The sequence below is a fragment of the Muntiacus reevesi genome, chromosome 16 (assembly GCF_963930625.1).
Source record: "Muntiacus reevesi chromosome 16, mMunRee1.1, whole genome shotgun sequence".
Lineage (NCBI taxonomy): Eukaryota > Metazoa > Chordata > Mammalia > Artiodactyla > Cervidae > Muntiacus > Muntiacus reevesi.
The window spans coordinates 11,621,822-12,198,537 of NC_089264.1; the positions used below are offsets into that span (position 1 = coordinate 11,621,822).

Genomic DNA, 576,716 nt, shown 5'->3' on the forward strand with positions numbered 1-576,716 from the left:
GTGGTGATTTTCTTATTTATATATTTTTGTTTTATCCAGATACACTCTATGCATCGTGATACTCCCCTATAAAAAATTTGGAAAACAGTATACTCTGAAAAAGAGAAATACAAAGAAAAGGTCAACATTATAACCCAATTTTGCACATTAAAAAACCAGGACAAAGTGATAATTATAGGTACCCAGTTATTAGCAGAACAGAAACTGAAACATTCACCTTTAAGTTATAAAATAACTTAAAATTCAAAGCCATCAGATCCTGTTGCTATGTTACAATTGCCAGATTTCCATCAACAGTGGGGATTGAGCACCAGTCAGAAATAATCAAATTCCTTGTGCTGTTTTCTCTACTTTATTTTGAGTAATATTAAAGTTCCAGAAATATATCAACCCAGAAAAATCCAGTGAGTATAAGTAACAGAAACTGCTAGCTCCCTGCTCTTTGCCATATGCTCAGAAAAATCTTAGGCAAGTTCAAATAGATGTTTTCTGAATAACCATCTAGAAACACTGCAGTTTTACTGGGTGGGGTATTGTGATAATTTTAAACTACACACATTTAGTCGACAATATATAAAAGAGCATAATGTAAAGATTCATTTTGCAATTTAATATTAAACAAAATATTTAAATAATACCAATGAATATTTCAGGTAGTGAATAAATATTTCCAAGCTGCAAAACTTTGAAACTCAACCACTTTTCAATGGAATTTTATATTTGCTTTGGAGTTCAATACTGTGTTCAGTTCAGTTCAATTCAGTTCTCTCTCTCAATCATGTCAGACTATTTGTGACCCCATGAACTGCAGTACACCAGGCTTCCCTATCCATTACGAACTCCTGGAGACTGCTCAAACTCATGTCCATCAAGTCGGTGATGACATCCAAACATCTCATCCTCTGTTGTCCCCTTCTTCTGCCTTCAATCTTTCCCAGCATCAGGGTCTTTCCCAAGGAGTCAGTTCTTCACATCAGGTGGCCAAAGTACTGGGTTTCAGCTTCAGCATCAAGCCTTCCAATAAATATTGAGGACTGATTTCCTTTAGGATGGACTGGTTGGATCTCCTTGCAGTCCAAGGGACTCTGAAGAATCTTCTCCAACACCACAGATCAAAAGCACCAATTCTTCGATGATCAGCTTTCTTTATAGTCCAACTCTAACATCCATACATGACTACTGGAAAAACCATAGCCTTGAATAGACAGACCTTTGTCCTCAAAGTAGTATCTCTACGTTTTTTTTATTGAAGGATAATTGCTTTACAGAATTTTGCTGTTTTCTGTCAAACCTCAACATGAATCAGCCATATGTATGTATATAGCCCCTCACTTTTGAAACTTCCTCCCATCTGCCTCCCTATCCCACCCCTCTAGGTTGATACAGAGCCTGTGTTTGAGTTCCCTGAACCACACAGCAAATTCCCATTGGCCATCTAGTTTACATATGGTAATGGACGTTTCCATGTTACTCTCTCCATACAGCTCACCCTCTCCTCCCCTCTCCCCATGTCCATAAGTCTATTCTCTGTGTCCATTTCTCCACTGCTGCCCTGTAAATAAATTCTTCATTCAGTACCATTGTTCTAGATTCCTTATATACATATTAGAATATGATATTTATCTTTCTCTTCCTGACTTCACTCTGTATATGAGGTTCTAGGTTCATCCACCTCAGTGGAACAGACTAGAATGCGTTCCTTTTTATGGCTGAATAATATTCCATTGTGTATATGTACCACTACCTCTCTATCCATTCATCTGTCGATGGACATCTAGGTTGCTTCCGTGTTCTAGCTATTGTAAATAGTGCTGCAGTGAACATGGGATACATGTGACGTTTTCAATTTTGGTTTCCTTAGGTATATTCCTAGGAGTGGGATTCCTGGGTCATGTGATGCTTTTATTCCTAGTTTTTTAAGGAATCTCCATGCCATCTTCCATAGTGACTGTATCAATTTGCATTCCCACCAACAGTGCAAGAGTGTTCCCTTTTCTCAACACCCTCTCCAGCATTTATTGTTTGTAGACTTTTTGATGAAGGCCACTGTGACTGGTGTGAAGTGATATCTCATTGCACCTTTGATTTCCATTTCTCTAATGAAGAGCATCTTTTCATGTGTTTGTTAGCCATATGTATGTCTTCTTTGGATAAATGTCTGTTTAGGTCTTTTCCCCACTTTTTGATTGGGTTGTTTGTTTTCCTGGCATTGAGTTTTATGAGCTGCTTGTATATTTTAGAAATTAATCCTTTGTCAGTTGTTTCATTTGCTATTACTTTCTCCCACTCTGAGGGTTGTCTTTTCACCTTGCTTATAGTTTCCTTTGCTGTGCAAAAGCTTTTAAGTTTAATCAGGTCCCACTAGTTTACTTTTGCTTTTGTTTCCATTACTCTAGGAGGTTGGTCATAGAGGATCTTGCTTTGTTTGCCTCATCGAGTGTTCTGCCTATGTTTTCCTCTAAGAGTTTTATAGTTTCTGGGCTTACAATTAGGTCTTTAATCCATTTTGAGTTTATCTTTGTGTATGGTGTTAGGAAGTGTCCTAATTTCATTCTTTTACATGGAGCTGTCCAGTTTTCACAGCACCATTTATTGAAGAGCCTGTTTTTGCCCCATTGTATATTCTTGCCTCCTTTGTCAAAAATGATGTGCATGGGTGCATATTATAGGTGCATGGGTTTATTTCTGGGCTTTTTATCTTGTTCCATTGGTCTGTATTTCTGTTTTTATGCCAGTACCATACTGTCTTGAAGGATGTAGCTTTACAGTGTAATCTGAAATCAGGAAGGTTGATTCCTCCAGCTGCATTCTTCTTTCTCAGGATTGTTTTGGCTATTTGGGTCTTTTGTGTATCCATACAAATTGTAATTTTTTTTTTCTCCTAGTTCTATGAAAAATGCCACTGGTTATTTGATAGGGATCACATTGAACCTGTATATTGCATTTGGTAGTATAGTCATTTTCACAATATTGATTCTTCCTACCCAGGAACATGGAATATCTCTCAATCTGTTTGTGTCATCTTTGATTTCTTTCATTAATGTCTGGTAATTTTCTGTGTACAGTTCTTTTGTCTCCTTAGGTAAGTTTATTCCTAGACATTTAATTTTTTTTTTTTTTTTTTTGCAATGGTGAATGGGATTGATTCCTTAATTTCTCTTTCTGATTTTTCGTTGTTAGTATATAGAAATGCAAGTGATTTCTGTGTACTGATTTTGTACCCTGCAACTTTGCTAAATTCACTAATTAGCTCTAGTAATTTTCTGATTCTATCTGTAGGGTTTTCTATGTACAGTAGCATGTCATCTGCAAACAGAGCTTTACTTCTTCTTTTCCAATCTGGATTCCTTTTATTTCTTTTTCTTCTCTGACTGCTGTAGCTAGGACTCCCAGAACTATGTTTAATAATAGTGGTGAAAGTGGACACCCTTGTCTTGTTCCTGATCTTAGGGGGAATGCTTTCAGGTTTTCTACACTGAAAATAATGTTTGCTGTAGGCTTATATATGGCCTTTACTATGTTGAGGTAGGTTCTTTCTATGCCCATTTTTTTGAAGAGTTTTAATGATAAATGGGTGCTGAATTATGTCATAGGCTTTTTCTGCATCTATTGAGATGACCATAAGGTTTGTATCTTTCAATTTGTTAATATGGTATATCACATTGACTGATTTGCATATATTGAAGAATCCTTGCATCCCTGTAATCAACCCAACATGATCATGGGGTATGAGCTTTTTGATGTGTTTCTGAACTCTGTTTGCTAAAATTTTGTTGAGGCTTTTTGCATCTATGCTTATCAGTGATATTGACCCATAATTTTCTTTCTTTGTGTGTTGTCTTTGTCTGGTTTTGGTATCGGGCCCATAGAATGAATTTGAAAGTGTTCCTTCATCTGCAATCTTTTGAAAGAGTTTTAGAAGGATAGGCATTAGCTCGTTTCCAAATGTTTGATGGAATTCTCCTATGAAGCCATCTGGTCCTGGGCTTTTGTTTTTTGGGAGATTTTTGATCAGAGCTTCAATTTCAGTCCCTGTAATTGGGTTCCTCATAATTTCTATTTCTTCCTTGTTCAGTCTTGGAAGAGTGAACTTTTCTAAGAATCTGCTATTTCTTCCAGGCTATCCATTTCATTGCCATGTTCAGTTCAGTTCAGTTCAGTCGCTCAGTCATGTCCGACTCTTCGCGACCCCATGAATCGCAGCACACCCGGCCTCCCTGTTCATCACCAACTCCCAGAGTTCACCCAAACCCATGTCCATCGAGTCGGTGATGCCATCCACCCATCTCATCCTCTGTCATCCCCTTCTCCTCCTGCCCTCAATCCTTCCCAGCATCAGGGTCTTTTCAAATGAGTCAGCTCTTCGCATGAGGTGGTCAAAGTATTGGAGTTTCAGCTTCAGCATCAGTCCTTTCAATGAACACCCAGGACTGATCTCCTTTAGGATGGACTGGTTGGATCTCCTTGCAGTCCAAGGGGCTCTCAAGAGTCTTCTCCAACACCACAGTTCAAAAGCATCAATTTTTTGGCACTCAGCTTTCTTCACAGTCCAACTCTCACATCCATACATGACCACTGGAAAAAACATAGCCTTGACTAAACGGACCTTTGTTGGGAAAGTAATGTCTCTGCTTTTTAATATGCTATCTAGGTTTTTCATAACTTTCCTTCCAAGGAGTAAGCGTCTTTTAATTTCATGGCTGCAATCACCATCTGCAGTGATTTCAGAGCCCCCCAAAATAAAGTCTGACACTGTTTCCAATGTTTCCCCATCTATTTCCCATGAAGTGATGCGACCAGTTGCCATGATCTTAGTTTTCTGAATGTTGAGCTTTAAGCCAACTTTTTCACTCTCCTCTTTCACTTTCATCAAGAGGCTTTTTAGTTCCTCTTCACTTTCTGCCATAGGTGTGGTGTCATCTGCATATCTGAGGTTATTGTTGTTCATAAAAGTACCTTATATTCCTTTGTATTTCTGCATTGTCTGCTGTAACCTCTCCTTTTTCATTTCTAATTTTGTTGATTTGAATCTTCTCTTTTTCTTGATGAGTCTGGCTAAAGGTTGGTCAATTTTGTTTATCTTCTCAGAGAATCAGCTTTTAGTTTTATTAATCTTTACTATTGTTTCTTTCATTTGTTTTTCATTTATTTATTCTCAGATCTTTATCATTTCTTTCCTTCTACTAATTTTGGGTCTTTTTTGTTCTTCTTTTACCAGTTGTTTTAGGTGTAAAGTTAGGTTGTCTATTTGATTTTTTTTTTTTTTCTTGAGGTAGGATTGTATTACTATAAACTTTCCTCTTAGAACTGCTTTTGCTGCATCCCATAGGTTTTGAGTTGTTTTGTTTTCATTGTCATTTGTTTCTAGAAAATTTTTGATTTCCCTTTTGATTTCTTCAGTAACCTGTTGGTTATTTAGAAATGTATTGTTTAATCTCCATGTGTTTGTGTTTCTTATTTTTTTTTTTCTTCTAGTTGATGTCAGTCTCATAGCATTGTGCTTGGAGAAGATGTTTGATATGATTTGAATTTTCTTAAATTTACTGAAGTTTGATTTGTGACCCAAGATGTGGTCTATCCTGGAGAATGCTCCATGTGCACTTGAGAAAAAGGTGTATTCTTCTGCATTTGGATGGAAAGTCTGGAAGATATCAATGAGATCCATCTCATCTAATGTATCATTTAAGATTTGTGTTTCCTTATTAAATTTTTGTTTTGATTATCAGTCCATTGGTTTGAGTGGGGTATTAAAGTCCCCTACTATTATTGTGCTACTGTCAATTTCTCCTTTTGTGTCTGCTAGTGTTTGTCTTATGTATTGAGGTGCTCCTATGTTGGGTGCATAAATATTTACAATTGTTATGTCTTCCTTCTGGATTGATCACTTGATTATTATGTAGTGTCCTTCCTTACCATTTGTAATCTTCTTTATTTTAAGGTCTATTTTGCCTGGTATGAGGATTGCTACTCCAGTTTTCTTTTGCTTCCCATTTGCACGTAATATATTTTTCCATCCTCTCACTTTCATTCTATATGTGTCTTGAGGTCTAAAGTGGATTTCATGTAGACAGCATATATATGGGTCTTTTTTTTTGGGGGGGGGTCTTGTTTTTTTTATCCATTCACTGCATCTGTGCCTTTTGGTTGGAGCATTTAATCCATTTACATTTAATGTAATTATTGATATATATGTTCCTACTGCCATTTTCTTAATTGTTTGAGGTTGATTTTGAGATCTTTTTTCTTCTTTTGTATTTCTTGACTATATAAGTCCCTTTAACATTTGTTGTAAAGATGATTTGCTGGTACTGAATTATCTTAACTTTTGCTTCTCAGAAAAGCTTTTTATTTCTGCATTAATTTTGAATGAGATCCTTGCTGGGTACAATAATCTTGATTGCAGATTTTTCCCTTTCAGTACTTTAAATATATCCTGTCATTCACTTCTGGCCTGCAGAGTTTCTGCTGAAAGATCAGCTGTTGAGCTAATGGGGTTTCGCTTGTATGTTACTTGTTGCTTCTCCCTTGCTGCTTTTAATATTCTTTCTTTGTGTTTAGTCTTTTTTAGTTTGATTAGTATGTGTCTTGGCTTGTTTCTCCTTGGGTTTATCCTGTATGGGACTCTGTGCCTCTTGGACTTGATTGACTATTTCCTTTTCCATGTTGCAGAAATTTTCAACTATAATCTCTTCAAAAAATTTCTCATAACCTTTCTTGTTCTTTTCTTATTCTGGGACCCCCATAATTCAAATGTTGGTGTGTTTGATATTGTCCCAGTGGTTTCTGAGACTATCCTCAGTTCTTTTCATTCTTTTTACTTTATTCTGCTCATCAGAAGTTATTTCTACCATTTTATCTTCCAGCTTACTGATTCATTCTTCTGCTTCAGATATTCTGCTATTGATTCCTTCTAGAGTATTTTTAACTTTAGTAATTGTGTTGTTTGTCTATGTATGTTTATTCTTTAATTCTTCTCGGTCTTTGTTAATTGATTCTTAAATTTTCTTCATTTTGGTTTCAAGGTTTTTTATCATCTTTACTATCATTATTCTGAATTCTTTTTCAGGTAGTTTGCCTATTTCCTCTTCATTTATTTGGACTTCTGTATTTCTAGTTTGTTCCTTCATTTGTGTAGTATTTCTTTGCCTTTTCATTTTTTTTTTAACTTACTCTGTTTGAAGTCTCCTTTTCCCAGGCTTCAAGGTTGAAATATTTCTCCCTTTTGGTTTCTGCCCTCCCAAGGTTGGTCCAGTGGTCTGTGTAAGCTTCATATAGGGTGGGATTTGTGCTGAGCTTTTGTTTGTTTGTTTGATTTTCCTTTGATGGGCAAGGCTGAGTGAGGTGGTACTCCTGTGTGCTGAAGATTGGGTTTGTATTTTTGTTTTGTTTGTTGTTTAGATGAGGCATCCTGCACAGGGTGCTACTGGTGTTTGGGTGACGCCGGGTCTTGTATTCAAGTGGTTTCCTTTGTGTGAGTTCTCACTATTTGATACTCTCTAGGGTTAGCTCTCTGGTACTTTAGGGCCTTGGAGTCAGTACTCACACTCCAAAGGCTCAGAACTTGATTTCTGGTCAGGAACGAACATTCCACAAGTGGCTTGTTATGGCATTAAGTGAGATTAAAATGAATATCCAAAAATGAGAAACCAAAGATGAACCCCACAAAATGGCAACTACAAAATCAGGCAAATAATAACTAAAATAATGGAATATACACATATACTTATACACCCATGAGCAAAGTCAAAACAGTCCAACAAAAATAAACTGCAGTAGATTGACCCAGTGAACAAAGGAAATCAAAAATTATATTTACCAGTTAAGGACAAAACTGACTAAAGCACAAACTGGAAAGCTAAACTAAACCTAGGTGCCAAGTGGGGAATAAGGCAATGAAAACAAAACTAAAAATATGTTGAGAGGAAAGGAAAGAAAGAAAAGAAAGAATAGATATGCAAAGTTAAATAAAGATAGATGAAGAAGATTTATATGCATTAGAGATTAACTGTAAGGGGAAATGAACAGTAGGAGGAGTAAACAAAAGAATAAATGTAGAAAAAATATAATAGGTTTTAAAAAATTAAACATTAAATTTATAAAAAATGGAAAAAGAAAGAAAAAAGGAAAACTCCACAGAACTACAAGAGCCCAACGTAGAGACAGAGGTTTATAACAATAAAAAGTGTCACTGACTATACACATACCAGGCTCCTCCATCCATGGGATTCTCCAGGCAAGAATACTGGAGTGGGTTGCCATTTCCTTCTCTAGGGGATCTTCCCAACCCAGGGATCGAACCCAGGTCTCCCACATTATAGGCAGACGCTTTAATCTCTGAGCCACCAGGGAAACCCATATACATATACACCCAAAATCAAAGCAATCCAACAAAAATAAAGTATAATAGATTGATCTGGTGAATGAATGAAACCAAAAATTATATCTACCACAACAAAACTAGCTAAAGCACAAACTGGAAAACAAAGCTAAAGCAAAGTGCCAATCAGGGAATAAAACAATGAAAATAAAACTAACAAATATGTTGAGAGGAAAGAAAGAAAGAATAGGTATACAAAGTTAAATTGAGGTAAATGAAGAAGATTTATATATGCATTATAGATTAACTGCAAAGGGAAAAGAATAGTAAGAAAGGTAGACAAAGGAATGAATGTAGAAAAACAATAATAGGTTTTAAAAAAATTTTTTAAGGGAAAAGAAAAAAAAAAAAGGAAAACCCTGTAGAGCTGCAAAAGCCCAACATAGAGATAGAGGTTTACAACAACAATAAAAAAAAGTGACTGAGATTTTTAAAAAAGCTCAAAAGCTTAATTAGATTTCATAGTGGGCCTTAGGAAGAATCACTGCAAGCAAAGCTAGTGGAGGTGATGGAATTCCAGTTGAGCTATCTCAAATCCTGGAAGATGATGCTGTGAAAGAGCTGCACTCAATATGCCAGCAAATTTGGAAAACTCAGCAGTGGCCACAGGACTGGAAAACATCAGTTTTCATTCCAATCCTAAAGAAAGGCAATGCCAAAGAATGCTCAAACAACCGCACAATTGCACTAGCAAATCTCACACACTAGCAAAGTAATGCTCAAAATTCTCCAAGCCAGGCTTCAACAGTATGTGAACTGTGAACTTCCAGATGTTCAAACTAGTTTTAGAAAACGCAGATGAACCAAAAATCAAATTACCACCACCCACTGGATCATCAAAAAAGCAAGAGTGTATCAGAAAAACACCTACTTCTGCTTTATTGACTATGTCAAAGTCTTTAACTGTGTGAATTACAACAAACTGTGGAAAATTCTTCAAGAGATGGGCATACTAGACCACCTTACCTGCCTCCAGTGAAATCTATATGCAGGTCAGGAAGCAACAATTAGAACTGGACATGGAACAACAGACTGGTTCCAAATAGGAAAAGGAGTACGTCAAGGCTGTATATTGTCACCCTGCTTATTTAATTTATATGCAGAGAACATCATGTGAAATGCCGGGCTGAATGAAGAACAAACTGGAATCAAGATTGCCAGGAGAAATATCAATAACCTATGCAGATGACACCACCCTTATGGCAGAAAGCAAAGAAGAACTAAAGAACCTCTTGATGAAAGTGAAAGAGGAGAGTGAAAAAGTTGGCTTAAAACTCAACATTCAGAAAACTAAGATCACGGTATTGGGTCCCACCCCTTCATGGCAAATAGATGGGAAAACAGTGGAAACAGTGACAGACTATTTCTGGGGGGCTCCAAAATCACTGCAGATGGTGACTGCAGCCATGAAATTAAAAGACACTTGCTCCTTGGAAGAAAAGTTATGACCAACCTAGACAGCATATTAAAAAGCAGAGACATAACTTTTCCAACAAAGGTCCATCTAATCAAAGCCATGGTTTTTCCAGTAGTCATGTATGGATGTGAGAGTTGCACTATAAAGAGAGCTGAGTGCTGAAGAACTGATGCTTTTGAACTGTGGTGTTAGAGCAGACTCTTGAGCATCCCCTGGACTGCCAGAAGATCCAACCAGTGCATCCTAAAGGAAATCAGTCCTGAATATTCATTGGAAGGCCTGATGCTGAAAGCTGAAACTCTAGTACTTTGGCCACCTGATGTGAAGAACTGACTCATTTGAAAAGACCCTGATGCTGGGAAAGATTGAGGGCAGGAGGAGAAGGGGATGACAAGGGTGAGATGGTTGGATGACATCACCGACTTGATGGACATGAGTTTGAGTAAACTCTGGGAGTTGGTGATGGACAGGGAGGCCTGGTGTGCTGTAGTCCATGGGGTCACAAAGAGTGGAACATGACTAAGCAACTGAACTGAGTGCCAATAAAATCAACAACTACAATGGGGGGTTGCGGGGGAAGAGGAGAAAAAAATGCAAAAGAATCTACGGAAGAAGTCAAAACGTAAGAATAATAAATGTTTATCTTGAGTCACTGCTGTCAGAGTCCTTTCCCTCGCTGGGAGTCACAGTCCATCTCGCCTCCCTAGGATGCCCTCCAACACCATGCTGATCTCTGGACCTGCTGTGGGGGCAGCTCAGAGTCTAACCTGGTCCTACTCCTGTGTGTTCTTGCCGCCAATGTCCACAGCTATCAGAACTACTGCATTTTCTTTTGTGGACGCTCTCAATGACTTTTTATATATTCCACAGACACAGAGTCTGCCCAGTTGGTCATATGGATTTAATCTGCAGCTTGTACAGCTGGTGGGAAGGTTTGGGGTCTTCTTCCTTAGCCACACTGCTCCTGGGTTTCAATTGTGGTTTTATTTCCACCTCCGCATGTGGGTCGTTCACTGGGGTTTACTCCTGAGGCTGCCCCTGTGAGGGCCAGGTGTGGAGGTGGTACAACTGCTTGGGTCGCAGGGGTTCTGGCAGCACCAGGTACTCAAGGGAGTGGGCAGCTAGGGCAGCAGGAAATATAGTCTCTAGAAGGGTATGGCAGCCAGTATTGGCCAATATGCTCCAGTGTTCTTGCCTGGGGAACCGCCCTCCCTGACAGAGAAGCCTGGCAGACCAGTCTACAAGGTCGCCAAGAGTCAGACTCTTCCAAAGCGATCCTGCGTGCATAGGCGCAGAGTTTTTTTCCTGTGGCAGCTCTGCCCCAGTGAGAGTTGAGCGTGAAGGCGGCATAGCTGCTTGGCTTGCAGGGACCCTGGCAGCACCAAGTTTGCAGCAACACGGACTGCCTCCGCCGTAGGAGTTCTGGCCCTAGCAGAAGTTTTTTTGTTTGTTTTTGGTTTGTTTTTTTTTTTTTTTTTTTTTTTTTTAGCTTCTTGTAGCTGGCTATCAGAAGGCCTCTTTGGCCAATCTTTCTCTGTAGCTCCACCCATTCAGGCACTTAGAGGGCTCCCTTGTCTGGGGTCCTTCTCTGTTGTTTGGTGCATCAGGCATATAGAGGGGCCCCCCTTGGCTGGGGTCGCACTCTGTAGGTCTGCACATCAAGCACTTAAAGGGGCACCCTGGGTGGGAGTCCTATTCTGTAGATCAGGGCATCAGGCATTTGATGAGCTGATCTCTCTTTTGTTCAGCTGCGGATGCTGGCTTGTGGGGATAGAAAGGCTATGGTGATGGCTCCACCCCTTTCGCATGACTCAGCAGCATTGCCTTGCTTCCATGGCTGCCTGGCTTTCCTCCACAGGCTTTTCCCACCACAATCTCCCTCTCATCGCCTGCATCCTTTTCTCCACAGGCAACAGCAGCCCTTGCCCTGGGATTGCTCCAGCTCCCAGCCGCTGTGCCTTCCAGGGGACCTGCATCCCTGTCCTGGGTATGTATGGCTGCGGTAAGGACAATCTGATTCTCATTCCATTCAGGCTGCCACAGATCAGCTATCTCACTCTCAACCTTAAATGCTTCCCCTCTGACTCAGACAATTGTCCCGATGTGGGGATCGGACCCCTGTTTCACTTCCCCCACCTGCTGAGGGCAGGGCCAGTCCTACTAACACTCCTCCTTTTCCCCCTAGTGCCTTCATCCTACCGAGTTTTGCATAGTTCTATGGTTTTTCCAGTGGCCATGTATGGATGTGAGAGTTGGACTGTGAGGAAAGCTAAGCGCTGAAAAATTGATGCTTTTGAATTATGGTGTTGGAGAAGACTCTTGAGAGTCCCTTGGACTGCAAGGAGATCCAACCAGCCCATCCTAAAGGAGATCAGTCCTGGGTGTTCATCGGAAGGACTGATGCTGAAGCTGAAACTCCAGTACTTTGGCCACCTCATGCAAAGAGCTGACTCATTGGAAAAGACCCTGATGCTGGGAGGGATTGGGGGCAGGAGGAGAAGGGGACGACAGAGAATGAGATGGCTGGATGGCATCACTGACTCGATGGGCATGAGTTTGAGTAAACTCCAGAAGTTGGTGATGGACAGGGAGGCCTGGCGTGCTGCGATTCATGGGGTCGCAAAGAGTTGGACACGACTGAGCGACTGAACTGAACTGAACTGATATATTCTTTTCCACTGGTCAGGTACTCCTGTCTGCTTTCAGCTGGTGTTCTGCATGCACTTCTGTGTCTGAAGGTGTGTTCCTGATGTGTCTGTGGAGAGAGATGTACTCCACATCCACCTATTCCTCCATCATCTTGTTTTCTTATGTCTCTGCTTTTTAATATGCTGTCTAGGTTGGTCATAGCTTTTCTTTCAAGGAGCAAGAGTCTTTTAATGTTATGGCTGCAGTCGGCATCTGCAGTGATTTTGAAACCCAAAAAATAAAGTCTCTCCCTGTTTCCATTGTTTTCCCATCTATTTGCCATGAAATGATGGGATCAGATGCCATGATCTTAGTTTTCTGAAAGTTGAGTTTTTAGCCAACTTTTTCACTCTCCTCTTTCACTTTCATCACTAGGCTCTTTAGCTCTTTGCTTTCTTCCATAAGGGTGGTGTCATCTACATATCTGAGGTTATTAATGTTTCTCTCGACAACCTTGATTCCAGCTTGTGCTTCATCTACCCTGGCATTTCGCATGATATTCTCTGCATATAAGTTAAGTAAGCAGGGTGACAGTATACAGCCTTGACATATTCCTTTCCCAATTTGGAACCAGTCTGTTGTTCCATGTCTGGTTCTGGTTCTAACTGTTGCTTCTTGACCTGCATACAGATTTCCCAGGAGGCAGGTAAGGTAGTATTACCTTATACAGTATACAATATTGTATTGGGTTGGCCAAAAAGTTTATTCTGGTTTTTCCATAACATGTAACAATATAAGTACCACCTAGAGATTTTTCTACAAAATTCTTTGCTCTTCTCTGTTTTCTGATTGTAAGATTAATTATTGTAGAAAACAGAAGAAGCAAAGAAGTAGACAAATGAAAATGAAAACTTTATAAAACAATTATAAGCTAGCATTTATTCAGTGCTTACAAGTATGAACACAAATCTAAGAACTGACATACATTTTCTCTCCCTCCCAACAACACTGCATAGTAACTACACTGCTTACCCTTATTTATAACTGAAGAAAGCAAAATTCAGTGAAGTTATTTGTGATTAAGGTAATGAACCACTAATCATAAAAGGTGAAAGTGGATTTTGATGTATTACATCCCATTTTTGTTCACTGATTCATTTTGATAGATGATAGATGGCTAGATAAAGAGATAGATGACAGATACATAGAGAGATAATAGATAAATAGACTTCTCTTGATTTCTAAGTTGGTTTAAATTACATTCAACTGGAAGCGACAGCAAACCTAACAGATATCTTTAATATTTAAACACAAAAGTGCTTATTCCTCTACAAGAATTTTAGAGATAGGCAGATGTAAGGCAGTTATAGTCATTCAAAAACGCCATTAGCAAGCTTTCCATCTTCCTTCTTGCTATACTTAGCATAAAAGGCTTCATCCTGACTCCCATCACCTTGTTGTCATATGGTAGCTCCTGCATCTGTAACTGTCATATTTCAGGAAGAAAAAAAAAACAAAAAAACAAGGGGAGGAAGGAAGGATCATACCCCTGGCCCTGTGCCTTAGATGCCGCTCTTATCATTAGCCAAATCTAGTGCATATAGTATTTGTTAATTCAGTAGTGCATAACAAGTTTCCCCAATACTTTATGGTTTAGAACAACAATGAAACGGCTGACAACTCTGCCTTTCTATAGGTTTGGATCGGTTGCACAAGGGGTAGCTAGTGTCCGCTCCAGGTGATGTTAGCAGGATCAGCTCACTTGCGGTTGGAGGATCCAAAATGCTTCACGCACAAAGCTGGTGCTCAAGTGGGCACTGAGAATGACTGGGAATTAACTAGGTCTCTCTCCTTTCTTTTATGATTTCTCATCCTCCAAGGCCATTCCCTATCTCCCCATGAACTTCTCCTAGCCAGATAGTTAAAACTCTTTACATAATGCCTGGCTTCTAAGACAGTGAAAAAAACAGAAGCTGCAAAGTATCTTCAGATATACGCCCAGAAGTCAACCAACACCACTGTCACAGTTTACTGGTCAAAGCCAGTGGTGGGGCCAGCTCAGATTCAAGGGCAGCAGAAAACAAATTCGACCTCTCATTGGAAGGAGAGGTACCTGTACGTGTAGAGGGATGGAAGGAATTTGGGGTAGCCATCTTTACAAGTAATCCAATGCACATGTATGCTCTTATTCCGATCACTGTCTACAAAAAGCTGTAGTAGATCAGAAAACAGCCAGGCAACAATAGGGTCTGCCTTAATTCAAGTCTTTTTTTTAACCAAGGAATTCCTATTCCCTCTTTCTCTCTCACCTTTTAGATCTCTCATTCCCTCTCGCTCTTATTCTTTCTCTCCCTCTCTTTACCACACATAACACTCATATATAATCTCCAGGATAAATTTATACAAAGTGATAGGTTAAGCATTAAATACACAGTTAATCCTAACTTTAAAGATGGGAAAAAATTACACCTGAAAAAGTCTTCTTGGGGCAGGAAGCAGTACGTAGGGATAGTTGAAGGAAATAGATGATGGGATCAAGAGGTACAAACTTCCAGTTATAAAATAAATAAGTCATGGGGATATAATGCACAGCACTGGAAATATAGTCAATAATATTTTAATAACTTCTTATGGTGACAGACTAGATTTACCATGCTGATCAATTCTTAATAGATATAAACATCAAATCACTGTATTGTATACCTGAAGTTGATACAATATTGTATGTCAACTATACTTCAATTTAAAACAGAAAAAAAAAAATTTCTCTGTGTGGTTAGAGTATCATTAAACTCCGGGAGTTGGTGATGGACAGGGAGGCCTTGTGTGCTGCGGTTCATGGGGTCACAAAGAGTCAGACACAACTGAGCAACTGAACTGCACTGAATCTTTTTGTTTGCTTATTAGGTTTTTGGTTTTTTTAAACTATTTTCTGATTTTCCTCAAAGTGGTGTTACTTCTGTATTAAAAAATAATAACAAATATTTTTTTAAAAGCTGAATTTTCACCAGTGATATAATATTCCATTATATAGACACAACAAATGGGATACACCATTCCCTTATAATTGAATATTTAGGTTGTTTATAATTTTTCTCTTTAAATTATGCAAAGATAAATGTATATAAATAAAGGCAAATGTGTTTCCTTAAAAATTGCTTTCCAAGAGAGGTAATTTCCATTTAGACTTTGACTAGCAATTTATGTAACAGCCTTTCTAATCATATTCAGCACTACTGGGTATTTCAACAGTTTTTTAAATTTATAAGAGCTTATTTTTTATTACATTCCTTTTATTAATATTGAGTTTGACATTTTAAAATTACATTTATTGGCAGTTTGTATACTTTATTTTAATTGGAGAAAACATGAAGTAGCTATACATACATACATACAGCTATACATATATCCCCTCTCTCTTGAGTCCTTCCCACACCTCCCCCACATTCCACCTCTCTGGGTCATCACAGAGCACTGGGTTGCTCAGCCTGTGTTACACAGCAGATTCCTGCTAGGTATTGATTTTACACATGGTAGTATGTATCTGTCAGTGCTACACTGTCTATTCATCCCACCCTTTCCTTCCCCTCCTGCCTTTGTATATTTTCATGTATGAATTGTCTGCATCATTTCCAGTTTTTCTGTTAGAACTAAATTTGTGTTTCATTTATCTTTAGAAATCTCTCTATAAAAAGCATATTAACTTCTTGTTTAGTTTATTGTGTTTTCCTTTTTCATCTGCTGTTCTGATTTTTTTCTCAGAAAAAAACTTTAAAAAGTTTTACTTTTGAAATCTATCAATCTTTTCATTTATATTTTCTCCCACAGCATATATATCCTCAGATATTCTACCCTCATCCTGAGATATTAAGTTTTCAGTTAAATTTTCTTCTGGTATAATTCAGAATTTTCTTTACTTAACTTTTTGATTCACTTGGGTTTTATTTTGTTATATGATGAAATGAGAAGGTTTAAACTAGCACATCCTCTCATAGTAAAGGCTGTTTCTCAACACCATTTATTGAAGAATTCATTGATCCACAACTACATATATATATATGTGTGTGTAAATTGTAATATATAATATTTTGTATATTTATAGCTGGATTCCTTGATGGCTCAGATGGTAAAGAATCTGCCTGCAGTGTGGGAGACCTGGGTTTGATCCCTGGGTTGGGAAGATTCCCTGGAGGAGGGCCTGGCAACCACTCCAGTATTCTTGCTTGGAGAATCCCATGGATGGAGGAGCCTGGCGGGCTGCAGTCCATGGACATGACTGGGCATAACAACAACAGAATACATATATGTGGGGCTTCCCTGGTGCTCAGATGGTAGAGTCCGCCTGCAGTGCAGGAGACCCGGGTTTGATCCCCAGGTCAGGAAGATCCCCTGGAGAGGGGAATGGCTACCCACTCTAGTATTCTTACCTGGAAAATTCCATGAACAGAAGAGCCTGGAAGGCTACACTCCATGGGGTCACAAAGAGTCTGACACAAGTGAATGACGAACACACACACACACACACACACACACACACACACACACATACTATGGTCTAATTAGTTATCTACCAGTTCCTATGGTAATGAATAGCACTATTTCTAGTTTTATAATATATTTTTAAAATCTATTCATTATTAGGGCAAGATCCCAGTCCAACTTTTCTACGCTTAAAGTAAAAAAGGAAGAAATAAAAACAGTTTATTTTCTCTTAGTTTTCTCTTTTTAACCATTCCAAATAAATATTCAAATATTTATTTTAAAGTTTTTAAATGATCTTACAATTATTTTCACTTAGAGTTATAAGAAGTATATGAATTAATTTGGAAAGAACTGACATGATTAAACTATTCTCACAAAAAGTTTTATGCCTGTACCCAAGAGAATTTTTCTTGTTTTCTAGTAAATTTTTTCAATTTTCTTAATGTGGATCATGATATTTCTTCTCAGAATATATCTCATGATAGTATTTTGTTGCTATTTGGAATGAAATACTTTTCTTTCATTATATCTGTTAAGTGATAATTATTTAATGAAAAGCTATTTTTTCATTTTTTTTTCATGTTTTTCACACACCTGATCCTTTTATTGAGTTATTTTCTGCTTTCTAATTGGTTTCTAATATTTCTAATGGTTTTCAAATCATTTTCTTCAGTATTCTTGGTATATACTGTATCACCTGAAAATAAATATTTTCTGTCTCATTCACTGCAAAGTAAAAATGTTATTTTGTTTTTCCTGTTTAATGTCTTATACATTGGCTTGCATCCCAGAACACTGTCATGATATGTTTGTTCATTTGACTGATATTTAGTGAGTGATCAGTCTTTCTCTGGGTCCTAATTTGTGCTACAGTTAGGTCATTTTGTAATTTCAGAACCACATACTTGTTCAAAGTTCTCATTCCATTTTTGTAATTATATTTCCTATACTGGTATTCAGACTTTTCATGGGGAAAATTCCTCACACCACATTTTTTTTTTTTTTTTTTTGGTCTTTGCAATCCCAGCACAGAAATTCAAGTATTATATAGTCACTGGATGTTTGATGAATGGAGAGATGAATGATGCAGTGTGTTGTTGGAGCCTTGTCTATGGAGAATGAGCTGAACAGGATGTGTTCACTTACATACACAACATTTCCACCCACCAACTTTCTCAACCTCCAACCAAAGAGCTGTGATTTTGGAGAACAAAAATATAATGAGAAGTACAGCTGAACTGAAGGACTTATTCTAGAGAATGATCTGGTGGTGAAAAGCAGCAGGAAGCACAGAGGCTTTATCAAGAAATCTTATTTTTAGTCTGCTTATATGCAGGATGTTCACGCTTGTCATCACTCAGGAGTTTCTAAGTAATAAACTCAGAACAACCTCTCTTCAATTTTTGGTAATGGGTTAATTATGGGAATGTAAAGTCATTATAGCTACACAAATGAAACTAAGGATTTCAGTATTAATGTGCATGTAAAGTTTAACTCAGACAATGGTTGGGTTAATCAATAGGGAGACTAGTGGGCAGAAGGTATCACTTTTTTGCTTTTATTGTCAAAGTAACAGCTAAAATTGTATACGTGAATGTTGCACTCACCATTTAAAATTTTAATCCCAAAGTGTAGTTAGCAGATTTAAGATCACAGACTTTTAAAAACAGGTGTAGTTTTCAATATGTATACAAAATTCTTTAACAATTCTAGTTGTCAGTTTGTGTAAAAAGTGATTTAGGAACAGAAAAAAAATTGAATTCTCTAGTCTAGACCACTGGTTTTGACATCAGCAGTTTGTGTGTTTGGTCTGCAAGGAAACATGTTTAAAGAAACGGGTTCTAAAAATTCCACTATTGCTCTAATTTTATAGCTAAAGAATTTTATTCTGAGTATTAATTCTTGGATTTGTGCATGTTACTATCCCTTATTCTAATGAGTAGACCAGGAAGAAAGCATTATTTTCTAAAAATAGGGATGTTCACTCATGAAATTGTGAAATTCTGTATAAATATATTCTGAGTAACTTTAGAGCTCAGATCCAATAGTTTTTTAATCTGTTTTATTTAAAATTAAGAAATGTGTCAAACAGAAAAGCTAAGGCATTCCTTTTGGCTCGTTCTAGTGGACAAATGGGCTACCCATGTGACAGAAAGCCTGGCACGCGATAGTCCATTGAGTTGCAAAGAGTCAGACATGGCTGAAGCAACTTAGCATGCATGCAGTGGACAAGTGTTGTATAAAAGTACTCACTGCATACTCAAAAATAATAAGATGATAATTAATAGAACAAATATATTCTAAGCATTTTGTGAAGAAAGAATCTGGCATATTCATGACATGTCAATTGTCTCATGAGCATGAAATAGTTTTTTTTATTGCATGAACATGGATATGGATATTTAACACATAGTTAATTGTGTTGTCATTCATTTAGCTTTCAACAATTATGATGGGGGTAATTCTACACTGATACAGTACTGTATAATAAAAGGAACATGACAAAATGTATCATCAGGAGAAGAGTTTTATGTTTGTCAAGCTTGGTATTATTGTGTTCCCTATAAAGGGCCTGGGGAGATAAAAGGAGAAATAAATGAGAATTTTCTAATGAAATATTATCCACCCGAGGGAGCATAAATGACCAGAAAAAGATATAAAAAGTTACTAAGATTGACCAATAAACTAAATAGCTTTTTCCCTAGCTTCACTATATATTTTTAAATTAATTTTAAGAATGAACATTTCCCAAATAATACCAGCTATCTTTCATAGAAACAAAATGTCATAAAAAATCAGGTATTTTTTGAACAGTGGTTCTGTGGTTATATTTGTATTTTGAATCAGGCCTTTCACCACAACAAATTATAAATAAAATATGAAACTTTGCTTCACTCATTAGTGGCCAAATGCATGTAAAATACAAGCTTGACTTCTTGCTCACTTTACATAGTGAACCCAAAGCTACTAAGGAAAACACTTACTTTTCTAAAGTCTAGAGTCTCACTTAATCTAGGCAAATGTGAATAAGAGAGAAGGACCTGCTAAAGATGGCAAAGTGCACCTAAACCAATGAAATTTTAAAACATTTCTAAGTGAACAAAGCCAGACATTCCATCAGCTTATGCTGCCGCCTGAGGTTATATGCATCTTAAGTGATTCAGACAGATCTAGAGCTGACTCAGAAACACTATGATTTTGATAAGAAATATAAACCATGTTGTGGTTTACAAGGCCAATGCTGGAAGTATTTCTGAACATATTTCAGTTTATCTTTTTTCTAATGCATTATTGCAAAGTTTCTAATTTCCATCTTTGTCTTTCTTACTAAGTGTTGATATTATTTTCAATAGTGATCATTTTATTATTAAGCATAACAATTAAACAGTGTTATAATTTAACATTTGCTCACATTCTTCATATGTATAAACAAATATATACATATATATATTTATGGGCCTAGCAATGATCATATATGCTTATATTTTATACATTTAAATATAGAAATGCTTATATGTTTCCTAATTGAAATATAGTTGATTTATAATATTGTGTTAGTTTCAGGCATACAGAAAAGTGATTCAGTCACATATATCTTTTACTCCTTTCAGATTGTTTTTCATTATAGGTTACTACACGGTATTGAAAACAGTTCCCTGAGCTGGACAGTGAATTCTTGTTGTTTGTGTGTTTTACGTATAGTAGTTTGTGTCTGTTAATCCCATACTCCAAATTTATCCCTGTCTCTTCCCTTTCCTCTTTGATGACCATAAGCTTATTTTCTATGTCTGTGAGTCTATTTCTATTTTGCATATTGTTTCCTTTGTATTATTTCTTAGATTTGACATAGAAGTGACTGCTGTTATTCTTCAGTCCAACTCTTCGTGACCCCAGTGATGGCAGCATGCCAGGTCTCCCTGACACTCAACATCTCCTGGAGTTTGCCTAAGTTCATGTCCATTGAATCAGTGATACCACCCAGCCATCATATTCTCTGTTGCCTTCTCCTCCTGCCTTCAATCTTTCCCAGCATCAGGATCTTTTCCAATGAGTTGTCTCTTCTCATTGGTGGCCAAAATATTGGAGCTTCAGCTTCAGCATCAGTCCTTCCAATGAATATTCAGGGTTGATTTCCTTTAGTATTGACTGGTTTGATCTCCTTGCTGTCCAAGGGACTATTAGGGTCTTCTCTAGAACCATACTTCAAAAGCATCAATTCTTCAACACTCAGCCTTCTTTATGGTCCAACTCTTATATCTGTACATGACTGCTGGAAAAACCATAGCTTTGACTATATGTACCTTTGTTGGCAAAGTGATGTCTTGGCTTTTTAATACACTGTCCAGGTTTTCATAGTTTTCCTTCCAAGGATATAAGGATACAAGTGATATCATATATTTTTCTTTCTCTCTCTGACTTCCTTCACTTACTGTGATATTCTCTAGGTTCATCTATATGCTGGCCATCTCAAGAAGGTGAAGTAGAAGGATGTAGTACCTGAAGAACTATGGACAGAGTTTCATAACTTTGTATAGGAAACAGTGGTCAAAACCATCCCCAAGAAAAAGAAATGCAAAAAGACAAAATGGTTGTCTGAGGAGGCCTTACAAAGCTGAGAAGAGAAGCAAAAAGCAAAGGAGAAAAGGGAAGATAGGTCCATCTGAATGCAGAGTTCTAAAAAACAACAAAGAGAGATAAGAAAGTCTTCCTAAGTGATCAATGCAAAGAAATAGAGGAAAACACTAGAATGGGAGATACCAAGTGAACATTTCATGCAAAGACAGGCACAATAAACAGTATGGACTTAACAGAAGCAGAAGATATTAAGAAGAGGCGACAAGAATACACAGAAGAACTGTACAAAAAAGACCTTAGTGTCCCAGATAACCACGATGGTGTGATTGCTCACCTAGAGCCAGACAGTCTGGAATGTGAAGTCAAGTGGGCATCACCACAAACAAAGCTAGTGGAGGTGGTGGAATTCGAGTTGAGCTATTTCCAATCCAAAAGATGATGCTGTGAAAGTGCTGCATTCAATATGGCATCAAATTTGGAAAACTCAACAGCAGCCACAGGACTGGAAAACGTCAGTTTTCCTTCCAATCCCAGAGAAAGGCAATGCCAAAGAATGCTCAAACTACCGCACAATTGCATTCATTTCATTTAAAGTAATGCTCAAAATCCTTCAAGCTAGGCTTCATCAGTACATGAACTGAGAACTTGCAGATGTTCAAGCTGGATTTAGAAAAGGCAGAGGAACTAGAGATCAAATTCCCAACATCTGTTGGATCATAGAAATAGCAAGAGAATTCCAGAAAAACATCTACTTCTTAATTGACTACACTAAATCCTTTGACTGTGTGGATCACAACAAACTGTGGAAAATTCTTAAACAGATAGGAATACCAGACCTCCTTACCTGCCTCCTGAGAAATCTGTATGCAGGTCAAGAAGCAATAGTGAGAACCGGACATGGAACAACGGATTGGTTCCAAATTGGGAAAGGAGTACATCAAGTCTGTGACTGTCACCCTGCTTATTTAACTTAATTACAGAGTACATCATGCAAAATGCTGGGCTGGATGAAGTACAAGCTGGAATCATGATTGCCAGGAGAAATATCGATAACATCATCTTTTTAAGCCAATTGTATGTTGATGGACACTTGGGTTGTTTCCACATCTTGGCTATTATAAATAGTGATGCAATCAACATTGGAATGCATGCATCTTTTCAAATTAGAATTTTTGTCTTTTCCACATATATGCTCTGGATTGTATGCTCCGGAGTGTATGTTTCCACATGTATGCTCTGTAATTGTTAGACCCTATGATAGCTTTATTTTTCTTTTTCTGAAAAACCTCATACTGTTTTACATAGTAGCTACAACAATTTACGTTCCTACCAACAGTATAGGAGGGTTCCCTTTCCTCCATACCCTCTCTAGCATTTATTATTTTTTGCCTTTTTGATGATAGCCATTCTGACTGATGTGAGGTGATACTTCGATGAGGTTTTGATTTGTACATGCTTATATATTTATAAATGTATGTATATAAGTAGCTCACATGCATGTAAGGCTTACTGCACACCAGACTCCCTTTTAGGCACTTTATATATGTTAACTAACTTTTCCAACAACCCTAAGTAATACATATATTATTATCCCCATTTTATTAAAGTAAAAACTAAGGAGCAGAGAGGTAAGTAACTTGTCCAAAGTCACATATATTGTAGGTGGTGAGGGGAGAATTTAAACATTGGCAGTCCAGTTTCAACATTCATACTCTGAACTATTGATAGAGAACATTTGAGGAGATCATAATTTCATTTATAAATAAGGAGTGGACTTTAGTAAGTCAGCAGTAACCAGCCAACAAATAAAAAATGCTAAGCTAAGGCATAATCCACTACTAAATATTTGACTAGGGAATGATGTGGCATGTGTGTGTGTTTTTGTACATTTGGGTCCTTTTGTTAGCAGCATGTGAGAAATTCCAAAGGCATATTAAAAAGAACTTGTTAGAGATTAGTTGTTGTTTGAGAAAACATGCCCTGTCTACCCATTTAGTCTAGAAACTGGAATTTTTTTTTCTATTTCCTGAAGGGAATTATGCTTCCCAGGTGGTTCAGTGGTAATGAATCTGCCTGCCAATACAGGAGGTACAAAAGACACAGATTCGATCACTGAGTCAGGAAGATACCCTGGAGGAGGAAATGGCAACCCACTCTAGTATGCTTGCCTGGAGAATTCCATGGACAGAGGAGCCTGGCGGGCTGCAGTCCATGGGGTCACAAAGAGTCAAATACGACTGAGTAACTTCACTTTCTTTCTTCCTTGTATCTTTAGAAATTCTCGCCACTTGGATGTTCTTCATCTATTCAAAGGCCTAATTTTCAAGAATCAGTGCCCGCCCCAATTTTATTACAAATCTTCCTTTGCTCTTTATGGTCTAATATTTTTCGTATCTTAGCTCCTATGGAACATATTATATGTACCATTAATTTAGCAATTAAACATTTCCTGTCATATCTTCTACTTCTGCCTCATTTCCAGTTTCATCATCCTTTGAATACCTACCTCTAGCTGAATTGAAAACTCTCTTGCTTTTTCCTTCTTTCTATAACCTGCAGAATATGGTGAAATACCTTGCACACAGAATAAATACTTGTTGATATGAGTTTCTTTAAATCAGCTTGGTCAAGCCATTCATTTAATAACAGCCTAATCCAAGTCACAAGGAGATTAAGTAAATTGTGTATGATTCCAATAGTCTTATAAAAGTTGATCAAAATTTGTATTTCCTAAATCTTGATCTGGTATCTGCTGGTGTGTCATGCTGTTTCTATATTTGGAAAATAATTATCAATAACCCAGAGCTTTATCTTCCCTTCATATTTCCAAAGAATAAGAACATAATAATATAAATTCAGTTAATAAACCTTACATGAAAACAGTAATGTTTGAACTTAGCACAGAAATCTGCTGAAATCTTGGAATGCATTTGTCTCATGAGACTACCCTAAACGTTTTGCTTATTATTTTTCCAGGAATATTTTAATAACCATTCATAATGCTGAGCAACTACTGGTCACACAGCCTTCTCCTCCATTATGGTAAAATTCCTAAAAGAAGAGGCCCCATCTGCTTTATCCATGAGCTTATGGGAGTCTCATGCCTAATGTAAAGGTATGCAATAAATATTTACTGAGTAAAAAATGAAGAAAGAAGCAAAGACAATTTTTTATTGAGACTGCCTCCATATATTACACTGCTTAGTCCCTGAAACAGTGCTCTAGGATGGTTTGAATTCCCTGATCTGCCCACTGTTACCCTGAAGGTAGAGTCAGAGTCTGCGCTTGCATTCTGAAGGCTCGCCGTCTACCTGATAATAACGTGTCACTGCTCTGAGCAGCCCTCCGTCCTGGCTTTTCCAGTTTAGATCTGAGTCTCTCTGCAACCAGTGACTGTTTTCCCTTTGTACTTTACAGGAGTCAAAAGCTCACATTCTTCATTATTATAGGTAGCTATGAAGGGATATGTTTTGTTGACAAAAGTTGAATTTGATAACATTCAGGAGGAAATTCTTGCAATACAAAAGTACTAACAGTCTTATCTGCTAATAGTTACTTTAGTTATTAGTAGAGCTTTACACGGACAAGCAGTATAAAATTGATTGTGTACTTTTGTAAAGAACAAAAAGATTTGATGAGTATTTGACAGGTGAATGAATTAATAAGTGATATTAAAGTTATGTACTTGATATTTTTAATTATGAAATGACATTACTGGGTCAATAAATAGTGAAATGTTTGACATGAAAATAGTTATTCTATTTTATTTTATTGAAACACTACTACAACAAATTTAAATTCTGACCAGGAGTGTTAAACATTTCTGTTTCAGCTCCAAAACATACAGGTAAATGTACTGAAGGAAATATTTCAAAACCACAGTAAGAAATAATTCAAAAAGCTAAATCAAAACAGAATTCAGTATAATGAAAAAAGCAAATGAAAATTGTTCTTAGTATGTTAAGTCTAAGTCGCCTTTCTTTTATCAGATTACTAACTGAACTATGTAAATTTCTGGTAACTTAATTTTAAATATGCTCTGAAACTTAGGGAAAACAGGAGGTAATGGAAAAATATGTTAAATGGTGACTTAATTTATAACAGGCACTTGAATGTGAAATTTTGTCTTTTTTTGTGATATTATTTCTTCTAATTATTTTATAACTACTAGCTTGGGCTTCAGTACCAAATAACCCTCGGGCAAGAAAGGCAGTACAGCAAAATAATTTGTAAAGTGAAGCTAATTTTTAGTGGATTTTCAAGCAACTCACTGCTTCTTAACATTTCAAATTAACCTTCTCATGTCACACATTATTAAAAATAAATCCAATTAAGTTACATAGCTTCTGTGAAGTAACTTCCACTTGGACCTCAAGATACCATTTCTACCTCTCCAGGGAAAATAACATTAAAAAAAAAAAATCTTAAACTGAACTAGAGATACTGGATTTTTAAATTTTATGTAATACAAATATATATGTTGTATTTAACACTATTACTTTCTTACATGTGCATTATATGAATGGCTCATTTAATCAAAACTACTTAAGAATATGTTTTCCTGCATACCTATACTCTCACATAAATAAAACATGGATAGCCACCAGGTGTTAAAAAGAGAAATTCAACTGAGTAAACTTAAAGATCTAATTGATTTTATTCAAGGATTCATGAGTCAGACAGCATCCCATATAGCAAATATTAATGGAAAGGATCTCTGAGGATCTGTACAAAATAGAAGGATTTATAGGCAGAAGGGAGTGGAAAAAGGAAGCCTCTTGCAAAGAGTGGGTTGTCTCAGGGGAGGCTGCCCTCCATTGCGGGAAGGCTGAGGCCTATCAGGTAAATTACTTCATTAGTGCTGATCAAGTAAATCCAAATTGACTGGTTAAAGATCACATTTCTGGGAGAGGCTGGAATTAGGTTAGATATTTAATCTTGGTTTGCTGACGTGAGGCTTAGCACAAGTGACTCCATTTTGGGTCTGTTATTTCTTTTTCACAAACGGTAAGATGCATCTGAGGAAATTTTCCATTTTATACTCTCTAATTTTCTTTTTTTGTTGTTGTTTGTTTTTAAATTATGAAAGTATGATAACACATTTATAGGTGACTTGGAAAATACAGAACAAAGTTACAGATATTTCCACTATATATTATAATTATTTTTAAGTAGATAAATTAAGATTTTTTTAGTTGGAGTTTCAATATCAGACTCGCAACAATTAATAGAATAAATAGACAGAAAAGTTGAAGGCTATAGTAGACCTGAAAAGCATTATGAACCAATTCAACATAATTAAGATTTACACATTTTTCACACAACAGTAGGATACAAATTCTATTCACGTTCCCATAGATTATAAACCAGGAGACCCTGGAAAATATCCAGGGACATGAAACAAGGTGCAAAAATTTCATGGTCTTTAGGTGTTGAAATCATACAGTCTGTTCTCCTATCATTGTGGAATTATGTTAGAAATCAATATCAAGAGATATTTGGGAATAATCCATGTGTTTTCAAGGGCAATGTGACATTAACCAAGAAAGATCTTTGACATAGACACTAGAAGCTTCAATAAAGTTAAAAGACTGAAAAAACACAGAGGATGATTGCAGAGAAGAAAGCTTTTAAATGAGAAATTAATGTTAAAGATATTTTCAAAACCCCACATATTTGGGAAAATGTCCACTTTTAAGTGATGTTACACCCTTTTTTATATGTTAATTTTCTCTTCCCTTTTGGAACTAAGACAAAAAAATAAAGGAAAGTAGGCAAAACAATGAATAAAAGGGAAAGAAAATAACAATAAAGGATGAGTGATAAAGGGACTAAATACATTTTTAATGATACCAAATGCATAGTCTTTAAGCATTTCAGACATCAACAACAAAAAAGATTCTTAAGGGTCACTGTTGGTCCGCAGAAACTTTTCCCCCACATTTCTCTGCTGAGGCCTGAATAGATTATCCTGATACGTAACTGATCTCATGGTCCATACTTGGGATCCAGAAAAACATTTGTTTGCAACATCTATCTTGCACTAAACATCCTTAAATTTTCATAATCATATTCTTGTTTTCAAACCAATGGGCGTTTTCAAGGACAGCTATATGCTAGGTGCTGTGCCTTATGTACCAAAAACATGTTCTATGAAAAGTTAGACTGCCTAAGTTTGAGCTCAAATATCATACTTCCCTGCTTGAAATCCTTTAAGGCAAATCCTTTAGAAGCTCTAAGTCTTGCTTTCCTCCTCTGTAAAGCGGGGATCATATCTATGATGCTGATGTCAATGAATGTAAGTCAGATGCATAAATTATCTTGGCTTTTGGAAAACACTACGCAAGCAGATAGCATGTCTCTCGTACCATAGGATGTGTCTTATTTATAGTTTTTATGTTTTAAGGTCCTTCATACAATGTCTATCATGTTTACAGTGCTTAACAAATAATGACTAAATGAACACATTAGTGATAGCTCACAGCAATTAGAAGCTCTCACTAGAGAGAACAAAGCGAGAGAGCTACAGAGGGAGTCCAGTCCCAGCTGCTTCTAATCCCCAGGCTCCCTCTGGAGATTACTTTCCCTAATAGTCTCAGAGACCTGGTTTGGAGTTGGACTGGGCTCTCTGAAAGCAATAAGATGGATAGAACCAGCTAGCAGCAGATAAGATTTAGCTCTTCCATGTAGACTTATTTCAACACTGTTATCATGTTTCTGTGAGTTTGCTCCACTCCGGTAGAGGGAATAGGAAATAGGAAATAAAACACAGTGTCTTCCCTTCACACAATTGTCTTCATTCACATTCATTTGTTGAATAAAATTTATACTGTTACCAAGTTACTGTTATGGTGGTGTTTACAGTAGCTGCTAGCAAACCCTCTGAGAAGTGGCTGATCTCATCTTTTAGATAATCAGATTCTATTTAATGTTACCAATTTAAATTCTATAGCCATTAATGGGCCCATTAAATATTTTCATTCACTTTCACAAGTCTCCCCTTTCATCTCCTACCACATAACTCCTTTGGCAGAATAATAGCAGACAAAGAACAATTTTTGTCAACTATTGCTGATATCTGCCTCAACATCTTCATAATCAAATGTACACATCCTTAAGGACTGTAAAATGGAATTAAGAGATATCCTTTAGCTAGTTTTAATCTAAGACCTCAAATAATAGCACATCAACCTAAAAAACATGCCATTTGGGAGGTGAGCAACTATTTACAAGCTTAGTACAAATTTTGAGTTACTACTATGTGTCAGGCTTTCTGCTAGGAATTAGCACATTACTCATATAAAATATGATTAATACATGTTCTTTGCTTATGAATAACATATTTTAGATAAATATGTATTATTATTTAGTTAACTATATATAAGCTGGAAAGCAGTGAAATGGACAGAAGGAACAGTAGAAGCCAGAAAGTTCAATGACCTTGAGTGGAAAAGAAAAGAGTTCAATTCTATATAGGGCAGAAGTATGGGCTTCCCAGGTGCTGCTAGTGATAAAGAACCTACCAATGGAGGAGGCATGAGAGAGTCGGACTGGATCCCTGGTTGGGAAGGTTCCCTGGAGGAGGACATGGCAACCCATTCCAGTATTCTTGCCTGGAGAATGCCATGGGAAAATGAGCCTGGCACACTACATCCATAGGGTCACAAGGAGTCAGACACCACTGAAGTGACTTAGCATGCATGCATGCAGAGCAGAAGTATGAGGGTAACAGATTTTGTACATCATCACATCTCTGGGACTCAGTTTCCTCATTTATAAAGGTAGGAGAATGACTCAGATAGCTTTGAAGAGTCTATGATGTGTGATAGTTTTAAAATATGTTCACAAATTCTTAGACAACACTCCTCCTTTCAGAGTGCAGACTAATGATCTGGACTTAATGAGTCACTCAGAATAGAATAGGGTGGAAGTGACTAAGTCATGAAAACATTGCTGCTTGTCCCTTGTTCCCAAGTTCTTGGATTGCTAATTCTGGGAGAAGACAGATGCTCTGTCAAGCAGCCCTTTGGAGAGGTTTTCTGCCAAAGGAATTGAGACCTCCTGCCAAAATTCATGAGACAGCACCATCTTAGAAGCAGATCCTCCAGCCTAATCAAACCTTCAGATGAATGCAGTCTGGTTGACATTTTGTCTGTAACTTCTTGGGAAAGCCAGAGCCAAAATCACCTAGCTAAGTTACTTCAGTGACAGTAGTCATGAAGTTAAAAGAAACTTGCTCCTTGGAAGACCCGCTATGACAAACCTAGACAGCATATTCAGAAGCAGAGACATTACTTTGCCAACAAAGATCTGTACAGTAAAAGCTATAGTTTTTCCAGTAGTCATGTATGGGTGTGACAGTTGGACCTTAAAGAAGGCTGAGAGCGGAAGAATTGATGCTTTCGAACTGTGGTGTTGGAGAAGACTCTTGAGAGTCCCTTGGACTGCAAGGAGATCAAACCAGTAAATCCTAAAGGAAATCAATCCTGAATATTCATTGGAAGGACTGATGCTGAAACTGAAGCTCCAATACTTTGGCCATTTAATGCAAAGAGCTGACTCATTGGAAAAGTCCCGGATGCTGGAAAAGATTGAAGGCAGGAAGAGAAGGAGATGACAGAGGATGAGATGGTTTAATGGCATCACCGACTTGATGGATGTGAGTTTGAGCAAGCTCCAGAAGATGGTGAAGGACAGGGAAGCCTGGAATGCTGCAGTCCATGAGGTCAAAAAATTCAGACACAACTGAATGACTGAACTGAACTAAACTGAACTGAAGTTGCTTCTGGATTCCTAACTATCAGAAACTTGGCCAGATAATAAATATTTGTTTTAAGCTGCTAGATGTTGGGGATAATGTGTTACACAGCAATAGATAACTAATAAAATGACACTGAAATAATTGAATGTTATATAATGAAAAATTCATATAAATGCATATTAATGATAATGAATCATAACTCTTTATTTTGGGGAGATCAGTAGCAGGAATACGGAAATTAGTAGAGCTTTTCTTACAGAACCATTGAAGACTAAAACTGAAAACATACAACTCTGATAGAAATACTGGGAGATATAAATGGACCATATAACTAGATCATAATCTTGACTTTGACTCTGAAATAATACAACCCTCTGGGGAAGTTCATTATCAAGCAATTTGTAATGAGCCTGTCTCACACTCAATTGATATTTATTGAATGAACATGGAAAAATGACAGGGAAATGTGTAAGTCTGGAAATAGTATGACCGTTAATGTTAGAGAATACTTATTGTGTACCAGACACCATGATAAAGATTTAACATGAATAAACAAGGAAGTACTTATGTTATTCAAAACAATTGATATGAAAGCATTCACTGCCTAAAACTAATTTAGAAAGGGAGAAAATATAGGAAAAGAACTGAATGGAAATAGAGAATAGAATAGAAGGTAGAATAAAACAGTAGCTCTATGAACCCAAGACAATTCTAGAAGATGTACCTTATCAGTGTCTCAGAAGATATTTCCCCTGGACTACATGATTTCCACTAAGAGAAAAAAAAAAAATGGATTACCTGGTCTGAATTAGTGAAATACAACTTTAAACCATGTTTATTTAAAACTACCTGATGACCAAAACAATTATACAAATAGACCTACTTGCTTACCATTATCTTTAATGTTGTGAATATAATTATATATTACTTTTTCAAAATTTTGTCCTTTATCTCAGCATACTAAGCTAGAACTACCAATAAAGACACAATAATGGTGATGATAAATTAAAATTTAAAGATGCTGAAATATTTATTGGTTACATACAAAAATGTTTTACTTAAACCATGTATGTACTTTAATACTTTATAAATGTGTATTCCATTAAATGTCACTTCAATTAGGATCTAAATATATTGGTAGAGTTCTGAAAGAAGAAATTTGGGCTTAGAAACAGTCCCAATTATCTATTTTCACATCCTTTCTCTTTCACCTTTAATTGGGATAATGAGCATCAATCCTGCTTTTTATTAGGATAAAGTGTTCTTGGACCACATGACTTGAGGTAGAACTTTTAAATACACTGTTGAATTTTGTTTTTGCAACTCAAACTCCTTCAAATACCAAAAACTATTAATACTCATCTTATCTGACTCATGAAGTACCCTGAAGTGAACTTTCTACCTAAATAATAATGGTGACTACAAAAACACCAAAACAACAAACTGAACCATAACCCCCATAAAAATGCAGAACAACATACCTGACATCCCCAGGCCAGCTCAGTTACAAGCTGTGCCTAAAAGGAATGCCATGGCCTGCAGCCTGCATTCCTTCCCGAACTGCCCGCCATCCCTTGCTCTTTCTCTTGTCATCCTACGGTTAACCTTCACTTGTTCCCTGGTTCCCTTGCTGTTACTCTTGACACAGTGATTGGCTGCCATCCCAGTTCCAGACTTCTGGCTTCATTCCCTGCACTCCGAATCACAGTTCTTCCTAACTTCATCTCAAATTATACCCTGATAAGGAGCTCTTTTTTTAGAAATGACTCCAATGCTTCTCCCACACATACCATTTCCTTGCAGCTGATATTTCGGTAGGGCTGGCCCACAGAATAGGTACAAGATACTGTAGGCTTGGCTTACATTTGGGAAATATCACCTGCCTATGGTGTGCATGCCTTTATTGGACATCCCTAGTGGAAATGGAACTCTGGGCCATCAGCAGTCCTCCCTATGTACCTCTTTTTTTAAAAATTGAAGTATAGTTAATTTACAATGTGTGTTAGTGTTTGATGTACAGCAAGTTGATTCATATTATGCATATTTGTATGCATACGACTTAGTGACTAAACAACAGCAAACACATTTTCTTTACTCGTCAATCTGTCGATGGACATTTAGGTTGCTTCCATGTTCTGGCTATTGTAAACAGTGCTGCTACCAACATTGGGGTGCATGTATATTTTCGAATTAGAGCTTTCTCTGGATATACTCCCAGGAGTGGGATTGCTGGGTCATCTGGTAGTTCTAGTTTTAGTTTTTTTAAGGAACCCCTCTCCTGTTCTCCATAGTGACTACACCAATTCCCACCAGCAGTGTAGATTTCCCTTTCTTCCACACCCTCTCCAGCATTTGTTATTTTTGACTTTTTGATCATGGCCACTCTGACTGGTATACAGTGATACCTCATTGTAGTTTTGATTTGGAGTTCTCTAATAATTAGTGATTTTGAGTATCTGCTCATGTGCTTATTGGTCATTTGCATGTCTTCTTTGGAGAAATGTCTATTAAGATCTTCTGCCCATTTTTTTGGATTGGGTTGTTTTCGTTGTTGTCATTGAGTTGTATGAGTTGTTTGTATGTTTTAGAAATTAAGCCCTTGTCGGTCACATGCAGATGTCGTCCTGCTACTCTGTAGGTTGCTTTTTCATTTTTTTGATGATTTCCTTTGTTGTGCAAAAGCTTTTAAGTTGTGTCTGACTCTTTTGCAACCCCGTGGACTGTTGCCTGCCAAGCTCCTCTGCCCATGCAAAATTCCCAGGCAAGAATACTGGAGTGGATTGTCATTTCCTTATCCAGGGGATCTTCCCAAACCAGGGGTGAAACCCACATCTCCTGCATTGGCAAGTGGATTCTTCACCAGTTGAGCTACCATTCTGTAGGTTGCTTTTTCATTTTGTTGGTAATTTCCTTTGCTGTGCAAAAACTTATGTTTGATTACCTATGTACCTCTTTTTTAAGAGATTCTGTTTCTGAAAGAGACCACTTTAATATTCTCTCAAGAACTAGATTACTTACTCCCAGTCAAACCCCTAGATTCATAGAATAATATCAATAATATCAATAATATCAAATATCTCACATATTTGTGTGTGTGTGTGTTGACATGTCTGACTCTTCGCAACCACAGGGACTGTAACCCACCAGGCTCCTCTGTCCATGGAATTTTCTTGGCAAGAATACTGGAGTGGGTTGCCATTTCCTACTCCAGGGCATCTTCCCAACACAGGGATTAAACATGTGTCTGCTGTGTCTCCTACATTGGGAGGTGGATTCTTTACCACTTCGCCACCTCGAAAGACCACACTCAAATATACACATATTGTATTCATGACAAGGAACTTCCACACCTAAAAAAAAAAAAAAAAAGTAAAACTAAACAAAGAAAAAGCAGGCATTGGAAACTTGGCACCCAATATTAAAAGTTGGCCAATCCCTGACAGAAACACAGAAACAATCCAGGGTGCCTTGACTCAAGCAACAATTGGTAGAAGCTCATACAAAACCCTTAGGCTTTCTTTAATTTCAAAAACCTGACAAAAACTTCTTGGAAGAGAAAAATATAAGGAAAAAAATGACTCAGATCAGTATTTTCCATTTGTGCAGAAATTATATATAAAAATCTATAGAGAGGAAAAAAGTTTTCCCTTTGCCTATGAGTACTTTATGTCCTTCTGCATGGCCAGATACTGCTATATTCCCAAGACTTCAAAGGTTGTGTGCTGCAACAGAAAATGAATGTAACATGGAAGATCCTGCAATTCATTTTATTCATGTATTCACAGTTACATTCTGAATTTTTCCCATTGTCCACTGTGTGCTGGGAATATTGACATCCTTGTCTTCACAGAGCTTATGGAAAAAATAGAGGAAAATCCAGTAAATAATTTAGAATGTATGACAGGTTGTGCTAAGTACTGTGGAAAAAAAAAAAAAAACAAAAAACAACGAAGCACCTAAGAACAAAAAGAGTTTGGCAAGTGCTACTATGTTAAACAGTGTGGCCAGGGAAGGCTTTTCTTAGGAAAAGACATTTGACCAGAGGCCAGAATGAGGGGAAGCTGTGCAGGGGTGTGGAGAATTTCAGGCAGAAGGAATAATAAATGCTAAATTTCAGGACAAAAATATGCTCTAAGGGTTCAAAGAATGTTTTGAAAAGGACCAAAGCACTTGCAACAGAAAGAAAGGAGATAAGTGGTAGGAAATTATTTCAGAAAAGTAGCCAAAGGCCAGATAGTATAGGTCCTTATAAACTGTGGTAAGGGCTGTAGTTTGGGGATTTTTCTGAATGCCATACAAAGCCCTCCTGGAGAGATTTGATTACTGGTCCCAATTTTTCACCTGTGGGTAATAGGATTATACATTCATGCCCTTGGCAACATTTTTTTGTGGCATCCTTCCCCACATGTAGAAGATATTTCTTCACACAGGCGGTCAATGGAATGTTAGCGAATGTGGCAAACGGTGGCCTTAAATATTTTCAAGTGCAGTATCTTGGTTTCTGGGACCCCCTCAGATTACTATTGGAAGAGTAGGCTCCAGAAAGTCAATGTGCCTTCAGCCAAGGCCCAGAATGATGTTCACAGAGCAACCAGAACCCATCCTGGAGCCTAAAGCAGAGCCGCCCCAGCTGACCTGAAAACAGGAAAAACAAATGGTTACTATTGTAAACTTCTGGGAGTCAGGGTGGTTTAAGGGTCCTTACTGAAGCGAGAGCTGACTAACGTCCCCTTAGAGAATTTGAATCGAAGGAATAGTGATCTGAATTATATTTTTAAAACATCACTGTTACAGTTGTTTAGAGAGTAGAAGGAAGAAAGACAAGAGAGGAAATAGAACAGTTCAGAAACCACTGCAAAATCCCAGTGAGAAATGGTGGCTGCTCAGACCAGGGTAGGAGTGATGGAGTTGAAAGGATTTGCTGATGGCTGGGGTGTGAGGCATGAGACAGAGAAAGTAGTGCTATAACATTGCCTTACAGCAGTTTCAACATCCAGCTTGTAATTTTACCTATCCACCAGCCCAGCCTACGATTCTGAGCATAAAAATCAGCATATAAAGAGTGTTTTTGTCAACCGCCATATATCCAGGGACACAGTTACTATAGCAGCTGAGCAATTCTCCTTGGGTAGCCAGGTGGAAACCAAATTGTCTTGAAGAATACTAGAGCTGAACAGGGAAATTTTTCTTTAATACCACATGACAAACTTGATAATTGCCTTTGTTTTTAACAAGAATATCTAAATCAGGTACATAATCATCTTTTTCTGAAATAAGCTCTGTTTCCAACTTGCAGTATGTAGTGAGGGTTTTTACAGAGGTTGCTGTTCCTGGTAGCTTACTCTGTCACACATGAGGACATCTCCCTCCTCAACTGAATGGGTGCTGGCCTTTAGAGTCCAGTGATGGCTCAGGCCAAGGTATACTTCTCATTTTGAACCCTGGATTTTGTTTCAAATCTCTAGATTCTCTCATAACCTATGAAGCCATCAGACAATCCTCGAGCCTCAAGGACTACCTGGTCTCCCTCTTGCTATTCTTTCTTCAAGCTTAGAGCCAAACTAAGCCTGGGAGTCTGATCTTCACTCTCTTTCATATATGGTTAACTCACTAAAGCCAAGATGTCCTACTGAAACAAAGTGTATCCTGCTCAGAACTCTTGTGAAGTGTTCTGGGCATGTAAATTGATACAACCATTGTGGAAAACAGTACGGACGTTCCACAAAAAGTTAAAAATAGAGCTACTCAGCAGTCACACTTCTGAATATATATCCAAAAGAAATGAAATCAGTATCTCAAAGAAATACCTGCACTCCCGTGTTTTTGGAAGCAGTATTCACAACAGCCAAGATACAGAATCACCCTAAGTGTCTACAAATGGTGAATGGATAAAGAAAGTGTGTATATGGAATATTATTCAGCCTTTAAATGGAAAGAAATCTTACCATTTGGGATGACATGGATGAACTTGGAGGACATCTTGCTAAATGATACCAGTCAGGTACAGAAAGACAGATACCGCCTGACCTCAGTTATATGTGGAGACTAAAAGAGCCAAATTCATAGAAGCAGCGAGTAGAATGCTGGGTGCCAGAGGTTGGGGAATAGGGGAAATGGAGAGATATTGGTCAAAAGGGTTTCAGTTATGCAGGATGGAAAAGTTTTGGAGCTCTAATATATGGCATAGTGATTATAGTTAACACTGTATTATATACTGAAACTTGCAAAGAAGGTAGACCTTAAATGTTTTTACCACAAAACAAACAAACAAACAAAATGATAACTATGTAAGGTGATGGATATATAGCTTCATTGTGGTAATCTTTTAAAAATGTGCATGCATGCTAAGTCACTTCAGTTGTGTCTGACTCTTTGCGACCTCATGGACTATAGACCTCAAGGCTCCTCTGTCTGTGGGGTTTTCTCAGCAAGAATACTGAAGGGAGTTGCCGTTTCCTGCTCCAGGGGATCTGCCTGACCGAAGGATTAAACCTACGTCCCCTGTATCTCCTGAACTGACAGGCCGATTCTTTACCGCTGAGCCACCTGGGAAACCACGAAGCCATTAGTCGGATAACAGATGAAGAAAATCAACCTCCAGGATTCTTACATTAATAATCTCCTCACTGCTCCCATAAAAGCCTTAGTCTGCAACTGCCATGATCTAGGCGACACATTTCCTTACACTGCACCCCACCCATCAGCTGCACACATACAGAACCATCTTTGTGCCTTTACCTTACTGCGTCCACGATGATCCTTGATAGGTATTTGTTTTCCTCTTCTCTGGGAGATACAAATGAGAAGGGACAAGCAAGCGCCTACACTTTGATGAACTCATTATTACTATTTTTTATATTCACCATATAGCATAGTAAATTAGGTTCTTTTACTATCATCAAGACTGTATTTTGTTCCCCTGCTTATTTAACCTATATGCAGAGTGCATCATGCAAAATGCCAGGCTGGATGAAGCACAAGCTGGAATCAAGATTGCTGGGAAAAATATCAATAACCTCAGGTATGTAGATGACACCACCCTTATGGCAGAAAGTGAAGAACACCTAAAGAACCTCTTGATGAAAGTGAAAAAGGAGAGTGGAAAAGTTGGCTTAAAACTCAACATTGAGAAAACTAAGATCATGGCATCTAGTCCCATCACTTCATGGCAAATAGATGGAGAAATAACAGAAACAGTGGCAGACTTTATTTTGGGGGGCTCCAAAATCACTGCAGATGGTGACTACAGCCATGAAATTAAAAGACGCTTGCTCCTTGAAAGAAAAACTATGACTGACCTAGACAGCATATTAAAAGCAGAGACATTACTTTGCCAACAGAATTCCATCTAATCAAAACTATGGTTTTTCCAGTAGTCATGTATGGATGTGACAGTTGGACTATAAATAAAGCTGAGTGCCAAAGAATTGATGCTTTTGAACTGTGGTGTTGGAGGAGACTCTTGAGAGTCTCTTGGACTTCATGGAAATCCAACCAGTCCATCCTAAAGGAAATCAGTACTGAATATTCATTGGAAGGACTGATGCTGAAGCTGAAACTCCAATACTTTGGCCACCTGATGCGAAGAATTGACTAATTTGAAAAGACCCTGATGCTGGGAAAAATTGAAGGTGGGAGGAGAAGGGGACGACAGAGGATGAGGTGGTTGGATGGCGTCACCATCTCAATAGACATGAGTTTGAGCAAGCTCTGGGAGTTGGTGATGGACAGGGAAGCCTGGCGTGCTGCAATCCATGGGGCTGCAAAGAGTTGGACATGACTGAATGACTGAACTGAACTGAAGTATTGTACCTATGACATTCAGGGTCAAATTTTTAAAATGCCTAATGTCAACCTGCCAGCCACAGAGGGAGCTGATCTGGTAGGTCATAGTAAAAAACTAGCCTGTAAAGCTCATGGCATTGACGTGAAAAATCATTGCAAACATTCATTAAACTCATTAAAGTCCTAAGAAACTCAAGAGTACTCAAAATAAATTGCATTTTGGCACAAAGAGTTTAAGTAGAAATCTCACAGGAAAAGAGTTTAGAATTGCTTGCTGTCTGTAGGAGGGTTACATTTCCTGCATTTTAAGACGAAATCTCGCAAATGTTCAAGAGAGATTTATTGTCTGTGGTTTCCATGCAGCCAGGAAGCGATAGGTAAATAAGATGCCTTACTGCTGAGAAAGCTGTTACTTGTTTTTCTCTCCTTGCTCAGTATGAACATGCTATCACAGTACAATTAAATCCACATTTGGAGATATTAAGCAGACACAAAAGCTGCATGATGCAATCACACTCCGCAGGGAGACGATTCTGCTTCTTGCTGTATCCCTCATGACTCTTTTCCTTCCTGTTCAGGGAAACATGTACCACTTAGCCTCTTCCATTGACTAAAGGTCATAGAGGACAGGTGGCCCTAAACGAATCCAGATAAAATAAAAGACTAATGTCATAGGTTTTCAAAACAGCATCATACTCTTTAGAAACAATATCATTAAGACAGCCTTTCAAAAACCCATTATTGCTGGATCTTAGATGGGAGAGAAGGGGGAAATTCTTCAACATCTTCTGAGAAATTCAAACTACATTTCTCTAATGCTCTCTTGAGATAAATATTTGAGGAGTCAGGAAATGTTGTTAAGTTCCACTGTTATTTCCCACAAGACCTTGAGCAAGTCCCGTTCTTGACCTGTGTGTATCCATTGCTTCCATGGTGATCAGTGGTGTTTCTGTTCCTGCTCACTGAGAGGGTGAGTGAAGGAGAGGCAAAGAGGTGCCAATACCTGTTACCTTAATTCTCCTACTGATTCACCATGTGGAATTGGGTACACTATGGCTAGACAGCATAGAAGCAGATAAAGGCTTCTATTTTAGAAAATAAGAGATAAATGCTTAGTAAATTTGTTTATTTTTTTTAATTATTTATTTATTTATTTACTTTTTATTTTTCAGTGGGTTTTGTCATACATTGATATGAATCAGCCATAGAGTTACACGTATTCCCCATCCCGATCCCCCCTCCCACCTCCCTCTCCACCCGACTCCTCTGGGTCTTCCCAGCCCACCAGGCCCGAGCACTTGACTCATGCATCCCACCTGGGCTGGTGATCTGTTTCACCATAGATAATATACATGCTGTTCTTTTGAAACATCCCACCCTCACCTTCTTCCACAGAGTTCAAAAGTCTGTTCTGTACTTCTGTGTCTCTTTTTCTGTTTTGCATATAGGGTTATCGTTACCATCTTTCTAAATTCCATATATATGTGTTAGTATGCTGTAATGTTCTTTATCTAGTAAATTTGTTTAAACACTTAAAATCAATATGGATTTTTGGAAAAATGTTTTTAAAACATACAAAATATGTACTTGATCTCTATCTCTAACTACCTATTAGACATTTCTTCCAGTGGGCCCCTCAGAATCTCTGTCTTGACATGTTCAAAACCAAACCTTGTATTTTTTCTCCATGAACAAAGTCTTCCTTCTAAATTCCCTAACCCAACATTTGTTTCCCTTGGCCATTCCCAAACTCCAACATCGTCCTGTACCCATGTCTCCCCTGTCTATATTATCTAATCAGTCAATAAGTCATAGAAATCTTGCTTATAATAGTCTCTCAAATCTGTTCATTTTTTTCTCATTTCACCATCACTGCTATACCTTTATAATCTCTCATGTGGGCTATAAAGAAACCTCCTGAATAAATTTGTGGCTGCTGGTCTCTCATTCCCCACCAATCCATCTAGTACACCTTGCTGAAACCCTTACCTGATAATGTCATTCAACTTAAAAACTGACTTGTTGCCTATAAGATAAGCTCAAAGTCAATTCAACATCTTTTCTTAAATTTTAGTCTCTACTATTACAAGCCTTGCGGTCTACTAAATATGATGAATGCAAAGAAGAAAAGGCATGGACTCTTAAGGTACCCACAGTGAACTTCCAGGAGAGTCAGACATACTGATAGCTATTCACAATGCAATGCGATATGTGCCACCACAGAATCACATGTAAGGGATGGAAATATCACAGAGAGGCTTCAGCGTGGAAGATATCTGAGCTTGGGATGGGTGTGCCAAGTAAGTGAAATGGAATAGAGAGAGCCCATAAGAATGAAACTGCACTCCAGAACTTGTTGCAATTATTTTTATTGGTGGGAATACTGATATCAAGAACTAAGACAGAGAACAGTGTAATATGAATAGTTCTTGGTGGAATACGAAAAGCATATGGTAGGGAGATGGTGGTAATGGTGTGGCAAGAAGACAGAATGTGATCAAGACACCAGAACAGTGAATGAGGGGAAGGTGTTTAGGTTGAAACATCCAAGTGCAGGTTTCAGTTCAGGGGAGAAGCTGGGGCCAGAAACAGAGTTGCTAAAACCACAGAAAATAGGGTAAGTCTTCTAGAGAAAGGACATAATGTCCTAAGAGATTTGGGGGACTTGGAGTATAACCTACTCAAAAAAATTATGATGAAGCCTTTGAAAGTAAGATAAAACTCACAGAAGAGTGATGTCAGAATATCTGGAAGAAAATAATGACTCAAAAATAACACTGATTAATACAGTTCCATTCTGACTGCACACTCCAACCACAGCCTACACTCAGCCTCACTCACTCCTGCCACTTCACTTTTTACCAATCTGCTCTGGCTCTAGGAATAACAGGAATGTAAACACTAGTAGCTGTCTCTGGTGTGCATGTATAATGTGGAAGACACGACTTTATATGCCTCGGTATTTTAGCATACTTAATCCTCACGTTCTGTGAAATAAGTACTATCACGAACTACCCCCGTTTCCAAGAAGAAATGAGGACTAAGTGGGATTTCTCTGAGACTACACAGATGGTCATACAGCATAGCTAGGACTTAAACTCAGACATACTTTAGCTATACTCGATTATTTGCCAATCCCAAACATAACTAAATATCTTTATGTCTTCCTCATTTTATATTTGCCCGAAATAAACTTTATGTACCCATTCTTTCTGGTGAAATCACATTCCCCCTTAGAAATACAATTCAAATGCTACCCCTGCAATGAAGCCTTTCTCTCTACCACCTTTTTTCCAGACAGAATTGCCATTTCCTCGCTCTGCCTTCCCATTAATATTTTGTTCACACTTTTATTACAATATACAGAGTACGCAGAATGAACCTCCAAGGATGCTCATGCTTTAATCGCTGAGACCCGTGAATATCTTACACTATATGGCAAAAGAGACTGCAGATAAACTTACAGACCTTAAAGAGGTTATCTTGGATTATGCATATGGGCACACTCTAATCATAGGAGGCCTTAAAGCAAAGCTCTTTCTCTAGCTAGAGTTCAGAGATGTGTGAGAAAGAGGAAATCAGAGATTGAAACCTTGAGAAGGACTTGGTCCATCATTGCTGAAAGGAGCTACATGGGAAAGAATTGTAGGCAACTCAAGGAGCAAAGAGTGGCCCTTGAATTACAGCCAGCAAAATAACAACACAACAACAACAAGCAGAGACAGTCCTACAAACACAGGGAGTATATTCAGCCAACAATCTGAATAAGCTTGGAAGCAGATTTTCCCCTAGAGCTGCTAGTAAGGAATGCAGCTGAGCTGAAATCTTCATTTTAGCCTTGTGAAATCTTGAACAAAGAACTCAGCTGAGCTCACCTGGACTTCTGACCTAAAAAAACTGTGAGAAAACAAATTGTGTTGCTATAAAATTTGTGGTAATTTATTTGGGCAGCAATAAAAAATGAATGCAACATACTAGATAAGGTTCCAGTTAGTTTTTTATGCATTGACTGTAATTATTAGTTCAGCTCATTGAGTCAAGGAGTCTTGTGTGTCATCTATCTGTGAGACTTAGGATTATGACTGACTCAAGAATCCATGCAGTCAAGTGGAATGTGTTGACTGGAAGATCTTTAGATTCACCATCTCTGCTTCATAAGGGACCTTCACATTGTGGCTTATGTGTTCTTAGTTCCGCCTGAACATAAGCGCTTCGTCCTCTGTGCTTAGAAGAGCATCTCCTTAGCACTAGGGTCACAGAATGAACATACTGAGCTTCCAAGAACCACAGATATTTTGCCCAAGGGCTACTTCAACAAACTGAAATACTTTGTTGTAAAAAGATTTCTGTAATCTAGGCCCAATTACATGCCCCATAACTTGCCCATTCCTGAGTCTGCCTTATCGCTGGTTCCCATGCTGTCTTTTAGTATAGGAGTTGGGTTCATAAACATGGATTCTCTTATCCAGGTGGGCCTGCCAAAAGCTACAGCCCAAGCAGTTGACCTTGCAGCCCTCAGCTCAAGGTCATTCCCTGACCCCACCTCAGTGGTGACCTTACAGGGAAGACTGGCTCTAAGGTTTCTGCTTAAAGAGTTCTTCTAGGTCAGAAACTGCTCTTTTGGGGAGTAACATGCACCTTCCTCCCTTCTCTGGAAATATGATGCTTAAATGGCTGCGAAAAAGCATGATTTGCAGGTTAAAGAAATAAACCACATTGACTTAATAATATTAATTTTTTTTCTTTTATATGGTCTAAGAATTCTTTGGAATTTAAATCTTTCAGTACCAAATAAAAATTCTAACTGCTTTCATTTACTAGACTTCTACGAGTGCCTGATTCCTCATGTGAGAAAGGAAGACAATAACTATGCTATGGAAGGAAGGAATCAGTTAACAGATTAAAAGTGCTTGGAACCAGCAATTCCACTTTGGGGAATTATATCAACCTCAAAGCACCAGCTAATAAAAATATATGAATAAGGATGTTTAGTGCCACATTGTGGAGGCAAAAATAAAACTGGAAACAACACAAATACCTATCCACTGTGTGTTGTTACATAAATATGGCACATACGCATTATGGAACATTATGCATTTGTTTTAGATATCTCTTGGGTATCATCTCACATCCTCTCAGTTCACATTTTACTCTAGCTGTTGCTGTAGTAACCAGCTGCTCAGAGGTATAATTGACAGCACTTTCAGCTGCATCACATATTTCTTGCTTTGTGTCCAGACTCCTTATCATCAACACTTGAGACATTTGTAGGAATGCAGCCACTCCAATACAGGTGAAAACTTGAAGTCAAAAAGGGCACGGGGCATATCCTGACCACTAGGGAGCAGGAACCAGTCTCCACGTGGTTTCTCCTTTGACCCTTCAGCAAACAACTATGAGATGTGTTCTACACTGCTCCTTAGAAATCTCACTTTCCCACAGTTCTGGTCAGGTTGAAAACAAACCACTGGCTGACTTGTCCTCCTTCCCTGTTTCGTTCTTTCCAGTCCTCCACTCCTGATCCTTGGGATTACTTTCCAGAATAAACTGCCTGCAGGCAAGCTCTTGTTCCAGACTTTTGGGAGGTAACCCAGTTTAAAACAGTTAGCTATGTTAAAAAGGAGAAATATATTTGTTGACCTGGAAGGCTGTCGATAGCACATTGTTAAACAAAGAAAAACAAATTGCAGCTTAATGTCCATAATGTCTTTTATAAAAACAATCAATACTAAAGTGTGTGTGTTTCCATAACCTTAGAAAAAGGTTAAAAAATGCATATAAACTTATTTGCCCTGGTCTCCTCAGGGAAGTGGAAGGAAATTGTTAGCTTGTCCTTATTAATTTTTTTTATCGTTTCACTAGTTACAAAGAACAGATATTAATTTTATAATTTAAAACACTTATAAAAGAAAAATATGTTAAAAATTAGCATCAAGTCAACATCCCAGGAAAAAGCACTGCAAACCAGGTGATAAGAAAGAAAAATAACTGTACTATCAGACTTCAGCTGAACTACAAACTCTATCATAAGCCCTTAAACAAAAAAAAAATAATAATTTCTTACTTGAGACTGTCATTGTAAAACACATACCTGAAAGTATACTCACAGAGCCAGCATACTGGCTGTGACAGAGACACTCCAGAGACTCCTGAGTGAAGGATGAGTCACTCAATAAGGACTCAGGATGATTAATAGATAAACAGATTCATGTCCATTCCTGTAGCATTTCCAACGGTGTATGTAATAGGGACTCTGTTGAAGAATGAGAACAGCTATTCTCAAGAAAAAAACCTGGTCGGGGAAAAAAAAGATTTTGCAAAAGAAATTTTAAAATGACGGCAATGCTTACATCACATGTGATATAAACCTCTTGTCTTGGAGGTCTTTGAACTTTCCGTATAGAAGTAAACAGTCAGATTTCACACAAGATAATACAGAAAGTTAAAATCTAATCTTAACAAATTTCTGTTACCTCCATTTGCTTGTATTCCTTCGTGGATTCATTATGAATTACTTTAAAGGAACAAACATTAAGTGTATGTATGCATGCGTTTTAAGGAAGATGCTTTTGAATTCCTGCCCAGAAAGCTAGACCTCAGATTCAATATCTGGTCCCACTAGTTAAATATACTAGAAGTGAGGAAAAAATCTTTTAAAATCATATGAGACAAAAGAATGAAAAAAGTGTACCCTGAAAGACATACTCTGTCAATAAATAGTTGACTTCCAGTGTACAATTATAGATACATTTTTCTATGCTACTAAATAAGTGGATCAAGTAGGCAAACCCTGCATACAAAGGTTAAGGTGATTTACTACTGTGATGAATAATTTAATGTGTCAACTTAGCTGGGCCACAGTGTACAGATAATTGGTTGTTGTAGAATAAATGTTCATGCCCCACCCCACCCAAAATCCGTATGCTAAGTCCTGCCCCTGACATGATGGTATTAAGAGGTAGGACCCTTGAGAGGTAATTTGGTTCATTGAGGTTATGGGAATGGAGCTTCTACGTTGGGGTTAGTGCCCTAATAAGAGGAAGAAGGGGCTTCCCAGGTGATTCACTGATAAAGAATCCACCTGCCAATGCAGCAGATGCAAGATACATGGGTTCAATCCCTGGGTTGGGAAGACCTCTTGGAGGAGGGCATGGCAACCCACTCCAGTATTCTTGCCTGGGAAATTCCATGGGCAGAGGAGCCTGGTGGGCTACGGCCCATGGGGTCTCAGCTCACACACACATACAAGAGGAGGAAGAGATTCATCACTGTCTCTGGCTCCCTCTCCCAAAAAGGTCAAAATAAGCAAGAAAACAGCTAACTGCAAACCTAAAAGAGGGCCTTTACCAGACACTGACTTTGGACTTTCCAGCCTCCAAAACTATGAGAAAGAAATTTCTGTTATTTAAGCCACCAGTCTATGGTGTTTTGTTATAACAACATGAATGAACTGAGATATCAGTCAAACATCGTTCTAGATGTTTCTGTGAGGCCGTTATTAGATAAAATTAGCATTTAAATTGGTGGACTTTGAGTAAAGCAGATTGCCTTCCATAATGTGGGTGGGTTGCATCCCATCACTTGATGTCCTGAAAGGAACTGAAGTCTGACCTCTCCAACAAGAAACAATTGGACTTCAACTGCTTTATTTCCTCTTCCTGGATCTCCAGCATGACTGCCTGAACATGATCTGCAACTCTTTGCTGAGTCTCCAGCCTGCCAAGCCTCCCCCACTGAATTTTGGACTAACTAAAGCTTCATAGTTGTGTGAGTCAAATCCTTAAGATAAATATCTTTACATATATATGTCCTATTGGTTCTGTTTCTCTGGAGAACCCTGACTAAGACAACCCCAAAGTGTTCAAATACTCTGGAAAGTACATTGTCTTATTACTATAATTAATGATGGGTATAATAGTAAATATTCATTGAATGCTTACTAAGTTCTAGGAATCATTCTAAGTATTACTTTACAATTGAACTCATTGATTCCTCACAGATACACTGTGAAACTCTCATTCCTATTTTACAGTTGAGCGCAGAGCGAGCACCACACTCAGGGTTAAACAACTTAGTAAGTGGCAAAGACATTCGTGAGGTCATGTATTGTATTTCATAGACCACTCTCCTAACTATTAGAATTATGATTTTCAACAAAAGAACAACTCTCAGCAAAGATATGATACTAAAATTAAGTATCATATCCATTTTTTTTCTGGAGTTCAAATCTCCCTGATCCTCTGCTTGGAATGATCTTTCTTTCATTGTGCACCTTGATTTCTGCATCCCCAAATACTCAATGTCCTCAAACTTCTGAGCAATATCTGTCACTGTGACCCTCATCCTATGTCTGCCTTCCTTTGAAAAAGACATGATTGAGAATCTTCCACTCTTTGTAAGTTGCAGTAGAATCTGGTGGAATCCATGTTGTATCTAGAGTCACAAGTCTGAGCTCGGTCTTGGTTCTGATCTTACCAGGTTCATGAGTCCTGACAAGTAACACACTCTCTGAGTTTCCTCACTGGTGAATGGGGAATGCAATATCACCCACCGAAAATGAATCCTATGAGGATAATAGGAACTTATGCCTGGAAGGAAAGTGCCTAGCACCAGTATCCTGATATTCATAACAAACCCCTTTCGATCACATCAGAGTTTATGTTAATGAAGTAACTTGTGAAAAGAACCTAGGATTGGGAGCTGGTTGCCAGAGGAACCAATTATAAATAGAGGATGGAATTTTCAGTCCTACCCCCTGATTTCCTAGGAAGGGAGAGGGTCTAATGGTCAAATTAATCACCAATGGCCAATGATTTAATCAACCATGCTGATGTAATGAAGCTTTCACATCATCTCAAATGGAGGGGTTCAGAAAGCTTCTAGGTTGGTGAACACGTGGAGGCGTGGCATGAGCAGAGCACTTGGAGGCGGCATGGGAGGGAGGTGCCCTTTTCCCCATGCCTTGCCCTGTGCCTCTCTCCATCTGGCTGTTCCTGAGTCATATATCCTTTTATAGTAATTACTGGCAATGTAGGAAGTAAAAGGTTTCAGAGTTTTGTAAGCCACTCTAGCAAATTAATAAAACCCAGGGAGGAGTAATTGGAACATTCAATCTGTAACTGATTCATCAGAAGCAAAGGTGTCAGCTTGGATTTGCGTTTGACATCTAAAGTAGGAGGAAGAGGGCAGTCTTATAGGACTGAGCCCTCATCCTGTGAGATCTGACTCTACCTTTGGGTAAACAGTGTCAGAGTGAAGTTGAATTGTAAACACCCAGCTGCTGTTGGAACATTACTTGATGTGGGAAACCCCCACCTATGTTAGAACTGAATGAGAATTATTGACTAGGATCCAGTTTTATCACTAATCATTCAAACTTCTTTACTATCTGAATGCAAGCTACACTTCTCATTTTTTCTCTAACTTAGCCTTTACATATACTTTCCCTGTAAGCCAAGAGGACTTGCTGTCCTGAACATGTCTTTATGTCATGGTCCTGCCTGTGGTTTTAGTTCATTGTATCCCTCCTTGCATCAAATTCATGTTCACCCTTTATGGACAAGATGAATTCTTACCTTTTCTGTTTCATCTGCCATAACAACCCTATACAAATTCCCCTCTTTTTAAAGCATCTAGTATTGTCAGTATTCTTTTGCCACATTGCAAGTTGCACTTTATTCCTTTAAATATATGTCCTGTTGCCCTAGAGACCAAATATTCTTTTATTCCCATGTATCTACCACTATACCTAACCCAATGCCTCAATTTATTGCTTAAATAGTTAATTGACAGGCATCTCAGAGGAAAAGAAATCTTATATCACCTGCCCTCTTCCCATCACCTATCCTATATCAAAACAAAAATGCACAGATAAAGTCTAATACTTTTTATACTTTAGAAAATTACTTTTAAGAAAAATAAGTAGGTAAAAGACACACAAATGCAACAGTAGCTTGATTACACTCAACAGGGAATGCATCTAAAATTCCTAGTTATGAATATTTTAATGAACAGTATCAATAAAAGCCTCTTACCCTTTGGCCTATTTGTGATGATAAAGATTCAGTTAGTAATAATAGCTCTTTGAGGACAGAGGGAACTCAAAATAATTTATTTTTCAAGAGTATAAAAGGCAACAATCCTCCAGGGAAGTTGTATAAGCCATTTCCAAACAGAAAGTTGTATAAGCCAAACTTTCTGAAAGCATGGATGAATTATAGTTTTGTAAAAATAAATTTAAGCTCTATCTGAGAAAAAATATACTGAACAGACCTAAAGAAAGCAAAATACTTGCCATAAGAAAGAAGCCACAATTTCTATAAAATAGCTACAATGTTCAAATAAAGTACACTTGCGTATCTTGAGATTTTTCCCGTAGTGAAGATCAGATATCTAAATTCCAAAGCTTTTGACATCCTCATTGTCAGCCTCTCCCTCATGCTCATCAAGAAAGCTGCATGATGCAAAGCATAAACTTGGTAACTGAGGTATTGACTTAACCACTTACGTGACCTGGAGCAAGACCCTCAGCCTTTCAAAGGCTTAAATGGGAGTAATGATGCTGCCTCGAAAGGTTCTCCTGAGGACCGGATGAGCAGATGCAATGCATTACACCGAACACTGAGCCTGGCACATACCACATACCCAGGAGATCTCAGCTACTGTTACCACAACTTAATGCATTATAGGAGAAAGAAGTAAAATGTTTTTGAAAAAGTAATGAGAATTATTGAGACATGTGATATCTACAAATCCAAGAGTACTTCAGAGTTTGCCTGACACAGAATTCAGAACAACTAAAGACTTAAAGAATGAGGTGCAGTAAGAATCATTGATGTAAGCATCAAGGTGACTTGCTTTGTAGGCATTTCCACCATCTAATAGAACATGGGAAGACAGAACATATTGAAAAAGTCAGATCTCCCTCAGGCTTTAATTCATTATAAATGACTTTATTTAAAGCATACGTTATAACCTAAAATCTCTATAGAATAGAGCCCACTGGATCACAGAATTTATTTTAATGACCCTGGACCTAATCCAAAGGTTTTTCGTTACATGGAGTTCCATAAGGACTTTATTAAAAGGTGGTTACAACAATCATATGTCCTAGTCTCTGAAGGTGGCCTAAGGAATGCCAAATATGGTATATGACCATAGAATCAAATAATTTATGAATTGAAAGGTTATTACAGAATTTCTCATTCAACCGCTCCATTTTAGAGCTAAGGAAACAAGGACATTGAGAAACTGAGTGTATAGCCATGTTCTTTAGTACACACTTTTTAAAAATGCAATTAAAGTGATGGTCCCAGTGAGGAACAACTTATTTTGACACATCTTTAGGAGGCTCTTAGCAGAACAGAACAAGCCAGGAATGAAGCAGTAATTCTGAGAAAGATATAACAAAATTTTAAGCAGACCCATGTGGTTTTCTTCTTAAAACTATAATACTGATCAATCACATGGTCTTAATTTCCTCACTTCCCGTGCCCTGCTGAGTCTTAGTTTATGGACATTTCATTTAGCAGGGTGTCTTACTACTCAGATGCTGAGTCTTTCTTGGTGATGGCAAATAGCACATGAAGAGCACAGATTCCTCATCCATCTAGGATGAGGCTTCTGTGTTTTTCAATCTAGACAGAGCCCTGGTTTCACAGATACTTGCTAGTCAGCTTCCTCCTCATCACCACCATGTTTAACTCTCTATATGACTGGCCCTATTAACCGAAATAATAGCAACAACAAAAAATATTTTGTATGTTGATTTAACATTACAAATAATTAACCTTACTAATTACTTCTATATACCAGGCACTGTTCTAACAACAAACCCTAAAGGATAGGTTTACTTAGCATTCTTTACATAGAGATGAGAAAATTGAAGCCAAAGAGGGTAAACTGCCCCCAAACACAAACTAGCATCCAAACTCAAGGATTTCAGCTTCAAACCTACACTTTTTATCTTTACAGTCTTAATTCCTGCTGTCTTAGTCATTAGATTCTATACATCATTTAGTCACTAGACTCTGTACATCATTTGATCTTCAAAAAAATCTTTTGGAATAAATATTATTAGCTCTACTTTACCAGTGGTAAACCTGGGATTTCGAGAGGTTAAATTTAAAGAGGTTACAAAACACAATGAGTAGCTGGGAAAGCCAGGATTATAATCCAGGTCTGACTGACTCCAAAGCCCACAACCCCGGTAACAACTGTGATTTTCTGGCCTTTAACAGCACTGTCTCCCACCGAGACTAGAGCGTGGGGTCCTGGCTGCGTCTTGCTCTCTGTAATCCTGGCTTAGGGAGAGGCCATCTGGAAGCATGGCGTGGCCATCTACGCTGTGCTGACCACAGGTCTTCTTATAAACCCTTCCTGCCTTACTCTGTCAAGCCGGGATCTCAGGCTGCCTTCATCACCCTCTGAACAGCAGATACTGGATGCTGGCCATCCCTCTGCCGGGAACCCAGCAACAAAACTGCGTTAATTTCCTCAGCCCTGGCCCCAGCGTCTTCTCTTTTCCCATTATTCTATAGCACTGAAGACCAAATGATCCAAGTTTCTGCAACCATACACAGTATATTCTTAATTTAAAATAATTCAATGTGGTACTATTTATCAACACATTTAATTTAGGTTACATATAGGCATATGAATTATTTTTTTATTATACGTGTGCTTAGTCGCTCAGTTGTGTCTGACTCTTTGTAACCCCATGGACTATAGCCAGCCAGACTCCTCAGTCCATGGGATTTTCCAGGCAAGAATACTGGAGTGGTTGCCATTTCCTTCTCCAATATTATTATGCTAATAGCAGTATTAACATGCTTCCATAAACCAAGAAATATAAAAAAACTTTCACCAAAATATATTTACTGATACAAACACACATCTGCAACATAGTCTTAAGGACTACTTGTTAATCTTGACTACAGTGTCCTAATGCCTTCCTTCGATGTATACATACACATTTGGCTGCTCTTGAATAACATGACTCCTAAGTCAGTGGATATCCACCTGCACCGCTTAACAAGATGGGATGCTTTGTCTGTAAATCATTAAACTGCATTTTGAATTAGCTATATGAAATTCAGCAAGATAATCCAGTTGTGTCCATTTCAGTCGGGGTTGACTTAAAAATGCCTGAAATTGATCATGGCAGGTCCACTGCTAATAAGCTGATTGTCCTTGAAAACAACAGACACCTCTTTAGTGCTCTTGGGACTATTATAGGAGTAGTTTGTCAAGAATTTGGTCCAAGAGATCAAACATGTCCTAAAAAATATTTACCATATGACTTTTGTGTATATTTGTGAAAAAGAATGAGTGTTTGACTTAACATTGAAGATAACTACATAAAATTAGATGCTGCCAAAAGTGGAAGAGAGAGGCTAGAGACCCTAAAGCAATTTGCTTATTTTTCTGTACTTAATTTTGGTCTGTATCATTTCCCTAATGTGAGACTTTAAGAAAAATCATTGCTTTGAGCATTTGACATCTATTTTCTTTTATGTGAATAGCTTAAAAACATTTAAGCTAATGCCTATTCTAAAAGTGCTAACTGTTGAAAATATCTTTCCAACTAGATATTATTAATGTCTACAGTTCTAAAGAATAATTTTCCCTTAGATCCTAAGAGTCCCTGAAAGTTATGCATTTTGCCAAAGTCATAACTCTTAAGATGGAGACATAGTTGCCTATTCATTCTTGCAAAAACATTTTGGCATAATTATGTAATCATAAGCGAAGATGCTCTCCTCTGAACCAAAATGACTTTCAAGGGTAGAATTTATTATATTCATCACCATCTTTAATACTTTTGCTGAATGTCATTTTCAGTCAGACATTCAACAAAAGACTTTACACGTAGCCAGACAGTAAAGTTCTAAGCATGCTGATAGATATGCAATTGCACTGTTTTCCTTAGATTTTAAAGTGAAGAATTGCTATTTTCAGCAACATCCTTTGTAAACTCCTGTCATCACAAGTGGATAATTCTTTTAAAAAAATAGTGTGATATTACAATTAACGATCAAGAGGGGCCAATATCTAGACAAAAACACTTAGTGTGTAAATACAGAAATTTTGCTTCTATCCACTAGGAAAATTATTGTGAGTAATGCCTTACACACAGAACAGGCTCAAAGACTTGAAGCAGCAGTCTTATTCTCCATTATTCAGCAAATTGTTTGAGCATTAGAACCAGACAGTTCTGTTCCTGGAGGCTAGTTCTTCCTCTGCAAGTGTGGGTAACGCTGGACAAGCTACCTGTGCTCTCCAAACCTCGAGTTATTCTCTAATTTAACAGAATTACATGTAGCATAAAGACCTAATTCTATTACTTTCTTCCTCCTGGTTTTGCCAATCAAAGCACCAGAATCTTAAATCTAATGGCAGATATGATCACTGAGTAAGCTCCAGGATTTGAGTAAGCTCCGGGAGTTGATGATAGACAGGGAAGCCTGGCGTGCTGCAGTCCATGGGGTCGCAAAGTCGGACATGACTGAGCAACTGAACTGAACTGATGATCATTGCATTTAGGTATCCATGTTAACAATGAGTTGTTTCATTATGAGCTTAATGAAAATGACCAGAATGTTTATTTAAATTAACTGAACCCGTGTTCTATTGGATCCCTGGGTTGAGAAGATCCCTGGAGAAGGAAATGGCAACCCACTCCGATATGCTTGCCTTTGAAATCCCATGGACAGAGGAGCCTGGTGGGCTACAGTTCATGGAGTCAAAAGAGTCAGACACAGCTGAACACACACGCTCCTCCATACTCTGTTATGAGAAATACACCAAGTTTAACATGCAGCCTTATATATACATTCAGCATATATGGTATATTAACACATTCTCATTAAGGATTTGATACTTCTTAAACTCTTGTTGCTAGACTGGATTCTATTTCTTTCTTTTTTTATTTTTATTTAAATATAGTTGATTTACAATGGTGTGTAGGGTTTGAATGTATTTCTATGTCACCTGTGGTTCACTGTCCTACTAAGCTGGGGCTAGGGTATCTGTTTTTATCTTTCAATCTCTTATTAGCAGGTTTTAATTATGTTTATGTACTTGCCCAAAATATAGCCTTCCAGTTTTGGTTTTTCTCTTAATAGATAATCATTTGGTTGCTATTGTGTGTAAGATACTGTAGTTTTGTTGATTTTCTCAGAATCAGTTGATTTCTACAGAAAGGTCTGCCCTTGTCATATCTGCTCTAACACACTGGCCATGTGAATGATGCTTTGTTCTTAGGGCCAAGATCAGTGTCTTCTGCTTTAATTGTTTCATTGTCTCTGCAGGACCCAATATTCTTTTCCATGCTGTGAGAACCTCACAAGGGTTTAAATGCCTGTAGATGAGGAAGTAATTTCCTGTTGGAGCATAAAATGAAATCAGATCCATGTGCTCAGTGCCATTATATTTTCAATATAATACATTAAATTTTCCTAACAACAGTAGTTCAAAGTCATTTCTGTTTAATCATTTCATGCTCACTCTCTCCTAGTGGTCATGAAAAGTTACAAAGCAAAATCCTGGTGAGATAATATTTTTCTGTAAGTGCGAAGCTTTTAATCCCTGTTGTAATCAGAAGAGCATTTACTGGTGGGTGACAGGAAATAGACAAGCAGGTAATGGATTTTGAGTAATTGAGAGAGGAGAGGAGAGGAGAGGAGGAGCTAAGGGTAGGGCAAGAGGGTGCAGCCTAGAGAAGGGTGTTAAGGGCTGAACAGAGAAAAGATCCTTTTGGAAACTGGCCTAGAAGGAATATGCTTTATTTTTTTCAATGTTACTTTAGAGTTAGATCATAGTAGGAGTGATTCTATAAAATTAGCTAATAATTCCCTATCTGTTCCTATAAGAATACCTTCTATTCCTTCAGTAAGTTTTCCTGGAAAATTCTAAGACCACCTAAATTGTTATTAATTCATGCTCTAGTCTATATAAGGAGGTAAATGACTAACAAAGACTCTGTCGGAAGGAAAAGCAGTCTGTAACCAAAAAGAGTAGCATTCAATTAGAGTGACGCCATCAATGGAAAGATGGCTTTGAAGAAATTTATGAGGCCATTAAGAGGTTAGTGATGATGAGTTAAGCTCCAGAGATGGAAATGATGTATACATGAGAAACATTTAATATTTCCTGTTGCATGGCTCTCAAAATAAAGACATCATAGGTTAGCCTTGAGACAATTTAAGGTGAATTGACTAAAGTGCAGCGTGAGATTTCCTCTCTTCTTTCTTTGCTTTATACTCCAGCCACTGTTTATTCTTCTGGAACTCCGAATGTTTAAGTTCATATTTTGTTCACACTGGAGCAATTAGGCCACCCTTTTCCCACCGATCTAAATAGTTCTCATTTTTTAAAACTCAGCTTAAAATACTTACAGAGTCCCAACTAAATGCCCCTCTGTATGTCCTTGTCACTGGGCAATTATTAGTCACCTCTTTTGTTTTATTTTCTGTGTTTAAGTTTGTCCTCTCCACTAGCTTACAAAGATAGTTTGCCTGTCTACTCATGTTCACAGTACCTAAGAGAGTACTTCATATCTAGTAAGTATTCAGTATTATTTGCTTAATTCAGAATAAGTTGTCGGGTATAGTTTGAAATATTAGAAGACAGACATAAACAGCTATTCATTAAGTGGTATGGTATTTATTTAGCTCTGGTTCCTCTCAGAATTTATCTTACCCTTTTATCAGTCAGTCAGTTCAGGCACTCAGTCGTGTCCGACTCTGCGACCCCATGGACTGCAGCACACCAGGCTTCCCTGTCCATCACCAAGCTCCCATGAGCTCACTCAAACTCATGTCCATTGAGTTGGTGATGCCATCCGACCATCTCATCCTCTGTCATCCCCTTCTCCTCATGCCTTCAATCTTTCCCAGCATCAGGGTCTTCTCCAATGAGTCCGTTCTTTGCATCGGATGGCCAAATTATTGGAGTTTCAGCATCAGTCCTTCCAATGAATATTCAGGACTGATTTCCTTTAGGAAGGACTGGTTGGATCTTCTTGCTCTCCGAGGGACTTTTAAGAGTCTTCTCCAACACCACAATTCAAAAGCATCAATTCTTTGGCACTCAGCTTTCTTTATAGTCCAACTCTCACATCCATACATGACTATTGGAAAAACCATAGCTTTGACTAGATGGACCTTAGTTGGCAAAGTAATGTCTGTGCTTTTTAATATGTTGTCTAAGTTGGTCATAACTTTTCTTCCAAGGAGTAAGCCTCTTTTAATTTCATGACTGCAATCACCATCTGCAGTGATTTTGGAGCCTTCAAAAATAAAGTCTGTCACTGTTTCCCCATCTATATGCCATGAAGTCATGGGACCAGATGCCATGATCTTAGTATTCTGAATGTTAAGCTTTAAGCCAACATTTTCACTCTCCTCTTCCACTTTCATCAAGAGGCTCTTGAGTTCTTCGCTTTCTGCCATAAGGGTGGTGTCATCTGCATATCTGAGATTATTGATATTTCTCCCAGCAATCTTGATTCCAGCTTGTGCTTCATCCAGCCTAGTGTTTCTCATGATGTATTCTGCATATAAGTTAAATAAGCAGGGTGACAATATGCAGCCTTGATGAGCTCCTTTTCCTATTTGGAACCAGTCTGTTGTTCCATGTCCAGTTCTAAGTGTTGTCTTCCTGACCTGCATACAGATTTCTCAAGAGGCAGGTCAGGTGGTCTGGTATTCCCATCTCTTTAAGAATTTTCCACAGTTATTAAAAAGCATCAGTTTTGCTCTTTTATATTCTAGAGATAAAAGTCCTACATTACAGCATGGGATTGTTGGAAAGATTACACGAGGCAAAGCAAATGAAAATGTGCTATAAGCTGAAGAACACTGTACAGAGATGGGATCTTGTTTTTATGAACTGAACTGTAATTTGACCACATGGCACATCAGTTTGCTTCCATAATTGTGCAAGATTTTCTTTACCCTTCCACAATGACTTTGCAAATGACCACAGATTCTTAGCTACTCCTCTCATGGAAAAGTGAAGTCTGATTTACACGTCCTGCCACTGGATTCTTGGTTGCTCTTACGAGTGTCTTAACTAATAGAATGCACAGATCTGACACTGTGTTTAATAAGAGGCCATGGAGCTTCCACACAGGTCTTCTGGAATGCTCCTTCTCAGGATGCTTCCTCTCAAATTCTGGCTCCCATACGGTGAAAATCCCAAGCCACATGGAGCAGTCACACATGGGTAGGTACTCTGTGAACAGGCCCAGCCTCACCTGTCCTTCAGTCATCCTGCCCAAGTGCCAGGTTTGTGCGTGAAGAAATCCCTAGGGGATTCTGACCCCCAGCCATCCTTCTCATCCTGGCCACTATGTGGCAGAGAAAAGCTAGCCCTACTTTGCCTTTTGGAATTCCTACCTCATGGAATCCATGAATGTAATACAACACTTATTATTTTATGCCACTAAGTTTGGGGGTGGTTTATTACACAGAAACAAATAACTAGAAAACCTTCTCACATACAGCCTGCCAATATTTCCCTTACCATTCAGTAGCTATTTTAGCCAGGATGGCTAGGTAACACTAGTAGTAGTCGTGTTAGTCGCTCAGATGTGTCTGACTCTTTGCAACCTCATAGACTGTACCCTACCAGGCCCCTCTGTTCTTGGGATTCTCCAGGCAAGAATACTGGAGTGGATTGCCATTCCCTTCTCCAGGGGATCTTCCTAACCCAGCGATCAAACCAGTTTCTCCTGCATGGCAGGAAGATTCTTTACCATCTGAGCTATAGGGATTCCAATAGGTAACACAGGGGTTAAATAAAGAAAGAGACCTAATTTAAAAAATTAATTACAGTGGTTTTAAATAACAAAGGCTCATTCCTTATTCACACTGTGCACCCATTGTGGGTCAGCTGTGAAGCTCACTCATCACAGTTACTCAGGGATTCAGGCTAATAGATGAATGCCAGTCACTGGGCTATAAGGCAGAGTTCTAGGGGGTCTTGTTGTTTTTCTTCAGTTGCTCAGTTGTCTTTGACTCTTTGCAACCCCATGCAGCACCCCAGACTTCCCTGTCCTTCACTATCTGCCTAAGTTTGCTCAAACTCATGTCCATTGAGTCAGTGATGCTATCCAACCATCTCATCCTCTGTCACCCCCTTCTTCTCTTGCCTTCAATCTTAACCAGCGTCAAGGTCTTTTCCAATGAGTTGGCACTTCACATCAGGTGGCCAAAGTATTGGAGTTCCAGCTTGTACCAGCAGTTAAATGTTAAGACTGAAAATGGCATGTGCCACTTCTTATAACTTATTGACCAGAACTAGTCATGTGGCTTCTCCCCCACACAAAGCTGCCAGAAGTATTAGTCCTATCATGCATTTTACAGAAAGAGCCAGAAATACCTGGGAATTAGCACTAATGACTTATACATCGGCTTTTTCAAGGGCATTGCGCCTCTGGGCATCCCAGCTAAACCCTTTACTTCAACCATTGGTTCTGACTCTTCTCCTGCTGTGACCTGTGTTAGTTCTTCCTACTTCCTGAGGCCAGAAGCTTTTTTATTGCTCCCATTTCAGTATTCAAGAACTGTATCGATAGCTAATCTTCCTGTCTACCCTTCCTGCACATTATCTGCATACAAAGTAGTGGCTGTGGTGGTCTCCATGACAACCAAGACTATCTAGTGCTTTTGCTAAACCTCTAATCATGAGGTTGTTTTTTTCTCCCCCACCTTTCTCTTTCTGTCTTTTCTTTATCAAAGCCAAAATCAGGTTTGTATAGAGAGCACATCATTTCTTCTTCACATCAAATAAAACATAAACACTGGGCTCACATCTCTGGCCTGAAATGATTACCCACAAGAGGTTATCACTGGGAGATATTTATTTTAAAAAAATCAATAAGAGAATAAGAATTAAAAGAATGATGTTAGAAGGAAGAGAGGATCTTGTTAAATGAGAGCACAGGGAAGGATTTCAAAGAAGGAAAGAGAAGGCTAATAAAGAAGGAAATGGATCAGGGTATGTTTTGGTGCAAATCCTTGACTATGTATTACATTCAGTCCCCAGATGTTTTTATGTATTTGTTTTCTTTCATTTTGAAAGTTCAGATTCCTTGCATACAAGTAATGGGGAAATATAATACTTTCCCTACCTTACTAATAAGTAGTTGTAAGGATAAAATTGACTAGTCTAAGTAAAAATGCATTAAATGTAGAAAGTGCCAATCAGCTACAAAGTATGAGCATTACATTTATTTTAACCAAACTTAAGAATGATGGTTACAGTTAAAGAGTTTCCGATGCCCGTTGAAAGGTTTGTAGAAGGCTTTAGAAATTTTCAGCCTAGAATATGGCTTACCTCAGATGATTAAGACTTTCAGGTACAAGGTGGTGAATGACAGGCATAATCAAAGCTACTGAATGTGAGGCCACCAATTAAATACAGTTTGCAGGAAGTCTTGCCAAGGACCAAAATCCAGAGACATACTCCTCTAATAAGTGCCTTTGAATGATACTGATGAACTAAATAACTTAATAGCCTCCTATCCACCCACATCCTTCTCAAGATTTTAGCAAAATCAGATGCTGTTTACTAGTTCTTTTTAAAACACATCTATTTTGGTTTCCATGACTTTAAGAATTTTCCCTCTGGTATCTCCTGTTACTCTTTCTCTGATACTTTTTTATGAATCCTCTTCTTTCCCGTCTCCTAACTGTGGCTACTTTCCCAAAGTTTGATAATCTGTTGTCATCCATTAAAATGGCATCAACCAGTCATGTTTCAAAGACGATATAAAGCTACACTTTTTGTGCTGGATTCTAGACCCACATTTCCTCTTTCCTCTTAACAACAAGGTTATGTTGCAAAAACATCTGGCTGCTATTGAGAGACCTTATACCAAGCCCCAGAAGAATTTTACATGAATTATTTTATCTACATACAAACCTATGACTAGGTGAAAATCTATCCTCATTTTACAGAAGAGGTAAAACAATTTATCTATTTTATGGTAGATAGAGGAAGCATTCAAGCCCTAGTATGCCCTATTTCAGGGCCTGATTACCTTATTTTTATGCTTCAAAATTTTTCTTATGGACATCTTATAGCATGGAGATCTTATCAGCATCTCAAAATCATGATATCTAAATTCAGAAACCCAAGTCAACATTTTATCCTCTCTTCACTAATTCTATTAATATATTAATGTTTGGTTAATAGTTCAGTCTTAAAACCTCAGAATCATTATAAACTTCTCCAACTTCCTTCCACTGCCTCCAACCCCAGACACTAAATTCTATAGATTCATTCTTCCCAATATATTTCCCACCCAGAGCTTCCATTCCATTTCTTCTACCGTTTTCCTCATGCTTGTACTCCCATAGTAGCCTCCCCAAATGTCACTCTTATCTCACATCTCTCTCCCTGAACATTGTTCCCAGACTGAGCCTCCTAAAGCACTATTTCAGTCATCCCATTCTTCTAAATTCAAATCCAAAGCCCTTAACCCGATGCTGCAAGCAAATGCTAGATCTACCCCCAAGACATATTTTATATTACTCCCTTGTAAAAAAAAAAAAAAATCCAACTAAGCTGAACTAATTGCTACTTCTTACATTTCTCTCCTCTGCCTTTTTTCATGTCATTGCATAAAAATCTAACACCCATCTTTACTTACGAAATCCTACTCATCATTGAGAGCTCCAATCAAATGCTCTTTCCTCCATGAAACCCAGCTGAGTTTTCTCTTTAAGAAGAGGTCTTATCCTCTTCTAATTTCCAGAATATTTGGTTCACACTACTATTAATGTGCTTATCTGATACTCCCTTAAGTTCCAGTTCTGCATGTTTGTCTTATTTTCTACTGTAACACTAAACCACAAGGAAGGAAAATACCTTTATACATCTTTTATACATCTTCATATTTTTTAGAGTATCTAAAATAATGCTTTGCACATAGTAGGAAATCAAACCCTGCTTGAATGAGCATGAAAGAGAAATTCAGGCATTGAGCATACCTTCAGAAAGATATATAAATTATAGAAATGAACAGTTTGTAAAGTTTGAATTGACATTTTATAATATGCCTCATATATATAGTGTTATATATTAGTCATCAGTGACTGTGTTCAATTATTTTTCTTCCAGAAGCTACAACTCAGGCAGAAAGGGATTTATTTTGAAGAGTCTATCTTAATTAAAGAGTATTTGCTGGATCTTCAACAGTCAACATTGGAGAGAAAGAGAGGCAGTCATTTCCAAATTTTTCTACATTACCTACTATAATCATGCTTCATGCCAAAAAACATGATGTCTGTGTTGTGTGAAATGGTAAATTGAATTTATGGCTTACAACAGAGTTGAGAACTAAATTTCTGCAATTTCAGCAAAACAAAACATCATTTAGAACATTATATGTTAAAAATATATAGTTCCCTACTTTGTATTCAACCCCCAACTCCTTTCCTAAGGCATACCAGCCTCATATGTACAATATAAAGTCAGAAAAATTCACTATAAAAACTTAAAATTCAAAATGAGTCATTTTTAGCTGTGTTACTTCTTAAATGGTTTAAAGTTGTGCCTTAAAAAATATTTTAAAACCATTGTCCTCTTAAGATTTTTTTGGTTGGGAATGTCCACACTAGAAGTTGTGGAGTGGGATGAAAGCTGAAAGTTCATGTCAAACCTCTGGCTGCTGCGTGAATTTCTGTTCATCACTGATAAGGCCAGGAAGCTCTGAACCTGGCCATGAGGTGCCTAACATGGTAATCATTTCTACTTTCAAACAGCTTCCACTGGTAGAAAATTCTCTGTTGAACAAAATTCTACCTTTGTCCTCTAGAGTCTTGAACAATCGCCCTGATATTCCTGAATACTACTACAATCTTTCAATTATTTGAATACAATTATCATGCCTTCTCTTTCCCAAAGTGTTCTGAGAAAGGGGTTTACTTTTAATCGAGTATTAAAGGATATAATTATTTCAAGAGCCTTAGATACTATCAGAACCAAATAATCTTTAAAAGTCTTCATTAGGAGTTTAGGCTGATCCTCATTCTCCCTCATCTCCTAAGCACCCTCAGTCACCTGCTCTGCCTGCTTTATCAAAGGGAGTCTAATAGTCCTGACACAGGAAGCCATTAGAATATTTAGAAGGCATGAATATTAGAACTTCATATATTCATGTAGTTATGGAACTAAGGATCCATCTTGTTACCACCCTGACATTGCATTCCCATGAACTGGCTCATCTCTGATTGCTTTGAACTTCATCTTTGAACCTAAGCTTCACTCACTTTCCCTCTTTCTGCACCAGACGTCTACCTATTCGCTTTACTAACGTGGCTGGAGTGTCCTTTAAGGTATTTGCGTGTGTATATTTTGAATATTTTTTTCTTCCTCTCTTTCTAAATAGTATCCTGAGGGTATTTTCCCTAACCCACAGGCCCCATGAGCCAAGACGCAAAGAAAAAGGCCAGTGTACACTGTTCGAGACAGAAATATTTGAAAACCAACTTGAAGGCTGAATTTTTCTGCTCCTAGCAACAAGGTAATTCAGAGGCCATGAGGGGAGGAATTCTGACTGAGAAAGCTGAGAGGCACCTCAGGCTAGAGAGGAAGGCGTGGAGAAGCCAGAGTCTTCAAAGTGTGGGCGGAGTCTGGGGAAAATAGTGGGGGATGAAATAGGTCAGGAACTGGCGCAAGAAGAATCAAGATGATGAAAACTTACTGCTCGGCTGTAGTCATAAGACACAATCACAGCAATCATTTTTCAGTGCCCTGAAAAGTCGACCTCTGGACCTTTACTTTGTAATATTTGTGGAAATTGTGATTTTTACATTTGTGTCTAACCGTTGGATTCCTGTATGCCTCTCTCCAACTCAGGCTATGTTTCCTGAGGAACAGACCGGACTGGGTCCAGCTCACTTATCACTGTGTCTTAGGCACCTAGAACGGTATCTGACACATAGCAGGCATTCAACAAATATTGGCTGAATGTATGTAGTATGAAAAATAAATGATATTAATGTGAAGAGATTACAAGTTAGTCAAGAAGAGGTAATTAGCTATCCATGTATGCTTAAGTTAACTAATAGGACCACCAGTATATACTTTCAAATAGTGTTTTTTTCCTCAACTACAGCTTTGTTGTAGTCATAATACTTCATTAAATAGCCTACTTAGTTAGGCACTGTAAAACAGACACACTTGAACTAAATAGAAGAATTCAGTCACCTGGAGGCCAGCAGCATAGAGCCCAATGAGGGACAGCAACACCAGTGGTATCCTAGCAGAAAGAACTGCACACGGTGCCTGAAGACAGACTATTCCAAGTTTGGATAAGCCGAGTGTTACATAAGAAGCTAGGGTCAGCCAACACAGGTTGTTTCCAACCATCACACCCAGGTTCTGTTCCAAAACTCATTTTTAGACTATCCCAAGAGGTTCTTTTTAAAAATTATTTATTAATTTATCTAAGTATTTTTTGCAGCCAGTTTGAATATTTGAAGTCATAGAACATTAATAAGATCAAAGAAGTTGACTCCGTTCCATTTTTTGTTATTTGAAGCACTTAATCAAATGATGTGTGAATTGTTTATTTGAATAGGAGTAATTTTTAAAGGAGTTGTTTCGTATATGAACTCTTATTTGGAAGCCAGGCATACCTTCTTTGACCTTGAAACCCAGCTAACCAGACTGTTCTTTTTTTTTCTTTCCTTGACAAAGGGCTTAAAGCTAGGCTAGATCTTTTAGAATCTCAAAACAAGTATTTATACTTGTTAAGGAGAGAAAGAGACTCAAAAGCAATTATTCTGCTCTTATAAAGTAGCTGTCAGTCACGTCATTCACATTAGCCATGCAGTACAGGCATCTTTCCATAAGCTCTTCTTAATGAAATGTTTGGTTTTGGCTGTTTTGTCTTTGTGATTGTTTTTTTCTGCTTAAGTTGAGATGGAGAAAGAAATAAAGTAGAATGTTGCACTTTCCCTCCTTCTCCACAATCCTCTTTATCATTTTTAACTCAAACTTCTATATTCAATCTACTTAAAACAACTTTGCAATTTGGGAAGGACAGAAGGAGAATAAGGAAGGGAAAACAGGAATCCTCATTGAGACTGGTATAACAATTGCCAGAAAATTTGCACAGGCTTAGCACGGGAGAGGACAGAAAGCATGCTACCAGGACTCTTCCTGCTCACCTCTCCACACTAATGACACTGCTCTTTGAGAATGGTTGTTCTTCAAAATGCAGTCAATGCTTCTCTGACCATCTCAGAAGTTTATTTCCGTGCTATGATTTGAAACCATGGGTTTAATTTTCATTTGTTTCTTTTTTTATTTCTATCTTTATTTTTTATTTGTGGCTGAGCTGGGTCTTCATTGCTGTGTGGACTTTTCTCTAGTTGTGGAGAGCAGGGGCTACTCTCTTACTGTTGAGCTCAGGCTCTAGGGCACAAGGGATTCAGGAGTTGTAGGTCCTGGACTCTAGAGGACAGCCTCAACGATGTGGTGCACGGACTTAGTTGCTCTACCACATATGGGATTTCCCCAGATCAGGAATCAGACCCACGTCTCCTGAACTGGCAGACAGATTCTTTACCACTGAGCCACAGGGAGCTCCTCCGTTTGTTTCTTTTTAAATGACCTGATTTTAAAAGTGATGAATAAAAACATTTTTCTCTCAGATTCATATTATAAAATATAACTGACATTTACAGTTTGTTATTTTCCATTCTTAAAAGCATGCAAAAAATTAAGATAAGAAAATACCTCCAAAGAACCACTAAATTATGCTCAGTGTGCTTACACGAAGCATCATTACACCAGTATTACATTTAGGTGTTTCGATTCATATATCATTTACTTAGGTACATAAAGGATAATTGATCTAATTTTGGAAACTCAAGCTGTCTTAGTATTTGTCAAGGCCTGAAAACATAAAGTTTTCATCAAAATGCATGTTTATCCCTACTCTTTTAAAATTTATAAATCCTTAGCTAAGATTAAAAATACTGATTGATGTCACAACAATTTTTTAAAGTTTACTTTTTCTTATTTAAAATTGATATAGGTCAATTATGTCAAATATTGGGTGTGTGTGTGTGTGTGTGTGTGTGTGTGTGTAATTGTATATAATGTAGAGAGTTTATGATGCATATCACATGCTATATATTTGTATATGTAATATAGTATACATACTATATTCTATATGTAATATAATATTAAAAACAGTTCAGTTCAGTGGCTCAGTCGTATCCAACTCTTTGCAGCCCCATGGACTGCAGCATGCCAAGCTTCCCTGTATGTCACCAACTCCCAGAGCTTACTCAAACTCATATCCATCTAGTCAGCGATCCCATCCAACCATCTCATCCTCTGTCATCCCCTTCTCCTCCTGCCTTCAATCTTTCCCAGCATCAGTCTTTTCAAATGAGTCAGTTCATCATATCAGGTGGCCAAAGCATTGGAGTTTCAGCTTCAGCATCAGTCCTTCCAATGAATATTCAGTACTGATTTCCTTTAGGATGGACTGGTTGGATCTCCTTGCTGTTCAAGGGACTCTTAAGAGTCTTCTCCAGCACCACAGTTCACAAATATCAATTCTTCAATGCTCAGATTCCTTTATAGTCCAACTCTCACATCCATACATGACTACTAGAAAAACCATAGCTTTGACTAGACAGATCTTTGTTGGCAAAGTAATTTCTCTGGTTTTTAATATGCTCTCTAGGTTGGTCAAAGCTTTTCTTCCAAGGAGCAAGCATCTTTTAATTGCATGGCTGCAAGAAACCATCTGCAGTGATTTTGGAGCCCCCCAAAATAAGGTCTCTCACTGTTTCCATTGTTTCCCCATCTATTTGCCATGAAGTAATGGGATTGGATGCCATGATCTTAGTTTTTTGAATGCTGAGCTTTAAGCCAACTTTTAAAATCTCCTCTTTCACTTTCATCAAAAGGCTCTTTAGCTCCTTTTTGCTTTCTGCCATAAGGATGGTGTTATCTGCATATCTGAGGTTATTGATATTTCTCCCAGCAATCTTGATACCAGCTTGTGTTTCATCCAGCCTGGTATTTCACATGATGTGCTCTGCCTATAAGTTAAATAAGCAGGGTGACAGTGTACAGCCTTGACATACTCCTTTTCCTATTTGGAACCGGTCTGTTGTTTCATGTCTGGTTCTAACTATTGTTTCTTGACTCACATACAAATTTCTCAGGAGGCAGGTCAGGTGGTCTGGTATGCCCATCTCTTGAAGAATTTTCAGTTTGTTGAGATCTACACAGTCAAAAGCTTTGGCATAATCAATAAAGCAGAAGTAAATGTCTTTCTGGTACTCTCTTGCTTTTTCGATGATCCAACAGATGTTGGCAATTTGTTCTCTGGTTCTTCTGCCCTTTCTAAATCCAGTTTGAACATTTGGAAGTTCATGGTTCATGTACTGATAAAGCCTGGCTTGGAGAATTTTGAGCATCACTTTGCTAGCATGTGGGGTGAGTGCAATTGATAAATACAGATGTATCATAAGTGTGGACTTTACTTCATATATGATAATGCAATTATTGCACATAAATTAATATATATATACATAAATACATTATGCAGTGTGTATATGGGCTGCCCTGGTAGCTCGGCTGGTAAAGAATCTTCCTGCAATGCAGGAGACCCTGGTTTGATTCCTGAGTTGGGAAGATCCCCTGGTGAAGGGAAAGGCTACCTACTCCAGTATTCTTGGGTTTCCCTGGTGGCTCAGATGGTAAAGAATCCATCTGCAATTCAGGGAACCTGGATTCAATCCCTGGGTTGGGAAGATCCCTGGAGGAGGGCATAGCAACCCACTCCAGTATTCTTGCCTGGAGAATCCCCACGGACAGAGGTGCTGGTGGGCTACAGTCCACGGGGTCGCAAAGAGTTGGACATGACTAAGCACAGCACAGGACAGTGTGTATACACACACACACACACACACACACACACACACATGTCCTATAAACAACATAATATGAACATTGGTTTCCTGCATAGTATCAACAACACAAATTTTCCTTGGGACACATCCTCAGTTCCCACCTAACCCTATCCTATCCCTCTTTACTTTCTATCCATATAGTATGTGTAGGTTCCCTTCCCGATTCAACCCATGAGTGAAGAAATTACTCAAATATAATCCAATCAAAACAACATAGTCTGCAGGGATTAAATCAGATTCATTCTATCAGACTGGAAATTTTCAAAGTCATAACAGCCTCAGAGTGGTTTTTCTTTACCAACTGAGACTTAAAATCAGACTGATTTTAAGATGGCTCCTGATGTTCACATCTTTGTATAAATTTCTCTTTTATGTGACTTACTTTCAACCAACCGAGTGTAGCAAAGGTGATGCAATATCACTCTTGTCATTGCTGGTTTAATAAAGTCAGGCTAGAAAAGCTCAAATGGCTTTTGAGGCTGCAGGCAGCCTCTAGGAGATGACAGTTACCTCTAGGAATTAGGGAAGTCTCTAGCCCACAGTCAGAAAGTCTCTGACCCTCAACCCTACAACCACAAAGAAATTTGGCCAACATTCTGAGTAACCTGGGAAGTAGATTCTTCAGCACTCAGACCTCCAGATAAGAATGCATCCCAGCCAACACCTTGATTGCAGTACTCTAAAACACTAGGCAGAGGACCCAGCTAAGTTGTGACCACTCTTGACCTACAAGAGAAGTGAACTATTTTCTATCCCTGAGAATGGCTTTATTTAGAAATCCATCACCTACAGATGGGAAAGAATAAATCTTTTTAGATGTGGATTTCTGACATCCTTAAATCAATCAAAACCAGAGAATTGCATTCCATGAAAGTGACAGAATTGATATAGTATGTGTTGCCTGTGTTAACAAACAATTCATGGCTAATTAATCAAAGACACTGCTGAGAACATCTTTATCTCATCAAAGTTTAACTCTTAGCTGGATATATTGAGCAGTGAGGCTCTTCTGGTTGCTTTGACTGGTTCAACCATAATCCACAAACATTTTTGCCTCCAACTCTCATCTTCTCGCTCCAGCACAACTAAGAACATCTCAGCAACATGTCAGCATCAGCATCTCTTTTCTCTTGTCACTTTTAGGACGGCAACTTCAATTAGTGGCTTGTCCTCCTACTTTCATATGCTCTCTGTACAGCAATATTTTACTTGCGATTATCCCAGCCCTCCTACTGATTCCATTAAAGAGTAAGCCAGGAGCAGATTTTTCTGACTCAAGCTTTTGGTTCCTCCTTTGTTTTTCCTGGCAGATACAGTTCCTTTATTATATGTAACACCTACGGTAATTGCTGCTACTTCAAAAAATCTTTTTTGAATGTTATTAAGACGTGCAGAAGGGGAAAAAGTGTTCACAAAATAGAGATATTACTTTTATTTACATTTCTGCATTCTCTAAGGGAAAAAAGTAAGTGGAAAGCTTTCACCCTGGTGTCTCATTAATTCTGACAACACCCCTAGAGGCAGGGAAGTGACGAGAACCATTATTCTTGTTATAGTGGAAAAAACACTGAAAAACCCAGAGAGGTTAGATATCTTGTTGTAGGAGACACACAGTTATTGGGAGCCTCGAGGGAAAAAACATACACACAAAATTCGAGTTTCTGACTCTGAGGTACTTCAGTAATTTCTCCACTCTGCTTAGAGGTATCTGTTTGTGAAGTCCACCTTACTTTTAAATGTTGCAGGCAATTAATTACGTGAAGAAAATGCCGGTAACTCAAACCCCAAAAGACCTCAGACAAACCTTCTACTTGTCCAGACTTACCAATATGAAGTATCACATTTCCAAGTGAACATTCAAGCATGAAGTACAAAAGGTACCGTGAAGTAATGCAATGGTAAACACGAAGGGCTGGCCTGCTCAGAATGTATCCCCTCCTCCTGGGATGGCATCATGTATAAGCTAGAAACCAGAAAGGTATCAATACATTTACTCAGAGTCTTTTGCAGTTAGGACTCTGAGTATAATTAGGCGCTAACAATAAGTTCTACTTATCAAAATGGCGGAAGGCAGAAGTGAGGAGGAAGCCATTTTTAGGCTGGCTAGTTTGCTATTGCTGACAGGCATAGTCATGGAGATGTTTAGGCTTTTGCCTCTCCCACACATGGAGAGGTCAGTTGAGCTGACTTTGGCAAGCCAGTGCTTCATGGAGGAATCCAGTGCAAAGCTTCCTCTCCTCCCAGCAGCAGCAGTAGATGTGTCTTTCTGTCCCGCAGACCACAGCTATGTGCTTCTGTTTCCTGGTTATGAAGCTTGAATGATGTAAATGGGAAGGGTTTAGAATAGACCTGAATTCTGCATTCTGCCATGGTTTCTTATTCACTTTGTAGTCATTAGCAACTTAACTCCCTTGGATCTTAAGGCGAAGAAACTGGACTCAGTTCCCTTTTCTGTAAAATAAATATAATAACAATACTTCTAAGGATTATAAGGAAGATTAGAGTGAATCTACACTGAAACATCAAGCATATGATCTTGGATCAGATGCCCACTCCATGAGAACAAAAACAGTGTTCTGTTTGACTCACCACTCTATTATGGTAAGTGTTCAATAAGTATCTGTTTAATGAGTGTAAAATCCTATCAAGTATGAATGTAGGAGTTCAAATATTTCTCTGTAGAATCTCCCCACCTTGTGAAGAGTTGGGTTTTTTTTTTTTTTTTCGTTTATTTTTATTAGTTGGAGGCTAATTACTTTACAATATTGTAGTGGTTTTTGTCATACATTGACATGAATCAGCCATGGATTTACATGTATTCCCCATCCCCATCCCCCCTCCCACCTCCCTCTCCACCCGATCCCTCTGGGTCTTCCCAGTGCACCAGGCCTGAGCACTTGTCTCATGCATCCAACCCGTGAAGGGTTTTTGAGTACAAATAGGGAAGTAATTTGGAGCCTGGCAGATGTTTCAAAAGGGTTCACTACATTTAGTCCCAATGTAGCAGATGTAAGCCACCCTCTCACTATCTTCAGTATCATTAATATAATCATCATCAGTGGAGTACTTCATTTCTCGAAATATTGTCTCCCTCCGCTTGAGGTTCTGAGTTTGTATGAACCATATGAAGAGATTTCTTTCACTCTCTAACATTATAAACTTCACCCAACTCTCAACCCCAAACCTAGAGGCTATCTCTTCCCCTGAGTCTGTGCTACCTTAGTTATCCAGTCTAGAATATTAATAAACTTATATTATTGCAAGCAGCATCGACAACAAAATAGCTCAGAACATATTAGGAAGATGAGGAATATTATTTTAGTTTTGTAGGACTTCTCAAAGAACAAGTGGGTGTACGCAGCCCAGCTTCTAGAAGGACTAAAATCCATAAATGTAAACCTATTAATAATCATGAGAATATTTTTCTTTTTGTGTGCTTCATTCTTCTCTTTGGACTCCCTAGTTAATGTGGCAAAATTTGATTTTCAGCAGTTCCTAGTTTGCATGTTATAGCTCCAGTCACACAGAAACTGAATCCCTTGCTAGTTCCAGTTCCAAACTCCTGGGTAAGAAACTCTAATTGACCCTGCTTGGGTCTTGACACACTCACTTTGAACTATAAAACTCCACAAGGGCAGTAACTGAGTGTGTTTTGATTACCTATAACACAGTGCACATAACCAATGTTCAATAAATGCTTATTGCATTCACTGCTTTCATTCACTGCATGAATGAAAGGTCTGATCAATTGTGGCCACACAAGTAGACTCATGCACAAATGTTGCGGCCAGGAGTGTGTCCTTGTGCACTGAATCTGGGATGCAGTTAAGAAAGCATTCATCAATTAGACTGACCCTCCAAAATGTACTAGCTATAGTTATTCTTTAATGAGACTACTGTTTCCTTCCAGCTTCCAACCACTCTCTTCCCTCTCTGCCCACAGATCCATCCAGAGTAGCTTACTATCTGTTCTCTGATAACAAGTCTTTTCTTATATTCAAGTCTTTCTAGTTTCAGTTTGGCCTAGAATCTGTGTGCACTTGTCTTTTAAATGCCAACCTTTTTTAAAGTCTCATCTTTTAACTGAAGGTCAATGTCAGCAGATCACCTAATCATCCTACCATAAAAGGCCTCCTCTAGTTCCTTAATATCTTACCATGTTGTTTATTTCCTTCATAGATAGCATTTACCACAATCTATAAAAACCCTATGTATTAATTTGCTTTTTATTTATTTTCTCTTCCAAGTAGTTCACAAGCTTAAGTACCATAGAAACATCTGTTTTGGTCACTGCTTTAGCTCCAGTGTCTAGCACAGTGCCTGAATTACTACGGGGCTCCACGTGTTTGCCGAATCAATCTGGTAAGACTCCAGACTCTTCTCATGAATGTTCACATTTTTCACAGAAAGGATGGTAATAAAACACAAGGATAAAATCAGAATACCTGAATTTATGCCCTAGATCTGCCATTCCGTAGCCAAATGGTTTTTTTTTTTAATCAGTAGCCTTCTGTTTCCTCATTATAAAATGGCAAAATGATGCTTAGCTGCCTAAATTTTCCATGGAATTATTTAAAGATCAAACAAGTTGTTACATAAGATCATTTTGTGATTGGAAAGTAGAATAACAATATTATTTATAGTATAGGTATTAACTGTATAGAAACATTAATAATCAATTAAATTTAACAGTAACAGCTATTAACATTAAACAGTTTGCCAAGAGTCAACTGGCAAGGACTTAACTTATTCCAAGTTGATAGGACTATAAGTTGTACAGTTTCTGTATGGAGTAACACTTGATCATTTTTCCAAACTTTTTAGGAGACTCGTAGCACAATCAATGAGACTGTCTGTCCGCTTTCCACAATGCTCTTTCAGTTTTGCTCAGATCTATCTCCCCATGAAGGCTTTCTTAAAATTCCCAGCTGGAAGTAACTTCTCCCTTTTCTAACTTATTCTGCACTTTATGTGCTTTCCCATGGGCACTTCTCTTATCACTGTGTGAAATACAGGGAATCCGAGGAGACAAGACAGGGAGAATTCAAAAGCTACCAATAGGAGAGTCTGGTGCTGCCAGACTCTGGGCAACAAGATGCAGCAGAGAGAAGTTGTTGTCATTATTCTTGCTATTCCCCCAGAAAGAGGGAGAGGATAGGTCAGTGGCAAAGAGGAAGAAAAGTGATATTAAACAAGAAAGGAAATGAGCCACAGGAAAGCAAAAGAATGTCACTAGGATGCTCATGCCCCAAATACTGACGAGAACATCCACTATGGTTTCTGAAAACTTGGAAAGAAACTCTAAGCAAAGCAAGACCCTATGTGTCCTATAAATTACTTAGATATAATGATGATAATACAATAACAACAACTAATTTTTAAGTATCTATTATGTGCCAGCCATTGTGCTATTTTCTAGGTATTACCACCTCATTCATGTATAACAGTTCTGTGAGTAGGTACTATTATTGTATCCATTTTTCAGATTGAAAACTGATACCTATAAAGGTTAAGTAACTTACTCAAGCTAATAGGTGACTGACTGACTGACTTAAGATCCTGCTCTGAACCACTAGGCCATGATGCCTCTCCACAATGAGATTTGAGTAGAAGCCATCCTCAATTTCCAAATAGAATTCACAGATATTTGCTAAATATATTGATTATTTTCTATAGCCTTATTTTATGCATATTTGCATTGAGGAAAGAAAAGAATTGTTCAATATAGTTATTGTTCAGTCACTGAGTCACGTCTGACTCTTTGTGACCCCGTGGACTGCAGCACTCCAGGCTACCCTGTCCTTCACTGTCTCCAGGAATTTGTTCAAACTCATGTCCATTGAGTTTGCTATGCTATTTAACCATCTCATCCTTTGCTTCCCCCTTCTCCTTTTGCCTTTAATCTTTCCCAGCACCACGGTCTTTTCCAATGAATTGGCTCTTCTCATCAGGTGGCCAAAGTATTGGAGCTTCAGCTTCAGCATCAGTCCTTCCAATGAATATTCAGGACTGATTTCCTTTAGGATTGACTAGTTTCAGCTTCTTGCTGTCCAAGGGACTCTCAAGAGTCTTCTCCAGAACCAGAGTTAGAAAGTATCAATTCGTTGACCCTCAGCCTTCTTTATGGTCCGACTCTCACATCCATACATGACTACTGGAAAAACCATAGCTTTGACTAGATGGATCTTTGTCAACAAAGTGATGTCTCTGCTTTTTAATATGCTGTCTAGGTTTGTCACAGCTTTTCTTCCAAGGAGCAAGCGTCTTTTCATTACTTGGCTGCAGTCACCGACTGCAGTGATTTGGGAACCCAAGAAAATAAAATATGTCAAAACTTCTACTTTTTCCCCTTCTATTTGCCATGAAGTGATGGAACCAGATGCTATGATCTTAGTTTCTTGAATGTTGAGTTTTAAGCCAGCCTTTTCACTCACCTCTTTTACCTTCATCAAGAGGCTCTTTAGTTCTTCTTCACTTTCTGCTATTTGAGTGATATCATCTGCATATCTGTGGTTGTTGATATTTCTCCTGGAAATCTTGTTCCAGCTTGTGATTCATCCAGCCTGGCATTTCACATAATGTATTCTGCATATACACGGGTTCCATCCCTGGGTTAGGAAGGTCCCCGGAGGAGGGCAGGGGAAATCCCATGGACAGAGCCTGGTGGGCTACGGTCCATGGGGCTGGAAAGAGTAGGAGAGTAATGAAGCAACTCAGCACTTGCACATGCACTCTGCATAGAAGTTAAATAAACAAAGTAACAATACACAGCCTTGTCTACTCCTTTCCCAATTCTGAACCAGTCAGCTGTTCCTTGTCAGGTTCTAACCGGTGCTTCTTGACCTGCATGCAGGTTTCTCAGGAGACAAGTGAGGTGGTCTGGTATTCCCATCTCTTTAACAATTTTCCAGTTTTTTGTGATCCACACAGTCAAAGGCTTTAGCATAATCAATGAAGCAGAAGTAGATGTTTTTCTGGAACTCCTTGCTTTCTTTATGATCCAATGAATGAATGTTGGCAATTTGATCTCTGGTTCCTCTGCCTTTTCCAAACCCAACTTGTACATCTGGAAGTTCTCAGTTCACGTACTCCTGAAGCCTAGCTTGAAAGATTTTCAGCATAACCTTACTAGCATGCAAAATGAGTGTAACTGTCTGATAGCTTGAACTTTCTTTGGCACTGCCCTTCTTTAGGATTGGAATAAAAACTAATTTTTCCCGTCATGTGGCTACTGCCTTGTTTGACAACTTTGCTGATATATTGAGTGCAGCATTTAACAGCATCATCTTTTAGAATTTTAAATAGCTCAGCTGGCATTTCATCACCTCCACTAGCTTTGTTAGTAATTAGTACTTCTTAAGTGACCCAGATAGAGGTATTTAAGACAATAGGGACACTACTAAGCAAAATCCCACTGGGCCATTTGTGGTGTCTTTTTATGTTCATATTAATCTCAATTACTAGACAGGCTGCTTCTTGTGGGCTGGATTTGAGCCCAGGTTCAAATCAATTTACAGTTTGTGTGAACTTGGACAAATTATTTAATCTCTCTATGCCTTAGTTGGGCTTCCCAGGTGGCTCTGTGGTAAAGAATCTGCCTGCTGACACAGGAAACATGGGTTTGATCCCTGGGTTGGAAAGATCCCCTGGGGAAGGAAATGGCAACCCACTCCAGTATTCTTCCCTGAAGGATCCCAGGGACAGAGGCACCTGATGGGCTGCAGTCCCGGGGGTCGCAAAGAGTCAGACACAACTGAGGATGCACTCTTTAGTAACCTAATATATAAATGGAGATGATATCAATGAACTATTGTAAAAAGTAAATTTCTGTTTCCTTAACCCTTCACAGGTTTTGCTCACAGAAAACTTCCAGGAAATATTATCCTGCAGTTGTTGTTGCTATTAGTAAACCGCTGATGCTTGGTTGAACAACCTTTGGCGAGCACACAGGCTAGTTTCTCCCTGATGTTCTCGCTTAGTCCTCAGCACTGCTGCACATGCCAAGTGTTAGAGAACGGGAAAGAGCAAGAGAGATTGGGCATTTGATTTTAACCACATATTGGGATTTAGAATTTTAAAAAGTTTTTATAATCTATTGTGATATTGTACAATACACACAGTACAGTGCATCATTCAGTTTTAAAAAGTAATTTTTCTAATTTTTAAAAATGTTTACTTGTTTACTTGGCTGCACCAGGACTTCGTTTTAACATGCGGGATCTTCAGTCTTCATTGTAGCAGGTGAACTCTTAGTTGCGGCATGTGGGATCTAGTCTCCTGATCAGAGATCAAACCTAGGTTCCCTGCATAAAGAGTGTGAAGTCTTAGTCACTAGACCAGCAGGGAAGTGCCCCAACATACATTTTCATTGAATTATTTTTCTTAATTACCACTGCCCTACCTATACTCTAGGTAGGATATAGCTTTTTCATTTCTATCATTTACACAGTGAGAGGCTAATGAAATATTTAGACTATTTATTCTTTCCATATTTAAATTTAATCAGCTTTGAGAATAGACAAAATAATCTGAAGAATCAACATTTAATAAGCCAAGACCTGTGTGTGCCATGCATTCTCATCTGGAAAACTGCAAGTCCTTTCATGGCTCTGATCAAAGAGCACACGTGTTCTTGCAGCCAAGTGGGTTAAAGCACAACCAGTGCACATACTCACATTTAGAAAATGTAATGAACAAACCTTTTCCTTTAAGCTTTGACATAGAATTAACTTTCAAAATAGGTACGAAAAATGGCTAAGATAATAAAGTAGAAATAGAGAGAGGCTGTGGCGTAGATGGATGAAGAAGCCAACCCAAGGAAAGGCAAGCACAAAGTTGCATTTTTATTTATAATTTGAGCATCGATCGTAGATAGAACTAGGACTACTCATTGTGGAAGATAAGAGAGTAAATTAAATAAGTACATCTCAGAGAACCTTAAGTTGTATCATTAATTAGCTTTAAAAAATAATGAATCAAGGGAAGTGGAGACTGGGGCCTTATATAGAGTCCAGATAAACTTTTTTCCCCATGATCACCATCATCATCATGACACATAACACACTTACCATATATATAACTTACTTTACATGCTTTATCTCATTTAATCCTCACAATGATCCAATGAACTAGATTCCACTATTATTTTTTCTTTTATACAGAAGTTAGTTTTGAGAATTGAAGTTATTTGAATAATGTTCTCACAGCAGTAAATAATCATAATTCTTCACAAAGTATCTTTGACTGGTTGGTTCAATGACTGTTTTTCCTCACCAACTGCTTAAAATATAGGCCTTGTGCATTTTGAATGAGATCTCAACTTTCCTTTCCTTGACAAGAACAAACATCTGGAGAGGTCTCATTTATCTTTACATATATAATGAAAGTAAAGGAAGGTCATATCAAAGTTTCATTTCTCTTTCCAAATGCTTAAATTTTTAAACAAATTTTTAAAGGCTCCTCTGTCAATGGAACTTTCCAGGCAAGAATCCTGGAGTGGGTAGTATTCCCTTCTCCAGGGGATCTTCCCCTCCCAGGGATCAAATCTGGATCTCCTGTATTGAAGCCTGATTCTTTACCATCTGAGCCACCAGGGAAGACCATACAATGAAAGAAAAGGAAGGTCTTTTCAAAGTTTCATTTCTCTTTTCAAATGCTTCAATTTTTAAAATAATTTAAGGGTATTAAATTGCAGAAACATAGGAAACATCATGAAAGGCTACATGCAGATTACCATGGATCAAAAGCACTAATTTCTCCTGAAATGATCCCTATACTTATCCAATGAATATGAGAGTCTTCCAAAACATCCCAGGAATCAAAATAAAGATAATATTGCTGCCCATGAATCCCAATCCCTAATTGAAGTTTGCTGTACAAAGGAAAATTATTTAATATTGCATTCATTAGGGGGTCAAAATACTAAGTTAAGGAACTAACTAATCAGACTAACTAGAGTTTGGGGTTGGATAGCTTTTCCATTGTGGTTGTTTATGTTTGTTGGTTTGTCTCTAGGAAAAAAATTTTAAATAATACAGGACTAGAAAATGTTCAGGAAAACCAATAATTCAAAGCACATCTTGACACAACTCTTGTGTCCAATCAATTCTTGAGGACAGCCCTTGGTTCTTTGCAAGAATATTAATTTTCTATCTGGTTTCCTCTCAATTTTTCCACACAACTTTCATACTTGAGTACATATTTGTTAATTTAAAAACATTTAAACATTAAAAAGAAATAAGAAAACCCAGACCTGGAGGCAAATGTGCTCATCCCTTGGAGAAACTAAATTTATTTCCTGATAACTGATGTTTCAACTCCTGCTTTCCTCAGACCTCTGTCTCTCTTCAACAAGAGGCAGAAAATCAATGATCAGATGTAACTTTCCACTTCAGAGAGTGCAACCTGTGTTTTCATTACAAGCCTGCCAAGTCTTAATTCTTAAATGCTGACAAACTGTCTGTGTCAATAGAACTATAATTCAACTTAATTTATATCTGTATGTAACAGTTCCTAAAGTTCTAAAACTATTTCCAAGCGTTTTGTTAAATATCTAGCATATACAAAGGTTTAGCCTGTGGACTCTCTTCTGGCATTGCAATCTCTTCCTTTCATTGTAATCTCTTCCTTGTTTAAATAGAATACTTAAGCAGTTTCATGTTTTGATCATTGTTCCTGAATTGGCTCAAGATTGCTTCATATTTCTTGCATCATTGGGACAAAAGAAAACAAATAGCCTATGACACTCTGACTGCATTTGCAAATTGCCTAGACAAAGTCTTCTTTCAGAAGTGAATTAATTCTTTTCTAAAAGGTACTCAGAATCCACATTTAGATTTCCAGTGTTGAACTTTACTCTTGATAGGTTTTCTCCAAAAATGTCACAAGAAACTGGAAACCTGAAGGTGTGAAAGGGGAGCTCAGAGAATTCTGTCTTCCTAAATAAAGACTACTCTGCCATGGAAAGATTTCCTAAATCAGATTGATTTCTAAGGTTGGCAGAACATTATCTAATTTTCAGTAAAACCACATAAAGGACCGTTGGAGATGGTCCCTAACAGGCATTTGGGAGACTTGATATTCTTGTCAGCTTATTTTTTTAAAAAAATTATAAGGGGAGATATAATAAATTGGTTCTGTAAAGAGACATTTAAAATTTTATGTGATAGAATTGGCAGAATAAAGATGCATTTAAGGAGAAGCCTTGGTTATATAACACTAAGTGCTTTGCCAGCTATCTCCCTGAAATGCATCTTTCTAACACATTTGTTCCAAAACACTTTCCACACAATAAGTATTCATTTCAACCAATGTGGGGATGACTCCAAGATTCATGCATGATGTAATTATTCCAGGGTCTTTTTCGAAGTACTAAATTTGATTCATATAAACATTTTAAAGAAACTTTTAAAGAAGAAAGATTTAATTCTTGGCTTTTGCTTCTAGCAAATAAAATGTTTAAAATGTGTTAGAAATGAGACAACTAGATATTTTCATTTTTTAGTTGTTTTCTTCTTGTGAATTTCTTATTTAATTCAGGCAATGAGTAATAACATCATAAAGAAGTGTGCTAAAATATTAATCAAGGCAAAAGAACAAGCAGAGGATAGACAATTAAACAGTATATTTTGTTTTAATTTTTATCTCTCAACACAAAATAGTATCTTTGAATGGTTTAGTTACTGAAAATGATTACCTGTAAAAAGGGGAAAATATGTTTGTAGACAATATGTTGGCTCACATTCCTTACCAAATTATTTCTACCAAGGCAATTAGCAAAAGACATTTGTGTTTAGTAACACAAACTTTTTTTTTTAACAAAACAAGCAATAAAATAGATGGAAAAGAAATTCTACCTTTCAGTATTTGAAAAATTAAAATTTCAGATACAGGAAAACCCTTCAATAACAACAACAGAGTTACCACTAACCATTTATAACGTACAAAATCACTCTCCACCAAAATGCAGTACTTCTCCTAAGGGTAGTATCCATTTCAGTATGTAATTTGATTCAGGATGTAATAATACAAGGAAGAAAACAAATGATGAAGAAAGACACAGCTCACACACACACACACACACACACACACACACACACATACACACAAACTCTCTTATTTCCAACGCATCAGAATGGGTCCAGAAGGAAAAAGAGTAGTGCAATTCCTTAAGACAAGATTCTTGACAGTCAATAAATTTTACATCATTCAGTATCTCATAGATCTTTGTGTGACTCACCCCTTTCAATACTAAAGCAAAGTAAAAAATATATAGCTGCATTTTTGATACACATTGTTGCAAATCATATTAAACGTTTGCAAAAAGAATCTGTGGGTCAGGAACTTCTATTAATATCCAGATAATCACTACTAATGAGGTGATTCTTCAGTGCTATTACATTGAAAACTGCTGTAATTTGAATTTTATGTTTACCATTTCTCAAGATCATGAAAAGGTTTTTGTTATATATTACTCTCAAGGCAGAAAAGGGTTTTTTCTCCCTTGAAAAGTCAAGCATAAAGAATTTGTCAAAATTCCACAAGGAACCCAAAGTCGGTGCTTTGTGACAACCCAGAAGAGTGGGATGGGGAGGGAGGTGGGAGTGGGGGTCAAGAGGGAGGGAACATATGTATAACTATGGCCATTCATGTTGATGTATAGCAGAAACCATCCCAATATTGTAAAGTACTTATCCTCTAATTAAAAATTTTAAAAAAAGAGTTCTGTCAAAATTTAACAACCAAAAAGGAATGAATGTATTAGGATTTATTTTAAAGCTTGGTATCTATAAAATAATAACTAATAGTGGGAATTCAGACACTATGAGTTCTGGTTCATAAAATAATGTATTCTAATAAACATAACTTTTCCCCTAGATTTATATACCTTTAGATTTTTTAAAAAAAGAATCTGAGTGAAAAAATATCTTCCCTGTAACATCATACTGGGTAACTTTCAGAGCTACTCTTCTCTTTTAAAGGGCAACATTGAAGGGCCAATGAGATTGCAGCTGCAAATCTGATTTGGCAGATAAAACATTTCCATGCCTAGGAAATATCTCACTGAGAGCATGCCAACTTTGGGGCTGGTCAGAGCTTTAAAGTGGTGACAGGCACAGTCCACTTACCTGATGAGAGGACACGACCACAGACCCTGCGTGACCAGGTGGGGAAGAGAGGGGCTGCCCCATCTGAGGACAGCAGTAGCCTCCTTGACCTTCAGCAACCTTTCCTTCTTCACTCTAAGAGTTTTTTTTCCTACTTCCCTTTTAAAAGGTAACCCTAGGGGAAGACTGGGCTTCCTTTGTGGCTCAGCTGGTAAAGAATTTGCCTGCAATGCAAGAAACCTGGGTTTGATCCCTGGGTTGGGGAGATCCCCTGGAGAAGGGAAAGGCTACCCACTCCAGTATTCTGCCTGGAGAATTCCATGGACTGTATAAGCCATGGGGTCTCAAAGAATAGGACACGACTGAGCAACCTTCACTATTCACTAATAGGGGAAGACTGGTAGCTCTGAGAACTTTTCAGGCTTTCTGAGTTATTTAGGTCAGCTCTAAATTCATATAAAGGAAGCCAACATTTTGGTGCTACCATGCATAATTTATTGTTCTGCAGCCATCCTAGGAAAAACAGTCTCCTTCATTTTCTTTTCCTGGGTTTCAAAATCAAATAAATGCCAGAAGAGCATATCTAGAAAGTCAGTGAGGTTATGAAAGTAAGTAATATATTCCACTTAGAACATAAGCGTCACTTGGACTTTAAAAAATAATTAAAACATATTTAATTCACTTGAGTTTTAGTTGTGCCTTTCTATATTCTAAGTATATTATACGTTTCCAAAATTTTAACTCCAGTGGAAAAAAACAGATTTTTTTTAACACTTGGGTAAATTTTAACTTAGAAATGCATTCATGTATGTTCAATTTTTAACATGATAAATGGAACTAAATGAGGAAAATATTATCAGTGCTGGCACATCACTGGCATAGCATAGAATGATTACAGTGTTTATAATTTGCACTCCAAAAACATATGCCGTCTTTGAGTTGAAACTTGGAATTGGGAGTAACAGATCCTGTACAGTTACTAATTTTTAGCATTCTTATTTTTTCAGCTTTGGGCAAATCATAAACATCTTTTGTCTTCAGACTCCACTGCATGATACTGGGCACATTAAACCATGCTAAAAAATTTCCTCAGAGAGTATGCTCCCATTCATGGCCCCTCTCACTGGACACTATCCCATTCACTGTCCGTGGGCATTTCAGGTGGTCACACTTCTGTAATTTAACTCCACCACCCCAACCACAACTGCTTTCCCAGCGCTGGCCTCTGGCTCAAGGACAGGCAGGCTGTGGGTGGAGCAACATCTCACCCAAATTTAGATAAGAGAAAAAGACTAGTTGTCCACAGGCCAGGCAACCAATACCCTAAGCTAGCAATTCCAACACTTCCCCTTGCTGCAACCCTGGGCTCCAGCACAGTTGCTGTGTGAAAGTGTTGAGTCGCTTCAGCCGTTTCCAACTCTTTGCAACCCCATGAACTATAGCCCACAAGATTCCTTTTTATCTCTGGGTTTCCCAGGCAAGAATACTGGAGTGGGTTGCCATTTCCTCCTCCAGGGGATCTTCCCAACAGAAGGATAGAACCTGGGTCTCCTTCATTGCAGGCAGACTCTTTACCATCTGAGCCTAAGTTTAATTTATTTATCTAATATGCTTTCAGTTTGAGGGTTTTAAAAAAATTTTTTAGATGTGCACTGAATATGTCACAAGTTATACACAAGTAACATGAAATAGCACTTGTGAGCTGATATGGGAAAAAAATAGATAACCTAAAATGCTGCATATCACTGAATATGTTATTACATGAGGACAGTAAGGTACCAGAAATATTCACCAAGTATAGAAATGTAGAGATTTAGCAATTCACATCAAAAAAAAGCAGATTCTGATTCTTATACCTGAAGTTAAATAAAATTAAGACAGAGGAAAAAAGCCGGAAAAGATAACACAAATTATCTTAAACACCCTTTGGGGAAAAAGTAGAAAAAGAATAAGTAAGTTTTCTCCCTTATAAGTATGTTGTACTGAGATTCAGCTAACACTTTGAGGGAGACTACTTGCTCCGAGAGGTGGGAAGTTTTAAAGAAAACAAAATTAAAAATTTTATAGGGTAGTGACTTTAGGATAATGAGAAGTATGAAAAGGCAAAAGATATGACAATGAAAGATGAATTCCCCAGGTTGATAGGTGCCCAATATCCTACTGGAGAAGACAGGAGAAATAACACCAGAAATAATGAAGAGACAGAGCAAGAGCAAAAACAATGCCCAGTTGTGGATGTGACTGAGATGGAAGTAAAGTCCAATGCTGTAAAGAGCAATATTGCACAGGAACCTGAAACGTTAGGTCCACGAATCAAGGTAAACTGGAAGTGCTCAAACAAGAGATGGCAAGAGTGAACATCGACATTTTAGGAATCAGTGAGCTAAAATGGACTGGAATGGGGGAATGGAACTCACATGACCACTGTATCTACTGCTGTGAGCAAGAATCCCTTAGAAGAAATGCAGTAGCCCTCATAGTCGACAAGAGACTCTGAAATGCAGTTCTTGGGTGCAATCTCAAAAATGACAGAATGATCTTTCTTCATTTCCAAGGCAAACCATTCAATATCACAGTGATCCAAGTCTATGCTCCAGCCAGTAATGCTGAAGAAGCTGAGGTTGAATGGTTCTGTGAAGATCTACAAGACCTTCTAGAACTAAACCCAAAGAAAGACATCCCTTTCATTATAGGAGACTGGAATCCAAAAGTAGGAAGTCAAGAAATACCAGGAGTAACAGGCAAATTTAGCCTTGGAGTACAGAATGAAGCAGGGCAATGACTAACAGAGCTTTGCCAAGAGAACGCACTGGTCATGGCAAACGCCCTCTTCCAACAACACAAGAGAAGACTCTACACATGGACATCACCAGATAGACAATACCAAAATCAAATTATTTCTATTCTTTGCAGCCAAAGATGGAAAAGCTCTCTACAGTCAGCAAAAACAAGAATGGGAGCTGACTGTGGCTCAGATCATGAACTCTTTAATGCCAGATTCAGACTTAAATGAAGAAAGTAAGGAAAACCACTATAACATTCAGGTATGACCTAAATCAAATCCCTTATGATTACAGTGGAAGTGACAAATAGATTCAAGGGATTAAATCTGATAGACAGAGTACCTGAAGAACTATGGGTGGAGGTTCGTGACCTTGTATAGGACACAGGGATCAAGACCAACAAGAAATGCAAAAAAGAAAAATGGCTGTCTGAGGAGGCATTACAAATAACTGGGGAAAAAAGAAACAAAAAGCAAAGGAGAAAAGGAAAGATGTACCCATTTGAATGCAGAATTCCAAAGAATAGCAAGGAGTGATAAGAAAGCCTTCCTCAGTGATCAGTGCAAAGAAATAGAGGGAAATAATGGAATGGGACAGACTAGAGATCTCGTCAAGAAAATTAGAGATACCAAGGGAACATTTCATGCAAAGATGGGCACAATAAAGGACAGAAATGGTATGGACCTAACAGAAGCAGAAGATATTAAGAAGAGGTGGCAAGAATACACAGAAGAACTGTACAAAAAAGATCTTCATGACCCAGATAATCACCATGGTATGATCATTCACCTAGAGCCAGACATCCTGGAATGTGAAGTGAAGTGGGTCTTTGGAAGCATCACTATGAACAAAGCTAGTGGAGGTGACGGAATTCCAGTTGAACTATTTCAAATCCTAAAAGATGATGCTGTGAAGTGCTGCACTCAATATGCCAGCAAATTTGGAAAACTCAGCAGTGGCCACAGGACTGGAAAAGGTCCTTTTTCATTCCAATCCCAAAAAAAGGCAACACCAAAAAATGTTCAAACTACTGCACAATTGTACTCATCTCACACACTAGTAAAGTAATTCTCCAAAGCCAGAGACTGGCTTCAGCAATACGTGAACCATGAACTTTCAGATGTTCAACTTGGTTTTAGAAAAGGCAGAGGAACCAGAGATCAAATTGCCAACATCTGCTGGATCATCGAAAAAGCAAGACAATTCCAGAAAAACATCTATTTCTGCTTTATTGACTATGCCAAAGCCTTTGACTGTATGGATCACAATAAACTGTGGAAAATTCTGAAAGAAATGGGAATACCAGACCACCTGACTTGCCTCTTTAGAAATCTGTATGCAGGTCAGGAAGCAACGGTTAAACTGGACATGGAACAAAAGACTGGTTCCAAATAGGGAAAGGAGTACGTCAAGGCTGTATATTGTCACCCTGCGTATTTAATTTATATTCAGAGTACATCATGAGAAACTCTGGGCTGGAAGAAGCACAAGCTGGAATCAAGATTGCCAGGAGAAATATCAATAACCTCAGATATGCAGATGACACCACGCTTAATGGCAGAAAGTGAAGAAGAACTAAAGAGCCTCTTGATGAAAGTGAAAAAGGAGACTGAAAAAGTTGGCTTAAAGCTCAACATTCAGAAAACTAAGATCATGGCAACTGGTCCCATCACTTCAAGCAAATAGATGGGGAAACAGTGGAAACAGTGGCTGACTTTATTTTGGGGGGGCTCCAAAATCACTGCAGATGGTGATTGCAGCCATGAAATTAAAAGACGTTTACTCCTTGGAAGGAAAGTTATGACCAACCTAGACAGCATATTAAAAAGCAGAGACATTACTTTGTCAACAAAGGTCCATCTAGCCAAGGCTATGGTTTTTCCAGTGGTCATGTATGGATGTGAGAGTTGGACTGTAAAGAAAGCTGAGAGCTGAAAAATTGATGCTTTTGAACTGTGGTATTGCAGAAGACTCTTGAGAGTCCCTTGGACAGCAAGGAGGTCAAACCAGTCCATCCTAAAGGAGATTAGTCCTGAATATTCATTGGAAGGACTGATGTTGAAACTGAAACTCCAGTACTTTGGCTACCTGATGCAAAGAGCTGACTCATTTGAAAAGACCCTGATGCTGGGAAAGATTGAGGCCAGAAGGAGAAGGGGACAACAGAGGATTAGATGGTCAGATGGCATCACCGACTCAATGGACATGAGTTTGAGTCAACTCCGGGAGTTGGTGATGGACAGGGAGGCCTGGCATGCTGCGGTCCATGGCATTGCAAAGACTCAGACCTGACTGAGTGACTGAACTGAGCTGAACTGAACATGCACTGGCAAAGTAATTCTCAAAATTCTCCAAGTCAGGTTCCAACAGTCCTTTAACTATGAATTTCCAGATGTTCAAGCTGGATTTAGAAAAAAACACAGGATATATTAATAAGTACTTTAAATGTAAACTGATTAAATGCTCCAACCAAAATGCACAGATGGGCTAAATGGATTAAAAAACAAGACCCATATATATTCTGTCTAAAAGAAACCCACTTCAGACCTAAAGACATTTAGAGACTGAAAGTGAGAAGATGGAAAAATATATTCCATGCATATAGAAAGTAAAAGGAAGCTAGAATGGCAGTCATCATATCAGACAAAATAAACCTTAAAATAAAGAATACTACAGGAGATAAGGAAAGACACTACATAATGATTGAGGGATCAATCTAAGAGGAAGACACTGCAATTGTAAACATCTATGCACCCATCATAGGAGCACCTCAATACATAAGACAAACACTAACAGATATAAAAGCAGATATTAACAGTAACACAATAAAAGCAGGAGATTTTAACACCCCATTACACTAATGGATAGATCATCAAAAGGAAAATTAATAAGGAAACACAAGTTTTAAATGATACATTTGATGAGATGGATCTCACAGATATCTTCAGGACATTCCATCCAAATGCAGAAGAATACACCTTCTTCAAAGTGGACATGGAACATTCTCCTGGATAGAACACATCTTGGGTCACAAATCAAACCTCAGTAAATTTAAGAAAATCAATCGTACAAGCATCTTCTCCAACCACAGCGCTATGAGACTGGATATCAATTATAAGAAAAAAAAATTATAAAAAGCACAAACACATGGAAATTAAACAATACATTTCTAAATAACCAACAGGTTACTGAAGAAATCAAAAGGGAAATAAAAAATTTTCTAGAAACATGACAATGAAAACATGACAACTCAAAACCTATGACAGGCAGCAAAAGAAGTTTTAAGAGGGAAGTTTATAGCAATACAATCCTCCTCAAGAAACAAGAAAAACATTGAATAGACAACCTAACTTAATACCTAAGGCAACTGGAAAAAAAAAGAACAACAACAAAAAAATTAGTGGAAGGAAAGAAATCATAAAGTACAAGCAGAAATAAATTAAAAAGAAATGAAATAAACAATAGTAAAGATTAATAAAACTAAAACCTGGTTCTTTGAGAAGATAAATAAATTGGCAAACCTTTAGCCAGACTCATCAAGAAAAAACAAGAGAAGAATCAAATCAACAAAAATAGAAATAAAAAGGGAGAGGCTACAACAGAAAATGCAGAAATACAGAGTATTACAGGAGACTATTATGAACAACCGTATGGCAATAAAATGGATAATCTGGAAGAAATGGACAGATTCTTAGAAAATTTCAATCTTCCAAGACTGAACCAGGAAGAAATAGAAATTACAAACAACGCAATTACAGGGACTGAAATTGAAGATGTGCTCAAAAATCTCCCAGAAAACAAAAGTCCAGGACCAGATGACTTCACAGGAGAATTCTATCAAACATTTAGAGAAGAGCTAATGCCTGTCGTTTTAAAACTATTTCAAAAAATTGCAGTGGAAAGAACACTTCCAAATTCATTCTATGAGGCCACCGTCACCCTGATACCAAAACCAGACAAAGACAACACAAAAAAAGAAAACTACAGGCCAATATCACTGATGAACATAGTTGCAAAATCCTCAACAAAATTTTAGCAAACAGAATTCAGCAATACATCAAAAACTCATACACCATGATCAAGTTGGGTTTATTCCAGGGATGCAAGGATTCTTCAATATATAGAAATCAATCAGTTTGATAAACCATATTAACAAATTGAAGGATAAAAACCATATGGTCATCTCAACAGATGCAGGAAAAGACTTTGACAAAATTCAGCATCCATTTATGATCAAAACTCTTCCCAAAAAATGGGCATAGAAGGAACCTACCTCAACATAATAAAGGTCATATATGATAAGCCTACAGCGAACATTATGCTCAATGGTGAAAAACTGAAAGCATCACTCCTAGGATCAGGAAGAAGAAAAAGGTGTCTCCTTTCACCACTATTATTCACATAGTTCCAGAAGTCCTAACTACAGCAATCAGAGAAGAAAAAGAAATAAAAGTAATCCAGATCAGAAAAGAAGAAGTAAAGCTCTCGCCATTTGCAGATGACATGATACTGTACATAGAAAACCCTAAAGATAGTATCAGAAAATTACTAGAGATAATCAGTGAATTTAGCAAAGTTGCAGGATGCAAAATCAATATACAGAAATCACTTGCATTTCTATAGACTAACAGTGAAAAATCAGAAAGAGAAATTAAGGAATCAATCCCATTCACCATTGCAGCAAAAAGAATTAGATATCTAGGAATAAACTTACCTAAGGAGACAAAGGAACTGTACACAGAAAATTATAAGACACCAATGAAAGAAATCAAAGACAACATAAACAGATGGAGAGATATTCCATGTTCCTGGGTAGGAAGAATCAATATTGTGAAAATGACTATACTACCAAATACAATCTACAGGTTCAATGCTATCCTTATCAAATTACCAATGACATTTTTCATAGAACTAGAACAAACAAATTCACAAGTCATATGAAACACAAAAGACCCCAAATACCCAAAGCAGTCTTGAGAAAGAAGAATGGAACTGGAGGAATCAACTTTCCTGACTTCACGTTATACTACAAAGCTACAGTCATCAAGACAGTATGGTACTGGCACAAAAACAGAAATATAGACCAGTGGAACAAATTAGAAAACCCAGAAATAAACCCATGCACCTATGGGTACCTTATCTTTCACAAAGGAGGAAAGAATATACAATGGGGCAAAGGCAGCCTCTTCAATAAATGGTGCTGGGAGAACTGGACAGCTAGATGTAAAAGAATGAAATTAGGACACTTGTTAATACCATACAAAAAGGTAAACTCAAAATGGATTAAAGACCTAAATGTAAGATCAGAAACTATAAAACTCTTAGAGGAAAACATAGGCAGAACACTTGATGATATAAATCAAAACAAGATCCTCTATGACCTACCTGCTAGAGTAACACAAATAAAAACAAAAGTAAACAAATGGGACCTGATTAAACTTAAAATCTTTTGCACAGCAAAGGAAACTATAAGCAACATGAAAAGACAACCCTCAGAATGGCAGAAAATAATAGCAAATGAAACAACTGACAAAGGATTAATTTCCAAAATATACAAGAAGCTCATATAACTCAGTACCAGAAGAACAAAAAACCCAATCAAAAAGTGAGAAAAAGACCTAAATAGACATTTCTCCAAAGAAAACATACAGATGGCTAACAAACACATGAGAAGATGCTCAATATTCCTCGTTATTAGAGAAATGCAAATCAAAACTACAGTGAGCTCACACCACTCCAAATGGCCATCAAAAAAAGTCTACAAACAATAAATGTTGGAGACGGCATGGAGAAAAGGGAACCCTCTTACACTGTTGGTGGGAATGTAAACTGATACAGCCACTATGGAAGGTGGTATGGAGAGTCCTTAAAAAACTAGGAATAAAAGCACCATTTGACCCAGCAATCACACTCCTAGGAATATACCTGAGGAAACCAAAATTGAAAAATACATGTGTATCCCATACTCATTGCAGCACTATTTACAATAGCTAGAACATGGAAGCAACCTAGATGTCCATCGACAGATGAATGGATAAAGCGGTCGTGGTACATATACACAATGGAATATTACTTAGTCATAAAAAGGAACACATTTGAGTCATTTCTACGGAGGTGGACGAACCTGGAATCTATTATACAGACTGAAGTAAGTCAGAAAGAGAAAGATATATATATATATATATTCTAACACATATATACAGAATCTAGAAAAATGGTACTGAAGAATTTATTTACAGGGCAGCAATGGAGAAATGGACACAGAGAATAGACTTATGGATGTGGGGAGACAGGAGGAGAGGGTGAGCTGTATGGAAAGAGTAACATGGAAACTTACATTACCAGATGTAAAATAGATAGCCATCAGGAATTTGCTGTATATCTCAGGAAACTCAAACGGGGGCTCTGTATCAATCTAGAGGGATGGGGATGGGAGGGAGGTTCAAAAGGGAAGGGATATATGTATAGATATGGTTGATTTATGTTGAGATTTGACAGAAAACAACAAAATTCTGTAAAGCAATCATCCTTCATAAAAAAAGTACATACATTTTTAAAAAAGAAAGGGGGGGGGGTGGAAAGGCAGCAGAACCAGAGATCAAATTCCCAATATTTGTTGGTTCATTGAAAAAGCAAAAGAATTTCAGAAAAAAATATCTACTTCTGCCTTATTAACTATGCAAAAGCCTTTGACTGTGTGGATCACAAAAAACTGCAGAAAATTCTTTAAGAGATGGGCATACCAGACCACCTTACCTGTCTCCTGAGAAATCTGTATGCAAGTCAAGAAGCAACAGTTAGAACTGGACATGGAACTACAGACTGGTTCTAAATAGGGAAAGGAGTACGTCAAGGCTGCATATTGTCACCCTGCTTATTTAACTTATATGCAGAGAACATCATATGAAATGTCAGGCTGGATGAAACACAAGCTGGAATCAAGATTTCTGGGAGAAATATCAATTACCTCGGCTATGCATATTATACCACCCCTTAATGACAGAAATCAAAGAAGAATTAAAGAGTCTCTTGATGAAAGTGAAAGAGGAGAGTGAAAAAGTTGGCTTAAAACTCAACATTCAGACAACTAAGATCATGGCATCTGGTCCCATCACTTCATGCTGAATAGATGGGGTAACAATGGAAACAGTGAGAGATTTATTTTCTTGGGTTCCAAAATCACTGCAGATGGTGACTGCAACCATGAAATTAAAAGATGCTTGCTCCTTGGAAGAAAATCTATGACAAACCTAGACAGCATAGTAAAAAGTAGAGACACTACTTTGGCCAACAAAGGTCCATCTAGTCAAAACTATGGTTTTTCCAGTAGTCATGTATGTATGTGAGAGTTGGACTATAAAGAAAGCTGAGTGCTGAAGAATTGATGTCTTTGAACTGTGGTGTTGGAGAAGAATCTTGAGAATCCCTTGGACTGCAAGGAGATCAAACCAGTCTATCCCAAAGGAAATCAGTCCTGAATATTCATCGGAAGGACTGATACTGAAACTGAAACTCCAATACTTTGGCCACCTGATGCAAAGAACTGACTCATTGGAAAAGATTCTGATTCTGGGAAAGATTGAAGGTTGGAGGAGCACGGGATGACAGAGGATGAGATGGTTGGATGGCATCATTGTCTCAATGGGCATGAGTTTGAGTGAAGTCCGGGAGTTGGTGATCAACAGGGAAGCCTGGGTGCTGTAGTCCATGCAGCTGCAAAGGGTCTGACATGACTGAGTAACTGAACTGAACTGACTGAGTAACTTTCTGGTCTCTTCAAAGCTAATAACAACAGAAGTGGTATTCACTCTCTGTTTCTTAAATCTGGATCCAATATTTGACAGTTCTCTCCTTTTTCTTACAGTGGTCTAGCAAGCCCGGAACCTCGATATAAATTTTGGCCTTTGGGTCATAAAGACTGTTTATCACATGGCTATAACCTAATTTTATAAAGCAAGATGAAATTTTTAAATTGTTTAAATGAGCCAACACCTTCATTTTATGTCTTAGAAAAATAAGATCTAGGGATGAGAACTGCTTAGCCCATGTGGACATAGCTAGAAGTCAATGGTCAAGATCCAAGAGCAGGTGTTAGCCTGCTCTTATGTCCCTGGGTATGTTCCAGTGTCTCCTAGTTTATAGTCTGTGGAAACGTGAATAGAATTTGTATCCTGCTATGGTGTGAAAATTGTACAAACCTTAGTTATTTGGGATTGGTTCATAGTGCTTTTCAGGTCTACTATATCCTTCTACTTTTCCATCTATTCATTCTATTAATTTTTGAGAGTTTGATATTGAAATTCCAACTAAAATATTAATTTATCTACTTAAAATAATTATAATATGTAGTCAAACTATATGTAACCTTGTCCTGTATTTTCCAAGTCTCCTATTAATGTATTATCATAATTTCATATTTTAAAAAATAAAAAAGAAAGAGAAAAAAAACACCAGGTGTCAGACTCTCAGCACCCTCCTCACATGCACCTAGTAAACAATGCTAACCACTTCTGTTGACTTGGTCTTTAAAGACAACGTGGACCTAGATGTCATACATCTGACAGACAGCTTATTTTGATGCATAATAAATCCCTAAGTAAGACACATTAAAGTTATACACTACTGCCTTAATAATGTCAATGTTTCCATGAAAGGGAAATAAATGGGAAATAAGATGCAGAAAAGCTGAGAGGCTTCCTTATTTTGTGTTTATCCAGACATAAGATTACCAAGGTAGAGAATGTTTTCCCTGCTGCCATCTCTGACACTACATCAGGAGTAGACATATATATGCTGTGTAAACAGCAGTGACCACAGACTAGAAAAAGATCAGTTTTCTTTTTTTTTTTTAGTTCCACCACTTTACTGCTATTAACCCATCTCCCTCCACCCTCATGCACACATGCTCAGTCATGCAACCCCATGGACTACAGCCCGCCAGGCTCCTCTGTCCATGGACTTTTCCAGGCAAGAATACTGGGGTGGGTTACCATTTCCTTCTCCAAAAGGTCAGTTTTCATTCCAACCCCAAAGAATGTTCAAACTACTGTACAGTTGCATTCATATCACATGCTAGCAAGCTAATGCTCAAAATCCTTCAAGCTAGGCTTCAACGGAAAGTGAATTGAGATCTTCCAGATATACAAGCTGGATTTAGAAAAAGCAAAGGAACCAGAGATCAAATTGCCAACATCTGTTGAGTCATAGAAAATGCAAGGGAATTCCAGAAAAATATCAACTTCTACTTCATTGATTATGCTAAAGCCTTTGACTGTGTGGATCATAGCAAATTGTGGAAAATTCTTAAAGAGATGGGAAAATCAAACCATTTTACCGGTCTCCTAAGAAACCTGTATGCAGGTCAGGAAGTAACAGTTAAAACCAAACATGGAACAAAGGACTGGTTCAAAATTGGGAACAGAGTACCTCAGGACTAAATATTATCACCCTGCTTATTTAACATCAGTGCAGAGTACATCATGCAAAATGTTGGGCTTGATGAATAACAAGCTGGAATAAAAATAGCTGGAAGAAATATCAACCTGAGATAAGCAGATTATGCTACCCTTATGGCAGAAACTGAAGAGGAACTAAAGAACCTCTTGACGAAGGTGAAAGAGGTGAGTGAAAAAGCTGGCTTAAAACTCATCATTCAGAAACGAAGATCATGGCATCTGGTCCCATCACTTCATGGCAACCAGATGAGGGAAAGGTGGAAACAATGGCAGATTTTATTTTCCTGGGCTCCAAAATCACTGTGAATGGTGACTGCAGCCAAGGAATGAAAAGTCACTTGTTCCTTGGAAGAAAAGCTAAACCTAGACAATATATTAAAAAGCAGAGATATCATTTTGCTGACAAAGGTCCATCTAATCGAAGCTATGGTTTTTCCAGTAGACACGTATGGATGTGAGAGTTGGACCATAAAGAAGGTTGAGCATCAAAAAAACTGATGTTTTCAAATTGTGGTGCTGGAGAAGACCCTTAAGAGTCCTTTGGACAGCAAAGATGAAATCAGTCAATCCTAAAAGAAATCAACCCTGAATATTCGTTGGAAGGACTGATGCTCAAGCTGAAATTCCTATACTGTGGCCACCTGATTTGAAGAGCTAACTCACTGGAAAAGACCTGATGCTGGGAAAGATTGAGGGCAGGAGGAGAAGGGGATGACAGAGGATGAGATGGTTGAATGGCATCATTGACTCAATGAACATGAGTTTGTGCAAACTCTGGAAGACAGTGAAGGACAGGGATACCCAGCATGCTGCAGTTCATGGGGTCGCAAAGTTGGACCCGACTTAGCGATTGAACAGTGACAACTTTTAGGATGTTCTGCAGGATTCTAGGTAATAATTATGTGCACAATTCTGTCATACTTGTTCAGATAAAATGCCACTTGTAAAGAGGATCTTTAAATTGCCAGCTATTGAATACTTGTTTCTTTTGTTAAGACAATATATAAGTTTTCATACAAGAAGAGAGAGTTATAGAGACATTATAAAATTGGGTTGCATGCTCAGTCACTTCAATTGTGTCCTACTCTACAATCCTATGGACTGTATCACGCCAGGCTCCTCAGTCCATGGGATTCTTCAGGCAAGAATACTGGAGTGGGTTTCCTGGATCTTCCTGACCCAGGGATCGAACCCACATCTCCTGGGTCTCCTGTACTGCAAGCAGATTCTTTACTCATGGAACCACCTGGAAGCCCCCAGAATGTGAGAGTGTTAGTGACTCAGTCGTGTCTGACTCTGTGGTCCCATGGACTGTAGCCCGCCAGGATCCTCTATCCATGGAATTCTCTAGATAAGAACAATGGGGTGAGTAGCCATTCCTTCCCTTCTCCAGGGGATGTTCCAAACCCAGGGCTCGAACCCAGGTCTCCTACATTGCAGGCAGATTCTTTACTGGCTGAACCATCAGGGAAGCCCAGGCAACTGAGATCTGACCAGGGATTGTATTGGCATCCTCTGCACCGGAAGAATGGAGTCCTAACCACTGGACCACCAAGTCCCAAAGTTGCGTTACTGAACTGCAATTATCTAATATCATAATTAAAGATGTTTATTTTCAGAAATATTTAAAATATGATAGAACATTGTCAGGAGAAGGAAATGGCAACCCACTCCAGTATTCTTGCCTGGAGAATCCCAGGGACAGAGGAGCCTGGTGGGCTGCCGTCTAGGGGGTCGCACAGAGTCAGACATGACTGAAGCAACTTAGCAGCAGCAGCAGCAGAACATTATCAGGACCTAGTGGTCTGTTTATAAATTCATTAAATCTTTCATAATGAATAGCCACTCACTCCTTAATCACCCATCACATATACACAAAAGACAACATTATGTACTAATCTTTGTAACCATTTTTATGCTTTGTCCATGAACTTGCATTGGTGACATGTATTAAAAAGTTTGCTATCAAATCTTAGGACCATATAATTGTCATTAAAATTAGTGTAATTTAACTTTAATTTTAGAATATTCACTTCATTTAATTTGTGACTCTTTAACATTTTATATACTTTTAAAAAATCTTCAAATGTATTCATCAGACTTGTCCACATAGATAAAAAATTTACCACTAAAAATGAAAGAGGTCAAGACAGTTTAAAATACTACTGTATAGAAATGAAAAAAATCTGAATATATTTATGCAATAGTAGGAAAAATTTTAATATTCATTTTTTCATTAACTTAATTTTATTTAATTCATTAATTTGGTTTGTCATTTTCATAACAGCATTTCTTTAGTGGAACTAATTTTTCTTTTACTGCTTAGAAACCTGACCTTTCAATTATCTTACTAGATATCCATTGACTACATTTTTTCCTCAATGCCAGCATCTCTTATTGAACTTTATATAGATGAGATCACATAGAACATATTGCTTTCTATCTCATTTCATTAAAATGTTTGTAGAATCATCCATTATGGCCCAATTCAACAATGTATCCTTCATGAGCTTTGCCTATTCCAAATTTGTGATGAAATGTTCCAATGATTTCCTCTAAAACACTAGTGTTTTACCCTCTAAATTTATATTTGTGTGCCTGTATGCTCAGAAGCTTCAGTCGTGTCCAACTCTTTGAGACCCTAAAGACTGTAGCCCACCAGGCTCCTCTGTCCATGGGATTTTTCAGGCAAGATCACTGGAATGAGTTGCCATGCCCTTCTCCAGGGGATCTTCCCTACCCAGGGATCAAAGCCCCATCTCCTGCATTGTAGGCAGATTCTTTACCCACTGAGTCACCTGGGAAGCCCAAGTTTATATTTACAGATTGATAACTGTGTATGAGGCGATTCACTTTGTTTCATATGGTAATTCAAGTACCATTTGCCAGGAAAGACACTCCTTTATCCATTGCTCTGAAGTGCCAAAATTTTTAAAAACCAAGTGACTCTATATGTGTGGGTCTCTTTGGGGGCTTGTATCTTTGATTTAATTGTGTAACTAACCTTGGACCAATGCCACATATCAATGCTTTATATCAAGGGCAAATCCTCCACTTTATTCTCCTTCCTCCAAATTATTGTGGTCATTCTTGACCCTGTGTATTTCCACATACATTTTACAATAGTTTTACAATAGTTGATTAGTTTGCACAAATGTACACATGCTCACAAAGCATTGGCATTTAGATGTGGAATGCATTTACTCTATGAAGCAATTTGGGGAGAATTTTAATAGCTTCTTTACATTGTGGAGCCTTCCAAACCATGAGCATGGTATATCACTCCATTTAGTTTGGTCCTCTTGAATTTCTCCTGGTAATGGTTTGGTAGTTTCCTAAATGTAGGTATTGCATGTTTAATTATATTTACTACTAGATATTTAATTTCTATGCTTCTTTAAACAGTATTCCACTTTTATTTTATTTTATTAATATAATTTTGCTGGAAATTATAGCTCAACTAATTTATATCCAACCATGATACATTTGGTTTCTTTATCTTCTATAAGCAAAAATAATACATTTTTCCTGGGCTTAACTCTTTGCTACAGTGTAGCTCATTTTAAAAAATTCTTATTAATATTGATGCTTTGATTGCCCAATGCTTTCCCAGGTCACTTGAAATTGTATCACAAGGGTACAATGTATTGCAATGGAAACACTCTGGGAAATCAATCAGACCTCAATTTTAATTCTGGCTTCTACATTCACTGTTTTGCTTGAAAATGTTACTAAAGTTCTGTGTTCTCATTGATAAATGGGCGTATGGCAAGTGACATCTAAGATGGCCCCCAGTGATCCCACCTCCTCACATTCATGCCTTTATGTAACATTTCTCCTCTTGAGTGTGGGCTGGACCTGCTCACTTGCTTCTAGTTAAATGGATATTGCGAAAATAATGGTATGATGCTTTCAAGATTAGATTACAAAGAGACTGTGGTTTCTGCCTTGATGCCTTCTCTTACTTGCCTGTTCACTCTCTCTGATGGAAGCTGCTGGTAGGTTGTGAGGTACTCTTTAGAGGAACTCACATGGCTATGAACTAAAGGAGGTCACCAGCCAAAAGCCAGTAAGATGATACCTCAGTCCAAAAGTCAACAAAGGACTGAATCTTGCCAACAACCACAGAAGTGAACTTGAAATTACATCCTCCACAAGTCAACACTTTGAAGAAATCATACCCAAGACTTCCATTTTGCATACAGTGTTTGTGGCAAAAACACACAGCTAAGCCATGAATAGATGCCTTACCCACAAAGATAATAAAAATTTGTTATTTTAATGCACAATTTGGGGGGATTGTTTGTTATTCAGCAATAGATAACTAATGCAGAGTATAATCCAATACAGAGCATGTGACCCTTAAAAGATGTTTAATGTTGCTAGTTAGTGAAAAGTTTTCTTGATTTTGTATAGAATTTAGAATTTAATTTAAAAAATTATTCAGGTAATTGAGTAAGAAATATAATCTCTGATCCACAGAAGTGTTGAAGTGGCCCTCCTAACATCCGGGCTTTTAAATACAAGAGGAACTAGAAATACCAAGGACAGAAGAAAGCTTGTTAATTTTAACGGAATGAACAGATACATAATTTCTAGGTGACCTCCCCAGTTTCCCCACTAGACCCCCTGGTAGTGGTATTTAACCCAAGAAATTTTTCCTCAGGATTAAGCTGTAAATGGATTGTTCTTTGACTCTCATTCCAAAATTTCCATATTACAGAGCAATTGCAGAACCCAAATTTATCATGACTTTGGTATAAAACCAGAGTAATTATCACTATAAAAATAGAAACTCAGTTCCTACATGCTATCTCTTTATGTATCCAAATGTCACATTGTTTTTTCTATCAAACCTTGACCACTAGAGTTAAATTTAACTTCATCTATTTATGTTATACTGATTTGAGTTCCTTTCTGTCATGTCTTCCCAAAAGCAGTTTGGTCCCATCACAACCTTATTTATTTAGTTTTTTTCTTCCCTAGGCAATATATGTATTTTTTAAGATTTATAAATACCCACTTTTCTGGACTGTTTTAAGATATTTTACATTTTTAATTAAATTCCTAGAATAACATTGATAAATAATAGTATTTGAAATATGTAATGCATATAAGATTTTTCTGGATATTAATAGACATAAGTTCCCTAAGAATTTAATATGAGGGTGATAAATGAAACTGGGAAAGGAAATTAGTTAAACTGTATTTTATTACAAATATTTATTGCAATGATTAAGATGCTTATATCCTGAGCTGTAAAACATAACCATTAAATTTAATGGAAATAATTCTACCTAGACCCCTGTGTATCTTCTGACATTTTCATAACTCTGTTGAAAAACATGTCATCTATAATGAAAGCTACCAATAAGCTCATTAAATCACATCATGATTTTTTTTTTCCTGTGTCATGGTTTTGTCTAATGGGCTTTTCCTTTTAACAAGGAAAACAACAGATAGGCACTGTCTCGTGTGTCCAATGTAGCAGATGTCATTAAAGCTGCTTTTTTACTTTTGTGCCCTCTCTCTCTCTCTCTTTTTTTTTAACAGTTTTGAAATAGATAGCTCCAATGCTGGCATAAATTTTTAAAAAATACATCCATCATGACTCAGACTATTTCTGAATCAGGGCCTATGGGTCAGCCATAAAAAACATTTTTCTTTCCTAGAACATGAGAGGTCTGAATTTTGCCAGAGACCTGTCTGCCAGCTAAACAGAACCGGCCAGTCCGCAGGAAGCCGGGCTCTTATTTGAAGGTTTGGCTTTTTGTAACTCTGGCTATAACATAAGAATCATCAAGACAAAGATGAACTCGGGTTGGTGACTGGATTTTCTACCTGGCCACTCAAGAAATTCTCAGGATTCTTCGTCTTTGACCATGCTAGCAAGCAATACCAGGTCACATGAACAGCCAATTTTAAAAGCAGAGTGTAGCATGGTGACTGTCGTATTCTATCAGCATGTCTTTTTGTTTTTAGCTGTGTCTGAGATCCTTTAAACACACAAGAAACAAAACTGTTAATTAAATTAATCTTGCAGATATTTTTGAACATTTCCAAAAATAAGGAATTGCTTCAGTGATCATAATTTGTTTCAGACTCTTGGAAACATTTGGATGAGTATAATGTATTTCTAGGGGTTATTGGTGTGTTAAACATCCAGTGGAATTTAAATGGGTATTTTCTTTATCAACATCACATTTAACTCCATTTTATTTTCCTACTCTGGAGGTAAAAAGAATTCATTCTTTATAAAATAATTTAAGCTTGTGAACCTAGAAATTTATGTAAGCATGCCATGTGTTCTTTATGTTGCAAATACTAGACTTACATATGTTTTAACATCTAAACTATCATTTCACCTTGGTCAATGAGAAAAACTTAAAAAAAATCCTGCTTGAGGAGAATAACTACCTTCCTTAGGGAGTGAGTTTTTACCTGGACTTAAAAAATATGCAGGACTCTCCCAGCTGGGAAAGAAAGATACAGGAATTGCTGGATGGAAAATAACCCTAGTAAAGGCCTGAAAGAACAAAATTTCCTGAACAGTTAGGAGACTCCTATTTTACAACTAGAAATATGGAAGTAGACAACTAGAGATACTTCTAAAGAAGTAAGAGTGTGAATGCGGTGAAACGGATTGTGGCATTGATTCTTTGGGAGTTGAAGGACAGCAGATATCAATACTTTTAAGAATGGCAATGACACATTACAGACAAATCATGGTTTGCTAACAGAGAGGGAGAAAAGAGGAAAAATAATGGCAACAGAAAAGCCCATTTAAAGCACTATTGAAACAACAGTGGTAAAAGTATTTGGGCCATAACAAAAATCAGACTTTATTTCCTCTAATTTTCTTGAAACCTCTCTTTCTGACCAGCATTTTAAAAAAAATCTTTATCATTCCGACTCTCCCTTTGGCTCATTATCTTTGAACTTAAAGTCACCATGAACACCAATAGACTTTTCATTTTAATATACCTGCCCATGCTATTTCTAATTTTATATAAGCTGGGAATGTTAATATGAATCATCATGCTTTAATTAACACTGATTAAGCTCTTCTCTTCTTGGATAATAAAGTAATTTCCTACTTTGTTCAATTCCCGATGCTATAAACTCCCATTCCCATTTATGAGAAATATATTATTTGAATTATCTCAAAGGAGAGCATTTATTTCTTGGGCAAGTATAATTCACTTGATTTACAAAAGAAATTCTAAGAAAAGACTAGTCAATCCAAGGCCTATTTTGAAGCCAAGCCTAGTCAACTGGGCCATCTAATTCTGTTTATCCTCTTACTCACCGCTGTCTTTCCTGCCACCCAGGCAGGTGCCTTCTTTCGTCATCAGAGTTCAGAGGCGCAGCAACCATCCTAGCACTGTGATAGAAGAGGCCAGAGAGTTGAGCTGCAAATTGGAGGAACGGCCCCAGTGGACAGCTGGTTTCAATTCGGGTCAAAGTTAGGCAGGACCAAAGGTAGGGTGGCAGCCAGCTGTAGGCTAACTGGAGTCAGGAAAGATAAATTGCAAGACAGGTACTCAATGAACTTCTGAGGCCTAGGCTCTAAGCCAATCAGCCAGGGAGGACTACAGTCCAGTACCCTAAGAGCTCTCCATGGACAGGTAGGGTCTGGGGAGAATGTTCATGCCTCACGATAAGTGCACATTTAAACAGAGGCCAGAAGGAACTAGGGGGAGAAAATCATGCTTTGGCTACCTTCTGTTTCAGGCAAAGTAACGAAATAGCAAGGAGGCCAGTATGTTTGGAGCACAGTTAACAAAGCAGAGAGTGGGAGCAGCTGGACTCAAGGAGAGATCAGGAAGCAAATTATGTAGGGCTTTGAGGGTCAGATAACAGGCTTTGAGTTTCATCCAGTACAGAAACAGATGGCATAATTTGACGTGTGTTTAAAATTCACACCAAATACTGCTGGAAAATGGATTCTATGTATCTAGAACAGAAATAAGGAGATTGGTTAGAGACTCTGGCAGTAACTCAGGTGAGAGTTTGTGATGTCTTAAACCAGAGTGGTAGCAATGGAGATGCTGAGAAATGAACAGATTCAGGATATATTTTGGAATATAACCTGCAAAATTTGCTGGTGGATGGGATGTGAGATACAGTCAAGAAGCAGGGAAGATTTAGAGTTTTGCCATGAGCAACTGCAAAGATGGAATTTTCATTAACTGTGTAATGACTTATGGAAGAGACCACTGGTTTGAATGTTTGATGGGAGAATCAGGAGTCAATATGAGACAAGTACAGTGTGAGACATCCTAATCCAAGTGGAGGTTAAAATGGAGTCAAGCAAATAACTGGATATATAAAAGTAAATTTCAGGGAAAAAGGTCTAGGCTAGAGTTATGAAATTTGGAATCTATCCCATATAAATATCATTTGAAGTCATAAAATTGGATTGAGATCACTAAAGGACTAAGTATAATTAAAGAACAGTGGTGTTCCAGGGACTGAGTGTTGGGAAATTCCAAAATTTAGAGACTAAGAAAGTGAAGAGGGACCCTCAGGAGTTAGGGGAAAAAATGATGAGTGAGATAGGAGAGGGTATGTTGTCCAAAAGTCCAAGCGAAGAAAGTGCTTTAAAAAAAGAATAAATAATTAACTGTGCCAAACTCTGAAGAGAGGTTAAGTAATTTGATGATTAAAATTTGTTAGATTGAGCAACAAAAGGTTCCAAGTGGCCTTAACAAGAGTAATTTTAGTTGAATTGGGAAGAAAGACTTGTGAGTGGGTTAAAAAAAAAAAATGAAGATAGCAAATAGAGATACTAGGCAATTCTTCCTTGAATTTTGCTATAAATGGGGTATAATATGGACTGAAGATGTAAAAACAGTCAGGATTTTTGTTGTTGTTGTTTTGTTAGGTAAGAGATATTATAATATTGTGTATGCTCATTTGGATGATCCAGTAGCCAGTGAAAATGTGATGACATGGAAGACCAACCATGTTGGAATACGTGGATGTGGGGTCTGTTCTGGGAGCAACCAGGAAATGTATTGAGGTATGGAGTGATGTGTGCATAATCGGTTATATTTGACTCTTCTCTCTCTGAATTCACCCTCATCCAAACCAGCGGTACTTTATTGCTAGAGTACCAAGCTCAAACTTTCTGACTCATATTAATATTACATCTTCAATTTTGTATCTATTATACACACTTTCTCTTCTTGACATAGCTTTTTGTTGTCCCTGTTAATATTGTTAGAAATAATTTTTCATCCAAGTAACAGCTTATTTGGGGATGTTTCAACTTTCTTCCTCCCACAAGATGTTTCTCACCCCAGCATCTTTTAAGTGAATTCTACATCAGCAGCAAAGGATGCTGAGAAAGCAAATGTCTCATATTTTTAATTAATATAATTGGGAGCAAGCCCATCTCAGGGTGTTTTAATTGACTTTATTTCCAATTCCTACCACAAGAGAATTCCATCGGTACTCTAAAATAAATCTCATTGATATCTATCATAGGAAATGTAAATAATGCTTATATGGGTTTTTTAAAACCCCTTCACAAATTTTGAATGCCTTAAATTTTAGATATTGTCCATTTTATCAACCTGGTGTCTTTCAAGAGGAGAGTACTTTCCAAACTTGCCAAGTTTGTGGACTACAGTTTTGATCATCTGGACATCAAGGCAGATACTGGGGATACAAAGACAACACAGGAAATTCCCCGCCAGTCAAGCTGTTAAGACTCCTGCGCTGTCACTGCCAAGGTTCCATCCCTGATCGGGGGACTATGATCCCACAAGCTGCACGGCCAAGAAGCCCCCAAGCAAACAAAAACCCAGAGACCGTACGTATTTCCTATCATCAAATAGTAAAGAGTCTAGTGAGATGTACAAGGCTATACTTAGTTCTATAAGGGATGCTTAAGTGGTAGATGAGGAAGAAAGAAAGTTAACATTTACCAGATGACTATTCTAAATCAGATATGGTGCATATAGTATTTCATTTATTATCACAGCAACCCAACATATTAAATATAGAGATATTTAAATAGTTTTAATTCAAAAATGGCAATCCACTCCAGTATTCTTGCCTGGAAAATCCCATGAACAGAGAAGCCCAGCGGGCTACAGGTGATGGTGTCACAAACAGTTGGACCTGACTGAGCGACTAAACAACAATGTGATGAGCTGGAATGCAAACTGAAGTCTGCTTTCTCCTGGAGTCCTGTAGATAGGAAAACTGGCTGGCTCCCCACCCCTCATTCTCCTGCTTCATCAAGGTCCCACTGGCCTCTAATGGTTATTCACTCAAGTCCAATATTTTCATAATATGAGGCCTTACCTGAAAGCTCTGTAAAAATCTCTGCTAGAGTTGTTTTAGTATAAAGCTAATAAAAATAGCTAAGAATAGCTATTACTTATGATAATGAGCTACAACTATTTTTACTCTGTGATTTACAGTCTAGCCAACTGCTCTACATACTCATAAGTACCAGACCCATCTTTATTTTCCATCCCTTCGAGGTCTCTGATCTCCTTCCCGATTTCTCTGCCTGCCTGGTATTCTGCTCCCTACCGCCTGACAGTTCTAAACTCTGAATTTTTCATATTCGCTTTCTGTTTTTTAGTTGACCCCTCCAAACACAAGCGCTCACCTTTGTTATTTAATACCAGCCAGTATCATTCCAATCTGTACTAAGTCACTTCAGTTGTGTCTGATTTTTTGTGATCTCATGAATTGTAGCCCGCCAGGCTCCTCTGTCCATGGGACTCTCCAGGCAAGAATACTGGAGTGGGTTGCCATGCCCTCCTCATCACTCTCACAGGGTCAGCCCCAAATCCTGACTTCTCCTAATTTACCCTACTCCCTCAGCACTCAAGCCTTAGCAGGATCGTTGGTTCTAGGAAAAGACTTAAAGCTATAGTTAACAGAATCATCAAGTAAAGGTTAAAGGTAAAGATAGGAATCTGAGATCATAGTTGATAAATTTAGTAATATCTAATAATACCTAGTCTGGTGGCTGGTGGCTCAGATGGTAAAGCGTCTGCCTGCAATGTGGGAGACCCGGACTCGATCCCTGGATTGGGAAGATCCCCTGGAGGAGGAAATGGCACCCCACTCCAGTACTCTTGCCTGGAAAATTCCATGGACGGAGGAGCCTGGTAGGCTATAGTCCATGGGGTTGCAAAGAGTCGGACACGACTGAGTGACTTCACTAAGTCACTTCACTAATAATACCTAGTAACTATTGTTCCTATTTTCTACCCAAATTTGTAAAAAACTCCATGCAATAAATTCTATTGAGATGTGTCTGGCAGTTATGTGAAAGAATCTACCTGATCTTACTATGTCTAGACAGAAATTGTTGAATGTTAAAAGAGTCAAACCTGGGTAACCTCCTGGAGGTTCTTTCAGAGTCCTGTAGTTTTGGCAGCTTAGCCAATGAAACAAGTGATATTCTTTCAGAGGTTGTGACCCACAGAGTTAAATTCCAATTTTGATAGTCTGGCTGGCCTCTTCAAAAGGCTATTGATTATCTAATGAACCAACTACGGCTCCTTGTGTCCTTAAATCTCAAGATATGCCCATGGAACATCAAATGAAGTGAATATTTGCAAATTATCTGCATACCTGGATGTGAACCCCTAATTGTACATTACTAATTCAAGACCTAGGGTTTTACTGGCTTTAGTTATTTTATGGAATTATCTGATTTAGTTGGCCACTTAGATCAAGGTAATTAAGTAAATGTTTCACCTATTAAGGACCTATTCATGGACACCAGTCCTTACAAACATCCTTTGTTCCAAAAAAGACCTGCTGCTGCTGTACCTTCTCTTATCTCTCAGGTGCAGTGAAATTACTGTTACATATACAGTACCAGCAATGGAATGTTTTGATTACTGAGTACGTAATTAGAATTCTTTTATTTGTCCAGTTGAACCTGATGTTCCTATAAATGCCCCAGAAGATAAGAATAAAGAAATGGGATGCTTTGCTGCTTCTGAAGTCTGAAGATGTGCTCAAATCTTTACCTCTCCGAAATGACAGACAGCATTTACTCTAGCCTTGCACACCTAAGCTATGACAAATGAAGGAAGTTTCTATGATTTTGTTGTGTCACTTTAAAGGCAAAATTCACTTCAGAGATCCTCTGTGATTCTGATTTGGGCAAACTCAACTTGGGTTCAGGATATTCACCAGCTTTCAACTTAGAGAGGCAGAGTGTTACAAAGTTAAAAGTGCATGAGGCTACTTGGTCTCTCACATTCTAAAAGAAATAAAGTACTATAATTTAAATAATTTAAATGCAAAATAGAGTTTCATATTTTACTGCTGATGTCAGAACTTCTGTGAAACTTCATGACACTCTGGGACATTTCCATCTTTCTTTTTGTCTGAGTGAAATTAGTGTTTGAGAGTTCTTTGCATATTCCTAGCTCAAAGTATGATTTGCATATTTTGGCTTTTAAACCAAGGTAAGTTTTTATCAAATTTGAATTATATCAGCCATTTTTTCCTTTTGTATTATTTTATTCTTCAGACAGTCTATTTTTTTAAAAGAAGAACCACATTATTAATGTGATTATCTAATACCACATTATTAAATTAAACAATTAAAAATTGTTATTATTTACAACAATAAAATTAACAATCTTCATTTTCTCTGTGTTTGTCACTGCAGTATTATATCTGCACTGGCAATAATTAAACTCCTATATCTTAGGAGTTTAGGATGAGAACATAAATGGAATCAAGAGAGCAATTTGGTAGAACTCAATAGACTTTAGTATTAGATAAACTAGGATTGAGGGCCTCCCCTGGTAGCTCAGCTGTTAAAGAATCCACCTGCAATGCAGGAGACCCTGGTTCAATTCCTGGGTCAGGATGATCCCCCGAAAAAGGGATAGGCTACCCACTCCAATATTCCTGGGCTTCCCCGGTGGCTCAGATGGAAAAGAATCCAACCGCAATGCAGGAGACCTAGGTTTGATCCCCGGGTTGGGAAGAGCCCCTGGAGGAGGGCATGGCAACCCAGTCCAGTAATCTTGCCTGGAGAATCCCCATGGACATGGAGCCTGGCAGGCCACAGTCCAAGGGGTCGCAAAGAGTGGACACGAAAGAGTGACTAAGCACAGCACAGCAACTAGGACTGAGTCCTGGTTTTACATCCTACTGACTGTATAATCTTTGAGACTGAGTCCCAGCTTTTTTGTCTGTAAAATGACAGTAATATCATCTACTGTGGTGAACTGAATGTTTGTGGCTCTCCAAAATTTATGCATTAAAATCCTAATTCTCAATGTGATAATTTTAGGAGGCAGAGCATGTGGGAGGTAATGAGACCATGAGCCTGGAGGCTTCATGAAGAGTATTAATGGTCTTATAAGAAGAGGCACACATGAAACAACTTGCTTCTTTACTTTCTCTGCTCTTCACCTTGTGAGGATACAGAGAAGAGAGCCATCTGTAAACCAGCAAGAGGGCCTTCACCAAGAACCCAACCATGCTGGTACTCTGATCTCAGACTCCCAACCTCCAGAAAGATGAGTAGCAATTGTTTGTTATTTAAGCTACCTAATCTGTACTTTACTTATTATGGCAGCCTCTGTTGACTCAGACACCACCTACCGAATAAGGATTGGGTATATATTACATCTAGCATAGTACTCGCCCATAGGAAACTCTCAGCAGTTAATCATAATACTAATACTGCTGAACTGAAGGGAAAGTCAATCAGTTGTGTCTAACTCTTTGCAACGTCATGAACTATACAGTCCATGGAATTCTCCAGGCCAGGATACTAGAGTGGGTAGCCTTTCCCTTCTCCAGGGGATCTTCCCAACCCAGGGATAGAACCCAGGTCTCCTGCATTGGAGGCAGATTCTTTACCAGCTGAGCCCCAGTACTGCTGAAGTGGTGTTCTAATTTACTTTTGTTGTTGTTCAGTTGCTAAGTCATGTCCAACTCTTTCGCAACTCCGTGGACTGGAGCTCGCCAGGCTCCTCTGTCCATGGGATTTTCCAGGTAAGAATACTGGAGTGGGCTGCCATTTCCTACTCCAGTTGACTTTCCCGACCCAGGAATTGAACCTACCTGTATTGGCAGGTGAATTCTTTACCACTGAGCCACCAGGGAAGCCCTTAATTCACCATAAGTCACTTCTAAAAAGCTATTAAAGCACTTAATAGTTGCTAAACTTGTTCCTGAGATACAAATAAAAAAGATAAAAAATTACTATAACTTATCTTTGAAGAATACTGTCAATCTTAAACATTGATCAACTGGGTGTTGACCACTAGAGGGCTTAAAATTTGCAATCCTTGTTAGTAATCTATTAGCACTGATTGACATTTTATGAAAGGCTTCTGGTAAATTTTGAAAAGTGAAATTGACTGAAACGGAAATAAACTGAAAATAAACTGACTCGATGGAGCTCATGTGACAAATAAATGTTATAATTAAATCTAACTTCAATATTTGTTAGCATCTTTACTTCTAAACAATTATCCTATTAGAGCATTTTCCAATTACAATTATTGTAAAATTGCACAAGTATTTTACAATGGATACTTAGAAAGCATCACTACAAACTAAGCTAGTGGAGATGATGGAATTCCAGTTGAGTTATTTCAAATCCTGAAAGATAATCCTGTGAAAATGCTGCACTCAATAGGCCAGAAAATTTGGAAAACTCAACAGTGGCCACAGGACTGGAAAAGGTCAGTTTTCATTCCAATCCCAAAGAAAGGCAATCCCAAAGAATGCTCAAACTATTGCACAATTGCACTCATCTCACACGCTAGTAAAGTAATGCTCAAAATTCTCCAAGCCAGGCTTCAGCAATATGTGAACCGTGAACTTCCAGATGTTCAAGCTGGTTTTAGAATAGGCAGAGGAACCAGAGATCAAATTGTTAACATCCGCTGGATCATCGAAAAAGTAAGAGCGTTCCAGAAAACCATCTATTTCTGCTTTATTGACTATGCCAAAGCCTTTGACTGTGTGGATCACAATAAACTATGGAAAATTCTGAAAGAGGTGGGCATACCAGACCACCTGACCTGTCTCTTAAGTAACCTATATGCAGGTCAAGAAGCAACAGTTAGAACTGGACATGGAACAACAGACAGGTTTCTAATAGGAAAAGGAGCACATCAAGGCTGTATACTGTCACCCTGCTTATTTAACTTATATGCAGAGTACATCATGAGAAATGCTGGACTGGAAGAAGCACAAGCTGGAATCAAGATTGAAGGAAGAAATATCAATAACCTCAGATATGCAGATGACACCACCATTATGGCAGAAAGTGAAGAGGAACTAAAAAGCCTCTTGATGAAAGTGAAAGAGGAAAGTGAAAAAGTTGGCTTAAAACTCAACATTCAGAAAACTAAGATCATGGCATCTGGTCCTATCTCTTTACGGCACATAGATGGGGAAACAGTGGCTGACTTTATTTTGGAGGGCTCCAGAATCACTGCAGATGGTGATTGCAGCCATGAAATTAAAAGATGTTTACTTCTTGGAAGGAAAGTTATGATCAACCTAGATAGTATATTAGAAAGCAGAGACATTACTTTGCCAACAAAGGTCTATCTAGTCAAAGCTATGGTTTTTCCAGTGGTCATGTATGGATGTAAGAATTGGACTGTGAAGAAAACTGAGCACAGAAGAATTCATGCTTTTGAACTGTGGTGTTGGAGAAGACTCTTGAGAGTCCCTTGGACTGTGAGGAGATCCAACCAGTCCATCCTAAAGGAGATCAGTCTTGGGTGTTCACTGGAAGGACTGATGCTGAAACTGAAACTCCAGTACTTTGGCCATCTCATGTGAAGAGTTGACTCATTGGAAAAGACCCTGATGCTGGGAGGGATTGGGGGCAGGAGGAGAAGGGGACAACAGAGGATGAGATGGCTGGATGGCATCACTGACTCGATGGACATGGGTTTGAGTAAACTCAGGGAGTTGGTGATGGACAGGGAGGCCTGGTGTGCTGCTGTTCATGGGGTCACAAAGAGTCAGACATGACTGAGTGACTGAGCTGAACTGATAACTTATAAAAATATTTCTACCAAAAGATGACAGGTCATTATTTATGTCCCCTAAACAATTTACTATGTTTGAAGGTATGTAATTCACTCTATTAAAAAAGTTGTTGAATACTTATGTTAATTAGTTCCTAAAATCATATGTTTATCTCTATTATAGTAAAAAAGAATTGAGAAGCCAAGATAAGTTACTGATACCTCCTGCCTTGAGTGTGGGTCAAATATTTTAGTAGCACAATAAGTTCAATTTTTTATCATGGTATATCATTTAGGTTTTAGGACCAGATATGACCACTTATTATTTATATGTGTGACTTAGAGGAGCTAATAAATATTTCTAAGTTTCAGTTTCTAATAGCTTTTTAAAAAATATTGATAATAATATCTACTTAATAAAAATTATGAAAAAGAAACAAGATTAAAATGTATATTTTGACTGGTGTACTGTATGGAACAGAACATTTGCTCTTCAGATCTCTAAAATAATCATGGTAGTGTTACCTTTGAGTAATAAAGGAAAATTAAGACATTTCTCTAATTTCTTCAAAAATCCTACTCTTACTGTAATTACTTGATTAAGTCTAAACTCAAGTACATATTATGTGTACTTAAATAATAATTATTCCAACTTTTAAGTTGTAAATGACTTAATAAGATAGTTACCTTCTTTCAGAATTCTATGATTTAAGTTTTTAAGTTTAACACACCTACTAGTGTGCCATTGGGGGTTGCGGGGTGGGGGGGGGGGCGTGCTGGGTCTGTGTGCTGTTCGTGGGCTTTCTCTAGTTGCAGCCAGCAGGGGCGATGATCTAGCTGCGGTGCTCAGGCCTCTCATTGCAGTGGCTTCTCTTGTGAAGCAGGGGCTCCGGTAGGTGCAGCACATGGGCTCAGTCGTTGCTCTGTGGCATGTGGACTCTTCCCCCACCGGGGATCCAACCTGTGTCCCCTGCATTTGCAGGGGACTCCTAACCACTAGACCACCAAGGACACCAACCAATGTGCCATTTTTTAAAAGCAGGACTAAGTCTCGAGGACTAAAGCCAACATTAGGTGATTTTTTTAAATTACTAACTATAAGTAATTCTATATAATTAATTTAAATGAAAATGAGAAGTAAAAAGGGATGTGGCAGTATTAATATATGGAAAATCATCTGATTTCTCTTAGTTCTAGAAATGTAAATTGGCTTTCTGATGAAATTATGTACTATTTTGTTAGTTATATTTTACTTATAAAATATCCTTGCTTCATTATGTGACTGAGTATATGTAAATACTATAAAAATAATGCAACATAGCCTTCATTCATTTTCTTCCCCCCAAAGAGAACACAGACCTCAGGTGGGTCAGGTGACCATTTATCATACTTCACTGTAAAGCCACCAGGTCAAGCTTTAATATCCTTCATGTGTATAGCTAAATATCTGTTTCTATTTTCTAACTCCATCCCTCTGCCAAAATTAGATCTTAAAAATGACTAAAAGTAATTCTCTAGGGTTCTACTTATTAAAAAACAAGGAAATAAGATTGCAAGATTGTCATTGCCAGATAAAATGAAAGATCAGTTCAGTTCAGTTGCTCAGTCATGTCTGAATCTTTTTAATTCCATGAACTGCAGGTTGCCAGGCTTCCCTGCCCTTCACCAACTCCTGGAGCTTACTCAAAGTCATGTCCATTACGTCAGTGATGCAATCACAGGTCAATTTGTTTCAGATTATCAACGAATGATTATTTAGTGTATATTTTATGCAATAATTTTTAGTACATTTATGTCCCAAATGTTACACAGGGTATGCTTATTATTTATTATTCATTATTTATCTGACATTCATACATTGTTGTTCAGTCACTAAGATGTGTCTGACTCTTTGTGAGCCCATGGACAGCAACACGCCAGGCTCCCCTGTCCTTCACTATCTCTCAGAGTTTGCTCATATACATTGCTCATGTCCATTGAGTTGGTGAGGAAATCCAATCATCTCATCCTCTGTCACCCCTTCTCATCCTGCCCTCTCTCTTTCCCAGCATCAGGGTTTTTTCCAATGAATCTGTTCTTTGAATCAGATGGCCAAAATATTGGAGCTTCATTTATCTGAAATTCATACACGGGGCATACTTATTCATTACCTGATATTTAGTAAAATTAAAATTTAACCAGTGGGCTATATTTTTATTTGCTGAATCTGGTAACCATTAGAGGAAGAGAAAAATTATTTTGGAGGAAACATACAAAACAAATATTTCAAAACCCACATCTTGTATTTTAATTGAAGAATCAATGGATCTCCAGTCTCCTAGAAACGCAAAGCCAAAACATAAAGAATTTTACATATGTGGAGAGAAGAAAAGGACTAGTTTTGCTCCAAATCTAGATTGTTTCTATTGCTCCTGGCATACTTTCAATTCTGATATAAATCTCATAAATAATTGACTCAGGAAATCTCTGAGAGTTAGAGGGTGATGGGCAGTCTGAAATGTAAATATTTAGAGGTATTGTGGATAACTGCCCTACCCACCAAAGACTAACTCGCAATTTTAAAATATACATCCTTACCTTCTAAATCATAGTTAATTGAACCAGAAGTAGATAACACATTCAACTGAAATCTCTTTACTAGAGATTTGTAGTTCGAATTATATTTTCTTTGTGTGACTGGACCTGAAATATGCAAAGCCGCAGCATTTGATGGGGTCTCCACTTACCATATGCTGCCTTTTAGAAACTAGAAAAAGTCACCCTTTCTAGGACAACTCAACCCTGAGGGTTCACAGCTTGGCCAGCAGAACTAGATTGTGCTTTAGACTGTATCCAACACTGGACACCTTTGTGTTATCAGCAACCTATACAATTTTATGTGATTGCCTTGCCATTTTATGCCATGTGGAATAGAATATATAGCACAGCTGCTGCTGCTGCTAAGTCGCTTCAGTCATGTCCAACTCTCTGCTACCCCATAGACGGCAGCCCACCAGGCTCCCCCGTCCCTGGGATTCTCCAGGCAAGAACCCTGGGGTGGGTTGCCATTGCCTTCTCCATATATAGCACAGAAAGATGTATAACTGAGAGATGAAGTATGAATACTACTAACTCTTTGATGGTTTTTTCATTTCTAAATTCCAAACCTCCCTGAGACAAAAGTTTATTCCTATTGTGTTTTGTAAAATGTCCCTGAATTTGTGTAATAAATTCTTCCATTTTGCTTAAGATAGTTCAAGCTCACTCTTGACACTTGAAAAGAGAAAATAGTAATTAGTTACATACATAATGGCTTTAAAATAATATCTTAGGAATCACTGATGCAGTCTGGTAAAATTCTGGCAATAATCTGTATTCAGCTGACATTTGAATACACCAATGTGCCTTCTTTTTACTTCTGGATTGATCTTAGCTTCAGAGGCTGACAAATTCTTCAGTGAACAAAAAGGATTGCCTTCAACTGCATCCACAGTGAATTTAATTTTCATTCTCTTCCTATGCATAATGAGTTCCTCAGAGTGGACTATAAACTGTACTGTTTGGTATAAAATACCTTTTCTTTCATTAGAACAATTTATAAATATAGAATTGAAAGGTGGTAAAGAAGGAATCTGAAGTTTTATATAAAAACAGTGTGATGACATGGAGGCAAAAAGGATAGAAACAAAGGAATAAATAAGAGCAAGAATGGAGCCACTTGACTTATTAATAAGACCTCTCTGGGAAGTAGCTTATACCTCACTAGCTTTATGTTTTGTTCTGTTTTGTTTCATTTTTATAGGGTGGAGAAAACCTCTGCTTTTTCATAAACTATAGCATCTTGAGTCTTCACAGAACCATGTTCATAGACATATTTACATCCCTCCCAGGTGGCCAAATAGGGAGCTATTTATTTATTTATTTTGTGCTGTCTTTCTGTCATTTTACATGAGAGGCAAACTCACTCTAGCGCATGGGTCATTACAGATATCTTTCATATAATCATGTGTTGACAAGCATCCATTTCGCACATTATCCAGAGGATGTCCCAGCCCTTGTAAGTTGTAAGGTAGACAGTTTTCCTTCTTACAGTGACAATCATGGTTTGAGTATAAATAAACACATGGTCATTAAAGAAATTCAGTTCAGTTCAGGTCAGTGGTTCAGTCGTGTCTGACTCTTTGCGACCCCATGGACTTCGGCACGCCAGGCCCCCCTGTCCATCACCAACTCCTGGAGTTTATCCAAACTCATGTCCATTGAGTAGGTGATGCCATCCAACCATCTCATCCTCTATCGCCCCCTTTTCCTCCTGCCCTCAATTTTTACCAGCATCAGGGTCTTTTCAGACGAGTCAGCTCTTCGCATCAGGTGGCCAAAGTATTGGAGTTTCAGCTTCAGCATCAGTCCTTCCAAAGAACACCCAGGACTGATCTCCTTTAGGATGGACTGGTTGGATCTCCTTGCAGTCCAAGGGACTCTCAAGAGTCTTCTCCAACACCACAGTTCAAAAGCATCAATTCTTTTGTGCTCAGTTTACTTTACAGTCCAACTCTCATATCCATACATGACCACTATAAAAACCATAGCCTTGACTAGACAGATTTTGTTGTCAAAGTAATGTCTCTGCTTTTTAATATTTTATCTAGGTTGGTCATAACTTTCCTTCCAAGGAGTAAGTGTCTTTTAATTTCAAGGCTACAATCACCATCTGCAGTGATTCTGGAGCCCCAAAAAATAGTCAGCCACTGTTTCCACTGTTTCCCCATCTATGTGCCATGAAGAGATGGGACCAGATGCCATGATCTTAGTTTTCTGAATGTTGAGCTTTAAGCCAACGTTTTCCACTCTCCTCTTTCACTTTCATCAAGAGGCTTTTTAGTTCCTCTTCACTTTCTGCCATAAGGGTGGTGTCATTTGCATATCTGAGGTTATTGATATTTCTCCTGGCAATCTTGATTCCAGCTTGTGCTTCTTCCAGCCCAGCATTTCTCATGATGTACTCTGCTATAAGTTAAATAAGCAGGGTGACAATATATAGCCTTGACGTACTCCTTTTCCTATTTGGAACCAGTCTGTTGGTCCATGTCCAGTTCTAACTGTTGCTTACTGACCTGCATACAGGTTTCTCAAGACGCAGGTCAGGTGGTCTGGTAGTCCCATCTCTTTCAGAATTTTCCACAGTTTATTGTGATCCACACAGTCAAAGGCTTTGGCATAGTCAATAAAGCAGAAATAGATGTTTTTCTGGAATTCTCTTGCTTTTTTGATGATCCAGCGGATGTTAGCAATTTGATCTCTGGTTCCTCTGCCTTTTCTAAAAGCAGCTTGAACATCTGGAATTTCACAGTTCACATATTACTGAAGCCTGGTTTGAAGAATTTTGAGCATGACTTTACTAGCATGTGAGATGAGTGCAATTGTGCAGTAGTTTGAGCATTCTTTGGGATTGCCTTTCTTTGGGATTGGAAAGAAAACTGGCCTTTTCCAGTCTTGTGGCCACTGCTGAGTTTTCCAAATTTGCTGCCATATTAAGTGCAGCACTTTCACCATTGGGGAGAGATTAAAGAAATTACCACATCTTGAATCTGAGCTAAGAAATTTAGAGTAGGTTACAGTGATATCTATTTTCTTGTATTTTCACTTAACCTCCTTCTGTATCAATAAGAATTCCGGGAGCGAGTTTCTTAACTTCATGGGATTGACCTTTAAATTCTTCCTGATATACAGTAACATATAAAACAAAAATTTAATTTTTATCCAGTTATTATCTGGTTTATACATGTTTGTAGTGTCATGTATTAAATTCTCAGAACAGGCTTTAGAATTCAAGAGACCTGGATCAAATGACAGCTTTATTTGCTCCTAAGGTGTGACTTAATGAAAGCAAACATCCTGTTAATTGAATTGTTTACCCAAACGTATACTAGGTATTATATAATAAACGTTACTTTTCATGATATTGAAAGTATTAAAAACAATATATATAAACTGGTTAGCAAAGTGTTTGGCACATTGTAGACCCTAAATAAACAATAGTTATTATGGCACAAATGCAGATGAGCCTGAACATTTATTTTAAGGTCTCATTTTTTAGCATGGCCTCATTTTTAAGGGCTTCCCTGATGGTTCAGTTGGTAAAGTGTCTGCCTGCAATACGGGAGACCTGGGTTAAATCCCTGGGTTGGGAAGATCCCTGGGAGAAGGAAACGGCAGCCCACTCCAGTATTCTTGCCTGGAAAATCCCATGAATGGAGGAGCCTGGCAGGTTACAGTCCACGGGATCACAAGTAGTCAGATATGGCTGAGCGACTAACACAAACACACACATTTTTAATATAGATGATGACTAATGGAAATCATCGAAGACTGGGGAAAATGGGCTGATGCTTAGAGGAGAAGACTCAGTGGGTAAAACAGTCCTATGATGATGGCTTGTAAATAGGAAGAAATAAATCCCAACAGGTATTTTTAATACAGATATTCCTAATATGAAATCTACAGGATGTGATAATGTTGGAAGTGGGAACTATAAGGAAGAAATCAAATGATACTCCAAGGATTGATTTTGAATAGTAGGGAAATTGTACCATTAACATAAATTGAAGCTTTGGGAAGGATATATTTTGGCATCAAAGCATGAAGTGAGATATAAGGATGAGCATTTCTGGAGAGCTATGGGGCTAGGGACCATGATGTGGGAGTTATCTACATGGAGGCAAGAGTCAAGGGCTTTAGCAGTGTTATCCACTCCAAAGTAGTGGGAAAGGCCTACATTTAAGGGAAAAGAAAACAAGAAAAGAACAGGCAGAAAAGTGAACGATGAGTAGCAGTGAGAAAACCAGAACTAGAATTGAAGAAGTCAAAGAAAGGCAGTTTTAAGAAAATCTACGAATAGAAATGATGCAATTTCAACAAAAGAGAGAAAAAGGATTTTATTTATTTATTTTGAGAAAAGAGATTTTAAAACAACCATTCTTTTCTTTCAGCACTTTATAAATGTATTCTACTCCCTTGGGACCCATGTGATGAAAGCAACGGCCAACCCAGAATTCTGCCTCAGAAATGAAGTATAGTAAAAGTATTGAGACCTAGGGTTTCAAAGTTAGATCTGTGTTTGAGTTCTTGGCTCTGCTATTTAATAGCCAAGTGATACTGGGCAAGTCATTTAAACTCTCTAAACTTTGGTTACTTCATTTTTAAGATGCAAATAAAACTTGTAGTTGTACACAATGGAAAAAAAAAAAGAAAATCTACATAATTGGTTATGTAGATTCCTATGAAGATGATGCTTGGGTCAAGTTGCCTGGATTTAGTCACTGGGAGGGGGTTAGTTGCTCAGGTGTGTCCAACTCTCTGCGACTCCACAGACTGTAGTCAGTCAGGCTCCTCTGTCCATGGGATTCTCCAGGCAAGAATACTGGAGAGGGTTGCCATTTCTTCCTCCGGGGGATCTTCCCAACCCAGGCATCACACCTGGGTCTCCCACATTGCAGGCAGATTCCCTACAAGCTGAGGCACCAGGGAAGGTCCAGTCATTGGGAGTCCTTGGTTATTAGCAGGACCCTCAGAGTGGTAGAGACACCACAGGATCACATAGACTTTAGCAGGTGGCAGCGGTCACTGTTGATGAAAGCCACATAGCTGTGAACCCTTCCTTATGTGACTGAGTACCACCTTTAATATGGCTTTACCAGCCTGTTGGAAGAGCCTGGATTGAAGTTCAGGAAGAAGACCTTGGAAATGTGCTAAGGAAATGAGATGGCCTCCAAGGACTCTTCTCTCCAACATTTCCTTAGGAAAGGGGTTTCCCTCTAGTCACTGTAATATCTAGTTACGATTTAGGATTTTTTTTAAACATTTAATTTTATATTGGAGTATAGCTGATTAACAATGTTGTTGTTTCGAGTGGACAGCAAAGTAACACAGCTATATACATAAACCCATTCTCCTCCAAACTCCCCTCCCATCCAGGTTGCCACATGACAAATACTTAGGGTATTATCACTAAATTCCCCATCTTAACATTTAGTCACATTTGCAGATATATCTAACCTGGATTAGCCCTGAGGTTAAATAAGAAACTAGGTTGAGGAATGAGGGTACCAGAGCCAGGAAGAAGCAAAAACTGGAGATGAGACCTCTGAGAGAGAGAGGAAGGTTGGGCTCAGCCAAAATTCTGCAGCAGGAGGTGATAGCTACATACACAGTATGTTTAGAAAATGAGTCACCACCTCTCTGGAAAAGCAACTGTTGACTGGTTAATATTATTTGACACTTGGGAATTGGTGTAGTTAATTAATGAAGCAGAAAATTCAGCTGCTTTTCCCCTGAAGCCAAGTGGCTTCTGTAGTCCATTTGTTCTTTTCACACTGTCCCTCCCCTTAAAGAGCAGCCAGTCCTAAGTAGCTAAATATTTTCAGAGTTAGCCATTTGAAAAATATAAAATATATGTATGAGTGTTTAGCTGTGGCATGTAAAGTAAAAATAAATAAAAAATATGGAAGATAACATATAATGATTAAAAATACAGGCTCTGTGGCTCAGCTTACCTGGGTTTGATTCCTTATCTTGCTTGTCACTTCCTTGAGATAAACAGATCTGTTCCTGTTGACTCATTTGTAAAATTAATGCAATAGAAAACTATCTCAGAGAGTCATGAGTCATGGTAAATACTTAACAGATGCTACCAGTTAGTATTTTAGATACTCTTGAGAGTAAAACTTGAACTGTCCCTTGTTTCTAGTAAGAAGTAATGTTATTTAAATTCTTAGTCCCATTTTTTTACTCATAAGATGAAAAGTATCATGTGTCTTACATGATTACTGTGAAATTGTACCATGGAAGGAGTAGTTATTACTATTCTTTCTCACCATTTTCCCTCTCACCAAAACAAGAAAACTTTAAGGAAGAAATCACAGAGTTAATTTTTTTGAATTTGGAATACATATTTCAATTCCCAAATATATGCAAATTCAAAAGTTTTATCTCTTTATAGCATTCATTAGTTTTATTACACAAATGTATTCAGTGAAGAAAAATTCCAAAATACTGGAAAAAATTCATTCATATTCTTATCCCAAAAGATAAGCACAGTTAAAATTTAGAAGGCTGTCCTTTGAGAATTTTCTCTCTCTCTCTCTCTCTCTCTCTCTCTATCCATCCAAACAACCAAGCATATCACACTGGGGTTAAAGTAAGCTCTTTAGTAACTTGAATTTTTAGTTAATATGTTGTGATATTGTTCAATGCCAGTACTTTGCTGCAACATAATTTAATACTTCATATGTTTCATTGTATGACTAGGCCAATGTTTGTGAAACTACTTCCTATAGTTTGTTGCTGAGTTCCTCAAAATATCTTCAGACAATCTGTTAATAAAGTACTCCCAACTCATTAAAATAGGTAGAACACCATCTTGACAGGATCTTAGCAGTGTTTCAGAAAGAGGTACCTAGAGGTGAGATATTTATAGGATTTGAGGTCTGGCCTGAAGAGGTGTAAGCAATCTTTCAAGAAGGGAAATGGAGAATTGGGCAAAGTTTAAAACTGGTGTATACTGTGAAATTAGTCTGGACAACTAACCTGATGATCAAGCTATTTGACTAGAGCAAATTAATGTTTCTAAAAACTTGATCTGAAGAGAGTTCCCAAAGCAGTCTGTATTTACTGATTTATAGTACTATATTACCTAGGCAGAGTTTTCCTAAAACAAAAAATAAAATCTAAGTCACATCAGTATGTTTACATATTATTGACATCAATAGCCTGCAGTTTTGTCTAATTCATATTAACATAGTTGATTTCAATTATCAATGTTTTTGTTTTTTAATTAGTTTTCCCTATACTCTGGTTTCTCTTCAGATCACATAAATCTTTCACGTTTTAATGTTACTTTTCCCAAGTATGTTTTATATATCCATTTATTTCTATTTTCACCAGTGCCACCACCTAAATCCAAGCCTCTGCGTTCCTTTACCTTGCCTTTTAAGCTGATCTCTTTCAACTGCTAACACTCATCCTCTACAAGGCAGCCAGGATGAATTTATGATGCAGAATGTCACTTCTATTCTTAAAACCTTTTCAGTATTTCCATATTGTTCTTCATGTGGTTTTAAGTTCCCCATGAGAGCCTCTCTGATCCACTCCTATGGCCTTCTTCTGTTTCCTGCACCCTAATCCAATGGACCTCTTTTGGTTCCTTGAATTTGTGGTGTTCCATCTCTTAGAATGCTTTTTTCCAGTACTTTCTTTTATATAGTTAATTCCTACTTATCCTTCAAATTTCATTTTGCTCATCCTTCTCCTACCCACCAAGACAAATATTATACATTTTCATAGCTCCCTATATTCTTCCTTTATATTATTTAATTTTTTTTTTTACAAATAATTAATACCTATTTGTGATTTAATGCCTATCTCCCCCACTCAAAAGCAAGCCCTACTCAAAAGTAGGGACGCTATTTACTTTGCTCTCCATTACATCCTCAGAATCTCTGGCCCACTACACAAACACACAATTTATAGGATAAATGCTTCACAATCAGTGGCACAAGCCTTCACATTTATGCTGCAGGAGTTCTTTGTTTTGTTTCCTATGTACTTTGATAACTCACCCAGCTTAATTGCCTTCACCTTCAAAAACACCTTTCACTCTTAATTTGAGGGCATGTCTTCTTTGTTAAATGAGCCAAATAATTGTGAAAAGAAGTGTTGCTCACAAATAAGCTACTAATTGAAGCTTTTTTTTTTCCCCCCACAGATATAATAAAGCATTGAAAACAGGAGGTTTTAAAGAGAAATGTGCCTGTCTCTTTGCAGGGTATTGCTATAGCTTCCAGAAATTCTAAAAATATGTCCTTTTGAATGAAAATAGGACTGTATGTGTGTGTAGTAGGAAGTGAGAAGGGTAAACTGGTTCTTTCATTAATATTTATTTTTTTAACTTGAACCATATAGATATGTGTTCTGACTGGAGTTGGGCCATTTTGTAACAAAGCTAACTCTCAGTTATCACACTAGTGGAAACTAGTATGATGTAGAAAAAACAAAATATGGTCATAACCCAAATCACTGATATCCATTCATTCATTCATTTGTAATTTTACTCATAATCTTTGAATTATAGTGATACTTTCTATCTGTCCAGGACTTTTGATTTTAAGAGTTTTATTTATATATTTTGTTTTTGATAGGGTAGACCAACCTAGAAAAAAAAGATAGGATCCTCAAAACTCAGCTCCCTTAAAAACAGGAAGTTTATTTCTTTGATCTAGAGCAGAGTTCTGGGTTAGCAGCAGTTCAGCCCTTATGCTCAGGGACCCAGGCTGACAGTGGCCCTGCTGTCTTCAACCTGATGATTATAAACTGCTATCAGAATTAGTTTCAGTCATTTAGGAAATGTGAAGAACATTAAAGAACATGCAGAGGGGGCAAAACCTGGAGTGACACACATCACTTCTGCTCACATATCTTTGCCAAGAACATCATCTGGAGGCGAGGAACTCTGGAAGATATTTTCTGCCTATGTGTTCAAATCCACCCCTGTTTCTGTAGAAGGAGAATAGTACAGATTTTGGTGGGTAGGTTTGGTCACATGCATTATCTCATTGAGCAAATAGATTTTTAAAGCCCCTTCTCTTTCTGCCTTTTGAAGGTATAAATGAGCATGTCAATCTAGCTCTTGAGAGAGTCAATTTCTAGGCAGGTTGATAGGAAGTCCAGGGTCCCCGAGAAAGAGAGGGGGGTCTGAAATTCTCAAGGAGGAGAAAAGAACAAATGCCTTTTTTCCCTCTATATTCCTTAGTCTTAGACATTTTTTAGACACCTAAAACATTTTTTTCCTTTAAGCCAGGAACTGATGATTAAACCACAAACAACTCAGTTTAAATTCTGTATTAAGAATTATATAACAAGAATGTATCCTGCTTGACGACAGTTTCTCCTTCCTAAAATCCTTCTGGCTAATCCTGTTATCTTAAAATGTAAATTGTGGGAGTGGGTCTAGTAAGATCTTTACAACCTTGAAACATTCTTTTGATTTATTATAATAACCAATTATAAAGTATATAATTCCCTTGCTTAGACTAGCGAGGGGGACACTCTCCATCCCCCCTCTGATGTCTATGTCAGAAGCATTCTCTGTCCCTTTTTACACTTTAATAAAACTCTGATACACAAAAACTCTTGAGTGATCAAGCCTGGTCCCTGGTCCCAAAGCTACGTCTTGTTCTTTGGAGATCACAAATCTGATATCGTTCACTGTAAGCTATCACTCCGTGAAGCAAATAACCAGAGAGATAAGAAATATCAGATGCCCAGGTGATCTAAGAAATGAATAAATAGTATCTGAATAATAAATTATAATAAATAGTAATAAATTAGCAGGACCTATCATGCAAATAGGAAAGAAGTTATTGTAATTATACAGGGTTGATGGTAGTAAATTGAATATATTTTATCATCTATTCTGAGTCCAGTTGGTGTTGTCTATCTGATATCATGCAGCAAATCCTTGGTGTTGGCTCCTACATTATGAAAAAAGAAATTTCAAATTTTGGCAAAGGTAACATCAGGTTTAAACCATTGATTATTTGAAAAAGTAAAGTTTTGAAAATGAAGAATGTTGGAGGAGATGCTACCTTCCTCTGAAGATATTTAAATTAAAAAGTGTCACAAAATCACACTACATGAGCTGTGAGTTTAAGTTTTATTCAGGGTCTTATGGCAGACTATAGCCCACCAGGCTCCTCTGTCCATGGGATTCTCCAGGCAAGAGTACTGGAGTGGGTTGCGATGCCCTCCTCCAGGGGATCTTCATGATCCAGGGATGGAACCTCTTATGTCTCCTGCATTGGCAGGCGTGTTCTTTACCACTAGTGCCACTGGGAAGCCCATAGTTAAGCAAACATCTTGGCAAAAGATTACTGCTAATTACAGAACAGACATCTTGGTGATTTTAGTGCTTTTCTATGTATGGGAAGATTCAACAAGGGAGAACATTTTCTGGATCATAATAGACTAGTAGGACAGACAATTTAGAGGATTTTTAGGTTTTTTAACAGGGCCTAATCTAGACATAGCACATGAATGGCCTACCAACAAAATCCTTGGCTGACCTAAGAATGAGCCTTCCTAGCACCATCAGACAAATCAGTTACTAAATGCCTCCCAAACCTTGGTTGAATTCATGACCTAAAGGAGGAGGGTGGAGAATGTGAAGGGAAAAAGAATAAAGGGCCTTGCTTATCATCCAGTTATATAAGGGTTAAATCACAGCCCACCGTAGTGGCCTGCAGACAATGCACCATGAAAGGAATTCAGAATGAAAAACAGGATGAAGCTCTGTGTACCTTAGATAAATGGGCCACTGGATAGTTAGATGCTTATCAAGAAGAATTTCAATGAGCACAAATTAAAGCAGTTAGGAGATTGCTTTGGCAAACTGGTTAAGAGATAATGATGGTTTGGTCTAGAATGCCAGCGATAAGAAATGAAGTGCAGTGGATAGATAATTCTAGGAATGTTTAGGAAACAAGGTATGGAACAGCGACAAGAGAGATGAATCTATGAAACTACCCAGGTCCCAACCAGAAAATGCATGATGGAGTGTTCTGAAGATTTGGGCCTTTTTTTAAAAGAAGGATATATGTTGAGTTAATAATGGTATCCACACTGAGGAGAGCTACATTAGATTTCTTTAGTGTGAATTCACTAAAGGGTGACCTAATGCCTTAATATGAGTGAGAAAAATTGTTGGCCTAAAAGAAGGCATTTACCGTGGGAATGACATGAGGTGTGTGGACTCATGATTGGCTGTGGGAGGAAGGGAGAGGAACCGTTACAGTTGACCCTCAAGTTTTGCTGAGATATGGAGGAGGTGCAGGTAGAGAGTGAGTCTGGGAGATTAATCAGAAATAGAGGCAGATTCTCTGGAAGGAATTTTCTAATGGGGACTGGCAACACAAATCTGAAGCTCTCAGAGAAGTGGGAGTTGGAGATAAAGATTTCAGTCTTTAGCATTTTGATATCTAGCAGACTTGGTTTTTCCCTTTTTCATTTTCCATGTGCTTGAAAGCGAGGAGGGCCCTGCTTGACCCCTTGGGAGTGTACATCCCTTCTTTCTCCCTTCCCCCCCAGCCAGTGGTCAATGACTGCCTGGTGAAGGATCATGAGCGTCCTCGCCTGAAACACTCCAAGCTGCTGGTAGATCAGGTTGAGCCTCACACTTTGCCTGAAGGCACATGCTGGGTTTTTTCTTTATGTTTTTATCCTGCTTCTCCACTTCCTTATCCTTCTCTCTGAGACAATAACTTTGCCACAATAACTTCCTCCCCTTGTGTAAGAACCTACACCTGGAGAAGCAAATTTAAGCCAGACAATAATCAGGAGAATAAGAGTCATTAAGGAGGCCTGGGAAGGCTGTGTAAAATAAGAAAAAGAGCTGCCCAAGATGGTGGACTGTGAAGAAAGCTGAGCGCCAAAGAATTGATGCTTTTGAACTGTGGTGTTGGAGGAGACTCTCAAGAGTCCCTTGGACTGCAAGGAGATCCAACCAGTCCATCCTAAGGGAGATCAGTCCTAGGTGTTCATTGGAGGGACTGGTGTTGGAGCTGAAACTCCAATACTTTGGCCACCTCATGTGAAGAGTTGACTCATTGGAAAATACCCTGATGCTGGGAGGGATTGGGGGCAGGAGGAGAAGGGGACAACAGAGGATGAGATGGTTGGATGGCATCACCGACTTGATGGACATGGGTTTGGGTGGACTCCAGGAGCTGGTGATGGACAGGGAGGCCTGGCGTGCTGCGATTCATGGGATAGCAAAGAGTTGGACACAACTGAGCAACTGAACTGAAGATGGTGGAAACCAAAGAGCAACCAGTTACCATATAGGCGGAGAAAAGCAGGCAGGAATGAGCCTGAGGAAAAGAGCAGATAGAAGTGCGGTGGGGCAGGGAGTTGCTGTGGGTGGAGAATGTGGTTATCAGACATAGAAACCAACAGAGAATTCAGGTCAAGAGTATGAAATGATACAGAGAGGTCAAGTTATGTACAGAGTGAAAAGCATCCATTAAATACAGCAACAAAGAGGACTCATGATACCATACTAAAGATTGAGGATTTTTAATAATTTGGAAGACAAAGACTAATGATAACATATACTCATTTTTAAAAAGAAAAGGTATTTTTGAGCATCCTTTAAGGTACAAGTCCTGTGCTAGTGCCGTGGTGAGGAACTGAATAGCTGTTCCTTACCATGAAGGGACCAATACTGTAATTGAAGGAGTGGTAAGTGTTGCAAAAGTAGTGAGTGAGTCATTACCAGTGCAGACTGATGCGGAAAACTTGGCCTCTGAGCACCAGTGCTGAATTAAATCTTGGAGACAGTTTCGGGTGAAGAAGAAAAGAATAGCTTTATTGTTTTTCCAGAGAAAGGGGGACACAGTGGCTCCTGCCCTGAAAAATTATGTGTCCCAACCCCAGGAGGATTTGATGAGGCAATGATTCAGGGTGGGGATGCTGATATGATGAGGGTGTGTGCAGGGCCTTGCACTCCTCTAATCTATTCTCAAGAAATCTTCTTGATTGGGCTTCCCTATTGGCTCAACAATAAAGAATCCGCCTGCAAGGCAGGAGAATGGGGTTTGATCCCTGGGTCAGGAAGATCTCCTGCAGAAGGAAATGGCAACTTGCTCCCGTATTCTTACCTGGCAAATCCCAGGGACATAGGAGCCTGAGCAACTAAATAACAACAAATCTTGATGAGCTTCTCTGGTTCCTTTAAAGTAGCCTCAGGTGGCTTCTTGGCAGCTTCTTCCTTGATTAGCAGTTGTTCGAATCTGCTCTTTGAAACTCAGGGAAAGTCATGGAAGCTGGAGTCCATTCTCTACAAACAAGAAAATGGGGGACAGAAAGGCTTCCGAGTTTAGGACTCACAGGGTCCTGCTCTGTTTCAAGAGGAAGACAGCATCTGCTAATTTGTTTTGTTTGTTAATGACTCCAGTTATTTCAATTTACACATCGTATTTAATACAATTGCTTACTACAATTCTTTTAACGATGGTAGGTATGCATATATGTTCATGAAGCATCAAGTATACTAACCAGTATACTTGAAAGTGATGGGAAAGAGCTACTTTTTGGATATTGCTTATTTTCTTGTTTAGTTGCATGTTTATTTTTATTTTTAGTTAAAAAAAAAAATTAGTACCTGATGAAACAAAGCAAATATTTCTGTTACTATCTTTTGTTTTATGAAAAGCTAGTTTCATCTGCAGATTTATCTTGCATAAATGGATGCTGTGGTGAACAGGTAATCCACTCGCTTGTAGACTATATTTGTGTCTGACTCTATGTGGTTACTGTACCTTAGGAAGACTAACTGAAAAAGCAACAGCCGATTGCTTTAACAGAAAAAGAGCAATTAGCAAGTTGCTTTTCCCCCCTTGACTCTAAATCTACTGAGTGGCTTACAATACAGAGCCTGCTAAAATTCTCACAGAAATCTACCTATTACAGATGGATTCTGCTTTTGAGGGAGCTATGGAAATAGTCATCATTTCATTGTTTCCTGTATGCCACTTTGTAGCAAGGGGAAATCAATACCTGTGAATATCCACTTTACTCATTTAAGTATTAGAAACTTATCCCTTCCTAGTAGGGCTACTGAAGTCTTGCAATTTTTAATTACAAGATTTCTATCCTTTATTCTCATTTTGTTTTTGTATGTGGTGATCATTTTCAGGTCTTCTATCTCTTTGCTACTGTTTGTCAGCTGATGTTATCACATAAAAGGGATGGGATACATTTACAGCAAGATTTCCTTTTCCTCTTGGCATTGATGTGATTTTATGTGATTGAAGTCTAGCAATCCAGGTAGTGACAGGGCTCTGCTTACTATTACTTTTCAAACCAACAGTTGTTCAACCATCCACCACCCCATACTCCTTCTCCTTTATTTGCTGTTATTGCCATTCCAGTATTAATGGGTGAATTTTAAAAGATGATAAAATTATGAATACTTTGCTTCCACCTTGAACAAAGTAGAAATCTAGAAACTGGAAGCAATACACCAAGTGATCTCAATTTTTGTGTGATTAAACCAATTGAGAAACCAAATAGGCTACTATTTAGAAATTTTTTGTCCATTTTGCACATGAAAAATTCATTTCAAGCCACATTTTTCATTTCCTTACATTGACTTTTGTCTTCACAATGAGATCTAGTTATTTAAAACCTTTGGCAATGCCTTTTATTACAATGTAAAATTTAGTAAGGCCAATATATCTAAGGAAACACATTCCATCTTCCTTGACAAGTAAATTAGTACTAGATTCTTTCCCCTTGCTGTCAATTATTATTGTGTTTTAAAAATCCATTTCTGTGCATAAACACTTTTAATGATGGGATACTATGACCACTTTGAAAATGATCACCCTCATAGTAAAAAGTCTTATGGTATGTTAATTATCAACTTCTGAAGACTCTTGAGAGTCCCTTGGACTGCAAGGAGAGCCAACCAGTCCATCCTGAAGGAGATAAGTCCTGGGTGTTCATTGGAAGGACTAATGCTGAAGCTGAAACTCCAATACTTTGGCCACCTCACGTGAAGAGTTGACTCATTGGAAAAGACCCTGATGCTGGGAGGGATTGGGGGCAGGAGGAGAAGGGGATGACAGAGGATGAGATGGCTGGATGGCATCACTGACTCGATGGGCATGAGTTTGAGTAATTTCCGGGAGTTTGTGATGGACAGGGAGGACTGGCATGCTGGGATTCATGGGGTCGCAAAGAGTCAGACACGACTGAGCAACTGAACTGAACTGAACTGACCTTAATATAAAACCTGTGATTAATCTAAACCCCCAAATAATTAATTTATCCATTCAACAAAGTTCATCAAGCAGCTATTATGTGCCAGAAACTGTTCTAGTTGCTAGAAATAATGTGGTGAACAAAGCAGTAATTCATGCCCCTGGGGAGTTTAAATTCTAGTTAGGAAGTATAAACAACAAGAAAAAACGTGTAGTACTGTAGGTGGTAATAAGTATTGAAGGGAAAAATAAAGCAGGGAATGGGACTGGAAATCATGTCTGAAAGAGCTGCAGTCATTGATAGAACAGCCAGGGAAGGCCACCCCATAAGACAATATTTGAGAAAATATTGGAAGGTGATGAAGAAATGAGGTAGGACAACTAAGAGATGAACATTCTGGGATGCAGAGAACAGCAAATGCCAAATCCCTACTCCAGGAACAGTAGTAGCCAGTGTGGCCAGAGGAGAGTGAGCCAGGACACCAACTGAGGTGAGGAGGCCAGTGGAGTGGAGTGGAGGACAGATCCTCTAAGGCCTTATAAGTCAGTTTGAGAATTTTGTTTTTCATCCAACTGAGATGGTGCAAAGCCTTCAGCAGGTTTTGAGCATAAGCACGGTTTGTTCTGACTGAGGTTTCAAGAGGATCATTCTGGCTCTTGAATGAGAGTAGACGAGGGCAGAAGCCTGAGACCAGGAAGGAGGCAAGAGAAGATAATCAATGTGGCCTTCAAGTGTAAGTAAGCTCAGAAGGATTATTCTTGTAGGTGGTCCAAGCACTAGGCATATCTTTAGTTTTTGATTATTCTTGCCTAGAGAATCCCGTGGACAGAGGAGCCTGGTGGGCTGCTGTCCATAGGGTTGCACGAAGTCGGACACAACTGAAGCGACTTAGCATGCATGCACTGGAGAAGGAAATGGCAACCCACTCCAGCGTTCTTGCCTGGAGAATCCCAAGGACGGCGGGGTCTGGTGGGCTGCCGTCTATGGGGTTGCACAGAGTCAGACACAACTGAAGCGACTTAGCAGCAGCAGCAGTTTTTGATAAATAAGACATACACTTTAAGTAGTACAAAATATAGATCAGGGAACAGTGAAAATATATATTAAGCAGTGTTTGCTTAAAAAGCACACTTTTATTGTCTAGTAATGTATCAATATTAAAACTAGGTTATGTTTGCTTTATTGTATCACACAATTATTGTAACCATTTACAATTGTGGGTAGTTTAAATAACTGAGATAAATATAGTAATTATGTAGGCCTCATTACTGCAATATTTAAAAAACAATTTTCTTCCCAAGTTGTAAAATTCTATCTTTATTTATTGTTTTAATTTTACTTCTGTTTAATTTTTAGATTCAGAGAAGAACATTAAATTATTACAGTATAACTTTTGGAACCATGTTGACAAATATTTAAGGTATATATTAAAAATCTTTAGCCTAGACCACATTGATTTTTTTATCTTTCTGGCCAATTACCAGACACCCTGTTTCTTTTCTTCATATAGTTTTTGGTATCATCTTGTGTTCCCCATTTTACACAACATTTGCTTTTTATGATTAGGAAATCAAAATATGTACAAAGTTCAATTTTGTTATAAGCATTAAAAACTGTATAAACATTTTGAGAACTCTAGTAAAAGCTTTTATTGGCAGAATAGCGTTCCTCAGACCAGGAAATGTATTTAAGTTATGTGTGACCGTGGACTAATTCAGTAGTTAAAAGCAACCATTGGGAGCAAGCAGTAAGTAACTCCTTTCAATCTTAGACTCTCTGTACCTCCTAGTTATGGTTCACCTTCCAGCTGTGAAATTTTGAGTTCCTGACATAATGCTGAGGATGAACAAACAGCAATAGAGCTGCAAGGTTTTTAGCTTCCCCATGCTATAAAACAAAAAGCAGTAATTTGGAGAAGCCTTCTTGTTTTGGTCTGCTTTTATTAAAGACACAGGGCTGGAAGGAAGGCTATCAGCAATTCACCTATTTTAAATGTAATGGATAATATTTTTCTCGTGTTTACTGTAAACAGTGACAGATATGCTGATGAATAAGACGTGTTCCTGAACCGCGACGTGCTTTTTCAAACAGCCATGTACAGAGTACAGTCAGATGTCACTATCCGATCAGATCTTTGACCACACAAGCAAGAGCACATGCAACCTCTCCTTTTCCTTTTTCCTTTTGCAAAGCGAGACACTAGACTTGGTCACATGATGCGAGTGACGTCAGCCCCTACTAGGTCGCGTGACCGACACCTAACCTTCCCACTACCCCGCCCCCGCCGCCGGAGGAGGAAATCTCGCGAGAAATCGCCTTACTATCAGAACTTCGTGAGGTTACCGGGGAGTTACTCTGGAGGGAAGGTGTGGCTCGGCGGTGGTGTTCTCGCTTCCCTTCTGTTCACATTCATGGCCCAAGCAGAGGCTTTTGGGGATTGCCAGAGTCTGAGCAACCCAGTCTCGAAAACGGCGGCAGAGGTGGAGAGTGAGGCGGCCGTCATATCAGAAGTGAAACGTGGCGCGGCGGGCGTCGCCCCTCGCTGAAGAGGCCGCGGGGGAGGGAGGAACCCCGCGCAGAGCGCCCGGGAGCGGGCGCAGTGGCTTCTGCCGGGGCGGGCGCACCGTCACCGGGGCTTGGGGGGAGGCCGGGACCCTTCTTTGGAAGCAGCCAGTTGCCCACATCCGGCCCCCACTGTGTCAACACCGACTCGAGCCTAGACGAAGCGTCTGCACCTCTGGCCCTACCCGGGCACCGCGGCTCGGGCGCCGGCTGGGGGTCGGTCCCTGGTGCCCGGCGCCCACACCCAGGCTGGGGGCCCCCGCGACCCCCAGCCGCAGTTTCCGCAGTCCGTGAATTGCCCCGCTTCTTCCCGCTAAATCGGCCGCAGGTTCCGGCAGAAGCCTAATTGCGGGTTTAACTGTAATTTTCCCGTCTCGCCTCCTTCACCTACACTCTCTCCAGGCGTCTCCCCCGCACATCCTCCTCCACCCACCTGGTCTCTCCCTAGACGGGCGTGCGCTCGTGAGAGACCCGGGGAGGGCGGGAAGGAGGAATCCGCGGGGGGACAGGGTGAGAGCCGCTAGCAGGAGGGATAGGACCGGCACGAGGGGGCTGCGGGGGGGAGGGGGTGCGGGCAGGCGGAGGGAGCGGCGGGAGGAGGCGCTGGGGAGGAGCCGGAGGCCCGGGGACGGCGGACGAGGCTTCGCCCGAGCGGAGCGCTCTTCGTCTCGCCGCGCAGTCTCGGAGCCGCCGCGGGCTCGTGGGGGCGCGAGGCTGCCGAGGTGCGGGCGGGAGGGAGGCCGGCTCCGGCGCGCCCCGCGCCCGCGCCTGCTGACAGCTGCAGCTGGGCTCGCGCTGTCCGCTCCCGGCTCCGCGGCCTCCGCCCCCTCGGGCTCCCTCCCCTCCGCCTCTACCCCTCCTGCCCCGGTGCGGATCGTTTCGCAACTGCTCGCCTCTCGCCCCGTGCCCGGCTGTTTTCCATTTCCCGGCCCCTCTTCTTGAGTACTTTGCGCCTGCATCTGGGGAGAGGGGATAGAAAGGGGTGGGGGGAGCGTCGGGAGGAGAAGAAGGAAGCGAGGCCCGGAGGAGGAGGAGGATCGGCGGACAGCAGGGAGGAGACCCCACGCCACCCTCTCTGGTCATCTCCCCTCCCGCCCCGCCCCTGCGCACACTCTCTCGCCGGCGAGCTACTTTCGGACGAGGAAAGTGAGGGCGGCCCTGGGTGACAGCGCCGCGGGGCGAGTCCCGGGGAAGCCGCGCGTCTGCTCTCGTCTGGTCCGCCGCGCTCGCAGCCAGGGGGACAGCCCGGACCGAGGATGGCTTCGACTACCACCTGCACCAGGTTCACGGACGAGTATCAGCTTTTCGAGGAGCTCGGAAAGTAAGCGCCTTTGCCGGGCACTCGCACGTCCCCTTTCCAGCAGAGGGCGGGTCGCGTTACCCCCGACCCACGGGCCTCCCGCGTGGGGCGAGGGAGTTAGGGAGACGGGAGGAGAGGGAGGAGGGCCCCGGTGTGTCGGCTCGGAGGAAGGTGTTGTCTTTAGTAAGAGGAGGGGACGACGAAGGGGAAAGACCTTCCACCCCGGCGGTGGCCCTTTCTGATAATCCTTAGCCCACCTTCTCCCGCTCCCCCACCCTCCTGCATTAGAGACTTAGTGGATTTACGATCCCTGCAGTTGTAGCTGTCATCCTGAGAAGTGTGCGCGCGCGTGCGCGTGTGTGTATGGAGAGGAAACAAGAACCCATGTAAAATGCAACATAGATCACGTTTTCTGTAAATAGAGATGCCGCCGGGTTCGCCGGCGAGTCAGCCCTACGACCCACGTTCAGATGAGAACTCAGTGCCCCAGACGGTGCCATATTTATTGATGCCGAAAGTTCAACTTGGCGTAGAGTCTGTTTCGCATCCAGTAGTTGTTCTGTCCAGGAAAAGAACCTCCCAAAGGAGCTCGACCCCCTGTCCCATATCCACTATTATTCCTTGCACTAGATGACCCGCTTATCATCACCCTTCCTAGGATTTGCGTGAACATCTTCGAGTTCTCTGGGAGGATTTATTTACACCGGCAGTGGGAAAGCCCTCTGGAGACCGGGAGAGTGCTTCCCAGGGGTAACCTAACGTTGTATGTTGTTTAAACGACCTTCTACACCTGACCGACAGAACTACTTGGCGATGTTAAGGAAGGGACAGGAGACCTAGTGAGAACCTGTGCAAAGGGACCTAGGGGCCGAGCCGTGAACGTTAATTTATGTAGCATCAAACCCAGCCCCAGTTCCTCTATCGCTAATGTCGAACATTACTTAAGAGGTGCATTTATGTGTGTGTTGTTGTTTTCTACAGTTGAATTAAAGGACTTGTAAATATCTTTTAAATGTAATGAAGATCATATCCCTATATATTTATGTTGTCTGCTGTTAAAACATGGAGAATATGTCGGAAGAGCAGCTTAATTCAAATCTCTCCCCTCCCCCAGCCCAAAACAGGGCAGAGAGAAATCACCACAGCAGGATTTGTTAAACCACACACAAATGTTCCTAAGATTTATTTTAATGAAAACAATCGCCATATTTACCTACTTGGAGCCACATTAATTTTTTTTTCCTACCAAAATAAATAGGCAGCAGATTTTTGCTGCTCCTCTTCAGTTCTTTGCAGGATTTTTTCTCAGAGCATTTGGTACTGTGTGAGTGTGAATTGTAAAATGTTTTCAAATTTCATATGCAAACAAGAGTCGTCATAATTGGCAGTTCCTTTCATTTTGTTGATTAATACTGTGTGCTCCCGGTTAAGTAAAATTTATTTTTGTTTTTCAACGTTAAAGAAGGTCTGAGTTTCCAGGAAGAATTGTTCGTTTTCTAGATATTACTATACGGTGCACTGATACTTGACAATTCACTAAATTCAATAAAAATACTCAGATGTTAGTTTTTAATAGAATTTCAAGCTGATTATATTGATGACCTGCTAATTATTGGTTTTCAGGGGGGCATTCTCAGTGGTGAGAAGATGTATGAAAATCCCTACTGGACAAGAATATGCTGCCAAAATTATCAACACCAAAAAGCTTTCTGCTAGGGGTGGGTATTCTCAACCACATATATGTTAATTGTGCATTTGTCATGTTGATTGTTGGTTCTGTTGTATGCTGGTTGTGTTCTGTGTAAATAAGTTAGTTATAATTGTAGCTGTAGGTATCATATTACGTTTTGAGATTGTTTCCTTTCTGAATGTTTCTTGGTTTGTGCAGTTTAAAAATGTGATCAAATACATTGTTACTTGATAAATTGTTATTAAAATCTTATCTTTTCTGTGGGTGATAGCATAACTAACTATATTTTAAAGCAAATAAATGTCACTAAGTGCATTTTGCCTTTAGCTCCACTGTGAAATAACTTTCAGAAAAACCCTGGAATGGAAAAATGTAAGTCTCACAACTGTCATTATTCCCTTTAGCTTTTGAGAGAAAAAAATAGGTCATAACTCAGTTAAATCATGTATTTCAATTGTAGTTACACTTGAACTTAATTCATTAAGGTATATTTAACAGTAATGGCTTTGGGAGGAACATTTTATGGTTGCTATATTCCAGGAAATTTAGCTTGATTTTGATGTTTCTGTGTGCAGTTTAGATCTTTACTTGATCATCTGCAGTAAGACTTCTCACTCATGTAATGTATTTTACACATGCTTTATAACTGCAAAGATAATTCATACTCATAAAATAGCTGTTGACATAAGCAAAAAACTTGGAGGGGTCTCACTGCATTCTTTTTATTTTGTTGAACTCATGCAAAAGTACTTATACTGAAAGGTTAGGCATTCCAATTATTGTGAGCACGTGTCTAAGGTATTAATATTTTCATGGGAATTTATGGTTTGATGAAATTAAAATGAAGAAAATGCCATAGTGTAAGCCCATTTCAGTGACCTAATTTAAGTAATGAGAAAAGAAATTCCATCAGGACTGCTTTCCTTCTTTAATTTGTCTTCTAAAAAGTGTTGCTTCCTGGTATCTGGTATCATTGTGTCTGGTCTCTGCCATGATTTTTTTGTTGTAGATTCTGCTTTTAGTGTGTACTTTAGGTTGACATTTCAGTTTACTCATTTAAGTGAAAGTTTATATTTCTTTTACCTGATTTTAATGAGTCTGAGGACCATCTTATGTGTAAAAGTAAGCAGCACTGTAGATTCCGGACAGGAGAACTAATGGCATACACGTTATGCTCAATTATGTTCTCTTTTTCCACTTCTCTCTACTCCACAGGAGGATTTTTAATGGTGAAAACGAGTTGCTATTGTACATGACACTTCAGTGTAGAAAAGAAAAATGCAAAAATGTAGTCAGATTCTTTCAGTGCGTATATAATTCCTTCCTGTATGCTTGGTACTTTTGGCAAGAGTGGGAGTATCAGTTCTTTTAGAGGTGTTAGAACACCTATCCCCTATCTTTCTGTGGCTTTAAAATTGTCTCTTAAAGTAAATGTCTTGTGTTTCATTTTTACTAATTTCTTAATTAGAATCATCCTTTTCATCCACCACCTTTCATACCGGCTCCACCAGGACGGTAAACACCCCTGTCTCTGCTCACATACGTTTCCCTTTACTTTTGCTTCAAACGTGTGAAGATAAGTCTTCTCTAGGCTGCTGAAACCCTTGCTGCTTTTCTGCTGATGTTCCTCACTTGTTCAAACTCTGCTTTCAAGAACAATGTACCCCGAAGCTACCTTGCCCCTTCTGGATTTAATGATCTTAATTGTTCCAGTTACATTTAGGAAAGTAGTCAGGGCTAAAATGCTTGCTTCATGTTCTCCCTTTGCAATTTTCTTGTTACTTTGAACAAGTTTCTTAACCTGCTGAAGAATGAGGTGAAGAAGGTGACTCTGGAACTAGATGCCCTGGATTTAAGTTATGATTCCTCTACTTGTGATTTGAGTGATCTTGTGCAGTTTACATACTTTACATGAGCCTTACTTTTCTCATCTGTAAAATTGAGTAATAACTCTTTTATAGGATTTTTGTGACAAGTGACTTAACATGCATTCCATGAATATTAGCTGCTATTATCTCATTGGGTTGTTGTAAAGATTAAATTAAATTGTGACAATTTAAATTATAAATCTAGTTGTCAGGCTTGATTTACTTCTGAGAACCCAATTTGAATCTTGACTTTATTACTAGTGTACTCAGTATGTAAATTTGTTCTGTCACGTAACTTTTTTGACCTCAGGTTGTTCTTCAGGAAAGTGTGGGAAAAAAATCCGAGTATGGTGTCATGGGTTGTTTTGAGGATTCAGTGAATTTTATGAGAATCACTTCTAAAATGCAAAATGCTGTGTCAATTTTACCTGTTACTACACACCTATAAGATATTGTTGTACTTTTCCTTCAAAATGTTCAGTTTATTTTGTATTGTCATGCTGATTAGAGTAGTTTATAGAATATTTGTACCTATGCATGTATACATTTGTTAAACCTCTACTCAAGCTATAAAGTCTTAAGAAAAACACTATGCTTTCATTTTTTTTTTTTTACTATAACATTCTACGCCATCAAGGATTTAAGGGGGGCCCAGTACAGAGTGACTAGAATCACATGTGGCTGTTGAGTGTTTTGTAAGGAAGTTAGATACCTAGTTCATTCCTAAGAATAAGCAAATACAGGATGTAAAGAAGTCCATAAGGTTGTATACTAAGAGCTCATGGTTAAAAATATAAATTCTCCTTTCAGAGCACTCCCTTCCCAGATTATGATTTTAGAAAATTTCTTTTGCAGAAAAAAAATTTAAATAATTAAGGGGAAATGTAGAATGAAATGCAAAATAGCATTTACACCCCAAGGTAATGACAGTTTTGGTTTTTTTTGGTTGCACATGGCAGATTTTGTGAAACATGTAAATTTTTTGTACAAATTTTTGTTTGTATTTGAAATGCCTTTTATAAATCCCAGTTTTATGCCTATTTGTTTCAGTTCTTTAAGTGTAACATTACAGCTGAAAAAGAAAGGCCATTGTCTGTACATCTAAGACCATTAGAGAATTGCCAAAAATTTGGCTACATTACTGGACAAATTTGCACCTCCAAACATACTGTCACCTGCATTGTTCTGTGCCTCTATCTTGGTGGATTTCAGGCAAACAGTTTCAGTCACATCACCTCTCAGCTGTTAGTCACATACATCATGTTTGGGAGACTCAGTGTTGAAGAATTTTTCCTTTTGCAGTAACACATTCAAGGAGCATTTATTGTATGATTGGATCAGATAGAGAGGTACATTCCAATATAATTGACTTGTTTTTAAAAGAAAAATAGTGTAGATATGTTTCAAGCATCTGATATTTTATATGTAACTTCTGACCTCTAAATTTTTTTTTTGTCAGCTTGCTAACATTTACTAAGAAGACGTGCTTACTAAATAGTGGATAGTGATAATAGAATTTTCTCATATTATTAGGATGAGAATGAGAAATTATCATTTTGATCAATTAGGTTAGTAGTTAACAAATGCTAGTTTGCCTTGCTGTTTTGATTTTTTTGTCTATGTTGATGTTCTTATAACTGTAAGTTATTGTCAGATTATGAAAAGTCCATGAAGGATTGTGATTGCAGTTCAGAATCCAATGGATTGAAGCTTCTGATGGTTAGATGTCTTTAGAAATAGTACATGTGATTTTCTCATTTTAAAACTTGTGGTAAACGATTTTTTATGGCACTACTGATTTCTTGACGTTCATCTCATGATGAATTTTTTGATCTTTAGAAACCATTTTTTATGATATAGTCTGTGATACACCATGTTGTTATTTTGTAAAATATTAAAAAGTACAGTGGAAGCTAGAAATAATGTTATTACAAGTATATTTTACCTCTATTGCTGAAGTTAAAAAGGGGTTTCATTTTATAGTTCTGTAAAATTTCAGATACAATGCAAGTGGATAATTTTGATCTTTGACTTTGCTGGCTTTGGTAAGTCCTAGATTGATATTACTAGAACATGAATCAGGATTTTATGAACTGTTTGACCATGTACACAAAATTAGGTCTCAGCTATGAAATCTTAATACTGCATATATGTTCCGAAGTAAGGATATCAACTCAATGTAAAAATTAAAATATAGTAATTACTTTGAGTTTTTTCCATCATAAATTATGATAAAGCACATAAGAGGATTTTTTTGGACATTTAACTCCTTTTGTTAATTAGAATCTTAATCTGTAAGTCTTTTTCTTAGGTTGATACAGACGCAGGCCGACTCCTAGTGTCTCTAGGGCTGGGTTGGTATTTCTTTTTTTTTTTTTTTTAAGATATCTGACCCTTCTCATTTATTGGAGTATGGTGTGTATAGTGTTCTTTTTTCGTAAATTATTGACAGTTAATTGATGGTTTACATGGAAGGCTGTGTTAAAGCTTTTAAGTTATAATAGTATCATTGAGTGAACTGTACTGTGATACAGTAAATGGAGTCTTAGCAAAATGTTTTTACTCTGAAATATACCTTTATATTTTACATTACTTTATAGATTACTAGGCACCTTCACAAAGGTGACCTCATTTTATGTTTTTATTTGATAAATATTTAATGATAAAAGTGGGCAGAATGTTAGGAATAATAAGGCCATCTACACAAATAGACATCATAGAAGATATAAGTGGTGTTTTAAGTCTAGCATGAATAAAGTGCTGTGGAATTTCCAAGGAGGAAAAGATTGTTTCTGCCAAAGGAGATGAAGGAAAGCTTTTATATAATATAAATTTAAATATTTAAAACCATAATGCAGATGGGTTCAAGTACCAAAGTCTAAATAAACAATTTGGAGAGTGTTCAAAATGGTTTAGATATCTGATTATAATGAAAGTTAGTTTATTCTTTTGGTACTTTTGTTAAAACTATCAGTAAAAAGTTGTTTTTGTTGTAGGAAATTTTTTAGGTTATGATTTTTAGATTATAACATTATGATTCCAGTTAAAGTAGGTATCTCAATACTTCTTAAGGTGAACTCATAGACCTTGCATCTGCTATAACCTTTTTCTTTAGGATAGGGAAACGGATAGGTTTGGAGGAGGGAAAGCACAACTCTTTTGTTTGGTTTTGATTTTGAAATCAACTATTGTTGTTTGGGGCTTCCCAGGTGGCCCTAATGGTACCTGCCAATGCGGGAAACATAAGAGAAGTAGGTTTGACCCCTGGGTCCTGGAAGATCCCATCCAATATATTGCATGGAAACCCACTCCAGTATTCTTGCCTGGAGAATCCCATGGACAGAGGAGCCTGGTGGGCTACATTCCATAGGGTTGCAAAGAGTCAGACAAGACTGAAGTGACTTAGCACGCATTGTTGTTTATACACAATCACGGAACATTATAATTGATTTTTTTTTTTTTAGTTAGGTGAACCCTTTTTCTAATACTGTCTCATGTTAACAACATATGAGATTGCTTATTACTACCAAAATCAATAACAATAATAATAAACGAATAGAAATGTTATAGCCATTATTTAAAGAATACCTTCTAAGTGACATGTATATATTTACAAGACATTTTATTTAATCCACATTGCAGCCTTTAGAGTGGCAATATTATCTCCATTTATAAATAGTTACTCAGAGTTACTCTTACTAAATGGCAGAGTCAAGAATTTCAGCCCAGTTTTCTGTCTCTCTAAAGCCTGAATCTTGGCCATCACACATCCTGCTTATTGCTGTTATAGAGAACTTAACCTTTCTGTATTGATCTGTATGTGCTTGACTCATCTTCCCACTAAACTTTGAGTTCCTTTATAAAAAGCACTATGTCTTATACATTATTTATTTCCAACACAATGTATGGAATTGACTGTTTGGGTTTCCAGCTTGTGAGAGAAGATAGTGTTTTAATTGCTGCACTAACATAAGATCAAATTGAAGTTTCAAAAGGCATCCCCATGCCAATTTGTGAAAGGAAAACAATGTAGTAAAAAATCTTATTAAAATGGTAGAAAGTAATTACAGAAGAATGAGATACTTTGGTGAACTTAATATATTAACTGATTAAAAATATCTTAATATACAATGAGTTCCTGGGATTACTTCTTCTAAATGATTTACTTGTTGGTCAAAAAAAGCACTCAGCCCTTAACCAAAGCCCAGGGAAACCTGCTCACAGAGGCATTCTCCTTCTCTGGCTCATTTTGTTTGGTCAGTGAAGAACGGAAGACAGATGTTTCTTGCGCTGTTTCTTCTTGGACAGCACCATTATGTGTGTCAATTCGCACGGAAGTGTAGCAAATGAAAGAAAAATTAAAAACTGTTAAACTTTTTATTGTTGGAAAAACAACTCTTAGGTATAGCAAGTAGTGTGTGCTAACTTGCTTTAGTCGTGTTCAACTCTTTGCGACCCCATGGATTGTAGCCTGCTAGGCAAGATGCGTACAATAAAGGACAAAAATGGTATGGACCTAACAGAGAGAGAAGATATTAAAAAGAGGTGGCAAGAATACACAGAAGAACTATACAAAAAAGATCATCATGACCCAGATGCCACGATGGTGTGATCACCCATCTAGAGCCAGACATCGTGGAATGCAAAGTCAAGTGGGCCTTACTTAAGAAGCATCACTACAGAGCTAGTGGAGGTGATGGAATTCCAGTTGAGCTATTTCAAATCCTGAAAGATGATGCTGTGAAAGTGCTACACTCGATATGCCAGCAAATATGGAAAATTCAACAGTGGCCACAGGATTGGAAAAGATCAGTTTTCATTCCAATCCCAAAGAAGGGCAATGCCAAAGAATGTTCAAACTACCACACAATTGCACTCATCTCACACACTAGCAAAGTAATACTCAAAATTCTCCAAGCCAGGCTTCAACAGTATGTGAACCGTGAGCTTCCAGATGTTCACGCTGGATTTAGAAAAGGTAGAGGAACCAGAGATCAAATTGCCAACATCTGTTGGATCATCAAAAAAGCAAGAGAGTTCCAGAAAAACATCTACTTCTGCTTTATTGACTATGCCAAAGCCTTTGACTGTGTGGATCACAACAAACTGGACAATTCTTAAAGAGATGGAAATACCAGACTCTGTTTCCTGCCTCCTGAGAAATCTGTATGCAGGTCAAGAAGCAGCAGTTAGAACTGGACATGGAACAACAGACTTGTTCCAGATCCGGAAAGGAGTACGTCAAGACTGTATGTTGTCACCCTGCTTATTTAACTTACATGCAGAGTACATCTTGCGAAATGCTGGGCTGGATGAAACACAAGCTGGAATCAAGATTGCCAGGAGAAATATCAATAACCTCAGATATGCAGATGACACCACCCTTATGGCAGAAAGTGAAGAAGAACTAAAGAGCCTCTTGATGAAAGTGAAAGAGGAGAGTGAAAAAGTTGGCTTAAAGCTCAACATTCAGAAAACTAAGATCATGGCATCCGGTCCCATCACTTCATGGCAGATAGATGGGGAAACAGTGGAAACAGTGGCTGACTTTATTTTTCTGGGCTCCAAAATCACTGCAGATGGTGATTGCAGCAATGAAATTAAAAGACTTACTCCTTGGAAGGAAAGTTATCACTAACCTAGATAGCATATTAAAAAGCAGAGACATTACTTTGCCAACAAAGTTTCATCTGGTCAAAGCTTTGTTTATTCCCGTAGTCATGTATGGATGTGAGTGTGAGTTGGACTATAAAGAAAACTGAGAACTGAAGAATTGATGCTTTTGAATTGTGGTGTTAGAGAAGACTCTTGAGAGTCCCTTGGACTGCAAGGAGGTCCAAACAGTCCATCCTAAAGGAACTCAGTCCTGAATATTCATTGGAAGGGCTGATGCTGAAACTGAAACTCCAATACTTGGGCTACCTATTGTGAAGAACTGACTCAATGGAAAGACCCTGATGCTGGGAAAGATTGAAGGCAGGAGAAGGGAATGACAGAGGATGAGATGGCTGGATGGTATCACCGACTGGATGGACATGAGTTTAAGCAAGCTCTGGGATTTGGTGATAGACAGGGAAGCCTGGCGTGCTGCAGTCCATGGGGTCACAAAGAGTCAGACACGACTGAGCGACTGAACTGAACTGAGGCTCCTCTGTCTATGGGATTCTCCAGGCAGGAATACTCAGTGGGTTGCCATTCCCTTCTCCAGAGGATCTTTCCCACCCAGGGATCAAACCCACAAATAGTATAAAGGTATGAAGGGAATGGAACCCACTCCAGTATTCTTCCCTGAGAAATCCCATGGACAGAGGAGCCTGAAGCTGATATGACTGATAAATATAGTGTCCATAGCTTTTAAGGGCTGTACTAGAGGTATTCACAGGGCCCTCCGTGTATAGTAGATACGGGTTGGAGGTGATTGGTATCGTAGATTTCCTGAAGAGATTTATGGGTGAGATTGTGTTTGGAATGATAAGTGAACCTGACAGAAAAGGGAGAAATGGTTGGCCAGGCAGAGGGAAACAGCCTGTTCAAAGGAAGAAACTCCTGATCTACCCTGCAGATGCAGCGAGGACACCTATACTGTTGAAATCCTCTCTCCTTTAAGACCCAATTCAGGCATTGCCTCCTCTGTGAAGCCGTCTCTGACTTTTCCACTCCTCCTTTGCTTCAGATATGATTATTTTTCTTATCCTCTGAATAGCTTTTTCATGTTTCTTTAGGAGCTTGTCACACTTCTCCTCTTATATTGTGGTTATTTCTGTTGTAACTTTCAAGCATTTTGTGGACATTTTAAAACTTATCTTTGGATCTGTGCCTGGCACAGTAATTACAGTATTGAATATACTTGTAAATGTTTGTTGAATAAATGGACAACTGAATGGGTAAAAAAAAAGATTGTGTCTCTTGAAATAGACTTATGATTAACAAAAGACTGCGACATATGAAATAAATGAAAATTGACCTGAGGCTTTCGTGTCAGGTGGTATTCATTAACTGAATGAATTAATTCCCAGTTATTCACAATTTTCTAATTATTCCGTTAGTTTTCAGATGACAGATTATCCTTCGTTGGAGTTGGACATTCTGTAAATTCTGTAAATTTTGGGGCAACTGTATATAAATTCTTACTGCATTTTCTTTTTTATTAACCATGTGAAGTGATTCAATAATATGGGGTAGCATTTTTATTGTGTGTCCATCAGTACCTCTTCAGTAATGCCAGATTCATGTCATTATTAAATTTTAAAAAATGGGTTTTAAAATTTTTGGTTCGTTCTTGGCTCAGACGGTAAAGCATCTGCCCGCAATATGGGAGACCCAGGTTCGATCCCCGGGTTGGGAAGATCCCCTGGAGAAGGAAATGGCAACCCACTCCAGTACTCTTGCCTAGAAAATTCCATGGATGGAGGAGTGTAGTGGGCTACAGTCCATGGGGTCACAAAGAGACACGACTGAGCGACTTTTCACTTTCACTTCTCCAAAGGTAGTTACTTTTTCACTTATCTTTTAACAGAGCTCACTTCGAAAAGCATTTTTGTAATGTTTTATAGAGTTTTGGATATGTGAATCATGGATATTATTTGCTTAGAGTGATTATTGGATATTTTAATAAAGGTAGTTAGAGGCTGCAGTGTCTATCAGTTCTGAAACTTGGTAAAAGGACTGCAAAGTGTACTTATTTCAATATTAGAAAAGGGAACACATCTTAAAGCGTTTGTGTTTCCTCTTCAGGGAACTTTTTTTTGTATGATATGTAATAGGAAATGGGGAATTTCACAATGCTATAACTTTATAGTTTTGTTATATATTTTAGAAAATATGTTCTTTTCATGAAAGAATTTTGATCATATTTTTAAATGGCAGCTTAAAGGTCAGGTGTGGCAGAAGTGATTTGTGAAATTCAGCTGAACATTCTGGCCATTTTGTAGAAACTATGATGAATTTTTTATTTTAGTAAAACAAATTATATATGCTTTTATATCAAAGGTTTATATATATAAAGATTATAAAGATCATATTTGTTGCAGAGAGACTTGTACACTTTGGATAAACCTCTAAAATCCATTTTTTATTATTTGTTACCAATTTAGATTAGAGATATTTTAAAATATTATAAAAATGTTACCGAATTGGGGAAAAACAGAAAGAAAACACATTCAAAGTTAAGTCACCCCAAACATTATTGTAAAGATTTTGTTTTCTTTCTTTCTAATTTTTCAGAATACTGGACTTAAATACACAATTTTTTGTCCTGTCTTTTGACTTAATTTTATAAAGTTTCCCTATGTGACTACAAATCCTTTGAATTACACTTCACTAAGTAAAACATCAGTTTATTATTGCTGTTTATTATTATTATTCTTTGCTATGATAAATGACAATAGTAAATGTTGTTTTGTAAAACTTTTTCATATTTCTAATTCTTTTCTTTGGGAGTATCCATAAAGGAGAACTAATGAGTTAGAGGATTGAATTATTAAAATTCTTGATAAATGTTGCCAGATTGCATTCTCCAGGCTTTGTACGTTTCTGCCAGTAATACTTAAGTTTGCTAGTAAAACTGAATTTTGGGGAACATGATTCTTAATTTCAGTGTAGCAAAAGAACAGTTACCTTGTTCCACACCCCCTGCTAGATAGACAAAGATACAAAGATAAAGGTCCTTCATTTCAAGGCAAAGTAGATGTGGAGTCAAATAAGTTATCAAAGCATGTTGATAAGTGAGACAATGCAAATGTTTACTCATTCTGGGGTGTAAGGAGGTAACTGTTGTTTGAAAGGAAAGGGAGAACTTCAGAGGAGGTGATCTTGGAACTGGATTTTGAAAATGACAGTTTTGAATTTAAAGAGGGATAGAAAAATTACAATACTGAGACACAAGGAAATCAGTAAGTGCTAATAAAGAGAGAACTGGAAAGTAGATAACTATTTTGTAACCCTGAGTGATCAGCTTACACGGTTTATAAAGTTTTGTGAAAGTATGCAGACACTGATGAGAAGAGGTGCAGTTTCTTCTTTCAGTGACTCATTTAAATGTGACAGAATCTGTGGGAAGGTATTAAATAAGGTGGGCTTCTGGGGTTTTACAGCCCTGAGTCATTAGGTATAAACAGCTGATAAGAGGAATAACAACGTCTTATCTACCTTACGTTTTGTTTTATGTAGCTTTGGGGCAAATACAAAAAAAAAAAAAAGAGTAACTGGAAGAAAAAGGACAGGAGGATAATTACAGTGGATTTTTTAAAAAGTGAACCAGTATTAAACGTGGCCTAGGTAATCCCATTTGTGTTTATGAACAAGAAAAGCTAGATGATTTCTGCAGTTGTGATACTGGATTGATAATTGTTTAAAAAATGTAGATTTTGGTTTAAAACCAAAAGTAAGTATGGTGTCTAAAAGTGGTATTGACATTCACTGCCTGAATTTCCAGTGTCTAGAATAGTGCCTGGCACCCTTCACACATATTTATTGAATAAATGAATGAATAAATAACTTCTAAAACTATATCATATCATGGTAAATGAATACATATTTAGAGACCCAGAATTTTTAACTGTTAGATTTGTGTACATTATATTGTTTCAAAAGCTCAAAATTAGCAGATTAATTCTGATATGATATATAGTTCAGCACAAGCTGATGGCTGGAAAATAGTCATTTATTCCTTTCATTTACATAATGGGGAAAAACTCACATTTATTAAGAAGATAACTTGAAGTGCTGATTAACCTCCCTAGCTATGCTTAACTGTGCAATATTTTCCTTTTATTATTACAGGGAACCTAGCATCTATAAAATATTTTAATTTGTAAGATCTCTCCAGTTTTGTTTTAAGTACTATATTACTTGTTTAAAGGGAATAATATTGTTTTACTCAATGTGTGTCTCTGTGTGCATATATATAAAAATATATACATATATATAATTTAGAGTAGAATTTTTTTGTATTGACATAGGAGCTTTGTTGAGGAGGAAGCCTTCTTTGACTTCAAAAGCAGTGACTCAAGGTTGTTATAGTCGTTAGAAGGTAGGGTGGGAAAAATCCTAATTCCAGATTGTCAGCAGGATTTCAAGGTCAAAGTCTACTTCTGTTATCTGAGCATAGAGCGCCTGATTTCTGGCCAGTTTTCATTCTAGTAGAATTAGAGAGGGAAAAAACTGTCAGAGTGTTACTTGACTCCTGTATAAATAGGACTAAGACCTACTTTCACTAATATTTATATGCTTTGCACATAATTATCTTTAGGAAAAAATATTCTTTGGATTGACTTTGCCCCTTGCTTCTTATGTGTTTATGATCAGGAACAGGGGAAATAAAAATTGTTAACCTTAAGTCTATTTGAAAGAAAATATATGTCTCATCTTGACAGAGAACCAATTATTGGATTAGTTATAGCGCTGTGTGTTCTATTTAGCGCTCATAGTCACTAATCTGCCAGTGACATTGTAAAGAGAAAGCGCTTCAGGCATGGACAGGAGTGGCTAAAGTATCACTGAGATACTTGATCTTTTAAAGTAATAATGATTTTATAAGATGAAGTAAGTATGTGTTGACCTTTTACAAACTCTGAGAAACTATTTTAGGTAGGAGACTATTTTAGGTAGAGACTTTATGTTTAATCTAAACCAACTAAATCCAGATTTAGAGATACCAGGGTTAGAAATATACAGTGAACACACAAAGGGTGAGTTTTAAAAATAGCACTGAGCTTTGAGAGGATAATTTCTCCTCCATCCCGGATGCAAGTGTTTCATTCATACTGTCTGTAGCAGGCTTTGGGGGAGGAAGGGTGGAGGGAGGTGAGAAATGTCTTTTGAAAAATTCTGTGGCTCATACCAAAGCTTATTTAGCATCTCTCCTTCTGGGATTTCAGACATTCCCTAACTAGGTCCCACAGTACTTCTAGGGTGTGCATGAGGGACCCTCGGGATTCTTGTGCCTAGTGCTGTGAGACCTGTCTTCCTGGGTGGCACATCGCAGCTGCTTCACAGAGCGCATTACATTCCCACCCGGGCTAGGGAGTGGAGGAGCCAGCATACCCAGCTGAAACAGCAGAGGGATCTAGGGAGCAAGGCATGAACTACCTGGACTGGAATTTGGCTAGGTCTCTGCGACAGTGGGCTTCCCTGATAGCTCAGCTGGTAAAGAATCTGCCTGCAATGCAGGAGACCCCAATTCAATCCCTGGGTTGGGAAGATCCCCTGGAGAAGGGAAAGGCTACCCACTCCAGTTTTCTGGCCTGGAGAATTCCAGGACTGTATAGTCCATGGAGTCGCAAAGAGTCGGACACGACGGAGAGACTTTCATTTTCTGAGTCAATAGCCCTAATTCCTATAAAAATGTTCTATCATTAGAACATTTTATATCTGCTTTGGGCTTCCCCGGTGGCTCAGAGGTAAAGAATCTTGTCTGCAGTACAGGAGATGCAAGTTTGATCCCTGGGTGGAGAAGATCCCCTCAGGAGGAAATGGCAACCCAGTCCAATATTCTTGCCAGGAGAATCTCACGGACAGAGGAGCCCATGGGGTTGCAAAGGGTCGACCCACTGGGCGACTGAGCACATACACATCCCCTGCTTTATCCCCAGGAAAGTACGGTCTGCCTCTTTCCCCCTGTATGGTTATGTACCTGTGGGAGCGTAACACTTAATAATGAGGACTATGATGGCCTGTATATATTATTGGTGAGGAAAGAAAGCAAGGTTAGCATGTTCCCTAAAAGATGTCAGAGGAGAACCATTTGTTATGCCTGTAAAAAAGCGAACTGTAGGCGGCATGAAAATAACAGAATATGCTCAGTTCCCACACAAAAAACTTAGAGCTTGGTTCAGAGAATAGGAGACACACATGATTATAGAAGAGAGGAAGATAGGTAGCAGCAGAAAGTAGTGTACTCATTGTACCTAGTAGTGACACTTCATTGTGGAAGTAGGAGAAGAAACATTGAGGAAGTAGAAGTTAAGATAGATGGGTGGAAGAAAGGGAGAAAGATAAAGGACACAGATGCAGAAAGTCATGTAATGCTTGGGCAAAAGATAGAGGATCTGTGGGATATTAGGGGAAAAAGTTTGAAAACATGAAGGTCTCTGATTGCCAAGTTGATAACATTGTCTAAAATACAATGGAGACTGCTTTAAAGAGGACATCTAAGACATTACTTGGCAGTAGTGAGTAAGCAGGATGGATTAGCATAGAGTATAAGATATTGAAATTCTGAAAGCTTAAGATAATAAAGGATAAGGCTGACTGGGGTTTCAAGTTGAATCGTGGGGAAAATTGAAGTTTTCATAAAGCAAATTGAGAAATCAAAATCAAGGACTGATTTTGATGAAGGCCGATGATGAATTGACATGTGTTTAATCTGCCTGTGTGTGCTAAATCGCGTCAGTCACGTCCGACTGTGCAACCTTGAACTGTAGCCCGCCAGGCTCCTCTGTCCATGGGATTCTCCAGGCCAGAATACTCGAATGGGTTTACCATGCCCTCCTCCAGGGGATCTTCCCGACCCAGGGATTGAACCGGCATCTCTTCCATCTCCTGCATTGGCAGGTGGGCACTTTACCGCTAGTGCCACCTGTAAGCCCCCAGTCTATATTCAGGTAGAAACACTTAAAGAACCATTGAAAATTGAGTGGGGTCCTTGAGAAAGAGCCACAGGAAGCAGTGCAGTGTACTCTATAGATTAAGAGCATCTGCTTGTCTTTACCACTTCCTACTTCTTGTGATCCTGGGTGAACTTCCTAACCTTTCCAAACCTTGTTTTTTGTTTGTTTTTAATCTGTAATAAACTGCAGTAATCAAATTAGTTGCTATTTGTGACTTGTCTGCCCAGAGAAGATAATAAAAGATACACTAGTGGAAAAGATCACAGAGGAGAGAAGGTAGAAAAGAGAAGAGAGTATAGGATCGTGGTTGGGGGAATACCTTCATTTTAATAGATGAAAGGAGGAAGTAGAATTAGTTCAAAAGAAGTGAAAGGATATGTCAGAAAAGGAAAATGCAGTGCTTTGAACTCTTGAGAGTTTTTGCAAAGGGGATGGCTAGTCATGTTCGATGTTACAAAGAAATGGAAAGAAATGCAGACTGAGAAAAGGTCTTGGTTTTCCAGATGGCGGAATTTCAGTCGTGTGACAGAAGCAGTTATGAGGATCAGGCTAGTCTGTTATTCATCTTTACCTCCTCCTAACTGAGCATATTGTGTGAAATATCATTGGTATTTAATAAATATTTCACAAATGGATAAAGAAAAAAAGAAGCTAGTTCTTTGGATTAAAGAATAAATGGAGATAACATGTAAAACCTGCTGGTTTAATAAAACAGGAAGAGAGACACAGACACATATGCCAAGGGGTGATTTCAGGGATTAACCAGGTCAAGGGAATTAACTTTGGTGATAAATAAAACTGGAGCTTATTTGAAGGTAGAGGAAAAAGAATCCCTGGAAAATAATAATGTTAGGAAAGAGGGTAAATGCAGGGGTGGAGTCCTGGAGGTTGTTGGGCATGTGTGGGGAAAGGACAGTCTTCTTTCTCAAGGAGCCAGATGTTGGGAGTGGAGAAGAGGGATGCAGTTCAGCTGACAATAGGAGAAATGGAAGCAAGATTGAGAGAACAGATTTGAGATGGCCCTTGGGGGTTGTAGTGAGGGGTCCCCCCATAGCAGTGTGCAGTAGATCACTAACAGGTACAGTGAGCATGGCCTTGAATCTAGCCCCCCACTACCTAGGGCTCAACAGGGTCAGGCGACTGAGATGCTGGCACTTTTTAAACATTTAAAGGGGAAGGTTTCGCTTCCTTTAAAAAAAAAAAAAAAATCATTAATTTGTACAGCTAGTAAGAATAGAATACCTAGAATTTAAATCCAACCCTGAAAGTGAAAGTGTTAAGTCACTCAGTCGTGTCTGACTCTTTGTGACCCCATGGACCCCACCAGGCTCCTCTGTCCGTAGGATTCTCCAGGCAAGAATACTGGAGTGGGCAACCATTCCCTTCTTTGGGGGATCTTCCAGACCCATGGACCAAACCCAGGTCTCTCACATTGCCCGCAGATTCTTTACCATCTGAGCCACCAGGGAACCCTAGGTAAAGCAAAAGCCCTTGTTGTTGTCGTTCTGTTCTGTTCTTCCTAGGGTATATCTGGCAGGACAGAGGAGGTGTGAAGGAAGTCAGAAAGCAGAAAATTGGGAAGAAGATTTTATTCTACAGGAATGACAGCCAGAATTATACCATTTTGGAATGTTTGGTAGCAAATTTCTTTTCCTAACTGAAAGGGAAGCCTGGGGAATCTTCAGTTCACCATCTAAATCAGCTATTTCTATCAGTTTTATTCAATTCCTCTAAATAAACAAAACACTCTGCAGGCAGCTTTTAATGTTTGAGTTGTATATCATTTCATCAGTAGGAAACCGCTGCTTATGGAGAAAAATTATTATAGATCAGGAATATGAAATACTGTGAAGACATACTTTGCCAACAAAGGTCCATATACTTAAGGCTATGGTTTTTCTAGTAGTCATGTATGGATGTGAGAGTCGGACTATAAAAACTGAGTGCCAAAGAATTGATGCTTTTTATAGTCCAACTCTCACATCCATACATGACTACTGGAAAAACCATAGCTTTGACTAGACGGACCTTTGTTGGCGAAGTAATATCTCTACTTTTTAATATGCTGTCTAGGTTGGTCATAGCTTTTCTTTCAAGGAGCAAGCATCCTTTAATTTCAGGGCTGCAGTCACCATCTGCAGTAATTTTGGAGCCCCCCCAAAATAAAGTCTCTGTTTCCATTGTTTCTCCATCTATTTGCCCTGAAGTGATGGGACCAGATGCCATGATCTTAGTTTTCTGAATGTAGAGTTACCACTGCTTTAAAATAAGATTTGAACTCTTTGATACTGGCTGAAAGACTCTACCCAATCCACCCTCTGCCCACCTCCCAAAGATCACTGTGCACTTCTCTCCTCCTGGCTAATTACACTCTAGATGTAATGACTTTCCTCCTACTCCTACGTAAGCTCATTGTCACCTTGGTCTTTTGAGTTGGAACGTCCCTTTCTCATATTTTCTCATCGTTTGCTTCTTCTCATGATTAATGTCTTAGCTCAAATGCAAACATCCTCAGAGAGGCCTCTCCAAACTAACTCCACTTGAAGTTACTAACTTACAGCCCTGTTTTACTTACTGCATAGCACTTATCTATACAAATGGCTCCTCCAGCCTCTCTCATACCAAGTTTTTATTTTTAGAATCTAGAACTGTGCCCACTCACAGTAGCTGCTCAACAAATGTGTGTTCAATAAATAAGTGAATGAATGAGGACTGATATAATGGGGTCAAGTTAGACATGAGACCCCTTGGGAACGAGAGAAATAACATCCAGGGCATCAAAGAATTCAGCATAAAAGATACCAAATTTCCAGAAAGGTGTAAAGATGTCTTCTAGAAGTTAGAAGTGAGAAGTCAAGCCACAATGTTGTTTGTGGGAAATCAGGTGGTAAAGGAAGAGAAAAGTAGGGTTAACTAGATACTAAACATCAATAGTAATAGCAAAGGGAAAAAGAACAGGGAAATCAATACAGGTGTGGGAAAATATTTTCTGTAAAAAGAAAAAAGGAAACACATTCTGATCACATCTACCTCAACAACAATCTTTGGGTTCACTGCCTCTGTAGTGAACTTAGAAAAACTGAAAAATTACACAAACTTTTATGAAAATTATTCACTATGTCAATGCTTTAGGGAAAACTTATCTAACCTGGAGGGAGAGGGGGTGGGAGATGGGAGGGGGAGTTCAAGAGAGAGGGAACAAGTGTATACCTGTGACTGATCATGTTGGTGTATAGCAAAAACCAACCCAATGTTGTGTAACAATTATCCTCCAATTAAAAAAAACAACTTATCTAACCAAAAGTCCTTATCATTATAGTCAATGAACCAGAGGTATGCAGATAGGAAAGTAAGCAAAGGCACATAAAACCAGTGTTCATGATAATAAACCTTATTAAAGGTTGGCAATAAAACAGCCAAGATGAGCTAGCTTATCAGTTCAGTTCAGTTGCTCAGTTGTGTCTGACTCTTTGAGACCCCATGGACTGCAGCACGCCAGGCCTCCCTGTCCATTACCAACTCCCGGAGTCTACGTAAACTCATGTCCATTGAGTTGATGATGCCATTCAGCCATCTCATCCTCTGTGGTCCCCTTCTCCTCCCGCCTTCAACCTTTCCCAGCATCAGGGTCTTATTTCAAATGAGTCAGTGCTTCACATCAGGTGGCAAAACTATTGGAGCTTCAGCTTCAACATCAGTCCTTCCAATGAATATTCAGGACCGATTTCCTTTAGGATGGACTAGTTGGATCTCCTTGCAGTTCAAGGGACTCTCAAGAGTCTTCTCCAACACCACAGTTCAAGAAAGCTGAGGTGCTCGCTTCGGCAGCACATATACTAAAATTGGAACGATACAGAGAAGATTAGCATGGCCCCTGCGCAAGGATGACACGCAAATTCGTAAAGTGTTCCATGTTTTTAAAAAATATAATAAAATACTTAATTCCCCCCCCAAAAAAAGAACTTCATCAAAATAAATATTTCCAAGACTAAAAAAAAAAAAAAATAAGAAAGCTGAGCATCAAAGAATTGATGTTTGTGAACTGTGGTGTTGGAGAAGACTCTTGAGAGTCCCTTGAACTGCAAGGAGATCCAACCAGTCCATCCTAAAGGATATCAGTCCTGAATATTCTTTGAAGGACTGATGCTGAAGCTGAAACTCCAATACTTTGGCCACCTGATGTGAAGAACTGACTCCTTGGAAAAGACCCTGATCCTGCGAAAGACTGAAGGCAGGAGGAGAAGGGGGCGACAGAGGATGAGATGGCTGGATGGATGGCATCACCTACTCGATGGACATGAGTTTGAGTAGGCACCGGCAGTTGGTGATGGACAGGGAAGCCTGGCGTGCTGCAGTCCATGGGATTGCTAAGAGTCGGACACGACTGAGTGACTGAACTGAGTGACTGAAGTCATATTGAGGGTTAGCAGGGAAGTGATATGACTAGATTTTGTCTGAAAAATCTTTCTCTGGCCACCATATGTGAAAAAAAAATTGGATGTGTGAGTGAAAAAAAAGACTAGCAGACTCTTGAAGCCTATGAGGGATGGGAAAGTGGCAGTAGATATAGTAAGAAGGATGTATTTTGGAAGGAGAAAATATAGGACTTGTTGATGGAAAGATTGTGAATTGAGAAGGAAAGGGGAGAGGCATGGCTACTAGATTTATAGCCAGATCAACTGTCCAGTGATTTTGCTGTTAACTGAGATGGGCAATAGTGGAATAGAATTAGATTGTGGTGGGAAATCGAGAGTTCAGGTTTTTGATGTGTTAAATGTAAGATTCCTCATCCTCCAGAGAAACCTCTTACCTATTAGCAACTTATTCCCCATTCCCAACTCCCTTCTTTCACCTGCCAACTCCAGCCACTAGTCTACTTTCTGTTTCTATAGATTTGTTTCTTCTAGGAACTTTATAAACGTATGCTTGCTCAGTCACTTCAGTTGTGTCCAACTCTTTGCAACCCCATGGACCGTAGCCCGCCAGGCTCCTCTGTCCATGGGATTCTCCAGGCAAGAATACTGGAGTGGGTTGTCATGCTCTCCTCCTGGGGATCTTCCCAACCCAGGAATCGAACCTGCATCTCCTGCACTGCAAGCAGATTCTTTACTGCTGAGCCACTGAGGAAGCCCAATAGACATAGAGTCACACAGTATGTAATCCGTTATGACTGGCTTCTTTCATTTCACATATTTTCAGAGTTCATTTATGTTGTAGCATGTTTTATTGTTGAATAATGTTCTGTTGTATGGATCTACCACAATATGTTTATCCATTCATTAGTTGATGAATATTTGGGTTGTTTCTACTTTTTGACTATTAGTATAAGTAATACTTCTATGAACATTTGTGTTTAAGCTTTCCGTATAAACCTGTGTTTTTACTTGTCTTCTGTATGTGCCTAGGAGTGGAAAAAATTATACACACACACAAAATACATACAGTCAAGGAATACAAAATAAAGAATTTATGAAAAAGTCAGTTCCCTATGGTATAGTATAGAAATTGAGTACTAACCTGATAATTTCATTATAAAATATGTACATGTAACACATGAGTAAGAAAATATCGTAATTTAGATATTTTGATGTGTGACAAAGAAATGGAAGTAGGGTTTCAAAGGAAGAAAGTGAATCATGACCATTTTCCTTTCTGTTTGAGGAGTAGATATCACACCAAGTAAGAGGGCCTTTGTTTTATCTTTATTTTAAATTAATTGTGCCCAGAGTCAAAAGGAGCATCTGTTTCATGTCAAAAAATCATCAGTCCGACTTGTCTATTCCTATATGATGTCCTTACTCATCTCAACTGTTACTAGAAAGAGTTTGGCATGGGGATCTTTTATTTTCATCATGGATTTTTATTAGAATATTGCTGCAAATATGTATTTTTCTTTTGAATGGGAAGTGTGGTAATATTCTTTTGCTAGCCCCACCCCTTTTTGTTACCCCTTTGTAGGGAAGAAGTCTGTTTCTGCCCATTCCTTGCCAGGCTGTGGTGAATACCCACAGTCTGTGGACAGTGGGCAAAATAACTTGCTAGATATTTTGCTTTTGTGGTGGGGAGCTATTTGGGGAAATGATTGTGGGGTTAGGGGCTGCTGAGAAGTGGACTTAAGTTGTCTTTCACTAAAATTCCAGATTAACTTTGATTTTCAGTGAGAAGTTTCCATTTTCATCTTTTAATTGAAGACTGAATTTAGGATCCACTAAAGGCCCAAGAATGTTGCTTTTCTTTCTCATGAAATTTGAGTGATGAATTTCAGTTCTTTTTTGCAGCAATGTATTGGTATTTTCTTGATCTGGCAATGTAAGATTAACCCATTTGTGGGTTATTTTCATGTATAGTGCTTCTAAGTGCTAAAAAAGAACTAAGGAACTTTTTTTATTTTAAAGGGATGTTCTAATTCAGCTAATATTTGTTTACAACATTTAAAAAACCCCACTTTGCATTAATGGCAAGACATATGTTGAATGGATTCTATATTGCCATGTATGTTTACTATTTGATGGATATTTCCAAGAGAATTGATAAGTATTGTTCCCCACATGACATCTTTCCTAAAATGTTTTAATTATTTAATAGTTTTGAAAACTAGGTTGGGTGAATAGCCTGTCAGATTTGACTATCCTCAATAAATTTTTAGTGACATGCAGAAATTCATATTGGAAAAGCTTGCTTTAATATTTGAAATAGTTAATATCTGCTGATGTTATTTTATTATGTATTTCAGTATTTTCATTCAAACCAGGTAGATAGCCAGCCAGATGGACAGGATTCCAAAGGAAGAAATACAGGGATTGAGTAAGGTACCAGATATGTTTGCCAGAATCTAAAGAGGAAGACAACACATAAAAGATACTTTTTTTGCATTCACCCATGGTGCAACATTGTATTTTTTATTAAATAAAATCAGGTTGGTAAGTCAACTAGAAATATGAGACTGGTTAACTTTCCCACACATTCTTTCTCCCTTGTGGGTTTTTATATGGTTATATTTAAACAGCCTCATGAAACCATTATTTATGGAGGATATTGGAAGGGAACATGTACAGACCATCTTGTATAATATTCAGATCTAATTTAGGAAGAACTCTCAGAAAACAAAGTGCAGTAATTTCATAGATAGTAGTTTAATTCATTGATTCATCTATCTTAATTGTCTGCCTTGCAGTAGTGATTTCGGAGAGATATTTTATTCTTTACTTGTTCTTATGAGTCTGTAATATCTGAAAGTTGTGATGTCAGTTCTTTGATAGAGAGTTGGAAACTTTGATTTCTAGTATCAGCAAGATGACCTTAGGTAATTTGCTGAACTGTTTGTGATTTGAAAGGCTAATCTGGAGTTGTGAAAAATAATGAGGGAACCTATAAGGCACATTGTTGTAGGTATGTATATTCCATCTGATTGTAACTTCCCAGGAGGAAAGAGTACATTGCAACTATGACCCAAATGTGAGCTTCCTTCCACTCTTTCTCAGTGCAGATTTATTATTGAGCTAAATGTTTTGTTTTGAACCTATTTCCAAGTTTAATTATTAATGTAAAGAATATATTCATTAACTAGATGACACAAAATATTTACTAAAGAATTATGGAAATGCTATTAATTCCTTAGCAAAAACATTAAAGTGAGACAAGGATAGATGTAATTAGTAGGTTATTGTAAAATAGACATAATATGAAATCTACCATTTTAACTATTTTTAATTGTACTGTTCAGTGCTGTCAGGAACAATCATATTGTTGTACAACCATACCAGTATCCATTCCCAGAAATTTCTCATCTTCCCTAACTGAAATTCTGTTCTTATTAAATAATAACTCTCCATTTCACCTCCATTTCAGCCCAGGGCAACCATTTGATCTTCTGTTCCCATGAATTTGACTCTTCTGTGTATTTCCTCCAAGTGAACTCATTCAATATTTGTACGTTTGTGACTGGCTTATGACACTTAGCATAATGTCCTCAAGGTTCATCCATGTTGTAGCATGTGTCAGAATTTCCTTCCTTTTTGTAGCTGAATGATACCCCATTATAGGTATATACCACATTTTGTTTAGCCATTAATCTGTTGGTGGACACTTAGGTTACTTCCATTTTTTTGGCAGTTGTGAACATAGTACGGATTTTTAACAGTCTATCCAAAAGGCTGTATGACCATTAAATTGAACATTCTAACTGGGTGAAAAACGAATAGAGCGTATTTATCATTTTGATTTCTGTATTGTACACAGTAATATGTGGGGTCATTTTATTCAAGGATATTTATATTTTGTAAGCTGTTTACCATGAATAGTCTACTACATGGAGTGTTGCAGTATATATCAGAATGTATATTTATTTACCTGAAAGCAAAAATGTCATTCTTAATAATATGTATGTTTGGCATTATGATAGGGTTTGCCAATTCTAAACTCTCATTTTCGTTTTGACTTTTTTAGTGTATGGTAATGTGATAATGAGTCAAGAGAAGTGAGGGGGATATTTTTAAGTTTAGTATGAACGAAGGACCATACTGTTTGTTATGTTTTCAAAGCTAAATGCCATTATTAATTGTAGTAATACTTTGAAAAATTGTGGTTTATTGAGTACCTCATTGCAGTGATATGGAGTGCTCTCTGTGCCCTAGGCTTGCAAGGTGTCTGCAAGCTTCATTCAGATTTTGCAGGTGCTAATTTAGATATTAAAAGAGAGTATATGCCATTGTATCACCTGCTTTTGTTTCACTTGTTTTAAAACAAATATGAAACAAACTTTGATTAAATCCCATTATTAACTTTTGTAGTGAATTGCCTTTCTGATCACCATCTTTTAAGTGCTAGGGTGTATTGAAGTATGGTATGCAGTGTTGTTTTCTGGGACTAATCTAGATGGAGAGTTCAAGGTTTAAAATATTTCGTTGTACATTTAATGCCTAATACTAGATACAATAAGACGGTACTTAAAATATGTCAATATCGAGTAGCAGCATCTAAACTTCCTTTGAAATAAATTGGATGACTTGGAAGATCTGATTGCCTGTGAATATTTCAAAGAGACATTTTAAGTGGGAAGGAAAGCCTCTTTGAAAAGTCTTCTGCTTGAAGTCTCCTATGTTAGCTTTTATTTTTGTATCTTTAAAATGATTTATTGGACCAAATGATCAGATCATAGCTCCATTGCTTCTAAGTGATAGATTTGTTATTGAAAGATGGCAGTAAGCACAACTATGGGGATGTTAATGGGTGGGATTCTTTTTATTTTAGTGATGAATCAGTAGACTTTTCATTCAATATGAGATATAAATGAGGAGATAACTTTTTCCTATATGATCTCTTTCTATATATATTCTTGAGTAGTTATATAAAGCTGGTGGAGTCTTTAAAAATCTGTCCTAACAAATAAAGTAAAAGGATACTTTGCATTTTTATTATTTCTGATATTCTAAATTTTAACCATTTTGTTAGTAGGAAGTTCTGGGAACTCATACTCTATTGCTGTTATTAGAGGTGATATGCTGATGTAGTTACGTAAATACACTTTCTCTAATATCATGTGGTTTTATATGTCTGCTTGTCTCCCTGTTGTTTTTCCTTCCTAATTGTTTTATTTTCAATGTAAAAATTTTCTCAGCCACCTTTTTGTTTCTTAGAAAATTGCTGTTTATTAAGTTACTGCAACTATACTTTAACCTTACTGAGCATCAATTCTTTATTATTAGAACAGGAATTAATAGCCCTTGTCTTGAGTCTCTCTCAGGGTTATTGTGAAAATTAAATAATTTAATGTGAAACATTCTGCAAATTATGAAGCACCCCTATACATTTTATTTATGTCTGTAAATTATTTATCACATATTATATGTTCTGCCTTTTTAAAGGCAGAATTTTAAGTATATCCCTTGTGTGTTTAGGCTCCTATATGCTATTGGTGTTACAGTTTCTCTAATAGGCAAGTAATTTCACTGTCAAGTATATGTGTGTGTGTGTTCTTATGTGTTGTGGATCATTTTCAGAATCTATTAATTTGACTATACATTATAACCTGCAAGTTTGTCATAAAGAATAAAAAATCTTGGTTCATTTAAGTTGATTCTTTTCTGCCTTTTTTTGAGACATTTTAAAAAAGTGGGGTGTTCACATTTTATTCTTGTTTTCCCTTTGTATTAACTTGAATGTATATATTGCATTTAGAGAAATACAAATGTGTCCACGGTAAAACATATTTTCACATTAGCTTTCCAAATTTGTTGTATCTTGTTGATTATAAAGGTGTTGTCACTTTAATAACCAGTCTTTCCAGACTGTCAGCTAGTTCTTGAAATAGTGAAACTACTTTGTTATTAATGCTTGGACTTCCCACTCTCTTATTGTCAGTAGACAAGATTGAACAATTGGAACTATTTGGTTTGCATACTCATTAAGTGCTTTGTATATATTCTATCTACTTGGAAAACTTATTTTTGAGAAGGTTAAATCTAAGAGGTCAATGAAAAAGAGCAATATTCTATATTATATTCTAATTAGTGTGCCCTATAGTATATTATAGTACAATATTATTCTGGAAATTTGTGAGTTGTGATTTAGTAGGAGGTTCTCTGACTTTTCTTTCAGTTATCAAGTCTGAATTAAATCAGGTAAAAATCATCACAGATTCTCCATGCCCATATACCATTGCATTTTAGAAAGAACTAAGAGGAAAGAAATAAGGAACTTTAAACAATTGGACTAATCTCTTACAACCAACATCTAGAACAGGGCTTTTGTATTACTCTTGATCTTCTGTGTTTCATAGGAATTTTGTGTGTTAAGATTTTTATACCCTCAACTGAAAGGTAAAACACATCAATTACCCTTATTTAAAAAAAAAAAATTGCTAAGCATGAGAATTTCAAACAAAATTCCCATTTTTCATTCTATTATAGAAGTCAGGTGGAAATGTTATATTTAAAAATAAAAGTTGTTTTTTCCTTAATTTTTTTTTTCTCTTGTCAGTTCTGTTGAAAGGCAGAATGGAAACTTGTTCTCATTTGTACATATTTGGCTTACTCTTTGGCTTACCAGTGGTTGAGTCATGAACACAGTTACTTTGTGCTGTGTGTTTTAAAAGGCAGATGTCAAGTAATAACCTTATGAAAAGGCCTATTATAATTATATGTATGCATCAGAGTTTACTCATGAAGAAAATGCCACTTATATAATTTCATACTTTAAAAACTACATGCTTGAGCAGAGCGCATATTTCTATATTTAAGAAGTAAAATGGCCCTTTACCTTTAAGTAAAAACATGCTTAGAAATTCTATTTTTTTCTCTGTCTCTGCTTTTAGAGTGTTAGTTGAACTTTCAACAGAGTGGCAAATTAACTTTTGGTAATTTCAGCATTATGGAAATTGTATTTAAATTCATGATTTTCCCTGATCCCTTGACTCCTATTCTCTTTACTTGTGGATTTTTAGCTCATTTAACTCATTTAAAAGTAGCTGAAATAAGTAGGAATAAAACTGATGTTCAGTTTGGCAATTAAGAAAGACAGGTACTTGCTGAGAACAGTTTTTTTAAAATCAGACCAGCATTTAGTTTCCTCTTTGATCTCTCATTTGTGGTGCTCATGCCTAGACACTTTAAAGCTAACCAGAGAGAAAGCGCTTTTGCAGGAGAACAGACACTGAGGACTGAGGCTCCTTTCCATAAATAGAGTGAAAGTGAAAGTCACTCAATTGTGTCCGACTCTTTGGGACCCCATGGACGCATGGAATTCTCTAGGCCAGAATACTGGAGTGGGTAGCCTATCCCTTCTGCAGTGGATCTTCCCGACCCAGGAATCGAACCGGGGTCTCCTGGATTGCTGGCAGAGTCTTTACCAACTGAGCTATCAGAGAAGCCCCTCCCATAATTATAAGGTACATGGGAGAGTTACAAAGATTTCCTTTGAAAATGTCCAGAGGCCTCAAGAAATGGTGCTTTTCTTGATGCTGGTTTGCGGAATAACCAGGAGTCATTCACACGCTGCTCTGCCATTTCAGTCTGTCTCTCTGCACATACAACTCTAATGACCTGAAGCCTCTTTCTCAGGCCTCTCCCCTAATCTACCTGTGCTTCCCTTCAAAATTTATACATTCTTTAGTGGGCATAGTTTTGGTAAATCTGTCCTACATGGGCTCTTTTACTTTATATTTATTACCTATTTTTTATTAATTTTATTCTTTGAGATTACTTGGAAATTGGGGATTAACTACTCATACATCTTTTTCATTTGTATTGCGTAGCACTTTTTGTAGAGCATGATTTCTTGACATGCGTTTTTTAAGACAACGTGCTATATGGGCGAGGTACTTATGTTTTAAAGAAATAGGCATGGACTCTTCAAGGAGGAGTCATAGTGACTAATAAAAACTCAAACTTTGCACTTTTTGCTTGAATATTGTGTAAAAAGTCACATTTGAAAGATGGCCACAGAAATATAGCTATAGAAAGAAACATTGTCAAGTCTTTAAAAAGTGATATATTAAAGAGAAGTATTCAGAAGAGCTAGCATTTGCTTTAACTCATTAACTTACCCTGTGGGTGTTGCTGAAATTTCACCTGTGAATATAGGTACTGTATCTTTTAACTTATTTATGTTCCCTCCTTTTGTATAGGATCATGTCATGTCATCACACAGGGCACGGGGCAGGATCGGGGAGTTCTTAAAGGTCTTCTAGTTCAGAAGTTCCCATATCGCAGCCCAGGGCCCTTGTCATTGAATTACTCTTCAAAGTCTTTGTATCCATGTCTACTGGTTAACCTGTGTGAAGATATGTGAACTCCCATACCATGACAACATTGGAGTTGTTTTGACTTAAGGCAAATTCGTTTAAACATTTTACTGAGTTCATACGAGCTCAGGCAATAACACTAGGGACCGCATCACTGTCCCATGATAGCTGGGTGTTTTGACACTGAACGGCGGACGCTGATGCCCCAGGAGCCGAGGCGCCCCTGCAGGAGTGCAGTTGCCTAGTTTTAAAGATGAGGAGGCTGGGCCCGAGGAAGTGAAGGGACCCATCCGTCGTCACAGTGGAGACATCAGAGTGAAGATGAGAGCACAACTCTAGTGTTTGTGGCTCTAGGATCGTAGAGAACTATGAACTTATTATAACCTCAGGTGGTGCGGTGGTAAAGAATCTGCCTGGCAATGGGTTTGGTCCCTGGGCTGGGAAGATCCCCGGGAGTAGTAAATGGCAACCCACGCTAGTACTCTTGCCTGGAAAATCCCATGGACAGAGGAGCCTCGCAGGCTGCAGTCCCTGGGGTCTCAGAGAGTCAGACATGTCTGAGCACAGCATGACAGTAACAGTGAACCTAACAAAGAGGACTGGAATTTGTGAGAAGGAGTGAGATAAAGAGAGCAGTAACTTTTTCTTCAGTTCAGCTCAGTCGCTCTGTCATTCCAACTCTTTGCAACCCTATGAATCACAGCATACCAGACCTCCCTGTCCATCACCAACTCCCTGAGTTTACTCAAACCCATGTCCATCGAGTCAGTGATGCCTTCCAGCCATCTCATCCTCTGTCGTCCCCTTCTCCTCCTGCCTCCAATCCCTCCCAGCATCAGGGTCTTTTCCAACGAGTCAAATCTTCGCATGAGGTGGCCAAAGTATTGGAGTTTCAGCTTCAGCATCAAGTTCTTCCAATGAACACCCAGGACTGATCTCCTTTAGGATGGGCTGGTTGGATCTCCTTGCAGTCCAAGGGACTCTCAAGATTCTTCAACACCACAGTTCAAAAGCATCAATTTTTCGGCACTCAGCTTTCTTCACAGTCCAACTCTCACATCCATACATGACCACTGGAAAAACCATAGCCTTGACCATGTGGACCTTTGTTGGCAAAGTAATGTCTCTGCTTTTTAATATGCTCTCTAGGTTGGTCATAACTTTCCTTCTAAGGAGTAAGCATCTTTTAATTTCATGGCTGCAGTCACCATCCGCAGTGATTTTGGAGCCCAAAAAAATAAAGTCTGACACTGTTTCTACTGTCTCCCCATCTATTTCCCATGAGGCGATGGGACCAGATGCCATGATCTTAGTTTTCTGAATGGTGAGCTTTAAGCCAACTTTTTCACTCTCCTCTTTCACTTTCATCAAGAGGCTTTCAGTTCCTCTTCACTCTCTGCCATAAGGGTGGTGTCATCTGCATATCTGAGGTTATTGATATTTCTCCCAGCAGTCTTGCTTCCAGCTTGTGCTTCTTCCAGCCCAGCGTTTCTCATGATGTACTCTGCATATAAGTTAAATAAGCAGGGTGACAATATACATCCTTGACGTACTCCTTTTCCTATTTGGAACCAGTCTGGTGTTCCATGTACAGTTCTAACTGTTGCTTCCTGAACTGCATACAGGTTTTTCAAGAGGCAGGTCAGGTGGTCTGGTATTCCCATCTCTTTCAAAACCTTTTCTTAGATTACTTTTAATGTTTTGAAGTGTTTTTGTTTGTTTTTTACCATTGGGGAGTAAGAGGCAAGGGATAACTTTAAGGAAGATAATGTTACATAGTATTTATGAGAATTGTTTCTGTTACGCTGTTAACTTTTTACTCCTTGGAAACTTACTAGTGGTAGCAGAATCATCATTTTGATAGTACTCTTAAACTTTTTGAAGTAATTTTTACCAATATGATTTTATATCTCTATAAAGTCTGAGAAACAGACTTTAGGAAAGGTTTGATGAGCCCTTTTAAGACTTGGGAATGCTGTTAAACAGAGAAATGAACAGCCTATGGTCTCTTAGTTTTTGAATCTAGGTCTCTGAACCTTCAGTTTTATTTTATGTCCATTGTCTGTGTTTTAATTTTGTGGCATGTTTTTGCTTTCCTGTGTTTCTTTAGTGAGGAAGCATATTTATAGGAAAGAAGTTGAAATGCCGATCAGTCTGTTTTGATTTTTGTAGCATGTCTCTAAGACTCACCTGCTGAATGCATTGAAAATGATGAGTTAACATCTAAGGGTTATACATGTTGTATTTTTTTAAGTCAGTGACTTGAAATATATGTGAAATATAAATACGTGACTTTCTGATAAGACTTTACCAGTTCAGTCGTAACTCTTAAATGTTATATATGTTGGCAAGAGAAGGTGTAAATTGGTGCCTTGTACATTGTGTTTGTGAGTGGCGTAAGGTTACTTAAGATTAGAAAAAGCTCAGTTTTACATTCACTCTGCAGAATAAGAGTCAAGTCAGTGAGTTGCATTGGAGACCCAGTAGAGGAAAGTTGCTCTGAGGAAAATGATTTAAATAGCAATACTTTTGATCCTTTCTGTAGCCAGGTGAGGGAATTACAGGAATGCCCAGAATTCTATGAATTTCAGTAAGGCAATGTCATATAAATAAAAAAGGGACCTCAACTATAGGCCTGGTTCTGTTAATAATGTTGCAGTTTTGGTTCCTCTGTAATTGGGTCCTTGATAAACCTATTCAAAGGAACGATTCCTCTGCAGTCTGTGTTTGTAGTTTATGGAAGAGGTTCCTATAGCAAATGAAATAGAGGATAGGACCAGTATTACTCATGAGTGTCTTAGTGAAGTATTTCTTAGAAATAGGAGGTACTTTCTGCCTTTATATAAAATTTTTTCATCTCAGGAGACCTTGCCTTCATCATTTTAATTCATTTTGTCACTTAGAACAAACTACTACCCAGACAAAAGACGTGAGAATAAGAAGTTAACAGAATCTTTAAAAAATAAACTTAGAAAGAAGTTCACAATGAGTGTGTTGTGGGGTTGAATTTGCTGTTAGTACTAGCTGAAAAGTTAAGAAAAAATTAGTCACCTTATGGATTCATTAATATATCACTTCTGCATTGAGCACTTACTGCTGTGAGAGAGTCAGGATGCTGGGTGAAAATGAGACCGTTTCTGTTCTCATAAAGCTTGTAGTCTGGTGGTGAGAGATGGCCCGCGAACAGGGGCCTCCGTTGTGTGCAGGAGTTTGTGAGTGTATCAAGGGGATGTGACAGAAACTGACCCTGGCAGGCCAGCTCTACACAGAGAGTGCCCAGGAAAGGTTTCTCTGAGGATAAGACAAGGAATTGAGACTTACAGGAAGAGGAGAAGTTGAGCATAAGTATATGAAGCGTAAGAAATGGCAAGTGAAAAAGCCAGGACATAAAACAGGATTTGGCATGCTGGAAGGACAGAAAGGTTCATTCACATGCCGTTAGGAACGGTGGAGGGGACTGACTGAAGATGGACAGGTGGGAAAGAATTCCATTGTGGAGGGTCCTTGCAGTCCATGGAGAGTCTTAGCGATTTTATTTTGAGAGCATTGCTTAGCCATTGAAATAACTTAAGCAGGGCATGACATGGTCTAAATTATGTTTATAAAACAGTCCCTCTGGCTTCTGTAGGGTAGCAGATTGAGAAAACATCCAAGAATAGAAGCTTCAAGACTAGTTAGGAGACTTATTTGAAATAGTGCAGGAAGGGATGATGATTTGAATATGGGTTTGAGGGCTTTTGTTTTTTTTCTGTAATCTACAGTTATTATTGCTGCAAATTCAATCTTGTGTTTCTCTATTGTCCATTGGAAAGCAATTTTACAATAATCACTGTTTTTTAATCAAAACTATAATACCATAAGAGGCTTTTTGTTGTAACTTACTGTGGCAAGAAATTAGTTTTAGATGGAAAACCCTGTATGTCTTTACCTATGATTGTATTAGGCATGCCCTTTGGAAAGTTTTGATTAATAATGAATTAATTATAATAAGGCAGGTTTTTTTAGCTGACTTTTTTTCATGTACTTTATTAAGTGTTTTCTAATTCACTATCTCATTTAATCTTCACAATAATCCTGTGATGGGCATAGGTACTTCTGTTATGTGCATATTCAAAGTAAAGAAACCAAGAGATTGAGAAGTTAAGGAACTTTTCCAAGGTCATGCAGAGAAGAAATGTGCAATTTGAATTTGAACCTAGTTCTCTCTGATACCAGGGCTTCCCTTGTGGCTCAGACGGTAAAGCGTCTGCCTACACTGCGGGAAACCCGGGTTCGATCCCTGGGTCAGGAAGATCCCCTGGAGAAGGCAATGGCACCCCGCTCCAGTACTCTTGCCTGGAAAATCCCATGGACGGAGGAGCCCGGTAGGCTACAGTCAACGGGGTTGCAAAGAGTCGGACATGACTGAGTGACTTCACGTCACTTCTCTTCCTCCCTGATACCACAGCTAAATCCACTATCTCATTTAATCTTCACCTATGCCCATCACAGGATTATTGTGAAGATTAAATGAGATAGTGGATTAGAACATACCTTCATTAAGAAACAGTTTACACCTAGTAAAATACACAGATCCCAAGTGTGTCATTTGATGAACTTTGGCAGTTGTGTCCATCTATGTAGACACCTCCCCAAACAAAATACAGATTTCTGTGACTACATAATGTTTCTTAAGTCCCCTCCAGTCAGTTACCACCCCCATAAACAACTTTTTTCTGGCCTCCATCATCATGTATTGTTTTTGCCTCTTCTTGGACTTCATGTGAGTAAACAGACACTGTGTATTGTTTTGTGTCTGTCTTCTTTCACCCAACATAACATTTCAGAGACTCATGTATGTTGTTGCTTATTCTTTCTTATTGCCAAAGAACAGTATTCCATTATACAACTGCATCACTATATCGATTGTATCAGTGTATGAACCCATTTACTTGTTTAGGGATTTAAGTTTCCAGTTCTTTGCTAGTTTATGAATAAAACTGCTGTGAGCATTTGTGTACAAGAATATCTGTTCATTTCTATTGTGTAAATACTTAGAAGTAGGATTGCTGGTTCGTAGATAAGATGTATTGTATATTTACCTTTTTAAGAAGCTGCCAAACAGCCTCCAGAGTGGTTGTACCATTATATTTTCGACAGGCACTCCGTATGAAAATTGCAGTTGCTGGATACTCTACATCAGTGTTTAGTATTGTCAGTGTTTTAATTTTAGCCATTCTAGTCAGTGTGAAGTGGTGGTATCTCCTGGTTTTAGTTTGTATTTCCCTAATGACTAATGATGTTGGGTACCTTTTGATGTATCTGTTGACCATTTGTACATCTTTTCTGTTGTTGCTTTTGAGTGTTTAGGGAGTTTGTTCTTCAAATATTTTGGGGTTATTTGTATTTGTGTTTTCTCCCAGATTGTAGTTTGCTCATTTATTTCCCTAGTAGTGTCTTCTGATGAGCAGAAATGTTTAATCCTGATGAAAATCCAGTTTATCAGTTTTGTCTTTCATAGTTACTGTTCTGTGTCTTATGAAATCTTTGCTTCACAAAGTTGTTTTCTCCTAGAAGATTTATCTTAGCTTTAGAATTCAGTCTTTAATCCCTTTAGAATTTATTTTTGTATATGGTATGTGGTAAAGGGCAGGGGTCATCTTTTTCATGTTTATCTCATTGTTCCAGCACCTTTATTGAAAAGACTTTTCCCCATTGAGTTGCCTTGGCACCTTTGTCAAGTCAATTGACCGTATATGTGAGGGTCAATTCTGAACAGTAGCCTGATTCATTTGTCTATCTTTATGTCAGTACCACACTGTCTTGTTTATAGCTTAATTAAATAGTGTATGTTGTCTAATTTTGTACTTTTTCAAACTAGTTTTATTTATCCTAGGTGCTTTTATTTTTTTTATAGAGCTTTTAGAAACGGCTTGTCAATTTCTTACAAAAATAGCCCAGCAGGATTATTATTTGAATGGCCTTGAACTGGTATATACATTTTGTGAGAATTGACCTATTAACATTAAGTCTTCCAACCTGCATACATGGTTTTACCTCTCCATTTATTTCATAGGACAGACTATATGATCACTTTACTCTAGTAGAGTTAGGGTATTCTCTTTTAAGTCTAATATAACACCAATTCTTAGAACAACATACATTTCATGTTAGAAAAGTCTGTCTCACAAAAGACTGTTTCATTACATCGTGAGGAGTAGTTAAAAATTTCCTGTGTATTTGGTTCTGAAGAAACTTTGCTTTCCCCAAAAAACTGGTCTTTTACTACTAATTTCTGTTTTGCACTAATGAAAGTATGATCTCTCATGGTTTAATTCAATTACCTAATAAGCTGGTCTGTGATAACTAGTATTCTCGTGAAATATTGCAAATGGTGCGATTTATGTGGAGGCAGTCAGAAAGTCTCTCAAAGTAACGAGTATGGCTACATTTTCTAAGTTTAGGAGAAATATGTTTGCCTTATAAATAATGAAAATAATGGCTTTGGGGAGTTGACTGTGACAGTGGTGATTAAAATAAAGAGTGATTGAGAGCATACATCTTTCAATATGTAACATCGGAGGATTTACCTCATGGGGTTATCGTGTGTACCTCACAGGGTTACTGGGAGCTTTGCAGCACGAAGAGGATGTCAAGTGCTGAGTACTTGAGTACCTTGCTGGGCCCGAAGTAAGCTCTCAGTAGACTTCTCTTTTTAAAAGTAATTTTTATTGCCTTGAACTTGCTTTACAGTGTCAGGTTTTGCTGTGAGGCAGAGGGAATCAGCTGTACATATCCATACATATCCATATCCATACACATATACATATAACATACACATATACATATCAGCTGTGCCCTCATTTTGCATTTCCTTCCCATTTAGGTCAGCGTAGAGCTTGGAGTAGAATTCCCTGAGCTATACAGCAGTTTCTCATTAGTTATCTATCTTACACATGATATCAATACTGTGTATATATTAATCCCAGTTTCCTAATTCCTTATACCCACCCTTTCCTACCTGGACCTAGAGATTGTCAAACTTCTATCTCATTTGTATCCTTTTTTTATTAAAGAATTTTTTTAATATTCATTTATGTGGCTGTGTCGGCCTCTGGTTGCATCATGCTGGTCTTGTGTTGCAGCACACAGACTCTCGTTGTGGCGTACGTACTAGTTGTGGCACATACTCCGTTGCCCCGTGGCATGTGGGATCCCAGTCCCATGACTCGGGATTGAACCCAGGTCCTTTGCATTGCAGGGTAGATTCTTAGCCACTGAACTGCCAGGGAAGCCCCTCTTTATCTGTGTCTTGATCCAGGGCAAGCTCTAGGTGTAGGCATTCAGACTGTTGAATCTCTTGTGCTTTTTGCTTTAGAGTGCTATCATAGATCTTAGAAATGCACATTCTTTGTAAAAGTGCTGCTTTTTTCAAATATCAATTTGGTTTTGAATCTTGCCTGCCAATCAAGTAAACTATACCATTGTTGTCCTTCAGTTGTAACTGGCACTCTGCAGTCCCACGGACTGTAGCCCCTCAGGCTCCTCCACCATGGGATTTCCCAGGCAAGAATACTGGAGCAGGTTGCCATTTCCTTCTCCAGGGGATCTTCCCGACCCAAGGATCGAACCTATGTCTCCTGCATTGTAGGCAAATTCTTTACCTCTGAGCCACTGGGGGAAGCGTGTGTGTGTGTGTGCGCGCGTGTGTGTGTGTGTGTGCGTGCGTGTGTGTGTGTGTGTGTGTGTGTGTGTGTCACTGTCCATTTTACTTGAAGGATTTTTTTTTTCTTTTACTAGACTGGAAATTATCACTAATGTATTGGAATAATGAAACTCCATCAACTTTTTTCTGTGTCCGGTGGTAGTGGTTAATTTATGGTCTCATGGCATTTGTTATTACCTTAGCATTAGATATGTATTGTTTTTGACTTTTAATTCCTACATAATAGCTGGATTTTACCATATTCACTCTGTAAGATATTCTATCACATCATCTTTTATGGTATCATTTGGAATGTGGAGCTAATGTATAAGTTAGCTGTAGACATAGACTTTAAATGTAGATATTAGCTATCAGTTTAAGTCTGAGATGGAATAGGGAGGGAGTAAAGGAGAAAGGAATACATTGGAATATAGTTTAATGCTTTTTGTCTAATACTTGGGCTAACAGGTGATTTTTAAAATTTTTAAAAATGGAATTTCACTCTCAGTACTTTCCTTAACATTATGTATTATCACTAGACTCAGATTTATGGGTCCCTTTTCCCCCCCTGTGACTAGGATATGAATGTATGTCTGTGTGCTGTGAATTTATATGTATATCTCTAAATCTATTTGTATAAATTTAAGTACTATGAAGATTAAATAGGACCTCTCTTCTTTGGCAGTGTGCCCAAGAAACTCAGAGACTGTTACTGCTAAGTCGCTTCAGTCGTGTCCGACTCTGTGCGACCCCATAGACGGCAGCCCACCAGGCTCCCCCGTCCCTGGGATTCTCCAGGCAAGAACACTGGAGTGGGTTGCCATTTCCTTCTCCAGTGCAGGAAAGTGAAAAGTGAAAGTGAAGTCGCTCAGTCGTGTCTGACTCTTAGCGACCCCATGGACTGCAGCCTACCAGGCTCCTCTGTCCATGGGATTTTCCAGGCAAGAGTACTGGAGTGGGATAACTCATACTATTTACCTCCAAATCCTAAGTTGATGTTTAAGTGAATATATGCCACACAGTTCAAAGTTGAAAAGATACCTGTGAGTACAGAGATTGTTTCGTTTGAAATATCATTTCCTGGTTGGAGTGTTTCATTTGCAGTACACCCCCACCCCTGCCCAAGGCAGATTGCAACTGGCCAGAGGGTGATGTTTCCTATGTCCAGATCAGCTGGCCAGTGATAGAAGTGATCATGGTTTCCAGAGGTTTTAATAAATACCTATTTGGAAAAATATGATAGAATTCTAGATTTTAAATATCTTTTAAACAAATAGTTTCATGAGATCTTCTTACAAACATGCCTATTAAAATATTCAACATTCCACTTGAACTCACTTATCCTACTTATTAGTATAATAAATAGGTTTATTATATTTATTTATTTTATATATATTTCTTATTTTATTTATTTTTATTTATTAAATATATATTTTTATTTATTATAGTTATTAACCTACCTAATAAAGTAGGTTCTTTATTTCTTATATTTTGGGTTTTGGCTATGTAAGCATAACTTCATTTTAATTTTTGTAGTTGTTTTAGTATAAAGATTTTTAAAAAATAGTTGGTACAAATAAATTAGATAATAAAATCAGATTCATTACAATTTGAATATTAAAAGCCAGATATGATGGTTCAAGCTCAAAGAACATGTGTGACTTTATTAGGTATTTCTGAGGAAGATGGTCTAAATGAATTGCTTATTAGCATGCTTAATGTGTTAGGCTCTGATATGAAAATAACTGCATTTAAAAAATGAGCAATAATCAACTTTTCACATTACTACACCTTCCTTTGAGAGTAAAAAGTTCTTGTTAACATGATAGTTCATTATTTCTACCAAATGAAACTAAGTAATTAAGTATATTGATCAACTAAAGCTTTTCCCCCCTTCACTGGGAAATAAAAAGGAAAGGATACTATATATGTGTGTGTATGGGTATGGTGAGCCTATATATGTTTATATGTATTACTGAAATTGCTTTGAAATACAGTAAGTGTTCAGAATAAATTTTTCAAGTCTTAAGAAGTAATACGTCACGTTTTCTGCATGTGTGTGTATCAGAACCAAAGCAGTGGGGTGTTTCATTTGAGAATGCTGTTATTATCAGTAGTATTTGAGAAAACAGAACTCAGTGGGCTGAATACAGTTTTCTTCACAAGTTTCTTTGCAATGTTAAGATTCGTTTTATTAATATAAAATGTGTATGATGTTATTGCAAAAAGGCAGTTTTCTTATTTTAAAGCCTGTCTGTGTCCGTAAGATGAATGTTTATTTATCTGTCTATTCGCCCACTGTATTTTTCAGAGCAGTTAGGTTTTCTATATATTTCCTGCCCCAGTGTGTGCATCTCAGCAACCATCAACATGCTGTAACACTTGTGCATTGGTTGCAATTGATGAACCTACACTGACACATCATAGTCCCCCAAAGCCCGTAGTTTACATGAGGGATCACTTTTGGTGATATACATTCTGTGGGTATGGACACATGCGTAATGACATGTATTCAGCTTTATGGTTTCCTACAGAGTAGTTTCACTGCCCTAAAAGTCTTCTGTGCTCTGCTTATTCATTCTTCCCTCCTCACCGCAAACCCTAGAAACCACTGATCTTTTTAGTGTCTCCACAGTTTTGCCTTTTAGGCTGTCTTATAGTTGGAATCACACAGTCCATAACCTTTTCAGATTGGGTTTCCCTGGTGGCTCAGATGGTAAAGAATCTGCCTGCATTGCAGGAGAGCTGGGTTCAATCCCTCACTCTGGAAGATCCCCTGGAGAAGGAAATGGCAACCCGCTTCAGTATTCTTGCCTAGAGAATTCCATGCACAGAAGAGCCTGGCAGTCCATTGGGCTGGAGTCGGACACGACTGAGTGACTAACACACATGTTTACTCTGTGACTTTACCTGGCTTGATAGTTCATTTCATTTTAGCATTGAAGACTATTGCATTCTTTGCATGAACCATAGTTTGTTTATCCATTCACCTACTGAAGGACAGCTTGATTGCTTCTAGATTTTGGAAATTATTAATAAAGCTGCTGTAAAATATATGTGAAGATTTTTGTTTGGATTTTTCAGCTCTTTTAAGGAATACAATTGCTGGATCATGTGGTAAACATATGCTTATTTTTATAAGAACCCACCAAACTAACTTCCAAAGTAAGTGTCTGTACTCTTTTGCATCCCCATTTCCAGTGAATGAGTGTTCCTGTTGTTTCACATCTTTGCCAGCATTTGGTGGTGTATTTTTGGATTTTGATCATTCCCATAGGTGCATGGTCTATTTTATTGTTGTTTTAATTTTACTAATTTTACAGTTTACTAATGATACCTGATATTGGGCATCTTTTCACGTTTATTTGCCAGTTGTATATCTTTTTTGGTGAGATATCTGTTCATATCTTTAGCCCATTTTTAAATAAGATTGTTCATTTTATTGTTGAATAGTAAGAGTTCTTAGTGTATTTTGGACGTACCATTTTCTCATTAGACTACTTGTTTTTTACTGTTGAGTTTGAGAGTTCTTTGAATATTGTACAGTAATTACTAATCTTTTGTTAGGTATGAAGTTTGCAAATATATTCTTCTCCCTCTATAGCATGTTTTGTCATCTTCTTAACAGCAGGGAGGTTCTTGTACAGAGTGAGAGTTTTTAATCTGATGAGATTCTATTTATCACTCTTTTATAGATTGTGTATTTGGTATCAAGTCTAAAACATTTTGTTTAGACTTTTTGTCTAGCTTTAGATCCTGAAAATGTTCTCTTAATTTTTGAAGTTTTCGTTTTGAGTTAATTTTTTGTTTAAGAGGTTTAGGTTGAGGCTTTTTTTTTTTTTTTTTTGCCTTTGTGTATCTAATTGCTCAAGCACCTGTTGTTGAAGAGAGGCTGTCCTTCTTCCATGCATTTGCTGTCATACCTTTTTCAAAAATCAGTTGACCATATTTTGTGGATCTATTTTGGGGTTATTTATCCTGTTCCACTGATTCTGACTCTTCTCCAGTACCACAGTGTCTGACTTACTCTCCATTTTAATGTCACTTAGAACTCTTCTTCCCACTTTCTTTTTCAAAATTATTTTTGCTAGTCTCCTCCTTTGCATTTCCATATATATTTTAAAATCCTCTTGTCTAATACCTACAAAAATAATCTTACTGGGATTTTAATAGGAACTAAATTTGTAGATCAATTTGAGGAGAATTAACTTCTTTTTTGAATTTTCCAGTCTATGAATATGTCTCTCCCTTTATTTAGATCTGTGACTTCTTTCATCATTGTTTTGTAATTTCAGCATGCCAGTCCTATACATGTTTTGTTATATTTGTACTAGGGAATCCACTTTAGTTTTAGCAATTATAAGTGGTATTTTTAAAATTTCAGTTTCTACATCTTCATTGCTGGCATATGGAAATATGGTTGCATTTTGTCTGTTGATCTTGTATCCTATACCTCATTTTAGTATATTCTTTGGGATTTTCTATGAGCTACATATTTTTAAAAGATCACTCCAACTATTGTGTGAAATGTAAATTATACTAGAGAACAGCATAAACAATCGGTATAGTCAGGAAATGATTGAAATAATACAAGCAAGAGATCATGCTTTTGTGTAGGGTAGTTATTCAGTAGTGAGAAATGGTTGGATTTTTGATATATTTGGAAGACAGAACTCATGGGAGTCTTCAGTGAGAGAAAGAGAGAAATTAAATTTTCTCCAACCAACCAAATCAAGGTATCCTTTTATGATGATATAAAATGTCTTCTATAAAGGTGGGAAGACATAGGCATGTATATATGTTAAAGGATGTAAGGAGGTCATCTTCGCGTTGCTTATGATTTGTTTATTTTTGGCTGTGCTGGGTCTTGGTTGCTGACGGGCTTTCCTCTGGGGGCACGCCAGGGCCACTCTCTAGTTGCTGTGCGTGGCCTTCTCGTTGCCGTGGCTGCTCTTTCTGCGGAGCACGGGCTCTAGGGTGCCAGGGCTTCAGCAGTTGGGGCACATGGGCTCGGGAGTTGGGGCTTCCAGGCCGTAGAGCACAGGCTCGGCCGTCGTGGTGCACGGGCCTCGCTGCTCCATGCATGTGGGATCAGGGATCGGCTCCGTGTCTCTTGCATTGGCAGGTGGATTCTTTATTACTGAGCTGCCAGGGAAGCCCATCTTCTAGGTTTTAAAGTGTGTTTAGGATCACTGTGAAAGAATTAAGTTATGGACAGTGAAGGTGCCCACACTGTATCCAATGCTTTATGGTCACCCCAGAGATGTTTGCTGGTGATAAATTTTAAAGTGATTTGTTATAAGCAGATTAACCCTATTAGTAGCTACTTGTGAACTATTTAGGGCTAGACTGCTTTACTTCATGTTAGTGGCTTAGAAAGGCATAAAGACTTGATCCAGAGTAAAGAGTTGGCAAAGTAAATTTGATCCAGAGCAAAGAGTTGGCATGTACTTATTTTAAAACAGCATTTTGTATTATTTAAGTAATTTACCTTTATGAATAAAAACTAAATAGCCAAGAGTTACAATGTGAAAACATAGATTCTTCATCAAATCCTGCTTCTACTTTGCAAAAATGATCCCTGTTTATCTGTGAAACCTTCCAGAAATGTGATGTGCCTTCACCTTCTTAGCCATTCATCTTTTTAAAAAATGTAGTTAGATTTACACAGGATTTAGGTACTACTCATTTGAGACTCTCTCTCATTTTCTATCTTCAGAATTCTTACCTGCTCTATTTTTCATTTGATATGATTCATTCTTAATCCTACATCTTAAGTTTATTAAAGAGGATTTTGTTGCATTTATTTTTTTTCAGAGATTGATCTTTTGGAAATTAGAAAGCTTGATGAGGAAAACATATATTTTTAAAATGCAAAATGGGATCAGATGAGTGGAAAACAGATTTAGCATGTCAGAGTCTGAAAAAGTCAATGATTTTAACATTTCATTGAACAGATAAAGAAATTCTAAAACCAGAGGAATTACATCAATAGAAGAATAATATATTGACCAAAGATGTTATGAAAGAAAAACTCTCACAGTGTTGCCTGATTTTAGGGTTTGAACTAGATGTTAAAAAACGAGAACAAGAATATTAGAGATTTCTTTCTCCCTTATTCCTCTCAAGGGTGACCTCTTAAAATTTTGGAGTTGGCTTGCTCAATTTTATAAACTCTATTTAGTTCTATATGAGTTGTGTTGCCTTTCATCCTGTTTCAGACTAATGCCGGGAGGATTAATGGATATAATATGCTAGGAGATTAGAAGATGACAGGTGTACAAGACTGTATAATCATTTTAATTGTTCATAAGCAGTTTTCATTTATCCTGTATTTAGTTGTCACTCCACTTTTTGCACGAGGATAATAGCTTGCGTATACTTTTCTTAAATTGTTATCTGTTCCTTTTACTCATTTAGGTGTTCACCAGCTTTTCTTAATGTTTAATGTTACTTAGTTTTCTTTCTAAAATTAAATAATTTGTCATTAAGTGCTTTTGTCTAAAATTGTATTTGTGTCTTGTCTTTTGTTTCCATTTTGTTTGAAAAATAATTCTTACATATTTGCTAAAACCATGTCTTTTCCAAGTTATGTCCCTTAACAAGTTAATTTTATTGAAGACTGTTTTAAAAAAAGCTAGTGGAAGCTCAAAGGCAAGATACAATATTTAAAGGTTATCAGCATAAATAACCATGATATATAAGATATAATTCTCTTAGTTTTGCCATATATCTAAGGCCACTGGTCCGACTATAACTTTAATATTGCCTTATAACTTTAAGATGTTATTTAATATTATTCCAGAAGGAAATAATGATAATAATAAGGATATGAATGGTTTTCTATCCAATAATCAAAGATTTTAGGAATGCAAAGTAAATCCTCCTCTCACTGCCTTTGTAATTTAAAACTAGAACGTGGAGAGTTAGTGGAATCATTTCAAGATGTATTGACACACACGCACACAATTTCGTTTTATCTCAACACTCACTTTTAGAGATAAAGATTTGTTTTTCTTTTGCTTGTGTGCATAATAAAAGTAACAATGAAAGAGAATTTTATAACATCAGTTTCAAGTACTATCAAGTCCTTGAAATTTTTGAGAACTTAATTATGAGCACACTCATAAAACTCATTATACTAAATTCTCCAAGAGGTTTCTATAAAAATTTTAAACCATTTATTTTACCATCTGTATCTTTAAAATTCATATTGTGTAGAGACTAGCCAGGACAGGTTTTCTGCCAGCAAGGTGGAATTTTTGTCTCTTACATTTTGTTTTGTTTATAAACATTTTCTTTGGTTATTGATACTATTTCTAAGTGATCTTAAAGATGGATAGAAAAGATAAACAGTTCTGGAAAATATGAACTACTTGTTAATTAGAATTTATTACTCTCTGAGATGTTTACCTTTCCTTCTTAATTTGTAACAATGAGTGCCATTCTGAGAGAGGGAAGACATATCCCAGTGGTTTATTCAGTGAAATGCTAGAAGAGAACACGTAAAGTAGGGTGGAAAAATTTATTCTTTTACAGGAATCCTTTCAAACTTCTAATTCTAGAAAAATGAAAATAATGGGAAGTTTATGATCTCTGTTCACTTGTTCACTTTTATGTGTTCATAGCAGTATCATTGGGTTATTTTTCTTTTGGTTCACAAAATACTTCTAAGTGGAACCAAGCATGAGTTTGTAGGGGTTTAGTTTTAGGAACACATGAAACTGAACATTTTGTTCTTCAGCGAGTGTCCGTCCTTATTTCACTGGTACGCTTTGTTGGATGTTGTTTGTTTTATGCAATCACTTTATTAAATATCTAAAAGGAAAGATTTTAGCCTGGAGGTGATTTCTCATGATTTGCCCAACATTCATCAAATGACAAGACAGTGTCAAATAACAGACCATTTCTTTGTGCCACGTAATAGAATGGTATTCTGCTCTTCAAATTCATGTTTTTATTCCCAAAAGCCAAAGACTTGGTTTGAAGTGTAGAGTGAGTTTAGTATAACAGATTCATCTGTGATCCATATTTTCACTATGCCATAGAAAACAACTGAGATGGAACAGTTGCAGATACACACTTAGAGGCTTTTTGTCAATACCTGAGGCAATCTGGAAACAAACTCTTTGATAACTTTCGACTCTTGTGAGGTGACAAGAGTATGGCCTTTTCTTTGAGAAAAATAATGGTGAAAGCTGTGTGTGTGTGTGTGTGTGTGTGTGTGTGTGTGTGTGTGTGTGTGTGTGTGTGTGTAAAGCTTAATGACTCTCAAAATTACTCCAAGTGTGTGTGTGTGTGTGTGTGTGTGTGTGTGTGTGTGTAAAGCTTAATGACTCTCAAAATTACTCCAAAGCAAGGTCTCCCAGCTGGTGTTTTATGGTCCTGTGATGCTCTGGAAATCACAGTCTAAGAAAAGAGAGTTATTTGTCCAGGTGAATTTGGGAGACTTTTGTTAGATATTTAAATATGTATTTTTTTACTCCAGGATATCTCAGAATCAATACGTAGTGACATCATTGTGAATTTCTAAGAAGGCGGTAGATAGTTCATTTTCCAAAGCCATCTTATCACAGAAACTACTATAGTGTCTTAAGATGATAGTGCTCTATAGGAATTGAGGATATTTCCTAAAAGCATGAATTTCTTTCCTTTCTTGGGGCAAAAGAGATTGAAAACAAATATGGCAAAATATTAATATTGGTTTAAACGTGGGAATGGGTAAAATTTTTGTTATTATTTTCTATAAGTTAAATTATAGAATTAAAAAGTTTTCACAGACAGTTGAGCTTTTGCAGGTTTAGAATTAGAGAAACAGAAGGAGGAGCCTTTTGCTATTACTAGAAAGGTAGCTAGTGTCTCAGTGCTACTTGAGTGCACCCTCAGATTGTCTATAATGTTCAAGTGTCTAATTTGAGGTAAAAGAAGTAATGGCATATAACTCTTGCCAGCAGTTGTATTTAAGAAGCATTGTAGTCTTTAAATAGGAGTGTACTTGTACAATATCTAATTTAGCATCCAGTGTGGAAAACACTGTTTCTCTTATCAGCTTTAAAATATAACCCTGTGAACTTGAACCTAACTCTAAAGATAACGAGTAATCTAAGATAACGGCTAACGAATGCCATCCTCCTGGCTGGGTCTTGGGCGTGTTTTCAGGTAGGTCACAATTAATTGTTGGCTCCCTCAGGTGTTCCGCATGGTTGCCCCTGTCCCTCAGGAGTCGATGACTATATCCTTTACTGAAAAGTTTACTGTCATGAGTTGATAAATTCACATGCAGTCAAGTGTAAGTGTGTAAGGATGAATAATGAGTTTCCTTTCCAGATAATACTTGCACTTTGAGGATGTTCAAAAAGTTAAGCAAAATAATGAATTTATAAAGGTATAATGGAAGTTCAGACTTCCTTCAGTAGAGTGCGGGTAGATGTTTTGACAAGGCCCTCATATGACATCTCAAATCTGTCACACCTAGAAAGTATATGCTATACTTAGGAAATGAAGGAACACTTCTTTTTAACTAGGAAAATAAAATGAGAGAAAAGTATATTTAGTGGAAATGATAGTTTTTTTAAATTGCAACTAGCAACAAATTAGAAATCACACCTCTTCACCTTGAAAAAATATTTAATATTCAGATATTCTTATATGCATAGAATGAAGTATATGTAGGCTAAAGCGATGATATAGTGGAGAGTTAGTGAAGACCCAGTGATTAGCTTCTAATAAGCTGACTGTAGGGTTTGTTTCACTGTGATAGCCATTAAAAATAAATTCCTAGATCGTTTATTTTCATAGATCAACTCAAAGGCTAGTTTCAAGCTGATATGAATCTTTGGGGAATAACTACTTCATTGTAAACCAATATTGTTATATTATTTCAATTTAGTTTTACAGTTGCCTTGAGGCCAAACTTTATGAACTCAGTTTTTAGCTCAAATAGGCACAAAGTCTTAAGCAGAAATATGTTCACACCTATATAGGTAGATATTTTACCTTGAGCATAGAGTTTGAATTCCTCGGTATTTTAAGTTTATTACAGCTTCCATTGAAAGACTTTATGTAAAAATGGGAGATTTAGTGGCGTTATTCATGCTTATGTTAGTGTTTTTAAAGTGTATTACAAAGGATAAGTTGGGAAATTCTAAAATATATATTCATTATTATACATACATGTATATACATGCATATATATATATTCAACTTTAAATACATGATACAGTAGATTAAAAAAATAGATGATATGTATATTTATATATTTATAAATATTAGATGTAGAAATGTTAACATATATTTAATCAAGTAAATTTTTTGTAAATTCATCAACGCCTAAAATCTCAAATAGATATTAAGAAGTAAACCTACCATAAACAAATTACTAAATGTTAACGGCGTCCCAGGTGGCGCCAGTGGTAAAGAATCTGCCTGCCTGTGCAGAAGCCACAAGAGACATGGGTTCTATCCCTGGGTTGGGAAGATCCCTTGCAGAAGGAAATGGCAACCCACTGCAGTATTCTTGCCTGGGAAATCCCATGGAGAGGAGCCTGGCGGGCTCCAGTCCCTGGGGTTGCAGAGTCAGACCTGACTGAGCACACACGCACAGAGACATTAAAACTACTATAAACAAAACTTCTGGCCATTCCACAGGACTTAGATCTCAAAGAGTATTTGCTGGAAAGTATTTATATGGAGAACACACTTCAGAATTAATCCAGAAGACGACATACATTAGAAAAATGTTCGATCTCTTTGTAGGAGTTGTGCACTTGGATCAATATCCCTACCTCTTATTAGGGCAGTTTCCCATTTCTCAGAATGAATTTAGTATACCTTAAGTCAGTAGTCTGCGATTCTGTATTTTCTCTGAAAATAGCACAAACTTGCCTTCCCCTTCTTTCAGTTCCTCATCTAGCTTCTGAAGTTGTAGTGGCAGCAGCAGCTGAAATGCAGCGACAGGCAAGTAGAAGCAGCCCATGGGAGGGCACTGCGGCCGCACAAGGTGCTGAGGCTCGCTTCAGCTTTGGTCACTGAGGCACCTTCTACCAGGGCTGTTTGCTGTGCCAGTTAAATATTTATCCCTTAATTGTAACCCCCCTATTTTCATCTTCCCACAATAGATGAAGAAAAGAAATAATTGACACCTGGGAGTAATGGTGTGTGTGTGGGTTTGTATGTTTTGCGTAGTAATTTCAGGTAAGTGCCAAAGAGTAAGGTGTTTCTTGTCTTCTTCAAGTGGGTCAGAAACATGTGGCCTCAAAGTCCTGGGAGCTTAGGATATCTCTGTATTTATAGCTTTACTTCCTTGGCTTTTGTCCCTTCAGCCTTAAAGAACCGTTTGCACATCTTGAGTTTGTGCCAGCGACCTGATGGGAATCAAAACCCAGGCAAGGACTTACTAGTTATCAATACCCCTGTCCTCTTAAGTTCTAGAATAATTGTCCTCTTTCATGAGGCTAGTTGATGAGTTTCTAGCTTATGTCCTGTATCCTGGTAAATAAATACAGCTTAATCGATTTTAGTCTACATATATGTCATTGAAATCTTTTGACCTTTTAAAAAATGACAAATTTATTCACAAATATATGAATGTCTTGTAAAAGTATACTAATTTTTAAAGTACCCTGAAATGTCTCTGCAAATCTGTAATTCTGAGATCTGGTATACCAAAAAGGTTGGAACTTTAAACTGTTACCTTCTAAATACCCTAATTTCTTTCTATATTTTACTTCTCATATCAACATCAGACTGTGGAAATACATAGTTAAAGATAAAAGTACAGGTTTGCCCTTCTCCCCTTGTGGCATTAAAGTAAAAATAAGTGCCATACCCAAACCCAGGGTTGCTTTTACTCGCAAATGAGAAGTTAATTCCTGTTTTTTCTGGGATGTTTATTCTCATTTATGAGAACTCTCAAGTACGCGTCTCTCTCTCATATCTGTAACTTTTTACTTGTACTAGCAGGTTTCATTTCATTTATCTGTGTACATACCCTGTGGCATTTGGGTCATTCAGACACTTTGGATCCAGGATGCAGGGATCAGCACAGTGATTCCTTGGTGCATTCTATTTGGGTTCATTCAGTCAGCTCCCAGTTAAATCATTCCAACCTGTATCTCTTACCTTTTATCTTTGACCATATCCAGTCTTCTCTTCTCTACTAGTTCTGCCTGTCCTGCATTCTAATTGAATTGGAATAGAGGACCAATATTTTAAGCACTTCTTTCAGTTCTGAGCCTGATATAATTCAGTGAACAATTAATGTATTTAATTAAATGTATAAAAACTGTATTCTTTCACTGCAGAGAAATGATCACTGATCTTAATTTCTCTGGAATCAAAAAAATATTTTTGACTACATGTAAAATTTCTCTAACAAAAAGCTGGATCATAATACTAGTTGCTTAGAGAAATAAGATGATTTTTGAGAGAATGTAATTTGTTTTACAGATGATGGAATGATTTATTCATAAAAATAGACAGGAAAATAATTTCCTGTGTTTATAGCCAAATCAGCTGACTATCAATATTTTCCTGTCCTTAAAATATTTTACTGTTTGGTTCCATTAAAAAAAAAAACCCACAAAACCCAAACCCTTTTTATTTTGAAGGGAATAAAACATACTCAATTTGATAACCTATTTTTTTATGGGTAGGTTATAGACTCTCAGAAAGGTTTAGCTTTTAAAAAAGATTATCCCTAAACCTGTGACGAAAACTTTCTCCCACTCTTGATGTGAAAATCACCAGGTGAACTGCATGCTAGAATAATTTTACTGTAGCATTTGTGAAGTGATCAGAGTGCAGAAGTAATGCTAGTTACCAAGCAACAAGATAACAAGGCTAAAAGATGTGAGCCGTGATTCTTCTTTTATTTAATTATCAGTAGCGACTCTCCAGTCAGGCAGCATAGGTCCTGGGGTTTGCAGAGTTAGTTGCTCCTGGAGATCTGTCTCCAAATTGTGTTTTCTGAATGCTGAAACACCTCAGAAGCCTTCAGATTATACCAGCGTTGAGCTTGTCGTCGATCACTTAAAAAATGAGCTGTGAAGGCCTGTAACGGAAAATGCGGATTCCTTTTGATTTATCATAATTTGCCTATACTATAGTAACATGATATTCAAAATAAGACTCAGACCTGTGAACTCCAGAGAAAAAGAGACAGGAAGAGGAAAGGCGGGAAGTTCCAGAATGGAAAGGGGGAGAGAAGTCTTTTTTGACGGCTGGTACTTCTACATTCCTACTTTTTGGTTCTGTGACTAAGGTGAACAACAGCAAAAATCCAGGGGAGTCTCATGGGTATGTATGTCTCTTCCTTTTGGAAAATCCAAAACCTTATATATTGCATCTAAGGGAGTGAAAGAGAACTAACACTTACTGAGCATCTAATATGTCTAAGAATTGTATCAGATTATTTACACAGTTGTTTTTTTAAAAATCAGCACAGTACTTTTACAAGGTGTTTTACAAGGTTTTACTGTTACAGTCCCTTTCTGGTGATGAATAGTTCCAACAAAGCTGAAGAATCCTGTGGTTAGAAATCTTTTCCAGTGTCTCACATTATGGTTTGATCCCAAGCGGTTTTCATTGCTTTCTATAATTCAGAATATTTGACTGTGTTCAATGATATCTAATAGTTCTGTGTGCATTTTAATATGTCTTGATAAAGTTATGTAGAAATTAGCATTTAAAAGAGCCTTGGAAATCAGATTGTAGTTCTCACTTCTCTGTGTTAACTACCTTAGGTCATTAAATATCTGTCTAGTTTTAAATAATTCTGGAAAAGACTTCACAATTTCCCTTAGTAACCCAAATCTGTCACTGCTTTGATTTAAGCCATTTTCTTCGGGTTTGCCCTAAATAGATATGGGGAACAGCTGGTTACCATTCTCAATATAATGGTCCTTATATTTCAAGGACATTAAAAAGTATCCCCTCAGCTCTTTCTTCCCAGCCTGAATACTTCTACCCTCTGGGTCTTTCTTCTTTTTCCAACCCTTTCATCATCTGTGTGGGCTTCCTTCCCTTTTATTTCTCTGCGTTCCCTTTCAGATGTGGAGATCATAACTGGGCTTGGATATCCAGCATGACTCAAGCAGTGAAGAGTAAAATAAGAAGCTTACCTCAGAGTTTCTAAACCAATTTTCTATTTATGAACCCCTGTAATGTGCTTGCTTAAAACACAGCAAGGATGGTGGCCTGTTATCACGTTCCCTTATAGGTCTGCTGTGGTACAGGATATTATTTTCCTCTGCTGTATCTTACTTATTTCATATGGCCCAACTGTCTGTACTTGCAGTGTTTTGTATTCCACAAGATGTTGTATTGCAAAATGACAGAAAATACTTGTGTAAGTATAAAGAATACTTTGATAGAAAATTTTTTTTAATTTTAAAAGTGTTCAAAGTGGTTAAGAATACTTTGTTCTTTATATTCAGTGGGGCCTTGAAACATTTCATACATACTCGAGTACACCTTTGCCTCAATCATTTAATAACATACAGGTTTTCTAGTATACCAGCTATATTTATGAGTTCATCAAGGATCTGTCTTTAGTTCTGGCTTATTCTCTGAGAACTCAAGAAGCTTGCTATCTATGACACTGTTTTACTGAGGAAATATTAAATACTACTAAATAACAAGCCAAGTTTAAGCCGTACTATTTTTTAAACTCACTCCAAGGTGTCCATTTCGTTAAAATAACCAGCCTTTTTCCTTTCCACATAAGAACTTTTATAAAATCACTTTGTTTCTTGGGAGGTGTTATTATTTTAGTGCTTTTTCAGTTTTTGATTTGCTTATTTTGCTAGGCTTCCCTGTTGCTTTCCCTAGGAAATGGCAGCCCACTCCAGTACTCTTGCCCAGAGAACTCTATGGACAGAAGAGCCAGGCAGGCTTCTCTGTCACAAAGAGTCGGACATGACTGTCCAACTTTAACTTTCACTATTTTGCTCAATTTCATGCTATTACTTTACCTTTCCTGTTTTAAGTAAGGAGTCAAAGTTATTTTTATTTAGCTAGGGAATGCCTTGTTTTCGTCTAACTTAGATGGGAGAGTTCCTATTAGTGGACTGGCCGTTTTTATTCTGTTGCAGTGTTTCAAATTTGCCAATTTGGAATTGGAGTTCTTCACACATGCTTTATTTAGTTTAATTAAAAGTTTACGTTCACTCAGTAAGTACTATGAAAAGTGCTTGCGAGGATGTTCATAACTGATTTAATAACATTAAATCAGTTCTTGATAAAAGTTAGCTTCTTTCTATAAAATGCATCCCTAAAATAAGCTATTTTGTGTATTAAAAAACTTGTGACTCAGTGAAGCTATTGTAAAATCATTTCAGCACCACTTAATGACTTACCAGTTGATTAGCATCTGCTTTACTTACGAATGACCCATTGAATTGGACAGTTTTCCCAAACACAGCAGTTTTTCCTAATCAGCCTAGATCTTGACCTGAGGGCTGCAGCCTGTGGCTCCCAGCGCCGCAGGCAGGAGTGGCCCATGCAGCACGGGTTCGCGTGGCCCTTCCCTGCTCTGCCGGTGCTCCTGTTCTCCGGGAACGCTTGGTTCAGAGGCTGATAGCATGCTTTTCTTTGAAATCTTTCTTTCTTTTAAAAAATATGTTGGGGACTCTCACTTGGAAGCCAGATGTAATATTTCTTTCCTTTAAATCCCATCTGCCATCAATTTTTAAGAAAACTCACTCCCCAGCCTGTGCAGGTCTATGGAGCAAACAAACACTACTACTGAGTAATCTCTCGGAAGAACTCCTTTGTTAGAACTTTTTATTTTGAAATAATCTGACATTTACCAGAGAGTTGCAAAGATAGTGCAGAATATCCTCATATACCCATCACTTAGTTCAAAGCTGCAAATTTTGAAGGCAGAATAGCTTACAGTATCTCCTACTTCATGTCCAGATCCTGGCCACATTTTAAAGGTGCAGAGCTAGCTATTGACTGCCTTTTAAACAAAGCATCCTTTAGATGGCTGAGGGTCTTTCCATGGAGCTAGTGTGGAGTAGCTGCTGGCCCTGACACTGAGCAGGAGGGAGAGGAACTGAAGCATCTGAAAACGCTTTTGAAGCAGGGAGTGCTAGGTTTCATCTACTGCTTTTTTTTTTTTAATCTTTTTCTTTTTTATTTTATTTTTTCATTTATTTTTGTTAGTTGGAGGCTAATTCCTTTACAATGTTGTAGTGGTTTCTGCCATACATTGACATGAATCAGGCATGGATTTACATGTGTTCCCCATCCCGATCCCCCCTCCCACCTCCCTCCCCATCCCATCCCTCTGGGTCTTCCCAGTGCACCAGGCCCGAGCACATGTCTCATGCATCCAACCTGGGCTGGTGATCTGTTTCACTATAGATAATATACATGTTTCGATGCTGTTCTCTCAGATCATCCCACTCTCGCCTTCTCCCATAGAGTCCAAAGTCTGTTCTATACATCTGTGTCTCTTTTTCTGTCTTGCATATAGGGTTATTGTTACCATCTTTCTAAATTCCGTATATATGCGTTAGTATACTGTATTGGTGTTTATCTTTCTGGCTTACTTCACTCTGTATAATGGGCTCCAGTTTCATCCATCTCATTAGAACTGATCCAAATGAATTCTTTTTAATGGCTGAGTATTATTCCATGGTGTATATGTACCACTGCTTCCTTAGCCATTCGTCTGCCGATGGGCATCTAGGTTGCTTCCATGTCCTGGCTATTATAAACAGTGCTGCGATGAACACTGGGGTGCTCGTGTCTCTTTCAGATCTGGTTTCCTCGGTGTGTATGCCCAGGAGTGGGATTGCTGGGTCATATGGCAGCTTGGGCCGGGGAAGGCACAAAACGCAGGCCCAACCGAGTCTGCGTCTTTGTGGAGTACCCGAAAACCTGAACCTGAGTGGCTTGACCCTGGGAAGTGACGCAACTCAGGGCCCGCTCCCTGTAGAGCAACCTGGAGCCTGAGCAGTGTAGATGGGGAATGCACACGCGCCGTGAGCGGGGGCAAACCCAGTGTGGCCGGAACACTGTGAGTGCTCCCCAGACACGCCACTGATATTTGTCTGCGGTGCCCCTCCCTCCCCACAGCACGACTGAACAAGCGAACCTAAACATTCATCTACTGCTTTTTAAGAAGGGAGTGGTTATTTCTGGCACTTTCCCTAGGTCTAATCAGTACAGCATGGTAACAATGACTGAGTGTCAGAGAATCTGCTCAGAATCTGCTCATCATCCTTTGTTTTACTGCTGTGGTTTGATGCCTGCTGTAACTTTTGAACATTCTTCTTTTATTGAGGCAGCTTATTCTTATGCAACATTAACTTGCAGTACTATAAAAAGACTCATCGATGATACTTTCTTGCTTAATTTCAGTATTTTATTCTTCACTGATAAATTTGATCTATTTTTTAATTGAAAGAATCTTAGCTTGGAGTAAATGAACTTTTATGGATTCCTTATGAGCATATAGTGTGTATGAAAGTTTGAATTTTTCCAAGAAGAGGATCTATAGATTTTATGAGATTTTTTTTTTTAACCAGTGTCTGTAACTACTTTGCTTTTCCCCTACGTCCCCAGATTAGTAACTTTTCTGCTCCAGTGTGAGAAAGATAGCATAGAAAATGTTAAGCAAGTTCAGCTGATGTTCCACATTACTAATGAGACTTTAAATGTGTGTTCATTCTCCTTCAGTGGGTATCAGAATATTCATGTTTCTAGTATGAATAAAATTTAGTTATGAACTTGCTTTAAATACGGTTTTAGGTTAATAAAGTTTAAATGCTAACAGGAAAACTAATTATCCCCTTTTCTTATAACAGTGAAGTTCATTTTTTACAGTTAGTCACATATACCAGAATATCCCAGTATAATCAAATAGCTTAAAACCATTATCAGTAGGCACAAAGAATAACAGTTACAGGTTATGTTACTTTCATGCTGGAAGTGTTCAGGACAAGTGCCTGGGAACCTGGTGATATTATTGGGGGAAAAACTTGATGGGAATGGTTATGTTGGATTTTTATAGAAGTTGAAAGTTGTTGTTAGTCGCTCAGTCATTCCAACTCTTTGTGACCTCAACGGACTGTAGTCCATCAGGTTCCTCTTACCGTTCTAAGCAAGAATACTGGAATGGCTTGTCATTCCCTTCTCCAGGGATTTTCCTGACCCAGGAATCGAACCCGGGTCTCCTGCATTGCAAGCAGATTCTTTACAATCTGAGCCACCAGGGAACCTGATATTTGTAGAAGATATTCAGATTTTATTTTCGTATCTGTCTGACTCCCAGATAAACACCGTAGAGAAAATGGGCCCTATTTTCTCTCTTCAGGGATAATACTATATTTCTAAGGCTTTCTTATATCAATTGTATTTTCTGGGGAATAATAAAATTTGCACAAAAATGAGAAGAAAATCTTTTCAACTATTTGAAATTTCAGGAAGCATAATTTTGCCACATGAAGCACCTGGTCCTTAAAAAAAAAAAGTTATGAGAAATAGAAAGTTGCACCTGTGGTGTAAATTTGAAATATATTTTCAAAAATATATTTTTGAAATAATACCTTCAATTTTATGCCTTCTGTAAAATGGAATGATCATGAGAGGCTATGTACTTCTTATCCAGCTGTGGTAGAGTTCTTCTGTTGCATAAGAAATTAATTTCCCTCATGAAAGTGGAACTGAAAGTTGCTCGATTGTGTCCGACTCTTTGTGACTCCATGGACTTCTCCAGGTCAGAAGTGGGTAGCCTTTCCCTTCTCCAGAGGATCTTCCCAACCTAGGGGTCTAACCCAAGTCTCCCGCATTGCAGGCAGATTCTTTACCATCTGCTACCAGGGAAGCCCAAATTTCCCTCATACAGAGGGTATTTAAGGAGAAAAAATTACTTTTTAAAGTCTGAATTATTTTAACTTAAAAAATTATGATGTTAATCTATAGTGCATTGAAGAAGTTCTCACAGATTTGGTGCCCAATTGAAATCTAGCTCCTTTTCTTTAAATTTGCTGTAGCACTTTCTGTAGACCACTACCATATCACAGTGTTATTTTATCATCTGTCATCCTTAACTGAACTATGGGCTGTTTAAGGGCAAAAACTGACTCTTATTAAATCTATATTCTTATATTTAGCACAAACCATTCTGTGTTCTCAATGGCTGCTGCTGCTGCTGCTAAGGCGCTCCAGTTGTGTCCAACTCTGTGTGACCCCATAGACGGCAGCCCCCCAGGTTCCCCCATCCCTGGGATTCTCTAGGCAAGAACACTGGAGTGGGTTGCCATTTCCTTCTCCAATGCATGAAAGTGAAAAGTGAAAGTGAAGTCACCCAGTTGTGTCCAACTCATAGCAACCCCATGGACTGCAGCCTACCAGGCTCCTCCATCCGTGGGATTTTCCAGGCAAGAGTATTGGAGTGGGGTGCCATTGCCTTCTCCAATTCTCAATGGCTAGAACTCAGTAAATGCCATTTAAATAAACCAAGTCACAGTTATCAAAACACCATCCTTTGTATTGCTTGGCTGTTCTGTCCTGTGTGGTAGCCACAAGCTGTTTGTGGCTAATGAGCACTTGAAATGTGACTGGTCTGAATTGAAATATGATGTAAATATAAAGTACACACTAGGTTTCAAAGACAGAATTTAAATAGCTCATTGACATTTTCATATTGAGTCCATGTTGAAATAATATTTTAATATTTTTGATTAAAGCATTAAGTTCACAGATTTCTTTTTGCTTGTTTACTGTGGCACACAATTTAACGTTACATATGTGGTTTGCATTTGTGACTTGCATAAAATTGCCACTTGACATTATTGTTCTGAAGCAAAAGTTGGTAACCGATACCCTGTGGGCCACATCTGACCTATATATAAATGGCCTATCAGCTGAGAAAGGTTTTTACATTTTTAAAAAGTTGTTTTTTTTTTTTTTTTTAAAGTATGCCACAGAGACCATATGTGATGTGCAAAACTAGAATATTTACTATCTGGCCTTTAATATAAACAGTGTGTTTATCTCTGTTCTAAAAAAGTTCTCAGGATGCATAACTCATGTTTTTTCCCTTCAGCAACCTGTGTAGTTTAGGGAAATACTATTTTTGAAGTATTACATAACACAAAGTTTCATGAAGTGTTCATGATATGTGTTCAGGGGCTGTAGATGTAGAAGTGGACTAGAGGTGAGCCTTAACAGATGAGATGACGGGGCAGGAAGAGTGGTGTGTGTGGTGATGTCACCCTTTCCAGGTCACCCTTCAAAGAAGGTCTTGCTGTCTCAGCTACTGGTAATGTCATCAACCCCTTCAGGGATCGCCTCTGTAGAGCCACATCACCAGAGGTCACACCCTTCCCGTGGTGACCGATTTGCAATGAGTGATCAGGGTGGAATATAAAGGCCTCACCATTTCAGCAAACCCGAGGCAGCTCCGCAAGGCCACTTTAGCCACATATATCCTCAGAGTGTTGGCTGAGGCTGCGGTAGCAGTGTCATTGCTCAACTTCTCCCTCTACCCGATTCCATATCCTTCCCCTCCTTTCTTCAGGTTTTGATATCAGGGGCACTGTCTAATACATGTTTGGATTACTGAACTCCATCTCAGTCGGCTACCCAGAGAATCCAACCTGCTTCAGGCAAAAAGGTGAACAGTATTCCACTTGTTACGAGTTGTGGGAACAAAGGAACAGAGGCAAGAATAAGTAAAAGCTCTGTTTGGGGACAGTGAAATTAATTACCTGGTTAGTGTAGAGTGTTTATGTTTGAAATGATAGACTGTAAGATTGTCAAAAGGGCTTTCCCCTAGGGAGAAGAGCAGGGGTGTGACATGAAGAAAACAGTGTCGTCAAGAGAATTGTGGATTATAGGAAACAATTATTATAGAACAATATATCCTTTCCTATGCTGATTTGTCATCAGTCCTGATCTTGTGAGTGGCCAGTAAGTGCACATGGAACACATAGTTTAACTAGAACCTTATTAATTGAGATTTAAGAACTTGAAATTTTTCTGGCAATGTATTCTTTTGGATCTTTTCCGAAGGCCAGATCCGGTTTCCTGCCTTTAGTCTATTGCTGAAGAGGGTAGGAAGGGTGCCCTTCTAGAGTGTCCTAGGCTCATCCAAGGGTTGCCTGGCATTTTACCTTCTCCAGTTTTTCCAAATACCAGCTGACACAGCTGAGCCTCCTCTTGCCAGTTGAGTTTGCTCGGACGCTCTCTGCTCTTCCACAGGGAAACAGCATTGCCCACAGCTAGAATCAGGCGAGGAAGACTGAACTGGGTGGTGTTCCTGGATAGGTAGACGGCCCAGTTTATTCGGGTCCCCGTGTGTTTCCCTCCCAATTTTACACCTCTCTGTTTGGTGTGGAGGGACGTGTTTTTACTTCTGTGATTGTTTCTTCTTCTGAAGGGGTCAGGTATCTGATGCTGCTATTTAGAGCTAAAGAGAAGAAGTGTTTGTTAGCATGGCTGGGAAGTACAGCATAAGCCTCGGCTTGGGAATTATGCAGACAGCCAGTATCCGTGACTCCTCTGGAGTTGAAATAGCTTGCTTTCTTTTCAGTGCTGTAGCTCCACCAAGAACCAGGAGGGAAATGAAATACTATATTCTGTATCTAGTAATTTTCTCAACCAAAGGGTTTATCCTCCCTTGGCCTTTCTTATGAATTGGGGATTTTGCTTAAACTTCATTGACAAAAACAAAGATGGGCAACATACAATTATGAGCTTATTAAAAATAACCCTTTGACAGGGCAGTGAAATGGCTGCCTGTTTAAAGCTGGCAGAATTTCTCAGGGTGTTTTATAAAAAGTAGCCTCAATTTTGGCAGTCTTTGGTTAGTACCTCTGAAATCAATTCATTTTCATTTGCCCTTTGAATATTACATGCTTGTGTTTCCACAGAAACAATTTTGTAAAATTTGATATTCAGAAAGTACCAGATGGAGATGTTATGGACAAGCAGGAATGTAGGATGCTTAAGTACATAGTCATTTGAAATGAAATAAATAAATAATAGAACTAGTTTCTTAACATGACTCATAATTTCCCAGCAACGTTTGTATTATGAAAGCATCTGATAATTTTCTTAAGACTGTCTCTTCTTCATACATTTGTTCCTAAAAGTTGGTGCCTTTGGTTTATCAAAGCACAAGTTAAGATGTGTATATTTTAGTCAATAGATGCATAGAAAAGAGTTTCTTAATTTAAATTTGTATTGGAACGATTTGGTCTCTAGATTCAAAATATCTTCTGTATACTCTCTGTGTACCTATATTGGCGTTCCCAAAGTGTGGTTTGTTTTATGTAGGGCTAATTTTTTAATTTCCCATAGGTCTTATTATCTTTGTTGGGGATGGGAATAAGATGATTATGGATTAGGTAAATCTCTTTCTAGGCGTGAAGGGAGATTGGAATGTGGAGCAGAATGGGAGGGAGAAGGAATGTGGTTGTGTTACTGTCTCTCCAACTTGTAGACTGTGGATAGGTCAGGGTTAACTGCTGGCTAAACCTTAGCTTTTATCCTTGAGTATCCACAATATACTGGTAAAAGCTATTTACCCCACCTAGATATGTCAGAGTTTTTCTGAGACTGTGTTGTCTGAAAAGTAGTATCTTGGTAGCAAAATTATGCAAATGGTGTTATGAACAATAAGACAAAGATAGCAGATAAGCAGAATAAAAGTAGCATTTTACATGATGTTTTTTTAATTTTAATATCATGACGTATAACAGAGTGCTACCTCCAGTATTTCCCAGTAAAGATCTTTTGTGCTTCTGGTCTGTTCAGGCTGGGTCCTTAATCTCCTGTAACTACCTGTACCAGTAGATAAGTACAGGGATCAAGCTGCTGGAGTCCATGTATTTCTATCCACATTAGATTAGTGTAATCTTTAAGATTTCAAAAGTGTACCGCTGAGGTATATAATTTCCTAGAGGCAGTCTGGCAGTTGTATAATAAGATATTAACTATATTTTAATTACTGTCTAATTGAAATAAAATATAGCCATTAATCTAACAAATGTACTTCAGATTCACAAAAATTACCAAAATGTGTAACAACACATATAAATATTTATTGAAGCGTTGTTTGTTAATAGTAAAAACTGGACTCTCCATGTCTATCAGTTGGCTTCCAATTAAATAAATTGTGGTGCCAAGTGCGTCCAAATTAACTGCTGTGTTAAAAAGATACAAACATATACGGAATGTGTACAAGACATATCATCCGGTGAAAGGAGAGCAAATTGCAGGACAGTTTTTGTAATGCGATCTGATATATGTAAATTAAAGTGTCCAGGTATATAGTTATATTTCCTGATGCAAAATGTGTCTGGAAGGACATACAGACAATGATACTTTTGGAGAGGAGGATTAAAGGAGCCAGAGGTGACAATGGCAGAATTTTCGTCTTGACTTTTTCTCTTTTGTACTGTTTGAGTCATTTTAGCAGCAAATGACATTTGTAAAATATTTTTGAATTTTAAATGTAAACCACAGATAGAAAAATAAAGATGTGTGCAGTGATAACAATGATGAAATCTAGTATTTGAGAGTTTACAGTGGGCCAGCATTATTGTACCTATGTGGCATATTTAATCATTAAATTATTCCAGAAACCCAACCAGGTAGCTCTGTTGTGATTCTGTTTTGTAGATGGTGAATATGAGACACAGAGATCTGTGATTATGTGACCAGGTCAGTGTATTAGGAAAGAGTCAAATAAAAGCATTAGGTATAGGTATTGGATGAATATTGACATTTATAAGTGATTTTTCCTTTGTGACCTAGTGAGTTGCTAGTTTTGTGAGCAGGAAGGAAAGGGAAGGTGGGTTCTTTTACCCTGTGACTTCTACAGTGCTTCTTAGGAGTTTAATTCAAGGAGAAAATGAGCTATTTGATCAATTCCAAGGACTTCTATTTGAGAAAGTCATTTTTGAGGGTGGGAAGCGGGGGAGTGGGGAAGAAAAATAGCTGTGTTTTGTCATTTTTTGTAGGTATTTCAAAACAGAGAGGTATTATTTATATGAGTCATTTCTCATAAGAACTGGCATAGTATAGTAAGAAAAAATCCTTCTCATATTTTCCAAAATTATTAGTGGATTGAGAGATGCTAACAAATGATTGTCTCTCTTGCAATAATTGTCCAAGTGCATAAAGGAGAAAAATAGTGACCAGGTCAGGGCTTTGAATGCATTTTAAACTTGTGACCTTTCATTCAATGGATGTTTACTTTGTATGTCAGAAATCTACAACTAATATTAATATATTTTTACAACTAAATTCAAACTCCTCTGACCGTCAAAATCCTCCGTAATCTCTTCCCTTTTTATCTGCTAACTTCTTCCCTCACTGTTCTCCAGAAAAGTCTCTCTGCATCTTCTGGCCTATCCAGGCTGGCTCTTTAACATTCCCCCATAACGCCTTTGTCGGAAGATGAACCCCTCAAGCCCAGGAATCGCCGTTTGTTCTGTGTCCCTGACAGGCGTGACGGTGTTTGTAGCTCTGGGGGCTTACACTGTTGAGCAAACGAGTGAGTGAATGCACTCGCTTCTGTCTCCATGCTCTTGCACATATCTGTATTCCACATGTAGACTTTTGCCTTCCTTTTCTTTCCTCAGCCTTTTCCAAACCTTTGTTCCAGAGTCAGTTCCCTTATACAGAGACTGTCAGTATCACTGAGTTCCTGACTCAGGTGCAATGGGGCCCCCTTGCCTCCGGTACCAGGTCTGACACCTTTGATGTTGGGAACATGCTCCCTTGTACATCCAAGTATCAACATTCATTAGGCTGTTTGTCAGACTGCCTCAAAGAGTACTTCCACATTACCTTCCCTGTTCTGCATGATGGGAGCATCCTTCTGTTAGGTGCAAGTGGTGAAAAATGGCGTCTGGATGATCCAAATTCAGATCCTTATTCTTTCACTTCATAGCCATGAAAAAATGTGTAAAGTCTCTTTTTTTCCCCTTCTTTTCTTCCAATCTTTATTGAGCTATGATTGACATATAACTTTATGTAAGTGTAAGGTGTACAATGTGAAGATTTAAGATATATATATATATATCTCAAGATGTTTATAATAAATTTAGTTAATATATCCATCACCTCAGGTAATTACCTTATTTTTTTGTGGTAAGAACACTTAAGATGTACTCTTAGCAACTTTCAGGCATACAAAATGGTGTTTTTAACATAGTCACATCCTATACATTAGATCCCCAGAGCTTATTCATTTTATAACTAGAAGTTTTACCGTTTGACTAAAATCCCCCTACTTCCCCTCCCCTCAGCTTCTGGCAACTACTTGTCTACTCTCAGTTTTTATGAATTTGGGATATAAGTGAATATATATCTGTTTCTGTATATCTCACATTTTCTTTATTCACACATCTGTCAGTAGACTTAGGTTGTTTCCATGTTTTGGTTGTTATAAATAATGCTGGAGTGAACATGGGTGTGAAGCTATCTCTTCAAGACAATAATTTCATTTCCTTTGAATACCCAGAAGTGAAATTGCTGGATCATATGGTAGTTAAAGTTTTTAAAGTCGATATGCTTCAGTTTCTTCCTCTTAAAAAGAAATAAATATGTGTTTTAGAATACTGTGAGGACTGAATAACATATTAAAGTACTTAACACAGTGCCTGGTGTATTGTAAGCACTCAATAAGTCTTAACTTTTATGATTGGTTTGCTTATATTTTGTCTCATCTCTGATGGAGATGAGAAGGTCAGAGCTGCTTCTGGACCACACAAATACAGTTACTTAATAACTGCTGTTAATAGAGCATTAGTGATGGATGGACTACTAGTAATGGTGGGATGATTAGTACTCAAGAGTGCAAGGGAGATGACTGAAATCCATTATGAGCGAGTATGTGGGCAGTATTTCTCTCTTGCTTCTTAGCGGTCCACTTATTTATTAAACAAATAATGACTGATTGCTTACCATGTGCCAGGTACCTTTCTAGGTCCTGGTGATACAGCAGAAATCAAAACAGAAGAAAATGCCTACCTTCATGGAGGTAACATTTTAGTTATAAATATAAGTATTAATATAAGTGTTGGTAATAAGGGCCGTGAAAAAAAATGAAGAAAGAGAAGGGGCTAAGGAGTATATGTGTATAGGTGTTGGTATGTGTGTCTGTTGAGGTGTGTGAATTGTAATTTAAAATAGGATGGTTAGGAAAGACCTCACTTAGTATGGCACATTTACAAAAAGTTCTGAAGGAAGTAAGGGGATAACCACATAAATACCTGTGGGTAGAGCTTTCTGAGCAGAGGAATCAGGATGTTCAGGGATTCTGATTCAATATCATACCTGATATGTTCAGGGAACAGCAAGGAGGCCGATGTGTTTGGAGCCAGGGAGAGAAAGATGAGATTAAGAGTGTGTGTGTGGGTGGGTGAGGGTGGGGATGGGAGCTGGGGCACAGATCACTCAGGACAGTGTAAATCATAACAACACCTGTGTCTTTGATGCTGTGTGAGATGGGGAACCTTTGGAAGGTTTTGTGTGCAGGGGGTAATATTTGTCTGACTTAGGGATCATTCTGGCTTCTGTGTTGAACCTAGATTGACAGGAATCAGGGCAGGAGCAGGGAGACAAACTGGAGGCTATTCTAGTGTTCCAGGTGAGACATTATATTGGCTTGGACCTGGGTGCTTCTAGTGGCTGGGTTCTGGTTATATGTTAAAAGCAGAGCCAGTGGGAGATGCCAACAGTTGGATATAGAATATGAGGGAAAGAGAGATGTTGAGGATAAAACTTTTGGCCTTAGCTATTTTGAAGGCTGGAGCTATTACTTATTGAGATGGGGGAAACTGATTTCTCAGGTGGTACTAATGGTAAAGAATCTGTCTGCAAATGCAGGAGACATAAGAGATGCAGGTTTGATACCTGGGTCGGGGAAGATCCCCTGAAGGAGGGCATGGCAACCCACTCCAGTATTCTTGCCTGAAGAATCCCATGGACAAAGGAGCCTGGCAGGTTTATAGTCCGTAGGGTTGCAAAGAGTCAACTAAAACGACTTAGCATGCACGAATGGGGAAAACTGAAGAAACAGTAATTTGGAAGGGAAAGAACAAGAGCTAAGTTTGGATGTGTTAAATGGGCATTTTTCAGATGTGTGAACAGAAATAAGAACTGACCCATAGCTACCATCTGGAATTCAGAGGACAGGTCAGGGTTGGAGATAAAAAGTTGTATTTGTCAATATATAGATGGTAAGTTCCACCTGACCTCCCCACACCCTTTTTCATTTAGTTTCTCTGTTTACTCTACTCATTTTTACCCATCTTCACATCCCACAAAGTCCAAAATAGCAGTAGTATTGACAGTTATCATCCAGCACTGGGGAGGTGGCAGAACATCTACTTGTCTCATTTCGAGATGTAGCCAGAATGAACATTTATTTCGATAAGATGAAGGGCTCTCTTGATGACTCCACCTAAGATCAGATCATGTTCTAAATAGAAAGTTGGGCGCTTGCTTTCATGTTCCTTTTGTTAGCAATATTTATTTTTGCATCAGCTGTGCTAATCAAGGGCTACGCATCTGTGAATCATCCCATAAACACGCGTAGAACACTGTGTACCTGTGCTGTGGATGATAGAAGTGTTGTTGAGAGTTTCTGGCTTTAAGAAACTTGGTAATCAGTTGAGCGCTTAGACTCACACAGGTGAACCAATTAGAGTGTAATGTCAGACAACATTTAGTTGTACCTTAGGTTGTATAGTTTAGTAGTAAAAGGAAAAGCTTATTAAAATTAAGCCTTTGAACCTTTTGATGTTTTTGAGAGTATTCTGCTAAGTTGTCTGCATTCCATCGTATTGATGAGTTAGAGCACAGGACGAGAGGACGTGCCGAGTAAAGGGTTCTGACTTCTCTGTCTGTCTGCATCCCACAGACCGCAGTGATGCCCGCGAGAAGTGTTAAAGGAGTATTATAGTCAAAGCTGTTTGCCCCTTCTCACCAAGTTAATGAACATGTGACCCACATTCGACATAAACCCAGAGGCTGAGTTTTCATGCGTAGAAACTCTTACTTTTTGAGACAGACAAAACATTCTTTCTTAGTGGGTTGCACATTCTTTCTTATTCTTGATTGTTCTCAAAATATAAACATATAGATGGCACTTGGAGAACAGCTTCATTGCCAGAACTAAGAGCATTAGTGAAAGCTTGTATTAATGCTTCATTAATAAGTCAGCAGTGGGTAAGAAACTAGATCTTTCTTTTCCTGAAGACTTTAATGTATCTTCATGCTCCATTGGTCAAGGAGTCAGGAAACTCCTAAAGTTTGAGGTCAGATGATATCATGTGGTATTTCCATTCTCTGGACAGATTAGCTGTTTCTTACACCCCTGGATTAATCCATCTACCCCCAGAAAAGCTAGTTGGCTAACATGGATAATGAATGAGTCTTTTATTTTCATAGAAGATATTTAAAGACTGAAAAACAGGAGAGGTTTGTACATAGAGGGGGAAAATTTTGACTTTTGCTAGGTGATCTACTCTGCATGAATAAGTGAGAGAGAGTGGATACATTAAACTCATTTTTGTTTAGCTTCGGAATGCTTAAAGAATGGTTTTATAGCAGATAAAGTCTCTTAATTGGGTTCATTTTAGTAGATTTTAAAATTAGAAAATATTATTTAGGTAGTATAAGAAAGTCTAAAATGTTCTCTTTAGCTAACCCCCCAAAAACTATAATCTAGACAAGTGAAAACATTTTTATTGATATCATTTTATTTTTGTAGTTATATTTGTTTATAGTTATATTTGACCTCAGAATTTATAGAAATGTTTTTAAATTCTTAGCACCTGAACAAAAAGTTCCAATAGCACTCCATTAACCTTTCAAAAGTCAAACATTTCCATCCCAGTTGGAATGCAAGGAATATGAGTAACTAATAGATCCAAGGAGAAGGGAAATAGGGCATTAATTTTTTCTGCTCTGCCACTTGCTGTCTCTACTTGATGTTTCCATTTTCTCTGTAATGATAAGCAGAGGAGTATTTGAGTCTAAGGAAATGAGAAGCTGCTTTTCAGCAAGGGCTTAACCGAAGCTACCAATAAAAGACAATATTTTATTGGTAAATCTCCAAATACTTTACACTAATAAAATCTCCAACAAATCTGTTAACATTTTGGAATTTAGCCGAGCTAGCTAAGTCTTTTTTTGGTTTTCTTGACTTGCAGGCTCCTAGGAATTTTTTTATGGGAGTTTTGGTGCCCATAAACTTTTCAGATATTGCTTCTGACAACGTAATGAAAACCACATCGGAAATTCCAGAATGCTACCTGAGGAGGTTATTTAGGGTTGGCTTTCTCATCCAACCCCTTACTCAGAATTATTCTTGCCTATCCTTGTGGCTCAGTGGTAAAGACTCCACCTTCCAATATAGGAGACGTGGGTTCAATCCCTGGGTCGGGAAGTTCCCCTGGAGAAGGGAATGGCAACCCACTCCAGTGTTCTTGCCTGGAGAATTTCATGGAGAGGAGCCTGGGGGGGCTACAGTCGATGGGGTCACACAGAGTTGGACATGACTAAACAATGACAATTGTTCTGTTCTGTGGATGGTGTCTATTAGGAACGTTAGCTCAGAGCCAGTTTTAAGCCAGTTTTTAACCAGTCTGTTACAGACTGATTTTATTTACTTTTTATATCTCCTGTGGGTCATTGGGAGTATAAATGACTTCCTGTGGGTTCATAATTGAATAAGGAATTAAAAAAAACTTTCATGAATACTGTGCTTTATGAAAACCATTATAAGCAGTTCTGCAAATTACATTAATAGAACTTGAAAACAAAATTCATCTTAAATGATAGTGAAGATAATATTCCTAAGAATAATGTAAAATTCATACACCCATGTTCATGAAATATACTACATAACAAAAATATTTTATGCATGTATGTTTTCTATAAAGGAAAAGGAATTAACTGTATATGGAAATCATTTGTTGCAAAAGGAATTAACTCTATGTAAATCATCAAAAAATAATATTACTCAAAAAGTTCACAAACTGAAGATTATAGATGTACTTTTATTTATTATTTTTATTTATTATTTGATATTGTTTAATATCATTATTAATTATCTATCATATCATATATGATATCATCTCATATAAATAATATCAAAATTATTTAATATTCGATATTACCGAATTGATATTATACTCATTTTAAGTCTGTTTTATCAGGAGGAGTAAGGATACCTGTCTTTATCCTCTTAAGATGAATTGGTGTTTTCGTGTATGAATGAAAAGAAATAAGGTTAGCAGAGAACTCTTGTGTAGGGACAAGGCACCTGGAATTCATGAAGAACTTTTGAGCGCTGGAGATAATCTTTTTTTAGAGAACAAGAGGTTGAAGATTGAATGATTTCCTCAGTAGCATTTTAAGTCATGCTTATGGAATTGTTTCATGGCTGACTTTATTTTTCTCATGTATTGCTTATTTTTCTGTCCTTTTCTCAGAAGTAGAAAGAAAATTTCATTAAACACAAAACAGAACCCAAAATTCATTGTGTAACTTGGCCATTTTCCCACATCACCCATTTAAGCAGTGTGGTGAATGTAATTGGGATTTCCTCTGTCTGCTTTTGGGAACATTGATTAATCTTTTAAAATGTAAATGTAGCTATTGAATGTAGCCCAGGAAAATCTACGAAACCTGATGCCATTGCTTATAGTCCCGTCATCAAACTGTGTACTTCTTTCAACCAGTTTTCCAATTTAGGATGCATAATTAGCTTTAATATTCTAAAGAGTATATGCTTTCATGTTATAAATTATTAGTGGAGCAGATATGGTACCTAAGTCTAGGACTCTATGCAGAACAAGTAGGGTTTTCAGTCTTCCAGTTTTTGAAAGTGTTGTGATGGATAATCCTTGTCCTTTTAATTTTAATGGAGAGTGTTCCATTTTTTAGGAGTCTTTTTTATGATAGTAATGACAATAAATGCCCTAATGCACTTGGGTTGTTGTGAAGGCAGAACACTTTATATTAAGGAATATTTTGTGTTGTATATTGCAAGACAATCATGAATTTTAATTACTCTGAGCTTGTGATAATAACTTCTCTAGTGTTATAAAATATTCTTAGTTTGTGTCTAAGAAGTTTGGGCCTCAGAGCATTCACAAACAACCCCTTTCATATTTCCTATGTGATTTATTACCAGTACCAGTAGGGCAGTATTCAGAGAGAGAAACTAGCTCAAGATTGAAGAGAGCAACTAATTTAATATCATATCTAGAACTGCAGTTCATGAATTTCAGTCTTACAATAGCTTAGCACAATATACACTGCACAGTGAAATCCATGAATATGTGTTGAATACATTTAAATTAAAGCTTGTCTATGATCAATCTGGAAATCATTCAACACTTTAGGAAAATATAGATATTTTAGATATTTTAAAGTGGGGCAGAGGTCCAGTCATCATCATACATGGCAAAAGGTGAAGGCAGTTGCTGTGATAATGTGAAAATCATTCAGTAGACATTTTGAAAGATAAAACCTTGGTTATTAAAATGAACATCATAACAACATTTCCATTATTTTTTTCCTTAGTTTCTCCAAGGTAATAACTCTTTGCAGACTTATATATAAGACCACGATCAGAATGGGCACAGATCTGCTAGGAGGACCTTTCACATCTGGGAACGCATTTTGCTTTATTTCATACATCACATTCTTAACATTCTGGAATCTTTCTCTATAGATTTCTTTCTGGAAGCCATAGGAATTTAGATGAGAGGTTCTGTTGGCCAGGGTGGTAGGGGTTATAGACCTGTGACTTTTTGTTCTCCTCTCACAGTTTTATCAATACCTGCCCCAGTGTGAATTCAGGAATGAGCACCCATCATGTGCCTGGCACTTTTCTAGACTTTGGAGAAACACTAGTGAACACACAGGTCCTTGCCTTCAAGAAATTAATATTTTAGTGGAAGTGGGAGAATGGTAGGAGATGGAAACAGATTTATTTTAAGCAAGTAATAAACACAGGATCATTTCAGATTGTGTTGAATGCTGTGAAGGGAGTAAAGAGGGTGATGTGATTCAGATTAACAGGATGAGAGGGGAGCTACTTGAGAAAGAGTAACAAGAGGTTTGGCAGTAACATTTGAGCCAGAGGCCTGAATGATGAGATTGAGCTACCCATGGAAAAAGCCAGAGGAAGGATATTTAAGCCAGAGGGAAAAAAGAAAAGAAAAAAAAAAAAGCCACCGAGACAAGAATAAGGACAGATGGGGGAAAAGAAAGGTCATTAGTGTATTTGGACTGTATGATCAAAACTGAGAGTGGTTGAAATGAGGTTGGAAAGATTGGGAGTGATTGGTTTAGGTAGGAACTTAGAGGCCTTATGTCTTGGGTTCTCAGGAAACAAACTCTGGGATGGAGATTTACATGAAGAAAAGTCACAGGGAAGTTATCTAGTCACACTTGGATCAGCATCTCTGAGGCAGTGAAAATGAAGGACTGAGCAGCTTTTAAAGTGGGACTGTAGTGCACCCCAAGAAAGGCCTTAGTGTATTTTACAGTGGATGCTAGAGTGGGACTGACCCTTCACAACTGTCCCACTTTAGCTAAGGAGGTTGAATGTTTAAACCTGTGTATGGAGCCTCAGTAGATGCCGTTCACAGTCCCTGGAGAAGGACTCAGCTGAGAGCTAGCCACCTCCAACAATCCCAGCAACTAAGGAATGAGAGCCTGGGTCCCGAAGTGGGGTACCAGTGCATTTTATCACATTCAATATTGATGATTCAGCTTGTTATACAAAACAGTTTACATATGTTTTAAAATACATTTGACGCTTGAACACTGTGGGGGTTAGGATGGCAACCTCTGTGTGCAGTCGAAAATTTGAGTATAAATTATAGTTGGCCCATAGTATCTGCAGTTCCTCTCTATGTATGGTTCTGCATCCGTGGATTCAGTCAACTATGGATCATGTGGAACTACAGTACTTAATACTGAAAAACATTTGCATATAAGTGCATTCAAACCTATGTGTGTTATCCAAGGGTCAACTGTACTTGGTAAAAATTGAGATGAAAACAGACCCAGTTATACACACATGTAAAATTATGCATGTGTATGTGAAGTTCTCTCGTTAACTTAATATATGTACACCTGTGAGTTTTAAGGTCAGAACTCGGAATGGAGGGAATTCAGCAGCAAACAGTTTTGCTCTCGTTCAGAGTGAGGCTGAACAGGACAGGAAGAGTGATAGGGATTCAGGAAGAATCTCCCACCTTCTCCCCTCCCTTCTTGTTCTAGTAGTATAGTGTTAGTCGCTCAGTCATGTCCAACTCTTTGTGACCTCATGGACTGTAGCCCACCAGGCTCCTCTGTCCATGGAATTCTCCAGGCAAGAATACAGGAGTAGGTTGCCATTTCCTTCTCCAGGGGATCTTTCCAATTCAGGGATCAAACCTGGGTCTCCTGTATTGGAGGAAGATTCTTTACCATCTGAGTTCCATTTTCTAGTTTGTTCTAACTTATCGTTTTAACTATTTTTTTCCCCAAATGTATTCATTCCTCTCTTTGTCTGTTAACTTGTTTTTGCTTTTTCTTTCATGGTCACTTTTTAGTATAGGATAAAAAGAGACTGAAAGACAGGGTTATAAATCCAGACAGGAAGCAATGACGATGTGGCTTAGGGCGGTAGAAGTGGAAGATGAGATGGATGTGGGTTGGATTTGACAGTTCAGGGTCAGAAAGTTGACAGCTGTGGGACTGAATACACTGATGAAGGAAAGTCAGGAGTGAAAGGGGACAGAGCAAGTCTGGGCAACAGGAGCTGGAGGAGGAAGAGTCGTGGTCTGTGACGGATGTTTCAGAAGCCCCTGGACGACAGCCTTGTGAACATGGACACCTGGCAGCTGGAGGTGTTTGAAGATCAGAACAGAGGCCATGCTAGAGACAGGAATTTCAGAAACATCTACAGGGAGAAAGAGGATTGTGTAAATAGGTGGTTTACTATGCTATTTCTAATGTCAAGTACATGTAACAGAAACCATGTCATTTAAGTGGAAAGTAGTGGGAAGATGTTTAGTTTTCACATATTTAAAGACTGGGCGTGGTTAGAAAAGAGACTGCCTCCTCCCTCTCCACAGGGCATCTAAGCTCTTTTGAACAAGGGATGAATTTCTGAAAACAGACATCCTCATGAAGGGCAGGGGTTTGGTAGATACATGATATAAAGGAGAAGTCTACTTACTTTGCCTTATGATACTTTCAGATGGTGAAAGTTTGGACCCTCATTGCAATAGACACAATTTTGATGGCTAACGTTGGAGTGCAGAATCTTCTGGAAGACTTGTTAGCAACTGGAGAAATCAGTCATCATTTAGTAATTAAGAGAGTTGTTTTTCCTTTGCTGAGCTTGATCCACCTAATGGTTTTGTTTGATAAGGTGTGAAGCTTTTTTTTTCCTCTTGTGTGTGTGTGTTTCAATTTAAAAATGTCAACATTATTCTTTCATAGTATTTTAAGTTTTAATTCATAGATAATTTTGTAACAAAAAACTGTCTGAAATTATAAAGTTTGTGTGAGATTCTCTGTGATAATTGAACCAAGAAGGGGTGTAGGAAACAGGCAGAGTGCCTGATTTACTATTTTATGTTAAGAGTAAAGAGAGAGTAAAAATATCTCATTTGTGTTTGGCTGCTCTCCTGTTATTGACAAGAACAGTCAGAAGCTACCCATTTTCAGCTGGTGGGTGGGTGTCTAAGCAGTTCTTAAGTTTCTTATTTTTTATAAAGTATATGCCAGATAGAAAACTTTGGAGACTGAAGATTTCCTTCCTTGTTTAGCCATAAGACAAACCCTAGGCTTACTGGTAGCAGACAGTGTTATTGTCCTTTGTCTGACTTTATTGTTAATTCTAAATGCCCATCGGTCCATTTTAGTCATTGGTGCTGATAAAGGGACTGACAGCTTTTTAGGCTATCCATTTTTTTCATCCTGGTTGGTCAAACTATTTGAATTGGATTTGATTGATGGCCTGGCTTGCCCTTAAGAAGATTGTTTGTGACCACAGGCCACATGAAATGGCATGTAAGGCTAGTTGATATTTATTTGGTCAGTAAACGTTTATATTGATACAGCGCACATTTGTGTGGATATTGTACTGCTAGGGGTTTGTTACTGGTGATCACATCTCAGCAGTGATTTATAACAGATTACCCAGGAATCTAGGAGACAGTTCCTTACTGTGTGCTCTGAACTGTTTTTTCCTCCCTGTCAGTAGCACACAACTCAGAATTTAACATGAACTTATTTCCCTAAAATGCAGAAAGGGGGAAAAAATAAGTGAGAACTGTTGATAATTTCCTGTGCTCCATTTAGGAAAGGACACAATATACAGATTCAAAGAAGAGAACATAAGTACTCCTGGCTAGTTCCCAGGTGAATTTTGTGAACTAAGAAACTTGTATCTCCATTAATACTGGATTTTTGTATTGTAAAACTATTATTTGAGCAATCTAATGTGTGTATATGTGCATACATGTATTTAAAACAAGAAAGGAGTTTACTATGTTGGTATTAAGACTTGTGGGATAAACTTAACTAACCAGGATGGATAAGAATGGTTCTCTCACTGAGAAATCAGAGCTGAAAGCTTTTTTTCCCTCAATAAGCATATTAAAAGTATATCTTTGTTGTTGTTCATTTGCTCAGACGTGTCCTACTCTTTGTGACTCCATAGACTGTAGCATGCCAGGCTTCCCTGTTCACCACCATATCCTGGAGCTTGCTCAAACTCATGTCCATTGAGTCAGTGATGCCATCCTACCATCTCATCCTCTGTTGTCCCCTTTCCTCCTGCCTTCAATCTTTCCCAGCATCAGAGTCTTTCCAGTGAGTCAGTTCCTTGCATCAGGTGGCCAAAGTATTGGAGCTTCAGCCTTAGCATCATTCCCTACATAGAATATTCAGGATTGATTTCCTTTAGGATTGTCTTGTTTGATCTCCTTGCAGTCCAAGGGACTCTAAAGAGTCTTCTCCAACACCACAGTTCAAAAGCATCAATTATATCCAGAGCATTACGACTCCAGTTATTTGGCTTGTGGCCGATTTTTTTTTTTTTTTTTTTTTTTGCAAATTTAATTCCCCCCAATTTCTAATTACTCAGGGAAGAAAGTGGTTACAGAACTAAGATGTGTACTTCCTTCTTAAATTTAAAGGTCAGTACATCAAGGGTCTAATAAAAATCCTTCTTTAGCAAGATGAGATCTCCCCAAAATGTGCAAATCATGGCATTTAGAAAAACAACTTAAGATTTTGTTGTTGGGAAGATAGGATAAATAAAATGTTCTTTTTAGTACCATTGCTTATGAATATTTTTACAAAGATTTGAGAAAAGGTACGAAGGCTGATGGGATACTATCAGCTATCCTAGTGGCTCAGTGGTAAAGAATCCACCTGCCAATGTAGGAGACCTGAGTTCCATCCCTGAATCAGGAAGATCCCCTGGAGGAGGAAATGGCAACTCACTCCAGTATTCTTGCCTGGGAAATCCCATGGACAGAGGAGCCTGGTTGGGCTACAGTGTATGGGGTCACAAAGAGTCAGACACGACTTAGTGACTAAACAGCAACAGAGACTGATACTACAGAGGTGTACCAGAGGCTACTTTTTCATATAAATACATCTCAATTATTTGGACTTTCTTATCTGAAAATATTTTGATAAATTCTTCCCATTACCTTTGAGATAAAAATTTATTTAAATTTTAGTGTCAAGGATGTTACTTAGAATCAAGTACATTGTAGTGACTTGCCATTCATTCATTCCTCATTTTTTTACTTTATCTTTTAATTGTATTTTTCAAGGAAAATAATGAGGAGATAGTAACTAAATGTTTAACTCTTCTGGTTCTCAAAAATGCCTATTTATTCTAATAAATTTTCATGATCATATTGACATAAAATTAAAATGTCCCTGAAAAGTGAAAGTGTTAGTTGCTAAGTGATGTGAAACTTTTTGTGACCCCATGGACTGCAGCCCACCAGGCTCCTCTGTCCATGGAATTCTCTAAGCAAGAATATTAGAGTGGGCAGCCATTCTCTTCTCCGGGATCTTGCTGACCCAGGGATTGAACCTGGCTCTCCTGCATTGCAGGCGAATTCTTTACTGTCTGAGCCACTAAGGAAGCCTCTACTCATCACTTTGTTACATTGCCTACTTTTGTTTATTTTCATAGTTGATAGATGTATTTTACTGTCCTCTATAAGCTGATGAGTTTCCTTTTTGAAATCTGTATGTAAGTTTTATATATATATATATCTGTTCAAACCATATAAGGTGGTGTCAGGGGCTCTTACACAGGATGGTGGGCCCTGGACATTCCAGGATTCTAGAGATGGGCTCAGCTGCCATTTGGAAAAGCCACTGTGTCTGAAGAATCTGTGCTTTCATTGGTGTGCCCTCTCAGGGTGCGCCTTACTGAAGGCAGTCAAACAGAGTGAAGGACTGGGCTCACCTCTGCTGTCTCTGAGGCCTGTCTGGTTCTCTGCTGCTGGTTCTCTGCAGGTGTGTGCATCAGAGACGAGGACGAGCGGGTTTATCCTTTCAGGGAGCCCACCGCCTCCGGTGGGATGCAGTGGGGCCATGGCTCTGAAGCTGCTGCAGCACAGTATTTAAAACTGACCTCAAGATTTTGATCTGCTTGGTCTATTTTTAGAAGTAATGACAGTATAGCACTTTGAGGCCTGGATGTTATTTCTAGACTGAAGAGAAATATTATTTTTCTGAGAAGTAGAATTTTGGGATTTTAAATGGATTTTTGGTAAGGATTTCTGCAGCTTTTCCAGTAAACGGGACTTGCTAGCCAAAAATGAGAGTTGGGAAGCCATATGTTTGCCCTCTTCCTGCTGAATTTTGTCTCCGATCCTAGGCCCGGGAGATGTCTCGGAGAGAATGTGTGATCTTCCTTGCCCCTCATCCTTAGCGAGTCCTCAGGTACACAAAGAAAGAAGCATTCATTCTTTTCTGCTTTCCAAGCTACTAAATTTTAAATTACGTTTATATATACAATACCTACTAGGTGGTCTATAGGGAGTATATTTATAACTTGTAACATGGCATATCTGTTAGTTTGCCTAGGAATTTGGGGACACACATGCACTTATTTGTGTCTCATTTGGAATGAATGAATAGTAACTTTTTATGTGTATACGTGTATATATATTTTGGATTGATTATATGTTAATTTATATTATACATGATTATTCTGTTTGGAGAAATGTCTTCATGAATTTTAATTTTTGCAGATACAATATTCATTAGTCTCCTAATTGAAATCCTTGCCTATAATCAATCTTTTCTTCTTTGGTTTCATATTCTATAATACCATCAACTTAATTTTTCTAAAATAATAATATCCAGCACTTTGGTACTGCTCACTGTATGCAGACGCTGTTCTGTTCTTATATAAAAATCTCTCTACAACTGCATGAAGTTGGTGCTATTGATATCCTCATTCTTTATAAGAAGAAACTGAGGTACAAAGAGGTCAAAGCACTTACCCGAGGTCACGAACCTTGTGGTAAGTGGATGAGCTGGTATTTGAACCCAGGCAGTCGGAGAAGGCAATGGCACCCACTCCAGTACTCTTGCCTGGAGAATCCCATGGACGGAGGAGCCTGGTGGGCTGCAGTCCATGGGGTCGCTAAGAGTCGGACATGACTGAGCAAGTTCACTTTCACTTTTCACCTTCATGCATTGGAGAAGGAAATGGCAACCCACTCCAGTGTCCTTGCCTGGAGAATCCCAGGGACAGGGAAGCCTTGTGGGCTTCCATTTTTGGGGTCTCACAGAGTTGGACACGACTGAAGCGACTTAGCAGCAGCAGCCTAACTCTAGAAGCTCTGTACATAACAACTGTATGTACTTCCTTGCAAAAACAAACCTGTTAGTCCACCCTTGTTAGTTCACCCTTCTAATTAAAGCCCACGTTCTTTGCAGCATGGTTCCTGTCTTCTGAGTATTGGGTTGCAGTTAACCCTTCAGCAGCACAAGAGACGCCTCCCGTGTGTGCAGTGACAGTCTGTGTGTGACTACAGCCCTTCTGTGTCTGAGGTTCCTCCGCATCCGTGGGTAGAACAGATGGCGAATTGTATATTGCTGTAATATTTACTGCTGAGAAAAAAATCAGTATATATAAGTGGGCTAATACAGTTCAAACCCGTGTTGTTCAGTGGTCAACTGTAATTTGTCAGCTCTTTAAGATTCTCCCTAGCTCGTTTGAGGGCTTTGTTCACAGCAAGTATGTTAAACTATTTTCTCTTCTCCAAACATTCTGAATACTTTTTTTGCTGACTCTAGTGTTAGTCATGCTACGCTTTTTGTCTAGAATCTGCTTCATCATTGTCTCGCTGCAACACCCGTCCTTACTCTTGGGAGCCCGGATGGGCCCGCAGCTCTTAACCGGTGCTTGTCCGCTCACCTGCTGTTCCCGCAGTGCCCAGCGTGTGCCTCTGCTCTGGCGCTCCCCCATTGTACGGTGCGGTTTGTCTGTCTGTTTTTCCTCCTTGACCTGCAGGGCTTCTTGAGGCCTGGGATCCATTTTTCTCGTCGTCGTATCCTCAGCACACCTAGCACATAGCCAGACTCATGGGTGGCACTCAAGAAGTATCGTCAGTATGTAATTAAATTAAACGTCGAATCAGTTTGCTTGCTAGAATTGCAGGAAGGTAGAGGCACCCGGAATCTGGCAGCAGCGTCTACTGAGAGGAAAGCATGTCCGGCGCTGGGAGCCCCGGTCCCCTGCGGCCTGTGTGACCGTCTCCTCGCCGGCCCGGCCCTCGGCCCCGCCGTGTCCTGGGTCCTGCGCCCAGGGGGCCTGCCTGCTTTTCAGTCAGAGTTTCCTGTGCAGGTGGCGGAGGATTTTGAAACGCTTGAAACCAAACCATTACACCCACTTAAAATAGTTTCTCTTGTCTGGGTATGATAAGAGGTGGGTGGGAAAAAATTAGTGCACACAGCCCATTTCTTGGAGTTGAGGTTGCCAATTAAATGTCATGAATGGAATAAAATAGCACATGCAAGTTGTGTTTAAAATATTTTGCTTCTTATTTTTCTATTCGCTTTAATTTAGAAAGTCAGTTTCCAGATGTTGGATGAGCATTGACTAATTCCTCAGTACCTCTTTCATTCTGTTTTCTTGATTATAGATCATCTGACTCAAGTATATTTAGAGAAACTGGCAGATGATTGAATATGGTGAAACTGAGAGCCTTTTCTTTCTCTGAAGAAGTGAATTCAGTGAGGGTTATTACAGTCACAGAGCACCGTGTACTTTAGCCCTTCTTTGATCCAGCAAAACTTGGATGACTCATTTTGACTTTAATTGAAGAATGTTTGAATTGAAACATTTAATAATAATAGTGGAGGAGCACTCTTCTTTGTTTACTGTACTAAATGTTAAAGATGATATTATTTCTAATTGGAAATAAGATAAATGCCAAATTAAAGGTCTTTGCATAGTTTCACCAGAACAGACGGTTAGAGAGGTGGAGATTTTTTGAGGATTCTAGGCCTTTGTGGTGTAGTAGGGAAGGAAAAGGTAAGAAGAGAAACTTGGCCTACTCATGATTGTGCTATGATTTTAGTCAGTGTTGGGCTGGAAGTCAAAGTCTGAATGATGCTGAAATAAATCAGGGATTTGAACTATCAAGACTTACAGATTTAAAAAATGAATCTAAATGATAATACTCTGCAATTTAGAAAAATTAAAGGACCTAATATTTTTTTTTTTAAATATTATTTTATTAGTTGGAGGCCAATCACTTTACAACATTTCAGTGGGTTTTGTCATACATTGACATGAATCAGCCATATAGTTACACGTATTCCCCATCCCGATCCCCCCTCCCACCTCCCTCCCCACCCGACTCCTCAGGGTCCTCCCAGGGACCTAATATTTTTAAATCAATTTATAAAGATCTCTGTGTATAGTTTTCTCATTTACCTTATTCTCTTTTTAAAGTAGTTCATATTTAGAAATCATTAAACAGAGATCTAATGTATTGTTCTTCTTCCCATATCAAAACAACTAAAACATTGATCGCATGTTCTGTGATGGAAGTTTCCATGCATGCAATCTAATTTAAGTTTCTCAATTGTCCTGTAAAGCATTTTCATCTTCCATCATGTAAGCACAGAAAAGGAAGCTCAGCCATTGCCCCAGAAAGTAAGGGCAGGATTCCAATTCGGGTCCACAGTTCCCGCATCTCATGCTTCCTTTCACTGGATTGAGAATTTCAGTTTCAGAAATATGCCTTGAGCTAGGGAAAGAAACTTACTGGAATTACAAAACTAATTAAATAGCAAATTTTAAGTGGAAAGGCCATTTTTTTATATGGTGTAGATCATTTGGTATATTTTAAATGGAAGCCATCTGTCTAAATAAAATATTTAATTTTGCAGTTATTTAAATCTTAATATAGGAATTGATTAAATGGTGGACTAACCAGGTATTAATCTTTGATTTTTAACTCTTGATATGATCACTCATGGTCTTCCCTGGTAGCTCAGCTGGTAAAGAATCCTCCTGTAATGCAGGAGACTCCAGTTTGATTCCTGGGTCGGGAAGATCCCCTCGAGAAGAGATAGCATACCCACTCCAGTATTCTTGGGTTTCCCTGGTAGCTCAACTGGTAAAGAATCCACCTGCAATGCAGGAGACCTGGGTTCAGTCCCTGGGTTGGGAAGATACCCTGGAGGAGGCCATGGTAACCCACTCCAGTATTCTTGCCATGGGATTCATGGACAGAGAAGCCTGGCGGGCTACAGTCCATGGGGTCACAAAGAGTTGGACACGACTGAGCAAATAAGCACACATGATCCCTGTACATGTAGCTTGGAATGAACTCGGGATAAAATTTAAGGTCAGATTTTGTTTCTCAGAACAGCTTTGGAGTTTTCTGTGGCTATTGAATGACCTGCTGGGATTGGTCATATCACTATCTTTGCACTGAAAATTGAGTGTACAGTTTACCTCATGTTTCATTTTTAATATAGAAGTATCATCTATGATAGATGGGAGGAAGGAAAGGAGAAGAAATAGCTTAAGCTTAAATACAGCTTGCAGTACAGCTATTGTATTTGCCTCGGAAAATGCGGTCAGCAGGGAGCTGTTACCTGATCTTCTACTGGTGCTTCCTTAATTTACTGAATGATTATAGGAAAACTACAGGAACCCTTTTTGTATTTCATTCTCACTGGCTCTTAATTTAGGGTTATGCCCTTTGTGACCTACCTATCTCACAGGGAGATGGTGAAGATTAATTATACCATGCCAGCCCATTGCCCAGCACTGCCCCAGAGAAAGGGGCAGACCTGTCATTAGGAGGCCTTCCCTTGTCTCAAGTCCCTGCCCAGGATGGTACCTTCACTCCGTATTCTAACGGGAGGTTGCCTCCATTCAGGCCAAGGACAGATTTTCCCATGACACAGAGAACGTTTACTCTTCTAGTTCTGTGTGACCGGGCAGATTGCCATCTCTGCAAACCTCAGTGTCCTCATCTGTGAAAGCAGCAGCCCTCAGCCCCGTGACTCCTAAAAGGAATTACCCTGGAGTTGCTCTCATTTTGGCCTTTCACTTCTCTCATCTCACCCAGTTTCTTGAACCTATTAAGCTTTTTTAAGCTCGGTTGCTATTAAGGAAGTGTGGCAGACACTGGGGTAGGCATTTCTGGAGGGGAGGCCTTGCTGGGTGGAGGTAGGGGGCAGGCGTTAACTTCAGCTGCACAGATCTCTTGTCCTGGGTCCAGTGACCCAAGGCCTGTTGGTCTTGCACAACAGTTTCATGTCTCACTCTGCTTGATCTTCCTTCCTTCCCCTTTTTTTTATGAAATTGATCTCTCTAAATAGCTTCTGGTTCCATTTCCACAGAACTTGGTCAGTGAGAAGAACTTAAACATGTGAAAACAGGACTAGTAGAAGGAATTTCCTCAAGTCACAAATGAATACATTTTTTAATAATAAGTTGTGTCATATTCTGTAATTTATTAATTTGGAAGTAATATTTTCAGAGTAAACGAAGATACCCAAAAAAGAAAAGTTCAGTCACTATTAGGTTTGTGATTTTCATATAGATTAACTGTATAGGATTTTTTTTTAATGGACATGAGCAAAGCCTTTGACAAATAAAGTCCTTAGTTCTTTTAGTGACATTTATAGTAAGTTGTAGTTTTAAAATCACCATTCTTTATCCCTAAATACATCTTCATTAAGTTTTTTTGTATAATTAACTGTTAGTCCTTGCGAAGAAACAAACAGCATATATTGCAGCTTTTTCCTGTGTGCATTAGAGATATTTAAAGTGTTCTTTAGCTATTCTTCAGATATATCATTTTGGGTATAACTGAGGCCTTCTCTTTTCTCCTTTCTTCCCTCTCTCTTTTTCTTTATTCCCTCCTCAGCGGTTTGGGTATTGTTATCTTTGACTTAAAAACAAAGAACAGTGAGTCTGACAGACAGCTACTGTGGAATTGATCTCATTATGAAGAATATGTATGTGCTGGGCATTTTTAAGAAATTCAGTTTTATGTTGTACTGGGGGAGTCGATGTCTCCTTTCTTGTGCTTTAATTTCAAATTTGCATTTAGAGATTTGTCTTACTTTTTTATATTTTGAATTTTATATTTTTTTCATATTTTGAGTGTTGTCAAAACTCAGTGTAACTTTTAAAAAATTTGATTTTTCCCTATCTGTGGTTAAAAGATATGACTCAGTATTGCTGTTTTCATTCATGTGTTATTGTTGATTTTTCTTTTCTTTTTTTGTTCACAGTCCACAGCTTGTGGGATCTTAGTTTCCAACCAGGGGTTGAACCCGAGCCCTCAGCCATGGAAGCGCAGAGTCCTAACCCCTGGACCACCAGGGGATTCCTGATTATTGTTGATTTTTTAACTTAGAGTAAAGAAGCAAAGACTGAGAAATATATAGCTAGTCTCCATGGCAGACATACAGAGAAGATTTTAAAGAAAAGGTACTTGGAGAAGGAAGCATTTAAATGACAATAGCATGTATCAGAAGAGAAGAGGATAAGAGACTGAATTCTGACATATGTGTGTTCAGTAAATATAAGCTGCTTTTGATTTTATTCACTATTTATTTATGTTGTGGAGAGAAAGTAAATTATGTCAGGCCTTTGAAAGTTTACCTCTGTAGCATTAACTGACCTTCATATTTCCTTATTTGTTTTTTCATCTGCCCATTCATCCATTTTAACAAGTTTTCAGCTCTTAATGGTATTGCTAACATCAGACCCCAGAACAGTATTACATCAATGGAATGTATTCCAGGTGTAAAATACCAAAGCGCAATGCATACCGTGTTATTCCTTTTATGTAAAGGGCAGAAACACACGAAATCTATTTGATTTGAAGTCAGGATAGTGGTTACTGTGGTGTGGGAGGTGGGGTCTGGGAGTATGAGAGGGTTCTGGGTATTGATTAGGTTCTGTTTCTTGATCTTGGATACTGATTTTGTGGATATGTTCATTGTGTGAAACATCATTGCACAATATACTTATGGCATATGTAGTTTTCTGTTTGTATTTTATACTTAAATATATTTTCTAAAATATCAGGTTAGGAAAATTCCCTTGGGCTAGATGTAGTTTGCCTCTACCTAGACTTTTAAGAATCGAATATCCGAAAAACAAAGAAACAAACTCAAACCACAAACAAGAAACAATCCCAGAATTGAGTACAGAGTCACACAAATGGAAAAAATCTTCGTCTAGCCCACTGATGTCCTGAGCCTAAAAGACTTTGGAGTCTTGCATGTGTCCTGTGGTACTGTGATTTCACTTCTTACAGCCGTGGGGACTGGTGTTCAGAGAGGCCCAGTAAGTTGCCCAGGGATCCCCCCCAAAGTCTGCTGGAGAGCACCCTGATCCACCTGCTGCCTCAGCGTGAATTGTACTGGTCTGCTGCTAAAAGCAGCTCCTTCACAGGAGACTCTATTACAAAGACTTCTAATGACAACTCAAGCAGAAAGCGTTTTTTTCATTTAACCCTCAGGTAACCTGATTTTCAGCTGCCCAAAACTATCAAATTATGAAAGATTCCATTTGTTTGAAAGTTTACCAAGTGATAGCTCTTCTGTCACTTAGCTATTATTTTCATGGTTGTGTTAAAAAAAGAGCTTTGGAAGATCTTTGAATCTTGAGTCAAGATTCTCTTTTATCCATATTTATGCATATTTCTTACATAAATAACCTTGTAAGAGATCCCCTTTCGATTTTTGTTTTCTGCCACCATGAAAGACACTTTTTTTTCTGTACATGTGGGGCTATTTCTACTTGAATGATAACTCTCTTTATGACCTACAATTTGTATATACATACATATACATATATATGTGTGTATGTGTGTGTACAGATATATAAAATAAACTCGATCGTAGCTTTCTTATAATCTAATGAGTATTCCCATCTTAATCCAACAAACATGGCATTTTCTAGACTCTCGGCTCATTTCTCATCCCATGGCCAGTGCTGACACAGGGCTTTCGTTCTCAGATGGTTTCGTCTTGTCTGACTCTTCTGACAGCCTCTGGATTGTCTGACTACGTTATCTTCATATCTCTGTGGCCATCTAGAGAAGGAAATAAGCCAAGTTGTATCAGGAGCAGTCTCTATTCTTATTCCTGTTTTCCTGTTTGTTCTATATTATTTTCCCCTGTTTATTCACAGATTCATTTAATAAAATTTCATTGCTTATTTGCTATGTGCCAGACACTGTCTTAGGTAGGGTATAGAAGGGTGAACAAAAATCAACATATCCTGCTTTATTGGATCTTACCATTTATTGCAGAGAGAGATCATTTAAAAAAAAATCTTACAACTAAATAAAAAGTCAACTGTGGCAAATAACTATGAAGTGGAATTTTTGCTATGTGTGAGCAATAATAAGGAATTTCAACATGTTAGAAAAATGCTTCCTTGAATAGAAAATACTTGTTTTAGTATTTGGAGAATAACCAAATATAAATCAAAAAGAGGTGGAGTGAGTTTCCAGCAAGTGGGATACATGCACAAAAATTCTGAGGCAGAATTCATGGCATGTATGAAGAACTCAAAGAAGGTCAGCCGGTGTGGCTAGAGTGGAGTGCAGAGGAATATGGAGCAAAAAGTAAATGACGGATTAGGAAAAGTAGAGGAGTCGGTTACCTCGTTTTCCTTATGGTTTGAGAAGAGTTACCTAGGAAATGTTAAATGAACATTTTGAAAAGTGAGCAGTTGGTGGTTAGAGATTGGAATTTTTACCTTTCTGATTCCGGAGGAGGATGACCAAGTCTCAAGGAATGACTGCAAGAGTGCTAACCAAACTGGAGTGGAGGTTAAGATCATTGGAGATAAAGAGGTCAAGGAAATGAAAGTCTGTGACAAGTCATCTGTGTGTTTGTTGAAGTAGCCTACCATGTTGTGATGGCAGACTTTGGGTGAAGTAGAAGACTGGCTAGATGCCAAGTCTTTAATAAATAAAATAGACTGAATTATTGGAGCCGGGGGAGCTACTTAATCCAAGTAAACATTTCATACGATTTGCATAATTAATTTTCCTCTGTTTATATGAGAACGTAACCTTTGATGCAAGTATTGTGTTGGCCAAAAAGGTCATTCGGGCTTTTCCATAACATCTTATGGGAAACCATAATGAACTTTTCTGGTTGACTCAGTATTCTGAGGAGCCAATTAGTCACGTTATTTTGACAGATACTGTACAGAGGAGCACACAGTGGTCTAATTGGGATACATTTTATCTGGAAGGGATATTCCCTCTCCCCAAATTCTCGTTTGTAGGCTTTTATCTTTCATCTAACTAGTCAGTCAGTCATGCGTCTGTTCCAAAGCAATTGCCTGGGGGACTTAGGCAATCTGCAAAAGAATGATTTTTAAATCATACTTTATACTCTTTTCCTTTGCTTATACATAACTTTAAGTCATATTTAGGTATATGCAAAGGAAAAGAGTGGCAAGGAGTGCATCAAAATGTAAACAATGTAGACAATGTATAAAATGTAAACAGTGTAAACAAAATGTAAACAATGTAAACAATGGTATATCTGGGTAGGGTGTTCATTTTGTCCATTTGTGTTTTGTTTTGGCCATGCCTCATGGCTCATGGGAGCTCAGTTCCCCAACCAGAGATGGAATCCAGGCTATAAAGTGCCAAATCCTAACCACTAGACCACCGAGAAACTCCCTGGGTAGTGGAGTTTTAACAGATTTTGTTCTGTAAATATAATTTTCCAAAAAATGAAAAGATGCCAAAGTTTCTTAGAGAAATGGCTAACTCCAGGGTTGGAACAGGGAGAGAACAAGAAGACCCTGGAACATTTTGAGAGTCTATCATTTTTATCATAAGGTTTTTTAGAAAAATAATATTAGAGTGAAAGAAATGAGGATGGTGACAGGTCAGGAATAATTAGGCTAGGTGGAAGAGAGAAAAGGTTTATTGTGTAGGAGTTGTCAAGATTGGGATGTGCAGGGTGGACGGTGGCCATGCACTCGCTTCTACTGCGAGAGCTAATGCAGAATGCTCTCTTCCGTTGGCCACACAGCCCCACATTTCCAGGTCACTTGGCAGAATTCCTGGAGCCTCAGGTTTTAAAGGAGAATTGGTATGGGTTTCTCCCTAGTGCCTCTGGCGTTTTATTCCCTGAAGGGAGGTTTAGCTGTTGGTTTCTTTTAACTGTGATGCAGAAAACCTCAGTAAGCTCCTGGGGTTTCCCCTGCCCCCCTGTACAGCTGTTATGGAGCTGTGCTTTGATTCTGATAATACCTGTGGATTAACACAAATCAGAAATTGTTTTCAGTGTCACTCTGTCTACAGCAGCTGGGCAGTGGGTCTGTTCATTTACATGGAAGTGGATGTTGACTTCACATGGCAGCCCAGGACAGTCTTTTGCCTGACGGCTTTAAAGTTCACCACACAGAGACAGATACCGTCCTCTTTCAGAGTTTAGAAGTCACCAGAGTCATTTAATATGCCTCTTTATAAACTGTGGGCATTGGGCCAGGCAGGGTTGCAAAAAGCTCTTGCTTTAGAGCTGGCCCAGTTTGTAATGCCATGCCAATGCCAAACCCACGTCCTAAATGATGCACACTTACTTGAGACAGAGCATTCTAGGTAAAAGATAAATATTCATTCCTGATGGATGACGAAGACTTACATCTAGAATGATGATGGGTTAAGACTGCCACCCATTATATAAGTCCAGGGAATGCTGTCCTACACTTCAGATGCATTATAATTTCAGGATCAGGAAGAATAAGATGGTACATTTTTAAAGTGTAAGTTATCTAGAAAAAATTTTAGTTAATTGGAAAGTATACATGAAATGCTTCCATGTAATGAGGACCTAGACTATTCTTCATAACTCTGTTTCCCAAGAAACTAAACATGGTACTCTGAAAGCAGAGGAGTGTATGATGTGAAGGAAATGACTATGACAATATTATTAATAGTAAATTCAAGCTATAGATGGTTATAGATTTTTTAAAGAAAATATTTATAATCTAAATCATTTCATTTGTCCCCCACTGAAACTACCCTTTCTCAGCTCCTGTGAACCCACTGTACATATGCACTTTTGTCCTTGATGAAATCTTGGTCAGATTTCAGAGCTTTGCAGTTCCTTTTAGTCACAAGAGCAGTCTCATCAGAAATGTAGAAGTCCTGACCAGTGTAATATTTAAAACTTGTCCCCTCTCTCATATTTGGATTAATGGCTCAGTGGGTGAAAAATTCACCTGCAGTGCAGGAGACCCAGGTTCGATTCCTGGGTCAGTAAGATCCCTTGGAGAAGGAAATGGCAACCCACTCCAATATTCTTGCCTGGGAAATCCCGTGGATGAAGGACCCTGGCGGGTTACAGTCCAGGGGGACGGCTAAGCACGCACACACCCCCCGTACTTCTCAGGTCAAGCTTGTTTCATGTGTGGGAGCCTCCATGGACCAGGGAAGGGGTGTGACACCTAACACTTTTTGTTTTAACCTTATTTCCCCTTCTAGTTACTAATTGCTGTTTGTGGCCCTTGGGGACAGAGCTGTAAGGAGCCATGCAAGTCTCATTCCAGTGGTGCATTTGTAGTCTGCATAGCTACTATCTGACGGATGCAAGATTGCCGACTAGATTTCAAGGCACGTCTTTGTGGGCTTTTGAACAATTCCTCTTAGGGATCTCTGGGGGTAGTTACACTGATGATGGCCATGCTTCCCCTGGCAGGATGTTTGGGTTGTTTTTAACTGCCTTTCCTGCTCCTGAGCTTCTGGCATTCCAGCCCTCTGTTAGGATCACAGTGCCTCCCTGGGTAACCTCTTCAGTATTGTCTCTTAGAAGACAACCAGTCCCTCCTGTGGGCTCACAATCTGTTTTCATAGAAACATGGTCTCACCATTGTGGAAGTATAACCTGATCATAGACCTCTTTGCTTTACAATTCCAGGGGTAGCTGTTCTTATTTTTCTCAAAATCAAAGGGATGCACCTCATCTGATACTTCTGAGTCACCCCTTCTTTCTTTAATTCTGTACCTTTGGGTAAGCTCCGTTCCAGTGTTGGGTAGGAGGAGATGCAGAGGGTTCTATGACTCTGTCTGGAGCAGTTCTCCATGGTGGTCTTATTATCTGCTCCAGTTCAGCTGGAAATGAGCAGTGGGCTCATGACTGAGAATAGCTTCAACTGACCTCTTGACAAGACCTGAATATATGGCTAGCACTCTGTAACTGACAGCTGCTTTTAGCTTTCAGGATTTCAGCTAAAACTGAGACACTTTCATTTTAATATCTTATTATAATAGTGTTTTTAAAACTCTCACTTAGATGGTTACATTAGAACTCATTTTTGTGCAGGTAGTAAATAAAAGTACCCGTAAGTGGTAAACTAGGAATATATGATTAAAATATGTAGTGGCAAGAATTTAAGGTGCCTTGAAATTTTTTACTTGGAGCATACACTAATAAATGATAGTGTCACTTGTCCAGTTCGATGGGTATTTTTATTATTAAAACCAATAATTTCTAGTTTAATTTGAAGTTCATGAGTAGCTAGACTGTAATAAGTTACTTTACCTTCAAAACATCATTCAGTGTCTTGTGTCTGCTTAATAAATATGCTTAAGTACCACATCTGACATAGGGATTTCCCCCCAGCTATAAAGATAAGTTATCTCAAATCTGTGGTATTCTGCTAGGATAGAAAGGAATAAGTATAGCTTTTTACAGATATAAGATGTGCTGAATTTTGCCCTTATTCCTGGCAGAGCCTCTACTGTGAAAGCCATTTTTTTTTCCCCTCCTAATTTTCTACTTGGTGATCTTTTCACTGTGGTTTGTCACTCATGATTGATAGGTATGTGACTTTTTAATGACCAGTTTTAATAATATAAATGAGTTTATATTTACATAAAAGAGAAAGTTAATATACATTTTGTGAAGTAGTTTTTTTGTGGTGGTTTTATGTTTAGAATTTAAACAATGATTTATCTTCCTTTTTTTCATAAGTATAAGAAGGAATGAGGATTCAGCGTTAGTGGGGTCTGAAGCAGTTAGTGGGGTCTGAAGCGGTTTGGAAATTCTCTCTAAGGAAAAGAAAACAAAATTGCAAACACAAAATTAAACTCAAAAGTAAATCTGTATTTAGAATAAAAGTAGTCACAAGAAATTATAACTTTTAAAGCTGACAGGTACTGCAGAGCACAACAAAATCCAGAAAAATAGCGAAAATAAACCCTGCTCTCCCTTCCCTGTGTCCTTACTTGTGGGGTGAATGGCAGTACAAGGTTATATCCTGATGCCTCCTCAGGGGCATCCTGTCATCTCAGGGCCGGCTGGGATGCACGCGTATTCCTGAAAGGAGCCCTGCATTGGGATGACTAGCAAGAACATAACCGTACCCAAAAGTGACTCGGAACCATGTAAATGTATCATTAAATCCAAATAAAGCTATTTATTAGCTTCAACTCAGCTTCCCCTTAGCTAGATCTCAAAACAGTTTGTGTCCTCTTCAGTATCACTTAACACAAGGAGAAGTGTGATGGAGCAGTAGAAGGTGTGGAAAGAAATAATGATCCTAACTGGTGATGTTAAAACATCTTGTTTGGCAAGTTTTATGAAGACATACGATTGTGTTGTTAAGAAGCTTCAGGTGGCCCGTGCATCTGCAAGGCCCTGAGGTTTAAGTTGTGTTAGCTTCAGTTACTTCTGAGGGAAAAACGTGACTAACTGAATATTCCAGATGCTTAAAGGAACCATAAGAATCCATGTTTCTTACATTTCTTTTTTACATTCTTCTAAATTACTATCCAAACTCATTCTTTCATCTGTTTTTAATGTTAGTATTAAACTAGATAAAGGAAAAATGTGCAAATATTTTATACTTTTCATGTTTTGAATAAATTGTGTATTTAATTATTAGAAAAACATATTTAACCTCAGTTCAGTCGCTCAGTCATGTCGACTCTTTGCCAACACCATGGACTGCAGCACACCAGGCCTCCCTGTCCATCACCAGTTCCCGGAGTTTACTCAAACTCATGTCCATTGAGTTGGTGATGCCATCCAACCATCTCATCCTCTGTCGTCCCCTTCTCCCTCCTTCAATCTTTCCCAGCACCAGAGTCCTTTCCAGTGAGTCAGCTCTTCGCATCAGGTGGCCAGAGTATTGGAGCTTCAGCTTCAGTATCAGTCCTTCCAATTAATATCAGGACTGATTTCCTTTAGGATTGACTGGTTAGATCTCCTTTCAGTCTAAGGGACTCTCAAGAGTCCTCCAACACTACAATTCAGAAGCATCAATTCTTCGGTACTCAGCTTTCTTTATAGTCCAACTCTCACATCCATACATGACTACCAGAAAACCCATAGCTTTGACTAGGCAGACCTTTGTTGGCAAAGTAATGTCTCTGCTTTTTAAAATGTTGTCTAGGTTGGTCATAACTTTTCTTCCAAGGGGCAAGCGTCTTTTAATTTCATGGCTGCAATCACCATCTGCCGTGATTTTGGAGGCCCCCCCAAAATAAAGTCAGCCACAGTTTCCACTGTTTCCCCATCTATTTGCCATGAAGTGATGGGACTGGATGCCATGATCTTTGTTTTCTGAATGTTGAGTTTTAAGCCAACTTTTTCACTCCTCTTTCACTTTCATCAAGAGGCTCTTTAGTTCTTCGCTTTCTGCCATAAGGATGGTGTTATCTGCATATCTGAGGTTATTGATATTTCTCCCAGCAACCTCGATTCCAGATTGTGCTTCATCCAGTCTGGCATTTCTAAAGATGTACTCTGCATATATTTTTTTCTTGGGCTCCATATATGTATTTTCTTGGGCTCCAAAATCACTGAAGATGGTGACTGCAGCCATGAAATTAAAAGACGCTTGCTCCTTGGAAGAAAAGTTAATGACCAACCTAGACAACATATTAAAAAGCAGAGACATTACTTTGCCAACAAAGATCTGTCTAGTCAAAGCTATTGTTTTTCCGGTAGTCATGTATGGATGTGAGATTTGGACTAAAAAGAAAGCTGAGCACCAAGGAATTGATACTTTTGAGCTGTGGTGCTGGAAAAGACTCTTGAGAGTCCCTTAGACTGCAAGGAGATCCATCCAGTCAATCCTAAAGGAAATCAGTCCTGAATATTCATTGGAAGGCCTGATAGTGAAGCTGAAACTCCAATACTTTGGGCACCTGATGTGAAGAACTGAGTCATTTGAAAAGACCCTGATGCTGGGAAAGATAGAGGGCAGGAAGAGAAGGGGACGACAGAGGATGAGATGGTTGGGTGGCATCACTGACTCAATGGATGTGTTTGAGTAAACTCCGGGAGCTTGTGATGGGCAGGGAGGCCTGGCATGTTGCAGTCCATGGGGTCGCAAAGAGTTGGTCGTGACTGAACTGAACTGAACTCTGCATGTAAGTTAAATAGGCAGGGTGACAATATACAGCCTTAATGTACTCCTTTCCTGATTTGGAACCAGTCTGTTGTTCCATGTCCAGTTCTAACTGTTGCTTCTTGACTTGCCTACAGATTTCTCAGGAGGCAGGTCAGGTAGTCTGGTATTCCCGTCTCTTTAAGAATTTTCCACAGTTTGTTGTGATCTACACAGTCAAAGGTTTTGCTGTAGTGAATAAAGCAGAAATAGATGTTTTTCTGGAACTCCCTTGCTTTTTCAGTGATCTAACGGATGTTGGAAAAATTTATTTAAGGACAGCAAAATATGTTTACCACAATAAGAAAAGCTAAAAATGAACAGCACATCCATGATGTAAATGCTCTCTTGTTTTACTATGCATCTGCCTATAAGTCATCTGGGCCAATGGAAAAAAGTGGTACAGTGTGGATTGCATATGTTTTGTTTCCCTTCTGGGTCCATTTAGTCTCTAGGTAGTAAGTTTGAAAGGTTTAATGCAACACATCTCAAGTGGTATAACTCTATTTCCTAAACAGGAAATTCGAATTGTGCAGCAATTCCTTCCAAAACAAGTAAGATTACACCTGGGGCGAATGCTGTGGTCTAGACCAACTTGTGAAAACTGGAGGCAGAATGACGTCTCATTGCTGCTTTCCAGGAGTATAATTAGAATATTTTTTAAAAAAAACTTGTATGGATTAAATTGTTGGTGTACAATTAAGATAGCGATACATGAAAATATCTTTATTTCTTGATATGTACTGGATAGTACCCTCATAACTTGTTTCTATAGGGGCTTGTCTTTCATATTATCAATCACCTAAGACACAGTAGTTTAAAATGGTACCGTTGGCAGGCAGCTGTATGTTGTGTGTGCGCTCTGACCCCTTGTGTCCTAGGTGTTACCTTGGCACATTTTGCTCTCCTCCCATGGACAAGTCCTGATCGTTGCCTTCTGCGGGGACTTTTCCTAGCTATCTGCCTGTTCTGGATAGCACCCTTCTTTTCTTAGGCTTCTGCTTTGCTTCTCCTGATGGACTCCTGGTGACCCTGGCAGTACTGGACTGATGCCCTAGAACACGCAGCGAGTGATATTGCCGTGTTAGCAGAATGGTGGACACACAGGCAGGCAGGGGCACCCCCTTGCGAGGGAGACGGCAGTGCCATCAGAGGTTGTGGACCTCGGGGGAGAGCCGGCTGAGGTCACTGAGCGCTCCAAGGGCGCCGTCAGGGCTTCCCGTCCCCCGCCTTTATCGCCTGGAGGAAATGCACACTCCAGCAGCAGTCTCCTGTTTAGGGCCCTGTGTCTGGGTTCTGCTCGGTGACACGCCCCCTTCCCGTCTGAAGGGACAACAGCTCAGTTCAAATTCCTCAGCTGGTTCGTTGCCCACCTAGTGAGGGGCTTACTAAGAGACTCCCCTAAGACTTCTGTTAGGTCTCAATGGAGTGTTCCCATCTCCTCACTATATTTTTGGTAGCTATGTAGATATTCTGTATAATCAGATATTAAACAAACATTTATATGAAAATATTTTATGTAAGTTAATGTTTCCTATTTGTAATTTTTAAAGGTCTATAACATTGTATTCTCATCTAAATTGCTGCTGAACAGAAGCCTTATAAGATAGGGATTTTTTGTCTTACATTTGCATAATTTTGTTTAAAGCATTATTTTCATAGCAGATAGAATGTCATGTCTCTGAATGAATGCCATTATTGTGGTGGAAGAGGGAAGTTTTTTCTCCTGCAGGATAGCTTTAGAATGGTTGCATCAGATTTCACTATTTATTCCTTTACCGATATAGCAAATAGGCCAAATATATCCTCTACCAACTCCCTCTGAAATAATAATATATGATAAACTATTTATCAGAACAGCATTTATTTTGGATTTGTGAAATGGATGAAAGAGCATCATTAGTTTATATGTAACTGGTTAACTTGTTTAAAGGTTTTACATTCAAGCAAATAAAAAAATGTTCTTTCATTCTTTTTGTTGTTCAGTTGCTCAGTCATGTCTGACTCTTTACAACCCCATGAACTGCACACGCCAGGCTTCCCTGTCCTTCACTATCTCCCACAGTTTGCTCAAGCTCATGTCCATAGAATCAGTGATGCCACCAACTGTATTCTTTTTTTTGAGCTAGTTAGAGTACACCATGAAATTGAATAACTATGAGTTTTTGTCCATATTTTACTGTATTGATTTTCTCTCTGTCTGACCATTAATATCAGTGGTTCTCTCACTATTTCAGTTATCAATGGCCTGAATAGCATAATCATATGATTTTATGGAAAATCAATTTCTATAATATATTAAAATGCATGTATAATGAATAATATTTGATGGAATTAGTATACTTTATCATGCATATTTTAGAAATCTAGTTCTTTTAAAGTTGGACAGATTTTTTTTTAAATAATAATGCTATAATTTATTGATGTCCTACTTTTTTTTCCAGATACTGTACCTGATGCTAGATATTTTATGCCCGTTTGATAAACAGTTTTTTGAGAGGTCTGGGAACTTTGACATCCAGTTGATAGTAAGTGGAAGAACCAGAGAACAACTCTTGTCTGGTCTGCTCTAAAACCCGAGATCTTCCTCTCCTTCCAGAATATTAGTGAGCAGCAAAACTGATGGAGAGTGACCAATACCTGATGTCAGAAAGAATCTAGGTCAAGTGCATAATTTAAAAAATCAGTTTTATGGTGTGGATTAAACATAGTTCAAAATAAAAGAGTGATGTGGAAGTATAATGTTTAATTATGAGTTTAAAAATCCTTTTGTTAAATGAATATGACAGCTTCAAATCCATATACATCATGCTCAGGTTTTGTAATAAAGTGAACCTTTAAATAGTTCCTTTTAACTTACAATGCAGTTTTGAATATGACCTACTTAAATGGACAGAATTTATATTTCTACCAGAGGAAGGCCTCATTTAACTAGAAGTAATTTCTCTAACAAGAAAAATGTATTCAGAATGTAATTCTAAAACCTCCAGGAATAAGACTTCTATCTAAGTAACCACATAATAGTGTTCCAGAATCTGTGTATTAGAGTCTATCTTTTATTCAGAGAAGATCTCTTCATGTTCTTACTGCCAGGTTATTTGTGATTACTTTATATTTTTATATCCTTGTTGGAGAAACTCAAAGCAATAAGAGGTGGCAGCAAAAAAAAATAAATAAATAAAAGTGTGAAGAAATAACAAAACTATAATAAATAGATGCAGAATTACACTGCAGTAGTTTACATAACATGTTTAACCTACCTTCTTCTGAGAATGGATAGCCAGTCAGGTTTGGTTTTAGAAGGAGAATAGGAGAGTCTCTTATTTGAGGCTGTTTTTTCTTAGAAACTGAACAAATGTAAAAAAAGTTGAGAGTCAGGTTGGGCTGGTTGTAGTGCAGAAGCCAGAGAAGCAGGATTAAAATGGATAGATCCGAGGCACTGGTCTCCCGCTGGAGCTCAGGGCTAAGGAAGAACCCAGGAGACAGGAGTCATGACGGCCGCAGCTGAAGGTGGGAGTCCTGAAGGCCATCAGAACAGAAAGGAGTGATGGAGCTGGATTTCAAACTCCCCATTTTCCGGGGCTTCAGGGTGACCCCTGCTTAATTTCTATATAAGCTGATTTTAATGGCGATGATCTCTTTGTAGGGAGAAGGAACTGGAAGAGCTAAACCCTCTTGGGCGTAGCAGATCCTTGTCTTCCTTAGGCTGTAGGTTTGCACTCGTATGTGTGTGCCTGTGTGTGGTGGTGGGTGCGTTTGGGGAAGGAGGTGGTAAGTGACTGATGATAAAAGACTGAGCTGAACCCACCGCCCAAACCGTCCTTCGGCCTTGCCCATGCTGCAACCTGATTCCACACGGGGACGGGGCAGACTGGGATACAGGGCAGCTGCCTGTGGGTTTTCACACCTCAGCAGGCTCCTGAGGACTCACTTAAATACAGCAGAATAATACCTAAGGCTAAAATGGTGACCCTGTGGTGTCAAAAACGTTAAATTGTATGTCCTCAGAGTAAGAAAACAACTAACCCCCCCCTCCCCCATCAAGAGGTTAAAGTTTTAAAACTGTCATTCTTGTGAGAGAGTTACTTTTGAAATTTACTTCCTGATAAAAACTCTTTCCCTGATGCTGCTAGATAAGTGATTGCTTTATGTAGCTTTAATAATACTCCTGTTGCTTTGTGAAGGTGATTCAAGGCTAGCACTTTAAGTTCACTTGTGATCAGCTATTTTGCATAAAGATTAAAATTTGATTTGAAACAGCAGTGAAGGGTTTATTTCATTAGGTCCAAATTCAAATTTTTGACCTCACTTGAAATAAAACATCTGAAGTTAAAGTATTAAAAAGTACCTTAAAACTGGGAAGAAATAGCTACATTTTCTCAAAATTCTCAGAAACTTTTGTAATATCCAGAGTTCTCTGTACTGGGTAATACTAGTCCCCACTTATTCTGTGCCTAAACTGGACAATAATATATTTTCCTTACAGCATTTTCATGTGATAGGTCTTCAGCCGTATATTGCTGACAGCATGTACCTTGTCGCACCTGACAAGACTGCAGCCTGAAGGGTTACACGTTGGTTCGTATTGTGGACTTAACCTTCAAAAGAATAAGGCCAAGCTATTCTAGGTTGATTACTTTAATAAATATTAAATGATAAATGAAGCTGGTTCTGCACTAGCTGCAGGGTGTGTGGGTAATAAAAGAAAATCTTCAAATGGTGATATGTAGTATTATGGATATCTTGCCTTTTTAAATCTGTTTTTGCCTCTTATCCTCGTAGTTGTAATTGCTGGGAATGATGAGGTAGGGTGTATAATTATTGTTGCCCCCTGAATGAAAAGTAAAGGAAATTTTACATGTGAAACTAATTCTTCTCTTTAGCAGAATGAATACAGAAGTGTGCTTTTGGTAATAATAGGTGCTTAATAACTCCTTCTCACCTACCTACTCCCTCTAAAGTCATGAATTTGATGTTGAGTGTGGAGCACCCCAGGCAATACACATTTCCATTTAATGAAAACTTCAGTTCTGTCATCATGTTTGAGATGTCACAACATCCCCCAACGAAAGAGTGCAGAATGCCTTGTGACTCACAGGAGATCACTAAGTTATGTGATTGCTTGGAAGAAAAAGTAAGTGAACCTGGATATCAGAAAGAAATTCATGAAACCTCAGTCCTTGTAGTCAGAGGTGGCACGCACCCTCTAAGGTGGCCTTGACAATCCTTACTTCCTGCTGTTTATGCTCTTGTGTAACTACTTCCCTTTAAAAGGTAGGCCAGCTTAGTGACTTGCTTCTTTTTTTTTTAAATTAATTTATTTATTTTAATTGGAGGCTAATTACTTTACAGTATTGTAGTGGTTTTTGCCAAACATCGACATGAATCAGCCACGAGTGCACATGTGTTCCCCATCAAGAACCCCCCTCCCACCTCCCTCCCCATCCCATCCCCCAGGGTTATCCCAATGTACCAGCCCCGAGCACTCTGTCTCATGCATCAAACCTGGACTGGCGATCTGTTTCACAGTTGATAATATAACATGTTTCAGCGCTACCGTCTCAAATCATCCCACCCCTGCCTTCTCCCACAGAGTCCAAAAGACTGTTCCTTACATCTGTGTCTCTTTTGCTGTCTCACATATAGGGTCATTGTTACCATCTTTCTAAATTCCATATATATGCGTTAGTATACTATATTGGTGTTTTTCTTTCTGACTGACTTCACTCTGTATAATAGGCTCCAGTTTCATCCACCTCATTAGAACTGATTCAAATGCATTCTTTTTAATGGCAGAGTAATATTCCATTGTGTATGTGTACCACAGCTTTCTTATCCATTCATCTACTGATGGAAATCTAGGTTGCTTCCATGTCCTGGCTATTATAAACAGTGCTGCGATGAATATTGGGGTACACGTGTCTCTTTCAATTCTGGTTTCCTCAGTGTGTATGCCCAGAAGTGGGATTGCTGGGTCATATGGCAGTTCTAGTTCCAGTTTTTTAAGGAATCTCCACACTGTTCTTCATAGTAGCTGTACTAGTTTGCATTCCCACCAACAGTGTAAGAGGGTTCCCTTTTCTCTGCACCCTCTCCAGCATTTATTGTTTGTAGACTTTGATAGCAGCAATTCTGACTGGCGTGAAATGGTACCTCATTGTGGTTTTGATTTGCATTTCTCTGATAATGAGTGATGTTGAGCATCTTTTCATGTGTTTGTTAGCCATCTGTATGTCTTCTTTGGAAAAATGTCTGTTTGATTCCTTGGCTCATTTTTTGATTGGGTCGTTTATTTTTCTGAAATTGAGCTGCAGGAGCTGCTTGTATATTTTTGAGATTAAGTCTTCGTCAGTTGCTTCATTTGCTATTATTTTCTCCCATTCTGAAGGCTGTCTTTTTACCTTACTTATAGTTTCCTTCATTGTGCAAAAGCTTTTAAGTTTAATTAGGTCCCATTTGTTTATTTTTGCTTTTATTTCCATTACTCTGGGAGGTGGGTCATAGAGGATCCTGCTGTGATTTAGTCAGAGAGTGTTTTGCCTATGTTTTCCTCTAGGGGTTTTATAGTTTCTTGTTTTATGTTTAGACCTTTATTCCATTTTGAGTTTATTTTTGTGTGTGGTGTTAGAAAGTGTTCTAGTTTCATTCTTTTACAGGTGGTTGACCAGTTTTCCCAGCACCACTTGTTAAAGAGATTGTCTTGTCTCCATTGTATATTCTTGTCTCCTTTGTCAAAGATAAGGTGCGTGCATTTATCTCTGGGCTTTCTATTAGTGACTCGCTTCTAACCAAGCACACATGGCAAGTGTGGTGGTTGTCACTTCATGATTAGGTAGATGAGATAGGGACTTCCTTTTGCTAGCAGTTTCTTTCTTTTGGTGGCTTTGATGAAGCAAGTTGCCATGTTGGCATGTGGCAAGGAAGTGAGGGCAGCTTCCAGTCAGTGGCCAGCTAAGAGGCTGAAAACCTTAGCTCAGCAGCTCTTGAGGAACTAACTACTACCCCCAACTATGGGCTCAGCAGCAGATCCTGCCCAGTCAAGATTCTCGATGGTACCCCAACCCTGGCTGATACCTTCATGGATCTTGTGAGAAACCCTAAAACAAAGGGCTCACTTAAAATATGCCCATGTTCCTGATGCACAGAAGATGCAAGATTAAAATATATATTGTTTTAAGCTTCTAAGTTTGTAGTACTTTGTTTTATAATGATGGAAAGCTAATACTTTGGTCTATTAGTTAGCTAGAGGCTGCCATAATGAAGTACTACAGACTAAGCCTGAATGATAGAAATTTATTTACTCAAATTATGGAGGCTAGAAATCCAAGACCAAGGTATTGGCAGGGTTGGTCTCTTCTGAAGCCTCCCTATGGTTTGTAGATGTCCATCTTCTCCCTGTGACTTCACTTCGTCTTCCCTCTTGGCACGTCAGTGTCCTAAACTCCTTTTCCTTTAAGGACGCCAGTCATGTTGCATTAGGGTACACCCTTAATTACCTCATTTTAGCTTAATTATTCCCTTTAAAAACAGTATCTCCAAATACAGTCCCATTCTGAGGTACTAGAGGTTAGGAGTTCAACATAGGAATTTTACAGGAACACAGCCAGACCATAAGAATAGGCTATATAAAATTCTATGTTTATCTCTACAACTAAAACTTGCTCCCACTCACTTATTGTCCATAAAGGTCCTTTGCTACCTTCCTGTTCTTCATTTTCACATAATTGTGGGTGTGTCATGATATATAGCTCACATGGTCTAGCACATATGTTTGTGTTTTCCTGTCTCCGTTACAAAGATTATAATTCCCATAAGCGTATGCTTTCCATATGCTTTATGTGTGTTACTTCTACAGTATTTAAGATGGTGTTAGATGCGTCTTCAAAATCTGGTTTAACATTTCTCGTTAATTTGTATGTGCTGGAGTTGGAAAACCAGCATTTAAGCACCTATTGTTACCACAAGCACATCAGATTAAAGATTGGTTCAGGCAAGAGTTATCACTGAATGCTGAATGTAGAGGGAAATTTTTATGAAGAGCAAGGTGTTTTCATGATCTTAAATTGTCTTCCCACATACTTGTTAGTTGCGAAAGAAAATTAAAAAGATAATTAAAGAAATTCAGCAGCACTTTGACCTGGTTATCATCACTTTGGAGGAGCGGTTGGACAGTGTGTACCTCCAGCTGTGAGAGCCTGAGAAGGATAATGTTCTAGCTGAGAACACATAGCCTAAATCAAATCATGAGCAATCATTAGACAAAACCAAAAAACCAAAATGAGAAATATTCTCTTTAAAAAATAGACATGATGGTATTCTTCAGAAATGTCAGGTCACAAAAGATAAAGGGAAACTGTGGAACTATTCCAGACTCAAGGAGCTAAAGAGAAATGACAACTAAATGCCGTATTTGACCCTAGACTGGATCTTGCATTAAAAGGAGGAAAATGCTATAAAGGACATCCTTGGATTAAATCAACAAAATGGGAGTGTGGAACAGTAAATTATTGCCTTAATGTTAAATTTGTGGAAGTTGATAACATACTGTGGTTGTAAGAGAATATTCACAATTCTTGGTAATGCACACTGAAATTTTGTTTTTCCATGTATTTTTATTAGTTGGAGGCTAATTACTTTACAATATTGTAGTGGTTTTTGCCATATATTGACATGAATCAGCCATGGATTTACATGTGTTCCCCATCCTGAACGCCCCTCCCACCTCCCTCCCCATCCCATCCCTCTGGGTCATCCCAGTGCACCAGCCCCGAGCACTTGTCTCATGCATCCAACCTGGACTGGTGATCTGTTTCACCCTAGATAATATACATGTTTCGATGCTGTCCTCTCAGATCATCCCACCTTCGCCTTTTCCATAGAGTCCAAAAGTCTGTTCTATACATCTGTGTCTCTTTTTCTGTCTTGCATATAGGGTTATCGTTACCTTCTTTTTAGATTCCATATATATGTGTTAGTATGCTGTATTGGTGTTTATCATGCTGGCTTACTTCACTCTGTATAATGGGCTCCAGTTTCATCCATCTCATTAGAACTGATTCAAATGAATTCTTTTTAATGGCTGAGTAATATTCCATTGTGTATATGTACCACAGCTTCCTTATCCATTCATCTGCTGATGGGCATCTAGGTTGTTTCCATGTACTGGCTATTATAAACAGTGCTGCGATGAACATTGGGGTGCACGTGTCTCTTTCAGATCTGGTTTCCTTGGTGTGTATGCCCAGGAGTGGGATTGCTGGGTCATATGGCAGTTCTATTTCCAGTTTTTAAGGAATCTCCACACTGCTCTCCATAGTGGCTGCACTAGTTTGCATTCCCACCAACAGTGTAAGAGGGTTCCCTTTTCTCCACACCCTATCCAGCGTTTATTGCTTGTAGACTTTTAGATAGCAGCAATTCTGACTGGCGTGCAATGGTACCTCATTATGGTTTTGATTTGCATTTCTCTGATAATGCGATGCACACTGATATTAAAGGACCTTAATGTTTATTAACTTACCTTCAAATGGTTAATTTTTTTATAAAGATAAATATACTTATATAATTGTATATACATGTGTCAATTAGGTAAATATGTATAGATACACGTGATCATAGACATGGAGGGCATGTAAAAAAATGGGTAAAATGTTAATAATGTATCTGAATAAACAGTACCTAGGGTTTGGGGAAACTATTTTTAGTCCTTGAGTTTTCTGTAAGTTTCAATTATTTCCCAATAAATGTTTAAAAATTAAATGCAGTCACCTATGTTAATATAATGGGTTCATTATTATATTAATTGAATTTATAAATATCTGTTTAAAGTTTGTCTCAGTTTTATTTCTAATAGCATTAATAGATCTAATCCACATAATCAAAAGCTTTCTGGGGCGTGTTCCTGATAATTTAAGAGTGTGAAGGGGTTCCGAGACCAGAGTGTGAGGACAGTTGACATAAACTGTGGGGGCGGTTAGGTAGATGCCCCCTCAGTCTCTTAAGGCTGTCTGTGGCACTAGTTGGTAAGAGCAGATTGGTAGATGCCAGTAACTAATTTTATGATCTTAACCTTTCTCTGCCTTTGTTCTTGTACTTGTAAAGTAGGGGTAATAAGATTGCCTGCCTTAGAGGGCTACTGGAAGGTTTAAATCAGGCCTTTGATGAAAGGCTTTCAATAAGGACCACTCTACAACACTACTTACTGACAGCATGTGCTTCTGCTCTGTTCTTGCGTCTCCCTGTGTTATTTGTTTTGTGCTTTGGCTAGTGATTTTGGTTATAATTATGTGCATGTGAACTACTATAAAGAAACCAAAGAAGAGTATCAGATAGTTTTTAAAATGCAAGTTGACAGTGATCTCTGTGCTCCTTCAAAGAAATGGTTAGGGATACAGAGAAGGGTGGAGACGAGCAAGCAGTTTGGTGTTTGGAGAGTCCTTGGTACGTGGAAAAGCATCATACGCCTGGGAAGTCGAACCAGAAATTGTGTGGAGTAGTTGGTAGAAAATATGTCTGGACGGGAAACACTTTGTTGTTAGGAATAAATTGTTACTAACCCTGTTTAGCACTGGTTCCACTGGCATTCCAGTTGCCAGATAAAGATCCTTTGTTTTAACGTGTATGTCCATGTTGACTTAAGTTGTTGTAACAGTATATACCTAGGGTAAAGATAAGAAAGAATGTTATTGTTTCGTGCCATTTTTACTGTTACCCCCAGCTCAAATCTAAATTCAGCCCTGTTCTATACCGCAATCAAACTTCAAACCAATAAAAATACTTAGATTATTAAACTATTGTGTTCACCTAATTCCCAACTCAAGTGACTTAAAAAAAGAAGCCAAAATATAAATAAATGTAAAGTCTTTATGTCATTTTAATATGTTGTTTATCATTGCTTCTTCTTTAGGCTAAATGTTGAAATTTATTTTTCTGTTTTTTTTTTTTTTTTTTTAATAGATCATCAGAAACTGGAAAGGGAAGCTAGAATCTGCCGTCTTTTGAAGCACCCCAATATTGGTAAGGAAATGTTTTCAGTATGTTTTAAATATCAATTAAAATTTTACATAGCATAATTTTACACAAATTAAGATATTTAATAAACTAGAATATTATTTGTAATTATTAACTAATAGGTTCCTAACTTTTGATATTGGTTACATTTGATTCTTTGAAGTTTTTGAAAGTTTTTCAAGAGGTAGCAGTTTTCTTACAAGCAAGTTAGAAATAATATAAGGCATTATTGATTGAATAGTGCTTTTATGTATCTTTAACGATTCTTCAGCTGCTGCTACTAAAGTTTGGAGAGATAGAACTTAAGCCGTTATGTTAGTCAGCTAAGTTACTTTTCACCTATCCTGTAAAATGTTTACTTTGTAATCACTGATTCTGTTCTAGAATCTAGTATAATTGTTTTAGAATATCATCCCTCATGAATATAATAGCATGATAATGTTCAAAATTGAAAAATAATTGTGAATGTATGAGAAATAGAGGAAAGAAACAAAGGAAAGAAAATGCTACATTCTGTAGCAGTAGTTTTGATTATTTTTGAAAAATGTTACTGTCTCACTCAGTTTTACTATTAGCCAAAATGTTTCTGATGTTGAAGGAGGGAAAGAGGGAGTGGTAATGCAGTAAAAATAACAAAATCATTCCTTGACAAGATTTAAGTTTCTCTATTTTTATGTATAAAGCCATTCTGTTTCTATTCCTTCCTTGAAGTTTTTAGTATCCTTCATTTTGTAGGTACTTCTTAGGTTCTTGAGTAAATGGGCACTAATAAGTAACTCTGAAGCATTAACAGATTAGTGGCTGTCTAATAAGAGCCTTCTGGTTACAGAGAGAACAGAACAACTTGTGAAATGTAAATATGCCTCTTTGTGAGTATTTTACCCTGATAAAAGTCTGTGGCATTTCTTAATTGGCAGGATTATTTTGCTAGGACTGGCATAACACCGAGTTTCACAGACCGGGTAACTTAAATGGAGAATACCTTTTCTCACAATTCTGGAAACAAGAAGTCTGAGATCAAGGTGTGGGGCGGCATGGATTCTTCTGAGACTCCCTCCTTGGCTTGTTGGTGGCCATTTTCTTAAGCTTTTACATGATCTTCCTCTGTATAATGTCTCTTTAAATTTCTTCTTTAAGGGCACTTATCACATTGGAGTAAGTTCCCTCCTGAAACCTCAGTTTAATTGCTCTTCTAAAGACCCTAGCTGCAAGTATCCTCCCCTTCTGGGGAATTGGGAGTTGGGATTTCAACATGAATTTTGGAGAGACACAATTCTGCTCATAATATTGACTAAAGAGGATTTATATACAATACAAACTGATTATTGTTCAAAGACTATTTTTCTTGGTCAGGTTTAAGACAAATGAAACTGTAGTTTACTGAACTTGTTATTCATATGAAGGAAAGTTGTTTTTTTGCTCACTTGATTTTTATAGGGATCCTTCTATGAAACTCAACTTCTGTAGATAATGAAAGTAGTTGCCTCCATTTCCTTTAGCAGACCAAAGTCGAACCAGAGAAACCCAAAGTAAAACAAGAATGATTTTCGTTTTGACACCCGTACAGAACAGCCTTACCAAAAAGGGGAAGCTGTACACTGGGGGGAGTTCTAAAGTCTGCTGACATCGCACCGCCAGCACACTCGACACAGAACGGCGTTTCTCGGGGTCCGCGGCAGCCGGTGTCCTTGGTCGCCTCGCTTGAGGCTTTCTTCTCTCAGGTCTTTTGAACTTTCAGACCCGTTTCTAACCACAGGAGAGATTTCTAGTAATCCTGTGCTTTTAGTGTATAGATCATAGGTATATTAAACTTCTAAGGCGCGATCTAAAATCATTATAGAGTAGCAAATTCACCCATATCATTCATTTACTCAGCAAGTTAATATTTTGGGACTGTAGTGAGAATACAGCAGCCTCATGTTCCTCCCCTTGTGGAGCTTGCATTACTGGGGTAGACAGGCCATAAGTAGAGGATGTTAGGTTGTGTTGATTACCGGAAGAGAAAGCAGGAAAAAAGAAATTGGGTGTGATGGGGGATTACATTTTAAAGAACTGATCAGGATGACTTTATTAAGAATGAAATTTGAGTGAAAACCTAAAAAACAGGAGGAGGCAAGTCTGCAGAAAGAGACTCTCTGGCGAAAGAAAGCTCTACAGGCAGAGGAAACAAACCGCCTTTGTAAACAGGCCCTGAGGTAGGCACTTGCTCAGTGGACTCCACCAAAGCTTTTTTCCCCTACCTGGAGAAACGAGGATGAGTTGTTTTTATTTTATCTTAATTGATGGAGCTCCATGCTAGGTAATGCGACAGTGTTGTATTTACTCATGTCATGACAAATGATGAAACAGCAAGGACAACAGTGGTATAAAATGGTCAGCCACCACAGACAGAGGTGTGCTTGAGAGACAGTTGCCACCGTGGACATCTGGGGAGTGGCAGGGGTTCCTGTCGAGATCAGTAACAGCTTCACAGGGATCGCTTGCTTACTTGCTACTCATTCAGGAAGGGAAGACAGCATTTCGTCTTTTCTTTTTTTAATGTGTTTATGTATTTCTTTGGTTGTGCTGGGTCTTAGGGGCTATATGCAGGATCTTCATTCTTCATTGTGGCGTATGGGATCTCTTTTTCGTTGCAGCATATGGAATCTAGTTCCCCTACCAGGGCTTGAACCCAGGCCCCCAGCCTTGGGAGCACGCAGTCTTAGCCACTGAGCTACCAGGAAGGCCACAGCATGTGGTCTTGATTTCCTTGAAATAGATAATCTGGTATCTAAAGAATATGAGATTCTTCTCCTCCTCCTCTTCTTCCTCTGTTATATTATTTGCTTGGTTTTCTTAAATCTGTCAGGTTTTTGAACTTCAAGGAAGGAAATACTATTTCTGACCATTTTTTCCCCTGTGAAAATTGGCTTGGTGCATTTTTATTTTTGTGTGTCTCTCTCTCAGCACAGAATCGATAATCTGAGGATTTACAGCAACTGAAATGTTGCTCCCAAAGAAACATGTTAAACTAACTAAAAGTGGTCCTTCACTAAACCACTTTTTCTTCAGCAGTTTTTTTTTCATGTTTTTCTGATTTTCAAAGTAATACACACATTTAGTGGAGAATTTGGAAAATACAGTTATATTGGAAGAAGAAACCAGAGAAAACAACTTTTAATATTTGTTCATGTCTGCCTTTTTATAATGAATCTTCTGTATGTGCTAATTTCCAGCATTCTCTTGTATGCATTTTCATTCCCCTTTAGACAAACAATGAAAATATAATTTTTAATTGTCAACAAAGTTTATTGACTATGTAGCTATCACCAGCCCATGTCCTAGGCTTAACATACTGGTAATGAAGCAGTGATCAGGAGAGATAATATCCCTGCTTTTCCTAAGCCTTGGAACCTCATGGAAGGAGACAGGCCATAAACAAATAAACTATGGGAATAATGTCATGGGAACTGGTTCTCTGCAGAGAATTAAAATAGGATAATTTGATACCAGGGCATTGGGTGGCTACTGTCAAAGAGAGACACATCACACACAGTTAAAGTCAATAGATTTGATTCAGTATTAGTGCAGTAGAAGAAAGAGCTGAGCTAAATTCTTTTTTAGCAAAGACCACTGGAGAGTTTATGGCCAAGGAGCAGAATGAGGGGTCAGTGAGTGGAAAGTTATTAAGAAGAGATATCAAAAGTAGGGGGGAATTCTTGCTAAAGTGGCCTAGAATGACAAAATTCTTATTAAAGGCAGGCTGAGGACTTAGATATCAAGCATAGATGGTGAGGAACTTGATCAGATTTCAAGGGTAAGCAAATATCAAAGGTGGGAGGGTGACTTCCTGGGATTCTTTGCTAAAACTCACTCAGGCAGTTTGAGAACAGGACCTCAAAGGACACGGCCTAGTTGAAAAGAGGGCTAAGATGAGCCTAAAGCTGGGTGGAGGAAAGAGTCTCTGTCATTACTTCAGAGTGGCTCGTCTGGCACCGTATGTATGCGGAGGTCACATTTAAAGCTATATCTCCATGACAGGAAGAAGCCGACCCGGAAAAGCTCAGAGAGGAAGGACTGTGAGCAGAGGAGTATCTCTTGTTGGGGGGCGTCAGGCTTCAGCATTTGCCCTGCCCTGGGGGAACGGGAGGTGCCCTTAGATGAGTCAGAAGGACAGTAGTACCTGGTGGGAGGGCTTTGTAAACCAGGTTAGAGGGTTTGGGCTTTATTCTAAGTGCAATGGGAAGCCAAGTGAGAGGGGTGTGTCACAGACTGATTTGCTCTGTCTGCGGTGTGTGAAGCAGGTTGTAGTCACCAGCTAAGCAGAGTCAGGAATAATAGTGCTCCTCCAGTTCATCAAAATCCGGTTTTTATCACCCTAAGGCCCTTGCTCCATTGTCTTGGGCAAGAATTGAAATAGCTCCAGTGTGGCGCCCTTCCCTATGTGGGCCGTGTAGTCTCTGAAAAGCACCATGCATGCTTTGACACCACAAATTTGAAAGTAGAGGTAATTTCCTCAAGCGCCATCGTTTCTCTGTCCTTGGAGCAGTGCGTCAGTTTTTTTTGAACAAACTGGAAGGATTATATTGATGGCTAAGTCTAAACTGGCATCACAGTGTTGATGAAATTTGGAGAGATTGTCTGACCTCATGCTTCTGTTAATTAGCTTGTTTTTGATTGTTATATTCACCTCTTATTTGAATAAAATGGCTTATTTTCTCTTGAGGCATGAAAAGATTTGTGGTAAGCCAGGTAGTTTGAGCTACACGTCAACATATTTACTAAACCAGGGGAAAATGTCATTAAGGTAGTGAAATAAAATATTACTACTTAAGGTAATAGCCCAACGGTTCTCAAAATGATTCTGTATTTCCATTGCTTTTGTGCTTGATCTTTGATCAGCATTATTACTGATAAATTTATTGAAACCTGTAGTGAAACCCAAATAATTAAAAACAGTAAGGAAAAACTAGGAAGACAAGCAATATACTCATTAAATTCAGCTATATGAATCTGAAAAGAACTGGACTAGGGAAAGAAAAGAGAAAATATCAAGAGCTTTGATCCGACAAATTTGATGACCTCGGTGAGAAAATGCCTACTTATAATCCTTTATTTCCTAGGAGATCAGTATTTGAGACAACTTTGCAGTTAGTGGTATGAAAAGATTTTGTTACTGGGTTATCCCATTCTCTAAGGACTTGAATTTATACTTTTTGTAGATGTTGGAAAGTGCAAGACAAGTTTTTGAAAGTTTGAAGGAACATTTCTATTTGTAGAGGATCAGCATCACCTTTTAAGGTGAGCCTTTACTGACGAGGCTTAGCGAAGCCAGTAGCTGAGAGTCAATGGAAGGGATATGTGGCCTTTTCAAATCTAGTCTGTATTAGAGTCCTGGGACCCCTCCGACAATGGGTTAACCTTCCTGAGATCATAATCTCTTCATGATTACCTCCTTTTTACTACCTCTCATAGCCACGACTCTAGAACGCATAAACACAATCACTCATATGTCATTATAAAGTACAATAGAAAATTAAAGATGTAGTATTAATGGAAAACTCTATAGACTTGTGGACCCCACTTTGTTCTACTTCTGATGCTGGTTTGGTCTGTGAACTGCCAAAGCACATTCTGTCTGCTCATTAACTTCTAGCTGTTCTCATTGTAAAGAAGAGAAGATTTTGATCTTTTTATTTCCTTCTGACAATTATTAGAATTAAATTATGCATCTTGTCATTTTAGTGAGGAGTTAATAAGCTTTGGAAGCTATTTAATGTAGATAAACAACTGAATAAATTATTACAGAGCATTACTTGCCAGAAACTGCCTAATTAATCATTTTATTTTTTAATTGAAGTATAGTTAGTTTACCATATCATTTTAGGTGTACAACATAGTGATTCACTTTTTAAAGGTTATATTCCCTTTATAGTTATTATGAAATATTGGTTATATTCCCTGTGTTGTACAATATATCATTGCAGCTTGTTTATTTTATACAGAGAAGTTTGTATCTCTTAACACCCTACTCCTATTGTACCCCTCTCCCTCTCCACCCCACGCTATAACCACTAGTTCTCTATATCTGAGTCTGTTTCTGTCTTGTATTCACTATTTTGTTTTATTTTTTAGATTTCATAATTAAGTGATATTATACAATCATTTCTTAAGGTTTAGTAATTTCTTCCTAAAGCAGTGTATGTACTCAATAGTGGGAAAATATATCTCAGAATCTGTTGTGTATTATTTGTATGATATAAACTGTCTGTATATGTATATCATATTATGTATAATATATGTATTATAAATAATCAGAATCAATATTGCAGTGAAAGAGATCTCATAGATTATCTAGTACAAACTCATTTTTTTCAACGATTAAGGAAACTAAAGTTTTCTAAATCTATATGACTTATCCAAAGTCACAGTTCTTTAATGACATTGCCAAACCTAAATTGTTAATACCCTCTATATACAGAGGTACTGGTGTTTAGGGAAGCTGATTTGTAGCAATATGCTTGAAAAGTCGTTTGTGTTTCCTTTCTAGGAGAATTTTGATGATGTTTTTGGTTCAAGTAAGTCTTCTCCTCATATAGGATAAACATTACATTTAAAAACTACCAATATTAATACAAGAAAAGAAAATTCTATAAGTTTTGGTGAACATAAGTTATGCCTTATATATTTACCCTGGTATGAATCAGAAAGATGGCTCTGATTGAACGAGTTTTATAATTTGACATATATAACAATACATGAAATTACATTCAACGACAGGTAGAAATTAAAGAATATATATAGACATTACTTTCTATACAAGCAGTTTTCCCATGTCTGTGAGTGATAATTTATGGCTTCCAGGGTATGTATAATTTCCTTTTCCTAAAATATAAAACTGGAAAAGTCCTTAGGAATTATCTAAGCACAGTATAGATTCTGCAGATAGAGAGTGGAAGTTTTAGTAGGGAAATATGCCCAAGGTCACTCACAGATCTCCAAAGAGATGATGAATGTACAACTTGCTTATGACCTCATTGTGCATATACTATCTCTTCTTTTACCTGGTCCTGGAGGTATGGTGTCATACTGTAAAAGTAATATGTTAACCTCATTTTTAGATCTCCCTAGTCTTTTCAAAAACTTGTTGGATCAACTATCATCCTTCTAATTTTTACAAGAATGAAATTAATAGTCACATATTCTTTTGTTTCTAACAAAATTTTACCTTTATATCTGCATGCAGTCCTCTTTCAGTTTTCTAGAATTTATAAGAAACCAATCCAATCACATTTTGTATAAACTTAAATTCAGTAAATATTAATCTTTTTAAAAATATTTATTTATTCGTCTGTGCCAAGTCTGGTCTACATGTGGAATCTGGTTCCCTGACCAGAGATCTAACCCCAGCCCCCTGTATTAGGAGGTTGGAGTTTTAGCCACGGGACCACTAGGGAAGTCCCAGCAAATACTAATCTCAGACATTCCCAGTAGTTATCAGATGATTAAACTGCCTTACATGGCTATTGCTATGAGATTTTGGATTTGAACCTTTAAAGAGTCACATGGGAGAACAGCTTGTCTTAAGTAAATGTTAATTGGTGTGCTGAGAAGACAAAACTAATGTTTTTGTGAATGACAGTCAAAAGATTTTTTCAATGTTGTGAGAAATCCAACAATGTTCCAAGCACATAATACTTAAATAGCTTTTCTCTATGACCTCCTTCATTATTGGCAGTTATGCCTAATATTCATGTTTGCAGTTACTCAAGAATGTATCATTTTTATTGTTAAACAGCTTTCTCCAGTGACTCTCCAACAGAGAAAAGGTAATTTAACACTATTCAGTAATAAAACCCAAAGTACTCTTGGTTTATCTTCACCTTTTATTTGATTAGATCTCACTTCTTTTACTTGATTATTTGGTGTGAAGGCTAAGTTACTTTTTAGAATGCCTTGCTGTCTGCAGAATTGATTATCCTCTTCTAACAAATGTAGCACAAACTTTTTTTTCTCCCACCAAATAAATACTTTCAAAAATACTCATTATCTATTAGCTTTTCCTCCCTCCATGCCTCCTTTCCTTCATTCCTTCCTTGTTTATTTAATATGGCCAGTAATACACACTTTATAACTTTTGGTTGAAAGTTAAATTCATAATCTTTTTAAGTAAACATCTTTTTTAGTAGAAAGATAAACTACTAAAATACTGGTGTAAAAACTCTAGATTCAAGATAATATTTTAGATTCTCTTTTAATTAGTGAGTTTGGATCTGAGTCCATTTGTTATTGATTCCTTTGTAAGTTATTTTCCCCATCCATCAAATGAAAAAACCAGCTCCTGAATTATACTAGAAGTAGCTGGATTGTGTATGAAATGATAGAAAGAACGGTCCTGTTACAAATGAAGGACAATTTGTGATTGAGACTTACTGGGTGGTACGCGTTGATCTATCAATGCATATTGTTTACTTGAACATATCTCCTGATTTTTCTGCTAAACCTATTTTGTCTCCTCCTTGTCCCATCTTCCCTAGTTTCAGGGCAGAATCCCCTAACAGAGTACCGGAAGTTTGTGTTAGTTTCTCAGGCTCAGAATTAGGCCCCAAACTAAAACCTGGAAGAAAAGTAATTCCAAATATTACTGCACCTTTTTCTTTGTTTGCTTTCCTGGGACTTGAGCTGGTTGCAATCGTCTCTCTCTTCCCTCACCACAGGCAAGAACAGTAGTCAGGAAGCATCAAAGGAGCTCAGGAATCTTTTAATCACTTAAAAATCATTGCTCTGCTCCCTGTCCTCTGATAGCTTCGATAATAAAAATAAACTTAGGTATAGAAAGCTATTGTGTTAAGATTTGAAGATGGGCTGAATGAAAAGAAAAATTCCAGTAAACTCTGTCAACCAGAATTAATAACAGGACTGTTAGCTGTACTGTCAGGCACTGGTCCAAGTGCTCTCCCTGCCCACAGTCTTTTAATCTACAGTGCAAACACAGGCCCTTCTTATCTCCACTTACAGACCAGGAATCTAAAACCTGGTCTTTTTACGCAGATTACGCAGTTTACCAAAGTCATACAGCCAGTAAGTGGTCAAGCTGGAATTCAAGCCTGTAGATGCTACTGATACTCTCAGTCCATGCTCTAACTTTGGATTACTCAAACTGTTGTTATTTAATAAGTAGAGAAAAGAAGCTCCAAGTTTTGTGAAGATTGATTAAAATAGCAGTAGACTAAGGCCCTTTCCTAGAGATATTGTATAATTTTACTATTTATCTTTATTTCTACCCCCAGAGGGGAAATATCATCATGAGATTATTGAAACACTCAGAGGATACAGGTATTATGGAAATAATTTGATTTTACTAACAGTAATTTTTTGTATCTTGGTGAAAAAAATTTTAAGTGGTCATTTTTGACCCTGCATTAATTATTTGCTTGCTATGCCAGACAGTCTTTTACTCTAAATATTTGTCAGAAAACAATGAAAGTTAACAAACTAGCAGTGGTAATTAAGGTGATGTGTAACAGGACAGAACAAATTTTAAAAACTATTCTTTAATTTGTAGAAAATGAATCAGGACAGGACATTTACAGGATGATGGATTCTAAGATCAGATGAACCCTCAAGTGGACATGTGTTTTAAACACCCAATGCTCATAACTTATTTTAATAGAGTATATTCAGCAATAGTAATTTAGTTTGGAGATAAATTTTGAAAGTGCAGTTTAGAGCTTGAGTATAACAAGTTATTTCTACCATTTTATAATGCTTGCTGTGGTTTAGTTTGGTTTAAAAAAAAGTTGTCACTTTGGTAATGCTATAATCTCATTCTTCTTAAGTTTAAAAACAGGGATTGATTTTCTTTATAAATGCTCCAAAGTTAGAAGTGTTTGCTCTTTGAATTTGTTTTGTAGTTCATCTGCTTAACAAAATAACCCCAGCTTTGATAAACTTGCCCCGGAGTGATGATTGTGTCAGATTATTTTTTGATATATTAATTTTGTTGATTATTTAGTTTAAAAGACTGTGTTGAAAGAAAGGAAATAGATACATACAGTAATATGACTTCAATTCTTCTTAAAATATTTTTTCATATTTTGTGTTTCAGTGGTCATTTACAGTATGCTGTCTATGAAATGACAAAAATCTTTTGATAGGATTTCATTCACATTTTTGAATTCAGTAGTTCACTGTTAAAAGTTTTCAGGAACAAGTATATCATGTATGTTTAGAATAAGAAAAATTTCTGTAGCCTAAAAAATTAACCTCCAAAGAGGATAGCAGTAATTTTTGTGAGTCCATTATTTTGATGTATAGAAAATCTTGTCTTTCATTCATTCTGTTCAGAAAATGAATAATTTTACTTTCAGATATTTAATTGGGAATCTTATGTTATGTAAACAGTTCCCCTGTAGAGAGAGTCATAATTATGATTCAGTTGAGTATCAGTGGTTTTGCATATTCAAGTGACTTTGGGTTAGATTATTTGGAAAAAAAATAAACAATGCTTTGTTAATCTACTTTGTATTAAAAGCAAAGCTCTTTAAAATCAAAGTGGTGGAACAGTATTTTATACTTAGATTAGCTCTGAAAATATTTTAACTTTAAAAATATTATTTAAAGATACTGATTTAATTTGGCACTTAAAATACTGAAAGGCAATAGAGATGAATGAGACCTAGTCCTTAACCACAAGGAATTTATAGTTTAGAAGGGCAGATAGTGATGTATACAATTAAAATTCAATGTGGTTATATACTATAATGAAGCAATTACTAAGTGCCATGAGAACACTAAGGAATAAGCTGAAAAGCTTAACTGAAATACATTGGGTAATGAACAGAATTTTGCCATAAAGAAGTAGGGATCAGACTCCAATAGCATTACAGAAAGGACATCAAAGGGAAAGATCTGATATAAGTGTCCTTATCGCACTTGAAGAATGATAAAAACTCTGGCATGATTAGGATGTAACTTGTGTGTTGGCTGTAAAGATTGATTGGAAGTAATAGTGGAGAGTCTTGACTTTCTATGCCAAGTAATTTGATCACTAATCTATAGAAAATAGGAAATTATTAAAGATTTATTTAGTTGACATACATGATTATGTCAGTTTTCCCAGGAAGACAAATTTGGTAATAATAAACATAATTGTTTAGTGTCAGGAGAAATGTGTTGAAAAGCATTTAAGAGTCTTTTGAATTAATTTATGTATAAGACATGATGAATTCCTGAACCATGGTAGAGGTGTCTAGTTTGAGTGACTAGAGGGATGTTGGGCCCTTTAACAATAGGGAACAAAGCAGGAAAAGAAAGTTGAGAGAGATTAGAAATTTAGTTGAATTTGAGAACATGAAATTATTTTTTTAAAGGTTGGAAAATATCTCCTTTGAGGGACCATAGACCAAAAAAAAATGGAAAGAGCACACACCACCACCTAAACCTGATCCCTTTTTGCCAGAAAGTGTAAGCCTCTCACTGCCTGGGCGTTCCTCTTCAGGATGGAAGTGACTGACAGTGCGCACGATCGTCCCTCCCAGGCCAGTGCGTGGCTATAGCTAGACTCTTGGTTTTGGGTCTTTTGTTTCTATGGAGGAAGTCAAACCAGTCAACTGTTCTCAAAGTGTCTTCTGAACAAGGAAGATAGTTTCTGTCCCCACTCTGTTGCTTAACTGTGTGGTTCAGCATTTCTAGGATGTTCTTTCTCCCATGGCTCTCCACGAGGCTCATTTCTCACTAGTCCCTCAAGACTCAGCCTAACATGTATCTTTCATTGATTCAGGACTTTAATTATTTTAATTTGGATGTATCTTATCTGACTTACATGTGAGACATGACAGAGGGCTCTAGAAAATGTGAATATGTATTTGGAGATATTTACATGTAGGGAATGGCAACCCACTCCAGTAATCTTGCCTGGAGGATTCCATGGGCAGAGGAGCCTGGCGGGCTACAGTCCATGGGGTCACAGAGAGTCAGACACAACTTTGCCTGCATGTACTGAACTGAACATATAGGGGATGGGCTTTCCAAGTGGTGCTAGTGGTAAAGAACACGCCTGCCAGCCAATGCAGGAGACATAAGAGATGCGGGTTTGATCTCTGGATTGGGGAGATCCTCTGGAGAAGGAAATGGCAACCCACACTCAGTATTCTTGCCTGGAGAATCCCATGGACAAAGGAGCCTGGCAGGCTACAGTCCATAGGTTTGCGAAGAGTCGGACATGACTGAAGCAACTTAGTGTGAATACACATGTAGGGGACAGTGAGAGTGGATAAACACACTCAGTGATATGAGGGTTATGAAGGGGCCAAAGACAGAGGATAACAAATCCCTACTTGTAAAGGGCACAAAAACAGTGATTGTCTTTATTCTCAATGTCCTTTAAGAAAATGTTTATATAAAATAACTAAAATTTCCTAGATAAATAAAAGGAAATTATATTTGGGACAGCATATTTGGAAATATACAAGAAAGTAATATTGACTTCATTTTTAGCAATGATAGCTCAAATGTGTTGATTTTAGGTAGACTTACATCAATTTACTCTTGTAAGTACCAAGACTATGTTTTATTAACAGGCTTAAATTTATTGGAGCTGTAATGAAGTTACAATATTGAAGATCATATTTTTTTCTTTAGCCAATTGCCATTCCCCAAACAATTTCTCATTTAGAAGCTGGTAATTCCAATTACATATTTAAACTTATTTGTTAGGAACTTTCTAAGAGAAGAACTCTGACGAAACATGGTTTTCAAAACATATCTCATTCTTATATGTGTAGATTATTTCAGTGATCTTTTCTTTTGATATTCCTTGTCTAAATCTGCCTTTCAAATTACATGTCCTGGTCACTTTCTAATAACCCATTCACAATATGGGCAAGAGAAATAAAACAAGGCCTTTTCCCCTCAGAAAGCCAAAGAGTCAGTGGTTTAAAGTCATTGATCATCAGCCCGGGGTGATTTTGTCCCCTTCTGTCTCTCCTCCTCCTGGAGCAGCTCAGCAGCATGTGTTTGGGTTGTCACCATGAAGGGTGCCCATACTGGGCATCAGCTGAGTAGAGGTCAGAAATGCTGCTAAATATCCCACGGTTGAAAAGACAGCCCCTCCCAATAATGAATTGTGTGCTCTAAAATGTTAATAGATAGCTGATGGAAATTTGCTCTATGACTCAGGGAACTATGGCTGGGGCTCTGAAATAACCTAGAGGGGTGGGAAAAGGTGGGAGGGGGGGGGGAGATGCAAGAGGGAGGGGCCTATTTTCCTATGGTCATCATATTGATGTATGACAGAAATCAAACCAATATTGTAAATCGGTCGTCAATCAAATAAAAATAAATAAATATTTAAAAATTTAATATTTTAAAATTGAATAGATTGAAAAACTCTAGTTTGAAGTAAGAGTGACAACATTAACAATAAGGCAAATAGCCAGACTAGCTATAATCTGGATACTTCAGTTTCCTTACATTAAAAAAGTTCAATCAGTGTGTCCCCTTAAATGAAGGACAGGTAGGCAATGGTGCGTGCATAGAATATCCTGCAAGCAAAAGCTTCCAAAATATTCCATTCTAACAACAAAGGAGGAAGAGAACTAGTTTAAATGTCAACTGTAAATAAGATGAAATACTGATTAGGATTTTGTTTTTTCTAAGTTTTTTTTTAAGTATTTGTATAATGAAATGTTTATTTAAAACAAAGTGAAAGCTATATGTCAATACCTGCCAAGAATCAGGTAAATGGAGATTAAAAAGAAATATAGTTCTCTAGTGAAATAATTTTGTCTTCCTTGTGAATCATTTAGAACAGGGTTCTTACCACTTTTGGATCTTGAACCTCCTTTGGATAAATTTCTATAGGTTATAGATTCTCTTCACAAAATAACATATTGACATCAAAATTTTCATATAGTTTGAAGTATTTGCAGAGAACAATAGAGCCTAAATATGGACCTTTGGATCATAGATTTCATAATAAAACAAAAAAATTATTTCAAAGAAATTTCCTTTTACTCTTAAACCTAACTCTTATGTTATTCTTAATGATCTTGTAATTCACATAAAAAAGATTTACATAGTTCTCTCCACCTCAGCTCCCATCATAATAAGTCATGCATTTTGAGATGGGGCTACAGCCTGTGAAAAGGAGAAATACCACCCAGTTGATTTAGGAAATAAACCCCTAGAGAGGAACTAAGCTAATCTCACATTTATTTATGCCTATTTGTACTTTTACATTATTAATCCCCCCCAAAGAATTTGTTAAGAAAATGAATAATGTAAGATTTTAGATCTGCATCTAGTGAAGAGAATAAACTGCTATTGAAACAATTCAGAAGTATCTAATTAAAGTGAACCCTAGAAATTGCAATGTAAGCAGAAGCCAACATACCAGAGACTGGTGCTGACATATGCTAATTGCAATCCTTTAAAAATCTGCTCATTAAAACAAGTTTTATTAGGCAACCTTGGCAAACCTGATTGCTTACTTCACATGCCAAACGATAATGAAATTTGTTTAAATAAAATAGAATAATTCTACCTTCTAACTAATTTTGACAGGTCCTGTTCCCATTTAATCTGAATCAGGGATGCATTACTGTGATGTAACAGTTGCAAAGCATCTCCCAATAAAACAGGAAAAAATGTTACTCTCTCCTGAGGTCTTCCCATAAACTGGAAGATGTTATTGATTTATTTTTTTGAGACTAAATGAACGGAATGTTGTGTTGCAGTGAGTTGTTTTTAATTTGGGAATATTTTCATGTTTCAGTAGTGAATTTTACCAGGATTACGCTGTCTGCTGTGGGTCTGACTGTGTCTGTCCTCTGCTCAGAAACTGCTCAGCAGCTTCTCAGGGGACAAGTCCTAGAGCCCTCTCGATGGCCTGAGACTGCACGGGGATCACCAGCTGCTTTCCCCTCCTCATCTTAGCGCTCCTTGCTGCCCCAGCACCTGGGCTGGTCTGCCCCACCCGCTCTGGGCTTCTTGGTTCCTCCACTGTGCCCCATGCTCCTTCAGAGGATGCTGCCTCCACCAGCCCCCCAGTAGACCTGCAGGCTGCTTCTCTCGGGCCTCTGTTCAACCATCTCCTCCAGAGGAGGCCTTCCCAACAGCTCTGTGTAAGAGGGCAGCCTCCTCCCCACCTCCCCACCTGCCCACCACACACTCCTACCTGCCTTCTTTGCCTTCCTTTTTCTCTTTCGCACTTACCACGATAGTGCATGCTTAGTTGTAGTTTTGATTATTTTCTACCCATTAGCATATAAAGGGCTTCCCTGGTGGCTCAGTAGGTGAAAATTCCACCTGTATGTGGGAGCCTTGAGTTTGATCCATGGGTCGGGAAGATCCGCTCCAGCATTCCTGCCTGGAGAATCCCCAAGGACAGAGGAGCCTGGGGGCTGCAGTCCATGGGGTTGCAAAGAGTCGGACACGACTGAGTGACTAAGTCCAGCACAGCACATAAAACCCCACGGAGAAGGGACTTCGCTTTTTAACCATCATATGCCCTTGTGCCTAAATAGCCTCTGACATAGAGTCTGTGCTCAGTAAATGTTGCAGGGATTAAACAATGCATGGGTGCATATATTGTTTAGATCATCTAGAGGGGAACACACACCCTTCTATTAATATGGTGGTAGTGGTTTAGTCGCTAAGTCATGTCCAACTCTTGCGATCCCATGAACTGTAACCTGCCAGGCTCCTCTGTCCTTGGGATTCTCCAGGCAAGAATACTGGAATGGGTTGCCATTTCCTTCTCCAGGGGATCTTCCCAACCCTGGGATCAAACCCAGGTCTCCTGCATTGCAGGCAGATTCTTTATTGACTGAGCTACGAGGGAGGATTTCTATTAACATAAGAAAAACATAAATTTTAATTTATGATGTAGTTATTTTATTCAAGCACAGATTTCATCTGTAGAATTTTGGAATCCTTCTGGCTAAAGTAATATCAGTGGCTTAGGGCAAACCCACAGCTAAACACAGACTTTAAAACCAGAGAGCAAACAAGATTTATCTAGTTGGGCAGATCAAAGCATCATGTGGCAGTATAACTTTTTCCTGCCTGGTCTTCCTAAATAATCCCTTGTCACTTAGTCTGAAATCCCCACCCGTGGCTTAGAATCTTGGCCCATACCCCTCTTGGTGATGTTTGGAGTATTTCCAGTGCAGTGTGGAGAATCTTAGGCATCTTTCTGGAGTTTCAGGGTCTCCCTGACAGACACCTACAACTGCTGGCTGTTTCCCCATCTTCCTGGGAAGCATTCTGTTGATACCCCAGGAAGCAGAACTGTTCTAGCAATAAATGCCACCAATGTCCCCCTTTGCCAGATCACATACTGATCTGGTTGTGAACCTCATTCTTAGACATTTATGGGCTACCCCTTAATTTGACTACATCACTCTTCAAAGCAAAAGCCTACTTTTCAGATGAAATTGCCAAACTGCTGAGTAAAGAAAGAGGGTTGGTTGTCTTTCTTACTCTTGCTTCTGTAATAGGCTTGTCCTGTCCTCAGTGATTCTTTTGAGGGCCCCTGGGAGCCCTACTCTGGAGCACAGATTGCCAAACTATTTTTTTTTTTCATTTATTTTTATTAGTTGAAGGCTAATTACTTTACAATATTGTAGTGGTTTTTGCCATACATTGACATGAATCAGCCATGGATTTACATGTGTTCCCCATCCCGATCCCTCCTCCCACCTCCCTTCCCATCCCATCCCTCTGGGTCTTCCCAGTGCACCAGCCCCGAGCACTTGTCTCATGCATCCAACCTGGGCTGGTGATCTGTTTCACCCTAGATAATATACTTGTTTCAATGCTGTTCTCTCAGAACATCCCGCCCTCGCCTTCTCCCACAGAGTCCCAAAGTCTGTTCTGTACATCTGTGTCTCTTTTTCTGTCTTGCATATAGGGTTACCGTTACCATCTTTTTAAATTCCATATATATGTGTTAGTATACTGTATTGGTGTTTATCATTCTGGCTTACTTCACTCTGTATGGGCTCCAGTTTCACTCTGTATGGGCTCCAGTTTCATCCATCTCATTAGAACTGATTCAAATGAATTTTTTTTAATGGATGAGTAATATTCCATGGTGTATATGTACCACAGCTTCCTTATCCATTCATCTGCTCATGGGCATCTAGGTTGCTTCCATGTCCTGTTTGCCAAACTTTTTCTATGAAGCACCCAGTAGGAAATGCTTTAGACTTTCCTGGCCATGCCTTCTCTTGTCCTAACTGTTTGACTGCCATTGTAAATGCGAAGCAGCCATTTGTTGTTTTCCAGTGTCTTAAGTCCTGTCCTTAATTTTGTGGCCCCAGAGACTGCAGCACGCCAGGCTTCCCTGTCCTTCACCATCTCCCAGAGCTTGCTCAAATTCATAACCATTGAGTCTGTGATGCCATCCAACCATCTCATCCTGTCACCCCCTTCTCCTTTTGCCCTCAGTCTTTCCCATCATCAGGGCCTTTTCCAATAAGTCAGCTCTTCACATCAGTTGGCCAAAATACTGGAGCTTCAGCAGCAGTCCTTCCAATGAATATTCAAGGTTGATTTCCTTTAGGATTGACTGGTTTGATCTTGCTATCCAAGCAGCCATAGACACTTCCTAAATGAATATGCGTGACTATGCTCCAATAAAACTTGATTTACAGGCACTGAAAACTGACATTTATTTTTACATGTCATAAAATTATTCTCCTTTTTTTTTTTCAACCATTAAAAAAATTTTTCAACAAACAAACAATTTTCAGTTTATAGACCATTCAAAACTAGGCACCAGGCTTGATTTGTTCTCTGGGCCATAGTTTGCTCAGTGCTACTCTGGAGGCTAGGAGACCTTCTTGGGTGGGTTGCTTGACTCCCCAGTGCTTTATTTCCTGGGCCTAGGAAACAGCTTTACCTTGATTTCTTGACCAGCTTGTATGTTCTGAATCTCAGAGGACAGAAGCTAAAACATCTCAGTGCAATAATGACGTGTATGGCTTCCCATATCTGAATTCCTCTAATTCCAGAAAGCAGTTGCATTTCCATCCTGGTTTCTGACGCACTGCTCTTCCAGACTCTTGGCCTGCCTGTCCTTGCGGCATGAAAAGCTGCTCAGTGTCCTCAGCCTCGCTGTTGACCCTGCTGTTGCCTTTGCTCCTCCTTGGCCCTTGCCTGGATTTCTTGCCCTGCAGTGAGGTTCTAGATCGGAGGTTTTCACCAGTGTCCACCCTATCCACCAACTACCACACCTAGCTAACCTGTCACTGTTGGGTTTGGTTTAGAGGTTGAGCTGACATCACTCACAGCTTACCTGTATTCCTTTTATACTTGAAACATGATATCTGTTTCAGGTTACCTCTGAATTTACACATACAGGTGCTATTTCTGAAACAATTTTGACCCCTGACTTTTTTTCCTCTTTCTAAACTTTTGGATTACACAGAACCCAGGCCCGCCTTGTCCATATTTGACAGATTCACTGCTTTCTAGGATGTGACTCTGACAGGTGATTATTTTTTTCTGTTTATTCTGATACTTTTGAAGTGTTTTGCTTTATAAATCTGATCTTTCCCCCATCCTTCCCCAAATATCCTGAGTCTACTAGAATCTGTATAAAATGGAAGGTGGAATGGCCTCAGTGAGAGCCTACCCTTCTTAATAACACAAAACATATAATGAACTAATTTTGGTAAAATAGAGGACTGCTTCTCCGAGAGTACAGAAGAAAACATCTTATATTCATCTTCATGTGCAAAGATGTCATGAGGGAATCCCCTCTATCCTTTGGACCTGTTTGCACTTGTGAAACTGACCTGCATTCCCATAAACACTCTGCTAGGTTAATCAGAATGGGACAGTGCAGCATGAGCACTGAGGGGATCTGGTGTTATTCAGGGAGGAAGGTTGATACCTTCTGAACACGTTGGCCTTTCAGGTAGAGCACGAGTTTCCCTGGTGAGGGAAGTGAGCAAAACTCGCCTAGACCCCGAGCCATTCCAGCAGGTTATCAAGATGGGCAGTGGACGGGAATTCTGCTGGTTTCCGCCATGGGAAATACTGACCCGCTCTCATTTACTCGTGTGTAAGTGCAGACTGCAAGCTGCCAGGAACGGTCAACAATTCTTTCTTTGTGTGTCGACAGCTTATCTGAATTCCCTGGCCTCAAAAGACCATTCACACAGTCCCAGACCCTGTTCTCCCACAGGTGGTTGACACTGCTGGCATGGTTCTTGTTTTTTGACTTGCTCTTCCTGGGCCCTGGCCATGTGTTCTACACACTTGAAGTCTGGGCTTGTGAGCCCCTGGGCATGACTTTGCAGATAGCCCTGTTTGTGACCTGAAACTGTGATAACTGTCTCTGGCATGGAGCGCCCATTGTTCTGACCCTCCACACTTTGTCCTTGCTCCTGTCCCCGCTTGACCTTTCTACTCCATCTGCCTCTGATATCCTGGGAGACAAAATTACTCATTTCCATTGAAACATCACATTTTTAAACAGATATTTGGATAGATATAAACTGAAGAAATATAACTAGTTTTCTGAGAAAGATTTTCACTTTTGTGAATTTATTTATCTGGTATTTTGATTAATTTCTAGTTCTTAAGTTATATAACATAGAGATTATTCCTGCTATCTCTCTCTGTGTGTGTGTGTATGTACAACAGTTGATCCTTGAACAACTTAGGTTTGAGCTTTGTGCATCCACTTAATAGGTACATCTTTTTTAGTGAGTATGTATTACTTACACAGTCTGAGGTTGACTGTGCAGATGTGAAACTCCAGATATGGAGGGCCCACTGTAAAATTATACAGCAATTTTGACTGCAAGAAGGGTCAGTATTCCTTACCCCTGTTCAGTGGGTGAAGTTCAAGAGTCAACTGTACATATGTATGCATGTATGTACATATGTATGTGTGTGTGCATTATATATAGTGTTCTCTTTTTCTTGTTGATTTTAAGTTGTGTGTCTCATTTCACAGGTATATTTTCACCTTTAGCCCTATGTTAATTTTGCAAATCGAGAACTTTAATCACCTGAGTGGGTCATTACTTAGCCTAGCACAAATTATATCATGATTTTTATTAAGTTGTCAACAGCGGATTTACTATGTTTATGTTTTCTACTATTATTCAAGACTCCTGACAGCATTTTATTTCTAAAGATAATATTCTTTCTAAGAGGTATCTTGGGAGAGTATGAAAATTATTCATAGAGTGTTTTAATATCACATGACATTCGAATGGTTATATTGGTGAATGACTGGGTAACTTTGGGATCTAAAAGGCTACTAATAGCTCTCTGACTGTAGAACTAAAGAAGTAGATGCTTTTGAACTGTAGTGTTGGAGAGTCCCTTGGACAACAAGGAGATCCAACCAGTCCATCCTAAAGGAAATCAGTCCTGAATATTCACTGAAAGGACTGATGCTGAAGCTGAAACTCCAGTACTTTGACCACCTGATGCGAAGAACTGACTCATTTGAAAAGACCCTGATGCTGGGAAAGATTGAGGGCAGGAGGAGAAGGGGACGACAGAGGATGAGATGGTTGGATGGCATCACCAATCCAATGGACATGAGTTTGAGCAAGCTCCAGGAGTTGGTGATGGACAGGAAAGCCTGGCATGCTGCAGTCCATGGTGTTGCAAAGAGTCAGACACGACTGAGCAACTGAACTGAACTGAATATATACATTCCATTAAGTGATATTTTATTAAACTAATCTTCTAATCTGCATCAGCTAATTAAGATCGTTATGCTGCCATGGGTCGTCCCACCAAATGGATGGTCCTTTTCATCAGAGATCAGGAAGAAGGATCTGGCTTCCAGCTGTATCTAAGGTTAGGAAATCTTCCAGTGCCCTTTGTGAAAGGAAGACTGCTCTTAGCTTCACCAACTCCCAGAGACAACTGAGGAAAGTTTTGGTTTCACAACCTCTTTGTGGAAAAGAAAATAAGTTTTTAGGCTGAATGGTGAACACTGCCCCAAAGAGAAATATAAATAGGCTCACTCCCCTTGCCACGCCTGACCTGGAGAGATTCTGGGGATTCTGAGGGAAGTTCCCCTCTGAGTATGTACATCATCAATTTGGGTTTAATTCAGTCTGAGCTGTTCATTTATCTGCTTCTGATGGTATTTGCATGTGTGTGGGAGGCAGGAGAATGAAGGCTCTGATGATGACCAGGCTCTCCTTGGTTTGCTGCAACTCCAAAGGTTGTAGTTCTGTGTTGCCCATATACATCCCTCTACCTCTCACCCCTCTTGAAGATTCTGGCTTCTTTGAGATAAAAGTAACTCTGTAGAGCTCTACAGAATCCTGTTAGGAATCCTAATGAATAATTGAAAAGGACAAAACTGAACTTGTTTCCTGGTATTGTTGGAACACAGTACAGTCAGGGGTGAGCTGGACTGCTAGTGGGTGGCTCTAAAAAACTCCTTTGATAAAAGTGCGTATTTGTAGGCTTCACTATCACAGATTAACCAGGGGTGGGCTCTTGGAATTTGCCATTTATTTACTTGCTTACTTTTTTGGTTTATTTACTTATTGCTTAAGTCAAGCACCAAGTGATTCTGATACAGATTTCCAGGGACCACCATTTACAAATGGTATTGTTCTAGAGATGATGTAACAAAGAGCTAAATCCCCAGTAAAACTTTGGGCCAGGAAGCTTGTATTCAACTGTGATGAATCACCAGACAGACTGTCCTCTTTCTTTTCCATACTAAGACTAGAGAACGAAATCATTAAGAAAGAATCTTAGGAAGTGATAACCTGAAACCTATTGTGTCTAAACACTTGGCATGCTTACCTTATTTAATTTTTTCAACAGTTGCTCTACAGGTATTAATATTACCTCCATTGTTTGAGTGACTCTAATAAATACTGAGCACTGCACTCATGAAGAGGCTGAGTATCAAAGAGATTGATTCATTTGCCTGAGGCTACTTAGTTTATGAAGGGTGGAACCAGGATTCAAATACATTTGTTTGATTCCAAAGTTCAGGTTTCTACTGCACAAGCCTTGTGTTCTTCACTTCCTCCTCTGCTTGAAGCCCTGAGAGCTCTCTGTGCAGCTGTATTACTTTCTTATTTATTTAAATAAAGCACTAGAGTGTGACCAATGCGGTACTAAATATTGTTGACATGGAAGGGGTTTTTTTACTTGTGCAGGAAGTTGGGACATTTACACAAGAAAATACTTAACATTTCAAGGGAGCGTGAAATTATGTGCCCAAATTAGATACAGAGAGAAGAGAGAGGCTCCTGTGTTGTATGTGAAATGTTTTTTATGCAGGATATTGGACAGATTTGAATATCTTGAAGGACACATTTAAGGGCCTGGGAGCAACGTTGCCCCCATATCACAGAAGCTGAAATGAGTCAGTTCTGGGGGTAATGCTGGGTAATCACCCTTCATATGGTCATCATAAGGAAAGCTACGTGTGTGTTAAGTACTTCAGTTGTGGCTGACTCTTTGTGACCCCATGGACTGTAGCTTACCAGGCTCCTCTGTCCATGGAATTCTCCGGGCAAGAATACTTGAGTGGGTTGTCATTTCCTTTTCCAGGGGTTCTTCCCTACCCAGGGATTGAAATCATGTCTCTTATGTATCCTGCACTGGCAGGCAGGTTCTTTACAACTAGTACCACCTGGCAAATCCCTAAAGAAGGTTGAGCACCAAAAACAATACTTTCAAATTGTGGTGTTGGAGAAGAGCCTTGGGAGTCCCTTGGACTTCAAGGAGATCAAACCAGTCAGTCTTTAAGGAAATCAATCCTGTCTATTCATTGAAAGGACTGGTGCTGAAACTCCAATATTTTGTCTACCTGACTTGAAGAGCCAACTCATTGGAAAAAAACTCTGATGCTGCGAAAGATTGAAGGCTAAAGCAGAAGAGAGCAGCAGAGGATGAGATAGTTAGATGGCATCACTGACTCAACTACATGAATTTGAGCAAACTCCAGGAGATAGTGAAGGACAGAGGAGCCTGGTGTGGTGCAGTCTTTGAGGCTCCAAAAGAGTCAGACATGTCTTAGTGACTGAACAATAGCAACAGTCATCCTTCTACAATTTAGAGGCTATTAACACCCATTTATCTGTGTAATTTATCCCCCGTTTCCTTCTCATTGAATACTTTGTGAAGAAGGAGCATTCTTTCCATTTTATCAGCCTTGTATTCAGGCCTCGTGTGTTCCAATGGAATTGCACTCATCATGATTACCAGTTGCCTCCTTATTCCCAAGTCCAGTGGAACCTTTGAGTTTCTGGTCTTGTTGATGTCTCTCTACAGTTGAAAGTGTGAGTCACCTGCTTTGACTTTTGTAACACTAGTGATCTCTTGATGTCTTCTTTGTCTCTAGTGATTCATTGTCAGTTTCCTTCCTGAGTTCCTCCACTTTTGTCTATCCCTTAAATCTACCCAGGGCATCTCAACCATAGGTGTTTATCCCCAGTTCTATTTTTTATAGCCTAACATTTCTCTCCAAAACACTTCTCGCCACATACTGGAATGTTCACTTGGATGTTGTACTGATACCCTACTGGTGAAATACCACGTATGAACTGGGCCTTGTTTTCCAGCCCTGCTCCACCCACCCCCACCCAAACCTGCTCCTCTGCTTACGATTCCTACCTCAGCCTTACAGCCTTGCCTAAGCCAGAAACCTAGTGCCATCTGGTCTACCTCTGTTTCCTTTGCCAACTTACGTAATCACTTAGCAGTGAGTGCCTCTCACTTCAGCTTCCTTAATGGCTTTTAAGTCTCTCCCCCTCTTTTTACCCACATACAACAGGCCAAGCTCAAATAAGCATTTCTCTCCTCTGTTCTTCACCTTGCTTCTGAGAAAGGTATTTTTAAAATGCAAATCCTATCTGTCATTCCTTTCTCACAATCTTTCCATGGCTCCCTAGTTCCTCAGGCTAAATTCTAAAATCCTAACTCTGCCAAAACTGGTGCATTTCAGCTCCCTCCGTTGTCCTCTCCTCTCTAGTCATGGAGACCACGTCCCCTCCTTCAACCCCAGTTTCTGGTTTTCCATTTTCTCTCTCTTTCTTTTTAAAGTTTCTTCATTGTTTTGCTGTGCTGTCTTCATTCCTGCGCGGGCTTTTCTCTAGTTGCAACCAGCGGGGGCGCTCTCGGGCTGAGGTGGTGGGCTTCTCGCCGCGGTGGCTTCTCTCGTTGCGGAGCGCAGGCTGTAGGGTGAGCAGGGTCCCGGAGTTGTGACTCGTGGGCTTAGCTGCTTTGCGGCATGTGAGATCTTCCTGCACCAGGGGCTGGACCCATGCTTCCTGCATTGGCAGGCGGATTCCTCACCACTGAGCCAGCAGGGAAGCCTTTCCGTTTCTCCTGATGCCTCTTCATTTATCCTCTTGGTGGGAAGTGCTCTTTCTTTCTCCTCGTTTGTCCGGATACTTTCCTCCTTTTTCTGCGGCCTTGTCTCTGACCTGAGCCGTCAGCCTCCCTTGACCCACGCTGCTCCTCCGAGGACGGTCGTTGAGTGGACGGAAGCGCCGGTGGAGGGGGTGAGTTCGGACTGGTGCAGGCCTGCGTTGCCTTAGTGCGCGCGGACGTGCCCTGCGGGCCAGAGCAGTCTGGCTCCACAGTGCCTGTTACAGACCCAGATCCCCGCCAAGACAGCCTCAGGCCTCAGGAACCTCGTCACGTTCATCTGCAGAGACTAGCTCGTACATTGTCGTTAACCTAGCCAAACTGGGACATGCAATCATGGCTGTTCATGAATACTGCCTTCACAATTTACTGTGGATTTTAAACATTAAACCATTAATTTTTGATTCACAATAAGCCTGATTCCTTAAGCCACCTGGGAAGGGAATGAAGTCAACTAAAATGTTACTTTTTACTTTACCTGGGAAGCCCTGCCCTTACCACCATCTCTCCCTAACAGCACACTTCCGATTGTCCCTGTGTTTTTCTGGATCTTTCCTTTCCTGTTGGCTGTACTGAGTTGGGAGCAGATTTGGGAGATGTTTGAATGGCACTTTCTCTAGAGCTGCTCGAGGGCGAGCTAGACGGGGGCACAGTCCTGACACGTTTGCTTTATGGAGGCAGGCGTGTGCTTCGTGAATTCCTTTATTTTCTTACATCTCTCTTGGCTGAGGTCCTAAACGCGTCCAGTTGCCTCCGACCTCGAACATGCTCCAAACTGTTCTCCTAAATGTGCGTCGGACAAAGCTGAGAGAACATTGTAAACACGCTGTGCCTCTCAAGTACCTCACCTTCCCCGAGGAGGGCGCCTGTAGGAATCACACCTCGAAGAAAGAAGAGGGTGCTTCCTGTCTAGGTCTCTGATCCTCAGTCACATTCTCTGACGCCTGCCGCATTTTTCTTCTGGTACCCTAGAGGTCCTCGCCCTGGCTCTCATAGTCTGTCTCTCCTTCTCTTTCTCTCTCTCACACACACACCCCCCTCCCTGTCTTTCTAACCAAAGCTGTTTTCTTTGTTGCTGATCAGGCTTCATAGTTTTCAACCTCATCTTCCCAGTCGGGCTTCCCTTTTCTTTTTCTGAATTTGTGCCTTTATTTTATGCCTGAACAAACACAGAATTATTTGATTACGCTATTAGCACCTACTTCTGCTTAGAGGATTTAGAAATTGAAGAGTGACTGGCGGGTCAAGCTCTACAGTTACAATTTGGGAGGCGCAAGAAGTGAATGACTGAAACGAGATTCGGGAGAGTGGACTGGAGAGCTGCGTCTCTATCTCAGGGCAGACAGGGATGTGTTGCTCTTTCTTCTTTATTTTGGTCCACAAACTACTGCAGAACCTAGTTGACCAGTTCACAGATTAGATTATCCTTTCTGAAGATTTAGGATTTATTTTTATTTTAAGAGCATTTAACTCTGTTTGCCCAGGTAGCCTAGGCTTGCTTAGTAAAGGCCTAGAAATCAACCTGCAGACAAAGAAATTTCACTTTCAGTTTCTGAAGGAAATTCAGGTTACATTTTACTTAATAGATGTTTTGTAGCAGTTTGCCTTCAAGTTGTATCCCACAGTAGGTCTGTAGACTAGTTTTCAGAGGAATCTTCTGAACAGCCAGATTATGGTTTGTTTGCTACTAAAGATTGTTGATTATGTGCCCAAACGAAAAACAAAAGAATGCATTTAGCTTTTTCAGTGAGGATTTCTGAAATCAAACGTGAATGAAACCAAGAAACCAAGGATAAGGGCTCACAAGCTTATGAAACTTGCTAATGGGATTTTAAATAACTCCCTTTAATACTTTACTCTCCCTCTGCTCTCTTATTCTGCTTGGTATACTTTATCTTACGTTCTTTTGAAAAATGAAGCACTTGAGAATATACTTGATTTTGGATATTTCCAAAAGTATTTCAAGAATTGTAGGAAAATCCTTGTAGCTTTGGAATTATACTTGGCCTGCAGAATCAGCCTCATTCATTTTCTTTTTCATCTATTTAGCAGATACTTAAAAAAATATATCTAACATGTTAGGTCTTTTCTAGATCCTGTGTTACAAAAGTGAACAAAGCTGACAAAAATCCCTTGCCTACCGCTTATACTCGGGAGCAGGGCTGGGGATAAACAAGCAAAGCCGGTCAGTGGTCAGACTGTGATAAGTTAGCCAAGCCCAAGAGGAAATGAGGGAACAGGCTTTGCAACACCCGAAGGAAGAGCCTTTCGGGGCATGTGAGCTGGCAGCTCGCCCGGCGTAGCTGAGAGTGACACAGGCCAGGGCGGCACGGCACGAGGTGGAGTGAGGGGAAGTCGTAGGCGTTGCCGCCAGAGAGGTGACAGGAGCTTGGGGAGCGTGGTGAGGGCCTTCACTCTCCCTGCTAGTGGGAACGTGCTGTGGACTGTCAGGGCTGACTAAGACGGATGAGAAGTCTTCGAGAGTTCCGAGAAGAGGAGGGAGCTGATCTGACTTGTTTTGAGAGCCTCGCTCTGGCTTCTGTGTCACTGGAGGACTGCAAGGGCAAAGCAGAGGCTGGGAGACCTGTGAGGAGGCAGTGACTGTAGTCAGTGAGTGGCACAGGGACAGCAGAAGTGGAGATGGAATCTTACACCATGGTAAGATTCAGAATTGTTTGGAAGGTGGTGGTGGTTGTCACTCAGTCGTGTCCGACTCTTTGCAACCCCATGGATTGCAGCACGCTAAGCTTCCCTGGCCATCACTATCTCCTGGAGTTTGCTCAGACTCATGTCCATCAAGTCAATGACGCCATCCAACCATCTCATCCTCTGTTGCCCCCTTATCTTCCTACCTTCAATCTTTCCCAGCATCAGGGTCTTTTCCAGTGAGTCAGCTCTTCGCATCAGGTGGCCAAAGTATTGGTTTCAGCTTCAGCATCAGTCCTTCCAGTGAATATTCAGGATTGATTTCCTTAAGGATTGACTGGTGTGATCTCCTTGCAGTGCAAGGGACTCTGAGGAGTCTTCTCCAGCACTACATTTCGAAAGCATCAGTTCTTTGGTGCTCAGCCTTCTTTATGGTCCAGCCCTCACATCCATACATGACTACTGGAAAAACCATACCTTTGACTATCTGAATATATTATGGGTTGGATTTGAGTTGTGCCAGGCAGAGGGGAGTCAATGATCAATCCTGAGAAGCTGAAAGGATGGAGTTGCCCCAGGTAGAGATGGGCATGACTGGGGTGGGAGCTTGTTGTGAAGGAAGATGAGAGGATTAATTATTGGCACATAGATTTTAAACTGCCTGTTAGACTTCCAAGTGGAGATGTCACATAGTCATTAGATATGAGTCTAAAGTTCAGCAGAGGTCAGGGCTGGAAATATAAAATCAGGAGTTGACAGCATGCAACTAGGAATGATATTTAAAACACTTTAACTACTAGAACGGACTGAGTACCAACCAACCAGTTAGGACAGGTGCCAGGCTTAACAATAGACATAGCTATACAGCTCCCTATCAGTAGAATATCAGCCTAACATATGGTTGCATTTGACAAAGACATACCTTTCCACTTGGCCCTTCTGTCTATACAGATAAACAACAAACTTTACAGACACACCATAAATATACATTTCCCATAAAAATAAAAGTATGAGCAGAGTACATTTATTTCCTCACTTCTCTGCTTCCTGATTCATATTATACTCATTCTGTTTTCCTTTAGGAATTGGTTAATAGAAACATTTAATGTATTAACACATTTTTGAAGACTAGTTTGAAAGTACTGGCTTTTGAATACAATCAACCAGTACTTGAATCCTGTATCTTCCATTCTACAGCCTGTGTTTGCCGAAACAAACTCCTTTTCCTTCCTTTTCCTGAAAGCAAAATCTGTGAAACTGAAAATAAGATTATCTCACTAAATGTAAAGGATCTGTCAGAGTACCCATTTTTTATGATACAATTTCCTACCAATCTCATAAGATTTGAAGGGACCTTACCTTCTCTTGTGTTCTTAGTAATAACTAGTGAATTGTTATTAACAATACTCATATCACCAAAGTTGGATTTAGAACCTAACCTACATTCAGAAATGTTTGGGCTTATATTTATTCACATTTGTGGACACCCATATTCACCAAAAGGAAATATCAGTGGTTATCAGAGGAAAGACCTTTATTTTGATTAGTTCTTTCTCATGAATCAGACTTGAAAAGGTGGTTTCTCTTTTTGTGTAAGCTTTCAGCTATAGCTTTATGTAAATATTTGCTTGTCCCAGCATTCGCCCAGTGATTGTGAATGAGTCCCCTTTGTTGGTAAACTCCTATAAGGTATAAGAACATGGATTCTATTTCTCTCTTGCTCTGATTTTTCAGGGCCCCGTGCAGTGCACCATGCTGCATGCATGCTAAGTCACTTCATTCGTGTCTGACTCTGTGCAACCCTATGGACTGTAGCCTGCCAACCTCCTCTGTCCATGGGATTCTCTGGGCAAGAATACTGGAGTGGGTTACCACGCCCTTCTCCAGGGGATCTTCCTGACCCAGGGATCGAACACATGTCTGTTATGTCTCCTGCATTGGCAGGCAGATTCTTTACCCCTAGTGCCACATGGGAATCCCTGCAGTGCCCCATTTGTGAGGCTAATATCAGGGCCAGGTACATGTGTGTGTTGAGTGGAAGAGGGTCTGGATTTCTAAGCTTCTTAAGATCCTGTGCATTCTAGTCCTTAATGCCACTTTGTTCTGGGGAAAGGTGGGGAGAATGCCTTGGCTGCCTTCCCAGAAGGGTGAAAGTGAGGTCATAGATGGTTTTGCTTACTGTTGATTCCTCAATATCTAGAAAGTTTCCTGGCACAAATTGGTGCTCAGGATTTGTTAAATTAATACATGGAAGCAAAGCATACAGTCATTAGCTATTGTACCTCACTGTCGTGTAGAATTTTGAGGGAGGCAGACCCCGAGTGAGCATCTCGTTTTTGTGAACGCAGCTTCTGACTCACAAGTGGCATCACTCGAAGCCGTGGCTGCCACTGTCGGCTGTCTTGTTGCCCTCAGTGCTCTGGTTTTTCCTCTCCTCATTAAGATTATGAATTTTACTCACTTTTCTCCCTCATCAAAGAAGTAAAGAAAATATTGTACACTCCATTCTATTACTGAGTCATTGTTAATTGTTCAATTCTCTCTTCTCTTGGAAAGATTTCTCTCCTTGAAGGGACTCACAGGCCCTCTTTAAAGTAGGTCTCATTTCTAATTGGTCAGGCAAGCCTAATAAAAACATCAGAGCCTAACAGTGGACATAGCGATGATTGATTCAGACTGCCTCTTCCCCACAATCTGTATATGGAAATGTGGACAGCTATAGAACATCAAAAAAGGGAGAGAAGAATAGAAAAACCTTGGGGACAGCTGTTTTGCAAATAGCACTCTGGAAAGCTGTGAAAGATTCTCAGTGCTTTGTAGGACTCTGTTACAGATCACAGTATGCCTTCCTCTGTGCTTTTTGTCCTGTTTTTAAAAACAAAGGCTTTCTGCAGAACCGTTTCTTAATAAAACATATGCAATATCCTGGCCTTTCCAACTGTTAGTGATTGTAAATTCTTTGACCCTAATTCTTGAGATTATAACTCCTGGTAGAAGTGCATTGAGTGTATGTCATGTGTCAGGCATTGTGCCGAGTACTCTGTGTTCATTGTCTTCTGTGATAGTCACACCAGATATGTTGTTATGTTATGATGCTCAGTTTTAACAAATGAAGGAAAGAGTTCAGGCCTGCAAGCGCCTTGTACACCATTGCCCAGCACGTGGTCAAGCCTGGGGCTGCACGCTGGCATTGCGCCTGCAGGGCCCACACTCACCTCTGCACTGTCTCTCGGTGGTGGCGGCAGAGGCTTGGGGTTACTTTGTTTATCCTGTTGGACAGTTGCAGTAGTAATATACTGTGACATTAATTCCCTCGGAAGTGTGATTTGATTATGTTTGGTTAAACTGAATGAGCATCTGACTTCTATGAATGCGGCTTTTAATTGATTTACAAGCGCCGGCGTTTGGAGCTGTGGCTGCTGGTGTGGGACTCGGTGTCCTGTTGCAGTCAGTGCTCTGGCTTTTTCCCCTCTCCACGCTGGCAGTGTTTTCTATGTTCGGCTATTTTAATCATGTCCTCTGAAAGTAGCCTTCATAAGTAACTAAGTAAATGTGGCAACTCTGGTGATAGAGCCTTCAAATGGAAATAGACAATACCCACATACAGTGGGAATTGCATTTTGGTTGTCCCCCCGCGCACCCAAAAATGGTAGAGATGAACAAATGAATTAGTAGATGACTTGAAAAAATTTATTCTTGTGTATATATAATCTTACAACCATGAAAACTTCTAGTATGGGTACCTTTTACTGCCTAGACTGGGTTTCCTCATACCAGCTTGCTTGTGAAATCCCTAATATCGTCTTCAGTAGAGTTTACTTTGTAGTTTTATGGCCTGATTTCCTCGCTTTGGTGTTTGCACAAGAAAGCAACAAGTTCTTCCACATAGAGCAGATGGTTGTAGGAAATGAGCTACCTTTTGAAAACTGTATTGACCTTACTCCTCAGAAAAGATTATTTCCCCATCCTAAGGAAATGTGCATTGAACATTACTTTGTGATGCTTTTCTTTGCCACTTTTGTCACATCCTAGCCAAAGCTGAGAAAGACCTAGGTGTTGGGACCTGAAATTGTCTAGATTTTATTCCTTTTCTTCCTAAAAGCATTTTTCAGTGTTGATAGTGTTTGAAACTGAGACCGAGCAGAAGTACCATTGAGTGACCACATTATGGAGGATGATGACTCACAACTCATATGAGTATTTTATTAGCTCTCTGTACCTCCTTTAGATTTTTTTTGGGGGGGTGTACAGTGGGGAGTGTATTTGGTTGTCTATTTTCATACTGAAAATACTCCAAAATGTTTTGAAGTGGTACTTTTATGATTAGAACCTATAAATGTGTGAATCAAATTACTACAAGTTAAAGATTTTAATTCTGAGTCAGGAAGCATGAAAGTCTATGCTAACACAGAGAATAATGGATGATAGATTGTTTCATTTTTTGCTGTGAGTTCTGTCTCTATTTAGAAATAAGCCCAGCCTTAATGTCCCATTGGGGTTCATGCTCCAGTTGATAGCAGAGAAAAAGATTTGAGAATCAGAGAGAAACATGAGGACACTTAGTGTCAAGAATGAAAGGGAAGCTGCAAGAAGCTTGATAAGAATTTTATAGGTTTGGGGAAATTTTTCAATTTGCTCAGGAACCTCATTGTTTACCTCATAGAAACTCTGGATATGATAGCCACTATATTTATTCCGTAACTTACTATGCCAGGGCTCCTGAGAAAGGATCGCAAACGTATGCTTATTATCCTCACAGTTGTACATAATATTGCTTCAAACTAACAAAAGTAGGCTTTAGCTGCAATTTTATCATTGGAGTCCTCTTTTTATATTTTCCTTAAAAACTTTGAAATTAAATAGAACTCTATACTGATACTCTCACTTCACCATCATAGGAGGAAAACACTACCATCCTCTAGAACACTTGGGTCTTTCCTCACTGTGTGCATATACTCATTTTCTAAACTACTTTTTAGATCCTCTTGCTAATTGCAAGCATGCTCCAGGCACTGCAGTTTCACCTCTGTCCTCCCCTGACTCATCTCCCTGAAGCTGTAGCCCAGTTCCAACCTAATGAAAGGCAAATAGATGCCAAAGACAGTATTTACCCAATTAACATGTTTTTGTTCCGGACCATCCCTCTGAGTCATTTCACTTGTTTTGTATATTGGCGAGTAGGGGGAGTAGAAGTATTCCAGGAGCCCTCTGACTCTTTGGCGACAACTCACAAAATCACTGGCTAGCAGTCTCTCAGGTGAGGGCAGTGTTAATTGGATGTTGAAGATGTCAACTGAAACCAGTCCGGATACTGTTTAAAATTAAATATACCACCTTCAACATAATTCCCTTTGTTTTCAGTTGAGCCATTATCTGCTCACAGATAGGGCGGGGGTGGGGGTGTGGAGTAAGAGAAGATTTTTGAATGAAAGTGTTATTTGCTCAGTCATGTCTGACTTTTTGTGAACCCGTGACTGGGCTCCTTTGTCCATGGGATTCTCCAAGCAAGGGTGATGGAGTGGGTAGCCATTCCCTCCTCCAGGGGATCTTCCTCACCCAGGGACCGAGCCCCGGGCCCCTACATCGAAGATGGATTCTTTACCATCTGAGCCACAGGGAAGCCCAGATTTTTGAATGGTCAAATGCAAATTTATCATCTGCTTTGGAATAAGTGTGTGTGGCTCTGATTTAAATGGTTTAAAAAAACACCCTAGACTCCATTTGAACAACAAAGGGCTAGATTGTGGTTGACTTTTAAGGTCTCTGTAAGGTCTAAAATTCTGGGACTTGATTTTTAAAAAATACTTTGTGTTCACAGCATGTTACACAAAATACACATGTGGTGGACAGCTGCCATATCCCATGGTCTTTTGAGTAGCCTTTCTAAAGTTGCGAAATCACAGTATTATGAGTCCCATCTTACCATATGGCAGTCAGAAGTCAAATTCCCAGCCTCCCCCGCAACCGGGCTGCAGGCATAACTCCGACGTATGTCCAGCCTGACAGATTTTTGCCCTGCTGCAATTGGAGGATTGATCCCGGGAAACGAGCATTGCACACATCTTCCATTTTGTCAGTGAGTGTAGTAGTAGACAGCTCTGGTTTGAGGTGTCAGCTGTGTAATGTTTAGCTCTTGGTCCAGAATCGACGTTCATCCTGGAGGCCTTGGCAGTTACAGTACATTAGTATAAACCATGCCAGGTAGAGTGGCAGCGTGTTCTCATATGAGCTCGTTTTGGAGCCTGGTTTGGGAATTGTTTTCCCCTGGAACCTCAGTGCTAAGCTCTCTCAACAATCCTGGAAGCTCCCTTAATAAACTTCTTAGATTGAGTGCATTCAAATGTTTCCAGTTAGTGGTCTGAAGAACCCTGATTGAATAAATGTGTTGTCATTTTTCTTTAAGACCACACATCTTATATCTGATAATTTAGTATTGATCATTTTAGTGTGAATGAGTTAATGAACAGACTATAAAAGGTGACATAAATATGTATTTGTGAGACCTCTGACTGAAAGCATTACAGAGCATATGTTGTTAATGCTTTCCAAGACAGTTTTACCCCAACACAAAACTGCCTCTATACATGCTTTGTTCTCTATCCTCTCACACCCCAACTCTATGTAAACATTTCTTTCTATTGAAAATAACACTCAATTTTTGCTACCCAAGAAATGGCTGTTTAGCACAGTGTTTTGAATTACATGTTAATAGAAAGAAAGATGAAGGTGAACCTCGGTAAAGTGTTGAATTTATGTCTGAATTGTCTGGTTTATAGATAACAAGGGTTTGATTCATCATGCTTCCAAATTAAATTGCTCTTCTAAGTCAATATCCCAAATGTCTACTGAAGAGCTTTTTTAACATTGTGAATTCTACATAATTTCCTTTATGTAAGTGTGCCTGAGGGAAGTTGCACTTGAACTCTATCAAAGCAAAATGGCAGAATGGAGAATTTGTTTCTCCATCCCTTCTAGTTTTTACTAAGAACATAATTTAGTTGACAACGGTAAATTTATATGGCATATATTAATATTGTCATCTAAGGAACTTGGGAAGAGATGAAATTCTTTTTCACTCTTAAGTCAATTTACTGCTAGCATTGAGGCCCCACACAAGGAAGGGAGGACAAATACAGTTGTGCAGTGTGTTCTGAGCAGTACATTAGTGACAACTGTGCTGTGCTGTGATTAGTTGCCCAATCGTCTCCGACTCTTTGCAATCCCAGTAGCCCGTCAGGCTCCTCTGTCCGTGGGGTTCTCTAAGCAAGAATACTGGAGTCAGTTGCCATACCCTCCTCAGGAGTTTTCCCAACCCAGAGATCGAACCCAGGTCTCCCACATTGCAGGCGGATTCTTGACCGTCTGAGCCACCAGGGAAGCAACTCGATGTAATGAAATAAACAGATAATTGATAGCAGAGTGTATCACATATAGTAAGGTTTAAGTGTCATTTTGTGTGTAGGAGTATGCATTTCTGTTTATATATGTACTATATAAAATGTAATTTTTTCTGTCATTTCTTACTGAAAAAAGTTTAAAAGACCAAAAGCATGCTTTTAACTTGTTAAGATTATCTATATAGTTCCTTTAAAAACAAAATTATTAAAATTCTTTTGAGTTCATTTTTGGTTTTCACAATTGACCTTGGCACAAATGTTCACAACAGAAATTATTACCCTAGGTTCTAGGAATTTCTGCTACAACTTATTTATTCAGATGACTCAATTACATCGGCAGTGTATAAAAGCTTTTCTGAGACTCAGCCCATTGGGTAGCTCTGTTCAGTCTGGCAGTGAGCACAGTTTCTTCCTCATTGTTTTTTGTGTTTAATGAATTATGTAATTGAAAGAATATGTTTGAAATTAAAAACATTAGTCCTTTAATTCCAGTGTACTACTGACTTCCAAGATTTTCTTTCTTTTTTTTTTTTTTTTACTATTTAGATTTTGTTTTGCCCAGTTCTAGAAATATAGGACTTTTTAGGTTGGTGGATATGGCTCTCCAACCATGCCTGACATTGTTGGATGCCATTGGGCTTTGTGTTACTTTAGCTGGGAGCATGAGGACCAGATACAGCTGCCCTTTCTTTCTGTTCTCAGATTGTGCATATAAGCCTTCAGCCTGGTTTTAAAAGCCTTTCTGTTTAGGAGATAATAAGAATTGTAACTTCTCCAAAATGACACTGAAATAACATTTTATTTTGTGAGATTTCATTGCCCTTAAAAAAAGGAAAAGATGAAAATAATAAAGAAGGGAATTCACATTTACCAGAAAGAATTACCTCCCTTTTTAAAAATTATATAATATACCTTTCTTTTCTACTCTCTTTATTCATATGCATCCTCTTTAGAGAGTTGTTTTTGCCAGCGAGCCCCAAATATGTCATGAAATGATGAATAATTTTAAAGCTCAAAGGCTTTGTAGCAAGAAAGATAAGTCCTTTGAGAGGGATCAGAAAAGGTGATGGATATCAAGCCCTCTTCAGACGGCCCTGTTCCATGGCAGGAATCCAGGAGAAAGGTCACCTAGACTTCTGATTTTCCTGCTCATTTTTCAGTGTAATTTTCACACTTCAGTGTTAACCAGGCTGTGTATCTTACTGCTTTACTCTTTCTTCTGTTTCCTGAATGGAAGCCAGTGTTCTAGTAGTTTATAAACTGCAGCGTAACTTGCTAATGTGGTATCTAACAAGTGTCATTATACATAGCCAGTCTTTTAATAGCGTTTATGATTATACATAAAAAATGAAGTATTTAGGAAGATTGTTTCTGGAAAGTGTAAGCTTATAAAGTAGATTGATCAGATGATAATTGATGTCTAAAAAAGTTTTAATTTATAAATGGTTAACTACATAGGTTTAATATACTCAACAATTAAGTGTTTGTGTTTATTAATAACACTCAGTTATAATGCTAAAGAGTAGATAAATATATTAAAAGAGCTGAGATCCACGATCAATTAAAGTTGCATGAAGAAATAAACTTCCGTGGTGGCTTATTCGGTGAAGAGTCTACCAGCAGTGCAGGAGATGTGGGTTCAATCCCTGGGTCGGGAAGATCCCCTGGAGGAGGCAATGGCAGCCCACTCCAGTGTTCTTCCCTGGGAACTCCCATGGACAGAGGAGCCTGGTGGGCTACAGTCCAGGGGGCCGCAAGAGTCGGACACGACTGAGCGACTACACCACTGAGGACATAAACAAGTTGGTTATTTTTGCAGGTTCCATATCTCTGAACTCACCTCCTTGCTAAAATTTATTTGTAATTTTATCAGTACTTAGGGCGGTTTCGTGTTCATCCTCAGACATTCACAGATACCTGAGCAGCAAAGAGTTGGAGCCGGCCAGTGTGCCGGGGCGTGCCTGTCAGCCCCAGCTGAGGACTGACAAGGGGACTCTGTCTTCTCGTCAGTTCTCATGCTGAAGCCAGGAGTCCTTGTCCCCACCTGTGCAGTGCCTTGTTTTGCTGTTTAAAATGGCCCCAAAGGATAGGGCTGCAGTGCTCTCTAGCATTGGTGAGCTCAGAAAGGCTGTGATGTGCCTTATGGAGAAGAGGGAATACATGTCTTAGATAAGTTTTATGCAGCAGCTGCTTTAAGGCATGAGCTATAGTGCTGTTGGCCATGAGTTCAATGTTAATAAATCAGCAATGTGTATTCAGTAAGATGTCTTTCAATAGAAACATCCATAAAGCAAGGTCCTGTATTAGCTAATCAAAATGTTGTCACTGGAAGCTTACAGGAAGCTAAGCCTATTATTTCACCTAAGAGCACTGATTCAGTATTTGCTAACTCAATATTTGTGACAACTTTGTAGATTAGAACACACCTGCCTCAAACAATGAAAACTGACTGTACTAAGAAATCTAAAATTTGTTGTAGTGAAAATTTATGGAAAACTGATTTGAAATGAAAGAATCACTTTCAAGGGAATGCATTTCTATACAGAACAAACAGCATAGTTATTTGAAAGGTATTTTTCCTTCTTCCTTGAGTTTCAAAGAGAGCATCTTTTGGCAATTAATAATTTAATGAAAGTAAGGGAAAGTTTCTAGGTGATAATCTGCTGCCTTATTCGTGGGTAGAAATAAGCCTATTATTTTAAAACATTAAAAAAATAGATTTCCATAGAAAAGTTTAAATCTTCCTTTATAATCAGTGTTATGGGAAGTATTTCTTAAAGTTGGATGCTGGTAGATTGTTCTAGCTGGAGGAGACAGCTCCCCATCTATCCACATATCTGAGGTTGTTGATATTTCTCCTGGAAGTCTTGATTCCAGCTTGTAACTCATCCAGCCCAGTATTGCACATGACATGCTCTGCGTATAAGTTAGATAAACAAGGTGACAATAAGCAGCCTTGCCCCTGAGCCAGTCCATACAGGGTTCTAACTGTTGCTTCTTAGCCTGCATACATGTTTCTCAGAAGATAGGTAAGATGGTCTGGTTTTCCCATCTCTTTAAGAGCTTTTCCACATTTTGTTGTGATCCACACAGTCAAAGGCTTTAGTGTATAATCAGTGAATCAGAGGTAGATGTTTTTCTGGAATTCCCTTGCTTTCTCTTCGACCTAGTGAATGTTGGCAACTTCATACTGTACACCAATTAAAGCATTACATGTCTATCTGTAATATCAAGGATTCACTTAACTAATCAGTGAGGGAACTAGCAGGATGCCAAAGATAGTTCAAAAACATGTAGAAATAACAAAAATATTTATAGTCATAGAAAGAAAGAATTCTGGAATGATACTGCTGCAGTACTAAAATGATTATTGCTCTATAGGCAATAAAACTGTAACCTTTGTGAATCCATTAAATCAATATATCACAACACTCATTTGCATTGCCATCCAAGAAGAGTCATTGCTACTGACATCCATTTTGTACACGTGAAATACTCTAACCCACAGAATGTCAAATTTTTCAGTGCAGTAGTAAATATTTTACGCTTTGTGGGCCATGTAAGTTCTCTGTCCCATATCATCTGGTTTTTGTTTTGCTTTACAGTCACTTAAAAATGTAAAAACTGTTTTTATCTCGTGGGCTGTACAAAAACAAGCTGCTGTCCTGTCATTTGGCCCATGTGCTAGAGTTTACAGACTCTTGATTAAGGCCTTAAAAATAATAAAATAGAACAAAGATATCAGTACTATCTTAGAGAATTAGATAATCCTTGGGTGAGCCAGTTAGACAATGTCCTGTTATATTCAAGGGGCATGAGTTTATCCTTTTGTCTATTTGGAGTATATATATTTTCTTAACGATGTCTGATGCTATGAAAGTGTTTCTTAGGGCACATGAATCTAGTCATCTGAGGGGATCACTTTAGCAGGAAAGACAGTGTTAGTCAAGTGACCACGTAATCAAAGAGATCGCTACAAGTGTGACCAGTCCTTTGAAGGAGAGATGGGCAGTGCTCTGAGAGCGTCTTTGGGAGCCAGAGGGGACTTTCCTGATAAAGTAAGGCTTAAAATTCATTGTGAAGGATAGATGAGGATTAATAACCTGGAGAGGAGGAAAGAGAATGCCAGGCTTCAGAGTTCACAGTGAAGATGTGACTTATTACGGGAGGAAACTGAGATGAGGCTGAGCTGAGCGAGGACCTCTGTCACTGGAGGGAAAGAATGAGAGAAGGTGAGGAGGGAGAGGCTTCTGGGTGGGTGACCAGGCTAACCCCTTTTCCAGGGCCGTCCTGGTTTACTGATGTGACAATTAATCACCCCCTTTCATTCTCAAAGTGCCCCAGTTTGGATGACAAATTATATGATAAATGGGTCATGTCAAGGAGTTTGTTCCTTTAACATCAAATCAAATGGCTGTGTAGCCATTGAAGAATTTTAAGTTGGGCAAAGATGATATAATCAGATTTGCATTTTGAAATGATGGCTGCCTTGTGGATATGGATTTGGTAAGTCACAGGGGATGTTAAATTGATGTTTACAAGGAAATGTGCCTTTCAGGTTAAATGACTTGTTTTCTCAATAGTGAAGCAATTCAGGGAAAAAGAAAAATCAGGGAGATATTTTTGATGAAATCAGTTGGTCACTGGATAAAAAATTATTGTTCTAATAGCCTGGTATAGATGGAGATATTTTGTAGCACACCTAGTTAGAGCCCTTGGCCTGTTTAGATGTATTTGCCACATATTAACATGTTCATATGCTGCCGTATGTGTGGGCAATGAGATGACCATAAAATGAAACTATTGCTATATGCTTTAGTTGTGACTCTGATAGTCTAGAATTAGAGTCACAAAATTAGCAAGACAATTTTGTCCCAAAGACTGAAAACTGTATGAGGGTCAGACCACCACTGACTTGTTGACAGTTGCATCCCCAGCATGTAGTTTTCAGGAAAGTCAGCTGAATAACCGAAGGAATGAACTCCTCCCCTCTACAAAGAACTTTGTTTCCTAAAAATCTTAGCTACAACTTTATAAAAGACCTTAAACATTTGTTCCTTTGGCTTAGAGTTTCTGAATAAAGACTATGGTCAAGATTACAGAGGTAAAAATATTTACCAATAAATCTGGAAATGTATTGATATTTCAAATATATATATATATTTTGCTCAGGATTAAAGATCAGTGTGACATAACATTTTGCTTAGAAGAGATGGAAGAACCAGTTTCAATTAAAAAGTAAAAAACAATGCCATGTAGTTTTCATTGAGAACAAATTTAAACATGTTACTTCAAATTGCCAGCTTTAACACCTTTTGTTAGCTTTCCTTTTCCCTTTATTGATAAAATAACAAATCTATGTCATAATCTTCGCCGAGTGGTCTCTGAACGTTCATTTCTTCTTGTGCTGACTGCAACCTGGCTTTCTTCTGAGTGCGCTGTGTGCTGGAAAGTGTTGGCTGTTTTCTGTGTCCACCACATACCTGTGAACCTGGGGGTACATAGGTGTTTTCTTGCCCTTCACTGCTTTTGAAAAACGACTGTTAATGCCTCCTCCCTGAAGAGGGTGCTTCTCTACTCCAGCACCCCATCATTGAACACATTTTCTCGGATTACAACATCTTATACATCTCAGGAAACTTACAGTTTCCTGCCATTGTCTTGGTTCCCCTCCCACTCCATTTATTGTATCATACGTGTGTGTGTGTGCTCTGTGTTCGACTCTTTGCAGCCCCGTGGACTATAGCCCACCAGTCTCCTCTGTCCTCGGGATTTTCCAGGCAAGAATACTGGAGGAGTTCCTCTGAAGCCATTCGTTATACTGAATCCACTTCCTTCTTCAGGGAATTGTATCATATAGAAGCTGACTTACTGTGCTCTCTCCTTCCCCACTGCTAACCATCATTGTTGGCGGCTTAAATTAGCCTTGGAGAATGTGCCATACCCAGGCTTCTCACAAGCTATCTTCTCCTTTTCAACATTTTTTTCCTTCTACTCAGGAATCAGCAGACTGTTTCCTCTAAGGGGCCAAATAGATATATTTTCATTTTCATTGCTATAGGGTCTTTGTTGCAACTACTAAATATCACAGTCCTAGCTTGAAAACACCATCGATAATATATAAACAAATGTGTTCCAATGAAACTTTATTTACAAAAACAGGTGAAAAGCCGAGTGAGGACTTGAAAGAAATGAGATAGTGAGCCACAGCTGGGGAGAAAGAGTTCCAGGACGAGGAAACGGCAACTGCAAAGACTAAGGCAGGCAGGACTTTGCCCTGAATTCTTTCTCCAAAAGCAACAGAGAGGCCACTGTGGATGGAGTAGAGTGAGTCAGGGGAGGGGTAGTGTTGCAGATGCCAGACAGATCAGTGCGGAGATGGAGCTGGACTTTGGGGGACCTTTTAGGCTGTGAATAGGATTTTGGCTTTTACTCAGAGGCAGTTGGAGAGCCATTGGAGGATTCTGAGCAGGGGGCAGTTAATCAGAGCCTTAACAGGTTTATTCTGTGCACACCACGACCCAGACCCCACAGAGACTGAGCCAGAACTGTGCATGCGTGTCCCTGCGAGGTCCGGGTCAGCATGGCCTGCCGCGGGGCAGGGGCTCTGGGTGCAGCAGACCTGGGTGTGGCATAAGCCCTCTTAGAGGGGGTCGCCATTAACCCCACCATAGAAGCACCGGAACTTACACAGGACTGGGGAAACAGACTCTTGGAGGGCACAAACAGGACTTTGTGTGCTCCAGGACCCAGGAGAAAGGAGCAGTGACCCCACAAGAGACTGACCCAGACTTTCCCGGGAGTCGCCAGGAGTCTCCAGCAGTGGCATGGGTTGGCGGTGGCCTGCTGCAGGGTTGGGGGCGCTGAGTGCAGCAGTACATGCATGGGGCCTTTTGAAGGAGGTCGTTGTTATCTTCATTACCTCCCCGTAGTTCGGCCTCAGGTCAAATAACAGGGAAGGAACACAGCCCCACCCATCAATAGAAAATTGGATTAAAGATTTACTGAACATGAACCCACCCATCAGAAGAAGACCCAGTTTCCCCCTCAGTCAGTCTCTGCCATCAGGAAGCTTCCATAAGCCTCTTTTCCTTCTCCATCAGAGGGCAGACAGAATGAAAACCACAATCAGAGAAAACTAACCAATCTGATCACATGGACCTCAGCCTTGTCTAATTCAATGAAACTATGAGCCATGCCATGTAGGGCCATCCAAGATGGACGGGTCATGGTGGGGAGTTCTGACAAAACATGGTCCACTGGAGAAGGGAATGGCAAACCACTTCATTATTCTTGAAAACCCCATGAATAGTACGAAAGGCAAAAAGACGGGACACTGAAAGAGGAACTCCCCAGGTTGATGCCCAATATGCTACTAGAGATCACTGGAGAAATAACTCCAGAAAGAATGAAGAGACGGAGCCAAAGCAAAACCAACACCCAGTTCTGGATGTGACTTGTGATGGAAGTAAAGTCCGATGTGGTAATATTGCATGAATATTAGGTCTGTGAATCAAGGCAAATTGGAAGTGGACAAATAGTAGATGGCAAGAGTGTGAACATCGACATTTTAGGAATCAGTGAACTAAAATGGACTGGAATGGGTGAATTTAACTCAGATGACCATTTTATCTACTACTGTGGGCAAGAATCCCTTTGAAGAAATGGAAAAGCCATCACAGTCAACAAGAGTCCAAAATGCAGTACTTGGATGCAATCTCAAAAATAACAGAATGATCTCTGTTCATTTCCAAGGCAAACCATTCATTATCACAGTAATCCAAGTCTGTGCCCCAACCAGTAATGCTGAACAAGCTTAAGTTGAATGGTTCGATGAAGACCTACAAGACCTTCTAGAACTAACACCCAAAAAAGATGTCCTTTGCATTATAGGGAACTGAAATACTAAAGTAGAAAGATAAGAAATACCTGGAGTAACAGGCAAATTTAATCTTGTAATACAGAATGAAGCAGGGCAAAGGCTAATTGAGTTTTGCCAAAAGAATGCACTGGTCATAACAAACACCCTCTTCCAATAACACAAAAGAAGACTCTGCACATGGACATCACCAGATGGTCAATACTGAAATCAGATTAATTATATTCTTTGCAGTCAAAGATGGAGAAGCTCTACAGTCAACAAAAACAAGACAAGGGGCTGACTGTGACTCAGATCATGGACTCCTATTGCCAAAATCAGACTTAAATTGAAGAAAGTAGGGGATAGCACTAGATCATTCAAGTATGACCTAAATCAAATCCCTTACGATGATACAGTGGAAGTAACAAATAGATTTAAGGGATTAGACCTGATAGACAGAGTGCCTGAGAAACTATGAACGGAGGTTCGTGACATTGTACAGGAGTCAGGGATCAAGACCATCCCCAAGAAAAAGAAATGCAAAAAGGCAAAATGGTTGTCTGAGGAGGCCTTACAAATAGCTGTGAGAAGAAGAGAAGTGAAAGGCAATGGAAAAAAGGAAAGATATGCCCATCTGAATGCAGAGTTCCACAGAATAGCAAGGAGAGATCAGAAAGCCTTCCTCAGTGATCAGTGCAAAGAAATAGGAAAACAATAGAATGGAAAAGACTAGAGATCTCTTAAAGAAAATTAGAGATACCAAGGGAACATTTCATGCAAAGATGGGCACAATAAAGGACAGAAATGGTATGGACCTAAAAGAAGCAGAAGATATTAAGAAGAGGTACAAGAATACACAGAAGAACTGTACAAAAAAGATCTTCATGACCCAGATAATCACGATGGTGTGATCACTCACTTAGAGCCAGACATCCTGGAACGTGAAGTCAAGTGGGCCTTAGGAAGTATCACTACAAAGCTAGTAGAGGTGATGGAATTCCAGTTGAGCTATTTCAAATCATGAAAGATGGTGCTGTGAAAGTGCTGCAGTCAATATGCCAGCAAATCTGGAAAACTCAGCAGTGGCCACAGGACTGGAAAAGGTCAGTTTTCATTCCAATCCCAAAGAAAGGCAATGCCAAAGAATGCTCAAACTACTGCACAATTGCACTCATCTCGCATGCTGGTAAAGTAATGCTCAAAATTCTCCAAGCCAGGCTTTGACAGTCCATGAACCGTGAACTTCCAGATGTTCAAGCTGGATTTAGAAAAGGCAGAGGAACCAGAAATCAAATTGCCAGCATCTGTTGGATCATTGAAAAAGCAAGAGAGTTCCAGAAAAACATGTAGTTCTGCTTTATTGACTATGCCAAAGCCTTTGACTGTGTAGATCACAACAATCTGTGGGAAATTCTTAAAGAGATGGGAATACCTGACCACCTGATCTGCCGCCTGAAAAATCTGTATGCAGGTCAAGAAGCAACAGTTCGAACTGGAACATGAAACAACAGACTGGTTCCAAATCGGGAAGGGAGTACATCAAGGCTTTATATTGTCACCCTGCTTATTTAACTTATATGCAGAGAACATCATGCAAAATGCTGGTTGGATGAAGCACAAGCTGGAATCAAGGTTGGCTGGAGAAACATCAATATGCAGAGGACACCACCCTTATGACAGAAAGCAAAGAACTACAGAGCCTCTTGATGAAAGTGAAAGAGGAGAGTGAGAAAGCTAGCTTAAAACTTAACATTCAGAAAACTAAGATCATGGCATCTGGTCCTGTCAATTCATGGCAAATAGATGGGGAAACAATGGAAACAGTGACGGACTTTATTTTTTGGAGCTCCAAAATCACTGCAGGTGGTGACCTGCCGGGGTCCAGCCTCGGCAGGATCCAGGGGATACCCTCAGGATGAACGGCGTCGGCGAGAGAGAGAAAGAGAGAGAGAGAGAGAGAGAGAGAGAGAGAGAGAGAGAGAGAGAGAATGACCAGACGGGGGTGCAGAGAGTCTGGAAGAGTCTGGCAATGCTTTATTTTTTACCATAGCTTTTATACCCTAAGTTTGTACATTTCTAAGGGGAAGATAGTTTAACATTACGTCAGCTTGTCCTTCACGAAACCAGGGTGTTTTCTGCATACTTCTTTGTTTATGAGGGTCTTGTACATTATCTTCTGGCCTTGGGGCCTATTGACATTTTATGACCTAGGTGAATGCAAAGCTGTTTTCCGTAATCTATTCTTTAATGAACACAAAGGTCAGTCCTTTTGCAGAAGTTATCGGTTAAATTTATCTAAAAGGTTTACCACACAAAGACTCTGCAGCTCCAGTGAGGCAGCCCCTGTTTAGCATTCCTGGTTAAAATTAACAAATTTAAACTCTTATTTTTCTAAATCTTTAACTATAACCACTTTTAGAATAATATTTTTATGTTCTCTCATAGGGCTTCCTCACCCCCGAAGGGCTCTGTGCCTACTAAAGACTTTAGGTGATCAGGTTCTTTATGCTGTTTTATGATTAGGATATTATAAGCAATCATGCATATTAGTACCAAGGACCTAAACGCATTTGCCAAACAAACTAAAATACCAGCAAAGGAGTTTAAATTAAAACACTCCTTTCTCCCTAAATAATCTCATAAAATACCACCACCTGGGAAACTTATTGATTAAAATTCTAAATTGATTCTTATTTGGGAAGAGATCGGGGAAGGCCTTCCTGCCTGTGTCAGAGAAATTAGGGAGTAGTCCATTGAGGCAGGCATCAGAAAGACAGATATCATCTTTAAGGTGAGAGCCGGGGGCAGCTTTCCAAAACCCCTGAAAACCTGATTCACCTTGCCCGTCAGGTTTTCTCCCCTATGGCCTTTTTAGAGGTAGGGTCTCGTGTGTTGGCTCCCGGCAGTGACCACAACCATGAAATTAAAAGGCACTTGCTCCTTAGAAAAAGTTATGACCATTCTGAACAGCATGTTAAAAAGCAGAGACATTACTTTGCCAACAAAGGTCTGTCTAATGAAAGCTGTGATTTTTCCAGTAGTCGTGTATGGATGTGAGAGTTGGACTATGAAGAAAGCTGAGTGCCGAGGAATGGATGCTTTTGAACTACAGTGTTGAAGAAGACTCTTGAGAGTCCTTGGACAGCAAGGAGATCGAACCAGACATCCTAAAGGAAATCAGTCCTGAGTGTTCATTGGAAGGACTGATGGTAAAGCTGAAACTCCAATACTTTGGGCACTGGATGCGAAGAACTGAGTCATTTGAAAAGACCCTGATGCTGGGAAAGATAGAGGGCAGGAAGAGAAGGGGATGACAGAGAATGAGATGGTTGGATGGCATCACCAACTCAATGGACATGAGTTTGAGTAAACTCTGGGAGCTGGTCATGGACAGGGAGGCCTGAGGTGCTGCAGTCCATGGGGTTGCAAAGAGTTGGTCACGACTGAGTGAATAAAACTGAATTGAGATTTCTTCTGGCTGCTCTGCTGAGGACAGTGAGGGGACAGGACTGAAACCTAGCTTTTTTCTTTTTTATTCCCACGTATGTTTTGAAGGATTTGCTTTCAGATTGAATTTGGGGCCTCAGAGAAATGAGTCAGAAATACACTGAGGATTTTTATCCTGAGTAACTGGAAAGATATGGAAGACAGTGAGTAGAGCAGGACTTAGGGAGAAGATCATGCGTAAGTTCCTTGAGCTTGTTTGATATGAGATGTGTATGAGGTAAGCAAATGCACCAGATGTTTGAGATGTCTGACACTTGTTATAACTTCCTTAATTGCATGATAAATGGGCAGTTCTTTAAAGAAAAGATTATTGACCTAGGTGAACTAGCTGTTCCATTGAATGCTTAACCAACAATATATTTATTAGCAGGTACCTGGTGCTTTGGAGAAGGGCATGTCAACCCACTCCAGTATTCTTGCCTGGAGAATTCCATAGACAGAGGGAGGAGTCTGGCAGGCTACATTCCATGGGGTCGCAAAGAGGCAGACACGACTGAGCAACTAAACACTTCCATGCTTTCACCTGGTGCTTACTGGCACTGACAGTATACCAGTGCCTGTGGCGATATATATGAATATCCCTTATTATTACTGTGATACCTAACTCCTGAGAAAATTCATAAATTTTCACGTTTTCCCTCACTTTTGAACCTAAAATTAGAGAATGTTTTTTTCATGTGCTTTGTGTTTTGTGTATATTATCCAGAGGAGATAGACTGATATCTTTAAGTACTTTCAGCATAAAAGTAGTTATAGAAAAATATTGAGATGACATAATATGGATACAGTTTTACATTGCACTTTAATTTTAGTAGAATTTTAAACTCATGTATTTCCTGCGTCAGTTCAGTTCAGTTCAGTCCAGTCGCTCAGTCATGTCGGACTCTTTGAGACGCAAGGCCTCCCTGTCCATCACCAACTCCCGGAGTTTACTCAAACTCATGTCCGTTGAGTCGGTGATGCCATCCATCTCATCCTCTCTCATCCCCTTCTCTTCCTGTCTTCAGTCTTTCCCAGCATCAGGGTCTTTTCAAATGACTCAGTTCTTCGCATCAGGTGGCCAAAGTATTGGCGTTTGCACTTCAACATCAGTCATTCCAATGAACACCCAGGACTGATCTCTTTTAGGATGGACTGGTTGGATCTCCTTGCAGTCCAAGGGACTCTCAAGGACTGTTTCCAATACCACAGTTCAAAAGCATCAATTCTTCGGTGCTCAGCTTTCTTTATAGTCCAATTCTCACATCCATACATGACTACTGGAAAAACCATAACTTTGACTAGACCTTGACTAGACAGACCATTTCCTGCTTATGGAGTGAATAAAATTTGGAAAAATACTTTATTCAAGAAATGAATTTTCAGCAGGGGTTTGAAAGATGGGAGCATTTGGGCTGGTGAATGTCTAGGGAAAAGTCAGTTGCAGGTATTAAGATAATAATATCTTGCAAAGGGAGGATGATCTATAATAGTAAGTTTTCCATTTATTCTGTTCTCCAAGGGATATTATCAGAAAAGCAGTACTTCTGCCCAGTACATTTTTGAAAAGGACTTATTTTTAATTGGTTGCAATAAATGTTTTAAGTTTTTCTCTCTGGTTATTTTATTAAACATAGATCCAAAATAAAATATAGTATTTTTAATTTTTTTAAAATGTTTCATGGGAGGATAATTGCTTTACACGGTTGCACTGGTTTCTGCTGTGCAGCAACGAGTCAGCTCTAAGTGTGTACAGATATGTGTGTGTATACATGTGTGTATATACACATATGTGTATATATACGTATGTGTGTATACATGTGTACATGTTTGTATATACATATGTGTATACGTGTGTATACACGTGTGTATGTGTATATACATGTGTGTGTATGTGTGGTATATATGTGTGTATACATGTGTATATACACATGTGTGTATATATACGTGTGTGCACATGTGTGTATATATATGTGTGTTTGTGTATATATGTGTGTGTATACATAAATGTGTGTATATATGTGTGTATACATGTGTATATACGTGTGTATACATGTGTGTGTGTATACGTGTGTGCATGTGTTTGTATATGCATGTGTATACATGTGTGTATATATGTGTGTACATGTGTGTATACATATGTATGTGTGTGTACATGTGTACACATGTGTGTATATGTGTGTATACGTGTGTGTGTACATGTGTATGTATATGTGTGTGCACGTGTGTGTGTGTGTGTGTGTGTATGTCCTCTGCCTCTTGAACCTCTTTCCCACTGCACCCCTGCCCACTGCTGCAGGTCATCACAGAGCACTGAGCTGAGCTACCTCTGCTATGTAGCTGCTTCCCGCTAGCCATCTGTTTCACACATGATAGTGTATCTATGTCAGTGCTACTCGCAATCCCTTCAGATTGGAATATGTTTTAAAATTAAATGTGTTGAATGTTGGAGAAGGAAAAGCCTTAAATGTAGGTGATTGTATTCAACCTTGTATTGGTAATAAATGTATTGCTTATTTCCCATATTGTTTATTAGCTATAATCATGCTGAAATGTAGAACTTAGCACTGGAAAGAACCTCATGGGATCCTCTTAGAGGATCATGTGTGTGCATGTGCTCAGCCGCTGTTGTGTCTGACTCTTTGTGACCGTGTGGACTGTCGCCCACCAGGCTCCTCTGTCCATGGGGTTTTCCAGGCAAGAATACTGGAGTGGGTTGCCATTTCCTCCTCCAGGGGATCTTCCTGACCGAAGGATCAAACCCACATCTCCTGCATTGACAGGCAGAGTCTTTTCCACTGAACCATCAACAAAGCCCTAAATGTTAATTAGTACTAAGTTTACAAAGATTTTCTTGTCACTTCAGGAAAAATTTTGAAATTTTATTAAAATAAATTTTGAGAGGTTTCCCTGGCAGTCCAGTGGTTAAGACTCTGTGCTCCTAACGCAGCAGGTACTGGTTTGATCCCTAGACAGGGAACTAAGATCCCACATGTTACACAGTAAGCAGCCAAAAAAAAATTTTTTTAATTTCTGGTTTTAAAGTTATTTTAATTTTGAATACTGAATAGTGGCTTATTTTGCCTTTATTAATGAGACATATTGCTCAGAATATTTTCAAAATACAGAAATCTGTGCAGCTTTAGAAATTTATGTGTCCAATATCTAAAATTAGAATAAACTGTAGTTTGCGTCTGATCAGTTTGTTTGCCTTTGACAGCTAAATGAAATCTCCAAATGTTTTATATCCAAATTTTTAAAGTTTCTTGTTAAGACAAGTGAAAAAAAATCAGTTTATGCATGGCATGTGACTATTGACTTTGACAACAATAATAACAAAAGAAATATCTGTATATCTTTATCTGCTTTCCTTTTTTACTTAATTTAAAGTACAATAAACTATATATGCATAGATTCATATTTCAAAGAAATAGAGTGCATGTATTTTTCAAATCTATACAACCTAAATTAATATTTTTATCCTGGGGTGATTTTTAAAATAATGATGTTTTAACAAATGCTGGGGAAGATGCAGAGTAACTGGATCACTCATACATTGTTGGTGGGAATGTAAAAGGGTTCAGCAACTCTGGGAAACAGTTTGGTAGTTTCTTCAGAAATCAAACATGCAGCTGTCATATAAATCAACAATCAAAATGATAATCTTGGGCATTTATCCCACAGAACTGAAGACTTAGGGTCACACAAAACATACGCATATTTTCACAACAGTTATTCACAAAAAACCAAAAACTTAAGAGGGAAAAAAAAGCCCAGATGTCCTTCTGTGGTTGACTAACCAGAGTTCATCCATGTGAGGAGCAGTAAAAAGGGATGAGCTATGGATGGACCTAACAGCCAGAAAGTGAATGTGGCTCAGTTGTGTCCGACTCTTTGTGACTCAGGCCATGGGATTCTCCAGGCCAGAATACTGGTGTGGGTAGCCTTTCCCTTCTCCAGGGGATCTTCCCAACCCAGGGATCAGGCCGGGTCTCCTGCATTGCAGGGGGATTCTTTACCAGCTGAGCCACGGGGAAACCCAAGAGTACTGGAGTGGGTAGCCTACCCCTTCTCCAGCGGATCTTCCAGAAACAGGAATCAAACCAGGGGACAACAACCAGAGAATTATGCTAAATGAAAATGACCGTCCCAGAAAGTTTACATACATTATTTCACTTTTACTTCATTCCTGAAACGATTCAACAGTACAAATGGGAAAGAGATTAGTGATTGGCTGGGATTAGTAGGGACTGAAGAGAGCAACAGGAGTGATCCTTATAGTGATGCAGCTGTTGTTTGTGTTTCTTGACTAGATCCATGTCAACATCCTGGTTGTGATATTGTACTGTAGTTTTGCAAACGTTACCTTTGGTACGTAGGAACGAAAACTAACATAATTTACACAGCAAATTGTCTAAAAGTAAAATTTAATTATAAAATTTTAAAATGGTGTTTTATTAAATATATTACTCATGTAATAAGAAATAGAGATTAAGAAAAACAATTTATGCAGAATTGCTTTCAGTTTTCTAGAAATATTGCTTTTATTTTGCACTTGGTTTTTGGTACTTCTTTGTTTTGTATTTGTGAAGTTGGCTCTGTGGAAATGACCAGTTTTGCCACAAGAGCCAAGAGTAATGGTTGAGCTGACATTTCTCTCTAGAGTAGTGCCATTTGACTGTTATAATGTCTGAGACTAATAAATATGTTTTTAAATTAACAAATGAACTAAATATTGGTGTCCCTTTTTTTGAGAGGGGCTTCCCTGATAGCTCAGTTGGTTAAGAATCCTCCTGCAATGCGAGAGACCTGGGTTTGATCCCTGGGTTGGGAAGATCCCCTGGAGAATGGAAAGGCTACCCACTCCAGCATTCTGGCCTGGAGAATTCCATGGACTATACAGTCGGACAGAGTCGCAGAGTCGGACATGACTGAGCAACTTTGACTTGGAACTTTCACTTTTTTGAGAAGTCTTGGTGCCTTGCATGGCCGAACTTAGCTAATGCTTGCTCTAGTCATGAAATACATGTAATTAACTGCCAATGAGACTATAAAAAGTATGTGACTTACAAGCTGTCATTTTTGCACCCCAGTTTGTGAGACAGATCTACAACCTCAATCCTCACGACAGAGAAAACTAAAAATGCAAAATTCCCCACATTTATAACCAGGACTGTTGCTCAGAACTAACAAACAGTGACTATGAGGATGCAGTGCAATCTGTTCTGTATGAATGACTCTTTTAGTATTATGATAACATTGGCAGTATTGCCCTACCATGTTTAGTTTTAGGGATTTATAATATCATTCAAGAGAGAGAAAAAGTAATAGGCTTTGGGTCAGCTAAATTTGGAAACATTTTAGCCTCAGAAGCACCTTTTCCACCCTTATGGATCTCCTACTTAACGCCTTAGAATGTACATGTTTATCCTGGATAACTATTACACTTGCTTTTACCTTCAAGCACACTTCACAAAGGTCTCCCCAGGTGACTCAGTGGTAAAGAATCCACCTGCCAGTGCGGGAGATGCATGTTCAGTGCCTGGGTCAGGAGCATCCCATGGGGAAGGAAATGACAACCCACTCCAGTATTCTTGCTCGGACTAAACGCGCACACACACGTCTCTCTGTCAAGGAAAGAAAGACTGCGGAAAGAATGATTATAACCTTTTTTCTCAAATGCTTTTCTCATTAATTTCTTTAAAACGTCTTTCTAAAGGCATCTTAGGGCTGGCTGTGATTAGGTTACTTGTGTGCACCCGTGCGCTGCCCGTGGCGACAGCATAGAGCAGTCATAGCCAGCGCCCGGGGCAGCCTGCTTCCTCGTGCGGCAGCTGAGCTGCTCTCAAGGCTGGCCCTGCAGTCAGTCTGGGTTGCCAGCTGTGGGGAAGAGAACATCCCATGATTCCTCTGGTGTGAAAGGGAATTGGGCTATTTATGTAAGCTTCTGTAAAAGTAAATGCAATATTCAACCCTTGAGAAACTATTACACAGGAAAAAAGGATGAAAGAATGGATACTTTTGACCGACAGAGAAGGCTTGAGAGAAAGAGAAGATGTCTGTGACTGTGCAAAACACCATCTCCAGGCTCTCAAACAGATAATCAGTAACAGACTATTAGTTGAAGAGCTAGAAGTTTTAAAAGGAAACAAACTCTTCCTCAAAGCAATTGTACACATATGGCATATCCATGTGAAGACTGTATGACATAGTTTGGTTAATAAATGAAAATTGTACTTTCATTTAGTTATGTGTTTTTAGTTCTTTATTTTTAAAAGAAAGTGAAAGGAAGGAAGGAAAATCATTAAGAAGGAATAAAGGAAGGAATAAAGAAAATGTGTATTTATCCCATGTAAAGATAGTGCTAGTTTTTGGGTTTTTTTTTCCTGCTGTATCAATAGCAAAATTCATCCACAGTTAATTTCACCTGGTCAAATGGCTGGTTAGAAATAGTACAGATTATTTTAGAATTATGTGATGCAAAAGGATTGAGCTTCATTACATGGTTTATTCTTAATCATTATCATGTGCTTCCTGACAAAATGCTTTGGTGAAACTGGTTTTGACCCCACATAATGTAAGTTTGATTATCTGGCTTGAGCAACTCTTGACTTGTTCAAAAAGTGATTCACTTACAAATGATAATTATATCCAGGTTTTAATAAAGTAGTGGTTATCTAATTTTATTCCAGATATAACCAGAAATTAGTACTGCTTCTCCACTTGTACCTGAAATTTCTACCTCTGTAGCCGTACCATTCTTTGAACGTACACACGGAACTCTGCTCAGCGCTATATGGCAGCCTGGATGGGAGGCAGTTTGGGGGAGAATGGATACGTGTGTGTGTGGCTGACTCCCTTTGCTGTTTACCTGAAATGTTTACAACAATGTTTACAACATTGTTAACTGGGCACACCCCAATACAAAACAAAAAAGATTTTAAACAATTAAATAGAAAAAGCCCCACAGATTGTGTTATAGCCACTCAATGAGGTATCTATGCAACTATGTCATATAAGAAAGTGAGTTATCACCCATGATGTGGCTTTCCTCACTGTGCTCAATGACTATGAGCAGAAGACTCATCATTGAGCCAAACTTTTGATTTTCTTTGGCAGAATAAATTTAAATAAAGGTAGCAGGCAAATTAAAAACAGATGACTGAGGTGTAAGCACACAGCAATCTTCATCTCCTTATCTTTGTCACTCTGAATTTATGGATGAAGCAAGTGATCTCTGATATTGCCAAATTGAAGAATACTTGTCACACAGTTAAAGTTACAAGAGAATTGCACATTAGTCATTTTGTTTCAAACATATATAGGTATACTGAACTTTGATGATTTTGTTTTAGACATTTATAGTATACTGAGCTGTGATGAAAATGTTTATCCAAAAAGAGGGAAGAATGCCTAGCACATGGCATAGTAACTGCTCAAAACCAATTTTATGAAAGACCATCTACTATTTGCCAAGTCTGTGCGGGATGCAAAGACTTTTAAAACATGGTTCCTGTTTGGTAGTGTTGATGAGAAAGAAATTCTACATACTAAAGAAAGGACAGATACTCACGTTTGTTAAGAAAAATAAAATAGGCTGCATCCTTAACTTAAATTCAAAGGTGATACTGAGAGAAATGAGGTAAGAGGGATGCTTCAGCATGTTTGCATTCCGTGTGCTCAGGAGACAAGAGAGGAGCTGAGCTGAGCGGAAGTGGCCACGCTCCCAGGTGCCTGGCCCCCTTCTCATGTTCGTGAGAATAGAAAATACATATTTTACAAATGATAGCCCACAATTATGGGTGAATAAAAGCCTCTCTTTCCCTACTTTGGAGAAGTTTCTGGAGAGGGATTCAGAATAGGGTTTAATAGTAGGCCAAGGATGGTATCTTAAGGGGATGAAACTGGATTGTAAAGAATGAACATTCTACTAAGCCTATCGGCTTGGGAATTTCATGAGTACTACAAACTCCCTTTGTGGATTACTGTAGCTTGTGTGACAACCTGTGTCCTACTGTAACCACATTTTCCTTATGGTGGTCATCACTGCATCAGAATCATACTAAGGACAAGTCACAATATTAATAGATGTCATGATACTTTTGTGGTGACTTTTGAAAAGCACGTCCTATGAGTTGGTTGCTTTTCCTGGCCTCCGTTGCTCCCAGTGAAAGCCAAGCTACCCTAAGTGACTGTATAAATAGGAAGAATTTACCATCTATGGGGGTGAGTTGGGGGAGTCAGGGGGCTTATGTGAAATAAATAGAAGGAAGAACAGTACATGAGTTTTACATGTGTGGTTATCTTGCAGTAAACAATGAGTACACTTAAATTCAAAAGACAGAAACTTTGGTTTCTCTCTGAATGTTTAGCTCTCTGAAAAATTTAAAGTATTAATTTGAGGAACTAGTAGATTATCTTATTAGAAGTTCTAGCTGTACATTTTTTAAAACTTTAAACTTTTCCTTTTGTATCAGAGTGTAGCCGATTAACAATGTTGCGGTAGTTTCGGGGAACAGTGAAGGGACTCAGCCATACATATGCATGCATCCGTTCTCCCCCGTCTAGCTTTACATTTTTGACTGATGACTTGTTAAATGGATTTTGGTGGCTTGACTTTAGAAGTAGCATAATAAAAAAAAACTGTTTGGACAGGTCAGCTGGGTAGTGCTATATAGAAATTCCCCAGAAAAAAAGGTGAGCAGAGGCAAGGAGACCACTTATTAAGTCTCCTGAAGACCTGGCTAGGATGATAGCAAAGGGAATGCAAGGGAGAGACTCGCAGAGGCAGAATGGCCCAGAGCCTGTTAACTTTGGACATACGGAGATAGAGCAATTATTAACGTTTAGTTTTCACATGGCACTATGCAGATTATTTTACCTTTATTTAATATTCTCAACCTTTTTGTATAGTATAGGTATTATTATCTTTGCAAGTTAATTAATTTACTTAAGATCACACAGTTAATAATTATCAGAATCAGAACTTAAACCTAGGATCTCTGTGAACCCAAGCCCTGCTAATAAAGGGTTCTGACTCATCAGAGGCTAAAATAGTGTTGCTCACATTTTAATTTACGAGACAGATGCCTATTCAATGCCTGGCTTAAAGTTGATTGTTGGCATACATATAACACAAACTCTTTTCTCGTTTTCTTTTTTTCTTCTGTTATAGTGCGACTTCATGACAGCATATCAGAAGAGGGCTTCCATTACTTGGTGTTTGATTTGTAAGTACAGCGTCCTTTGTGTTTGGTGTTTGTTTGTTTGTTTTTGTGATTTATTTGAAGATTTTGAGTTAAAGATCATTTTTTCTCCAAGTAGAAGTCCAAATTAATGACCTGGTAATACTTTCAAATGTAATTCTTTTGACAAAACGGGAGTACTCAGCATCGTTTATTTAAAATTGAAGTTAATCTTCCTGAGGGAAATAGTTGCGAGTGTTTCCTTTGGGATTGCTCATTGTGATCTCAGAAGTAGTTCTCAGTTTACAGTGTACAATGTAAACCGAGTGTACAGTGATGCACCTCAGTATATGTAAGCATAAGTTTCCATTGGGTTTTTGAAAGTATTTGTGACTAATTATCTTACATAAAAAGAAGACTCAAGAACCCTTGAGGTGGGTTACTTCAGGGGTTCAACAACATCATCAAACTCCCATCTTTTACCCCAGCTGACTGTCTTTGTTCTCAGACTGGCATGGTTCAACTTACTACATGCAGACATGGTAATTTATACTGGAAGATATTGTACTGTTTTTTTTTTTTTTTTAAGAATAAACAATTCATCTAGTAAAACTTCCATTTTTCACCTCATTGACCAGGACTAGGTCACATGCCTGCCCCTCACCAGTCACTGGCAAGAATGGAAGCACCGAGATTTACTTAGACTAAGATTTAGAGACCAAGGCTCTATCACTAAGAATGAAGGGAAAACCGTGCTCTTGGGGAGCAGTCCATAGCATCTCTCCTAGCTGAATGGGGTATAGTGAGACAGGCCATACACAATGCTTCTCCAGGTTAAATAAGAATACACTTTCTGAAAATCAGATTGATACTTCGTATCAAAAATGTCCATATTGTATAACTTAGTAATTTTGGTTCTTGGAACAATGTCCATGGAAACTGTTACTCTAAATTCAGATAAAGTTAATGCTTGAAAGATGTTTATTGCATTGTTCTTTATAGGAAGCTGGGAGGAGGGGGAAGAAAACCAACCTAAGGATCCAATAATGGAGAATCAGTTTTCTTGATTACAGTGCATTCATACGATGGACTACTCTCGAGCATTTATTGTGATATTTGGGGAATAGAAAGAAAAAAATACTGTTTCATCTAAAATGTGTCTAAAGACAGGTTATTACTAGGTTTGGTTAATTCAGTCTCCCAATGATGTCTTTAAGAAATCAGATTCACTCCATCTTTCAGTCTGTTCTTTGTAGTATGTGGATTTATCTTCACTCTCAGATACCACTTAGGTTCTCACGTTTGGTGCCTCATTTCAGCTATCACAGTGACTTCCAAAGGCGGGAAAAAAGAGGGAATATTAATCCCATTTGTATATTTTTGTTTACAGGAAAAACCTTTCCTAGCGGCCCCTCAGAAGATATCTGATAGTGCATTATTGGTTAGAATTGCTTCTGATCCACATATCTGAACCAAGTAATAGTAAAGGGGATAGAATAACAGCAGTTGGCATTGACCAGCCATAATTTCAGTCCATAGCAGGAAGGGAAGTCTTGCTTATTGGATAGGAAACCAGACATGTCTGCTGTTACTATGAAATGTGTTGCAATTATTCTTCAATGTTTAAAGTTTAAGAGGAGAGTTATCAACAATTCTCATCAAAATGCTTTTCCAGTAACTAAGATTAATAAACTAGTTAAACACAGTCCAGTAAATAGCATCAAGCTTTAGAGACAATTGGAAAATAGTGGTTAAAAGTATAGATGTTCAGTGAGTAAAAAGATATTATACCAAATATAAATAAATAATCCTCTGTTTAATTGTGGTGGTAGTCTAGGGAGAAGAAAAGTAAGTAACTTTAGAAAAATAAAATGCACATTTAAAACATAGTTAAGAAAAGGATGATCTTAAAGATATCAATGAAATACTTATGGAAAAACTGGAAGTTCCTTTGCCAATCAGTTCCAAGATAAAATAAGTACTTAAATTCCTAAAGATGGAATGTTCTCTGTGTTTGTCCTTTTGATGATGGTTTTGGCAGTGTGGTACTGTGCATACTTCCTGTGGAATGTCAGCTATTCAGAATCTAGTGGGAAGTTCTATTTTTATAGGTGTGTTGAGGCTTCTTCTAATGGAATACTTTTCCTTTTCTAAAAAGCAGAACAGAAAGGGCCATGAGTTCTTAATTTCTTTTTGCTATTATTAATTTACCTTTTTAATTCACGTATCTATCCACTGTTTCCAACTACAAAGTATTAATAGTCAGTTTTGCAAATAGACTCAGGAATCAGTGGGAAAGACCTTCATGAAAGTGAAGATATCTTCACAGCAAATACTGAACTACTTGATTTTTTTAGAATCATGTTCCTCAAGGTCTGCCCCTAGCCTGGTTTTTAGGCACACCTCAGCAACTCCAGGAGGCAAGAGATGTGGGTTTATCTGAAATCTGAGGGAAGGTAAGACAGTGAAGTAATGGAGCTAGAACTCTAGTCCTCAGGGAGGGGCCTGAAGGCAGAGCCATTGGCCTTAGGAAATAGAATAGATCCAGTCCTTTTCTAGGACTGATGGCTAATAAGGCTTTGACAAGGGCAGTCATTTGAATATGACGAATATATTTCAGGAACTGCATGTCAGAAAATATCTGTATTGTGTGTTTGGTGGGTAAATATACACAATGAGGTATAGAAACATCACATTCTTAAATAAATATTGTAAGATAATTATTAAACTAAGGCTTACTGGAAAGCCTGCTGACCCAGAATGGAAAGATTTAAGTTTCAGTCTCAGAGCTACCTGGGGGTAAACATTTTACATTCTTTTCTCTAAGCTTCATTTTTCTCAAATAGAATGAGGCCATGGACCAGATGAAAAATGTGTTAGACGTTTCTGAAGTTCTTTCTATTCTCTGAAGCCAGAATGCTTTTTTGCATCCATTTGAGATTTCTGGTAGAACTAATGGAACTCCTGATGCCATTTTTAAATATTAGAAAGTTTCTTATGAGTCTTAACTATTGGAGAAAAACGGTATCACTGCATCTTTAAAAAGAACAATTTTTTTCCCTAGCAAACACACATCTTGGTATGTGAAGTACTTCTTTCCCCTCTGTTTTAAAGTGTTTGTGTTTTTGTCCCCAGATAAGAAATTCTGCTTGTTAAATATGTGATACATGCCTACTAAGAGCAAGATACTTTAGCTAATGCTTTAGAGAGGAAGAAAGCAGTGTTTTTGAGCATTTTAAAATAAATGTCCCATTTAGATAAATTCAAAAAGAAATACTCTTGAGAGAATCTGCTGTGCCTCCTCCTCCTGCCCCATTTTATCATCTACGTACTCATCCGAAGTCCTGGTCAAGTTGCATGTTTTGTGGTTGTTAGGAAAATGTGTATATTTTTCATTTTTACAAATTTCAAATTATAGTGCTAAAATTTTTCAAAATACACTCCTTATAGTGGGGAGCTGAACAGACACTTGGTGTGTAGTCACTCTGCACCAGTCACTGCAGATAAGCTGATTGAAGGGAAGGTGAATGATCACTTTTTGCCTTCAGAAAAACATAACTAAGTATTCTAGCATTTTATCACATACTAGAATATTTTGGTTATATAACCAACAGGTCAGCAGAATTTACAACACACACACAAATATAACGAGTTTCATAGTGTCTGTTAAAACATCTGGTGTGTGCTCCTAGTCACTTGGTCATTTTTATGGTAATTTGGTAAAATTCTATTATGCTGATAATACTCTCCAGTATTTCACAAGGCATATATTTTCCAGTGATTATTACTTCTTTTGGAAGGTGGAGGGCTAGTTTAATTTTTTTTTCTGAATACCTTTTATTTTTATTCACAGAAAATTTTATCTGCCTTAAAACCTACTAAGCATAATATTTCCTTTAATTTACATCTCTAGAACACTGTAGATAACAAACAGTAATAGCAAAATAATTTCACACTCAGATCAAAATGTGAAAGCAGACTATGGAAGACTATTTTCTGTTGTAAAACAGTACTTTAGAGCAAGTCTCTAGGTTAAAGTCCTGTCAAGGGAAAGAAAATAAATCAATAATTATAGCATAGGATACCTTGTGCCATGATTGTTTTCCTGCGTACACAGATTGAAGAAAAGAGAGTGAAAGTGATGAACCCTGGTCTACTAACATCCAGGTAGATGATAGTAAGTCCCTGAAATATGTAAGGTGTTGGTAAGAATAAAGTAAAAAGCTACTGTGGGGCCTCCATATCCTCAGGTTCAACATCCACAGATTCAACCAATCTTAGATCAAAAAAGCAAAACTTGAATTTATTACGGCTGGCAACTATAACTATTTGCATTTTTTTAGGTATTATAAGTAATCAAGAGATGGTTTAAAGTATAATGGAGAATATATGTATAGTGTGGCACTTGCCAGGTGGCGCTAGTGGTACAGAATCCCCCTGCCAATGCAGGAGATATAAGAGACGTGGGTACACAGGAGACACAGGCTCGATCTCTGGGTCGGGAAGACCCCCTGGAGAAGGAAATGGCACCCCACTCCAGTGTTCTTGCCTGGAAAATTCCACGGACAGAGGAGCCTGGCAGGCTACCGTCCATGGGGCCGCAAAGCATCAAATGCGAATGAGCACATGCATATAGTATAAGATCATCCTATACCATTTTATGAGGGACTTCCCTGGTGGCTCAGACGGTGAAGAATCTGCCTGCAGTTCAGGACACCTGGGTTTGATCCCTGTGTTGGGAAGATCCCCTGAAGAAGTGCATGGCAACCCACTCCAGTATTCTTATCTGGGAAATTGCACTGACAGAGGAAACTGGCAGGCTACAGTCCATGGGGTTGCAGAGTCAGACATGACTGAGCAACTAACACAATAAAAAGTAAGATACCATTTTCTATAAGAGACTTGGGCATCCTCAGATTTTAGTATCTGCTGGGGATTCCCAAAGATCTTGAGAGATGACTGTAAAATCTGTCCGAAAATATTTTTTAGAACAAAGTTGAGTCTATGGAATTTTGCTTTTAGTTGGCAGTTTATATGCAAGAAACAGTCAACTTAAAATGTAGGGTATTTTAATGACAGAGAAACTCTGGATGCTGTAAATTATTGCATTTCTTATTTGTTTTCAAAAACAGAATTGTGTTTAAATCAAAACATATTGGCTATTATTAAAATGAAATTTAATGTCCATTCTAGCAGAAAGCTATAATTCTAGAATTGTAGAAGTTCAGTGATGGGAAAATACAGGTTTCACAAGGTTATACTAAATAATTTCAGTGTTTTTTTTCTTGGAGAATTAATAAAATGGTAATGATTCTGTTCCAAGCATACCCTGCTTTATTAAACTTTGCTTTATTGTGCCTCACAGAAAATGCACTTTTTACAAATTGAAGATTTATGTAACCCTGCATCCAGCAAGTTTATCAGTCCCATTTTTTCCAAACAACATTTGTTTACTTTATATATCTGTGCCACATTTTGATAATTCTCACAATGTTTCAAAACCCTCCACCAGCAAAAGAATTATGTCTTGCTGAAGGCTCAGATTAGCATTTTTAAGCAATAAAGTATTTTTTAATTAAGGTATGTACTTTCTTTTAAGACATAGTGCTTTTGGACACTTAAAAGACTACAGGATAATATAAACCTAACTTTTACATGCGCTAGGAAACCAAAAAACTCATGTGACTTGCTTTACTGTAATATTTGCATTATTGTGGTGGTCTGAAACAGAGCCTGCAGTATCTCAGGGGGTATGCCTGTGTATTTTTTAGGAAAAAACAAAAAGCATTTTAAATGACTGACATCCTGTACTTTCAATAGAAAGGGGTGGAGACACTCATATCCTTTTGATTGTTTTCTGAATAAAAGGCTAAACTAACACTCAACTTTTCTCGTGTATTATGGTGCTGCTCCAAGGTGGCAAACTCAATCCTTTAACCACACGTCATAATTCTTTTATGTTAACAGACACTTTGAGTTTGTGTGGGATAAGATACAACCTTGTTTCATGAGTACTTTTTAGTTGACAATATACAGGAGGAAGGAGGCTCTTCAAATGAATATCATCTGATGCTTCTTTAGAATTATTGTCAGGGATAATTATCTTAAATTCCAAAGGACTAATCTCTGTTTCATTTGTTCACTTTAGTTAATTTTCATTATTTAATGTAAATCTGGATTTTCTTGAGTCTATATCAATTCCCATATTTGTCTTTATAAAGTAGGAGAAAACATTATGCAATTTAGCACTTTTGGAAACTTTTAAACAATTTTTTAACTATTACAGTTTTAATAAGGTATCTTTTTAGAGGAGTTTTGGGCTCAAAGAAAAGATGAGCAGAAGTTTCTGAGAATTCCCAAATACCCCTGTCTCTAAACATGCGATACACTGTTGACTTCCCACACACAGCAGTGTATTTGTTGCAGTTGAGGGTTCTAGAGTCACCCATCATTATTACCCAAAGTCCATAGTTTTTATTGGGGTTTACTCTTGGTATTATTGTACACTGACTGGGGTTTTTTGGTAGTTTAATGCAGAATAATTTCATTGTCTTAAAAATCCTCTGTGCTCCAACTGTTCATGTCACCCTTCTCTCTGACTGGAAACAACTAATTGTTATATTGTCTCCATAGTTCTGCCTTGTCTAGAATGTCATAATTGGAATCATAAGCATGTAACCTTTTCAGATTGGCTTCTTCCACTTAGCTGTATATATTTATGTTTCCTCCATGTTTTTTCATGTCTTGATAGTTCATATCTTTTTAGCACTGAATAATAATTCCCTGGATGAGCCGCAGTTTGTTTATCCAGCTCCCTGCTGAAGGACAGCTTGGTTGTTTCTGAGTTTTGGCAGTTCTGAATAAAGTTGCTGTAAACGTCCACGTGCAAGTTTTTGTGGGGACTTAAGCTTTCAGCTCCTCTGTGTAAATACCAAGGAAAACAGTTACTGGGTTATATGGTAAAAGTATGTTTACTTGTATACAAAACTGCCAAACTGTCTTTTAAAGTGGCTGCATCATTTTGATCAGAGAAGGAAATGGCAACCCACTCCAGTATTCTTGCTTAGAGAATCCCGTGGACAGAGGAGCCTGGTGGGCTGCCGTCTATGGGGTCGCACAGGGTCGGACACGACTGAAGCGACTTAGCAGCAGCAGCATTTTGCATTCCCATCAGCAATGAATGAAGAGTTCCTGTTGCTCCATATCCTGCCAGAACTTAATGTTTTCAGTGTTTTGGACTTTGGCCACACTAATGGATGTGTAGTGGTTATCTTGTCTTAATTTGCAAATGCCTAGTGATATGTGATGTGGAGCATCTTTTCATATGCTTATTTTCCATCTGCATATCTTCTTTGGTGAGATGTCCTTCAAATCTTTTGCCAATTTTTAAATCAGATTGTTCATTTTCTTATTGTTCAGTTCTAAGAATTCTTGGTATAGTTGGTTAACAGTCCTTCATTCAGATGTTTTTATAAATATTTTTCCCAGTCTATAACTTGTCTTCTCGTTTCTTGACAGTGTCTTCTGCAGAGCAGAATTTTAAAATTTTTAATCAAGTTCTCCTTATCAATTGTTTCTCTCATGGATCATGCTTTTGATCTTGTATCTAAAAGCCATCCCCATGTCCAAGGTTAGCCAGATATTCTATGTTATCTTCCAGGATTTTTATAGTTTTATTTATATAGTTACAGTTTTACATTTAGGTCTGTGACCCATTTTGAGGTAATTTTTGTGAAGGGTGTAAGGTCTAGATTTAGATTTTTCTTTCTTCTTCTTTTTTTAAAATATGTGTCTGTTTCAGCATCATTTGTTCAAGAGTCTCTTTTCTCTAATGTATTGCCTTTGCTCTTTTGTCAAAGATGAGAGCCTACATTTATATATGTTCATTTCTGGGATTTATTTTCTGTATAATCTGTGCTTATTCTTTCATTAATACCACACTTTCTTGATAACTGTAGCTTTATTGTAAACCTTCAAGTCGGTGGTGTGAGTCCTTCATCTTTGTTCTTCTCTTTAAATATTACATTGCTAATGCTTGGTCTTTTGGCTCTCCACATAAACTTTATTTATTTACTTATTTTTTATTAGTTGGAGGCTAATTACTTCACAACATTTCAGTGGGTTTTGTCATACATTGCTATGAATCAGCACATAAACTTTAAAATCAGGTTTTTGATATTCACAAAAGGACTTGCTGGATTTAATTGGGATTATGTTGATTAAGTTGGAAAAAACTGTCATCTTGACCTCCTACTCATCTACAAGGAATATCTCTTCATTTATTTAGTTATATTTTCCTTTCATCAGAGTTTTGTAGTTTCCTCATAAAAAGCTTTTACATATTATGTTAGACTTATACCTAAGTATTTCACTTTTAGGGAGTATAATGTAAATGGTAAAGTGTTTTTAATATAAATTTCACTTAGTCATTTCTGGCAAATAGGAAAGCTATAGATGTTTGCTTGTTAACCTTGTATCCCACTGTTTGTGATAATTGCTTATTAGTTCAGGAATTTTGTTGTCAGTTCTTTAGGATTTTTCTCCATAGACAATCATGTCATCTTTAAATAAAGACCATTTTATTTCTTCCTTCCCAGTTTGTATACTGTTTATTTCCTTTTCTTATCTGATTACATTAGTGAGGATTTCTACTCTGATGTTGGAAAGGGATGATGAAGGAGGACATCTTTGCCTTGTTCCTGATCTTAGTGGGAAAACTTCATGTTTCTCACTGTTAAATATAATGTTAGCTTGTGGTATTTTTAAAATGTTCTTTGTGAAGCTGGGGAACTGTTGCTAGTTTACTAATAATTACACTCACGAATGAATGCTGAATTTTGTCAGATGCTTTTTCTGTATCAACTGATATGATTATGTGATTTTGCTGTTTTTGCCCATTGATGTGATTGATGGATAATATTGATTTTCGAATGTTAAACCAGCCTTGCATATTTGAAATAAATTTCTCTTGCTTGTGGTGAATAATCCTTTTTATTCATTGTTGTGTTCAGTTTGTTAATATTTTGTTGAGGATCTTTATATCTGTGTCCTTGAGGGATAGTGGTCTAAATTTTTCCTCCTCGTAGAAGTTTTATCTGATTTTGATATTTAGAGTAATGGTGGCCGTATAGAATGTGTTGCAGTGTGTTCACTCTGCTTCTGTTTTCTGGAACAAATTGTAAAGAAGTGGTTTCCTTTCTTCCTTTAAGTGTTTGGTATAACTTACCAGTGAATCCATCTGCTTTCTGTTTTGGAAGGTTATTAATTATTGATTCAGTTTCCTTATTAGATAGGACTATTCGAATTGTTTATTTCTTCTTGTGCACTTTTGGCCAATTGTGTCTTTCAAAGAATTGATCCATTTCATCTGGATTATTGACTATGTGGGCATAGAGTTATTCATAATATTCCTTTATTATTCTTTTAATATCTGTGGTATCTATAGTAATATCTCCTCCTTCATTTCTCATATTAACAATTTATGTTAATTGTTATGTTATTTCTGTTATGTTAATTATCATAGTCTGGCTGTAAACTTATCTGTTGCATTGATCTTTTCAAAGAACTAGCTTTTTTGCTATTGTTGATTTCCTCTGTTGAATTCTTACTTTAAATTTTATTGATTTCTGCTCCAATTTTTATTATAACTTCATCTTACTTTGGATTTAATTTGCTCTTCTTTTTCTTATTTCCTAGTGGAAGCTTAGAGTATTAATTTTATGCCTTCCTTTCTAAAGTTACATTCAGTGCTATAAATTTCCCTATATATTGTTCATCCCACAAATTTTGATAAGTTCTATTTTTCATTTGCATTTAATTCAAAATATTTTAAACCCTCTCTTGTGATTTCTTCTTTGACTTATGTGTTGTTTAATCTCCTAGTATTTGGATCTTTCAGTTTTCTTTCTGTTACTGGTTTCTAGTTTGATTCCATGTACTCTGAGAACAGACCTTGTATGATTACCAACCTTCTAAACTTGTTAAGGCGTGTTTTATGACCCAGGATGTCATCTGTCTTGGTGAATGTTCCATATGGACTGGAGAAGAATGTGTATTATACTGTTGTTAGATGAAGCAGCCTATACATCTCAATTATATCCAGTTGATTTATGGTGCTCTTGAGTTCAGCTATGTTCTTAATGATTTTCTGTCTGCTGAGTCAGTCCATTTCTGATAGACGGGTGTTAAAATCTCCGACTGCAATAATGGATTCACCAGTTTTTTCTTAACAGTTCTATCAGTGTTTGTCAAAAGCTAAGAGAATTCAGCACCACCAAACCAGCCTTAGAACAAAAGCTAAAAGAACTTCTCTACCAGGAAAAAACAAGAGAAGAAAAGACCCACAAAAACAAATCCTAAATGATTAAGAAAATGGCAGTAACAGTGGAAAAAAGACAACTTCTTTAACAAGTGATGCTGGGAAAACTGGTCAACCACTTGTAAAAGAATGAAACTAGAACACTTTCTAGCACCATCACAAAAATAAACTCAAAATGGATTAAAGATCTAAATGTAAGACCAGAAACTATAAAACTCCTAGAGGAGAACATAGGCAAAACACTCTCCTACATAAATCACAGCAGGATCTTCTATGACCCACCTCCCAGAATATTGGAAATAAAAGCAAAAATAAACAAATGGGACCTAATGAAACTTAAAAGTTTTTGCACAGCAAAGGAAACTATAAGCAAGGTGAAAAGACAGCCCTCAGAATGGGAGAAAATAATAGCAAATGAGGCAACAGACAAAGGATTAATCTCAAAAATATACAAGCAACTCCTGAAGCTCAATTCCAGAAAAATAAATGACCCAATCAAAAAATGGGCCAAAGAACTAAACAGACATTTCTCCAAAGAAGACATACAGATGGCTAACAGACACATGAAAAGATGCTCAACATCACTCATTATCAGAGAAATGCAAATCAAAACCACAATGAGGTACCATTACACACCAGTCAGGATGGCTGCTATTCAAAAGTCTACAAGCAATAAATGCTGGAGAGGGTGTGGAGAAAAGGGAACCCTCTTACACTGTTGGTGGGAATGCAAACTAGTACAGCCACCATGGAGAACAGTGTGGAGATTCCTTAAAAAACTGGAAATAGAACTGCCATATGACCCAGTAATCCCACTTCTGGGCATACACACCGAGGAAACCAGATCTGAAAGAGACATGTGCACCCCAATGTTCATCGCAGCACTATTTATAATAGCCAGGACATGGAAGCAACCTAGATGCCCATCAGCAGATGAGTGGATCAGAAAGCTGTGGTACATAAACACTATGGAATATTACTCAGCCATTAAAAAGAATTCATTTGAATCAGTTCTAATGAGATGGATGAAACTGGAGCCCATTATACGGAGTGAAGTAAGCCAGAAAGATAAAGACCAATACAATATACTAATGCATATATATGGAATTTAAAAAGATGGTAACGATAACCGTATATGCAATACAGAAAACGAGACACAGATGTACAGAACAGACTTTCGGACTCTGTGGGAGAAGGTGAGGGTGGGATGTTCTGAGAGAATAGCATTGAAACAAGTATACTATCAAGGGTGAAACAGATCACCATCCCAGATTGGATGCCTGAGACAAGTGCTCAGGGCTGGTGCACTGGGAAGACCCAGAGGGATGGGATGGGAAGGGAGGCGGGAGGGGGGATCAGTATGGGGAACACATGTAAATCCATGGCTGATTCATGTCAATGTATGGCAAAGACCACTACAATATTGTTAAGTAATTAGCCTCCAACTAATAAAAATAAATGAAAAAAAAAAAAAAGAAAATGGCAGTAGAAACATATATATCAATAATTACCTTAAATGTAAATGGATTAAAAACCCCAGCCAAAAGACACAGACTGGCTAAGTGGATACAGAGACAAGACTTGTGTATATTCTGCCTACAAGTGATGCTCTTCAAACTTAAGGACACATACATACTGAAAGTTCAGCTCAGTCAGTTCAGTCACTCAGTCGTGTCCGACTCTTTGCTATCCCATGAACTGCAGCACACCATGCCACCCTGTCCATCACCACCTCCTGGAGTTTACCCAAACTCATGTCCATTGAGTCGGTGATGCCATCCAACCATCTCATCCTCTGTCATTCCCTTCTCCTTCCGCCCTCAATCTTTCCCAACGTCAGGGTCTTTTGCAATGAGTCAGCTCTTCGCATCCGGTGCCCAAAGTATTGGAGTTTCAGCTTCTACACCAGTACTTCCAGTGAATATTCAGGACTGATTTTCTTTAGGATTGACTGGTTGGATCGCCTTGCAAAGTTAGGGAATGGGAAAAGATATTCCATGCAAATGGGAAGCAAAAGAAAGCAGGAGTAGTGATACTCATGTGAGTGTTTGTCTTATGTATTTTGATGTTGTATTGTTAGGCATATGCACTTTAAGAATTGTTACATAGTCTTGGAATGTTGACCCCTTTGTTGTTAAGTGATGCCCCTCTTTTTCTCTGATAATTTTCCTTGCCTTGAAGTCTACTCTAATATTGATATAAATATTCTCACTTTCTTTTGAGTAGTGTTAGCATGACATATAATTCTCCATTGTTTTAATCTTAATGTATGTGTCTTTATAATTATGTGTTTTTATTATCAGTGAATTGCTTACTGACTGTGGATATTTGTGTCTTTTTTTGATCCACTCTGACAGTCTCTTTTCATGTATTTGGTTCATTGATGTTTAAAGTGATTATTGATATATTTGCATTAATATGTACCATATTGGTTACTGTTCCTTCCCATATTCTTACTGTTATCCTCCAAACTTTTTTTCTTCTTTTGGAAGTTTCTATTGTTATTTCCCCAAAGAGAGATTCTATCTTCAACTGGGTCCAGTTTACTAATGAGTTAATCAGTGGTATTCTTCATTATTGTTACAGTGTTTTCTATTTTATCCTGGTGTTTCTTTTTTGTTCTCAGAATTTTCATCTCTCTGCTTATATTACCCATATATTCTTGCATGTTGTCAACTTTTTTCCATTAATGTCTTTAACATATGAATCATAGTTTTTAAAATTTCTGGTCTTTTAATTCTAACATTCCTGCCACATCTGATTTTGGGTCTGATTCTTGTTAAGTTTCTTGCATATGTTCATGCTTAGTTGCTCAGTCATGTCCAACTCTTAGCAACCCATGAACTGTAGCCTACCAGCTTCCTCTGTCCATGGCAAGAATACTGGGGTGGGTAGCCATTCCCTCCTCCAGGGGATCTTCCTGACCCAGGGATTGAACCTGGGTCTCCTGCATTGCAAGCTGATTCTTTACCATCTGAGCCACCGGGGAAGTTTCTTAAAGTGTGCTTTTTGCCTTCTGGTATGTCTTGTAATTTTTTGTTGGAAGATGGATGTGCTGTACTGAGTAAAAGGAATTGTGGTTAGTGGGCCTTTAGTAACGTGTTGGTAAGGTGTTGGGGGAGGGGAAGTGTTCTAAGGTCCTGTGATTAAGTCTCAGTCTTTGGTGAGCCTTATCTCTTGGATTGTTAACGTCACCAGTGCTTCTTGATTTTACGTTATTCCCCCCTACCCTTTCAGTTGAACAAAATGGCTAGAGAAAGCTGGAGTTGAATGTTTCCCTTCTTCCATTTGCATTGCTCCCTGAGTCAGTCAGACTCTGGTAAGATTTCCTTATTCAGTTCAGTCAGTTCAGTCGCTCAGTCGTGTCCAACTCTTTGCGACCCCACGGACTGCAGCATGCCAGGCTTCCCTCACCAACTCTTAGCTTGCTCAGACTCATGTCCATCAGGTCGGTGATGCTATCCAATCATTTCATCTTCTTGTCCCCTTTTCCTCCTGCCTTCAATCTTTCCCAGCATCAGGGTCTTTTCAAATGAGTCAGTTCTTCACATCAGGTGGCCAAAGTATTGGAGCTTCAACTTTAGCATCAGCCCTTCCAGTGAAAATTCAGGACTGATTTCCTTTAGGATTGACTAGTTTGACCTCCTTGCAGTCCAAGGGATTCTTCTCCAACACCACAGTTCAAAAACATCAATTCTTCAGCATCAGTCTTCATTAGCAGTCCAACTCTCACATCCATACATGACTACTGGAAAAACCATAATTTTGACTAAATGGACCTATGTAGGCAAGGTAATGTCTCTGCTTTTTAATATGCTATCAAGGTTGGTCATAGGTTTTCTTCCAAGGAGTAAGCATCTTTTAATTTCATGGCTGCAGTCACCATCTGCAGTGATTTTGGAGCCCAAGAAAATTAAGGCAATCCTTATTAAGAAGAACAGAATGCTCTGCCATATTTCAAAATTGTTCCTTTTTCCATCTCTCTGCTGGAAGCACAGGAAGATTTTTTTCTCCAGTATTCACTGTGATGACCTGATAGAACTCCTGGATGTCAAACTTTCAATAACCTGGGGCCTCCCATGACCCTGGTGTTTTATCTTCCAGGCTTGTCTACCCTGAGCCTTCAGCATTTTGTCCATAATAGTTCAGATTTTCCTACTATGATGCTGGTTCCTGCAGAGGATTCTGTTTCAGTAAGTTGTGATTTTCTGTATTTGCCTGTCAGTTTCTTCAGTTTTGGGGGCAGCAGTCTGCCTTATGACCTTATATGACAGGTCTATGGAGCCTTGTTAATTTTTTTAGTTTTTTTTTTACTTTTTACTTGTTTTCAGAACAAAGTGCAACTTCTGAGTTCCTTACATGCCAGACCAGAAACCAGAAAACCCTACAGTTTTTAAAAAAAAAATCTTGAATATTATAAAATTAATTAAAAACTCCTAAATTGTTTGGAATTAAAATGACAAGCAAGGCATAGTCATTTATCAGCTGGAGGTCAGAAATCAAGGCTAGAAATTAAATTTTTTAGACATGTTTGAAGAATTTTAGAGGTCTGAGCTGTGTGTTTCTCATATGCTATAAGCCGCCAAGATTTATTATTTATTGATAGAATAAACAACTGAAAATTATTCTTAATCACACTTCATTGGAAATTGTTGCTCAAAGTCATTAAAGAGATTTACTGCCTTTTATGTTCAACCAGATTTTGAAAGCACAGTTTTCTCAAAAAGTTAATTAAACAAAAATCTTGGATGCTTATTAAAGTGTTCCCTTCTTCATAAATGCCCTTCAGCTCCTGGGTCGGATGCTTCTCCTTGGACAAAGCTGGAATTGCTATCTTGGGTATTAATTGTCATTTTAGAGACAGCGTCTCTGGACTGTCAGTGACATTCTGCTACATAAGAGAATCTGGAAAAGTTACAATTTAAAAGATGTTGGACTAAGTTTAGCAGTCAGCTTCTTTAGGATGTTATGATATTTTCTGCCATGCCCTCATCCAGTCCGTCTCCCAGCCTGGACTTTGTAGGCAGGAAGCCCAGGTCCCACTTGATCCCTGCTTACTTTTCACTTCTACTTGAGACACCCAGACGTGGCAGGTGTGCTGTTGGCTTGCTGTTAGTTCTCCCCCAGGCTTTGGTACATTAGACATTTTCTGTAAATAGATTTGCTATTATCATGCATTCATCCAATGACTAGAATACTGATTGGGTGCTAATTATATGCCAAGCACTTTGCTAAATACTAGAGAGAAAACCATGAATAAGACATAGTCCCTGCCCACTAGGAGCTTAGAGCCTAATGAGGAAGAGAGGCAATAAACTACAGTGAGCCCTGGGATGCAGTGAGCTCATAGGAAAGAGTGGTGCCTAATGATCGCAGGGATCGGGGATGAGAGGAGGTGACTCTGTGCTGAGATTTACAGGATAAGGAGAATTTAGTCAGCCACAGAGTCTGTCTCCTTTCTGCAGTGTCAAGAGGCATGGCATGTGCAGTGCCCCAGAGGAAAGAGGCTGTAGACAGTTCTAGAAGTGAGCCTCAGTCTGGATGAGCCATTGATTTGAGGGGAGAAAGCACCATGAGGCTGTGAGACCAAAGAAACTGGCAGGGCCCAGTTCTCAAAGCCCGTTCCTAGTTTCCATTCCTTGAACTAAAACCTGATTTGTAAAAGGGAGAACGAGGGGAATGATATAATGAGATACTTTAGAAAAGTCACTCCAGATACAAGTTGGGAAACACTGGCATCCTAACATGAGATACTAGTTTCTGGAGCTAAGCAGTGCAGTGGGGAATGCAGAATGTGGAAAGCTGCTTTGAGTGCAATTTTAGAGATAGAAGTAATATGTGATGATTAATTGGACCTGAAACTCTTTTGTTGAAGCCTACTGTTGGTTTGAAAATTCTATTTCTAAAATAACTAATCTGATTAGAGAAAAGGATATTTTATCTCTTTAATGCATTGACTAGTTAATTGATAGCTGTATAATTGAGAACAGTTGAAACAATGACGTTCTATTAAAAGATACTTAGCAGACTCAGAAATAGTTACCGGTTCAGTGTTTTGGAATTTTTACTATGTGAATAAAATAAGTAAAACATCTAAAAGTATGTAACTTTTGACAAACAAACACATTTGAAAAAAAGAAAATCCTGTCTTTACTAACCAAAGCAAGGATATAGACGGTACTGAAACATAGTAGGGACTCAGTAAATATTTATTGGGTAAATGACTTGAATTATTTGACATTTTAAGTAAGTAAAAAATATAGAAGCAATTACTAAGGTTACATCAGCTTCAGTTACATATATCCATTCTTGATGTATACATATATACTGGGTTGTACCAGTTCTGTGACGGGATCAGGGCAAATATCTACTTGAACAGAGTTACTCTTTCTCAGTAGTCTGGATAAAACTTACATAAATTATCAGATTGCTAATTGATTTAATTTAGAAAAGTAGAACTGAAATATTTTAAATGGCCACTCATGATTTATTAATAATTCTGTGGATAATATTTGACTCATAGTGTAATTTCAGTATGAGTATTTAAACGTTTATTATGTCTGTGATTCTGTCCGTCTTTCAGCCCACCTTTCTCCCTCTTTAACCACCAAACTCTCAGCCATCCAACAAGCCATTTGTTTGTGTGCATCTGTTATGTGCGGTATGTGTTTCGTATGTGGCTGCTAATTTGTTAAGATGTTGGCAGACGAGAATAATTGTTTCAAGGAAGATGTCTCTTTTGTTTTAAAAAACATATTTGAGAAAGAAATAGGAGTCTGATTTTTGACAAATCCATTTGAATTTTTTGAATTCCAAATCAGTAACCTGACAATCAGGGCCATTATTGAACCCTCAAAAAAAAAAAAAACTTCTTCAACATAAAATTTTGATGAAAATTATTATAATTCATGATCTTGTTCATTTTTCTTCTTTGCTCTTTTAGTGTAGTGATAGAAGGGTTTTTGAAAAGTTATATATATGGATTTAATATCTTGAATTATTATTTTTTATCCATTGAATTTCACTGTAATTTCTGAAGTATCTTGCTAAAAAGGAAAGTAGGGAATCAGATCTTAACAAACGTGTTATTTAAAGGGAGATCTCTTATTCCCTTTAAAGAATATACTATTTTTATCCATACCTGATAAGCTTTTGTTTATTAGCTTGATGCTACCTTGGGCAAGAAATTAAACCAGTTCACTACCAACTTAACCCGTCTGTCTTCTCTGTTGGACAGGTGTCTATTTATGTATCTTTCTTTCTCAGTGTCTTGCTCAATTTCTGAAACTAGAAAGTGTTCAGGAAATATTTGTTGAGTTCAACTGAACCATCAAATCCTGAATTCACTTATTCATCCAACAAATATGTTTGATGTTTACTATATAGTTGATACTGTACTGATCCTTATGGCCCACAGTGGGTTAGATTTTGTCCCTCTCCTGAAGGCATTTGAAGTTTTTTTAGATTTTCTTAAAGCAACATGCGTATATTCAAAACACCATAGAGGTAATTCCGATGTGTCATATGGGAAATTTTCTTCTGTCCTTCTGTGTCTTCCTTGCTGGTTCTTCATCATCTCCCAGATAAGTGATCCAGGAGCTTATTCCTTAGGCATCTTACATCTTCTGTTTATATCCTCATTCAGTTTCATCTGTAAACTAAGCAGCTTAGCCTCGACCTGAGTTCCAGGCATATGCTGTTAGCTAATCATCATCTCCATTTGGGTACCTGACTATCATTTCAAATTTAAAATCTCTAAATCTGACTTCCTCATCTCCCTACTGCCAAACTCACTCCTACCAGTTAGTGGCAACTCCATCTTTGCAGTTGCTTAGGCCAGAAACTTTGTAGTAATTATTGACTCGTTTCTTTTTCTTAAATACTATATCTGATTCGTCAGTAACTCCTGATGGTTTTAAAATATATTCAGAATTTGGTAACTCATCACCATGTCGGTGGGCCTCACCATGGCTCTGGTACCACCTTGGCCCAAGCCACTGTCATCTCGTGCCTGGGTCACTGTAAGGGCATCATGACTAGTCTCCCTGTTTCTGCATCTACACTCAACACAGCTCACAGCATTCCGTTGTCTCATGGATTATCCCTCTCCTCCTGCCTTCTCAACTCCAGCCACACTGCCTTCATCATAGCCTAGGACAAACTCGACACTTATTTTTCCTGTTTCCTTGGCCCTGAGTGTTGTTCTTCCAGCATAGCCTACCTCTCCCTCCCTTCAGAGCTCTGCTTATAGGTCTCAAGGAGACCTTCCTTGTGTCCCTAAATGTTGCCCTTCTTTCTTTACCAACTCTTCCCAATTCCTTCTTGGCTCCCCACCCGCCTTCCTTAACTTCCATCACTGCCTAACCTGTCATAAACTAACCTTAATCTATCTAGTCAAAGTTTCTGCATCACCCACAGGAGTTCTCCATGAATACAGGGACTTTTTTTTATTTTACCCCCAATGCTGAGAATAGTTCTTGCACACAGTAGGTATTCAATAATTATCTTTGCATAAGAGCATATGAGGAAGCTTCAGGAAAGAATACCAAATTATTTTGTAAAGAGTTTAGAGAGTTTAAAGTGAGTATTTTAGGTTTCCCTTCATTTACTTTGCTACTTTGGGTACATTTGGTGCCACAGTGCTAGTTATTTGAAGATCCTCTTGCCTTAATAAGGGCTTCTGTGGTGCCTCAGTGGTAAAGAATCTGCCTGCAATGCAGGAGATGTGTGTTTGATCCATGGGTAGGAAGATCCCCTGAAGGAGGAAATAGCAACCCACTCCAGTATTCTTGCCTGGGAAAGCCCATGGCAGAGGAGCCTGGTGGGCTACAGTCCAGGGGATTGCAAAGAGTTGGACGCAACTGAGCATGCACGCTCTTACCTAAATACTAGTTTGCAAACTCAGAATCATAGAGATGGATTTTTAACCAAAACTAAACTTGGAGGTTTTGTTTAGCCGAGTATCTACTTTGGAGCAAAATGTGACATCATGCACACACATTTTAAGAAATGTGAAGTAGTTAAGGCTCTGTGATCAAAGTAGATGTAATGTTCTCCAGCATGATGGTTATGATATACTTAAATTCAAATACTAATTTTTCTTGATTGTTATGATGCTTAATTAATTGATATTTACCATCTACCTTGACTTTTTATTGGGAAAATTTTGGTTACTTATTTTTAGCAAGCAAGCAAAGTAAGATATTCAGTTACCCTGGGAGCCTGATGCTAATGCCTATAATTATTTAGACAATTGAAGTCACTATCATTCTCTTTCTCAGACCTGCAAGGTGCCGAGAATGAAACATGCAATGTGTTCATGGCCTAACATATTTCTTTAGTGGTCACATTGCTCGCTGGAGTCTGAGGAAAGAAAGCCTCCTCTGTTTGCTTTTTTAATCTCTTAGTTTGGAATTTGAAAACTATTTAGTCCTTTCCAGAAACGTTGACCCAACTGGGGCATTTACATGGGCCATAAGAAACCCTTTTTTCTTCTCTTACTTGAACAAAGAGGCTACTGATCTGGATGATCAACATCATCAGCATTTGGTTTCTGGTCCTAGAATGAGTGATGATATGGACTTTTACTAAGGGCATGCCTGGCTGACAATCATAAAACTCGAAACACTTGGGGATTATGAATAGAGTGAAATGATGAATAGATAAGGCATAGTGCCTTAGGACTTGCAGTATTTAGACTCTTGAAATTTATCCTTGGAGTTTGGAAAAACTTGTAAGTGATAGTTACTGATAGGCTAGAGGAGGAAAAACACATTTCTTATGCTCTCAGACTTAAAGCTTTGCTTCTGTAACTCTGTGCTTCAGCATTAACTCTTTCTCTTATTGGCCATCTCAATGTGGAGATTCTCTTTGGTTGTTGATATAATCTCTTTACCTAAAGAAGCAAAAAGGGGTTAAAAACAAAAGGCACACTTTTCATTTTCAGTGTTGCAGTGTAAAGAGAGTTTTAGGGACAGTTATGGTGTTGACTTGGTCTCTGCTGATGTGAAGCATTCATTGTTTATATGAAACAAAGTTACTGAATATGTGACTAAAACTGAATAAATGGTATATATGTAAGTAAAAGTTGCTTAAATGAGTATTGTTGAACTGCCCTTATCAGTGCATTCTATTATTGGAAAATCATTTGGGTTTTGAAAATGAATGTCTGACTTAATCAGAACTAACATGTATTAAGTAATATGAACCCCCTTTCCCAAAACTTGTTATTACACATTGTCTCCTTTATTCTGCACTGTAACTCTGTGAGGTATATAGTATTATTACTTCTTTATAGGGAAGGAAATTAGTATTAAGTCTCATTGCAAATAAAGCCTCTTTTTCCATTTAATTCCAACAGTTGTACCACAATTGAGTTGTGTTGTACATCCTGAACCAATTATTCTGACTAAGGTAATGACACAGTAGCCTTTGGAACTGAAAAGGAAGGGTGGTCAAGCCAGTTTACTGAAAGGAAAGAGGAGTACAGTTAACAGAAAAGAAATAATTGCAGCTAGGCAAAAAACGAGATCTATAGCAGGCAGATAAAGAGAAGAGGTGGACAGGAACCAAACAAAAGGGGAAATGCCTTTGAAGAAGACAGTAATCTGGGAGATGAGAGCAAGGCTTGCTCCATGCTAGTTGATATCCTCTTAAATGCAGTGACTTCCAGTTTAATCCTGGAGGCAATATTTAAAAGTTCTCTTTGCAGAACAGGAACTGAATATTTTTAAATTACTTTTGTGCTTTTAAGCATAAAGGTCTATATGTTAAATCATATTCGGAATTTTAAACCTTTCATATTTAGTTTGAAAGTGAAAGTCGCCCAATTGTGTCTGGCTCTTTGTGACCCCATGGACTATACAGTCCATGGGATTCTCCAGGCCAGAACACTGGAGTGGGTAGCCTTTCCCTTCTCCAGGGAATCTTCCCAACCCAGGGATCGAGTCCAGGTTTCCTGTATTGCAGGAAAATTCTTTATCAGCTGAGTCACAAAGGAAGCCCAAGAATACTGGAGTGGGTAGGCTATCCCTTCTCCAGCAGATCTTCCTGACCCAGGAACCAAACTGGGATCTCCTGCATGGCAGGCAGATTCTTTGCCAGCTAAGCTATCAGGGAAGTCCCCATATTTAGTTTACACAGTATTAGATAAACTCAGACAACTTTATGGATTTCTGCTTAATGAATTTTCCTCTCATCATATGACTTTCTGATTCAAAATAACATAAAAATTTATGACATCAGAGAATACCTGTGAATTATCTTGGGTCTGTTGTATGCTTTTTATTGTATAGTGTATCTATATGCATACATATGTGCATATGTGTGCATCTGTATGGGCTCCCCAAGTGGTTCAGTGGTAAAGAGTCTGCCTGCCAGTGCAGGAGACATGGGTTCGATCCCTACGTTGGAAGATCCCATGGAGTAGGAAGTGGCAACCCACTCCAGTATTCTTACTGGAATTATCCTACAGACAGAGGAGCCTGGCAGGCTATAATCCATGGGGTCACAAAGAGTCAGACCACTGAGTGACTGAGCACACATGTGCATCTGTATATATACATGTATATAGGTATATGCATGTATGTTTGTATGTGCATATATGCCCAAAAGGGTGGGGAGAGAGATTCAGTGAGACATAGGGGAAAAAAATCACTTTAGAGGTTCATCTTTAAGCCTGAAATTTCATACTGATTATACCAAAATATAGTATTTTTTGTTAATTTTAAAATGTATTCCTCAGTTTGAGTTTGAAATCCAACCATTTCTTGGTATTATTTTCATCTATAGATAATTCAGTCAACAAATAGGTCAGATTTTTAGCCTGTGTTGTTTCCTATCCTTGAGTGAAAAAGTTGTGGAGACTCTTAAGATGTTGAAAACATGATGTTTAACTAACATGATGCCACTGTAATAAGGTAGGAAGTCCCTAGTGATGTCTGACCTACAGTGATGTTGATGAGAAAGGCCTGCAGGCCAGTATGGAACAGCAGCAGACAGTGACAGTCTGTGGTTCCATCTTCCGTAGGGACCTGTGAGTAGTGACTAAGGCCATCACTGCGTTCAGTGGCTCATTAGGCAAAAATGGATAAGGACCTAAAGAACATATCTTTTTTTTTAAGATAAAAGATGGGCATCATGAATACCTTTTGCTTTTGTTGTGCAGCGTCTCTTCTGTCCCCGCCCCCCCCCCCTTTTTCGGTAAATACTACAAGTTAACTGTGCAACCAACCCTTCTGCATTATATAGTTGTCTCTCAGTATCTATAGGGGATTGATTCCAGAATTCTCTTTGAATACCAAAATCCACAGACAGATACTCAAGTCCCTTATATAAGATGGTGTAGTTTGTGCATGTAACCTACACATATTCTCCTGTACACTGTAAATCACCTCTAGATTACTTATAATGCCAAATAGAAAGTAAATACTGTGTAAATAATTGTAGATACACTGTAAACGCTAGGTAAATAGTTGCCAGGGCACAGCAAATTCAAGTTTTCTTTATGGAACTTTCTGGAATTTTTCTTTTTTCCTGAATATTTTTGAGCCTCTATTGGTTTGAATTTGCAGATGTGGAATCTGTGAGTATAGAGGGCTGACTCTTTCTAGCCTTGTGGCTCTGTTCTGGAAGGTGTCTTGCTCCCCTTTAGCACATGGCCTGAGTTAGAACTGTCCCGTGCTTCCCTTCTCCCTGCGGTCTGAAACCTGGGCCAAGTAACTAAAGGACTACACATGGTTTAGGAGTGGACTTGTGATAAGATGCCTAGGAGAGAAGCTGCAGTGCCAGTGGCCTGGAAAAGGGAAGATGCCCAGGTTCCTGACTCCTGACCCTTCTTCTTCAGGCCTCCCTCTGATTCTGTGAGCTGCTCCATATTCTGCCAGTGGGCCCCTTTCCTTCCTGCAGAAGCCAGTTTGTTTCTGTGGCCTTCAACCAGAAGAGCCTAGTGGAAACAGAAGGAAATGCAAAGGGAGTAAGATAGAATAGAAAGGAGATGCAAGGAAGAGAACAAGTAAATTGAGAAAAATGAAGAAAAATGATCCCTCAGCCTTTCTAGTCTTAAGGAGCTATCTTTCATCTTTTCTTCAGAAATAACACTTTTGCCTCCAGCCCTGTCCTTAGTCCACCAAGCAGACTGTGAATTAAGTACAGGTTAGGTACAGACCTCCAGAGTCTTGACACCAACTTGGCTTGACCCCCGGCTCTGCCAGTTACTTCCTATCTGACTTTGAACAATTTGCTTAACCTCTCGGAGCCTCAGTTTCGTTGGTTGTTACACAGAAATAGCAAGACCGCGTGACTTCTGAGACGTCTGTGAGAATCAAATGATTTGATTGATACAAAACTTCCAGAACAGAACAGAACTTGACAGGGTCTGCACTTGATAGGTATTACCTGTGATTGTCAGCCTGAGCTCTGTGAAGGGAAGAAGAGTTTCTGTTGCATCTACCTCATTGTGTCAGTCAGTAAATGTTTATTGAGCACCTAATGCATGATGTTATTGTGCTAGGTGGTATAGGGAATACAAAATGATAGCACAGTTTCTGCCATCAAATTGCACAGAATATGATTTTGGTAGTTGATGTAGTAATATATAACACATGATAGAAAGATTCCATAAGAAATGTATAAAAGTTGATGATGAAGTTTGGAGAAAATCTTTTTTTTTAAACTAGAGGATTAAAAAACTTTACCTATATGTGATTTTGAATTCTAGTCAGAGATCAGTCTGAGCCAGAGTGAGAATTTATGTGTATTTTATTTAGGTGACAATAAATAAATTTGTCCAAACAGGCCTTTTATCCCGTTCATCTGGGGTCAGGAGGAAGCCTGCCAGCAAAGACCCTGTCATCATCAGAGGTGTAGAAGGAGGCCCAGGAACCTCCCCTGGCCATATCCTACAATCCACACAACCCTGGTGCTTTGAATCCACTTGAACTCACTTTATTATGCCCTTCTTTGGCCCTGCTTTTGGCAGTCACCCAGAGTGCCCCTAGACTCCCAGGTTCCTCCTCATCTTCCACACTTTATTCCCCATGAGGTTTTACACAGCCATACCAAACTGTGATGCTGAGAGCATGAAATTCCAGAAGATGCATTCCCCTGAGCTATGAAAGACTGTGGCAACTCTTGACCCACTATAGATAAGAAACTCCTTTTACTGACATGGAGATACCTGGAAATACCTGAAATAACCCACGTATACTGCATTCCACTGGACCTTTTAATGCAGATACAAGAATCAGATTTCTCCATGGCCCAAATTAATGATTAGATTTCACTGACGAGACATTAGGTTTCTCAGGTCTATAAAGGCATGTGTTCAGTTCAATTGAGTCGCTCAGTTGTTTCAGACTCTCTGCGACCCCATGGACTGCAGCACTCCAGGCTTCCCTGTCTATCACCAAATCCCGGAGCTTGTTCAAACTCATGTCCGTTGAGTTGGTGATGCCATCCAACCATCTCATCCTCTGTCATCCCCTTCTCCTGCCTTCAGTCTTTCGCAGCATCAGGGTATTTTCCAGTGAGTTGCTTCTTCGCATCAGGTTGCCAAAGTATTGGAGTCTCAGCTTCAGCATCAGTCCTTCCAGTGAATATTCAGGACTGATTTCCTTCAGGATGGACTGTTGGATCTCCTTGCAGTCCAAGGGACTCTCAAGAGTCTTCTCCAACACCACAGTTCAAAAGCATCTATTCTTCAGTGCTCAGCTGTCTTTATAGTCCACTCTCACATTCATACATGACCTCTGGAAAAACCATAGCTTTGACTAGACAGACCTTTATTGGGAAAGTAATGTCTCTGCTTTTTAATGTGCTGTTTAGGTTCATCATAGCTTTTCTTCCAAGGAGCAAGTGTCTTTTAATTTCATGGCTGCAGTCACCATCTGTAGTGATTCTGAGCCCCCACAAATAAAGTCTGTCACTGTTTCCATTGTTTCCCCATCTATTTGCCATGAATTGATGGGACCCGATGCCATGATCTTAGTTTTCTGAATGTTAAATTTTAAGTCAACTTTTTCACTCTCCTCTTTCACTTTCATCAAGAGGCTCTTTAGTTCTTCTTTGCTTTCTGCCATAAGGGTGGTATCATCTGCATATCTTGAGGTTATTGATATTTCTCCTGGCAATCTTGATTCCAGCTCTTGCTTCATCCAGCCCGGATTTTGCATGATGTAGTCTGCATATAAGTTAAATACAGCCTTGACATACTCCTTTCCTGATTTGGAACCAGTCTGTTGTTCAGTGTCTAGTTCTAACTGTTGCTTCCTGACCTGCATCCAAATTTCTCAGGAAGCAGGTCAGGTAGTCTGGTATTCCAGTCTCTTGAAGAATTTTTCACAGTTTATTGTGATCCACACAGTCAAAGCCTTTGGCATAGTTATTAAAGCAGAAATAGATGTTTTTCTGGAATTCTCTTGCTTTTTCAATGATCCAGTGGATGTTGGCAATTTGATTTCTGGTTCCTGTGCCTTTTCTAAAACCAGCTTGAACATCTGGAAGTTCACATATTCCTGAAGCCTGGCTTGGAGAATTTTGAGCATTACTTTGCTAGCATATAAGATGAGTAAAATTGTGTGGTAGTTTGAACATTCTTTAGTATTGCCTTTCTTTGGGATTGGAATGAAAACTGACCTTTTCCAGTCCTGTGGCCACTGCCTATTTTTCCAAATTTGCTGGCATATTGAGTGCAGCACTTTCACAGCATCATCTTTCAGGATTTGAAATAGCTTAACTGGAATCCCATCATCTTCACTAGCTTGGTTTGTAGTGATGCTTCCCAAGGCCCACCTGGCTTCACATTCCAGGATATCTGGCTCTAGGTGAGGAATCACATCATCATGGTTATTCTGGGTCATGAAGATCTTTTTTGTGTATGTCTTCTGTGTATTCTTGCCACCTCATCTTAATATCTCCTGCTTCTGTTAGCCATAGCAGGCATGTGTAGCATACCACTCCAGAGTGACGGTGGCCCTGAGTCAGGCATTTTAGTCTGTCTGCACTCTACACTGAGCCACTGGGAGGCTTGTCCACAGTTGGAATAAAATGCGTGCTCAGGTGAGGTAGATCTGTGTGCTGGACTATGAATTCTGTAACACGTGGGAAAAAATTGAATGGGTAGCTGATTGTATGAACTATGTCTCTTGGACTATATTTTGATTGTACTGTTGTCTTTAGTTAAGTTTAGCTGTAGCAAAACAAGATTTCATTTTCTCTTAAATGATTCCATTTCAGGTCATAAATGCTTTAGTGGTAAGTATCAATTGAATTTTCCCACTGGCAGTAGTACTGGAGACATGTTAGTGCTGAGCAAAGTTATCCTGAGGAATCTTGCAGCCTTGCCTTTTAGAGGGGTTGAGTTTCGTATCATGTGATATTACTCATTTTTACCAATTGAGTCCAAGTAGCAACCCCTAACTGCTGCAGTGCACTTCTAAATAGCATTTAAATAGGACCTCTGACTTGACCCCTAGGAAACAGTGGTATTTGTTGTGAATTTCTTCCTAGCAGATTCTGTTATCACAGTGATATCAGCAGAGGTGAGAATTTTTGTAAGTTAACTTATGTATACCCATGATATATATTCAAAATGGGTTATATAAGGCTTCCATTCAAATTCTTAATCATCTTGTATTGCTTTGTATCCCACGCAGGCTGTGTGTTAAACAATGAAGACTGAAATCCACAGTCCCGGGAAATTCTTGTCTAAAACCCATGCTCGATCTGAACAAACTGGGTGGAGACTCAGAGAGATACTCAAGATGAAATTTAGCATGACAGCAATTTAAAATTAGAAGCCCTTGGTGAAAGATGAGACTTGTTCTAGGTCACTTGGTGAGCCCCACCTTTAAAGGCAGGATTTGACTCTGCTAAAGGGCTGAGCAGTCACTGGAGGACACGCTGTCTCTGCCCCAGGAGGGAATGCTTGTCTGCCTTTTTGGTGTGTGATGATGTTAAATAAAGCTATGACCTTTGATTATCTCCCAAGCTTTTCTACCTCTCCACTGGCAGAGTGCCATGGGATAGTGTATATTTGTCAGCAAGCTGTGGTCTAAATTCAGACATTGTCTAAACTTGTAACAATAAGTACTATGTATACCACAGAGAAACTTTACCTGAGAGGCTTTCAGTCAATCCCTAGAGCATGGGACACATTGTGTTTCATGAAGTCTTAAGGTAGTTTCTTCAGTATTTATGTAAATAACAGCCTGAAGTAGGCTATGAGTAGAAATAGCCTTTGTTTTGTTTTACTTATGATCCAGTCACTTGATTCCCATTATCAATATATACAATTTTTATGTCATTCCTTAAAGACTAAAGTGTTTGGATGAAACCCTAAGTAGTAGCTGCTTATTGGCTTGTTTCTTAAAGGGAAGAAAGATTCTTTATTTTGAGAATTTTTAGATAAAAGTGAATGATGGAAACTTTCTCTGTCCAAATCACATGGCATGGTTACAGGACTGTATGCCTTTATCAAAAATTATAAGAACTGTACACTAAAAAGGATGAATTTTGCCATATGCAAATTATAACTTGATAAATGCAGGTCAAAGAGATAGCTATACTAAATGGAAGCATGCGTCCTACATTTAAATGCTTTATGTGTTTATATGGTTTATATACAAATTTCCTTCCTACTCTCATCCTATTCTTGGAGAACAAATCCTCCGTATACCTCAGCATGAGCCGCTATGCATGCCACATGATTCTGTCCTTCTGGACACAGTTTACTGAATTAGGTGTGGTCACCTGATTGGAGCTAGGTCAACCTGAATTTGGAGCCAAGACAGAGTCTGAAAACTGTAAGTTCATAGGTTTGGGGCCAGAATCAGTATTTGTGCTTTAAAAGTCACTGGGCAAGTGAGTGTGCTGAAGAACGGGGGTGAGTTCTTGTTTGTATATAGTGAAGTAAAGTGAGAGTGTTGGTTGCTCAGTCATGTCTGATTCTCTGTGATCCCATGGACTGTAGCCCACCAGGCTTCTCTGTCCATGGGATTCTCCAGGCAAGAATACTGGAGTGAGTAGCTAGCTATTCCCTTCTCCAGGGGATCTTCCCAAGCCCTGGGATCGAACCCATATCTAATGCATTTGCAAGCAGATTCTTTACAGTCTGAGCCACCGGGGAAGTTCCAAGGTTTTTATATAACGAACAGGAAAATTACCCAGTTACATATGATACTCTCCATCCAAAAGTATAGACAAACACAAATTTTTTATAAAATACCACTTATAGTTCTGAAATAAATGTCTCTGGTCGTAGGAAAGAAGAATTTTACAGAGTCTGGGCTGTTTCTATCAACTCAGTTTTCATTTGGAAATTTCAAACTTTTTTTAAGTCAGGTACCTTTTCTTCTTTTCTGGAAAGTTATTTAGATATAAAAATGTAAAAGAGTCACAGTGATTGATTTTAGCCTTTTTAAATAAAATTCTCTTTGTGAGAAAACCATTTTACTTCTACTTTCACACTGGGTTTTTGCTGACTGATACATTTTTTGAAAACAAGATTTTAAAAAACTTTTCTCTGGAGATTGAAGTGTAGCTTTAAGAGTTAATTATAACCAACTTGAGTTAAGTGCCTAATATGTGCTAGCCATTCCACTCAGTGCCTTGAATACAGATTGCATTTCATTCTCCTAACAGTTTGATGAAGCAGTTGCTGTTATCACTATTTTACAGATAATGAGCCTTAGTGAAGTTAAGTAAGTTACTTATAGCTTTACAGTAGTAAGTTTTAACACCTGAATTTTAGCCCGAACAGATCTTCTTCTGACCTCTTAACCACAACAAAAAGTATGTTAATGTATTAGAGCTAAGGAAGAAATTATCAGGTCATTTAAAAATTTTAATTATTTTTCTGAATCTCTTGTTTAACTAGAGAGAAGGTTATATCCATGTTTAAGAAGATGTAGTCAGTCTCAAAACTAGTGATTATTATAAAACCAGTGCTAAATTTATTATTTTATCTTTTATGGTATGCTGGTATTTTACAGAAATTAATGAACATGCCCTGAAAGACCATTTCTATATATGTTCAACTGTGTGTATAAATTTTATCTTTAGATAATATTTATCAACTACGATATTATCAGTTCAGTTCAGTTGCTCAGTCGTGTCCGACTCTTTGCGACCCCGTGAATCACAGCACACCAGGCCTCCCTGTCCATCACCAACTCCCAGAGTTTACTCAAACTCATGTCCATGGAGTCGGTGATGCCATCCAGCCATCTCATCCTCTGTCGTCCCCTTCTCTGCCCTCAATCTTTTCCAACATCAGGGTCTTTTCCAATGAATCAGCTCTTCACATGAGGTGGCCAAAGTATTGGAGTTTCAGCTTCAGCATCAGTCCTTCCAATGAACATCCAGGACTGATCTCCTTTAGGATGAACTGGTTGGATCTCCATAGAATATCCCAAATGTTAAAGAACAAAAAAAAGAGCATTGGATTATTCATTAGGGTATCAAAGATGTCATCCTCTACTGCTTTTTAAATTGGCTACGTGTGTCAAATTTGAATGCAAAAAAGTTTAGTAAAAGGTCATGGTATTTGGCCTTGAAATAAAACAAAATGATCAGGAGATTACTCCCTTGTTTTGGAAAATAAAATAGTTCTTTCATTGTGGATCCTGGAAGCTAGGAGAGGAGTTGATGGTTATTTAAGCAGCTCATTATCAAATATGGCCTTAAATGTGTGTAAGGATAAGAAACTTGGATGAAAAAAAGCTCTTCTGTGCTGTCAGTTGGAAGTCTTGGGATGAGAAACCTATAGTTTGGGAAGTTGACTTTTTAAAATATTTTATTGAAATATTTCATTAAGTAAAATATTTTTCAGTAAATATTTTAATGAAAAATGCTGTTTTTTTAAATTTCCATTTGAAAATGTCAGACTGTTTCTAAAATGCTGACTTGATACAGGGGAAGTAAAAAGGAGAGCTTGATGTTGCTTTGAAAACAGGTGTGCTGACAGAGAAAAGGGCCCCCGAAAACTGGAAATGATGCAGCAGTTCTAGGGCCCATTGTGTACTGCTGTGTAGATGTTCCTGCCCACAGAGAAGATCCTCTTCAGCACTCTTTCTCTAGAAACATTCAATAGAATAATATATTTTTAAACTGACCTATATGAGCAGTTGGCACACGAAACTCAGACCTTTGTTCTAATTTATACAGTGTACTTTTTGTCCTTTGCTTTCATAGTTAAACCTAAGGGGAGTTCCCTACTTATGAGAGAATGGGAGGTTTGTTTTTACTTTTTTGAATTTATTTATTTATTTGATGGCTCCGGGGCTTAGTTGCGACATGCAGGATCTTCTGTCCTCATTGTGACAGGTGGGGCTCTCTAGCTGTGGCCTGTGGGATCTAGTTCCCTGACCAGGAATTGAATCTGGGTCCCCGGCATTGGGAGCATGGAGTCTTAGCCCCTGGGCCCCCAGGGAAGTTCCAGGGCATTTTTATTTTCTAAGATTTTTTGTTTTTTAATAAATTAGTTTTCATTCTTCAAATGAGCTCAGCTTTACTGTAGGATGATTGCAGTGCTAACTCAATCATTTACTTCGTATTTTTCTGCATTGTTTTAATTTTCTGCACTGAGCATATCTAGCTCTTCTGAAAATCAGTTCAGTTCAAGTGCTCAGTTGTGTCCGACTCTTTGCAACCCCATGGACTGCAGCAGGCCAGGCTTCCCTGTCCATCACCAGCTCCCGGAGCTTACTCAAACTCATGTCAACTGAGTGAGTTCTGAAAATAATGGAGCAATTATTATTTTCTTTTTAAAATAAAGACACAGTGAAGATAGGTTGAAAACAAATGCATCAATATGTTAAAGTGTTACCACAATTAAACTTTGGGAAGCTGTGAATGTAGCTTTTTATTCTATTTTGTATTTTTTTGAAAAGTCAAAAGTTAAAATGTTAAAAGGACTTAGTAGCTGATGTCTAGATATTTTCTTAATTTAGTTAAAAGATACTTACTAGAGACCTGCAAGGCTTCTCAAAAATAAAAGTCACATAGTTTATGTTCCATATTCCCATGTATTAGGAAGTCAGTAAGCAAGAAAAATATTTAATGTGACTAAAATTTTTGTCAAAAAGCATATGCATTAAAATGCATGCACTCTTTTCCTATAAAGAATCTTAGATTTTCCATCAGAACATACTGACTTTTATATATTTTAACAGTTTTTATAATGTAATATCCAAATCCTCTGATAATTAGAAGCTAGAAATTGGAGGGGAGACGTACAGACCAAAGAGTAATAGGTGATAGAGTGATTGTGGTAACAAGAAGAAAAAGAACTGACTGCCTAACTGAGCAAGGAAATAAGCAAATTATAAATGAGGAAAAAATAAAAAACAGAGAAACAAGAGCCTGAACACCATCATGGTTTGAGAGGACTTAGCACAGGAGTAAATTTTTCTGCTCACCTCTGTAGTTCTTAAGCACCGCATACTGTAGAGAACACAGAATTCCATAATCCTAATTATGCTCCTGAGTCATTAAAAGATCATGTGTTATATATTTACAATAGATATTTCCCTTCTGGCTCAGTGGTAAAGAATCCACCTGCCAATGCAGGTGACCTGGGTTCGATCCCTAGGTTGGAAAGATCCCCTGGAGAAGGAAATGACTACCCACTCCAGTATTATTGCCTGGAAAATCCCATGGACAGAGGAGCCTGGAGCACTTCAGTCCATGGGGTCACAAAGAGTCAGATACGACTTAGCAGCTGAACAATAACAGCAATATTTAAATTAAGAATTCAGACATATTTAAATTATATTTTGATATACCCAGAAAAACCATTTTGGAACTTAAAGGAGTAATTTTTTGATTATTTGGAAAAATAACTTGAATATCCCCACTCCTAATGATGCTGAATAAATGAGGCATTTCTCTAATTATTGTTTTACATTTTGTTGCATGAAAACAATGCGATTAGCATACAGGCACATAGCATTAGTCTTGTCTATTCTCTAAGTAGTGGATGGTAATCTTCAAATAAATAATACCCTTCTTTTTAAGTTCCTTAAGACAGCAAATGCATAGAATATACCCCCTTACTTCAGAGTTTAATAACCTACATTCTCCAGAAGGGAAAAATGAGTACATTTATTACCTGAATTTTGTGAGGCTATAAATATTACTGTAGAAAACCTAATTGGCTGTTAAAACTTGAAAAAGTGAGTGCACAGATGCTCCATTTATTTTTTCTCTTCAAATCCTTCCACCTATGTATCATGCCATATGCTGTTGACAAAAGAAGACATACCCTGGTAGAACTGGGCTTGTAAAAACCATTGTGAAGTTCTCAAGTCTAATCATGGTGGATGACAGCATCTTTCTGCTGCTTACTGGGTTACTGTTTCCATTTACAATGCTCTCTCGCCATTTTTGAACACATAGTTAACAGAATTTGAGAGCTGCCAAGTAGTCTCAGGGATTTTCCATTGACATCAACGGAGAGAAAGATTGTTCTCAATGAGATTTCTCTAGTGACAACACATTTGTTAAAACCTTTCTAAGATCTAAGCACTTAATGGTTGGTGCTCAGTCATATCTGACTCTTTTGCAACCCCCTGGACTGTGGCCCACCAGGCTTCTCTGTCCGTGGAATTTTCCAGGCAAGAATACTGGCGTAGGATGCTATTTCCTTCTCCAGGGGATCTTCCCAACCCAGAGATCAAACCCACATCTCTTGTGTCTCCTGCTTGGCAGATGGACTCTTTACCACTGTGCCACCTGATTGCATTCTATTTAAAGTGAGAAAGAAGTGTCTCAACTTATAAACCAAGACTCAGTCTTGGAAATAAACTTTAATAATGTATGCAGTGAGAAATCAGGACATTTGAGTTCTAATGGAGATTTCTTAGTGATTAGAAATATTACCCCACTGTTCCTTACTAGAATGCTGCTGCTGCTAAATCACTTCAGTCATGTCCGACTCTGTGTGACCCCATAGACGGCAGCCATCAGGCTCCACCATCCCTGGGATTCTCCAGGCAAGAACACTGGAGTGGGTTGCCATTTCCTTCTCCAATGCATGAAAGTGAAAAGTGAAAGTGAAGTCGCTCAGTCATGTCCGACTCTTCGCAACCCCATGGACTGCAGCCTACCAGGCTTCTCCATCCATGGGATTTTCCAGGCAAGAGTACTGGAGTGGGGTGCCATTGCCTTCTCTGTCCTTACTAGAATAGATGCTCTCAATAGCCCTTTCTGGACTCTAACACTTGATAATTTAGTCACAGGCTATTCATGGACTCTAACATGGTCATGCTGCTTTTTAAAACAGTAACTATAACAGAAATGTGGAGAATGTATTTGTAGAAGGTAGGGACGAATTTAGAGATAAAAGGCTGTCTGCTAGTCTGTGTGAGACATGGTGAAGCTCCAGCTTTGGGATGGAGTAGAGAGGAGAGGATCAAGTCCAGAGGTGTTTTGGAACTAGAAGTGAGCAGAACATAGTAAACCAGTGAATGCTGTGGTAAGAAAGAAAATGGAATTTGGCTTGACTGCAGTGGGGGCTATGTAAATAGTAGGTCCATTATGAGGGTGTAGATTGAAATGAATTTATGTACAGTATGAAATGTCCTTGGGACACTGGCTGGAGCTAGTTAAAAGATGAGAGAGTAATAAGGGGAGAGAAACTGAGAGTAGACAGATTTGGTTGGAAGACTGATTATAGGCTAATTAGGAGTCAGTGAAGATGGGAATGTTGAAGACCAGGAAAAAAGAGGTGAGAATCGGAGGAAACTGAAGAGTAAGATTCAAAAGGAAAAAGCGGGAATAAACTAATACATTTGAACCCTCTAATTTTGAAAGGAGGGAGACTTCTTTGCCTGAGGTAGGAGGGAAGAGTGAGTTTGGGTTTACATCAGTTCAGAGGTGGGAGTTAGAAAATGAATATAGTTCTACAAAGCCTCTCAATTATCTGGAAGCTTCTGGTTGCTTAAGCGCACAGTGTCTAAAGGTTATACTTGGAATCACTGTCCATTATGTGGCTAGCCAAAGTCTTCACTGTTGCCCTCTCACCAGCAGGTTCTTCAGAGTCCTAGTGTGTTTTATTGTAATATCCAAGATATGCCAAGAGGGGAAGAGTTCAGTTGAGGAAACGGGTGGTTAGCTCCTTCAAACCCTCATATACCGTGTTTTTCCGAAAAGAAGAGAGTTGAAGTCAGTACTAAAATGCTCAGGCAAATCAAGAAACCTAATTATAGCTTCTGAACAAATTAGTATTCCAAAGATCACCTCAGACTATCCGGTTCCTTTTATAAAATCAATTTAATTAGTGTGTGTGCATTTTAACAAAACATTTATCTCAACCTACCAGATTGAAATTGCTACCAGTAAATATTTTACACATTCTTTTCTTGGTCTGAGTTACAGCCACTTTTGCTATGCTTTTTGAATCTTTTAAATGGTTTCAGAACGCTTTCATTGTAAAAGTAAGAGTTGAAGTTCAACCAGTCCTTGTCAACTAATGATGTATTTTCAGGCACTTTTTCCTTTACCTGCCAACATTCAGATTAAAATAGTTCATATGTAAATGTATCTGGTTTAGTAAGCCATCCTGTGGAGAGGAAGAAAGCACCATCTCTTAAAGGATACTAGAGCCAAAGATTTTTTTTTTTTTTTAATAATGGATATTGAGACTGTTACTTTTATTTTTTTATTTAAGGACTGTTTGGTGGTCCTGGTTTTCACCTGTTTTGAAGTAAAATCATTTTCTTGCAATTGGGGACAACATGTCTCTCCACCTAAGGAAGCTTAATGTGGTCTCTTGAAGTTTTTTGAGTATATATTTTTAGTTAATTGAATTTATTGCATCTAGATGGGTTTTCCCACTTCTTGAGTGCAGCCTGTGTTCTGTTAATAACATTTCTGAAACTAGCATCTTCATAGAAAAAGTGTAATATGGATAGCTAGACTGATAGACATACATAAGTATGTATGTCTAAATGTATATCACAAGACACCTTTACATAGATTTTATGAAAAGAAATCAGAAACCTATCCATAAATAACAATTGAAATATTAAAGTGATTTTTTTTTTTTTACTTGTCACTTCTGCTTTTGTGACTACCATTGGGAAAAGTAATCATTTGGTTTAAATTCATGTAGTTTCAGGACTTTTTAAATTAACTTTAATGTTTAAATTATGAACATTTACAGATTGAGTTTTCTAATTCCCTATCAACTTAGATGATGAATTGTTAGCAATTTTGAATTCTGTACTTAAAAGAATAAATTTAATAAAGGAAAGGATTTTAGTGCCAATCATAAACTTCTAATGAATGTACTTTTCCTATTATTAAGAGTCTTTTTAAAGTTGGCACTCTTTATGTTAATATTCAGAGGCTAGATCTCAGAACGATTAATTTTCTTTGTTCATATATACAAAAGGGCAAACTATATCTTTATTTTTATTTCTATAAGGATTTTAATCTGAAATCTTTCCAGTTGTCTGATGCACTTTCTCCAAGGAACTTTGAAGCAACCTGACCTACAAGTTTCTTAGGTCTGAAATATGCCTTTCTTTGAAGATCTTAGGGGACTAATACAGGTTGCAGAGAATAAAGACCTGTTGTATGTGCATAGATGCTTTCCCAGTCAGAAGGTGGGATGCAGAAGAGAGAGTGTTGAAGTGTCAACCTAACCCTCAAAGGCAAAACACTCATAGTTCATTCTGAGCAGTCACCTTTACGTGTCCATTTATCAAAACTAAATTCCCTCCTGAAACATGAGCCAAACTGTGTAAGACTCTTGTTTATTAGCAGAACTCTGATAGTTACTTCTTGATTTCTCTTTTTCAGACACTGAAATTTTATTTTTGGCATTGGCTCAAGTTTTCAAGATAAATGTCTGTTATAATGTCTCTGCCTAATGTTCATTTTACAGTTCACGATTGTTTCATTTTTATTTTCTATATTTTTTTCTAGTGTCAAATATAATTTACAGTTGATATAAAATAAGTTTTAGATATAATATGGCCCAGATTAAGAACCCATGCCTAGGAATATGGTGAAAACTAAGTAAATTCATTGTAGGATGCAATAAGCATTAGTTATGAGCATGCTACATAAATTAAGATCCATTTATTGGTCCCAGGTCAGCTCTGTCACTTTTCTGCAACTTATCTGCACCGAACTTAATGTTTTTTAGCTCTAAAATAGATCAAATATTATTTTCTTCATAAGATGCTTGAACAAAGTAAGTAAGAAAATGTTCACAAAAAGTACCCAGCAGTGCTCGCTTCAGCAGCACATATACTAAAATTGGAATGATACAGAGAAGATTGGCATGGCCCCTGCGCAAGGATGACACACAAAAAAGTACCCAGCAAAGCCAAGTGTTTAATAAACTTTATCTATGTCTTTAAATGTTGGCTGTTATGGCAAAATACCCTCAGAGCATAAAGTCACATTTGATAGTTGGCCACCAGCTCAGTTTCTCAGCTGTGGGAGCAGAAATATGTATGTTTCCCATTAAGGACACAGCAAGTGGGCCAAGAGAAGCAAGTCTAGGCTGGTCTTTCAAAAGACCATGTCTCAGGTATTTGGTTGTTTTGAGCCATTCAAGCTGCTTGTCTCTCGGCAGCTGATAGGTCTAACAAAAACAAAAGAACATAGTGAGAAAGTGGCATCTAGATACACATGTAGTTTTGGATACAAAAAAAATTGTAGCAATGATGGGACCAAGGAAAGATGAAATTCTTGTGCTATGAAGTAATGTATTTGTAATTACCAAGCTTGGATACCCATTTATAAGTTTCTGTATTGATGGATCTCTGGGGATGCAGAAATTTGCATTTTATACTTCTTTTATTGTGATATTCTGACCAGAAAGAAAGTGTGAAAGTTTGAAACCTTGAGATTATAATAAGTTTGCTTATTATAAATATATAGCCTATTTGTATGTCCTTGGATGTACCATCTTCTTTCTGTGTCATAGTGTCTCTGGCTAAATAAGGCAAGTGGAATAAATTATAGACCAGGTAAAGTTCTAAAAATGTATGGTTCTTTGTATTTTTATTTAGAACAAGATATAATATTCTTTTTAAATCTTTCCTTCGCAGAAATTTATTTTTATTTAGAACAAGATATGATATTCTTTTTAAATCTTTCCTTCGCACAAATTTATTCTATTTGGTTTATAAATTTTTTTATTGTAAATCTCTATTCATGCATCTAGAATAGAAGCAAGAGGTAGTGATGGTTGACACAGAAAAAGTCCATGCTTTTCTAACATTGTAATAATAATAAAAATAGATAACATTGTTGAGCTCTTAATATATGCAAAGTAGTTTGCTGTGTATATTAATAAGCTTTATCATATGTAAACCGAAAATAACTACTGGCCTACAAATGATAGACAGAGAGGTTGAGAACAGTAAATGGTAGCGCAAAAATTCAACCAAGTCTAACTTGCACCCTGTGGATGACAAACATTTCTGAATGCTACTCAGGGTATCTAAATCTTATTATTGGATTATTTATAGGTGGTATTCATCTTTATATTTTCTGTTCATTTCTTCCTTATACTTTCTCCTAGTTGAAGCATTGCTTATTATAAAACATTCCATGCATATTTTACCACCATGAAAAACCACTTTACTGTAAAAAAAAAAAAAATGAGACATCTATCCACAATATATGGATATATATTCTATTTCTAAAGCTTGTACTTTAAGTAAGTATCAATCTGCTGTTAATTACCTCTACTTCTGAATTTATAAACTTGATACCCATACAATGATGCCTAGTTCTGTGGTTGCTGTGTAGTAACCAAAGTGGAGCCAAAGATCAAATTTCCAACATTTGTTGGCTCATCGAAAAAGCGAGAGTTCCAAAAAAACATCTACTTCGGCTTTATGACTACGCCAAAGCCTTTGAATGTGTGGATCACAATAAACTGTGAAAAATTCTTAAAGAGATGGGACTACCAGACCACCTGACCTGCCTCCTGAGAAATCTGTATGCAGGTCAGGAAGCAACAGTTAGAACCGGATACAGAATAACAGACTGGTTCCAAATCAGGAAAGGAATATATCAGGGCTGTATATTATCACCCTGCCTGTTTAACTTATATGGAGAGAACATCATGCAAAATGCCAGCCTAGATGAAGCACAGCTGGAATCAAGATTGCCAGGAGAAATACAGTAACCTCAGATATGCAGATGACACCATCCTTCTGGTAGAAAGTGAAGAAGAACTCAAGAGCCTCCTGATGAAAGTGAAAGAGGAAACTGAAAAAGTTGGCTTAAAATTCAACATTCAGAAAGCTAAGGTCATGGCATTGAGTCCCATCACTTCATGGCAAATAGATGGGGAAACAATGGAAACAGAGACTTTATTTCTTTGGGCTCCAAAATCACTGCAGATTGTGACTGCATCCATGAAATTAAAAGATGCTTGCTCCTTGGAAGAAAAGCTAATGACAAACCTAGACAGCATATTAAAAAGCAGAGACATTACTTTGCCAACAAAGGTTCGTCTAGTCAAAGCTGTGGTTTTTCCAGTAGTTGTGTATGGATGTGAGAGTTGGACTATAAAGACAGCTGAGCACAGAAGAATTGATGCTTTTGAACTGTGGTGTTGGAAAAGACTCTTGAGAGTCCCTTGGACTGCAAGGAGATCCAACCAGTCCATCCTAAAGGAAATCAGTCCTGAATATTCATGGGAAGGACTGATGCTGAAGCTGAAACGCCAATACTTTGGGCACCTGATGTGAAGACCTGACTCATTGGAAAAGACTCTGATGCTGGGAAAGATTGAAGGTGGGAGAAGAAGATGATGACAGAGGATGATATGGTTGGATGGCATCACTGACTCGATGGATATGAGTTTGAGCAAACTGCGGGAGTTGGTGATGGACTTGGAAGCCTGGTGTGCTGCAGTCCATGGGATTGCAAAGAGTCAGACAACTGAGTGACTGAACTGAACAAATGTGGACATACTATATTGAAATGATAATCATTATAACTATTGTTCATTGGGTACCTACTCTGTACCTAATGCTGTTTGTTTTCTTCAACTACTTTAACTCCTTAATGCTTAACATCAGTAGTACTAGGGACTGGTTTTTTTGGTCATTTTATAGGTAAAGACACTAAAGCTCAGAGAGGTTAAGTAACTTTCCTAAATCACAGGAATAGCTAAGTAGCAGACCTGCAATTGTAACACAAGATGGCTAGCTTCTAAGCTTGTCGTTTTAACCAATTTCAATTCCATCCAGTATTTGCTGTAATGTTCATTCTTTGGCTCTGATTTGGTTTTTTTTTTTCCTCATTGACCAATCTTAATGCCAATGAATCTGATTGTTCATTAATTAATTCAGTCAAGAGATTTCATACTTGCTGCATGCATATGTTCCTCCTAGCCCTGAAAATATAGTGATGGAAGAAATAGAACTTACGTTGTAGTGGTTGAGGAAAGAGGAAACAGATAATAAGTAAATAAGCAAATAAAGCCAGTAAGATAATTTTAGATCATTTTTCAGTGCTAGGTGGTATATGGTAAGTGACTGGGGGCTGATGGCTGACTTGAAGGGGATGACCAGGGAAGGGCCACTGTGTGGTTTTAGGAACAGAAGTCCAAAGACTGAGATGATCTGGAAGTAGAGATTCTACCCACAGTAAGCAACAGGCACAGTTCTAAGAATGACCTCAGTGAGGAGTCAAAGGAAGATCAGTGTGGCTTAAAATATCACAAGGACTGGGGACAGGGTTGTAAAGTAATGCATAAGATAGGTATGCTGCCAAAGCTGAAAAGGCCTTGAGGGCCAAAGAAGGGAATTGTTCTTTGTGACCCCATGGACTGCAGCACGCCAGGCTTTCCTGTCCTTCACTATCTCCCTGAGTTTGCTCGAAATCATGTTCATTGAGGCGATGATGCCATCCGGCCATCTCGTCTTCTGTCATGTCATCCCCTTCTCCTCTTGCCCTCAATCTCTCTGAGCATCAGGGTCTTTTCCAATGAGTTGGCTCTTCGCATCGGGTGGCCAAAGTATTGGTGCTTCAGCTCAAACATCAGTCCTTCCAATGAATATTCAAGGTTGATTTCCTTAAGGATTCACTGGTTTGCTCTCTTTGCTGTCCAAGGGACTCTCAGGAGTCTTCTCCAACACCACAGTTCAAATTAGACCTCCTGCTGTACTGTGTGCTGTGAGAAACCACTGGACAGCTTCGAGCGGGGACATTCAGGATCTGTTCCCTCGCAGCAGTGCGGTGAAGCGGCCATAGGAGGCCCGAGTGGGAGCAGGGGAGATGGATGCTGCAGGAGCTCAACAACAACAACAACAAAAGATGGTGATTTGAGTAAGGGCAGGTGAGAAAGAGAGGAAAACTTCAGTGTCATCTTGAGAAGGTGAATTGGACTTTTGGAATGAACTGTACATATATATACCTATATATATAGTAAATGTATAAAGAATGTTGAACATTCAGAGCTTAGAAAAGGACAGGGATTTAAAAGAACGGGATTCCTGCCCCCTTTACTGGGCCAGAACTACAGAGCAAATTCCTCACTCATGACATGGCATCTTCAGCTCATTTTCTCTAGGGAGAACCTTGCCTTCCATCCATCCTTCCCTTTTCTGACCGAGTCTCTGTCTTAGTCGGAACTGAAGATAATATTGAAAGGAAAATGTGACAACCTCACAGGATAAGTGGAAGAGATTAAAGCATTTTACAGTGAGGAAAGTGTATAGAAACTCTGGTATTTCAGAATATCAGATAACAACCACAACACAATCTTCCAGACGTACATCCAGTAACCGTTACTAGCCTGTGTTAAATTTTTCTGTTCTGCAGGAAGTCAAGCTCTTGAGTTCAGGAAAGCTCCTTCTCTACTCTGTTCAGCATTCCCAGAAGTGATTCAGATTAAGTGAATCTGTTCTCCAGGTGGCAGAGACCATGCCAGTGGCATTTGTCTCATGTGCACACATTATTTGTTCATCTATTATGTCACTTCTGTGGAAAGGTATACTGCCCAATACTTAGCAACCAAAAAACAAACCAAAAAAATTGCATGAACCCTTCTAAATTTGAGCAAATTTATCAGACCACTACCCTATCTAATCACCAACCCCATACCCTGTTGATTCTCTTTTTCAAACCAGCACGCTGTGGCGCTGGCTGAAAGCATTTTTAATTATAGGCTTATCTACATTTAGTGACCTAGTGGTAAGATACTTGTGGTCTGATTGGGGAGTGACCACATCCTGTGGTTTAATGTTGTGTGTTTTTTTTTGAAGATTCTAAACTTAACTGCTTTCATTTGATGTTTCCACTGACTTATTTATAGTAATAGCTAAGCATTTATGCTTCAAAAATTTGAATTGATATATTTTTACATATCACATGGGTGTTTGGTTATATTGTACTTGATGATGTCCTACTATGTTATATATTTTCTAGTTTATTAAGGTTAGGGATCATCATATCCATCCACTAGTATATGTCTCATACATAGACACTTGGTAAATACTTGTTTTAAAAAAATAAATGTGCAAGTGACTGGAAGGACAGAAGTTTTACATCCCCTCTTTAAAGGAAAATTTTAATAACAGAAATTCTCCATACTTCCATTTCTCTATTTTAAATGATTTCATATTTGCATCTACTCTTTCCCAGTAATATGTATTAAGCTACTTCTTTTTCGGGTAATGTTTTTTAGCTACTAGTATGTCTCAGGCATTGTCTTAGACTCTGGTGTTACTCTGTGTTTTTTGATATCTCATAGGAGATAACCAAAAAAATGAATAAGACATGGTCCTTGCCATTCCTGATCTTGAAATACAGTTAGGGATTTAGGTGTAGAGCAGATGGTCTCAGTGTCATGTGTAATTTAAATCAAACAAGCACAGTGTGTTGTTAGTGGGTTTTAGGGAAGCCTTCCTGGAAAAGCCTTGGGCTTTTTCTTGAAGAGTGTAAACTGAAGGAAAACAGAATCTAGGCCATCTAGGCATTATCAGCAGGGAATCATTAAAAACACATGGCGATATAATGCATGTAGCTGAAGCCTAATGCAATTTGTGTGAAATAAAAAGAACTCTGCAAGAGAGCCACCCATGAGGTCTGTGTATGCAATGGGAAGGTCTTGAAACTATATGCGACAGATGTTTGTGAACTGTGCTGTTGGAGAAGACTCTTGAGAGTCCCTTGGACTGCAAGGAGATCCAACCAGTTCATCCTAAAGGAGATCAGTCCTGAATATTCATTGGAAGGACTGATGCTGAAGCTGAAACTCCAATACTTTGACCACCTCATGCGAAGAGCTGACTCATTGGAAAAGACCCTGATGCTGGGAAAGGTTGAAGGTGGGAGGAGAAGAGGACGACAGAGGATCAGATAGTTGGAGGACATCACTGACACGATGGATATGAGTTTGAGTAGGCACCAGGAGGTGGTGATGGACAGGGAGTCCTGGCTTGCTGCAGTCCATGGGGTCACAAAGAGTCAAACACGACTGAGTGACTGAACTGAACTGAATGAGTCTTAGCATTAGGGAAGAAGGTCAGTGATGCCTTGACATTGCTCTTGAGGCCCATATGTGCAAAACACCACTAGTAAGAAGACATACAGAATGGGTAGCCATGGAAGAGATTGTAGCAAGGAAGTCACAGGATCATATTTGCTTTTTTAGGCAGATTGTGCTGGTTGCAATGTGGGACAAGGTAAAATGGAAGAGGGTGACCAGTCACAAAACTGATTTATTTCTCTAGTTCAGAGATTATGTGACCATGGCAGCAGGAGGAAGAATGAAAAAAATATTACAGTGAATCAAGAAATATTTAGAAGGCAGAATTAACAGAGCTTATTAACAGAGAAAAAGGATAAGGTTAGTCAAGCATAATTAGCCAGGTTGTTGACTTGGTTAGGTTCATTGTACTATTAAAGGAGATTTGGGATATGGGAGGAGAAGCAGGTCTTGTTATAAAGACAATAAAGTTAATTGAATTTAAGGTGCTTTGGGGACATCCAAGCTCCATATTCACTGTCATGCATAGCCAGTTTGAATCATAGGAAGTATCATTTTCACAAAAGATCATCTATTCCATGTCAAAATTTAAAGAGGTGACTGCTAGGAAAACAAGAGTGTTTATGAATGAGACAGGAAATTCCTAGAAGCAGACTCTCATGGAAACAAGAAAATATGGAACTATTGGTCGAGAGTGTTAAAAGCAGTGCAGACCCAGTGTAAGGTGAAGAGTGACATAAATGAGACGTGAGAATGCTGAGTGCTCTGGTGATGTCCCCTCAGTGTGGCATGGATGATGAGATCATGGAGATCAGGAAGGGGCTTGGAGGGATCAGGACGCGGGGATTCGTTTTCAATTCTTACTTTATGTTGGAGCAGAGTTGGTTAAAAATGTTGTGTGAGTTCTGGGTATACAGCAAAGTGATGCTCTTCTACATCTACACATATTTATTCTTTTTCAAATGCTTTTCCCATTTAAGTTATTACAGAATATTGAACAGAGTCCCCTGTGCTAAAAGAGTAGGCCCTTGTTGGTTATCTGTTTTAAATATAGCAGTGTGTATGTGTCGATCCAAACTCCCTAATTATCCCTCCCCACCACCATTTCCTCCTGGTAACTGTAAATTCATTCTCTAAATCTGTGAGTCTGTTTCTGTTTTGTAAATAAGTTCATTTGTATCATTTTTTTTTAAAGATTCCCCATATAAGCAATACCATGGTGTTTGTCTTTCTGATTTACTTCACTTAGTATTCAGCATGGTCATCTCCAGGTCCAGCCACGTTACTGCAAATGGCATTATTTCATTCTTTTTCAGTGGCTGAGTTAATACTGTGCTGTATATATGCACCACATCTTCTTTATCATTCATCTACTGATGGACGCTTAGGATGCTCCCACATCGGGGCTGTTGTAAAACAGTGCTGCAGTGAACGTTGAGGTGCATGCATCCTTTCCAACCATGTTTTTCTCTGGATATATAGTCAGGAGTGGGATTCCTGGATCACATGGTAACTCTGTTTTTAGGTTTTTAAGGAACCTGCATAATGTTCTCCATAGAATCTGTACCAATTTACATTCCCACCAACAGTGTAGGAGGGTTCCGTTTTCTCCACACCCTCTCTAGCATTTATTGTTTGTATACTAGATGATGGTGATTATGACTGGTGTGAGGTGATACCTCATAGTTTTGATTTTCATTTCTCTGATATAATTAGAGATGTTGAGCATCTTTTCACGTGCCTCTTGGCCATCTGTAGGCCTTCTTTGGAGAAATATCTCTTTAGGTCTTCTGCCCATTTTTTGATTGGATTGATTATTTTTTGATAGTGAATCACATGACCTCTTTGTAAAGTTTGGAGACTAATTCCATGTCAGTCACATTGTTCACAAATATTTTCTCCCATTCTGTGAGTTGTCTTTTTGTTTTGTTTATGGTTTCCTTTGCTGTGCAAAAGCTTTTGAGTTTAATTAGGTCCCATTTGTTTACTTTTTAGTTTCATTAATACAGGAAATGGATCAAAAAAGATTTCTGTCAGTGTTCTGCCTATATTTTCCTCTGAGAGTTTGATAATATCTGGTCTTATACTTAGGACTTTAATCTATTTTGAGTTTATTTTTGTGTGTAGTGTTTAATAAAGAGTGTATGGTATTTAAAGAGAGTTCTAATTGTTTTTTTTTTTTTTTTTTTTGCATGTAGCTTTCCAGTTTCCCCAGCACAATTTGTGAGGAAACTGTATTTTCTCCATGGCATATTCTTGCCTCCTTTGTCATAGATTAGGTGACCATAGGTGCTTGGGTTTACCTCTGAGCTTTCTGTCCTGTTCCATGGATCTGTGTTTCTGGTTTTGTGCCAGAACCATACTGTGTTGATGACTGTAGTCTTGTAGTATAGTCTGAAGTCAGGGAGGCTGATCTGATTCCTCCTCCTGTGTTTTTCTTTCTCATGATTGCTTTATCTGTTTGGGATCACTGTGTTTCCAAACAAATTGTAAAGTTTTTTGTTCTAATTCTGTGAAAAATGCCATTGGTAATTTGATAGGGATTGAATTGAATCTGTAGATCACTGTGGGTAGTAATAGTCATTTTTACAATATTGATTCTTCCAATCCAAAAACATGGTATATCTTTCTATCTGTTTATGTCATCTTGATTTCTTTCATCAGTGTCTTATAGTTTTCTGAGGACAGGTCTTTTGACTCCTTAGATAGGTTAATTCCTAGGTATTTTATTCTTTTTGTCTCAGTGGTAAATTGGATGTTTTTTTCCATTTATTTTTATTAGTTGGAGGCTAATTACTTTACAGTATTGTAGTGGTTTTTGCCATACATTGACATGAATCAGCCATGGATTTACATGTATTCCCCATCCCGATCCCCCCTCACACCTCCCTTTCCACCCGATCCCTATGGGTCTTCCCAGCGCACCAGCCCTGAGCACTTGTCTCTTGCATCCAACCTGGGCTTGTGATCTGTTTCACCGTAGATAATATACATGTTTCGATGCTGTTCTCTTGAAACATCCCACCCTCGTCTTCTCCCACAGAGTCCAAAAGTCTGTTCTGTACATCTGTGTCTCTTTTTCTGTTTTGCATATAGGGTTATCGTTACCATCTTTTTAAATTCCATATATATTTGTTAGTATACTGTATTGGTCTTTGTCTTTCTGGCTTACTTCATTCCGTATAATGGGCTCCAGTTTCATCCATCTCATTAGAACTGATTCAAATGAATTCTTTTTAACGGCTGAGTAATATTCCATGGTGTATATGTACCACAGCTTCCTTATCCATTCATCTGCTGATGGGCATCTAGGTTGCTTCCATGTCCTGGCTATTATAAACAGTGCTGTGATGAACATTGGGGTGCACGTGTCTCTTTCAGATCTGGTTTCCTCGGTGTTTATGCCCAGAAGTGGGATTACTGGGTCATATGGCAGTTCTAGTTCCAATTTTTTAAGGAATCTCCACACTGTTCTCCATAGCGGCTGTACTAGTTTGCATTTCCACCAACAGTGTAAGAGGGTTCCCTTTTCTCCACACCCTCTCCAGCATTTATTGCTTGTAGACTTTTGGATAGCAGCCATCCTGACTGGTGTGTAATGGTACCTCATTGTGGTTTTGATTTGCATTTCTCTGATAATGAGTGATGTTGAGCATCTTTTCATGTGTTTGTTAGCCATCTGTATGTCTTCTTTGGAGAAGTGTCTGTTTAGTTCTTTGGCCCATTTTTTGATTGGGTCATTTATTTTTCTGGAATTGAGCTGCAGGAGTTGCTTGTATATTTTTGAGATTAATCCTTTGTCTGTTGCCTCATTTGCTATTATTTTCTCCCAATCTGAGGGCTGTCTTTTCACCTTGCTTATAGTTTCCTTTGTTGTGCAAAAGCTTTTAAGTTTCATTAGGTCCCATTTGTTTATTTTTGCTTTTGTTTCTAATATTCTGGGATGTGGATCATAGAGGATCCTGCTGTGATTTATGTCGGTAAATTGGATTGTTTTCTTAATTTCTCTTTCTGGTCTTTCATTGTTAGTGTATAGGAATGCAAGAGATTTCTTTGCATTAATTTTGTATTCTGGAACTTTACCAGTTTCATTGATTAACTCTAGTAGTTTTCTGGTGATATCTTCAGGATTTTCTATACAGTAGTATCCTGTTATCTACAAACAATGACTGTTGTACTTCTTTTCCAATTTTTTCCCCCTTTATTCCATTTTCTTGTCTAACTACCATGGCTTGGACTTCCAAAACTATGTTGGATAAAAGTAGGGACTAGGATTCTTTTGGAGGAAAAATCATAGGCCATGGTCACAAATTCTGATATATGTATAAAATATAAGTTTATATTTAAAACTTATGTTAGCTATTCCAGTCCTTGCCTGCATCTTTGACCTTGTCATCACCCTGAATTGCTTCAAGGAACTAATAGAGGGTAGAGTGAGGGAAGAGCTAAGTAGACTGTTAAGTCAATGAAAATAATAAATGGAGGACATGTGTAGGAGGGGATGGGGGTGACCATATATAAGTGATAAGGGTAACAGTTGAGGGGATGATAGATAGTAATATGGCACATGGCATAAACCTCAGAGGAGTAGGGTTTTCTACAAATAAATGAAAGAAACATATATATTTACATTTTTACAGTGATATGCATGTACTGAGTTATTTTGTATTCTGCTACTTTCTCTGGTACTATAAACACATTTTTTATTCATATATCACTTTCATTGTTATAGTATTAGTGTAATACCATATTGTTGCATGATAATTATTAACCCATTCTTGCAAAGATAGTCCTTTAGGTTGTTTCTATGATTTTGTTGTTAGTGATAATACTACATTAAATACCTCCTCTTACATAGTTTTGAAATTCTTAATTTAATTCAAATACTTCTAAGATTGGTGATTATGTAGCTTTCAAGCAGCATAAAATGCAGATTCCTAAAGGGAGAAACTAGCAGTCACCCAGAATTCCTTTTTTAAATGTAACAGTACTATTTTAATCTAGCAAATTATAACCTAAGTATAGCATACTTCAGGTCAAAGACTTAAGGATGACGGCAAGAATAAAGGACACAGAGAAGGAATTATGCCCAGAGTAAATAATTGGAATATTTCAAATTCAAAGAATGAGGGAAAAAAGATATTGTTCTTAAAAGGACAGTGATAGTTTATATATATGTAAAAGACTTCCCATTTGATGCTCATTTATTTCAGTTTGGGTATCAGGCAGTTAAGTAGCTTTAGTGTAAAGAATTAGTATAAGGTAACATTTTATAAATGGAAAAGTAAATATTTAATAGATACAAATTGGAGTTTAAAAGAAGCATGAGGAGTGTCTATTTCATAGATTTTACTAAGAGTTTGTTAAATTCTAAAGCTAGCTTCCTTTTACACTATCACAGTCTGTGTTTTTCACTAAATTCTTCCCTCCCCCTTTTCCAAGGACTGCTAATATTAAAATTTGCTTAAGCAAAATACAAATCTTAACATTGAGTAATATTTAGGGGATTTGTGGCACTATGCTGAATTTTCTTGTTCCTTCTTGTTCTTTTTTTTTATTTGAGGGTAATTGCTTTGTAAAGTTGTGGTGGTCTCTACTGCATATCATCATCAGTCAGTCATAATTATATATAAATCCCCACTTGTTCTTTATACAGAGTTGAATATAGGTACACCACAGACTTGAATGAACTAAAATATAATTCTACTACCACCTCTGCTCCCTCTGATCTTGAGAGGTGTCTCCTAGTGAATCATCTTTCCTTCTTTCCAACATTAGAGAACTTCAGAGTAACCATCCATCAATATACCCATCTAGCAACCCGCCATCTCAGAGCTGGAGATGCCACAAGACACTGAAGCGTCTTGGGGTTTCCTTTCTAGGACCCCACAGAGCGGTTCAATATGTCTGCAACGCCCTTTTCCCTGTGGAACTGGAACCAAGAAAGGGAAAGGACACACAGGAGGAAGCAGAAGCGAGGGGGTGTCAGAAACAGGAAGAATGCTCTTGGTGAAAGGAAACCACGTGTTAGACTCGAAACCTCGGGTCCAGAGCGTCTGAGTGTGTTTTTCATGTGGCATCATGCTAAAGTTGATTAGCATTATGCTTACCTAGCATTTATATTCCAGGGATGAATTGTTATCACTAATAAGTCCTACAAATACAGTGTTTAATATGTATGTAAGAATATATTTCATCTTTAAATCCACATCTAAAGATCATGTTGTCTTCTTGATGACTAGTGATAAAACTACTACTGACTGTGAATTAGGAGTTTGTAGTTCTGCAGTAATTAATTAAATTAAACCTTATATTCCCGAGAAGCTAATTGTATATTTTAGAAAAAACCCATTAAACCAAATGATTAAATGAATAAATTAAGCATTAACACAGCAGCTTGCGCATAATAAACAACAAATATTTTTTTTCAGTGAACAATTAATTGTTAAATTTAAGCACCTGTCTTCTTACTGAGCTATTGTGATAAAAATGGAGGCAGTCTAAGATTGGGTAGATTTTTGTAAGTAGCAATTAAGTACAAGTTTGTTACTCCTTTTGTATGTTAGCCTGAATAAGAAACATTAGCACATGCACTTAGAGTTCAGGTGAGAAAATTTGATAATTTAGGTAATTTGACAGATGATAAGCTGACTTACATCCCTTTTGGAAGGTAGTATAGGTAATGCACAAATACACAGATAGGTAATTCATTTTTTTAAATTGACAGTAATTGAATGATCTAGGTCTTTTTAGTCTAGATAAACAACATGCTAAGAAAGTAATTATAAATGAGATTTCAAATAAGTACTTAACACAATAATTTGCCTGTAGCACTTTAATGTAAGATTCTTAGCTATTTCTTAAGGGAATTCTGACAAAGAAGTTACCAAAACCAGAGGAGTTGTTTCTCATTTGCAGAGGATGCAAAGAAGGTTCTATTCCATTTTATCTGAAAGAAATGTAGCTTCCCTTCCTTAGGAAAAAAAATCCATAGTTTAGAAATGTGGCTATTCAGCTAATTATTCTAAATTCCTATAGCTTTACCATGATTCTCATTTTTTAAAAAAATACATTGAGCATTGTATAGCCAATAAATAGTTAGATAAAATTACTCTAGCAAATGGAGCTCTGTGTTTTTCTCACTTATGAAGTAAATGGGTGTGTGTGCAAGTGTGTGCATACTCATGTGCAATAAATCATTGTAGTATTCCAGAGACCCAACTAAAAATACAAAGTAAAAAAATAAGAGATCCATTGTCCAATAATAAGTGTAGTGCATTGGCAATAGAGTCTTCAAGCTGAAATGTGAAAAAGAGTTTGTGAGGATGAGTGCTTACTTGTTTGCTATGGACTAAATCAAAACATTGGGAATATAACCAAGACTAATTCTTGGTATATTTGTAAACATAAGATTACTCTCCCAGGAATCCCTTCAATAAGCATTATTTCTGTAACCTGTGTGAAAATTAATCCAGCATTATATTTTGAAAAAACACACTAGATTCTAGTTTGAGTCTTTATTCATGTATTTGGGGAAATGTCATGATATTAGAAATTAATTTCTGACCAGTTTCCAGTGCGAAAGCATGACCACTCGAGCATACCAGAAGGAATGTTGGTTAAAAGTAGGGTTTTTTAGCATCTGGAAATCCCTTTAGTAGTAAGGTATATACAGAGTATTCATTGTGAACAACAGACAGAAACAGTATAGGGACCAAGTAAGAAAGAGATTGAGATTCCTGTTTCCAATCCTTTGACCCTTTTCTCTCTCCGTCTTTCTCCCACTAAACTCCCATTTCTGCCTTGACATTACTGTCCCGCGTTTCTTCCTGGCCGACTCTTCCTCATTTATGTGTTGTTAAATTCCTTCTCTACAACCTCTCAGTCTTGAAGGTTTCTCTGACTCCCAGAAAAAATTTATAATTCTCTCTTCTGTGACTTGATTACCCCCTCCTGTCTTTTCACTTTTCCTGTATACAAAGAGTGTGACTTCTTGAATTCATATAGCAGTAGTGTAAAGCCCTCTGTGAAAATGGAAAAAGTGGCAGGAATTGTTCATAAACTCCATCAGGTGACAAGCTGTGAAAGGACCCCCAGCGTTACTGACATTGGGCATCCATCAATGTAATATTCCAGGATGGATGGTACTTACTGCTTGTTTATCATCGAGCTCTTAACAGAGGCCACGTTCATGCTAATTTTTCTTCATCACACAAAAAGATGAGTATTGGATGAAACATTTTTTACTTACAGGTGCACGTGGTTCCTATGTAAATGAGAAGATTTTCTAGTTACTAGGATTTGCCCAGTCTTAAGGATTTAAAAAGAGACCTATGCTTTAAAGCATATTCCACTGAAAGATAATTTTCAATTTATTTTTCTGCTTTTTCCAGTAGAACAGATGCTTGATGATAAAACTTACAATTTGATTCTTTATATCCCTCTGTTGGTATGGGCAAGCCTCGTACCTATCAGGGATACAGTTCAGTAATATTTGTAGAATTAGCTTGTAAGATTCCGAGGTATAGGTGACAAGCTTAACTCCTCATAGTTATTTGTACTATCAGGAAGAAAAAGTTAGAACACATCTGCCTCTAACTGGAGAACTTAGTGGGGAAGTTCCTGTTATTCCCTGAATTCACAAGACAATAAACACCAGTAAATAGCTTGCAGCCATTAAGCTTGAGTCCTTCCTTTGTAAACATTTGCACACCCAGAGGGATCAACAGTGAGGCTGTGTACCCTCCAGCGGAGAGTCTGCTGGCCTCCTGAATATTCAAGACTGATCCCTGGCATCTTGGAAAACCTCCGTGTTTTAGAGCGTTGTCTTACAGGGGTGAATCACTGAGTCACTAGGCTCCCTCACCTGTCACCTCTAGTCCAGGAGTCTTTCTGGAGTACTGTTGGTCAGAAATACGTTAGAATTTTGGTTTGGGGGTATTCACCCATCATTTGCAGTCGCTTTCCTGCTTTCATAAGGTGATCCAAGCATTTTGTGGCTAAATATAGGCCCATTCTTCTGTTGGCTAAAGCTAACTTTTAGATGAATCACTGAGATACACAAACTGTTTCAGTCCAATTAACTTGTGAAACCAAACGTAGCTGCAGTGATATTTTCAGTCAAAGGCATTTGCCTTGGCATTAACACTGAAAGCAGGAATTGACAGGAAAATCCAGTAGAACCTCAGCAGCAATCCTCAGCTGGTTCTGTATATGTAAAAAGATTAATGATTTGTAGTTTATGAAGTGATGATGATCACTTAGTAACATTCATCAGAGTGTTAACTGCAGAATCTTTTTTTTTTAAATGATTATCATTTTTCTCTGGCTATTCAGGCATAATAAATAACAAAATATGGGCAAAAATGGTGGTATTGCAAGAGATTTTTTAATGGCAGTGATTTTAATATGAAGCTAAATTTATAATGGGCTTCTCAGGTGGGGCTAGTGGTAAAGAACCCACTTGCCAGTGCAGGAGATGAAAGAGAGAGACATGGGTTTGATCCCTGGGTCAGGAAGATGCCCTGGAGGAAGGAATGGCAACCCGCTCCAGTATTCTTGCCAGGAGAATACCATGGACAAGGATCCTGGCGGGCTACAATCCGTAGGGTTGCAAAGAGTCGGACATGACTGAAGCGACTTAGCACACCCGCAGATTTAGAATAATCTTGTCCATGTTTTAGTGCTTAAAACTTAGTCTAGTAAATGACAAGGCACAGCAAACTATCAAGATTTTAGTTTATCTTTTATGTAGCAGTACTTCTGATAGCTTTACCAAATTCCAGTTGTGCAGCCAATAGATAATTTCTCTACAGTACTCAAATTGTTTCTAATCAGGTAGATTTTTACACTCTTTTAAAAACATACTTTGTACATATTCTCCTATGATTCTTCAGAATGCCTATAGGATGTGTAAATGTATAAATGGTGATTGCTTTCATTCTTATCTTTGGTTTTTATTTTTATGCACATTAGGAGTATGGCCTATCAAGTGCCTTGTAAATACATCTTGATCATACATGTATGATATGTTGGAAATCTCATTTCTTAAAATGAGAATCTATATATTTTTTTATAATTGGAACATTATACGTATATATGGGCTTTCCTGGTAGCTCAGTGGTAAAGAATTTGCCTGCCAATGCAGAAGACACACATTTGATCCCTGGGTTGGAAAGATCCCCTGGAGAAGGAAATGGCAGCCCACTCTAGTATTCCTGCCTGGGAAATCCCATGAACGGAGGAGCCTTGCGGGCTGTAGTCCACAGAGCCACAAAAGAGTCAGACATGACTTAGCAACAAACAGCTGAAACGTGTATATATATGGTATATGCAAAACTGATATATATAATTTATAGATCACTAAAAATATTGATGTCATAAAATATCAATGACCTCGTTGTTTTTTTTAAAAAAAACTTGCTATAAATATAAAAATTGACTTCTTTTAAAATGTGACTGGGATATGCAGTTAGCTTGGATAGGTGAAGCAGAAAATTAAGAATGGAATTTTTCTCTCTATGATTTATTTATACTGCAGTTTACTGACTGTGGAAAAATATTTCTCCTTTATTCTTACATCTTCAGCTGAAGATTATTGTTCCCAAACTGGGGGGTCCAGGCTGTAACCAGCTCCCTTCAACCAGAGCCCTCACTTCCAAGAATGTCTTACACATTTCTGCTTGGGCCCAGCTTCAGCTCCAAGGACTGAGCCCCTGCTTGGCAAGGAAGCCTGATGCCTCAGTAGGGCTCTCACCACATCTGCCTAGATGGATTGTCAGTAATTTCAATTTTTTTTTTTCTGTTTTGATAGGCATGGGCACTGTCATGTCCATTGTTGTGTCTTCTTCTGGAGATGGGAGTGTATTATTATACCAGCTCATCCATCCTTAGAAAATATATTCAGGTGCCAAACAGGATTTTTGTGAACTAAGACTGGGACTTGTGCAAAACTGTGTAATTGCAAGTCATCAGTTGCCAAAGAGATAATCTGCCCCTTAGTATGCTAGGGGGCTTCTCTGGTGGCTCAGATGGTAAAGAGTCTGCCTACAATGTAGGAGACCTGGGCTCAATCCCTAGGTCAGGACCCTTAATATACTAACCCCAAGTCAAAAAAGATATTTTCTATGATAAGACATCAGAGGGGCCAACAGTTATGCTGATCTCCAAAGATAACTTGCACAGCCTTAAATTTCAGTTTTAAGATTTCCATTAGAACTTACAAAGGATTTTAGAAATGTCGCACAGACCCTGAAGAAAGACATTTACTTTCACATTTGATATTCCCAGCATGCGGGCATTTTGTCTGCCTCACTGACTGTCTTTGGGTATCCCAGAGAAGCTCTGGGGTCATGGTGGTCATACCTTGGTGAGTAGGGGATAATATGAACTGAATTACTCATGGAACTTTGTCAAATAAAGATAGAGCCTGTTGGTGTTTCTGTGCCATTCGGAAAAAACTCCGGGTACAGGCACTCCGCTCAGAGAGTAGGATGAGGCTGCATTAGGGGTCTCCCTTCGCTCCCTCGGCTTGTGCCTTTGTGTAGAGCACAAATTGTAACAGCCCTTATCTGATGGCTCTGAATAGGGGGGAAAATGCTGCATTTTCTCTCTTCATTTTATGAATAGGCAAAATACAGCACAGAAAAATCTTGGCCTGACCTGACCTCACACAGTTGGCTAATAAACAAGCCAGTTGTTATTATGTTGAATCAGATTCATTCTTGTGAGCATGCTGCCTAAAGTGAAAAGTAACAGTGGAACAAATTGTCACTTTTAACAACTAGCTGATGCAGAACTTTTCATTAGCACTCAAGATTATGGTACGGATAACTTTCTAAATCTTTCTGGAACTCATAAAGGAATAGGAAATAGCAGTATTTATTTAGTATTCATTACATTGTATTCTTTTTCGTTGTCCTCATTATCGTCAAATAATTTGTTTTCATTTAAAAAAAATTTGTAAAGTACACATAACATAAAAACTGCTTAACCATTTCTGTGTCCAATTAAGTGGCATTAAGGACAGGTACATTGTTGGACAGCCATCCATCTATGGAACTCTCTTTATCGTGCAGGACTGCAACTCTACATCCACTGTGTAATAACTCCCCATTCTTTCCTCTCCTCTGTCCCTGGCGACCACCATTCTACTTGCTGTCTCTCTGATTTTGACTACTCTAAGTACCTCATGTAAGTGAAATTATCAGTATCTGTCTTTTTTGACTGACTTATTTCACTTAGCATGATGTCCTCAGGGTTCATTCATGTTGTAGCATATGTCAAAACTTACTTCCTTTTTAGGACTTAATAGTAATTCATTGACAGCATTTACCACATTTTGCTTATCCTTTTATCAGCCAATGAACATGTTTTAACTGTTGTGAATAATACAGTTATGAACATGGGAGTGCAGATATCTTTTCAAGAACCAATTCTTTTGGGTACATAATCAAAGGTAGAATTGCTGGGTCATATGGTAATTCTATTTAAAGATTTTTGTAACTGTCACACTGTTTTCCACAGCAGCTATATACCGTTTTGGATTTCCACCAATGGTGTACAAGTGTTCAATTTTTCTACATCCTCACCAGCACTTACTATTTTCTGGGTTTTTTTGTGGTAACCACACTAATAGCTGTGAGTTGGTATCTCATTGTGATTTTAATTTGCATCAAACTTTTTTTAATGCATAGAATTACAGTCTATTTCTTGCCTTCAGGAAGCCTTCATTTTGATATGTACATCTTTGCAATACATTACCTGAGCATTTAATTAGTCTTAGATTAAGGCATCTTATTAAACCACACACACACACAAATATAATAAGCTTAGTGACTGATTTGCTTACTTGAGGAGGTCTGTGATAGTAACAGAACAAAAATAACTTATCTCATTTTTATTTTTGCTTTATTCCATGTGCCCTTAATTGTGCTTAGCAGTGCTGTTTTTAATTCATGATTTTTCTTGTTCATCAAAGAGGAAAAGCAACTTTAAGAATATGAGCTTTTGATTATGGTTCAAATTTTTCACCTGCACTTGTGAAAGATGGAATGAGGAAGGGATTGTAAAGTAGAACTGGCATGAGTTTTACAATTGAGGGAGATTACAGAAATCCACAATGATATTGAAAGGATAGATTGAGCCACCAGAGATTAGACAGAAAACAGGAGTAAAGGCAGCTCTCCTTTGAAGAGGTCAGGATCCCGCCACCCCACTCCATTTCTCCACTCTGCATGATACTTCAGGCTGGACAGTGTCCGTGACAGGTCCCGCTTCTAATATCCCTCACAGGGCCTCCTCCAGCATGGTGCCTTTCCTCCTGGCCTGATTTGGGTTTGTATGAAACGCTTCCAATGGCTTGTCTCAGTTTTATCATTTTGATTCTAATTCTTAGTATGACTCAGCAAATCTGTCTCCATCAGAATCAATAAGAAACTCTTTGGACTTTCTATTAAAGCAACTCTCTGCCTTTTTTGATTTCCATCATACAATTTGGAATTCATTCAGAGAAACATGTCTGGACAACCTCAAATAATCTACTACTTCAGAGATGTTATCAAATATTGGATATACAGCTAGAAAATAACTTACAGAATAAATTGATCTTAGCTTAAAAAAAAAAAAAGGATACTAATAATGGCATTAACAGTGAATCAGAATTGTGTTTTGTGTTTTGTGTCAGTCATCCCCAGTTTGCATCAGCCACCCCCATGCCCACCGTTGCCACTCAGTCAGAACTGTCTGACACATCTGATTCTGCTTGGTCATGGCCGCACCACTTGACTCATCTTAAAACACATCATTCACCAAGAAGTCTGAACATTTCTGAACATATGAGAGGAGCATAATGTCAAATAGAAGTTGAACTTACAGATGTTCCTGATCTGTTTACTCAGTTATAGTAAATAAAGACATATATGGGTTCAGTTCTTCAAAAAATGAAATATAAACATAGCTAGTTATCTTGCTCAATCTCTAATCCAAGTATGTGCCTTTATATAATTCAACAAATACTTTTTGCATTTGTGATCAGACATGATTAGTTCACAGACAAACTCTGTCTTATGGGAAAGATACTATAAGTCCAAAACTGAAATACATGGTTTCTAGGGAAAAACTGCCTGAGAGATCCCCACTTTCTTATAAAATGTAATGGTAAGTGATATGATATCAGGAATATCAACATAATGTGATATGTGATCATCCCACATATCTGGCTGTCTGTGAAATATAGAACTCTGGGCTCATTCACTTAATAAGCACTTAATGTGCTTGTCACAGGCCCTGTGAGTCAGCACTTTATATTCTATAGTGGAAAAGCAGGAGCAAATTTGCCCTCCCAGAGCAACCGTACAGGTAGAGAGACAAACATTCAACAAAGGCAAACACAAACGAATGCATAATGGTAAGTGTTGGTGATAGGTGTGATGGAGAATAAAGCAGGGCTCTAAGGCAATCAGATAACTTAGGTGATTAGAGGCCTGGGGATAAGAAATTTAACCCGAATTTTGAAGGATAAGAGGAATTACTCAATGAATATAGAGAGTGAGGGAAAGTTCTAGAAGAGAAACAGCACATGAGAAGGCTCAGGGGAGAGAGGAGCGTGGCGTATGTAAGGAACCGGAGGGAGGCGCGTGTGGTCGGAGCAGCACAAAGCGGGCCACCATGCAGAATCAGGAGACAGGCTGGTCCTGTGAGGAGTTTGCCTGGAGTAGCGCTGGGCAGGTACATAAGAGCATCATGTAGGCGTGAGAGAAAATTCAACGTGCATTTAAAGCCGCTGTCAGGATAATTGATGGCAGAGGGGCGAGAGAGGTCATGGTGTTACTTAGGAGGCCGTTGCAGTGGTGCAGGTGATAGTGATGACTTGGACCTTGTAGTGGAGATGGAACGAAGTCTTAATCCGTTTTAGAGATAAAGTCAGCAGGATTTATCTAGAGATTGGTAGATAAAGAACATGAAAGGTACTTAGGCCTCGTCACCCTCAGATTCTACCTTAAGTACAGGTTAAACCATAAAACTGTAGACAGTTGCATATGTTTTCATTAATCCATTGGATTATTTAATAATTTATTTTCCCAGCAAAGATTCTTGAAGCTCTTTCTATCTGCCAGGCAGTACTTCTATAAGGTACTGAAGATACCATGTTCCATCATAGATGTCTGCCCCAAAGGCCCTTGAATCGTTGACTGGCTTGAAAGATGAAAGTGACACTGAAAGTCGCTCAGCTGTCCAACTCTCTTTTTTCGACCTCATGGACTACAGAGTCCATGGAATGCTCCAGGCCAGAATACTGGAGTGGATAGCCTTTCCCTTCTCCAGGGGATCTTCCCAACCAGGGATCAAACCCAGGTCTCCTGCATTACAGGCGGATTCTTTACCAGCTGAGCCACCAGGGAAGCCCGTGGATTGGCTTGTTTGTATATGTCAGATGTGCTAAGAAGGCCTAACTTTTCAGCTGTATTCCATAGACTCTGTTCCCTTAGCTTAGTGGTCCTCAGCAAGGGTGCCTTGGGGGAACCTTGGGGTGACTGGTGGAAGTAGTGGGGTTGACACGCTGACAAGGTAGCGCTGCTGGCACCTGCTGGGTGGCCTGGTGCCAACAGTTCTGCCATTCAAGGGACATTCCACATGGTGAAGGATTGTCTGGCCAGAAAAGCCAGTAACGCTCCTGTAAATAAACCCTGATCAGCTTCACTCTGACCAGCCCTTACCAGCATCTGGTCTGACTTTAATCCAGGACTTAAGAGAGATGTGAGTGGGAATGCCTTTATGTCAGTGTGAGTCCCAGTCTTTTCACGTGCTCCTTTGGGCTCTCCAGACATCTTTGACCCGCCCTCGCCTGCCCTCCAGGTTGCGTCTGCGGGCAGCATAGTGAGAATTCGCAAGCCTTTTTCTCTCAAGTTGTACATTCTCGGGCAAGTCCTTAACCCCCACTGCTTCAGTGCCCTTGTGAGTGAGATGGAGATACCTGTGTCTGCCTCACGAGGTTGTTGTGCTAGAGACTCAGCACAGCACTTGGGCTTCGCACGTGGTTAGCACCCGGTGGGTGTGTGTGGTTACTGTTCAACGGTATGCAAAGCGGTGTGCCAGGCACCTCGCAGGTAACACCTCCAAACACGTCAGTGTCACAGCTTCTGCTCTGGAGATCACTAGGACACACACCCGTCGCCCAGATGCAGAGGAGCATGTGAAGTGTTTTGGGACAGACAGGCAAACATCTGACCCTGGTGATTCTTTGCTAATGTGACTCCTGTTCGGAGCCTTGGGTTTCAGGTCTGGTGGCCTCTGCTCGTTGGGTTTGTTCTTCAGCTCTATACCTAGAGTTCCAGGGGGAATTACTCCTTTTTTTTCTTGGAGACACTCCTGGCCCTGCCTTGGAGACACTGGGCCCTGCTCTGGGCTCGTTTCCCAGTGTGACTGCAGCCTGAGCTCCCTGGGTTTTGCCCTGCCGCCTCAGGCAGCAGTCCCATCTCTGCATCAGCGCTGGCTCCTGACGGTGTGGCCCCGTTCTCCCTCCCAAAGCCCAGTCTTGGACATCTTGGAATCCAGCTGCTGCTCAGTGTCATGTCAAAGCTATAATCCTTGTGAAATTTCATGTTTTATTTAAGATGAAACTACTTTTAAGCATTTCTGATATAACTCACAAATATACTAGGAGCACAAATAATTCATTCTTGTTGGATAACAGAATGATTCAGCATCTCAATAGATAACAAAAGCAACAACAAAAATACTCATCTCTAAGATATGTGTTGCCTCATCTTTTCATACTTCCAGAATTATCTTTTTTTCCTGTAAGCTCTATTGTTCTGGAGGTTCATGAATGATAGTTAATGATTTAAATATATAATTGATAATGCTTCATGTCATACAGATCCCTAACATCAATTTATTCACAAAATCTCTAATTAATTAAGCAATTTATCATCAAACTGATTTACTTTGTGAATTTTATGAAACGTCACACACTAAAAATTTTCCAAAATCTGTAATAACTCCTGCTTTAATTTGTGCTCCATTAAACAAATAAATGTGAGTATAGAAAAATCCAGTAGTTTCTTTTTAAGGCACTGTGTTCTATTAGAAATCCATTTTTGCCTTTCCAGATATTTGTCATACATATAGTCAAAATTATCAAATGGCTTAACTGCACAAGGATATTTTTAAATAATGAGAAAAATGAGTGCTAGAAAATAAGAAAGAGTACTTTGAGACAGTTGACTACTTAATCTCCAACTCAATATAGAACTCTATACCCCTTATATTTATATGTTTAGTAGTTATACCTGATTTTTCAGTATTCTTCTTTAGATATGAACCCTCAAGAAATAAAACCTACTATCACATGTAGCTAAATTTTAGTGGGATTTATTTTTTCTTCTTCAGCTCAGAGCGTAAATTCTAAACTTGTAATAGTAGATGGGTAGCATAGTTTTCTGACTTGGTTAATTCATTTAATCATTATTTCAGCACTCATTAATTGAATAAATGTTATGTCTTAGTTGCTAGGCTAGGTTCTAAGGTAACAAAGATCCGTAAATCCTGATCCTAGTATTAATAATTTAGGATCCAGCAGTTCTCATGGAGCAGATAATCTATTTAAGGAGCTACTATATATACAGCAGCAATTTTCTTAATGACCGTAGACTTTTTAATTAATATTTGTTAAGCACTTTAATAATTCAAGATCATATGTAATATATACAGATTTTCTTGGCACCTGTGATCAGAAACAAGGATAAATGTGAGTATGTATCACATCTATGTTGGTCACATTCAAAGAAAGAAATCTCACAAAACTGTTACCATCATTACAGAGACAATAGATTTGTTGGAATTACTTTCTCTCTAATATTTAACTACTTTGTATTACAATTTGTCTAGGGCACAGATTATCATAGATTATAACTGGGAGAAAAGCTTAACTGTGCCAGTAAGTGCAGTTATATGTATAGGTAACCATAGTTTTCACAACAAGCTTATGTGACGCTTTTCTGTTGTTACAGGAATTTTTTTTCTGTTTTCCTTGTGTTTGCTTGTTTTTTAATTGGAGGATAATTGCTTTACAGTGTTGTGTTGTTTCTGCCCTGCAATAATGCAAATCAATCATAACTCTATATACATATCCCCTCTGTCTCGAGCCTCCCACGTTCCCCGTCTCACCCCTCTGGGTCGTCAGAGCACCAGGCTGGTTCTCTGTCAGACAGCAGTCTCCCACTAACTGTCTGTGTTACACATGGTGTGTATATATGTCAGAGCTACTTTCTCAATTCCTACCACCCTCTCCGTCCCCCACTTTGTCCACACCATTCTCTACATCTGCATCTATGAAGCTTTAAATAATCTTAGATGTCCATTTTATATCTAAAAACAATAGAATCGAAAGTTGTAACTTCAACATTAAAGAACTTACAAATATCCATAATGCAGTGGATCTGGGGGAAAGTTGCATAAACTTTCAAATCTGTAGTTTTTAGTATCACATCTTTACATTTAGGAGAGGAAAATACAGAAGAGAATAATAACTAGTGATCTCTAGAAAATGTTTTCATTTGATGTTTCAGAATTTATTAAGCAAAAAAAAAAAAAAACAAGAACAGCAACAAAAAAACAATTTTAGGGTAATTTTATCTCACACTTGCATACAGCAAGCCTTATACCTTCACCCGATGCTTGACCAAATGACTCATACCTTCTAAACCTCTGGAAAGGTGGACAGTGTGGTGACTGAAAAAGCTGTACTGTGTAGTGATTCGGAATGTGGGCTGTGGAGTGGATGGTCTGCCTGGGCCACTCAGGGGTATGTAAAATTGGGCAAGTTACTTAACTTCTCTGTACTTCCATTTTCTCATCAATAAGCTGGGCTAGTAGTAAAACCATCATGAATTATGAGGATTTCTCAGTGAATTTAAAGCTCAGCACACTGTGTGGCACATGGTAGGCACTTGACAAATGTTAGCTATTTTAAGATGAAACTCCAAGACAGAAATTTTCTTTTAAAATCAAGTCAGATCATAATAAGGAAGGAATGACTGACATTATTACAAGAAAATGATTCGTTTCACTCATAATAAAATTCTTATTAACGTGAGCTAACCTTTCCCCAATTAGATAGGCATTTTTGTTAATTGACCATAACCATCATTAGTTATATCGGAGGCCTGTCCGTACTTTCACAGCATTGGAGGTGCAACCATTTGGGAAGATAATGTGCCTTCCCAACAAAGTTGGCATAGTTTGCCTTCCCAACAAAACTTTAAATGTGGGTACTCTTTGACCCAGTAATTTTACTTATGAGAATTTATCTTTTAGAAATCCTCTCAAAGATGCACATGGTCATGCATGCACGCACACACACTACTTAGTTTAATAGGGGAAAAATGCTTCTGACATGAAACAGTGCCCATGATTTAATGTAAAATGAAAAACACAAGTAACCTAATTTTTGTGATTGCACAATTTGCACTTTAGTGAGATAAGTGTTCTTTGTTTGCATATGCAAAGGGAGAAGTATAAATGTTAACAGACCTACAAAAAATTGAAAGGACACACATAAAGTTAAAATTATTTTATTCCAGAGAGTAGAATTGGGATCAAGAGATAAGGAGAGGACTTGGTATGTTTCCATATTTTTTAAATTTTACTACAAAATTCTGTGACTTTAAAATTTAAAAACATTGTTTAAGCGGGGAGAAAAAAGCCTAAGCCAGAGAATCACCACTTAAGGAATTCTGGCCCCACATCATTATATCTATATCTATCAGACCTGGAAAAGAAATGAATCCCAAAGAGAGTTATATCGCCTTTACTAGAGAGCCTCGAAGTCCATGATTTGAATGAACTTCCTGGAGTAACCAAATCCAGTTGCTGGGTTGTGGGAAAGTCTTCACTTTATTAAGAAGGGCAGACAGATAGACTCCTTCCTAGTTGGAAAGGGATCACCGCTGACTCCCAGGACATTGCAAAAACCTGAGTTGTAGTTTACTGGTGAAGACTTGGACTAAGGCGATCAGGGTGTTTTTACACAGAAAAGTGATCACTCAGCCCCTGAGTGACATGCATTTTGGAAGGCCACCTCTGGCCCACAAAGACATGTTCATTGCAGTTTAAAAAAATGATTCCCTCCAAAGAAATACAGCCTGCAAATTCACACTCTACATCCATGATATGTATCATCTTCTCTTTCTGTTCAGAAAATACTCCTGAATGGTTGCACACACTTTGTCAGACCTTAGTTAATATTTAGAGAATTGATGAGTTTCATAGAAACCATTTTCTATGGGAGATGTGTCTGAATATTTTTACAGTGTACAGAAAAGTGTGTGTCCAGGATCTAGTGATGCGTAAGCAAATAGAAAGGAAAATGTTTAGATGAATATAAATCAGCCATTATGGAGTTTTATGTGTGTGGATCACAATAAACTTTGTGTGGATCACAATAAACTGTGGGAAATTCTGAAAGAGAATGGGAATACCAGACCACCTGACCTGCCTCTTGAGAAATCTGTATACAGGTCAGGAAGCAACAGTTAGAACTGGACATGGAAAAACAAACTGGTTCCAAATAGGAAAAGGAGTACGTCAAGGCCGTGTATTGTCACCCTGCGTATTTAACTTATATGCAGAGTACATCATGAGAAACGCTGGGCTAGATGAAGCACAAGCTGGAATCAAGATTGCTGGGAGAAATATCAATAACCTCAGATATGCAGATGATACCACCCTTATGGCAGAAAGTGAAGAAGAACTAAAGAGCCTCTTGATGAAAGTGAAAGAGGAGAGTGAAAAAGTTGGCTTAAAACTCAACATTCAGAAAACAAAGATCATGGCATCTTATCCCATCACTTCATGGGAAATAGATGGGGAAACAGTAGCAGACTTTATTTTGGGGGGCTTCAAAATCACTGCAGATGATGACTACAGCCATGAAATAAAAAGACGCTTACTCCTTGAAAGAAAAGTTATGACCAACCTAGACAGCATATTAAAAAGCAGAGACATTACTTTGCCAACAAAGGTCCATCTACTCAAGACTATAGTTTTTCCAGTAGTCCTGTATGGATGTGAGAGTTGGACTATAAAGAAAGCTAAGCGCCAAAGAATTGACGCTTTTGAACTGTGGTGTTGGAGAAGACTCTTGAGAGTCCCTTGGACTGCAAGGAGATCCAACCAGTCCCTCCTAAAGGATATCAGTCCTGGGTGTTCATTGGAAGGACTGATGTTGAAGCGGAAACTTCAATACTTTGGCCACCTGATGCGAAGAGCTGACTCATTTGAAAAGACCCTGATGCTGGGAGGGATTGGGGACAGGAGGAGAAGGGGACAACAGAGGATGAGATGGTTGGATGGCATCACTGACTCAAAGGACATGAGTTTGAGTAAACTCCGGGAGTTGGTGATGGATAGGAAGGCCTGGCATGCTGCAGTTTATGGGGTCTCAAAGAGTCAGACACGACTGAGTGACAACTGAATTGATAGAGTCTTATGATATTTTAATATACTTTATGTTTTTATAATTTATTATACTTTATGTTTATATAATAATATGAAAACAAATGTTCTATATCAACATTGGTGCAAATCTATTGATGCCTAGTTTTTTCTTTTTTAATGTAATCTTGTTTGTCTTCACAGAGTTACTGGAGGTGAACTGTTTGAAGACATAGTGGCAAGAGAATATTACAGTGAAGCTGATGCCAGGTAAGTGACTTGTCCTGGACAAGATACAAGACTCAGCACTCACATGATGCTTGTTCGGTATATCTCTACAAATATATCATGGCACAAATATATATATATCATGAGATTATGAGAATCTCATAATATCATCTTGGACTTTTCACAAGTCCTCTCTCTCTTACAGATTTTCAAAATGGTTCTTTGGGGGGAAAAAAAAACTATGAATCTGATGTAAACTTTACTTTTAACTAGTATCTGTAGTTAGAATATATATATATATTTTAAAGCCTAGCTGGAATGACTTCTGACAAAGAAATATACTTTTTTATCAAAGTTATGGGAATTAAAAAAAATTGAAACCCTCTGGTCTCTAGATGCTAGGCTTCACAGTATGATAACCACTAGTCACATATGACTATTTTTTTTTGTTTATTTTATTGAAGTATAGTTGATTTATAGTGTTGTATTAATTTCTGCAATACTTTGCAATACATCAAAGTGATTTTTTTGTATTCTTTTCTACTATGGTTTATTACAGGATATTGAATATAGTTAGAATATTGAATATGAATTTTTGAATATTGAATATGTTTAGATACCATCACTGACTCAACAGACATGAATTTGAGCAAACTCTGGGAGATTGTGGAGGACAGGGAAGCGTGGAGTGCTGCAGTCCATGGGGTTGCAAAGAGTCAGAAATAACACGACTTAAGAACTGAACAACAGCAGCGATTAAATACAGTTCCTTATGCTATACAGTAGGGCTTTGTTGTTTATACATATGACTTTTAATTTCAGTTTCAGTTACTTTAAATAAAAAGTTCAGTTCCCCAGTTGCACTAGCCCCATTTCAAGTGCTTAATTACACGAGTGCCTAGTGTCAACTGACTGGACATAGCAAATATAAAGCATTTCCCTCATCACAGAAAATTCCATGAATAGCCCACGTCCAATCAGAGACCATAAAAAGAAACAGACTCCAAAAGCCCCAGTGGTCTCCTTAAAGCATTATGAACTATTTAACTCTTTGGAAATTTCATTAAATTCCTTGGAACTCTCACTTGAAAAAATATTTACTCAGGTACTTCAGAGGGTTCAAGAAGATTTCCCAGTCTCGTTAATTGGCAACATTTTTACAGAAGTTAAAAATGGCTAACATTTTGTCTCATTTGAGACTTCCTAGGCTACACAAAGGCAGTGTTTTTGGAGTGAAGAAACATTAATTTACTTGCTGAGACATTACTTAGACTGCATGGTGTTAATTTCCTTGGCATTTCTTATACATGTTCTGTAGTCAGTACTCATTTTGAAAAACCTGGCCACAAGTGATCAGCTCCTTATTAGCCATGTAAATGAGAGGGTATCTGTGTTCAGTTATGGTGGTCTGTGCCTGCCTCTTCTCTCCGGTGCTCTCAGAGCTTCCTAAGGCTGCTGCCTCCCTCGTAGCCTGGCCCGGGTACCAGTCAGCCGAGAGCAGGCCCCCATCCCTCCAAAGCAGCACATGCATACCCAGGCTCACTTCTGAACTTCTCATTCACCTTCTTGGTTTAATGTTACTGTTTATGATATTTTATGAATATTATCTGTACCTGAATACACTCTTTAATTTTTCAATGGAATTTCTACTGCCAAAGTCAAATAGAAAGTTCCATGTCACTTACGATATGTGAATCATCACTTGTTCAGTTTAAGCCACATCCTCACATTGGGCCTCTGAAAAGCACTTCAGAATAGCCTTGGAAGTAACTTTTCCCACTTGCCAAGAGAATAATCTTTTTTATCAAGGTAATAAAAAAAAGTTAAGAAATTTCCTTTATTTTGCTTTTCAAAGTTATTTTAAACAGGTTGTTATTGTGTTTCAAAATACTGGTTGAAATTAGAGACTATTTTCAGCCCTTAGATAACAGGATAGACCCTAAGTGTTGGATCATTTCATATACATGCTTATATTAAGTTTTGAAATTTACTGTAGGTTACAGTTTAGGATAGGTCCCACACACATAATTAAGGAGAAGAAACATTCTCTTCTCAACCATATGCATAAAGAGCAAGTAACGTAAAAATCTGTTTAGTACTAGCCCTCAAGAAGTTAAGAATTGAATTCATTCTCACTAGTAACATATGGTTAAGCTTATTTAATATTAATTATTTTTTACTTCTCTATTTTCTGTTATTCATTAAGACTAAAAACTTATACCAATGGCTTGAGATGAAAGAATAAAGTATTCCTAACAAGAAGTATAATGTGAACATTACTGTAGAAGGAAAAAAAGCTATATGATTTAGCAAATAATTATCAACAGTCCAGTAAGCTGTATAGTCAAAATCAATCTCTCTCAAGCTCTTTTAGTGGTACACTTAAATCGAGTTAGAGCTAGAAAATCATAATCATGATCATTGTGACACTTACGTTGTAATAAATCAGATAGACAGTGATTACTTTTTTTTAATTCAAGAATTTACTTTGAAGTAGTAGTATTTTGTCCATTAAATGATTGAAAATGTCCTCACTAAAGTATTTGCTTAATCTTTGAATGAATGAATGTAGTTTTATGATATACCTGCGTTTGAATCACACAGTGACCTTGTTCAGAATCCATCAGTGTGATATGTCTTACATTACTGCATGTCAGATGACAGATCATGGGACCTTATGATGTCCATCAATGATGTCTTCCCTCTAATTTAATTAGCAGTCTATTTGACGTAACATAAATGTACATTTTAACATAGGAATAAAAGTTTTCTTTCACTGAGGTATATGGAATATGTCGAACAACCACCAGTGCTCGAGGGGATTTAAATTTTTATTTTTATTTTTCAAGTTTTTATTCCTTCCCCACCAAAGTATGGTTATCCTGAAGAGGGTTTTTTAATACCATGGATTTACTTTAAATTCTCCTTATGTTACTGGAGACATGCATTAGTTTTCCTATTACATATTATATAAGCAGCACCATTTCTAACTCAAAATGGTAAATGTCTCCCTCCATTTTTTTTTTAACCCTTGTTTCACCTGCCACTTCATTTGTGTTACCCTCTTGTTTCAACACCTATGTTTAATTGTGACCTCAGATTTTAAACAGTTTAGATGTGTATGAGAAATACCCATAAATTTTATTTCACTGAAGAATTTTCCCAGAACATTGTGGGAATTATTTATAAAATTTCCTAGAATTATTTATAAAATTTTCTCCCTGAATATGGAAATTTTGACTTCTATAAACAAATGATTGATAGAGTTGCAATGAAAGAAAACACATATCAAATTGTTTTGTCTGAACATGTCACAAATTCTGTGTTGGATGTCATTTTTGTTACTGCCAAAATTAGCTTTATCCAGCATTATTTAATTCCAGTGTAAAGCTAAAAAATGTGAAAAATATAATTTTTGTTCGTTTGTTTGTTTTGTTCAGATTTTCATTTTATTTTGTATTCAATGTGATTATGTGCCTTTAAAATGTTCTCCCTCCCATTCTGCCCTTGTATCTTTACAGTCATTGTATACAGCAGATTCTAGAAAGTGTAAATCATTGTCATCTAAATGGCATAGTGCACAGGGACCTGAAGGTCAGTATATGGAGTCCGTAAACCTGAATCAGAGGAAGTTTTGTTTGTTTTTTTTCTGGGGAAAGGGCAGAGGGTGGGTGTTGTACAGTCGTTCCCGTGCCTTTCCCAACTTTTCCTTACAATGACTAAATGATGACATGATAATGCATGATGCCTCTTCCAGTTTGCTCATCTACAGGCTAAATATACATCATAGCGAAAGGGAAGGCCCGCACTGAAAGCGCAGCTCTTAAGGTTCCGAGGAGTAAACTACCAGAGACGGTTTGGGGGCAGGCTTTCCTGAGATGTCCAGCGTTGGCCTGGAAATAACCTTGGCCTGTGATGTATGTCCGCCTGTAGAGCTAAACACCACTTCTGCTCTGAGACCATGGGTTGCTGTAGCAGAACAACTGGTTCCTCATTGCTCCATTTGAGTCCGATGAACCCTCAGGCAAGAGATAATAATTGCCAGCTAAATTAAAGCATGCGAAGTTAATGATTTATCAAAAATTCATTACGTATCCTAATTTAACCTTAATGGAGCCTTGACTGCTAATGTGACAGCTTTCAAATGATACAAGAAAAATGGGAGAGAAGAGGGAAACAGCTTTTTTTGTGTGGCGGGAAGGTGGAACACAAAATCTATAAAAACTATGCTTGTGTTCCAGTTCATTTCCTGTGAGGATTTATAACCAGGAAAAGAGCTCCTGCATTGAAAGTTTTAAGGTGGATTTTTCTAGAACGAGTGCACCTACATTTTGGCCCACATCTGGCAAGATCCTGACTGTCCTGAGGTAGTAGTCACTCTACTCGAGCGTGTGTTTACGCGACTGAAGATGTTTAAACGCAACCCCAGTTGTCTGCTAGTTTTGCTCTTTAACCCAGTCTCTCTGAGGGTGTACAGACAGTGAGTGTAAGCTTGGAACTAACACACGCCCCCTGGTGTTTGCATGCAGTCATTGCATTCAGCAGATCCTGGAGGCTGTGCTGCACTGCCATCAGATGGGCGTAGTCCATCGGGACCTGAAGGTGAGTAATGCCCTTGGAGAAGACACACCAGCACACGACTCCTACGGCTCTTCAGCTGCAGTTATGCCTGCAAAGGCAGAAATGTGAGCAACAAAGCTGTGCGGACTCTTGCCAGCACATAACGAAAACACTCCCTCGCCACAACCTCTCTTACTCTCTCTCTTCTCTAATGCACGCTTGAAACTTAAATAAATCCCGTTTCATCCAGAGAGAAATCATTTCCTAACATGAACAATAAATAGGTTATATTTTCTTTCTCTGAAGACAGGATACAGCATCTAATGACTTTGAGTAGGACTGATGATCTCCTCTTCTCTTTAAACTTGTTCTGTGAACACATTGGCATGTTTGTTGATCAAACTCATACTATATGTACTATATTTTGTAAGTAGTTATCAAGATTATAAAGTAAATAGAGATGAATATATTAGGTAGATTTTTGGCCCACGAGATTGGTGTTAAAGGCCTCCATTGTGGGTAGTAAAGTCTTTTTCCCTTAACATTAGTCCCAGGAATTCTGAGGACATTGAGTCTTCCTGCTTTTTTATTTACTTATATTTCTAGGGGTCAAGATACTACTGTGTTTTAAAACAGATGGAAAAAGGGTAAAACAAGTCTTATTATCAAATAGTACATATGTAACATATAGCTACATACTAATACTTTTAAGACTTGACTCAGTTTCTGATAACCGTTGAGAATGAGAAGTGCTCAGATCATTTAGAAATTAAACATTTCAGAGGCGACCATCTTGTTATTAATTCTCTGGCCTCTTCTCTCAGCATTCTAGCTTTACTTACACCTGGAAATTTAATGGAGGGAAATTCCTAGGTGGGCAACATAGCACATGGGAGCACTGTGGGGCTGTGACTTTTCATTTGAAACCTCAGCCTTTTCCAGGCTTTAGTACAGAGGTGGCAAAGGATAATTTAGAATGTCTTAAACTGTAACGTGTTCGGGACCTAGGCTGGTTTCTCCTGGGCATACTTCTCTTGTTACAGTACTTCCCACTCATTTTATATGTTCTAGAAGAATATTTCTTCAGTGATTCACAGCAAGTTACTTGAAGATGTGATCTGTAAGCAAAACATTGCCTTTTCTAGAACCCTCCTTTGATTTCAGTTTGAGTCTGAGAGCTTGTTCTTTTGGAGAACCAAGGTAGAATTGTGTCCATCTGCTAACGCTTACCAAATTTACCCATCAGGAAAAAGGAACAAGAATGTGTTCCTTTGAAGATTCATATATTTGGCAATCACCTCAAAAACTGCTTAGTAACCACATAAAGACAGTGCCCCTTTTTGTTGCTTCTTAGAACTCACAGTGCTACTTTCCTTTTTAAGTGACTGCATGCAGACATGCACCTTGTTGGTGCTTTTCTTACTGTTTAATACATTTATCATTTGAGATATTTAACTTCATTTATGTAATTATAAGTATACTGTTAAAGCCACGATGAGAAATGCAAATTTTGTTCCAGGATTTTGGAAATAAATTTTTTTGAGGTCTTGATATTGCACTTCTGTAAATGTCCAAACTCAGCTGAGTCCTTCAAAGACCGTAACTTTTATCAGAGATGTCAGTGAGCCTAGGCTGTGGAATGGGAAGGAAAAGATGTTTTCTGACATACGAGCTAAAGTAACTAATTAAAAACGCATGCAGGTGATTTCCAGAGAGGCTGCTACTGAAAGAAATTAGCCTGCTGCATCACCCCTCAGATTTCTTTCAAGAGGGAAGAGTGTTTTTGCTTTCCATTCTTACTCAGATTTAAGGAGAGGATGGAGATGAACTTCTGATGAAGCCTGTTATAATTTCTGTAATTGTTGTCTTAGTTTTTGTCAAATCACTGACTTGGATAAACTTCAGTTGAGTCTAGTTCCTAATAGGCCACGACATAAACTTACCAACAGAGGCCCAAGCTGTGTGCAAGGGGCAGCTTAAGTGCTCTGTCGCTGGCTTTGATCTGTGGCTTCTATACCCATGATGCGTAGTCTGATAAGTACACAGCTTGGAATAACACATTTACCAATATATTAAAATGATAAAGATCAGCTGCTGAAATCCATTATCAGGCTTTAAGCACAAATGTTGCCCTTACAATTATTAGGCCATATATTTCTACTTCCAGGGCAAGATTCATGTTAATTCATGTACAATGCTTCCCTGGTGGCTCAGAGGTTAAAGCGTCTGCCTGCAATGTGGGAGACCTGGGTTCGATCCCTGGATCAGGAAGATCCCCTGGAGAAGGAAATGGTAACCCACTCCAGTATTCTTGCCTGGAGAATCCCATGGACGGAGGAACCTGGTGGGCTACATTAGTCCATGGGGTTAATTCATGTACAATAGACACAGTTAAATTTGTCCATATCAGTGAGATAAAGACACAGGATGTATTACATTTATCATCATCATCATAGGCACCTGTGAGCGTAGGAGTACTGTACAGGCTGTCTATAGACTCCTCTGAGGATAATAGCCATTTGTGTTCCTTCCCAGTACCTGACGTGGGACCTTGTACCTAGTTAACACTTGCAGCATAGTCCTTCAATTCAGGAAAGAATGAAGTTCAACCAAAAGTACATTTGTCCTTTAAAAGACAGCACTGAGTAAAATAGGCTGTTGTGATATATTGATTAATGTTGAATAAAAGAAGATAAGCATATCCTCTTTGATTCAGTGGTAACATGAAGATCTCTTTTTTAATATTTTAATAACCTCCACTTTGAGGGGCTCTTTAGACAGTAGAATCCTCCAGATGGAAACTTATCAGGCCTAGAGATAAGGCTAGGCCATAGCAGGCAACTTGAGGATGTCCCAGAGATAACAGCAGGAGAAAGTTCAGGGTGGTGAGATGCTGGCAGCATGCCAGGCAGCCCCAGGCAGTATCCAGTGGGTCCATGGACCACAGTCTTTCGTATAAGGTGCATTCAGTGTCAGGCAATGGATGTAGATCTCTTAGGGAGGTCCAGCAGTGGTGACATAGTTATAGGCCTATAGTTCAGGGATATGAGAGGGTTTGGATCAAGGCACAACATTAATAAAAATAAAAGGGCCATAGCTGCCATTTATCAAGCAGTTGCTCTATACCCTACGCTGTATTATCATACGAACCTTCAGAATAACTTCATGAGGAAGGTACCATGATTGTCTCCACGTTACCTAAGAGGAGACTAGCAACCGCGAGTAAAAGGACTTGTTCAGAGTCACAGCTAGTAAGACAGGATTTGTGCCCAAGCAGTTGGACTCCAGGGTCTGCAAGCTTAATCCCTGCCACTTCTCAGTTCAGTTAGATGAATGAATTGAAAACCCTCATAGAGACCAAAGAAAAGTTCACAACAGTGACAGGAAACTCATTTTACCATCAGCATTGAGAGTTATTTGGGGAAGTGGGTCTAAATTTAGTGAATCAAGAGATTAAAATAATCACCAACTGTGGCTTTTCAGAGCTATACAAAATTTGTATCATTAGGAAGAAGAGAATAAGGTATAGTTAAGACATAGAGTAGGAGAACAGCATGAATTTTGACAAAAGACTGGTGTAAAAAGTGATACTGTTCTGTTTAGGAAATCAGTAAGGTGGCGCTGTCCACAGCCCTTGGGAAATGAGACATCGAGAAGTATAAAATGGATTTGCCACATTTAATTTAGGCCACATCAAGACAATCAGTTTGGAGTCCTTAAAAAATCGATCATTTATGAAGAGAGGATTACTGTAATGTGGGGGGATATATGTGTGAACTGATAATTAAAAATTCAGGTATCAAAAGAGAAGAACAAACATTAATCAAGTATTTCTCGAGCACCTATTAAGGCCTTGTCTTAGGTTTAGGCATGTATTACACAGCAAAACAAAAACAAACCTGTATACATGGAACATACAGGCCAATGAGTTAAAAGATCACTTAAACATATGTGGAAGATGTATCGTTGCTGCTCCTCCCAGAAAGACGGGAGTACATCAGACAGGCACCGCCTCCAGAAATATATCAGGTCAAAAAGAGGCTGCGGTAAAAAGCGACAACTCTCGATGTCACAGTAAATAAAGTAATGTCAAGTCAGATGTGTTCTCTCACGTAAGAGCATGGGGGATACAATTTCTCTGAATCAGTTGACCGAAGGAAGTAAGTCAAAAGAGACAGTTATATAGCTGTACTTTTTCAAATAACCATTTTTCACACAAAGTAGTAAAATTTCTTCAGCTCAAGGTGTATCAGAAGTAGTTACTAAACTGCCTCATGAGCAGCTCTCTGGATAAGAGGCTGCATACATACAACTGAATCTTTTAGCCACAAATAGGCCCTGGTGAATTGCCTTTGTAGAAAATACTGTCTTCTTAAAGCCTACCTCCTGAAGAAGTGTTATTTAACGGAAAAATCATTAGACGGGTAGATGAATATAAGATTGATAGGTAGGTAAGTAGATAGAAGGATGGATAGATATATTTTAGTGAAGATAGTAATTCTGGAAATTTGGGAGGATTTTTAAGACTTTCATAGACACAAAATTAAATGTATGACCAGAAAAGAAAGAAATTCATTTTCTGGAAATGTGACAAGCATTCAGCAAATCCTTGTCACCATGGGTAGCTATGTCAAATAGTGATTTCTACATTTTCCTTGATTACAAAATCACAAGTACTTCACTTTTCACAAAATCATCTTTAAAAAAAAAGTTTAAAGGCTATATCATAGTCTTTAATGTACATCTAGATACATTACAAACTATGTGACAAATTCCATAATCCATTTAGTGGTTCTCCTGCTCCTCTATGAAGTACTCAGTGTGTGTCAGGCTGTGGAGAAACAGGAGGTGATTGGTGCGGCCCCTGTGGTTACACCCTGATTCTTTCAATCTACTTGATAGTGTGTGCTGATAAGCAATGTTAGAAGTGCATCAAGAAACAGGAATGTGATACAGAGTGATTCTTATGAACTTGCTCATATGTGCATAGCGATAGAAATAGAACTTCCTCATCACAAACTTACAGCGCATTCATCAGCTAGAAACTCCACATGCTAAGTACATAAATTCAGGCATCCACCACGTGAAAATAAAAGCAAAAGTCACTTGTGCCATGTGCACAAAAGGTCCTCCACCACATGTATGAATGAGTCTGATAGTCAGTCTTTTCAATTCATGCAAGATTTCATTTATTTGAATTTTAGGAGCTTTGTTCACACCTTCTTTGGCAAAGAAGTGACTGAAAACACACCAAAGCACTGACTGATGAACTTCATATTGGAATATTGACACTTTCCAACTAGAGGAAAGAAATTTTAAAAGACTGTGTCACTTCTTAAAAGCCAATATCCAGGGTGGCGTAAGAATCAAATCATATAGAATAATAAAACTCATAACCTGCTGTTTTATAATATCCATAAAGAGCAAAACATTTAAAGTAAAATACACATGATTTCACTAAACTTAAATTGCATATATTTGAGTTTACTGGCTAGTTATCATGTATGTGCACAGATAAATCTGTCTTATGACTAACATTGAAGATGATCATCACCTCTGAATCAGTTCTTTAATAAACATCATGCTAATTTAGAAATCCTTGTGATATGTTTGTGAGATTTTTAAGAAGCAAAGATTAAATTATGCCTTTTTCATAAGTTTTCCCATGTTTTATTTGAATATGGGTAGTAAATATTTTTGAGTACTTTAAATTCTTCTTAAAATATCTACTGAATGGATTCCCATTTGAAAATGAATGATTTTTATACCTCAGAATCACATATTTAAAAGGAAGGTATCAGGAAATCTGACCTCAAGCCCTTGCTTCATCTTTTTGAACCTCCTTATCTCGTTTAGAAAAAGAGGGGTTTGAATTAGTTTATCTCCCAAGTCTCTTGCAGTTCTGAAAGTGATTCCAGAAACTTGCCTCAGTACTTTGAGATACTTGAACAGTTTCAAGAAAACCCCAAATCATGATGAAAGAAGTTGTCATTGTATCCATATGGAAGTACAGAACAAAACTTGCAAGCAGTTGCTGCTCATTACAGCTGATATGCTATAAATGGTTGTTGACACTAAGACCAGATGTCGTGGAAAATCCTGCATCATTAGGAAGCAATGGGGTGGGGAAGGAACCTGTGTGTGAGAATGTCAGTAGAATCTATTTAAAAACCAATCTAAACAGTGATGCATTATAAGAATCTAGGGGTAATCTCAATGTGTAAATATTAACATAATAGATTGCACTTAATTTAGAAATGCAGACGTTTCTCAAGTCATGAGCATTCATTACAGATATTCAGTGTTCTACACGTTTGAAATGGCCCGCTGTACTGGAGTGTAATAGCTGATCACTAGTGCGCATAATGTCTCTTATGGAGGACAAACCCCTGTGATAAAACCCAGTGGGGCTTTATAATTTTATACATACTGTTATAAGATTTTAAAAAATATATATATTTCTAATGTTCATTTGCGAGGTGAAGAACTAGTTACTTAGCTTCAAAGGTCTGAATAGCTCAAATCCACATAATTAATAAGAATCAGGCCCAGGACATAAATCCATGTCTTCCTTTTCTATCTAGATCATAGTGCTGTGCCCCCATGTTCAAACATAGTTGTGTTGGAAGGCTGGAGTTTCTGATCTCACCTTTCTGATTTGTTTTAGAAGGTCAAAATAGTAGAATATTAGCAGTTAATGGTGTCGTGGTGACCCTTTCTATAAGGAAGTAGCCACTAACTTGGTGAGAGATTCTACTATTTCAGCTTTTGTGGAATATAACCACAAATTATCTTACTTTCTGTAGACATTCATAATCTAAATTTATCAGCTTGCCAATGAACTTTTGTAGTGCAGTATGTTCTTAAGTTGGAAGCTATCTAAATGGTAGCAATTAAAATCAGGATATATGTGTACTGCCCTGGTTTAAATGCTGCTTTAGAAAATCTTGGTGATTAAGTCTCCTGTATCCTTGCAGAACATGATAAAAGATTATTCAAACAAACATATTCCAAAGAGTTGACTATAAATCAAAAGTATGTGATATTTTTAATGTTTTTTTGAAGCTGGTCAATAGAAGCAATCTTGTGATAAAATATTTTATAAAGCAAATAATCCTTTAATAAAGTCAGTAATCATCCTCATTTTTCAGTTTGTACTCCATAATTCTGTATTTTAGGTTTGCCTAAAGATACGTTTAAACATGAAGTCATTTCAGTGCTGTTAATATTCGAGCCTATACAGTAACCTTGAAATAGCATGCCTCTTCCTGTGCATAACTGCAGCTGAACAGTCTTCTTGGGTATAAGGTGAAACACGGATCCAGATGGATTTATTATTTCCTGGATAAGTCACAGGGCCCTACAAAGAGGTCTTAGAGATTGTCTCAAGGTATGAGTATTTGCCTCAGTCATTCGGAGACTGTGCATCAGAAAACTCCAAGGCGTTCCCTCTCTTCTGAATTAGCAGATACTTGGTGTACAAGGGCATAATGCACCCAGCACTGCCCAGAATTTTTTGATTTATTAATAAGAATAAAAGCACATTGAATTGTTTATAAGTTTATTCATTGATGACACTGGCATTTGGTCAACAAAGTTAAATACCACTTGAAATTGAAAAGACCTAAAATGATTACAATTTCTAAAGCAATTGGAACTCTTTCCCTAAATGAGTCTGTGTTGACAAATTAAGACAGCTGGGTATTTGCAGAGATCTCTGACATCTCAATGCTTTTGAATATGAAGGTCACAGAGAAATAAACTATTATTTATTGTTTGTGTTTTCTTCCAAGGTATTTATTCCATAAATTAATAGCTGGCAATCACTTCTTGATTAAATGAGAAGGTACCTAAATGCAGTGACCATAGTTTTAGTTGGGAAAATAAAATGTTAAATATTAATCATATAGCATGGTTAGATACTATAGTATAGTGATAGATAAACAAGAATTCCAAGTAATTTCAAATGTTAGATTTTACTGAAAGTTATTTTAGCATGGAGATCTTTATATTCTTAAGACATGTTCATCCCAACATCCAAATTAAGTCTTCATGTGTTTAGTGTTTAGGTAAAAACCCTGTCAGCCCTAAAACATTATAAAGTTTTCCTTAAAATTACCATTTGTCATAACAGTGGTGAATCTGATGGCAGTGAGCAGCAATAGCCTGAAGAAGTCTGGTACTTGATTAAAACTTACTTGCCTACACTTCAGTTCCTGTAGACTTAAGCTAATTTCTTCTGAGCTCTGGTTATGAGTCTTTGCTAATTTGCATGGCTGGCTTAATTAATAAATATTGGTTTAGGTTGTGTTTACACAAGGTCAAAACAACAACAGAATTGACTAATTCAGCAAGGAAAAAAAGTAGCAAATTTCATGGGAAAAAAAATTGAAATCAGTTGTTTGTTAATATATAAACAAAACCAATTTGATTAACGGAATGTTTAAATGTTTCATACAGTTGTTTTGGCATTTGGAGAGTCCATTGTTTCCCAAATTTTTTCAGTCTGAGACACCTCTAAATTTGCTGGGTTGTAGCCCAAGATTAGAAGATGTTGAACCACTCTCCGGAATACACATACCAATCCAGACAAACTTTCATCCGGATACCTAAGGATCTAAGGATGATAGATTTACATTATGCATTAATCGGCCTCCTTTTCCTGACCAACTTTTCCCTTCATTTATTAAAATGCACAAAAGCTGTCCAGGGAAAGTCAAGAATTTGTCATGGTGCTTATTTTCAAAGTACCAATGTGTCTCGATGACCGGTTGGGAAACAGTGGTGTAGACACAGCCTTATCCCAGGATTGAGTTATCAGTCCTTAAGTAATGATAAATAGCTGAGAAAATTAAAATGCGTCTCTCTTATAGTATTCTGAGATGTGAAAATAAGTATATAAGTAATATTTTGAATCTCACTTTGAAGACATATACATTATGTTTTTAAAAACTAGCTTATGAAAAAAAAAAGCCAACTATAACATTTGGCACGTAAGAGTAGACTCTTTCTGCCTTTAAGAATAAACAGATTCTTAAAGACAGCAATTTTAATACATAATCAGAATAAGACTCCAAAATTTGTACAGAAATTGTTTGGAAACAGTGAGGAATGAAAATCACTACATTTGGGTCCAAACTCTTGAAGTCAACTAGGATTTAATTTGCACAGTTTCACTTGCCAAATGTCTGTAGATTGGTCCAACTCTTGTTATCATTTTGCCAAGTTCCCTTCTGCTGAAAAATGTCTGTGCTCTGTTAGGCTTCTAAGCCAATGTCCGTGGCCAAGTCTGGACCTCAAGCAGCACTTGGGAGCATGTGAGCAGGTCAAGACAGGTGCTCCCATTCATTTGAACTCTCCCCAAGTGATACTCTCATCAGCCCAGTATCTCTCCAGGACGTACATGCATCTGTCCGAAGCCTGCACACATGATCGTTTGTAATCATTTTCTAACCATATTTTCCCTGGGATTTAGGAATGACAGTCTCCGGGAGAGAGGACAGTGCATGACTTTTTTTTTTTTTTTCCTCCTAATCTTACAAAACGTTAGTTTTGAAGAGTCACTTAAATTAGATTCTCACATCAGTCTCTCTTTTCTTTCTAAATAAAGCCTGAGAATTTGCTTTTAGCTAGCAAGTCCAAGGGAGCCGCTGTGAAGCTCGCCGACTTTGGCCTAGCCATAGAGGTCCAAGGAGATCAGCAGGCGTGGTTCGGTGAGTAGGGCCCCGTGCTGCTTGCACTCTCCGGGCCGCAGCCCCATCCCGCTTACCAGCCACAGCAAAATGGAAACGTTCATTCTGACAACTCGACTAGTCTTAAGATAGTGGACTGTTATAAGTACCGAATTTTACTGACATTAAAAAAGTATAAGTCTAAAAATAAGGGGAAATATAATAGAAGAGCAGTAACATGACCCTTTTTTCTTAAAGAATTGATGAAAAATGGGTGCTGTATTAATTAATAGGAGGATTGCAGTATTCAAAGAGTATTTTATTTGAGAGAAAATTGATTGTCCAAATACAGCCTCACTTGATGCTGAAATCTCCTATGTAACTAGGTACTCTGGAAATATTTGCACGGTATTTTGCATATTTTGTGATTAGCAATATTAAGTTTTAAAAATATTATAAAGCATATAGAGAGAAATTTATATAATATATGGTGTTATGAATCTATATATGTGTGTGTGAGTTTCATCTTCTATTTTTTCAAAGTGCCAGTTTCTGCTCTACAATTTTGAAATTTCTGTATTATGAAATTTCTGTTTCCTTGCAAGTGAGGACGAGATTAACTCTAAACAAATTTAAATTATGGTATTAAATATTTCTGGATTATAGTATTTCAAGTTTATGAATTGTTTTGATAAATAAATTATTTTACCCACTGAATTTCTTATGCTTCTCTTTCTGCCATTGCTGAGTATTAATCCACTTTTCAGGCAGCATCCTAAAATATAACGTCTCCACAAGCTGCCGCCTTGCCTCTGTCCTCACTGCCAGTGTGTTGAGATTAGAATTGGAATATAGTTCATGTGGTTCAGAGGGTAAAGCATCTGCCTGCAGTGCAGGAGACTTGGGTTCAATGCCTGGGTCGGGAAGATCCCCTGGAGCAGGAAATGACAACCCACTCCAGTACTCTTGCCTGGAAAATCCCATGGACGGAGGAGCCTTGTAGGCTATAGTCCATGGGTCGCAAAGAGTCGGACACAACTGAAAGCCTTCACTTTCACTTTCATAGTTGATTTAAAATGTTGTGTTAACTTCAGAAATACAGCAAAGTGAACCAACTATACATATATGTATATGCACTCTTTTTTTAGATTCTTTTCCCCTATAGGCCATTACAGAATATTGAGTAGAGTTCCCTGTGCTATACAGTAGGTCCTTATTAGTTATCTATTTTATAAATAGCAGTGTGCATGCATGCTAAGTCACCTCAGTCGTGTCTGACTCTTTGTGACCCTATGGACTTTAGCTGCCAGGCTCCTCTGTCCGTGGGATTCTCCAGGCAAGAATACTGGAGTGGGTTGCCATGCCCTCCTCCAGGGGATCTTCCCGACCCAAGAATCTAACCCCTGTCTCTTACGTCTCCTGCATTTGCAGGCAGATTCCTCACCACTAGTGCCACAGTCGTGTGTATGTGTCACACTACTTTACCCCAGACAAATTTCTGTTTGTTTTCTACATCTGTGACTCTACTTCTCCTTTGTAAGAAGTTCATTTGTACCTTTTAGACTGCACATATAAGCTGTCTTATATTTGTCTCTGTCTGACTTCACTCACTATGACAGTCTCTAGGTCTATCCATGTTGTGGCCAGTGGCAAAATGCCCTTCAGTTTGAATTGCTTATCCTCTAAACAACAACAACAAATAGAAAGAGAGCTCAAGAAATGCTTACTTCTTTTGTTTTCTATACAAGTAGTTTTCTGTATCCCTAAACATACACATGTACTGAAAAGTACACAGATCTCCCAGGATTCCCCATCTCTCTCTCATCTGCCCCAGCCACGTAACGGGCGTGGCCGGTGGGACAGCCTCATCCCCCGCCTCTGAAGGCAGCCTCGCTCAGGACCTCATTTTGTGCTGCCGGCCCTGCTTCAGTAGTGCCTGACCACTGTCCTTGTCTCTGATACCTCTGTTGAATACGGCCTTTTACATTAAGGTTGTCCTTACTTACCAGGTGAACTTAATACCTCCAAATGTGGCATTTGTTGTGGCATACTTTGTCATGTAACTGGACAAAGCTGTTCCTATTAACTGCAAACTGAAAAGGGGCAAGACCTAGAATTAGTGCTGTACGTCTGAGATTCAGAAACATCGTTTTATCCTAGGAAAGAGTATAATTGACCCTGATAAAGAACACACAGTTACAGGAGTTGGGATCCAATAGGAAGTCGTGGGGCTGTCACAGAGATGGGCAGAGCAAATCACTGGAGATACAGAAATGGATTAGGAGGTCCTGCCCTTCAAAAGACTCATACTTGCGTTATCAGTAAGTATTTAGCAGGCAGCGTGGGAGCACCTTTAACAGAAGCAGGTGTAAGGTGGTCTGGAGCACAGGAGAAGAATTGTGGAAATTTCAGTGACTGGGACAAGGCTTCCCCCTTTCTGGTGGCTGAATGGGAGTGTTGTTCACTGGCATGCAAGGAGATAAAGGCACTCCAGACAGAGGGACCAACACATTCAAAATTTCAGAGGCATGAAATAGTTTTTTTCTGTTTCAGGAATAGCGAGAAGTTGATTACAGTTAAAGTAGAAGGTATACTGAGATGGGGAGCTGATGAAGTAGGAAAGGATTTTATGTTCTTTTGAAGGATTCAGCATTTATCTTAGATTTAGGAATCTGGTGAAAATTTTTGAGTTAGAGGAGGACATAATCGGGTTTCTGTTGAGTAACCTATTTGGTAGGAGGATGGCTTTAAGGATAGCCTGCAGGCAAGGAACCAGGTAAGATAAGGCAGAAGTTCAAATTATGCATGAAGACAACTTGAACTAAGAACACAGGAGCAAGCAAGTTCCAGGTAACAAACAGAAAGGACAGGAACCCTGAATTTTAAGGGAATCTGTTTAGAGGAAATCAGAATCCTGCAAGTTGGGTTCCAAGACAGAACTCTAGTCCTTTCTAGAACAAAGCAGGACCCCACTTCACGAGATACCAAAAAAGGGACTTAGGCTCAGGGATATGATTGCCAGAACTATGTACAAGATGATAATTGGATATCGGGAATAAACCAGAAGCCTTATTACAGAGCCAAGGATCAAATTTAACATTGACAACTTGGATGATGCTTATAAAAGTATTGAAGTTGAGCTCCTGAAATCTCACTTGTTTGGGTGAGATTTCATCTCTTTGCTAGATCACAAGCTGTTTGAGGGACTATGTGTATTACAAAGTTTCTGCTTTTTGAATTAAAATACTGCAGCTGATATCCTGGCTCTGATTCTTAACAACTACATAATATTAGGCAAGTCGCTTTAACTCTGTGAGGTCAGTGTCCTTTCTGCAGATGGAAATAATAAACACTCTTTCATGAGGCTGTTATGAGATGAGTGAAGTAGACCATCGAAATATGCCTGGATTTTCAAAACTGTTCAGTAAGTTTTCAAAACTGTCTTGGAATGAAACATGTCACAGAACCAGCCTGCACAGTAGAAGTTGTTGAGTGGATGACTAAATATCAGGCTAGTGAAAGCAATAGCATCCATATAAAAGTACACAGATTTTCAAATTGTGATAATTCATTTCTCAAGGCAAACTGGTCTCAGAGAAACAATGACAGATGGGGAGTGAAATTCCCATTGTTTTCTTTGGTATGGCGATAATCAGCTAAGTTCCTGCTAAGGTACCTATTAGGGTAATGACTTTTAAAAGATGCATTTTAAGGTCTAAGAAAATTCATCATTTTAAAAGTATTAAAAAAATAGTTTCTAAGCTTAGGAGAATACTTTTTTTAGCTTTCTTTTAAAGTTTTTTTTTTTTTTTTTAATGGATTGCAAAGAGTCAGCCATGACTGAGCAACTGAGCACATTCAACTCAAATTTCAGTGAATCTGCATGGATACTAAGTGAAGGGAATGCGATGTACTGCCTTTCTTTTGGAGATATTGCCTGATATATTTTAGGTTTTAGGAAGAAAGGAATGTTTTAGTATGAATGATTTGTTTTTATATTTATTCCGTTTTCTGCCATAGTCTCATGTATTTGACTGATTAATTTTATATTTTAAAAGATGTAAAGGTTTTGAGTGGGGAACCTTTTTATTTTAATAAGAAAAAAGCAGAACTCTTTCTTCATTATGTGTAATGCCAGAGTTTCAAGCTTTTACATAGTTTTATTTTAATAAATTTGAGGTCTACTCCAAATAAAAATTAAACTATTCAAGCCACTCTAGAAGCCGTCTATTGTGTTCAGTTATTTCCTTATTTTCAAGATCAAATATTTGTTTTTCCCATGTTACTTCTTCTGTCTTTTTTTGTATATAGCCAAAAAGGCTAGAAGTAGTAGCACCCTGTAACACATTTGTAAGGTAAACTAGAAGATTTACCAAAGAGAATAATCTGTTTCTCCTGTGGGATTGAAATGCTGTTTGCAATCCATTTCTTTCTTTCTTTCTTTTTTTCTTTTTTTTGCTACTAGAAAAAAAGGATAAATGCCATGATCTGTTTCTTATGGAAGAATTCTTTTGCTTGGTTGCTATTATGTTATTATGTCTCTTGTTTAAATATTAAGGGTTTTTTAGCGGCAGTATGTTGCAGTGGATTCTGCATGTAAGTAATTCTGTTTTCTCTTTGATCTGTTCTGGTATTCCTGTTGGTTTTTCAGAATGAGAAACATGCACCATCTCTAAGGAAGGTTAGCTCTCATTAAATTCCCGTTGATAGTTTATATCATAATAAACTAGATTTAGGAGTTTAATCTCATGCTAAAGAACATCCAGTTTGTCTTACCCTCAGTATTTCTGTATTCATGAGAACATGTTGTAAAGTGCACTGTTTTAACATTTGTGTGTATAGATGTAGGCTTCACTATTCTTAGGGGTAAGGATCCCCGACTGCTCAAATGACAGTTGTGCTAAATAGGAGCAAGTATCTCTTAGCATTTTAGTCTCCAGAAGAGGTTTGTAATAATTTACACTTAGGATTATCACTTCATTTCTTACATAGTGGTTACTTCTTTTTCTTTTCTACCTCGATGAAGTGTTAACATTTCCTACTCCAGGCATCTATTCTACCAAGTTATTTCAGACATACATTAAAGTTTACCAATTCTAGATAGTAGGTTACAGATTACATATAAAAGGGTAGTGAAAATTCAGAGAAAGGACGGACCACTGAGAACTGTAGGAAATGGAAGTATTTAGAGTCATCCTATGTTAGAGAAAAAGTACTCCCTCCCACACATACACACAAAAAAAATCGAGGGTTCAAGAAACAGAAAAAGCATCGTTAAGGGTGAAAATGGAAAGTTTATTTTCAAGAAATCTTAGAGATTTTTTAGGTTAAGTGCCCAGAAGTAGAAAGATATTATGTTGAGTGAATGAAGGGGAAGTAGTGGGTAGGACCAGATGATAAAGTATCTTAAAATGCCAGGTGGGACCTCAGTCTTTAATCTGGTCTTTGGAATCTGTTTCCCATTGGATTCCCTTTGTGTCTCAACATTTGGAGGAGTTGGAAAGGAATGGTTGGAATGAGAGAGCAGATATGGCAATGAGAAGCCCTGAAAAGCTCTTGAAAGCTGGTGTGTCTGCCTCTGCCTTAGAATAGCAAACTTTCACATGGCTCCTTCAGGTAATCCTTGAACTTCAGGCAGGGGAACCACCACTGTTGCTCAATAATTCTTGCAGCTCACAAGTACTGAACAAACATTTCTATCAAATAAAGTTTGAGGTAGAGGTCAAACTGTGGTCCATGTAAAGCTTAAACTACAGCATACAGGTCTTTTCTTGAAGTTCCTTCTCACTGTCCTCCTCCAAAGCAAACAGGAGAGGACAGGTAATGAAAATGGGGGGAAAGTGACATCCAAAATCCTTTGCCTCAAAATGTAATTTTGTTGTAACCGTGTTATTATATATATGCTTGTTTCTAAGTACAGATTTGTTTTGGAGGTGGGGGAAAGCTCCTTTCTTGGATGCTTTGCATCCCAGTAAATAAATAATGTGCTTCATCACTGATTTGTAGTCAGAGGAATTCCTGAGTACATATCCTTTTAAAGAACACTTTCCAATTTCTGTATGCATTTAAAGAAAATTTCCAAATAGCCATAGCTATTTTTGGTAATTTTTAAAGTAAATATTTTTTATTTGAAAACCATTATTTTCATAAATAAGTATTTTACTCTAGATGCTAGCTATTAATTATCATTTAAGTATACCTTCTTGGAAGTACTGATTTATCTGATACTTTCTTTAGCCATCTAGTTTTGCATACCTCATCTCTTAAAAGTCTAGCTGATACTTGTTCGTTAGTGACTCATCTAAATATTCCTGAGTCTTCTCTTCAGTTGCCAGTTATAAGTACACAGTGATTACTTATTAGTACAGAGTGAGCTCTTTGATATATTATGAGCGCATTTCTTCTCCTAGTGAGTTCTTCAGTTACTCTCAGCCCCATCCTCCTCCCTTAGACTACCTCACTATCAAAAATATTTACTGAAAATTTGCTTTAAATTTATCCCCAGGACCTATGTTTTGGGTCCTTCTACTTTGTAGATAAGTGTTAGTCACTCAGTCATATCGACTCTTTGCAACCCTATGGGCTGTACCCTACCAGGCTCCTCTGTCCATGGGATTCTCCAGCAAGAACACTGGAGTGAGTAGCCATTTCCTTCTCCAGTGGCTCTTCCTGACCCAGGGATCAGAAACAGGTTTCCTGCATTGCAGGCAGATTCTTTACCATCTGAACCACCAGGCAAGCCCCACTTTCTAGGTAAATACCCCTCATAATAATGCTTCCCTGGTGGCTTAGCGGTCAAGAATCCGCCTGCAATGCGAGAGACACAGGTTCGATCCCTGGGTCAGGGAGATCCCCTAGACAAGGAAATGGCAACGCACACCAGTATTCTTGCTTGGAAAATCCAAAGGACAGAAGAGCCTGGCGGGCTGCAGTCTGTGGGGTCACAAAGAGTCAGACACGACTGAGCAACAGCAACAGCCTCTCTAATATATTACATAGGCAGCATGATAAGTGTCACCTTCTGCGGTTTTCTCCTGATTTCTCCCCAGGCATGGGGTGGCATGTCTGACCCTTTCACAGATTCAGTTTTAACTTGCACGTGAAGGGGAATCGGAGCTGCTGAGCAAGCAGTCTGAAATGTATACACTGACTGTGCAGCACCATAGAAAGGTTTTCCTATCTGGGGGAAAAGAAAGATATGTTTCTTCTAATTAGCTACAGTGCAGGGCAGATTGATGTTAAGACTGCTATAGAGAGAAGCTCGTCCAGGTTATTTTATTTCCCTAAGAGCTGTGTCTTACCCTGACAAACAGATCAACAGATAAAGAAGCCCAAAGAAGCTTCTTCCTTGCTTTGCCATTTCATATTGGTTTTGCCAAGTTGGTTTTCATTCATCAACATCTGTTTTCCCTAGGTTTTGCTGGTACACCTGGATATCTTTCTCCAGAAGTTTTACGTAAAGATCCTTATGGAAAGCCAGTGGATATGTGGGCATGTGGTAAGGAATCATTTTCATGCAAATTTTGCAGCACACCACTATTGTTACAATGCAAATAGTATCTGTCAAATCTGAGGTTGATGCTCTCTAGCAATCAACTTAAGAAAGTTACGTTCTCAAACTTCAGCCTACAACAGAGTCGCCTGGAGAGCCCATTAAAGATTGCTGTTTCTGATTCAGTAAGTCTGGGACAGGAGTGTTTGCGTGTCTAACAAGTTCCCGGGTGATGCTGAAGCTCGAGGCCCAGGAGGCACTTTGAGATAGGGCCATAGAGTGTCCCCTACAGAGGGTGTGGGGTTTCTGCCCCCGTCCTCTCACCTCCTCCAGGGAGCCCTGACCACAGCTGTCCTGTCTGCAACACAAGATGCTCAGCAGGGATTAGGAAAATAAAGAGTGCATCTTGGAAAAGAATGAAATTGTCCTGTGGGGCCTGGGCTCTGGTTTAGGCCTGGCTTTTAGCAACAAGCTCTAATCAAAACGTAGCCTGTATAGGCTCAAAGAATGGGGGGAGTTTCCACCACAACTTTTATAGCAGAATTTCTGTGTGTCAATATACACTTCAAATAGGTAGGAGATGGAAATAAAAGGGGTACTTCAGGGTATTCTGAAACATCTTCTGCTGGAGTTACTGGGCAGGCGCTAACCCTCTAGGCTTCTGACACTATATCATTAGCACAACCAACAAATTGGTGTGTGATCTCCAGCTGGGTGTATCTTGGCTTTTAAAGTTACTTCCATGCCTAAGAAGGCAGATGTGAGACGAGCACCGCATTTAGAGTCACAACGCCTGAGTTCAAGTCTGCTTTGCACCAGCTGACCCCATCTCGTTAGTATCACTGAGTTGGCTTCTTTACCTATACAATAGAAATATTTGACCTTCATAGAGCTGTATGAGGGTCAGATAGGGTTTTTAGAGTTTGTAAAGCAATTTGAAATGCAAACAGCTATTATTATTCTAAAAAGTTGAAATTGTCACTTAAAGGGTAGTGTCTTAGGTGAGCTCCAAATTCTCTCTTCCTGCCTGAGGCTATTTCCTAAGCAGGAACTCTAAAATCCTTTTGGTGAGAGTATTGCCACAAAATGCTGTTGTTCAAGTTTAAATGTTAATGGAAGATAACTCAAAATATTTTGTTTGCAAGAAATCAACCTCCATCACAGATCTGTTTCTGTGGATGAATTTTAAAAGGAGCGGAGTACCCCAAGAGACTGACAGATGCAGATAGATGGCTTTTATTGGTGGGCAAGGGTGGAGCTAGAGTGGTACCCAGCACTGAAGAGAGGGTGTAATATAGACAGGTCTGAACCAGAGTGACATCTCAACCAGAGTGAGACCATCTTTTAAAATGGTGTTGATAATGGTACTTGCCTCCTAGAACTACCAAGAGGAATTTTTACACACACACATCTCATGAAAGACTCTAGAAACTCAGGGCCACAGGGCATGTTTCAGATTTCAGCTCGTTTTCCCATGGGTAGAGTTATCTTTCATTTTGCTCAGTTCTCTCCTTATCTTTTCTTTTTACATGTTTTTTTATTTTTTACAAACAGCCAAATCCCTTTGTGACAAGCCTGCCCTATTTAGGGCCACTAACCCTTATTTTCTGTAGAAATTTTGGTATCCTTTAATTTCATGCTGAAAAATGCCCTTGGGATCACACAGTTAATAACTGCAGAAGTGTATTAGATATTACAGTGTTACATATTTGGGGGAAATTACCCAAACACACACACACACACACACACACACACACACACACACCACCCCCCGCCCCCAACCCTTTTCTTACATTTCTGGGTCTCTGCTGTTTGGAATAGCTTTATCATTTTTATGTCTTGAAGGTTACATTAAACTCAGTTTACTTACAAGATGGTACACCTTTTCTCATTCCCATTGTAATAGCTGCCAAAGTAATGTACACTTTATTTACTGCTTTTTGGTAACGGCAGATCTTGAGAGAATCTCGTTTTCAACCATTCCTCAACACTAGCTCTTAATAACTACTTCTTTGCAAAGCTAGACATTGGATAGTATGGTAAAAAATGAGATAACCCAGATAAGAAAGGAAATACAAAATAAGTCATTTAGCAAAATGGCAAGTACTCAACCATAGTTGCCTTTGGGTAATTGACACAGAACAGAGTGAAGTACAGCTTTGGTATAATGGCTTAAAGAAATCTGTGCATTTTTTTTTCATTAGAAACATACAATAATCCATACACAGAAAATTTAAAATACTCATCACCACTGCTTTAATGATCTCACACAGAATATAGCCTGACTTATATCTGGGCTTTGAAAGCTACTAGTCCATTACTGGAAAGTAAATGATAGACATTAATGAAGCAAGAATATAGTCCTGTATTCTGCCATTAACAACAGTAAATTGATTCAGATAGTTTTCTAGCTTATATAGCTATTTCCATAATTCCATAGTGAGGTGAGCAAATGTTGTTTATAGATGCCACTGAATGACTGGTTTTTAACAACTTCCTTCTACATCTTGGTTTTAAAAAATAATAAATGTAAGTCTGAAAATATAGTGGACACACAGCTTGTCATGTTACTTCTCTATCTGCATTAGATATCAGAACAGTTGTGAGTGATAATAACCTAGTGGCCATCACAGAATATATTGTAACTTGTAACAAACCTTTGAAATCTTAGGGGGATGTGTTCCTTGTTTTCATTCATGGCCAAATTAGGTCCAGCAGTTGTGTGATTTCTGAGCCTTAGCCTTTCCATATTTCAGCTGGAATAAGTCAGCATCAAGCACCTTCTAAGAAGGTGTTTGCCGTTTTGAAATCTCAAACCTGCTGGACAATGTGTTCCTTTCACCAGTTCTGTGGCCCTTACACTGAACCATCCCGCTCTGCCTCACATTCAGAGGGCTGTCTACCTTCACCCCTGACAACCCATGTCTTCATTAGTCTTCAGCCCTTGGAGCTTTCTCCCCATACTCTCTACCAACATTCTCTTATTCTGAACTGACATACTTTCAGATATTTCTCTAGATATAGTATTTATTTATTTCCCTGACTTGATATTTTCAAACTGTGGATCACAGACCACATGCTTCAAGGTGACCTACCCAAGTACTTATCAAAAATACAATTTTCTGGGACCCACCCATGAAACCACTGAATAAGATTCTCTGTGATGAAGTTCAGGAATTTGCATTTCCACAAACTTTCTGATGCACACCACTATTGAGCTGCATAATGCAGCTAGTTGCAAATTCCTTTAGGGCAGCAAATTTAGGATTCTTAGGTAGAGCACAAATTACAAACAGGTGATCTACAGCTGTTATTATTAACATGTTTTGTTAATAATAAATAACACTTGGACCATTTATCCTTAAATTTATATAATTTAAATAAAGAATTGACGTTTATCTTTAAATTTATATAATAAATTATGTAATTGTCAGGAGATTTCTTTGGAAGTTATCAGCTTCTGGCTTCCCTAAAGTAATTGAAAGAACTAATAGCAAGATGCTTGTGTTCCTACGAGGCTGCTGTACCTGCCAGACAGATGGACACAGGCTGTCCCCAGCAGCCTCCCTCCCTCCCGCCCAGCAGGCACCTCAGCCTGATGCCAGACAGCCTGTGTGTTTGCCAGCCCTACCGCATGACACAAATAGCTTTCATCATCTGAAAAATAATTTGCTAACTTGTTGGCCTTGATCTTTTAGATCTTTGTTCTGCCCATCATTGGCCCCATAGGTCCAAGAGTATTTCCCTATTTGAATTGTGTTTTGGTTTTGGGTTTGCGTAAGGGATAAAAGGAAGCTATTCTTACCCCTCACTAGTTAATTTCCAGACTCCCCTGCATTTTGCACACAAGCTCGTGGTGTGCCCTTTACTTTTTGAGCATTTGAAGTGGGTGCTTGTTAGACTGCTCTGTTAACTTCCCACTGACTTCTCAAGAGTTTCTCAGCATTGCGGTTTCACCTTTTTTTTTCATAAGAACAGCCTTTACATTCTAAAGCTGTAGCCTTTATTAAAATCAGTTTTGAATGTTCTTGATAATACAGTCTTTCTACCTAATCAGTAATCAGTACTTCTCAACTCTTATTAATCAAACATCTCTTAGCATATTCCAAGCACAAATGTGTACATAAGATAATGAAAATTTGTTTTAACTTTCATTTTTTAAAAATGTTATGTGAAGTGGACTGTGTCAAATAGTTTGGCTTTTATGGAAAATTTGTTACAGAAAATTCTCTCTACAAAAGTAGAGAGGATAATAGTATACTGAACTGATAGCTAATCTTATTTCATCTTCATCACTTATCTCAGTCCTCCATCCCAAGATTATTTAAGTCACATCCAAACATCATATCAATATATCTATAAATATTTTAATGAATACCTCTAAAAGAAAATGGCTTTTTAAAAAACATGTTAATAATAGAAATATTTTTAAATGTCATGTAATAGTAATTGCTTAAAATCATCAAATATGTAGTAATTTTGCTGTTTGCCCCTTTGTCTCATAATTTCATTATCAGTTTGGTCTCTTAAGTCTGTTATTTGTGAGGTCTGCTCCTCGGTCCCCCTCTTCTTCTTCTCATTCCTCTTTCCTTGTTTCTCAATTTATTTGTTGAAGAAACGTGTAGTTCCCACAGAGCACACCTCAGACTTCCCAGTCCGGTCTCTATATACTGTTTGCCTCCAGAAGAAATCAAGATTCCTTGTAGAAGTGGCTGATTCCAAGTCCGGATTAAGAAAAGTAATGATCCAAGAGCATCTGTTGAGACCAGAAAGCACAGAAACTATTAAAGGCTACAGAGCTTGTATTAACAGGACTCAGGAGCCACTTTGAAGTGCCTTCAACTGGTTAAGGATAGGAGACTTAGAAGATAAATAAGAAAAATAACAGTAATGGATTAAAATATTAAATACATTTAAATTTATGTATGCACTCATAGCAATAGTAGTCAAGATACAACCTAAATCCTGGCCTTTGGAGGATGTTTGGGGAACCAAAGTGTTATTTTGAAAGCTGATTATTAAAGAAGGGGAAAACTAATTACCCTATCTTTCCTCTATGAGCCATATCTCAGGGTAACCAAACAGCTGATGAAATAAGTTACTCTTAGACTAAGGAAGGCGTAGTAGAACTGTGCTCAGCTGTGTCCGACTCATTGCAACCAAGTGTACTATAGCCCACCAGACTCCTCTGTCCATGGGATTTTTCAGTCAAGAATACTGGAGCAGGTTGCCATTTCCTCCACAGGGTATCTTCCTGACCCAGGGATCAGACCCATGTCTCTAATTGACAGTTTCACATCAGTCTGCTCAATAATGTCTTGTAGCCTAAAACCATTTTTAAATCTGCTACATTTATGCTATTATTTTATTTAAAGTATATTTTTTGTAGACATCCCTCAAACAAATCATGAGCATTTATTAATATAGTGGGTGCTGATTCTTAGGGAATGAAATGTCTGTGAGCCCCCCCTTCCCAGAAAAGTACCATACCAAGTGTCAACCAGTAGACATAACTCACAAGAACAAAGCTTCAGAAGCAGGCCATTCCCAGGTCCAGAATGCTAAATGTTGCAGATGTGGCTCTGTTTTATAATTTTATAACAACTCCAAATGTTTATTAGAGAAATGAGTATTTTTAAATGACTATAGACTGTTTCCATTGCAAAGCTGATTTTCTTCTTCACCCCCTAAACCATAGCAAAAGGTTAAAGTTATTTAGGTATATCCTCTTTTCTACTTGCATCCAGACACTCATCATCATAATTATTATCATCATTAAATGCATCTGTTAAATCAGATAGGAAAAATATTAAAATAAATTTAAATGAATGAACATTAAGTCTGTGATATGTTGAAAGATAGAAAAACATTTTTGTATTGCAAAGTAAGGTACCAATATTATATTTGATTTTCTGCACTGTCCTTTTTTTTTTTAATTCCACCGTGGTGAAGTCCCTTTTGATCTTGATTTTAAAGCGTTGTTGGGTTTTTATTTAAGAATGTCGTTTAAAATGCTTTGTTCTGATCATGATAGCTTTTTGAACTGGGTCTTCCTGAAGCAGTTTAGAAAATCCTAGGGTGACTAAACCATTGTTTAAAGCCATCTTGGCTGCAACAGTGTCTATCATATAAATGTGTCGGGTCTGGTGAACAGGAGCAGGGCTGTGTCCCTCACAGAGTAAAGGTAAGGAAATAAAGAGACCAGGTTTGGGAGACAGTAGATGCAGGCCCACCAGGGAGCATGTCACCTAGCTTACCACCTCCCAGGTTTCCCTGGTGAAGGGGACTCCACAAGAGAAAAACAGTCAGGAGACAGCAGAGTAACGGCAGACTTTCCTCTGGGGCAGTGGGCTGGAAATGGAAGACCTTAAGCAGGGCCATAAAATCTTTCAAAAGTAGAGGAAGGGACATATGATGACAAAGAGGATGATCCAAGGAGACATTTAAACCTCAGATTTGATTTCAGGGCAAGTTAAAAACTACTGGATACAAAAATTTTGTTTAATTTAAAGATTAAATCAGGTGTTGATTAGTTTCTCAATAACTGCATATTTATGGAAAAGATATTAAATTGTCTTAAAGCTGAGCATTTAACTCTGAATTTTATGCACAATTTCAGTCTGCTCTTTTCCCTCTTTGTAGTATATGCTCTTCTGTAGTATCACTGGTTTAGCTGTTTTACTGAAGAAACTATCTTTGAAGACTAAGATCATTAGTGAGGAAAGGATTTACATCTTCTTATATGGTACCCACACTCCCAGGCACCCTGGATATTTAGAGCATGAATCTGTAACCAGGGCACCATTGCTCCACAAAATGTCCTAATTAGCAAAATGACTCAGTTCAGTTCAGTCACTCAATCATGTCCGACTCTTTGCGACCCTATGAACCACAGCACACCAGGCCTCCCTGTTCATCACCAACTCCTGGAGTTTACCCAAACTCATGTCCATTGAGTCAGTGATGCCATCTAACCATCTCATCCTCTGTCATCCCCTTCTCCTCCCACCTTCAGTCTTTCCCAACATCAGGGTCTTTTCAAATGAGTCAGCTCTTCGCATCAGGTGGCCAAAATGTTGGAGTTTCAACTCCAGCATCAGTCCTTCCAATGAATATTCAGGACTGATTTCCTTTAGGATGGACAGGTTGGATCTCCTTGCAGTCCAAGGGACTCTCAAGAGTCTTCTCCAACACCGCAGTTCAAAAGCATCAATTTTTCGGTGCTCAGCTTTCTTCACAGTCCAACTCTCACATCCATACATGACCACTGGAAAAACCATAGCCTTTCCTTCCAAGGAGTAAGCATCTTTTAATTTCATGGCTGCAGTCACCATCTGCGGTAACTTTGGAGCACAAAAAAATAAAGTCGGCCTCTGTTTCCCCATCTATCTGCCAGGAAGTGATGGGACCAGATGCCATGATCTTAGTTTTCTGAATGTTGAGCTTTAAGCCAACTTATTCACTCTCTTTCACTTTCATCAAGAGGCTCTTTAGTTCTTCTTTGCTTTCTGCCATGAGGGTGGTGTCATCTGCATATCTGAGGTTATTGATATTTCTCCTGGCAATCTTGATTCCAGCTTGTGCTTCTTCCAGCCCAGCGTTTCTCATGATGTACTCTGCATAGAAGTCAAAGAAGCAGGGTGACAATATGACTAAGAGGCAAAATGACTAAGAGGAAGTAATAATATGTCATGTTTCTAAATGTCAGCCTCTAAAGTGACTAAAATCACGTGGTATCTAGATAGACAAGAGCACAGGGCGGTCGTGTGTACGCAGGGCTCAGGGCGGCCCAACGTGCCCCCGCAGTGGCGGGGGAGCTTCGCATCTCTGTGCTGCTCCACTGTGCGTTTCAGAATTAGCTCTTCGGTGCGTGCCTTGGACTGTCATGTTGTCAAAGTCCTCGAGCAGAGGAGGAGTAGCATTCACCCTCCACAGAACACTTCAGATAACATGTCTCTGAAGTTTACCAACCATCCAGTTTTCTGCCTTTGAATGGATGTGGCTTAATATCATTGTGGATCTGCCCTGTTTAATTTCTCCGTGTCTCTGTGACATAACATTGTGTTAATATGCTCATTCCCTACAGGAGTCATCCTCTACATTCTACTGGTTGGATATCCACCCTTCTGGGATGAAGACCAACACAGACTCTATCAGCAGATCAAGGCTGGAGCTTATGATGTATGTAATAAATATTCATATAGCTTTATATTAGGGTTTGGTTTTTTAATTTATCAGAAAACAGATTTTTCATTGCTATTTTAGTAATATCCCTTATTATTTTCCTCTCCTTTAGGAAAAAAGAATAAGATATGTAACATATATATTTAGTTTCTATTTCCTTCTAGCCCTTTATTTCATAAAATTCAAAGGAAAACAGTTTGAAGTCTCTAAGGAAGGACCTTGCTTATCAAAGCTACTGAATCTTAGTGCATTTTAAAATATATAAAAATTAAAGTATTTTTGCTTTAGAAGTGGTTACTACCTATTAGCTGAATTATATTTTCAAATGCTTACTGCATAATTGTATGTTAACAATATTTTGCAGTGATCCATGTATCAAATAGAACATTGTTCCTTTATGTCAGCTTTGACTGTTTTGTTTTGTTTATCCAGTGAGCTTCTGTGAAAGCATTCATTTAAAGAATGGTTTTCACAGTTGAAAAATATTGGAAACTCACAGTTACAAAACATTTAATTTACAATTAGAATATTTGAAACTAGGCATATGAATTAAGGCCTGTATTGAAGAGTAAGGCCTAAACTACTTGTCTATGTGGCTTAACTTTGTGCGCTTTGGTGTAATTTTCTCTCCTCTGATAAATATGGTTTACCACTTCCTCTGATTTTACCTCACACAGCCCTCTGGAAGTCAGAACGTGAGGTCTGGAGATGCTTTTCCTGTGTTATTAAGTGGGCTAACTAAGTGGTAGGCAGTAACGGGTCCACCTTGTAAGTGCAAGTTAAGAGCGCAATGTGATAAAGAGAGAAGTTATGAGAAATCTATATTATACTGTATCAGGTATCATGGACTCCCCTGACTAAATGTAACATTTAGATGGATGAATGTGTCACAGGTATTTAAAATCTATAATTTTGAAGCATTCCATTCTAGCCAGACTAATCATAATTAATCCAAATTGTGATTTGCCTGGCCAGTTTAGTGCCCTCACCATCTTCCCAGACTAGAACTAGGCACCCCTCTGGGAAGACAGGGGTTTGCTTCTCCCTTGGTGGCTCAGATGGCAAAGAATCTGCCTGCGATGCAGGAGACCTGGGTTCAATCCCTGGGTAGGGACGATCCCCTGGAGGAGGGAACGACTACCCACTCCAATATTCTTGCCTGGATAATTGCATGGACAGAGGAGCCTGGCGGGTTACAGTCCATGGGGCCACAAAGAGTAGGATGTGACTGAGTGACTAACGCTTTCACTTTTCACCCAAAAAGCATAACTCTGCAGATGCACTGCTTGGTGAATGTAAAGAAATGCCTTTGTGAAAGTTAGAAAAATAAGAGAAGGACCCACTTTTATCTAGGTGAATTCAGCCCCTCGTTTGTTGTCAGAAAATCTCCGCATCACAAAGAAGCAGACTTGAGTGTTTCCTCAGTAGTTCCTGATGGTTAGCAAGTTTTTACAACTGGCCAAAGTAAACTTCTAGAGTTAAAATGATAGGTTTTCAACTGGCAAAAATGTGCAAGTATTAAGGAGTCAGTATCATTTTTCTTGTGTTTCATTTTGCCAGTGGATCACAAATGCACATGATCACAAATGACAGATGCACATCACAAGTCAGACGTGGCTCCTAAAAGTGAACCAACTGAAGTCCATCAGGCCACAGTGACAATGGCTTTTTTCTCAAGATTGTCTATAAAAATGCATAAATTGGGAAAAGAGCCTAATATCTTGTCAGAAGGCAATGGGATATACATTCTTCTTAACCCATCAAGAATAGTATTTCTCCTAAGTGTGCTTATTAAGCAAATGTGAGGTTACATAATTATCAACAAAAAGTTTACACAGAAATTTAAAATTACTTTACTTTTCTGACTATATATGGTTACTAATAAAAGTTATAAATGTTGGTTACTTTCATGAACCTAGTTTTAATGAAATTTATAATTAAATAGATTAACCTTTTTGAAGTGTTAAAATGAAATCCTGCTGGGCTCTTATAGTCTCAAATTTTGTCTCACTGCTGTACTCCAAATAGTGACAATTAATAGGTCCATTTTGGACCAGGAATTGAAGCTGTTTTATTTTCTCTGCTGTTACTGCTTATGAGATGTGGAAGTATGTAATACATCATTTTGAACCTTGGCATAGTAGCGTGCTGATGTGACAACTTCTAAGCTTTATTGACTTTTGTAAAATTGCAAAGATAGTTATGAGAAAGATTGCATAAAATTGAATTTGCAGATTAAACAAAGTTTTTTTTTTAGAGGACTAGAAGATTCATTTTGTTTTTTCAAACTTAAAAATGTATATCACTGCTTATAACATGGCAATTTAGTGTACATCTTTGTCCCTTATAGTTACACACAATATCTTAATATGTAGATAAATACATAGAGAGGGAATAGATGGTATATATCTACATCAGTTTGGCTACATGTGTACATATGACTGAGTCCCTTTGCTGTCCACTTGAAACTATCACAACACTGTTAACCAGTTATCCTCCAAAATAAACTAAAAAGTTAACAATTTTGTCTACATGTAGATACAATTTAACTTCTACAGAAAGTAAATTTATGAAGAAACACACTACTTAAGGAAATGATTAGTATATTTGGGTCTTCCATATTCCACTGAGTGTATCTCTCTTTTAAACTCTTTATAAACTTGTATTTTTGAAGTTTCCATCACCAGAGTGGGACACCGTGACTCCTGAAGCCAAAGACCTCATCAATAAAATGCTTACTATCAACCCCGCCAAGCGTATCACAGCCTCAGAGGCACTGAAACATCCATGGATCTGTGTAAGTGACAGTTCTCCAAAGACCCCAAGAGCCAAAATAAAAGATATATTCTTTGATTTTTATTTACAAGTAGTCTTGGCAAAATCAGTCTTTCATCATTAGGAAACTCTTGTAATTGAATACTTACAAGTTCATTGATAGGTGCAGAAACCACTAATAAAAATTTGATGAAGTTGAGGATACTGTCATGCTTAATATCTTTTAAATATCCTCAATTAAGTTTATTTTTCTCCTCTTCTAGCAACGTTCTACTGTTGCTTCTATGATGCACAGACAGGAGACTGTAGACTGCTTGAAGAAATTCAATGCGAGAAGAAAACTAAAGGTAAGAAATTCTACTTTTGTGTGCGAGGGAGATTTGGCAGAGTGAGAAGTGAGGTTCCATGTGAGGAACAGACCTATATTAGAAAGGGCATTAAAATGTATAAGCCTCAAAACTCTTCTTTTGGATCTTGGGGAAGTGGAATATCATGGGAATTAAAGCTGCCCTGAAGAGCTAGGATCACTGGTGATGTGATCCCTCCATTCAGTGAAAAACAGCTGTGTAAATTAATAATCAGAACCTGGCCGCACCCACCAGGGTGGTCCCAGCATTATTATAAGAAACATAGGCCTACTACTCTGAGGAAACCAAAAACTGAAAAGAATCAAAAATCTCCTGACTGAAAGTAAGGTTAGGAGAAAACTTGTTATCAAAAACAGCTATTTGTTAGGCTAAAGATTTGCAAATGCAGCATTAATTTTATATTCTTATTGCTCTGACAGGGTGCCATCTTGACCACTATGCTGGCTACGAGGAATTTTTCAGGTACATGTGTTAAGAACTCTGCTCTTTCTCCTCTCCTCTCTAGTATCTTTTTTTAGAATTTAAAATTTTTAGTGACTACATAAAACACTGTTGTTCAGGGATGGCAAAGATGTGGCATGGGTTCCTTCACACCTGTGACAACCATGTTGGATTTGACGTGGGTGCTATCCCACAGAGGTGTTAGCTGGCCCATGACTACACTCTTCCCTTGAGCAACCAGGCAGCCCCACCACTAGTCAGCCTGGAGCAGAGCTCGAAACCCTGCTGTCTTCCATGCTGGAGTTGACACAGTTTGTAACTATACTCTCCCAACTTGAAGCTCAGCATTTTGAATGTAGAATTAATTGATACCTCATAAAGTAATAACTATGAATAGTGTCTTTGTGTGTGTGCCTCATTCTCTCAGGGAATCCCAATAAGAAAGATTTTTAGAAGACCATTATTGAGGAACCCAGTTCTCTTAGGCCTAAGTTCTTTTGAAAGTACAGTGCTGTAGTATGTTGGCATGCTATAAGAATGAGTACCACTTACAATGGTATCTAAACTTAAGAATTTACAAAGAACCTACCCCACTGTAATAAACTTTCTTTGAAATGATTTCCTGGCAAAAATAAGTTTGTTTAAATAATAGACTGAAAGAAGCTAAACTATTTCTTTTATTGTAGGAGTGACTCTCCAGAATTGACATAAAGTATATACTATTTCCAGAAATTGAGTTTTGGAGCCCCCCTTCTTTGATGGGTTAGCTCAAAGGATCAGGTTTCTAAAACCTAAATTTTGGTAAAAGCTAATCAGTCTTATGTATGGGAAGGGACTGAAGCATTGAGACAACTGCACTGGTAAAAACTTAACTGTTCAGCTATTTAGACTTGGAACCATTGTCAGACAGTTGTACCAAAAATACTACCATTTTCCTTTACTTACTGTCTGTATGAGAGTGCTGGGCGGCGTCCAGTGACCCAGCTGTGTCCTAGTGCTTTATTCCTGCCACACACCTCACCTGCGTGTCGTAGTGATGTCAGGTGATGGATGACCCGTATCATCATGTTTTCCAAGCTGCTCAACCAATTTCTAGTTCTTGTTTACCATCTTATTAGGTGGTCACCTTTAGTGCCCCATTGTATATAATGTGATTTTGTAGGTTTTGCAAGGACTTCCACTCACCTGTTAAACACCACCAGTGATGATAATGCATGAGTAATGCTGCAAGTTGAGGGACTGCGTTAGTCAGTTGTATGTATTTTGTCCCGTTTGTTTGGTGTAGTAAAAGTTGTTACTGCTGCTGTCAAGTTACCTGTTTTATGAACAGTTGATTAATGTATTTCACATTTATATGGGTGAATTCAGTGTCATCTCTTTAAATATTAACTGATATATGCTATATTCAAATGAATTAATATTTCACTGTGGCCCAATAATTAGTGAATCACTAAAAAGTAGAATGGTATGGTATATACAGTTAATGACAGACTGACTAACAGGAAAAAAAAACTTCAGAATTAAGGTTGTATATTTTGTTTCAGTTTCAAATACACTGTTAGGCGTAAATTGGGCCTTTATTAATATATACACCCATGTATGGAAGCTTTTTGTTTACCTCACATTTTCCTTTCATCATCGTGTAAACTAAAAACTCATGACTAATATGTGGATTTGATATCGCTTCTGAATGTCTTAGCATGAAAAGCAAACTTTTTTTTTAATCCATCACTTCAAAACCGACTGAATAACATTAGACTCAGTTACACCTTGTGGTTTATATTGTGTTTTAGTTTTGAGTATTCATTGTGTTTCATTACCAAACATGCTCTTTAAAGTAATTTGTCCATGAGTATATGGTTATAAAGTTGTTTTTATTTTTTCTTTTCTCCCTTTATGTGGAATGTATTTCTTGTGAGGTAAGGTAAATAGTAACCAAAAGGGACATTTCTGCATCTCCCAGGCCAAATCGCTGCTTACCCCAAATCATTGTCTTCTCTTTGCTTGCTATTGCAATTCTAATTATTCTGAGTTTGCTTTCTAACCTATTAACTGCCACAGGATTCACTGAATACTGCTTTTTAGCTCCAGGCACACAGTATTAGTGCTAAGGCTACTATTTCTTACAGTCTCATTAATAATAAATTAATAGCTCTGTTGCTAAAAGCTAAATAAAATTAACATCTTTGTATCTTTAAAGTTAAAATCGTACCAACGTGATAGCAAAATAATGGCCCAAATCAAACAGATGTCAGGAAATTACATGTTCATGCAGTTCTATCATAGCTAGATATTTCCACCTCAGATACCAAATTCTATTCTGATATATTTAAATATATATAATTAACATTAAATTGAAGCATAAATGTGTACTTTGTCCTACATATTTGTGAATGTTCTACACTTGATCTACTAATTGTCATTGACAGTTATATAATCTGTTGACTGTATATGTACCCATTCATAAGTATATTTTTTGAAAGGACAGCATTTCTTTGTAATATACTCAAGGAGTTCAGTAACAGAAGGAATGCTGTATGCTCCCTCCCAAAAAGTAAAGTCTCATAAAAAACCATGTACTTTAGGAATTCTTTGAAGATTTCATTTTGTTTTCTTTCATGCCTGAATTTTGTGATTTTTAGTTTTGCAATTTAGAAGGCTTTTGTTTATGAAGCCTTTGTATTCTAATTTTGATGCATAAAAAAAAATACCTTTTTTAAAAGTTCATACACTAAGTGTGTGAAATACTTGCTCTAGGCCGATAATATACCATTTCCTTTTAAATACAGCTATTATTAATAATATTTTTATAAAAATGAAATGATCTGATTTCAAATATGCATATTAAAAAGAATGCTATTTAGCCAGAGCAGATTTTCACAAACGAGTCTTAAACCTCTCGGAAGAGGGGCTCAAGTGGCAGAACTGACATGCCACCTTATGTTGGTATGAATGAACATGTAATACAATCTGTGAGCTGATGTCTGAAGACTTGAAATCAACTTTCTGGATTACAAAAGCATAGTCCAGTTAAAGTTCCAGTATCCTTTTCGCAACCGTGAAATAAACTCCAGTAATGTAACCGACAAAGTGTCCAATTATTTTCAATGAACTAAATAAGAATTTAGTTCTAAATTTGATGTGACAAGACCAAGAAAAGTGATACTGTATTTCAATGTCCTGTAAGCTCGCGCTCATCAGTGTGACCTTGATAATCGGGGATATCTTGGCCATAAATCAGTAAAGGTAGTAGAAAACAATAACTTGTTTTGTTGCCTGGCTGTGGGTTTCTGTTGATAACTCACTAAACTGATTTTTACCCTCATTTTGCAGCAGCCAAGAGTTTGTTGAAGAAACCAGATGGAGTAAAGGTAAGTTAAACAGGTGCTCCTAAACTCATTTCTGACTTTCAGATGCTGGATCATTTTTAAATGTTAAATATAAGTTCTAAATCATTGTAGCTCGTACTTTTTATAGTTCCTTTTTATAGTACAGGATGCAGAATGAAATATAAAATAATTTGATATATAGAAATGACTAATATTTATACCAAGAAAAGCTACATCTTTTCTACTTGTTTTATATTAAATAATCATGACAAAACAATATTTTATGTGGAGTTACTTTAGAAATTGAGTGTGTAAATCCTCTCTGCTTTACTGTAGCCTCAAACTGTTATGGTGACCTGAAAATTCATGAAAACCAAATGTTTTTCCAAATAGTTATATAGTGTTCTTTTAAAATTCTGGCTGCTGAATTTTATAGACTGAAAAAAACAAATCGAGTCTAGGAAATCAAAATTCAAAAGACTATTTTCTCTGCTTAGACAGTATTTCTAAAGGTCTTAATTGTTCCTGTTCTTCTGTCATAAGGTTTTGAGACAGAATAAGCATGAATATTCTGAAGAAATATTAGAACATTTTTCCAAGAGAGACAGCAGTGGAGTATTTTTACTTTCTAAAAGTTTTGGGTTTCCAAACAAAATAATACAATTTACTTTCTACTGATGCTGGTTTTTTTCCTGTGGGAATTTACCTTTGATTGAATGTAACCTTATACATGCATTATGTTTGTTATCTTTCCAGAGTATTACCTCAATGTTTTATTTCTTTAATCTTTTTCTTTCTCTTCCAATGGCAGACGCCAACATTCCTCATGAACACTTCAACATTCTTGGGAATTAATTAATTTTCTAACATTTGAACTTGACCCAAAGTCAAGTGGTCAGTTCATTTTGAATATAGAACACAGAATATCATCTGTCACTTATGTTCATGCCCCGTCATTACTTCACCACCTGCCTGTGTGTTATTTGGGAATTTCCAGAGCTATGATGATCATGCACTTGTGACTCCCATTAGGATGGCATTTACTGTTTACTAATTCCTTTCCTCAATCTGTAATATTCTCTTCCTTCTGCTTAGTTTATTCAACATAAATTTCAGTAATGACTGTTGATGTCTGCTTTTTTCCCAGTGTTACATTGGTGGAAATGTGGTATTTTAAATTTTCCAAATGTTTTATTCGCCTGTGTTTTTCTGTGGTGTTCAGTGATGTAGAGCTCATAGTTTCTATTGAGATATTTATTTTCACTACTATTCTTATACAGAAAGAAACATTTCCAAAGCTTTTTTCTTCCAGTCAACTTATAGTTCCTCTTTAAAGACAAAATTATTCTGTGCTCCATGCTTTGATACTTTAAAAATTCAACCGGTCATATTTTTTTCTTTTCCTTTCTTTTTGACTGGTCAATTCAGAAAAGGAAGTCCAGTTCGAGTGTTCAGATGATGGTGAGGATCTCTGCCAGATTTCTCCTTCTGTGAAAATTCACACTTAGACGTAGATTAGTCTTTACCTAAGTTAGTGTAAGTGGAGAAAGTATAGGAAAATATTGGAAACTATACAAGTTAATGTTTATTAACTATCAAAACACAGCACCCATCTTCAATTATTTTTTTCTTTGAAATGGAATTTTTGAGATATGTAAAAAGTTTACACTGTCATCCATATATTACTAAAGGGTCTTTTACAAGACAGTGCAATTTTTTCATAAAACTGAAGAGAGACTATGACATAGTTAATGCCTGTAATTATTGTGAAAAGTGAAAAACTACTGTAGGATTATCTTTAAATAGTTAATCATGATTACTAAAATAGCAGTGATTCTTAGTTCAGATAAACCATAATGCATCCACCATGGAGTTCTATAAATAGCATGAAAATGATGTTACCATGGATCCATCCTAGTTAAGCACCTTTTGAAAAAAATGTTATTAACCTCAAAACTAAATGAACTCAGCATCTGAAAAATGGGAATATCTTGCCCCTGCCTCTTAAGAATAACTCACTGCATTATTTAAATATTTGTTTCATTTAATTTTCTAAATAATGCTCTGCATCCATAATACAAAATAAATACATTTCACAGACAAAATTGCCAGAGCTCTTGTATATTTAAAAGGCAGCTGTGGTTGAGCCCATGCTTGATATTCAACTCTTTAAAAGGAAGTACTCCTAGCCTTTTACCTAGAAATTCTGTTGTTTTTAATTAATATTATAAAAACCTTCAAAAGATTTTCTGCAGTCAAAAAAAAATCATTAAGCTAATCTTTAACAAAAGTTTTTAATTGTACATTTAAACACAAGTAAAAGTTGTGGTTGAGGCACATATTCATTTAACTAACATTTGCCATGCCTGACAATAAAGGATGGCTCATCCAGACAGAATGGCCTTCATTTGGAAGAGATGACAGTGTGTGTACGCTATGTGTGAACGCATGTGTGGGTGAGTGTTTGTGTGTTGAGGGGTGTGCACTTGTACGGATAACTTTGTGTACATAGGTGTGCACATAGGACATTTCCAGTAAATCAAAACAGTTCTTGACAAGCACATCCTAGGAAAAAAATCAAGTCTCATATCTCAAAACAGAAAATCTCTCAGTATATTCCTCTTTCATTCTTTGCAACCACTGATATGTTAAATGCAGTATATTAAATACACATGTGCTTTAATTGTGAGTGCTTCTGATCATTTGATAAGAAGTTAGCTGTGTTTTGCCAACACTCTTCCTAAATAGGAAATTATTTGCATGTGTATCCCTCTTCTTTTCTTATGTATTCTATACCAAACTAAACACTGAATTTTAACCACTCTTTAATAAACTCCATTCTCTCTTATCTCTTTGTTTTGGCTGTTGCACAAATTTTATGTTAAATTCTGTGCACTTTTATTTAAAGAAAAAATTTAAGCTGTCCACAAAATGTAGATTGATGGTTTAATAGTTTTCCAGTAAAGGGCACCAAGTTTTCTCTCTTTTCCTGCATGTCACAGAGCACAGTGTTATAGCTTATTTAAATAGTACTGATACCAAATAATCATACATATAGGAATGAATAGAAAAGCAAAATATTACATACCCAAGTTAATTTTTTTAACCTTCTGTCCTCCTCACGGTGTTACTTTAAATATGATCCATAGGTATAAAATATGAAAAAAAGGATTCCCAGAAAGTCTAAACAATTAAATTGGTATAACTGATCATAAGTATTCATATGGTATTATTTTGTGCAGAATGTTTTTCTCTTTAAGTCCTTAAGTATATTTACACTACAATCATGGCATGTTTTTTTTAGATGATAATATGTAAAGAAAATAGATAATACAGTGCAAGAAATGAATGTTAATTTATATTTGTTTGATAACCACAATGTAAGTTGTCATGCATGAGTTCAAATGAATGTTGATTATTAGTCTTTGATTCTTTAGTACCCAAACTCAATCAAGTACTTGAAACTCAATTTCAAGTTGCCACTTGACAGCAGTCTTCTCTGTGGGCCATTACAATAATTATTGACCCCCTGAATTGTTTTCACAGCGTGGATTCCTTAGTGATAATGACCTTTCTTTAAGGTCAAAACCAATTATGTTAACGCAAGGAAATAGTATGGCCAATGTAGTCTTCAACAATAGCCATAGCACTTTGACAGAATACATGGTATTTCCTCTCAAACAACTGTGAAAAATAAAGTCATTTTGCATCCAGCACATAGTAAAGAGTTCAGTTTGCCCATTTATAATTGGAAGATGTATTTTTTAAAGGAGACCCAGACTTATCATTTTAAGAAATTTATTGTAAAGCCTGCGTTTCCTCAGAAGATCTAAGTTTTTCACTGGATACCTACTAAACAAAATGACGATGGCTCCCCAGAGAAAGACAGTCTATGTGTGACTTCAGGCTCAAGAATCAAATGAAAAAAGCAATTTATTCATAACAGAGAACAATTGGAAGCTGGGCTACAGAATCCAACTCGAAGAGTATGAAAATTTTACATTTATTTCATGCTCTGACACTTGATTTGAGCTCTGCTGAAGCAGCTCTTTGTCTGTCTGCTAAGGTGACTCAGCCAAGGCAGCCAAGTCCATTTTCCCACTCCACCGTCACAGATGTGGCCCTAGCCTGGGTGTGAGCATCGGAGACTAGAATTGATCATCATTCCTGTCAGTCATCACAGTGTCTTTCACATTCATCTTCAGTGGCTCTTTATTTTCATGTCTATATCTCCATGTAGACATGCCGCGTATGGAGACATTGGCTACCAAGGGGTTTAAGGCGTCTCTGTTTCTATTTTCTGCATACCTACAGATAAACAACAAAGCCAACGTGGTAACCAGCCCCAAAGAAAATATTCCTACCCCGGCGCTGGTATACCTGGACTCTTTGTAACCCTTCTTAAGTTCTTGACTGTTTTCCGTTGTTTCTCTCATTTGCTTTCACTCTATAAATACGTATTTTTTTTTATTTTGTTCTTGTTTTTTGCTTTGTAAGATATGAAAAAAAAGTTCATTTCTTTTCTTTTTGTTAAGGTAGTTGTCCAGCAGTGTGTTTCTAACATGAGATGATCTCATTTCATTGTTGACCATTGTATGGATGATAGCTGTGGTCTCTGTAGTTAAAAGTGTTGCATGCTGCCTTAGAAATACAGTAGAATGTGCTTTGGTTCTCTTAGCTCCCCTTCTGATGATAGCTGTAGATATGCAAACCATGGTTTCTTCTCTTCATGACGCAAATGTTGACATCAAGGAGAGCTAAGAGGACTATTGCTAGACAAAAGTAAATGTAGACCTTATTCAGAATTCCCATTTCTCTCTTATCAAGACAACACGGCTTTGTAAGACCTCAGTTTCTGAGATAAAGAGGCACTGGATAATTTAAAGCTTTTTGTTTGCTGTGTTTTAAATTAAATTATCACTGTTTCACTTTAATCCAGAGAATGAAATTGCATAGCTCCAAGCTTTGAGTTATCAATGGGCATGAGTTTTGTCCGTTTCTATCACACTATTAACAACTCAATCAGTGTAACACTGCGGACCCTATTATGTTAAAATTCAAAGTTTGAATACTGGCAGTCAGTGTTCTTAGTTCTATAATATATCCTCCAAACTATTCCATGTTTTGACTTATGAGTTTCAGAAATGTTTTTTTATTTTTTTTAACTGTCCTCTGTACTGTTAATTTCAAATGAATGGATAATGTTATGAGATTATTTCACCTAAGGTTAACCAGAAGGCTCAACCTGAAAGCATTTGGAGAAAGGACAGACTCATCAAGACTACTTACTAACAAAAAAACAGGTTGATCACACCTCTAGCCAGGGAAAGGAAGAAAGGAAGCAGTAAATATGCTTTCAAAGTACTGCAGCATAAACTGGTGGCAATGAGATGGTTGAGTGGGCAGAGTGCTTCTGATTGAAGCACATTCTCTGTGGGTTGCAGTAACTCCCAGTTGCTGAGGCATCATGTAATGAAAGTACCAAGCATGCCATTGATGTATAGACACTGAATCTTTTTTTTTTACACCAGTTATTTAACTATTATTTTCCAGTTGGGAATGTTTCTTCAATTTTCTAGTAGAAACAATAGGAAAAATAGTATTTTCTTCATGGAAAAGCATGACTTCACAGACAAATCTTCCATGTATATAATCTATAAAGCAGAAATTTCTTACATATAAATTAACATGGGATTTAACAGCAATACGGGGCTTCCCTGGTGGCTCAGATGGTAAAGAATCTACCTGCAGTGTGGGAGACCCAGTACAAGCCCTGGGTCGGGAAGATCCCCTGGAGAAGGGAATGGCTACCCACTCCAGTATTCCTGCCTGGAGAATTCCAAGGACAGAAGAGCCTGACGGGCTACAGTCTGTGGGGTTGCAAAGAGTCAGACGCGACTGAGCAACTAACAGTTTAACAGCAATACATCTCAAATCATAATGATTAATATGATTAGTTCTAGAATCTTTTCAATGTTCCTTATAATTTCTTATGGACTTTGAAATACATTCTTTACTATAGCCCTTTTTAAAGTATGATCCAATGATTCTAGGTTTTCTAAGAGTATTTTTCTGTGTTATGACAGCATGATTGGTTCTCAGATTAATACAGCTGAAAAATGTCTTCACAAACAATTTGAGATTATCTCAGAGAGTTCTAATCTCCAGTGCCTGTTTTCCATGGGACAGACATTACCAAGTTGTGAAAGAAGAAAGGAAAGCTCTGTCTGTTATAGGACATTGTGAAACAGCAAGTGCCTCTTTAGGTCTCCAGACTTCAAAGCCTTGTCTGTTTGCTGATCACGAATAAGGTCTTTTGCATGCCGCTGCTACGTACCAAAGCACTGTATCTCGTGGGTTCACCAGGGAGATCTTTCATCAGAGATCTTGTCAGCTGCAACCTCTGACAGTAGTTAACATCGCTTAAGCTCTTGTCACTATTTAGTTGTGTCAGCTGGCTCACTCTGCTCTGTCCCTACACTAGTTAAGAATGTACTTACCAATGCGAACTGTTTCTTTCTCTATTTTGTTCTCACTCAGGAGCCCCAAACTACTGTAATCCACAACCCTGATGGAAACAAGGTATTCAGAAAGAATCAACATCATCTTGCTTTAACAAGATTATACATCTCATCAAATACTCAGAGCAAAATCAATTCATTACCTCAAGTTAGGATAGAACATCCTTACCCTTTTCTGCCTTACTTTCTCTTGGGCCTGATTTATCTGGAACTATACACGTACTTCTTTCAAAACAAAAATGAATGACATCGTGAAAGAGAAATGAATGGTACCATTAGTCAGGAAAAGTCCAGTAAACAGGTCTTTATGTCGAGATGACCGTGTATCTTAAGCAATTCCATCAGTTTTTCCCTCCATGCCTGTTTGTGCATTGTATCTTAAATGTATTCTGCATGAAATTTTAGAATTTCTTGCTATGTCTTTCCATTGTCTTCAAAAAAAAATAAGCGAGTTTATAGTTATTTGTTTACATTTAATGTTGCTTTTGAGTTTAACTTATTCTGTTGTCATAGTGTTTTGTTTTTTGTTTTCTTTTAATTCCCTGTTGTTGGTGGTGTTTTTGTTGTTTGGCACGAATTTGAGGAGAATCAGGGAGTTTCACTTCTTGTGAAGTATGTTTGTTTCTGTTGAAGTTTATGCATTTCAGTAAACAGACATTTAACTCTTCGTTTGGCCAAAAAGTTCTTTCAGGTTTTCTGTTAAGATGGTATGGGAAAACCCAAATGAATTTTTTGGCTAATCCAAACTTTTCCTGAAAATATTTCCTATTGCCTATAAATTGTTTGCACAGCACATTAACTAAATTACACTACTTGTGTACACATCTGTAAGATGAAAGGAGACAGTTTCTGAATGTATTACATCTTTTCATTTTATTACTTCTCATCCATTATTACATCTCTAAGGGAAGGAAAAAATACTTCATCAGATCTTTCTCAAATGTTAAGTATAGTCACTGGTTACTTTTCCTTACTACTATCAACAGTGTTGAAGTCTTAGAAAACAGTTCTGGTTTAACATTTAGTTGGTCAACATTAAAATCATGAAAGTAAAAAAAAATGAAGTGTTATATTCCTTAACATGAGATGTATTTTAGAGTCATGACACTTAAAATGTTCTAAAGTCCCTGAAAGACTCCAGATAGTCAGGAGCATCACACATAAGAACAATTATTTTCAATATCATTAGCAAGTGAAAGACCAAGCATAGCAGCTGGAGTGGACACTTCGATCATTCTAGCTATGTCATTTGTAAGCGCTGTTGCATGATGTTTCTTGCTTACATGAATTAGTCTATTTTTACAGTGCATGGGTTTACCCTCATCTTGAGTTTAAATTTGAACACTAGGTCACATTAAGAAATGCATGAAGACTCTTTGCTTTGGTTCTGTGTGTGTGGAGACTCTGGATATATATTTGATTAGTCTGTCCCTTTGGAGTAAATATTATATATCATAGTTACATAAATCATTTTTTGAGTATTGAATCTCTAAAAGTACACTGAATGTTTGCATCATTTTCCAAAATTTGTTTTTCATCACTGATCATATATCTATTGGTTAGAAGTTTCCAATTTTTTTTAGCAGTAGTCTTTAATCATTCTAAGTAGAAAATTGTTTCTTTCTTATGAATATTACTAAATTTCTTTGCTAGAAATATTTTATTACTATGTTATTAATGAAAAAATTTATCAACCATTTTAAGGAACAGATCTTAATACTGGCAGCTACAGTGTCCATTTAAGTGTGCTTATTAATCTGCAGCTTCATTTGTAGTTTTTCTAAGAAATAGCTTTGTCTTTTCATAATGGGAGGAAGTTTCTTATCAAAAACAGCCAGTTTCTGATTTAGAAATGAATGGGAAAAAATCTAATTTTCCTTGAAAGTAAATTATTCATATAATTCCATCATGCTGATCACAAACATGGAAATTCTTCTCAAAGTACTTTCAGTATATCTTAGTACTACCCTTAACTTTTTCATCAAATGACTCAATGAAATGCTTTTTCTCTCTACAAAGAAGTCAGGCTGATAAATAGCCTACAAATTTACTGCTTGATGTCGTGCCTTAGACAAAGAGGGGGCTAACTGCTAATTATTTGGGAATAGAAAAGTTCCTTTTAAGGTTCAAATTCACTGGGCCAGTATATTCAGCTTCTCATAAGTCCTTATGGAAGCACACTTGCGGGGCACTGTAACAGCGCATCCTTACACAGCTCTTAAAATAAGTTGCGTACTTTGGCTGCTTCTACACATCACCTCAGTTTATCATGCTTCAGGAATAGGCAACCAGAGTACTCCTTTTTGAAATGTTTGCAGCATTTGGCTTTTTTTTTCTGTTAAGACCACGTAACAGATTTGTCCATTTGCATGTCAGCATATGCACACAGCCTGCTGAAGAATTTTGCATGATACATACATCACTCGCCAATTTTTTTAAAAAAAGAAAAGTCAAGCTATTCATGATTTGCAACTTTAAATGTGTTTTCTTCTCAACAGGAGTCAACTGAGAGTTCAAATACAACAATTGAGGATGAAGACGTGAAAGGTATGATCAAACCAGAAATAGAAAATCCCAACTCAGTTACACATACATCAGAAGACAAGTATTTATTTCAACTAACTAATAAGTTTAGGAACTAGGCCTATTCTACAACACATAAGTAATTTTCTTTTAATAAGTACATTATTTTAATTATATATTGTGATTTTGTCCATTTTCTTCATATTATTTTCTCTGTCTTGAAACAATAGATAACATGTAGTATATTCAAGATTATACTGGTAATGAGTGTTTGGAATCATAATATCAAATTATAATATATCAGTCTAAAAGGTAATACAAAAGATTTATGCCTGACTAGAAAATAACATATTCAAAAATGGAGTATGAGAATAACTATTTTTTCTAAACTTTCAGTGGTCTCCAGTGGGCTTCAGAAATTGGCAGCCTTTTAAACCTAGATTTTCATGCACTTTTCTACTATATTCTTGATCTCCATCCAGCTCACTTGCCATTCACTCCGTCCTCAGGCTCTCTTCACGCCATATAGAAGTCACTACCTGTGTCCTTCCTGGCGTCTTCTCCGTGCCTCTGCACACACATACTAAACACACATTGGCAATTATAATTTTCTTGTTTTGGGCCTCAGGGTTGTTTTAGAAGTTAATCTTGCAGCAATTATGTTTTTTCTTTTTAAATTCATTTTTGGCTGCACTGGGTCTCTGCTGCTCCATCTGGGCTTTCTCCCGTTGTGGCGCAGGGGATGCTGCCTAGTTGCGGGGCACAGGATGTTCATCGCAGTGGGTTTTCCCATTGCAGTGCGTGCGCTGTAGGGCACATGGGCTCAGTAGTTGCGGAGCATGGGCTTAGTTGTCCCACAGCGTGTGGGATCTTCCCAGACCAAGGATCAACCATGTGTTCCCTGCATTGTCAGGCAGATTCTTCCACTGCAATTTTTCTGCAATTTTATACTCATTTTTTTCAATTTACTGTATGTAACTACAGTTTCTACAGGCCGCTGTCTAAAAGTGATTCCAGAAAAAGAATGGTAAAAACAGGGATATTTAAAATAGAAGTATTAAAGAAAAAGAAGTGTAAAACATAAATTAAGAGGAATGATTCATCAGATAATTAAATATTACCTGGAAACATTATTACCTATCACCAAAAGTATCACCATAGGCTTTTGTTCTTAGGTAGCATTGGTGAGATACAATTTTGAAAATTTGTTTTCATGTTTTAGAATAAAGAACCTGGAAACTGTCAGGTCAAGGAGACATATAGGCAGTTTGGGAAATTAAAATGACTTTAGACCACAAGTCACCTCTGCAGACTTCTTCTTCTTTGGTCAAACAGAACAGCTGACACTATTGAAGTGTAGTCTCTCTTTATATTACTAGCACACTGACCTAGCTCTTCTAGAGGGAGTCAGTCATTATTTTTTACAATGAAAAGGTGGATAGCTGTATAAAGGATTTTGTTTGGTAGGTCTATTCATCTCTCTCTTGCCTCTGAGCTAAAATTTGAACTGAAGTAATTTTGTGAATCATTCATGCCAGTCATATTAGATAAAAAGATTTTTTTTAAAGCAGATGTGCCAATAAGCTTTCCCAGTGATTCAGAAGCATCATCTTTATAAGTATCTTGGATTCATTAGCTTTTTCAGTCAAGCAAAATGTTTATATGACTTTTACATTATTCTCTTGAGCAAGAATCCAAAGGAAGAAATAACTTATGCATTATCCACTGGTGAGACTGAATCTTTAAATAACTGAATCAAATTAAAATACCAAAACCTTACTATATGCAAGTCATCCTCCAAGGAATATGTTTATTCTTAGGTGATCACAATATGTGGTCTTTCTTACCTGAATAGACTCTTCTCTGTGCTGCATATTAATTTAGGATGATTGCTTTTAATCTGTGAAAATGTCAATATATAAGCAGAGTCCCTGACAGTCTCACTTTTATAGCATATATTTACTTGGTGAAATGACAGTATGTCAGTACTGCTCAGAAAACAGTTCTCTTGAAATCACAATGATATGGGTTTCATCTTTCTTCTGGGATTTCACAAATTGAGACAGTATTTGTCTTTAGAGTTATGCTGGGTCTTCACACACCAAGTGTTAGAGAAATTAAGCATAATATTGAGATCGAAAGAAATGTCCTGCTGGTAACTGAGCCTAAAATGCTTTGGTTCATTTCCTTTAACTCAATGAATAAATGTAAGTTTCTGCTTCATTTTCCTAGGGTGGATGTGGCCACTGAGTCGTAGATACAGCACATTAGGCTTCATTTGTGTTCTAAGACTCATACAGTAAGCCTTTTGGCGGTTAACCTTTTTAATATTGAATGACATCAGAAAACATTAAGTCTAGAAGATCCTTTGAACAATCACTCAGGCTGTCATTTTTTACTTAAGACAGGTGGTATATAAAACTGTCAAATGTTTTTAACATATTTACTATGATGATGATATGATTGTGTGGGGATCGCTGCATTTATCAGTGCACTGTCTTTCAGGAAGACCCTAATATATTTATTCATCTGAATGACTGTACTCCTTTTCTCTTTACCTCAGAGTTTGTCATAGCTCTGAATAGCTTGGTAGGCAATGTGTTTATGGCCCAGCTCTGTTAGAACCCAAAGGTACCCATTCAATGTCCAAGAACTCCACAGAGACGATCAGTTATATAACCTGAGCAAAATGATACCCTCACTACAAGACTACATCCTGTCCACAAAATTGCATGTCTTCCAAACACACACTTTTCAGCTCTATCCTTTCTGTATACAACCTTGTTATCAGGGGGAAGCACCACGCCTTTTAACATGTTCTTCAAGACACAGTCCCGTCGCACACTCCTCTGTGCAGCCGCACGCTCCATCCCTCCTGCTGGTCGTCCTGCCGAAGGTGCACCCAGACTTGCATCTTCCCGTGGTGGTGGCTGATCCTTTGAACACTGTGTCAGTGTCATCATGTTTTGTCCCATCCCCGAGGACCAGCCTGGCAGGGACGCTGTAAGGAAAGCGGGATGGGGGACATTAACAACACGGTGACCTGCTCGAAGGAAGAGACAAGGTGAACCTCTGACAGAGTACCATTATCTGGCCCCTTCTGGAGGAAGAAGAAAGACTAGCAGTTGTCAGAGGAGGAAGAAAGCAGCAGTTGCGTGTAGCTTTTTTAAAAATTATTTTAACTCTCTGGGTCACTACATTACCTGAAGTGCATTTAGAGTAATAGGATCTAAGGATGTTTGAAAATTCTCATTAGTTGTCATTTTTCACACAGCCTTTTTTAAAATATGCTTTTTCCATTATGATTTATCATAGGATTCTTTTTTTTTAATTGGTGGATGATTAATGGTCCTTTCCATTTAGTGGAACCTGGAAAGCCAGGATTTGGAACAGACCCATTTTCCTTCAACTCTGCTTGTGAGTTTCCGTTTAAAATGGCCTTTGGCTTTCAAGTGGCCTCAATCCCTGTTGCTCTTGATCTGTATTTAAGCTATCTCAGTTTCTTCATTCACTCAGGGAGTATTTATTAAATGCCTGCTATTTGCCTGAGCACCACCTCTCCTTGTGAGCTAGTTTTATTTAAGAGCTTTCTACAACTCAATCAAATTACTCTTTTGTGTGCTTTACATAAATCTGTGCTGTAATTTAAGCTGTTTCTTACATTTAGTTCAATAAATATCCAGAAAATTGGAAAAGTGAGGCCCAAGATACGGGCACTTCATATATAAAAGTCCCTTTATTTTCCTTTTCTTAAAAACCTTAGGCATTTATTGATAACCACAACATGTTCCTCCCAAGCCCATGGCCATCCTAAGGGAACTTGGCGGTGCTCTACAGTTCTTGCTTGTAGAAAGCCTCTGGTCCTGTGTTTTCTTTCTCCAGCCCAACAACTTGACTTCCTAATTTTGCCCTGTATTCAAAAACCAACTATTATCTCTAATGCTGTGTCAATAAACTGAGTGTAATGGAGAGATATTAATAGTTTAAAAACAAACGAGCATCTTCATGAAGCATAGTTATTGCCATAGAAGCACTCTGACAATAACGCACCATTATATACTTTAAAGAAGTATAGAATTTATGATGTTTTCAAAATATGATTTTTAGGTCCAAAAATATTGAAATAGTCATTGCATTTTGAATGTATCTCTAGGAGCTCATGAGCTAATTAATTTCCAGTGCTATCAGACAGCCGGCATCACCGCCTTCCGTGAGTAAGTGGCAGCGCTGACAGCACTGCTGTCATGGGTGTGGCTGTACCTGAGGCCCGTGATACGGAACAGCAGCCCTCTCAGCTCTGTCCGTGTCAAGACTTACCCTTGGGTTTGTGGCCGTCTCCCTGGTGTCCCAGGCCTGTCCCTGTGTGCGCCAATGCCTCTCCACTTCCTAGCCCACGCAGCACCGTTGCTCAGAGCCAGCCGCTTCTTCCTAATAGGTGTGCATCAGTTTGGTCCATCTGCTGCTCTTGCCCTAAATGCCAGAGCTGTGCGGCGCCTGTCGACATTGAGCTCCTCTGCGCCAGTAAATGCTGTCACTCATCCTGCTTCCAGCATCTCACCTCAGCTCGCCGTTCAGCAGCTGCCTGGGTCTCTTGCTCCATTTCATCTTTGTTGCAGCTGTAGGCCAGTGGAGCTCTGTACTGCAAGCAGAAATGTACTGTGGTATGTGGAGACTTCAGGCTTGTTTTTCCTCTTTTTCCTTTTGCTGACAAGTAAGTGATGCTGCATAGAATCACGGGTAATGAAGCTGCATAGAATGTTTGCATCAGGCCCAGTTTAAGGGCGCAGGAGCTGACGGCCTTATCTCTTGAGTGGGGCCTGGTGTGTGATGACACCTGGATGTCATGGTATCAGCTAATCCGCAGAATCACTTGACTACTGAGATTTGTGTGTGTGTCTTTTTTAAATCCGGGCATGAGCAGACAGTGTGATGACTAAATACTCAGATTCAACTGTTCATTGCAGATCATGGCTTCTGTGTAGGCTTTCCTGGGGCAGAGGCCCTCTTGGCGCCAGTCTCCTTCCCATCCTCATGAAGCCTGTAACTCAATACTTGCTTTGACGCATTCAGAAGAATCTGCAAATCAAGCAGCTCCTGGATATTTTGTTTAAAGACTTTGGATAATTATGTTATTCCATTGGGTTGAAAGTTTCTTGGAAGACCTGTAGTGCAGTGTATGTGTGTGTTAGTTGCTCAGTTGTGACCAACTCTTTGCAACCCCACAGACTGTAGCCCGCCAGGCTCTTCTTTCCATGGAATTTCCCAGGCAAGAATACTGGGGTGGGTTGCCATTTCCTCCTCCAGGGGCTCTTCCTGACCCAGGGATTGAACCTGGGTCTCCTGCATTGCAGGCAGATTCTTCACCATCTGAGCCACCAGGGAAGCCCAGGACAGTGTATCCGTAACTTCTTTTAGGTTTCTAATCCAAACTTTGATTTTTAAAAAGATGTGGTAAGAAAAATTTCTGTTTGCAAATTGTGTGTCTACCTGTTTATCTTTTATATCAGGATCAGTAACTTATAGGACTGATGCAGAATTCATTCCACTCTACCACCAATGTAAAATTGCTTCATTTTCTCTTTCTTTCTTCTTTTCCACATTCCTTTTTTTTAACCCTCTGTACTTAGTCTGCTTTTTTTTTTTCTTTACTCTTCCGCCTTCTGTGAGATTTGAATCTTAAATTTGTCAGTGATAGCCTCAGGCTTGTTTAGCCCTGCTGACAAAATAGTATGGGGTCAAAAGCTCTTGCCAACCCCAGCTTAAAATAAAGTCTGAAATCAAATCAAAATAAATGAAACCAACCAATAAAAACATGTAGCTACTAATTTTATCATTAGAAAAGTGTAAGCTCATTCTATATTAATACCTTTTCTCAGTTTAAAGTTTCTTTAAATGGCTTTACTTAGCAAATCTGTAAATATTTGTGTGCACTTTTAGAAAACTCCACAGGGAAAATGTAGCATGATTTTATGAAATCCTCATAAATTCTGAAAGCATATGTTATAAGATCCCTTCCATCAGTTTTTAAATCTTGATTCAATCATCAGATTTTTACCTTTGAATTTATTTTCAAAATTCAGAGTTTAAAAATATAACATTTACTATTCATAGATATTATTTTATATGGAAATTAATAATAGGAGGTAATCAAATCAATTTATATAATCAAAATTTTAGTGATCAATCAGTTTTAAAGATCTAATTTACATTATAATACAGCTGCATATATTAAGTGTAAACTTTTTTATGTATCTTTTTTCCATTACCTGATAAAAATAAGCTGCTAAAGTTAACATGTACAAGTTCTCAAGTATTTTTATTACTCCCCTCTGGCTTCTTATCTTTTCAGATTATAACTCAATTACTTTCTTTAACTGATATAAAAAACACCAACAAAGATCTCACTTTTGCTAGAATTCGCCAGCCTAGAATCTGAAGTCTACACTCTGTTTCTAGTTCCAGCTTTTGTGCAACTTGGGTTAAATAAGTTGCATAACTTCTCTGTGACTCTGGTTTCCCCAGGTTACAGAATTTAGATGATGAAATCGATAATACAGAGTTGCACTTTTTTTTTTCCTATGCCACTTTAATGCAGTACTAGTAAGGTCCATATTTTTCAACTATTTTCAGTTATACATTGTAAAATAATATGTAGTAAAGTAATATATGTTAATAATATAAACTGTTGAGAATAATTATAGAAAGATATTTAATTTAAAGTTGAATTAAATCACTGGACTCACAGGAATAAATCACTGCAGTTTTAGGGAATGTTATTAAAATGGGAAAAAAAATTATCTACTAACCTGTATATCCAAAGTTATTATAGTACTAATGGACTGTAAAATTAGCACTTTATTAAGTTCCAGTAAGAATTATTATGAGGGTGTATTTCATGTTTTTGAAGTATGTACTATATAAAATTACTTAATATCTAAAATTATTATTTGACTTATGCATTTCTATACAGAATTTAAATCATATTTTTAACTATAAGCTTTATAATTCTGAAATTATTTATTAGAATAAAATAATTACTTTAGTAAAATAATCACTTTAGAGTCCTTTGCTGAGTTTGTATTACTCTATGGACGTGTGTTTGAGTAAACTCTGGGAATTTGTGACGGACAGGGAGGCCTGGCGTGCTGCAATTCATGGGGTCGCAAAGAGTCAGACAGGACTGAGCGACTGAACTGAACTTAACTGGGAAATTATGTGAAAGTATATGTTTATATTTTTAGTGATTCTTCTTGTCAGTGAAATGGCCTCATTTTTTTTTTTTTTTTAGTATGGATTTCCGCAAATTAGTTCCTTTGATTTTTTTCAGGATAAACTAGTTCTAAAGTGGTCAAAGAAACAAATCTTAGTCCACCTTAGTCCTATGGAATTTTTAATCCATTCCACCAGATTATAAATTCTTCAATTTCAGACCAATATATTAAATGGAGAATATTACAGGAGAAGCAGAGAAAGCTTTACTGAATGAAGATGCTATAAAAGCAGACTGTCTAGAAGTAAATGGTTTTTATTTATTTGTATTTTGGAATAGTTTTTTCATTATTTAATTTAGTGCAACAAATACACCACACTTAGAGTGTAAGGTGCACTAAGAAGGCACTAGCCACACTTCTTGCCCTCATGCGCAGGCCTAGAAAAGATAAAGATGATTCTGCATGATAATATATTTTCTTTGTTTTTGGCTTGTATCCAGATAACTCTGAAACAAGGAGTAATATGTCCATTGAAAAATAAGCATAAGAACATAGCTACAAATAGTCATATGTGAGGAAGTACAGAAAATTTCAGTTGCATGTAACACATGTGATTCCTAACAAAATATTTGAAAACTTTGGATTCATGCAGTTTTTTTTTTAAAAAAAGATCATTGAACACCTACTATGTACTGGATATGACAGACTAGGCTGAGGCTAAAAGAAGCCTTACCTTTTCCCTCAAGGAGTTATCAGTAATCTAGTACATTGTTTAATGAAATTATATCTGCTAATGCATTTTCCTAATGAATGGGTATTTTTGCATTCAAATTTTATCCTATGTTAAAGAATATTTCTTCCAAGATACATGAATAAGATGTTTGTCCTTAACGCTTAGTGAATTAGGTAGTCTGTCTTTATTTCTTTTAATATTTAATAGTGTAACATTTTTTCATTGTTCAGTGTTAAATTTGCCAGTGCATCATATGAAAAGTAGCATCATATTTAGTACAAAAAGACAGTTTTAGTTATAGATATTGGGGGATTTTTTGGTCTCCTCAGTTTTGCTTTTACACACAGTCTATCATATCAGCAATTCTTGTTGGCTTGGCAGTCAGTCATTCCTATTGATTTTCCTGTTTGTCAAACCAGTATACACTCTGTTCTTTTTTTTTTCTTTAATTGACTACTGCTCACTAGATCCATTTCCATCACCCTGGTCCACAAAAGCATCAACATCGTTTGCCTACATTATTGACATGACTTCTTAGCCAGTCAGCCTGTTTTGGTATTACCTTCTGTGGTCAGTTCACAAGATAATAGTCAAAGAGATGCTTTTAAAGTATGTCAGATCATGTCTTGTTTCTGGTTTGTATTTTCTAGTGGCTACTAATGCAATTAGCATGGATTATAGTACCCTCAGAGATCAGGACCTCTTCAATCATACCTCTCTTTACCATCTGACTTCATCTCCTATTATGTCTCAGGAACTCTATCCTGACACATAGCAAGCAGGTTGCTGCCTCAGGGCCTTTGCACTTGCCATTTCCTGCCTGATATGTCCTGATACAGATTCCATGTGCTTGCTGCCTCTTCTCTTTTTTTAGTTTCTGATCAAATGTTAAAGCCTCTCAGATCTTCCTAGATGACCCTAATTTTAAACTGCTACCCTCCAAATCCAGTGTTTTCATTCTCCTTCTCTGCTTTCCTCCTTTCCTAAATGTATCATTATCTGGCTCTTTTCCCCTATTGGGATATAGAGCAGAGGCTTTTGACTGTTTTGTCCATATCTTTAGCCACAGTATCTAGACCAGTGTTTGGCAATGGTAGGAATAATAAGTATTTAATTGAAGGAGGAAGGAAACATGATGGAAATCAACTATCCCATGTCCTAGTAGCCACTAAAAATACTAGAATGCTCTAAAAGTTAGGATCACATCCCAACTTTTTTATTTTCATAGACTTTTGTCTACATGTTCCCTACCTCTACCCCATAATTTAGGAACTAAAAATATAGAAAATGAAAATTGAAAAGGTAAGTCACAGGATCCTCTTTCCTGTTTGGATGGAGCAGGCATTTTGGTGTCGAATATAGTAGGTTTGAATTACAGCCCAGCCCTTTATCAGCTAAGCAATCCAGCTGCCCGTGTAAACCTCTCTGAGTCACACTGTGTACAGTGGTGATAATCATGTCTCAATACTTAACCATTTTTTACCTTCAAAAGTGGTAATTTAATATGGTTCAAACCTAACAATGATAACAATATCAAAACATGACCATGTTGACTAGAGCAGATGTTTATTAAATGCCTGAACCATGATAGTCAACAAAATTAATTACATTATTTCTGGCCATTCTTTGCTGTGAATACATGACATAAGCACAGAAGTTCACTATTAAAAGTCTATGAATCTAAAGGGATCTGTGTTTTTTATTGTAGCTTCAGTGTTTCTATATTGTTAGCCATTTATTTTGATAAGTGGGTAAACATCTGTAAATGTTAAGACCCACAGTATAGAATCCAGCCAGCAAACATAGAAGCTGTCCAAGTACAGAAAATAAATTCACTTTGGGGTTAAAACAAAGCCAAAATTTTTAAAAAGCTTTTATTAAGGTAACAATATTAACTTGTCATGAATTTTACACAGATTATTTTAATTCACCATTTTTTGCCTCCATGATACCATATTGCTGCTGCTGCTGCTAAGTCGCTTCAGTCGTGTCCGACTCTGTGCAACCCCATAGACGGCAGCCAACCAGGCTCTGCAGTCCCTGGGATTCTCCAGGCAAGAACACTGGAGTGGGTTGCCATTTCCTTCTCCAATGCATGAAAGTGAAAAGTGAAAGTGAAGTCGCTCAGTCGTGTCCGACTCTGCGACCCCATGAATTGCAGCCTACCAGGCTCCTCCATCCTTGGGAGTTTCCAGGCAAGGGTTCTGGAGTGGGGTGCCATTATATAGTAGGCACTTAATAAGTTAATGAATTAATTATGAGGTTTTTATATTAAGTTAATTTTGTTTTAAACTCTTAAAAATTTTGAGAGACATATTTTGTTTTTAATTAAACAGAAGATATTTTAAGTAAAGACTCCATCTTCCCTCATTTAAACTGTTTTATCCCTGAATGTTTTCAGGTGTTTTGAAAAATTGGCTTATTCTGAGTGTGTCTTGATTATCCCTGATGAGAATAAAAGAAGAGTATGTAGACTGATTGTTTTTGACAAAAGTAAAATACATTTTAAAAGGAGCCTACCTATGCCAAATTACTTCTCAAGCAAACTCTCTCGAGAACTATAACATAAAATATCCCTCTTAGAGACTGATTACCCAAGTCATTGATTCCTCAGAGAGAAGCAAACCATCATGACAGAAGTTAACAGCTTAAGTGTAGTGATCTATTATTTTTTGGTTTGTGAAATAATTCATTACAGGATTATTGGTGTCTTTGTTAACATTACTACATGTGGTTATTTACACTATATCTGAAGCAAAACACAGACGGCAAATGTTAGAAGAGAATTTTAGATTTATGGGCAAGTTTGAGTAATAGACAAAAACCCATCATCACTATGTGTTTTCAGATTTTGAAAGAAAGAAATTCTGCTCCAAACTGTCAGTTGTTTTCAATTTGAACTTGAAAATGTTTTCAGCTGGGGGAAATAACTTGCTGTGGTGATATCTATTTTGAGTACAGAGTATTTTTACTCTCCACTTAGCCTACTTTACTGAGAATTACAGTATTCTAACCAAATATATTATTATATAGAGTTAAGTGAAAAAAAGTAAAGATACTGCTAAAGAATTACCTCTGAAAAGATTAACAGTCTTCAATGACCGAAAAGATAGCTTACTTCAAAGAGACTCCTGTAATTTTTTTTAGAGATTTTGTGACCAGTGTAGAAACAGTGTGAGCATGAGACTGTGTTTTTAAATTTCTCTTAAAGAAATAGAAGCTCTTCATTTATAACCTTTATCAGTTAAAAAAAGACCACGTTGGAGCTTAGGAATGCTCTTTTTAGTTGATTTTTAATGGAGTGTAGTTTCTTTCCGATGTTGTAACCTTCCTACTGTATAGCATGTGTATGCATCCCCTCTTGTGTTGCGTCTCCTCCCCACGTAGGCAGCCACAGAGCCCTGAGTAGAGTTCCCTGAGCTGTGCAGTGGATTCTCCTTAGTTATCCATTTTATCCATCGTGTCAGTGGCGCATATATGTCAGTCCCGACCTCCCAGTTCATCCCACTCCTCACTTCCCCCTTGGTGTCCATACATGTGTTCTCTCTGTCTGGGTCTCTATTTATGTGTTGCAGGTAAGATCATCTACACCATTCTTCTAGATTTCAACGTGCTTAGTCCCTCAGTGATGTCTCCTTGCAACCCCATGGACCTTAGCCATATATATACATTATAATACACAATACTTGTTTTTCTTTTTCTGACACACTTCAGTCTGTGACTGTCTCTAGATCCATGTACATTTCTGCAAATGACCCAGTTTTGCTCTTTTTTTATGGCTGAGTAATATTCCATTGTATATATGTACCACATCTTCTTTATTCATGCTTCTGCTGATGGACATTTAGGTTGCTCCCATGTCCTGACTATTGTAAATAGTGCTGCAGTGAACTTTGGGTTTCGTGTGTCTTTTTGATTTTGGTTTTCTCTGGGTATATGCCCAGTAGTGTGGTTGCTGGGTCATATGGTAATTCTATTTTTAGTTTTTAAGGAACCTCCATACTATTCTCCATTGTGACTGTATCAATTTACACCCATACCAGCAGTGCAAGAGGGTTCCCTTTTCTCCATACCCTCTCCAGCATCTATTGTTTGTAGACGTTTTTAATGGTGGCTATTCTGATGGGTGTGAGGTGATTCTTTATGGTAGTTTTGATTAGCATTTCTCTAATAATTAGTGATATTGACCATCTTTTCATGTGTCTGTTGGCTATCTTTATGTCTTCTTTGGAGAAATGTCTCTTTAGATCTTCTGTCTATTTTTTGATTGGGTTTGTTTGTTTGTTTTATTGAGCTACATGACCCATTTGTATATTTTGGAGATTAATTCTTTGTCAGTTGCTTTATTTGCAAACATTATCTCCCATTCTGAGGCTTATCTCTTTATCTTGTTTATGGTTTCCCTTGCTTTGCAAAAGCTTTTAAGTTTTACTAGGTCCTGTTACTTTTTATTTTTATTTCCATTACTCTAGGAGGTGGGTCAAAAAAGATCCTCCTGTGATTTATGTCAGAGAGTGGTCTGCCTATACTTTCCTCTAAGAATTTTATAATGTCTGGCCTTACATTCACTTCCTTAATACATTTTGAATTTATTTTTTACTTCTCTGGTGACTCAGATGGTAAAGTGTCTGCCTATAATGCAGGAGACTGGGGTTCAATCCCTGGGTCGGGAAGATCTCTTGGAGAAGGAAATGGCAACCCACTCCAGTATTCTTGCCTGGAAAATCCCATGGACAGAGGAGCCTGGTAGGCTACAGTCTATGGGGTCGCAGAGTCGGACACGACTTCACTTTCACTTTACTTTCACTTTATAGTGTTAGGGAGTGTTCTAATTTCATTCTTTTACATATCGCTGTTTGGTTTTCCTAGCACCACTTATTGAAGAGGCTGTCTTTTCTCCATTGTATGTGCTTGCCTCCTTTGTCATAGATGAGGTGGCTATAGGTGCCTGAATTTATCTCTGAGCTTTATATCCTGGTCCATTGGTCTATATTTCTGTTTTTGTGCCAGTATCATACTGTCTTTATTAATGCTGTTTAAATATATGAATAGTTAATAAAAATGAAATGTGCTTTTTGTTATGGAGGATAAAACAAACAAAAAATTTGTTTGGGATAAATATTCAAGACCCTGTATCTGAGTATTAAGGTCTTTAGAGTCTAAGATTCTAGTACAACTTGATTTTTCTAACATGAGCATGCTGTGAACTATTGAAGAATTCCTCTTTGATGGTTTGTGAAGTGTTGTATATAATCTGTCTATGCAAGTGCTAAAGATAACCTTTATAGGCATTCCCAGTGGTCTCTCCCCTTGGAATTTCCAAGTTTCTATGTGTGGACTGTTAATTATTCATCAAATAACCTAAATGGTGTCTTTGATGAATGTTCTTTTTTTAATTCAACAAATAAAAAACAGTATTTCATATTCACAAATGTATATTTACTATAAATTACATCTTACCATCATTTATATTTATAATACATCCTAGAATAAATAAAAAGTCATATGTTGTTAGTTCAGAGATATATGATTCATAAATGTAATTCTTACTGTACTCACATTGATTAAAACAAGAATAATTTTACTGGTCCCATAAAATTTGACCAAGATATTCCAATAAGTATTTGTTGACTGGATAAATAATGTGTAACCTAAAAGCTGAGAGTTATGGTTTGTTTGAGGACGTTACTAAGGACTATAGTCTGGGCGGCAACCTCTCATAGTGCTGCTCTCAAGAAGTAAGCAAGGAGGAAAGGTAGCTCGTTTTTGCTGGAAAAGTAAGAGAAATGCGGTGGAACATCGAGAGATTACTACTAACCATGAAAAAACCCAGACATCTCAAGTTAATGATTTTAGTGCTTTTCTCTGTATGGGAAGATGCAGGAGTCTGAACTTGGTGAAATTACCCTTTTGCTATGCCTCTTCATTATCTAGGGTCAGTGTTCTAGTGTTTTCCATCCTGAATTCCCCTCAGAGTACACCATGAGGGGTGGCTACAGTGGCTGATGGCTTGATGGCAGCAACATTACTTAACAGTACTTTACTGAAATGACAGGCAACATTTTGGGTCCACATATTTGAAATGAATTCTCTAAGCTGAATTTTGAGCATTGTACTTCAGAGCTGAACTGGTGACATAGTCCAGTGTGAGGTATCACTTTAGTAAAAAAACCATTAACCATGAGGACTCATATAGGAGCTTCTGGTCTGATAGGCTATTTTTACCCTCCCAAATTGAGTTTTGAAAAAATGTAGCAACTAACCATGGACATGACCGTTGGTCCTCAGAGTCTCATCACTGCTCTCTGTCAAATGCCCGGGGACTTCAGAAGAATTACAGGAACTCACATCATTTTGTGAATGTGTGTGTATGTGTTTGTGTGTGTGTGGTGAAAATGAGAAGTTATTTTCTCCCAAACCTAAGTATCTCTTGCAAGTTGTGATAAGCCATTATAAGTTTACCCAGGCTGACTACTGCTGTGCCTTTTCAGTCTATGGTGTGGCATCTCAGAAGGCTATAAAAACCTTCAGAGCATCAGTTAAGGTCTAGGCACATATGCTACATTGGGCCTTAGCCTTTGGATCTACAGTGTAATTGACAAACTCGTTTTTTAATACAACTGACATATTGAGTCTGTTATTTTCCCATAATTTTCCAAGTTGAAAAAAATTGTTTAAGTATATTATTTGTTCCATTACCTTTTTTCATTAGTTCCCTAATTTACTGTTGATTATAGATGCTCTAGGTCTTTTAAAAATGTATGGGTAGGACTGGGTTCTATGACATGTTTTGTGAATTGGCCTCTTTTCTTTCCACCACACTAGACATGATCTGCCCTTGCAATTCCCATTCATTGCTTCGGGAAGCATGAATTGGATAATGGTAGACTTTGCAGTGAAAGCTGCTGAAGATGAGAAATTTTCAGCAAGTGTGGGATTACAACGACAGCAAATGTGCTGAGTTTTCTTGGGTGGTAGTAAAATCTGCTGAGTTATCTTGTCAGTCTTGTCAAGGGGAATGGGTCAAAATGAGATGATTATTTTACACAAGAAAGTACAGTGCTGTTCCTAAAGTATTTGTGTAATCTGTACAGTGGTAGTGAGAAAACTGCTTAGTTTCAACTTCGTTGCGGCAACGCTGGTGCGAGCAGTGCTGAAATATGATTAGGGACTCGTGTGAGCCTGGGAATACAGGGAAGAGACCTTTAAAAAATGTCACACGGGGCTCAGTAAACGTCACAGAGTGACATACTTTTATACCGTAACTGTAGTTAGCCTGTGCTGTGCTGTCACTTCAGTCGTGTCCGACTCTCTGTGACCCCATGGACTGTAGTCCCCAGGCTCCTCCATCCATGGGATTCTCCAGGCAAGAAGACTGGAGTAGGCTGCCATCCCCTCCTCCAGATCTTCCCAACCCAGGGATAGAACCCAGGTCTCTCGCATTGCAGGTGGATTCTTTACTAGCTTAGTTCTTTCTCAAAAACATCCAAAGATAATCATGCTTCAATTAATTTTGATGGATCTTTTTGTTTGGTTGGTTTTTATTTTTGCCTTTTGAAAAATGAGAAAAGATATAAGATGGTTCTGTAACACAGAGGATTGTGTCTTAAGTTCCTCCTGCATTCTTGATGCAAGGGAGCACTCATGAATCTACCAATTAAATTATTCAGGAAGCTGTAGTTATAAATAAGCTTGTCTAAGAATATAGCGAGTTCTTTTCCACTGAACTCAGTGTTTGTGTGAACTAATTTTATACTTTTTATAAAAGAATAAGTTATTTAAAAGAAGATTAATTAATTATAAGCTAAGCAACAACAGTAGAAATCATTGGAAAATATACCTATCCTCATGGCTGCACAGAATTTTAACCCTTCTCAGTATTTGACACTGCTGCATATTCATACTGAAGGACAGAGAATTAGCAGGTTAACCTTAACTTTTGACCTGTTTTGGCCAATACCTTGTAAAATTGATTGGAGGGGTTAGTTGGAATCGTTATAGTTCCAAGACTTAGGGAAAGCTATATTTCCTTCATGACAATACAACCCCTCAAAAACATTTTTTTAAAAAGAACTTTCCACATATTCAAAAATCCTTTCATTGTCTTTTTTATAAATCTGATTTTTTCTTTTGACACAGTAGTTTTGACTGTCACCTTATTTAGTTCTGCAGTGGAAGAAAGAAATACCTCTAGAAAATGCTTAATATTTCTCTTGTTATGCAAGTATATAAGCCTGATACTTAAAGACTACAATTTTAATCTTAAATCTAAGCAGTTGACATGAATCTTTGAACCAGTTTCTTAAAATCTTTTTCCCCATGTCATCAACTCTTAACTGGAAGTGGTGTGACACCAATCTTATTAATAAAACATCTTAATATTTAAAATACCCAATGGTATTCATAATGTTGTCCTATTTCTAGCTTCTGTAGGTCAGCTGGGGGTGGCAGAACAGTTACCCAGTTACTTAAATGTGGATACACTGAATTTTCTCATATCAGCAAACGTTCTATTTGATCTCATATAGCTTCTTTAGACTCTAAAACGTGTATGTAAGCCATTTTTAATGAAAATCCTTATAAAAACTTCACAAATACTTTAATCATTTTTAGAAAGTATTAAATTTTTTTTATCTTCAGATTTAGACTTATCTTAGGAATGACACAGCCATATTTTGTAACCCAATAATATTGTCACAAACCTTTAAAAACATCTAAACATATTTTCACTTACACCAAATGATTTCAGTGCCATACATTTCTGTTTTTAAATATTCATTAATCATTTATTATCACGCCGTAGCAATGTAACAGGACTAAGAGTACTTCCTTCCCCAATTAACAATTTATACTTTGAAACTAAGAGTAGTTTTTTATAGAGCAAAGTACATAGATGATTTGAATAATTTATTTTATCTTTTAAATCTTGAGGACCTCCAGCAATTAAAAGGCTGAAATATTGATGTTATTGAACAGGTGATTTTTGGGTAAGTGAGCTACTTGAAAGCAATCTTGAATAGAAATTTGGTAATTTTCAGGTGTTATATTTGAATAAAATATTATAAATTATTAAACCAATCAACTCCAGAATCTTTGACTTTGATTTTAAAAGCCAAAATAATGGAAATTGCTGTCCCAACTGTTAATAATATATGAAACTGCTGCTGCAGATGCTGCTAAGTCATTTCAGTCGTGTCCGACTCTGTGTGATCCCATAGACGGCAGCCCACCAGGCTCCCCCGTCCCTGGGATTCTCCAGAAACACTGGAGTGAGTATATGAAACTAGTGAAATAAAAAAAAAAAAAACAGTGACTAAGAAACAAGCTGTTAATTGCACAGGAAACTCCAAACATAGCTGAGTTCACAGGTATAAAACTACTAAGAGCATGAGAATGATCCTAATTTGTATATTTGCCTAAGACAGTAACTATTCCCAACCATCTTCTTTGTTAATGGCAGCATGGAAAAAGACAAACCATGGGACACCCAATTTTTTGGAATTGGTGTAATAATTAATTACAACTCTGGCCCAGTAATTAAGTTGTCAGTCACCTTGCCAGAGAAAGTGCAAAGGCATTTAGGTGGTTCATTTAAGTTTATGATTTCAAAATATTGAATTAGGCACTGTGGGTTGGAAAGGAACATAGATTAGCGAATTAAACAGCAGACAACACCTCAGCCAAATAAAGTTCCAGTCCTGGCACAGCTTTTGAATTTGTTGGATGACTTGAACAAGTCACTCAATCCCCATGTCCTTCAAGTCTCTGGCAGGCAAGTACCCAGTAACTCTGTGAATGTAGAAGTAGTAGTTAAATGGAACAAATATTTGTTCAATTTATTATAGTTGATTTACAGTGTTGTGTTCATTTCTCTTGTACACCAAAGTGATTCAGTTATAATGAGTATACATTCTTTTTCCTGTTCCTTTTCATATAGTTTATCAGAGGATGTTGAATATAGTTCCCTGTGTTATACAGTAGGACCTTGTTGTTTATCCATTCTATATATAGCAGCTTGCATCTGTCAATCCCAAGCTCCTAATCCATCCCTCCTCCACCCCTTGCCAACCACAGGTCTGTTCTCTATGTCTGTGAGTCTGTTTCTGTCTCATAGGTAAGCTCATTTGTGTTGTATTTTAGATTTCACATATAAATGATATCATTTGGCATTTCTCTTTCTGACTTCACATTGTGTGAGAATCTCTAGGTCCGTCCATGTTGCTGCAAATGGCATCATTGTGTCCTTTTTATGGTTGAGTAGTATTCCATTGGATACTTGTATACATTGTGTGTGTATCTATACATACACACACATATATACACATGGGCTTCCCTGGTTTAGATTTTACAAGGTTTAATAGTCCCTCTTTAGATATTTATTCTGGATAAGAAATGATGGTTGGTTGTACCAGAGTGATGGGAAGAAAAGAGGATTAATGTGTAAGGCCTTTAAAAGGCAAACGCAATATGGCTTGAACTACTGGATTGGGAGAGGTGGGATGAGGGAATCAAAAATGACTCTTAGGTTCCTTTCTGGCTTGTGTAAATGAATGATGTTGCCATTCACCAGGATGAGGTCCCTGGAAGAGCAAATAGGTTTGTGGTGACAGAAATTCATATGCTCAGTTTAGGGTATGTTGGGTTCAAGATGCATTTGAGATATCCAAATGGAGATTCCAAAGTAGGTGCTGTCTTACAGACCTAGAGGAACAATCTAGAAGTAACAATCTGGGAGTCATGGGAGATTCAGCAATTTAAAGCGCTGGTATAGACAGAACTGTAGGGATAACAGTATATGGTAAGAGGGCTTCAGACTGTGCCTTTTAAAAGGAATTGAAACATTTGAAGTCCATGTGGCAAATGTGAGTGAGTTGCTGTGATCAGATGATTAAGAAAAGCTGGGAGAAGTGAAAAAAGATGAGTATTTCAAGATGGTGTAAAGGAGTAATCAGCAAACTCTGTGGCTTTGGGCAGTACCTGTACTCCCGACTTCTTTGTTAACTAGAGGGGTACCATCTGTCTGCATATCTGAGGGAACTGCCATGATGCTCAGATCTCATACTGCTTGAGAAATGTTGAAATCTATCAGTTATTTTATCATATAATCACTCTCAGTTCCCAGGGATGTTTTTTTGTTTGTTTTGTCTTTGTTTTGTTTTGTTTTAAATACTTGGACCATTCACACTCTTATCTTACTCTTCCAGGCTTCTTTAGAACAATAAAGAGCCAAAAAATATGAATTGGAACATGATGCTATTTGCAGTTCTTTTGCAGAATTGCATGGGATGTGATTGTACTCAGGATCTGGAATATTTCTCCCATTTGCTTTTCTCTCCTGCCTTTTCCCTAGGAACCTGGAAGTCTCCTTTAGGACCTGTGGGTATATAGGCTTGAGCACCTCAATTCTGTCAATAAAACTATTTGGTAATCAGTTCCCTGTGATTAAATGGTTAGCCACAAGGTAGAAGCCTCGGGTATTCAGGGAACACCTTACTGGTACACTCTTCCCTCAACTTCAGTGTAGGAACACATCACAGATCGCCCCACTTGGACTTCCATAGTGGCCATCACTCACTCTCAGGGAGAGGGAGGGCTAGAGGAGAATGGCCCTCCCCACAGAACAGAGGCACTGAGGCACTTCACCCGGCGATCATCCCTCAGCCTCACTGCGGAGGAGAGGAGACCTGGCTAGTACCAAACCCTTCATCTTCCTCTAAGTCACTGTGGCAACCATTCCAACCACAACAGACTACTGTATACAAATGATTCATCCCCAGCCTCCTGCTTTCCTGTAAAGAGTCAGCTGTCATGTGCTGCCCTGAGTCACTCGCCTTTGCTCCAGGGAAATCAGCACTCTAAAGATTCCTGAGTTCCAGGCCCCTCCCAAGCCAAGAGCCTCACGTTGTTTTTATGATGATGCAGCACAGAGGCATCCTGGCCACCTCCCATCTGCCGTCCTGCAGCTCCAGCACCACTGTCTCTGAACATAAGAACTAAGAAGGCAATTTGTGTCACTTTGATTATGCAGGATGAAGATTAAGCCAGTTGTAGGGATGCCAGCTGTTGAAGAGCTAGTGAGTATTTGCACAGTAGTTCAGAGTGAGACATGGCCACGCACATCCCATGTTTCTAATACCATACTATGCTTGTGAAGGAATCCAGAGACTTTCAGAGAGTGACTGAACTTCTCACACTGTGTAAACTAACTTGGCCTAATGAAGCTCTTCAAAGGGCAGTGATCTTACGTCCATTTGTTGTTGTTGTTCTAAAAAATTGACATTGTTTTCTAAACTATAGTTTTTACTGATTAACCACCCAGTGTCTTAGGGAATCTATTAGTTTTAAACGAGGATTTAATACAAGGAGTAAGTTTTCATAGTCACATTTTCCTAATTTCATTTTCTGAGCTCCCCACACCAGTGTCCTGTATATTCTGGAATCGGGTCAGCTGTCATGCCTTTTTGCCAAATGTTCACACTGCTGAGGCCAGAGACAGATGAATCACGTATTGCCTAAATAAATTTAAGCTAGAATGTGCCACTGGCACCGTCCGTGTTACAGAATTTCCCCTGACACTCCTCCTGTCAGTATGCTTTCATATGTGCTATATTACAGCTATTCATTCATCAAAAGAGCATGGGCAAGAAGTGTTTTAAGTGTGTATAGGAACTAAGAAACTCTTATTTTGGAATCTACCCTATATTGTGATTATTTTTTTTATACTATCAACCTTGACATTGTTAGTAACCATTTTATCAAGAAGCCATATTTTATAAGGTAGTCTCATATAGTCTCAATGAAGTCATTAGTTTTTACAGAACATTTATTTTAAATAAGGAATATTTAAACCTAGATAACCTGGAGTTTTAAAAGTGAGTATAAACATTTAAGTTTGTGGTTAAGCATGTACTTTAAAAAGATCAGATTCATTAAAAATGCAAACTGGTTGCCTTTAATCAGTAAGAACTAAAACCAGACTTCAGTTTTTTCTATGATGAACAGCAGCGTTATTACCTCACTATAGTAGAGTGGAAATAACTTTTTGTGATTACCCTCAGTGTATTTCCAGTGATTTAAGGAAGTACCACAGTGTTCTTAAAAATTCAATGAAATTTAATTTTTAAAATATTTCATGCTTTTATTTCGTTAGGAAGAGAATAATGTTCTGAAATCAGGAAAAGGTTTTCAACATCAGTTGGCCAAATTCACAAACTTATTGAGCATCCGTTTTATTAAAGACATTGGATAAAGCTTTTTAGAGGATACAAAGAAATAACATGTTCTTTGCCCACAGGGAGCTTTTAATCTAACTAGGAAGACATTAGAGATTCAACCAAGTTTAGTAACAATTTACAACAATAATTTAACTAAAGAAATTGTCATGGTATATAGTATATCCTTAATTGCCAAATAATACAAAGTAGGCTTTCCAAAAAGGAAAAGAACACTTGAGGCAGATGAAATAGGTGGAATTTGAGCCAAGTCAACTATTTTAACAATTTTACCAGTTGTGGGCTAGGAATAGAAGCAAATCATGTTTGATGTCAGTGTTGACAGCTTACAGGAAGGCTTCTAGCTCCATTCATAGCATTAATTCATACACTGTTTTTCCAATTTACAGTTTATGGAAGGCCATTTATCTACATATGATAGCAGTTACAGTGTTAGCATCCCCTTTCATAGAGTTAGTTGAGCTAAACAGTAAAATAATAATTTTATATAAATTAAATGTCTCAATGCATTTCAGCAATACTATGAAGAAAGATGTATTAGTAACGTGATACTTTAAGACTATCTTTTTAAATAACACAGTTGTTAATGGTAAGAGAAAAATGTTCATAAACTCAAATTATGCTGAGATAAAGGTAATAAAAACTAATTAGTAAACAAATACAGCCTTGACCTTCCAGGTGAATGTCGTTTTCTAACAGGGGGGATGTAGTGGTGCGCCCCAACAGGAGCCTGTTCACTCAGGGGTCCTGTTACAGTCACACTGTGAGTCTCTAGGTCTGCAGTAGGACCTGAGAACAGCTTCCTCCTGTCTCTGCCAGGCTCTCGGAACAAGGACCTAACATTGATCTGGGAGCTCAGGGCAGCAAGATTGTAGAGAGGGAAACACCATGATTCTGAGAGGGCTGTGTCTTAAATGGGTAGTACCCTGTTTGAGGAAAATAGTATCATTAGAATAATCTTGTATGGCTTCTACCCTTTATTTCTCACCCAACTCTCTGTCTTTGCCTTTAGCACGAAAGCAAGAGATTATCAAAGTCACTGAACAACTGATCGAAGCTATCAACAATGGGGACTTTGAAGCTTACACGTGAGTGGAGGCACATTTATTTTGCTTTCATGCATAGGACTGTTTTCTATATGAATGCATTCTTCAGTGTACCTGAACTCATGTATATTCAACCCAGGTTTGATACAGTAGGTAGGTTTGATACCTTCATTTCAAGGTACAAATGACTTAAGTGCGCCAGGAGAGAAACAAGTGTATTTAAGATTGCAGAGAGAGATGAGACTTCTGACAGGAAAAGTGGGGGTTTCTTTATCAGAGCTCATCTCCATGTGAGAGAGGGCTTTGCAAGCAGAGCAGTCCATGAGGTTAAAAACAAAAGAACAGGAAAGCACAGAAAAAGTGCATCTGGGTTTAAGGGTGTTTTTCCTCACATTCTGCAGAGGTGATGGGACGGAGAGAAATCTGGAGGCAGCATCCAGTACAGCTGAACTTTATCTTCATCTCATGGAAATGAGAAAGTAAAATGATTGGGCTACCTAGAGAGAGAACTTACCTATTTTAATTTTTTGAAGCCAAAATAAAACTAACAAAATATTTGTAAAATGTACCTAAAATTAATTTATATTGAGACAATAAGATTGGAAAGTGGAAAAATAGGTAAAGGACCTGAACTGACCATTAGCAAAAGAGGAAATATAAATGACAAACTAATGAGACCATCTTGATGCCCACTAATCAAGGGCAAGTCTGAATGTAGGAGGTTCTCTGCCCCTCAGATGAGCAGGGATAAAACCCCCGCTGACCACAGAGGGCAGCAGACTGCAGGACCCCAGTGGCTTTCCCTCTGCCTGACGGGGTATGATGGGGACACTTTCATGGTGGTGGCAGCGGCTGGGGCTTGGGTCACAATTAGTTATTATACACCAGAAAAGATATAAAGGTCCAGATTACTATTTTAACCCTGTACTTCTAGCTATAAAAATTTAACAGGGGCATGGATTTTGCATTTTAAACAGGGACAAAAATTGTGAACAAAAGATACTGCCTCTGGGAGATGAAACTGTGGGGGGTTTTTTTGCTTCTTTCCAAGTTTTATATAAAAGATTTTTTATCAGTTACAAATAGATAAACAAATATAAAGTATGGAAGACAGTAACTGAATATAAGAACTAAATTAATCCCAGGACTGCCTCTTATAAATTTAATGTGTGTGCAAACATGAGTATATACATATATATGTGTTTGTGTGTGTGTATCAGTTCTTTAACATGACCTAGTAAGAGTATATTTAGAATGAAGGAAATAGTAAGAAATGGAGTTTTAAAAAATACTGTTGTTAGAAAATTAAACAGTTGAATAGTTGTTAAAGAATTGTTTAGAATCCTGAACCATAGGGCCAGTTCTCTTTTATTCTTTTGGTTGATATAACTTTGCTAGATCCGTATGATTCCTCAAACATAATACACTTTAAAAAATATGTCAATAGCCTTCCCCTGTGGAATGGTGGAGTTTGTCAGCCAGGCCGAAGTGGCGAAATATAGCACTTGCTATATTCTCAGACACTTTAAAATAGGGTGTTTTAAATAATTCAGTTCCTCAGCTCACTAATTCCTTTTCCTGTCTTCTGGCTTGGTTTTGTATACTCAGGCCTAGTAGTTAACCCAGAGCACCTCCCATTTAGGGGTGGTAGGAGGTATCGGTAAAGTTGTCAGCTGGTCTTCAGAACACCTGTTTGGAGCATGCACCCCCATAGGTCAAGGAAAAGTTTGTGACTCTTTTATTAATCCAAAGCCTGTGATAGGAGAGACAGAGACATACATTACTTACTTACATAGAAACAGAGAGAAAGAACACATTAATAGGTTTTCAACTATGTTGACTCAATGGTTGGGTAAAAAGATCCATCATAGCACAGTGATCCTCAGATGATTTTGGCCCTGATATCAAGTAGTAAAAAATTTTGATTCACTGATGTTGACAACCAAAAGTCTATTTATAGAGAAAGTAATAGCCCTTGGCAGAAAACAAGTCCTGTTACCATGGGAACACTGTTCTTGCCATTTTCTTCTTAGAGATTATATATATTTAACTTTGAGCTTTAATACCTGCCCACCAGGAAGTCTGAGTGTTTAAAGTTTAAAATCTCTACCCACTCCCACCCTATCCACACCTGAGGCTTTCTTTACCACAATGAATAAACCACTGTGATATCTTGCATTAAAGAGTATTTTCTACTTTAAAAGTATTCTTTAAAAAAAATCAGTTCCAAAATTCCATGAACTGTACTTTTAAGAACCATAATGATCTTTTTAAAACTTGTATTCTTGTTAAAAACGTTTTAACTTTTCGTCTCCCACATGGGGAATTTCTGTAGGAAGTTAGATGAAGCCTCACCAAATTCACGGTCCCAAATCCTTCAGTATGCATTCTTTTTATCTAAGTTTGTGAACTACTAAATTCCTCAAATCCAGATTTTAGGCACCTTCTCTGAGACGCCTACTCTCATCGAACAGTACCGAGAAGTGTTTTCTCTGCTGTTCCCGTGGGACTTACAGAGACCCCGTCCTCCGCGCATCTGCCGGCTGTCGCATCACTCCCCAGCCGGACTCCGCCATGGTCTTTGCCGCCCTGTCTGCCTATCCCTCTCCACATACCTGGAAAACTCTTACTCCAGAAAGTGAAACTCAGATTTTCTCTCTTAAATCTTTCCTATCTCACAGATAAATAATCTGAGTTTTGGGCACTTTGTGTTTATTTCCATTCCAGTATTAATTGTTGTTTGTTTCAAAGAATATCTGCTACATAGTAGGTATTTAACAAATTCTTTGCTGAATTTTTTCAGGAACGCCCTTTGGCTTTCCCTGGATATTTAAATTTTTTTTTTTTTTCTTGAATCATGATTCTAGGATTAAAAAGTAAACTAATGTGCATCTGAATCTCTCAATTATAAAAGTTAATTAAGCTTGTATTTAAAGTTTAAGTCTTGAGGAAACTGCCAGAAAATGCAAGATGTGACACTTACCTTCACATCAGTCTAAAATGACCGTTCACATGAATGTAGATAGTATCAGATTATTCCAAAAATATTTAATTTCCAAGGCAAAGTTTATTTTATAGGACTTAGAGAGCATTTCAAAAATAAACTTATAACACCTAGAAAACTAGGGAATTATAAAAACTGGGGAAAACCTAGAGAATTCCCCTTGCAAATTAAAAATTAGAAATGTTTCGAAGGAAACTTCTAACGCATTGTAGATGATCAGCTGCTGGAACTGGTTGTATTATCTTGTCCCTCATCTGAGGTCACTGCAGTTCTTTTTTATTTATTTATTTATTTAATTTGTTTTTTTTTTTCCCCCAGTGGGTTTTGTCATACATTGATATGAATCAGCCATAGAGTTACACGTATTCCCCATCCCAATCCCCCCTCCCACCTCCCTCTCCACCCGATTCCTCTGGGTCCTCCCAGTGCACCAGGCCCGAGCACTTGACTCATGCATCCCACCTGGGCTGGTGGTCTGTTTCACCACACATAATATACATGCTGTTCTTTCGAAACATCCCACCCTCACCTTCTCCCACAGAGTTCAAAAGTCTGTTCTGTACTTCTGTGTCTCTTTTTCTGTTTTGCATATAGGGTTATCGTTACCATCTTTCTAAATTCCATATATATGTGTTAGTATGCTGTAATGTTCTTTATCTTTCTGGCTTACTTCACTCTGTATAATGGGTTCCAGTTTCATCCATCTCATTAGAACTGAGTCAAATGAATTCTTTTTAACGGCTGAGTAATATTCCATGGTGTATATGTACCACAGCTTCCTTATCCATTCATCTGCTGATGGGCATCTAGGTTGCTTCCATGTCCTGGCTATTATAAACAGTGCTGCGATGAACATTGGGGTGCACGTGTCTCTTTCAGATCTGGTTTCTTCAGTGTGTATGCCCAGAAGTGGTATTGCTGGGTCATATGGCAGTTCTATTTCCAGTTTTTTAAGAAATCTCCACACTTTTCTCCATAGCGGCTGTACTTGTTTGTGCAGTTCTTTTTTAGAGTTTTCTCTTCAACCCACCCTGTGAAGGCCTGTGATAGAAACTTTACGTTTGCAGTGTTTAAGACTCTTTCCTTCAGCGACTGTTTGATAAATTAGAAATGGATATGTGTGGAACAACAAAATACATTAACTCATTATTTTATTTTTTTTCCTACAGAAAAATCTGTGACCCAGGCCTTACTGCTTTTGAACCCGAAGCTTTGGGTAATTTAGTGGAAGGGATGGACTTTCATCGATTCTACTTTGAAAATGGTACGTTTACTTGAATATCATGCCTTTTCCAGCTTCTCTGAATTTCTCCAGAATTTCTAGATTCTTTGGCTCTTTCCTGCAATGAGCATTCTTACTTTAGTCCAGCATCCCACATCATAATTTTGTAATTTGAAATAAAAAACCGCAACAGCTGTAAACTTTGGTATGTTTTGAAAAATACCTAATTTTATATAAAAAGTGATGGTGATTAAATACACCCATAGAAGTCCCAGTAAATGTATAATATAAGCTGTGAAATGAGTTATCAAAAAGTATAAATACCAAAAAAATTATTAATTTTAATTAAATTATTAAAAATTAAAAATTTAATAATTTCAGGTTTTCAAAACATTGTTTATATGAAAAATAAGAAATATTACAGCATGCCAGAATATTTGCCATAGAGAAGAGTGCTTTCAAGAATAATAATTAGTGCTCATTTTCAAGGTAAAAATGTATATGTAGATGAGTAATGAGGTAAATATTTCAATTCAGAGTACAAGAGTTTTAATGGTATCAGGTGAAATGGCCACATTTCAGAGAAAGTGATAAAAGAAACTCCTGCAGAAATCCTTCAGGTCACCAAAAAAAGTATAAAATAGAAGTTCCTCTTATCCTTCTCCCAAAGGCATTAGGTATAAGGTGTTTGCATGATGCAGGGAGTAAATTCACCTTTTGCAATGAAATTTTTATGAATTAAAGAGGAATCATAGTAATGATTTGGATAATCAGGTTTACATCAAGTAATTATAAGCATTGACAAGAATATTTGCATTGGCATGCATTTTTACATTCGATGAATTGCTTTTTCTTATATGCAATAGATATTTGCAAGGAAACAAAGATAATTATGTGGTAAACTGGCCTTAACAAAACTTCAATAGATGTTCTTATATTCTCTGTTTCATGCTGTGATTGACAGCATGTCATAATGTTTTCTTCAATAGACTAGCTTGATACCACCTCATCTGTAGTAAAAGAATAATGAACCCATTAATATTGTAACCTACCTCAACATAACACTGCACTTCATTACCCTCCATAAATACATATTCATATGGGATATTGTTTTTTATCAGACTGTAGCAGTAAGTAATTAATTCAGACCTTTCCTGGGAATGAAGGATATGTTTGGATAACAGGTAAAACAGTTTTGCCTGTTTTAGTGATCAAATAGTAGCATCAGTCAATATCTGCACTAAACCTTCATCTCTCTTAGTCATTGAACAGTCAGAATAAATAGATGTTGTCAAAACAACAAAGGCTGGAGCCTAGTGAGGGCTGCTCAATCAAAGGAGAGAGCTAGAGGATCAGAATCAGGCTATATGGTCAACACCAAATTTTGGATTTTTACTGGCTAACCATAATTGGACTACTAGAATGGACTGTACTAAATAAAGGAGCCACTACTGGATGAGATGCAGAAACTGATTCACCCTATGGCCAGCCTATTTAGAAGGTAGCAGTCTCCATGCTTAAGACATGATGTATTTCCCTTGCCCCATGTACTTTACCAACTAGCAAAAAAAAAAAAAACAAAAACAAATGAACCAGCCCACAGGATATCCTGTCAACTGTCCCCACAGTTCCTTTACTGGAAAAAACGAAACTGCTCCGTGCACCTGGGCCAGCCCTTCTCCACCTCTGTCCATTTGACGGCTTGTTCCTAACCACTTCCCATTATAATTACATCTCTCCAGCTTTTTCACCCAAAGTTTGAGTGGCGTACAATTTAACCACAAAGAAAATAATGGCTATATCTACTTCTGCTTTTTCTTTATACTTTGCACAGTACAGGCACTCAATTATTTGCAATAATGAATAGTTGAATGAATGAATGATACTCTATTTATTGGTCCCAAGTGAAGTTATTATTGGTTTTGGTTTACTTTGCATAGAAACTAAGTTCTCTTTTCCATATTCTCTTTCAGCTTTGTCCAAAAGCAATAAACCCATCCACACCATCATCCTGAACCCTCATGTACACCTGGTGGGCGATGATGCTGCCTGCATCGCATACATTAGGCTCACCCAGTACATGGATGGCAGTGGGATGCCGAAAACGATGCAGTCGGAAGAGACACGCGTGTGGCACCGCCGCGACGGGAAGTGGCAGAACGTTCATTTTCATCGCTCGGGGTCGCCAACAGTGCCCATCAAGTAAATATTTCCAGCTGTCAGCTTCCTTGTTAATACGCCCATGGTCAGCGCCTGTTCCTTATTCCATTGTTAGCAGTATGGCATCTGTTCTTTAATGCTAGTGGTTAGTTATACTGGTGGAAATCCATGTTTCATAAGAATCAGTCTAATTCTCTGGAAAGATCAGACTAGCTATTTGTTGGTTGAAACTTGCCCTAGAAAGTATACAGTCATTTTAGATAGGGTTAAATCAGGGAGAATTCATGTAATAAGATAAACAATTTATACAACTTCATTGTCACATATTGGCAAAGGAAGGGGATGTGGAAGGAAAAAGTTTCTAGAATGGCCAAAACAGTCAAACGTCTTTACTCAAAGATTCCTCACACACAGTTTCAACCAGTCGTGGATCAAAAAGCTTCAAAAATTAAATTATTTAATTAATTCAGAAATTAAATTTGCCTTGCAGGTAAATGATTTACATCGCATTTACATTGTATTAGCAATTACAAGTAATCTCTAGAGATTATTTAAAGTACACGAGAGGATGTGTGCAGGTTATATGAAATTCTACACCATTTTATATAAGGGACTTGTGCATCTGCAGATTTTGGTATCCTTGGGGACTCTGAAACCAATCTGCTACAGATACTGTGGGGCGACTGTATCGTATAAGGAGCTTCATTTCATAGATTTTTAAAGATATTAGGAGAAATGTATGTAATACTTGCATTTTAAATGCTATGTTTCATATTTCAGCACCTTTCTCACTATACCACTCTACCTCAAAGGTCATGTCTGCTCTTCCAGTCAGTAGCTAGACATTTATATCATCTAGGTGCTTACCTTGTGCCAGATAAAATGCAAGATGAAAGACATTATGTTATATCACCAATGCCAAAGAAAAAACTAAAAGTTCATAATCAACTTCAGAATAGAAGGGAATGGATAACCCATGCAGCAAACTGCTTATAACAAGTTGAAAGTATACTTTGTAGAGAAGACAGAATTTTGAGCAGTCTTAAGTGAGGAGTGGAATTTGGAAAAATAGAAAGACCAAAGGGAACACAGTCCAAGTTGAAGGAGCATCATGAGGAAAAGCACATAGGACTGTGGGTCCAGAAGGCTGCCTGCAGTTGGCGAAAAGGGGAATTAGAGTTGTGTCGAGAAAGTGTAGTGAGATGAGGACAAGGTGTGTTCAGGTTCAGTAGAAGTTCAGCCAGCTGCTGACCTCATTTCAGATTCCCTCCTGTTCATATCTGGGGGCCTTGGGATAGGTAGTCACAACCACACAAACAGCCATTCAATGCACTTTAGAGAATCAAAATGTCTTAGTTTAATAATGTCCTACCACAGTGGTTTTCAAATGGCCTTCTGTTTAGCCTTATTATGTATCACTGTTGGATTTGTCAAAAGTGGGTCAAGAAGGAAAGAAAAGAAAGGCTGAAATTCACTCCCCCCCCCAAAAAAAATATATATGTATATAAGTAATTAAAAGACAGGAGAAATGTAACAATAATGAAGATGCCTATCTTTGTGCATTTCTGTGTTTTTTACCCCAAAGAGGTACAGTACCAATTGCCAACTACTACAAAAGGGATTATATTCATTCAGTACCAGAAGGTTAGGTTTTTCTACAATTCCCTGCAGTGTTTATGGATAGAGCCTGCTTGAGAAAATTTCATTTTATGCCAGGTGGCTTAAGTGAGGCTTCTCTTAATAGGCCACCTTGTATTCCAAATGGGAAAGAAAACTTCTCAGGAAGCACCTCTTTGTGGCAAAACATCTAAGGCCTGAAAACCATTCACATATGGGTCTTGTAAGTAACATCCTGCTCCGTGATACTTTGTGATTGGAGCTAATGACTGAAAAGCTGCATGGCTGTTTTTCCTCTCTTTGAGGATATTTTCTTGCATTATAGTCAATGAAAACCATAAAAGATCTTTGAAAATCAGTAGCATTTCTGCATGAGCTCTTGACTCTAACGTTTGGCAACATTGTGTAGCATAACCCTTATTTTCAAGGTACTAAGTGCTGAAAAGACCCTCCCTTCAGCATACAGATCTTCGCATTTCAAATATTGTGGAGTTCTCATGTCAAAAGTCAATTCTACCTGGGTCAATTCAGACAACTCTCAATTATCCAGATCTAACTGACATCCGGCTCCAGGATCCTTTGATGTCTGTTTTTCAAGAGGTTACAGTAGTTCCTGTCCTGCACTTAGCTAAGGTTAATAAGTAGATTAATTTGCTGTGCCTGGCCAAGTTTAATGGTATTTGACCACAAGGAGGAAGTCAGGCTGAAATTTAGAACTCACAAAGTGAGTAATTCCAGAGGATAATTGAAAGTTGACTGTAGTTAAATTCATGCCTGTGTTAAGATTGGCTTCTTACCTTGGATTGAAAGGATTCAGATACGTGTGGCAGCATTGTGAATTTGTTCCCCATTCAAAGCACTGAACTTTGTCCAAGCTTGGAAGAAATAGTGCTCCCAGCTGTTGGTTTAAAGAAAGAAGACCTCTGGTTAAATAATAATCATCCCACATTCCCTATTCTTGAGGCTGTAAAATTGACTTCTAGGGTGGACATTCAGTAGAGTCTAAGAATAGTGACAAAAGCTAAAAGATGAACTTAAACTTTTAGTCTCTTTCAACTAAATAATACAATTCATTTATTAATTTATCTGGTAAGCATGAATGCTTAAATTGTATATTTAATCATGTGATTGCAGCCTGAGTATTTTTAGCTTTGCTCTGTGTGAACAAATTGACAGATTAATGCAGGAAATCAGTATTGTCTAACATCATTCATTTTCTCTCTTAACGGCCACAAGCAAAGATCTCTTATACATAGTATTTTCAGTCTATTACTTAGCTATAAAAATTGTAGCTTCCATCTTTGGCAAAGCAGTCTGATAATACTTCATGAAACAGTTTATGTCTCCCCTCTCTCTTTGCAGTTAAACATCAACAGTGCCACTTCTGCAATTCTCTGTTCTCAAGGCACCTGGATGGTAACACTGAGCCGTCCTCTCCTCCTCTTCATGCATGTTTCCGAGTGCATGAAGTTGTGAAGGTCCTCTGTGTAATGCCTATGTGATGCATCATCTTGTCATAGATTCCTTCCTATACATTGTTTACACTTCCAACTATGGGGATGTTCCATGCAAACTTCAATCATTGTTGGCAAACAATAGGGGGAGGTCAGCAAAAAAAAAAATTCCACAATATTCCCGAGTACAATCTAGTCATCCAATTTCTCTGTTTATGCCAAGACTTAACAGACTTCAGAATTACCATTCTCTGAATGACAGTTTGTAAGAGAAAAGTAAATTTTTAAAAACTCTTTGCTGTTCATCTGTTTTAGCTTGTTTAACAAAAAAAGGCAAAAAAAACAAAAAATTACCTTCAGTTTCCTAGTGTGATCCTGGCTGCAATGGATGATTTTTCACTGAAAGCTGTGTTGCTGTTAGACAAAGTGGGTTGGATCATTCATGAATGTGGAAGTGAGAATTAGTGGGTTTGCTACTATCTGAAGTCCTGTCTTTTTTGGTCAAACTACATAAACTGGAAAAACTCACATCACTGACAAGTTTGATCACTTTAGGGTATACACGCACTGTTCTGGTGAAATTTGCCGAATTGAATTTTTCTGTTCCTTTCTCAAACCTGTGCTTTTTAATTTTTTCTTCATTTTATCCTATTTCTTTAACACTTTGTTTGCTTCCTTTTGTACCTTTTTTTTTCATGCTTTACTTTTTTTCCCCCCTGTTTAGTAGTGTGAGAAAAGTGAATTATGCATAATGAAGGTAAAATAAAAACAGGCCTCTTGGAGGTGGCTGGACTCACACTTTGAGCATCTTCAGGGCCCACAGAGATGAGGTCAAGAAGAGCTCAAAGGTTTGTAATTCTGCTCTAATTTGGACGCAGGGATCCTAACTAAGCTGGAGGTATTAGAACTGTTTAAACTCATAAGAAAGCAAGTAGGTTCCTCCCGTACCTGCAGCGTGTCCTGCTGAGAGGAGCGGTTGCCAGGCAGCACCCAGCTGGTCGTGGATCTGGATTTTGTGCAGAGGCACTTTCTTCTGCCTCGCCCCTCCTGCGTGATCACTGACTAGGCTTCGGAAGTTCAGAGGATGGAGAACACCGCAGGCCTGTCTGAGTGTTTTGAACTCTTATCTCTGTGACTCATGGTTTTGTAGCTGCTCTCAAGTGTCGGAGTAAAATTACTTCCCTTCTAGGAGTTAGGATTTTCCTGCTTAAAACAAAGAAAAGGGAAATGTCCCTGTTTTCTTTGTGCTTCTCATTTTCCCTTGTTTATTCAATTCCTGTGGGGCTTTTTCTCCTCCCGAAATGCTTTATAGTGCACGTTCTCTTCACCAACCTTATTTTAACAGCAGTAATTCACAATCCTCAGAAGCCTATTTTTAAAGCAGAGCAAAAATAAAAAACCCCTCCCTCTTTTCTCTCATTTCACATTTCTGTGTTGATTACTAATCACCTTAGATATTGTTACTAGTGGATGTATGGTAGATGGATTGAAGCTTTTCTGATAATTATTACACGATTTAAAACAATATATATTTAAATATATACAGTAAATGTATTGAGCCATGTTAACCTGCCAATGAGATCTGTGAAAAAGTAATGGCCTCATTTTTCCCTTTTTAATTTCTTTTACCTTTTTGTGAAATGGCTATACGTGGCATATATGTATTTTAGAAAAATATAAGGTATAGAGGTTTTGTTTTTTTTTTTACACTTTTAGCATGTGGTGTTGAAGTATTACTGTAGATCAAATTTGTCTTCCACACTATGATGTGAGGAAATTGTGATTTGTTCTCTCCACCACAATGGAATTACACATTTATTATCTTCTCTCATTTTGAAACACTGCAGTTTACCATGGGACACTGTATATATTTCTTGCCATAATGGTAAATGACTGATTGATATATTTAAGAGTTAATAAATTTGTGATTTCTGCTGACAATGTGTCCACTTTTATTTCTTCAGGGATACTCTATTTATGCATGTGTGAGGCAGGCTAGTGCCAACAGCCACACATCCTATATGGTCTTATTATTACAGAATTCACCTTTGACATGAAGATGAAGTTGTTGAACTGAGCTCCCCTCTAAGAATGAACTTGGTGATAATGACAATTTACTGTGTTGTGTGCACAAAATAACAGTCTCTCCTAGGAAAGTTTCTCTGAAAACAAAGCACTTGACACAAGAGTCCTAAAAATTTCTGAACATGCCTTCCTCCTAATGTTTGCTAGCTCGCTTCCACTTTTCACGCAAATCTGACATCTGACTGTATAACACTTCTGGATCATCATCGCCAAAACTCAGGCAAGCACCTCATCTCCTGTTACTCCAACTTAAATTTGAGTGTACATAAGTACTGAACTTTGTTCAGCTTATTAAAAGCCCTCCCACACAAGCTTTGTTTCTAACCTAGAATATTCTTCCCCTACTTTTTCAACATAATTCATACTCATTCTTTGAAATTCAATTTAGAATAACATCCCCTCCAGCAACCCTCCCTAGACCATGCTGTAAGCTCGCTCTCAATACTTGCATAAGAGTTAGTGTTCACCTCTCCTGCCAACCACCTTGGTTTTGGAAATACATCTTTGTGTCTTCTCTATAGGCAAGAACTGTGTGTTTCTATCTGTGAACCCATATGAGATGTTGTTAATAATTGCTGAATGGTGGGCAAACCAAAAATGGGAAACTCACAGTGTAGAGTCCTGGATTTAATGTTCCGCTCTGTGGTCTTTGACACTCTGAGCAAGTTGCCTCTTCCCTCTGAACCTTCATTTTCCTATTTATAAAATGAAAAAATACCAATTAATAAGGGTATTGTGAGGGTTTAAAGATAATGGGTAAAGAGTACCTAGAATAATATTTGGTGGATAATATTAAGTAGCAGCAGCTGTAATTGTTCCAATCACTGATATTAATATTCCTAATGTTCTGGCTATTCCTTACCTATAGGTGTATATAACTCTTATTTTCCTATGAGCTGCCCTGTTTATGTTGGTTTACTGATATTGCTAAGGATATACTCAAGTGTTGCAGCAGAAAAATGAGAAATAGTGATGTAGTCATCTAGCTGAAAGTAGGGAAAATGAAAGGGAGTAAATCAGTATATTCTGGGGAAATTCTCAAGGAATTTTAGCCTGAAGTAACTGAAGTTTTGAATCTCTGTATAAATAAAAACTATATATAATGTAAGAGTAAACACAGAAAGCACAACCTTTTGAATGAGTGATCTCATTAAATAAAAATCTACTGACTTATACAAATGTTTCACTGTTTCCATGGTCGTCTTTGTCAGGTAACAGTGAGGACAGATAGTAGCATACTGAACTCTGCATCCATGGTCTGAATAATCATCAGCAGGCATAAACCACCTGTCTGGGCAGCAGCATGAAGTAGTTACGGTACTTCTACCTTTCTGCCGAAACAATTCCCAAAAGTAAGCTGGCGTATTCTCCGAGAACCCAGCTGCTGCCTCCACAGCAAGAAATGGTCTCTGCTTTCTGTCTGCACGCCGCACCCTGCCTTCTCTCCCGCTGCTGGGGATCCTTCTCCAGCTGACACCTCCCGGCCGGCAGGTGCCACAAGTCCCCCTGCCCCGCCTCGCCATAAATCATTTCCCCTACACGGGGTATTCTACTTAACACCCGTTTCTTTTCTTCACAGCCAGGTACCTTCAGAGGCCCGCGTGTGCTTGCTGTCTGCCACCTCTCTTTCATGCCCCTCAAGCCCACTCCAGTTTCCCTCACAAATCCATGAAGCAGTTCACCCAGGGTCACCAATGTCATTAATTCGAGGGGCCAGTGTCTAGTCTTCATCTTACCCAATCTCTCAGCAGCATTTAACACAGTCTACCGTCTCACTCTTAGAGAACATTTTCCTCTTTCAGACAATACATTTGCCTAATTTTCTTCCTACCATTCTCCATGCTCCTCCTCCATCTCTAACTGCTCCCTTTTCCTCAACCTGGCTTTTATATTTTGGACCTTTTTTTTTTTTTCTATCTTCACTCACTCTCAGAATAATTGGTCCTAATCTCAATGGCTTTAAGTTATGTTAATGACTCTCAAATATGTATCTCCAGCTCAGATCACTCTTAAATTCCAAACATGTAGATCCAACATCTACTAGGCATCTCAGAATGTGCAAAGCTGAGCTTTTCATTGTCTGTGACATACTTGCTCCCTTTATGCTCTTTCATACCTCAAGAATTGGCAATTCAGTTCTTCCTTTGATCAGGCCAGAAATCTCAATCTCTTAACCATTTGAAATCCCATTATTTTTACCAAGTTATAACCAGAATCTGACCACTTCCAACAACGGCTTCTGCTGCCTCCCTTGGGCCAAATCACCATCATGTTCTCTATACTGTTGGAAGGAAGAAGTCGAAAGAAAGGGGGACTGTACCCTTGGAGCAGGCCCCTGACTGGACTCTCAGTCACTCCTCTTCCCTCGCCTGTCCACTCTTGGGGTGTCTGCTGTGACACTCAGTCGTCTGACTCTTTGGGACCCTGTGGACTGTAGCCTGCCAGGCTCCTCTGTGCATGGGGTTTTTCAGGCAAGAATGCTGGAGTGGGTTGCCATTTCCTCTTCCAGGGCATCTTCCTGACCTAGGGATCGAACCAAAATCTTGCCTCTCCTGCATTGCAGGCAGATTCTTTACCATTGAGCCATCAGGGATTAAGCAGCTTGTTAAAATATAAGTCAGAGTACATCACTTCTCTGCACAGAACCCTCCATGGTCCCCCTTACCACTCAGAGTGGAAACCAAAGCCCTGCACGCAGCCTTCGTGGCTAGACCCAGCACTGCTCCCTACATCTTTCTCACCTCTCCTCTGTGAGCGTGCTAGGTGCTTCCACCGCAGCGCCGGTGCTCAGACACTCTTCCTCGGAGATCCGAGCGGCTGTCTCCACTTATGTTTGCAAAATTAAGTCACTGTCTCAGTAAAACCTTCCCTGACAGTCTTATCCACAGACTTCAAACCATCTTATTCAAGACTTTAAACCTAACTTCCTTTACAGGACTTCATATCCTCTTTCCTTGATTTTTTCCTCCTTACCATTACTATTTGACATGTTGTTTCTTCATTTTGTTTATTTTATGAGGGTGGAGATATTTCTCCCTCTTGTTCATGATGTGCTCCAAGCTTCTAGAACAGTGTTTAGAATACAGTGCTTAATAACTATAAATAATAAATTAAATATTAAACTAAATAATAAACTAAAATATTTTTAGTTGAACAAATAACAGATTGCTCTCGTTTCTGCAGTTAGAAAAGCTGAGGCTCCCAGTTCGTAAGAGTTGTCTCAAAGTAACCCCAAGGATTATAAACTGCCTATATCATAATTACTTAAGGGGAAAAAAAGGAAATATTATTATACAGGATAAACTTTCAGCGTCAGTACACAAATTTAAAACTTTTTTAAGCTGCAAGGAATAGAAAACTGAAATCCAAATACTCTAACAAGGAAAATACATTATTTCACAGAACAAGAGATGAGTTAGTTCTAGGGCTGATAAATCACCTGATAAATTCAGTGACTCAACAACATAAACAAGGACCCAGGTTCTTCCCATTTTTCAGCTTGTCCTTCCAAGAATATAAACTTTATCATCCAGGTGAAAAGACTTCATCATCCACAATACACATGACATGGTTCCTAGTGTCGTAGCCAGACAGGACAGCATCCAGTGGAAGGTAAGATTGCTTCCTTTCCTCTACCCCCAACCCCTTACCCCCTCCCCAGCAAAGAAACATTTCCTAGGTCACATGCTATATCCCTGTTCAGTTTAGACTGGTAAGGATGTACCCCAAAGCTAGAGGTGGGCTATTCCCCTTAGAACATGCCTGCCAATGTGGAAGACAAGAGATTCAGGTTTGATCCCTGAGTCAGGAAGATCCCCTGGAGGAGGGCATGGCAACCTACTCCAGTATTCTTTCCTGGAGAATCCCATGGACAGAGGAGCCTGGTGGGCTACAGTCCATGGTGTCGCAAAGAGTTGGACATGACTGAAGTGACTTAGCACACACATGGGTGTTCAGAGAAGGGAAGAGACCTGCACAGACATTGGGTTGTATTGCTTTTTTTTTTTTTTTTCAAGAAGTTTAGAAAACAACATTGTCTGATATAATAAGTATACTGGGAAAGTAAAAAGAAATTTGTTCTTATTGTTCTCCTTTAAAGTTGCTATGCTACGCATGTAACAAGAATGCTGAAAAAACAGAGAGTCATTATCTCCTCCAAACTCTGCATCTCACCCACAGATGTATTGTGTTCCGTCTTGCGTTATGTTCCTAATGTGCCAGTGAGTTCTGTGCTGGGGATTTCTCCCCTCCCTCCCCCTCCCCCGCACACACACACATCACTCCTTGGAACTGGGAAAGTTTAGTCATTTCACTCCATTTGAAGTTCTTCCAAAAACTCCAGTCCCATAAAGGGCCCATTAAGCCAGGATTGCATCCTCCCCTTCCAGATGCCCCTTTGCCCTGCCCTAACTTCAATGAAAAGCTTTAAAAAAAAAAAAAAAAAAAAGGAAGTAAAAAGCACTTGGTGCCTGAAACCACATTCAGTAGTCAATTTTCTTCAGTTCTGCTTTTCTTTTTTATTACTTTAAATAAAGTAGGAAAGTGGGGTGTGTGCCAGGGGAGTGTAACAACTAAAGTAAACATTGGCGATCTTATCCATCATCCACCCACTGGATTCTGCTCACAAAGTGAACAAAAGAACAGACAGTTCATCTCCAGAACCTGTTCCTGCAGGGCTGAAGCAGCACTTGGCTGTTGTGTGGGAAGCAGCGCTCAGCTGACTGATGTGTGGCTACACGGTGTTATGTATACAGTGCTCTGTCTTGTATCACTGTCGCAAACACAGGTGACTCAGAGGCATCTTCCACCAAAGATGGGTCACCATCTTTGGGCTTGGTTAGTCACCACAGTCCTTCCAAAAGCCAGAGTTGACGTTCCACTCATATTTGCTCTTTGAATATTTTCAGGACCTTTTTCACCCCCAAACAAAAGAATTAGATTCCCTATCCCTCAAACTATCAGGGAGGGACTCCCTCCGGGGCGCAGGGCTAAGAGGACCAATTTGAAAAGTGATAATCAACCCCATCTCCTACCTTCCTCTCATTCAGTTTGGAAGAAAACTAGCTCATCAACCTTGAGACCACTCTGCTGAAAGAGGAAACACTGAATATAGACAGGCATAAGCTTACAGATGGTCTTCCCTGACTCAGCAATAAAGGACCCGCCTGCCAATGCAGGAGACAGAAGTTTGATCTCTGGGTCAGGAAGATCCCCTGGAGAAGGAAATGCTGACCCACTCCAGTATTCTTGCCTGAAAAACCCCATGGACAGAGGAGCCGGGCGGGCTACAGTCCATGGGGTCCCAAAAGAGTTGGACATGACTTAGTGACTAAACAACAAGGCTTACAGACGTGTGAAGTGAGAGGGAAATGAAGCCTTTGGGACGCCAGTGGGCGCTGGCTGGCAATTAGACGTGATGAGTGGGAAAGACAAAAGACAAAATGTCCTGACAGGCAGGAAAAAGGCACAGAAGGAAACACTGCCCACTCCGCCACAGGCTCAGTGATAAAACTGTCCCTTGCTGGGAAATCGCCACTGTGGGCTTCTCCCTCATTCTTTACCTGCTCCCCTGCTCTCCGACTCACGCTAAGGGCGCCAGACTCCTGAAAATTCACGTAAGTAAACACATCTTTTGGGAGACGTCAGGAAGGAGGTCTTTCACCACCCAATCTCTTACTCCTCCCCTAAGAGCCATCCCCAGGGTTTCAGACCTTGAGGCTGGAGAAGCATTCTCGCCTGTACAGCTGCCCCCTGAACAAGGTTTGAAGGGCATGGGTCCAGTACTACATCACGACAGGACACCCACTGCTTGAATCCACAGATTCAGAGCTACAGATACGGAAGAACCAAGCATATGGGGAAAGCCAATTGTGAATTATACAAGGGTTTTTGACAGCACAGAAATCAGGGTCCTTGATGGCCCAGCGGGTAAAGAATCCGCCTGCAATGCAGGAGACATCTGATCCCTGGGCTGGATCCTCTGGAAAAGAGAACGGCTACCCACTCCAGTATTCCTTCCTGGAGAATTCCATGGACAGAGAAGCCTGGCGGGCTATAGCCCACGGGTCGCAGGAGAGTCGAACAGGACTAAGCATACGATAGAACCCCCACATTGCTCAAGGACCAACCGCATTCTGCTTCCTACGTGACTTCCGTGCTGATGCTATGACACCACTCAACAGAAGGGAAGGAGGGAGGGCAGAGAAGGAGGGATTATGAAGTTCCAGGCTTCAGCAGCGTGAAGCCTCAAGATCCTCCTCTGGGTTTTAATCCCATTTTTGTGCTCCTCATTTGCTCTTTAAAAAGAAAATGTCTGTTAAAAGCAGGAATACACATACTCTTCCAAGAATATTAATTCTTCCAAGACACAGAAAGTGATGAAAGAAATTTTCATATTGATATATGGGGAGGTCCTTCTGGTCAATACATGAGTTACCTTGAATTCCCTGCTGACTCAAAAGGAAAAGAATCTGCCTGCAATGCAGGAGACCTGGGTTCGATCCCTGGGTTGGGAAGATCCCCTGGAGGAGGAAATGGCAATCCACTCCAGTATTCTCATCTGGAGAATTCCATGGACAGAGGAGCCTGGCGGGCTACAGTTCATGGGTTTGCAAAGAGTCAGACATGACTTAGCAACTAACACTTTAACTTGAATTCAGTGCTCACTAAAATTCCCATTTGTGGCCTATCAAATTTGCATTGTACATCTGCTTTAATTATTAAAGAAAAAAACATTGATGAGAAACAAACATTGTCCACATTTAAAGATTAAATGCCTCTGCCTGGAATGCTAATGCCAGCCCTCCTTTGGGGCTAATAACTCCCTTCTCAGGTGCAAGCCCAGGCTGACTTGCTACGTACATGCTGGACTGTTCTTTTAAAACCTTGATGAAACCCTGATGTAACCCTGACTTGTTTAATGTTCTTTGTTCTGACAAGATACAAAACTGCTGAAAACTGCTTCTCAGAAAGTGCTGAGAGTATTTTCTCAGAGTAATCTGAAAGCAGGCTTCCAGGCTAGTCCTTAGTTTGGCTCAAATAAATCTCTTTTCTATTCTTATTATAGATTGTTTATTATTTTCACTGACAAAACAAAATGCTTTGCTGGCTGCCTCATGATCACCAGTGGCCATTCTCTTCTTAACGGATTTGGTTTCTTTCCTCTTTCCCCTCCCAGCTTACTAGAAACACGATGAGCTCTATTACCCCTAAAGAATATACAGTGGAAGTTACAAATAGATTAAAAGGATTAGATCTGATAGAGTGCCTGAAGAACTATGGATGGAGGTTCATGACACTGTACAGGAGGCAGGAATCAGGACCATCCCCAAGAAAAAGAAATGCAAAAAGGCAAAATGGTTGTCTGAGGAGGCCTTACAATAGCTGTGAAAAGAAGAGAAGCAAAAAGCAAAGGAGAAAAGGAAAGATATACCCATTTGAATGCAGAGTTCCAAAGAACAGCAAGAAGAGATAAGAAAGCCTTCCTCAGTGATCAGTGCAAAGAAATAGAGGAAAACAACAGAATGGGAAAGACCAGAGATCTCTTCAAGAAAATTAGAGATACCAAGGGAACATTTCATGCAAAGATGGGCTCAATAAAGGACAGAAATGGTATCAACCTAAGAGAAGCAGAAGAGATTAAAAAGAGGTGGCAAGACTACACAGAAGAATTATACAAAAAAGATCTTCATGACCCAGATAACCATGATGGTGTGATAACTCACCTAGAGCCAGACATCCTGAAATGCAAAGTCAAGTGGGCCTTAGGAAGCATCACTATGAACAAAACTAGTGGAGGTGATGAAATTCCAGTTGAGCTATTTCAAATCCTGAAAGATGATGCTGTGAAAGTGCTACACTCAATATGCCAGCAAATATGGAAAATTCAGCAGCAGCCACAGGACTGGAAAAGGTCAGTTTTTCTTTCCAATCCCAAAGAAGGGTAATGCCAAAGAATGCTCAAACTACCATACAATTGCATTCATTTCACATGCTAGCAAATTAATGCTCAAAATTCTCCAAGTCAGGCTTCAACAGTATGTGAACTACAAACATCCAGATGTTCAAGCTGGATTTAGAAAAGACAGAAGAACCAGAAATCAAATTGCCAACATCTGCTGAATCATCAAAAAAGCAAGAGTTCCAGAAAAACATCTACTTCTGCTTCATTGACTACGCCAAAGCCTTTGACTGTGTGGATCACACAAACTTTGGAACATTCTTCAAGAGATGGGAATACCAGACCACCTGACCTGCCTCCTGAGAAATCTATATGCAGGTCAAGAAGCAAGAGTTAAAACTGGACATGGTACAACAGACTGGTTCCAAATTGGGAAAGGAGTAGGTCAAGGCTGTATATTGTCACCCTACTTATTTAATTTATATTCAGAGTACATCACGAAAAATGCTGGGCTGGAGGAAGCACAAGCTGGAATCCAGATTTCTGGCAGAAATATCAATAACCTCAGATATGCAGATGACACCACCCTTATGACAGAAAGCAAAGAACTAAAGAGTCTCTTGATGAAAGTGAAAGAGGAGAGTGAAAAAGTTGGCTTAAAACTCAACATTCAAAAAATCAAGATCACGGCATCTGGTTTCATCAGTTCATGGCAAATAGATGGGGAAACAGTGGAAACAGTGACAGACTATTTTCTAGGGCCCCCAAATCGCTGCAGATGGTTACTTGCAGTCATGCAATTAAAAGATGCCTGTTCCTTGGAAGAAAAGCTATGACAAACCTAGAAGCATATTAAAAAGCAGAGACATTACTTTGCCAACAAAGGTTCATCTAGTCAAAGTTATGGTTTTTCCAGTAGTCACGTATGGATGTGAGAGTTGGACTACAAAGAAAACTGAGTGCCGAAGAATTGATGCTTTTGAACTGTGGTGTAGGAGAAGACTCTTGAGAGTCCCTTGGACTGCAAGGAAATCAAACCAGTCCATTCTAAAGGAAATCAGTCCTGAATATTCACTGGTAAGAATGATGCTGAAGCTGAATCTCCAATACTTTTGCCACCTGATGTGTAGAACTGACTCACTGGAAAAGACCCGGGTGCTGGGAAAGACTGAAGGCAGGAGAAGGGGATGACAGAGGATGAGATGGTTGGATGGCATTACTGACCCAATGGACAGGAGTTTGAGCAAGCTCCAGGAGTTGGTGATGGACAGGGAAGCCTGGCGTGCTGCAGTCCATGGGGTCACAAAGAGTCAGACTAAGGGACTGAACTGACAGGACCAGAAGTCATGATCTTAGTTTTTGAATGTGAATTTTAAGCCAGCTTTTTTCTCAGGAGGGAGGTAAAGTGGTCTGGTATTCCCATCTCTTCAAGAATTTTCCACAGTTTGTTGTGATCCACAGTCAAAGGCATTGGCGTAGTCAATGAAGCGGAAGTAGATAGTATAGTCAATGAAGCAGAAGTACGTGTTTTTTCTGGAATTCCCTTGCTTTCTTTATGATCCAACAAATGCTGGCAATTTGGTCTCTGTTCCTCTGTCTTTTCTAAATCCAGCTTGTACATCTGGGAGTTCTCCGTCCACCTACTGCTGAAGTCTAGCCTGACGGATTTTGAGTATTACCTTACTAGAATGTAAAATGAGTGCAACTGTGTGGTAGTTTGAACATTCTTTGGCATCATCCTTCTTTAGGATTAGAATGAAAACTGACCTTTTCCAGTCCAATGGCCACTGCTGAGTTTTCCAAATTTACTGACATATTTCACTTACTAACATATAATATATTTCATTTCAGTATGCTTCTATAAACATTACTTTTAGCGACCTCACACTATTTACCGAAATGGTACATTTCCCTATTGTTGAACATGTATGCTTCTTTTCATTTTTACTCTATCAGCAATAAGTAATGAACTTCTCATAGCTAATTTTTTGCACAGATCCTTGATTATTTCCTTAGGAAAATTATCAGAGAAAAAAATAGTAAGTCATCCATTTAATTTTAGTCTCACAAAGCAGTTATAATTTGTAGGGCAAATATCAAATACATTAAATTATATATCCAAGCTCTCTCAGTGGCAAAATTGTATCTAAAATCCAGGTTTCTGATTTCTTGTGTAGTATATGTTCTACTCATCTAAAGCTCCTTGGTCACCATAGTGGAAGGACAGGTACTGCATAGGTGGGAAATTCCAGAACATTCTTACGAGTGATAGTTTTAGTTTTGAAATACTTCTTTCCACTTAATTACATTCATCTCCAAATATTCCTACATATGGACTTTGTTGTTTAGGTTCCTGTTTGGGTTTTCTGTTCTTTTTTTCCTCTTCCATTTGTCCTTTAAAATTGACACATTTATTTTTCTAATATCATTTAGCTGCTCTTAAGTATTATTAGGCTGGCAAGTACAGTTAGATGGCCTAGGAAGTTCTGATGGAATTAATCAACCTAGATTATCAGTCTGGGAACTACAGATTGGTGAAAGTGACTATAAACATTCAAAAGAACCCATGATCCATTGAAAGTTATTCTTGTTAATTTTGTTCTATTACTTGGAGTTTCTAGAGAAATAGAATCAATAGAATATATGCATATATACAGTTATTAAAAAAAAATTAACTTACATAATTATGGAGAGTGATTAAAGCCCACGATCTGCAAGCTGGAGACCCAGAAAAGTCAATGGTTTGGTTCTGAAAGCCAAGGAGTTTGAGACCTAAGAGAAGCCATGTTTCCATTCAAGTCAGAAGGCAGGAAAATATCAATTGAAGTCTCAGTGCAAATGCAGTCAGACAGCAGGAGTTCCCTCTTACTAGAGGGAGGGTCTGCATTTTTATCCTATTCAGGCCTTCAGTTGATTAGAGGAGGCCCACACACAGGAGGAAGAGCAATCTATCTACCAATTCAAATGTTCATCTCTTCCAGAAACACCCTCACTCACTGACACACCCAGCATAACATTAACCAATACCTGGGTAGCCCATGGCCCAGTCAAGCTGACCTATAAAATTAACATTCCTATGGTATTACCAATAATAGAGGGGAAAAAAAATTTATCTCCTTTTCAGAGAGACCAGATAATTGGACAGTTTATACACGGTATCCAATCTAATAGCCAATCTTAAGGGTAATAAGTCCCAAGAAATATAATAGCTATTGTCAATTTTAAGTGTGGAATGAAAAGAATGAATTTATGAGACCTAGAGAATATTTCCCAAACACTTCAGTCTTTGGATACTTTATACACTTAAAAATAATTGACAACCTCATAAAGATTATTTTTATGTGGGTATGTTTATTGACATTTACCAAATTAGATATAAAAACTAAAAAAGGTTTTCAAACATGATAATATACAAGCACACCATCCATTAAAACAGGACTTCCCTTGTAGCTCACTTGATAAAGAATCTGCCTGCCATGCAGGAGACCCGGGTTCAATCCCTGGGCTGGGAAGATCCTCTGGAGAAGGGCATGGCAACCCACTCCAGTATTCTTGCCTGGGAAATTCCATGGACAAAGGAACCTGGCGGGCTACAGTCCATGGGGTCGACAGTGACTAAACCACACTACCACGCCATCCATTAGCCCTCAGAGCAACGTGACCGTGTATCACACAGCCTTTAGAAAGCTCTACTGCCATCAAGAGAAAATAAAAGTTAAGACTTTAAAAGTATTATGAAAATAGTTTTAACCTTATACAATCCTTGAAAATGTCTCAGGGATCCCACAGATGTTCTTGGGTCTTTCAAAATCAGAAAAAAAGTGTGTAGTAACTAATCAGAAATGAAGGCTTCACAAACAAAGCTATTTGGAATCCACTCTCGCCCAATACATTTATGGTGATGAACACAAACAGTGATTAGAGACTAAACAGAGAATTAATTAAATGTAGGATGAGAAAAAGTACAGGTCATCATATATCAGTAAGATGAAAAATAGATCTGGATAGAATCAAGGAGGAAAAATTGCAGCCAAACACAAAACTTGACTAGAGGAATATGACATGTGGAGAATGAGAGGAAGGTGGAAAAGAAGTCAAGCATCGGACTTCCCTGGTCATACAGTGGCCTGCCAATTCAGGGGACGTGGGTGTGATCCTTGGTCTGGGAGGATTCCACATACCATGGAGCAACAAGGCCCATGCACCACAACTGCTGAAGCCCGGCTCTGGAGCCTGCGAGCCACAACTGCAAGTGCACGGAAACTCCTGCAGCCTGTGAGCCTATAGAGCCTGTGGTCAGCCGAGAGAAACCACCGCAGGAGCCCCCCACACACTGCAGCCAAGCGTACCCCCACCCGGCACACCTAGGGAAAGCCAGCACTGTTCTTACTGTTCATACTGTTCACGGGGCTCTCAAGGCAAGCATGCTGAAGCAGTTTGCCATTCCCTTCTCCAGTGGACCACGTTTTGTCAGACCTCTCCACCATGACCTGTCCGTCTTGGCTGGCCCTACACGGCATGGCTCATCATTTCATTGAGTTATGCAAGGCTGTGGTCCAAGTGATTGGTCTGGTTAGTTTGCTGTGACTGCTGTTTTCACTCTGTCTGCCCTCTGATGGATGAAGCTAAGAGGCTTGTGTAAGCTTCGGGAAGCAGTGGCTGTGGGGAAATCTGGGTCTTGCTCTGGTGGGCAAGGCCATGCTCAGTAAGTCTTTAATTTTCTGCTGATGGGTGGGGCTGTGTTCCCCCCCTGTAGTTTGGCCTCATGGCAGGGGTAATGACAGTAAGAGCAGCCTCATTCAAAAGGACTTATGCCAGCACGCTGGGCCTCCCAGGACTGATGCAGTCAGGGCCCTGACTCCCTGGTAGGTCACTGTCCAGCCACGCCTCTGCCAGAGACCCTCAGGCACACACAGGCACGTCTGGCTCAGTCTCTTGGGGGTCACTGCTCCTTTCCCCTGGGTCCTGGTGAACACAAGGTTTTGTTTGTGCCCTCCAAGAGTCTCTGCTTCCCCAGTCCTGTGGAAGTTCTGTAATCAAATCCTGCTGACCTTCAAAGTCAGGTTCGTTTGGGATACTCAGTCCCTTTGCCAGATCCCCAGCTTGGGAAGTCTGTTGTGGGACCTAGACCTTTCACAGCAGCGTAAGAACTTTAGGCTGAGTGCCGAAGAACTGATGCCTTTGAACTGTGGTGTTGGAGAAGACCCTTGAGAGTCCCATGGACTGCAAGGACATCCAACCGGTCAGTCCTAAAGGAGATCAGCCCTGAATGTTCATGGAAGGACTGTTACTGAAACTGAAGCTCCATACTTTGGCCACCTGATGCAAAAAACTTACTCAATGGGAAAGACCCTGATGCTGGGAAAGACTGAAGGCAGGAGGAGAAGGGGAGGACAGAGGATGAGATGGTTGGATGGCATCACTGACTCAATGGACATAAGTTTGAGCAAACTTCAGAAGTGGTGAAGGACAGGCAAGCCTGACATGCTGCAGTCCATTGGGTCACAAAGAGTTGGACACAACCAAGTGACTGAACAACAATAAAAAGCCAATATACACTTTGATATGGCTATACATCATTATATTAAAAAAAAAAGTCAAGCATTCAAAATTAAGTATGCCAAGATGTAGTCTGGGGACTAGATTTACCTTCTAGCTTGAAACAATTTTAAAAATAGACAAAATGGCTAAAAAACAAAGCATGGTTTTCAGACATTGGGTATTAGTTGCCACAGGAAGTGATCTCTGAGAAACGGGAAGAAACAAGATAAGTCCTATCATTACCCAAGTTCAGTGCCTAGAGAGTTTCCAGTGGGAAGCTCTTTGTATTCCAGGTATAATAATACCTTTGTATAAGGTATTCCAGTGGGAATACAAAGTGGGACTCGGGGCCCAAGAATTACTCAATAGTCTCCTTGAGTTGAGGAGAAGAAAGCAGGAAAACAGGGTAGCCAAGGCAAGTACAGTTCACAGGGTCAAGTTCCAAGAAGAGAAGTGCAGAGTGAATGCGCTGGAAATTTGCAGAGGATACTCCTTGAGTCTTAAGCTGAGTAATGATTAGCAAGGCTGGGAGACAATTCCCAAAAGCTAATCACGAGGGGCCACACAGAGCTGGAATGGTTTCACTTTCACTAGCCAGAGAGAGAAGCCCTTGTGGACTCACCTGTGAACTAGAGTGCCCAGGTGTCAGTAGAGTGCTCAAAAGTGTACGTGGCCCTGTGGTGGGAGAAAGTTAGCCTAAAGGATTTTCTGATCTCATCTAACAGGTCATTAAAAACAAGCCTCAAAAAGAATCAAACTCTTCCCAAGTAACTTAACTGAGTCACAGAAAAAAAATTTTAACTACAGGAGTACAAAATACCCAGCAATAAATAAGGTAAAATTTACTGTGTCTGGCATATGATAAAAATCACCAGGCATGCAAAGCAGCAAGGAAACACAAACCATGATATGGAGAAAAATCAACAAAAATGAACAGATCAAGAAAGGGCACAAACTGATAAAATTAGTAGAGAGGAGCATTAAAACAGTTACTATATTTCATATGTTCAAGAAAAGAGAGGAAAGATTTGAGCATGTTAAGTGGGAATATTTAAATACATATAGGAAAAGTTCCAAAAAGAACTTCTAGATATAAAAATGACTATGTGTGGGATTGAAATACACTGGATGGGATTATGAGTACATTAAACACCACAAAACAAATGAATTAACAACTACAAAGCAGTTCAAACTATGCAAAATGAAGCAGAGGAAATAAAACTAAAAAACGTTGAAACTGAAAGTCGCTCAGTCACATCTGAATCTTTGTGACTCCATTGACTATACAGTCCATGGAGTTCTTTAGGCCAGAATACAGGAGTGGGTAACGTTTCCCTTCTCCAGGTGATCTTCCAACCCAGGGATTGAACCCAGGTTTCCCTCATTGCAGGCGGATTCTTTACCAGCTGAGCCACAAGGGAAGCCCAAGAATACTGGAGCAGGTAGCCTATCCCTTCTCCAGGGGATCCTCCCAACCCAGGAATTGAACCAGTGTCTCCTGAACTGCAGGCGGGTTCTTCACCAACTGGAAAAATCATAAGCACTTGATTAATGTGCTGTGAGCAACTTCAGGTAGCCTAAAACATGTATAATTGAAATCCCCATAAAAAGAGATTTATTTCCACAGAAGGAAATAAAAAAACATTTGAAGAGATTATTTGAGAGATCTACAGACACGGTATGGACCTAAAAGAAGCAGAAGATATTAAGAGGCAGCAAGAATACACAGAAGTACTATACAAAAAAGATCTTCATGACCCAGATAACCACGATGGTGTGATCACTCACCTAGAGCCAGACATCCTTGAATGCAAAGTCAAGTGGGCCTTAGGAAGCATCACTACAAACAAAGCTAATGGAGGTGATGGAATTCCCGTTGAGCTATTTCAAATCCTGAAAGATGATGCTGTGAAAATGCTGCACTCAATATGCCAGCAAATTTGGAAAACTCAGCAGTGGCCATAGGACTGGAAAAGGTCAGTTTTCTTTCCAATCCCAAAGAATGGCCATACCAAAAAATGCTCAAACTACCACACAATTGCACTCATCTCACACACTAGCAAAGTAATACTCAAAATTCTCCAAGCCAGGCTTCAACAGTCCATGAACCGTGAACTTCCAGGTGTTCAAGCTGGATTTAGAAAAGGCAGAGGAACCATAGATTAAATTGCCAACACCCACTGGATCATAGGAAAAGCAAGAGAGTTCCAGAAAACATCTATTTCTGCTTTATTGGCTATGCCAGAGCCATTGTGTGGATCACAACAAACTGTGGAACATTCTTCAAGAGATGGGAATACCAGACCACCTGACCTGACTCCTGAGAAATCTGTATGCAGGTCAGGAAGCAACAGTTAGAACTGGACATGGAACAACAGACTGGTTCCAAATTGGGAAAGGAGTACGTCAAGGCTGTATATTGTCACCCTAATTGTTTTACTTAAATGCAGAGTACATCATGTGAAATGCCAGGCTGGATGAAACACAAGCTGGAATCAAGATTGCCAGGAGCAATACCAAAAACCTCAGATACACAGATGACACCATCCTTGTGGCAGAAAGTGAAGAAGAACTAAAGAGCCTCTTGATGAAAGTGAAAGAGGAGAGTGAAAAAGCTGGCTTAAAGTTCAACATTCAAAAAATGAAGATCATGGCATCCGGTCCTATCACTTCATAGCAAATAGATGGGGAAACAATGGAAACAGCTCAGACTTTATTTTCTTGGGCTCCAAAATCACTGCAGATAGTGACTGAAGCCATGAAATTAAAAGACACTTGCTCCTTATAAGAAAAGCTATGACCAACCTAGACAGCATATTAAAAAGCAGAGACATCACTCTATCAACAAAGGTCTGCCTAGTCAAAGCCACGGTTTTTCCAGTAGTCATGTATGATGTGAGTGTTGTACTATAAAGCTGAGTGCCAAAGAATTGATACTTTTGAATGGTTGTGGTGTTGGAGAAGACTCTTGAGAGTCCCTTGAACTGCAAGGAGATCCAACCAGTCAATCCCAAAGGAAATCAGTCCTGAATGTTCATTGGAAGGCTTGATGCTGAAGTGAAACTCCAATACTTTGGCCACATGATGCGAAGAACTGACTTCTTGGAAAAGACCCTGATTCTGGGAAAGACTGAAGGTTGGAGGAGAAGTGGACAACAGAGGGTGAGATGGTTGGATGGCATCACCGACTCGATGGACATGAGTTTGGGTAAGCTCCGGGAGTTCGTTATGGACAGGGAAGCCCAGCGTGCTGCAATCCATCGGGTCACAAGACTCAGACAGGACTGAAAGAGTGAACTGAACTGAAGAGATTATTGCCCAAGTTCCCCTGATTTGATTTTTAAAATATAACCGTATCAGTCTAGATGTGATGTGTATTTTATGTTTCTTGTGCTCAGGGTTCATGAGCTTCTCAATCTGCGGGTTATATGACACAGGAGTTGGGGGGGAGAGAAACGGCAGGAACAAAGTCCTTGAATGGAGAGAGGGTTCAGAGCCCACAAGAAGGGTTGAGTCAGATGGGAGCACTGATGGATCTTTTACATAACAGCAGGAAAAATGGATAACAGTAATTCACCACATACAGGAAAGGAGGTTTTAGATGGGCAGCATGAAATTCTCTTTGCTTTGCTCCTACCGTTTCAATTTATACAGGAAGCAAAATCCCCAGTCTGGTGTGAGGATAGAAGAAGGGATATTAGATTTTGAGAAAGGAAGAGAAGGTAGGAAATGTTGCTGGGGAAGGGAGGATGAGAAGAGGGAGCACAGCAGGGAGGCAGAGTTGTGTCGACAGGAAGTTCTGTGAGCTCACTAGAGTTTATGCTCACAAAATATGAGACAAGTCAGCACAGTGAGATGTTTTTCCCCTGTTATGTTCATCTGCGTGGGTGCTGGTATTGAGCAAATCAATAATTGGATTTATTCAGGCTTATGCAAGGCAATTATCTAAGACTTCAGTTGAGTGGATACATATGTTAAAATCTGAAACATTAATAGAAGCTTTCTAGCAGAACTAAAGAGGAGTTTCAGGTAGATGGAACAACATATGGGGAAACAGTGAAAGAGTAAAATGTCAGGATGCATTCAGAAATCTATGTGAAGTTCAGAGTTGCCGATGCAAGAATTAGAAGAGCAGGGAAAGTATCCGGAAATAACACCAGAGAGACTCATGGTTTAGTATTTTCTCCTGGCAGGTAAATCTACTAAAAGTAGCAGATAGCAAATAAAATGCTTATCATGTATGGTAAGAATAAGGGAACTTACTTATACATAATGGATAGAGAGACATTAAGGAGATGAACTTCCCAAGAAACAAACGCCCAGGACCAGATATTCTACCAAATATTTAAGGAAGAATTAATACCAATCCTTCTCAAATTCTTCTAAAAGATAGAAGAGGAGGAAACACTGCCAAACTCACTTTATGAGGCCAGCATCACGCTGATGCCAAAAACAGACAAGGCCATTACAAAAAAAGAAAAATACAGGCCAATATCCCCAATGAACAAACATAGATGCAAAAATTCTCAACAAAATGTTAGCAATCAAATTCAATAATACATGAAAAGGATCATAAATTACAATTGACTGGGATTAATACCAGGGATGCAAGGAAGGTTTAACATAAGAAAATCAATCAACATAACATACCACATTATAATAATGAAGGATAGAAACTGTACAATCCTTTCAATAGATCAGAAAAAGCATTTAACAAAATTCAATATATATTAGTGATAAAAACTCTCAATACAGTGAATATAGAGGGAATGTACTTTAACATAATAAAGTTTATATATGCAAGCCCACAGCTAACATCATACCCAATGATGTATGGGTATGGTATTATGGGTATGGTATGCCCATCCTCATCACTTTTATTCAACATAGTATTCAAAGTCCTATCCAGAGCAATTAGGCAAGAAAAATAAATCATCCAAATTGTAAATGAAGTAAAACTGTCACTATTTGCAGATAACATATTTTATATATAGAAAACCCAAAAGACGCCAACAAAAAAACTGTTAGAATTAATCAACAAATTCAATAAAGTTTCAGAATACAAAATCAATATACAAAAATCTGTTGTGTTTTTTTTTTTTCTGTTGTGTTTTTATACACCAAAAATGATCAGAAGAAAAATTAAAAACAGAATCCCACTTACAGTTGTATTAGGAGAAAATACTCAAGAATAAATTTAACCAGGAAGGAAAAAGATCTGTATGCTGAAAACTAGGATATTGATGAAAGAAACTGAAAACATTGATAAATGGAAAGATACTTTGTACTCAAGATTTGGAGGAATATTGCTAAAAAGTCCACACTACCCACAGCAATCTACAGATTCAATGCAATCTCTATCAAAATTCCAATAGCATTTTTCACAAAAATCCTTAAATTGGTATGGAACTATAAAGATTCTGAATGAGCAAAGCAAACTTGAGAAAGAAGCAAAGTTGGAAGCATCATGCTTCCTTATTTCAAATTATATTCAAAGCTATGGCAATCAGAACACTATGGTACTGGCATAAAAATGGATACATAAATTCATTGAACAGAAGAGAGCCCAGATATAAACCCAAACATATATGATCAATTAATTTATGACAAAAGAGCCAAAAATACATAATGTCAAAAGGGCAATCTCATCAATAAATGGTGTTAGAAAACTATACAGACACATGCAAAAGAATGAAACAGGCCACTGCCTTACACCAAACACAAAAATTAACTCAAAATGAATTAAACACTTGAATTTAAGACCTGAAACCATAAAAACGCCTAAGAAGAAAACAGGCGATAAGCTCCTTGACGTTGGTATTGGCAAGGATTTTTGGATTTGACACCAAAAGCAAAGGCAACAAAAGCAAAACAAACAGGTGGGACTATACAACTGCAGAGCAAAGAAAATCATATAGAAAATGAAAAGGCAATCTACCAAATGCAAGAGAATAGTTGCGAATCATCTATCTGATAAGGGATTAATACCCAAAATATATAAAGAACTCATACAACTCAATAATAAAAAACAAACAATCCAGTTTAAAAAAATGGGTGGCAGTGCTAAACATATTTCTCCAAAGAAGACATAAGATGGCACACAGATACACATGAATAGATGCTCAACATTACTAGTCAGTGAAATACCAAAACCAAAACCAAAATGAAGCATCACTTCAGACGCGTTACAATGGCCATTATCAAAAAGACAAGAAATAATAAGCGTTGAGAATGTAGAGAAAAGAGAACTCTTGTACACTGCTGGTGTGAATGTAAATTGGTACAATCATGGAAAACAGTACAGAGATTCCTCAAAAAATTAAAAATAGAACATATGATCTAGTCATTTCACTTTTGGACATTTACCCAAAGGAAACAAAAACACTAACTCAAAAAGATATTTACATTACCATTTTCAATGCAGCATTATTTACATTAGTCAATATAAGGAAGCAACCTAAATGCCCATCAAAGGATAAATGGGTAAAGAAAATGTGGTGTATACATACAATGTTTATCAGCCATGAAAAAAGAGGAAATCGTGCCATTTGTAACAAGGATGGGCCTTGAGGGCATCATGCTAATGATTATATGTAGAATCTTAAAAAAAAAAAAAAAAACACTGAGTTCATAGATACGAATAAAAGATTGGTGGTTGCCAGAGGCAAGGAATGAAGGTGGAGGGAGGTGGTAGGAGAAATGGGTGAAGAGTTAAAAGGTGCAAACTTCCACTTATAAGATAAGTCATGGATACAGTAATCAAGAAAGTATAGTGCCAGCACAAAAACAGACATATAGATCAATGGAACAAGATAGAAAGCCCAGAGATAAACCCACACATCTATGGGCACCTTATCTTTGACAAACGAGGCAAGAATACACATGGAGGAAAGACAGCCTCTTCAATAGGTGGTGCTGGGAAAACTGGACAGCTACATGTAAAAGAATAACATTAGAACATTTAACATCATACACAAAAATAAACTCAAAATGGATTAAAGACTTAAATGTAAGTCCAGAAACTATAAGACATTTAGAGGAAAACATGGGCAAAACACTCTGACATAAATCACAGCAATATCCTCTTTGACCCACCTCCTAGAGTAATGGAAATAAAACAAAAACAAATAAGTGGGACCTAATTAAACTTAAGAGCTTTTGCACAGCAAAGGAAACTATAAACAAGATGAAAAGACAACTCTCAGAATGGGAGAAAATAATAGCAAATGAAACAACTGACAAAGGATTAATTTTCAAAATAAACAGCTCGTTCAGCACACTATCAGAAAAACAACCAATCCAATCAAAAAGTGGGCAGAAGACCTAAACAGACATTTTTCCAAAAAGACAGACAGATGGCCAAGAAACACGTGAAAAAATGCTCAACACTGCTCATTGTTCAGTTCAGTTGCTCAGTCGTGTCTGACTCTTTGCGACCCCATGAATCGCAGCACGCCAGGCCTCCCTGTCCATCACCAACTCCCGGAGTTTACTCAAACTCATGTCCATTGACTTGGTGATGCCATCCAGCCACCTCATTATTAGAGAAATGCAAATCCAAACTACAATGAGGTACTACTTCACACCAGTTAGAAAGGCCATTATCAAAAAAATCTACAAACAATAAATGCCAGAGAGGGTGTGGAGAAAAGGGAACCCTCTTGCACTGTTGGTGGGAATGTAAATTGATGCAGCCACTATGGAGATTCTTTTACAAACTGGGAATAAATATAACCCAGGAATCCCACTCCTGGGCATATACTCTGGGAAAACCATAACTGAGAAAGACAGGTACCCCTGTGTTCACTGCAGCACTATTTACAATTGCTAGGACACGGACGAACCTAGACGTCCATCAGCAGATGAGTGGACAAAGAAGCTATAGTACATACATAGAGTGGACTGCTACTCAGCCATTTGAGTCAACTTTAGTGAGATGGATGGATCTAGAGCCTGTTATACAGAGTGAAGTAAGTCAGAAAGACAAAATATCATGTATCAATGCATATATATGGACTCTAGAAAAATGGTACTGATGAACCCATCTGCAGAGCAGGAGTAGAGACACAGAGAGAACAGACTTTGGACACGGTGTGGGAAGAAGAGGATGGGACAAGTTGAGAGATTCGCACTGAAACACACATACTACCGTAGGTAAAACAGATGGCTAATGGGGAGTTGCTCTCTAGCACGCGGAGCTCAACACAGTACTCTGTGACAACACAGACGGGTGAGATGGAGGGGGGAGTGGGGGACGCTCAAGATGGAGCGGACATACATATACTCATGGCGATTCACGTTGTTGTGTGGCAGAGGTCAATACAATACTGTAAAGCAATTATCCTCCAATTAAAAGTAAAATAAGCCATGGGGATGTAATATACAACATGGTGTCCACAGTTAATAAAACAGAACTGCATATCTGAGAGTTGCTAAAAGAATAGTCTTAAAAGTTCTCATTATGAGGAAAAAAAACTGTAACTACGTATGATGATAGAAGTTAAATAGACATTATGGTGATCATTTTGTAATACATACAAATATCAAATTGCCTTGCTGTTCATCTGACACTAATATAATTATTCATATTGATTATACTTCATATAAATAATTTTGAGTCATGAGTATATAGGACACAATGAAGTAAACTGAGAAATTAGAAATGCTTCTGCTTCTATATTCTATATGCATTTTCTCCAATTGGTGTGATCTTGTTTGACTCTTCACGTTAGGTTTGCTTTGAGAAGTCATTTTCCAAAATTCACCAGTCTAGTACTAAAATGTACTACTTAAAAAAACATATGAATGATTTGACTAGTTCTGTATTTTAGATCACTCTGGTAGCAATGTGGAGCATATACTGAAGTGAGTCAAGATTAGAGATGTGGATTCTGGAGTAGGCAAAATAATAATCATCTAAAGATGCCCATGTCCTAATCCCTAGGACCTGGGAATATGTTATCTTATAAGATCTATACAGTCAGCAAAAACAAGACCGGGAGCAGACTATGGCTCAGATCATGAAGTCCTTATTGCCAAATTCAGACTTAAACTGAAGAAAGTAAAGAAAACCCCTAGACCATTCAGGTATGACCTAAATCAAATCCCTTAAAATTATACAGTGGAATTGAAAAATAGATTTAAGGGATTAGATCTGATAGACAGAGTGCCTGATGAACTATGGATGGAGGTTCCTGACTTTGTACAGGAGACAGGAATTAAGACCATCCCCATGGAAAAGAAAGGCAAAAAAGCAAAATGGTTGTCTGAGGAGGCCTTACAAATAGCTGTGAAAAGAAGAGAAGCAAAAAGCAAAGGAGAAAAGGAAAGATATTCTCATTTGAATGCTGAGTTCCAAAGAATAGAAAGGAGGGATAAGAAAGCCTTCCTCAGGGATCAGTGCAAAGAAATAGAGGAAAACAACAGAATGGGAAAGACTAGAGATCTCTTCAAGAAAATTAGAGATACCAAGGGAACATTTCATGCAAAGATGGGCTCAATAAAGTACAGAAATGGTATCAACCTAACAGAAGCAAAAGATATTAAGAAGAGGTGGCAAGAATACACAGAAGAACTGTACAAAAAAGATCTTCATGACCCAGATAATCACAATGGTGTGATCACTCGCCTAGAGCCAGACATCCTGGAATGTGAAGTCAAGTGGGCCTTAGGAAGCATCACTATTAACAAAGCTAGTGGAGGTGATGGAATTCCAGTTGAGCTATTTCAAATCCTGAAAGATGATGCTGTGAAAGTGCTGCAGTCAATATGCCAGCAAATTTGGAACACTCAGCAGTTGCCACAGGACTGGAAAAGGTCCATTTTCATTCCAATCCCAAAGAAAGGCAATGCCAAAGAATGTTCAAACTACCACACAATTGCACTCATCTCACATGCTACTAAAGTAATGCTCAAAATTCTCCAAGCCAGGCTTCAGCAATACATGAACTGTGAACTTCCAGGTGTTCAAGCTGGTTTTAGAAAAGGCAGAGGAACCAGAGATCAAATTGCCAACATCCGCTGGATCATCGAAAAAGCAAGAGAGTTCCAGAAAAACATCTATTTCTGCTTTATTGACTATGCCATGGCCTTTGACTGTTTGGATCACAATAAACTGTGGAACATTCTTCAAGAGATGGGAATACCAGACCACCTGACCTGATGCCTGAGAAACCTGTATGCAGGTAAGTAAGCAACAGTTAGAACTGGACATGAACAACAGACTGGTCCCAAATTGGGAAAGGAGTACGTCAAGGCTGTATATTGTCACCCTGCTTATTTAACTTATATGCAGAGTACATCATGAGAAACGCTGGGCTGGATGAAGCACAAGCTGGAATCAAGATTGCTGAGAGAAATATCAATAACCTCAGATATGCAGACGACACCACCCTTATGGCAGAAAGCGAAGAGGAACTAAAGAGCCTCTTGATGAAAGTGAAGGAGCAGAGTGGAGAAGTTGGCTTAAAGTTCAACATTCAGAAAACTAAGATCATGGCATCCGGTCCCATCATTTCATGGCAAATAGATGGGGAAACAGTGGCTGACTTTATTTTGGGGGGCTCCAAAATCACTGCAGATGGTGATTGCAGCCATGAAGTTAAAAGACGCTTACTCCTTGGAAGCAAAGTTATGACCGACCTAGATAGCATATTAAAAAGCAGAGACATTACTTTGGCAACAAAGGTCCGTCTGGTAAAGGCTATGGTTTTTCCAGTAGTCATGTATGGATGTGAGAGTTGGACAGTGAAGGAAGCTGAGCACCGAAAAATTGATGCTTTTGAACTGTGGTGTTGGAGAAGACTCTTGGGAGTCCCTTGGACTGCAAGTAGATCCAACCAGTCCTTCCTAAAGGAGATCAGTCCTGGGTGTTCATTGGAAGGACTGATGTTGGAGCTGAATCTCCAATACTTTGGCCACCTGATGCGAAGAGTTGATTCATTGGAAAAGACCCTAACGCTGAGAAGGATTAGGGGCAGGAGGAGAAGGGGACGACACAGGATGAGATGGCTGGATGACATCACCGCCTTGATGGACATGGGTTTGGGTAGACTCTGGGAGTTGGTGATGGACAGGGAGGCTTGGCATGCTGTGATTCATGGAGTCGCAAAGAGTCGGACACGAATGAGTGACTGAACTGAACTGATATGGCAAAAAAGAGATAGATGTGAGTAAATTAAGGATCTGAGATGGGGAGATAACCCTGAATTACCTGGGTGGACCCAGGGTAGTCACAAGCGTCCATATATAGGGGAAAATGGGGGCAGAAAAATTAACGAAGATGTGATTACAGAGCCAGCTATCAGACAGAGGGAGAGATTTGAAGACACTATCATTCTGGCTTTGAAAATGGGGGAAGGTATACGAGGCAAGGAACACAAGTGGTCTCTAAGAGCTGAGAAAGGCAAGCAAGCAGATACTGTCAGAGAACCTCAGAAGGTACACACTGATTTTAGCCCAAGGAGAATTCTGAGTCTCATAATTGTAAGAAAATAAATATGAGCTGCTTTAAGCCACTATGTTTGTGGGAATTTCTTACAGATGCAGTAGGAAACTCACACAACTAGGAATTTAAGGTAGTTATCCCAGGTGAATGATGGAAACTCCTGAGCCCTGATGATAACAGTACATATGGAGAAAAAAAACAATGAATTAACCCGGATATTTGTTATTTGCAACCATAGAAAATTGCCCGCTTCATGGACCACAGCCTTGCCAGGGCAAAGGGGCTCGCATTACTCAGTGAAGCTATGAGCCAGGCTGTGCAGGGCCACCCAAGATGGACGGGTCACAGTGAAGAGGTCTAACAAAACGTGATCCACTGGGGGAGGGAATTGCAAACCACTCCAGTGTTCTTGCAGGGAGAACCCCATGAGCAGTATGACAGGGCAAAAAGACACGATGCTGGAAGATGAGCGCCCCCGGTCAGAAGGTGGCCAGTATGCTACTGGGGAAGAGCAGGTAGCAATCACAAATAGTTCCAGAAAGAATGAAGCAGCTGGGTCAAAGCAGAAATGACTGTGTTGTGGATGTGTCTGGTGGTGAAAGTCAAGTCTGATGCTGTAAAGAACAGTACTGCATAGGAACCTGGAAAGTTGGATCCATGAATCAAGGTAAATTGGACGTGGTCAATCAGGAGATAATAAGAATGAACTTTGACATCTTAAGAACTGGTGAACTAAAATGGATGGGAAAAGGCAAATTAAATTCAGATGACTATTATATCTACTAATGTGGGCAAGAATCCCTTATAAGAAATGGAGTAGCTCTCATAGTCAACAGAACAGTCTAAAATGCAGTGCCTGGGTGCAATCTGAAAAATGACAGGAAGATCTCGTTTCATTTCCAAGACAAACCATTCAACATCACAGTAGTCCAGCTCTATGCCCCAACCACTGATGCTGAAGTTGACCAGTTCTATGAAGACCTACAACACCTTCCAGAATTAACACCAGAAAAGACATCCTTTTCATCATATGGGGTTTGGGGGAAAAAGTAGGACGTCAAGAGATATCTGGACCAACAGCAAGTTTGGCCCTGGAGTACAAAATGAAGGAGGGAAAAGGCTAACAGTTTTGTCAAGAGTACACACTGGTCATAGCAAGCACCCCTTTCCAACAAGAGACAGCTCTACCCATGGAAATCACCAAATGGGCAATACCAAAATCAGACTGACTATATTTTTTGCACCGAAAGATGAAGAAGCTCTATACAGTCAGCAAAAACAAAACTTGGAACTGATTGTGGCTCAGATTGAATTCCTTATTAAAAAATACAGGCTTAAATTGAAGAAAGTAGGGAAAACCACTAGGTCATTCTGGTATGACTTAAATCAAATCCCTTATGATTATACAGCAGAGGTAACAAAAAGATTTAAGGGATAAGATCTGGTAGACAGAGTGTCTGAAGAACTGTGGATAGAGATTCACAACACTATATAGGAAACAGTGACCAAATCCATCCTCAAGAAAAAGAAATGCAAGCAGGCAAAGTGGCTGCCTGAGGAAGCTTTACAAATAGCTGAGAAAAGAGACGTGAAAGGCAAAAGAGAATGGGAAAGATACACCCAACTGAAAACAGAGTTCCAGAGAATAGCAACAGTCACGTAGGGATGTGAGAATTGGACCATAAAGAAGACTGAGCGCCGAAGAATTGATGCTTTCTAATTCTGGAGCTGGAGAAGGCTCTTGAGAGTCCCTTGAACAGCAAGGAGACCAATCCAGTCAATCCTAAAGGAAATCAACCCTGATAATGGATAGAAATGGTAAGGAACTAATGGAAGCAGAAGAGATTAAGAAGAGGTGGCAAGAATGCACAGAAGAACTATACAAAAAAGGTCTTAATGACCCATATAATTACAATGGTGTGGTAACTCACCTAGAGCTTGACATCCTGGAGTGTGAAGTCAAGCAGGCCTTAGGAAGCATCACTATGAACAAAGCTAATGGAGGTGGTGGAATTCCAGCTGAGTTATTTCAAATCTTAAAAGATGATGTTGTTTAAGTGCTGCAGTCAATATGCCAGCAAATTTGGAAAACTCAGCAGTAGTCCCAGGACTGGAAAAGGTTAGTTTTCATTCCAGTCACAAAGAAGGGCAAGGCGAAAGAATGTTCAAACTACCACACAATTGCACATGCTAACAAAGTAATGCTCAAAATCCTTCAATATAGGCTTCAGCATTATGTGAACTGAGAACTTCTAGATGTATAAGCTGGGTTTAGAAAAAGCAGAGGAACCAGATGAAATTGCTAACATTCATTGTATCACAGAGAAAGCAAGGGAATTTCAGAAAAGCACCTATTTCTGCTTCACTGAATGTGCTAAAGCCTTTGACTATGTGGATTGCAACAAACTGTAGAAAATTCTTCAATAGGGAATATCAGACCACCTTTCCTGCCAACTGAGAAACCTGTATGTGGGTTATGAAGCAACAATTAGAACTGGACATGGATAAACTGACTGGTTCAAAATTGGAAAGGAGTATGTCAGGCTGTATATTGTCACCCTGCTTATTTAACTTCTATGCAGAGTATACCATGCAATATGCTGGGCTGGATGAATCACAAGCTGGAATCAAGATTGCCCAGAGAAATATCAACAACCTCAGAAATGTAGATGGTACTAGTCTAATGGCAAAAAGTGAAGAGGAACTAAAAATCCTTTTGATGAGGGTGGAAGAGGAGAGTAAAAAAGCTGGCTTGAAACTCAACATTCAAAAAAATGAAGATAATAGCATCTTGTCCATCAAATCATGGAAAACAGAAAGGGAAAAAATTGTAGTAGTGACAGATTTTTATTTTCTTCGGCTCCAAAATCACTGCAGCCATGAAATTAAAAGATGCTTGCTCTTTGGAAGGAAGGCTATGATACCCCTAGACAGCATATTAAAAAGCAGAGACCTCACTTTGCCAACAAAGGTCCATATAGTCAAAGCTATGGCTTTTACAGTAGTCATGTATAGATGTGAGAGTTGGAACATTAAGAAAGCTAAGCACCATAGAACTGATGTTTTTGACTACAGTGCTGGAGAAGACTCTTGAGAGTCCCTTGGATAGCAAGATTAAACCAGTTAGTCCTAAAGGAAATCAACCCTGAACATTCATTAGATGGACTGATGCTGAAGCTACAATATTTCGGCCATCTGATGCAAAAAGCCCACTCACTGGAAAAGACCCTGATGCTGGGAAAGATTGAAGGCAGGAGTAGGGGACAACAGAGGATGAGATGGTTGGATGGCATCACCGACTCCGTGGACATGAGTTTGAACTAACTCTGGCTGATACTGGAGGACAGGGGAGCCTGGAGTTCTCCAGTCTACAAGGTCACAAAGAGCTGGACACAACTCAGTGACTGAATAGTAACAGAAAAATAGGATTCTGGTGTCCAGATCAGAAAGAAGTTTGCCCTAAAAGGGGGAAGGTGGTAGATGACCAACTCACCACTACAAATTGTTCTCCTTCCTAAGTACAATGCTGTCACTGGAAAGCAGCTGCCTGACCCTGAGGAGGGATTACACATCTCATCCCCCACCTCATGTGACTGTTCCTTGCCAACAGAACGTGAACAGAAGCCCTGTGTGTCCCTTCCAAGGCCAAAGACCTGAAGCTCCAGGTGTGCACTCTGTACTCGTCCCGTCCTCTGCTGAGCGAGCATCCTCAGGCTCTGGGGGCGGGACAGCAGCAGGTGCAGGGCCACAGTATGCATGCTCAGTCGCTTTGGTCCTGTTTGCCTCTTTGCAATGTTATGGACTGTAGTCCATCAAGCTCTTCTGTCCATGAGATTCTCCAGGCACGTATGCTGAGTGGGTGGCCATTTCCTTCTCCAGAGGATCTTCCTGACCCATCAGTCAAACCCACATCTCCTGCAACTCCTGCCTTAGCAGGTGGATTGTTTATCACTGAGCCACCAGGGAAGCCCCATAGTATGAATGGAGGTCCTCAGCTCTCCACATGAAAGGTCACTTGCTGACACAGAACACCCACATAGGTCTGTGTGAGGAGCAGGAAATACACTTGTGCTTTTCAGATCACTTATTTTGAGACATTTATTTTCACCCTAAAAATTGGTCCTGCAACTAGAGTGGTCTTCTAACAGAATCCTGCAATAAATGCCATCATTCAGGGGATGGCAGAAATTGATGGAGGAAACTGGAAAGATGGAGAGCTATTTATGCAGTGGCAACTGATTTGAAAAGAAACTTGGCTGCCAATAACTAAGTACCTGCCAAACTTGCAGCTCTAAATTAGAATGTTGTGTTAGCTCATTACTGGCTGTTTTTAGCATGCTGTTGGAAGAAAGATGGACTCAGGCAAGAATTGACCAGTTTGCAAGCAAACATGAAAGGAAATAAAGAGAATGCAGCTATCCGGGTTTTGTCACAATTGTAAAGTCTGCCTAATTCTAGAACTCAAACACTAATAGGTAACTGAAAAGGTTTTGAACAGCAGAGGTTCTTTGTTTTCAATTAAACAACATGAGTTAGTCCTGGAACAAAAATCAGAATAAAGGACATTTCCTTTCCACCTAAGCCTGTTAAGATCAATTTAAGATAGTCATCATTAAGTTAAGAGAAAGATGTAGGGCAACAAAGCTAAGAAATAAAGCAGACCCGAGAATGAGTCTGGGATATTAAATGTTTGGGTGTAAGTCCTCATCTATGAAACTGCCTGAAACAGGAAGCTACTTTAAGTTATGGAGGGAGGAAGTGATACTGTCGAAGAACCCAGAATGCTGAATTAAAATGTTGTATATGGTACAGCCACTATAGAGAATAGTATGGAGTTTCCTTAAAAAACTAAAAATAGACCTAACATATGATCCAGCAATCCCACTCCTTGGCATATAACAAGATAAAACCAGAATCCGAAAAGATACATGCACCCCAGTGTTCACAGGAGCAGTATTCATAGTAGCCAAGACACGGAAGCGGCCTGGATGTCCTTTGCTAGAGGAACAGATACAGATTCGGTACATAAACAATGGACTATTACTCAGGCATGAAAAAGAATGAAATAATGTCATTTGTGGACCTAGAGATTATCATTCTAGTGAAGTCAAAGAAAAACAAGTATCACTAGATATCACTTACATGTAGAATCTAAAAAAAAAAAAAGATACAAATGAACTTATTTACAAAACATTCACAGACTTAGAAGACAAACTTAAGGTTATCAAAAGGGAAAGGTACAAGGGAGGGATAAATTAGGAGGTTGGGATTAACGTATACACACTGCTGCTGCTGCTAAGTCACTTCAGTCGTGTCCGACTCTGTGACCCCATAGACGGCAGCCCACCAGGCTCCCCCGTCCCTGGGATTCTCCAGGCAAGAACAATGGAGTGGGTTGCCATTTCCTTCTCCAATGCATGAAAGTGAAAAGTGAACGTGAAGTTGCTCAGTCAAATCCGACTCTTCGCAACCCATGGACTGCAGCCTACCAGGCTCCTCCGTCCATGGGATTTCCCAGGCAAGAGTACTGGAGTGGGGTACCATTGCCTTCTCCATCATATAGACACTACTACATGTAAAATAGATAATTAGCAAAGACCTACTATATAACACAGGAAACTCTACTCAAAACTCTGTAATAACCTGTAGAGGAAAGAATCTGAAAAAGAATAGATACACTAAGTTCCCCATATATGAACCTTCAAGTTGTAAACTTTCAAAGACACAAAAGTGCATTCACAAAGTCCAATCCCTTAAGTTAGTTCACGTTTCTGCCATTATCTGTAGAAGTTTGGTACTTAGGCAAATTTTGTTGGACTTACAAACAAACAGACTTATGAACACACTCTTGGAATGAACTCATTGTATATAGGGGACTTGCTTATGTATACATATAGCTGAATCACTATGTATACATCTGAAACTATCATCATGTAAATCAACTATACTCCAATATAAAATAAAATTAAAAAAAAAAAAAAAAACAGCTCAATGCTCATGAAAAAAAATCCTGTTAAATGTTTAAGCATTATCCTCAAACCCCAACATTTACACAAACAGAAAGCTGAACAGAGGCAAAGGACATTCTCCAGCATTCACTCCATCATGGCTATTTCCACAAGTAGAATCGCTACCAGAGGGCTGGTTCCATATTCAATCAAGAGACACTTCCCCCACCTCCCACCCACCCCCTGGCCAGCACAGAGGGACTGCACAATGTCACAAACTCAGCATGATTTCAACTTTGCCAGGGAGTAGGGACTGCTGTGTGAGTCCCATTTTTCCTCTGAATTGTTGAATGCCCCCAAATTTTCAGACCTTATCGCAGTAAAAGAGTTCATCACTGGCACCATCCTGCCACTCCAGAGTTTGGCTGCAGTCACAGAGCACCGGGGCGCAGGGCGAGCACCGGGGCTGGGTATCCAGGACTTTACCCCAGTGCATTGCAATCTCAGGTGGGAAACTTACCTGTGCGTGAGGCCAGAGCTCTGCATGGGGCCAGGAAAGGCCAGGCAACCACAACATGCCTGGATGAACTTAAAGACACTAGCCTGGGATTCTTAGTTTTCCAAGATCTCTACACTCAAAACCCTTAATCACTCCAGCTCCAGTGTCTGGGCTTTCCCTAGTTTTGTGAGGATTTAATTCTGATGATGGAAAGGCAAAGGACTTAATAACTTGCTTCAATATCATTTAATATTGACTGAAATGTGAACCAGATGGTATTACAGCCATGGAAGAAAATCCAAGTTTATAGAAGAACCTAATGGATGAACACCCAGTCTGCACCAGTATTTTATTTGTACTCCCTCTTCCAGTCTGTGGGGACCTCTTTGCCCGACTTCAGAACTATTGCTATGAGCTCAGAAGTGGTGACTCTGGAAAAGGAGCACTGTTATGCCATGCACAGGAAAACTTCCAGTGACAAACTCCCCCTGCTTGTCTCAGGAAGGTCCTGGATTCTCTGAATGGGATTACTGAAACCCAGAGAGGAAGGCACTTTTCAGGTAACCCTCACAGCTGAAACCTATGCTTGATATGTGTCTTGGAGGAGAAAGGAGTTATACTTGCTCTTGGCTCAGCATCATTATATCTCCAGCCTGTTTTTGGTTTTATTTGGCAGTGACATTGCAGATAAACTCCATTTCTTGAATGACAGGATATATACATAGGAAAAAGATATCATTATGATATTTGGTTACCCAATTTCCTTCAAATGTCAAGTCCAGAAATGTCCAAGTCATCCCAGACAGAACATTTTCAGAATTCAGACGATATTGTGATAAATGACATCAAAGTCTCAAGCTTTATAATTATAAAAGACTCTCTTCATCATTCCCCAAAGGAAACAGCAAAATACAGCAAATTGAGCTCACTAATATTTTTATAAATCCAACTCAGAGGAAAGATGCCATTGTCAGCTGTTTTATTCATCTTAACTTGTGCATTATGAATAAATTTTACAATTTTTTTTTCTGTTAAAAAAAACAAAGATGATTACCTCGATGGAGGTTTGGAGTGTCTCAGGAGGGAGAAGTCAGAAGTGGGATATTGATAGGTTTCAAAGTTTGGGATCAATTGGTTTAGGGCAGGTCATTCAAGGCGAAGAAGCACTTGAGACAGGCAAAGTAGGCGCTAGATCAGTCTAGGAGAGGTATCTGTAAGTGAAAGGGAAGATCTTGAAGCAAATTCTTGATATGTAAGGTGTTGTAACATTTGAGTTATTTACCCAGGTGACAAGACCATTATATCTTAACAAAAAATCTGTGGGAATTTCCTAAAGCAAACCATAAAATTACTTCTTGATTTACACCCATGCTTTTCCAGGTCAAAGTTTTCCTGGAACAGACAACAAAATTGTGGTCCACAATACTTAGTTAAGTCCCACTGACACAAGGTGTCAGTTCTCACTATTCTAACTAACCAGTCCTTGCTCTACCATGAGATGGGTACCAGGGAGTGGCTTTTAATTGAAATGTTGCCAAACCAACAGGAACAACAACCAAACTTGTGAAGACATTCCTCATCCAGAGATCTAAGATTTGGGGGATGCATTGATTGAAAATTCCCTGGGGAGGAAGTAGGGATATTCTGTGTTTAGAAAGAAATTTGAATGTGGATACTGGCTGCCCAGATAGGTGGAACAAGCAGGAAACACTTAACTGATCATCACAAATTTTGTGCTTCCCTTCCATTGCCTAGAATCATCAAGGTGAAGCAGCTGCCCAGCTGGAGGCCACATTTCCCATCTTCCTGCGAGGGTAGGTGGAGCCTTGGGACTGGTCCCAGGAATGTGAGTGCAGTGAGACTGGAGGTGAGGCAGCTTACTTCAAACTGGAAATCTGTGAAACAGATGTGCATTCTCCATTTTCTCTTTCTCCATCTGGCACTGAAGGAAACGTATTTTCAAACTCCAGGGAAAGGCCAAGCCACAAGGGGAAGATGCCTAAATGTCTGAATCTACACCTGAAAAGCTGCCCACAGACCAGAGGTTCTCACTGTGGCCTTTTAGGCAAGGTAGATATAAGCTTCTCTTGGGTTAAGCCAGAGATGTGGTAGCATATTTATAATGGTGCTGGTGGTTTAGTCGCTAAGTCGTGTCCGACTCTTGTGACCCCATGGACTGTAGCCCGCCGGGCTCCTCTGTCCATGGGATTCTCCAGACAAGAATACTGGAGTGGGTTGCTGCTTCCTTCTCCAATATTTATAATAGTGGGTAGTATTGTTCTAACTAATGCATGGGGCTTATTATAAAAGATGGAAAATATATATCAATAGCAACATTTGATACATTCATTTAAAAAGCAGTACAAACACATATGCATGGAATAATCATGCCATTGTTGTAACAAACACCATCTATACAAATAGAAGAAACATCGAAGAATATTGAATAAAATATTAATAAACATGTCTGAATACTGGTATTACTGATAATTCCTGTCATAGTTTATGCTTTTCTGAATTTTCCAAATGCTCCATAATAAGATATTCTTGACATAAGGAAAAAGTCTTTGTTTTTAATAATTTTTTCTATTAATAACTAGATGTGAGTATCTCTAAGACATAAACCATTACTACTATGTCCTGGCACATAGTAGGTTCTCAACAAATATCTACTTAATAATAATAATAATACTTAATAATAATAATAATAATTAGTAATGAAGCTCTCTACAGTGACTTTTAGTTTCCCAGGGGTTGGTGATAGAAGTGGAGGGTTCACTTCATTTGCAAATATTTTCTCCCCAAAAAACAAACAAACAAACAAACAGAAGTGGAGGGTTACACACGTGCTTTTTCGGAGTTGTGTTTGAAGATGTTCTTTTTTCAATGAAAAGCAACTTCATGAGTAAGTCATTTTTTGAGTGATTGGAAAGTAATACCAAAGTGAACTTTACTCAGGCACGGTTTTAAAAGTGTGAGGCTGAAACAACAGCTTTCCAGACATGCCTGACCTAATCCTGCTGTGATTCACGGTTGAGAACCCTCACCGGCGTAAGCAGTCGGTTCCTGAAACCGCCTGGGATCAGAGTGAAGCTGCTGGCAGCGGGGTTTTCTCCCCAGGGGAATGATGATGAAGTGCCATCCAGTTCTGGCTCCCTCTGAAAACATGCCTTCCATCACCATAGCACCAAGACTGATCATCTCATTATGATTAAAGAGGTCTCTGCTCTCAATTCTGGGAGGGTAAAATCAGTGCTTCCAGACAAGGGATGAGTCACTGTTTTGGGCCTCATTAACATAGTATAGCCCTTATGTCTGCTAACAACCAGGTATTAAAAAAAAAGAATTCAGTTAAACAAATGAGTAAAATGGGGCAGCCAGCCAGTGAGAATTACGGCAAATAACTCCAAATCTCAACTTTGTATTGGATGAAGGAAAGGTCAACTAAAAAACAAGACAAAACCCACAACTCTAGAAATCTACATCAACCTTTTAAATACACAATCCAAGCTCTTTAAAGAGGCAGAGCCATCTGGTTGTTAGAAGAAATTGTTGATTTAAACATATACTTACCTCTGAAGGACAAACAAGGTTGTTATCATGAAGGGTTCCCAGTTGAATATGACTTTTCAGAAGGGATTTGGAGTTAGAAGAGAGACTGTGTCTTGCTGCTGCTGCAAGGGAGGGTTGAGGGGACAGGAAATGGGAAGCCCACCAACCGCTTTGTGAGGAGAGGAGTCAGTTAGGGACATTCAGAAGCACCTTTGTGGCTTTTGGAACAGTAGGTATGTTGTTAAATAAAAGAAGATACATGAAAGAGACAGGGGTAGACCGTAAGAAAATGCAACTGTTCAGCTCAAATTTGACTAAATAAGGATATGTGATCAGACTTTTCCAGGGTTAAATACAGACACACAGCATAGAAAATACAATGTTCAAACTAGCAAACCCCTACCCTAACCCCTACAAAAATGTACAGGCAACCTTCATCACAAGTAGTTAATTGAAGCCCCATTTTTTTTTATTGCAAAGATGACACTAAAATTTTTAAATCTCTAACACAGCAACTGTGCCAGTATTATCATATGGAAGCCCTTCCTGATTATTCTGGTTCTAAAGACGCTGTCTTGTGGACTGAGATGGCAGCAGCAAGACTCTACATTAGGATGAAAGGAGAGGCTAATAACTTGTCAACAGAAGTTATGACGAGCTGGGAGCATCTTTAAAGAGTCCATGTGAACATGAGCTCATTCTTAAAGACATTACAACATAGAACTATTTGGTAAAAGGACAGAAAAGCTAAGAAAAAGAGATTCCATCCAGGATGGCGCTGAGAGCTGTCATATACATGTGTGAGGGTCCCCTAAGGTCGAAGACACACTGTGAATGGACACCAGTAAGTTCTCAGTTGCTTTGACAAAAGTTAGCTCAATGTCTTAAAACAAAGCACTGGAAGAAATCCAATAGACAAAATAGATTCAGGCTCCAGAGACCTCTGACAAAATGTGGTTACTGAGGAGATAATACCCAAATGTGAACTGTAAACTAAACAAGTGCAGGAATAAAGAGCCAGTGACTATATTTAGTCTGAAATGTACTAGTCAATTGAATTTCACATTTCCTAAAGCAGTCTGACTTTGCCTGAGTTGAACAGATACACAATTTCCCACAGAAAAAAGCACAGCAGTTAAAAATAAAACTGCATATTAACAAGATGGGATTGATGGCAAAATGCTTGTAGAGATGATAAAATCCATGGTATCTCAGATCTACTAACAGCCTGTTGTCCATGTTAAGGGCTACTGGCAACCTGTTACTTCACTTCCTGGGATATCTACCTTGTCAAGGAAATTCAGATAGCTAATTGCTTATCTGAAATATTTAGATAAGCATTAAACTTATGTTTATTTACCTTATATCCAGAGTACATCATGCAAAATGCCAGGCTAGATGAAGCACAAGCTGGAATCAAGATTGCCAAGAGAAATATCAATAACCTCAGACACATAGATAACTTCACCCTTATGTCAGAAAGCAAAGAACTGAAGAGCCTCTTGATGAAAATGAAAGAGAGTGGAAAGACTGGCTTGAAACCCAACATTCAAAAAATAAAGATCATGGCATCTGGTCCCATCACTTCATGGCAAATAGATGGGAAACAATGGAAACAGTGGCTGACTTTATTTTCTTGGGCTCCAAAATCACTGCAGATGGTGACTGCAGCCATGAAATCAAAAGATGCTTTCTTCTTGGAAGAAAAGCTATGACCAACCTAGACAGCACCTTAAAAATCAGAGACATTACTTTGTCATGAGCAGATGTGAGAGTTGGACTATGAAGGAAGTTGAGCACTGAAGAATTGATGCTTTTGAACTGTGGTGTTGGAGAACTCTCGAGAATCGCTTGGACTGCAAGGAGATCAAACCAGTCAATCCTGAAGGAAATCAGTCCTGAATATTCATTGGAAGGATTGATGCTGAAGCTGAAACTCCACCTGATGTGAAGAGGTCTATTTTTGCTTTGTTTTTTTGATTTTCATTTTTAGTCACATTGCCAATAAATATGTAAGGATCTCTTTTTCTGAAATCTCTCATCTACTTTTAACCAAGGATTATAAAATGGCACTGTTCAGAATATCTCAGTTTTATGATTTGAAAGTAATTCTGGAATCAATGGACCAGAGATAGGAAGGACTCATGATCTTCATCATCAAATGATCGCTGTCATTATTTCTGAATAACATCCCCATCCAGAATGCGCCATGTTGGACTGCCAAGAAAATGACAATGAGATGGAGCTGGACCACAAGTTATTTATTGGGAACCAACACCTACGAAGGAAAGGAGAAGATGTAGATCTGGGGATAGGAAGAAGTCAAACTACAGTGGACTGCCAGCAGACCTTGGCCAACCAGACTAGAAATTCTTGAGCAAACGTGGCCTGTCAAGAGTGTCACACATTGAACTGAAATGCCTGGTCTTTATATTCCTTTCTGGTCAGTTGTTCTATATGGGTTGCCCTGGAAGGGCATGGACTTAAGTGAGGAGTTTCTTTGCCAATGAAGCAAACTTCGAAGGAGCTGACAGATTATCAGGTTGTCTGGTAGTCACACTTCCCACAAACTGAGTGGCAAATTTTTCTTCAAAAGGCATCTGGACAGTGCTTCTTCACATTTATCAAAGGAAAATTTTGAATTTCCTCTTAAAAATGGTCATGACTCATATGTCCACACAAATATTTATAACAGTACCAAAGAGGAAGCAACCCAAATGAGTGGATAAATACAACGTGGTGTATCCATCCAAAGGAATATCACTTGGCAATGAAAAGGAGTTAAGTGCTGACAGATGCTACAACATGGAACCTTGAAAACATAATGTGAAGTGAAAGAAGCCAGTCATAAAAGACCAGAGCAGAGAGATAAGAACAAGATGGCAGAGTAGAAGGACGTGCAGTCATCTTCTCCTGCGAGAACACCAAAATCACAACTAGCTGCTGAACAACTATCACAGGAGAATGTTGGAATCCACCAAAGAAAGATACCCCACATCCAAGAGCAAAGGAGAAGTCACAACAAGACAGTAGGAGGAGCACAATCACATTTAAAATCAAACTTCATACCCACCAGAGGACGAGATGGTTGAATGGCATCACTGATTCAAAGGACAAGAGTTTGAGCAAACTCTAAGAAATAGTCAAAGACAGTGAAGCCTGGCATGCTGCAGTCCATGGGGTCTCAAACAGTTGTACACAATTGAGCAATTAAACAACGACAAAATACCCGCCAGAGACGCTTGTAGGGCACAAACAAAATCTTGTGCACACAAGGACCCAGGGAAAGGAGAAACTACCCACCCAAAAAGACAGAGCCAGACCTGCCTGAGATGCTTGAGGGTCTCCTGTGGAGGCCCAGGTCAGCAGTGGGCTGTGACGGCGACAGGAGCTGTGGCCGGAGCAGTCCTGGGAGATGCAGCGGGTGGCATATGTCCTCTTGAAGAAGGTCCCCGTTAGCCCCACTGTAGAGCTGCCAGGGGGGCGATCCACAAACTGAAGAGCAATTATACGAAAGGAGTTCTCACACTGTTGTGTAAGTTGTAGGCCCCTCAACAGACTTCCCAACCTGGGGATTCAGCAAGGGACTGAGAACCCCAGGGAATCTGACTTTGAAGGTCACTGGGATTTGATTACACAACTTCCACAGGCCTGGGGAAACAGAGATGCTTGGAGGCACAAACAAAATCTCGTGCGCCCCAGAACCCAGGACAAAGGAGGGGTGACCCCATAAGATGAGCCAGGCCTGCCTGTGAGCTCTGGGGAGTCTCCAGTGAAGGTGTGGGCCAACAGGGGCCTGCGAAGGGTCAGCGGCACAGCAACAGGAGTCCTGGGAGGTGCAGCATGCTGGCTTAAGTCTTTTGCAGGAGGTAGCCTCAGGCCAAACTACAGGAGGGAACATAGCCCCACCCGCCAGCAGAAAATTAGATTAAAGATTTACTGAGCATGAACTTGCCCACCAGAGCAAGACCCAGTTTTCTCCACAACCAATCCCTCCCATTAGAAAGCCTGAACAAGCCTCTTATCCTCATCCATCAGAGGGCAGACAGAATGAAAACCACAATCACAGCAAACTAACCAAAATGATCACATGGACCACAGCTTTGTATAACTTAATGAAACTATAAGCCATGCACTGTAGGATCACCCAAGATGGATAGGTCATGATGGAGAGTTCTGACAAAATGTGGTCCACTGGAGAAGGGAATGGCAAACCACTTCAGCATTCTTGCCTTTAGAACTCCATGAACAGTGTGAAAAGGCAAAAAATTATGGCACTGAAAGATGAACTCCCCAGATCAGTAGGTGTCCAACACGCTACAGGAGAAAAGAAGAGAAACAGCCCCAGAAGAAATGAAAAGAGTGAGCCAAAGTGGAAATAAGAGCTGTGGATGTGACTGGTGGTGAAAGTCATCTGACTGAAGCTGTTTAGAATAATGTTACACAGGAACTTGGAATATTAGGTCCATGAATCAAGGTAAATCAGACATGGTCAAATGCAAGATGGGAAGAGCAAACATCAGTCTCTTAGGAAACAGTGAACTCAAATGGATGGGAACGGGCAAATTCAATTCAGATGGCCATTATACCTACTACTGTGGGCAAGAATCTCTTAGAAGAAATGAAGTAGCCTTCATAGTCAACAAAGCTGTCTGAAATGCAGTGCTTGGGTGCAATCTCAGAAACGACAGAACAATCTCGGTTCATTTCCAAGGCAAACCATTCAACATCACAATTATCCAACTCTATGCCCCAAACACTAACGTCAAAGAAACTAAAGTTAAACATTTCTGTGAAGATCTACAACACCTTCTAGAACACCAAAGGAAAAAAAAATTGTCCTTTTCATCATAGGGGACTGGAATGCAAAAGCAGGAAGTCAAGAGATACCTGGAGTAACAAGCAAGTTTGACCTTGGAGTACAAAATGCTGCTGGGCAAAGGCTAACAGAGTTTTGCCAAGAGAATGCACTAGTCATAGCAAACAGCCTCTTCCAACAACACAAGAGATCACTCCACATAGATATCACCAGATGATCAACACCAAAATGAGATGATCAATACCAAAATAAGACTGATTATATTCTTTGCAGCCAAAGATGGAGAAGCTCTAAACAGTCAGCAAAAATAAGACCGGGAGCTGACTGTGCTCAAATCATAAACACCTTATTGCAAAATTCAGACTTAAATGGAAGAAAGTAGGGAAAACACTAGGTCATTCAGGAATGACCTAAATCATATCCAATATCACAGTGGAAGTAACAAATAGATTCAAGGGATTAGATCTGATAGTCAGAGTGCCTGAAAAACTATGGACAGAGGTTTGTAATATTGTACAGGAGGTGGTAACCAAAACCATCCCCAAGAAAAAGAAAGGTAATGAAGTTTTACAAATAGCTGAGAAAAGAAGATAAGTGAAAGGAAAAGGAGAAAGGGAAAGATATGTCCATTTGAATGCAGAGCTCAAGAGAAAAGGATGGAGAGATAAGGTATTCTTAAGTGAACAATGTAAAGAAATAGAGGAAAACAATAGAATCAGAAAGACTAGAGATTTCTTCAAGAAAACTGGAGAAACTAAGGGAACATTTTATGCAAAGACAAGCACAATGAAGGAAAGAAATGGCAAGGAGGACCTAACGGAAGCAGAAGAGATTAACAGATGGCAAGAATACACAGAAGAATTGTACAAAAAAGATCTTCATGACCCAGATAATCATGATGGTGTGATCACTCACCTAGAGCCAGACAACCTCGAGTGCAAAGTCAAATGGGCCTTAGGAAGCATCACTACAAACAAAGTTAGTGGAGGTGATGGAATTCCAGTTGAGCTATTTCAATTACTAAAAGATGATCCTGTGAAAGTGCTGCACTCAATATGCCAGCAAATTTGGAAAATTCAGCAGCGGCCACAGGATTCAAAAAGGTCAGTTTTCATTCCAATCCCAAAGAAGGGTATTCCCAAAGAATGCTCAAACTACCACACAATTGCACTCATCTCACACACTAGTAAAGTGATGCTCAAAATTCTCCAAGCTATCCTTCAACAGTACATGAACCATGAACTTCCAGATGTGCAAACTAGATTTAGAAAAGACAGAGGAACCAGATATCACACTGCTAACATCTGGTGGATCATAGAAAATGCAAGGAAATTCCAGAAAAACATCTACTTCGCTTCATTGACTACACAAAAGCCTTTGACTGTGGAACATTCTGAAAGAGACCAGACCCCCTGACCTGCCTCCTGAGAAACCTGTGTGCAGGTCAAGAAGCAACAGTTAGAACTGGACATGGAACAACAGACTGGTTCCAAATTGGGAGAGGATGTCAAGGCTGTATATGGTCACCCTGCTTATTTAACATACGCAGAGTACATCATGAGAAATGCTCGGCTAGATGAATCACAACCTGGACTCAAGATTGCCAGGAGGAATATCAATAACCTCATATATGCAGATGACACCACCCTTATGGCAGAAAGCGAAGAGGAACTAAAGAGCCTCTTGATGAAGGTGAAAGAAGAGTGAAAAAGCTGGTTTTGCAACTCAACATTCAAAAAACTAAGATCATGGTATACCATCCCATCATGGAAAACAGATGGGGAAACAATGGAAACAGTGCCAGACTTTATTTTTCAGGGCTCCAAAATCACTACAGATAGTGATTATAGCCAAGAAATTAAAAGATGCTTGCTCCTTGGTAGAAAAGCTATGAGAAACCTAGATGACATATTAAAAAGCAGAGACATCACTTTCCTGACAAAGGTCCATCTAGCAAACCTATAGTTTTTCCAGTAGTCATGTATGGATGTGACAGTTGGACCATAAATGCTGACAGCCTAAGAACTGGTGCTTTCAAACTGTGGTGCTAGAGAAGACTTTTGAGAGTCCCATTTTTGGGGGGCTCCAAAATCACTGCAGATGGTGATTGCAGCCATGAAATTAAAAGACGCTTACTCCTTGGAAGGAAAGTTATGATCAACCTAGATAGCATATTAAAAAGCAGAGACATTACTTTGCCAACAAAGGTCCGCCTGGTCAAAGCTATGGTTTTTCCAGTGGTCATGTATGGATGTGAGAGTTGGACTGTGAAGAAAGCTGAGCACTGAAAAATTGATGCTTTTGAACTGTGGTGTTGGAAAAGACTCTTGAGAGTCCCTTGGACTACAAGGAGATCCAACCAGTCCATCCTAAAGGAGATCAGTCCTGGGTGTTCATTGGAAGGATTGATGCTGAAGCTGAAACTCCAGTACTTTGGCCAGCTCATGCAAAGAGTTGATTCATTGGAAAAGACCCTGATGCTGGGAGGGATTGGGGGCAGGAAGAGAAGGGGACAACAGAGGATGAGATGGTTGGATGGCATCACCAACTCGATGCACATGGGTTTGAGTAAACTCCGGGAGCTGGTGATGGACAGGGAGGCCTGGCGTGCTGTGATTTACAGAGTCGCAAAGAGTCAGACACAACTGAGCAACTGAACTGAACTGGACAGCAAGGAGATCAGACCAGTCAATCCAAAGGAAATCACTCCTTAACACTCATTGGAATACTGATGCTGAAGCTCCAATACTTTGGCTACCTGATGTGAAGAGCCAACTCAGTGGAAAAGACCCTGATACTAGGAAAGATTGAAGAAAGGAGGAAAAGGGGGCAACAGAGCATGAGACAGTTGCTCAATGGATATGAGTTTGAGCAAACTACTCCAGAAGATAGCGAAGGACAAGAAAGTCTGGCATGCTGCAGTCTACAGGTTGCAAAGAGTCTGACACGACTGAGTGAATGAACAGTAATGACAACAGAAGATCACATATAGTATGATTTCTTTTATATAAATATTTGGAATAGGCAAATCTATATAAATGGAAAGCAGATCAGTGGTTGCTTAGGACTTTGGTTGGAAGAGGGGAGAAAAATGACTGCTAATATGTATGAAGTTTCTTTTGGGGTTGATAAAATATTCTAAACTTAGATGGTTGTGATGCATGACTCTGTAAATACACTAAAACCATCCAACTTACTATTTTAAACCAATGAATTTTATAGTCTGCTATGTAGATTTCAATAAGATGTTTTAAAAAGGGTCACCACTAAAGTGTGGTAGGCAAATGTACTTATTTTTCCTCTGAACATAGTCAATTAATCATCATCACAATCAGCAACATCATCATTATCATCATGGATATTTACAGGCACTCATCTAAAATGCATTGCCTCCATTATCTCATTTCTATATCAACCAACAATTATTTGCTTTCCCACTTTTGAGGAATTGAGGGAAGAGATATTAATAGTTAGGGAGCATGGGATTGACATATACACACTACTCTATTTAAAATAGATAACCAAGGTCCTATCATATATATAGCACAAGGAACTCTGCACACTGTTATGCAGCAGCCTGGATGGGAGGGGAGTTTGGGGGAGAACTAACACACGCATATGGATGGTATGGCTGAGCGCCTTTGCTGTCCAGCTGAATCTATTACAACATTGTTAATCAGCTATGCTCCAATATAAAGTAAAAAGTTCAAAAACACCAGACTTTAGTGATACATTAGCTACAGATGTGACAAAAGGGACCTGTCATGACTTTAATATTTCTGAAACTGTGTGAATTTCTACGTTAAGATATGGATATTTTTCAGTTAATTTTTTTTTGACTGTTGTTTACTTTGGATTTTTTGTTGTTGCTGCTGTCATTATTGATTTTGCTCCATCTATTCTATCTTTTTGGCTTATAGACCAAAATCTCTTTTGTCTTTCATGTCTGTCATCTCTTTTACCTTATAATAACAATTTCCCTATTCATTAAAATCAATTATTCACTTTATGTATGATAAAATTTAGGTTTAGAGAGAACTGAGTAATTTGTCTAGGACTACAGAGTTAGTGATATCAAAACTATGGTTCAATCTCTTTCTAATTCCAGACTTGTTTAATGAGTACATTATCTGTGTTGTAGAAACAGAACAAAACACACGTGTTGATATAGTGGCACTGTCCTAAAATTAACTTTGTGTGATGATATGATGATTTCACATTTTACATGCCCTGTCCTCCATGAGGTTTAAGAGAATTTAAATCATATTTTCTAACTATTCATTTTGATTTTATTTGGATAATCAAGTTTTAATCTAGTTCTTTACTTTGGGAAGTAGATTACCACCCAACTAGCATAGTAAAATTATTATTCACTGAAATCCAAAAATCTGGAGAATTTAGGCAGTGGTTCAATGTTTCCAATTGAAGATATTAAATTTTCTTTGCATGTAGGTATAATAAACTCTACAAGTAGACAAATGGACTTACAAAGGTAAGGTATATGTACCAACAAATTGTTGGATTTGTACAAACTTTTAGACTATTTTTTTCTTTAGACAGTTTCAAAATTTTGAGGCATGGTATGGGAAGTTATTGTACACTAAGATTCAATATGCCAGAAAGTAGGACTGCAAATGACTTAATGAATATAGTCTAAAAAAAATATGCCCTGATACTTTACTAGAGGTGTTGGGGTTATTTGTGATGTTTCTTCAGTTAAGTGGGATTTTAATTTGCTGTAGATTAGAAAGTATGAGTCTAGAATCCATCTCTAGTGGAAGCTCCTTGCCTTGGAACAAAATGATATCTGAAGAACTGTGCATCTCATCAAGAGGAAGTCATTCCAATATAAACCACAAGGAAGCTTATTTTAAAAATAAAAGAAAATTTGACAAGGTGAATAATGATTTCCTGTATAGAAACAAATTTTAAATCTCAGAGATTCTTAGAACTATTGTTACTAAGGGAAAAAAAGACAAGACACAAATTACTAATATCATAAATGAAAAAGGAGTCATTACTACCAATCTCATGGATGTCAAAAGAATGATAAAGGGAAACTATGAACAGCTCTGTGCACAAATTTGATAACTAAGATTAAAATGACTTCTCCCTTTAAAGACACAAACTACCAAAATGCACGGAAAGAGAAACAGATCATTTATATAGAGCTCTAGTATCTATTAAAGGAACTGAATCCATAATTCAAAAAGTCACCAAAAAAAGTGCCAGACACATTTCATTGGTGAATTATACCAAACACTTAAGAAAAATATAAATTCTCCACAGTTTCTTCCAAAAAACAGAAGCAGAATACACACATTCTAACACATTCTATGAGGTTAGCATTATCCTAATATCAAAGCCAGAACACTATAAGAATGGAAAACTAGAGACGAATATCCCTCATGAATATAAGCATCCTCAATAAAATATTAGCAACTCGAACAAATGACTTAGTAAAAATTATTTACTATGATCAAATGGTTTATTTCAAATATGCAAGGTTGATTCAACATCTGAAAATTAACGTAACCCATCATATCAATGTTAAAAAAAAATGGTATTTTGCAGAAAAAGCATATGACAAAAATCAACTCACATTTATGACAATAAGTCTCAGCAAAGTAGGAAGAGAAGTGTCTTTCTTGAGAGATGTCAGCAAGATGATGGAGAAGGACATATAAGCCTTTGCTCCCCCTCCAAACCCAACAATTAGACAGCTAGTCATGAATGAAAATAACCCTGGGAGGACTCAAGAGTACAATAAGAACCTGCAGTAACACAGTGCGGAAAGAAAAATAACTGCAAACAAAGAATCTCTGGAGAGAAAAGCATAACTGAGATTTCTGGCATTCTCAGCTCCTGGAATTTGGTTTTAGGAGCAAAAAAGAGATGTGGAGACTGTGAGTATCAGCCATGCATCAGACGCCACCCTGGCTTCCAGTGGGCCTGGTGACAACTGACAGCTGCATACGGCCTCTAGTTTTCACAGCTTAGGGTCCAGAGTGTTCATCAGCGTCCAGCTCCGTGGTCTGCTCCAGCAGCTTTTGCCACTGATGCGATGACAGCCATCACTGCAGCAGATCCTTGGAGAGGAGACATTGCTGCCTGCTCACCCACTCCCAAGAAGCAGCCATGATTGCACTACCTCAGGACCGGCCATCCCCCAGCCCACAATCCTGCACGTGCCCCAGGTCTGGAGCTGCAGCCACTGTGCATGTCCACACTGCAGACCTCAGCTCTGGAGTGATTTATGCCCATGCCATAAATCCTGACTCAGCAGCCAGCCAGTCCACGAGTGCCTGTGCCTAGGACACCAGAGCATGAGCTCTGAGGCAAGAGCACTTACAGCCCAGACCTGGAGCTTCCCTGACAGAGCGGGCAAGGAAACTATGCTGCCACACCCTCCCTAGTGTTGGAAGCACCACACCCCACTCAGCCAGTATCCTCACACCCCCTGGTAGACAAAGATCGTTCCCTATTAAAGCCAATTCGTAAAATTTGGAAGAGATAACTGTTCCAGCAAGTGTGTGAACAAAAGGGCAAGTCTACATGAAACATGAAAAAAAATCAAGGGAAATGGTAATACCAAAGGAACAAAATAACTTTCCAGTAACTGTCTACAAAGAAATGGAGATTGAAGATCTGCTGGACAAAGAACTCAAAACAATCATCTAAGGAAGCTTAGGAACCTACAAGAGAGAGGACAGACAGAAAAAAAAAATGAAATAAAATCAGGAAAATACACAAGTTCAACAAAGAGATCAAAAGTCCCCCAAAAATGAATGAGTAAAGAAAACATATGGAATTTATTGGGGATTATCTGGTGAAACACATTATGGGGGTCCATAAAGTAAAAGCAAGAAAGGGACAAAGCTTATTTAAAAGAAATAATTAGCTGAAAGTATCTCAAATCTGAGGATATATATTGACATCTGTGCATGTGATGCTCACTGGTCTCCAAGTTCAATCCAAAGAGGATTTCATTAAGATACATTATAATAAAACTGTTAAAAATCAAAGAAAAAGAATTTTGAAAGCATCAAGAGAAAAGAAACTTCACATATAAGGAAATCCCATAAAGCCATCAGTGCATTTTATCAGTGTATTTTTCAGTAGAAACATTGTAAACCAGTATAGGATATGATGTTACATTCGAAAATCTAAAAGGAAATCCTGCCAACCAAAAATACTTACCATTATACAGTGGAAGTGATAGATTCAAAGGATTGGATTTGATAGACAGAGTGCCTGAACAGAGGACAGAGGTTAGGTTTGTAACATTGTACAAGAGGCAGTGATTAAGATCATTCCCCTAACCCCCCTGCACAAAAAATAAATGCAAAAAGGCAAAATGGTTGTCTGAGGAGGCCTTACAAATAGCTGAGAAAAGAAGAGAAACTAGAGGCAAAGGAGAAAAGGAAAGATGTACCCATTTGAATGCAGAGCTCCAAAGAATAGCAAGGAGACATAAGAGCCTTCTTCAGTGATCAATGCAAAGAAATAGAGGAAAACAATACAATGAGAAAGACTAGAGATCTCTTCAAGAAAATTAGAGATATCAAGGGAACATTTCATGCAAAGATGGGTTCAATAAAGGACAGAAATGGTATTGACCTAACAGAAGCAGAAAAGATTCAAAAGAGGTGGCAAGAATACACAGAAGAACTGTACAAAAAAGATCTTCATGACACAGGCAACCATGATGGTGTGATCACTCACTTAGAGCCAGACATCCTGGAATACAAAGTCAAGTGGGCCTTAGGAAGCATCACTACAAACAAAGCTAGTGGAGGTGATGGAATTCCAGATGAGCTTTTTCAAATCCTAAAAGATGATGCTGTGAAAATGCTGCACTCAGTATGCCAGCAAATATGGAAAATTCAGCAGTGGCCACAGGACTGGAAAAGGTCAGTTTTCATTCCAATCCCAAAGAAAGGGTAATGCCAAAGAAAGTCAAACTACTGCATAATTGTACTTGTTTCACACGCTAGCAAAGTAATGCTCAAAATCCTCCAAGCGAGCCTTCAACAGTATGTGAACCAATAATTTCCAGATGTACAATCTGGATTTAGAAAAGGCAGAGGAACCAGAGATCACATTGCCAACATCTGATGAATCATAGCAAAAGCAAGGAAATTGCAGAAAAACATCTACTTCTGCTTCATTTACTACATGAAAGCCTTTGACTATGTGGATCACAACAAACTGTAGAAAATTCTTCAAAAGATGGGAATACCAGACCACCTTTCCTGCCTCCTGAGAAACCTGTATGCAGGTCAAAAAGCAACAGCTAGAACCGGACATGGGACAACAGACTGATTCCAAGTTGAGAAAGGAGTATGCAGAGAACATCATAAGAAATGCCAGGCTGGATGAAGCACAAGCTGGAATCAAGATTGCCAGGAGAAATATCAATAATCTCAGATATGCAGATGACTCCGCCTTTATGGCAGGAAGCAAAAAGGAATTAAAGAGCCTCTTGATGAAAGTGAGAGAAGAGAGTGAAAAAGCTGGCTTAAATCTCAAATTCAAAAAACTAAGATCATGATATCCGCTTCTATCACCTCATGGCAAATAGATGGAGAAACAATGGAAGCAGTGACAGACTTTATTTTCTTGGGCTCCAAAATCACTGCAGATAGTGACTGCAGCCATGAAATTAAAAGACATTTGCTCCTTATGAGAAAAGCTATGACCAACCTAGACAGCATATTAAAAAGCAGAGACATTAGTTTGCCAACAAAGGTCCGTCTAGTCAAAGGTATGATTTTCCAGTAGTCAAGTATGGATGTGAGAGTTGGACCATAAAGAAAGCTGAGCGCTGAAGAACTGAACTGTGGTGTTGGAGAAGTCTCTTGTGAGTCCCCTGGACTGCAAGGAAATCAAACCAGTCAATCCTTAAGGAAATCAGTCCTGAATATTCATTGGAAGAAGCTCCAATACTTTGGCCACCTGATGCAAAGAACTGACAAATTGGAAAAGACCCTGATGCTGGGAAAAGATTGAAGGCAGGAGGAGAAGGGGATGACAGAGGATGAGATGGTTGGATGGCATCACCGACTCTATGGCCATGAGTTTGAGCAAACTCCAGGAGTTGGTGATGGACAGGGAAGCCTGGCGTGCTGCAGTCCGTGGTCGCAAAGAGTCAGACACGACTGAGCAACTGAACTGACTGTAGAATACTTTACCGTCAAAGATGTCCTTTCAAAATGAAGGAGACACCTATGATCAATTAATCTATGACAAAGGAGGCAAGAGTATACAGTGGAGAAAATACAGTCTCTTCGATAAGTGGTGCTGGGAAAACTGGACAGCTACATCTAAACAAATGAAATTAGAATATTCCCTAACACCACACATAAATAAATTCAAAATGGATTAAAGACCTCAATGTAAGGCCAGATAGTATAAAAGCGCTACAGGAAAATAGAGCCAGAACACTCTTTGATATAAACTGCAGGAATATTTTAACCCACCTCCTGGTATAATGGAAATAAAAATAAACAAATGGGATCTAATTAAACTTAAAAGCTGTTGCACATCAAAAGAAACTGCAAACAGAAAGACAATCCACAGAATGAGAGAAAATGTTTACAAACAAAGCAACTTATCAGGGATTAATCTCCGAAATATACAAGCCATCATGCAGCTCTAGGTCAAAACAAAGAAAGAAAGAAAGAAACCAATGACTCCAATGAAAAATGGGTGGAAGATCTAAACAGACATTTCTCCAAAGAAGACATACAGAGGATTAAAAAGCATCTGAAAAGATGCTCGAAATGTCTATCAGAGAAAGGCAAATCAAAACTACAGTGAGGTATCACCTCACAACTATCAGAATGGCCATCATCAAAAAATCTACAAATAAATGCTGGATAAAGGGAACCCTCCTACACTGTTGGTGGGAATGTAATGGTACAGCCAGTAGGAAGAACTGTATGGAGATTTCTTAAAATACTAAGAATAGAGCTACCATATGACCCAGCAACCCTACTCCTGGGCATATATCCAGAGAAACCCGTAAGTCAAAATGATACATTCAGTTCAATGTTCATAGCAGCACTGTTCACAGTAGGCGAGAGAGAAAAGCAACCTAACGCCCATCGACAGAGGCATGGATAAAGAAGACGTGGTACGTACATGCAGTGCATGTTACTCAGCCATAAAAGTAAACAGCGCCATTTGTAGCAACATGAACGGACCTAGATAGTATCATACTGAGTGAAGTAAGTCAGACGAAGACAAATGCATGGTATCACTCATATGTGGAATCTAATTTTAAAAAGGATGCAAATAAACTTATTTACAAAATAGAAACAAACTCACAGATTTGGGGAAAAAACTATGGTTATCAAAGGGGAAAGATGGGGGAGGAGAAAGCATAAACACAGTATTATATATAAGATAGGTAACCAACAAGGACCTATGGTATAGCACAGGGAACTACTCAATATTCTGTAATAACTGTATGGGTAAAGAACCTGAAAAAGAATGAACATATGTATATGTGTAACTGAATCATTTTGCTATACAACTGAATCTAACATAACATTGTAAGTCAATTATATCCTAATAAAAATTTTAAAATATTTTTTAAATTATATTAAAAAATGATGGAGATAGAGCTTTCTTTTAGAGAAACAGAATCTGAGGGATTTCATCACCACAAGACCTGCCTTAGAAGAAATGCTAACAGGTGGAGTTTTTCACATTGAAATGAAAAGACAATAACTAACATGAAACATATGAAAGTATAAAACAATGGTAAAGGTAAATATATAGTCTAATTTAGAATACTGTAATAATGTATAAATCTCTATTAACTGTAGTATAAAGTATTAAAAACAAGAACAAAACTAAGTGTTCAAAAACAATAGCTACAATAATTAGTTATGAACATACAATATAAAAAGAAGTTATGACATTAAAAACATAAAATGTGGGCAGAGGACTAAAAGGGTAGAGTTTTTGTATGCAATAAAGCTATTATTAGCTTAAAATAGTGTTATAGGGAATTCCCTGGCAGTTCAGAAGCCTGGACTTGCCCTGAAGTGGGGCACAGTTTTGATCCTTGGTTATGGAACTTAGATCCAACAACCTGCAAGGCAGGCTCAAACAAACAAACAAAACCACTGTTGTGGCTATAAGGTGTTTTATTCAAGCCTTATGGAAATCACAAAGCAAAAACATAATAGATACACAAAAGATATATCAAAGCATACCACTACAGAAAATCAAACAATAAAGACAGACATCAAGAGAGGAAGGAACAAGGAAAGCAAATCAAAAACAGCAATCAGTTACACTTCTATATATTAACAAATTAACTGAAAAATAAATTAAAATATCCTATCTACAAGAGTATCAAAAATTTGGAATAAATTTAACCAAGCAGGTGAAAGATGTGTACACTGAAAACTACAACATATTGATGAAAGAAATTAAAGACACCAATAAATGAAAGAATATCCTGTGTTCATCCCTTGCATGTATATTATTAAATGTCCATACTACCCAAAGTAATCCACAGATTTACTGCAGTCCCCATTAAAATTCCAATGGCATTCTTCACAGAAAATCCAAAAATTTTTATGGAATCACAAAAGATCCCTAAAAGGTAAAGTAACCTTGAGTGAGAAAAACAAAGCTAGAAGCATCATACTTTCTGATTTCAAATTACATTGCAAGGCCACAGAAATCAAAACAGTATTGTTCTGGCAAAAAGACAGACACACAGACTAGTAGAATAGAATAGTTCAGAAATAAATCCATGCATATACGGTTAACTGGGCTTCCTCAAAGGTTCATCAGGTAAAGACACTGCTTGTAATACAAGAGATGCAGGTTCAATCCCTGGGTCAGGAAAATCCTCTGGAAGAGGAAATGGCAACCCACTCCAGTATTTCTTGCCTGAAAAATCACATGAACAAAGGACCCTGGTAAGTTACAGTCCAAGGGGTCACAAAGAGTCAGGTACAACATCACAAGCCATCCATCCATCCATATGGTTAATTAAACCTCTACAAAGGCACCAAAAGTATACAATGGAGAAAGGAGAGCCTTTCCAACAAATGATATTGAGAAAACAGGTTATCCACATGAAAAAGAATGAAACTGGACCCCTATCTCACACCATACACAAAAAATCAATTCAAAATTATTTAAAGATTTGAACATAAGACCTGAAACTGTAAAATGTTCAGAAGAAAACATAGAGCAAATCTCCTTGACATTGGCGGAGGCATTTTTTTGACTTTAACATCAAAAGCACAGGTAACAGAAAATGAAAACAAGTAAGGCTATATTAAAATAAAAAACTTCTACACAGCAAAGGAAACAATTTAAAAAATAGCAAAACCAACATAAAAGCTAGTTAAGAAATGCACAAATGAATAGGATAGACATTTTTCCAGAGAAGACCTACAAATAATCAATATTTATATGAAACAGCCATGAAATTTAAAGATGCTTGCTCCTTGGAAGAAAAGCTATGACCAACCTAGACATCATATTAAAAAGCAGAGATATTACTTTGCCAACAAAGGTCCATCTAGTCAAAGCTATGGTTTTTCCAGTAGTCATGTATGGATGTGAGAGTTGGACTATAAAAAAGGCTGAGTGCTGAAGAATTGATAGTTTTGAACTGTGGTGTTGGAGAAGACTCTTGAGTGTCTCTTGGATAGCAAGGAGATCCAACCAGTCAATGCTATAGGAAATCAGTCCTGAATATTCATTGGAAGAAGCTCCAATACTCTGGCACCAATGCGAAGAATTGACTCATTGCAAAAGACCCTGATTTGGGGAAAGATTGAACACAGGAGGAGAAGGGGATGACAGAGGATGAGATGGTTGGATGGCATCACCGACTCAATGGACATGAGTTTGAGCAAGCTCTGGGAGTTGGTGATGGACAGGGAAGCCTGGCACGCTGCAGTCCATGGGGTCACAAAGAGTTGGATGCGACCGAGTGACTGAACTGAACTGATATGAAAAGATGCTCAACATCAATAATTATAAGGAAAATTAAATAAAACTCACAATGAGTTACCACCTTATCCTTGTTGGGGCAGCTATTACCAAAATGTCAAAAGATAAGTGTTGGTGAGGATGTAGAAAATAGGACCCCGTATACTGTTGGTGTTTTTATAGCCATTATGGGAAACAGAATGGATTTTCCTCAAAAAACTAAAAATAAAATCATCATATGGTTAAGTGGGTTAATCCCACTTCTGGGTATATATGTGAAGGAAATAAAATCATCATCTCAAAGAGATAACTGCACACCCAGCTGATTGAAGCACTAGTCACAGTAACCAAGATATGGAAACAATCTAAGAATACAGCTATGGATGAATAGATAAAGAATATACACACTCACACAACAGAACACTGTAAAGACCAAAAAAGAAAGAAATATTGCCATGTATGACACACAAAGACAAATACTCCAGATCTCACTTATATGTAGCATCTAAGAAAAAAACCAGATTCACAGCAGCAGGGTAGAATGGTGGTCACCAGGGTCTGGGGATTAGGAGGAAAAGGGAGATGTGAGTCACGGGGACAAACTCTCAGTTACGAGGAAGTTCTGGAGACCTAATGGACTTAATGATGACTATTTTAATAATAATGTACTGCACACTTTGCCAGCAAAGGTTCATATACTCAAAGCTATGGTGTTTCCAGTAGTCATGTACAGATATGAAAGTTGGACCATAAAGAAGGCTGAGTGCTGAAGAACTGATGCCTATGAATTGTGCTGCAGAAGAAGACTGAGAGTCCCTTGGACTGCAAGACCAAACCTTGCAATCCTAAAGGAAATCAGCCCTGAATGTTCAGAAAGTTCGACTCAGGAAGGACTGATGCTGAAGCTCCAATAATTTGACCAGCTGATGGGAAAATCTCACTCACTGGAAAAGACTCTGATACTGGGAAAGATTGAAGGCAAAAGGAGAAGGAGGCGGCAGAGAATGAGATACTTAGATAGCATCACTGACTCAGAGGACATGAATTTGAGCAAACTCCAGGAGATAGTGGAGGACAGAGGAGCCTGGCCTGCTACAGTCCATGGGGTCTCAAAGAGTAAGACATGACTTAACAACTGAACAACAACACTGTATATTTGAAATTTGTTAAGAGAGTAAATCCAAAATATTCTCACCACAAAAAGGGTGCAAGTAACTCTTGGTGAATATGTTAATTAGCCTGATGATGGTAGTCATTTCACAATGCACGTGAATATCAAAACATAGTACAACCTAGCTATACAACTTTCATGTATCATAAAAAATCGGGAAAAAGAAAAAGCAATTACCTTTCTCAACTTGGTAAAGAAATCTACAGAATACCAACAGCTAACATCATACTTAGTAGTGAAAAACTGTATACACATCCCCTATGACTAGGAACAAGGCAAAGATGTCCTTTCTCACAGCTCCTAGTTGTCATAGAAACTCATATGTGAAGAACTCATACAACAACAAAAAGTACACAGATTGAAAAAAGAAGGAGAAAAAAAAATTTTTTTTAACAAATGGCAAGACTGCTGATGTCAAAAACCCCAAATAACTGACAAGAAAACTCCTGGAATAAATAAGTGAATATTGGAAGGTTGCAGAATACAATGTTAATACAAGTAATTCAATTGCTTGCCTACCTAGCAGCAATAGACAATATGAAATGTGAAGTTTAAAAAAATACTATTTACAGTAACAAAAGACTAATAAAATACATGGAAGATCTGTATACAGGAAACTACAAATTGATGAAAGAAATCAAGAAAGACATCAATTAACAGAGAGATGCTCCATGTTTATGATAGCTCAGTCAGTAAAGAATCTGCCTGCAATGCAGGAGACCCGGGTTCCATCCCTGGGTTGGGAAGATCCCCTGGAGAAGGAAATGGAAATTCACTCCAGTATCCTTGCCTGGAAAATCCTAAGGACAGAGGAACCTGGTGGACTGCAGTTCATGGGGTTGCAAAGAGTCGGACAGGACAGAGCAACTGACACTTTCACACTTTCATGGATGGGAAGCCTTACTACTGTTACAATGCCATTTCTTCTCAACTTGTTCTACAGCTTCACTGCAACCCAGTCAAAACCCCAAGAGGATAGTTTGTAGGTAATTGACAAAATGATTCTACATTTTATATGAAAAGGCAAAAAACATAGAATAGCCAACATAACACTGAAGAAGAACATAGCTGGACAACTTATACTATCCAATTTCAATACTTATAAAGCTCCAGTAATCAAGTTATCCCCTGGAGTAGGAAATGGCAACCCACTCCAGTATTCTTGCCTGGAAAATTCTATGGACAGGGGACCCTGGCTGACCATAGCCCATGGGGTCGCAAAGAGTCGGACATGACTGAGCGCGTGCACGCACACACACACACACACACACACAATCAAGTAATCAATAACAGCATGGTATTGGTGAAAGAATAACACACTGATCACTGAACCAGAGAGCCAAAAAACAGACCCGAACAAATACAGTCAATGAATCTTTGACAAAGGAGAAAAGACAATCCAATGGAGAATGGATACCTTTTTCAACAAAGGATGCTAAATTTGAAGCAAATTGAATGTCCATATGCAAAAATATGAACATAGGCCTTATACTTTTCATAAAAATTAAATCAAAATGCATCATAACCCCCCCAAACAATGGAAAGCTATAGCACTTCTTCTATAGTTTCTGAGTTTCCTCTAAAAATATAAAAATTCTAGGAGAAAAAGATATATGTGATTTTGTTGGTGACTTTTTTTGTTTTAGATAAAACATGAAAAGATTGTCCATAGAACTGTCAGTTGAACTTTTGCTTTGTGAAAAACACTGTTAAGAAAATGAAAACACAAGTCAGACTGGAGGAAAAACCTTGCAAAACACATACCCAACAAAGGACTTGGACCCCAAACATACAAAAACTCTCACAAGGCAACAACAGAAAAACAACTGTAATTCAAAAAGACACAGAGACGTCAATGTTCATTGCAGCAACCTAAACGTCCAACAGAGGAACGTTCATTGTGTACATATTCACTGTGATATTTTTCAGCAATTAAAAGGAATGACATTTACAATACTGTAAAGCAACTATACTCCAATCTTGAAAATACTGCAAGATATTACAGCTGCTGTGCTAGTCACTTTAAATTAGAGGATAATTTTATATCAGCTATCATAAAATAAACTGTAAGTGCAAAAAAAAAAAAAAGGCAAAAAGCCGTTGAACACCTCAAAGTTTGTATACAGATGGCAAATGAGCATATGACTCATTATATATCATTAGGAAATCACAAATTAAAACAGCAAAGTGATAGTATTGCACACTCAGTTTGGTTAAAGTTTCTTTTAAACTGATACCAACTGGTGATGAGAATGTGAAGCAACAGGAATTCTTATTCTTTGCTGGTGAGAATATAAAATTGTAAATTGAATTACAAGACAGTTTGTTCACTTCTCTCAAAGCTAAACATAGTCTTACCATACAGTCCAGCAATCACACTCCTATATATTTACCCCAATGGATGAAAATGTATGTCCACTCAAAAATCTATATTAGAAGGTTTATAGAAATATTCATACCCCAAACTACAAGCAACCAAGACATCCTCAAAAGGTAAATGAGTAAACAAACGGCTACACTGTTACAATGCAATGTGCTTTTAGCAGAGGGGTTAAAAATGAGGTACTAAATCACAAAAACTTACGTGTAACTCTTAGTTCTATATTGCTAAGTGAAAGAAGCTAGTCTGAAAAGGTACATATGTGATTCCAATTATAAGATATTCTGGAAAAGATACATTTCTAGCAATGGTGAAAAAAAATCAGCAGTTGGCAAAGGTTTAAGGATGAAGGACACACTGGACAGGTAAAACACAAGACATTTCTTAAGATCATGAAACAATTCTGTATTGCTACTGCGTCAATGAATAAGCGATACTGAATCTGTCAAAACTTATGGAATTTTACAGTACAGAATGACTCATAAAGCAAATTTTAAAAATTTATCACATAGGACATCAGGGGATCCACGGATGGACTGCAGAATGTGACTATATAATCTAACTGTATTTCAAATGTGTCAGTTCAGTTCAGTCCCTCAGTCGTGTCCGACTGTTGTGACCCCATGAATTGCAGCACACCAGGCTTCCCTGTCCATCACCAACTCCCAGAGTCCACCCAAACCCACGTCCATTGAATCGATAATGCCATCCAGCCATCTCATCCTCTGTCATCCACTTTTCTTCCTGCCCCCAATCTCTCCCAGCATCAGGGTCTTTTCAAATGAGTCAGCTCTTCGCATGAGGCGGCCAAAGTACTGGAGTTGCAGCTTCAGCATCAGTCCTTCCAATGAACACCCAGGACTGATCTCCTTCAGGATGGACTGGTTGGATCTCCTTGCAGTCCAAGGGACTCTCAAGAGTCTTCTCCAACACCACTGTTCAAAAGTATCAATACTTCAGTGCTCAGCTTTTTCACAGTCCAACTCTCACATCCATACATGACCACTGGAAAAACCACAGCCTTGACTAGACCTTTGTTGGCAAAGTAGTGTCTTTGCTTTTTAATATGCTGTCTACGTTGGTCATAACTTTCCTTCCAAGGAGTAAGCATCTTTTAATTTCATGGCTGCAATCACCATCTGCAGTGATTTTGGAGCCAAGAAAAATAAAGTCAGCCACTGTTTCAACTGTTTCCCCATCTATTTGCCATGAAGTGATGGGACCAGATGCCATGATCTTAGTTTTCTGAATGTTGAGCTTTAAGCCAACTTTTTCACTCTCCTCTTTCACTTTCATCAAGAGGGTTTTTAGTTCATCTTCACTTTCTGCCATAAGGGTGGTGTCATCTGCATATCTGAGGTTATTGATATTTCTCCCGGCAATCTTGATTCCAGCTTGTGCTTCCTCCAGCCCAGCATTTTTCATGATGTACTCTGCATATAAGTTAAATAAGCAGGGTGACCATATACAGCCTTGACGTACTCCTTCTCCTATTTGGAACCAGTCTGTTGGTCCATGTCCAGTTCTAACTGTTGCTTCCTGAGCTGCATACAGGTTTCTCAAGAGGCAGGTCAGTGGTCTGGTATTCCCATCTCTTTCAGAATTTCACAGAAGAGTGTGAGGGGAGAAGATCTGATCAAGATAACTATGGAAAAGAGTGGAGTCTATAAGACTAAAAGCAAAAGAAATTGTATGTAAGTACTTCTGCTGCTGCTAAGTCGCTTCAGTCGTGTCTGACTCTGTGTGACCCCATGGACAGCAGCCCACCAGGCTCCTCTGTCCACAGAATTCTCCAGGCAACGACACTGGAGTGGACTGCCACTTCCTTCTCCCATATAAGCACTATACACTGATAAGTTTGTTTCCCACGGGGCTGCTGGTTAGTGATTTATACCACTGTACATGTAAGTATGTGTGTGTTAGTCAGTCATGTGACTCTGCGACCCCATCAACTGTAGCCTGTCAGGCTCCTCTGTCCATGGAATTTTCTAGCTTAGAATATTGGAATGGATTGCCATTTCCTTCTCCAGGGGGTCTTCCTGACCCAGGGATCAAGCCCAGGTCTCCTGCACTGCAAGCAGAATCTTTATGGTCTGAGCCACCATACTAGAAGCAAACATATAAAGGAAAAGTGGCTGGTTTGAATGGGAAATCAGTAACATAAATGAATGGTGAGATAAGGGAAGAGGCTGGAGTGATTCATGTATTAATGCATTAGAGATGGAGACGTCAATAGAAACTCATATATAGACTAGTGTACAGTTGGCTACAGATAATATTTTTCAGTACACGTATATGTAGGGGTTATTATACGCATACATCTCCTTGATCTGTCAGCTGAGAGGGCCTATAAGAAACAATACTGCAACAACAGTGTGCACTCTTAATGCCCAGATCTTTATACCATTCTCCAATCAAAGGAACTAGCTCAGAGAAATGGCTGGTTCTAGAACTGCAGCGGGAAATAAACAAGATGAGCCTGGAATATCCATGATGCCACTAAGTGAGGAAGCGTTTAAAAAAATAACAACCCACAGTGATGGGAATCTATCAAAGGCAACACTGGAGGCAATGAAAGGGCTTCCAATGGCCAAAGAAGAAATAACTTGATGAACAAAATTAAGTGCTATTGATATAAAAACTCAAGATAATGAAAATATTTCTAAGTCCATAGTGATACAATTAAATGACCAAATAAATTAATAAATGGAGGGGACAGACAAGTCTTCTGTGCATAAGAATTAAAAATAATCCATGTCTCCCTCCAGGAAATGGAGCATAACGATCCACTCCTTATTTGTAGGTTGTGCAGGATGACTTTCTTCCAAAGAGTAGTTCAGAGATAGAATATTTGCAGTGGAGAAAACTGACAAGCTCAACAACCAAGGTGATCAAGGTTCAGCACCACTAGTGATGTCACAGTGAGATGGGTATTATGTACCCTGAAATATATGATAAAAATGGCACATTCTCTCTGGAGTCTTTCTTCCTCAAACATATAACTCTGGTCTAATCATGAGAAAAGCATCAAACCCCAATAGAGAACATCTTCTGACAAGTATCTCTCAAAAACTGTCAAAGTCATCAAAAATAAGAATGTCTAAGAAACTATCACTGTCAATAAGAATGTAAGGAAACGCTACAACTAAACGTTATATGGTCTCTTGGAATAGAAAAATGACAATAGATAACAACTTAGGAAACCTGAGTTAGTATGAAGTTTAGTTAATATTCAGTTCTGTTCAGTTGCTCAGTCATGTCCGACTCTTTGCAACCCCATGGACTGCAACTCCTGGAGTTTACTCAAACTTATGTCCATTGAGTTGGTGATGCCATCCAACCATCTCATCCTCTGTTGTCCCCTTCTCCTCCCGCCTTCAATCTTTCCCAGCATCAGGGACTTTGCCAATGAGTCAGTTCTTTACATCAAGTGGCCAAAGTATTGGAGTTTCAGCTTCAATATCAGTCCTTCCCATGAATATTCAGGACTGATTTCCTTTAGGATGGACTGGTTGGATCTCCTTGCAGTCCACGGGACTCTCAAGAGTCTTCTCCAACACCACAGTTCAAAAGCATCAATTCTTCGGCGCTCAGCTTTCTTTGTAGTCCAACTCTCACATCCATACGTGACTACTGGAAAAACCATAGCTTTGACTAGTTGGACCTTTGTTGGCAAAGTAACGTCTCTGCTTTTTAATATGCTATCTAGGTTGGTCATTAACTTTTCTTCCAAGGAGCAAGCTAATTAGTTAATTAGCTTATATTATATATATATTAATTAATTAATACTACTATATCAATATTGTATCATTAATTGTAACAGCTGTACCATACTAATGTAAGATGTTAATGACAATAGAGAAAATTAGATGTGTAGTATACAGTAACACTGTATATTTTTTTCCTATAAATCTTAAATAAGGGTTTTTGTTTGTTTGTTTGTTTAGTTACTGTTACAGAGAGGTTATTAAAATTTACTCTGACAGAAAAAAGTTGACCAAATTACCGAATCCCTGCCCTAATTCTACACACATATGTGTATAGGAATACCATGATCAGTGGGATAGTCAACTTAAAAAGTGTATTTCTTTGAGGCACAGCTCCTAAAAATTAGAACCAAGTGATTAGTTTAGGAAACATCTGATACATATAAGATTTTCTCAGCAAAGCACTCATTGGCATACCAGTACAGTTTGTGAATACTAGCATTTGTCCAGAAAAGCCACTGCTTCATCAAATTATGATTATTCTACATCGATGTCCAACAAGTACTTCCAAACACGGAGGGCAGATAAATGGGGCTCACATTCAATTGTAGCATTTGAGACTTCCTTTTTTTTTTTTTTGCTGTGTAAAACAACCATCCCGTCTGAGATCTTAGAGATTCTTACACTGTGTCCATGAATCTGGATTGATTCTGAAACAGTTTCTGCTTATCACCTAATGATAAGAAAGAAGAAGCGGGGAGGGAGGTAAGGAGGGAGACGATAATCATCTGATTATCTTCATGTCTCATTCCATGTAAAGCAAATGTGACAAAAGAGGCAATAATTACTCCTCTGTCCCTTAAAACCTTAATTTCTTTGCTCCTTTTGGGTGAGTAAATATGGCATATAGCTAATGCCTGACTCAAAGTCTCCCAACAAAAACCTAATACCCTTGCCTCCTAAGCCTGGGCTGCATTCAGGAATCACATGGGCACACGATGATGCCTGTCTGAGTTAATCACTTTGTGTAATAAAGTATATGGAATCGGTTCTGCGGTGTCAAGTTTCTGGTCATATATCCAGCACAGCAGCTTTGTAAGCTAAGAGTTATTTTTTTGGCCAAGTAATTTAACTTCCCCGGGCCTCCATTTCCTCATGTGGAAAGGGGGACTTTGGGCCAGATTCTAATAGCCATCTCAGCTCTGTCAATCCATATCCATCAGCCTGAGATTTACTCGAGACTCAGAGCTTTTGTGCTGTTATTTCAGCACATGGTAATTCTATTTCTATCTTCATTGCTTTTCAGAAAATTTGACTTCAACTTGAGTTACAAACTTGTCTTTTAACCTTATCTGCCCACTCTCCATTTCTCACAGTCCACTGACCAAACCAAAAAATTTAGAAAATTTTTATGTCCCACAGAGCAAAGGTCTACAATTTGATGACATTTTAATTTGTTCTTTTTCATTCTAAATATTTTCAAGAAGCATACTCATTTCCCGGGGCTGCCATGATAAACTACCATGATCTGGGTGGCTTGATCAACAAAAATGTGTTGTCTCCTTCCAGGAGGCTGGAAGTCACAAATCAAAGTGTTGGACATGTTGGTTCTCTCTACGGTCTGGAAGAAAGACACTGTTCCCTGTCTCTCCTAGTTTCTGGTAGCATCAGGCATTCTCCTGTGTCTTTAAATTGCTTTCTCTCATGTTCTATTTCTGTGCCCAAATTTCTTTTTTATAGATACCAGTCATACTGAATAGAGCTAACCCTAATGACCTCATCTTAATCTGATCTGCAAAGGCCTTATTTCCAAATAAATTTCACATTCACACGTACTGAATTCAACATCTTCCACACAATTCAAACCATGACAAGAAAGGGAAAAACTGTTAGTCCTAATAACAGGTAAAAATATTTCCTCTTCCAAGTTTGACCTTTATAAAATGATAATATCATCTAATATCTAGTTGGCATAATCTTGCTTTCATTTCATATTTATATAATTTTCTTTTACTTCTCCTTTTTCCCTTCCTCCACTCTTTCTTCCTTTATATATGAAAATCCAAGAACTTGATGTAGACTTTTAAGCTTTCTGCTTTTTCTTTTAATTATCTCATTCATCTAGTTAGCTTCAGCCAATGTGGATCAGATGGTTAGAAAAATGTAGTGCTTAACCCTGGAAAGAGGGAGAGTTAGAGCAAGTGAGAGAGGAATCAGGATAAAACAAATAGTGGCCAAGGAAAGCAGAGATTATATACTTGCAAGTCCATTAACCTAGGCTTGGCTAGTTTAAAAAATTGCTTGTAAAGTTGCTAATAAAATTTATACAATTTGGACTTCCCTGGTGGTTTGGTGGTAAAGAATCCATCTACCAGTGCAGGGAGCATGGGCTGGATACCTGGTCTGGGACAATTCCACACGCCAAGAATCAATGAAGTCCACATACCACCACTACTGAACCCACACTCGAGCTTACGCTCTGCGACTGCTGAGCCCGCGTGCTGCAAATATTGAGTCCCTGCTCCAGAACCTGCACCCCGCAACAAGAGAAGCCACTGCAATGAGCAGTCCAGGCACTGCAACGGGAGAGTAGCCCCGCTCGCCCGGGCTAGAGAAAGCCTGCACCCAGCAATGAAGACCCAGCACAGCCAAAACAAATATAAATAAAAATGTTTTTAAAAATTTGTAGAATTCTTCTTGATTATAATGGGACACCCCCCTCACCCCCATCCTATTGTCATGGAATAAACTGGCTCTGGTTTGAAATTTGTACTTATACTAAAGTGCTGTGAAATACACCTTGAACTTATCACTAGTGAGATAAACATAGTACAAAAGCCAATTAAGCTCACCAGAAAAATCTACTTGAAGTTCTTGGATCTGAGACTGGTAAGCAATTAGCATCTCTGTGGTTAGCACTCATTAGTAAAGAGGATTCTGACACTGAAAGGTATGTAGAGTATTCAAAGTTGTTTGCTCCTCCTTTGAAAGGCATGACAGACACATGGAAGAAGAACCTGTCTCTGTCTCACCCATGGTAAACCTTCCTCCCACTACGTATGTATGCAATATGTCTAGAAGTTTCATGACACGTGCACGGAACTATTTTATGATTCAGCAAATTCAGTAAAGAGTGATTTTCTGACTCTTTTCTAGTTCAACTGGAAGATATTTTTAATAATCTTAGTAAGTCCAAGAAAAACTCTGAAGCATCATTTTGTTTGCTTCATGCATTTTTGCTCAATATAAATAATTTCAGTGGTTTCAGGAACTGCAATATAGTAAGTGTTATTCTTTTTATCCACATTTATTATCATGGGTTAAATACATTCCCTATATTTCTCTATGCTCTTACCTTATTGTATATCTATGCCAAGTTGTACTCTAAGATTGTAAACTGCCATACCAGTACTCCCTAAGCTGTGGTGTGCATAAAATCACTGAATTTTATTTTTAAAATGCATGTTTGGGCCATTATCCAAACAGATTCGTAATAAGTAAATGTTAAGAGAGAACCAAGAACTTGTACTTGTAACAGGCATCGTCTATAGAGCTGATGTAACTGGTCCATGGACCTAACATTAGGAAATAAACATGAAGGGTAGGGACTAATTCCACTTAAGATGATTTATACCATGCCAAGGGCTTCTCTGGGGTTCAGACAGTAAAGAATCTACCTGCAATGTGGGAGACCTGGGTTCAATCCCTGGACTGGGAAGAATCCCCTGGAGAAGGGCAGCAACCCACTCCAGTATTCTTGCCTGGAGAATCCCCATGGACAGAGGAGACTGGTGGGCTACAGTCCATGGGGTCCCAAAGAGTTGGACACAACTGAGCAACTAAGCAGTACTATGTCAAGAGAGGTTCACCTCTAGGTGTTGACTACTACTAATTGCCTCCTAAGTATTCCTTATAGCCAACTTGGTGTGCAAAAATGGAGTTTTACATGGTTCATTAGCCACTGAGAAACAGACTAAAGGGCTCATGGATTTTTTTCCCCTCCCTGGGTAGTAGAGATGGCCATTAATTCCTAGACAAGTTACTCAAACCCCTCCTTTCTTTGGCCCATACAACCCCCTTGGCTACAGTTCTTAAGGATGGCTATTCTACGATTGACAACGTATGAATCAAAAAGTGTTTACAGCTAAGATCAGTCACTGCTCTTAGTAGTTTCTCGGTATGTCACCTGTCTTTACATTTGCCTGATGTCAGTTGTGCGTGTTTGGACAGCTCAGTCACGTCCGACTCTCTGAGACCCCATGGACCGTAGCCTGCAAGCAGGCTCCTCTGTTCATGGATTTTCCAGGCAAGAGTACTGGACTCCAGGGGATCTTCCTAACCCAGGGACTGAACCCACATCTCCTGAGTCTCCTGCACTGGCAGGCAGATTCTTTGCCACTGAGCCACCTGGATACATTTATTTTATCAGTTGCAAAAATAGTGCACATGAAGGAAAGTAGCCAGTAGACAGTACCATGACCCTAGGGGTAAGGTTTCTGTATGAAGACCTCTTAACTTCAGGGCCCCACAGACACGTCACCTGACCCTGTATGGTGCCGTGTAGCATCCTCTGCCCCTCACTCCTTTCTAGTCCCCTCGATATAGTGTCATTGACAATCTACTTGTCTGAATCCCACTGTCATTTCTCACTGAGGATAGGAATTACAACAAAACCATCTGTGTATCCACAACTCTTGGCAAAATGACTGACAAAGTAGACAATGAAAAAACCAATCGTCTAATGAATGAATCAATAAACCAACCTCCTGAGAAAGGAGAGCCAGTTTCTCTCACAAGCTTCTAGGAAAATTTCTAGTTTTTCCAGCTGTATTAGATCCGTACAGAAACCCATGCTGCTGCCCAACTGGTTCATCACATCTCAGCCCTGCATTGCATCGGCTTCACTAGATTTGTTTTGGAAGGATGGGTTAAGAAGAGATTTAGAAAGAAATCTAACTTCAACTCTCAAACATGAGATGTTCAAAGTAAAGGGCTTAGGCGCATGAAGGGGGAATGTGTGTGCATGTGTGCGCGGTAGGTGGTACTTTAAAGGCATTCTCACAGCTTATAAAAGTTCTGAAACTAACCTTTCACAACTCAATTTACATTTATAAATCTACATATTAGGGATGTGTGCAAGGCCTTAATTTTTAAAAAGCCTTTCCTCAAAAGAAGTTACAATGAATATCAGAGAAAAACAAAGGATCATAAGACACTACTATAAACAACTATACACCAATAAAATGGACAACTAGAAGAAATGGACAAATTCTTAGGTACAATCTCCCAAGAATAAACCAGGAAGAAACAGAAAATATGAACAGATCAATCACGAGTACTGAAATTGATTTAAAATCTTCTAACAAACAAAAGTTTAGAACCAGATGTCTTCACAGGTAAATTCTGTTAAACATTTAGAGAAGAGTTAACACGTATCTTTTGAAACTCTTCAAAAAAACTGCAGAGGTAGGAACACTCCAAAGCTGATTCTATGAGGTCACCATTACCCTGTTACCAAAACCAGACAAAAATGTCACACAAAAAAGAAAATTACAGGCCAATATCACTGGTGAACACAGACACAAAAATCCTCAGCAAAATACTAGCAAAGCAAATCCAACAGCACATTAAAAGGATCATACACCCCAGGTATACAATAATCTTTCAATATCCACAAATCAATCACTGGGATACATCTCACCAACAAACTGAAGACTAAAAGCCATATGATCATCTCAATAGATGCAGAAAAAGCTTTTGACAAAATTCAATACAAAAAGAATCTCCATCTACATCAACATATAAAGGCCATATACGACAAACCCACAGTAAACATCATTCTCAACGGTGAAAAACTGAGAGCACTTCCTCTAAGATCAGGAATAAAACAAGAATGTTCACTCTTGCCACCATCATTCAACACAGTTTTGGAAGTCCTAACCATGGAAATCAGAGAAGAAAAAGAAATCAAAGGAATTCAACTTGGAAAAGAAAAACTAAAATTATCACTGTTTGCAGATGATGGGATACCATGCGAGAAAACCCTAAAGATGTTATCAGCAAACTGCTCGAGCTCAGCGAACTTGGTAAAGTGGCAGGAGACAAAATTGACACATAAGGGACTTTCGTGGTGGCCCAGTGGCTACGACTCTGCCCTCCTGTACAGGAGTTGCAGCTTTAATTCCTGGCGAGGGAGATAAATTTCCACATGTCTCAAGACGAAAAACTCAAATCATAAAACAGAAACCATATTGTAACAAATTCAAGAAAGACTTTAAACATGATCCACATGAAAAATCTTTTAAAAAAATTAATATGCAGAATTCTCTTGCATTCCTATATACTACCAATGAAAGATCAGAGAATAGAAATCAAGGAACCAATCCCTTTTCATCAAAAAGAATAAATACCTAAACCTACCTTAGGAGGCAAAAGGCCTATACTCAGGAAACTGTAAGATATTGATGAAAAAAATCAAAGATGACAGATGGAAAGATATACCATGTTCTTGACTCAAAGAATCTATATTGTGAAAATGACTATACTATCCAAAGCAACATACAAATTCAGTGCAATCCATATCAAATCACCAATGGTATTTTTCATAGAATTAGAACAAAAAATTTCACAGTTTTTATAGAAACACAAAACACCACGAATAGTCAAAGCAATCTTAAGAAAAATAGAGCTGTAGGAATCAGACTGACTTCACACTGTACTGAAAAGCTACAGACATCAAAAAAGTATGGTTCTGGCACAACAACAGAAATACAGATCAATGGGACAGAACAGAAAGCCCAGAGATAAACCCGTACACCTACAGTTGCCTAATAAAGAGGGCAAGAATATACAAGGAAGAAAAGGCAGACTCTTCATGTAAAAGAATGAAATTAGAACACTCCCTAACACCAATCACAAAAATAAACTCAAAATGAATTTAAGACCTAAATATAAGGCCAGATACTGTAAAATTCTTAGAGGGAAACATAGGCAGAACACTGTGACATAAAATTGAAGCAAGATCTTTTCTGACCCACCTCCTAGAGTAATGAAAATAAAACCAAAAATAAACAAATGGGACTTAATTAAGCTTAAAAGCTTTTGCACCTCCAAAGACATAATAAATAAGTCGAAAAGAAAATCCTCAGAATGGGAGAAAATATTTGCAAATGAAGCAACTGACAAAGGATTAATCTCAAACATATACAAGTAGATCAAGAAACTCAATATTTAATAAAGTCTCAATGAAAAAATGGATGGAAGACCTAAATAGACATTTCTCCAAAGAAGATAGACAGATGGCCAACAAACAATGAAAAGATGCTCAACATCACAAATCATTAGAGAAATGCAAATCAAAGCTACAATGAGGCATCATATCACACCTGTCACAACAGCCATCAAAAAAAAAATCTACAAACAATAAATGCTGGAGAGGGTACAGAGAAAAGGGAAATCTCTTACCCTGCTGATGGGAATGTAAAGTGATACAGCCACTATTGAGGCTACTATGGAGGTTCCTTAAAAAAGGAAAATAGAATTACCATAGGACCTAGCAATTCTACTGCTGGGCATAAACCTGGAGTAAACCATAATTTAAAAAATACATGCACCCCAGTGTTCATTTCAGCACTATATGCAATAGCCAAGACATGGAAGCAACCTAAATGTCCATCAATATAAGAATAAAGATACGATATATACATACAATGGAATATTATTCAGCCATAAAAGGGAAAAATTTGTGCAAATTACAGAAACGTAGATGGACCCAGAGACTGTCATACAAAGTGAAGCAAATCAGAAAGAGAAAAACAAATCTAATAATATCCTTTATATGTAGAACCTAGAAAAATAATACAGATGAACTTATTTGCAAAGCAGAAATAGAGACAGACACAGGCACAGAGAATGGATGTATGGATATCAAGTGGGGAAGCGGGGGATGAATTAGGAAATTGGGGTTGACATATAGACACTATTGTATATAAAATAGATAACGAACCTACGGTAAGAATCTACTGCACAGCACAGGGAAATCTGCTCAATACTCAGTAATGGCCTGTACGGGAAAAGAATACTGGAGTGGGTAGCTGGTCCATTTTCCAGGGGATCTTCCCAACCCAGGGATCGAACCTAGGTCTCCCTCATGGCAGGTGGATTCTTTACCAGCTAAGCCACAAGGGAAGCCTGAGAATACTGGAGTGGGTAGCCTTCTCCAGCAGATCTTCCTGACCCAGGAATTGAACTGGGGTCTCCTGCTTGGCAGGAGGATTGTTTACCAACTGAGCCATCAGGGAAGCCCTCTGTAATCGCCTGTATGGGAAAAGAATCTTACAAAGAATGGTTGTATACACATGAGTAACTGATTCTCTCTGCTCTATATCTGAAACTAACACAATACATTACATCAACTATACCCCAATAAAAACTAAATTTAAATTTAAAAAAATTGAAGCCTTTTCTCTCCCCCATTTTTAGAAAACATTGTGTCCCTTATAATACATCTGTATTTCTATTTTTACAATATGAATTGGATATAAGTTGGAAAAGGAAACATGGCGATTTGGGAGAGTTTATCATCCACCATCTCCTAAAATGTCCTCAGTGCCCCAGGACCCTGGAATGAAATAAAGACAATCCCACTAGTGTCTCAGAGTGGAAAGAATCTACCCGCAATGCAGAAGACCTGGGTTTGTTCCTTGCTTTGGGAAGATCTCCTGGAGAAGGAAATGGCTACCCACTCCAGTATTCTTGTCTGGAGAATTCCATGGACAGAGGAGCCTGGAGGGCTACAGTCTATGGGGTCACAAACAGCTGGACACAGCTGAGCGACTAACACTTTTACCAAGAAGAGGAAAGGAAAACTTGTCTCCCTAGCATTCTCCTGCCCCATTCCCATCCAACCATAACTCTTGTAGCTGAGCTATGTTATCTACTTTTGATGCATCCTTGATAGAAAAATAAAGGCTGGCATTTGTAACTAAGCCTCTAACCGTAATGTTGTTGAGTCAATAAGACATGTCTGACTCCCGTGGACTGTAGAGCCCGCCAAGCTCCCCTGTCCATGGGATTTCCCAGGTAAGGATACTGGAGTGGGTTGCCATATCCTTCTCCAGGGGATCTTCCCGACCCAGGGATCGAACTCTGGTCTTCTGAATGAGCAGGCAGATTCTTTACCACTGCGCCACCTAGCTGTAATAAAAAAAAAAATCTATGGGGTACAGCAGGAAATAGAGTGATTTCTTCAAAATCTGCAAGACTGACACCTGGTGGTTTTAGTGCTCATGCAGAAAGAAAGAAGAGTAGCCTTAAAAAGAGAAACCCTGTAGAATTTCCTCTGGGGGTAGATTCTTTATTGATAATACACAAAGCAGAGCACCCACAAAACTCCCCAGCACCCAGGTTTTCTCCTCCTTTCTGGTCACAAGACAAAAATGGCACAACAATTCAGGGCTGAAATGTTAGTACCAGACGAGTCTTAAATGCTGTCTGGCCTTGTGAGTCATTTAAGCTATGGGAAACTCAACTCCCTCATCTCTAAAAGTGAAAAATAAAGTGACAAACCATAACGGAAAGGAATATTAGAAAGAATATATGTGTGTGGAATTGAATCTCTTGGCCGTACAGCAGAAACGAACACAACATTATAATCCACTATACGCTGTGCTCAGTCGCTCAGTCGTGTCCGGCTCTTTGTGATCCCATGGACTGTAGCCCGCCAGGCTCCTCTGTCCATGGGATTCTCCAGGCAAGAGAACTGGAGAGGGTTGCCATTTCCACCTCCAGGGGCTCTTCCCAAGCCAGGGATCAAACTCAGGTCTCCTGCATTGCAGGCAGATTCTTTACCGTCCAAGTCACCAGAGAAGCCCAATTTTTCAAGTAAGAATACTGCAGTGGGTTGCCATTCCCTTCTCCAGGGGATCTTCCCGACCCAGGGATCGAACCCAGGTCTCCTACATTGTAGGTAGACTCTTTACCATCTGAGGCACCAGGGCGGCCCACATATGAATAAGATAAAAATACCTCAGATTATTGACTGTACTGCAACCTTACAGATTACTGATAGACTGTATCTCTAAACAGCACATGTAGATCATATAGAGGTTAGTCAGCACAGCAACCAGCTCACTGTAAATGTTCCACAAAATCTGAGAGTGCTGAACTTTGAACTAATGCAGACGAGCAGACATTTGGGGACTCAGCCCCTGTCACCCAATTGCTCTGTATTATTTTTATAGTTCCCATCTCTCCTACTTCTCCAGGTTTTTGAATGCATCAAGCATTGTCCTTTAAAAAAAAAAAAAAAACTATCATTTTAAGTCTTCTATAAAATCAGACCTATAAAACTGCTGCTTTTCTACCATTTTTGATCTGCAAAAAATAGCTACCTCAACAGTTAAAAGTCATTTTCCATCATTAGAGACTTTCTCAAGCGAATAAACAGTCTGGAAAAATTACTGTCTACAGGCTGAAATCATAGTATTATAGTTAGTTCATCCACTGAGCTTAAAGGGGCTCTAAGATATAGGATTTAGCTTACAGAAGCTCTCTCCTCTAAAAGCTTTGTATTAAAGCCCCTGTTATTACTTTCATTAAAAGGCTCTTCTTTTCTTCACAGTAAGACTTTTATAGGAAATCATATGCTGTGTAGCTGAAGATTTTAAAGACAATTTTTCTTTGTAGAATCCAAAGCTGTTTTCTACCATCCATAAAGTCAAGAAACAACGAAAACTGTGGTTACTGAAAATAAAAGCCTCCTAGGCAACCATTTCATACAATACAAAAATAATCTAATGCTGGCAGAAACGGTCCCTTGGAAATAATGGCTCATTTGTTTAGAGTTCTACTGTTATTAACTTCTGGTGATTGGGGAGTGAGGAATGGAAAGGATGCCACAGAGAATCGTTAAGAACAACACACCAGATAGACAGAACCATTTAGATGACAAGCCACATAACACACTTTGGATTAAAAGCAAACAAACATAGAAAAACAAAAATTTAAAACCACTGCTGGAGAGCATGAAGTCCCTGAAAATCTGGGCAGATTCTTAAACTCTCTACAAAGGAAGAGGCCATTACAATTTTATTGTCCCCAAACAGTAAGAAATACCGACTATGTTTAAAAGGAGCTAGAAAAATAAAAAATAAAAACTCTTATCTGGAAGTTGGCACTGTTTAAATGAGAGATTTGAAATGCCGAGTGGCTCATGACCTTTTGTGACCTCTCAAGCTCAGATGCTTCAGTGGGCAGAGCCTGCAAGGCCAGGCCTGTCCAGACCGCACAGCCCTATCTGGAACCTTCTCTGCCCTGCCAGAGAGCCTGGATCCCAGTCTTTGGGTTTTTTCTTTTTGTCCTGCACCTTTAGACTGTCACTCAAAATGACAGAACCAGCCTTTGAACTCGAAGACAAAATTAATCATTGTGTCCACATCAAAAAGTTTCCTGAACACCCGCTGAGGGCAGAAACTCTACTGACCTTCCAAGAAGGTGAGGGGATGATGGACCCTCACAAGCCCAGGACAGTGTGGATCCTTCTCCAACACAGGGCAGATACGAAGGGTGCTTACCTTCTCTTCCTAGGACTGACAATGTCCCCATCGAGCAAAACCAGCTAAAGGCTTAGAGCGCCCTTGCTCTCTTGGTATTTCCTCCCCTATAGTTTCTCAGATTGGAAAACTGGATAATAAGTGCCCGGGCAATGAAGGACTTCTGTTGCGGTTATTCAGACATGGGGAGGACGACTAGAATTCTTGCCTCCACACATAAGGCAGTTTAGGGATATTCACAGTCATTAACAGAAGATTGAGAGATATAGATCATATCAGGCTTGTAAAATTAAATACTTTCAAATTATTAGATTTATTTGACTCATAAATAGAAGCTGGAAAATGAAGTCAGGTTAATTTTCCCTTGAAGAAAGACTTTCACCTCAATTCATTTTCTAAAATTTTATTTTACTGTGGTAAAAATCACCAAAAACAAGACCAGGAGCTAACTGTGGCTCAGATCATGAACTTACTACAAAATTCAGACTTAAATTGAAGAAAGTAGGGAAAACCACTAGGTCATCCAAGTATGACCTAAATTAAATCCTTTATGATTATACAGTGGAAGTGAGAAATAGATTCAAGGGATTAGATCTGATAGACAGAGTAACTGAAGAACAATGGACAGAGGTCCGTAACATTGTAGAGGAGGCAGTGACCAGAACCATCCCCAAGACAAAGAAACACAATGAGGCAAAATGGTTGTCTGAGGAGGCCTTACAAATAGCTGAGAAAAGAAGAGAAGACGAAGGCCAAGGAGAAAAGGAAAGATATACCCATCTGAATGTGGAGTTCCAAAGAATACCAAGGAGAGATAAGAAAGCCTTAAGTGAACAATGCAGAGAAATAAAGGAAAACAACAGAATGGGAAAGACTAGAGATTTCTTCAAGAAAATTAGTGATACCAAGGGACCATGTCATGCAAAGATAGATACAATAAAGGACAGAGCAGTACTGGCCTAACAGAAGCAGAAGATATTAAGTAGAGGTGGCAAGAATATACAGAAGAACTGTACCAAAAAGGTCTTAATGACCCAGACAACCACAGTGATGTGGTCACATTCCTAGAGCCAGATATCCTGGAATGCAAAGTCAAGAGGCCCTTAGGAAGCATCACTATGAACAAAGCTAGTGGAGGTGATGTAATTCCAGTTGAGCAATTTCAAATCCTAAAAGATGATGCTGTTAAAATGCGACACTCAATATGACAGCAAATATGGAAAACTCAGCAGTGGCCACAGGACTGGAAAAGGTCAGTTTTCATTCCAATGCCAAAGAATACTCAATGTGCCTGCTAAGTCACTTCAGTCATGTCCAACTCTTTGGGCCCCTGTGGACTGCAGCCCGCCAGGTTCCCCTGTCCATGAGGACTCTCCAGGCAAGACCACTGGAGGAGGTTGCCATCCCCTCCAGGGGGACCTCCCTGAACCAGGAATCAAACCGGTGTCTCCTGAGCCCTGGCATTGCAGGCGTATTCTTTACTACTGAGCCACCAGGGAAGCCTAAGAATGTTCAGATCACAACAGAATTGTGCTCATCTCAGATGCTAGCGAGGTTAACACTTAAAATCCTTCAAGACAGGATTCAGCAATACACGAACCAAGAACTTTCAGACTTACAAGCTGAATTTAGAAGAGACAGGGGAATCAGAGATCAAATTGCCAATATCTGTTGGATCGTAGAAGCAAGGGAATTCCAGGAAAGCATACTCCTGCTTCATTGACTATGCTAAAGCCTTTGACTGGGTGGATCACAACAAACTGTGGAAAATTCTTAGAGACAGAAATATCAGACCACCTTACCTGCCTCCTGAGAAACCTGTATGCAGGTCAAGAAGCAACAGTTAGAACTGGACATGTAATGATAGACTGGTTCCAAATAGGAAAAGGAGTATGTCAAGGCTGTATACTGTCACCCTGCTTATTAACTTATATGCAAAGTACATCATGAGAAATGCTGGACTGAATGAAGCACAAGCTGGAATCAAGATTGCTGGGAGAAATATCAATAACTTCAGATAGTAGATGACACCATGCTTATGGCAGAAAGTGAAGAAGAACTAAAGAGCCTCTTGAAGAAGGTGAAACAGGAAGTGAAAAAGCTGGCTTAAAATTCAACATACAAAAAACTAAGATCATGGCATCCAGTCCCACCACGTTAAGGCAAATGGATAGGTAAAAATGGAAACAGAGACTTTATTTTGGGGCTCCAAAATCACTGCAGATGGTGACTGCAGCCATGAAATTAAAAGACACTTGCCTCTTGTAAGAAAAGCTATGATGAACCTTGACAGCGTATTAAAAAGCAGAGACATCACTTTGCAGACAAAGGTCCATATAGTCAAAGTTATGGTTTTTCCAGTAGTCATGTACAAATGTGAGTTGGATCATAAAGAAGGCTAAGTACCAAAGAATTGATGCTTTTGAACTTCGGTATTAGAGAAGATTCTTGAGAGTCCCTTGGAGACTCAAGGAGATCAAACCAGTCACTCCTAAAGGAAATCGACCCTAAATATTCATTGGAGCTGAAGCTCGAATACTTTGGCCACCTGATGCAGAGTCAAATCATTGGAAAAGACCTGATGCTGGGAAAGATTGAAGGCAGGAAGAGAAGAGGATGATAGATGACGAGATGGTTGGATGGCATCACCGACTTAATGGACATGAGTTTGAGCAAACTCCAAGAGACAGTGGACAGGGAAACCTGGCATGCTGCATTACACAGGGTTGCAAAGAGCTGGCCATGACTGAGTGACTGAAGTGAAGGATACTCTACATGAGATTTACTCTCATTTATTTTCCCTGAACTTATTGATCATTGTCTCATACCTATACGTTTTCTCTCTACAGAGTAGCTTTTCTGTTATTTGTCATAAAAATAATTGCTTCAAAGTGAAATGCAGTTAAATCAGTTATTTGATAAAATAGTGGTTTTATCTAAATTTAACAAAGCCTAGCAATAAAACAGTCAAATCTGTTTATATAGCCATTTTAGACTAACACTTCTGAGATTTCTTCACAGTATTTTACCTTTCCAAACCAATTAGCTAATTATATAGGTGTCTCAGTCCTTTTGGGGCTACTATAACAAATCACCATAATCTAAGTAGCTCATAAACAACAGAAATTCATTTCTCACAGTTCTTGAGGCTGGAGACCTGAGATCAGGGTGTCAGCACGGTGCAGTTTCAGAGAAACCTTCCTCCAGGTTACAATCTGCCAACTTCTATTGTGTCGGAGAGGGAAGTAAAGAGCAAGAGAGCTGTCTAGCCTCTTCTTGTAAGGGGACAAATCCCATTCGCAAGGGCTCCACCCTCATCACCTAATTACCTCTTAGAGAACCCACCTCCAAACACCATTACACTGGGATGTTTCAATATATGAATTTGGGGGCCCGGCTGCTGCTGCTAAGTCGCTTCAGTCGTGTCCAACTCTGTGCGACCCCATAGAGGGAAGCCCACCACGCTCCTCCATCCCTGGGATTCTCCAGGCAAGAATACTGGAGTGGGTTGCCATTTCCTTCTCCAATGCATGCGTGCATGCTAAGGCGCTTCAGTCGTGTCCAACTCTGTGCGACCCCACGGACAGCAGCCCACCAGGGGGCCGGGGGCACAAACTCACAGTCCGCTGCAGTAGGTTTCAGTCATAAACACAGCCAATCCTTACGTAACTATGGTCTCCTTTTGCAACACAAGGACCCAAAGGAATCAACCCGTGTGTGTAAACGACCACACTGACTCTCCTCCCTGACCAGCCCTTCTTCCCCGCAAGCTGTAAACCACACTCTTGCATCTTTCAAATCTTTATCTATTTAGGCTGATCCAGGTCTTCAGAGCTGCATGGGCCTTCTCTATTTTGTCAAGAGGGGGCTCCCCTCTGGCTGCAGTGCTCGGGGTCCTCCCTGCGGCGGCTTCTCTCGTTGCTGAGTGCAGGCTCCTGAGTGTGTGGCTCCGGAGCACAGGCTCAGTAGCTGTGGTCGAGGTTTAGTCGTCCTGTGGCACGTAGAATCTTCCTGACCCAGGGACTGAACCGGAGTCCTCTGTATGGGCAGGTGGATTCTTTACTACTGGGTCACCAGGGAAGTCCTCATATCTCTACTCAAGAGTCACCTTAGTGAGACCTTCCCTGCCCAGTCAGTCCAAAATACGGTTGTATTCCCAGGATCTCGAAGAATACAGACATAAAATAAACAGGAAATAAAGACTTACTGTATGATGGAAGGAGAGACTTGCTTACTTCAAAATGTGCTTTGCAATCATCTTTGAAGTCACGTTACTATGAATGGAATCTATAGATGGTCCCTAACTTATGATGATTCCATTTAATGACTCGTAGACTCTACAGTGGATGAAAGTTGTACGCATTCAGTAGAAACCATAGGTTAAGTTCTGAATCTGGATCTTTCCCGGGCTAGCAGTATGTGTTACCACACTCTCTCATGCTTCTGGGTGGCAGCTGCAGTTTTCCAGTCAACCACGTGACCACAAGGATAAACTACCAACACACTTCATCATTCTGGACTCACACAACTATTTTGTGTTTCACTATCAGTACAGTATTCAACAAATAACACAAGATATTCAACACTTTATCATAAAATAGGCTTTGTCTTAGATGATTTTGCCCAACTGCAGGCTAATCTAAGTGTTCTAAGCATGGGTAGACTCAGCTATGATGTATAGGTAGCTTAGGTGTGTTCAACGCATTTTTCACTTGGGATACTTTCAGCTTACAATAGGTTCATGAGAACATAACCCCATCGTAAGGTGAAGAATATCTGTATATATCCAGGAAAAATATATCATGAAAAGTTCTTTGCAGGACAAATCAAACAAACTAAAACAGTGATATTAAATGTGATATGCAATTTTTAAATGTTATAGAAAAGAAGAAAGGGCAAGCAAGCTCTGTGGGGGAGAAAAACATACAAATTTTATATTTGTATCTAAAGACTAATTCTCAAAAGGGCTTTACAGTGCTCGGAACTCTACAACAATAGCGTGCATGGTCATTATTATATGAATAAACAGATGAGTTGACTATAGTTTACTGTGGGTATTCAGTTCCTTCATGGGTGACTGAAGAGGCTGCTAAACCTCATGAACTGAAACCAAAGGAAAAGATTTCCCTGAGCTGCTGACAGGCTCTCCCTGCCAAGAGTTTGATGTTTCTGAGCTGGAGGTGCAGTTGAACAGCAAAAGAGACTTCCTGTAGCTAATGAGGCTTTTTGCAGGTGCCCTACACTGAAGAGGCCTCACAAAAGTCAACACTGTGTTAGTGATTGCTCAAGGGAACTTTCTGGAGCCTAATTGGGCTTTCCGATATTGTCATTAGGCACAGCTATTGGCGTGCCCCCAGGTGACCCAGGCTGCCTGCTCTGGACTCACCGCTGCCTTCCTTCAGCGCCTGCTAAAGAAATGCTTACCATCTGTTGAGTTACAGGAGAGAAAGAGCAGAAAAGGATCTAGTGTGAGGCTTGATGGCAGCCCACAGCTGCCACCTAAGCTCTCAGGAGAGCTCCTTCATAAGCTGGATAGACCAGTTAACAGAACTGGCAACAGCAGTGTCTGTTTTGTCCTTTGTGCGGGGACAAAGGTACACCCACGGTGCCTCCCTCCCTCTGCCTTCCAGCGTCACTTGCTGTGAACTTTCTTGTCCCCCTTACAGTAGGCCGGGCTGTCTAAATTCCATGACACGGGCATACCTTGGAGATACTGGGGTTTGATTCAGACCACTGAAATAAAGCAAATATCCCAATAAAGCAAGTCACACAAGATTTTTTATTTTCCAATGTATATAAAAGCTATATTTACATCACATCTAAAAAAGAAAACAGTGTATATACCTTCATGAAAATAATACTTTATTAGTAATAAATGCTAACCATCATCTGAACCTTCAGTGAGTCAGACAGTAACAAAGATCACTGATCACCATAATAAACATAGTTATAAAAAAGTTTAAAGCATTACCCAAACGTGAAAGAGACAGGAAGTGAGCAAATGCTATTGGAAAAAATGGCACTGAAAGATTTGTTCGACACAGGATTGCCACAAAGCTTTGGCTTATAGACAACGTGGTACCTGCAAAGCACCATGAATTGAACTGCAGTAAACCTCAGTAATGCCTGTACTCTCTTGTCACTATTTTGATGAAGCCTGTCCAGGGAATGTTGCTTTAATGACTGAGTTATCAACATAGAATAGGAGATCTCAGCTCTTGAAGAGCTATTTCATTCCACTCTCACCTTGTGAAGAAAAGATGAATTTCACAGATTAATTCACTTTCTCAAAAGAAAAACACATTCACCATATTTTTTTTTCCCCTAAAAACGAGCATGCCATGGTTTCCTATTAGAGTATGGTGGTTTAGTGGCTAAGTCGTGTCCAACTCTTGCAACCTCAAGGACTATAGTCAGCCCAACTCCTCTGTCCACAGGATTTTCCAGGCAAGACTACTGGAGTGAGTTGCCATTTCTTTCTCCAGGGGATCTTTCTAAGTCAGGGATCGAACCAGTGTCTCCTGCATTGCAGGTAGACTTTTTACCACTAACCCACCAGGGAAGGCCTATTAGAGTATGGAGGGTAAATAATACAAATGTTCAGCTCCTGGGCTCCTTAATCACGTAGCACTGCCTCTTATTAGGTATGTATGACTGGGCAATAAAAATATCTACCACTTAGGGTTGTAGTGAGAATTAAATGAAACCATGTACATAAAATAGTTAAGACCATGCTGGACACAGAATTTCTCCATAAACATTTACTGTTAACTGAAATGGAGCAGGATGCTATGGTCCTTGACCCCCAGGGCCTCAGCCTGCCTTTTGCCTGTGAAAAAAAATTTAGCCAAGGAATAAATATTATTGGAGAAGTGAGAAAAACGCAGAAACAAAACAGTCAAAGGAGACCAAATAATAATAATTTAGTCATTAAGTGTGGTCAAGGAGCTTTAGTTACTTCTCAAGGGCCACAGTCTTCCCTGGATGGCTTGGGGGTTAAAAAAAAACAACAACTGCCTGCAATGCAGAAGATGTGGGTTTGATCCCAGGGTCAGGAAAATCCCCTCGAGGAGGAAATGGCAACCCACTCCAGTATTTCTTGCCTGAGAAAGCCCATGGATAGAGGAGCCAGGTGGGCTGCAATCCATGAGGTTGCAAAGAATTGTACACAACCGAGGTGAGTGACTAAGCACCCACACAGCACAAGGTCTACAGGTAAAATTGAGCCACATCCCCCGACGGGTCTTACAGATACTGAAACCCCCACCAGGTGGAAGAAGTTAATGACACGAGGACCAAACTGTCACCATGACCTGAGCTGCCACAGTTCTGGGAACTGGCCTCAAAGGAAAGGGGACAAACTGACCCTGGGACTGAAAATGGCCAGTACTTAATCAACATGACGCTGGGCAGACCACAGGTGACCAATTTCAAGATGATGCTCAGGGCTGTCTGTGCTCTTTCTGCACAGAGTCCCCCTCTCCCCAATCCTGTCTATAAAAACTCTTACCCACTGAGTGTTAATGGGAAGGAGTTGGCCTCTGGGCGGGCCCAACAGGCCCACCCCACCCCCACCCCCCCCCCCAGGTTGCCAGCATCCAAAATAAAGCAAATTTCCCTTTCCACCAGTTGGCCTCTTTATTGACTTTTGCACAAGGAGTAGCCACACCCCACTTATGATGCTGTTACAATGATTTCTTGCTATAACTAAGAAAAACCTAGAGTTTTTTCCTACAGCATAGGGGGGGAAAAGTCTTTCCTTCCTACGCCTCTTTCTCTTGTTTTTCTTTCCTGTGTATCTCCTTTACTACTCAACAACAACAAAAAAAACCACTTCACTTGACACTTTTAATCACCAAATGTCTTGGGGTTTTCCCCACACCACCCATTTCTCCAGCCCAGCTGGGTGTCCTACCGTTTAATTTAACTCTGACACCATCTACTCAGGTACAGCATCAGATTCCACAGAGTCGGGGTTCAGTCCCACCAGACTGCTGCCCCTCACAGGGATGCTATTTGCAAACCTAGATGTCACCTGTGCTTCCGACCTACTACCAACAGAGCTTCCAAAGACTCCATCCTTGAATTTAATGTGCCGAAGCAGCACACAGAATTCACACACAGACTTACTTACCTTAACCGGATGTGATAAAGGATACAGGTGAACACCCACATAGAAGACTCAGGGCAGGATCCCACCACCTCTCCATATACCTTGCACCATCCAGGAAGTTCACCCAACCCTTTTGGCGGTTTTACGGCGGTGATAGTACCTAGGCATGATTGACGGGCCCATTGGCCAATGATGATTGACGCAACTTCCTGCCTTTCTTTCCTCTCCGGAAAGTGGTGGGTGGGACTGAAAGTTCTAACCTAATTAACTTCATTGGCTCCATCCGGCAGCCAGCCCTCAACACTTAAGTGCTTTCCAAAGGTCAGCTCATTAACATAATAAAAGATACTTGTATTCTTCTCATCCTTTAGGAAATTCTAAGGGTTTTAGGAGCTCTGAGCAAAAAAGGGGACAAAGATCTAAAATATACTTATTTTAAATCACAGTATCACAATGTGAGAAAAATGCATTAAACTCTTCTTCCCATGAATATGATACATTTAGAGAGTTAAATTATATCACTGATGCCTCTTAAGTATATGCATTTAGGAGACGGGGAGGTGATAAACGGTGATTCATCCACAGTTCTAACTGCATTTCAACTGCAACTGGTCAACTCTTTTCACCAGATTTAAGAAGTAATTAGCAGGCTTGTTTACTTCACCATCTCCAGCGCTTCTTCAGCATTTGGTTCAGGTGCTAATTAGCAGTAAAATAGTTGAGAAGACATGGTTGCAAAGAGAAGAAACAGACAAAAGAGAAATCTGGGGTCAGGCTGGTCATGAACAAGCAAAGGCCCTGAGTTAGTGGGCAGGAGCCCCATGCAGTCAAGGGGCTCATGGGATTTCCGCTTTGAATTCAGGATCTGCTGGGAGCTGTGGAGGAAATGTGAACAGCTCTCCCAACTGTGGGCACTTTGTCCCTTTCTACTGTTACAAACCTAGGGACAACTGCAAAGGTTTAAATGACGTTAAGTGAGTCTGCCGGAAAATCCTGGGAATTTCAGCACTGCACCAGCAAGAGGCCCCAGTTTAGGTGATAACTGGTTACAGGATGTGGTCTCCTGACTGGTAAAAATGTCAGCCTCCCTCATGTCTGCACCCTCCAGAGCAACAAAGCTCCACGCTCTGGGACTTTGGCTAAGACTTGGTCATCTGCCCAAATCCATCCTTGCTTTTCTTCCGAGGTGGTAAGACTCTAATGGGCCAGAATTTTCAGAGCAGCAAGGCACACACCCTCTTTTCCTTCCACTGCTGCCTGAGTATACCGATAAGGCCCAACGTGTGGATCTCTGAATCACCATGTGAAGGAAAGCTATCCAGTTGCATCCACACTGAACTGCTGTGTGAGCCGGCTATGAAATTCTGTTGTATTTGATCATGTACATTGGGGTTTAGCTGGTCCCAATTCATACACTATCTTCAGTTCCACTGCTGGAAACCGACTTTGGATTACAGTTTATTCCGTTGCCCAACCCCAATAAAAGACAAATACGCCTGGGATATAGAAAATAAATGCTTTCTTAGTTATTTTCTCCTTAGTGAGACGAGTGAATCAGAAATTTCCTGAAAAGTGATTATGACATGGGTCACAGAAAAGAGGACATAAAGAGGCAGGAATATATGTAGGAAGGGAGAAGAGATCAGGACCCCAAGAGAGTAAGTGAGAGTGACCGTTAAGTCTTTCCCAACTCTGCGTGGACTCCTCTAAGGATGTGATGGATTGAGTAAGACCAAATCCTATCCCCTCTGTGTTTATTGGATAAATGGCTTTTCTCCCAGCCTTGCTCAGAAAACTGTCTGCTGTTCTCTGGGGCATGTTTAAAGGAGTTCTTCTCTATTGACTGAGCACCTACCATGTGTCAGCTAAAGTACACACAAGGTCCCAAAGAGCTGCTTCCCCGTGCTGGGATTAACAGACCTCAGATTCTTACCACCAGGATTTCCACAGGGTAAGGTGGGGCTCACACCTCGTATTCCAGGTCACCATGGCTGAGGATCCCCTTGGACAACATGATGACTGATATCTTTCATAAAGGTGCCTGCTTCCAAAGGAAGCTTTGATCTACTGAACTCATTTTGGCTCCGCTGCTAACCAAATACATATTTCTCATTATAAATCGCAGTAACACAGTATTACACAGAGGAAAAAAAAATTAAACTCGTAATATGAATATGTGATAAAGCCAGAGTGTTACATAGTATCACAGACATCTCTCAAACATCTGTGCTTATGAGACCAGGAGGAGACAAAGAATGATTATCCACAGTTCTAAGTGCATTTTAGCTGCAACTCATCAACTCTGTTCTCAGCATTCTTAAGGAGTAATGACCGGGTTTATGTTTATTTTACCATCTCAATCTCCTTTTTTTTTTTACCATCTACCGTATATATATATCTATATATCTCATATTATACATCAGTATATATCAGATTATATATATATATATATATAAAATTGTATAATAGTTCAGGTGCTAGTCTATAGTGAATCAGACAAGGGTCCTCCTGACTCAAACAGCCATTTCCAAACTACTTCAATTTAGTAGAAGAGCATTTATTTAATACATACTGTGTGCGAGGGATTCAGTGTTTATTGGAAAAGGTGAGTTTTCATTCCAATCCCAAAGAAAGGCAATGCCAAAGAATGCTCAAACTATCACACTATTGCACTCATATCACATGCTAGTAAAGTAATGCTTAAAATTCTCCAAGCCAGGCTTCAACAATACATGAACCGTGAACTTCCAGATGTTCAAGCTGGTTTTAGAAAAGGCAGAGGAACCAGAGCTCAAATTGTCAACATCAGCTGGATCAACAAAAAAGCAAGAGAGTTCCAGAAAAACATCTACTTCTGCCTTATTGACTACACCAACGCCTTTGACTATGTGGATCACAACAAACTGTGGAACATTCTTCAAGAGATGGGAATACCAGACCACCTGACCTGCCTTCTGAGAAATCTGTATGCAGGTCAGGAAGCAACAGTTAGCACTGGACATGGAACAACAGACTGGTTCTAAATAGGAAAAAGAGTACATCAAGGCTGTATATTGTCACCCTGCTTATTTAACTTTATGCAGACTACATCATGAGAAATGCTGAGCTGGATGAAGCACAAGCTGGAATCAAGATTGCCGGGAGAGATATCAATAACCTCAGATATGCAGATGACACCACCCTTATGACAGAAAGCGAAGAACAACTAAAGAGCCTCTTGATGAAAGTGAAAGAGGAGAGTGAAAAAGTTGGCTTAAAGCTCAACATTCAGAAAACTAAAATCATGGCATCCGGTCCCATCACTTCATAGCAAATAGATAGGGAAACAGTGGCTGACTTTATTTTTTGGGGCTCCAAAATCACTGCAGATGGTGACTGCAGCCATGAAATTAAAAGACACTTGTGCCTTGGAAGAAAAGCTATGACCAACCTTGACAGCATATTAAAAAGCAGAGACATTACTTTGGCAACAAAGGTCTGTCTAGTCAAAGTTATGGTTTTTCCAGTAGTCATGTATGGATGTGAGAGTTGGACTATAAAGAAAGCTGAGTGCCGAAGAATTGATGCTTTTAAACTGTGGTGTTGGAGAAGACTCTTGAGAGTCCCGTGGACTGCAAGGAGATCCAACCAGTCCACCCTAAAGGAAATAAGTCCTGGGTGTTCATTGGAGGGACAGATGCTGAAGCTGAAACTCCAATACTTTGTCCACCTGATGTGAAGAGCTGACTCATTGGAAAAGACCCTGATGCTCAGAAAGATTGAAGGCAGGAGGAGAAGGGGATGACAGAGGATGAGATGGTTGGATGGCATTACTGACTCAATGGACATGGGTTTGGGTGGACTCCGGGAGTTGGTGATGGACAGGGAGGCCTGGCATACTGTGGTTCATGTGATCACAAAGAGTCAGACATGATTGAGCGACTGAACTGAACTGAGGGCGTTGACCTTCCTCTTTTCCCTTTAAGATGAAGAACTTTACCCGTATGTAACATCTGTCCATGCTCTGGGAGACTGCAGTTCAGAAGGACAAAGTCAGCCTCCACTAGTGCAGGACCTGAGGGGCAGGGAGGATCCGGGTCTTTGTGGACATAGGCTCAACAGAGAGCCTTCTTCCTTGTCTCCACTCCCAACCTTCCTCCCTGATCAAGGCGTCTGACCTTTCCTCAGCTCTTGGCTCTTGATTCAAATTGGCTCCTAATACAAAACCCTGGATCCACACCAAACCTCGGTTCCCTGCCTAAAATCTTGGACCGTTATTGAGGAATCAAGGCCAGAAACAAATAAAACCTCTATTCATCAGCTTCCATTTGTTGCAAGACTCATAGGCTGTTTCAGGAAGAGTTCAGTTACCAGCTCTCTCCCTGATAGGGGAGGACATGAGGCCGTAATGATCTGTTTACTCCATTCATTTCTAAGCCAAACAGGAAGCCCAGTAAACACTGCTGCTAGCTCTTCCTGAAACTGAACTCTTATTTTAAAACTCTTCATGATTCACCCTCTTCACTTTAGTGATCATTAAATCCATTTATTTAATCCAAAGGAAGGAAATATATAAAATCCTAAGTAAGCGCACTTGAAACAAACACCATGGACATTGCATGAGGCAATGCACTGATAAAACCCCATTTCATATACAGAGTCCTATGTTTTTAGCAACAGGAAAAAAGAACTCAGACATGTTCAGTTGTAAGCATGACATTTATTACCACATTCCTTATATTGTTAATGAGGTAGCTCTATTCCCTGCAAATGAACACCTTTTGAAGAAAATGATTGCTTTTGCTCTCCCCTTGGTTTGGCAGGTTCTGAAAGGCTGCAGCACACATGTCCTCCTGCAGGACACATACCTTGCCGCAACCAAGCAGGACCCCACTGGGCCTTCTCAGGTCAGACCTCACCGCACCCGTGCTCTCTGCCTGCTTCTTGTCTGTAGCAACACTTTACCCTCCTAGGCCTTCCCTGGTTCAGGGAACTCAAAATGGCATTCGCCTACAATGCAGGAGACCTGGGTTTAATCCCTGGGCCAGAAAGATCCCCTGGAGAAGGAAATGGCAACCCACTCCAGTTATTTTTGCCTGCAGAATTCCCTGGACAGAGGAGCCTGGTGGGCTACAGTCCATGGGGTCTCAAAAAGTCAGACATGACTGAGTGACTAACACTTTCATTTTCGGGCCTTTCCTGAGTTCCAAAGAATAAATTTAATCAGAGAAGTGAGAAAATCCAGAAATGAAGGAAAATAGTCAAGAACACAAAATACTAATAGGTTAGCCACTAAACAAAGTCAAGGGCCTTTAGTTCCTCCTCAAGGGCTATAGATAATATTCTGAGTCATATCGTTGAGCTCTTTTGCAGATTCTGAAACCCTCACCAGGTAGGAGAAGTTAACTGCATGCTAACCACAAATGCACAGGCCCCAGACCAGTTGGAACCAGAAGAGTGAAGATGTTGACCCCTGGTCACCTCACCACCAGCCAATCAGAAGAATGCCCATGACCTCATCTCACACCCCACCACTGTCTCCCTCACCCTGTCTTTGAAAATCTTACCCTGAGAGCCGTCGGGGAGTTCAGGCCTTTGAAACATGAGTTGCCTTGACTCCTTGTATATCTCCCTACAATAAACACCACACTCTCCTTCACCACAACCCAGTATCAGAAGATTGGCTTTCCTGGGAGGGGTAAGTGGACCCAAGTTTGGCTCAGGAATGCTGCCACAACATGAAAAGTAAAGGCAAAGTCTCTCCACCCACTCTTTCAAACTGGGTGGAAAAATCAGTAAGGAAAAATGGAACAGAGAAAGGAAGCCCAATTTTGGCCCAAACCCCTGCCTGCTCCTACCTTATCTTACTGCCAGAATGAAGCTGATCTTTATTCCTCAGCTCTTCCCATCTGGTTGAGAACTCACAGGAGAGGGGATGTGATTCACTGCAAGCAGGGGAGTGGATAATCAAGGAAGAATATTCACTTCCTATACATAAACTCAGATATTTGGTTTATGAAAACTGTTTTCAGAACTTCATTTTGAAAGTAGAAATCCCAATATCCCTTGTGAATGGTTTGTTGAGTTTGTTGTTGGCCAAATTCAGGATCACCTGTGAGTTTCACTGGTGATGATCAGGTCGGCTGCCTGTGACACGTGTGGCCGGAATGAGAGGACGTTCAGAAACCCCAGTCTTTGTGGAGAAAATCGGGGGGGGGGCGGGGGGGGGTGAAGTTCTGCTGACGTCATGTCTGTGATTCTAGGCTCCTATTGTGATTGTTCAAAGGAAAAGAGCAATCATGATTTAATCAGATTTTCTAAATATTTATGAGCCACACTCATTTCTAATGCATTATAAAGCCCCAAACTGAATTTCCAACCAAATGTGAAATCAGCACAATTATAAAGTCTTTTTAAAGGTGTAATAACTTAAAATATATAAATATTTCACAGCTTTGTACACTACTTTGTATTACAAAAGGATTTTTTCAAGATAAAGAATGAAACTATAAAGTTTCACAAATAGGAATGAGCCCATTGGCTCATTAGACACATACAAGAGGAAATATTCTTTTCCAGAGGAGTTTTGCCAAATTTGAGTGAATTATATAGAATTTATTTTGCCTTGGTTTTCTTACATTTTTACAATATTTAATATTTTGTTACTTGTGAAATATATTTTCAAGGCAGAAAACTTAAAAAGCACAGAAAAGCAGAAAGAAAAAGAATAATTATTAATTTTTGTACTCACAGATGACTACTGGTCATCTTGCCATTCCTTATGAGTGTGTGAGGTATGTAAGTGTGAGAGCCTGTAAGTGTGAGCAGGAGTGTGTACCCATATGTGTGTGAGAGTGTGTGTCTCAGGTGCTAAAGGGTCCTTTTCTGCTGACCCAGAGCCTGGAGCTTTTGTGAGCCCAGAAGGCAGAACTATGGGTACTTGGCCATCTCTCCATCCCAAGACAGAATGGGCTCGAGAAACCAGTTTGGCAACCCTAACTCTTGCTTTCTGTAATCTAATTTTTAAAAAAACAAAACAAAACATGACCTTTTCAGATTTACTTCTCATCATTCCCCCAAACTCGCTTCCTCTGTCATGAAAACTATTCGTATTCCCTGCAGAGGCCTCACCTGCATCCACCTCCCAGGTCACGCTTTTACATTCCTCAGGATTAGCAGGTAAAAATTTTGGCCTTAAGTGTGGGGAGGAAGAGATATGGAATGTATTTGGGGGAAATATCAGATTCTAGTCAAGTTTAAGTTGGGCTTAGAAAAGCCATAAAGGGACATTGCCGACACTGTGGAGAGAAGGGTGGGGAGAGATTGGTTCAGGGACCAACAGCCATGGCAACAGACAGATTACAATGCTCTTGTGGTAACAAAATAGTGCTAAAATCGCAAGGTATGGGATGCAATTGCATGGTTATGTACCTTGGGAAAGCGCCCAAGAAAGTCATTTTCTATAAAGACAAAACTATGAATTGCCAGCCAGATGCAATTAATAACATTTTATTAGACATTTGGGTTTGCCTTTCATTGAACAGGTTCCCTGTGTGATGGAGCAGTTATGATAAATACGACCTCTGGCGTCAGAGCACTCACATCCCGGCCCTACCCATCCTGGCTGAGAGGCTGAGCAAGGTACCTCACTTCTTTATACCTCACCTTTCTCTTCTGCAAAAGCACTTCTTTATACCTCACCTTTCTCTTCTGGGAGCACTTGTATAGCAGTAAATGGAAGGTTGTGTACCAGCAAAGGGCTTAGAACAGTATTGGGCTCATAAAACGCTCTCAGTAACTGTTAGCTTTTTACCCCCAAAAGGAATAGAATAGTATCTACATAGACTGTGGCTTAAATCGGGTTTATGTAATGGGTAAAGTTTAACAAGGTTAAATTCCAACAGTTGCTACAGTCACCAAGTGAATCTAACTACAATAACGTCCTGTTAGAGCTGGCAGAGGTCTTGTTTCACAATCCCTCCCCATTTTCCCGGTGAAACAGCTCCCGAGCGGGGAGATTTCTCCTCTATTGTGGCAGCCACCACCCGGCGCAGGCAGGCAAATGACTGATCCTCTGTTGCCCTCTGGTGGCACTTTAGGGAATTTTTCTTAGGTACAACGTGCTTTGCGTGGTCGCTCAGTCCGGTCCGACTCTTGGCCACCCCATGGACTGTAGCCCGCCAGGCCCCTCTGTCCAAGGGGATGCTCCAGGCAAGAATGCTGGAGTGGGTTGCCATGCCCTCCTCCAGGGGATCTTCCCAACCTAGGGATCAAACCCAGGTCTCCCTCATTGCAGGCGGATTCTTTACTGTCTGAGCCACCAAAAAGTCCAAGAATACTGGAGTGGGTGGCCTATCCCTTCTCGAGGGGATCTTCCCAACCCAGGAATCTAACCGGGGTCTCATGCATTGCAGGCAGATTCTTTACCAGCTGAGCTCCCGGGGAAGCCCTTATGGACAGTAGTAGATAAGAAACTTGTATTAAGGATAGCGGTGCTAAGTCGCTCAGTCATGTCCGACTCTTAGTAACCCCGCGGACTGCAGGCCGCTAGGTTCCTCTGTCCATAGAATTTTACAGGCAAGAATACTACAGTGGGTTGCCATTTCCTGCGCCAGGGGATGTTCCTGACCAAGGGATCGAACCTGCATCTCTTATGTCTCCTGCATTGGCAGTCGGGTTCTTTACCACTAGCGCCACCTGGGAAGCCCAACGATAGTACAGTTGACTTTTGAGTATGAGAGAGCGGTCGTTAGGAGTGCCAAATTTAAAAGCAGTTAAAAACTCAGGGATATATTGTAGCTGGCCTTCAGTATCTGCAGTTCCAAACCCAAGGTTCCCCACCAAGAATCACCACAGCCTTTTTCCTGTGCCTGTGTGAAGTCCCTCCATATCCTTTTCTGTTTTCATATTAGGTTGTTAACATATGCAGTCTCTCTATACAATGAGTGACTTCATACTTTTCTATTTGTCTTTTAATTTTGCTTATAATATTTTTCCTGCATAGAAAGTTTAGATATTTATACAATCAAATGTATGAGTTTTGGTCCACCCAGGCTTCTGAGTTTTGTCTACAAAGATCTTTTTTATTTAAGGTGATTTTTTTTCTTTTTTTGCTATCACTTTATTATTTTTATGGTTTCTTTTAAATTTTTTGGCATTTAAATAATTGAGCTATCTCTAATTTGTTTTTGTGAAGCAAATAGGAATTTAGCTTTTTTTCCTCCCCTAAATAACACTATATAAAACAATCTGCTCTTTTCTGGTTGATTTGAAAGGTGACATTGATCATATACAAAATTTCAATTTTGGGGAGGGGATCAATTTCTCTTTCTGGATTCCTCATGCTATTTCATTTTTCTTGCTGTCACTTGCTACACTAATAATAAAGTATTTTAGAAGTAGTAGACTGTTACCACTTCTAAAAAGAAATATTAAACTATTTTAGAATGTATTAAAATACATTTTAGCATCTAGTAGGGCTACCTTGTTACAAACATTTCTTTTTTTTAACCCCTAGAATCTTCTTGGTTAATTGCACATGCTTGATTTTTGTCATACAAACTCAAATTAAAATAAAATTCTACAAGAAATTTTATTGTAATCATATTAGGAAACAAATTAATGGAAAACTGACACCTTTACAATATTTTATAATTACATACAAGACAGTATATATTTATCCAATTAAGTAAAGCCTTTAAAACATTTTTAATAGGCTCTGTAGATTTCTTGTTAAATTTATAATTAGGCATTTTAATCATTTTTGTTGCTATTATAAATTAAATTGACTCTTTCACTTTTATTTTTAATCTGGAGATTTTCTATGTTAAAGAAAGTAATGGACTTTTTAATGTTAATTTTGAAAAAAGAGACAAAATTGACTAATTTTTCTTTCAGTTTCTCTCTGCTTTTCTGGTTTCACAAATATTATCTGCATAAGTTGGTAACTTTTTTTTCTTCTTTTCCAACTTTTATGCTTTAATTTCTTTGTTTTTCATTTGAATTTGGGTTAATACTATCCAGAATTGATCAAGAAGTAATGGAAATAATGGACTTTTTTGTCTTGTTCACAGTTTTAAAATAGGAATATTCCCAGTGTTCAACATTAAACAAGATGAATTATGGTGTGTCCCTTCCTTTGTGCTCTTAACATATATTTTTTTAAAAAATCAACTTGTGTGCAATGAAATTATTTTCTCTGAGGCACAAATTTTGCTTAAAATTGCAGCATCATTTGTGAAGAACATCTTATAAGTGAGTTCTTTCTATTTGTACTACATACATAACAAAATTTGTTGCACATTTTTCTCTTCTTATGCTTTACATAACTTAATGTACTAATTTTGAAAATTTTACATGTGAGGATTCATAAATATTCCATACATGACATCATCTTACAGAGAGACAAGCTTGGATACAAATGAAAAATGTATGTTTTCAGTGAAGTTTTGTCATTTGCAGGAACATGGATACCCCTGGAGGGTATGATGCTGTGTGAAATAAGTGTGACAGAGAGAGACAAAGACTGTGTGATATCACTTGTATGTGGAATCTTAAAAAATACACAGTAGTGAATAAAACAAAATAGAAAATCGTAGACATAGAGAACAAACTATTGCAGTGGGGAAAGGGGAGGGAGGAGGGACGAGATGGAATAGGGGATTAAGAGGTACAGCTATTTGGTGTAAGTCCATAGGTCTTAAGGTCTTGATTAAGCTATAGGTTTTCCATAGTGGTTCCGTCATAAAGCATCTGCCTGTTGATGCAGGAGACATGGGTTCAATCCCTGATTTGGGAAGATCCCACATGCCGCGGAGCAGCCAAGCCTGTGCACTGCGACCACCGAGCTTGTGCCCTAGAGCCCGGGACCTGCGGCTACTGAGCCCACGTGCCACAAGTACTGAGCCCAAGCACCCTAGAGCTCACGGTCTGCAACAAGGGAAGCCACTGCAGGGAGAATCGTGCACAGGGCAGCTAGAGAGCAGCCCTCACTTGCCACAACCCGAGAAAAGCCCCACAGCATCGAAGACCAAACACAGCTCAAAGTAAAGTTTTCAAAAATTAAGTTACAAGGATGTATTGTACAACATGGAGACTAATGCAATTATTTTATAATAACTAAACTGCAATATAACCTTTAAAATTGTGAATCACTGTATTGTACACCTGAAATTTATATAGTATTGTACACCAAGTACAGGTCAATTTAAAAAAAAAACTCATTAAAAATCCTTGAGGGTTGAGGGGAAGAAAAGAGAGAAAAATGCTTTCACTGGTGGTAAAGGAAATTTGTATACCAGGACCCACAGAATGGAGGCTGTCCCAGTGGTCTGGCCCATGTCGCAAATCTAAGTCAGTCCACACTTCCAGGAAACAAGAAGTGTGTTCCTTGTTTCTTACTGTCAAGGAAATCTAATATACCAATAACAACCCTCAAAGTTAGCTTTGGCTTGCTTGAAAGGGGCTCCTCAGGCGGCTTACTGGTAAAGAATCTGCCTGCTGATGCAAGAGACGTGCGTTCGATCCCTGGGTTGGAAGGATTCCCCTGGAGAAGGGAAAGGCTACCAATCACAACCCTCCAACTTGGCTTCAGGTGGCTCACCTGAGCCTAGAAAATAGCACCTGCTAGCCTCATAAGGAAATCCTCGACCTCCTGGCCAATCATGCCCTTTTCCTGATTTGCCTCCTGTAATGCTCTATAAAACTTGCTCTTGAGCCCAGAACCCTCAGGAAGAGCACTTCACCACTTGGGAAGCACTGTTGTTGTTCCGTTTCTAGGTCATGTCTGACCCCATGGACTGCAGCATGCCAGGCTTCCCTGTCCTTCACTATCTCCCAGAGTTTCTCAAACTCAGGTCCATTGAGTTAGTAATGCTATCTAACCATCTCCTCCTCTTCTACCCCACTCCCCCTTTGGCCTTCAATCTTTCCCAGCATCAGGGTCTTTTCCAATAAGTTAGTTCTTCCCAGGGTGGCCCTAGTGGTAAAGAATCTGCCTACCAATGCAGGAGAGATGAGTTCAATCCCTGGGTCGGGAAGATCCCTTGGAGCAGGAAATTGCAATCCACTCCAGTATCCTTGCCAGGGAATTCATTAACGGAGGAGCCTGGTGGGCTGCAGTCCATGGGACCACCACAGAGAGTTGGACATAACTGAGCACACAGAACATGAGCAATATATTAAGAGCTATTAGCAATGAGTCACTTTTGTCTTGGAATGAAGCCAGTTGGTCACAGTGTATTATTTTTAAAAGTGTGTGCCAAGTTATGTTTGTTATTTTGTGATTTTTGCATAGTTGCACCTTAGTAAAACTTGTCTATGAGGTTTATTTGTTGTTGTTATTTTGGATGTTTTTTTGGTTGCATTTTGTCCAAAGATATACTTTGTTAAAAAAAAATAATAGTAATAGGAAATTTTCTTTTCTCCCAGGGCCCTGTGGCAGTTAAAATGGTATTGGAATTATCTGTTTACTGAAAACGTAGTATAATCCATCAGGGACAGCACAATGATCTAAAGCTTTCTTGTAGGGTTAAATCTTTGGTTATTTTCTTGATTTCTTTCATGATTATTGGGTGTGTTAATCACTGTTCTCCTGAGAAAGAGAACCAATTGGACAGGAGGGAAGGGGGCAGGGTACAACCTTTAAAAAAAATGACACAGCCATGGCAGATATGACATAAACTGATAAGAACCAACGGGATTCAAGATGGCGAAAAATTCAACTTCCAAAGGATCTTGAGCCTCACTGTATGCTCATTGTAACACAGTAATTAGCCTGTACATGACACCCACAGGTGCCATGACGGCTCCCAGGCTGACCATAAAAAACCACGAAGTAAGTGGTGGCCCAGTTCTGGGAAATTCTCTCTGCTTCCCCAAAATAATTAGAATAACCCTCCCATTTTCTAGCCTATGAAATTACCCAGCCCATTATAACTAACTGCCCCCTTATCCCAGGCCACTCTCACCTTCTGACTTAGACCTCATTCTATCTATGGAATGTCGATTTCTCTGCACAGACCTGCTTTTACTTCACTATGGCTCGCTCTTAAATTCAGTCTTGCAAAAGTCCCTCACTGGGCAACCCACCCGGGGACTCACCTGAGATATGGGATGTGACCATCCTCTTGCAGCCGATACCTCTGTGACAGAATGAGATTTACTGTGAGGAATTGACTTACCCTGTTATAGAGGCTGAGGTCTGCTGTCTGCAAGCTGGAAGCCCTTGGAAGCCAGCGGTGGGGCTCCAGTCCAAACCCAAAGGCCCAAGAACCAGGGGGTCCACTGTGTAAGGCATGGCCCAAGTTGCAAAGCCCTAGACCCAGGAGTACTGACATCTAAGAGCAGAAGATAAACGCCCGGCTAAAGCAAACTCACCCTTTCTCTGCCTTTTGTTCTGTTCAAGCCTTAATGGAATGGATGATCCTCACCTGCGTGGGTGAGGTGGGGGGGGGTCTCCTTATCAAATGCCACTTGGTCTACCCATCAAAGGCTCTACTGCCAACAGCTGCAGACACCCCGACGTCATGCTGTACCAGCTCTCGGGGCACCCATTAGCACAGGCAAACTGACATAAAATGAACCATCCCTTTGGGGTTTACCGTTACTATCTCTTCTGCGGTCAATTTTTAAACAAAATCTCTTTTATTCAGGTTTCTACATTTACTTTCACAAAATTAGGTACTATTTTTTTTATCATTATTTTCCTCCCTGGGAAATAATATTTCTTCCTATTCATGTTATGTGTGTGTTGGAAGGATTCCCCATACTTAGGGCGCAATCCTCCAACACTAGTTGGATGGGGTCAATTCCAACACTGTTCCTACCCAGAGACCCTATCAGACCCCAGGTTAAGGTCCCTGTCTCACAAAACTGTTCTCTGCCTTACACCCACCCTCTCTGCCCCCACGGCAGACACCAGTCAAAAGCTCAAATTGTTACCTCTGCTTCTGACCAACCAGCTATAGAGGCTCCAACAAGCCCCTTGTTGAGTTCGATTAAGTTGCCAGTTCAATTAAGTTCCATTAAGTGGCTTACAGAACTCAGATAAACATTTAAGTTTCTAGGCCACTGGTTTACTATAAAAGGACACAACTCAGGCGCCACCAGCAGACACAGCAGCATGGGACGAGGTGTGGGAAGGGACACAGAGCTCCCACGCCCTCTCTCTCCTGGTGCCCACTCTCCCCACATCTCCCCAGGTTCAGTCACCCACCAAGAAACTTCCAAACCCCTCCCTTTGGCTTTTTATGGAGGCTTCACTACACAGGCATGAGTGACTAAATCACTTAGGGTGACACTGAATATTCTACCTCTCTACTCAACCCATGGACAGAGCAGCCTGCTGGGCTACAGTCCATGGGGTTGCAAAAGAGTCAGACATGACTTAGCCCCTAAGCAACAATATTCACGGTTGGTTCCCCTGGCAACCAGCCCCCACCCATCCTTAGGTACTTTGCAAAAGTCACCTCATTAATCTAAACTCAGGTGTGGTGGAAAGGGCTTGTTAAGACTAACAAGACATCCATCTCATGTTTATTGCTCTGAAGCCGTTTGAGGAACTGCGACCAACTGTTATAACAAAAGATGATCCCATTCATTGCTCTTGTCCTTCAGGGAAGTCCCAAGCTTTGGGGAGCTCTGTGTCAGAAACAGATGAAGACCAAACGTATTTCTTACCATAAATCACAATGTCACATTCATCCATTCTCTTTCTTAACATTTCGCATTTCTGCTTTCTCTTTGACCCCTTCTTTATGTTAGTGGCAATTCTGTAGTATTGTTTCAAAAGACAGCTCAGATATATTTTGCATTTTTACTCTTTTCTATTGTAATTAATAAGTTGGTTCTTGAAGGTTTATATTTATCTCAATATATATAACATGTGGCATACTCTCTAGGTTTGCCACAGGCCTGTCTCGTTCTTTTCTTTGCCCAGACAATCCACACATTGTTTTCCTATCTGGCAATTCTAGGCATAAGAATTATGTCTCCTGGTTTAAGGCTTTCGGTTTTCCTGTGACCTCTGCTTAGACACATCGAATAGTTTCTAATACATCAAGTTTGTAGATTTTTTTGAAGCCAGACTTGAGGATAGTGAAAGAGGAAAGTAGGGAAACACATGTGGGGAAACGGAGAAAGAAAATTGGTTGCTTGGGTTGGAGGATGGATTTGTTTTCAGAAACTGGGAAACACCTGAGTGTGTGCCTCTGCTTGGAGAGAGCCAGTGGAGAGCATGACTGGTGAGATCAGTGAGGGCTAGTGTGTACGTGAGCATGAGTAATTTGGGAGGTAGGAATGGGAAAAGCATTTGTGATAGTTAACTTTTTGTCAACTTGACCGGGTCCTGGGTGGTAGATACCTGGTCAACCATTGTTCTGAGTGTCTGTGAGAGTCCTCTCGGATGCGATTAACCTTTGAATTGGTAGGCTGGGTAAGGCAAATTGCCCTCTCCAGTGTGGGTGGACCTCACCCACGCAGTTGAAGGTCGGCCTAGAACACAAAGGCTGACTCTACCTTGAAAAGGAGAGACTGTCTGCTGCCTAACTGCCTTGAGTTAGGACATTGGTCTTTTCCTGTCTTCAGACTTGGACTGAGACATTGCCTCTTCGATTTGGAGGTTGTTGGCTCCTGAACTAGAAATACATCATCCTGGATCTCAGCTTGCTGACTGCAGAATGTGAGACTTCTCGGCTTCTAAAGTCACATGTGCCAATTCATTATAATTAGTTTCTATTTATGTATACATCCTATTTTTCTGTTTCTCTGTAGAACCCTAATACAGAATTGAAGTAATGAATGCCCATTAACATCTCCTTTCTTATCAGCCAGACTCAAGGTCGTCAGCTGAGCGTGAAGTAGATGAGAAAGTAGGCTTTGAGAGAAGGAGAGAGACTTTGCAGAAGAACAGAAATGAGGATGGTACTGAACAGGGCTGATTTCCTTATAAATAAGGAACAAGATATTTCTCCAGAAAAAATTAATTTCTAATTATTTGTGAAATTAGTGGTTCCATATGTCTCTACTGCAAGATTACAAACTCAAGGGGGAGGGACTGTGTCTGTCGAAGATGGAGCATGGTTACTGTTGGAGTCATTGCTTGGATTTTTGTCTCAACTTTGCTGTTTTTTAACTGCCTGGTCTTGAGTGAATTACCCAGTCTCCTTGCCCCTCAGTTTCCTCAACCGTATCTACTTCATAGGTTTTCCTAGAGATTAAAGACGTTTCAAAGCCACTTTCAATGGTGACTGGCAATGGAAAAGCTCATGATTGTCTTGGCCTGCATCTACCATGAGGACTTAGCAAAATGCCTGGAACAGAACAGGGCTTGAATGCAGGAATGAGTGGATGGAGGAAGACAATTATTCTGTGGCTCAGACCCTCTGGTTGTTGCTAAGTCAGCATCATTTCCACTCTACAGTCTTCCTTTCAGGCTGGGGGAAGATCCTCAGAACTCTTATTTCCTGGCATCCCATTTCTAGTGGTGTTGTGTGACAGATTCTGCCAATGATACGTGTTCAACTGATGTCTGAAAGGGAAAGAGAAGGAAAGAGTTTACTTGTCAAGGAGCAGCTGGACTTTGGCAGAAGACAGAAGAAGGGTTTTCTGCACTCATGTCTAGGCCTTCTCTTAAGCAGTCCACACTTGTTGCTGCAAAGAGCTGAACCTGTCAGTGGCTGAAGTTCTGATTTCTGCACCTCCGAATTTCTTTAAAGTAGCATCAAATTCACTGCCTTCCAACATTTGTAAAAGTAACTAATTCCCTGCATTAAACCCTTTCCTACTAAAAATACCCAGTGGACTTTCAGTTCAGTTCAGTTGCTCAGTCATGTCCAACTCCTTGCAGCCCCAGGGACTGCAGCACGCCAGGACTCCCTGTCCATCACCAACTCCCAGAGCTTGCCCAAACTCGTGTCCATCGAGTCAGTGATGCCATCCAACCATCTCATCCTCAGTCATCCCCTTCTCCTCCTGTCTTCAATCTTTTCCAGCATCAGGGTCTTTTCCAATGAGTTAGTTCTTCACATCAGGTGGCCAAAGTATTGGAGTTTTAGCTTCAATATCAGTCCTTCCAATGAACACCCAGGACTGATCTCCTTTAGGATGGACTGGTTGGATCTCCTTTCAGTCCAAGAGACTCTCGAGAGTCTTCTCCAACACCATAGTTCAAAAGCGTCAATTCTTCGGTGCTCAACTTTCTTTATGGTCCAACTCTCACATCCATACATGACTACTGGAAAAACCAGAGCCTTAACTAGACGGACCTTTGTTGGCAAAGTAATGTCTCTGCTTTTTAATATGCTATCTAGGTTGGTCATAGCTTTTCTTTCAAGGCACAAGTGTCTTTTGATTTCATGGCTGCACTCACCATCTGTAGTGATTTTGGAGCTCAAGAATATAAAGTTTGTCACTGTTTCATTGTTTCCCCTTCTATTTGCATGAAGTGATGGGACCGGATGCCATGATCTTAGTTTTCTGAATGTTGAGCTTTAAGCCAGCTTTTTCACTCTCCTCTTTCACTTTCATCAAGAGGGTTTTTAGTTCATCTTCACTTTCTGCCATAACGGTGGTGTTATTTGCATATCTGAGGTTATTGATATTTCTCCTGGCAATCTTGATTCTAGCTTGTGCTTCATCCAGCCCAGCGTTTCACATGATGTACTCTGCATATAAGTTAAATAAGCAGGGTGACAATATACCTTGATGTACTCCTTTTCCTATTTGGAAACAGTATGGTGTTCCATGTCCAGTTCTAACTGTTGCTTCTTGACCTGCATACAGGTTTCTCAAGAGGCAGGTCAGGTGGTCTGGTATTCCTATCTTTGTAAGAATTTTCCATAGTTGGTTGTGATCCACACAATCAAAAGCTTTAGGGTAGTCAATAAAGCAGAAGTAGATGTTTGTACTTCTAAAGTAGACTAAATCCAATTGTTGCGATTGGAATTGTATGCTCCAAAAATTCATATTGGATTAATTCAGCATTAAGCTCCAGTACTTCAAAATGCAACTGTAGTTGGAAATAGGGCCTTTAAAGAGGTGATTTGTTTAAAAGGAGACCACTATAGTTGGCCCAGCTGAGTCTGACTAGTGTGCTATAAGATGACATTTGGACACACAAAGAGACACCAGGCTGCCTACACACAGAAGAAAGAAAATGTGAGGACACAGTGAGAATGTGGCAAAGAGAAAGAGAAAAGAAACTAGTCTGCTGACATCTTGACCTCAGATTTCTGGCCTGCAGAACTGCGAGAAAACACATCTGTTTTTCAAGTCCTCTAATATGTGGTGTTCTTTTATCACAGCCCTAGGAAATGAACACACCAGTCTAAACAGTAACTGCATCTTTGGAACAACAGATGCTCCAAATTGCCCCTCTGATGCTTTGGAGTGACAGAGTGTGGTTGGCGAGGTGGTTCTTTAAGGTATCAGATATTTGGGAGTCACTCAGAAAGTGCACACAAGGCCTAACTCACGCAGAAGCTGCTGCTACGCTCGTGTCATGTCAATCCTACCTACATCACGGCTTAAAGGAGGTCTGAGTTCAACGCCCAGAAAAAACTGGCAGGATGAGGATTTTATGCTGACATTATAATTCAATTGTTTCTGCACAACCACAAAGACAGCTGTTGTGTTCAAACCTGCCTCCAGTCCAGCTCAGGCCCCTGCCAGCACGTCTCTCTATAGCAGCTAAGTTGGACCTAGGAGAGTTTGGGTGGTTTTATCCAATTCTGCAGTTTTGAAAGTGGGGAAAAAAAGGAAAGAAAGAAAACCCCCAATCAATAGAACATGTGTGGGAAGATAGAAAAAGGATTGGAAACTAGAACTGTGCTCTATGGACCTGATGAGAAAAAAAGAGATCCTGAAAAATCCTTCCACAGAAGGGAAGTAAATCAAAGGCTTAATTGACAAGCATGTCCTGTGACTCTCTGGGAGGAAGTAGCTAAACTTTATTTTCTAACCTAGAGGACTCCCACCTTCAGTACCAATTCAGAGGCTCACTCCTTCCCACAGAGGTGGAAGGTCACAAACATGGGTCCATGCCTACTGGCCTCCAAGGACATATAGGACATGGTGGCATTTCTGGATTAAAGGTGGCAAGTGGGGCAGGACTTGCTGTCCTTCCCTGTGTCTCGTAAGGCGAGAGGATTCTGAAGCAAGTACAGTCAGCCCTCCTTATGTGGGGTTCTCTATTTTCGGATTCAACAAACTATGGGTCAGTTTTTAGCCTACTGAATCCCTGGATGCAGAACCCATGGATTTGGAGGGCTGACTCTATCAGGCAATTTTATACAAGAGACGAGCATCTGTGGGTTTTGGTGTCCATGGGGGGCTTCTGGAACCATCCCTGGAGGATAATGAGGGATAACTGATTACCATCTCTTATTTTACTCATAAGGGAATTGTATTCAAGTGGGTAAACCTATTCACAAAGTCACATAAATATTGACATAGCTAGGCTGATTCCAGTCCAGTCTTATTCACGATCATCTATTTAACCTTTGTGTCATCTATTTAACCTTTGCTTTATGGAGACATTTCAAGGATGTATCAACTGAACATTTCCAGTGATTGAAGATATCTGTTGAAGTGCTACAAATACCACTGTCAAATCTTTGGCTGCTATACAGAACAACTGCCCCCAAAGTATATTGATGTGTATTGGTATATAAAGTATATTGATCAACATATTGATGTATATTGATACCATGGAGTAATTAAAAACAAGGGAGTACTTCTTTTTTAACCCAGGAAGTTTGAATATAATAATAACAATAAGAAAAAGAATAGTTTAACTTGTATGCAGGAATTGGATGGAAATGCAGCTTTTTCTTAAGGTCTTTAAGATTTTCTTAAATAATCTGTTGAGTGAGAAAAAATTATATTACATATTTACATAGGTGATTCATTCTAAGATTGTAATTCTAGCTTAAATTAGATCGCAAGTAAAAACCATACCTTAACTGAAGGAAGGACGGTGTAGTTTTTCAACAGGGCGTGTGTGATGACTGAAGACAGACTTTCCAACAGCATCTTTTATAGCATAAAGAAAATAAGCAGACCATCTTTACTCTGTGAATCAAGAAAATCTTCTAATGATTTTGGCTCTTATTAAATATTTGTTTAGCTTCCCTTTATCTGTTTTACTGTGTGCTTATATCTACTTGCGCACACCCAGAACTTCCATGGTGACATCAATGACAAGGGCAACTCAAGTTTAAATTCAAATCTGTTTCAATGTTCATATAGGTGATCTGCACCTATCTATGGTTAATCCAAGTCATTTATGAGATGTGCATAATCTTCCCTCAGTCTAGGGGGTTCCCCTCAACTTCACATTTTAAATATTTTTCTGTAAAATGTGATATGAATCACGGCTCATTTTTTATTTGGGGTTGCAAACCACATAATTAAACATTGGAAGACACTGAACGTTCTCTGATGCTTTAATCTCCTAATCAAGCTCAAGGAAATGGAAGCTCAGAGTGCCTGTCAATAGAAAGCATAGCACATGAAATAAATGGGATGGTCATGCAGCCACTCCCACTTTGGAAAAATTCTTTTACTGTTGATTCTTTTTTCTTTAAAATACTTCAAGTATAACTGGTAATTCAATTTTGGAAGATCTTACAAATCAACCAGGCAGATAAGCCAGATCCAGTGAGTTTTCTATCTCATATTAGGTGAGATTTAAATAAATCTTAGGTTTTTACCTTGCTCCTTCATTTGTAACATGTTTTTTTGTCCTCTCATTTGTGTGTGTGTGTGTGTTCCTGTCTTACTGGATATTTGGCCTGAGGCTTCCAGCACTGGAGTCTGTAGGCAGTTGGGGAGAGCTGTGTCTGGGTGCCAAAACGAGGATCTTCAGGAGACTTCATCCCAGTTAATATCCTCTGGGGTCTGAGGTTCTCTGTCAGCCCAGCAGTTTGTACTCTGTGCTCCCACCACAGGAGCTATGGGGTCATGAACCAAGGTTTCCACAAGCCGCACAGTGTAGCCAAAAAAAAAGGGAGCAGAATAATAACAAAGAATAAAAACTAAAATTATAAAGCTAACAGATATATTAGGGAAATATAAATGAAAAAATAACCAGAAGGTAAAACAGAACCACAATAACAAAAAGGAAAAGGAAAAAAAAAAAAAGAGGACCAGAAAGGCCTTGGCGTGAGGGTGGGGTGCAGGGGAGGGTGCCTAGGCTCAGGGTCTGGGGTGTGGGGGTGGGACTTAGGACCCTAGCAGTCTCCCCGGGGCCTGAGTGGTTGGGGGAGACACTAGCAGCATTTCTCTGATTTTCTGAATCCTTGAGGGTCTCTCCCCATCCCCACTGATCCCCTTGCAGTGAGTGGGCCTCTCCAGCTGTGGGAATACCTCCCCTCCCCAAGCCAGCCCTCCCCACCCCCAGCATTCTACCTGGTCACTCGGGGGACCCTCGTGTCTCATTGTGTGTCACGGTCCCCCACCAGCATCTGGTGGGTGCCCTAAGTTATGAGGAAATGTGAACTCCATGTCCTCCTACTCCTCCATAATAAAAGCCATATACAACAGACCCAAAGCAAACATCATTCTCAATGGTGGAAAACTGAAAGCATTTCCTCTAATACCAGGAACGAGACAAGGATGTTCAGTCTCACTACTCTTCTCAACACAGTTTTGGAAGTCCTAGCCATGGCAATCAGAGAAAAAAAGAAACCAAAGGAATCCAAATTGGAAAAGAAGTAAAACTGTCACTATCTGCAGATGACATGATACTATACATAGAAAATCCTAAAGATGCCACCAGAAAATTATTAATCTACTAAAACTAATCAGTGAATTTGGTAAAGTTGTAAGATACAAAATTAATGCACAGAAATCTCTTGCATTCCTATATACTAACAATAAAAGATCAGGATGCAAAAGATCTGTACTCAGATAACTATAAAACACTGATGAAAGAAATCAAAGATGACACAAACATATGGAGAAATATACCATGTTCTTGGACTGGAAGAATCAATATTGTGAAATGATTATATTACCCAAGGCAATCTAGAAATTCAATGCAATCTCTATCAAATTACCAATCACATTCTTCACAGAATTAGAATAAAAAATTTTACAATTTGTTTGGAAATGCAAAACACTGAATAGGCAAAGCAACCTTGAGAAAATAAAACAGAGGAATCAGACTCCCTGACTTCAAACTATATTATAAAACTACAGTAATCAAGACAGTATGGTACCAGCACAAAAGAAGAAATGTAGATCAATGGTACAGGATAGAAAGTCTAGAGATAAACCCACACATCTATGGTCACCTAATCAATGACACAGGAGGCAAGGGTATACAATGGAGAAAAGACAGCCTCTTCAATAACCACTACAATATTGTAAAGTAATTAGCCTCCAACAAATAAAAATAAATGAAAAAAAAATGGTGCTGGAAACTGGACAGCTACATGTAAAAGAATGAAATTAGAACACTACATAGCACCACACATAAATAACCACACATAACACCACCACAAATAAACTCAAAATGGATTAAAGATCTAAATGTAAGACCAGACATTATAAAACTCTTAGAGGAAAACATGGGAAAACCACTCTGACATAAGCAACAGCAAGATCTTTTTTAACCTCTGAGAGCAATGAAAATAAACACAAAAATAAGCAAACGGGACCTAATTAAACTTAAAAGTTTTTGTACAGCAAAGGAAACCATAACAAGGTGAAAAACAACCCTCAGAATGGGAGAAAATATTTGCAAATGAAGCAACTAACAAAGGATTAATTTCCAAAATATACAAACAGCTCATGCAGCTCAATATCAAAAACACAAACAACCCAATAAAAAAATGGGCAGACCTAAACAGACATCTCTCTAAAGAAGACATAGAGATGGCTAAGAGGCACATGAAAAGATGCTCAACATCACTAATTATTAGAGAAATGCAAATCAAAAGTACAGATATCACCTCAGACTGGTCAGAATGGCCATCATCAAAATATCTACAAATAACAAATTACTAGAGAGGATGTGGAGAAAAGGGAGCCCTCTTGCACTACGTAATGCTCAAAGTTCTCCAAGCCAGGCTTTAACAGTACATAAATAGTGACTTTCCAAACTTTCAAGCTGGATTCAGAAAAGGCAGAGGAACTGACTCACTAGAAAAGACCCTGATGCTGGGAAAGACTGAAGGCAGGAGTAGGGGATGACAGAGATGGCTGGATGGCATCACTGACTTGATAGACATGACTCCATGAGTTGGTGATGGACAGGGAAGCCTGGCATGCTGCAGTCCATGGGGTCACAGAGTCAGACACGACTTAGTGACTGAACTGAACTGAACTTACACTATTGGTGGGAATGTATATTGATAAAGCCATATGGAAAAGAGTATGGAGGTTCCTTTAAAAACTAAAAAACTACTATAAGACCCAGCAATCCCCCTACTGGGCATATATACTGAGCATATATACTTTTGGGATAGAATCCAAAAAGACACATGTAACCCCAAAGTTCACTGCAACACTATTTACAATAGCCAGGACATGGAAACAATCTAAGCATCTAATGACAGACAAATGGGTAAGGAAGACATAGTACATGTATACAGTGAAATATTACTCAACCGTAAAAAGGAGTGACACTGGGCCATTTGTCCAGAAGTGCATGAACCTAGAGTGAAGTCAGTTAAAAAGAGAAAAACAAATATTATATATTAATACATGCATGTGGAAACCATACAAATGGTACAGATGAGCCAATTTCCAGGGTAGTAGGAATGATGTAGAGAATGAACATGTGGACGTGGGGGTTGGGGGAGGGGAGGGTGGGACAAATTGGGAGACTGGCATTGACATATACACACTACCGCATGTAAGCTAGATGGCCGGTGGGAACCTGTTATAATGCTTAGGAAGCCTGGCTCGGTGCTCTTAGATGACCTAGATGGGTAGGGCTGGGGGCGGGGATGGTGGGAAGGCAGCTCAAGGAAAGGATATATGTATACCTAGAGCTGATTCACTTCACCATACAGCAGGAAGTAACAGAACACTGTAAAGCAATTATACTTCAATTTAAAAAAAGCATAAAATAAATAAATAAAACTTGACCAATTCTTAAACTGTGCCTTTCTCTTGTTTTTGCAGTAAAAATGTTACAGCAGCACTGAAGGGTTTCCTTCCAAAAACAAAACCAAAGCTGCTCTCCAAACACAACTGATTTCAGTTTTGCACATTCCTGCCCTGTTCTTTATTTGGGTTAATGGATCCATTTCATGTCGAACTCTCAGTCATTGAGAGATGAGTAAAGCCCCCGAGCTAAATGCTGCTCCCAAAGGCAGAAGGTGTTCTCTGGGCCCCGTGACCGCATAGGGGAGAAGTGAATCAGGGCCCTTTTTCTCACCTCTTCCAGGCCCCCAAATTCCCATTTCTCATTTACTCGTGATCCCAAAACTAAAAATAAATCTTTTGCATAACAATAACAATAAAAATTCTCTCAGGACAGGATACAGTCTGTTTCTCCCAGTGCCTAACAGCATTGAGCATGGAGCATATTCAGTTTCCAAATAAGAACAAAAGCAAGTTGAGTGTTCCTTCAGGCTCCACATCTATTCCATCTCTTTAATATTAATCTGTTATCTCCTGGAATCAAAGGTGAGTGACAAAGAAGAACAAATCACTGTTGCCACATTTAACACTTGTACATTTTATTTAATTAAATCAGCCATTGTACACATTGCAGCTATGTATTGTTAGTGTTGTATTTTTTCCGTTAACTAATACATGCCCTCATAGATATATTCAATTAGTGTTATCACCATGGGAACAAGATGCTGATTCATCAACTGAAAATTCACTTCTTCTCACAGTATTCAAGTTTTTTGATTACACAGCAAAAATCAAAACCCAAAAAAAAAAAAAAAAAAAGGTGAATAACCATTATGTTGTTACACAGACATCATCTGCACTGCAAATAACACAACAGAAATGCTTTTCTTGAGCTCCAGTGAAGGTATGGACAAGAAGGCCATGGTGTGCTCAAAAAGTTTCACCGCTGGCCTCCCTCATTTTGGCTGCCAAAGAATGCTTTATTTCCTATCCAATTGCCAAAAAGTGCTATCATTTGAGGCTTAGGAGATTTGGCTTGTGGGAAACCTCCCTCCCAGGAAATTTTCTCTCTTGGCAACATTACTTGAAATGATGAAGTACCATTGTTTGTCATCTTTCGGAACAATGAGTCATTTTTGCACAACAGGAAAAGACCAGATAGAATTGGAAAATGTTCAATCCCTGGAGGATAGACTCTGGTTTTTAAAATTTTTAAATTTCATCTTCATTGAATATACTTTTCTTTAACAAATAACTGATTCAAAATGTATACTGTTTATATGAATATATTTGTGAATATATATATGTTAAAATGCTACACAGCTTCAACCACTAGAGGAATGAGGAATAGGACATGGAAATCACTCAGATGATTAAAGTCCCTTCTTTGAAACAAACAGACAGGAAAGTGCACAAATGCACTTCAGAGTTTTCAAGGGAGTTTGGATTTCAAATAAATAAACTAAAAATTTTAAACCCAAACCAAATTTTTCAGGATTTCTCAATCTCGTCTGCAAGCTAAAAAACAGACCTAGCAGAAAAGTGAAAAGTGCTTGCTGAGGGTAAAAAGAATGAAAACCATCGATGTGATTAGAAGAGGGGTTTGTGGTTTGATTCTTAAATGTTACATGCAGGTATTAGAGAAGATATAAACCTGGAGGAAAAAAAAAAAGAAAGAAAGAAATCACTTCAACATGGTGAAGGAGTTCAACCATTTGTATTGGGCAAATCTTGCTTCCGATGAATTATCTACAGTGCAGTGGCCAGGAGAGAGTACCACCAATAAGACAGCGTGGTTTGCTAAAGCAGCAATGAAAACTGGAAAACTACAGTAGTTATAGCTTTTTAAAATACCCTGCCAACACGTCCCCAATCTAAAGGACCTGAAGATGCTAGACAGCTGTGGGATGCTGCTGCTGGCAACTGAACACCTCACTGTTTCATCTCGTTGCCTCGGCTCCCCGCCTCCCCGCCCTCGGTGACAGCTGGAGAGTCATAAATCATGGCTGGCCGGCACCAGCAGGAAGTGCTTAGTCAGGACAGTTCTTCAAGGTTATGACCCATCTTTAACTAGGAGCCAGGGCTACTGTGGGAATTCTAAGGACATGGTAGGTCTGAAGTGCTTCTTTTGTGGTAGAACTGTATTATCATTCGATTGTGTTAGCAATATCTTAATGAACCATAGTTCAGCAATTCCTCTAGAGGCCTTTTACTCCGTGATGCCCAGTGTAGTCAGGATAGGCAGTGGTTTTAATTTTAATATAGTGTTCGTCTGAGCATTAGCTATATACATCGTACACGGGTATCTCTTGGAAGGATTCCTATGTGTCATCATTTGAAGAGGTCTGCAGGTGAAGTTCTCCCGTTGAATGGATTTTCATGGAGCTTGTGCAGAAGCGAAGAAGAACAATGGAGGTGGCCAGGTCCCAGGTGAGCATAGACACAACAGAGTAGCGGATACAGCATCCAGAATGAGGGATGCTATCTTTGGTCACAAATTAGCTTACAGTTAAAGAGGATGGGGAAAAACTCAAACCAAATGCCGCATGTTTGCTAAAAGTGAAATGTCAGGGTATCCCATTAATCAGGCCGGTTAGGTCACTCCTCTAATGAAACAGGAAGTTGCATATTGAGTGAATGTGTGGTTTCTGGTGTGAGAATTGGGCAGCCCCTCACTGGGCCTCTTGCGTTGAGTCCTCCTTGCAGAAATGCCGAAGGAGTTGCTGGAGGTCGTGCTGGAGGTCGTCCTGGTCTAGTGCTTCTGGGACATCCTCCAGGTGCTCCAAGTAAATGCGTTTTCCCTGCTGGTCCTTCACCACAGCCCTCTTCTGGGTTCTAGCTTTACTCATTGTTGTCCTGGAGGAAAGCAGACAAGAGAATGTCACATTCTTTCTTTACTGCTAAAGGCAGCCACTACCTTTGGTATGAGGGAACCCAAGACATGAATGTGGTACTTACTGTTGACGCTTCTGTACTGGGCTATTAGAACAACTACAGCCGTCTCTGCACTTCTTTCTTTTAAACATGGCTCTCCTATTTAAATGACTCATGAGATTTCTAAAAAGGATTCTGGAACAAGGCGTATTTTTTTTTTAACTTTAAGAAATATTTCAAATAAAAGAAATGATGCTTTCATATGATTCTCTTAAGAACTAACCATACAATCATGCCTGTTTTGATTAGGGAATGCAGATTTAAAACAACGTGCGTTCAAGTGTGTTCAATCGTGAACAACTCTTTGCGACCCCATGGACTATACTCTGTGGTATAGTCCACATGGCTCCTCTGTCCATGGAATTTCCCAGACAAGAATACTGGAGTGGGTTGCCATTTCCTCCTCCAGGGGATCTTCCTGACCAGGGATCAAATCCATGTCTACTGCATTGGCAGTCATATTCTTTACCACTGAGTCACCTGGGGAGCAAAGTAACATGGCTCCTTCTGAAATACTGATTCCATATATAATTTTTGACAGGCTAAGAAAAATAGCTTTTAATTTGATTTATTTAAAACACTTTCGCTTCCAGCTTACTCCTTAAAGTCACTATCCAACTCAGACTTCCCCAAAATATTCTGAAAGAACTTTTCCACAGGATATAGATCTTTAAAAACTGGAATATTATTCCATCAATACAAACAAAGGTTACTACCAGCAAAAAGATTGAAGGTCTATCCTGGCCTCTGAAATTCCATCTGGAGATGGGGTGGAGGGGGAGGAATGGGGAACGAAAAGGAAAAGACCACCAAGAGACAAATCCTTCTTGCGTCTCCCCAGAGTCCACGCACTGGGCCACTTTATACCTCTTACAGCCACTCGGCAGTCTACGCTCTCTTGGCTTCCTCGTCAGACTGGTGATTACTGGAGAAAAGGGGCGCTGATGGACTATTACACTGGTATGATTATTTTCCTGCATCCTTACTGCAAAGTGATTATACTGTGATTTCCTCCCTCTCTACTCATAAATACAATTCTTCATTCCACAAATATGTGGTGAACATATCTTATGGACCAGGTACAATTATTATAATAACACATAAGGAAACTGAATCTCAGAGAATTTAAGCAATGCTCCAAATTAAAAAAAAATAACTCAGTTACTATACAGCATGGCCAAAAATCAAAGATTTCAGGATTTGAATCTATAATCATGAGGCCATGGAGACCAACTTTATACCAGCATTGGAAGTATCAGTTTTTGAAGCTTTACCCAGTATTTTCCTTACGGATTCCTAGTGTCAAGAAGCTGAGGGTTCTGCCCATGGGCTGCCCTTAAGCATTATTCTTCCTTCTAACATCTCTATACATTTGTTAAGATCACCTTGATTTTTAAAAAGGCTGACTTCAGTCAAAACACTTCCGGTTTACTTTTGGACATCTTGTTTCCTTCCTTCTCTTGTGTTCTCTTATCTCCCCTTTCCTTTGAGTCTACATGAATTATTTTGTATCTGAAAGCAAACTTTCATTTGTTCCTTTTGAGTTGAAGTCAGATTGTTTTGTAACTATTCAGCATCTGTATATATATATATATATATATTTTTCCCACCCAAAATGCAAATTTCTGACTATTGCCACCAAGATCTAGTATAAACCTTTAGGGCACTTGCATTGGGGGTTAAGCATCTATCAGAGGACACCGCTTGGTGTTCTGTGTCCACATATGTCAATGAATGTGTTTATGAATACAGGACTCAGTGGAATGAACTGTATGCCTATCAGGGGAGCAGTGGGTATGATCAAATTTCTTCAGCAACATATAAGATAAACTGTTGCGGATCACAAATAGACTTCCATAAACTAAGTAGCTGTGGGACTGGACTGAGATGTCTATATTCCTGGCTTTGAATTCACCAGCTGTCATCGAGAGTTTTGGATGAACTGGTCTCAATCTAATTCCATCTTAAGATCTCATGATGCTAGGTGGTATGCAGTTTATGTGGGCCCATGTGAATAACTGAGTAAAAGACGTAAAAGTTGAGTATAAAAAGAACTTTCTCCTTAATTCATATAGCATTTTTAAAGTTCTGTGAGCAATTACTTAAATTCCTAGCTGGGGCTGTTTTTCACATGTGGTTGGAGGGTGGAATTGTGACAGAACCTTTAATTTCACTGTTCTAATTATTATGTTCTACAGGCTAAAAATAGCCTTGTAGAGTACTATAAATGACAATCTTTCTTTTCTTTTCACTGAAAAGTGCAGCAGTAACTTCAATTTCCATTGTGTCTTCACTGAGAAGCTGAGAACATTTTGTTAATACACACAGCACTGCAAGAGGCCCAGAAAGAAGTGAGGTACTAACAGTGCCCAAGTTTATACATGGAACAAGCAGTGGGGATAAGGGTAGACCAGAAAGCCTCAGAGCTAGTCCTTGTTCATATGCATAGAAATGAGCTGCTTGCTGCTTTTACAGTACTTTCTGAATTTATTAAAGCCCCCGGTTTCAGTCTCACTAGGTACTAGCTTCATGGGTATCAAATTCATGCTCATGTTATTTGCCACTCACATGCAGAATCACGAAACAGCTTGTTTAAAACAAAAACAAAAACCCATCAAAGGAATGGTTTACCAAGATTGAGCTGAAGGCAGCTAGGTTAATTTGTGAGCAATTTAATTTGATTCCTCTTACGCTGTTCTACAATGGAATATCCCAGGTGTTTGGCCCAATGAAATTGGTGACTTGCTGAAACCTAGGAAGTGACTGTGTAAAAGTCATCTGACTATTTTCATGTCTTAGTATTACTTAAAAAATTTTTTTGTTATTTATTTATTTATGGCTGTACTGGGTCTTCATTTCCGTGGACCAGGGATGGAACCCAAGTCTCCCGCGTTGGCAAGTGGATACTTCACCACTGAGCTACCAGGGAAGCACCTTAGCATTACTTTTAAAGCATCAGGAGAACACTTCAGGAATGACACAGTGACAGATGCATCACTTGACAGAAGTCTTAAAATGCAGGGTGAGTCTGTAGTTCCCAAGAGGTTTTAGGGTAGATGTGTGGACTCTTATCTTTCCTTAAAATTAGAAAACTTTTAAAAACTGTTAGTTGGCAAAGCATCACCCCATGCTAACCCAAACCTTCTAATTATTGATCCATCCTCCTTCAGGACTTCATTCTCTACTAAACTGGGGGAGTAGACTTTCATGTGGCTACCTGTGTAACTCAGAGCCTGAAATAAGGAAAAAACAGAACAAGACAAAATCCATCATAAACCATAGACTTTAACTTAATCTATCACTCTGCTTAATGGATAGCCAATATAAAAATACCATTCTTGAAAGAATAAAGAAAAGCAATTCTTAGGAGCAGATCTAAGGATCAAGTTTTACTTAACAGGTCTGTAAAATTTTTTCCATTCATGAAGGAGACTTGTTCAACTACTTTACAGTTGTCCCTACCTATACTGGTTAATTTCTAATTTCCTCCTTGCCTCACCCTGCTCCTTTCTACAATGCAGACTTTAATGACAAATACAATCAATAATGACCAGAGGCAAAAACAAGCAACAAACAAAATAAAGCCCAAAGTGTATAACTCAGGTGATTCTTCTTTTGATAGTTCAAGGTCACCAGCTGTCAAAATGTGAAGAACTAAAAGTATTATAAATAAAGTATGCTCTTAATATCCTAATGCATTCATATATAATCTCAATGCATACTGTGGGTATAAAAGAGGGCATACACATAACATTTAACTTCAAAATGTTTCAATAGCAAAGAATGTTTCATAGATGTATTTTGCACATGCACACCAGCCCTTAGCTGAATCTTTGGGACCACAGGTGTTTCAAATTTCAGACTTTTTTCTTTTTGGATTTTAGAAAGGTAATATGAGGTATATACTCTATATTCTAATATCTCAGTTGGGGTAGGAACAGCATCCTGAAATCACACCCATTAATGTATCAATAGCAAAACACGAACATTCATTCTTTTGGAATAAAAAAGACTCCAAGTCATTACAATTCCTTGTCAGTTCACACTTAAGTTTTCCTGCCAAACTAGCTTGCTACTAACTTAAAAAATTTGTTTTGGTTTTCAAAATTTGGGGAATTTTTGTATTGTAGTAAGTGTTTATGGATTCACTGTGGACCCATTTTGTAATTATTGAAAATCAGAACTTATCAGAATTATAAATGCTTGATTTATTTATGGTTGAAAGATATCTGAATCTTCTTTAATGCTTATCATTGGAAATATCTGAGAATATCCATTAGCAAAAATAAGGGGCAATATCTAATTCTTTCCCTTACTAATTGGAAGTACAAGTCAGTTCTGAGACTTTTAGGCAAGAGGTACCATCATGCCCCAACTTTGGAGATTCTGATTCAGAATGAGCTGAAGTGAATCCTGGTCATATGGATTTTTAAAAATTCTTCAGGTGGCTCAAATGAATACAAGTTGAGGAAAATTATTTCACTGTACACATTATTCAAATAGGAAGTCTACTCTCTTGAATTATTCTGCATCCTTCCATGAATACAGGTATGGAATGACACAATGATAAATCATTTTCTTCTCAAACACAAGGCACACATAAAGACAAGGTGATGATGCTTCTATACCTCTTCAAAGTCATCTTTGGCGGAAGGAAGATCAGTGGCTAAACTAGAATCCCCCAGATGTTTCTCCATCCTCTCTCCATGTACCATAGTTGTCTTAACAACTTTGCTGACTCTACGGCCTTCCACTGGTTCAGCCTGAAATTGTGAGGTACTGGACAAAATGCTGGGCTCAGACAAAGTCACCTGATGAATGAAGGACACACAATATACAGTTTCGGATGACCAAAATGTAACAGTGATGAATTTTTCTATGCCAAAACCCACATACTACAATGGTGTAATCTTAAAAACAGCATTTTGTCAGCAAGAAGCAGAAAAAAAACTACAACCAATTGGTAACATCTATATAATGACTATACAGACACAGCGCCAAATCAGCCTCTTGGACATCAGTCGCTTGGACAGAGTCTGGTCAGGACGTTTCATGACTGAGGAACTGGCTGCCCAGTGCAATGCAGACACAGCGCCCTGCAGATGAACTCTCTTTTCCCAAGGGTAAATGTGTTGTTCTGACATGAAGACAAAATTAACCATCAAAGAAGGATCTGACAGAGACATGAGAAACTGAAACTGTAGATTTTTAGAGAACCTCATGTGTATAATAATAAAGTTTTGAGGATGTGAATGGATGCAAGATGGTGAGAATGTCCCAAATTACATGTCAAAGAGAGTCAATACGTTTCTGAAAGAGGGAAGTGAAACTTGGAAGAAAGAAAAGTACAAATCGAGGGAGTTTCTGGATCCTGATTTCAGCGACTCTGAAACGCCAGTTTAGAAATCCAGCATTTACCAAAGGTGCCCGAGAGAGGGCTGCAGTGAGCGGCTGGGCGCAAGCACCTCAGTGCGTCTGCACTTTTTTCAGAACCTACCACCTGCCCGCTAACAGGATTGCTGTCTTTTAAATGTTGACTCTTGGATGTCTGCTGCAGTCAACTGAACGAATGAGAAAGTGTAAATGAACAGAACCAAAGACAATGAGCACAGGGCTACACATCCCCCTCGTGGCTCTTTAAAAATTTTCCAAATCACGAAGACAAGAATCAACGTGGAACTAAACACAGACTGCCTTATAAAGGGGAGAAGGGAGGTCAACAGGAGCAAACGATCTCGTCCGCCTCCTGTGAGCTCTATTTTACACCTTTCCATAAAGTCTGTTCTGGAGGCATCATGGGCTCACCTCTGACTGCTCGGTGTCACTCTTCAATACAATGCGCTTTATGACTTTGGAATAGCCATCCCCTTCTTCAATGTTGATAGAATCCTGCGGTGTTCCCTGCATCGTAATCTCTTCTTTCTCTGTGCCATCAGAGGAGATGAACCGCCTAATGATTTTCCTAGTAACCTAGAAGATATTTTATTCATGTATCTTGTTTTTGCGTGACAGTGCTGGGGTACTGATAGACGTTTAGACAGGACACTTCCATCAATCATGTTAAGATACTAAGATAATACCTTCTTCACCACGGTGTGTCCATGCTCATCGATGTATTCTTCTTCTGTGACTGTTTCTGGGGGTATGTCAGGCATATCATCTCCCTACACAGTTGAGAGAAAAGGGTCACTTCTGTGTTTGACATCAGTGCTGAAGAACCACTCCCAAGTGCTTATAATGCAAGGAATGTTAGAAAATTAAAGGAGCTTTGAGAAGCATTGCTGAAATGCCAAATCCTGTCAAGTAGTATGTTTAAAAGGAAAAAAAAGGTGGGTAATAACATGCTAGAAAATCTGACCAAAGTTAGCTCAAACTTAAACAAACAAACAAAAATAGACCAGCCAGAGGTGAGGTGGGTGGAGCTGGAGATGCTAAATCTTGCTCTTGCTGTTCGTTCTCTCAGAGGGAGGCTGTGGATGTCATTACTGCTGCATTTCTTTACAAACAGAACTTAGGAGAGGTAGGATCTGCTTTCTGAAGGCCATGCACTACCTAAGGAGCATGCCAAGCCCTCCACTGAAGGTGGGTCACTCTCAAAGGGTTATGGGGACAGAAGTGTCCCGGACGTGCAGTAATGTAACAACTGGTACCTGAATAATCACTCGTCGGCGGACAACCCTGGTTGTTACCATCGCCTCCTCATCTGAGCTGGCCTCCAGCTCACCTAATTCCTCTGTTAGCTCCTGGTGGAAGCATGGAAGCAGGGTTTTTGTTTATCATGCTAAGGAATGTCTTCACTACAGGTTTCTGTTTTAGCTCACACTGGTTTCTGCAAGTTCTATTCATGGAGGCTTTGGTGGAAAAGCCAGGAGGGGTGAAAACAGCAATGCTGGGCTCAGACTTTAGTGAGAATATAGCTTCTTGTTTACTGAATTTAAAAAAAAATCTGAAATTCTGAGAGCGGCCTGAGCACCCATCTGTCAAAGTTCATCAGAAGAAAGAAGCAACTTGCCCACTCTTCTTGGACTTCAACTCCTGATGCAGACACAGATCACAGGCAGCACAAGAAACACCTGTGAGCTATTGATTCTCGGGCTCAGGCTGAGAATGACCCACCAAAGGTACAGAAATATCTTATGCTTGTAGCAGAACTTTCTGCAGGAAGTCAAAATTTCCTGTAGCTATTATCTGGCCAGTAGTGAATTTCCCTGCCATCAGGGAAGACAGGCTATGAATAGTATTAGACTCACAGTGCAGAGAAGCGGAGGTGCAGAGGCCAATCCAATTTTATGGGTCTGGCCCAAAGCCAGAGCTGGAGCTAAGATCATAACTTCAGATGAAAACATAACTCTTGGGAACCATATATTGAATCATTCTTTCCTAACGGAATGCTATTTTTTTTTAAAAAATTCTATTGAAAAATAGAAAAGATTACTCAACTAAATTTTGTCAACATACTTTAAAATACCACTTATATTTCCATATTCTTTCCTGCTGCAGGAAAACATGTAAATTCCAAGCCAAATTATACTTTAAGTACACTTAGAAATCTGCTGCCTAGAAATATGGTCAGTAAGAAAAGTGACTGAAATTGGACCCTTAAGTTAGGGTCATGAGATGAAAAGGGTCAAAATAGGAAGCTTAAGAGAAAGAATTAGAAATTCACCAAAAATAAGTAGAATAAGTAAAATAATGTGGAATATAGGGCAATTTATCAAAATTTACTTATATGCATAGGACAGATTAAATATATGAATTATCCAGATAACTGTTTCAAATCTACACTTCAGTTAGCCTACAGATTCTTAGACTAAAATTGGCAACTTTAAAGTTCAGACACCATCTATGAAACATTTTTACTAGAATTTACTTAAGCCAAGAACTTGAGAGATGAATAAAGGCTGTACAAAGGCAAACTTGGAACAAACATCCATTCATGGGATGAATTCATTATTTAAAATAGCTGCCAAAATTTGGAGCAGTTCTTATCTGCCTGGACCTCCCCTAATTTTAAACTATGATTGTAGATAAATCTTGCCAGCAGACATCACACTCAGAGTGAACAAATGCAGATGTTAAGCCCAAAGATATTTTCCCCCCAGAGTTTTAATTCTTTTATAAAACATTCTTTCTTAAAAGATGTATATTCATGCTTTAAAAATACTCTGACATATACAATGTTTTTAAATCCAAAAAAGGAAAAATATATCTAATTTAATTTACATTAAGTTTAATTCAAAAAGATTTTCACACTTGAGTGTATGTGTATATGTGTGTGTGTGAATCCTTCAGGGAGCTATTGAAAATGCCAGTTCTTGTCCTTTCCCCTCCCTGGGTTCATTCTGATCTAGGAATTTTGAGGAGGGAGCGATACGAACCATTCAGACTGTGTTCTGAGAGTAAATGATTCAACTGAGTTTCTTAAGATGGTCTCCATCTCTCTTCACAATATCAAAACTCACTTAAAAACAAAGAAAAGACAGTGATGCATATTCATGCTGCTATTGGTTTTCTGACTTTTGGAACCAGCCATCAATTTAGGTGTAATGTCCTTTTCCTGAGTCATTCTTAAAAGAAATAGGAGATCTCACTTGGAAATAATACTTCCTCTAATGAGAAACATTTGTTTTGGGAGGTAAAGCCCACTCCATACCCACAGTCTGCGTGCCTATCACCTGACCACACAGGCAGACCTGCCAAGACGGCAGATGCCAGCACTCTCCCATGGCTCGCCAGCTTACCTGATGCTTGGTAAATTCCCCTCACTGGTTGTCTTTATTTGTAAGATAACTAATTCTGAAAGGTAATATCAGGTGTATTATTTCACCCCAATGCTCATTCTTCTTAGCAAAAGGGTTTCCAACTATAAAACTGGGGCTGATGTTCAAAGAGCTAGAATTAGAACCATGTACTACCTTTTTCTAGATTCACGGGTTCTCGGGTTTTAAAAGGGATTGGCGGGCTTCCCATGGCCCAAGTTAATTAATTTGGCAAGCCGTTCTGTGAAAAAAACAGGTCACTGGAGAAATGGACATGGGAGAGGGTGTGTAGCTTTGTTCCACGTGGGCAAAGAAACAGAGGAGATTTTACCTTTTGAAAAGTATCATCTTCATCAAGCCTCTCGAAGGCCTGCGGTTGGTCCTCAGCCGACTCCACGATCACGAGGCTGCTTTTCCGAGGTGAACTCTCCTCCCTGCTTTCGGGGGGCTCCTCAGGTTCCTGCACGACTGGAGAGCCTCCCCGCTCACTCGATGTCGGGGTCTGGAGATACAGCCTCTCCTCCTCGGGAGGGGTGACAATTTCCTCGGGTGTCTTGGCGGGGGAGCCAGATGTTCCCGCGGCCTTCTGAGTCTCTGACATTTCTGTCCCTGGGGTTGTCACGCTGAAATGGAAAAGCCCCAGTATACCATGAGAACACAGACATTTCTGCCCCCACTGAAGAAAGGGAAGATGAAATCTGTCTTCATAGTCTATGGAAGTCTAAACATGTTTTCTAAATTTGGCCAAGAAATGAACAAGAAATGTGAACAAAAATTGTATGTAAAATATAGTTACAGTACATTGATGTAGCATTGACTGGGAAAGATGAATTTTAAAAGGATAAAAATTATCCTCAAATGTATTACCATTTCCTAATCTCTACAAAGTAGGGTAATAAATAATATGAGATATTAATAAATAAATAATTTCATCTTTGTTTGACAACTCAGTGTAATATTGATGATCTGAGGAGGTTTATGTAAGAAAGATCTGTGGACAATAAGGCTTCTGAAGCAAAACCAAAATCTGGCAAAAATGTTAAAAAGCAATATATAAACCCCATGTTAAATATAGTTACCATAATCATAAATAGAGGGAGATTCTTGTTATATCTCTGGAAAATCGTTATTACTTGATAAGATCTTTTGGTATTGAAACTTTTTCTGTTGATATAGTTTAAGTAATGCAAACTTTATAATCGCAATTTCTTTTTTTAAAAAATTATTTATTAGAAGTACAGAACAGACTTTTGAACTCTGTGGGAGAAAGTGAGGGTGGGATGTTTCGAAAGAACAGCATGTATATTATCTGTGGTGAAACAGACCACCAGCCCAGGTGGGAGGCATGAGTCAAGTGCTTGGGCCTGGTGGGCTGGGAAGACCCAGAGGAATCGGGTGGAGAGGGAGGTGGGATGGGGGACCGGGATGGGGAATACGTGTAACTCTATGGCTGATTCATATCAATGTATGACAAAACCCACTGAAAAATAAAAAATAAATAAATAAATAAATACATGTTCAACAACAACAAAAAATAAATAAAAATTATTTATTTGGTTACATCAGGTCTTAGTTGAGGCACGTGGGATCTAGTTTCCTGTCCAAGGATTGAACCCAGGTCTTCTGCACTGGGAGCATGGAGTCTTAGCCACTAGACTACAAGGGAAGTTCCTATCATCTCAATTTCTAAAAGAAAAAAAATGTTCCCCTACTTTATTATAATTTTTTGTCACTCTACAGATGTTAAATGCCCTGAGTGCTTTTCTGATAGTCCCTCTTTGCTTCCCATCTTTTTCTTCTTCCTTCTCTCTTTTCCTGACCTCTCCTGTATGCTCTCCTCTACAATCTGCAGGCGGGTGGGTGAGAAGGCGGTGCTCTGTGGAAGGCAAGGTCATCTCAATGCCCATTTTACCCCCTTCTCCAGTTGCAGTGATTTCAGCATAAAGCTCACTCAAGGACAAGGAACCTCCTGACACACTGTTCTCGAATTTCAGGGCAGGGACACGCCTGCATTTCTCATGATCTGGTTGGTTTTCTAGACAAGTGTCATTTAAGAAACTTTCTTTTGCTTTTGCTTCCAGGAAGCCCAGAGCTTGAGTTCTATGCTCGCGGTGCTCTGCAGCTTCCTTGAGCCAGCAGCTCTCCAGATGACTTCTCTCCATTCCCATTCCAACCTCTAATGGCCTTTCAGTCTGTGTGAGTGATCTGTGTGGCATTTCTGTGTTTACTGTCAGCCATCTCATAGCTGTGTTGAAATACACACGGTGGCTTCCCCTGCACTGGCCCTGTTCACACTGCACCAGTCAGAACACAACCAGCGGACACAGAGAACTGAGGCGCAGCAAATACACAAGTAATAACCGCATGGTCTACAGTTTCAACAGTGCCTTCAGACACACCCTTGACCTTTGACCCCGTAAGGTGAATAAAGTGGATATTATTATCATAATCTGTAGATGTGGAAACAGAAACTCAAGGGCTTAGGCATTCGCCCAAGGTCACCGAATTGGAAATTGGTTCAAGCAAACTTGTGCCATGCAATGCTGTCACATGATGTCTATTAAATATTTTGCTTCTTTTCCTCTAGTTCTGGCATTTGTTATCTGTGGGGTCATTTGAGAACTATCTGAAAACGCTTTATGCTTGGATATGCCTGGCACCCTCGCCATGTGGGCTGGCATCTCTGGAGTGACCCAGCACAGGCTTTCTTTTGCAACTCACAAGTATTCTTGCTGTTCAAGAGATGACTCCTCAGGCAGGTCTTGCATTTTCCCTGAGAAATCCTGTTGAACTTGCTCCTTGTGAGTCTGGGGAAGGAGCTCTGTTGTGGAGCCATCGCCTTCAGTTTTGGGAATGCCATCCTGAAAAGTGGAGTAACCAACAGAAATGTCTTCCTCTGAGACGATGGGAGGGTGGTCAGAGGCCTCGTCCTCTTTAGAAGCAGCATGCTCCTCTTTCTGTTTGTGCTGGGCAATGCGGAGCTCCTCTTGCAGCACTGAGAACCCTAGAGCGGAGAATGATTCAAATTAAATGTTTAATTGAAGCTAAACTATATTAAGTAGGTATTTATTAAGTAACTACTACATGCCACATCTGTGATAGGTTCATGGTTACAAAGTTGACAGAAGCACTGTGTCTGCTTTCCATCTAATGCTGACCATCTAGGGAAGCAAAGGCAAGTAAGAAATATTAAAATGCACATTGACTGGGTCACCAGTGCTAGTTGATGAATACCAAGCACCCAACAGGGTTAAAGAATCAGGAAAGGAAATGCAGAGGGTGAGACATCTTTAGGAGACTTAAAGATAAGCAGAAATTCCCTGCAACAGTCAAGGCATAAATCTACATCATTAAGAAGAGGGTTAATAAGAATGGTAATAAAAATACCACTACTACTACTACTAATAGCTAACACATTCTGAATATTTATACTATACATCAGGTACCATTATGGGCTTCCCAGGTGGTGCTAGTGGTAAAGAACCTGTGTGCCAAGGCAGGAGACATAAGAGACATGGTTTGAATCCCGGATCTGGAAGATCCCCTGGAGGAGGGCATGGCATCCCACTCCAGTGTTCTTGCTTGGTGAATCCCATGGACAGAGGAGCCTGAGGGGCTACAGTCCATAGGGTCACAAAGAACTGGACATGACTGAAGCGACTTAGCACAGCATGGGCACTATTATAGGTGCTCTGCAAGTATTCACATGTATTAAACAACACTCTGAGGTTAGTATTCTTTTCATGAAAGGTCTCAGTGGAATTTCATTATATCAAAGGGCAATAAGGAGTCACTGAAAAAATTTTTGGCAGAGATGTGACTGACATTCATCTATCTCTCTATTCACTCAATAGATATAATATGCTGAGTTTTGTATCTAATAGGTGATGGTTAGATGTTGGATACACAGTAGTAAACAGGACAGGAAAAGTTTCTGGCCTCACTGAACTTGCAACTGCAAATATATATTTATAATAACTCTTGGGGGCAAGGAAGCCAGAGGAAAAGTACAGACTAAAACTGGGCCAGTATTTCAGATAACCTTGTCAGAAAAGGCTCCTTTTAGGAGCTGATACTTGAGCAGAGGCCTGAATAAAGTGAGAGAAAAAGGTACCTGATGATCTGAGGGAAGAACACCTCAGAATGGAGGGGACAAAAAGCCCCAGAGCCTAGAAGCCTGAGAAGACGGAGGCGCCCAGGGAGCAGCCCAGAAGTCAGGTGTCTCGGATTTGGAAAGAGGGGGAGAGATGGGGGACAGGACAAGCTATGAGGCGCCTGCTGACAATAATACATGCCATTGTGTGAATTTGCAGAATGTAAACTGCACAAAGACACTGAGGAAGACTACCCTGTGAAATGGGAAAAAAGGAACAAGAACAGAGGGTATCATTTTAAGAAGAAGAAGAAGGGATTTTCTGTGTCAAATGTTACAAGCGGGTAAAGGAAGATGAAGACTGAGTTGCTCAGTGCATTTGGTGATGAGGAGCAATTGGTGAATTTTGCAAGATTCTTTTCTGTTGAGTGGTGATGACCACACCTGGCCTGAATGGATTCTAGAGACAGTTCTACAGAGAACAGGAGGAGAAAAAGTAGAGATGGGAAAGTGAGACTCTTCTTTGGAAGAGACTTCCCATGAAATGGCTGGAGAAACAGAATAGTCATACAGGGGGACATGTTGGGTGAAAGAAGATTATTTGTTTTGCTTTGTTTTTTAAAGCTGGGATCTATGAAGTACATTGTAAAGCTGTAGAGCATGGTCTAGTATTAGGAAGACAGAGTGGGTCACTGCAGGAGTGAAGTCCATAGCTGGTAAAGAGGATGAAATCCAGTACGAAAGACGAGACGATGGTTTTAGCAAAGCAAGGGCATTTCATACAGCACGGAAGGTAGAGTATAAGCACTGAGGTGCACTTAAATCAGGAGATTTTGTGGTGAACAGATATGGACATTTGCTTATAGTTATTCTTATTTTTTCTAAGGAATGTGAGTTAAGATCAGGTTGGAAAAAATGAAGAGAAATATTGGAGGCTTGAAAGAAGAAGGGACAGTGCAAAAACAGTGATGAGATAGATAGAAGGAGAATGAGTCAGCGAGAATGGAAATGAATGAGGGTAAATTAGAGACATTTTCATATCAAAAACAAGGTTGGAACAATGGCTGGAGCTGCAGTGGGTTTGAAGGATGACTGTGTAGAAGCAAAAGAGGATGAAAGTATAATACCTCGAGTTAGGGCTTGGAAGTAGTGCAGTCACTGATGACTCAGTTTGGGTTGCAGGCAGAGAAGCGGGTTACTAAGGTAGAGTGAAAGACACAAGCATCAGAAATGCCACCAAGGAGCTGAAGAAAGGGCACTGGATGGATCACCCATGCGGATGGTTGCTACTGGTGTGCACGCTGAGTCGCTTCAGTCACGTCCAACTGTGTGACCTCATGAACTGTAGTCCACCAGATTCTCTGGTCATGGGATTCTCCAGGCAAGAATACTAGAGTGGGTTGGCACGCCCTTCTCCAGGGGATCTTCCTGACTTGGGAATCAAACTCACATCTGCCTTTGTCTTCTGCATTGGAGGCAGATTCTTTACCCACTGAGCCACCTGGGAACGTTGGGTCCCCTTCAAATTCATATGCTGAAACCCTAATCCCAGTGTGAAGATGTCTGGACATGGTATCCCTGCTGCTGCTGCTGCCAAGTCACTTCAGTCATGTCCGACCCTGTGCGACCCCATAGACGGCAGCCCACCAGGCTCCCCCGTCCCTGGGATTCTCCAGGCAAGGACACTGGAGTGGGTTGCCACTTCCTTCTCCAATGCATGAAAGTGAAAAGTGAAAGTGAAGTCGCTCAGTCATGTCCGACTTGTAGCGACCCGATGGACTGCAGCCTACCAGGCTCCTCCGTCCGTGGGATTTTCCAGGCAAGAGTACTGGAGTGGGGTGCCATTGCCTTCTCCAATGGTATCCCTAGGAGGGAATTAGATCATGAGGGGAGAGCCCTCATGAACATGATTAGTGCCCTTACAAGAAGAGGCTATAGAGCCAGCTGTCCTTGGTGTGAGGAAAGAGCAAGAAGACAGCCGTGAACCACCCTGAAGAGGGCCCTCACCAGACGCTAATATGCTATCACCCAGATCTTGAACTTCCAGTTTTCAGAACCAAGAGAAATAAATTTCTGTTGTTTAAGCTACCATGGTTTTCTGTTGGAGCTCATGGTTTTCTGTTGGAGCAGCTCACGATGACTGAGACAGTGATGAAACAACAAAGTATGAGCAGTTTTGGGTACCTAAAATGGGCAAGGAAGTCTCAGGGTAGTGAGGAGAAGAACGTATGACCAAAGACCATAGGCAACCCTTCGAAAAAGGAAGATGGTGGGTCCCACTGCCTGAATTAACCATATACAACAGACACACATACACACATAAGCTGTCTGACCTTCACTATGATCCAGTGCAATGGTCTGCTCAATCTCTGCATAGCTATGACTGATGCGCTCCTGGAGAGATTCTGTGCTGGTCTCCATGAGATGAACGATATCCATTCGGTTGATCTTGGTGAGACATTCAATGAGACTGGTATCTGGGATATTAAAGAAAAAATATTGATTACATCAGAGGGCTAATCTTTTAAACTCTTTCTTTAGTTGTCTTAGTGATTTTTTTTTATTGATACATTTTAAGTATAGGAAAAATTTACTAAAATTTTGATATCTCTACCAAAAACAGCCAAAGCCCAACTAAGGATCTTTGTGAAAGTAAGCAAACAAACAAGAGAAACACACAAAGTGGGTGACACAGCATGGTAAGAAGCCCTAAAAGCAGAGTTACCAGACAACATGTAGGAGGTCCTGTCAAATGTGAACCTTAGATAAAAAACAATTTTTAAAGTAAAAGTATATCCCAAATATTGCATGGGATATACTCATACTTGAGATATCTGGGATTTCCCATTCTATTGTTTTCCCCTATTTCTTTGCACTGATCACTGAGGAAGGCTTTCTTATCTCTCCTTGCTAATCTTTGGAACTTTGCATTCAAATGGGTATATCTTTCGTTTTCTCCTTTGCTTTTCACTTCCCATCTTTTCACAGCTATTTGTAAGGCCTCCTCAGACAACCATTTTGCTTTTTTGCATTTCTTTTTCTTGGGGATGGTCTTGATTCCTGTCTCCTATACAATGTCACAAACCTCCATCCACAGTTCATCAGGCACTCTGTCTATCAGATCTAGTCCCTTAAATCTATTTCTCACTTCCACTGTATAGTTATAAGGGATTTGATTTAGGTCATACCTGAATGGTCTAGTGGTTTTCCCCACTTTCTTCAAGTTCAAGAAAATTAGAGATCTCTTCAATCTCTTCAAGAAAATTAGAGATACCAAGGGAACATTTTACACAAAGATGGGCTCAATAAAGGACAGAAATGGTAAGGACCTAACAGAAGCAGGAGATATTAAGAAGAGGTGGCAAGAACACACAGAAGAACTATACAAAAAAGATCTTCATGACCCATATAATCACGATGGTGTGATCACTCACCTAGAGCCAGACATCCTGGAATGTGAAGTCAAGTGGGCCTTAGGAAGCATCACTACGAACAAAGCTAGTGGAGGTGATGAAATTCCAGTTGAGCTATTTCAAATCCTAAAAGATGATGCTGTGAAAAGTGCTGCACTCAATACACCAGCAAATATGGAAAACTCAGCAGTGGCCACAGGACTGGAAAAAGTCAGGTTTCATTCCAATCCCAAAGAAAGACAATGCCAGAGAATGCTCAAACTACCGCACAACTGCACTCATCTCACACGTTAGTAAAGTAATGCTTAAAATTCTCCAAGCCATTCTTCAGCATTATGTGAAATGTGAACTTCCAGATGTTCAAGCTGGTTTTAGAAAAGGCAGAGGAACCAGAGATCAAATTGCCAACATCCGGTGGATCATCAGAAAAGCAGTAGAGTTCCAGAAAAATATCTATTTCTGCTTTATTGACTATGCCAAAGCCTTTGACTGTGTGGATCACAATAAACTGTGGAAAATTCTGAAAGAGATGGTAATACCAGACCACCTAACCTGCCTCTTGAGAAACCTGCATGCAGGTCAGGAAGCAACAGTTAGAGCTGGACATGGAACAACAGACTGGTTCCAAATAGGAAAAGGAGTACGTCAAGGCTGTACATTGTCACTCTGCTTATTTAACTTATATGCAGAGTACATCATGAGAAATGCTGGGCTGGAGGAAGCACAAGCTGGAATCAAGATTGCTGGGAGAAATATCAATAACCTCAGATATTCAGATAACACCATCCTTATGGCAGAAAGTGGAGAGGAAATAAAGAGCCTCGTGATGAAAGTGAAAGAGGAGAGTGAAAAAGTTGGCTTAAAGCTCAACTTTCATAAAACTAAGATCATGGCATCCGGTCCCATCCCTTCATGTTGGGGAAACAGTGGCTGACTTTATTTTTCTGGGCTCCAAAATCACTGCAGATGGTGATTGCAGTCATGAAATTAAAAGACACTTATTCCTTGGAAGGAAAGCTATGACCAACCTAAACAGCATATTAAAAAGCAGAGACATTACTTTGCCAACAAAGGTCCGTCTAGTCAAGGCTATCCCGTGGTCATGTATGGATGTGAGAGTTGGACTATAAAGAAAGCTGAGCGCTGAAGAGTTGATGCTTTTGAACTGTGGTGTGGGAGAAGACACTTGAGAGTCCCTGGGACTGCAAGGAGATCCAACCAGTCCATCCTAAAGGAGATCAATCTTGGGTGTTCATTGGAAGGACTGATGCTGAGGCTGAAACTCCAATACTTTGGCCACCTGATGTGAAGAGCTGACTCATTGGAAAAGACCCGGATGCTGGGAGGGATGGGGGCAGGAGGAGAAGGGGACGGCAGAGGATGAGATGGTTGGATGGCATCACCAACTCGATGGACATGAGTTTGGGAGGACTCCGGGAGTTAGTGATGCACAGGGAGGCCTGGTGTGCTGCGGTTCATGGAGTCGCAAAGAGTTGGACAAGACTGAGTGACTAAACTGAACTGATACTCATACTAGAAAAAGCATTTATTGACTACCTGAAATTTAAATTTAACTGGGTGCTCTCTATTTTTATTTTTATTTTCTGGCAATCCTGTCTAGAAAAATGGTAAAAGAAGGAAAAATAAATGTGGGCTGGAAGTCTCTAGGTAGGTCTTCAAAGAGATATTAAAGGAAGTAGCAAATTTAGACCCGCTGAAGGATAAGAAGCAGTTATGGTTACTTCCCATTTTATTTGATGTGGTCAGAATATCCACTTGACATTTTCCCCCCATTTTAGTTATTTAGGAGTAAAGGAAGCAGGAACTGAATGTAATGTACCATCAATAAGACAAAGACTAATAAAGCAAGTGTTTGCTGTTAATATTTAGAAAATTTAAGGATCTTAATAACATTCCTGTTAGCAACCAGTGCTAGAATCACTTTTCACCACTTAATGCTGTTCACAGAAACACAGTACAAGAAGTTTTATGCAAGATGGTTATTTGAGAAATGTTATAGCTTCTTCTCATTTGCTTATAGTAGCACTTCAGATTGATGGCACCTGGCATGAAAGGTATTGAGTAAGACTTAGTTCTGCCTTCATCCTATCACCTTTTATTTATAGCTCCCCACCTACCTGTAGCATGTTTCCCATCCCTTTCTAGCCAATACTTCAACAGTGCATGACTCTGATCCTGGAGGGAGTTAGGGTTCTCAATTCGAATTTGATGAATTTGCTCTTCAGTGAAGTCCAGTTCTCTTGCTAATTCTAGAAGAGAAAATACTTCTTTGTAAACACATTAACTTCAAAGTTTGAGTCTCAACACCTTGTCTTGTGATTTTGCAAATGATGTGTTCTTTGTACTGCTGTAACAGAACTCGTTTATGTTTTCCTACTTATTAGAAAAGACTCTCATATGCCTTTTGTTTTTCTAGCACTAATCCTGGATATTTTCCTTACAATTGGGTTTAGAATTGATCACTGTCCTAGTGGAAAAAGTAAGTTTGAAACAATGATTATAAAATATGTAAATTCAGGCCCATTTAATTCCAAAATTGAGAAGAGACCATTAATACTTGCTTATACTCTTAACCAAGATAATGGAAAATAAATAAGTGAAACAGTAGAAGGGACCATGTCTCACTTTTAATCATAATTAGGTAATTTTCAAATACTATAAATCCTGTTTCTGAGTACTTGGATAAATATTGGTTTTGCAGCTATATTATGGTGGCTGGATAAACTCTTTTTTATAACACTATGTCATATGAATAAAAGGTCTCGGAAGCATTAAGTGACCTAGGGAAGAAGCCACAAAGTTCATATTTAAAGTCTATACCATTAATATTCTACATGGATGCTAATGTATTGGAGTGTGTGTGTGTGTGTGTGTGTGTGTGTGTGTGTGTGTGTGTGTGTAAGTGAGGTGTCCTCTTTAGAGGGTAATTTGCTAATATCTTTCAAAATTAAAAATACACACATCCTTTACCCAGCAATTTCCCTTTTAGGGGTATGCCCCACAGTGTGTGCGTGCTTAGTCATGTCTGACTCTGTGCAACCCCATAGACTGTAGCCCGCCAGGCTTCTCTGTCCATGGAATTCTCCAGGCAAGAATATTGGAGTGGATTGCCACTTCTTTTCCAGATGATCTTCCCGACCCGGGGATCAAACCCACACTTCTTGCATCTCCTGCATTAGCAAATGGATTCTTTACCTCTGAGCCACCAGAGAAGCCCGCCCAAGGCCTACAGACACAGCCACAAAACTACCAGTGCTCAAAGATATTCACTGCAACTAACAAGAAACAACCTAGGTATCCATCAACAAAGGCCACTGATAAAACGGCCTCCTATACAGTGGGACTAAATATTTATTTAAAAGAATTACATAGATATTTCTATGCTGATGGATTATTAATGAGAAATACTGCTAATTACACAGCTTATTTTTTAAATAATAGGCATAGATGTGAGCACTGCAGATTTTGTCTGAATACACGAGAAAGTGTTAGCAGTTACCCTTGAGGAATGGAGCTCGAAGGTAAGATGTAGGTAAGTGTGAGGGACTTATTTACTTTGCATTTTATACCATTCCATATGATTTTAAGGTTTGAATTTTCACCAACTATAATAGATATTGCATTTAACATACATATACATACATACTTAAAAGGCAAAATAAACAATTCAGAAAGCTACCTATTTAACAAGTCAACTAGGGATATTTTGAGATTCTCCCTTCCTCTGAATTCCTCAATTAAATAAATATGATCAGTATTATTAAATTACTTTAAACTATTTCAGTCATTTATTCTACATTATCAATTATCTTTGTTAAGAGTATTATGACTTCATACCAAATCTTTAAGAAACTAAAGGAGCTTAATATTAACTTTATAATGTTTTAATTACATAGTCTGCCAGTCTCCTCTGCCCATGGAATTCTCCAGGCCAGAATACTGGAGTGGGTAGCCATTTCCTTCTCCAGGATATCTTCCCAACCTAGGGATCAAATCCAGGTCTCCCACATTGCAGGTGGATTCTTTACTGTCTGAACCACCAGGGAAGCCCTTAAAACTGTTTCAGTTAAGTAGTCACAAATGACATAAAAGTCAGACCAAAAAAAAAAAAAAACCCAGGAAAAAGAAAAAAATTCTGACAATCTTGCTTTAGTATGTTATATCATAGGAAAGATGAAAGGGTATACCTTTTAAATCCTGATTTGTAAATAAACCACATTGACTTTAGAATTCACTTTGCATCAAAAAATTATTTAACATATGATTTCCAAACAGAAACATTCCTATTTCTCAGAAAATCAGTGAACATCTCATTCATAGTATTTTAACTTCCATTTGAAGTTAACTTTAGTACTGTTCACAATGAAAATATCTGATACAAGGTATCTAAAACAAGAAACCCTGGTTGAATTTCAAATTAAATTCTATGACAACTGCATCTAACAATGGTTTTGAAACACAGTTATCTCTCCAAAATTTAGATATCCAAAGGAGGGTGGGGGGAGTTGTTTTGTTCTCAATCTAATGTTCTATTATTCAAAATCCCAGAGACAATAAGAGGCTGGCCCTGGTTCACACAGTGAGTTGATGCAGATCCTCGATTTTTGAGTTCACAGTTTATCACTGTTCACACTATTCTGTGTGGTCTTCCTTAAGGGGGAAAAAAAAAGACCTTTCTCACTGTTAATGACACTTGGCTGAAGCAAACTATGTCACTCAAACCAAGCAGGTTTTGTTGAAGAAATGGGTCATATGCATTTTACCTGTCCAGCTGAAGCCAAGGTGATCAGCAATATATGCCAGCCTTTCCTCAATCCGTTCCTGCTCATCCTGTTGATCTACAGAAGGTCAAAAACAGAATGGCCAAAAGTTGCCCATGACAGGAGAGGAACCACAGTACTGATCATCCAAAGAAAGAGAGTCAATTGTCCAAATATTTGATTACAGCACAAGTTAACTATTACATTTTAAATCATATTAAATTGTGTGTTTGCCTGATTTCTGGAATGGAATGGGGGAATACATTTAATAAAAATCATGAAAACCATCTGCTTCCATATCTCTTTAATCAAGACTAGTCATTGGACATATTGCATAAGTTACTGATTTCTAGTAATCTTACGACTTTCCTCTTAAATTGTCTGAGAGGATACTGCCCACCCTAAGATACTCATCTTGCTCATCAAACAGCAGAAAAATCATAAATGGAACGGAGAAGTGGCGTAATTGGTTAGGACCTCCTATTATTGCCTGTGGTAGTATGAGATGACTTCCGAGTCACAGAGCAAAAAATCACATCCAAGATTCAAAAGAGACCTAGATCACGGGTTGATCAGACCATCCCGGTTTTTTCCTATATGGCCAGAAACAACGTTTTTCTTGATCTTGGTGACCTTGGAAGAAGGAAGAATAAAATGTACATAATTGCATGTGTATATTATATTAGTATGTATATATGTCTTTTGGGCAAAGTTTCTGTCTGCTTACTACTAAGTAAACTCAGATAATACTCCCACAGACAACAATTTTGCCTTTTATTTTTAACTTCCATTAATTGATGGGCAGCAGTTTAGGTCATGGTATCATGCCATTTTTTATAATCCAAATTTAAGAATAATAGTCTTTATTGTAGAGATATTGGAAGACAAGAGGCTTCTTCTCAAAGCCATCTATGGTTTCCTTTTTTCATAATTCAAAGGGTCATCATCCCCTCACAGTCAACTTAAATCATGCAAAGTTTGAGTTTTCGTTGTCTGCTGCATTTAATCAGAGTCCATTCTCTATTCATCTGTTGCATAAATGAAAAGCATGCTTTTACCTTATGATTGCTTAAAGTATTTACCATTGGTATCTGAAATCCAACCTTTCTAAATCAAAAACAAATCCACAACAATTAATATTTCATGATATGTGAAATCTTCTTGTACAAATGGCTTTCTAATGATCATAAAATTGCGAAGTACTAATTATTTCAAAGTACAGAAAGGTAAGAAGAGAAAGCAATGAATCCTCATAATAACAAAACCAAACCAAATAAATCCATGTGCTTAATTTGAGGCTAAGCCTGGAAAGTCAGAACAACAAAACTCAAAACTTGCATGGCCTCACGTGCAGCAGCTAGAGAAAAGGCAAGATCCTGGTTGCCTGCCGATCATGTTTATGTTTTCCATAAGCATTCTCATTACTCAATCTTGAGATTGTTTCCACGGACAAGAGTATACAGAGAAAGCACAAAACACAAAGGGTTTACACAAACATAGTAACCACTACAGAAAGCTTAAAGGAAATGAGACACAAATCACCAAATAAAACAGACAAAAAAAAAACTATATCACAGTTATGACATGCGTAGCACAGGGAATCTCAGCAGCTGGCAAATACCTTCAGCATTGTCATGGCCATTTTCATCAGGGATGCGTTCAATCAGAGTCTCAATGGACTCATCCCAAATGGGCCTTGTGTCAAAGATGTCCTCGGGAATTGAGTTCTCGGTCTCAACAGGTGGCAGATTTTCAATTACTGAAACTTCCAGGGCACTACTACTTTCATCATCTGAAACTAAATCTTGCTCCCTTTCTGACTGTGTAAGTCTATCCACTAACTTGGAAGCTTCATCACTAATCTCCTCAAAGAATTCTATGGAGTTCCTGTAAAGATCAAAGAAATGCTCCTTATTGTCTTTTGTGGGGCTTGTGGGCCCCCTGCAGGAAGATGTGGTGCTTTTGCTCTTTACTGGCAATCGGGATGCAAATATCTTTGGTCTTGTGGCCCCTTCCTCTGATTCTAACTCAAGCTCCTCTTCCTCACCTGTGCTTTCTATTTCTGTCTCAATATAACTTCTCATTTTTACTGGACATTTGGTCTTCATGTCCAAACTGGCATCAGATTCAGATTTGCTTCTATCATCTGGTGTGCTGCTTGTCAAGTCCTGTCCCTGGGGACCATCTGTCTTCTTCAGAGGTGAGTCTAGATGTGAAGGTTGCTGCTCCACTCTTTGGGCAGGCGCTTTCATGGGGATTTTAGACTTTGGTTTTGCTTCATCTTCTTTACCTTCCTCATCCAGGCTGGGTAGCGAATCTTCAGAAAGGGAACTCTCATATTCCGCCGATGGAGGTACTGAGGTTGAAGTGGGGATAGTCCTTACAGGGGTTTTGGATTTGCTCTCAGTAGAAGGCACATTCTCCATGGGTGCAGTAGGGATTTCAATGACTGATTTCTGTTCCTCTGGGGAGGAATCGGGAGAATCATCACCCCGATCTGAATATACAGACCTAGTGACTGTGGGAAAATCTAACTGAACTTGTACAACTTGTTCAGGGAAGTCAGGGCAAGTTGGCTGCTTCACACTGGACAGAGGAACGGAATCACCCATGTGCCTGGTGGGTAGGTCCTCGAGCCCTGTAGAAGGAGCCTCTTTCATGGATGTTTCTATGGAGGCTGAAATGTCTATTTGGGAGCTAAGTGGGGTATCTGAAGTGTGTATTTCTTCTACGTCCTCACTCAGGTCATCTGGGAGTAACTCTGCTTCATCGTCCACTGTTTCTTTTGATTCTGAGAGTGTTAATGACTCAGCTGATGTCTCCACCTGTGGGGGCTCAGCACCTGTACCCCCTTCTTTCACGTCTTGTGAGAGAGTCTCTTCCCTGGATTCTTGCCCAATTTGGAAAAAGTGAAAGCTTTCATCAGCATAGGACCTTTTGGTCATATCAATGGCACCACTTCGGGTCATCTCAAACAATTTTCCTTCCTGAAAGAGAAATGGATTTTGCTCACTGGTTGGGGTCCCCTCTTCAGTTGGGGTCCTAGCAGGAGTGGTGTCAGGGGTGGTACCCTGCGATTGTCTGTCTACCATCAAACCAAATATCTTCTGTTCTTCCTCTTTCACTCGAGCCTCAAAGGCTTCGTCATCCTCACGAATTTCACTCCAGGAATCAGAATCCACATCAGTTTTTGTGATGATGACTTTGCTTATTTGTTCACCAACAACTGTTGATGTTTTTGGTCCAGTTGGCTCCATAGATGAGGAGGCTCCATCTGACTGTGTTTCCTGCAAGGTACTCTCTTGTTTGGATTCTGCTTCCAAGACCTGGTCCTCAGAATTAGATTCTTTACTTGAAACAGTTTCATCAGAGGAGCTTGTCTCTACTACAGCTTCAACAGAGGATGTGATGGTAACAGAATACTCTTCAGAAGAATGAAAACTTGTGTGTCTTGTATCTGTTTGGGTTTTGCTTTCTTCACCAGAGAAAAAAGATTGAGAAGGAACATTTTCATAAGGGCTTATGATTTGAGGATCATAGATTTCATCAGTCTCTGTTAGGTCTGACACTGGAACATCCAAGGATGATCTATCAGTTTGAGTAGTAATGAGTGAATCTTGAGTGGAACAGTCCTCTGGTAAGCTCTCAAAAGCTTGGTCAGTTTTTGTGACCTCCATTTCTGTAGCAGAAGCTGTAGAGACCATGTCTTCATCTAATCCTTTTGCTTCAGATGCTGGACAAAGAGGTAAAGAGGAGAAAGATGAAGAGCTTTCACTGGGGGGATCTGCTTGTGGAGATTCGACTCCAGGAACATCAAGCTCCTCTTCTAGGTCTTTCACACCAGTGTCTTGGAGAGCTAGTGATTCCTTATGGATAACTAGCTGCTCACTGACATCATCACCAGGGGAACTGTGGAGACTCGAAGAGACAGGAACAGCTGAGTTGCTAGAACTCCCAATCTCACACCCAAGGCTATCACAAAGTTTTGGTTGATAAGTATCTCCATTCAGATCATCATAAGATATCTCTGGCCCATCAGTGGCAGGAGCATGCCTGTCTTCAGGTAAGCAAGATTTATCATCTTTTTCTTCTTCTGATTTATCTGAATCTTCCTGAGCATCTTCATTCATCTTAAAAGTGTATTGTTTGGAAACGATAGGCTGGAACTGTATTTCTTCAGGACTGGAATTTGAGTCTATGCTGGATGGAAGTGGGGAAGGAGGCTGCACGCGAATAACTGGCTCTGCCAAGAGGCCTGAGTCAGCACCTTTCTTCAGCTGTGTCAACTCAGGTTCACTTTCTGAGGAGGAAGAAGTCTTCCTGCCCTCTGTTGTCACTACCACAGGAGCATCACTTTCATCCTCCACACACTCTGTGTGTTTTGGTTCATCCGTGTCTGCTGAACAGTCGACATCTGCATCAGAGGATGAAGAAGATTCCTCCTGCTTGGGTTCCCTTTTGTAGTCCCGTTTCTGCTTTGCCTCTTGCTCAAGTTCATCAAACGTCTTGACTTTGGTCACCATTTTAAACATTTCCTCTTCCGGCGTGAACCTCTTTTTCTCCCCATTTTCTGAGTCGTCCTCCTCCGCGCATTCAGGAATCACAGCCGGTTTTGGGGTGCCTGTGTCTGTGGTTTTGGGCGTGACCTCATAGCTAACTTCTTCGGAGCTGGGGGTGTCTGGGGAAAGGGGGCTCTTGCCCGAGCTCTCCATGAGTGACGTCTGCTCGAGGCTGTCATCCTCGGCACTGCCGTCGGGGTCTCGGAGCAGCCGGGACCGCACAGAGGCCACTTCCGTGAAGAGCTCGGTCTTGGCAGCAGCTGAAGGAAGAGGAAAGTGACTTGGGAGGATTCCAGCCTTCATCTTTGGTTCAACGGGGCTGCTTTCAAGAGAGTCACGGCAAGGGGATTCCTTCAGAGGACTCGGTTCCAGAGAATCGGGAGTTTTGTGTGAGGAGTTATCTTCCAGCACAGGGCTGGCCTCCAGGGAGTCTTTGTGGCTCACAGCGAAGGATTCATCAGCCCCGGGGCTGAAAACCTCACTCTCGCGGCTAGGGAGTGCAAGTTCTAACCCTTGGGGACTTCTAATGGCTGCCTGGGGCTTTGATTCAGTCCCTGAGCCTGCCTTTACAGCAGCCTCGGACAATGGCGAGGCCTCTGCCTCCTCTGAGGGCTTGGTGGCTGTGGATTCCTGAGCTTTGGTATCAGTTTGCGTCTCATGGGCTGGACTAATGTGTGCAAGTGGACCTTCGTCACAGGTCACTACCTCAGGCAGCCCTTCAGGTGTTTCCTTTGCTAATGATACACTTTGACCACCAAGGCTGTCACCTTCTTGTGGGGGGCACATGTCTTTGGAAGGGTCTGGGGTGGCCTCTGTCAGCTGACACTCAGCAGAGGACTCTGCGGCCTCGGTGACTGCAGCACCTTGCCCTTCAGAACCATCGGCAACATCTTTGGTTGAGGGATGTCCTTTTTCGGAATGACTTTCTGGTGGTGGTTCTAACTCTGTAGCTTCATGTGTTTCCCCAATCTGCTCCTCACTTTTCTTTGGCGAGAAGGCAAGGCTCTCCGGGCTTGTCTCGGGGGTCTCGGCTAGGCCCTCATGCTTATAGCTTTCCTCTGAACTAATCTGAGGGGTCCCTTCCATCAGGCTGCCACACGGAGAATCGGCCACCCCTTCGGGCTTCAGGCTCTCAGAACTGCCATGTAAAGCGCCACTCTGCAAAGACAGGGCTGGGAGGAACTCCTCTTTCATGTAATCTAGTGGAAATGTTGTGTTGAAAGGACTAGTGAGCACTTGGTCTAAGTGAAGCTGCGCCTTCTCAGGCTCCTCACTCATACGGAACTGCTGGTATTTATCATTGTCTTCCAGTTCTTGCTTAATGACGTCAGAAAAGTCAGTGGAGGTTTTCCGGTCTGGGCTGATCTGGAGATCCATGTCTCCCTGGTCGTCAGCCAGCTTTTCTTTGGGGACTTCGCTATCTTTATGGCTTTCTTCCTCAGGCACTGGCTGAACAGGTTCGGGTGTTCTGTGGTTGAGAGATTTCTCCTTTTCTCCAGCCCCATCTTCTCTCTTAAACCCTGTGGAGGAAGCACGGACTGCTCTTCTGGGCTCTGAGAGTCCCGTGACCAGGAACCTCTGGCCTCGTTTGATTGTCTGACTCTCCGTTTTCTGCGTTTCTCTTGGGGTTACTATCGGCCCCTTTTCCTTTTCTAGCCGACCTCTGCCTTTTTCTTGCGGCTGTTTTTGTTTTGCAGATTTGTGCTCAAAGAGTCCGGTCTTATGTTTCGATGGGTCCTGACCTGACTGGAAAGCTTTCATCAGCTCCCGGACAGACATGGTCTCCTCGATTCTTTCTGTTTTTGAGGTGGGGGAGACAGGTGGTTGTTTGTCCGTTTTCCCAGAAGGTGACACTGGCAGGTGCTTCTCAGTCTTCCCGGAGCTTGAGACAGGTGAATGCTTCTCCATCCTTCCCGCGGGTGACACCGGCAAGCGTTTCTCTGTTCTGCCTGGAGATACTGGCGGATGCTTCTCGATTCTCCCAGAGGGAGATCCAGGGGGGCGTTTGTCTGTCTTACCTGACGGCGAAACAGGTGGGTGTCTTTCTGTTTTTGCAGAAGAGGACACCGGGGGGTGTCTTTCAGTTTTGGTCGAGGGTGACACGGGTGAGGGTTTGTCGGTTTTACTTGAGGAGGACACGGGTGAGTGCCTTTCCGTCTTCGCGGAGGGTGACACCGGTGAGTGCCTTTCCGTCTTCGCGGAGGGTGACACGGGTGAGTGCTTCTCGTTCTTACCCGCCGGTGATAGCGGAGGGTGCCTTTCTGTTTTGGCAGAGGAGGAAAGAGAAGTGTGTCTCTCTGTTCTAGAGGCGGCGGACGCTGGCGCGTGCCTCTCTGACTTCAGGGAGGGGGATGCAGCCAAATGTGTCCTTTGGGTTATCTTTTTTGGCACATCCTCTTTGCCTTTGACTCTGACAGGCAGCTTGCTTCGACCTTTCTGCTCATCTTCCACTCGTTTCTGAAGGGCCTTCACCTTGTCCTTTATGGAACCAATGGGCGTTTCCTCAATCAAAGGTGACGTAGCTTTGACGGCGGGAAGAGGCTCGGGGGCTGAGCCTGTGTCTTCATCTAATGATTCTTCTGAACTACCTTTTTTAACTTCTGTTTTTTCTGCACTAGCTGGTGAACCATCCTCTTTCTGCTTCTGTTTCTCCTTTAATTTCCTTCTCACCGGCTTCTTTATCCCCAGGCTTGGTTTGGGCTGTTTCTGGGTGCTCTGTGTCTCCTCTGAGGGTGCATCTTTGCCTTCGCTTTCTGAGCGCCTGCGGGGACCCTGAGCCTCACGCTTCTCCCCCACCATACCTCGCTCCCTCTGGGGCTGCTCTTCGTGAGGAGGCACGTAGGAATTTAGATCCTCAGTAAGGTAGTTCACTAGCCCCGTTGAGTCTTTCTCTACTTCTGCTTTGGTCTCTCTCTCTAGTCTAACCTCTACACATGGGTATTCGGTGATCTCTGAAGATGCTTTCCGCTTAGCCTCCTCTATCTCCTCCTCACTGACAATGACCCACTCCTCTTCCACTAACTCTCTCTCTGGCTGAGACCTCGGCACACTGCCTTCATCTCCTGTGCAGGTTCCGCTTCTCAGGATTTCGTTCACCTTCTCTAAGTCCTCTTTAACTCTTTCAACAATTTCAAAAGGCTCCCCTGGCTCTTCCTCGGCAGCCTTCACCAGCTCCTTCACTTTGATGGAACCTGCCCTATCAGATCCATCTGTGGTCAAGATGGCGGTCATTTTGATCAAATCTTGTTTCATCTCAGAAACTTCAGAGAGCAAGTCCGGACTTGCCAGGACAGGAACTTCATTAACGAGGTGACTTTTCAGGACAGATGTTTCTGTAGATTCTGTCTCATCATCTTTGATGTGAATGGAAAAACATCGAAAGTAAAATGGAAATCAAAAAAGATATTGGCAAATGTAATCAGGACTGAAACGACACAGTGTCTTTTCCTGTCGTGGCGGGAGGGACAACAAAATGGGCTGGGAATGGTGGATCCACAAGGTCTCAGGATACAAAAGCAAAGCAAGGCTAACGGAAAAAAAACTGAAAAGGAAAAATGAGCAGGAAATAACTTGCTTAATTTTCTCACTTGTAGCACATCCACACATATAACAAAGCTTTAACAAATAATCAAGACACACACAATCACAAAACAAAGAACGAACGCAGTGAAATTACACAGAGATATCTCAAGATTGTTCAGATGTTACAGATCAATGTCGAAAAAAAATGAATATGGGAAAAAAAGGAAAAAAGCATTAGAAATCGCAGATAGTTGATTTCCTCTAGGAGAAAGCCAGTAGTAGCAAACTCAGAATACTTCCTAATGATGTATATACATTATTTAATCATAGAAAAATCTGGAACGCAGCATGTTTAGTTCTGCCAATATACAATGACTATATAAAATATATCTGAATCAGCTGCAAACCGGCATTTCATCTAAGGGAAATTCACACCTAACAATGAAACAAACAGTCTTGTGCTGAGAGGCATGGTCCTTTCCTTGGAGCAACCTCCTTGCTTAGACACGTAATGGACAGACCAAGGAGGGAAAGAAAGGAAAGGAGAGAAAAACAACAAAAACGATTGTGATCAAACTTATATGTGAGTCCAGAGTTAAAATGTGATGCATGGCAACCCAAATCAGAGACAGTCACACGGGACACACGCACAGTTTATGTAAGCCAAGTTATTTCCATGCAAAGCAAAGGTGGACTAAAACTGGTGGGAGAGGCAGCCTTGCTGAAATGCACGGGCAGGAGGATGGTGAGAAATTAGAACAAATGTGGAAAACATTACTATGGTGAAGCATATTTATTTGCCTAAAAGTCCATACACAAGATGCTCAATGCAGTATGTCTGAGGCATGGGTAGTGGGTACCTGCACCCATTAAAGCAAGGAGGAAAACTCAAACTCTTTTAGGATTTACTCATGAAAAGACCTTAGTTCAAGTAGTCCTTTCAACAGAGCCCTTCTTTGGAGATTATTTCATACCTGGATGAAGATTATTTAGGATTGCTTTTACACTAAAAGAAAGCCAAACATGGGACTTCCCTGGCAGTTCAGTGGTTAAGAGCTTCCACTACAGGGGTTAAGCATTTGATCTCTGGTCAGGGAACTAAGATCCCACATGCTGCACAGTGTAGCCCCCTCAAAGGGAAGCCAAATGTAAGCCTATATTTGAAAATTTTTAAACAGTCACAATACCTTGTGATTCATTCAGGAGGATTAATGGCACTATATCAATATAGTAACCTTTTTTTTTAAAATGATTGAGTCAGATGGATGAATTTTTAATTCCTATAAGCTCATATCTAGGGAATAAAGGGTCATTTAAATAAACATATTAGTACCAAAGAAAAAAGTGGAATAATAAAATCTCTTTATAAAAAGGAATTAATGAAAGCAATAATAATGTAAAATTTTTTATAAACATAAGTGCCTTCTCTTGAGAGAATCAATATTTGTTGAGATATACTCTGTGAAATGCGTATATAAGGATATATTTAACTTATATTAATACAGATTTGTTCAGATATAAAACAATGAAAACATCCAGAATTTTAAATATGCTAGTCCTAAACAATGATTTATAGTGGTTAGTAATAGTGGTTAATAATAGCAACTAGCTTGTGTCTTACATCATGATCTTAAGCTTCATATTTAAGAGGGTAAGGAGACTCTTAATTCAGTATTTTAAAAACTTAGCAGTAAATTACACTGTGCTAGGTAGGACTTCAAGAAAGCGGGGGAAAGTCCAAAGATTACTGCATTGGGCCTAAAGACCATATTAAACATACTTCTAAGTTTTCTCCTTTAGTGAATAGCATTGTGAAATACAGTGAACCAAAATAAATCTTAAGATGAATAAACATTAAAAATCAGATTTTTTTTTTCTAAAGAATTTGGGGCATAAGAGTAAAAAAGAATCCTGAAAAACTCAACTTCTTCCACACAAGAACATAGTCATCAGAAAGAAGCCAACAAACTGAAAATTTAACTGAATGTTACAAACCTAAAATGAGCTCTAACATAGCTCTTTCAATGTCTATAAAAACCAGTTCTTTCTGTACTATATTATGTTTAGGCTTTGCATCATTATTTAAAATTAGCCCTACTATGGCTTTTGACATACTGTTATGATTAGTAATTTCATCCAGGAGGTTTTCATTTTTGCTTTTCCTGGTTCTTATTTTTTCAGAACACTTTTACAAAAGTCCATTAGACCTCAGCCCTAGAGAAGTCAGTTACACTTCACCACAGTAAGAGGTGCAAGGGGTGGGGGGGTGAGGGGCGCGTTAGCTTTAGCTGAGAACTATTAAGACAGTATCACTTTTGCAGGTGTGGCCTATATAAGTAATGAGCTCTCTACTGATGTCAGGGTTGCTTGACATAAAAAGTGATACTGTCACATCAGAGCTTAAAAAAATGAGATGACAATGTTATGCTAACAAATGGACAAAAACGTTAGGGTGAGTTTCTAAACAAGCATAACAGCAAAAAGCAGGGTTAACAGGGATCCAAAAGAAAGTGAATGCTTAGATGAATAATCATTGCATTTTACTGATAATTTGCTCACAAATTAGATATATTCATAATTTAACTGGCCAAGCTGCTTTTCCAAAAATATATTAATGATTAATAAGGATAATATAAAAATATAATTATTATAGTGGTTAGTAATGGCAACTAGCTTGCATCTTAATTCATGCTTTTCTTTATTGTAGCCAGCTTTCAAACAAACTCAGTTTTATTTGAAATCTTACTTTTTTCTGATGTCATATCGATCTGAAAGAAAAGATACATAAATTGAATGGTTACAAATAGTGTTGTGTCCCACATCCCCGATTTACACAATAAACTCTATCATAATTATAAACATGGGAGACACCATAAGTTATAGGAAGGTCAGAGTAATTTGCTACAGTTCTTCCCAAGAGTGTCTTTGATTCTTATCCTAACTTTGGAAAAAATAAATCTGCTTTCTAGACACTATGGGTACAAAATCCTTTCCAACATGTTTCTTTGGGAAGATATGACTTAGAGGGGTTTGATATTAGAAATACATATTAGGGAAAAGGGCAAGGAAAAAAAAAAGTGAAGTAGGTATTAAACAGTGTCAATTTAGTTGAGAAAAAGCAAAGAACATGCCAGGGTGATATGTTCTATAGAACCAGTTTCATTATTAGTTACAAGACAGAATTCCAAATCCCCAAAATAACACAAACTAGATCTATTGCACTGAATAGTTCCTGAAAATATTCAACAGGAAAATTGTTAAGCCTAATAAAAAACTCATTTGGATATAATAACAAAGCTGGTTTCATAATTTTGTTGCTTTTTCAACAAGGTATGTAGGTACCATTTTGACCAGCCTGGGGATCGAGTCATCAACTACAGAAGGGAAAATGAATATGTGAGACAAAGAGTGACTGTAACTTGAAGGTAAGAATGACTTCAGTCTTGTAAGTTTATTGTGCATCTGGTCATACACAGTAGGACAATGAGTCTATAATCACCTCTCTCATCCTGCTCCACGGCTGGTATGAATAAAGAAGGGAATTGATGGGTAGTCTCTGAACTGATAAAGGCCTTAAATTTTAAGCTAGTGAGCATAAGGGTATTTATTAAGTTTTTCTTCATAGTTTTGTATTTCAAATCCATCGGAATAACATTAAAAAATAAAACTGGTATATTTGAAAACATTTATGTGAAACAACAATTCCATTTGTCTGTCTTAGAGATATGAAGCAATATGTTAATTAAGTATAAGAACTTTTTCAATAATTTCTTTCATTTCTATAATGCTTAGGCATTTTCAGATCTTTATTAGGAAAACAAACACATACTTTCTTTGACTATCAAAGCAGGTATAATTCAAATGGCTATTTATTCAAGGTAACTTCTCTAAGACTCATTTTTTTCATCTGTCATATAGCACCTATGGACCTATGGTATAACAGCATACATCTTTTAGCATGACTGTGAGATCACTATTGATAGGGTATGTGGAATACTTAATAAAATGTTTACCTTAAAGGAAGTGCTAATTATTAGTAGAGTTCTGCATTACAATATTAGTATAGTAAAAGGGATGAACTATATGCTCCTTTTGATTTCAGTGGTTCTCAAACTTTTTGTTCTTGAGACTCCCTTTACACTCCTAAAAAAATACTGGGGAGTCTGAAGAATTTTTGCTTATGTTTAACATATATAAATATCTATCTGCATTACAAATGAAAGCTGAGAAAATACAAGAAGCCAAGTGTAAACAAGCACACATTCCATAGTGTCAGGGTGATAATGTCATCATATGCAATGCAGCCTCTGGAACACTTCTGTGCAGCTTGTGAGGATATGGGGGCTAAAAGGCAAATGATGACTCAGTACTAAGGAAATAGTTTTCTCCTCCCAGCATCTCCTGACCAACCTTTTGAGAACCACTGAGATTGTGGTTTAGTTTTCAGTAGTTGGTAGAGAAATCTGTATTATTGCACAGATAGGTAATAATTTATAGAGAAGTTTTACTGTCCTATGAAATCAGTCCATAACATGAGAAAACAGGCTCAAGGAGGTTAAGTAATATCGTGACCCTTCAATTACTAAAAACAACTGTATAACCCTTCTCTGTTAATCATGTGCTCTTATCAGTGGTTATAGCAATGACACAGCCATTAACAAGCGACGATGCCATATAATTACCTCTTCCTCCTGTTCTTGATCTGACTCTGATTCCTGGCCACCCCAAGATGCCATGCAAGATGGAGAAAGAGAGCAGGAAGAGTAAGAGAGTATTTAGAAGAAAAGACAAGACTAAATACCCTGACAACAAACATCAACAGGCAAGCATACAGTTAGCATTTGCATATGTTTTCTTACTAACAGTTTACAGAAGACAAGCACAAAAATTAAAGAAGATTGATTTAAATGCAAACATCTGTAGATTCAAGAGACAAAGGAAAGAACCAAAATTATAAATATACTAATCTATTAAGCAAAAGAACTAATATTATAAATGTACTCATTTCAGATATAGGTTACCAGCAGCCACAAAGTGTGACATTTCATGGATTTGATGGCATATGTCTACAGAAATGGTGATGATAATATCTCAGCATAATATCTTGATGCTTTTGAACTGTGTTGTTGGAGAAGACTCTTGAGAGTCCTTGGACAGCAAGGAGATCCAACCAGTCCATCCTAAAGGAAATCAGTCCTGAATATTCATTGGAAGGACTGATGCTGAAGCTGAAACTCCAATACTTTGGCCACCTGATGCGAAGAACGGACTCATTGGAAAAGACCCTGATGCTGGGAAAGATTGAAGGCAGGAGGAGAAGGGGATGACAGAGGATGAGATGGTTGGATGGCACCACCAACTCAATGGACATGAGTTTGAGTAAGCTCTGGGAGTTGGTGATGGACAGGGAAGCCTGGCGTGCTGCAGTCCATGGGGTCGCAAAGAGTTGGACATGACTGAGAGACTGAACTGAATATCTCAGCCATTACAGATATTGGTTAAACATGGTAAAAGCCACAAAGGAACATGCAGTGAAGATATTTTCAATACACAGGCAATACTTAGGGATTCTCTTGTAATAAAGAGCTACTCTGTTCTAAAATATATCTAAACTCTACCATGTTTGTCAATTTTTTCTTTTTGTTTTAGTTACTAATTGGAGAGCTGTCCTGGACCATCATTGAATTAATAACTGTGCCTGATATATCTTGACTTAGATACAAGAAGAAATGATGAACTAAATGCTTTCTTTTACAGCATAATGAAAGCTCATTTGAATCAGAGACAAAGCTCATTCATCTCTGCACATCACTCAGATGGATTGCCCCAGAATTTACATATTTCTCTGTGGTTCTTATCTGGCTTTCTGCTTCAGTGACTCAAAAGTGACCAGCACCACAACCCCCAAAGTACATTCTTTACCATTGGAATGCTATTAGATAACAGTTATTTGGGTGCCTATGCCTACTTCTGTATTCTAATTCTTGTAATAACATGTAAATTTACATATGCAGATTCTGGTATTTAATTTCATTTTCATCATTAAATTTAATGTTAAATTTAGTGTTAAATATGATGCTACATGGTTTTCTCTATGTGAACAATTTCTAATTTGTAAGAATAATTAATCATGAAAAATGGTGAAAGAAAATAAACAGAAAATGTTCTGTTTCGTGGAGTTAAGATTTAGGCTTTTAAATGTTTCTACCTCTCTTCCTGGGCTTCCCTTGTGGCTCAGCAGATAAAGAATCTGCCTGCAATGAGAGAAACCTGGGTTCTATCCCTGGGTTGGGAAGATCCCCTGGAGAAGGGAAAGGCCACCCGCTTCAGTATTCTGGCCTGCAGAATTCCATGGACTGTACAGTCCATGGGGTCACAAAGAGTCAGACATGACTGAGTGACTTTCACTTTCACTTTTCACCTTTCCTCCAAGTCTCACCTGCCAGTATCCCACTTCTCAACCCCTAAAATAAACTCTGACAACTTGTATAACCTTCTATAAATTGCCACATGGGAACTTTCCATTAAAAAGGAATACTGGTCAAAATTTTTCAAAAAATAAAAAAAGCTTTTCCCAACATTTAATCCATTCTCTTGTCTTCTTTGATTTGATCAGAATAATCGAGGAATTCTATAAAGAGGAGAGGTTTGAATAGAAAGAAAAACCTCTAGTAGATTTGGGTCAAGTATTAATTTTCCTTTCAACAATGTTTCAAATCTATTCCTATAACACATGAGTATTTTGTATACTAATCATGTTAAAATAGTTGAAAAATGAATTTGATGCTCCCCAAATAGTATAGGTTACAAAACGAACACATAGTCATTTTAGCAACAAGGTAAACTATCCTGAAATTGCTCTGAATTTCATAATACACAATCCACCTGTGAACTGGTAGTAAACAGAAATGAATAAACTGATAATGTTTTGGCAGGGCTGAAAACACTACTAGCATGGTGCCAGGAGGGCACGTAAAAACAATAAGGAAGACAAAGTGAATTATTTCATGTTCAAAATCAGTCCAAAAGGTTACATCTTACATCGAAATTTTCTCTCTTACACATCCAATACATACTTATAGAAACTCTTCCATCAAAGTGAATTTCATGCAAAATGAGGCAGAGCTACTTTTTCCCTTACTTAAAAGGAAAATCACAAATTGGACAGGGTATCAAAAATGACTATTATACACGGTTGCATTCAATGTCTTTACTTGTATCTATTCTAAAGGATTTGAAAATCAAATCCTCTACAGCCTGAATTGCACTATAGCAGATTATAATACCTTCGTATAAATTGGCAGGGTGATGTTTAAGTTGCAAATAGCTTGGTGCACCAGGCCTCTCGTAGATTTTGGCTCTTTCATAAATGATAGTCGTCCGCAAGGTTCCTGAGTTGTATCACGTACCTTAAACAAGAAAGGCATACATGCTTCACTCACATGTGACACACACTGTTTACTTTAGTGAGACAACACTCAAAAGAACCAGAGAAAAGTAAAATTCACTTGCTAACGCTAAGTAAGGATTTGGAAGTGTTCCTTTTCCCCTTTCCTATTATCATTCAGAATGATTAAAAAAATCATTCAGCTTTTTAAAAATTGTGGTAAAGTATACATAACATAAAACTGACCATTTCCACTTATATTCTTACCACTGTTATGCATACAACTCAGTGGCATGAAGCTCATTCGCAAAGTTATGTGATTATCACTACTGTGCAAAATTTCCCATCATCCCAAACAGCAATGTTTTACCATTAAGCAATAACTCCCCATTCTCCTCTCCCTCCAGCACCCAACTAGCCTCTACTTAACTTTCTGCCTCTATAAATTTGCTTGTTCTAGGTACCTTGTATAGACAGAGTTATACAATCTTTGTTCGTTTGTACCTGTTATTTCAGGTTGCATAATACTATCAAGATTCAATCACATTGCAATATATACCAGAATTTCATTTTTTAAAAGTTGTGTTAAATTGTACATAAAACATATTTTAACCATTTTTACATGTATAGTTTAGTAGCATTAAGTACATACACATTGTTGTACAATCATTACAACCATTCATCTTCAGAAGGTTTTCACCTTCACAGACTGAAACTGTTTCCTTAAAACAATAATTTTCCATTCCTTCCTTCCTCCATATCCTGGTAACCACTATTCTATTTTCTGACTAGTTGGCGACTCTAGGTATCTCATATAAGAGGGAACATACAATATTTGTCTCTTTGTGTCTGGCTAATTTTACTCATTTTAAGGCTGAATAACATTACATTGTATGCATATATCACATTTTGTATATCCATTCATCGATGGATATTTGGGATATTTTCACTTTTTGACTATTGGGAATAATGCTGCTATGAACATTGCAAGTAACTGGTTGAGTCCCTGCTTTTAATTTTTGGGGAATTGCTGGATGATATGCTAATTCTATGTTTTAACTTTTTGAGGAACTGTCATACTATTTTCCACAGTATGGAATGGCTACACCATTTTACATTCCTTCCAGCAAGGCATCAGGGCCCCCATTTCTCCATATCCTCACCGATATTTGCTATTTTTTTGTTTTGTTGTGTTTTTGATAGTAGCCATCCTAATGAGTACTGAGTGGTATCTCACAGTGGTTTGAATTTGAATTTCTATGCTGTTAAACATCTTTTTATGTGCTTATTGACCATTTGTGCAACTTCTTTAGAGAAATGTTTAAGTCATTTTCCTATTTTTTTATTTGGTGTCTATAGGATGACTTTTGCCCACTAACAATATCAAATATTAGCATAATTACATAGGTGTTTATGGTAAATGGATCCAGTACCCCTTAGAAGAACCTATCTTTAATCAGGCAAGCCACTGAACCAGAAATGACACAATGAAGGCCTTCAGTAGAGATCTTGAGAAAACAGACTTTAAAACTTAAATAGAATTATTATTTCCTTTTATTTCATGAATCTCTCCCTCATACTCATTTTTGTTCTCTTCAGAACTGTATCTGAAATGCAACTTGCATATGTTACTGACAAATTCCTAACCCAGATTAATATTCCTAAACAGGGACAACAAATTCATGGTACATTGAAGTGTCTCCACAAATGTTTGTTGAATGAATTTATGAAAGTATATCCAGTCTATTGCTCCACCTGGGATAATCTCTTGATAGATTAACTGGGTCTTTTAAGAGCTTTTACTACAAAAATTTGTCACTAAGAACTCTTTTTGGTCTCCACATTTGTGAAGTTCATATATTAAAAAAAATTTGAGCACAAATATTTAAAAGAAATAATAGTCAAAAAAATAAAGAGAGGCTTCTCTTAAAATTTGGAAATGAATGACCAGTTTTCCTAATTAATCAGTTGGCGATATGTCCCTCATTCTTGGCCTATAACTAAAAATCAAGGTTGAATCTGAAATTAAAAAAAATAGTTTTTAGGAGTTTAAAATTTTATAGAAATATTTTAAAAAAATCATTAGAAATGATTGAAAAGAAAATATTCTCTTCTACCAAAGGAAGTCAAAGCCTTACTTGATGCTGAATAAAATGCATTACCAAATTCTATGCATATATTACCTTGACAAAGAGAGGAAGTCTGTTTTCTTTGAAGGCAAAAAAACTGAATATATGATGTTGGCCACTCTTGGTTAATGGCACCAGGTTGCCAAAACAATCAACATAGATGGGTTTTCCTTCTAGGACCTGATGAAAATAGAGAAAAAACAAAAAGAATACAATAGCTGAAATTATTACATTACTGGAACAATATCCAGGGTTTTGTTACACTACTTTTTCTTATTTCTTAATTTTCCATCAGTGTGGACCTTTGATATTGAATTCAAGTAACCCAATTTATTATGATGTCAAAAACAAATATAAATTTATGATTTAAAGACATATTGGTTTGGGAAAATAACACAGTACAGGGTTAGACCTGAGTATAGTAAGATTAAATGCCCCCGTGCATTTGAAGATTCCTGTTACTAGTAAGAGGGAGTGCTGGTACATGCTTGTCAGAGATAAGACAAAATGTCAGTCAGAGTTTAAAGATTATTGTATGCACATTTTAAGAATTTTAATGTTCATTAATAATGTATAATTTTTCCCTTAATAATCTTTAAAAGAGTCCTTTTATCCCTAATGAATGGGTCCAAACTGGCTAAAAATGGCGCATTTTAGTCACTGGCCTTCTAACTGATCAAGATGTTAACTGGTCATCAAAAACATTTTGATGGCGTTATTTATTAGATGGGCTTCCCTGGTGGTTCAGCATTAAGAACCCATCGGCCAAAGCAGGAGATGCAGGTTCAGTCCCTGGGTTGGGAAGGTCCCTTGGAAGAAGAGATGGCTACCCGCTCCAGTATTCTTGCCTGGAAAATCCCATGGGCAGAGGAGCCTGGACAGCTATAGTTCATGGGATCGCAAAGAGTTGGACACGACTGAGCGACTGAATAACATTTATTAAATACTATTTTAAGTATATTAAAAGAGGTATAAACAACATACTAACATAAATTGGTTTTTCAAACACAGTACCTCCACATCCCTGCTTCTGGCCACCTCAGCAAAGTTTTCTTGTTGTTCCAGGGTCTTATCCACTTTATCATCAGTCATGCAGAAACACCTCAACCTGGCTTCAATGGGGTCATGTGATTTGGCAAACACTACAAATTTGGCCATATATGGTACACAGATAATTTCTCTATACACTTGTGATGCAAAGGTAACAGATTCCTGAATTTGTCGACAATCGATCAGCCAGAACCTATAAAATAAAATAAAGTCAGTTATCTGAAATTTAATTACAGTCATCCCTCAGTATCCATGGAGGATTGGTTCTTGGAACTCCACAGATATCGCGATCCCCAGATGCTCAGGCTCATTTTGCAAAAAGGCAGAATGCAGGCGGCCCTCTGTATCCATTGACTCCACATCTGTGAGAAAGGATAGTTACGTGAGAAACAAATCAGTTCCTTCAACACTATCAGAGTAATCATTACATGCCTCTTGGAAAAAGTGAGAAGCAAGAGAGGGAGAGAATGAGAGAAAGCAAAAACAAAGGGAAAGAAAGACAGGGAAGGGAGGACATGGAGGAGGAATGATGAGGAGGAGGGAGAGACAAGGAGGCACCATTAGTTCAAGGTCAAATATTAAACACTGTGTAACTTTCTTCCTTTGAAAGTCTGAGTACTCAGTCTTCTGAAATACATCTTCAGGGTCTAGAATCCTTTTGTGGTGCACCCTGGTATCATGCCAATATCTTGCTGGATGAGCTTCTATATTCTTTGATCGGCCCTACTGTTCTTCATTTCAGTTCCTAAAACTCTTTTCAACAAAAACTACCTAATGTTTCTTCATCTCATCATTCTTTTCCAAACGACTCATAGTCACCAAGGTTGGATCAACCAACCTACTTTTTAAAAAAATCTGCTTTTGCATCAGAACTCCTAAATATTGCTTAATATAACCCATAGAAGAAATCATTGGCTTTGTGAATAATTTATGATTTCTAGCCTCAGTCAAATCTGTGACATATTTTGGTAAATTTTTTCTCAGATATTGTTTTATACATTATAGTAGTGTTGCTAAACCTTTACGACACCCCTCAGGCCTTCAGAAAGGTAGCTTCACAGAAAAAGCAGTAACCATCAGATGCACATTTTCTCAATTTGCTCTTTATACACATCAAAGATTTATTCCACGTCCTCTCACTTTGAAACCTTCCTCCATCACTGATCCCTCCTTCCTGACTCATTGCTCATAATCTTTAAACATTTGGAAATTTCCTTATCTTCTTAGTTTTTCTTTCTTTTAAGTTCCTGATCCATCTCTCTTCTTCTACTTTTTAATTGGGATAAAATATGATTTAATTGGCAGCCTCAACTCCAAGAAATGGGCTGTGTGCACTAATAATAATATAAAATTTGTCATCTTAACCATCCTTAAATGCGCAATTCACTGGCATTAAGTACATTTAAAATACTGCACGAAAAAAATAAATAAATAAAATACTGCATGACCACAGCCACTCTTCATTTCCAGAACTTTTTCATCATCCCAAACAGAGACACTGTACCTATTAGACGATAACTTCGAACTTTCCCGTTCACCTCAGTCCCTGGTAAACTGTTAAACTTTGTCTGTATGAACTTGCCTACCCTAGGTACCTCATTTATGTGGAGACATGCAATATTTGTCCTTTTGGGTCTGGCTTCTTTCATTTACTGTAAAGCGTTGAAGGCAGCATAGCTCCTGGTTCTTGGCAGGCACTCAGTTTTACCTCCTTCCTCTTTATACTGACTCAACTATACTTGATTCACTGCTTCTTCAACTGTCTGAAAGAATTATATTATTCCTATAATAGTGTAATAGCTCCTGATTTCTTTGTCTTTCCTAGAGGGCCTGCTGTAAATAATGTCAGCCAACATTCCGGCATTA

The 576,716-nt window shown here is 38.8% G+C and overlaps 2 protein-coding genes, 2 non-coding genes and 1 pseudogene across 17 annotated transcripts in view; 4 read left to right on the forward strand and 1 right to left on the reverse strand.

Moving 5' to 3' along the window:
* Positions 1 to 128,297: 128,297 nt before the first annotated feature.
* On the forward strand, positions 128,298 to 428,407 carry CAMK2D (calcium/calmodulin dependent protein kinase II delta). 8 transcript variants are annotated; one of them, XM_065907119.1, is made up of 21 exons: positions 128,298 to 129,008; positions 130,611 to 130,705; positions 229,481 to 229,540; positions 284,463 to 284,517; positions 348,900 to 348,965; positions 352,445 to 352,517; positions 363,094 to 363,196; positions 370,569 to 370,652; positions 378,733 to 378,827; positions 381,505 to 381,627; positions 381,869 to 381,952; positions 382,393 to 382,435; positions 385,748 to 385,785; positions 390,058 to 390,117; positions 392,284 to 392,325; positions 394,763 to 394,811; positions 416,976 to 417,051; positions 421,183 to 421,277; positions 423,209 to 423,437; positions 425,140 to 425,235; positions 426,375 to 428,407. In XM_065907119.1, exons 1-20 carry the CDS (start codon positions 128,944 to 128,946, stop codon positions 425,204 to 425,206), a joined length of 1,602 nt encoding a protein of 533 aa, XP_065763191.1. In that variant the 5' UTR covers positions 128,298 to 128,943; the 3' UTR covers positions 425,207 to 425,235; positions 426,375 to 428,407. The 8 variants fall into 8 exon arrangements, with proteins under 8 accessions (XP_065763191.1, XP_065763192.1, XP_065763195.1 ...); XM_065907120.1 differs by having other exon boundaries at positions 385,751 to 385,785; XM_065907123.1 differs by lacking the exon at positions 425,140 to 425,235.
* On the forward strand, positions 148,966 to 149,072 carry LOC136148177 (U6 spliceosomal RNA). Its single transcript, XR_010659462.1, has one exon. It is a non-coding gene; the product is annotated as a U6 spliceosomal RNA (small nuclear RNA).
* LOC136148190 (U6 spliceosomal RNA) lies at positions 321,026 to 321,135 on the forward strand. The gene has a single exon (XR_010659474.1). It is a non-coding gene; the product is annotated as a U6 spliceosomal RNA (small nuclear RNA).
* Positions 428,408 to 460,208: 31,801 nt separating the features above from the next.
* On the forward strand, positions 460,209 to 460,728 carry LOC136148123 (popeye domain-containing protein 3 pseudogene; annotated as a pseudogene).
* Positions 460,729 to 532,805: 72,077 nt separating this feature from the next.
* ANK2 (ankyrin 2) overlaps positions 532,806 to 576,716 on the reverse strand; it is a 679,395-nt gene continuing 635,484 nt past the window's right edge. For 6 of the 7 annotated variants that reach the window (XM_065907336.1, XM_065907337.1, XM_065907334.1 and 3 more), the window contains 16 exons: positions 574,815 to 575,043; positions 573,855 to 573,980; positions 571,571 to 571,693; positions 568,967 to 568,999; positions 567,031 to 567,052; positions 556,207 to 556,281; positions 553,561 to 553,692; positions 550,343 to 550,486; positions 546,638 to 546,920; positions 544,248 to 544,539; positions 541,808 to 541,900; positions 541,238 to 541,321; positions 540,963 to 541,127; positions 539,786 to 539,968; positions 538,299 to 538,390; positions 532,806 to 535,079 (listed from right to left, as the gene is read on the reverse strand). In XM_065907336.1, the coding sequence (XP_065763408.1) occupies positions 534,896 to 535,079; positions 538,299 to 538,390; positions 539,786 to 539,968; positions 540,963 to 541,127; positions 541,238 to 541,321; positions 541,808 to 541,900; positions 544,248 to 544,539; positions 546,638 to 546,920; positions 550,343 to 550,486; positions 553,561 to 553,692; positions 556,207 to 556,281; positions 567,031 to 567,052; positions 568,967 to 568,999; positions 571,571 to 571,693; positions 573,855 to 573,980; positions 574,815 to 575,043 (2,260 nt within the window). In that variant the 3' untranslated portion in view covers positions 532,806 to 534,895. Of the gene's footprint in view, positions 535,080 to 538,298; positions 538,391 to 539,785; positions 539,969 to 540,962; positions 541,128 to 541,237; positions 541,322 to 541,807; positions 541,901 to 544,247; positions 544,540 to 546,637; positions 546,921 to 550,342; positions 550,487 to 553,560; positions 553,693 to 556,206; positions 556,282 to 557,824; positions 564,116 to 567,030; positions 567,053 to 568,966; positions 569,000 to 571,570; positions 571,694 to 573,854; positions 573,981 to 574,814; positions 575,044 to 576,716 lie in introns of all 7 variants that reach the window. The other variant, XM_065907339.1, reaches the window with a different exon arrangement.

Coding starts and splice junctions, on each gene's coding strand:
- CAMK2D (XM_065907119.1), top strand. CDS start 128,944: ATGGCTTCGACTACCACCTGCACCAGGTTCACGGACGAGTATCAGCTT. Junction 352,518..363,093: donor TAGTGCACAGGGACCTGAAG/GTCAGTATATGG, acceptor TTCTAAATAAAG/CCTGAGAATTTGCTTTTAGC. Junction 381,628..381,868: donor TGAAACATCCATGGATCTGT/GTAAGTGACAGT, acceptor CTCCTCTTCTAG/CAACGTTCTACTGTTGCTTC.